Raw genomic sequence first — 576716 nt, 5'->3', positions numbered from 1 at the left:
GTTGGACACTGGGGTGTTTTAAGTGTGTCAATATAGCACTATTGTCTTTTTTTATTTTTTACATGTGTTACCATGGACTATCAATTGACAGACTGAAAGAGAAAGGTAAAATCACAGCACCTATCAAAAAGTAAATAATTTGCATTATCCTAATCTAAATTCTCTACCACACTTGCACATGTAATGTGCACTCACTGTAATGCACAAATTGCCTTCATTTACTGTAATATTTAAGGACAGATTTATTAAACTATCTATAAAGAACAAGTCGAGGTGTTGTCCATAAAAGCCAATCAGATTCATCTAGTACATTCTATATAATGATAGCTAAACTATGATTGGTTGTTATTGGCAACATCTCCACTTTTCCTCTTTAGAAGGTTTGATACATTTCCTACTTAATGTAACAATGGGGTCGAACATATAAATTTGTATTATAAATAAATTTCCTATATTTTTGCTGTCTCTGAAAATTCCCCATCGGAGCAGGTACTGTACCTCAGTTTGCCTTATAATTGGCTTATTTCTAATTGTAGCATGTTTATGTTACTTCTTACAGAACTATACATATTTATTTTTATTTGCAGTAAGAAGTTCTCACATTTTTTTAAAAAATTGCTTTTTTGAAGTCTTTGGTGTTGACAACATTGTGATTGAAGCAGAAAGGGTCAGAACAGTGAACCTTGAAGTTGTATTTACAATGCAGGATAGATTCTTATTTTATGTATTACGCTCACTAATTTCTTCTTAAACTCCACACTTTGAACTCACTTCAGTTGTTTGAAAATGTCTTATTTTAGCTCATTTGGGAACTTTATATATTTTTCACAATATGAGCACAATATTATTGATAGCACCCAACTCAGAGACTGCCTTAAGGTGAATGATGCAGAAAAACTATGATTAAAAAATTTAAATGCTCAATTTTTTCACTAATTAATAAGCAACACATTAAAGGATCAAATCCCTCGAGTTTGAGTGGTACACATTTTTAAATTATGTTTGGATATTTCAGAGCTTGAGAAATTAAACAGACAAGTTTGGCCAAACTTGTTGCTGGGTAACAGTACATGTAAAACTCTCTTTTATCTTTCAAAAATTGTGTGTTCTCCACACATTGGTGTTTTTAAAGATCAGATAAAGGTTTGTTTACAAGACATTGAGTTATTTACAGAAACAAACTCTGGAGATTGCCTTCTCTATCCTTCTATCAAAAGTACAAGTGGTAAAGGGCATCTGTCAGGTCTGTAAGATTTATGTTTATAAATACTGTATTGTTGGATTCTGGTAGCAGAAATAAACAGGAACATTCTTACTGACAAGAGATATTGTATCCTTAAGTGCTGAGAGCCAGTCTAAGGACAAAGATAGTAAGATGTTCTGAGACTGGCCAGGGATACACAATCAGAGTGGGTCTCTGTCTGGGTAGGAGTCAAGGCCAAAGAGGTTAGTCCTTCAAAAATAAGAGTAAAACACTGAAAGGCAGCAAGGAAACAACAGGCTTACTGAGTGCAGGCTCAAAGACATACAGTAGGAAGCAGGGCCGGCTGCAGGACTACTAGCACCCTGAGTGAAAACTTTTGAAGTGCTCCCCCCATGTGCGTGACCAAGGGAAAGTGGGCATGGCCTCACAACTATATATTGTTAGCAAATTGTAAATATATTTACTAGAGATGTGCACCGGAAATTTTTCGGGTTTTGTGTTTTGGTTTTGGGTTCGGTTCCGTGGCCGTGTTTTGGGTTCGAACGCGTTTTGGCAAAACCTCACCGAATTTTTTTTGTCGGATTCGGGTGTGTTTTGGATTCGGGTGTTTTTTTTTTAAAAAACCCTAAAAAACAGCTTAAATCATAGAATTTGGGGGTCATTTTGATCCCAAAGTATTATTAACCTCAATAACCATAATTTCCACTCATTTTCAGTCTATTCTGAACACCTCACACCTCACAATATTATTTTTAGTCCTAAAATTTGCACCGAGGTCGCTGGATGACTAAGCTCAGCGACCCAAGTGGCCGACACAAACACCTGGCCCATCTAGGAGTGGCACTGCAGTGTCACGCAGGATGGCCCTTCCAAACAACACCCCCCAAACAGCACATGACGCAAAGAAAAAAAGAGGCGCAATGAGGTAGCTGTGTGAGTAAGTTAAGCGACCCTAGTGGCCGACACAAACACCTGGCCCATCTAGGAGTAGCACTGCAGTGTCAGGCCGGATGGCCCTTCCCAAAAATACTCCTTAAACAGCACATGACGCAAAGAAGAAAAAAAAGAGGCGCAATGAGGTAGCTGTGTGACTAAGATAAGTGACCCTAGTGGCCGACACAAACACCTGGCCCATCTAGGAGTGGCACTGCAGTGTCATGCAGGATGGCCCTTCCAAAAAATACTCCCCAAACAGCACATGACGCAAAGAAGAAAAAAAAGAGGCGCAATGAGGTAGCTGTGTGACTAAGATAAGCGACCCTAGTGGCCGACACAAACACCTGGCCCATCTAGGAGTGGCACTGCAGTGTCACGCAGGATGGCCCTTCCAAAAAACACTCCCCAAACAGCACATGACGCAAAGAAAAATGAAAGAAAAAAGAGGTGCAAGATGGAATTGTCCTTGGGCCCTCCCATCCACCCTTATGTTGTATAAACAGGACATGCACACTTTAACCAACCCATCATTTCAGTGACAGGGTCTGCCACACGACTGTGACTGAAATGACGGGTTGGTTTGGACCCCCACCAAAAAAGAAGCAATTAATCTCTCCTTGCACAAACTGGCTCTACAGAGGCAAGATGTCCACCTCATCATCATCCTCCGATTCATCACCGTGTACATCCCCCTCCTCACAGATTATCAATTTGTCCCCACTGGAATCCACCATCACAGCTCCCTGTGTACTTTGTGGAGGCAATTGCTGCTGGTGAATGTCTCCACGGAGGAATTGATTATAATTCATTTTAATGAACATCATCTTCTCCACATTTTCTGGAAGTAACCTCGTACGCCGATTGCTGACAAGGTGAGCGGCGGCACTAAAAACTCTTTCAGAGTACACACTTGTGGGAGGGCAACTTAGGTAAAATAAAGCCAGTTTGTGCAAGGGCCTCCAAATTGCCTCTTTTTCCTGCCAGTATACGTACGGACTGTCTGACGTGCCTACTTGGATGCGGTCACTCATATAATCCTCCACCATTCTTTCAATGGTGAGAGAATCATATGCAGTGACAGTAGACGACATGTCCGTAATCGTTGGCAGGTCCTTCAGTCCGGACCAGATGTCAGCATCAGCAGTCGCTCCAGACTGCCCTGCATCACCGCCAGCGGGTGGGCTCGGAATTCTGAGCCTTTTCCTCACACCCCCAGTTGCGGGAGAATGTGAAGGAGGAGATGTTGACAGGTCGCGTTCCGCTTGACTTGACAATTTTCTCACCAGCAGTTCTTTGAACCCCTGCAGACTTGTGTCTGCCGGAAAGAGAGATACAACGTAGGTTTTAAATCTAGGATCGAGCACGGTGGCCAAAATGTAGTGCTCTGATTTCAACAGATTGACCACCCGTGAATCCTTGTTAAGCGAATTAAGGGCTCCATCCACAAGTCCCACATGCCTAGCGGAATCGCTCTGTGTTAGCTCCTCCTTCAATGTCTCCAGCTTCTTCTGCAAAAGCCTGATGAGGGGAATGACCTGACTCAGGCTGGCAGTGTCTGAACTGACTTCACGTGTGGCAAGTTCAAAAGGTTGCAGAACCTTGCACAACGTTGAAATCATTCTACACTGCGCTTGAGACAGGTGCATTCCACCTCCTATATCGTGGTCAGTTGTATAGGCTTGAATGGCCTTTTGCTGCTCCTCCAACCTCTGAAGCATATAGAGGGTTGAATTCCACCTCGTTACCACTTCTTGCTTCAGATGATGGCAGGGCAGGTTCAGGCGTTTTTGGTGTTGCTCCAGTCTTCTGTACGTGGTGCCTGTACGCCGAAAGTGTCCCGCAATTCTTCTGGCCACCGATAGCATCTCTTGCACGTCCCTGACGTTTTTTAAATAATTCTGCACCACCAAATTCAAGGTATGTGCAAAACATGGGACGTGCTGGAATTTGCCCAGATTTAATGCACACACAATATTGCTGGCGTTGTCCGATGCCACAAATCCACAGGAGAGTCCAATTGGGGTAAGCCATTCTGCGATGATCTTCCTCAGTTGCCGTAAGAGGTTTTCAGCTGTGTGCGTATTCTGGAAAGCGGTGATACAAAGCGTAGCCTGCCTAGGAAAGAGTTGGCGTTTGCGAGATGCTGCTACTGGTGCCGCCGCTGCTGTTCTTGCGGCGGGAGTCAATACATCTACCCAGTGGGCTGTCACAGTCATATAGTCCTGAGTCTGCCCTGCTCCACTTGTCCACATGTCCGTGGTTAAGTGGACATTGGGTACAACTGCATTTTTTAGGACACTGGTGAGTCTTTTTCTGAGGTCTGTGTACATTTTCGGTATCGCCTGCCTAGAGAAATGGAACCTAGATGGTATTTGGTACCGGGGACACAGTACCTCAAACAAGTCTATAGTTGGCTCTGCAGTAATGATGGATACCGGAACCACGTTTCTCACCGCCCAGGATGCCAAGGCCTCAGTTATCCGCTTTGCAGCAGGATGACTGCTGTGATATTTCACCTTCCTCGCAAAGGACTGTTGGACAGTCAATTGCTTGGTGGAAGTAGTAAAAGTGGTCTTACGACTTCCCCTCTGGGATGACCATCGACTCCCAGCAGCAACAACAGCAGCGCCAGCAGCAGTAGGCGTTACACTCAAGGATGCATCGGAGGAATCCCAGGCAGGAGAGGACTCGTCAGAATTGCCAGTGACATGGCCTTCAGGACTATTGGCATTCCTGGGGAAGGAGGAAATTGACACTGAGGGAGTTGGTGGGGTGGTTTGCGAGAGCTTGGTTACAAGAGGAAGGGATTTACTGGTCAGTGGACTGCTTCCGCTGTCGCCCAAAGTTTTTGAACTTGTCACTGACTTATGATGAATGCGCTGCAGGTGACGTATAAAGGAGGATGTTCCGAGGTGGTTAACGTCCTTACCGCTACTTATTACAGCTTGACAAAGGCAACACACATTTCTGTTGAAATACTTCCACACCGAAGAGCTGATTTTTTTGGTATTTTCACCAGGCATGTCAATGGCCATATTCCTCCCACGGACAACAGGTGTCTCCCCGGGTGCCTGACTTAAACAAACCACCTCACCATCAGAATCCTCCTTGTCAATTTCCTCCCCAGCGCCAGCAACACCCATATCCTCCTCATCCTGGTGTACTTCAACACTGACATCTTCAATCTGACTATCAGGAACTGGACTGCGGGTGCTCCTTCCAGCACTTGCAGGGGGCGTGCAAATGGTGGAAGGCGCATGCTCTTCACGTCCAGTGTTGGGAAGGTCAGGCATCGCAACCGACACAATTGGACTCTCCTTGTGGATTTGTGATTTCGAAGAACGCACAGTTCTTTGCTGTGCTTTTGCCAGTTTAAGTCTTTTCATTTTTCTAGCGAGAGGCTGAGTGCTTCCATCCTCATGTGAAGCTGAACCACTAGCCATGAACATAGGCCAGGGCCTCAGCCGTTCCTTGCCACTCCGTGTGGTAAATGGCATATTGGCAAGTTTACGCTTCTCCTCCGACGATTTTATTTTAGATTTTTGAGTCCTTTTTTTACTGATATTTTGTGTTTTGGATTTTACATGCTCTGTACTATGACATTGGGCATCGGCCTTGGCAGACGACGTTGATGGAATTTCATCGTCTCGGCCATGACTAGTGGCAGCAGCTTCAGCACGAGGTGGAAGTGGATCTTGATCTTTCCCTATTTTTGGAACCTCAACATTTTTGTTCTCCATATTTTAATAGGCACAACTAAAAGGCACCTCAGGTAAACAATGGAGATGGATGGATACTAGTATACTTATGGATGACGAGTGACTGACGACACAGAGGTAGCTACAGCCGTGGACTACCGTACTGCGTCTGCTAGTATAGAGATGATAATGATATAAAAAATATATATATATCACTACTGCAGGTATATATAATATAATGACGGACCTGCTGGACACTGTCAGCAGACTCCTACTACTAGTATGAAGAAGATAGAAAAAAAACCCCACCACAGGTAGGTATACAATTATGGACGAGCACTGACGACACAGAGGTAGCTACAGCCGTGGACTACCATACTGCGTCTGCTAGTATAGAGATGATAATGATATAAAAAATATATATATATCACTACTGCAGGTATATATAATATAATGACGGACCTGCTGGACACTGTCAGCAGACTCCTAAACTACTAGTATGAAGAAGATAGAAAAAAAAAACCCACCACAGGTAGGTATACAATTATGGACGAGCACTGACGACACAGAGGTAGCTACAGCCGTGGACTACCATACTGCGTCTGCTAGTATAGAGATGATAATGATATAAAAAATATATATATATCACTACTGCAGGTATATATAATATAATGACGGACCTGCTGGACACTGTCAGCAGACTCCTAAACTACTAGTATGAAGAAGATAGAAAAAAAAACCCACCACAGGTAGGTATACAATTATGGACGAGCACTGACGACACAGAGGTAGCTACAGCCGTGGACTACCGTACTGCGTCTGCTAGTATAGAGATGATAATGATATAAAAAATATATATATATCACTACTGCAGGTATATATAATATAATGACGGACCTGCTGGACACTGTCAGCAGACTCCTAAACTACTAGTATGAAGAAGATAGAAAAAAAAAAACCACCACAGGTAGGTATACAATTATGGACGAGCACTGACGACACAGAGGTAGCCACAGCCGTGGACTACCGTACTGCGTCTGCTAATATAGAGATGATAAAGATGATAGAGATGAACAAAAAAAATATAACACTACTGCAGGTAAATATTTATATAATATAATGAATGACGGACCTGCTGGACACTGTCAGCAGAATGCGTTTATAGAATTAAAAAAAAAAACACCACAGGAGTGTTTAACTTTTTCAGGCAGACAATATACTGGTGGTCACTGGTCAGTCACACTGGCAGCAAAAGTGTGCACTGTACTCCTGCTATAACTGCACCCCAGTCTCCCCCACAATTCAGCTGTGTGAGCAGTGAGCATTCAGCACAGTCAGATATACATAGATGATATTATCATGCAGCACACTGAGGCTGAGCACAGATATGGTATGTGACTGTGTATCGTTTTTTTCAGGCAGAGAACGGATTATATTAAATAATAAATAAAACTGGTGGTGGTCACTAGTAACTATCAGCAAAACTCTGCACCCTGAGTACTCCTAATGCTCCCCAAAATTACTAAGTTAGTAGTAAATCAACTCAAGTGTCTCTATCTATTCTAACGGAGAGGATGCCAGCCACGTCCTCTCCCTATCAATCTCAATGCACGTGTGAAAATGGCGGCGACGCGCGGCTCCTTATATAGAATCCGAGTCTCGCGATAGAATCCGAGCCTCGCGAGAATCCGACAGCGGGATGATGACGTTCCGGCGCGCTCGGGTTAACCGAGCAAGGCGGGAAGATCCGAGTCTGCCTCGGACCCGTGTAAAAAGGCTGAAGTTCGGGGGGGTTCGGATTCCAAAGAACCGAACCCGCTCATCTCTAATATTTACCATATTATCACTCCCACTGTACACACCACAATTGGCAGCCTTACATATAATGCCCACAGTAGTGCTCCTTACACTTAATGCCCCCAGTATAGTGCCAGATACACATAATACTCCCAGCAGTGCCAGTAACACATAATACCCCCTGTAGTGCCAGATACACATAATACCCTAGCAGTGCCAGATACACATAATACCCCAGCAGTGCCAGATACACAATACCCCCAGCAGTGCCAGATACACATAATAACCACAGCAGTGCCAGACACACATTATACCCCCAGCAGTGCCAGATAAACATAATACCCCCAGCAGTGCCAGATATGCAGTCCCAAAAGAAATCACAGAGAAAGTTGACCTTTTGATTTAAGCCTGAATGGAGATGGTGGAGAGCACACAGGTTCCTTATACAAGTCCCCCAACATAAATCCCCTATTTCAGGCTCTACCAGAATCGATCACCTCCTGCCCATCACAAAAGTACAAGCAAATGTTAATCACTGTAATAAAGCCATAACAGGGATATCTGTGAATATATCTGAGTTCTGCTTCTAGAAGTGTCCCAGTCAGCTAATATTTACAGTGCATCCAGAAAGTATTCACAGCGCTTCACTTTTTCCACATTTTGTTATGTTACAGCCTTATTCCAAATTGGAATAAACAAATTTTTTCCCTTAAAATTCTACACACAATACCCCATAATGACAACGTGAATTTTTTTTTTTTAGATTTTTGCAACTTTATTAAAAATAAAAAACTAAGAAATCACATGTACATACGTATTCATAGCCTTTGCTCAATACTTTGTTGATACACCATTGGCCGAAATTACAGCCTCAAGTCTTTTTGAATATGATGCCACAAGCTTGGCACACCTATCTATGGGCAGTTTCACCCATTCCTCTTTGCAACACCCCTCAAGCGCCATCAGGTTAGATGGAAAGCATCGATGCACAGCCATTTTCAGATCTCTCCAGAGATGTTTAATTGGATTCAAGTCTGGGCTCTGGCTGGGCCACTCAAGGATGTTCACAGAGTTGTCCTGAAGCCACTCCTTTGATATCTTGGCTGTGTGCTTAGGGTCATTGTCCTGCTGAAAGATAAACCGTCAACCCAGTCTGAGGTCAAGAGCGCTCTGGAGCAGGTTTTCATCCAGGATGTCTCTGTACATTGCTGCATTTATCTTTCCTTTTATCCTGACTAGTCTCCCAGATCCTGCCACTGAAAAACATCCCCACATCATGATGCTGCCACCACAATGCTTCACTATAGGGATGGTATTGGCCTGGTGATGAGCCTGGTTTCCTCCAAACATGATGACTGGCATTCACACCAAAGCATTCAACCTTTGTCTCATCAGACCAGAGTATTTTGTTTCTCATGGTCTTAGAGTCCATCAGTTGCATTTTGGTAAACTCCAGGCGGGCTGCCATGTGCTTTTTACTAAGGAGTGGCTTACACTCTACCATACAGGAACAAAGGGTGCAGGTGCACCATACACCATTAAAATTATTATAACCATAATATAATATTTGAGGTTCTTGGCATATATTGGCCAGTATATGAGCCTGCCCACCTGCTTCACGGTGACCTCATCGGACAGGTCCCTAACACTATAGGGGTTCACCTCCGGGACGCAGAGCACCCCCAGACCACCCCAGCTAAACCACCCCAGGGCATCACACAGAAAAAGGATAGGAGTGAAAGATCAGTGTTAAGCAAACGAAAGAGGCTGCTGAATATAAAAGAAAAAAGGAGGACAGCAGTAAGGTATCAGAATGTGAAGTTTAGCTGAGCAGTGTTAGAAGTGTAAGAGATATGTGAAAAAAGCTACATAAATATAAAACAAACACAGTGTGATATAAGTGTTAAAAGTAAATGTAAGGTGGTGATGCCCCAAGGTGGCCCAGCCAGAGCAATACAGGGAGCCCCACGCCCCAAAAGCTCACCCCCAACCTGACTTTGTATATAATTAAAAGGATCATACCTGTGTCTTTTGTGCAGTCAGAATGTGCTGGTTCCCTGTTTAAAATCATGAGAGGCAGTGGGTGGGGTGCTAATCCAGAGATGAGGGCTGTCCCAATCCCTCAGGTGTGTAGACACACACATAATGTAGACTATATGGAAACGGGGCCTGGACTGCACACCCTGGCTTATTACAATGGGATGTGCTACCTTGCTGGGACTAAGTACAGTAGTGCATTTTGTCAAACTCCAGGTGGGCTGCCATGTGCTTTTTACTAAGGTTTGGCTTCCATCTGGCCACTCTACCATACAGGCCTGATTGGTGGATTGCTGCAGAGATGGTTGTCCTTCTGGAAGGTTCTCCTCTCTCCACAGAGGAATTCTTTAGCTCTGACAGAGTGACCATCTGGGTTCTTGGTCACCTCCCTGACTAGGGACCTTCTACCCTTCTGAGTTTAGAGGGCCGGCCAGCTCTAGGAAGACTCCTAATGGTTCTGAACTTCTTCCATTTACGGATGATGGAGGCCACTGTGCTCATTGGGACCTTCAAATCAGCAGACATTTTTCTGTACCCTTCCCCAGATTTGTGCCTCGAGACAATCATGTCTCAGAGGTCTACAGATAATTCCTTTGACTTCATGCTTGGTTTGTGCTCAGACATGCACTGTCAAGTGTGGGACCTTATATAGGCAGGTGTGTGCCTTTCCAAATCATGTCCAATCAACTGAATTTACCACAGGTGGACTCCAATTAAGCTGTAGGAACATGTCAAGGATGATCAGTGGAAACAGGATGCACCTGAGCTCAATTTTGAGCTTCATAGTAAAGGCTATGAATACGTATGTACATGTGATTTCTTAGTTTTTTATTTTTAATAAATTTGCACAAATGTAAAAAAAAAAATTCACGTTGTCATTGTGGGGTATTGTGTAGAATTTTGAGGTAAAAAATGTATTTATTCCAATTTGGAATAAGGCTGTAGCAAAACAAAATGTGGAAAAAGTAAAACACTGTGAATACTTTCCAGATGCACTGTATACACTATAATACAACACACAGATAAGCATTTATACTCCCCAATATATACCACACAGATATACATTTGTACACCACCCACAGATAACATTTATACACTACAATACATCACACAGATATACATTAATACACTATAATACACCACATTGCTACACATCTATACATCCCCCAGATATACACATTAATACACTATAATACACCACATAACTACACATCTATACACCCCCACATATATACATTAATACACTATAATACACCATATAGCTGCACATCTATACACCCCCCACATATATACATTAATACACTAAAATACACCACATAGCTACACATCTATACACCCCCACATATATACATTAATATACCACGTAGCTGCACATCTATACACCCCCCCACAGATATAAATTAATACACTATAATACACCACATAGCTGAACAGCTATACACCCCAACATATATACATTAATACACTATAATACACCACATAGCTGCACATCTATAAACCCCCCACATATATACATTAATACACTAAAATACACCACAAAGCTACACATGTATACACCCCCACCCTTCCACAATAATACATATTAATACACCACCTAGATAACATTTATATGCCCACCCCCTTCCCCCACTGATAACATTCATACACCTCCATAACATTAATAAGCCACTACCCCACCCCCAGATTGCTTTTATACACCCTAACACCACTCACCAGTTACGTACATACCACCACTCATGAAAAAGTCAGTTTGGTGTCTCTTCTGACTGTGTAGCTACAGCACAGGGTAGGGCCAGGCAATGGGGCTCAGTTGGGAAGGACCAATGGAAGGCAGCGGGGTCTTACTGTCTCAGAGGGGAAGGAGAGGCCTCCTCACAGCATGTCATTGCTGTCTGGGACCGGGGGAAGGACCAGGAAGCACACAGTTCCAGCAGTGCCAGTGAGGCTGCCGCTGGCTGGCCTCATTTGTGGCAGCGGGTGACAGCTGCGTGATTGTGGCAGCGGGTGACAGCTGCGTGATTAGTCCCAGTGAAGCCGACTTTGACAGGGAAGGGGAGGGATATTTCAGGCAGTGCAGCGCACATGTTCTTATTGTGGCTCTGGCGCTGTCTCTGGACACCTGTGGTCAGCACCTGTCAAAATTGTGGCGGCCACACAGTGCCCCCTATGGGCTGGCGCCCCGTGCGGCCGCTCCAGTGGAACATGCCTGGAGCCGGCCCAGGTAGGAAGCTGTTTATATATATATATATATATATAGTTCCTATGGGATCCGGCACTCACTAATAGAAGCTTTACTGTTCCTGTTGCCTTCCGATAAATGCAGCAACGCTGCCAGACACATGTAGATGTTCGGCGGCACTCAGGAGAATAAATCACACAGACGCAGCCACTTGAAGCAAGCCAACGTTTCAATGCTGTCGCGACAGCATTGAAACGTTGGCTTGCTTCAAGTGGCTGCGTCTGTGTTATTTATTCTCCTGAGTGCCGCCGAACATCTACATATATATATATATATATATATATATATATATATATATACAGGTTGAGTATCCCTTATCCAAAATGCTTGGGACCAGAAGTATTTTGGATATTGGATTTTTCCGTATTTTGGAATAACTGCATACCATAGTGAGATATCATGGCGATGGGACCTAAATCTAAGCACAGAATGCATTTATGTTTCATATACACCTTATACACAAAGCCTGAAGGTAATTTTAGCCAATATTTTTAATAACTATGTGCATTAAACAAAGTGTGTGTACATTCACACAAATCATTTATGTTTCATATACACCTTATACACACAGCCTGAAGGTTATTATTAAATTTTTTATTACATTTTATTTATAAGGCGCCACATGTGTTTCGCAGCGCCGTACAAAGGACAGTACAGGGGACAAAACATTGCATTACAGTAAATAAATAACAGAAATAGAGTACAGGTAACAGAGCACCACACATTCTCAAGACATAATACAGCTAAGATGTAAGTATTGAGGGAGTGATCATCGTACTACTAGAGGCTGGTGGCCATAGATGGAGATGAGCCTTTACTAGCAGGATAAAGATGGTCGTTGAGAAGGGGAGAGCTGTGAGTGAAATGTGTTGAGACGAGGGCTTAGATAACAAGAGGAAAGAGGGCCCTGCTCTGAAGAGCTAACAATCTATTGGGGAGGGGCGACAGACAGATGACAAGAGGTGCAGGCAAGTGGGAGGTAGCCTGATGGCAGTATGCAAGCAAAGCTGAGATGTTCACGGCATGAGGCAGGGGGGTGGAGGTGCTGCTTAAGCACTTGGTTATGCATCGGGAGAGTATGCTTTGATGAATAGGTGGGTTTTTAGTGCCCGTTTGAAGCTTTGCAAGGTTGGGGAGAGTCTAATGGAGCAGGGGAGTGCGTTCCACTGGAGGGGTGCAGCACGGGCAAAATCCTGAACTCGTGCATGGGAAGCAGTGACCAGGGCGGTGGAGAGGCGACGGTCATTAGTCGACCGTAGGGGGCGAGAGGGAGTATGAAGGGAAAGGAGGTTGGAGATGTAGGGAGCAGTTGAATTAGAGATGGCCTTGTATGTGAGGGTGAGGAGTTTGAAGAGGATTCTGTAAGGGAATGGGAGCCAGTGTAGATTTTGTTGAAGGGGAGTGGCAGATGTGGTGCGGCGGGAAAGGAAGATAAGCCTAGCTGCGGAGTTCAGGACAGATTGGAGGGGAATTTAATACAATTAATTGAAGGTTATTTGAAGGTTATTTAATACAACATTTTAAATAACTTTGTGTATTAAACAAAGTTTGTGTACATTGAGCCATCAGAAAACAAAGGTTTCACAATCTCACTCTCACTCAAAAAAGTTTCCATGAGTTGTGCACCGCTGCAAAGTTTTTCACTGGAAGACTTGGAGTGCCTACTAAGTTGGACGTAAACATACTGTGCATTTCTCTTTGCTTAGAGATTGCCCTGTGAGTATGTGCACCCATCTATTTGGGATCATTACCAGACCTTGCACAGGAAGAAGAAAGTTACTGTTTATTGACTGACTAGACGTACATGTAACTCACTTGTGTTCCTACTGTATACCTATCTGTGTGACTTTGCTTACCCCCCCACCTGCTTATCTGTTACCTACTTGGCTGTTGTAAAGCAAACCGAAGACAAATTCCTAGTATACGCAAGTATACCTGGCCAATAAACCTGATTCTGATTCTGATTCTGATTTTTATACCACTATCTCTTACCCCACTTAGGGGACAGAAGGTGGGTAGTAGTGTTTTAAAGTGACACACGGGTGTTAATCACTTCTTAAACTTAGAAGATGTCAGAAGCGGGCCATCTCATTGCAGAGAATAGTGCTTGTAATCGAATCACACTTCCTTTGGGTGAAAGACTAAGATTCTTGGATGATGAATCAGCAGCCATATTGTTTACAGAGAGGTTTAATGAAACAGTGGACAGTATAAACTCCACAGAGATTTTTGACAACTTGCTTAAATTAAAGAAAAAAGAAATTTAATTTTTAATGCACGGAGTGACTCTGAGTATTATAGGGAAAGGAAAATCCCTAGAGGTTTTCGTGTGAAGAATGTGCCGACCATTGGCCGTTATAGTAATGAATTCTGTAGATGCTGGGTATCCGTGCTCAACAATTGCTCTTTTGATCTGATGACCTTGGTCATTGAAGAATCTGCATGTGGGCTTACAGCTGTCAAAGAGAAAATCACAGCATTTGAAAGATTGCATAAAGAGCAGCTACAAAGTGATATTACCTGCAATTGGCTGGACAAATTAGAGCAACAAGTTGCCATTTTCAAAAAGGAACTGGTAACATTTAAAAAGAAAAAAATTTACATAGTAAATAAGGATTACTCTGAGCAAAAGGTCTATTCATGACTTACAGAAGTCACTAGAGAGAGACCGAAAAACTTCCGTCCTAGAAAACCTTATAGGAGACATCAATCACAATTTGCATCAACCAGTGACTCCAATTCGTCAGCCAATGAGTCCAGTGAAACACCAGGTACATCAACAAATGCCGCCGGGAAGCCCCCCTTTAGGAGTGAAGACCCATGCCAGATGCAGACGAGATGGAGATCTACTCATCGAGGTGGGCAATGCCGATGAGGTCAAAAGCCATGGATGAACAAAGAAAACATAGTATTCAATCAATCAAAAAGGTCCCTGACGTTAGCTGAAGAATCAGTTCTTAACAAGGGCCTGTCATTTGTTCCCATAAATAAATTCAATGATTTTGACTGGAAGATTGATTTATCACATTTGAATAGACAGTTGAAACTCAGAGATTTCTTTAAAGATAAACCAATGACAGCCCCTACTCAACGTTCAGTTCATGATACCTTTACGAAGAGGTCCAGCTTCGACCCATACTCTAATAATGTCACAATCTCTAGCTTTATCAAGTGCCTTGACTCCAAAGTGTGTTCAGATCCTGTAATTCAGAATAGGAAAATCACTAATCTTACTGGAGAGGAATGGAAGACCATCAATGCGCTGAAGTCTGATGATGAGATTATGATTTTACCAGCGGACAAAGGAGGAGGGGTCGTTATCTTGGACCTTGTGGACTATAAGAGTGAAATGTACTCCCAATTGTTGAATCCGGAAGTCTATGATAAGCTTAGAAAAGATCCCACTTGTGAGGAATATAAATTGGAACTGGATGATTTACTCAATAAAGCATTACATGAAGGTGTACTACCAACAGAGGTAGTTGAGTACTTAAAGACCGAGTTTCCACATGTGCCTCTAATTTATTACTTGCCTAATATCCATAAGGATCTTATCCGCCCACCAGGTAGGCCGATTATATCAGCCAGGGATTCATTGTATAGTCCTATCTCTAAGTTTCTAGATTTCTTCCTACAACCTTGTATACAAATGGAGCCAACCTACCTGTGTGACACTACTGCTTTACTGAACAAATTTGATCGAATAGGCATCATTCCAACAGGTACATGGTTATGTTCATTGGACATTACAAGCCTCTATACCAGTATTCCACATGACGAGGGCATAGAGGCTACCAAATCTCTACTGGAATCCTGTTCCACATATAGAGGACCGTCGATCTATTTATTCATAGATCTACTTCGGTTAATTCTAACCAGAAATTTCTTCTTGTTCAATGGCGAATTCTATCAACAGAGGACGGGGTGTGCCATGGGATCTCAAATGGTACCCTTGTATGCTAATGCATACATGTTCAAGGTGGAATGTGATTTTGTTTTTGAATCTGAGGCATACTTGTTATATTGACGATATCCTATTGCTTTGGATGCGCTCACAAGAAGGCTTTACAAATATGATGAGGACCATCAATGCATATGATTGCCCTATAAAGTTCACATTTGAGGTGAGCCTTACAAACATACACTATCTGGATGTGGATATCAGACTGACAGAAGGAAAACTGATTAGCCATCTACTCTAAGCCTACACATAGGAACAAATTACTAGTAGTTCAGAGTCACCACCAACTAGCCCTCAAAAGAGGTCTTACTTTTTCGCAACTGTTGAGGGTTAAGAGAATAACTAATAATGAAAAAGTGGACTCATACATGCATAAAATGATGGAGAAATTCCAAGAGAGAGGTTATTCCTCAGCTACTTTGTTGAGAGCGAAAAACAAGGTGGATCAGATTCCTCGTACAGAGACTCTTTGTAGTAGGAAGAAGGACATAGTAACTCAAGTTTGGTTACACTGGGTACACAAATTTAATGTAGCTGATAAGATTATAAAGGAAACTTCTAAGAGTCTTTGGCCTATTGTCCAAAAAGACAAAGATCTGAAAAGCCGTAAACATACCAACATATTGTCATGTTACAAGATGAGGACGGAATCTACGGGACCTCGTTGTAAGAACTGATATTAGTAAAAGAAAATCTCCTAATGTAATGTTGAGACAAGCTGGTTGCTATAAGTGCATAGGCTGCACAACTTGTAGTTATATGATTGCAGCTAAAAAAAAATTCCATCCACATCTGGGAACCAAATTTAGGAACAACTTTCCTGTGATGTGTACAACTACACATGTAGTATATTTGATTAAGTGCCCTTGTGGGCTATGCTACAGTATATTGGAAAGACGATAAGAAGTTTCAGAGAGAGGATCGCTCAACATGGCTCTGCTATTAGAGCTGCATTCAATAATGTTAAAAAAGATAATGAGCAACCAGTAGCCAACCACTTTGCACAGGCATAAGTATGGCCTTTCTACACTGTGATATACCATTATTGACCATATTACTGAAGATCTTAGAGTAGGAGACATTGGCAAGCACCGTCTACAAAGAGAAGCGCTTTTGATTTATAAGTTGGACACTAATAAACCCCGTGGCCTTAATGACCAGTTTTCATTCAATATGTTCCTTTAACTTTTCCTTTACTATAGTGTGTGCTCATATGTTTGTGTTCTTCAATAGTTGTTTCACTTTCAGATAATATACCTTTGGGGCGACACCATAGATATATAGGATATGTGGATCTTAATTATCTTATATTTGTAATTTAGATTACTGGTCCCTGATATACAAGACCCCTTCTTTTTTGATGACATAAGAGATGTGGTTCTGAATAGGTATACTGATGGATCAGCTCTGACACTCTCTAGTGTTTTTTTCAGTATGTGTCACAATGTGTTTACACTGATGTTTTTTGTCTTCTAGCACCCACCACCGCTGCTGCATTGGGTTGCCATGCCAATGCCGCCAGGATTCCAGTTGTGCATACTTGCGTCATTCAGAACAGGATACCGGAAGTGCGAGCGGCACCGGCGCTGGTTCCGTTGCGAGACACTGACGGACTCACTGTCATCTTACAGGGTATAAAGGTATGTGGCTTCTGTTTTTTCACTTGTTTACTGTTACCTGTAGCCTGAGGATAGAGTAAAATCTGAACTGTTGCTGCCAGACCAGGGTGGCTGGTGTTTCATTTCAAGCCAACTATGAGTGCCATTGCTTGTTTTTTATGCATGTTTCCATGAGTAGTGCACCGCGGCAAATTTACCACTGAAGACTTGGAGTGCCTACTAAGTTGGATGTATATATATATATATATATATATATATATATATATATAAATGTGCTTTCTGGTGCCCGGCACTCCTGATCCTTAGATGCACTTGCCTGGGTGCCCTCCGCTCCAGATCAGATACCGCTAAAACAAATTGCAGCGTCACTCCAGGGCTTTGAAAAAATCTTTGTGTCTTTATTCCATCACTGTTCCAACGTTTCGGGGTCCGTAACCCCTTTGTCAAGGTGTTACGGACCCCGAAACGTTGGAACAGTGATGGAATAAAGACACAAAGATTTTTTCAAAGCCCTGGAGTGACGCTGCAATTTGTTTTAGCGGTATATATATATATATATATACACATGTAGCTAGGATCTGGCCTTAAGATGAGTACTTGCCAGGGTGTACTCCTGTGAGCTTAGCCGGCCCCATACATGCATCCATATATATAAGGTGGCACACCTGGACTCCACTTCAGAGTGAAAAATGGTGCTTTATTAATCAACATTTGGTTGGTGTGTTCTGATGATGGAGGGAAGCACCCCGAAATGTTGATTAAGAAAGCACAGATTTTCACCCTGAAGTGAAGTATATATATATATATATATATATATATATACACACACGATTGTGGTTTAGTGAATAAAGTACAAGACTTGTCATTGCATACATATAAGTATAATCAATAGTATGGCCTTGGTACAGATTACTTTTTCACATAGTCTCCATACTTGTCTAAGCATTTGTCCCAACGGTACACCATGGCATCTATCCTGGCAAAGAAGTCAGGACATGATGTCTTGCTGAACTTCACCATTGGTTGTGAAATGCTTTCCACCTATGTGCTTCTTCCACGGTCCAAAAAATGGAAATCACTCCGTGCCAGGTCAAGGCTATTGGGTCAGATGGTCCAGTATCTCCCTAAAGTAGCACTGGATCACTGCTCATCTTGAATATCTGCCCTGCCATTATCAAAGAAAGTACACCAAACCCAAACCAGTTCCATGATATGACGTTATCCATGCACACCTCGACAAGTTAACATGGAATTTCAACTGCTGATATGCCCTTTGTATCCAGAAATCTGATCACGCTACGCAACTCAATGTTTAACCATGTTTCTGCCAGCCCTGCCATTTTACAGCTGATGTTGGGACAGTGTGACTGATATGAGGCTCAATCTAATTGCCGTGAGGGAAAGCAGTGGTCTAACTGGGCGGAGTGGGTAGCAATTTCTGTTGTGCCTAGTTGTGCACCATGACCCCTAAATACACCCCTGCTTATTGTGAATGCATTTACAAGAAAATGCTCTCCAATATGCATAACAGTTCTTTAACATCAGTCATCAGTGAAGGCTGTAGCCAGTACCTTTTTTAATATTTTTCCCTTCTATTCTCACCTTTACCACACTTCGACAATAATCAATGGGGGTGATTCAGACCTGATTGCTGCTGTGCATTTTCGCACATCAGGTGATCAGGTACTAACTGTGCATGTGCATGCACAGAAATGCGCATGCACATGGCATCACTGGTCAGCGACTGGATGGTGTGCAAAATCCGATCGCATGGGCATTCGCAAAGGTGATTGACAGGAGGAAGCAGTTTGTGGGTGGTAACTGACCATTTATTGGGAGTGTCAGGAAAAATGCAGACGTGCCCAAGCATTTTCAGGGAGGGTGTCTGATGTCATCTCCAACCTCGATCAGCCTGTTGTGATCACACTTAGGAGTAAGTCCTTGGCTGTGCAGAGACTGCCCAAAGTGGATTTTAGCAGCTCGGAGTACACATAGGATTTTACACTTGCACGGTGAATATACACTCCACCTAGAGGCGGCGCCTATCTGAACGCAGGACAGCAAAGTTAACAGCCCAGCGATCAGGTCTGAATAAATCCCAATGATTGGTGGTTGTCCTCTAGCTTGCTACACACTTTTTCAGATTAGTATCCCAGGGTAAGATCATCCGCTCTCTCAAAAAAAATTCACAGCTTTTGTGGTCCGGCATATTCTAACTTTCACTGAGCACATTACCATGGTGCTTAAAAGCAACAAGGATTTATTATTAACAGTTTACAATTGGACACAATGATAAAACAAAACTGGATAATAACCAACAGTCATAGATGTAAGATGGCCTTGCTCGCAAGCTTACAATCTACAGTATATGATAACACAAATGGAAACCACAGCTGGGGTCCTCGAGTACACAATGTGCCAATGGCCATCTTTCCTGTGACAATTTAAAAAGGTTGTAGCCAGTCCGTTTTTAAAATTCCACCAATTTATTCTTAGATTCACCCGGTGCAAAAGATCACAAAGGCCTCAGTAAGGTCCCAGATTCTTTGTGATCTCTTACGTTGAATATATAACTAAAAAGGTGGAAACCAGCAGCAGTTTTAGAGAGGTGGCTCATTGATCAACACATAGAGGAATCTATTCTGGTTGCAAAGTGTGCTACATGCAAAAGCTGATAGTATTTACCCTGCATGTACTTTTAGCATGTTCTAGAAGAGGAAAGGGTCTTTGTTCTGCCCCAAAACTTTTGTTCTTTTTTATGATATTTACCTGTTTGTCTAGTTGCACTAATGAAATGCTCAAATTAACTGGTTTTTTTTTTTAAAATATTAAATTTCTTGGTGTGTATATTTGTACTATATTAGGATGAGAATCAATGAGTAACAAAAGCCAAGCTCCACTGTTCCAGTCAGCTGAGTCCACCTTTTGGACGGGAATCCTAACCTCCCCTGAATTTCACTCTGCATGAGATAAAACAATTGCTACTTGTTTATGTAATAGCAAGCTGCTATTTTGACATAGACTATGTTACAGTTTGTATGAAACATTGTGGCAACAAACTGAATAAGTGCTCCAATGTTCAAGTCATTTAGGTAGAACCATCTTGCTAATAAAATTCTGGACAATGAATAGAAAATAGGAATAGTAGTTGAGTGAGGAATATATATTAGTGTTAATTACATTGTATTATAAATAATAAGAAATTTGTTGAAACATTTGTCATGTTATACTATTTATATTATTAGATAGTCTAGAGTTTGTATGTAGTTTTTGTCTAGTTTATAAAAAGTATATAAGTAAATGAGGCAATAGTACACAAATCTATCTGATTAGTATTAGCATTAATATTATAACACCAAGTGTCATTATTGTGATTGAGCTAATTCTATATTCCAGTTGTAATTTATGCCCCAAACCCCCATACCCTATCCTAAGTAGCTTTTTAAGCTGTGTTCCCCACCTTAGTCTGGATGATGTCTTCAGTAATACATATTAAGTTGTTGATATTATATTATGATTATTCTCAGTGGCGGAACTAGCAGCGGTGCAGCTATTAAGGGGCCCAAAGATGGCAGCTTTAAAATGAGTCAAACTGACTCAGTATGCCACTGCACTACTCCATGTGCCATGCTGTGGCCAAGAAGTGAAGACACCGAGAATGAGTTCTGGGGGAGGAGAAGGAGGGCAGGTGGAGGGAGGGATTCCCCTCTCATTTCTCCTTGGCCCTACCTCCCTGCCTTCTGAGTGACAGTGATTGGCTGGGTGCTAAGGGGGGAAACAGGTGACCCTGGGGATGAAATTTTTGACAGTAGGGTGGATAGGAGGAGCTGCCCTGGCTGCAGTGCAGCCAGAGCCAGATTAAGAGGAGGGGGTCATTGGGGTCATGTACTCCCTGGGCCCCCCATCTGAGAGAGCCACATGTGGATCAGATCTTTATTACTGATCCAATCCACGGCACTTCACCCTGCACCAGCAGCTACGGTCTGACAGCTGTCATTCACAGCCACCGGTGCCCACATAGAGTGCAGGGCTGCCTGCCAGCAGCTGTTCACTGGAATCTTCAATTGCAGTCTGCAGGGAAATAGGGGGCAGGAGTGTATGTGTATATATATATATATATATATATATATATACATATACATAGTGTATGTGAAGATATATCTATATCCTGTATATAAATATATATACTGTATAAATATATGCAGCATAACAAAGCATCATTCATCCAGACTTTTGAAGAAAGTAGACAACCACAGTCGTATACAATGTGCAGAAACACCTACATATGCTGTATGTTTCTATTTAAAAATATGCTTCCCCAGTCACCCACTATCTCACCTTCACCCTAGGCCTGTTAGTCTAAGCCTTTCCCTTTCACGCACTATGCTCTTGTCACCCACTGCCTCCCCTGTCAACCACAACCTTTCTCCGTTGCCCACTATCTCCTTGTCACCCTCTGCCTTCCCTTGTCACATACTGCCTTCTGCTGTTACCCACTTCCTTCTGCTGTCACCCACTGACTACCCAGTCACCCACTGCATCTGCCTGCCTGGCCTCTCTCATCCACTGCCTTTCCCCGGCACTTTCCTCCTGTCACCAGTCACCCTCTACTTCTCAGTCACCCACTTTAACTACCCAGTCAATCCCTTCTGCTCCCTGTCACCCTATACTTCTCCTTCACCCAATAACTCCCCGGTCACCACCGGCATTTCCCTGTCACCCTCTACCTCTCCATCACCCACTGACTCTCCAAACACCAGCAACTTTCTCTTTGTTGCCCACAGCCACCTCCGCAGTCACCCACTGACTCCCCAGACACCACATGCCTCTCCACCACCCATAGCCTCTCCTGCTGTCATCCACTAACTCCCCAGACACCACCTGCCTTTCAATTTACCCACAGCTTGTCCCGCTGTCACCCACAAACTCTCCTGTCACCCACAGCCTCTCCTGTAGTCACCAACTGACTCTCCAGTCACCACCTGCCTCTCTGTCATCAACAGCCTCTGCCACTATCACCAACCGCATCTCCCCATGGGGTGACCTAGAGTATATTTTTGCACTTGGGCCCACCACTTGCAGGTTCCGTCACTGATGTGATTACTGTCTGGCTGTGGATGTGGGAGAGAAATACTTGACTTTTCTGCTGTGGTGTGCAAGAGGGAAGTATTGAGAGTGCTCCTGAAGAAAATTGGACAAAAGCAACTTCCTTGTCATGCACCAGCAGAAGATAACACCATGTGCTGTTATAATAAATATATCACAATACCATAAGCAAACAATAAAAATATCTACCACCTGGAGGAGTGACATCACCAGCATCACTACTGCGGTTTGCTTTTTTGATGCTTGGAAGTACTGTATAAAATGATATATGCTGTGTACAATTACAAATCCAGTATGCTGCTTTATTCCACGTTGTCGATGTATTGTTATTTTTTTCCCATCCATTATTTAATGTGAATAAATGGTACCTCAATATATGGAATTTTGATTTTCCTTATGAGCACCTTACAAGATTTTACAAATCCAGTGTGGGGAGAACACAGGGTGACCATTTCCATATATAAAAAGTAGAGATGTGCGGCTGGCACTTTTTGTGTTTTGTGTTTTGGTTTTGGTTCTAATTCCATTTTAGTGTTTTGGTTTTGGCTTGGTTTTGCCAAAATCACCCTTTCGCGTTTTGGTTTTGGATCTGGATGATTTTTTGGGGAAAACACATAAAAACAGCTAAAATCACAGAATTTGGGGGTAATTTTGCTCCTACGGTATTATTAACCTCAATAACATTCATTTCCACTCATTTCCAGTCTATTCTGAACACCTCACACCTCACAATATTGTTTTTAGGCCTAAAAGTTGCTCCGAGGTGGCTGTATGACTAAGCTAAGCGACACAAGTGTGCGGCACAAACACCTGGCCCATCTAGGAGTGGAACTGCAGTTGCAGACAAGATGGCACTATTCAAAAACTAGTCCCCAAACAGCACATGATGCAAAGAAGAAAAAGAATTGCAATGAGGTAGTTGTATGACTAAGCCAAGCGACACAAATAATTGGCCCATCTAGGCGTGGCACTGCAGTGGCAGACAGGAGGGCAGATATAAAAAAAGGCCCCAAACAGCACATCATGCAAAGAAGAAAAAGAATTGCAATGAGGTAGTTGTATGACTAAGCCAAGCGACACAAACAATTGGCCCATCTAGGCGTGGCACTGCAGTGGCAGACAGGAGGGCAAATATCAACAAAAGGCCCCTAACAGCACATGATGCAAAGAAGAAAAAAAGGTGCACCGAGGTTGCTGTAGGCCTAAGCTAAGCGACACAACCACCTGGCCCATCTAGTAGTGTCACGCAGTGGCTGAATGTCAAGAGTGGGCCGCAATTGTTTGGTCAACTGAGAGCATCTCCAGCATGCTCCAGTCACTTTAAAAAAAATCTGCAATTGGTGGACTTATACGGCAGTACCCCAGGACTAATACAGCAGTACCCCTGGACTCATACGGCAGTGTCACACAGGATGGCACTTTTCAAAACTTAGGCCCCTAACAGCACCTCGTGCAAAGATGTCGAAGAGGTGCAGTGAGGTAGCTGTATGACTAAGCCAAGCGACACAAACAATTCCAACTGGAATTATACATCCAAATCACTGGAATAAATTGGCAAGATCACTGTAATTAATAATTATAAATCACTGAAATTAATTGGCCAAATCACTGTAATTATATGTCCAAATTACCGGAATGAAATGGCAAACTCTTGCTATCGCCTGCCTAGTGAAGTGGAATCTAGATGGGATTTGTTACCGGGGACACAATACCTCCATCAATTGTCTAAATCCCACTGCACTAATGGCGGATACCAGACGCACGTCTAACACCAACATAAGTGTCAAGGTCTCAGTTATGAGGGCTTCTATCGTCATTTGAAGCTAAACCACTAGTCATGAACATAGGCCAGGGCCTCAGCCGTTCTTTGCCACTCCATGTCGTAAATGACATATTGGCAAGTTTACGTTTCTCCTCAGACGATTTAAATTTCATTTTTTGGTTCTTTTTACTGAACTTTGGCTTTTTGGATTTTACACGCCCTCTACTATCACATTGGGCATCGGCCTTGGCAGACGACGTTGATGGCATTTCATCATCTATGTCATGGCTAGTGGCAGCAGCTTCAGCACTAGGAGGAAGTGGTCCTTGATCTTTCCCTATTAACTCCTCAAAATGTTTGTTCTCCATTATTTTTCTGGAGTTATATAACACAATATGCGGCACAAGAAAGCGTGCCCCTATACCTCACAGGGCAAACCCTGTAAAAATTATTTGGATTAAATATTAATAACCCCTTTATTTGGAGTAAATAATATACAGCACAGGACAGCACCACTGAACTTATATGGCAGCACCACTGTACTGGATTTATAAAGAATTATATGGATTTATATGGAATTATATGGCAGGATAACTGGAATTATACGTCAGTATCACGGGAAATATACGGCAATATCACAGGAATTATACGCCAGTATTCCGAGAATTATACGGCAATGTCACAAGAATTATACGCCAGTATTCAGAGAATTATATGGCAATATCACAGGAATTATACGCCAGTATTTCGAGAATTATACGGCAATATCACAGGAATTATACGGCAATATCACAGGAATTATACGAGAATTATATGGCAATATCACAGGAATTATACAGCAATATCACCGGAATTATATGACAGAATTCTGAGAATTATACGGCAATGTCACAGGAATTATACGCCAGTATTCTGAGAATTATATGGCAATGTCACAGGAATTATACGCCAGTATTCAGAGAATTATACGGCAACGTCACAGGAATTATACGCCAGTATCACGGGAATTATACAGCAATATCACAGGAATTATACGCCAGTATTCCGAGAAATATAGGGCAATGTCACAGGAATTATACGCCAGTATTCAGAGAAATATATGGCAATGCCACAGGAATTATACGCCAGTATTCCGAGAATTATACGGCAATGTCACAGGAATTATATGCCAGTATCACGGGAATTATACAGCAATATCACAGGAATTATACGCCAGTATTCCGAGAAATATACGGCAATGTCACAGGAATTATACGCCAGTATTCAGAGAAATATACGGCAATGTCACAGGAATTATACGCCAGTATTCCGAGAATTATACGGCAATGTCACAGGAATTATATGCCAGTATTCAGAGAATTATACGGCAATGTCACAGGAATTATACGCCAGTATCACGGGAATTATACGGCAATATCACAGGAATTATACACCAGTATCACAGGAATTATACGGCAGTAACACTGGATATATGGCAGCAGAGGAAACCACCACTGTGACTGGTCACTGGACTGATGCTGCACAAGACACTTCCCCTGGTCTAATGCAGGACAACACAGCAGCACTAAAAGGGACTTATACAGCTACACTGGATATATGGCAGCAGAGGACACCACCCCTGTGACTGGTCACTGGACTGATGCTACACAAGACACTGCCCCTGGTCTGATGCAAGACAACACAGCTAAAATGCAAGGGACTTATACAGCAGCCAGCAGCACTGGGGACATATAGCAGCAGAGGACACCAACACTGTGACTGGCTGGATTGATGCAGCATAAGACACTGACTACACTGGACTGGACTGAGCAGCACTATACAGCAGTAAGTAGACTCGCCATGCCCCCTTCCCGTCCACACACAGACACTGAGGACGGAGACACGTCCTCTCACTACACTCTCCGAGACTGGAGTGAAAATGGCCGCGATGCACGGCTCCTTATATGGAATCCAAATCCGACAGCGGGATGATGACGTTTTTCCGCGTTCGGGTTTCCGAGTTAAGATGGAAAATCCGAACCTGGCTCATATCCGGACTCGGAAGGCAAAGTTCGGGGGGTTCAGTTCTCTGAGAACCGCACCCGCTCATCTCTAATAAAAAGTGGAATATACAACTGAGTATTTTTACTCAAATGGAAAGAGAATATTAAACTGCTGTTAATTGAGTATCACACAAAGGACAATTTTGAGAAGAAGTGATATTTTTATTGATATATCCCTTGCTTCATTTATTAGTTCTGGCAGGAAATTTGAGTACTGTACATCGCCCATATATCTGAATTTTGGAGCTGCTAGACCACGTACAGTATTGTGTTTTTTTTAATCTATGTTGTTAAGGAGAAAATGGCCTCTTTTGAGGTTTTTAGCTGCATCTAATTACTGAGGCATGACATTTATCTATTGTACTATTGAATAAAAATATTATTTGGGGTACCAAGTTTGGGCTTTGCACAATAATATGAAAGGAGCCTCTTTGTGTTGATACCTAAAAATGAACCTACTGTACTTTTCAAAAAGGTAACATGTTTTATTAAGGTATACTGTATATTCAGTAGGTATAAAATGCAAGAATGCAGAAAAGTATATTCTATACCCATGACCTGTGATGATCCATTATGTGAAACACAATCTATTAAAGAAGTCAAAATTTCCTCCCTGGCTTGAAGTATTGTAAGACTATCAGACTCAAAAATACAGTATCCCTTTGTATTGAAATCATTACCAACAAATTCTCTTTCCATCAGAATTTCTTAAGTGAACAGTAATTTATTTTCAGCAAGAGAAAATAGACTAATCTCCTGTGCAAGTACAGAATGTTAATACTGTTACATTTTACATGAAATATCCAGTTCTAACCAACAAATTGCCCTTATTTTCTAATGCTATAAAAAAAGCTTTCCAAATACACATTTCCTTTCTGAACATTAATATTTCTCTCAGCTGTGCTTGTATGTGGAAAGGGGTAAGAGTGCACTGTAGAGCATAATAAAAATCACATTTTTCCTCTCAGAAAACTACTAGAACAGGTTTAAACAATTAAAATTCCTGCAGTGGCAACTGATCTGTAAAAAATTGTTTCCATGTTCTGCTTTTAAACATATCAAATCATGAGATTTAAATACTTTCTGCTCCTCTATTTCACAGAAGAATGGAATTATTGTTATTATTCTTTGTTGTTTGTGTTTATAATTAAATATGCAGGAATAATTAGCCAACTGCAAATTCCTCACTCACAGTACACATCCATGAATATATTTTCTAATAATAACTGCTTTGAGAAAATAAGCAGTGTTATTTGAATGTCCTATTGAAGGATGGAGAAAAAAAAAACTAGCTTTGAGTGGAGTTCAAAAACAAAGTCCTACTTACCTTATTCCTGTTTGCTTTTTATTTTTTGCTAAGGTCAACAACTGTCATATACCTTTCTTCTCCTACTGTCATACCTCTTTAAAGCAAGCCAAGCACTTGAGCTTTTCATTCACATGTTCACAAGCTAGAGACATTAGAGTGACCTTGACAAGCCTGGTGGTAAGAAGAGTGTGGCATAGTGGCATTACAGTCCTTGGGTTCCACAGCTGATCGGGCTAACAGCCTGTGCAAAATAGGAAGCACTTTGAATGTCAAATTAACAAACGTAACTGTAGCCAGAAATGTTTTTAGTTTTAAGCATTTTTTTGTTTCAATTTTTGAGTTTTCTTAAAAGAAATTATGTGTTTTCAAAAAGTTTAATGATTAAGAGTCAAAATATACAGGGCAAACAACTCGATCAAACAGGATCAATCAATAGAATGTAAAATAATAAAGAAAGTGTAAGGAGATAAGAAAAACAAAGAGAAGAAAGATAAAAAAGGAAGCAGAAAAGTTGGTAAGCAATCAGCTGACCAGAGAACCCTAAAACTCCCATGCCTATAAAAGTTAATTGCTACAAGGCAACTATTGCAGTTTTAAAAGTATCTTTCTTAAACAAATATTTTCTCAAAATACTTACCAAGGGTTTTGAGACAACCAAAAGTATCATCAATATTATATACACTTTCTTCAGGGTCCTTTAATGTAACCATTCAGAAAACTGGAGTCACTAATCCGTATTCTAATGAACAATACTGCATTTATAAGATGTTCAAATTATATAAAGTTTTTTTAATTTTTTTATTTCAAACACTGGGTAACTGCCAATGGTTGGGTGAGAAATCCTGGTCACAATCCCAACAGTCAGGATACCGACAGCGGCATCCTGATGGTCAAAATCTCGATGAATCCTGGGAAAGAATTTTAACCTAAATCCATCCCTTCCGCAGCCTAACCATCCACTCCCACATCATACCCTAACAGTCCCTTCTCCCACTGCCTAACCCTAACCTTCCCTCTAACGCCTATCCCTATTTAATACATTTAAATCACTTCTTGTCCCTCCCTCACCTAAACCACCAGCCACTGTCAGTGCGCAAGATCTTGCTTCCTATTTCAAGGACAAGATTGACAAGATCCGAAATGAAATGGTATGCTCTTCCACAGCAAGTGACCTGCTCAATTCCCTGCCTGAACCCTCTAACACCTTCTCTTCCTTTGATCCTACAAATGAAGATGAAGTATCTGCACTTTTTTCATCTGCCTACTCTAATACCTCTCCCATTGACTCTATACCCTCACAAATTAGTAAAGCTCTGTCTACTGTGCTCATCCCAGCCTTAACAAAAATCTGTAATCTCTCCCTGTCTACTGGGATCTTTCCTTCTCTATACAAGCATGCAGTGATTACTCCCATTCTGAAAAAACAAAACTCTGACCCGAACTCTCTCTCTAACTATCGTCCCATCTCTCAGCTCCCATGCCCCTCCAAGCTACTTTAGAGACTAGCCTACACTCGCCTCAAACACTTTCTTAACTCACACAGCCTACTGGACCCACTTCAGTCAGGATTTCGTGCCCAACACTCCACAGAGACAGCACTGACTAAGGTAGTGAATGATTTGGTCACTACTAAATCTAAAGGACATTACTCTCTACTTATTCTCCTTGATCTCTCTGCTGCTTTTGACACTGTTGACCACTCTCTTCTCATACAAACACTACAATCCCTAGGTATTCAGGACACAGCCCTTTCTTGGTTCTCATCCTACCTATCTAATCGCTCCTTCAGTGTTCGTTTCTCTGATTCCACCTCTCCTTCGCTACCTCTCTCAGTTGGAGTACCGCAAGGCTCAGTCCTAGGTCCTCTGCTATTCTCTATCTATACCACATCTCTTGGCAAACTAATCAACTCTTTCGGATTTCAGTACCATCTGTATGCGGATGATACTCAAATCTACCTATCTTCCCCTGATTTGTCACCATCTGTATTGGGCCGTGTCACTGAATGCCTTTCTGCCATTTCATCTTGGATGACATCTCGCCACCTCAAACTTAATATTTCCAAAACAGAATTAATTATATTTCCACCAGCCAATAGTAGTTTCCAACCTGATATCTCTATCACTGTTGAGAACTCGGCAATCATCCCTACCCCACAAGCTCGCTGCCTAGGTGTCATTCTTGACTCTGAACTGTCCTTTGTTACCCACATTCAATCTGTCTCAAGATCATGTTACATACATCTAATAAAACATATCCAAAATACGACCATATCTTACACAAGACACAGCAAAAACTCTAATCCATGCTCTCATTATCTCCCGCATTGATTATTGTAATAGTCTCCTGACCGGTCTTCCCAAACATAGGCTCTCACCAATACAATCCATTTTGAATGCAGCTGCGAGGCTAATCTTCCTTGCCAGACGTTCATCGTCTGCAGATCCGCTCTGTCAGTCCCTCCATTGGTTACCGTTATTCTACCGTATTAAATATAAAATACTTTTACTCACATACAAGGCTATTAACCAAACTGCACCAACATACATCTCTTCACTCATCTCAAAATATCTCCCTACCCGACCTCTCCGCTCTGCACAAGATCTACGTCTCTCATCCACACGCATTACTTGTTCACACTCAAAATTACTGGACTTTATCCGGGCTTCACCCACTCTGTGAAATGCACTCCCACGCACAATAACACTCGCCTCTAGTCTCCAAACCTTTAAATGTTCCCTGAAAACTCACCTCTTCAGACAAGCGTATCAAATTCCAGACCCACCCACATAACCTTCACTGCTTTCCTATCTAATTACATCCTCTGTAGAGTATTCATAACATCACATATCTTGTCTTTCTTTAGTCTCACACCCTCCTGACACTTGGCCAACTTTGTGGGGTATCGTCATACAACCCATTAAGAACCTAGCAATCTGGTGGACCATTATGCAATAGGTAGCATCAATCCTTGTGTATCTATGCCTATTTCCCTATAGATTGTAAGCTTGCGAGCAGGGCCTTCCTACTTCTATATCTGTTTGTTTTTACCCAGTTTTGTTCTATTACTGTTGTTCTAATTGTAAAGCAAAACGGAATATGCTGCGCTATATAAGAAACTGTTAATAAATAAAATAAAATAACCCTAGTACTTTCCATCAGGATTCTGACTGTCAGGATTCCACTGTTAGTATTCTGACTGTCAGGATCCAGACTGCTGGGAACCTGCCATATACTGTTGAATACGACACTTATCTCAATTGCCTTATCCTTCAGCCAGCTCAGGTAAAACTTATTGTATTCCATTAAAAGATACAGAAAAAAGTGCATTCACAGTAGCGCTCTCCAACCACCAATGGGGAAATTTCAACACCAGGAGTGAAGCAAGTATTAAGGAAAACTGATTCACCCTGGAAGAAATGGAGGGATTCTTCACCCTCCCTTCGCTTAGGTCTGTGTCAATGGCAGCAATCTCTCCTCTCTCTTGATCACAGACCTACTAAGGAACAACTCCAGAACCTCAGACAAGAACGTAATGGGTCAGGATGTGTCTACTTCTCACCACGCATCCTAGATCACTTAAAAGAAAGGTACATAGTGTAGCAGTCCTTAAAAACAAAAGTGGTTTTATTCCACAGACCGCACTTACAAAATCAAAGATAAAAACAGGCACATAAAATCAACTCCTATGGACATATCACCAAGATGACATCCTCCCTCCTCCAGGAACTCCTGTAACACCAGCTGGACACGGTGTGTATGGAAGCCCGGTTCCGGATCCACAGCTTCCACGAAAAGACAGGAAGAATCCTTCAGAGTAGATGGTGAACAAGTCCACGGGTTGTAAGGCACAAGACAAAGCTCAACGCGTATCGGACACACAGTCCTTCATCAGGAGCATGCATTCGCTTGTTGCCATACCATATTTATTCCCTATACACTGCTGGAGATGATTACCGCTAACCGGCAGTTTCCAGTTTCTTCATTTCCGTTTTGGTCACCTGACCAGAAACGGAAACTACGTTTGCGGTTCACATGCGTTCCACGCGGCATTTCCCACCGCAGCTGCGTTCCACTCCACATCTTTATGCGGTTCACGGACTTCCGGACTTAGAAACAGTCTCTCTGTTACAATCCTTTAGTGAACAGTCCAAAATGTCCAGTAAATACCACAAGCCCCATTTGGAGCAAAGTCATGAAGGAGAAAAAGAGAAAAAAAATGTATTTACCAGATAACTTAAAACATTAACAATACAGCCAATTTAAAATAAATTAAAAAAGTGTATCTTTAAGGAAGAGGAAGAGTATATAACAACATATTGGGGAGAGAAAAATGGCAGAGGAGGAGGAAAATTATTCCAAAAAACATTTTAATTCGAAGTCACCGTTTAGACCCCTGGGTACCAGGGTGCCCAAACGGTGAATCCACTGCATCTCCGCCCTCGCCAGTCTCCTCTCTAGGTCTCTTGTCCTCCATTTAGGTATAACTGTCTGGATGCCACAGAAAGACTTTAAAAAACATTCCTTTGACTCATGAACTTTTTTGAAGTGGGCTGAAACAGTGTGGGTTTCTAGACCCTTTCGTATGTTGTAGACATGTTCAGCCCACCTCACCTTCACACATCTCCCTGTCCTTCCAACATAAGATAGACCACACGTACACTCTAGGATGTATACCACATTTTTAGTGTGGCATGTGATGAATTCCCTGATAGGAAAGGATTTCCCATTTACCATAAATTCTGTGGTTTTTCTCGTTGGTGATTTTACGGTCTTACACATAAGGCAGTCACCACAGCGGTGAAAGCCCTTGGTCCTTATGCTTTGTCTTAGATCTGTTTCTAGACTACTCCTTACTAGCTGGTTCTTTAGAGAGGGGGCTCTTCTATACACAAAAGAGGGGCCTTCTGGTAGTAAGGAGCCTAAGACTGGATCCTGTTTGAGTATGTTCCAGTTCTCACGAAAGACCCGTTCTATACCTTTGAAAGACTGGTTATATTGGCTAATAAAAGCCCACTTATATTTCTCATCTTTGGGACTCACATTTATTTTGGTTTTTAGTAAGGTTTCTCTCTCTACTTTAGAAATCTTACTTCTAGCTTGAGCTAATGCGTTTGAAGAGTAGCCTTTTTTCAAAAATCTACTTGCTACTTCATCAAGCTGTTGTTCACACTCTTGTACATCAGTGCAATTCCTTTTTATCCTTGCAAATTGGCTGAATGGAATACCATCCAGCCAATTTGCATGGTGCTGGCTCGTACGATCTATGAAACTATTTGAATCTGTCATCTTCCTATATGTCCTGGTATGGACTCTCCCATTGGAGACATAGATGCACAGATCCAGAAAAGACACTTCTTTCCTATCACTTGTAAAAACCAGTTGGATAGACATGTCATTTAGATTTAGATCTTCACAGAAGGCATTTAAAGAATCATCATCCCCTCGCCAGACGAACAGGACGTCGTCTATATAGCGCTGCCAGGACACTAGGCCCGCCACCAGTCCATCGCCACGCCAAATCCGATGGTCCTCCCAGTACGCCATAAACAAGTTTGCGTAACTGGGGGCGAACCTAGTGCCCATGGCAGTGCCGACCCGCTGCAAGTAGAAAGTCCCATCAAAATAAAAATAATTGTTTAATAGGATAAACTTGATGCTATCCAAAATAAAGTTTTTTATTTTTCCACTGAGAGAACTCAACTCTAAAAAATAAGAAACTGCTAAAAGTCCTTTCTCAAGGTCTATAATAGTGTACAGAGTACATACGTCAGCTGTACATAAAATGTCCCCCTCCTCCCAATTATATGAACCAATCCTTTTCAAGGTGTCACCTGTATCCTTCAAATATGCTTTTGTTTTTTGCACCAGGGGTTGTAAATGATAATCCACCATAGCAGACAGATTACTAGTAAGACTGTTACACCCTGATACAATAGGTCGTCCAGGTGGGTGGAGGGGGTCCTTATGTATCTTAGGGAGGACATACAGTGTGGGGATAGAAGGTGTAGTTATGTTTAGAAACTCAAATTCTTTTTTGGTAATAACATTATCTCCTAACGCCTTGGTACTCAAATCCACCAGTGCTTTTGATATTCTACTTGTGGGATCAGATTTGAGTTTTAAGTAGGTTTTACCATCATTTAGTTGTCTATAAATCTCCTGCATGTATGCCTCCCTTTTCATCAGGACCACCCCCCCACCCTTGTCTGCTGGCTTGATAATGAGGTCCTTATCGTTTTTCAGGTTTTGAATCGCCTCAAATTCCTTTTCAGTTAAATTAGGCCTTATATTCTTACTTTTGGCACTTTTTTCAACAACTTTTTCAATTCCATCACAGACCACTTTATTAAAGACCTCAAGGCAATTTCCTCTGGCCTGGATTGGATAGAACGTGGAAGGGGGTCTAAAGGAGGAAATTTCCGTGACTACTTCCTCTTGAATAGGTTCCTTGTTTTTTTCCTCTTTTATTTCAAAGAACCGTTTGATGGTTAATTTACGCACAAATTTTTGTACGTCAAGGAAGATATCAAAAGAATTGGGTTTATTTGAGGGCGCAAATTTCAATCCCTTTTGTAAAACCCCTATTTCATGTACATCGAGTGGTCTGTCAGAGAGGTTAAAAATCTTCCCCTCCAACGGATCCTCTTCTCCAGAGTTTCCTTCAGGCCGACTCTGTTCATTGCACTTTGGGGTTTTCTTAAACTTACGGCTTTTTCCTGCTCTTTTACCCCTTTTAGTGGGTTTAATGGGCTTTTTAGATGGCAGTAACCCTACCATCGATTCCTCTGAGTCCTTTGACCCCACTCTAAAAAAGATGGAGAAGGAACATCCTGTTCAGGGTCTCGAATGGGCTTAAACCTATTTGCAGTATTCATTCCTGGAGATCTATTTTCAAACCTTACTGTTCTCTTATTATTCCTTGTGTTGTACCATCTCTTTGACTGGCCCATTGTAACATTGGGATTGTCCTCTGTCCTTTCCTGGTCTCTATTTCTAGGGTACCTATTTTCAGAATCTTTCCTCTTATATCCCATTGTTCTGTCCCTTCTCCTCCACTGGACAAAATTCCCATTTGGAGAGGGTTGGGCACTTTCCATATTCATATTTGGGCCCTGATGGGGAGGTCTTATTTTTCTTTTTTTATTTATGGCTAATGGCAACTCATCACTTTCCTCTTGTTCTACTACAGTTTCTACTTTCTCTGCTTCTTTCGTTGATCTTGCATTAGTATCTCTTTTTAGTTTTTTCAACTTTCTATCTTTAAGTTCCTTAGTGTTTTTATTCATTTTTTGTAATAAGACCTTCTCTCGAGTCTGAAAATCTTCTGACTCTTTATAGGGATGTACCAAGGTTTGCATCGTATTAATCTCTTCATTTAATTTATTCATGTTCCTTTTCCTTTCCCTGATTATTAAATCCATCAGAGCCACAGAACATGAATTTAATATGGTTTCCCATTCACTAATGAACTCTGGTTCAGATGTACCAAAAGAGGGGGGTTTTAAAATTTTAAGGCCTTTTGGTATGAGGTGGGCGGACTGGTAGTACTCTAGGGTTATCACCTCCCACCACATCCTGTTTTCCTTAAGCATAAGAACTTCTAATTTTTTAAAAAGTGAGGATAAATCCTCATCACAAAGCTCTACCCCTTTATTTACCTCTTTAAATGTATCTTGAATAAGTACATTTCTATTTTCCCTATAACTAAACATGGTTGCAGCACAGTTCTAAAAAAATGGATAAAGTACAGACAGAAAACAAAAGATTTTAGATTCCGTGCGCACGGAATCTAAAATCTTTTGTTTTCTGTCTGTATTCCATTAAAAAAAATGTTGATGCCCCCAGAGAAACAAATAAAAATAGTCAAAAACAGGAAAATAATTTTCAAGGATAATATCCTAAAAACCTTGTATTTATCTTTAGAAATGGGAACAGTTGGCAAATATATCATAAAATGAGCAATCCACCATTTCGCACTACTGCAATGTAATTGAACCTTTTTTTCCTCATATGCATATGAGTCTTTACAATACTTTGAATCAAAGAGTATATATATATATATATATATATATATATACTGTATATATATATATATATATATATATATATACATGTATATGTATACAGTATATATTATTTCCCTATGAAAATTAATCATGACCTCATTTTAAAGATACTGGCCTTCTTATGTTTCAACTATTAAATTCCCAATAGTATAAATGAATGTGAGGATGTCAGTGTGACATCCATGCAAGCATAGTGTTGCATTAACATTACTTAACAGTGCTAACTTTAGTCACTCATAAACAATACCTGGAATATGAGATATAAATCAAATATGCAAAAACATAATCCATTGGTCGTGGTTATTAAAAAAAAATTCATGCTGATATATTCAACAATTCAACACAACCTCTTACATAATTAATGTGTGTTATTTTTTTTCAGGCACATACACTTTTTAAGCCAGATAATGTAGAGTAAGATAAGACTTGGCAGATTTACAATCAATGTTAAGACTATTTTAAACCAAAATCTGATCTATTATATTTGAGCAGAATATGTGATAAAAACAGCAGCATGAACATTTTTCTTGTGCCATGGAATGAAGGCTTCTTTTTCCCAATTTACCATATCCCTGACCTTATAAAGTAATCTCTACAAAGTTGTAAAGTAAAAACACTGTTAAAGAGATTACTTAAAGGTAAAATATGTTGCAGTGTTTTAATTTCAACAATCTTTGAAATTACAATATCTGAAACCATTCGTCAGAAGATAAATAATTTACGGTTATGCTTGAAATTAATCAAAATTACTGCATTTAATTACATTATTCTGGCCAAGTGCAAATATTCTGAAATTCCGGCATGTGAGGCTTTTCCTTAAATAGACTGAGCAATAGGGAAATAATATGTATAGAAAGTGTGGCATAACTGAAAGGCGCTAGTATAGCAATGAGCATAATTATTACATTGTTACCTGTTGTATGTTTTTCTCCAATGTATGGCACTATAGACCCCTTGAAATGCCTTGCAGATTTTAACATACTGCTCACTGATTCATTGAAGTACAGTACATGGCTGATTAGAATTAATGGGTCATTGATATAAATGGAAAAACTAAAAAGTTGATGTTAACTTCTCTTTTTTTTTGTAATGTAGTACAGTGGTTCCCAAACTTTCTTCAATCATGTCTCCCTTGAGATTCAGCATTTTATTTTTTGCTGCACTTATTGAAAAATTCACCAAAATATATTAAATTAAGTAAATTGTTCTTACTTCTCATCCTTAGGCTTAGTGTTGAACTTCTGTTTGCCCACATAATTTATGTTTGGCAACCACCAGCACCGGTTTTGCCTATGACAGTGATTCTCAAAATGGGTGCCTCAGGGCACTTGCAGGGGCACCGTTGGTCCAGGACCAATTCAAATTATTTATGGTCAATGTAAAACACAAAACCAGTGCTAGTGGCTGCCAATCATAAAATATGTGGTCAAACAGAAGCAAGTTTTGTCCCACTCCACACAATTGAACCTAAGGGTGACAAATAATCATGACTTAATTAATTTAATTTTTTTTCAAAATTTCTCTATTAGTCTAGCGGTGCCATGAAAAAATTCTGATGCTCTATGGCACCGCTATTTAAAAGAGTTTGGGAACCACAGGTCTATGTCTTTGACCACAAATCATTTAATTTTATACTAGACCACCACCCTATTGTGTTGACATGAGTTTAATACGCTGAAATGGTGCAAATAGTGCCAAAATAAGTGCTTCAACACAAACAAGCAAGCACTAGTATAGATGCAAATGGGTGTGGGCACTTTGAATAAAATAGACTTTAAGCACTAGACATGCACTTTAAATGCCAGTAAGTACTCTTAAACCAGCACAATTCATATATGTGAATGATGTAGTGTTTTATATTCTTGCAACAAAACACAGTTGGATCAGTATTGTTCATTTCTTAATTTGTTCAAACAATGTTGCTATATTCTGAAATGCAGATAACAGATAAAGCTGTACCAATGATTATAATTGCTAACTGTTGTAAATCCATAAGGTAGCAGAGCAATCATTAAAATGGACACCTTCATCTCCATAATGTGATGCTAAAATGCATTTTAATCCTAGTCAATCACAGTTATTGTGCCACATACATTTATGAAATAATTCAACATTTAAAATTAAATTAGAAATATTTTGCACACATATACTTTTTGTCATGTATAAAAAAGTGCATTTTAGTACATTTAAGTATACTAGCTTATGTGCCCAGTTTTAACCAGGCAAAGGTTTGTTGGGAGGCCCTCTTACTGTCACAGTTTCCAGACCAACAGGCAGGTCACATGTTCCAGGTCACCCATCAGGTGTACAGTAAGAGTTCGCCAACTGTCACATTTTGCAGAGCACAATGGTGTTGTAATCTACGGATTAATACCTTAATTTGGTATATGATGCTCAGACAACAGCATTATAGAAATATGTCATTCATAAAGGTCGTCCTTGTGCTAATACTATTTAGAGTTTAAGTGCATTTCTAAAGACAATACTTTTCATATGTAAGGGAGCTACAGTAATTGACAGAAATAGCATAAAAGAGCATATATGAAAATGTTCCTGCCAGTTGTAGAACTGTAATTGTTCTTATATACTGTAAATGCATAGATTAACACACAAATAGAGTTCAAAGCAAATTAGTAGTATAGCAAGGTAAATTTCCATTTCTATTGTTTGTAGTAAGCAAGGCAAGCTCCAGGCACATTCCTTAAGAGTGACTGAGTGGTGCATGGGGCTACTAAGTGTGCCTGGCCATTTGTAATATGACCACCAGAGACCGGACTTCAGTGAGGAGCAGGAGAGGAGCATGCTGCGCTCACCTCCCCTCCCCCTAGACACGAGCATCATGCAGATCAGTCTCATCGGTTTATAAGACTGATCTGCAATGAGATATGGTAATGCTCGGTGGTTGGCTGAGTGCCAGCACATGAAGTACCCAGCCGGCAGTGAGTCAATGAAACTGGGACACAGAGAGAAAGTACAGTACCGCGGGGACTGAGCTGTGGCCAGGATTACTACATGGAGCATCACAGCACTATGACACTGTAGGAGCTGAGGGGGGAGCAGAGCATGGGAAAGTAAGCAGTGGTTTCCTTGGGCGAGAGGGAGTGTGTGCTGGAGCAGGGACTGGGTACTGATGCAGGGTGGACAGATACCAGCGTACTGTAGAGTGATGTGCGGGTGTGCAAATTGACCCACACTGTGTGTAGTGCAGGGCGATCTGAGGCTCCTCTTCTTTAGTGTGACTGGACTTATGGCTAGTGTGATCGAGGGCTGTCTGGGGTCTGTGCCTGTGGGATACCCTGTACAGAGTGCCTGTGGGCTGTGTAGAGTCTGTGCCTGGTGCAAAGTGCTCTGTGGGGTGCAGTGTGGGCCCTGTGCCTGGTGCAGAGTGCTCTGTGGGGTGCAGTGTGGGCTCTGTGCCTGGTGCAGAGTGCTCTGTGGGGAGCAGTGTGGGCTTTGTGCCTGGTGCAGAGTGCCCTGTGGGGTGCAGTGTGGGCTCTGTGCCTAGTGCAGAGTGCTCTGTGGGGTGCAGTGTGGGCTCTGTGCCTAGTGCAAAGTGCCCTGTGGGGCACAGTGTAGACTCTGTGCCTGGCGCAGAGTGCTCTGTGGGGTGCAGTGTGGTCTCTGTGCCTGGTTCAAAGTGCTCTGTGGGGTGCAGTGTTGGCTCTGTGCCTCATGCAGTTTGGGGTCTGTGTCTCGTGCATAGTGGGCTCTGTGCCTAGTGCAGAGTGCTGTGGGGTGCAGTGTAGACTCTGTGCCTGGTGCAGAGTGCTCTGTGGGGTGCAGTGTGGGCTCTGTGCCTGGTTCAAAGTGCTCTGTGGGGTGCAGTGTGGGCTCTGTGCCTCATGCAGTTTGGGCTCTGTGCCTGGTGCAGAGAGCCCTGTGAGGTGCAGTGTGGGGTCTGTGTCTCGTGCATAGTGGGCTCTGTGCCTAGTGCAGAGTGCTGTGGGGTGCAGTGTAGACTCTGTGCCTGGTGCAGAGTGCTCTGTGGGGTGCAGTGTGGGCTCTGTGCCTGGTTCAAAGTGCTCTGTGGGGTACAGTGTGGGCTCTGTGTCTCATGCAGTTTGGACTCTGTGCCTGGTGCAGAGAGCCCTGTGAGGTGCAGTGTGGGGTCTGTGTCTCATGCATAGTTGGGTCTGTGTCTGGTGCAGAGTGCTCGTGGGATGCAGAGTGCCCATGATGTGTGTAGGGTATGTGCCCCTCAGACACAGACAGCAGTGGCAGGCTGGCAGTGGTGGCAGAAGCCCAGCAGCCATGAGCACTACTGGGGGCATTATGTGAATCTGGTAGTGCTGGGGCATATGTGTATCTTGCACTGCATTACTGGGGGCATATGTTTATCTGGCACTGTGCTATTGGGGGCATATGTGTATCTGACACTGCTGGGGGCATATGTGTACTAGGCGCTACTGGGGGTGTATGTATATCTGGCACTGCACTATTGGGTGCATCTGTGTATCTGGCACTATTGGGGATGTATGTGTATCTGGCACTTCACTACTGGGGGCATATGTGTATCTGGCACTACACTATTGGGGGCATTATGTGTATCTGTCACTATACTGGAACTTTATGTGTAAGGAACACTACTGTGGGCGTTATGTGTAAGGCTGCTAATTGTGTGTGTAGAGGGATTGTGAAAATATATTTATTTATAGTTCAATCATATAAAGTTGCGAGGCCATGCCCACTTTCCCAGGAGAGCGCGCACCTGTGGTGTGTGCATGGGGGGGCTTCGAAATGTTCTTGCTCATTGTGCTAGTAGGCCTGGAGCCAGCCCTGGTAGTAAGTGTCTGTAAAAGGGTGTCATATATATGTTTGTACTTGTTGACTTCTTTTTAACCCTTAGTATACCAAGGGGGGTCTTTTGAGGGCCCCAGAATGTTATTTTTTGTGATCCTGCTGTGTCTATGACAACTATCTTACTCCTGATTTTTCTATGTGTCCCACATCGGATTAAGATAAATACTGTGTAATTAGGCTTGTAAAATGTTCTTTCAAAAAAAACATAAATAATAAAAAACACAATTGGGGTCCCACCGGGACCCCACTTGGTATACTACATTACAAATGCAGAACATTGTTCTCCTTGTCCTTTACAGATTCTGAAGGTTGTAAATTTTGAAAAATGGCCAGCCGACTAAAGTCAGAAGATGAAATTCTTCAGTTGCTGGATGATTGTGATGTGAGTGACCTGGAATATGTCTTGAATCTGATGACAAATTTATTCCACAAGGAGATGCGTCAGAATCAGAAGACAATCTTGAAGTGAATTCTGAAGAAAGTGACATTGCCAGCACATCATCTGATGTGGATTTGGATGAAGATGATGTGTTCATTGCAAAATCAGGAAGAGTGTGGAGATGTTCTGTGCCCCTGGTCACTCGCTGTCCCTGCTGTGACATGTGCTAAGGACTGTAACGATGGCAACACATGAATAGTGATGTATTGTTACTGTAGTAAAATTATATAACCTTTTTACAAGAATATACAATATCCAATCGGATGTAAAAATTTACACACTGTAATGAAGAAGAATATATGGCTTTTGTTGGCTAACTACTCTTGAAATAAATAAACAAAAAATTGTATGCCAACTGTCGTACCCTTACTAGATCATATCCCTTCAGAATCCCCAAAAAACATAATTTTAGTAATTCACAGCATTAAACAGTTGAGAATTTAGACAAAAAACGTGAGGTCCTCTGAAGACTTCAGCTTGGTAAAGTACGTTGATGAAGTAGGCTTGGCATATTAAGGGTTAAATGTATTTTTAAATATTATTTGGAATTTTAAGTATTCGAATAGTACTGTAATACTACAGTATAAATTATCTTTAGTACTATAGTACATTCAGAGTACATCAATTATCTCTATTAACTAATACTTATTGCTAGAAATTTGCAGAAAGTAAGCTTACATAAATTACAGTCAGCATGTGGTTGGTAATGCTACACGGTGTACATTTTGTGCTATGTATGCATCACAGGAACAAGTGCTCAAAGGTGATTACTGCTGTACAAGATGTGAGAGAGATGCTCATCTGGAAGCCCAATTTCTGGATCAAAATGAGCATCAATCAACACTGTCCAGGGATGATATAGGGAGGAGTATTGTTGGGGACACTGTAGCAGGAGAAAAAGATATGGAAGAGCAGGATACAGGCTTAGTTAGCAGGTCCTAATTTGACACTTCTCAAAAAAACATGCCAAACTGAAAGACACTGGAGATTAGAATGGCTGCCGCTAGCAACAAGAGAGATGACTGCTCCAGTAAAATTAGGAAAATTAATGAAGTCAAAAGCACACGCTGGTGGAAGGGGATTCAGTTATTAGGAGGACAGATAAAGTAATCTGTTGCCAGGAAAGAGAATGTAAAATAGATTTCTTCCTCCTGGGATTTGGATTTACCTGATTGTCTGTTGGTTTGATAGAATGTTAGGAGCAGCTATGATGGACCCAGCAGTCATAATACATTTTGGTACCAATGGCACAGTTAGAAATAGATTGATAGTCCTTAAAAACAATATTGGGATGTACAATTCCAGCAATGACTTCCAATATAGTAGTTTATGAAATGTAAGATTACATATTGGATTTAATAGGGGCAGGAAGGACTTCAGTCAAATCAAAATCAACAATCAAAAAAAATCTAATATATGATAAACATAGCTTGGCGTATTGCTAACAAAATAGGTAAACTTAAATTATAGAGGTAATAGTTCCTTTTGAAATATGACTGGATGACAGTTGTGAATGGGCAGTGAATTTGTAAGTACTCACTATATTTATGTAGGATAGTAAAGGTAAGGTCCATCTTCATGTAAAAACAGAACATTAAGATAGGAGGATATACAGTATGTGAAGAATGTGACAATCCTTATGTATAGATAAAAATGACAATAGTAACATATTGAATGGTTTTGGCCACCCAGCACAAAAATATTCTCTGAAGTTCAGTTCTTACTACAAAATTAGTAAGAACCATAAACAAATCAGTCCCATAAACTGGAATAATAAAATTAATGGTTATGACAATGAAATACAATATTTATGTATATGAAACGATTACTATCCGTCACAAATGATGAGTACTATCTATAGGGTGAGAGTGAGAAGGTGAACTTACTCAATAACACTATCTCACTACCACCAGCAAGCTCCTACAGTACATAGGCATCTGCAATCACTTTCTTCTTGGAATTGTGTGTTATTGGCGTAGAATCTCCTTGTAGGTGGCTACAGTACTGATTCACAAACAGTAATAATATTTAATATTGAAGTTAGAAGCAATTTAGAGAATAGTGAAAACAAACATGATATCATTTGACTTGAGTTTCGTAAAAAATAATAATAAACCATTTTAAGGGCGCTACACATTTTTCTTTCTTAATATGCTCAAACAAGCACTGATACTTGTGGAATGGTGTATTCAAGAAAAGCATCAAGATCAAATGAGAGATTTAAAAAAAAATATATATTAACTAAATGCTGCTGTAAATACATTTTATATGGCAACAACATTTCTCAAATTAAGAAAACAACCTGTTTGGTACTGTAATACAACATTTACATTGATATATGTTAAACTTTCTTAAAGTTAATATGAATTTTCAAAGATCATAGCACAATATATATAGGTAAAAACAGATTTACAAATATTAAACATGAAGAATGAATTGCTAAAGTGAATAAGTCTAATACCAAAATTTTTCTTAAGCACACAGACAGCAAAAACATTTCCAGGTTTGAGTAGCAACTATTCACAATAAATGTTAGTTGTGTAACTAGGAGGAAGGGCACAATCTTTAAAAAGGGAACAAAATTAGACTCTGTGAACTAAAAGCCAATAAGCCAGACTTCATCCATATGTAATGTATTTGAAGAGATTCTCAAGTGGTTTGATCCTGAATATATTGTAAAATATATTTGATGATCTCCCTGTCAGGAACATTTTATGAAAGACTGGTCATACTTAACAAACATACATTTTTATGAAGAGTGGACTTTCAAACAGAAATTTGGTAGTGCAATTTAGGGGTATATTCAATTGATGTCGAATTACTTAATTTGTCAAAAAACAGTGCTTTTTTTTACCAAAAAAACCATGTCGAATCGGATTCGACAATTCAATACGGCACTTATCGACAAAAAACCTGTAGTTTCAGTTTCGACTTTTGACTATTCGACAATTTCATGTCTGTAATGTTAAAAATTCATCATATCGACAAAATTATATTCAATTGAAGAATGTCGATTCGACATCAGTGCTTTTCGACATTCATTTCATCAATTTCATTGCGCCTACTTTTCTGGCGTGAGCTGATATCTTAAATACTTTTATTTTTGGTGCTTTTTTGATTTCTAATAGCATATCTATTTATATTTGAAGTGATTATCTACTTGGTTTTTCTATTTATGATCCACAGTATTATGTATTCGATTTTTTAAAAGAATATTTTTTCTTGTACTCAGCTGAGTGAAATGTACCCATGATTCCATAGTTTTACCCAGGATACACTTCTCCAAAGCCACTCCTCTCTCCTCACTCCAAAACCAAATTGATCACTCTGCAGCTCCTCACTCCGCTCTGCAGGTTCACAAAATGGCTGCTGAGCACACAGCAAACAAGTCCTATATAGGATTCCAAACGGCGGGAAGTCGAATCCAGGCCACCCACTATTCGACGATTGGTCCATTTTCGACAGAGGGCTTGTCGAATCCGTTTTTAATTGAATATGTCGAATTCAGGGTCCCGAGTGGAGGGTTTTGGCTGTCGAATAGTGTTGAATCCAAAAACTGACGAATCCACGCCGTAATTCGACATCAATTGAATATACCGCTTAATGTGATATACTGTATTTGGATTATGTGAAAATGTTTTGATTACAGCAGCTTAAAGTGTTATGTGGGCCACTGACAGAAGAATATGGTACAATGGGTAGTTTTAAGTTGAATAAATTGAGCATGTAATTAAGTTATTGTTGGTATACTACAATAATCCATATTTGGCTCTGCATATTCTTATCTGTTTATAAATTATCTTGTAGATGGCCTTGAAAGTGAGAAGTCCATCTTTCCTGATAATTCCATGCAGTGTTGAATTATTAGCTCAAAGCAGCAAACTAACTTGGTACAAAAAAGATTTGACAAAGAGGCAAACTAGGCCAGGAATGGACAAATTACATTCCATGTACTGTAAATAGATGTACTTTTTGGTGGTAATAGCATAGGCTGTCTTAACAAGTACTTATTTATTACTTGGAATTCAGCAAGCTTAAACTGAGATGTAAAATGACTTATAGTATGAAAGCTAGTAGACAAAAACCTAAGTAGCAATAGAAAGTGCGTGCCAGGTTGTAGCTGATAGGCCGAATAATATCCTGGGGTGTATAAAAGGTGGATTAATATTTGTGATGCAAGCATATTAATACCAAAGTATAAGTCACTAATTAGACATCTTAATACATAGTATGGTACAGTTATGTGCTACAAGCTGTAGGAGAGACTAAGAAGACCTTGAGAGGTTGAGAGGCACGTAACCTCATTAACATCGGAAATATGAGTTACAGTATGTGGTAAGAAAATTTTTGGGGTTTATGCTTCCTATGCTGTGGAATTCCTTACCGCATACAGTGGTAATTGCAGATTCAATAACATAATTTTTAAATAGATTGATGGCCTGTCTCAGATTTGCACGAAAATGGCTGCATTGCATGCCTTAATATCGATGTGGCTCTCCATAAGTATTCAGGGTCTGCTGCATCTATGTGGCTGCAGCACCCCTAAACAAAGATTTGTAAGAATGGTCATCATCAGAGGATATTAAAACTAATATTATCCTTGGTGCAAAAGAACCATCTGAAATCAGCCAGATCTATTTGTGTGCTCACCACTGAACAGCCCACAATTTCACCTAACATACCAAGCACTCTTATCCTACAGTAAATTCAAAAGCCCCATTGCCACCCAGTTACACCAATTTAGCCACAAGTGGAGATCTGGCAGTGGAATTTTGGGTGGAGTGTCTATGCACATGTACAATGACAATAATTAGTCAGAATGTGCAGAAGTCAGTGACTAAGAGGTCTATTTTTATTAAAAAAAAACAATGTGAAAAAGGATGTTTTCATGCCCTTTTCACATTATTTTTGTTTAACCTAAACATATTAAAGGTCTTTTGGAGCAGTTTTCATGAAAACCCATATGCCTATATTTTTTATGAAAAATACAGTGATATGTGTGTGAAGCTGATTCGCATGGACAGAGCTTTCTCCCAAGCTCTGTCCTTGCATGCGATAATTGATACACTATATTCAATTATCGCATTGAGAGTTTGGGAGAGTTTATCACACCCCATCTGCCTCCTCAGATGTGGATTGTGATAATTCTGCCCCTTAGAAACTATATTAGGTAGAGCCCAGTATACCAATCAAAAATAAATATACATGAGGTGTTTCTGGCAGTTCTCCCCTGGAGTTTTAAGGGTTAGCAATTTACACAGGAAGAAAAATAAACTCTTTTTTGTGCGGGCCCTCACAAAAAAAGTTTCTTTCTCTTCCTGTGTAACTCTGGCATATCTGCACACTGGTCACCCTAATGCATAGTGCAGATGTGGCCACTTTGCATGTAGCTCTGAATCATAACTCTATGGCTTCCTTTAAAGTAATTGTATATGTAGTTATAATTACTTATGAAGGAGTTTATCAGATTGCCATCTTTGGAGTCAGAAGTGATGTTAATAAATTTTAACCTTAGCAATCATACTGACGCAAAAAGTGCGATAACCATAAACAATAAGCAAACATGTTAATTCCTTTTGCAGGTAGCACATATACAATTTTTCTTAAATACGCTACTCATCCTATGAAAATATTTATATGACAGCAGTCTAAAGTTTTTTAAATATTAAATATAAAAGAGATAACCCAAACAGTATCTACAATAAAACAGAGATATAATGTATAGAAGATTTAAATGGGAAGGGGATAAAGAAATGAAGCCAAAGGAGTATGTTATATTGGAAATCACAGATAAAAACCCCTCAAATAACTCAATCTAAAAATGTCTATATATTCACAGAACATATTACTCACATCTTATTGTAAAGATACAATTTCAGTTTTAAATATTTTAAAAGATTTTAGTTGACAGGAAAATTATTATTGGGTCACCATGGATGGTCAGTCTTTGTATGCATATACTATACATTAAGCAGGGATATCAGCTTGTAAAACATTTTAATAAGACAAATAAAGTAATGGCAACTGATTTTTCAAATGTTATATGTACCATAGTTATGATTATTTTACCAAACAATTATTTTAAGGTTCTCAATTTATTTTACTTACATAATTCCAGAACAGCAACGGGGACTGTTTTTGCCCAAAATTATGCTAATTTACACATGAGGTAATTTGAAGCTCAGCATATAAAGAGCGGTAGTCAATTTTTTTCACCCCTTCCACACCCGTTCTGTTTCTGCTGATGGGCGTGGTATAACCATTCCATCAGGCTACCCCCAGGGGTACAAGGGCACACAACCCTTTACGCAGCTAAACCTGATTACTATTAGCACAATATGCGTGATAATGGGGATGACTTTAGAAAGGAGATTGGGCATGAAATATCATTTGAATAATGCCCAATGAATGATATTACGACCGGCCAGCTGATTCTCCAGATACCTCAATCTGAAAATCGCCACCAGTGACTTACAGTTATCTCAGCATGTTTTGTTAATGAAAACCCAGTAACTGCCACCAGCAAAAGAACTACAACACATGAATGTATGGACACCAGACAGTCTTTTGCAGTTATCTGTATCCAGAATTATTAATTTCACACTAGCTTACTTTTCTGTACGTAGCTTTGACCTCACAGGCTCGAAGATTCAGAAGAGACACGGAGAATACTCTAGAATGAATTATCTTCTAATGCAAACAAAATAATCAAAGGTATGATTTATAACAAAATATAAGTTTACACATATAGACAGAAATACAGTACATGAATCTCAGAAAACAAAAGAAAATAATATCTCAGAGGCCTAACATTTACACAAAGAACTAAGCATTCTTGATGTGGTGTACTTTACACTAGAGATTTAAGATTAATCTCTCAGCACACAGCTGAATCCCCAAAAGACAATGAACACTGAGCTTTGAGTGACACTGGTACTTATTCCAGCTTCACTCCTCCATCTCACCTTTTTGCTTTTAACTAGCCTTATGCTGGACACTGGATATGGATCATGTCCTTCCAAGACTGTACTCAGTAAATAGGGGAGGGGAGAGTTAGCCCAGCTGGGACACAGACATTCCTTAAGAGGTAGAATTCGACTTTATTATTCCCAGCCTAGCATAACCAGGTCTGGTTATTTGATAATGAAAGAGGCAGTTTCTTACCCCCAAATATTTGGTACAAGATAAGAGATCATTATCTGTCCCCTGCACATACATTTCTCCTCCCTTTCACTGGATAAAGTTAGGTCAACATCAGGACACATCTTAGCAGCCATGTTGTTCCACACAAGGGTCATTCATACATTTACATATGATACAATTCTGATATTGCTGACTGCATGTAAATGTTACACCTTTGTCGCAAATTAGAACAATTTTTCATTCAATATCAAATTCTATATCAAATATATGCATGATATTAAAATGATTTAGCAATGTGACTTTAAGCAATCCCATGATTTTATAACATATATTCATATAAATTATATTAATCTTAAATTTACCTCCACAATTTTTAAGGGTATTGGAGCAGTGACTGGAAAAACAGGAACGCAATGGCCTGAGTACTGCAGATAAACACTGATATAACAGGAACAGGTAACTGAAAACAAAGCTGTAGTAAATATAAATGATAACAGGTACAGTATTCCACATTTTGCAAAGCAGGACACAGGTAGCAGATGTCACCTAATACAGTACTGTGAGGTTCACCTGGAACTGATTAAGCCAAGAAAGAGGACAAGATTAAGTCTTAACACCATTAATTTAGCACCAGTGTAGCTGAATCAATAAGACAGGTAATCAATCAGTAGTATAAAGACTGCATACTAGAGAATATTGCAAAATAGCAACTAAAGTCCTTACACATTGGAAACTTGAGAGTAGAAACAAAATATTTTAAACACAGTCAATACTTGGAAATTGAGAATTTGCAACTGAAATCTGCTAATACTGAATACATAAAATGGCACTTACAGATATTGAAGCTATAGTGCAGTTTGGTAATAAAACCAGATTTGTGATACAATATTCCAATAGCAGCAAAATTCAAAGCAGCAGGAATACTATAACAGGTAAGAGTAATTAGACAAACTACAAAGTTGTTTCATGATCTGGCCAAATCTGTTTGCTAGAGACAGGTATGGGAAAGCTGAACACAGGTGCAGCTGAGAATAATCAAAAGTATTAACTGTTGCCTGACTAGCTGGTAGACGCTTCAATAGAGCAACACCCGTAGTGAACAAGTGGTACTACAACCAGTTCTGCAGTCATATTCCACATCATGTCAGCTTTACTAAAAACTATATTTAATTAGTAAACTAAAAATATATGTAGTAATACATATATTCTATCATCTATCTATCTATCTATCTATCTATCTATCTATCTATCTATCTATCTATCTATCTATCTTTCTATCTATCTATCTATCTATCTATCTATCTATCTATCTATAATGAAAACAGCTTTCCATTGTAAATTTAAACATAATGGGCACCAAGCCCAATGTGCCCGAAACATTGCTGTGTGTATTCTGCTGATTCATTCTTAACTACATTAACTATATTCAGGCACTCACTATTAACCCTATTTGTCCCCCCAAACCTGCTCAGAAATAGTCATTTTTCAATTTAATAACGTTTAACAGCCATTTTTACAGACACATTTAAATATTTTATTTAAACAAAAATATCTAGGGAGTGTTTTGCCACCTCCTCCCACCAAACCCTGTGCCCATAAGCCACTATTGTATTTAATTCCAACCCCTAACAAAATATTTCTCCTAGTGGCATAAGAACCCCTTAATTGTCACTCCTACACCACCTGGTGGTAACTGATCCCCTGGCAAAACCCCTACCATTACCCCCAGTGTCAATGGGCTCTAGTTAAGTACCCCATATGTGTCACCATGTGTTTTTTTATATATTATTATTAATATATACTTCCCTGCCCAAAAAATATTTCATATAAGGCAGAATAACCTCCCTAGTGCCAAAAGACACCCCTTTTTATAGGATACCCCATATAGCCCTGCCCCCTCAACTGTTTGCAGAGACAGCGCAGAGGAGTATGGGGCAAGGGGACTGATCATCAGTCCCCCTATGACAGCAGTTCTCTGCACGCACTGGGAGGGGAACATTGTTTCCATTCCCAGCACATCTATGCTGATCTCTGCACATGTTGCCCTCCCAGCACATTTAGTTACGCTAGGCAAGGCATTCTGGGACACATTTTTTTAGAACTGATGTATATAAATATATATACACTCTATCTATCTATCTATCTATCTATCTATCTATCTATCTATCTATCTATCTATCTATCTATCTATCTATTGGCTCCATTGGCTGAAGATCATAATAATCCAAACAATACTATAGATTTACACTTTGGAAGGAGTTACATGCTAGACACAGAGATTCTGAAACAAAATTGCTGTTTGGAAGAGTACATAGTGGATATTCATTCATTCATTCATTCATTCATACATTCACTGAAATCATCAGTAAAGTCAACCAATAGACATATGGTGTGCAATATTAAAATATCTGTGGCTGCTTTAAATACCTGGAAAATTAATACTATATATAATGGTTGAATTTTAAAATCAAAAGGCTGGTTGCTTTTTATCGGGTAATTTCTTGGTGTGAGGGTTTCTTTTCAGAAGAATATCGTTAGCCATGGTTACCTTGAACTATCTGCAAAAAGGAAAAAAGATAAGAATCGTTATTGTGTTGGATATTCCATAGGTGGTGCGCACCATTGGATAATTTATAAAAAATGAAGCAGTCCCTAGGAACTTGTAGAAATATAACTATACCTGTATAAGTATATTGTGCTAAATAGTTTTATATGATATATGGAAATATAAAATCCTCTTTTCACAATGTACAAATATTAAAATAAATTTGAAGTTAAAAGATTTCAAGCAATAAGCTTTTCCTTAATAAAAATGGTTAAAATACATAAAATACTCTGAACCTGTCATTCAGAATTCCATAGTTAAACCACAAAGACAGAAATGCACTTTTACAATACGACCACACACTGACACTTCACATGTTTTATTCCAGAGAATAATTACTGAGGAAAACAACTTGAGTTTTATGAACTATGCATCAGTTATTTATATTTTTGGGAGAAAGAAAAATATAGGCAAAACTAGTAGATCTCAAAATAAGAATATACAAACATTTTAGAAACATTAACAATTCACTTGCAGTACTTTTCAGTTTCAAAACATTTTAAACATTACAATTTACATAATGGAGTATTCTGTAATCTGTCTGAAAAAATTGAATTAACATATATGATGAAACCTATAAGAATGTTGAGGTTATTTATCTAGTCCATAAATGTGGTCACAAGCAAAATTATTCTATATTTCAAACCTAGAACATTTTTATGTGCATGAACTTTTTCAACTATGAAGTGTAGATTTTGGAGATCATTAAAATACCCCTTACTGTGTTTAAGAAAGAAATACATACATACATATATATACGGGTACCCCGTTTGTGCAATCTATATGCATGATACCGCTTGCATGTTGATATATCTATACACCTGCCCATATTGGTAAAAAAGTGCAAAGCTAGTGTGTTTTAATGACACTTTGCCTAGCGATGATGATAAAAAAGCATTTGTTTGAGATGCATCCTCTGTCGAGGAGGATGAGTGCCTGACTTCCAGTTTGCGTTCCATGTGGCTCTTGGGCACTTCCGGCCGTGTGACGTTTGCGTTCCACGGACCGGAAGTGCTCCGCGCCGGGACGCGGCGGGTGTTGGAGATGGGCTGCTACGGCCCCATTACCTCATATTCGTCTAATATGATGCTAGGTACCTGTGCCTTTTGCTGGTGATTAATGTAATGTTATATGTATTTTCAACATGTGATAAATAGGTAAGGAAAACAGTTTGTCTCTTGGTGATGACGTCATAGCCTTATTGGCGCCTGTTTTAAGTGGTGAGGGTATTTAGAGCCAGTCAGGCAGGACCAGCGTTACAGCTGGATGTCTAGATTTCTGCTCTTTTTTGCTGGAAGTTGTTACTGATGTGCAGTGCCTCCTGAGGAAGGCCCATGTTGGTCCGAAAGCGCTTGAGGACACTCTTGCCATTATGCTGATCATGTAAAGTATATGACAAATAAATGAACAGTTGTGTATATCAAAAAGTCTGGAGAGTGCCCCCTCTGAATCTTTATCTACAAATTTGAATACCTTGGTATTTGAGTGGACACCCCAGCATTTGCCTATCATGAAGATGTGAGTGCTACCGTCTGTTGGATATATATATATATATATATATATATATATATATATATATTATGGTCTATCAAAGTTTTTGTGACAATTTTTGGGGATAAATGTGAAAAATTTCTGTTAATGGTTAATTTATTATTGAGCTATACAGAAAAGTGGTGGAGGAACATTTCTTTTTTCTTTATAACAATTAAAAAAGATTGATAAAATAAATGTAAGGCTGAAAATGACATGCACAATAGTTTCATCTAGACTTTTAGGTAAAATAATACTATATATTAATATTTTCTGTAAGAATTCATATTTGAAACTTAAGTAATGTTAAATGTTTTAAAAATACAGTAAGAATTTTAATAAAAAGGGGCTATATGCATTCTAAACATTGGAGTTCTATATGACAGTTCAATACAGGATTATTGATTCACAAGTCTTCGAATCAGAATCAGAATCAGCTTTATTGGCCAGGTGTACTCACGTACACTAGGAATTCTTTGTGGTACAATGCATCGCCAAGCAGCAACATGGAGGAAAAACGTAGCATACATTACAAACATTACACATATGAGTTCATACTGCACATATGCAACTGTACAGTAGACATATTATACATTTAAGACTAAAAACTAAGGCTGCTTGGCAGAGCAGCACCGAGGCAGCCTTCCGTGGCGCCAACTAGAACTCACACAATGCACATAATACAGAAGATTTAATTATTACATCAAAAGATAAACCACACAGACAAAGACACAGAAAGAATAATGCATGATTGGTGTAGGCATTTTGAGTAATAACCTCCAGGGGTTGTGTATTCCACCATCACAAGGCACCAGGTGCGGCAGCCATCTTAGGCGCACTGCGTAGGATTACCCAGGGTGGAATAGTCCACCCCTAGAATAGAACACAAAATGGGGAGATTGCAGAGTCCTTAAGTTCAGAGTAGGGTTCCAATAAAAACATCAGGTCCACGCATTTTTCATCCCATCCACAAGCGCACCAGATAAGGCAGCCATGTTGGGCGCTCTACAAGGTTACACAGTGGGAGATGAGCCATACAGGGGCCAAATGCATGTATGGGAGAACTGACACGTGTGTAGGAGTATGCTATACCCTGCATGGAAAGATCCAAATGAAGCACACCCCGCCCACAGAGGAACCATCCGAGGCAGCCATGTGGGGCGCACTGCATAGGCTACTGCTGGCAGGGTGTGCAACCAATGGAGGTACACATTACGGGAATAGCACACAGTGGGGTGGAAGTACCGTGTGAGAAGAAAGAGAAGACAAAGACACATTTGCAGGAAAACTGTACTAACATTATTTTGTGAAAAAGATAAATGTCCATAAATGTCCTGGTATCATGAGAGCAGTGCGGGTGGGTGTGAGAATGTGGGGTGAACACTAATGTCCAATGGAACTGACCCAGCAAAGTCTGGTCCTGATGCGCACTTCCCTCAGTTCCCTGCTGAGCTTGAGGGGTAGTCCCGGGGGCAGTCATGATGTTCTTGGACACAGAAGTAGTAGGCATTGGTCCTGGTGTTCTCATGGCAGAGATGAGGAGAGGCCTCATATTGTTCCAGATTTCTTTCTTGATGCTGTTCAATGTTTGTTCAACTGTTTTTTTAACTGTTTATTTTCAAAATGCTTAGAGAAGGAACGCTTTGAGTATTGGAACGCACAGCTGACATGCACAGCTGTGCATGGTTGAAGTTACAGATATACTATGGGAAATTGACCCAACTACAGCTGAGGCAAATGTCCCACTAATCAAAGGTGTTACATTACACAGTGTTTGACTAAACAAACACCAGCCCAGTCAGCCTTAATTAAATATGCGGCACCGACCAAGCTTTGAAACGCAGGTATTTTAAATTACAAACAAAAGCATAAATCACAAAACTGTCTAACAAATGATTTGAACATACATTTGGAATATAGATGATTTGCATAGGTGCAGATAGCAATAGGCAGATTACATGGGGAGATTTGAACATACATTTGGAATATAGATGATTTGCATAGGTGCAGATAGCAATAGGCAGATTACATGGGGAGATTTGAACATACATTTGGAATATAGATGATTTGCCTAGGTGCAGATAGCAATAGGCAGATTACATGGGGAGATTTGAACAGACATTTGGAATATAGATGATTTGCATAGGTGCAGATAGCAATAGGCAGATTACATGGGGAGATTTGAACATACATTTGGAATATAGATGATTTGCCTATGTGCAGATAGCAATAGGCAGATTACATGGGGAGATTTGAACATACATTTGGAATATAGATGATTTGCATAGGTGCAGATAGCAATAGGCAGATTACATGGGGAGATTTGAACATACATTTGGAATATAGATGATTTGCATAGGTGCAGATAGCAATAGGCAGATTACATGGGGAGATTTGAACATACATTTGGAATATAGATGATTTGCATAGGTGCAGATAGCAATAGGCATATTACATGGGGAGATTTGAACATACCTGAGGATGAGAAGAAAAAGGAAGATGGTTAAGTTCAGTCCAATGCAGGATCTGTTTTTTTAACTGTTCATTTTCAAAACGCTTAGAGAAGGAACGCTTTGAGTTTTGGAACGCACAGCTGACATGCACAGCTGTGCATGGTTGAAGTTACAGATATACTGCCACTGTACTTTCTTTATTATATACATATATAAATATATTTATATATAATCTCCAAATTCCAGCACTTACTGGAAACCACAGGAAACTTCCCAGTGCCCCACTCACAAATAGCTGAAGGCTATGTGTAATACATCCTCCAATGGCAGCACTCAGGAAGGAATAAATAAGACTCACACAGCAGCTTGTAAGGCAACGTTTCAGTGCTTCCTTGCGCTTTTATAAAGCCAATTAAATGCAATACAAACATACTTAGGGTTTATATACCCACAATGCCAATTAACCCCACAGAACACACCCACCTTTCCTATGCAATTACAAAGCAAGACAGGAAGAGAAACCCCGTAACCATAGATACAGAAAACACAATGGTTTAAAAACAGTGTAAAACAGACATTACAGGTTAAAAAACAAAACACCATATTACAGCTCATGGACATATAATAATCATATACAAGTATCTACATGTATAAATATATATAATAACCAACATGTTCTAATATGACGAGATAAATACACTCCAACCCTACAAGTATATGTAAAAATGGAACTCACAAATTGACATAGGCCCTACACAAACAGGTCAGAAATGCTGTTTCACTTATTCCCCCCTCCACCAAATAGCATGTCTCAAATTATAAGAAAATCTGCATTCCAATGTTTTCATTTAACCCCCTAGGGGTCAGAGAGTCAAGCCGTAAGATCCATTCAGCCTCCCTCTGTAACAGTTTGGTAGATCTATCACCACCCCTAGCAAGGGGGTATATGATCTATAATCCTGTATCGTAAGGACGAAAGATTGTGCTTAGCTTCAACGAAATGGGGTGCCACAGGTTGAATACTGGAACTGGTATTAACGGCTGCCCGAATGGCAGTACAATGTTGTGCCATCCTTTCATGAAAGCTAACCTCAGTCTTACCAACTTAGATTTTTGAACAGGGGCAAGTTATGATGTAAATCACAAAGCAACTGGTACATGTAAGCCAATGCCATATGTTGAATTTAACCCCTGTATACGGGTGATGAAAGGAGGGTCCAGTCTGTTAAAAACTGCAGGTAGTGCAGTTGGGACATTTGTACTGTAGCAACCATTTTTAGGTTTACTAAGGAAGGTGATACTAGGTTTCTTCCCCAGTTGAGACACATCATTTTGTACCAAGTAATCTTTGAGGTTCTTGCCACATCTGTAACATGTCATGAAGGACCTATCACGCAGGGCCCCCAATTCTTTATCAGACGTGAGCATGGGCCACAAAGATTTTGCTCTGTTGTTAACATGAGAACTCCTATGTTTATATTTACTCATCCATACATGATGGTTGGTATGAATGTTCCTAACCTTGGGTACAAGGCGTTGTTCTATGGGTACCGCTAGAGCCTTGTTCCAAGCCTTGATCAAATCGTCCTCTGTACCCTCTCTCTAGGAATTTGGTAAACATAGTCTCCAGCTGTTTAATCCCCACTTTTCTGTCATCACAAATACGGAGTGCCCTTAAAAATTGAGAGTAGGGCAAAGCATTCTTGAGGGAGACCGGATGTGCACTGGTTGCCTGTAACAGATTATTTCTGGAGGCCTGGTAAATAATGCTAGAGACAGTCTGCCATTGGATTTAGTAAGACACACATCAAGAAAGTTTACGGTCTTCGCATCTATAGTGTAGGTGAATTTAACAGGGCTGTCGCCAGCATTATATGTTTCAATCAGGTGGACAAAATCACATTCCGCCCCCTCCCACACAATAAACAGATCGTCAATGTATCTGAAAACATCACTATCCTGTCAGCAACATCTCTGTTGGCAAAGAATAAGTGCTCCTCAACTGTGAACATAAATGCATTTGCGTACGATGGGGCCACATTGGACCCCATAGCACACCCTGACAGCTGTAAGTAGTCACGGTCATCATAGGAAAATAAGTTTCTCATCAACACCCATCGTAAAAATGTTTTAAAAAAGTTTGATAAAGGGGGTCCATAATCAAGTCTTTAGTAGCCTGTATACCCACCTCATGAGGTATACAGGTATACAGGTTTCTCACATCCACTGCACAAAGTAGACATGTGTCAGTCAGGGATGGTAACTGCCTGTAAGCCACAAGTAGACTGGTGGTGTCCTTCAAGAATGTTGATTTAGCCTGCACACAAGGCTTTAGCAATGCATCCAAGTAGATGGAAATTTTGGTACTTTTCAATCTGCGTGGTTAATTTACTCAACCATTCGTCCTGTCTATCAGCCATTAAGGAATGTAAATGGATGTTCTCAAATGCAATAATCTTGTCCTTTATACACAGCATTTCCCTTTTGGACTCTTCTATTACAAGTAATAAAAGGTCGAATGTACATTTATTAAGAATAGATGTCCATTTCTTACAGAATTCCACATTGTATCTCCCAATGGTTGGTGAGTTTTTTTCTCTAAACCCATGGGGGATACGTTTATCTTTAAAATTATTGGACAGGGTGATGCCATCATAGAGGAAGTCAATTTCCTTCATTTTAAGATGCACTAAATCATTGAACAAACGTAGTACTGAATTTGGTTGATTACAAGTTAGAGGTGGAAAGCCAGCTTACGGATATTAAGACCTACCGTATGCTTGATACTGATTCATCACTCATCTTTAAGCGTGAACTGGATAGAGTGCTCGTGGAGGCGTGCACACAAGGCTGGTTGTCTAGTGATCTTAGGAAAGCATTGACTGTACATTACACAGTTAAGCCATTGCTTTATATGTTACCAAAGATACACAAGCAATTGGTTAATCCTCCGTGTAGGCCAATAATAGCAGCCAGGGGTTCATTATACCAACCTATTTCCATCTACTTGGATGCATTGCTACAGCCTTGTGTGCAGGCTAAACTGATGTTCTTGAAGGACACCACCAGTCTACTTGTGGCTCCTAGGCAGTTACCGTCCCTGACTGACACATGTCTACTTTGTACAGTGGATGTGAGTAGCCTGTATACCTGTATATATCACGAGGTGGGTATACAGGCTACTAAATAATTGATTATGGAAAACCCCCTTTATAGGGGTCCATCTGTCTAACTTTTTTTAAACCTTTTTACGACTGGTGTTGATGAGAAACTTCTTTTCCCATGATGACCGCGACTACCTACAGCTGTCAGGGTGTGCGATGGTGTCCAATGCAGTTATGTTTGCAGTTGAGGAGCACTTATTCTTTGCCAACAGAGATGTTGCTGACAGGATAGTGGTGTTTTTCAGATACATTGATGATCTGTTGATTTTTACATATACTTGCAAAGTTGGAGTTTATTTATCTCTTCATGTTAGAACTTGTTGGTTATTATATATATTAATACATGTAGATACTTGTATATGATCATTATATGTCCATGAGCTTGTAATATGGTGTTTTGTTTTTAAACCTGTAATGTCTATTTGTTTTTATACTGTTGTAATTTCACAGGAAATGTAACATAGTAACATAGTAACATGGTATCTAAGGTTGAAAATAGACAATTTGTCCATCGAGATCAACCTATTTGTGGTCTCCTATGCAGGATTATTTGGTATAAAATTTTGACTGATGCTGATGTCTGCCGTTATGTTTTATCCATCTTTTTTATAACTATAGTGCGTGACTATGCACCATAACCCTGGATATCCTTATCCATTAGCAATTTATCTAATCGTTTCTTAAAGGTGTTGACTGAGTCCACCATTACAACTCCCTCAGGCAGGGAATTCCAAACACGTATCGTCCTTACCGTGAAAAAGCCTATACGCCGTATTGTGCGGAATCTCCTCTCCTCTAACCTGAATGAGTGTCCACGAGTTCTCTGTGTTGATCTAACCAAAAACAGGTCCTGCGCAAGATCTGTGTATTGTCCCCTTATATATTTGTAGATGTTGATCATGTCCCCTCTTAGTCTCCTCTTTTCCAATGTAAACATGCCTAGCCTTGCAAGCCTTTCCTCGTATTCCAGCGTCTCCATGCCCTTAATAAGTTTGGTCTCCCGCCTCTGAACCTTTTCTAGCTCTAGGATATCCTTTTTGTAGTATGGTGCCCAGAATTGTACACAGTATTCAAGATGTGGCCTCACTAGTGATTTATACAACGGGAGTATAACACTCTCGTCCCTAGCATCAATTCCACGTTTTATGCATGCTAATATCTTATTAGCCTTCTTTGCTGCAATCCTACTTTGGGTACTACTGCTTAGTTAGCTATCTATGAGGACACCTAAGTCCTTTTCCAGTACAGAATCCCCTAATTTTACCCCATTTAATATGTAGGTGTAATTTTTGTCCTTGTTACCACAGTGCATTACCTTACACTTGTCTGTATTGAAGCACATTCTCCATTTCGCTGCCCATGCTTCTAATTTAACTAAGTCATTCTGAAGCGACTCAGCATCCCCCTCTGTATTTATAACTTTACACAATTTGGTATCATCTGCAAAAATTGACACCATGCTTTCTAAACCTTCTGTTAGGTCGTTAATGAAAATATTGAACAATAGCTGTCCTAATACCGAGCATTGTGGCACACCACTTATCACTTCAGTCCAGTTTGAAAATGATCCATTAATCACAACGTGCTGCTCCCTATTATCTAACCAATTTTTGATCCAAGTGCATATTGTGCTTCCTAGCCCTATTTCTTGTAGCTTGTAGATAAGTCTCATGTGTGGTACAGTGTCAAATGCTTTCGCAAAGTCTAAAAAGATTACATCCACCTCTTTACCCTGATCTAAGTTTGCACTTACTGCTTCACATATCCATGTTGATTCCTTTTAATGACCTTATTGACTTAAAGGAACTTCTGAATACTATCTCTTAGAATACCTTCCAATACTTTCCCTACTACAGATGTAAGACTAACTGGTCTATAATTACCTGGTTCAGCTTTACTTCCCTTTTTGAATATAAGCACTACATCCGCTATACGCCAGTCTTTGGGAACCATACCTGATATTACTGAATCCTTAAAGATCAAAAATAGCGGTTTTGCAAGTTCAGAGTGAAGCTCCATTAGAACCCTTGGGTGAATTCCATCGGGACACAGTGACTTATTAATCTTTAAATGTTTTAATCGGTCACAGAGTACCTCCTCGCTTTAATAAGTACCTATCAGTGGGATATTCTCATTATTGAGATTATGTGTTAGTCCCTGAATTGGGTCCTCTCTAGTAAATACTGTTGAAAAAAACTCTTGCCCATAAGTTCCTTTATCTTTTTGTTAAGCCACATCGGTTTATGATTTTTATTCCTTTTTTTGCTGCTCGTAGGAATAAATTTGAGAGTATTTTTAGCTAGCAGGAATTTTAGTACATCCCATTTCTCCATAGTATTTTTTCCTAGAAACAAACCTTCCCATTCAATATCCCTGAAAAATACCCTCATCTTTTCAAAATTCGCTTTGCTAAAGTTTAGAGCCCTAGTCGAGCCAGTATAGGACTGTTTATGAAAACTGATATTGAATGTGACCATATTGTGGTCGCTGTTTCCTATGGGTTCCCCTACTATAATACCTGATACTAAATCCCCATTGTTTGTTAATACCAGGTCTAAGATTGCATTGTACCTGGTAGGTTACTCAATTAGTTGAACTAAGTAGTAATCATTTAGTGTGTTTAAAAACATATTACCCCTAGCAGTGTCACATGAATCATTTTTCCAGTTTATCTCTGGATAGTTAAAATCTCCCATCAGTACTATGTCACCTACTCCTGCTGCTCTTTCAATTTGCTTCAGTAACAATTCCTCATCAGATACATTAATACCAGGTGGCCTATAGCATACACCCAATACCAACTTTTTAATTCCTTTATCCCCGCATGCAATTTCTACCCATAACATCTCAACAGTGTCTACAGTCCCCTCCTGAATATCTTCCCATATATCAGGTTTTAAAAATGGCTTTATGTAAAGATACACCCCTCCACCCTTTTTATTTAGTCTGTCTCTCCTAAACAGTGTATAGCCCTCTAGATTGACTGTCCAATCATGAGATTCGTCCCACCAAGTTTCAGTAATGCCTATAATATCATACTGTTTGCTTGCTGCAAGTATTTCTAGTTCGCCCTTTTTATCAGTAAGGCTTCTAGCGTTCACATACATACAACTAAGATAAGTATTTCCCCTTGCGTTAGGGACATCTTTCACCGTATGTAGCAACGATGACCTGTAATCGTCATTGGTTAGTGCTTAGGTAAAATCTCTTTTAGTACCCATGTTAGTAACCTTACCAGCTGCTTTTACCCTCCCCCAACTTCTCCCCCATGTGGGTGTGTTCTGTGGGGTTAATTGGTATTGTCGGTATATAAACCCTATGTATGTCTGTATTGCATTCAATTGGCTTTATAAAAGCACAAGGAAGCGCTGAAACATTGCCTTACAAGCTGCTGTGTGAGTCGCCTTTATTCTTTCTTGAGTGTCGCCATTGGAGGATATATATATATATATATATATATATACAGAGAGAGGGAGCAATTCTGGACCACAGTATCAGTGAAAAAATAGCTGGTGCTTTATTGCCAACATTTTGGGGTACTTCCCCCCATCATCAGGACACCCAAATAAAGTGCAGAAACGTTTTTTGCACTGTGTTTGTGTGTCCTGATGATGGGGGAAGTGCCCTGAAATGTGTGTGTGTGTGTGTGTGTGTGTGTGTGTGTGTGTGTGTGTGTGTGTGTGTGTGTGTGTGTGTGTGTTATAATTCTGCCTTTAAGTACAGTAATATTTACCAAGAATTGGTATTTTAGCTACTGTACCTCTGTACCACACTATACTACTGTGCCTTCCTGTATGGTTGTTTGGAGTACCTTTATTTATATCCATTGCTTTCTAGGACTATAGAGGAGGAGTTGCTATTCTTCATAAATAATTGATTGCATTATTGATTTTTGTTTGTACAAGCACATTGAGGGTTTGTTGATCTAATATATCTATCTAGTTTTAGAACATTAATAATTAAAAGAAGCATTTACCTATAGAATTCAAAATTTGTGATCTCTGTGTTTGAAAGTTTTATTTTTAATTCTGATTCTCTTGTTTTACATTCAGATTAATGAGTAGATGTATTTAATTAAAGATTTACAATATATATATAAAATATTTTTTTTTAATTTGCCAGTTATTAATATATCTTTAAAAAGGTGTAAGTGGATTTAAATAAGATCAAACTATTTCAAACTAAATTATATATATGTATATATATATGTATTTATGTACAATATATGTAAAATGCAAATAAGTATTTTAAAAAGAAAAACATATATAATATTGATCATTTTGAAAGAAAGTTTGGCTTAATTATATGATTAGTGTAGGATTGCCCATAAAGTGAAGACTTGTGTGAGTTGGTCAGCTTAAAGCTGGGGACATACCTATACAATCACACTTTTCATGCAATTTTACTTTCAATTTCACTTAGGATCGGAAGTCCTGAGTACAGTGCCAATTCATCACTACATAAAGAACTCTACAATCTAACTTGTGATATTCAAACCCCATCTGACCAAAATATCATGTAAAAGGATTGTACCACTGTACGCTTTCTATATATTTCAAGCCAGATGTAAACTCCACCAGAAGAAGCTCTGCCTTTGTGGGTGGGCTGAAAGCACTTCACAGATCAGTATGGTCTGTGCAGGCTTTATTATGTGTAAAAAAACAAAAAGTGGGCAATTTAAAAACAATACATGGGGTCCCCTCCCAAATCATTAACCAGCCCTGGACCTTTGATCCTGGACTGGCTTTGTACAATGGCTAGAAAAAACAGCATGGGGTTCCCCTATTTTCCCATAACCAGCACCGGAATAACCCAGCTTGGATTCTAATGTTTTAGTATAGGGACACACAATGTGGGGTCCCCCTGCCATGAATGGCAAACTGTCCTCAAGCTGGTAAGCCTATGGCTGGAATCCCTCAAAAAGTTGTGACCCCAAAAATAAAATGGGGTCCCCCTCACATAGGACAACCTCAGCTTTGCCCTCTATTTAAAAAAAGACACCGCCACACATCCCAATTCCACAATAAAATACCAAATCCTTGATTGTGCTCCTCTTCATTCCAAGTAGACATTAAGGGGTCTTGGTTAATAACAAACTGACACAGAACCCAATGGACAGACCGCTGGCACAGACACTCCAAAAGCCAGGTTACTCACGGACACTACCATAGAAATAAATGGGGAAGCGCTGATTGGCTTAGAGTGTAGGAACAGTTGCTATGTAAGTTTCCACTGTCAGACAATCTGAATTTACCCATTCATTTCTAGGGCATTTTTTATTTTTTTTATTTTACCAAGACCCCTGGATGTCTACTAGGAATGAGGAGGAGCACATCCAAGTATTAAATTGATGGAATTGGGATTTTTTTTTAGTTCTGTCTTTATTTTAATACTTTTATTATAGGTGGACTACAGGTGCCAACGGCCTTTTAATGATGGGTATTCAGGCACTTGTTGTTCCACAAGTGTCATCATGTGGGGCATGCTTGCTGAGACTTGTAGGCCACCTGTAAAGAACAATATTATTAACTCTTTCCGTACCATTAACCCAGTACCCGCTGCCACCACAGCTGAGTGGAATAGCCCAGGGATGATTTTCCCACATGAGGAGGGACCCCATTTCCCAACTTTCCTAGGGGATTCAAACCCTGGGCTGATCAGTTTGTATCTGGTTGCCACTATAGCAGACGGACCCCATAAGATATGTCCCCCTGGCATAGTGTCAGCCCACTGGCTGGTTCAGCCCAGTGCTGGCTATTGGAAAATAAGGGGAACCCCATGCTGTTTTTGTCCCACTATTTTCCAATACCAGCTCAGTCTCAGAGGTCCAGGGCTGGATATTGATTTGAAGGGAGGGGGATAGGAGTGGACCACACACACACACACGCACACACACGCACACATTTATTTTTAATTAACCATTTCATGTATTTGTTTATCCATATTGAATCCTGCACAGATCCTACTCTGCAGTACTTTTAGCCAACCCACTTCTAAAGGAGCATCATCAAAAGTATTGATTTTCAATGCGCATACACTTCATATTGTTTGTACAATATTGTAATATCGAACCTAAACATGCATATAAGACAAGTTGTTTAATTTCGACCGGTTTTCACTCGACTAAATATAAGCAAAGGTGCATACTCTTGTGATAACACATGAACAGGTCAGGTATCAAAAGATTGGCCCAAAAATTGTACAGGTGTTCACCCAGATTTCCATGTAATGAAATATGTGGAACTCACATTCTCAATTTTTAACAGAGCAGAAAGTAGTATTATTAATGTCTTTCTGTACAGAAGATTAATGCTTTTGTTGGTTATACTATGTGATCAAACAATTCTCACACCCCATTTTTAAATTGTCTTTATTTAATTAATTACTAGCAGTAGATGTGTATAGGGAATAGGCATTTGGAATTAATTGATAATATTCATCTATGCATGGAATAAGTTTAAGATAAAAGAAAACAAATCAGAAACATTTGGTTAATAATATACTTATTTAAGTCATAAGTTTCTATATTGAAAAATGTACATACCTTTCTATATTAACAAATATAGACTATTACTTAATTGTACTTTTATAAAATATCTTTCTTAACTCAGCAAAAAGAAAAACCTTTAAGTGAACATGTTCTATTTACAAGATTGTCTCACACCCTGGCATTTATAATTCCAAAAGTATATATAGTGTATATATACAGTATATGTTATGATTATTTTGATAATTTTAAGTTCTTTATAATGTAGGTTAGATACAAAATTAAACTAACATTCAAATTTAAATATTTTAAGTATATGGGTTTCATTTCAAAATAAAGTTATAGTTTCAATTTAAAAACTATTATCAAATATGTGTTAGATGATTTTAAAAGCAATTTATAACATACTTGATGTATTTGATTTTATAATTACTGTGATACATTTTGTTGTTTTTGATTAACTTAACAGAATACATTGAATACAGTATTAAATATGTTGAGTATAAGTTACTTATTAGATATGTTGAGTATAAATTACTTAACTTAAAATAGCTTGCAACTTCCTACAAAAGTCTATTAGATAATCCCTGGAAGAACAGTTTGGCTCTCTGTCACCACTTACCTATGTATGCATATGTAATATTTGAATGGGAATAAAGGCACTAATGAGGCCTGTCAGCATTTTTGAACATGTTTGGTTTCCCTATGACAGAACAGCTCTATAAAAGAAGCTGGGGTGAATTACAATAGGTAAACTACATCTTGAACATGTGTTTTTCTGGATGTAGCTATGAAACATAAATAACCACTTGTCAATTTTTTTCTCAAAAAATGCTCAGAAATGTATTAGGGAAAAAATATAAATTGAACTTAATCCAAAATGATTTTAGTTAAAAAAAAATTTTTTAATTAAATATTTGTAATTTTTTCCCCAAACATCGGTACATCCTCTGGCACCATCAGAACATCAGGAATATCAGAAACAATGCGACCATCACAACTTTCATTTTAATTGTTGGTACAGATGCCTAGTACATGGGCGGCTTGGGGTGGTTGTTTTACACTTCCCCAGTGGCTGCTATTGTCTGCAGCCGCTGGGTAGGGGGTCCTGCCGTGCTGACTGATCAGCAATGATCAGCAACTTGGCAAACACTGGGGGAGGGTGCAGGGAGGCAGAAGGACTTTCCGGTCCCTCTGACATTAGCAGCAGAGGGAAGTTTATCTTCCCTGCAGCTGCAAACGCTGTTTATCTGATTGGTCACATTCTGCTGGTATGGTCGCATCCAGTGTCGGACTGGGGTATGAAGGGCCCACCGGAGGAATGCAGTGATAGGCGCCCATACTTAGGGGTGTGACCAGCCTAGAAAGGGGGTGTCGCTAGCCTCCACAGAGGCTTGAAATGCACAATAGTCTGTAATGCAACATATCTACCACGTATAATACAAGTGCACAGTCTGGTACCTGATCCCTAGAGGAAGGAGTGGGCCCTCAGGCAGTGGGGCCCACCGGTGGTTTCCCCTGTACCCCTGTGGGCCATTCCGACCCTGGTCGCATCTGCCTTGTAAAGTGAGTGATTAGCTAAAAGTGTCATAGTATCTGTGAAATTACATGGGAAACACACCACTACACCATGAAAGAATTACATTTTTAAGCAGATAAACAAATGTATGTTCAGTTTCTGAAAATCAAAAATTATTTGAAGAGAAATGGCTAAACACAAGCATGGACATGAAAATATTAATCTCTAAAATTTGGAATATACTAAATTGGACACAACACATTAGAATATACATGTTGGAATAATATTTATGCTTAAGCAGACAACAGAACATTTGCTGAATTAAAAATGCGCTGATATTGACCATAATTCTACATTTTGTATGTGTTTTTCTATTTCTTATGTTGACACATTTAATAAATAAGCACCAACTGTTTTAGAAGGCTGTTGTAAAGTACAGAATTAATTATTCCTCTACACGATGAAGATAAAACAAACTCATTAGCGATTCAGTTACAGCTGTGGATGTACTCTACCTGGAGGAACACTCCTCATGTTGTAATCTGCTTGGAAAAAGATAGAAAAAAACAATTTGGGGCACTGATATTCATTAGATAAACTACAATAATGTAAATTGGTTTTCTTTTTTTCACTGGAGGAAGGAGAGCCTACTGCATGTATGCCATATATTTTTTTTTCCATTTATGTAACCTGGCAATAAATGGTTTGATCTGCAGTAAATTGCTGGGAAGATTTTATTGTAAAATAATTTTTTTTTACTTCGACCATTAAAACTGCATTAACAAGTAACCATGAACATTATTTCTACTCATCATTTTTAAATGGAAGGTTATGAGAGCAGTGCCATAACTAGACATTTTAGCGCTGTGTGCCAGAGACAGCATCGGTGCCCACCACCACATATAAAACAGGGCCAATGCGCGCTGCAGGTGCGTGCAAAAATGTTGGGGCGTGACTTCATGTGGAAGTGGTGTGGCCACATAGCTCACTTTTACACAGTACGGCATGCAGAGTCCCCCTTTTACACAGTATGGAGGGCAGTGTTTCCCTTTTACACAGTATGGCAGGCAGAGTCCCCTTTGTACACAGTACGGCAGATAGAGTCCTCCGTTTACACAGTACAGTAGCAGAGTCCCCCTTTTTTACACTTTACGGCAGCAGAGTCCCCCTTTTTACACATCACGGCATCAGAGTACCCTTTTTTACACCTTACAGCAGGCAGAGTCCCCCTTTTTTACACATTAGGCATGCAGAGTCCCCCTTTTTTACACATTAGGCAGGGTCTCCATTTTACACATTATGGCAGCACAGTCCCCATTTTTACACATTAGGCAGGCAGAGTCCCTGTTTTTACATATTAGGCAGGGCCCCTATGTTTACACATTACGGCAGCAGAGTCCCCATTTTTACCCAATAGGCAGAGTCCTCATTTTTACACATTAGGCAGGGTCCCCATTTTTACACATTACGGCAGCTGAGTCCCCATTTTTACACATTTGGCAGGGTCCCTGTTTTTACACTTTATGGCAGCAGAGTCCCCGGTTTTACACATTAGGCAGGGTCCCCGTTTTTAAACATTATGGCAGCAGAGTCCCCATTTTTACATATTAGGCAGGCAGAGTCCCTGTTTTTACATATTAGGCAGGGTCCCCATTTTTACACATTATGGCAGCAGAGTCCCCATTTTTACACAATAGGCAGGCAGAGTCCCTGTTTGTACACTTTAGGCAGGGTTCCCATTTTTACACATTACGGCAGCTGAGTCCCCATTTTTACACATTAGACAGGGTCCCTGTTTTTACATATTATGGCAGCAGAGTCCCCGTTTTCACACATTAGGCAGGCAGAGTCCCCATAATTACATATTAGGCAGGGTCCCCATTTTTACACATTAGGCAGGGTCCCCGTTTTTACACACTATGGCAGCAGAGTCCCCGTTTTTACACATTAGGCAGGCAGAGTCCCCATTTTTACATATTAGGCAGGCAGAGTCCCCGTTTTTACATTTTAGGCAGGGTCCCCATTTTTATACATTACGGCAGCAGAGTCCCCATTTTTATACATTACGGCAGCTGAGTCCCCATTTTTACACATTAGGCAGAGTCCCTGTTCTTACACTTTAGGCAGGGTTCCCATTTTTATACATTACGGCAGCTGAGTCCCCATTTTTATATATTAGGCAGGATCCCCATTTTTACACATTACGGCAGCAGAATCCCCATTTTTACACATTAGGCAGGGTCCCGTTTTTACACATTATGGCAGCATAGTCCCCATTTTTACACATTAGGCAGGCAGAGTCCCCATTTTTACATATTAGGCAGAGTCCTCGTTTTTACATATTAGGCAGGGTCCCCGTTTTTACACATTATGACAGCTGAGTCCCCATTTTTACACATTAGGCAGGGTCCCTGTTTTAACATATTAGGCAGGGTCCCCGTTTTTACATATTAGGCAGAGTCCCCGTTTTTACATATTAGGCAGGGTCCCCGTTTTTACACATTATGGCAGCAGAGTTCCCAGTTTTTACACATTAGGCAGGCAGAGTCCCCGTTTTTACATTTTAGGCAGGGTCCCCATTTTTACACATTATGGCAGCAGAGTCCCCATTTTTACACAATAGGCAGGCAGAGTTCCCGTTTTTACATATTAGGCAGAGTCCCCATTTTTACACATTTGGCAGGGTTCCCATTTTTATACATTATGGCAGCTGAGTCCCCATTTTTACACATTAGGCAGGGTCCCTGTTTTTACATATTATGGCAGCAGAGTCCCCATGTTACACATTACGGCAGCTGAGTCCCCATTTTTACACATTAGGCAGGGTCCCTGTTTTTACATATAATGGCAGTAGAGTCCCCGTTTTTACACATTAGGCAGCTGAGACCCCATTTTTACACATTAGGCAGGGTCCCCATTTTTACACATTACGGCAACAGAGTCCCCATTTTTACATGTTAGGCAGGGTCCCCATTTTTACACATTATGGCAGCAGAGTCCCCATTTTTACACATTAGGCAGGCAGAGCCCCTGTTTTTACATATTAGGCAGGGTCCCCATTTTTACACATTATGGCAGCAGAGTCCGCATTTTCACACAATAGGCAGGCAGAGTCCCCATTTTTACATATGAGGCTGAGTCCCCGTTTTTACACATTAGGCAGGCAGGGTCCCCGTTTTTACACATTAGGGCAGAAGAATCCCCATTTTTACACATTAGGCAGGCAGAGTCCCCATTTTTACATATTATGCAGGGTCCCCATTTTTACACATTAGGCAGGGGGGGAGAGAGTGAGTGAGTGAGTGTGTGTGTGTGTTTGTTTCTCACCTGAGGTGGCAGCTGAAGACAGACGGTGGGGGCGATCTGGCATCCAGGGCTTCACACACACACACACACACACACTCATGTCCGGGAGCTGCCACCTGAGGTAGCGCTCCCACTTCCTTCCTCTGGCGGCAGCGGGTCTTAGTGACTGAATGATGGGACGGGGGGGTGCTGCCACATACAGCCGGCAGCACTGCTCCCCATCCCTTGCAGAGGCGGCAGCTGGAGGCAGGTGGTTGGGTTTGATATGATATCCAGGGTTTCACATTCACAGACACTCATGTCTGGGAGCTCCCACTCCCTTGCAGAGATGGCCACGGCTCTCAGTGATGGATAATGGGACGGGGGTGTGCTGCCATATAGGGCCTGTGACAGTGCACCCCGTCCCTTCAGTGGCAGTGGCAGGATTTCAGTACTCACTGGACATGATAGTCGTATGGAGGGGTGTGCTGCCAGATAGTGTGTCCTCAGTGCATTTGCGATGTGGGCAAGGCACCATCAGCACACACATAGTTATGGCCCTAGATGAGAGGGTAGGCCAATCAAAAGTTCAAGTCTCCTTGATTGTATTTTATGATTGGTCCTCTAGCTCACACACTCCTTATGCAGCATAAAACAGTACATACCTTGAAAGTATCAATTTCATTGGGACAATGAAATGCTTGAGCAAATTTTCTCTGACTGGGCTGTATCTTGTGCTTGGTCAGGATGGCCCTTGCCAGCAGAGCCATCTTAACATATATGCACACTGGTCAGCTGCCCGAGGCCACAATCCTAGGGGCACCATGCAGGAGTGGGTGCTGATCACACAATCAGAGTGGATATGCAGCATTGCCTTCCAGCCTTACAGCCTGTGGCCAGACAGTGAATGGCTGTCAGCATGTTGATTAATGAGTGGCTTGAGATATCCATCAATCAGAGTGCTGACAGCCATTCAGTGTATGAAAGCATGTGGAGAGACGGTGCGGGAACACAAGAGGGGCATTTTTTAAAATTGGTTCCTGTAAATGGGTATGTAGGAGCCGAAGTGCATTGCTTTGCCCATGGCCTACAAGGCTGTTAAGAGGGCCCTGCTTGCTAGGTGCAGTGGAAGAGGAGGACGCAACCCAGCTCAGCCACCCACAAACGATAAACTCTGGAGGGCACACAATGGCCTGACAGCAGGAAAGGCTATCTGCCTGTATCAGGTCTCCATGATGTAGTGGCCCAGAAGTGCAATTCACTACATTATTACTTTGCAATGCAGCTGAGCAAGTATATCCCTTTGACTAGGGGATCTGGATCCCTATATACAATATTGTGGTTGCTGCTCCTATTTGAGCTTATTTTCAGGAAGTTGCTGAACCTGTCTCTGCATGTGTTGTTCTGCTAAGCATGCCCACCAGGGGGCATGCTGCAGTAAAACCTCCTCCATCTTGATTTCGAATATACCAATGTTATAAGGTAAGGATAGGAACACAACCATGAATAAAACAGCTACATGGAGCTCTTCAGAATTCTGGTAGCATGTGGTACATTGATACCTGAGAGTAATGCTACAAAGGCATTCTTGCTTTAAAGCTTATATTTTTTTTGCAGTTTGGGCAAGTAAGCCACATGGTCATTTACATTCATGGTAGTTGATGAAAATATGATGTGTAAAGGACAAAGATACATGCTGTAGCTTGGACATCGCTGCTTGAATATCTAGTAACATCATCATTAATATCTATGGCGAATGAGACTGTCACTTCACATTAACAATATTCTAAATGCTCGATAGGATTTGAATATGAAAATAATACTGCAATAGAAAATTAAATATAATATGTCGGGAATTTATATTCTGGGTTGAGTCCAATAATCATGAAAATGAAGACAATCAGTTTACAACTGAGTTGTCACTGTTGATGTCACTAGTTAGTAGTGAATTAATAGACTGCATATTTATTTTACATACACTTTTATGTCACTATGTCATTTCAGCAAGCTCATTACGAGAATGTTCAGCGGCATGGCATATAACCAATTAGTGACTTTATTGTTTTCCTTATGAATTTAGCAGGAAGATTGCAATTACTAAGTTAATTATCCTCATAAGCATATTTGATACTGCAGACCGAACAGTTTATCTTTGTACTGGAGTTTACTTTATAAATAAAATAAAGAAACCGTAAAAAGAAATTCTACCTTCTCACAAGTCATGTTAGTGTATGTGGTTTTTAATGAGTTAGAAAAAAAAGAGGAAAAAATGACAGATTGCAGTACGATTGATGTGGACATCTGTGTACTTCCAACTAGTTTGGCAATTTCTAAATATTTAATAATAAACAGCTACTATGTCATTTCTAACCTCTATGTCAACTAAATTTCGAGAACAGACACAAAAAAGGTCATTTTTGCAAAAGTGCATAAAAGTTAAACCAAATATTACTTAGTGATTCATATGAGGAAGAATTTGCTATGAGGGCAGAGGTTTTTTTTTTGTAAGTCAGTATCAAAGGAAATGAAATGTTTGCAATATTTTTCGCTTGATAAATTCATGAAACCATTTGTAGTATGAACACTGCTGACATAAACAGACTGTGACCTGAAAATGATTATATTCTACTCTGTAAGGAACAGAAAGGGGGAAGAATATATTCTGCAGTCAGAAACATTGCCACAGGGCCAGAGTAATCCTTAATTAACTGAATATATTAACAGAGCACTATAAAAGGAAGGAAAAGAATTTTGTTTTTATATCACGCCTTTTGAAAAGAAGTCATTCTGTTGCAATTTACAAGCCACAATAAGCTGTAATAGCCTTTGGGCATTTTGTACAATAAAACAAGATTGTTTCAGAATTGTGAGGTTATAGCTGAACCTTTGGTGTATATTATTTATTGATTGTGTATGTGTTCTGTATGTTTTTGTGACACTATATGTATATGCATTGTTTTATTATGTACTGTAAGAAAAGCAGTCAAAATGATACATGTTTGTTCCAACTATATAAATGATACCATTATTAATTTTTATAGAGCTGACTAAAGGTTATTCACATTTCATTTAGGCACTATCAATCATTTCCAAATTAGAAGTTCTATAATATACTATTCCTATAACAATTTGGATTATATGTAATTTTGTCATCAACACACATAATTAGATTTATTGCCTAGTCGGCCGTAAAGTATATAGTACGATCATTACCACCACTACACATAGGGATCAATTAAGTTATCGCCGATAGAATGACACTGGAATGTCATCATTCATAACCCCTATATAACAATGGTTTTACTACTAAATTGCGCATTTTATTTCCAGGCCCCCATGCTTATTAAAATGCACAATTCAGGAACTACCATATGATGGAACATGAAGGCAATTATAAAAAAATACAACAATATACAAAAAAATCTACATTTTTTTAACATACTTGGTAATTTTTACTTACAATATTTGAATGGTTGCTCCTGTTTCAGACCACCCATCATGTATAAATGGTAGCTAAGCTTGAGTTTTTAATTAGAATTCAAGGGTAGATTTACTGTACTACAGCTTCTAAAAATGAAAGTGGTGTTGTTCATAGCAACCATTCATTTATTTACTATGTTTATTTACGAAGCATCAGTTTCAGAAAAAAGTAAAAGGGCAATGTTTTTACTAGCATAATATGGCTACTAAAAGCATTACGATCCTTTCTCTATTGTATCCTAGAAAATGATAGACAAAATCTGTGCAACACCACCACTTTTCATTTTTAGATGATTTAGTAAATCTACCCCCTCCTTCCAATCTTCATTTCTAAATGGCGCAGCAATATGACACCATTATGGTACCACCCTTCTTATAATGCTGGTACCAGATATTCAGTAATGATAGCTAATTCCAGTTTTTGCACAGGAACTTTATGAGAATTTCTTTTTACATCCAGTGACATAGTTTACACGTCACCAGGACTTTCTCCAAATATTTCTGCATTGCTGTTTGGATAGGGGCCCTACTGAACTGGGACAACCAGAGTTAATCAGTCCAATAATGAAATCCTTATCCTTATATAATCAAACACTAAAACAAGTGTAAATATTTTACCCAAAAATTACAGTGTCTCCAGGTATCAATACAATCAAACACCAACAATATATTTAAAAAAAACAATAATCAGTAATAATAACTGTGTAGAAAAAGGTCTGTCAATGCCACGGTAGGAGGAAGTACATAGACATAGTTCATATATCACTTTAAATTTCCAATATTCCAAGTAGACTTCAGACCATGGGGTGCTCCACCAAAGCAAAAGGTTTTGTCCAATTTGCTTACTATATTCCAAAATACGGTTAGCACACACCCTTTCATTAATCTCAGCTGCCTGGGGTGCAATCCAGCATCATGTAGTTGTGGTGCGCCACTTAATCGTCACCACTGGAGCCTCTAAATAGCTCTTAAGCCACTCTATAAACCTTATAATACTAATTAGCAATAGACATCGCTAAACTTCCTGGTTGTGCGTTCCCCCGCAACTGGAAGTGGTGCACCACAACTACATGATGCTGGGCTATTGATTATATGTTATTTCTAGTAAGATATAGAATGCTGGTGTTTTAATAATCACCTTGCAGACTTGTAGATGGCCGGAGTTGGTATTTAATTGGTGAGGGTATGAAGATATTCAGGACAGCTCTCATTATGTCTCTGTCTCTCCTGCTGGTGGGATGTCTTAAAAAAGACTGTGTTTAACAGCCGAAGTGTCGACCTGTATGTCTGAACTGGTGATATGAGTAAATAAAGGCTCATTGGAGTTATTCTTTAAGTAAAAGTCCCTGGTGAGTGCACCTTATTGAAATGGATAAATATATATATATATATATATATATATATATATATATATATATATATGTGTGTGTACTTTTTTTACAGATTTATACCTCTGAAGAAATCCATTAAGAGGACAAAATGCATTGGCTACCTACATACAGTAACAGCCTGCAATTTATGTGGGGTAATCCACCCCATGAGCTCACACCAATGAGGGTGAGGTGGAAATACACCATATCCTCACGAATGAGCAGGTTTTATGTTATTGTTGTATACAAAATTCATTGAATTAAATGTATTGTATTATGACTCATGCAATGGTACAACATTCTTCTATTTATTAAATATAAATAAACTACTTAAAGTAAATTTTATCTATGTTTTAAAATGTTTTAGTGAGGTAAATATAATATAAGGGTATAAGGGATATATTTCCTTACAGCACACCTGAGGGACTTTGTCTTTTATATTTATTTTTAGTCCCTACTAGCAGGGGACTACTGAAAGGGTGCTGCTACTGTATATAACCTCCAGCACGGCAAATAGGGTTTTTGTTGTGTGTGTGTATCTATAAATAATATATATATATATATATATATATATATGTAAAGGAATTAATGAAGTGATAACCAGCTGCGATTAGTCGCAGCCCAGATATTTACATATACTAACCAGGTTTCCCCAGTCCTGGGGAAGAACGAAGAACGCATGGCACTGCAGGACTGTTCAAAAATAAGTAAACTTTTTTGTAAATAAAGTTTATTAAGTTTTAATATATCCTATATATAATATATATATATATATAAACACATTCAGGATGACATATAAAGACAGAGAAGTACAGATAACAAATCTGACATTGTAAATTGCAAGTACAAAAATGAGTACAATGTGGAAAAATGAAATGTTGAAATACAATGACAGAGAAGATGAGAACGGGTAGAAACTGGGAATATAAAGAAGGTAATTAAACAGGGAAGAAAGCTAGGGGGGAAGAGAAAGATCAAATGATACCTGAGTGTGGAGGAGGGCATAAAAAACAAGTTAAGAGAGAAGCAAAATAGAGATGAAATAAGAAATAAGAAACAAAAAGAAAGAAAGAAAATCAATTGATTACAAATTGTGGTAGGGATTTACCCAGAAATAGAATGTAAAAGATACCATCTGTGTTTATGAATGGTTTTAAGAAATCTGAGACAGTGTTTGGGGGGAATGTAGTCAACAAGTTTTCCCATTTCACAAAAAAATTTGAAATCCCTAATTCAATATCTGATTGTAGTCAAGACCTTTATCAAAATACAGTTGTAGTAATGTTTGCTTGACTTCATTGAGGGATGGTGAAGTATGAGATGTCCAATGGAGTAATATAACTTTCTTCGCAACTGTAATGATTGTGACTAGTAAAGAAATAGAGGGTCTTTGCAGGTGGTTAAGCTGGCAGTTACCAAAGTGGAGAAAAATACAAGCAAGAATCTGAAGAAACAAAAACTTTAAAAATAGTATTAATCAATTACATGATTTCATACCAGAATCGTCTAATGATGCCACATTCCCATATGCAGTGTAGAAAGATCGCAGAGGAGTGGTGACAATTTTGACAAGTGCCTGTTTCCTCTACTACCCAATGTTTTCTTTGGGCTGGGGATATATGGGCCCTATGAAGAAAGCGGAGATGTACTTCCTGCAGGTAAGCTGACTGTAAGTAGCAAAAGACCTCATCAAAGTGTTTGTGTATGGACATGAGTGAGGAGACAGCAGGTGTTGTAGATACCCACAGGTTTATGATGAATTCCCAATGCCCAAGTTTAGGGTGAGAAACTGAGAATAGAGATATAGAAATAGAGATATCTTGTGCGATAGGGTGTATTTAGCGATGTTCTTAGAAAAGAGGTTATGAAGTCTCTTGACCTAATAGAGCACTGAGTGGAATCATGGGATAATACATAATGACGGGTTTGTAAATACATAAAGAACTGTGTATTAGGGAAAACATACTGCGCTTTAAGGTCATCAGAGGAGTAAACATTGCCCCTGGGGTCAAAGACTTTGGAAATGTTAGAAAAGCCTTTTTCCTTCCAACAACAAAAGAGAGTGTTAGTCAAAGTAGGAGGAAAAGCAGGGTTGCCAGAGAGAGGGATGTATGGAGTGCTGGTATTATCTTTCAGAAGTTTTTTATTAATAGTGAGCCAAGCATAATAAGTATCGTGGAATAAAATATTATTAAGTATTGATTTAGGGATATCTGTTGGTTTAGTGTGAAGTAAGGCTGTAGGGGAGAATGGGTGGAATAATGCCTGATCTAGAGAAGGGGAAGTGTATGTTGATTTGTCCTGAAGCCAGTCACTGATATATCTGAAAAAAACCTGCTAAGGGAAAATACTGAAGATTGGGGGCCCTAATGCCACCATGTGATCTAGGAAGCTGTAATTTGGCCAGTGAAGTCCTAGCTTTTTTCCCCTGCCAAAGGATAAGGGTAATGGATTTGTTAAACCAAAGTAAATCAGATTTATGTAGGCCTATAGGTAACATTTGTATAAAATAAAATATTTTCTGAAAGATTATACTTTTGATAACTGTTAGATGGCCTAGTAGCGAAAGAGGTAAGGACATCCAAGCATCAAGAAGTGTGGATATTTTGGTGAGAACTGAAGAATAATTGGTTTTGTATAATGTGGTGAGGAAAGAGGTGATATATATATACCTAAATATTTAATATTATCTGAGACCAATTTAAAAGGAAAAAGAGAGGTGTCTAAGATAGGAGAATCAGAGAGGTGTGTGACAGGAAGCAGTTCTGATTTGTCTACATTAATTTTATATCCAGAAACTTGACCAAAGGAAGATATCAGGTTCATAATCTCAGGAATGCAAGAAGAAGGATTGGAAATGAAGAGCAGCATGTCATCTGCAAATAGAGAGATTTTTATTTCAATATTTCTGATGGAAATGCCCTTGATGGAAGGTGTGTTGTGTACTGCTATCGGTAGAGGTTCTATTGCTACAGTAAACAGTAAAGGGGAGAGCAGGCACCCTTGTCTCGCACCTCTGGTGATAGGGAAAAGCATTGAAAGGTGTCATTACAAAAAAACCTGAGAGGATGAACCATGATATAATGCCTTAAGCAAATTCATAAATATGTTAGGAAAACCAAATTGTATTAAAGATTGGAAGAAATGAGGCCACACTATGAAATCAAAAGTCTTTTTGACATCTAAGGCTACGATAACATTATCAGTAGTAGGCAAAGAATCAGAAAGTTGTTGAATAACTGAGAGAACATGTCTAACATTAACTGGGGAATGGCAACCTGAAATAAATCCAGTTTGGTCAGTATGTATAATATAAGGGAGTATAAATTTAAGGTGGTCAGCACACTGATTTTGGTAAATTTTTTAGAATCGAGGTTCAACAAAGATATGGGTCGATAAGAGTTCGGGGAAGACAAGTCTCTGCTGGGTTTAGGAATAAGCTTGATTATGGCTGAATTAAAGTGTAGGGGAAAGGAAGAGCTAGAAAGCATAGAGTTGTATGCCAAAACAAGGTGGTTATAAATCTGAGGAAGAAGAATCTTATAAAAATCTGAGGTAAAGCCATCAGGGCCTGGGGCTTTTAAAGGTTTGAGGTAATGGACAGTATTATTAACTTCTTCAAAGAGAAATAGGACTAGTTAAAGAGTCTAAAGAAGAGGAGGGGACCTGAGGAATGTTAGAGAAAAAGGGGTGAAAGAATTCTGCGGCAAGTGGGGGAAAATTGGGCATAACATCAGCTTGGGTAATGATAGAAGATGTGGTTGTGGTAGGGGACGGATATGAATACAGAGATTCATAGAATGAGCTCATCAATTGAGCAATTTGAATATTTTCATTGGTGAGAGACCCTCCTGGTAATGTAAGTGGGTGAACAACCATGGGTAGACGAGAACCTATGAGAAGAGATGTCAACAATTTACCTGTCTTGTTTGCAAATTTATGGAACCGATGTTCTATTACAAATAAATACTTGTCACACAGTCTGTAATAAATTATCAAATTGATTTTTAGACGTGGCATAAGAAGTTTTATTATCAGGTGTAGGGTGGTGTTTAAAGGCTTGATAGGAGTCGGATAATGCTTGCTGAAGAGACAAATATGATTGGGAATATTTTTTTTCCACATTACAGAGGTATAAGAGATAATGGAACCTCTAAGGACTGATTTTGCTGTTTGCCAGAATAAGACAGGGTCAGTGATGACATGTTGGTCATTATTGAAAGCATAATCATTCCATGCCGTTTTTAGTTTGTCTCTAAATAGTTGAGAATCTGAGAGGCCTGTAGGGAATCACCAAGGTTTATTAGAATGTAATTGGGCTGTAAAGAGAATGAAAAACAAATGAGGGCATGGTAAGAGACTGCTATTGGATCAGTGGCAGCTTTGGAGATTTTAGGGAGAAATTAAGAAGAGATGAAGGTATAATCAATTCATGAAAGGGTGTTATGTGCAGCAGATAGGCATGTGAATTCCCTATCCATGGGGTGTAAAGCTCTCCATACAGCCACAATCTGGAGTTGGTTGGAGAAAGTTGAAATCCCTAATTTACAGATAGAGCCATGTTTATCTTGGCCTTTAATAGGATTAACTGAGCCAGGTCAATCAGAGTTAATCCCCTACTGTAATAACTTAATCCCCTGATGTATTGTTCTCTCTGTATTGTATTGCAGCTGAGAACAATAGATGAAAGGCTTATGCTAATAAACCATGGTGTGCCTAGATGCAGCAAAGAAGTCAAGATAAATGTGGCTCCATCTGTAGGAATAGAGGAGGTGGCGTGCGAAGAGGTAGATTTGTCCAAATAAAACGAGGAGACTCACCATTTATAATTAGATTATGACATTGCATAGGGGTGAGCAATGATAACAAGGAAGAAAAAATTGATTTCCTGTAGGAATTGGGGTCATAAACTTTACATAATACAAAGGGCGTATCAGCTAATAATACAGAAACAAGGACATAATGATCTTCTGGATCTGTATGAATATTGGAATGGGACAATGATAGAGATTTTCTAGATAAAATCACTACCCCTCTAGGGGAACATTGCAAAAACTTCCCAACCAACATAGCAAGTTTAGCCTTTTCCAAAGCAGTGAGGTGAGTTTCTTGCAAAAAAGGCCAGGTCTAAACATTGTTTGGAAAGGTAATGTATTATTTTGCGGCATTTTGCCAGGGAGTTGATACCACTTACATTTAGTAAACCAATTTTTACATCTACGGGCCCTAGTGAGTAAAAGGAACAGAATACATCAAACAAATACCTCCATTCATCTATCAGTTACACTGCAAACAACATACAGTATAGAAAGTGGAGAAGGAAAACAAGGGGGGATAGAGAATTTGAAAATGTGAAAAAACACTGATATGCAGCTGCCAAAAGTAGTACATCATAGAGACAAAGGACTTCTGGTAAAAAACAATAACAAATGCATAGTGTAAGTACATTATAACTAGAGCCTAGATCTGGAAAAGCTTACTAGGAGAGCCCATATACAGCAAAATAACAACAGCTTTGAAGTGGTATGTCAATAAGGGTAGTAGGGGTAAGACAGTAATATATAGTACCATAAAATATACCATTCAAACAATGTAGAGAGCAATAAAATTGTGGATAATATTTGAATGACAACAGAAAACAGAAAAACATAATGACCACAACATACAGAAATATCAAAGAGCAGGCATTATGATAACCATTATACAAACCAAAAACATGAAAAAGATCGAGGGAGAAGTTCAGCCTCATTCTCGGTAGTAAAGTAGGGTGTAAACAAATGAACAAATTGAAGTATCCAATAAGTATGAGGTGCGGAAACAAAAGTCAAGGGTCAGAAATATCTTGAGCTTGGGATTTATTTTGCTCCCAAAGATAAGCGTCTGCATCAGATACATCATTGAAATCTACAAATGAATCACCAGAGTAAAATCATAAACGTGCCGGGTACAAATGTGCAAACTTCCTCTTTTCCTGGACCAAGCAGGAGCAGATAGGCGAAAAAGCATTCCTAGCTCTGGTCAATTCAACGAAGCAGTCTTGAAACAGGAGTAATTTAGCATTTTCCCATTTAATTGGACGTTGTTTTCTGGAAGCCGTCCAGATCGCTAATTTATGTAGATAATTCAAACATCTGAAAATAACCACTCTGGGTTGTTGGTCAGACGATTTGCGGACAGGGCCAATACGGTGAATACGTTCAATAACAAGATCCTTGCATTCAGCGGATATTCCTAAAATGGATGGTAAGGTAACACTAGCAAACGTACGGAGACCTTGATCCTTAACAGACTCCGGAAGGCACACAATTCTAATGTTGTTTCATAAAGGTCTATTTTCGATGTCGTCTAGTTTGTTCCAAAGCTGGTAATTTTCCTTTTCAAGCCTGACCATAGCTTTTTGAATTGAAGCCATATCATTGACTCTGTGTGATAGCTGTTGCAGTTGTGAAGTTATATCAGAAGAAGCTTCTGTAAAGAGTAGACCAACTGTCGACTTAATAGCGTCGACCATACATAAGTAATGGGAGTTTCTGTGGTGTGACATACCTTAGAAGAATCAAAGTGGTCTGAGGCAGGAGTAGCCTTCCTGGAAACAGGAGAAGAAGGTGGTATGTCTTTACCTGGTGCCATGGTGGATGCTGTCTGATGCGTCCCTGGTTTCAGCGCGTTTGACTTTATAGCAGGCACCGGTAATAAATATCTTTTCATGCGGAATAAACAGGTGTGTCGTATAAGCGTGTGCAGCTCTGGCAAGTCAGACGGGGAGATTTTTGGTGGCTGGGTGCAGCTGAGGCTGCTCACTCCGTCAGGAGGGGCACTGTGTGAGGTGCCGGTGAGCCAGCCAGAGGGACACTGGGAGGATGCGTGCAGCTGTGGCACCTCCCTCTGTAAGGCACAGCCGCTGGTAAGTCTGCAACGAGGTGGCTGGGGAGACGATGTGTGTAAGTGTATGGTAGCTACAGCTTACACTACGAGGTGAGGACACATGCTAGGCTCCAGTAAGCAGGCTGAGGAGAGTCAATGCGGATAGGCGCAGCAATGGTAAGCTGCGAAAATGAGACTCGGCAACAGGATCAGGGGAGGGAGAAATGAGACCACTACAAAGCTTGTCTGTTTGGAAGCCCGTAAGGACTTTGTAATTGATATAATTGTAGGGCTCTCCAGGAGCTTCACTGTGGGGCTGCGCACCACATGGAGCCAGAACTGGAAGTTTTGTAAAAGTAAACTTTGATTTTTCAACAGTCCTGCAGTGCCGTGCATTCTTTCCTAAGTCTGGGGAGACCTGATTAGTGTATCTTATCCTACAAGGGCACATAGGCACATTACCATTTACTTTTTGGAGTACCAATCCAGCAGCTTCGATAGATAGATAGATAGTTAGATAGAATTTAAGTAGTCCAATTCAGGCTGCACTTACATCCTTTAAAGATGTAAACAACTAATAGGGTGTCACCTGGTAACCATATATATATAAATACACACAATGAAGAGGGGCACTCACCAGATTCTCATACACAAAGAGAGAAGTCTATTAATTTCTTACATAGCCAGGGTTCACTCTGGCTATATAAAAAATAAATATACAGTACATTTCTATTTGTGCATGAAAATCTGGTGAGTGCCCCTCTTCATTTTTATGTATGCATATATATATAAAAAATAATACACACACATAAAAGAACTTGAGTACATTGGATTAGGGCTGATGTATGTGTTTGGTTGCTCTAGAGTGCACCTTCCAACTTCCTGTCAGGTGCCACCCTCAAGAGGTGTTCCCAATCCACTTTCTACCTTGTGTGAAGTGAGGTAGAGTTGCATGGTCTCCTTTTTGGGAGTGTTTTAAAGCTTTGAGATAATGGCTTGTCACCATTCTTCTTGCCTATTACCAAGTTGATGGAACACCAGTCACCAGCATCACAAGAAAGATACTGCCAGCTACTGTGCCTCAACATCAGCAGTAGGCACATAGTGTTGGGGTTTCTGCTCCTAAATCCTTTCACTTAGTGGAAGATATGCATTTTTCCCAATAAAACTTATGAACCTAGAATTAAAAATCAACCTACTTTTCAAGTTCACCTTATCTCTCCCAAGGGTACATTTTTTATATATATAGATAGGAGATAATGAGATAGATATAATTGTTAGTTTGACAACTACTGCTTAACTGATTTTGATCAGGTTTTCAGTAAAATGTTCTTTGAGTAACTACAATATGAATTGGCTAATTGCCAAACAAAATATAAAAAATAAACAGTGTGAGGACATCTTTGGCCAAAAAGTAGAATGCAATTAGGCTACAAATTAGAGACCTAGCATTTATGAAGTAACATAGGCTGTGAATCATCTTGCCATCATGTTCATTGGATATACACACACACACATATACACACACACACACACATCACACATATAAATACACCAGACACATATACAAATAATAAATTCACACACATCACACATATACATACAGTACACCACACACATACAAACACACATTTATCTATCTATCATCATTAATTTGCACAGTATGTAGGTATGTTCATAATAAACTCGAGAACTACAGTACTGAACCGATTTTGATTGGGTTTCACTGAAATGTTCCTTTAGATCCTTTGAGTAACATAGGGTATGAACCATCTTGCTATTATGTTAATTGGCTAATTAGCAAACAAAATAATCTATGCATTGAATTGTCTTTGTTGTCATTCCACAGAGCAGGTAATGCGGGCATCAGAGCAACACATGGGTAATGGGGGGGTTGGTGGTCAGAGGTATACATGGATAATGGGGCACATAATAATGGAGCACCGCTGTCTTTTAGGAATTTTTTATTTTATTTTATGCAAGAGCAGCAACAAAGTGTGCAAAGGCACATGCCAGTGCAGGGGATGGTGGGCAAGGGGGTACCAGTCTGTGCACTGAGGAAATTAATACTGTTTGCCCAACACTGTATGCCCCTGACTGTATGTCCCTGATTATAGAGCTTGGATGTATCCCCTTCATGTTTTGGATCTGTATTTGGTTTTGCCAAAACCGTCCTTGTGGGCTTTGTTTTTTAGATCTGTATTTTTTTATTTTTTTTACAAAAGTCATAAAAACAGCTAAAATAACATTTGGGTTTGAATTAACATTCATTTCTACTTATTTTCAGTCAATTTTGTCCACCTCACAGCTCACAATATTGTTTTCATTGAGTTAAGGCCAAAAGGTTGCATCGAGGTAGCTGGATGACTTAGCTAAACGACAGCAGTGGGCGACACTGACATGTGCACTTAAACATGGCACATCTAGGGAACAGAATGGCACTGTAGTGGTAGCTGAATAAATATTGAAAATGTTTGTCGTCTACACAAGAAGACAGTCAGCAATGCTCCAAACAGCGCATAATGTAAAATAAAGAGGTGCAAGATGGAATTGTACACCCTTATGTTATATAAATTAAACAGGACATGCACAGTTTAACAAACCAATCACTTCAGAAACAGGGACTGCCACTTGTGGCTGAAATGATTGGTTTGTTTGGGCCCCAACAAAACAAGCTGGCAATGGGCAATTGATATTGCAGGCAATGATCTCTACATGCACAAACTGGCCCTACATAGACAATATTTCATCCGCGTCATCATCATCTGATTCCTCACCCATATCAGTGTGTACATCATCTTCTTCACATACTATTAATTCTTACCTGTTGGAATCCACAATTAAATTTTTGTATGTAATTGCTCGTAAAGGTCTTGCTCGTGGAATTTGTAATTCATTTTAATGAACATTATCTTTTCCACATTTTGGGGAAGTAACCTCTTGTGCTGATTGCTGACAAGGTTCCCGGCTTCACTGAAAAATCTTTCTGAGTACATCCTGGAGGGTGGGCAACTTAAGTAAAGCAAAGAAAGTTTGTGCAAGGGCCTCTATATTGCTTTTTTTTCATACAGTAGTCAAACAGACTGACATACCTATTTTGCTGCAATCACTGAAATAATAATGAACCATGAATATTACACTGCGGTCTGGCCTACAGCATCACAATACGTGTATAAATATTAAGCTATGGTCTAACCGGAGGTCACAGAATAAAATAACAGTATACAGTAGTTCACTGGGGTACAGCACAAAAATAAATATGTGTTAAATACAGTGTTTTCCTAGAAAACATTGTAACATAGCATTTCATATGCAGATACAGCTACAGACGCACAGAGAATATAAGCATGCTACATATCATTTTAATCAGCACAGACTGCTTGTACATTCTATTTGCGATGCGTATAAGACACATTTTTGCCAAACAGTTGCCTGATGATAACGGAATTGCATGAGACCTGTAAGATCACTCATACAAGACATCTCCCACTGTGTAGATATTAAGAAAGATAACTGAAATGAAAAAATGGGAAAGAAATTTTTGTATCATTGAATAAAATGAATAATCACTCAAAAACAATGGGTAGGCACTGCTAGTGTATACTGTATAATTCACATTGATCATCTAAGAAATAATAAAATTATTCCTGATGAAATTTCCTTAATTTCCAGTACAGAAGAATCAGTCTATTGCTATAGCTTTATATGTCAGGTTAGAGCACATACTGATGTTGGCACTGTAACGAGGGTGCAGTTTTAATGCACTTCTGGGCAGACAATATGCACTGGCATTATACGTACCTCAACTTGCTAGTTAAATATGATCATTTATGACATTCATATAATTTTTATAGTGTCTTGTACATGTTTATTGTATACTTTGTATATTGTATAATTTGTCAGCTGGCTTTACTTACTGTCTTCAGTATATCATGATAAAAATGCTTTGCCAATTTCTGTTTCGGTAGAAAAATTTTGGTTTGACGTTTGCTTTTAAACTCAAACATTAACATAATCTTTTCACTTATTTCTCATTCAACTTAATATAATGAAAACAGAGTCTGAGTATTTAAAGATAATATGGTTTGCTTGTGCAAATACTTTTTCAGATATCTCCAGCTCTTGATCATTCCAGTTTTGGTTTAATATAAAGATGAAGACAAATTATTGCAAAAAGAAAAAATAATATCATTCCAACTCTTGTCTGCTGGCATAACATCAACTCATTAATTTAAACTTTCTCAGGTAAAAAGTCCATATGTAACATTTGCCCTGATCAGTTTAAGTCAGGTTAGTTTAATCAATGTATCATGTATGTGTTACTGATTGGCTGCTATTATTTATCACTGCTGGCCCCCTTATTAAATAAATTCAATAATTAATTAATGATAAATAATAATACTCATAATAGTTATTTAAAATTTTAAAATTAATAATAGAGTCCATTTCTTTAAATATTTATTGATTTAGTAAATTTACCCCCCCCCCCCCCCAAGATGATTTTCCCCTAAACAGATTTATTGAAAACTTCTTCAAGATCCTGAGTTAGTGGCACCTTAACACTTTGTAATGACCATCAACAGTCAAGTGAATTTCTTCATTCAAGCACACACATCCACGCCAGATATAATAAATTATCTGAGCATGTATTATATATGCCATCACTATCAATTCATTTATTGACTATCATGATTGTATGTAGTGATATTTTCTAGAACAAACCAAACTATTTATCCTACACATCCACCTAGGCTCACTGCTTTTGTACAGATAAAGGGTTACAGTCCACATGAATCTTTCATTATCTCTGGCTTGTAGAATCATATTATAACACCAAAGATAACACTCATTTATCAAATATTTAATTGACATAAAGTCAATGCTTTACAAGTTGTAAGATTACTGTGCCCTGCAGTAAGGTGAATATGCCTTCTTGTCAGAGATTACAGTTACTCAGAAGATTTAAATAACCCTTAGTTTGAATATCCTACAATATCATATTAACCTCAGATGCTCAGTGAACTGTATACTGTGTAGATTAATTTAGAGGATTATTATATTACCATTATATATTATTCTGCTACATTAAATATTATTTGAATAAGGCATTATTGATAAACCACTGAAGCTAAAAATTAATTTTCTTGTGCAGTCTAATACAAATGTTCAGCATTATTTGAAGCAATGGGTAACTATCCTGAAGTGTAACTAAGCTCGTATCAGGATGGGTAATTATTATGGCACAATCTAGTTGAATTGGGATCCTACTTTACTCTTCCAGAACATAATAAGCTATATTTTTACATACATTATGATATATAAAATATTGGGAACTCCATATATTCTACCATTCATTGTGTCCTATGGTTTAGAATGGCACTTCTATAGTCTGACACACTAAAACCTTGTTTCTTCCAATGCACTTGTAATGAACCTAGCATGCTCTAGGTAATACTCGAAACAATATTACAGTTAAAATCAATTACAATGTATTACTCTTAATAAAGTTTATAAAACCTATACCTATTATGTATGCTAAAGAATATGTTGCATGCTGTACTTTTCATCCATTAATGCTTGCTATTCTATTTATACAATTAAATGGAATATTTGCTAGATGCATCTAAAATGCATAAAACAAATGTATTTAATTGCTAGATGCAGGTGTGGCCCATTTTTGTGGAAATATTAAATGTATTGGTGTGAATATGGGGTGAATAAGCAGTGAAAAGAGTGAAGAAGCGAGCCAGTGGAGAAGTTGCCCATGGCAACCAATCAGCATTGAAGTAACACTTCATTTTCATACTATAAAATTATGCAGAGCAGCTGATTTTTTTGCCATGGGCAATTTCTCCACTGGTCCACTTATCCACTTTTTTCACTGCTTAGTACATCTCCCCCTAAGCCTTAATGGTAGTTAATGGTATAGAACATTTTCCTTCCATGTACAAAACTTGCTGCATCTCCAAAACTGACTCTTGTTGTTCTTAATTGTCCCAATACAGAAGAGTGAAAATGTTTTGTAAATATTAGATCAAAACACAATATTAATTTTAAAATAACATAATATACAATAGGAGCAGAATATATACCAGATTCAGTACACTTGTCTTCCCATATCCAGAACTCCATGACCTTTCCATAAATCCTGGTAATAATATTTGTGTTCATTGCGTACTGACGTCAGCTTAAGCCATTAGTATCCATTTTTAGAAAACAGAATCAATAACAATGCAGTTAAGAGAACATTTTAACATTATTGCCAAATACTTTACTGTAGATTCTTGTTTTCCATTTAACAGTAGGAATTAAAATCTGTGAAAGCCCATACAGATCTCACTGAGAGTACAGAATTTACCGCATTGAAGAAATGACAATACACACAAAAAAAGAGATCACTGAAAGACTGGAAAAGATAAATGCAAATACATTTGTCAGAGATGAAAAGGTTTTAAGAATACAGTGCAGATGTGACCCAGGTCATCTATTCTTTGTTTTTGCAGCTGTGTAATGTACATTTTTATTGCAGGATCAATGCTGATATACAAGAATAAAATTGATTTTTGTGCAAAGCCCCAAAGATCCACATAATACTAAGGGCATTGTAGTATTGTGTGGAGAGATTTAAATGTAACATATCAGAACAATAGTAATCAAAATGACTTATTTGAAATGCAGTAAAGCATTAGTCTATCAAAAAGAATACTTTGTTAAATATGAATTTGCAATGAATATACAGTATCTAACACAGGTATCGCTATGGATTTTAAAAGGATACACAAGCAGTATTCTTAACTGTCCATACACGTTTGATGGTGTTATTAAGTTCTTCAGGTTCATACAGTGCAACATTTTAGTTCCCACAATTTATATTATGCCACATTGCAGTGCCCTCCATTCATATTATGTCACATTACAGTGACCATCAGTTCATATTATGTCACATTGGAGTGTCCCCTGTTCATATTATGTCCAGTTCATTTTGTGCCACATTACAGTGTCCCGGTTCATATCATGTAACATGATGCTGCCCTGTAGTTCATATTTTACCACATTAAAGTGCCCAGTTATTTTGATACCTCGTTACAGGCCCTCTATACCATTACAGCATCCACTTTACATATCATTCACTGAAAATGGCCTGTCACCCCATTTAAGCCTAGCAATGGGTAAGACCCAATTGCTTAGTAGGCAGTTCTGCAAACTGGGTTGACAACCGATATGACCTTGGGCTCCCTAAGCTGCTAGACCCCATAGCAATGGTACCCCCCACCACTCACTATAGCTATGCCCATGTGTACCACATAGATTAGGTATATTTGCTCTATGAATAATGGTAGACAATGTTAGGGTATGTTAACCTCTTCAGGTCTGGTCTATAAACTCTCTGCAGTCATCAGTCAGAATTCTGTTCCTTTAGCAACCGGTTGGAGGTCAATGAATGATAAAATGACACAAGTTCATGTGTAAACCTAAGCAAATCATAAATGACCTGCTATGGGCCGTCATAGGTTTATTATTTATAGCTTAAAGACAAAGGAATCATGTTTGCCAATACATTTAGCCAATCAGAATACACCATGTATGTCTTGAAATACATCAATTGTCATACAATGTTCCAAGTGGCAACTAGAACAGCCTTGAAAATGGTTATTGTTTCGTTTATCAGTCTTTCGGACATAAACTCAAAAGATTTCTTTCAACATTCTTCTCAATAAGCCTTGGATATATCTGGTGTTGCTTTGTCCGCCTTGGATACATTTCATACAATGTTGCATTTGTCTTTGTGCAAGTCATGCTTTAAAACAAGATATTCAGCAAATATAGTATTCTGACCAGCTCTGCAATATTTTTCTTAAGGATACATGAACACAATTTGTGATTAACAGTAAATATCTTAATAAATGCGAAAAAGCGTGAATCAATATATATTTGCTATACTGCGGAAGCTCCTACACTATCATTTCCCCTCTTTTTTATTCCACTTTTTCTACCTATTCTACAGAAGAACCTCTTGGGCATTTCTGATTGCATTCATCTTGTTCACATGTTTACTGAACCTGCAGGAAAAATAACAATTCCAAGCAACCAGTCCTATCAATACTATGACTATTGCCAGTAGTGGGTGTAGGACAGTTTTCATTAATCCTGTAGCTGATGGGGATTTTCCTGTAAAAATATCCCACCAGTGATGCTGTAAATTATTCTTTAACTGTGTGGCCATGTGTTTCAATTCCCCAGCTTCTACTATTGTTTGCATCTGCGCATGTCTTGTAGAGTAATTAACTTCCCTTAGATGCTCTTCCAATTTGTCTGTATTGTTGATTATATTAATGATGTCCTGTATGCTTACAGTTATGTTATGGGGGGGAAGAGTTAATGGCTTAAAAGCCTGATCTAGGTAGTCAGTTTGATCCTTATAGAAAATAATAGTCTGATTTTTCCATATTAAATGAGTTACATTGAACAGGCATCCTGAAAAAGGGTTTGGTAACTGATATAGCTGACTAATCTGTTTGTCATATGTAATCATACAGACTATTTGTGGTGCCACTTCTATGAAGATGTAATCTTTTGGGTCATGCAACTCCCAATTACAAACACTAGTAGGATTTTTAAGCTGACATGATTCTGGTATGTATGTAGTATGAGGACATGCCAGCCCATTATCAGTGCTAGTGCATAGGGATAGGTCATGAGTTTTGTTGCCTGGATCAATGTACTGCCCTCTGAACTGTGGTGTCCATAGGTCTGAGTTACTTGCTTTTGTGATGATGGGTACTGCTAAAATGAAGTATTTACACATGAGCTTTGGTTCTGTTATGTTGTAGGTTTCTATTTGCCCCCAACACCACCTGTCTGTGCAATAAACCTCATGTTCATATAGCTTGACCCATAACTCAGATGCTATATTAAACATTTTTCTGTAAACCTGTATGTTCCCAGTCATTAACTGGGTCTGGGCCAGATTTTTCTGTTGTTCCTGATACACAGTTCTTATGGAACATTCTGTCCATTCAAACAAACTAGAGATATTTTTTTGTTAATTTTAACGTGTTCATAAAAGAACTATTGACCAAGGTTAGAAAAGAATGATCCCAATTAATGACCTTGAAAATCAGATTGAAAACAGTGGGCATCCATTTTGCCTGCATGTGAACCACTCTTTCCATGTCACTTCCTGCATCACTCATTTTGTTAGTCAGTGTTTCTATGTCTATGGAGTTTAGTGCTCCCATTGTTGCTCCTGCCCCTCCCAACAGGATATCATACCATTCTCTTTTTATTCGGTTACACTTAGGGCCTTTGGGGAATGAAATGTTAAATCGATGTAGTGTTCTAAATTGTTTTATTCCCACCTTCTGATAGGTTGCTGGTATTTTAATCAAAGTATCATTTCTTATATCTGGCTTATTTTGCAAAATATAAAATTTTGATCTGTGTCCTGTAGCGTTACCAGGAAAACTGGATGTGTTAGTACACACAATTACTGTGCTCGAATACTCCTGTGCGGATAATTCAGTATTAAAAGGTAGTTCCCTGGAGCCATTTATACATCTTGATATGGCCTGAACTACCCCCTTATTTCTTATTGGGTTTGTGAATGGTTCTACACAGCATTTCATTTTTATCCTGGTGCCACGGGACAATGTAAATGTGGTGCGGTTACTTGGCAATAGAAAAAGATGTATCTCTGCACCAATTCTTTTCTTATACATTTTTCCTTCATTTATAATAATCTTAAGAGCTTTACATGCTCTCCTCATCTTTAAAGCTTGCTCTGACATGTTTTTTGGTGTGTCATAAGTGAGAACTCCACCTTTTTTATAAAAGTAAAAACAGACAGAGGGTTGTGTAGTTAGATTATAGTAATTCCACCGTTGGTCATTAAAGCTCCACCAGCAGGAATCTGGTTTACCCTTATTAACTGTCCCATCATTATGGCACTCCCTTTCAGTAAACCAGTCCCCTGGACTTATAGCCCAAACCTTGGGGATTACCCCTAACAACAAACAAAGGATAAGCAACTTCATTCTTCTGGTTGGAGAGTCACTGTCAACTTCTTCAAGTGGGAGGCGTGTACCCAAGTATTGCGACCGGACACCTTGATTGAGGTAGGCGTGGTTAGCAGCACTTGATATGGACCATCATATCTTGGTTCAAAGGTCTTTCTCACATGTCTCTTTAAATAGACCCAATCTCCTGGATTTAGCTTATGCGTAGCTGATCCTTCTGGGTCTGGAATGGAAGAAAACACTCGGCAATGGAGGTTAGTCAATGTTTTACAGACCTCCTGTACATAACCTGTTAAATCACCATGATTATGTTGTAATTGTTGTGGATAATAACAACCTGTTCTTGGAGCTGACCCAAACAATATTTCATATGGAGTCAGTTTACTAGGTCTCATGGGTGTGGTCCTAATATTGAACAAGACTATAGGTAGGCATTCTGGCCAAGTTCTTTTGGTTTCTGTCATCATTTTCTGTAGTTTTAGCTTAAGGTCAAAGTTCAGACGTTCCACCCTCCCACTTGCCTCGGGACGGTAAGGCACGTGAAAGGCCTGCTGTACCCCCAAATCTTTCATTATATGCTGCATGACTTCTCCTGTGAAATGTGTACCTCTATCTGATTCTATAACCTCAGGTATCCCAAAACTACATACTACTTCTGCTATCAGTTTCTTTGCAGTGGTTTTCGCTGTGGCTTTGCTTACTGGCCAGGCTTCGGCCCAGTGACTAAACATGTCCGTTGCTACTAGTACATATTCATATGGACCGCTTCGTGGCAACTGTATATAGTCAATTTGTAGTCTTTGAAATGGGTAAGAGGCTTTGGGTATAGTTCCTAGAGGTTCTTTGTCCTGGATTGCTGATTCCACAGATCCAGCATCCTGCTACAAAGTTTGTTGCAGCTTTATTGAAGCCTGGAGCTATCCAATGTTCTTGTACTCTATTCACCATGGCTTCCTTTGAATGATGTACTTGTCCATGAGCTACTTGTAACATAGGTGGAAATAGAGCTGCTGGTAGACAGTACTTTAATTCTCTTGACTTCCAAAGTCCATGTTCATCTTCTTCTGCCCCCAATCGTGTCCGTTTTTCCTTTTCTCCTTGTGATGCTTGTTGTTGAATTTTGATCAACTCCTCTTCACTGGGCATTTGCTTCACATCTTGAGCTACTAAGACTTGCTCAGGTTCTTTTGATTGTAAGGCAATTCTCTTTGCTTCTGCATCTGCAAATGCATTTCCTTTAGCTTCCATGGTTTGGCTCTTAGTATGTGCTTGTACCTTGATTATGCCAATCCTTTTAGGTAGTTCCAATGCTCTGAAGAGTTCCATAATCAAACTGGCGTGTTTGATGGGTTTTCCGTTTGCACCTTTGAAGTCCCTACTTTTCCAAATAACAGCGTAATCCTGGGACACCCCCCAAGCATAGCGTGAATCCGTGTAGATGTTAGCTGTCATGTTTTCAGCATGTATGCAGGCTTTGGTCATTGCTATGAGTTCTGCTTCTTGTGCTGACATGCTTGGTGTCAATGGTCCAGAGTCTATGACTTCAGTTTCAGTTGTTACTGCATATCCTGTCCTTGGGGATCCCTTATCATAATATCGTGATCCATCGACGAACAGGTTCATGTCTGGATTGTCCAGTGGTGTATCTTGGACATTAGGAAGAGGTAAAGTCTCTAATTCCATGAGGGCTAGGCAATCATGTAGAGATGATTGTGTTGTATTTTCTGCATCTGTAGCAGCATTTTCCTCCTCATCTGACGATTCACCATCATTACCATTTCCCCCTCTCCTCCCCTCTTTTGAATCGTTGATGGGAAGGAGTGTAGCTGGGTTTAGTACAGTGCATCTTGTGATGGTGACATGGGAGGCGCTTAATAGCGCTACTTCATATTTGGTAAGTCTGGCTGCAGAAAGATGCTTGGTTTTTGCTTGACTTAGTATTTCTGTGACAGCGTGAGGTACTTGTATACATAGTGGATGATCAAGCACAATGTCTGCCACCTTTTCCTTGAGTATCGCTGCTGCTGCCACTGCTCGGACACAGGATGGTGCTCCTCTGATAATCGGATCTAGCTGGGCTGAATAGTATGCCACTGGTCTTTGTTTTGGTCCGTATTTCTGGGTGAGCACCCCTAAAGAATGCCCTCTGTTTTCATGGCAGAATAGGTTAAAAGGTTTTTTATAGTCAGGCAATCCCAATGCTGGGGCTGTTATTATGGCTTGCTTTAGTTTTCTTACTGCTTCTTCAATGGTGTCCCTGTTTTCTGCTGATGCCTCCTTCTTTATTAATTCATATAGAGGTTGCATCAGTAATGAAGCTGAGGGTATCCATTCTCTGCAATAACCAATAAGGCCCAGGAAATGTAATGTTTTTGGGGTTTTGCTTGAGGTTTTTGCTTGAGTTATTGCTTTTGTTCTTTCATCAGTAAGATGCCTTGTTCCTTGGGATATGCAGTGTCCTAAAAAGATAACCTTTTTTTGTACTAGCTGTAGTTTGTTTTTTGACACTCTGCAATCTTCTTCTGCCAAAAAGATGAGTAGTGATGCTGTTTCCTTTTTGCACTTCTCTTCTGTCTGTGCAGCAATAAGCAGATCATCGACATATTGAACTAACTGGGTGTCTGTAAAGTGCGGTCTCCATTTCTGCAGGATTAATGCCATTGCCTCTGAGAAATCGGATGGACTGGTTGCTCCCCCTTGGGGTAATCGTGTCCAACAATATTGTTTACCTTCGTGAGTGAATGTTAGAAACTTCTGGCTTTCTTCTGTAATGGGGACTGAAAAAAATGCGTTTGCGAGATCGATTGTCGAAAACCATGCAGCTTCAGTCAGAATCTGATTGAGTAAAGTGTGAGGATTGGGTACTATTGGAGTATTGACAATCAGTCTTTTATTGATTTCTCTTAAATCATGAACAAGTCTATATTGAACTTCATTTGTATTAGTTCGTTTTTTCACGGGAAACAAAGGAAAATTAAAAAGGGATCTGCATTCTTTAATAACCCCCACCTTCTTGTATTGTTCCACTTGCTGGGTTATGGCTTTTGATTGTGCTTCTGTAAGAGGATATTGTCTGATTGATACTGGTTGCGTTCCTGGTTTCAGCTGTAGCTGTACTGGCTGAACCCGCATGTGTCCAACATCATTCTTTCCCTTGGACCAGAGTTTTTCTGGTACTGCCTTTAACCAGTCAGGTACATCAGCCAAATCTTGTTTTGGTGCTGGGTTGGAATCTTGTCTTATATGATATATCTGTATGGCTGCTTCCATCTGTTGATGAACCTTCTCTGGTAATTTACTGGAAAATGTAATTCCTTTTGGTGTGTACTGTATGCAGGCTTGAATCAACTTTAGAACATCTGCCCCTAATAAGTTTACTGGGCAAGTACTAGAGGTGAGGAACTGGACCGGAATGGGAGTTTCAACGTCTTCAATGGTTAATACCATAGGTTTACTTTCCTTTAATTTCACTGTAGTTCCTTCTAAACCAGTTGCTAGAAGTGTCTCAGTGGTCATTAATTCACTTGGTACCTCTTGCTGCTTTAAAATTGTTCGGCTTGCTCCCGAGTCTATAATGCATTGATATTGGTGACCTGTTGGCAGTACAAGGGTCACTTGATCATTTTCTTGTTCAGATGGTGTTTTGGCAGGGAGGTACCTCGGGAAGCCACTTCTTCATGCTTTAGGTTTTTCTTGCTGGTTTTCACACCATTCCTTGTATTTTCTGCAATTCTTCTTGAAATGTCCTTCTTGCTTGCAGAAATAACACTTTCTGTCATCTTGCTTGGTTCCTTCTTTTGAGTTCCTTCCTGTGGCCCCTTGCGTTGGGCTTCTGATTTTCCACTTGCTTTGTTCTTGGACAACGTGAACTGTTACCTTCGGTATGGCATTCTTTTCTTTGGCTTTTCTTATTTTTTCATTTTCTCTTTCCTCCATTCCTTCTAGCACCTGAACTATTGCTTCAAGTTCCATATAAGATGTTTCTGGCCTAACCTGGAACAACTGAGTTCTATAGGCTTCTGTCAACCCATTTAGGAATTTAGTTTTTAACAGTCTTTTGTGTTGAGGGTTATCTGTTGCATATCCTTCATCAGTGTGTCGTATAGTGACTTTATCATAGTAAGTTCTGATGGACTCAGTCTTCTCCTGTTTAAAGTCTGGGGCTGCTGGTGCCCTGAGTGTCTGTGCATGACACCATCTCTTAAGTCTTGTCATGTACATCTTTCCACTTTCGAACGTTGTTCTATTTTCCTCTGCCGGGGCGGCCTCTATGGCTGGGCAATCGTTTGCTGCAATTGCTGCTGCCATGGTGCTTACTGCTTGAGCTGTTCCTGGTCCTAGTATAGCCTCACACAACTGGTGATAGTCGACCCATGCTGGTGTCCATATGGCTTGAATTCTTTCCATATTGGCATAAAATGCTGTTGGGTTTTTTCTAGGATCTGGGGACTCTGCAACTATTTTTGCGAGGTCGTTGCCATACCAGGGTTTGTGGTGTTGGCTCTGTACGATGTATGGTTCATCCACCCTGGTTGCATCATTTGTGTTGCGTATTCTCTGCACTTGTACTGGATACAGAGCAATAGGCAATGCTGATCGTCTTTCAGCATTTCTGGTTGCATTGTTATCTTGGCATGGCGGTTCATGGGGTGAAATCCAGTTTTCACAATTTGGGCAATGTTCATATCCTTCTGGAATGCAAAACTGACATACCGGACACAATCTTTCTGGAAAATATGTCACTTTATTCTGTACATTAGGTACCTGGGCATGAAAAGCTGTAGAGGCTGTGTCTTGATCCCTTGCTTCTCCTCTCCGCCTGATTTGCACCCTTTCGCCTATAGTTCCTGATTGTGGACTATTGTTTACTGGACTCATAGCTTGATTCCAGGTGTCTACCACTCGTTTAAACATGAGGGGAACTTTAGGTGCCCAGTTTCTTTGGTTTGATCTTGTTGGGGTTTCTTGTGATAAAGTATCAGGACACTGGGGCATACTCTGTACACATAGCTCAGGTAAATCATTCGGGTTTCCAACCACAGATCCTTCCAAGATAGGGCTGATTATTCGCCACTCTTTTCCTGGTTCATCTCTTTTCAATTTCACTGTTAGTGAGCTTGCAGGTGATTCAATTCTGTTCATACTAGAGGTACCTGGGTGTGCATGCATGTCTGGGTATAGGGGTGGGGTATAGTGTGGTGGTGCTGTTGCTGGAATCACAGGCAGTGAGTTTAACGCTGGTTGTGGTGCTATTGAGTACTCTGGTACAATGGGGAAATCATTTTCCTCATCTCTTCTTATATTTTCTGCTTCTAACTCTTGTGCTACAGTGATCCAGATGGATACTTGATCTCTACAATTATGCTTAATTATCCAACTCTTGTTACAGGAGGCAAATTTTTCCCATTTCTCTAAGTCTAGTGTCCCTTCTGACGGAAAACCTACTCTTTTGAAAATTTTACTTATTCCTTTCAGAGCTTTCCTCCCCTCCCTGTTACTAACAATATCCACGGGTTTGTCGGGCCCTGACATCTTTACAGACCGCGCTCCCATGCCTGGGTGAACGTGCGCGGAACCCCTCCTGATGTGGTATTTTAGTAACTCCTTATGAGGGACTTAAAATCTCCTTGTGAGACGCTGACTCTGAAGAATTTCTTCTATCCTTGTACCTAAAGAGCTCCTTAAATCCGTCTGTGGACAAATGACTGGGGTTGTAGTGTTGCCCCTTCCTCCCTGTATTGGTGGAGAATCTATTAGTACTGCTCCCCAAGTGAGACCTGCATAATAGATTATTTCTTCTGGATCACTGAGATGCGTCCCTAATATTATTGTTAAGTTACTCCAAGGGTCTATCCCCCTGCCTATATAGATTCCTGCTTGTACCAGTACCCCTGTTGTTCCTTGTGTTCTTGGTAAACTCCCCACTATTCTTGGAATTCGTTCACCTTGTGTCTGGAAAATTATGTGTCCTGTGCACCGCAGGCAATCATACCTGAGTCTCCTTTCTATTGGGGTTACCATGTAAGTTTATCCCTTGTTTTATTTCAGACAGTAGCTGTTCTTTGTTACTGACCCTTTGTATTTTCTTAACACAACATTCTTAACACAACAACACAGGTACAAGATTTACATACACCTCTTTGGTTATTTATCAATTCAAACTGTTTATCAGCATTTAGAATATACCTTGGCCATACGCCACCTTTTAAAAATGTAAAAGTTTCCTGGATATTTGATTAATTCCCCCTGTACACTTGTGACAAATTAGCTGAAGATATTTACCCACAATTCAACAATATAACATACAATATATATTTTACCTTAAAAAAAATGTCTTCTTCTGACTGATACTGAGCTCTTTAAGATATTCTCTGATCTTCTCGACTGGACTTTCCCAGATTTCAAGAAACGCTGAGACAAGTGAGCAGGTAGAAATCTACACATTAAATCTCACTTACCGGTTTTTGTTATCAGCGGTTCCTGAAAGATCAGAGGATTTGTTGCCAGTGGAGGAGATGCTGGAATATCCCCGGACGATGCTCCCAAATGTTAGGGTATGTTAACCTCTTCAGGTCTGGTCTATAAACTCTCTGCAGTCATCAGTCAGAATTCTGTTCCTTTAGCAACCGGTTGGAGGTCAATAAATGATAAGATGACACAAGTTCATGTGTAAACCTAAGCAAATCATAAATGACCTGCTATGGGCCGTCATAGGTTTATTATTTATAGCTTAAAGACAAAGGATTCATGTTTGCCAATACATTTAGCCAATCAGAATACACCATGTATGTCTTGAAATACATCGATTGTCATACAATGTTCCAAGTGGCAACTAGAACAGCCTTGAAAATGGTTATTGTTTCGTTTATCAGTCTTTCGGACATAAACTCAAAAGATTTCTTTCAACATTCTTCTCAATTAGCCTTGGATATATCTGGTGTTGCTTTGTCCGCCTTGGATACATTTCATACAATGTTGCATTTGTCTTTGTACAAGTCATGCTTTAAAACAAGATATTCAGCAAATATAGTATTCTGACCAGCTCTGCAATATTTTTCTTAAGGATACATGAACACAATTTGTGATTAACAGTAAATATCTTAATAAATGCGAAAAAGCGTGAATCAATATATATTTGCTATACTGCGGAAGCTCCTACACTATCAACACTTTAAACATAATAGACACCCAACCAGTATATATAAGCATGTTTCACTCCCTTTTCCAAGTCCTCATCCTAATCTAGGGATGAAATTGAAATAAGAGATAAGTGGCCTGGTTTTCAGAAAACAAGCCAATCAAACTTGGCATTTCCATTTCCAAGTGTATCTGAGCCAGGACTCTGATCTCCCCGGCATTTTCAGATTCCAAAGTGAGGCAAAACAAGGTGCAACTACAATGAGATGTAGGCACAATAAGCGTTGCCACTTCTTTAGCTCAATGAATAGAGTGTCTGACTGCAATGTCACAGACAATGGATCTGAATTCCAGATATGTCATCATCTTGAAATGTAATAAAGGAGAGTGTGACTGAATAACAAAGAACTATCAAGTTTGTTCATGAATGTTGTATAGGTATAAGTGATGGAAGGGGAAAAGGGAAAGAGATGGGCGGTCAGGAGTTGCAGGGGTTCAAAAGGGGGAATCTGCAAGTGAAAGTAATTAAAACAGATAAATGACAAGTGCCGCCAATGGAGCCCCCTACCCTGCAGTGCTATATGTGGTGGCACACTCCACAAACACCTAGTAACAGTCCTCTATCGTTGTGTATCAATGCCTATTTCACTATAGATTTTAAGCTTGCAAGCAGAACCTTCCCAACACTATGGGCAATATTCAATTCTTTTCACCCCCTTCCATATCCGTTTTATTTTTGCTGATGGGAGTGGCATAATCACTTCAGCTTGCTACCTCCAGGGTAGTGAGGGTGCCCAGCCCTTTATGCAGCTAAACCTGATTACTATGGGCACAATATGTGCTATAATGGGGATAACTTTAAAAAGGAGATTGGGCGTGATATATCATTTGAATACTGCCCTATGGTTGTCTGTTTTTATCCAGTTTTGTTCTATTACTGTTGTTCCCATTGTAAAGCACAACGAAATATGCTGCGCTATATAAGAAACTGTAAATAAAATATTTAAAAAAGAATAATTTGATTAAAAAATATATATACTAAAAAAGTGTGTGTTCAGGGCCAGGCCACTGATTCATAATATAAGCACTGTGTGAGTCTCAGTGTGAAGTTGTCATTTGTTAAAAAATAAGTATAACAAAAAAGGCAAAAATTATTTTGTGGGTACAGGGACCGGCAGTGGCATTGTATTCAACAACCAAGTACTAGTGCTATGGCTGCTGCTAGTCATGATTGTACTACAACATAAACTATAGGTGTTCTAGGTTAAGATAACTATAGGTCATCTTAAAAACTGACAAATCAGTGCCCTAAAAAAAAGAAGGCTGAACAAACAACTGTTCACAAATCCCTGAAGAGAGTTTAGGGGTGTCCATGTTAACTATGTGTGAGTCTGACATTTCTCACATTGTACTCATATAGTAAATATGGTGGTGATGATGACATAACAGAAATTGACAATGCCAGTCTGGAAGTGCAACATGATGAGGGGAATATTTCTGTACTGTCTGATGCTTTTGAGGATATTGATGAAGTTGTTTGTGTAAGTCAGCCAGCAGTGGCAGAAGTTTTGGCCCATGATAAAAATAAAGCCTTGTTGATGCCTGCGTCTGAGCATTAGACCACAAAAACCAGCTCTTAGGTGTGGGTTTATTTTTACCCAAATCCTGACAACATTTGTGAAGGCATCTGCTGCATTTTTTAGGCCAAAGTTAATATAGGTAGGGACGATAATCATCTAGGCACTAGAGATGAGCGCCTGAAATTTTTCGGGTTTTGTGTTTTGGTTTTGGGTTCGGTTCCGCGGCCGTGTTTTGGGTTCGAACGCGTTTTGGCAAAACCTCACCGAATTATTTTTGTCGGATTCGGGTGTGTTTTGGATTCGGGTGTTTTTTTCCAAAAGCACTAAAAAACAGCTTAAATCATAGAATTTGGGGGTCATTTTGATCCCAAAGTATTATTAACCTCAAAAACCATAATTTACACTCATTTTCAGTCTATTCTGAATACCTCACACCTCACAATATTATTTTTAGTCCTAAAATTTGCACCGAGGTCGCTGTGTGAGTAAGATAAGCGACCCTAGTGGCCGACACAAACACCGGGCCCATCTAGGAGTGTCACTGCAGTGTCACGCAGGATGTCCCTTCCAAAAAACCCTCCCCAAACAGCACATGACGCAAAGAAAAAAAGAGGCGCAATGAGGTAGCTGTGTGAGTAAGATTAGCGACCCTAGTGGCCGACACAAACACCGGGCCCATCTAGGAGTGGCACTGCAGTGTCACGCAGGATGGCCCTTCCAAAAAACCCTCCCCAAACAGCACATGACGCAAAGAAAAAAAGAGGCGCAATGAGGTAGCTGACTGTGTGAGTAAGATTAGCGACCCTAGTGGCCGACACAAACACCGGGCCCATCTAGGAGTGGCACTGCAGTATGTATGTATAAAGAAAGAAAAAAAAACCACGGTTAGGTGGTATATACAATTATGGACGGGCTGCCGAGTGCCGACACAGAGGTAGCCACAGCCGTGAACTACCGCACTGTACTGTGTCTGCTGCTAATATATAGACTGGTTGATAAAGAGATAGTATACTCGTAACTAGTATGTATGTATAAAGAAAGAAAAAAAAACCACGGTTAGGTCACTGGTATATACAATTATGGACGGGCTGCCGAGTGCCGACACAGAGGTAGCCACAGCCGTGAACTACCGCACTGTACACTGGTTGATAAAGAGATAGTAGTATACTCGTAACAACTAGTATGACGACGGTATAAAGAATGAAAAAAAAACCACGGTTAGGTGGTATATAATACAATTATGGTTGGACGGACTGCCTGCCGAGTGCCGACACAGAGGTAGCCACAGCCGTGAACTACCGCACTGTACACTGGTTGATAAAGAGATAGTAGTATACTCGTAACAACTAGTATGACGACGGTATAAAGAACGAAAAAAAAACCACGGTTAGGTGGTATATATTATAATACAATTATGGATGGACGGACTGCCTGCCGAGTTCCGACACAGAGGTAGCCACAGCCGTGAACTACCGCACTGTACACTGGTTGATAAAGAGATAGTAGTATACTCGTAACAACTAGTATGACGACGGTATAAAGAACGAAAAAAAAACCACGGTTAGGTGGTATATATTATAATACAATTATGGATGGACGGACTGCCTGCCGAGTTCCGACACAGAGGTAGCCACAGCCGTGAACTACCGCACTGTACACTGGTTGATAAAGAGATAGTAGTATACTCGTAACAACTAGTATGACTGACTATGACGGTATAAAGAATGAAAAAAAAACCACGGTTAGGTGGTATATATTATAATAATACAATTATGGATGGACGGACTGCCTGCCGAGTTCCGACACAGAGGTAGCCACAGCCGTGAACTACCGCACTGTACACTGGTTGATAAAGAGATAGTAGTATACTCGTAACAACTAGTATGACTGACTATGACGGTATAAAGAATGAAAAAAAAACCACGGTTAGGTGGTATATATTATAATACAATTATGGATGGACGGACTGCCTGCCGACTGCCGACACAGAGGTAGCCACAGCCGTGAACTACCGCACTGTACACTGGTTGATAAAGAGATAGTAGTATACTCGTAACAACTAGTATGACACTATGACGGTATAAAGAATGAAAAAAAAACCACGGTTAGGTGGTATATATTATAATACAATTATGGATGGACGGACTGCCTGCCGACTGCCGACACAGAGGTAGCCACAGCCGTGAACTACCGCACTGTACACTGGTTGATAAAGAGATAGTAGTATACTCGTAACAACTAGTATGACTGACTATGACGGTATAAAGAATGAAAAAAAAACCACGGTTAGGTGGTATATATTATAATAATACAATTATGGATGGACGGACTGCCTGCCGAGTTCCGACACAGAGGTAGCCACAGCCGTGAACTACCGCACTGTACACTGGTTGATAAAGAGATAGTAGTATACTCGTAACAACTAGTATGACTATGACGACGGTATAAAGAAAGAAAAAAAAATACCACGGTTAGGTGGTATATAATTATACAATTATGGATGGACGGACTGCCTGCCGAGTGCCGACTGCCGACACAGAGGTAGCCACAGCCGTGAACTACCGCACTGTACTGTGTCTGCTGCTAATATAGACTGGTTGATAAAGAGATAGTATACAACAATATACTACTATACTGGTGGTCAGGCACTGGTCACCACTAGTCACACTGGCAGTGGCACTCCTGCAGCAAAAGTGTGCACTGTTTAATTTTAAATTAATATAATATTATGTACTCCTGGCTCCTGCTATAACAACCTGCAGTGCTCCCCAGTCTCCCCCACAATTATTATAAGCTTTTATACATTGATGTGCAGCACACTGGGCTGAGCTGAGTGCACACAGACTGAGTCACACTGTGTGACTGCTGTGTATCGTTTTTTTCAGGCAGAGAACGGATATAGCAGAGAACGGATATATTAAATAAAAGTTAACTTAACAACAACTGCACTGGTCACTGTGGTAAACTCTGTCTGCACAATCTCTCTCTCTCTCTCTCTCTTCTAATCTATTCTAATGGAGAGGACGCCAGCCACGTCCTCTCCCTATCAATCTCAATGCACGTGTGAAAATGGCGGCGACGCGCGGCTCCTTATATAGAATCCGAGTCTCGCGAGAATCCGACAGCGTCATGATGACGTTCGGGCGCGCTCGGGTTAACCGAGCAAGGCGGGAAGATCCGAGTCGCTCGGACCCGTGAAAAAAAAAGTGAAGTTCGTGCGGGTTCGGATTCAAAGAAACCGAACCCGCTCATCTCTACTAGGCACCTCCTTCATGTTACATCATTTGCGGAGAATTCTTGAATTTAATTTTAAAAAATTATAAAAAATTGTAAATAACACCCTTATCATCAACCTTCTCATTAGTAATTGGAGGTTGTCCTTCCAAAAAATTCATTTGTGGAGACTAAAACAGACCAAGCACTTCATCCACAAAAGTGGTAGTCCCTGTCGCCACAGAGCTTGGTTTGTTAAACGGTGCAGTGTCCTTTTTAACATCCAAAATAAGGATACTTCCATCTTGCACCACTTTTCTTTTCATAATGGGCTGTATTTTTGAGATGTATTGGGGAAGGTCTTTTTTGCATAGACATTTTTATTAGTTATAGCTCTAATACAGTACTAATTTGCAATGCATCTTTAAACAGATATAAAGGCCATGTGTTTATGCCACTGCTCTGTTGCTTAGTTTGGCCAAACAGCCTTTGGCAAATATCGGTGAAGAATATTGTGAGATGTGAGGTGGTCAAAATTGACCTGGAAATTGATGTTATTGAGTTTAATTATCCCGTAGGAACAAAAAGAGGCCTAAATTACATGATTTTAGCTATTTCTAGCATTTTCTTTTAAAATAAAACAGATTGAAAACCACAACACGTGAGAGTGGTTTTGCAAAATTAGCACCAAAACACAAAATGAATATAGATCAAAACCAAAACACAGGAGTCGGCACACATTACTAGTTGAAATTGAATAGTTTACCATTAGAATACAAGAGATGAATACTAATGTCATAGTTGCCAACTGTCTGGTAGGGGGCATCCAGGTCGGCAACACATTAGACGATGTGTGAGCATGGCTTTACATAGGGGGCAGGGAGAGGGTTTGCCGTAGTGTCAAATGCTATGGGTGGGGACATGGCTGCATAATTGCATCACCCACCCGACTATACAATGCCAAGATTACCATAATTGGACAATGGGCTGCATGGCTATGATGATGTGATTAAGCACAAATCACATCATCAGTCACCTAGTCCACCCACTTTACTCGGTAAGTGGATGGCTCTGTGGCAAGGTGCAGGCTGCTCCAGGAAACTTACCCACTTTTCCAGGAGGTCCAGGAGCTTCACCCAATTTTCGTGAGCCTCCTGGCCATTCAGGGAGAGTAGGCTAGCATAGTGGCACTGCTTATAGATAATGTACATTATAGTTGCTTGTAGTGAATACATGATGTAGCCATGCTCGTTGCCCTGCAGCTTGGCCACATGGGCACACCTGGCATGCTGTGTTGTGGGTGTGACTTAATACTCCAGACTGTGGCCACATATTCCTATGATGGCACGTACATGCACACATAATAGTTTGTGGGTACATTAGCCACACCAGCTTTGCCACAAGTAGGACACACAGTGGCAAAGCTAAGCATGGCTACATCTGTAAATAGTGAATAAAGAGTTAGTGGAGAATGAATTATGAATTACTCGGGATTATCAAGGTAAATGAAGATCAATGCAATAAAATGCAATAAATTTGAATTCATTTACTGTAGGGAACCTCTATCAGTACTTACACAGACCTGTTTGTTGAGGTCACCTACTTAACCTTGACTGTTCTGTCAATGTCATGTGTCTGTGTGGAAAACTGTTATAGCTGAAGATAGCAATATTTGAAAGCTACAATGTATGGTAACTGTTGCCAATCGGCCATATGCCTTCATGAAAGCACTGTACCCAATTGTCTTTTTTTTTCTCAAAGTGACATTCTATTTCACAAGACCAAGAAGGTCCTGGAATATTTCCAAGAATGTGAATTTAACTTAATGCAATGGACCTATGGACATCAGATCTCAATCCAGTTGAGAATTTGTAGAATGAGATATTCAGTGCATTTGCCACCAGCAATTATAGTACAATTAAAGGGCACTTTCATTTTCCACATCTCTGGTCCACACTTTTTGTAATATTTTTCCTAATAAATTTAGACTGTTCTAAGGACAAATAGAGGACTAAATTGTTTATAAGTCAACTTGATTTATTAACTGATGATTAAAGGTGCTGCGCTCGGCCCTATCTGCTGTCTGCAACTGTCTTGTGTGAAAGTGGAAATGAAATGCGGTATAATGCAATGTAAAAAACCTATCAGAATAAGTATATTTCAAAACTTTACTGGTAATATAGACAAAGATATCAATAAGCTGATACTGCCACAAAAGTGATATGAGCGGGATATCGAACCCTAACTGTGGTGGAGTCCGGGTGGTCAATGACAGTTGAGACTAGCTGGGAACAGTTGTAAGTGTTCATAAGACGGCGGCGGCCCACTCGTCCGAGTTGCTAAGTGCACTTAGGTATACCACAGTTAGGGTCAGGCATTGTTCCTAACAACAGTATTGACCAGGAGTTAGATACTATGCATTGCAGGACATTTTGATTATTTTAATATGCTGTTATAAAACACCAATTGACTGTTCGATATCCCGCTCATATCAGACTTTTGTGGCAGTATCAGCTTATTGATATCTTTTGTCTATTTTACCAGTAAAGTTTTGAAATATCCTTATTGTGATAGGTTTTTTACATTGCATTATACCGCATTTCATTTCCACTTTCACACAAGACATTTGCAGACAGCAGATAGGGCCGAGCGCAGCACCTTTAATCATCAGTTATTGTCTGTAGGCTAGTCACCTAGGTGCAGCAGCTAGCCGAAACATTTACCACTCAGTGTGCAGAGATACAAATTATTTGATTTATTAACTGCCTGCTGTATATACTTTCCAATATTTCAACATATTGGTATTTCTGTAAAATGTAAATGTAATCTCAAGTAATGCACATGTTCATCCAATAGGTCTACCAAAGCTGATTTTCATAGTAACATTATACAAGTCAGCCGCAATTGCTCTTTCATTGCATGCATACATTGTCACCTGTAATTGCTTCTGCTGTGCATGTATTATATTGGCCCATATGCAAGGTTGACTGCATGTTTGAGGCCAGACTGCCACTATCCATTTGCTTGATTTGATAGCCATCATCATTGTCAGTCCATGCCTGAATACATACGTAATTATGCTTCCAAAACACAGCATAGCCTACAGTTCATATTTACTCTCTATTCCAGTACTTCCAGGATGCTCACAAAATTTTCAGGCAGTCCCACAGATTCCTAGAAGAGTAGACATTCCTCCTGCACTCTGCCCACTTTCTATTGAAATCAGCAGAATGGGGCTCATTATACCACAAATCATGTGTCCATGAGCAGGGAGCGAGGCCAATATGAGAAGAGAATCATTGACCCCTTTATGTCAATTCTCTATAAATTTGGGTAATTTTAAACATGGATGATGATGATGCTCTTTCCTAACAGCCCTAAACCCTTATGATTTTACTTTGTAATATATATGGATTTTAATTTAATTGGCTTTCAAATGCCAACTGTATTTTTAGAAAAAATAAATAAATACCAGTAACAGTACCAAATGTATGTCCAAGAGATTCAGGAACTTATCGGGAATCTTATTTTACTCAAATAATATGAGGCTTAGCAAAGAGTTGCTTTGTTGCTAATTAAGGGAGGTTGGCCCTCATTCCGAGTTGTTCGCTCGCAAGCTGCTTTTAGCAGCTTTGCACACGCAAAGCCGCCGCCTACTGGGAGTGAATTTTAGCTTATCAAAATTGCGAACGAAAGATTCGCAATATTGCGAAAAGACTTCTCTGTGCAGTTTCTGAGTAGCTCGAGACTTACTCTGCCAGTGCGATCAGTTCAGTGCTTGTCGTTCCTGGTTTGACGTCACAAACACACCCAGCGTTCGCCCAGACACTCCTCCGTTTCTCCAGCCACTCCCGCCTTTTTCCCAGAAATGGTAGCGTTTTTTCAAACACTAACATAAAACGGCCAGTTTCCGCCCAGAAACACCCACTTCCTGTCAATCACATTACGATCACCAGAACGAAGAAAAAAACCTCGTAATGCCGTGAGTAAAATACCTAACTGCATAGCAAATTTACTTGGCGCAGTCGCAGTGCGAACATTGCGCATGCGCAGTTAGCGGAAAATCGCTGCAATGCGAAGAAAATTACAGAGCGAACAACTCGGAATGACCACCGTTATCAAGAATGTATGACAACTTGCAATATCCCACACATTATCAGTCTTGTTTTATATACTATAGAAAATTTATTGTAAATCACACAAAATGAGATAACAAACACAATAACATATGAATTGATTTACAAGTAATAGGTAAAAATAAAACAAAGTTTTTGTAAATCATTTAACTTTTCATCATGTGAGTGAAACTTTACAACACATTTGGTATATGAAAGATGACAACTGATAACAAAAATGTGTTGTGTACCTACTCAAGCTCCTTATTTGTGACTAGATTAGGCTAAATTAGTAAATTAGGCTGTATTCTAATCGGAGGCAGATTTATACCTCATGGGACCCTATGCAAGATGGGTGTGGATCATTAGATTGACAGTGTCTAGGTCGACAATGTTTAGGTCGACCACTATAGGTCATCAGTCACTAGGTCGACAGGGTTTGAAGGTTGACAGGGTTTCTAGGTCGACATGTTCTAGGTCGACATGACAAAATGTCGACATGAGTTTTTCATGTTTTTTGGTGTTGTTTTCTCCGTACAGTGACCAGAAAGCCCAATTAGTGCACCGTGTCCCCTCGCAAGGTGCCTTGCTGTGCTTGGCACAGGTTACTGTTCCAATCGTAGTCCACGTGGATCGTTAAGTATGAAAAAGTTCAAAAAATGAAAAAAATATGAAAAACTCGACCTTTTGACCTGTTGACCTAGAACATGTTGACCTAGGAACCCTGTCGACCTTGAAAACATGTCGACCTAGTGACTGTTGACCTACAATGGTCAACCTAAACATTGTCGACCCACACACTGTTGATCTTCAGACCGGATCCCAAGCACGATACCGATTTGTGATCGCCCTTCTTTATTGTGACTGCATCGGAATCAGGCTCAATGGTATCAGACAGATTATATGCATACAATTTCTTAGACACAGTTTAATAATTTGCATTCTCATGCTTTTCTCTGTACATCCCATACATACATTTCCCATAAGAAACTGGGGTCAGTCTGTACTTTGTATAGTCAATGTTTTCCCAGCAACAGAAATGGACAACAGTGGGCAACAGAATGGACAACAATTGGCAACAGAAATGGAGCCATAATTGCATCAAGAAGCTTTTTCTCCTAAAATTATTTGCCCAGTGCAGCTGTCTCCATTTGGGTGAGTGATTGCCCTCATTGTGAGTTTGGGTGAGTGATTGCCTCTCCCCACCCCCCAAGGAATAGTGGCATGTGATTGTTGGACAATAAATGACTGCCCACTGCAAACCCCTAACCGAACTCCCCTCTCTACCTGGATAGTAGGGGACAGGGGTGAAAACTTAAATCAATAACTGACAGGTGCATCCATGCAACTTACTGACTGGAATTGGAGTCTGATGGCAGTGCACCTCTCTTCATCTTCTGCTTGGCTCCTTTCACTCTGTACATGTGATGTAAGCTTGCATCCAGGATGTGACATAATGCAGTGGAGATCAGATGCAGCATAGTCCGCAGTGCTGGAGGTGGAGCAGGCACCCGGCAGCTGTCACGCTACAAACAAAGCACTGAAAGTCTAATAGGAGTCTCCATTAAACAACCCTGTCCCAAGGTGGCATGCCGGGTCCTAAGCTGTTGCTTTGGCTGCATAATGGTAAATCCACTACTGGTTCTAATCATGAACACTCTTTTTTGTACCTTAAATAGAAATCACAGTCAAATAGATAAATATCCAGGGCTGATTTGAGAGCTATAGTAATAAAAAGAATACGAGTTAAAATAATAGCAAATCAGTTAAATGGTATATAAAAGCAAGAAATACATGTTTTAGATTATTATCAAGGATGGAAATGTTTATGTAAAAACAGATCAGAAAAAAATGCAAGCGACAGCAAAAATATATATTTTACATTATTAGCAAGGATGGAAAAAGGTCTAAATCTATTTTAGATGCTGAGATAGTTAACCACTTATCTGGCAATTTTTTTTTCCAAAAGGCTCAGATATAGTTTCTTTTTATGATTAATTTGGTTAAGAACATCTTATTAAAATGTATCCAAGATTTTATTAAAACATTAATTTTTTAAAACATGTAACATAATAATAATAATATTTATTTTAAAATATTGGCTGACGACATATAAGAACATAGTTACTTAACATTTTCTTGATGGCTGCTCTTCTCTGTAGCTGCTGAACATATACTGGGTGTCTGAGGGCTGCTTCATTTACAGTTCCCCGTTCAGTAATGATCAGCTACAAGGCAGGCACTGGGGAAAGGAACAAGGACACAGAGGGATCAGGCTGATGTTCCTTTGAAAGGACAGTACAATTTTAGGAGAACCGATGTATGTATATAAATTGATTTATTAATGAAAAAGCATAAAATAGCAGTAAAAGATGACATAAAATTGTTGGATATAAAAAGGCACACCTTGACTAAGTTTATCCGTTTAAACAGACACCAAATTGTGTCGGTTCTCTATATGGAAGTCCACAAAAGGAAATAAAGTCCAGCTGTTTGTTGGAAAGCAATAGATGGTAATAGCCGTAATGTTAATACTGGAAGTGAATGATCAGTGCAGTAGACATCCCATAATAATAAATTGGGGGAGTGATCCAGTGTTATTTATTGTTCAATTACCTCTCCTTAGGTGGGCTGGTCCAAAGCCGAGCGTCCTCGGCGATGTGTCCTGCAATGCCCACTGTGCGAATGCCGCAGGGGAGAGGGAGCCGTGGATTCACTGTAAAGTGTATGCCGTGTGCTGGTTTATCCGGCTGACGGGGAGCCGTATGTTGATACGGGCGGCTCGAGAATTCAGATCCGCGGCTATTCTGGGATCTCTGTGGAGATGAAGGACGGCTTGCGGGGAGAACAAACCCGCTAATGCTTTCAAATCGGATACCTCGGCAGGTGTGCAGACAGGAGGCGTGGCCTAACTAGTTTTGTCACGTGACCCGTGACTTTCTCAAAGGAATATACCAGCCTCAATCTGGATCCACTTTTAAAGCAGGATAATTAGTTAATTATGTACAGGTGTAAACATTCATTGGATTGCTCCTAGCTAATTACATACATCGGCTCTCAAGGGATACAAAGCTGATACAAATATCCAGCTGTGCTGAATTATAATCCCAACACTTTAAAAGTACTAAAAATGTGTCTACATTAATTCAATATAATATAAAAACGCTCAGAAAATTAATAAACTTAATAATAATACATGATAAGTAATGATAAATAAATAAAATAAAACAACAAAGAATGAAGCCAAGGGGCGCAAAGTAAAAATAATATTGGTAATAATAATATTTTAACTAAGGGGTCTAAAATTATATTAATTATATTAATAGAACTATATAATAATATATGCAAATATGTGTTATGCAAATACGGATAGAAAATATATAATAAAAGAATGACAATAAAAAATAATAAACATTGCTCAAAATATTGGTCACAGTTAGAATCGAACCAGGATAACTTAAATTTACCAACGCATAGGATAATACCACTATGCCACAGAGGCTGGGATAGAGGATTATCAACATTTGAAACATTTAAAGAATATTATGATAGCATGTTTATAAAGGGGTCATAGGTTATAATAGACCTCCCAAAGTTAAACAATAGCGTTAGCACGGTCATAGAGAACGAATAATAATAAAAAATAAAAATAATAACATAATAATATAAAGTAAACAATGATCGAAATATTAATCACGGTTCGAACGTGAAGTTGAACCGGAATAACTTAGGTTTACTAACACGACGGATAATACCACTGTGTCACGGAGACTAGGACAGAGGATTATCAATATTTAGAGTATGTTATAATGACGTGTTTATAAAGGAATCATAAAATGTGAAAATAAAATAAAGTAAGTTAAAATAAACCTCTCAAGAATGAATATTAACATTGGCACAAACATGGAGAGAGAGTAATAATAATAATAATAATAGGAATAGGAAGGGGGGGGTGGTGGTTTGGAGGCAGGGCAATTGTTGAAAAATGGCTTAAGAATCTAATTCAATAGACTCATAGCTCATAAGATAACTTAAGGATCGAATTCAATAGACTCATTGAGCCCTTCGGGGACAAGGGTTCTGAGTTTGTGGATCCAATAATTCTCCCTGAGACAAAGTTTCTTATATCTGTCTCCCCCTCGTAAAGTGGGTAATGTGGTTTCAATGCCTATTAGATGGAGGTCATCAGGATTCTTCTGATGAAATTCAGAAAAATGCCGAGACACACTATGGAAAAGAAAGCCCTTTTGTATATTTCGTCGATGTTCTAGGAATCTGATCTTTAACTTACGAGTGGTTCTTCCCACATAATAAAGATTGCATTTACAAATCAAAATATATACTACATATGAACTGTTGCAGTTGACGAAGGACTTAATTTCAAACTGTGTCTGGTCCAAGGAGTTGAAATATTTGCAATTGTTCTGGATGAAAGAACACGTGATGCATTTATTAGCACCACATTTGAAGCACCCTGTGGTTCTTGTGAGCCACTGAGAGGTTTCTATCGAAGTAGCATGGGCAACCTGATCTCTTTTATCCGTGAAAAGACTGGGAGCTAAATGTTGTTGTAGGTTAGTAGATTTCTTGAAGATAACTAATGGTGTGTCTTTCAATTCTGTTCTGAGTGTTTGATCTGTCAGTAATATAGGATAATTAGTTCGTATAATGTTCCTAATTTTTGAAGAAGCAATATTGTATTGTGAAATGAAGGCTGGTTGGTTATCATCAAATTTATGAGGTCTTGTTTTATAGGCAAGAAGATCATTCCTATCCAATAAATCAGCCTTCTGTCTAGCCATTTGAATAAGGGCCATCGGGTAACCTCTATGTATAAATGATAGGGAAAGTTCATCTGCTTGTTGATGGTAATCAAAAAGATTACTACAATTGCGTTTAATACGCCTAAACTGACCAAAAGGAATATTATCCAACCACGGTTTATGGTGCGAACTACTATAATGTAAATAATTGAGGGTATCGACCTCTTTCCGAAAAGTCTTGGTGGAGATTTTGCCATCAATTATGGACAAGGTTATATCGAGGAAAGAAATAGAGGATCTATGTGAAGTGCTCGTGAAGGTTAAATTAAATTCATTAGTGTTAAGCATGGAAACAATATTAGAAGAAAGTGAAATATCACCGTCAAAGATGAAAAACATGTCATCTATATACCGGCCATAGAAGACGAGGCCCGCGCCAAAGTCGCGCCCCCACACATGGGAGTCCTCAAAGGCCCCCATGTAGAGGTTGGCGAAACTCGGCGCGAACCTCGTCCCCATGGCCGTACCGAGTATCTGTAAATAATAAATTTTATTAAATATAAAAAAATTATGAGATAATATAAAAGAAATAGAGTCCAATATAAATTGTTGTAACTCAAATTGAATGGAATTGGACTTCTTGAGGGACTCGGCTACAGATGACAGGCCCCTTTGATGTGGGATATTGGAATATAGAGCCTGTGCATCACAGGTCATAAAAAAGAATGAACTTTTCCAATTAATTTTGGAAATAGCATTAAGAAAAAAAGTGGTATCTTTTATATGTGATTGAAGAGATGAGGCAAGCGGCTGTAAAAAATAGTCAACAAAATGTGATAAATTAGAAGTGAGGGACCCTACACCAGAAATAATAGGTCTCCCAGGGGGTGCAGTGAGTGATTTATGAATCTTAGGAAGGTGATAATATGTAGGGGTGATAGGGTGAGCAGGTATCAGATATCTAGATTCTTCCCTCGTTATAGTGCCTTTGACAGCTGCTGCTTGTACTAATAGAGTCAAGGCCTTATGGAAATCCAGTGAGGGGTTTGAGGACAATTTAGTATAGACACTGGTGTCGTCCAGCTGTCTAAAAGCCTCAACTAAATAATCATCAGTGTCCTGAATGACAATGGCCCCTCCCTTGTCCGCAGGCTTGATGACAAGGGAGGGGTCATTAGTCAATCTCTGAAGGGCCATCCTCTCTTGGACAGATAAATTCTGCCTGAATCTAAATTTCTTATGGGCTTTCAAGCACAATTTATTCATATCATCTAAAGTCTTTTTATAAAAAATCTCAATGGGAGGGCTCCTATGGTGTTGAGGAAAAAATTGGGACTTATTTCTAAACATCAACCCACGATCACCAGAACGTTCATGGTTGTAAACCTGTACAGTTTGGTTGGATGAATCACTTTCCGAAAGTAGAGATTCCAACATATCCAAACCTATTCTATCATAATCATCCAGAACAATGGGTGTGCCCTCAATTCTTCGTTGGGCCAATTTTTTCGTGGCAAAATACCTTTTGCGCGCCAAGGTGCGAACATAGGTATTTAATTCTACAAATAATTTGAAGAAGGCAGGGGGTTTTGAGGGAGCAAATTTGAGACCTTTGGTCAGTAGTGAGGTTTCAGATTTCCCAATTTTTACAGAAGATAGATTGAAAACTTGGGTTTGTTTTAAGTTCTCAGATCTCATTTTTTTTCCCTGTAATTTGCGCCCTCCTCTGCATCCTCTGTGTTTTCTTCTCTCGCTCTCTTTGGGGAGTCTATCCTGAGTTGTTCGTAGCGATTTTGGGTGTGATATGGAGGTCTCGGTTTGTGAAACCTCTGATCCTTCTCCAAAAAATGCGTGGTATTAGGAGTATTAACAATTTGTAATGTATCTACTGTGTGGATATTCCTCTGTGTAGGTATTTTTGGTCGTACAGAGGGTTCAGTTAGAGGAATACTCTGTGAAGGATAAAGATCACTACGATTAGTATATGTATGGGCAGATTGTAAATTCTTATTATGCTGATGTTTAAAATCAGCCCTATCAGGTCTCTTAGATTGAGAGGAGGTTCTGGTGTGTCTCCAATTGGAAGTACTACGGGATCTTCCTCTATTGAGGGGATTAGAGCCCTTATTAAAGCTACGGACTCTATTATGATTATAGTCATCAGTGTCTCTACTAAACTTCTTATTTTTTCCCTCAATAACCTCTTTCTCATATTGTTCTAATTTACGATTTAGTTTATGATCATTAAACTGGAATTGTGGATGATTAGAAAAAGAATTAAGTAATTTCCTAGTGGACTCGATTTCCTGTTCTAATAGCATAGTTTTTTCCTTACGGTAATTCACAAGTAATTCCATAAGTGAAAAAGAACAATTGTCTAGCAGGGAATCCCATTTTTCCTTTAGTTGGGGATCATCAACAAAGGACAGCGTCTTGAAGATTGAAGACACAGTAGATACATTACAAATTGTTAATACTCCTAATACCACGCATTTTTTGGAGAAGGATCAGAGGTTTCACAAACCGAGACCTCCATATCACACCCAAAATCGCTACGAACAACTCAGGATAGACTCCCCAAAGAGAGCGAGAGAAGAAAACACAGAGGATGCAGAGGAGGGCGCAAATTACAGGGAAAAAAAACGAGATCTGAGAACTTAAAACAAACCCAAGTTTTCAATCTATCTTCTGTAAAAATTGGGAAATCTGAAACCTCACTACTGACCAAAGGTCTCAAATTTGCTCCCTCAAAACCCCCTGCCTTCTTCAAATTATTTGTAGAATTAAATACCTATGTTCGCACCTTGGCGCGCAAAAGGTATTTTGCCACGAAAAAATTGGCCCAACGAAGAATTGAGGGCACACCCATTGTTCTGGATGATTATGATAGAATAGGTTTGGATATGTTGGAATCTCTACTTTCGGAAAGTGATTCATCCAACCAAACTGTACAGGTTTACAACCATGAACGTTCTGGTGATCGTGGGTTGATGTTTAGAAATAAGTCCCAATTTTTTCCTCAACACCATAGGAGCCCTCCCATTGAGATTTTTTAGAAAAAGACTTTAGATGATATGAATAAATTGTGCTTGAAAGCCCATAAGAAATTTAGATTCAGGCAGAATTTATCTGTCCAAGAGAGGATGGCCCTTCAGAGATTGACTAATGACCCCTCCCTTGTCATCAAGCCTGCGGACAAGGGAGGGGCCATTGTCATTCAGTACACTGATGATTATTTAGTTGAGGCTTTTAGACAGCTGGACGACACCAGTGTCTATACTAAATTGTCCTCAAACCCCTCACTGGATTTCCATAAGGCCTTGACTCTATTAGTACAAGCAGCAGCTGTCAAAGGCACTATAACGAGGGAAGAATCTAGATATCTGATACCTGCTCACCCTATCACCCCTACATATTATCACCTTCCTAAGATTCATAAATCACTCACTGCACCCCCTGGGAGACCTATTATTTCTGGTGTAGGGTCCCTCACTTCTAATTTATCACATTTTGTTGACTATTTTTTACAGCCGCTTGCCTCATCTCTTCAATCACATATAAAAGATACCACTTTTTTTCTTAATGCTATTTCCAAAATTAATTGGAAAAGTTCATTCTTTTTTATGACCTGTGATGCACAGGCTCTATATTCCAATATCCCACATCAAAGGGGCCTGTCATCTGTAGCCGAGTCCCTCAAGAAGTCCAATTCCATTCAATTTGAGTTACAACAATTTATATTGGACTCTATTTCTTTTATATTATCTCATAATTTTTTTATATTTAATAAAATTTATTATTTACAGATACTCGGTACGGCCATGGGGACGAGGTTCGCGCCGAGTTTCGCCAACCTCTACATGGGGGCCTTTGAGGACTCCCATGTGTGGGGGCGCGACTTTGGCGCGGGCCTCGTCTTCTATGGCCGGTATATAGATGACATGTTTTTCATCTTTGACGGTGATATTTCACTTTCTTCTAATATTGTTTCCATGCTTAACACTAATGAATTTAATTTAACCTTCACGAGCACTTCACATAGATCCTCTATTTCTTTCCTCGATATAACCTTGTCCATAATTGATGGCAAAATCTCCACCAAGACTTTTCGGAAAGAGGTCGATACCCTCAATTATTTACATTATAGTAGTTCGCACCATAAACCGTGGTTGGATAATATTCCTTTTGGTCAGTTTAGGCGTATTAAACGCAATTGTAGTAATCTTTTTGATTACCATCAACAAGCAGATGAACTTTCCCTATCATTTATACATAGAGGTTACCCGATGGCCCTTATTCAAATGGCTAGACAGAAGGCTGATTTATTGGATAGGAATGATCTTCTTGCCTATAAAACAAGACCTCATAAATTTGATGATAACCAACCAGCCTTCATTTCACAATACAATATTGCTTCTTCAAAAATTAGGAACATTATACGAACTAATTATCCTATATTACTGACAGATCAAACACTCAGAACAGAATTGAAAGACACACCATTAGTTATCTTCAAGAAATCTACTAACCTACAACAACATTTAGCTCCCAGTCTTTTCACGGATAAAAGAGATCAGGTTGCCCATGCTACTTCGATAGAAACCTCTCAGTGGCTCACAAGAACCACAGGGTGCTTCAAATGTGGTGCTAATAAATGCATCACGTGTTCTTTCATCCAGAACAATTGCAAATATTTCAACTCCTTGGACCAGACACAGTTTGAAATTAAGTCCTTCGTCAACTGCAACAGTTCATATGTAGTATATATTTTGATTTGTAAATGCAATCTTTATTATGTGGGAAGAACCACTCGTAAGTTAAAGATCAGATTCCTAGAACATCGACGAAATATACAAAAGGGCTTTCTTTTCCATAGTGTGTCTCGGCATTTTTCTGAATTTCATCAGAAGAATCCTGATGACCTCCATCTAATAGGCATTGAAACCACATTACCCACTTTACGAGGGGGAGACAGATATAAGAAACTTTGTCTCAGGGAGAATTATTGGATCCACAAACTCAGAACCCTTGTCCCCGAAGGGCTCAATGAGTCTATTGAATTCGATCCTTAAGTTATCTTATGAGCTATGAGTCTATTGAATTAGATTCTTAAGCCATTTTTCAACAATTGCCCTGCCTCCAAACCACCACCCCCCCTTCCTATTCCTATTATTATTATTATTATTACTCTCTCTCCATGTTTGTGCCAATGTTAATATTCATTCTTGAGAGGTTTATTTTAACTTACTTTATTTTATTTTCACATTTTATGATTCCTTTATAAACACGTCATTATAACATACTCTAAATATTGATAATCCTCTGTCCTAGTCTCCGTGACACAGTGGTATTATCCGTCGTGTTAGTAAACCTAAGTTATTCCGGTTCAACTTCACGTTCGAACCGTGATTAATATTTCGATCATTGTTTACTTTATATTATTATGTTATTATTTTTATTTTTTATTATTATTCGTTCTCTATGACCGTGCTAACGCTATTGTTTAACTTTGGGAGGTCTATTATAACCTATGACCCCTTTATAAACATGCTATCATAATATTCTTTAAATGTTTCAAATGTTGATAATCCTCTATCCCAGCCTCTGTGGCATAGTGGTATTATCCTATGCGTTGGTAAATTTAAGTTATCCTGGTTCGATTCTAACTGTGACCAATATTTTGAGCAATGTTTATTATTTTTTATTGTCATTCTTTTATTATATATTTTCTAGCCGTATTTGCATAACACATATTTGCATATATTATTATATAGTTCTATTAATATAATTAATATAATTTTAGACCCCTTGGTTAAAATATTATTATTACCAATATTATTTTTACTTTGCGCCCCTTGGCTTCATTCTTTGTTGTTTTATTTTATTTATTTATCATTACTTATCATGTTTTATTATTATTAAGTTTATTAATTTTCTGAGCGTTTTTATATTATATTGAATTAATGTAGACACATTTTTAGTACTTTTAAAGTGTTGGGATTATAATTCAGCACAGCTGGATATTTGTATCAGCTTTGTATCCCTTGAGAGCCGATGTATGTAATTAGCTAGGAGCAATCCAATGAATGTTTACACCTGTACATAATTAACTAATTATCCTGCTTTAAAAGTGGATCCAGATTGAGGCTGGTATATTCCTTTGAGAAAGTCACGGGTCACGTGACGAAACTAGTTAGGCCACGCCTCCTGTCTGCACACCTGCCGAGGTATCCGATATGAAAGCATTAGCGGGTTTGTTCTCCCCGCAAGCCGTCCTTCATCTCCACAGAGATCCCAGAATAGCCGCGGATCTGAATTCTCGAGCCGCCCGTATCAACATACGGCTCCCCGTCAGCCGGATAAACCAGCACACGGCATACACTTTACAGTGAATCCACGGCTCCCTCTCCCCTGCGGCATTCGCACAGTGGGCATTGCAGGACACATCGCCGAGGACGCTCGGCTTTGGACCAGCCCACCTAAGGAGAGGTAATTGAACAATAAATAACACTGGATCACTCCCCCAATTTATTATTATGGGATGTCTACTGCACTGATCATTCACTTCCAGTATTAACATTACGGCTATTACCATCTATTGCTTTCCAACAAACAGCTGGACTTTATTTCCTTTTGTGGACTTCCATATAGAGAACCGACACAATTTGGTGTCTGTTTAAACGGATAAACTTAGTCAAGGTGTGCCTTTTTATATCCAACAATTTTATGTCATCTTTTACTGCTATTTTATGCTTTTTCATTAATAAATCAATTTATATACATACATCGGTTCTCCTAAAATTGTACTGTCCTTTCCCTGATACTTTGCGCAGCTGATTTTGTCTGTTTCTATATTCTCCAACCAAACACCCACATAGTGTTTTTCAGCCGCGCATGTATCAGGGTAATTTGATTATTAGCCTCCTGCAATTGAGGCGCTGTAGAAGCAGTCTTCTGTTTTTTCTCTGATGTTCCTTTGAGATTGGCAGCTGCTTGAAGATTATCTTCTGGCAGCCACCCAGTGTACATTTGTGACTGGTTGCATTAAATGCAGATTGTCAGATAAAGCCCAGCTTGGCATGGTTGCATCTGACGCAACCACTCCAGGCAAGTGGTTAAACAAAAATGTATTGAGTGTGTACATTGAGAACATTAAAACAACACTGGTCAGCAGTTTTTGTGAGAACATATTAATGACAGGTTTTCACAAAAAAATCTTAAAATCTTATCTGCATGTTTCAGTATCAATAAAATCACCCAAAGTCACTATATAACATAAGTCTTCACTGGTGAGCAGTAAATCAATAAAACCTATTCAGGAGTAGAATACTGTATATGTTCAATTTGTTAATAAAAGTTCCTGCTACCAAGGACAACTTCATGTAGGACCTTACATTACCCACTTGTTTGTTTTTTGCTAATTAGATCAATTTATAATCTTGAACAATAAACTCATCATATTTCTTTAAGGACATACGGTATACAAAAAATGTGTCAGGTTTTTTTTTACATCTGTTCTATATTGTACAATAGAAGCACAGCTACAAGTATATTTTTTTAATGTTATTATAGAAATCATAGAAAGAGAGCAATCATTAGCCATAAATAATTTATAAACCTGTTACACAAGGTGATAACAAAATAACAGTAGAGCCATGAGCCTGTAACTGAAGAACCTACCCACAGGTTATACTTTTCAGAGTGCCGACATTTCTGTATTTAAAATCCTTTTTTTAATGATTTTATGTAATATTCTAATTTTCTGAGATTTTGGATTTGGGGTTTTCTTAAGCTGTAAGCCACAGTCATCAAAATTATAACAAATAAAGGCTTGAAATATCTCACTTTGCATGTAATGAGTCTATATCATATATTAGTTTCACCTTTTAAGTTGAATTACTGAAATAAATGAACTTTTGCACAATATTCAAATTTTCTGAGTTTCACCTATACATAGCACTAAAGAGAATAAAAAATGAATCTCATATTATCAAAATCCTAAAAGCTACTGGGGGCATTAGGCAGGCCCCCAACCCCCAACCCCCAACCATTTTATAGAAATTTCCATTCCCCACTTTCAAATTTCCTATTTCGAGCACTGAATACAACGGCAATGGGTGTCTACTGGGGAATCTGGGATATTCTGAATGTTAAAGTTCCCCGATGTGCTAAATCTGATCATTTATGATAGGGAACTGCAGATCAGGTAAATTCAAAATGATCAATTCCCCAGATTTCCCAACCCAGGTTTTCGGGTGTTTGTGAAATTGCCCCAACCTTTTGTATATGTATAGGGACTTAAGGAGTAAGTTCAGATAACACCTGGTGGAAGTCAATAATTGTTTTGCTGAATTGCTCTTTGAACTATTATTAATAATAAAGAATAACATTTATATTGACCTACACCCTACTATGCACATATTTAAATTCAATCTCATATTTCAAGAAAAAAGTAGCCCTAAAAAAAATGAATGAAACAAACTGATAAGAGAGGGGGATCATATTAATAAATAGGTAGAAATAAAGGAGCACAGAGGCTACTCTTTTGGAAGCTACTGTACGAAAGCGAATCAGAATTTAAAGTGATCACCAGACAATAACACCCTGCACTGCAAAAAATGCTAGTAGAAGCAGTGGATGGGAGGAGGTGCTATTGGAAAAAAATGTTTGATACATAAGAATGATAAAAGTCAATCGAATTTTAAATGACCAGAAAATAATGAGGAACAGTGTCTCTAAGTTTCTCTTAATATTTACATAATGCATGATGCTACATGAATCTACATTACCTCTGGAAAAATGTTAATAAGCTTGACTGCCTGAATAGCCTTTATTTTGTCTCTCCAACTCCCCTGCTGCCCTCTCTTATGAGTCCTTCTCCTTCACCCATTCTGTCAGACCTGATGACCACCAAGGTGGTGGAGTGGACATTTCACTCTACAAAACTGTACATTTCACTTCATACCACCTGAGTCCTCCCCCATTTTCTCCACCTTTGAGGTCCACTCTATCCACCTCTTCTTTCCCATTCACCTAAATCAGGCATTCATCTACCGCACCCCGACTGCTCCTCCCCATTCTTCAACAATTTTTCTGCCTTGCTTCACCACTTCCTCTCCTCTCACCTTCCCTCTATCATCCTTGGTGACTTTAACATCTCTACTGACATTGCTAAACCAGCATTCAATAATCTTCTAGCCCTCTCTTCCTCCTTTGGCCTCTTCCCCCATTCACTGTCTAGGCCACTCTCTTTACCTTGTCTTCACCCACCAGTTTAAACCATCTGACTTCTTCAGCTCTCCCTCCCCTCTCTCTGACCACCATCTACTCTCTTTAGCCTCTCATCTCCTACTCTCCTACCTACGCCCAAACCCACCATCACCACATGCAATCTTGTGTTTCTTGACACTGATGTCCTATCCTTCCTTTATATTCCCCTTTTTCCTCTATCCACCATGGCCTGCCCAAACAAGGAGGCCTCATTCTATAACTCCACCCTCACCTCTGCACTTGATTCCATTGCCCCGTCTCCTCTGTCCCCCTACTCCATTCTAAACCCCAACCATGGCACTCCAAACTGACCAGATTCCTGCAAAATGCTCACGCACTGCCAAGTCCCTCTGGAGGAAATCTCGCTTTCTGGTGTACTTCCCTAATTTCAAGTTCATTTTCTCTTCCTACAGCTGTGCACTCTCCCTTGCCAAGCAATCCTTTTCCAATCACTCATCTCTTTTCAGTCCTTCAATACCCACCACCTCTTTAATACTTTCAAAAGTCTCCTTTGCGCCCCTCCTCCCCTCCTCACTGCCACTGACTTTGCCTCCTCCTTAAAAATTGAGATAATCTGACACAATATCTCCTCCCATCTCCCCTTGGCAGCCCCACCACCCTCTCCCTCCCACCTTGTGCTCCTTCTGCCCCATCACAGACAAGGAAGTCTATTCCCTCATCTTATACTCTCCCCCCTCCACCTGTCTCCTGCATACCTTCCTCACCCCCTCCTCTGCTCCCTTTCCCTCACTGCCTGCTTCCACCTTGCTCATCTCTTCAGCCTATCACTCTCTACCAGAATATTTCCCTCAACATTTAAACATGCTCTTGTCTCACCTATTCTTAAAAAAAAAACCTTGACCCTTCCTCACCGACTAGCTACCACCCAACTTTCTTCTCACATATGCCTCCAAACTACTTGAGTGGCTACTATACAGCCATCTCACCAGCTTCCTCTCTGACAACTCCATCCTTGATCCTCTTCCATCTGGCTTTTGCCCACTCCACTCCACTGAAACTGCCCTGGTCAAAGTCACCAATGCCTTGCTTTAAGTCAAATCCAGGGGTCACTTCTCTCTGCTTATCCTCCAGGATCTCTCTGTAGCCTTCGACAGTCAAACTACCTCTCCTCCTTTGCAACCCTCCAGTCAATTGGCCTCTCTTGCAGTCTTTGCCTGGTTCACCTCTAACCTTGCTAACCACTCCTCTGTGTCTGCCTCTGGCTCCACCTCACCCCCTTCCATCCTCCCCATTGGTGTCTCCCAAGGTTCTGTCCTTGGCTCCCTTCCCTTCACCCTGTACACCTCCATGGGTGCGCTCATTCTATCTTCAATACTACCTTTATGGTCACAATATGCAACTATACCTCTCCTCATTTGATCTCTGTCCCTCTGAACTCTCTTGGGTATCCAGCTGCATTTCTGCCATCTTCTCCTGGATGTCTGAGTGTTCCCTGAAGTTCAACATGGACAAAACTGAACGCATCATCTTTCCCCCATCCAGAGTCTCCACCCCCAATATTTATATCACTGTTGACAACACCATCATCTTCCCTGTTCCTCAACACCACTGCTTGGGCATCACTCTTGACTTCTCCCTCTCCTTCACCCTCATGTCCAATCTCTGGTTCAATCCTGTCAATTCCAGCTATACAATATCATTCGCATCAGCCCATTCCTCTCCTAGAGTGCAACTAAACTTATTACCCAATCACTAGTCATCTCATGGTTTGACTATTGCAACATTCTCCTCACTGTCCTCCCACTCTTTCATCTCACTCCGATCTGTTCTCAACTCCACAGCTAGACTTATCTTCCTGCACTAGCTCCCATTCCCCTGCAGAATTCTCTTCAAACTCCTCACCCTCATATACAAGGCCCTCTCTAACTCCACTGCTCCATACATCTCCAAGCTTATCTCCCTACACACTCCCTCCCGCCCTCTCCAGTCAGCTAATGACCATCACCTCTCATTTACACTAGACACTGCATCCATTGTGCAAATCCAAGATTTTTTCCACGATGCCCCCTTCACTGGAACAATCTCCCTCACCCTATTAGGCTCTCCCCAATCTTGCAAAGCTTCAAATGTTCACTGAAAACTCACCTCCTCATGCCTTGGCCATCTCTGCCTCATATACTTCCTGCCACCAAGCCACCTTCTGCTTGCTTGTGCTTTATGTCACCTGTGTGTCACCCCATCCCTCTAGACTGTAAGCTCCTTGGAGCAGGGCACACTTCCCTCCTGTTCTCACAGCCCTCTTCTCTTGCACTTCAATTACATCTCTCTCTCACTCAGTGACTGTCTATACCTGCATTTCCTCTTGCTCATGACTGTTAATCTCTTCTAATTGTTGCCTGCCCCCAGCAGTACAACGATTACTCCTTTGCTTCCTTACATCTTATCCATATTGTTTACTGAGAACTGTGGTGCTAATGTAATGTATGTATGCTTGTATGCTAATGTATGCTTGGTTTTGCCCATCAATGGCCCTCATTCCGAGTTGTTCACTTGCTAGCTACTTTTACCAGCAGTGCAAACGCTAAACCGCCACCCTCTGGGAGTGTATCTTAGCTTAGCAGAAGTGCAACCGAAAGGATCGCAGAACGGCATCTAAATTTTATCAAGCAGTTTCTGAGTACTGCAGACCTACTCCTAGCTTGCGATCACTGCAGACTATTTAGTTTCTGGTTTGATGTCACAAACATGCCCTGCATTCGGCCAGCCATGCCTACGTTTCCCCAGCCACTCCTGCATTTTTATCCAGCTCGCCTGCATTTTTTTTTTTAAACATTACATTTTTATTGAAGAGTTTTCACACAGGAATGGGGAACAGAAAAAAGAGATAAGGGAAACATAGGGGTAGTCCGGAATGGTCACCATAATCAAAGTACACACAACGCACAGTTAGATGAATAAACAATTGGTTACATTGGGCGTTCAGAAACCGGAAGGAGAGAAAGCACAGAGAAGAGACATAACAAAAATAAATGAAGAAATAAATAATAAATATCTGATATCACAACATTCCTGAAGAGGACAGTCTAGGTAGGGCAATGCATAGACAAATCGATTGGAGAACTATAGACGGTTAGCCTACCTTCTCTTCCCCTATAGTCAGACCAGCTTAACCATTTCAAGTGGATAGAGTTAGCTGAGGAAGAATATTTAACCTCCGCTGTTTCGAAAATGAAATGTTTATGAATCTTATTTTGTATAATCGCTAAGGTAGGAATATTCTCAGATTTCCACAATTGAGCTATAGCAGCTTTAGTGGCTATCAAAATATGCCCCAAGACATAGCGATCACCTGCAGAGAGGTGGTCTACATACAAATTAAATAACGCTAAGGCTGGGTCCAGGGGGATGATGAACCCTAGAACCATGCTAGCCATATTGAAAACTTCTCTCCAAAGTGGTTGGATACGAGGGCAGGCCCAAAAAATATGAAAGATATCCCCCGTAGAGCCGCATTTCCTCCAACAGAATTTAGATTGTGAAGGCCAGATTCTCTGTTGTCTATCAGGGGTAAAATAGGCCCTCTGTATAAGTTTGTAGAACATTTTGGAGTGGTTAACACATTTGGAGACTTTAAAACAAGATCTAAATATACTGTCCCAATCTGCATCAACAAAGGATCTATTCAAATCGCTTTCCCATAAAATCTGAGATTTTAATTTAGTCTGTGTGCCGTTTGTCAACTGAAATTGATACCACCACGTAATCCCATATTTATGCGAGGACGTCTCCAATCGGCTTTTAACATAAGCCAGAGGAGATGGTTTGTGGAGATGTGGGGGAGTGAATGAGTGTAACCAACTTCTCACCTGCAAGTATCTGAAAAAGTCTTGAGTCCGAATCCCAAATCTTTCTTGTAATTGAGAAAAGGACATCAAGACATCTCCCAAAAAAAAGTCGCCCACAGTGGAGAGCCCCTTCTGAATCCAATCCTCTAGGGAAATATTAGGGATCAATGACATAAGAGCGATTAACGACAGACAGGGGGATGATAATTTAATCTCTTCCCGAAGAGGATACTAGTTTATGCCATGAATCTAGGGTCGTTTTAACAGTGCCGTAACTAGGCATTTTAGCGCTGTGTGCAAGAAACGACAGTGGCACCCCCCATGTAAGACAGGGGCAGTGCGCGCCGCAGGCGCGTGAAAAATTTATAGGGGCATGGCTTCACGGGGAAGGGGCGTGGCCACAAAATAATAGCAATTCATACTACGGTGCACAGTAGTCTACATTATTCAAATTACGCTGCACAGTAGCGCCACTACACCAGGTAGAGCCCCTTTTATAGATTACAGCAGACAGTGTCCCCCTTTTTACACATTACAGCAGACAGTCCCCCTTTTTACACATTGCGGCAGCTAGTCCCCCTTTTTACACATTGCGGCAGCCAGGCCCCCTTTTTACACATTGCGGCAGCCAGTCCCCCTTTTTACACATTGCGGCAGCCAGGTCCCCTCTTTACACATTGCGGCAGCCAGTCCCCCTTTTTACACATTGCGGCAGCCAGTCCCCCTTTTTACACATTGCGGCAGCCAGGCCCCCTTTTTACACATTGCGGCAGCCAGGCCCCCTTTTTGCACATTGCGGCAGCCAGTCCCCCTTTTTACACATTGCGGCAGCCAGGACCCCTTTTTACACATTGCGGCAGCTAGGACCCCTTTTTACACATTGCGGCAGCCAGGCCCCCTTTTTACACATTGTGGTAGCCAGTCCCCCTTTTTACAGCCAGTCCCCCTTTTTACACATTGCGGCAGCCATCCCCCTTTTTACACATTGCAGCAGCCAGGCCCCCTTTTTACACATTGCGGCAGCCAGTCCCCCTTTTTACACATTGCGGCAGCCAGGACCCCTTTTTACACATTGCGGCAGCCAGGCCCCCTTTTTACACATTGCGGCAGCCAGTCCCCCTTTTTACAGCCAGGCCCCCTTTTTACACATTGCGGCAGCCAGTCCCCCTTTTTACAGCCAGTCCCCTTTTTTACACATTGCGGCAGCCATCCCCCTTTTTACACATTGCGGCAGCCAGTCCCCCTTTTTACACATTGCGGCAGCCAGGACCCCTTTTTACACATTGTGGTAGCCAGCCCCCCTTTTTACAGCCAGTCCCCCTTTTTACACATTGCGGCAGCCATCCCCCTTTTTACACATTGCGGCAGCCAGGCCCCCTTTTTACACATTGCCGCAGCCAGTCCCCCTTTTTACACATTGCGGCAGCCAGGACCCCTTTTTACACATTGCGGCAGCCAGGACCCCTTTTTACGCATTGCGGCAGCCAGTCCCCCTTTTTACAGCCAGGCCCCCTTTTTACACATTGCGGCAGCCAGTCCCCCTTTTTACAGCCAGTCCCCTTTTTTACACATTGCGGCAGCCATCCCCCTTTTTACACATTGCGGCAGATGGTGACCCCCTGAGAGAGAGAGAGAGAGAGAGAGAGAGAGAGAGAGAGAGATACTTACCATCTCCCTGCTGGCAGTCAGGCTCCTCGTGCAGCTCCCTCGGTGCAGGCAGTGAGGTGAGAAGGAGGAGGAGGGAGGGGGAGCAGGGAGCCGCAGCAGCGCTATGTCATTGGTAGTTAGCGCCGCTGCAGCATCCCCCTCTCCTTCCGTATTGGCTGCCCGGCGCTGCTGTGGATGCTGGGATGGAGGAACCGCATCCCAGCATCCACAGCAGCGCCGGGCAGCCAATACAGAAGGAGAGGGGGATGCTGCAGCGGCGCTTACTACCAATGACATAGCGCTGCTGCGGCTCCCTGCTCCCCCTCCCTCCTCCTCCTTCTCCGCTGCCCGGCGCTGGTCCTCTTCTCCCTCCACAGCGCGGCGCACGGCGCACACAGCAGAGGCGGATTGTGAGTCAATTTGACTCATTACATGCCGCTGGCCGTGCGCCCTCAGGGCAACTGCGCTGTGTGCCAAGCCCACTTGGCACACACGTAGTTACGGCCCTGCGTTTTAATAGACTTGCAGGATCCGGACCTACTTCGAGCAGCAGACGGTGGCAACCAAAACAAATCAGAGAGAGTAACAGGGTTCACGTAAGAAGCTTCCAGAATAACCCATGGTTTCAGGCTTGAAGTGTCAAACCAGTCTCTAGACTGACTTAACAGACATGCAGTATGGTACTTTTCTATATCCGGGAAAGCTACCCCACCAGATTGTTTGGGCATAATAAGAATTTTTTTTAGCAATTTTTGGTCTAGAGCCTCCCCACACATATCTAGTCAGGACCTGATTAAATTTATTATAGATGAGTTTGGGAAGGGGTCTTGGTATGGCGCGAAACAGGTACATTAATTTCGGCAATAAGACCATCTTGGCAGCAGCAATCCTACCCAGCCAAGACACCTCCTGTAGCATCCACTCCCCAGTCAGCTCCGTAAACGCTTTTAATAACGGGGCATAATTACACTAAATTAAATTATCTTCTCTGGTTAAATTAATCCCTAGATATCTCAAGGAACAGGACTTCCAGGCATATTTGTACGAATCCTTCAACCGAGAGACCACAGTCTGAGATACATTGAGTGGGAGGGCTTCAGTTTTATTAGTATTCAATTTATAAAAAGAGGCATCCGAATAGCCCTGAAGGACGTCATGGAGAACCGGCAAGGAAGACTCAGGATCAGAAAGACATAATAAAAAATCGTCAGCAAACAAACTAATTTTGTGAGAGATGCCCCCAATAACAGGACCACTAATCGAATCCCGGGATCTAATGCAAGCAGCCAAGGGTTCTATCGCCAATGCGAATATAATAGGGGATAACGGGCAGCCCTGACGAGTGCCATTGGAGATATTAAAGGGGGAAGAAAGACATCCGTTAACAAAGACCCGCGCACAGGGTGTGGAATAAAGAGCAAGGATAGAGTTTAAGATTCTTCCAGAAAAGCCAAATTTGTCCAGAGTTAATCTCATACAATCCCAGTTCAACCTATCAAACGCCTTTTCGGCATCCAGAGACAAAACTAGGAGGGGTTCTTTTCTACAGGCGGAATGCTCAATAACATTAATCACCCTACGCATATTATCCGAGGGTGTGTCTGTTTAATACGAAGCCCACCTGATCAGGGTTGATAAGAGAAGGGAGAAGTGGACTTATACGGTTGGCAACTAATTTGGCATAAATTTTTAGATCCGTATTTAATAGAGCTATTGGTCTAAAATTTTGGACTGAGGTAGGGTTCTTTCCCGGCTTGGGGATAGTGATGATTTGAGCTTCCAGCATCTCTTTGGGAAAGTGCACAACTTCTGAGGCTTCATTAAACACTGACAAGAGCACCGGGGCCAAACTTACCTTAAAGGATTTATAGAAACCAGAAAGATAACCATCAGGTCCCGGGGCCTTATCCGCTGGAAGGGAATCAATAGCTTTTTCGACTTCAGCTAAAGTCCAAGGCTCACTAAGGGAGCTACAAATCTCCGGTGACAGCGAGGGGAGAGTAAAATCGCTCAGAAAATTTTGAATATCAATGCCTGTAGGTTGGAAAATGGAAGAATCCCCCTTCAAGTTGTATAGTTTAGAGTAATAAGATGCAAAGACATTTGCAATCTCGTCAGGGTCATAAACTCTCTTACCTCTATCCGAGTGGACAATATGAATTTTTTCTTTAGCTTTCTTACCCCTCAGCTTCCTCACCAGTAGTCTACCAGCCCGGTTACCAGAAACATAGAATTTTTGGTTCAATCTATGTAGGTTGCGTTGGACTTCCGCTAAATAGAAAACATTTACCGCCTCTCTGGCCTCCTTCAAGGAATTAAGAAGGGCCTTATCCTGTGGATGTGCCTTGTGAGAACTCTCCAAGGAAGCGACTGCAAGCTCAGCTTGTTCAAATTTTGTACGATATGCCCTTTTAAGTTTAGCTGCTGTTTGAATCGCTGTCCCTCGTGTTACTGCTTTAAGGGCGCACCAGAATGTGAAGATAGATGTCTCCTGAGGAGAGTTCTCAGAAAGGTAATAGTCCATGGTGGTCTGGATAGCCTGTACAGTCTCCAGCTGAAGAAGACTTAGTTTACCTAAACACCAGGGGGCCAGGGTAACCTTTCTAGTATTAATTTCCCATCCGATGAATAGTGGGGAGTGATCCGAGCAGGACATGGGGAGAATGGAAATTTTATGGATGGACTGTAGAGTCCACTTATCTGCTAAAGCTAGGTCTATTCTAGAATAAGAGGCATGTACCGGGGAATAAAATGTGTAATCTCTGTCCATTGGGTGCTTAACGCGCCAAATGTCTAAAAGATCATATTCCGCCAATAACTGGCTAAAGCCCTTTGCATTCCTATGGAGCTGACTGGAGAGTGAGGGCCGCTTGCCTGAATTTTCAACCAAAGGGTCCAGGGTCAAGTTAAAGTCCCCCAATAAAAGTAAAGCACCCTTGGCCATTTGTTGCACCTTAGCACAGAGTTTCCTGCAAAATGCTAGTTGCTTAGTATTAGGAACATAGCTAGAAACTATGGTCACCTCTTTATTTTCGAGGGTGCAAACCAGAATTAGAATTCTCCCCTCAGGGTCGCAGTATTGCGATGTGGGGGAAAATGCGCAATGCTGAGATACCAAGATTGCCACCCCCGCCTTCTTCGCTGGACCATTGGCCAAATAGCAATGGGGAAATCTCCCATTAGTAAACCAAGGAGGGGCAGATTTAATAAAGTGAGTCTCTTGGACGGCTATGATTTAGGCTTTAAGTTTATGAAAGTAATTAAGTGCCAACCTCCTCTTGTGCGGGGAATTAAGACCCTTTGCATTTATAGAAACAATGTTAACCATATTGTAAAGATATCGAGGATTGCATAGCTATCATCAACCAACTGGCATGTAGAAAGTGTGTGTAGTAATTTCTGGACAGTAGGAGAGGAAAAGGGAAAGAAAGGATAAAAAGAAGAACAGGAAAAGGAAACATAACGTTAACCCCTCGCGGGGGCACAGTTGGACGCCTAACCATGGCAACTCAGAGTTAAGTTGTGGGGGGTAGTGGTCAATCTACCCGCACCCGAACTAAAATTAAACCAGGTACAGTTCCTCGGCTCTCCATCTCTGATCCCCCACACCGCCCGCTGCTAAGACTAAAAGAAACTCAGGGAGAATTCCCAGCTAACAAAGAAATGTGGGCGGCAGTCGGGGCAGCAGAGGCAGATAACAAACAGTTAACTAGGGGTGTTGAGGCAACACCCGAAAACAATCTAATAACATTCAGCTATCACATAAACACCCACGTCAAACAACCGCCAAGGAACTGGTGCAACATAGTAAACATGACATAACAAACCGTGTAGAAAAACATGAAATCAATGCAAACTTAGTAAAGCAGATAATACTCAAAGATCTGCAGCCGACTAGGCCCAGTCCCGCTGAAGGCCCCGGTCTGGGGAGGTGTGTGTAGAAGAGCTTGCAGAGAACCATGATGCCAGGATCTTTTTACCCTCCTCGACATTCGTTATGACAACGGTAGAACCTTCTCGAGAAATAAGCAACTTAGTAGGAAATCACCATCTGTATAGAATGTTCTCTTTACGTAACACTGATGTGATGGGATAAAGAAAGCGCCTTTTCGCTAGAGTGGCAGGGGACAGGTCTCCGAATAACTGCAGTGAGCCCAGAGCCTCCGAGGTAGTATCCGAGGGTCTAGCAGCTTTCAAGATCGCCTCCTTAACGTGGAAATAGTGCAACTTCATAAGGACATCTCGGGGAACACCATCAGGAGCGTTCCTGGCTTTAGGGAGCCTATGAATGCGATCGATTAGAAAGTCCACTGAGCGGTACACAGGGAGGAGTTTGCTAAATAGGTCAACTGCAAAATCGTTCAAAGCTCTGTTAGCGACAGCCTCCGGGACCCCTCGTAGCTTTATATTGTTACATCTTGATCTGTCCTCCAAATCAGAGAGTTTGTCCCTGAGCACCGTGACCTCTTTTTGAAGCAGTTCATGAGAAGAGATCAGGTCGTTGTGCGAAGACACCACTTCACCCATTTTTGTTTCTAAGTGGTCAGTGCGACCACCAATCTCGTCAATAGATCTCTGGCATTCCTTCATAGTCGCTCTGAATTCTGCCGCAACTTCATCCTTAAATTGCGTTAGGAGATGCTTCATGGCGCCCACCGTAAGCGAGTCACTATCTTCGATGGAGCTAGTGGGTACGGTACCATTGATAGGGGCGGACGCATCCCGGAGTGGCGAGGGCATAGGGACTGCAGGCTTAGGGGCGCCACTCCGTGCATCTTTTGTCTTAGCGGCTTGAGGCAAAGGTTTAAAGAACGCCACCTGGGAAACCGTTTTAGCGGCTTTATATTTTTTGGGAGGCATAATGAAGCTGAACGGCAAAAGTAGAGGGACCGGAGGTAAGAGGCGTCTGTAATATCAATCAAGGATGGATCCACATAAAGGTTGAGTTGTCATATCATGCCAAAGGAGCATTCGGGTGGAGGTAGAATTATCTCAGAGCAGTCACATCATTATACCGTGATTATTCAACCACGAGGACATCGCAGCTGAACATCCCGGGAGGTGCTGGAACATCTACGGACCTATGAAGTCTGCAGCACAATATGTATTATATACCGAGCCCACTGTTGAGAAATGCTTGCAATTACGCCCAGTGGCCACAAGATGGGACAGTTGCAGTAGAAGAAAATACTGCTGAGACAAAGTCCATTACTCCACATATAAAGAAAAGTACAAATCCCTCAACAAGGGCCCCAGGGTGAGATCAAAGGGAGAACAGTGCCTGGGGGCCACTGGTCCCAGTGTAGCCCTAATGCAGAATCCCCCACAACACACAGGCACAGCACTACCTCAGAGCAGCTCCCTCGGTGCAGTCCAAGATGGCCGCATCTCCCTGGGCATCCGTGCCCCAGCTGTCCCCCGCTGCCAGGCATCTCCCCGACCTATTGCCCCAGAGGGTGTCCTGCCTGGGGGTCTGGGGAAGGGTACTGATGGATCCTGGGGCTCCAGTAAGGTCCGTGCCTCTTCCCGGCGCCGCGACTCCGCTGTGGGGCTCAGAATGCGGGCACCGGGAGTACGCGAGTCCCCTTCTTCTGGATGTTCGTAGGCCACAACCTGCGGGAGCAGTGAGAACGGCTCCCTGGCTCCGCAGCGGTGACTGCAGGGCACAGGGGGACTACAGGTGGAGAAGGGGAGCCCCCGGAGATGGTCTACAATGGACCAGTATACGAAATGAGGGGATTATTAAAGCTGGAGAGAGGAGTGAAGCAGTAACACGTCTGCTCTCTTCTCCAGCCAGGCCACGCCCCCGCACACCTGCATATTTAAACACACTCCCCAAAAACGGTCAGTTACCACCCAGAAACACCCACTTCCTGTCAATCACTCAGCGGTCAGCAGAGCGATTGAAAAGCGTCGCTAGACCTTGTGTGAAACTGCATCGGCTTTTGTGAAAGTACGTCACGCATGCGCACTGTGCCCCATATGCATGCGCAGAAGTGCCACTTTTTTACCTAATCACTGCGCTGCAACCGAAAGCAGCTAGCGATCAACTCGGAATGAGGGTTAATATCAACAGTTTGCACTTGCAAAAGCCCTATACATGGTGCCAAAGATACATTTGAAAATAGGAGAATTTTTGCTTATGGACAACTTTGCATAGCCCACAATTCCATTAGCACATGGTCGGTAAAAGTTTCCTGCATGAGCTTCCCCATTACAGCCCAGTTACTCCCCTTTAATCTCAAATACAGATGTGACTGAAATGAAAATGACTTTGCATCTCCCATACTTAGGCTTAATTCCAGCCCATGCACAGAAAATAAACCATAGCCCCTAAAAGTACATTTGTCCAGGTAGGGTATGATGTGTAAGAGCACTTTCTCTGGCTATGGATATACTGGAAAATGGAGGGTAGAATTATTTTTTATACAGGACTATGTTTACCCTTCTCTTTACATCAGTTTCTAAGCATCCTAATTCATGAATTCTTTCTCTTAATTAAAAAAAATATTGTGTTCAAAATATACGAACATAGCTCTATAGTGCCCTTAACCTGATACAAAGCTCCAAACCATTTGTCTCAACAGTATTAAATATATTAACATATTTAAGTCATGAACTAAGCAAGTACTTGATCTGTTTAATATGGGAACAATATGTCCTATTTAAAAATACACTACCTCTATTTCACTACACTACAGCAGAACGACATCTCCAGAAATATCTGGATATTCCATCCAGCTCTAAGACAGTTGCAATGGGCTGAAGCAATGTCTCAGTTATTTTTCTGAAGTTGAACTAATGTTTGGGAATGCATGTAATGTATCATGTTTTTCTCTCTTCATTAATATCCTTTTTATTAAAAGCACACATTAGTATGTTTTTTTATAGAGATCTAGATACTTTTTTTGCTAGCATACTCTTCAGGTGTTTTATGAATAAGACATTTAAGCAATATCTCAATAGCAAAGATATAATTAATCTTCCACTGTAGTCTCCCCAACCTTTATTTCAGTGAGTCTCAAATGAAACAAAATGTGCATATTTTGCAAACCCTGTCAGAGTTATTCCGAGGAAGGAAGATAAAAGGCTATTTGTTTTTGCACAAAGTAACACCATTCATTAAAAGATAATTATACAACCCCACCCTAGTAATTATTGTGAAAAAAACAAGACAAATCCCTCTGTATAACACTCTGACACAGCCTTGGTTTACAGTATTGAACAAACACAACACATTAACGTTACAGTCTAATGGATTGCAAACTGGTTTTATTGAAATCAGCTGAATCCTGTTTTGCATAAAAAGGAACTCTGTTTGCTATCAAGCACACATTCACATCAGTACGACTATGACAGTATAAAAAAAGATTGCATTAAGATGATGTAAGTAGATAACACAATGAAAACTCTGTGAGATAGTTTTGGCACACAAATTGCAATCATGTCCCCACAGGAATGGAACATATTTTAACACGGTGTATTTCTGTGTTTTAAGTCTTGGATGGCAGCCAAAAATTAATTCACATTTAAAATATTTTTTAAAATACATTTTTTTCCTCCCCTGCTCTTTGTTAAAAAGACATATCCTGTAAATTACATTTCCTTTGTAGAATAACACAAACACATTTTGTTCTGTACAATGAACTGTAATCATCTTGATTATTCTGAGGGACTTTCCAATACCGAGAGCAGCTGAAGACAAGGTTTTGGATTACATGGCAATTTAGGAATGCATAAAAAGCCAATCGGTAACCATAATAGAAAATGTGAACAAAAATTATGCGTTTGAGACCAAAGTATAACAACATATGTTTTCTGCTTAGCTCACATGTTTTTCTTTTTTTGTATATTTTTTTTTACAAAAAAATAAAAAATTAGCAACCCAGTTTGGGTTCTGGAATATTTATTACAGCACATTGCTTTCAACATTGGGGATTTTTTGTTTTAGTTTAGTCATTTAGAGAGAGGCATTGATGGATGAGAATAATGTTGTGGATTTTATGACTAATCAGACTTAGCAGCTGCAATATTTCCTTAGTAGAGGAACTGTAATATTCCTGTTTTTTATTCAGCCCTGTAAATACTTTTTAAAGCTATAAAAACAAACTACATATTAAACATTACAACATACTTGTTATGTGAACTGTATCAACTTTGATCCAATGCAAGAAAATGTTAAACAATCTAGACTTTTTTGAATATTGATTTATTTCAGGTATTTGCATGAGTGTAAATTTATTTGTCAAACCTTCCAACACATTTTTAATTAACTTGTAGCACTTGAGAAAAATAATGGTGTGTGGGGAGAAATTTAAATAGGTGAATCATTTCTAAGTTAACTTATGAAGCTGAATTTAGAGCTCATTTGTCTTTTTAGAAATTGGGCTTTTTGACAATGTGAAAAGAGATATTTTAAATATGCTCAGACGTATGTTTCCATTTATATACATTTATTTTACATTACATCCATTTACATTTTATGTATGAATGTTTACAGACTCTAATAAACCTTGGAACCTACTGGTTCAATATTTTATTGTTTAACTATATGATACAGTAGATATAAAAAGAATAAATAGCAACAAGAACACAATAGGCTTATAGGTTTCCTGTTATAAAAGCTTGACTCCAACAATGGGTCAACAAACATATACATTTACTGTATACAGTTGTTTTTAATCTAAACGTGTTTATTAAAATGCATTGTATTCTTAGTACCTTACTATTTCTTATAATTTTACAATTATAGATATTAAAAAAAGGTTTTTTTCTGTTCAAAGTTAACATTTAATACTTCATTATTTGTTAGTGTATTTATAGTTTTATACTTTGTGTTTGGAGGAAGGATCCATATTCATCATTACATAGTTCACTTTAATATGACTGCCAGTATACAATAATTCTATCAGATTTATAACAAAGATCACAACAAAAAAGGTTAATATGTGTTTATTATCTTGCCAAGAAAGATAGTTTGGATAGCCGGAAATTCTATACATGACATTCTTGTGATCTCATAAAAACCATAGACTTACAACTAAGGCACTACAGTGGCACATTTACATTAGAGATGTGCGCACACCCACATTTTTGGTTTTCGGTTCTAATTCATCATAGGGTTTTGGTTTTGACAAAACCACTCTCAAGCATTTTGGCTCAGATTTGGTTTTTGGTTTGGTTAAAAATGGTTTAAAAAAAATCCTGATATTGATAAAAATCCATAAAAACAACTACAATCATGTAATTTTTGCAATCTAAAGCCGGAAATTCAGATTTAAAATCTGAATTCTGAGATCCGAATTCGGTTTGAATTGGATCTCCATGGGAGATCTGGATCGAGCTTTGGTATGGTTCGGATCCACAAATTTTGAGTAGATTCAGATTTCTGGGGAACCAAACCACACATCTACAGTATAGTTAAATGTGCCTCACATAATGAATTTGTGAAATTGATTTAACCTTATAACTAATAACCAGTGACGCCTCATCTGACTGCTCATCACTGCTGATAACATACCTCAAGCACAACTGCCTTTAGAGGATAATCTCAGCTTTAAACTTCATATTATCATAATTGGCATAAAAAAGTAGGGTCAGGTATATTTCTTTCTCTGCAGGTCCATTATCAAAGAACCTCGCTTCCGTGGAAGTGCCATTGATGATAGGAAGCTAGTTAGGAAGTGATCATAGTGTATATGGGTGGCACCTTAAGGGGGAATCCAATTGTGGATGGGAAATTAAAAAAACCCTGCAGTGGGGTTTTTCCTGCAGCCGCCCAGTTTTGGTATTCAATTGCGGGACTGAAAATGGGATGCCATTTGAGATGACCTCCAGACTAGGTCTGATTTTTCCTAAAATTGTTATTTTTAGGAAACATCACCGGAACTTGCACTGGCGCCCTTAGGACTAATTAAGCAACCGGAAATTTCCATCTAGCTTAATTAGTGAGTAATTACTCCCCTTTCTGAAATTATGTCTTCTTCATTCAGCATAGGGCGCAGGGTCCTATGCAGCAGCAGTTAGTATGCAGTGTTGTGGAGTGTGTATGAGTGATGAGTGTCTGTGAGTGTGTCTAAGTATGTATAAGTGTGTGTGTGAAACACCCGTGTGTGTGTGTGACACCCCCTGGAGCCGGCCAGTGGGTGAACTACATATACCAGCCGCCCTTGCTCCTCCCAGCACCTTCCAGCAGCCCCCTCCCTAGTCAGAAGATGGAGGAGAGACCACTGGAGACCTCTGGACAGGTGAGTATCTTTTTATTTTTTATTTTTTTTATTTTATATTTAACTACGTATTTTTTATGCAATGCAGGGTTTTCAGCGCTGGAAACCCTGCAACCAGCTTTTTTTTATTGGAAACCACAAGATTTGGGAGTGCACATAATCCCTGGTAATCCAAATTTGGGCAAGAAGTTAGAGAGGTTTTTACCTCACTAAACCTCACGCCCAATTGAATCCGCCCTTATATTTGAAAAAATAAGACTCCAGCCATGAGGGAAAGAAGGAGCTCCCTAAATAATTCCTAAGGGAATTTGTTAATAACAAATTATACCCAGCACTGTCTAAAACCTTAACAAATGAAAAATCTTGAACCAACTCTAGAGTATCATTATTACTCATGTACTATTATGAGCTAAAGCAAGAATACATGTTTACTATTATACTATAAGGGCTGAAAAGATCTTTATTGAATAATTAATTAAATATCCTTGTCCTGGAGTTGTAATACTCCAGTACAGTGGCCAGACAGTATCAGTAACAACTACAGTGTTTAAAATAAGCAAATCATAATTATATGTATACTTATGGGTCCTGGAGTAAAGTGTTCCGATAATGAACTTATGTGATAATGTAAATAATCAGTATTGGAAGATCAAAATAACACACTAAAAACTTCTGTAATAATTATAAATAATAATAATAATTATTATTATTATTTTATAAATTATTATTTTTATTTTATAAAAATAATAATTATAAAAAATATACTGTAATAATTAAATATAGCAATTGTGTTATAAAATAATACCGCTTTTATACCAAATACCGCGGGTCGCAGCCGGGAGCCTGACACGAGTGCTACCCGGCTGTGACCCGCCTCAGGCCCCTTTTCCACCGCACGTACCAACCCGGCATATTGCCAGGTTGGTGATGTTGCCGATGATGCAGTGGGGGCGATGCTTGGAGATCACATGATCTCCAAGCACCGCCCATACATACACTGTAAACTGGAAGACGGGTCGTTTCAACCTGGCTCCCGTTTCAACAGCACAGTTTGCCAGGTTGAACCCATGTTAAACTCTGCAAACTACCCGAGCTGGAATACTGAGTCACTCGACCCGGATTATTCCAACTTGGCCCTTTTACACTGCGCAGCAAAATGGGTTATGCACGTTCTTGTGCAATTAACCGTGTTATATGCTGCCGGGGTATTAAAAAGAATTTTTAAAAAGGGAAATTTTATCAAAAATTAAAACCTAAAAATAAAATTAGAGTTTATAGTCAACAATAATTTCAATGTGTGGTCTCCGAAAGTAATGCGTTTCACGGACTGCAGTCTGCTTCCTCCAGAGCATATATATTTGCAATTGGGGGTGTATGGGGCTTTTTTGGGTAGGCTATTCAAATTTAACCATGCATAGTCTCTATTATGTCTGTCAAAGTTCAACAATTATGTATATATGGTGATAAATGTTTATTAGATATCTCCTAGTATGTGTAACTTTAGATTATATTGTTATGAACATTATTTTTATAAGTTTCAATATAACAGGTTAGCCACATTCCTATGGTTAGCTATGCACTTACCCGTATAAATGGCTACAACTGTTAAAAAAAATGATGCATGACGTCACAAAACATAAACTGCAATGCTGGGCCACATTTTTGCTACTTTATAACATTACCCTTTATAATTCTATTTTTATGTATGATTTTCATTTTCAATTATTATTATTATTACAAAACTTTTATTTATAAGGTGCCACAAAGTATCTTCAGTGCTGTGCAAAGTAAACAAAGAAAACATTTCACAGTAACAGGATATCAGAGCATAAATACTATACACAGCACTAGACCAGTACCAAACTTTAAATTTACACCAAAGACTGTGTAGGACAGATGACAGAGACATGGGTAGGGCAACCGGTTGAAGCTAGCAGGAGCTGCGAGTGTGATCCTCTACCCAATGCATCAGCAAGCAGAGTTAGGGCTTTTGAAGAGGAGAAGGAGACAATGGAGCTGAGCAATTGTGACATAGAGTGTGCTAGAGGGAACAAGACAGAAAATTGACTTTTCTGCAACAAATTACATGCTAAGAAAAAAGTGAACCATTGGAGAATGACCTGGGAAGGAAAATTTGCAGTGGCAGCTGCTGCCCATGGGCTCCAGTGCAGACCACATATTGCAGGCAGTGGCTGGTTAACACATATATACAGTATATACATGTAACTTTGTATGTAATATATGTGCTTGCCGCCTTACCTCAGGGACCAGCAGGGCTGTGCATATCACAGATGCTGCTGCACCTGGAATGCAGCATTACACTTCACTTCTCCTTCCTGTATAAGCCCATCCCCAGACTTCCATTGTCAAGTTTCACAGGAGTCCGGGGTGGGCTTATAGAGGAATGACAAGCTGAGTGATGTGGCCCGGTTTCAGGGACAGCAAGTAAAATACAGCACTGCTGATCCCTATGGAAAGGCAGCCAGCACATATATCACATATAACATTACAAGTATGTTTATATGTGTTAACTCGTCATCCCCCATGCAATGTGTGGTCTTTGCTGCAGCCCATGGGCAGCAGCTGACCACTGAAAATGTGTAATACTGCCAACCCAGCTCTGTTAAGCTTTATGACACCTCTGGAGTAAACAATGATGATGAATTAAAAATGATTTGCTACTCTGTAACACCCCAAGCCAAAAACCCCAGTACTATAATATATAGAATACAGTATCTGTTTCCTAGTTTTCCTTCACTTGGTGAAAGGTCAATGTAGTGAGCTACAAACTTTGGGCTCTTTACAAATTTGCCTAGAAGCAATGTTTAAGGCCATTCAGATAGTGACTTGGACAAACAGAGCAGGAAGTCATGCAATGTATCCACAATACTCTGTTAGTGTAGTACAGTAGCCACCTGATTCCAAATGTACTCTTACATACAAACACACTGACTATGATTGATTTGTAGTTGAAAAAGAAATTCCACTCAATTAGCATAAAACTATAATGAACCTGATCATAACAGTAAGACCAAAGATATTAATTTCGTTTCTGCATCAATTTATAAAAATAATGAATTGCTGTAGAGTAATGAAATTAATCAATAAACTAATAGATAAATCATCTTAATGACCAATATTAATAAAACCATCAGTCACAGGTGATGGGCATAGGAATTCAGTGAATGTATAAACATGATTAAATACTGATCTACGCACAATTACAAAATTTACATATAATAACAATATAAGTAAGATTTCCAAGCCATGCCAACAAATGCATATTAAATATAAATGTACAGGAAAATTAACAATTAATTAAAACAATACAGACATATCATTCAAATAATATGGTACATGAGTACTCAGTTGGTAGGCACAAAATTAATTTCTTGTTGACAATAATAATTCCCCATAACCCTCTCCAGGGGGGTAATTCAGAGTTGATCGCAGCAGCAAATTTGTTAGCAGTTGGGCAAAACCATGTGCACTGCAGGTGTGGCAGATATAACATTTGCAGAGAGTTAGATTTGGGTGGGGTTATTTTGTTTCTGTGCAGAGTAAATACTGGCTGCTTTATTTTTACACTGCAATTTAGATTTCAGTTTGAACACATCACACCCAAATCTAACTCTCTCTGCACATGTTATATCTGCCACACCTGCAGTGCACATGGTAAACACAGGAGCACCAAACTCAAACCGATGTGGCTTAACAAGAAGGTCAAGGAAAAAATGGATTAAAAGAAGCATGCTTTCAAAGCATTTAAATATAATGGAAAGGAGGAGTCATTCCAGTACTACAAGGAATGCAATAATAGATGCAAAAAACAATAAGAGCAGCTAAAATTGAAAATGAAAAGCAAATGGCTATAGAGAGTAAAACCAATCCTAAAAAGTTTTTTAAATACATAAACAGTAAAAGGTTAAAAAAGGAGAACATAGGTCCAATAAAAGGTGAATTTGGAGTACTGAAAAATGATGACAAAATAAAAGCAGAAATACTGAACACATTTTTTTCATCAATGTTCACCAGAGAAGAACTGATGGTGGGAGTAGTGCATAACGATAGTGACAGTAATGATTTGTGGCTATATACTTGTTTAAGTGAAGTAGTCTGGGAGAGACTAAGCAAAATTAAGATGAATAAATCACCTGGCCTGGTGGACTTCACCAGAGGGTTCTTATGGAGCTTAGGTCCCAACTAGAAAGACCCGTATACTTGATTTTCAATAGTTCAATTAGATCAGGCATGGTACCGAAGGATTGGCATATAGCTGAGGTAGTGCCTTTGTTTAAAAAGGATGCAAAACTCATCCAGGTAACTACAGACTGGTTAGTTTGACATCTATAGTGGGGAAAATATTGGAAGGAATTCTAAGGGATAGCATACAGGAGTATCTGCAGACTGCTAAGATTATTAGCAAGAACCAGCATTGGTTTGTGAGGGACAGATCATGTCAAACTAACTTAGTTAGCTTCTATGAGGAAGTGAGCGACAATCTTGACTAGGAAAAAGCAGTGGATGTGGTCTACTTAGATTTTGCAAAGGCCTTCGATACAGTGCCTCACAAGAGACTGATCATCAAATTAAAGGAGCTTGGCCTAGACAAAAACTGTTTGTACAATGATAAGTAACTGGCTGGATAACAGGGTACAGAAAGTAGTGGTCAATGGGAAGTCCTCAAGCTGGACACCAGTAGTCAGTGGAATACCACAAGGGTCCGTACTCGGGCCACTACTGTTCAAAATATTTATCAATGACCTAGAAATAGGCCTGGAAAGCGCAGTGTCAATCTTTGCAGATGATACTAAACTGTGTAGGGTAATTAATTCGGAAATAGGTGTGGAGTCTCTACAGAATTACTTATCTGAACCTGAAATCTGGGCGTCTAAATGGAGAATGAGGTTCAATACAGAAAAATTCAAGGTTATGCATTTCAGGACTAAAAACATACTTGCACCCTACATATTAAATGGGGAAAGTTTAGGGGTAACAGTATTGGAAAAAGATTTGGGGGTACTCATTGATAATAGGCTTAATAACCATATACAATGTCAAAGCACAGTAAAAGAAAGCAAGTAAGGTGCTAGGTGTCCATAAAATGGGGAATTGAGACAAGGGATGAGAATGTAATCATGCCGCTGTACAAATCATTGGTACGTCCACACCTGGAATATTGTGTTCAGTTTTGGGCACCACTGTATAAAAAAGATATCAGTGAACTCAAAAGGGTTCAAACGCAAGCTACTAAATTGATTAAAGGGTTAGAGGGACTAGGTTACAAGGAAAGGCTTACTGAATATGTATACACTGGAAAAGAGGCGTCTAAGAAGAGACATTATTAATATCTTCAAATATGTAAAGGGACATTACAAAGAGTTATCAGAGGAATTATTTATTAAAAGAACTCTGTTTAGGACACGTGGGCACTCGCTGAGGCTACAGGAGAGAAAATTCCATATGCAACGTAGGAAAGGGTTCTTCACTGTTAGGGCAATAAGGATTTGGTATTCCCTGCCAGGGAAGGTGGTAATGGCAGACTCTGTAAATGCATTTAAAATGGATTTGATATATTTCTGATTTAAAATTATATCCAAGGTTATCACATTTAAAATATTAATGTTGATAATCCAGGTGGAACATGATTTATAGTTGTTAACTAGTCATAAAACATTACTTCAGCAGGTACATTATAATCAACTCAACTTTATACAGAATACAGGTTAAACATGATGGGCATTTTGCCTCTATTCAACCTCATTTACTATGTTACTATGTAATTCACAACTGTATTTTAACATACAGATTATGAAAGTGGTATTTACTCTGTGATCTGCTAGAACGTTATGGATTTTTTTCTCCATAAACGTATACATAAAGCAAAGATTAAAGCCCTTCAAAGTAATATTAACGTGTCAGTAGCAGATATTCTTTTACGTGTCAGATATCTAGACATGGCCAGTGATTTCACGTTAGTAGTTTTCCGGTAAATACCAGTCAGGTAACAGGTAATGTATTGTATAATATTTAGTTAAAATAGACTTAATTTTCTTATATCATTCACTATATATAGTAATAAAATAAATTTTGTTACAAAATACATCCTCATATTGCAGAAAGCATTACATTGCCTGATTATTTTGCCTTAAATTATCATTATCTACTAATAGAGTCATACCCCCTTTAATAAAATGGAATGGTTCTGCTTCAATAGTTAAATCTAAGCCTTAGAAATTGAGAATAAACTACATTAGATTTGACATCTGTACAGAAAAAAAACATTTTCATCAATCAGTTTAAAACAAATGTTATTGTAATTTTCAAAGTAATTTATTTTTCTTACTGAAGACTGAGAAAATCCATATTAGTTGTATCAAATTTCTAAGTAAATCTCAAACTCCAACCGGTATTAATAAGGAGCCAAAATTAATCTATTTTCCTTAAATTACTATTCCATATCATCATCAATAAATTTATCAAAAAATAAGTGGAAGAGTTATGAAAATATGCTCCATGCTATCCATCAAAAAAGTTTGTGTAGTTAAGAATAAATGTCATACTGAGAGATGTCACCACCACCTGTAAGTAATAACTACAGTATCATATCTGACGAAGCCCCAAGGGTGAAATGCATTGTAATAATCAGAAGGGATTCCCCACACATCACAGGAGCTTTCCAGGGCCAAGTAATCTACGGGTCTCAATACTGCTTAGTTGCTGAAAAGAACCCCAGTTCCAGTGGTAAGCCATCCCCCCTGGATGGCTTGCCACTAAAACTGTTTAGGAAGAGACCATAAGAAGCTTACTGGTAAGCTACATCTATTAATTAGGACGCCGCTTACCTCATGCCTTCAGATATACTATTTGCAAGTGCCACATATAAGGACGGTCACATATAAGTAGGAACCACTGTGCCACCAATATTCTGCCGCATAAGCAGAACTTCCATTTCTGCTGCATACGTATGATTGTCATTTAGGGAGGACTACTATAACTATGAACTGAAGGCCCGTAACAGTAGTTCTTTTTACTATACAATTTACTGTCATTTACAGTATCTGTTTAAACATGTGAATATTTTTTTTATTGAAGATGAGGGATATATTTACACCTGTTTTGATGTTATTTTACTTTATTAACATTATATTTATTATAGTAATATTAACTAAAACTATTAATGGTATATCAAACACAACATTACCAACAATAAAAAAATAAAATATATCGATTGAAATAATAAAGCATCCATTACTCCTGTTTTTGTGGGGTTTTTTTTACAAATAACTGTTATGTAATTATAGTTCAACAGAAATGTACAGTAAAATAATGAACCTTATTTTATAACTACAAATGAAATGACTACAGTTGGAAGTCAACAGTTGCTCATCTCATTATGTGCAAAATATGTATACATTGCATGTATAGACAACAATTTTGTCATAAAAGGTTTTCAAGAGATGAAGAACCGAAGTAGAATCTTTTGTGCAGAAATGACATATTTTGTCGTAATTGAAAATCAGTACTAATACCAGACATAATAGGTCTACGTGGACAGAATGTAACAACTCATAATCATACAATAAATTGCATTATCCTGGACAACAACAAGCTTTATTTTTCCAATTCTATAGTTATTCATTCTTCATCAGAAATTGGAAAATCAGTTTTTTGCAAAAAGTAATTTTATATGAGTACCAAATCCAGTATTACAATATTTTCTAAATTCTGACTTTACTAAGTAATATAACACATCAGTAAGACTCTCATAATACTCAACATTATAGATCTTATCAGAGATCTACAATTTGTTTATATAAGTTAAAGTTGATTAATTAGGCAACTGACTTAAAAGGTAGTCCACTGTAAAGAAAATATTAAAAGAAAGACAGAACACACACACTGCATGTTTATAATGTATAAAAAAAACCACTCATCCACACACCATCGTTCTCTTCTTTAATAATAAAAAAAAAAGCTGACCCTCTTCAGTCCATGTTGGCATCTCCAAGTCTTGACAAAACAAAAAAATCCCAACATACTGGTTCTGTCCACAGTGCAGCAGAGTCGCAATGATGGAGACCGAGTAACTGCAATTTACTCAATAGAAATAAATAGGGAAGCACTGGTTGGCTGAGAGCACCATTCCCACACTTTCTCAGGACAATTCAAAATGACCACAGTTAAAATAAAATAACTCAGATGCTGCTAAAAGATGTCAGCAGAGAAGCATGGGAGAGCTGCCAGTCTAGGAACAGCCAACTAGTTAAAATACCAATAAAATGAAATGCATGGGACCTCTCAGCCTGGGCTGACATTGGAAATTAGAGTGAAAAAATTAGGTGGGGTCCCCATATTTTCCAATGACCAGCACAGAGCTGAACCAACTGCATGGTAACGCTATGGCAGAGAGACACACAGCATGGGGCCACTGTGTCTTACTATTTACCACCACTAAAATAGTCAGCCCCAGGCAAGAATTCCTTGGAAAGTTGGGACCCCCCACACACCTGAGCGATGGGTGCCAGTGGCTCTTACAGGCATCTGAGCCTCCTGCTTTTAACAGCATCTGACCAAGTGGCCATGTTATATTTTTATTACTGTAGACATTTTGGTTGTTGACCTTTATGGCTGTCGACACTTTAACTGTCTACATTTTGACTCTTGACATTTAATTATTCATTATCAACATTTTGACTGCATCTACATTTCAACTGTTGATCTTATTGTCGACATTTCAACCATGTCATTTTGCCAGCTGACATTTTGGTGTCAACATTCTGATTGTATGTTTTGACTGTCTAAATTTTGACTACATCCCACATTTTTAATGTTGTTGAGTGTTTAATGGGAATTTAAATTAGGTTTATATTCACCATTGTATTGTATGATGATGTTAATGGTTACTATGTCATAAGAGGCACAAGCTACAGTGAATACTAACCTTTGCTAGACTTTGTACCTGATTACATGTTTCTTTTCAGTGTAATGCTTATATATGGCAATAAACCATAATAATAGTGACTCTTATGAGTTGTTTATTTCATTTTTTAAAGAAAACAAAAAAATTAAATATAGGGAGTAATTCAGACCTGATCACTAGGCTGCGTTTTCTCACAGCATGCGATCAGGTCTGAACTGCGCATACGTATGCACCGCAATGCACAGGCATGTCGCACGGGTACAAAGCAGATCTCCATTCAGCGATGGGTTTGTGCGACGGATCCATTCACACGGGCGATCACAAGAAGATTGACAGGAAGAAGACATTTCTGGGTGGCAAGTGACCATTTTCAGGGAGGGGTTGGAAAAACGCAGGCATGTCCAGATGTTTGCAGGAAGGGATCCTGACGTCGATTCTGGTCCCAGACAGGCTGAAGTGATTGCAACGGCTAAGTCCTGGGCTGCACAGAGACTGCACAAAATCAGTTTGTGCAGCTCTGCTACACATGCATTCACACACTTGCACAGCTAAAATACACTCCCCCAGTAAGGGGTGACTATCTGATCGCAGCAGTGCAAAAAATCACTTGCTAGCTATCTGGTCTGAATTAGCCCCATAGTTCAGGCATACCATGTTCGAGTTGACATAACTTGGTTCAGAAATAGTATCAAGATGTATTTTTTTCTTATTCAGTTTATGCATATTTGTGCTTTTTGCTTCATGCAATGCAATAGTGTGTTAATCAACAAGCATGTTAGAAAATACTTAAACAATAACATATAGGAACATATAAAATGACAAACAATGACAAGTTCACTGGTTTAAAAGCTTTTGCAAATGCTTTTATACAGAATGTCTTTGCATAATATAGTCAACTTGTATTTTACATTTAATTACCAAGTAAAACATTTTGTACCTGAAGTTAATTGCAAATCAAACATATGTATGGCATAAGCAGAGACTAATGTAGTTTTTATTATGAAAGACTCACAGTAAGAGCTGTATAGGGAACTGTGACATATCTTAAATTTTAGTAAGAGGTAAAAAAAGATAAGGTTTATGTATATCTCATTTATATTACTTTGTTTTACATTTCCCATATATTGAAGTAGTTGTAGTAACACAGAATAACACCAGATGTCTCTACTGAGCTAAAGTTTCCAAGAAGGTGAAATGTATACTATAGTTCAAAATGTCATATTTAATTTTGTACTGTTAACGTGTTTTGAATTGCAGCCAACTGAATGTGAACAGATCCATGTTAAGAGGAATAATATCTAGATGTTCATTTATCACAAGCTGTAAATAATCTTTCTATTAGTAAAACACAGAAGTTAAGCTAAAAATTATGCAATGTTGTTTCTTATTTAGTTATACTAACAGTAAATATCTTAAATTGTGAATAATCCTACTGCCAATTTCCATAAAAATGAGTACTGTCAAACAATTTAAAATAGTTATACAGGTTGAGTATCCCATATCCAAATATTCCGAAATACGGAATATTCCGAAATACGGACTTTTTTGAGTGAGAGTGAGATAGTGAAACCTTTGTTTTTTGATGACTCAATGTACACAAACGTTGTTTAATACACAAAGTTATTAAAAACATTGTATTAAATGACCTTCAGGCTGTGTGTATAAGGTGTATATGAAACATAAATGAATTGTGTGAATGTACACACACTTTGTTTAATGCACAAAGTTATAAAAAATATTGGGTAAAACTACCTTCAGGCTGTGTGTATAAGGTGTATATGTAACATAAATGCATTCTGTGCTTAGACTTGGGTCCCATCACCATGATATCTCATTATGGTATGCAATTATTCCAAAATACGGAAAAATCCCATATCCAAAATACCTCTGGTCCCAAGCATTTTGGATAAGGGAGACTCAACCTGTATTGAAAAATATAGTTATTTAAAAAACAAATGACAAATACATGGATATCTCATTTAAATAGTGCACTTGATGGTATCCTGAACCACATAGTTATCATAGAATGCTTGGTCTTGTAGTGCCACATTAGCTGGAAAGCCACAGGTTACTTAATTCTGCCAATGAGGAGAGACAGGTGAGGCAGTGCCTTTCTTGTCATACTAGCGTATACACCAGAGATTTTACTATATAAAGTATATGAAAAATACAAAGAATTTATTAGAGATATCTTCTTTTTATTTTTCGAATCATAGATGACTATGGGGGTCATTCTGACCCGATCGCACGCTGCAGTTTATCGCAGCGGTGCGATCGGGTCAGAACTGTGCATAAACCGGCGTCGCAGTGGGCCGCTACGATCGCCTATGTCTGATTGACAGGCAGAGGCGGTCGCTGGGTGGGGGGGGGCAGAACAGCAGCGTTTGGCTGCCGTATTGTAGGCATGGTCCGGCCAACGCAGGCATGGTTGGACTGAACGGGGGCAAGCAGCAGCGGCTGCGTGATGTCACACGCAGCCGCTGCGGGCCAATGAGCAATGAGTAGCTCCTGGCCAGCACGTTAAAGCTGCGCTGGTCGGGAGCTACTCTTGAAGTGCAAAGGCATCACCGCTGTGTGATGCCTTTGCACTTCTGCGGGGGGGGGGGGGACACTGACATGTGAAGTGGGATAGCCCTGTGATGGGCGTCCCCACGCATGTCAGTGTGAATGATCGTAGCTGTGCTAAATTTAGCACAGCTACGATCATCTCAGAATGACCCCCAATGTTCACCTTCTCAGGATAGTGAAAGCTCAACCTATTATACTAGGTAAAGCATGCATCTGCTACCAACTCTGTGCCATGATCCTGACTGTAGTTCTCATATTTGATGACTTACCTCTGCCATCTTTCCTGGATCCTGCATCCTTTCTGCTCACTGGGATAAACAGCTTGCCAGTACCATGAGTTTCCTGAGTGCTGAGTTCTCTGCCTGGAAGGTGAGAGTTAACGAGTGTTGATTAACCTTCTGTGTGAATACTGAATTCAGCAAGTCTCTCTATGCTGTGCCTACACAGCAATCATTGTTGTCATTATACTATATGCCTCTCTGACTCCAGTGGTCACCAGATACATTCTCGCCTGTGCTTGGCTCTCTAGTGTTTGGGCCTAAAAGCCAGCATCCTCTGCTTGTTTTAGGAGTTTAGGCTTCAGTATTTTTCTGGCATACTAGGCCTCACTCTGCATCAGAGCCTACCTTGAAGAATTGACATGACAGGGTCTGATCACCTGACCTGGAGCTATCCAATCCTGTGTCAGCCTGAGACTATCTGAATCACCTGACTCCATTCACCAATCATGAAGGACCAGGAATTATAAGTAAAGAGAATTGTGTTACAGAAGCTGCCAGTTCCTTATGTCACACAGCTCTGTGTGAGCTTAGTAGCTGAGCTCCATAAGAGGTAACACTTTTATCTTGGTTCCTATAAAACTCTGCTCTTTTGCTACCAAGTCTGGTTTACAGTTGTGTTACCAGTTATATGCAGTATCAGTCTTGTCTTAAAGCAACAGCTGCAGTATTCATCAGTCTCGTCTTAAAGACACAGCTGCATTATTCTTCAGTCTCATCTTAAAGCCACAGCTGCAGTATTCATCAGTCTCGTCTTAAAGACACAGCTGCAGTATTCTTCAGTCTCATCTTAAAGACACAGCAGCAGTATTCTTCAGCCTCGTCTTGAAGACACAGCCACAGTATTCTTCAGCCTTGTTTTAAAGACACAGCCACAGTCTTCAGTTCATCTTCAGTCTCGTCTTAAAGTTACAGCCACAATCATTGTTCTACATACAGTTGCATTTCCAGTTATATCCGGTACCAGCCCGGATTACAGTTGTGTTCCAGTTATACTGGTACCCAGCCCGGTTCACAGTGTGGTACTCAGTTCACTGGTAACCAGTCAGGTTCAACATCTTCAGCTCTCCTCCCAGTTCTGTGCAACACCAGAGAACCTATTTCATAGTAACCTTGAGTACACAAACATCTACTCCTGTAACAGTATATCCAGTTTGTTCTCATCAATACATTCTCCATCCTGCTATCAACACCAAGTACCTGGTGATCCAGTGGTCAGGATACGGCTCCCTCTGCTGAGGTGCTGAGGCCCGGGTTTGACCCCCAGTCAGGGATTGCTCCTTACTACTTAATCTCACTTATTCCCACAGACCAGCCAAATATACACATAGTCCTCCAGTTACCCATACGGACTTCACATACACGCCGGGTTGACAAAAATCACAGTCATGACACTCTGACCCACTAAGGGTTATTTTCACCCTCTCCATACCCATTCTGTTCCTGCTGATGGGCATGGTATAATCATTTCAGCTCGCTGCCACCGGGGTAACAAGGGCATCTAATCCTTTACAAAGCTAAACCTGATTACTATGGGTGCAATAGAAAGCAGATTGGGTGTGATATATCATTTGAATACCACCCTTAGTGTCCCTACACCTTTTTTTTACAGGTGTCTGAACTTCTAACTAGAGCCAAAGGAAATCAAGAACTGGAACTTCTCCAGTATATTCCAGGTAGCCTTTTGTAGGCATTTGCATGCCCCCATGATTTTCTGCCTTCTTGCTAGGAACTATGGACATCTATATTACATGGCCAAAATCATGTAATTGTGTGTTTTACAATTTCGGAACACCCAATGCATAAAATCAAGTAACAACAGCTATGTAAACTTCCTAGTCAAATATTAGTAGTAGAATGTTTTTTACTGAAGAGCTTAGTGACTTTCAGAGTGCCATTGTTATAGGATGCCACCTTTCCAAAAGGTCAGTTCATCAACTGTACTGTATGTGTTGTTATTGTGAAGTGCAAAGCGGTAGCCACACATGCCCACAGAACAGGGCTGCTCTGTGATGAAGTGCATAGTGTAAAAAATCCTCTATCCTCTAGGTTTCAGCTCTCACTGTTCATTCTGTTTCTGGGAGCAATGTCAGCATAAGAACTATTTGTTAGGTGCTGCATAGACTGAGGTTTCACGGCCAAGCACAAGCCTCAGATCCATATGTGCAGTGTTAGACATTGGCAAGAATAATATAAAGTGCACTGCAAATGGACATTGGAACATTGGAAACATGTTCTTTGGAACCACCTGGTCTCCTGACAGAAAAGCTTGGGTTTGTTGGGCGCCAGGAGAACACTTCCTGCTTTAATACCATCTGCCTACTGTAAAGTTTTGGGAAGGAGGAATAATGGTATGGGGTGGGTTTTCATGGTTTGGCACAGAACCTTTTCTTCAAGTGAAGGAAAATTTTAATGCTACTATGTAATTCTAGAGAACTGAGTACTTTCAATGTTGTTTCCATTTCAACAGGAAGATGCCCATGGTCACAAAGCAAGGGCCGTCAAACAATAATTTTTGTGAGTTTGGTGTGGAAATGTGACAGGTCTGCACAGACCTACAGTATGAAAATCCTATGGGATGAATAGGAACAAAACTGTAAACCAGGCCTTACTGTGCAAACATCAGTCCCCAGCATAGATAATGCTCTTGGTGGCTGAATGGATGTGAATCCCATCAGCCCTGTTCCAAAATCTAGTGAAAAGCTTTCCTAGAATAGTGGAGGTTGTAATTACAGCAAAGCGGGGAACAGTTCTTTAATAGTTCTTTTAACAGCCAACTTTCTGCCAATGATTGTGACCATTTTCAGGTTTAAGGCCAATATGTAAAGGTGCATGTCTAAAGTGACATTTTTAGATTTTCTAAGTCCTGTTTATAATAATTATAGGACCTCCTTTTGATTATTAGATTTTTTTCTAATATGCAGCCTTGTAGAAGTTATGGGGGAGGAGAACAATATGGAAATGTGTATCATATTTGTGTTGAATTTACCAAGATATTGCCTGTATCAATTTCAAAATGTTCCCCCTCTACAGAAAATACACTATTGTTCTGAGGGCCTTCACTTCAGCATGTGGAATATGGTGGTTTTAAAGTGAATTGCAAGTCTCCATATGTAATAGAGGATAAATCAACAGAACACAAGTGACTACAGGTTGCCACCCTAATTATTTCACTATTCAGAAAAAAAAGCTGCAGATGTAATAAGTACTGAGGGCCTAATTCAGACCTGATCGTAGCAGCAAATTTGTTAGCAGATGGGCAAATCCATGTGCTCTGCAGGGGAGGTAGATATAACATGTGCAGAGAGAGTTAGATTTGGGTGGGATATATTGTTTTTGTGCTGGGTAAATACTGGCTGCTTTATTTTTATACTGCAATTTAGATTTCAGTTTGAACACACCCCACCCAAGTCTAACTTTCTCTGCACATGTTATACAGTATCTGCCCCCACCCCCCACCACCTGCAGTGCACATGGTTTTGCCCATCTGCTAACAAATTTGCTGCTATGATCAGGTCTGAATTAGGCTCTGAGTTTACAAGTTCCATCACATGGAAGACATGGCAAACAACAGAGATGCCTTTGGCCTGTGAGATAGCTGCAATTACACGTACTGTATCTGGACAATGTGGTGTAAATAAATAATAAAAAATGTATACACATTACTAAAAAAAAGTAAAATAGTGTAATCCTGCACAATAGTCCCCCCCCCCCCCCCCCACTCCCCACCACCTTTTACAATAACCTCAAAGTCCTAGCTTTTGGAATCTGACATTTTTAACTCATTGCCTGTTTTAGCTAATTCTGGGCAGGTCAAAGTTTGGTCATGTGTTTTCTTTTTTTCCAATTCCCATTAGACTACATCCAATCATAACAGCCATGAGGAAGTAGTTAAGTATTAAGAAAGATAATTATTTTTTGTTATTTTTAATGGAGGCATTTTTTTTAGCAAAAATGGGGACATTCAATTATTATTATTATAATATTGTGGCACTTTATAATTTATTTAAATAGAATGGGCCATCATTTTATTAATTTACTTTTATGGAGTCATTTATTTTAGAGGGGCAGTACTACATTATTTTCTAAACTTTGGGGAACTCAAAAAAAAAAAATATATAAGGCCGCAATAAATAAACTGTACATGGTTATTACTCTATTACCTACAATTTATTGGTACTAGAATAAGCCCAATGCTATTCTGCTGGTTAACCCTAGGGGATCCATTCAAGATCCCGGTGGTTGGGCTCCCGACAATTGAAATACTGATGCCGGAATATCAACACTGATCGAAATACCGGCAATGGCATCCCGATAAGGAGCACCATCCCGGTGGTAGGGATTCTAGCACCGGGATGGTACATCTTGTCAGGATGTCAGTGCTGGTATTTCAATCCCGAGCAATCATGGACCAGGCCACCACGCAGGTATGTCGCGGGGGGATGGGGGGATTTTATGTATAGGTTAAGATTTTAGGTAAGGTTAAGATTAGGCTAAAAGGAAGGGAGGCTGTTAGGTTTAGGCACCCCCAGGGAGGGTTAGAATTAGGATGCGAGAAGGGAGGGTTAGGTTTAGGCATCACCGGGGAGTGTTAGGGTTAGGCTGCGGTCGGGAGGGTAGGGTTAGGAATAGGCTTTCCTTCCCCAGGTCTGGATTCTAAGCATCGGGATGCTGCGGTTGGCCAGTTGACCGGCGGAATCCCGACCACCAGCATTTCCTCCCGAACACAACCCTAGGAATGGGGGATTCTCATGCTCATATTTCCCCTATTCCCACTAAGTTACAGGTAAAATAGCATAGACCCAATAGAGAAGGGGCTCAAGTTTTTTAAAATGTACACACACATATTATATATATGTTTTAGAACACATCATTATAGCTCAAGTCTCCTTGATGTGTGGATTTAAACCCATCATCAGAATCTTGTGTTTTCATCCTCAAAATCAAGAATTGCAAGCCAAAATTTCTGAAATCCTATTCTATTATCTGCACAAAAGCTTTAGCCACTGGTGTAATTGGGCCATGTGGTACTTTTATGCCTGACAAAGTACAACCAGAGTGATTTAAGATTAGAGAAAACCCACATTTTCTTGAGCTGCCCTAACTGTTTAATCTATGTTTATTGACAAAGCTTAGTATCCCTTCTCTTGGTTTATATGCTAGTATAGCCATTATCTACAGTACATGATTTCTCACCTCATACTACAGTATTTTCTTATACATCACAATATGCTCACATTCTTTTTCTCACATTATTTTTGTTTATTTTAGATTATTTTAGGAATACACAACTGCTTGTAATTATCCATATGGCAAACGTTGTTGTTGTTTTTTAACAAATGTTTTCATTCACTTTTATAACCCATATTTTTATATTACTTTCCTTGAGTGTTGGTATAATTGCTTTATAAAATGACATAATTTAGAAAGATAATTCACAAAATACCTTCCTTAACATGTAAACGGAAAATGATTAAATATGAATATTAATCTCTCTTTTCTAGGAAATGTTAACTTAATCACTTCAATTCTTAGAAATGCTTGTTAAAATGTTGAATAAAAATGTGCATGTCACAAATTGTTGACATTAGTGATCATCTGATACTTTTGTTTTTTTATGCTGCAACTAAGATTACGTCACTAGAATATTATAAAAGTAAATTAGCTTTCACCTTTGGTTGCATAATAAACATTAAATGCCACATTTGCATGATTTATATATCTTTAATCTGTATTTGTTCCTTAGAACTGGCTATTTATATGTCGTACATGATTTTAATTGAAACATTAAATGGTTTTAACCTTTGTTCTTTGGAAAGGTTGAAATCTGTTTATTTAAAAATGGTTATATTGATAGAGTTTAAATAGATATTCAACAAAAGGAAAAGTCTATCTTAAAAAGGGATTTTATTGGCAGATTCATTGTATTTATCCATTAATGAAATGAAGCTGTTCAATGTGGATTTATTACATTTTGCTACAAATCATAATTCTGCACTGCTGTTTGTACACATACTGTATTGATGTTTCATTATTTTCCTCCAGCTGGTAATGTACATGAATTTATGACTCAAAAACTTAAGTAACAATAGTTTAATATTTTAGAGAAACAATTGAGACATATAGAAGGTGATTTAATTTTTTGCAATTGTTGCCAAGTACTGTCAGGACAATGGTATTTGTCGATCCCCAATATAGACAATTTTCCCTTGCACTCCTTAGTGGTGTCCACACAAGTTAGCAAGTACTCTGTTCTACTGCAATTTGTGCAACTGAATATCACAGCCACACATTGCTGAAAACTAAATATAGTCCATAGGATGTGCACTTCTGGGGCATGTCTACAAACCGTACCCTTCATTTGACTAACAGATCAGCTGTAGTGTGTGATTACTGCAGTGGTAATTCTTTTGAGCTATTCCTATGGAGCTATTCCTGTCTCCAACATGAACTCTGACAGGGTAGTAATGCTCACCTAAAGCTACATTTCCATAAAAGATTCATAGTAGCTGTCTAACTTTGGACAAGTCTACAGACACTTATCTTTTTATTTATAACACAATTTCATTCACTGATTTCTGCCTGTTTCCAGAACTAGTAGTAAGTATTAAAAAGTATACTAAAAAAGGATGCTAGTACTGCGTACTACTGAATATTATAAAAATGTATTGGTTATAAGAGAAAAGAAATGCATATATAAAGCCTCAAAATGCAACACTTACTGTATATGGACCATATCTACTTTTTTCTTCAACGTGTCATTAAATGTGCTTTGCATTCAACATATTAACCCTATGGACACAACTACATAACTGTGTAAGGGCTATCCTGTTTCCAACATGTGTACACAGTAGGAGCCTAGACAGATAGTCTAGGATGAGAACCAAACTGGCCAACGAATGGGTGCTGGGGTGGGATTATTGTATGCAGAGGGGGGCAGAATGGCATAAGGCAGGTGTCATATTGATACAAAATGATGTCTTATGGTACAGTTAGGGTAAATTACTTACATACCACAAACTGATTTAAAAGTATTTTTGAAATAAAAGTATGTGTTCCTGAAGAAAAACAAATATCACTGTCTGGCTATGTGACCAGACAGACAAGTTGCTATATAGTTTAATATACAGTACCTAACCTTGTAACTAATCCAGGTACATAAATTGCAAATTATATTATTGCACATACTCATAAATAAGACAACACTTCCCCCTACTGTCTATTAGTATTAATGTATTTGTTACATGTTGAACTTTGTACTCTCTTCTCTTCCAGTGAAAATGTTTATTCAGTGCGTTTAGAGGATTACACTTAGTTAAGAATATATAAACAGTTTCAGTACAAATGAAGAGAGCCTTATTATTGGGACCAAAGCCTGCAGTGCACCCACAGTGAGAAAACCAACCTGATTTCAGGCATTGAAACAAGTGGCTGGGCTCTCTGGAACATCAAACTGACCATTACACTGTCACCTACACTAAGATGGGTATACACTGAATAATTTTTCAATAAAACTGTATTTATTGGGACTAGCACCTCCTTGTTGATCTCATTAATATCTATTTGTTATTACCTGTGTGAACAGCAGGACAGAACAGAAGGGGTGGACCAATAGATAGAAAGGGGCAGGACCAAGCCGAGCAGGGGCAGAGTGACGTGAGCTGACATATGACAGGTCCATTTACTAGTCTATATAATAATAGGCTAAGCCCATCCTGTATCTGACTTGCTCATTAGGTGTCAGAACTTTAAGGTAATGACATAATTGACATTGTTGGGAAGGGTCTGAGTTCAGACCAACTGTCAGTAACTGAATGTAGCTGTTACTTAGTAACTTAGCAACTACTAACTGTGATGTTTTGGTCACTTCTTTCATTAGCACCAATTTACATAGACAGTGGTAAGATGGGGAACATTCTAGGTGACATTTTACAGAAATGCTTTGTGAAACCATATGGCCACCTAATGGCATATGTAGAGACTGACCACCATCCTTATCACCCATTAAAAATATTAAACCACTCTGAGCCTGCTTGGCTAGGCCACTCACCCAAATCCTCCTCTAACATAACCAATTATTTGCTTAAAATCCTCTATCTGGACACTATATCTCCATGCCAGTGACACACATGCCTGAACAACCATGATCACATGCAAATATATACATCTATGTAAAAATTGTGTAAAGTCTGTCTTTTTTCCTCAATGTGTGCACAATGAAAGTCTGGGTGTGCACCCCAAAAGCTTCAACTGCGTGGGAAATGGGACAGACGTAAAAGAGGAGGACTGTCCACTGGGAATGGGGTTATTATTAGAGCTAGAAGTGGGGGTGGAAAGGGTGGAGTGACATGAGGAGTGGGGGCATCGGGGATTGGGAGGTGGAGCAGTAGGAAGGCACAGGGTTCAGAGCAGAAGAGAGAGGATCAGGGCATACAGAAAGGAGGGTGTGATGAGGCAGAGGCTGAAGTGATTTGGTATATGCCATTCAATAAGCTGGTATACAGTATACAGTACATACTGTAAATTGGCTATGTTGTCATGTCTCTGACACGCGCACTAGGAGATAGGGTATGTGCTGCAGGCCTCCCCCAATGGCCCCGATTGCTGGCAAGACATGAAGGATGAGTAGGCAGAGCAGGGACAACCTGGATTCACAGACGGTTGGATCAAAAATTACAGTACTAGTACTATATATATATATTACTAAAGAAAAAAGAAAGCAAACAACAAAATAAATATTTTAAACTAAGGATCCAATCCTATTAGGTGCAAGTTGCTTTTTACTCTGCAAACTCGCATTTTGCAATCCAATTAGAAACTTGCATTGAACCATGCAGAGTAAACTCGCATGTTTCCGTTCGCACCTCATGAGGTCTTAAAATTTTGGGATACCATGAAGAACCCCTAATACCCCCCTCCTCCCTCCCCTACCTCATGACTAATTAGGCAATTGGAAATTTCCAAATAGCTTATTAGTTCAATAATAACATGTAATTATTTTTCTTTATTTTTTTTGCGGAAGGGTTTAAAAAATGTCCTGAAATTAACCCCAATTCAACTTTTTTGTTGCTTTATGCACCCCAAATTTACTTAGAGTATCTACTTTTTATATAAAAAATGAGGCTCTCACCACTACAATCCATTCTGAATGCAGCTGTGAGGCTAATCTTCCTTGCTAGACGTTCATCGTCTGCAGATCCACTCTGTCAGTCCCTCCACTGGCTACCTGTATTCTACCGTATTCAATATAAAATACTTTTACTCACACACAAGGCCATTAAACAAACTATACCAACGTACATCACTTCGCTTATCTCAAAAAAAATTCCCAACCCTACCTCTTCGCTCTTCACAAGATCTGCATCTCTCATCCACACTCATTACTCGCTCCCACTCATGATTGCAGGACTTTTTTCGGTCTTCAACCACTCTGTGGAATGCCCTACCACGCACAATAAGACTCTCTTCTAGTCTCCAAACCTTCAAGCTTCCCTGAAAACTCACCTCTTCAGGCAAGTGTATCAAATTCCAGAACCACCCACATAACTTTCGTATCAAATTGCATCCACTCTGCACAGTCCACACATATCCTCACATGTCTTCTCATTCTTCACTTTGCCTTACCTTCGACCCCGGTTCATCATTGCTGTGTGACCATATCATACAGCCCACCAAGAACCTTTGCAATCTGGTGGACAACTATGCAATAGATAGCACCTATCCTTGTGTATCCATGACTATTTCCCTATAGATTGTAAGCTTGCAAGCAGGGCCTCCCTATCTCTATGACTGTTTGTTATTACCCAGTTTTGGTATATCATTGTTATTTCCAATTGCGAAGCACAATGGAATTTGCTGCGCTATATAAGAAACTGTTAATAATAATAATAATAATAATAACAATAATTTTAAGTATTCCAAAAGCATATTTTTTCCTATTTTTTTGTTGTTGCATTTTTCATTTTTTGTAGGAAAGTAAATGAAAAAAGTTTGCTTTTTATAGAAAAAATGTAAATGCACAAATCAGCCATTTCACACCTTTTAAAAGCATCTAGTGTTTTCCATTTTCCATTTCTACAGTATATGATTCTGCAAATTAAATTGTCACTTTTCTGGGGTCATAGAAGGTCACCCCCCTTTTTCATGCACTTCTCACACATCACATATGGCTGACAATTTGCAAACCCCAGCTGCGAGTACTGTGAATAGGCATTTCTAATTGGATTGGAGAATTCTTGGAAGTGTGCATTTGTGCAAATGTCCGTGAGTTTCATGGAACAACTTAAAACTATTTAGATTGACCCCCTAAATATATAACCATGAAAATTTTCTTAGAACACCTGCCCAACTGTTTTCCATACTTCATAGTTTTCATTTATTTACGGTACATCAGTATTTCTGTTGAATTAATGAGATTTCACAACAGTCTTAGGGGTATGTATTACCTCCTATAAACTATTTATTGTGAGTATAAGCACATTGTTGTTATTATTATTATTTTATTTATAAGGTGTCATGGTGGCATAGTTGTTAGCATTATTGTCTCATAGCACTGCAGTCATGAGTTGAATTTCTGTTGAGGGACTTTTATTTGTAAAGTTTGTATGTCCTCTCATTGTTTGCATGGGTTTTCTCCAGATGTTACGCTTTAATCCTATACTCCAAAAACATATTGATATTGATGAGTGAATTGTATTCTGACAGTATCCTAGTGTTTATGTGTGTGTGTGTGTGTGTGTGTGTGTATGTGTGTGTGTGTGTGTGTGTGTGTGTGTGTGTGTGTGTGTGTGTGTGTGTGTGCTGATATTGTCGGAAGTTTACAATGTAGGCTCCAATGGGACAGTGACTAATAATAAGTAATAATCTTTGCTGACTTGAATAGCATTGGATCCATTAAGGTGCACTGCTTTCATATACACACGCATTGTATGTGAGAATGTGAATCCAAATAACAGAAAAAGAAAAACATATATATGCTTTTGTCTTAGCCCTAAGAATGAAGATATTTACTCTTTTCTCATTCTAACCCTAAAAATTGCTCATGCAATATAATATGATTCGCAACATACAACTGTATTTCATACATGGTGGAAGTGGCTGGAGCAGATGGATCTTAAATGTAGCTTAACTGATATCAGAGGTGGTTGAGGCTAAGACACTAGAGCAATTTAAATATGCTTTATGAATATCCTTACATAGCACTTAGGATCAGTTACCTAAAGGTTAAAAAAAAATGGTCAGACTAGACTGGCGAAGTGGTTCTTACAGTATCTGCCATCTAATGTTATGTGGGGAATGTAATAGGGTGTGAGAATCAGGAAATGAGACATTTTGTGAGAGATTTCTTGTGTATTTTAAGTGGCAATCATTTACATGGCAAAATTAAGTTTGTTTTGCCATGGAAATTATTGCCACTTTAAAAAAACACAGGAGAACTCTCAGGAAATCTCTCACTTCTTGATTCTCAAACCCTATTACATCACCCCTAAGTTTCTACAGTATGTTTCATTTGTGTCACATACTATGGTTAAAAAAATGTACTGTAAGAGCATATTTTATTGAAAGCAAAGGTCTATGTGGAAGATTGGTCACAAGAAATCTGTTGTGTGTATCATTACAAATATTTCTGCATACCTCTATACCAAGCTGTCAAATACAAAATACCAACTTAACAGAGCCAATGGCTTAAAACATTCACACCCTATAATAACAAAACCATGATTGTTTAAAATGCAATTTTATTTAAACACTTTTGATAAGAAAAATTTGTATTAAAAGGAAGCTGTCACTGTCTCAAAATTCTAAAATATTTCCAGTTCTTTCAGGATAAAGAAAATGTAATTTTTGGCTCTCTTGAAGCCACATACTGTAGGGGTTACATTGCCTGAGGACACGTCAGGATTTTGTAAATTAATCATTTCTATGATTTCATGTAGTAATGATGCATTTTCATCTAAAATAGATCTTAGAAACAAAATCTGGTATAAAGCCAATTGCACAACAGATAAAAGCAACTCTGCCACATTCCCACCTGATACTCAGCCAAGCCCTTGAAGTTTTCCCATAAACACAAATTATGTATTTCATGTATTAACATTAAAAGCTAAAAAAGCCACAATAGTCTCTTAGTGTCCATAATTGTGTATTATGACTACTGCAGTTTTTATGATGTACAATATTATTAAATGTCTGACTATTCATAGTCTATTTACAATTTCAATGCATTATATTTATTTGGGGGTCATTAGCATTCTATACAAAGAATTGACTTAACTACTTTAACTTGGAAACATAAATTAAATATTTTAATATGTTTCAGCTTGTTTGTCATTTAGAAAAACAAAATAAATCAAAAACAGATTTATATTCAACACAAAAGTTGCTATGAAAAATATGCTTTTCATATTGTTTTATAAAAAAACATTTAAAAGTATGTTTTTCCCATGCTTCAAATTATGGGGGTAATTCAGACCTGATCGTAGCAGCAAAGTTGTTAGCAGCTGGGCAAAACCATGGGGGTGATTCCGAGTTGATCGCTCGCTGCCGATTTTCGCAGAGCAGCGAACAGGTTACTAGTGCGCATGCGTATGCACTGCAATGAGCAGGCGCATCGTACGGGTGCAACGCGGATTGTTGCTGGGCGATGGATTTAACGAAGAATCCATTCGCACAGTCATTCGCAAGGAGATTGACAGGAAGAAGGCGTTTATGGGTGTCAACTGACCGTTTTCAGGGAGTGTTTGGAAAAACGCAGATGTGTCCAAGCGTTTGCAGGGTGGGTGTCTGAAGTCAATTCCGGGACCAAGAACACTGAAGTGATTGCAAGGGCTGAGAAAGTCCAGAGCTACTCAGAAACTGCAAAAAACGTTTTCATCCCGCTCGGCTGCACACGCGTTCACACACTTGCAAAGCGAAAATACACTCCCCCGTGGGCAGTGACTTTGCGTTTGCATGGATGCTAAAAGTAGCTAGCGATCAATCAACTCTGAATGAGGGCCCATGTGCACTGCAGGTGTGGCATATATAACATTTGCAGAGAGAGTTAGATCTGGGTGGGTTATTCTGTTTCTGTGCAGAGTAAATACTGGCTGCTTTATTTTTACACTGCAATTTGAATTTAAGTTAGAACACACCCCACCCAAATCTAACTCTCTCTGCACATGTTATATCTGTCCCCCCTGCAGTGGACATGGGGCCTAATGCAGACCTTATCGCTGCTGTGCGATTTCGCACAGCAGTCAATTAGGTCTTAACTGCACATGTGCCGGCGCAAGCCAGACAGCCGATGGCCATCTCAGCCCCGCGTTCACCTCTGCCTGATTGACAGGCAGAGGCGGTCGCTGGGAGGGCCGGCAGCATTTGGCTGCCATTTTAGGGGCGCAGTCCGGGAAACGCAGGCATGTCCGGACCGTGCGGGGGGCAGGCCATGGCGGCTGTGTGATGTCACATGCAGCCGCTGTGACCCATACAGCAATGAGTAGCTCCCTGCCAGTGCGGCGGGGTAGGGCCTGACATACGGGTTGGACTAGCCCTGTGCTGGGCGCCCTCCCCCGCATGTCAGGGAAGCTGATCATAGATGTGCTAAATTTAGCACATCTACGATCAGGTCTGAATTAGGGCCATGTTTTTGCCCAACTGTTAACAAATTTGTTGCTACAGTATGATCAGGTCTGAATTACCCCCTATATTCCACGACCATTACTCAGACAAAGTAGATAAATGAAAATAAGACTAAACAGGTTTGGGAGGCAAGTAGAAGAAAAGCAAAAACAAAGATGTACGGTATTATACCCTTCTTTACAAGACACTATATTAAGGGGGAATTCAATTAGATGCATTCAATTAACAGATGTGAAAAAGGGTGGTATCCTTGCAGTTTAATGCATGGGGATATTTATTTAGAGCCCCCTGACCTATCTATTAATGGGATTGCAGCACCTGAAAACTGGCTATTTTTGAGGGATTTCTTTACAGCCTGTGGGCTGCCTTTGGGGTAATTGGATAGCCCCAGGGGATCAATTAACCTTCGGTAAAATTACAGCAGCTAATTGAATTCGTCCCTTAGTTGTTTATGAGATGCAGTAAACTTTCACTTTGTGTTAAAATTTAGATATTTATTATTTGTTTTTGTCCAAATCGTATCATTCAGCCTACCAAATCTGCATGATAAATTTCCTTAAAATCCAAAAACTAAAATTGCAAAGACAGTGGCAAAGCCATAGTCCCCACAGACTATGGCTTGGGGGCACTGGCGTGTCATGCATCATTAATGCATGGGGAGTGATATCTACTTACAGCATGACAGTATGCATGAGGTTTATCCTTGAGCAAGCCCCAATGCATTGTAGGAGCTCATACACACCCGTTCATTGCTATCCCAGGAACCTGAAGTCGCTGTGCACAAAACCGGAAGTTGCTATCTTGCGCTCCAGACTACATGCCAAGCAACCTGGAAGGGATGCAGCAACTCTAGTATGTGTGTGACCACCATGATCTGTACACCACCACCGGGGAAGACCGGACCACCAAAAAGTGGGACACTGGCACTCCACAAGCTGAACACAAGGAAAGCACAGCCACTGGTGAGAAATACAATCACTCTGCCATGAGTACAGTATTTCTGCATGAGCACACTTGTGCAAATGCCTGCTGCATTTGCAGTTAAGGGGCCTCTAGTAAACGCCAGTTGCATCTGCATCTAAGGGGCCTCACATACAGCCAAAATGCCATGTATATCCTTACAAAGAACTAAGAATGAAGGGGGCACCAGAAACGTTTTTGGCAGGGGACAAAAAATGTATAGTTACGCCACTGTACCAGGGGCTGATTCTGAGGTGGACACAGACATCTCAACATCTGCAACATTTACAGCAGTTGCATCTGCGTCTCTATGTTAATGTATTCAATTGTGGAAAGACTGAGATTACCACTTGCAGTTTCATATTTCAGTGCATTTCCGCCTTTAGAACACTGTCAGTGCATTGTTGTACCATCAAAACTTGAATCAGCCCTATGGCAGGTGCAGTTTCTTCATCTGAGTTTGACCTCAAGGGCCAGTATTTACTAAAAATCCAAGTTTGGCCGATTTAAGTCCCAATCCGGGAATTCACTAAGCTCCAATCTCGGCAGTGTCTGGTCTATTCGTAATAGTTTGAATGACAACGTTCCAAAATACGAATGAATAGACCATCGGTCAAACGCGGCTGTTATTTCATAGAATACGGGAATTCACTATTCATTCGTATTAGGGTGTTAGTTTCTGAGTGCTCAAATGCGGTCGTATTTTTTTGCGATTCGTTAAAAAAAGCGGCAAAAAATTAGACCTGCTTTTTTCAATCGTGTTTACATGTGTTGCAAATAAAAAAATCACTCACACCTGAATTAGGATGCCTATAAAAGGATGTTAGGCCCATTTCAGTACACCTACACTCAGAAATGGCAGCAGGACTGTGGGCCAGTGATCTTTTGTGTGCTGTGGGATTCCTCAGACTCAGACATCAGCCTGTAAGTACCCAGGGCCAAGAAACTGAACATGGTCAGCAGGTTGTACAGGTTCCGCGGAGGCTGCGCAGGCATCGTTTTTTTAGGGGACGTTTAAACTTGAACGCATTGTCCGATGATAAGGTCATACAGATGTTCCGTCTAAATCGTAACAACATTTTCCGTCTGTATGACCTTGTCAAACTGGGCCTAGACCCTGAGACAGCACACTCTCGCCCTGTCTCAGGCCTGCACAAACTCCTGGCTGTGTTGCACTTTATGGCTACTAGCAGCTTTCAGGCTGTGTCTGGGGATGTCATAGGAATCTCACAGCCCTCATTTTCAAGAATCTTAACACAGGTGATGTATACCTAACGACCTCTTCTGTTTTGTGTTTGTTTTAATTTCTCGGTGGCCAGTTCTGTCCTAAAATCTCATGTTTATTGTTCTTTAAAATGTTCACACAGGTGTTGGCTGTTTTGCAGCCCCACATCGAGGCCTCAATCTGCTTCCCTACCCAGGAGTCTCAGTGGCATGCCGTCAGGGTAGATTTCTATGAGCTGGCTGGCATGCCCAATGTGCTTGGAGCCATAGATTGTACACACATTCAGCTGAGACCACCTAGGGGCAGGCAGCACATATATACAAACCGCCATTTCGAACACTCCACAAATGTGCAGGTGGTTTGTGATGCAAATCTCAAAATAATGAGTGTTGTTGCTGGTTACCCTGGGGGCTGCCATGACTTCTTCATCCTCAGTCAGTCATCCCTCTTTGATAAGTTTGAGGACGGACAAATGCCAGATGGATGGCTGCTGGGTATGTAATTTGATATGTGTAGGCCTGCGTATACTTTGTCCAAATACAGGTGCAGATGTATTAACCTGTAGAAGGCATAAGGAAGTGAGAAACCAGTGATCTGTGCAAGGTGATAATGGCACCAGCCAATCTGCTCCAATATGTAAATGAACATTTAGGAACAGATTGTCTGCTGCCTTTATTACCTTGCACATATCACTGGTTTTTCACTTCCTTATGTCTTCTACAGGTTAATACATCTGCCCCACAGTGTGTTACTTATGTGTTGCTGTATCTTAACATGAATCACGTTACTATATCTGTCTTTTAGGTGATGGAGGATATGGCTGTTTCTCTTGGCTTCTAACTCCATTGTCCCGACCTGATACCCCTGCTGAACACAATTACAATAATGCACATAAGTCCACACGGAATGTGATAGAAAGATGTTTTGGTGTGCTGAAATCTAGGTTTCGGTGTCTGGATAAGTCTGGTGGCCTTTTGTTGTATAGTCCCTCCAAGGTGACTCAAATTGTGTTCTGCTGCTGCTTTCTTCATAACATGTGTTTGCAACAACATCTACCACATGTTGAGGAGGAGGTGGAGGAGGAAGAAAGCAGCCAGCAAGCAGAGGAATTAGAGACATCTAGTGATACTTGGAGTACTGATGTAGGGAGGCAGGTTAGGCAACAGATCATCATTCGCTATTTCTAAGGTAAGCTTGGTTTGCTTATTTCATTTGTTGTGTATTCATAAATAGATGTTTTGCCTTTTTTCCCAAAATCCATTACTCAGAATGTGTCTGTCTCCTTGACACATACAAACATACCCTCGCTATATGAAAACAAATGTCGCATGTGTATTGTGTGTATTTTTAATCTCAAAACAACAGATTATGAGTGGCATGAATTAAGTCTGGATAAGTGTTCGAAAACTTGCACTGCTAATTTCTTACAAGCCCACATCATCCATTTAGTATTTCACTTTATCATTGTGTGTTACAGGTTCACAAACTCGGCCCTCAGGACCACACACAGTGCATGTTTTTCTTGTAACCCAGTAGAAGCACAGGTGTATGAATTACTCACAGACATATGTTAAAAGGTTCACAGGTGGAGCTAATTATGTCACTTGTGATTCTGTGTGGAGACCTGCAAAACAGGCACTGTGTGGGTTCCTGAGGGCCGAGTTTGTGAACCTGTGTTCCCAAAAAACACTCCTCAACATATAATATGTTCGCCTTGAGGAATACATGTGTCCCTATGTGTGATGCACCATCATATTTAAAACTCACAAACTTACTGTAATCATGAATAATTTATTTCCTTTGTTTGATGCTGTAAACTTGATGATGTTTAAGTAAATACAGTTTGCCACACATATACATTATTATACACAGTTTTAGTTTTTTGTTGTAAAAGTACATATTTGTTTGTTTCAGCATCATGTGTAAAAACATGCTTAATAATTTTTTACACTCACAAACATGTCCTAACAATACTGACATTCATTTGGACAATGTTTTTCAAACAAAACAAAGGCAACATATTACAAGCTTTTTACGCAACTCAATTGTGTTCTTCTTGTAATGTTGTATAGATAAGATAGCTAAGATATGTATCACTAACATTGTAATTTGGATTGTCTGCAGGCAAAGAGAATGATTGGAATCTAGAAAGAGTAATGATTAGAAAAAAATTAAGTGGTCAGTTTACTTCCTGCTAAAGACATTCTGCCTGGCTGGCAATTATTGTATCTGCAGGCAAAGAGAATGATTGGAATCTAGAAAGAGTAATGATTAGAAAAAAATCAAGTGGTCAGTTTACTTCCTGCTAAAGACATTCTGCCTGGCTGGCAATTATTGTATCTGCAGGCAAAGAGAATGATTGGAATCTAGAAAGAGTAATGATTTGAAAAAAATCAAGTGGTCAGTTTACTTCCTGCTAACATGTATGTGTGGCTCCATCAACATTTCCCTCCTCCAATACCAAATAAAAATGTTAATGAATAAATGTGCATACTAAATTTTTTTTTTGCCCACTTATAATTAATGATGTTGAAAAAAGGGTCAAGGAGCTAAGTGTTATATTTTTTTAGCAACAAAAACACTTGCTAACTATTTTGAGTTACTTATCACAAATGTCTAACTTGGTTTTTTTCATGTTTTTTTGGGTGGCTGCTTGTCCTGCCCTTTGCCTTTAGCACTGTCATGTTGTCGTGCTCTGGTGGACCGTCTTGGTGGTGATGAGACTGGCGTGATATTTGGAGTAGTCATACCAGAACTGCTGCTTGTTTGCTGTTGGTGCATGCATCTGAGTGTTTCATTCAGGTTAGTGAGGGTGGCATTGAGTTCACGTGTAGCAGCATTTTGATTGTCTACTATTCGGAATAAACTTTCATTAATCTTTTGATTGTTTTGAAAAATGCTCATATAACTTTGCTGTTGTCTGTGCTGTTCTTCCATTATGCGCTGTAAGTTGCCCATGACCTGTGTAATGTCTGTACGCATGAGTTCCATGGTATTGCCTATTCTGGTTGTTTGTTCATTTTGTCTACTCAGATTTCTTGATATTCTTCTGAGGTGAGATGGTAGGCTTGCAAACATTTGTGTCTGCTTACGCAGGTAATCTACATTAGTGGCCCCTCTGTCTAGCCCAAATAGTCCAAAACACCTGATCAGGGCCTTGTGTTCCTGGTGTTGTTGGGCTGTGTTGTGGTGGTGGTGTGCTTTATGTGGTGGTGTACTCACAGGTGCTGGGGGGCTCATTCCTTGCATTAATGGCTGCATTTCTAAGATGTTTGTCTCCTCCATGTCACTGTGTTGGTGTTGTTGCGGAGGGATGCTGTTCCCAGGACTCGAAGCTGAAATGTTAAACAAATCTCCGTTAGCTATCCATATGTTTGAGAAATGTAAAAAAATCACTACACCTGGAACACATGTCATTCACTGTTGCTTACAACTATTCTGGCTAGCAACATCATCACTCATAGCTTAAATACATACATATGCCTGTTTGAGGCATTTGTGTCTGGTTACTTAATTGTGAAAGCAAACACTTTAGTTTTATTGTAGCTCACACATACTCCACCATAAAAACACATTGGAATACATAATGTGTTATCTTCTAGCTTTGTTCAAACAAACATAGTAATGTTTTTATATGTATTTTGCAATGTTACCTCAAGCACACATGTGATTTTTGGAAAAACAACCTTACTTTTGCAAACAAACCAACATGCTTTTTTGTTGCAGCATCTTATACCCAATGTCATACTGTATGGCTCAAGTGGACATACATATCTTTACTGGATGTGGACAAGGCCATTTAGTTTGGATTCCATTTCAGCTTTTACTTACTGCGGTAAGTATTTAAGTTTTGGATGTGTTTTGACTTAATGCGGTTATGACTGATTTTGATTATGTTCTGACATTTTACACATATTTTTCAGTTTGATACTCACAATCAAGATGAGGGGAGTGTGGATGACGTCTTGGAGGTGTGTCCAAAATTTGGAGTGGGGGTACAGAACATACGGACGATAATCTACGTGGCGGGGTAGCCTGCTGTGTTTGTGCCGGGACATACGACCTTGCTTTCTTTTAGGCCACAGGTTTTTTGTGGTGATGTCTTACAGAAGTGCCACTTCTGCTGCTCCATACTTCTTTTGATGGACCTTTTAATGAAAGTGCAATTTTGTTATGGCCATTCCTTTACAAGCATACCCTATACTACAATGGACACTTTACCTGCTTCCGCAGCGTCATCATCATCATCAGATGTGATAGGAGTTACTGGACGACGAGTAGTACTGCTTTTTTCAGACACTGTATAAAATGAATTATATTAAAAAATCATGCTATTGTGTATACATCCACCCATTATGCTTATAAACATTTATTCTTTTAGAAATGCTTGGTTTTTATTTAAAAAAAACATAAGGACCAGAAAAAAAACAAAAACAATGACCAAAACACATATGCACTATGACAACATCAACACAGGAAAACATGTACAGGACATAGGCCACAAGTTCAACAAAAGGTTTTTAAAAAAAAAAAACACACAACTTAATTTTGTATTGGAATGAAAAATATTACAGATGCAATATATAATTTGCTCTGTGATGTGGCAGTCCAAAGACACATTACCACTATATGAGAAAAAACAAAATGCAGCAATTTATTAAAAAATTACACTGCAGTGTGGTGTCATGGTACAAATACAAGCCAAAAAAAAAATATTGTTTTTAAAATTAAATATTTAACATTATCTAAAGATGACATTACACATGTAAGTGGTTTCCAAACCACTTTCCTGTGCTCCAGCCTCTAACATGACAACCACTTTTTAAAAAAAAATCCACATGGATCACTTAAATAAAAAACATAGTCACAATTTTTAAAAAAACAACGCCCAAAAGGAAAACATTATTGCAGGACAATTCAGAGACACACCAAGTCCAAACTACACATGCAAAATATCTGTCTGAAAAACACATGACATACAATAAAGTAAGATGTTACATTGGCTTTTATATAAAAAATTAACCAAAACAATGTATTTGCAGACACACACTTGAAGATGGGAGTAATATGCAACGTCACATGACACACATTACAAAAAAACAAAACAAAAAAAAAATGTAAATGCAAATACACATGCTCACCATTCTTCCTGGGCCTATCTGAATCCCGGACATGGGTTGCAGAGACAACTTCTGGAGGGATTACACTCCGCATGGGCTCCTCATACTCCAGATAACTTGCAATATAGGGCTGCCCACCACCGGTTTTCCGAGCCGACTTGGCCTCCTTGGCCATTTTGGACTTGACACGTCGCTTTATGTCATAGTACCGTTTGCGGCACGTGTCCTCCGTCCGCTTGACCACCCTCTCACTATTGACAGCAGCAACTACTTTTGCCCACAACACCGTCTTCCTCCGTGTTGGCACCTTGGCGGACTCAGGGCCAAATAGCTGCCTCTGATACTTCATCAGCTCACGCACCAATGCCACATTTTCTGCAAAACTAAACTTAACATTCTGCCCAGTCTTAGTAGTGGTGCGTGGCTGCGGAGCACTCTGACTGTCACTATCACTTGAGGCTGCTGCAGCAATCTCACCCACCTCCTCCACCTCACTAACCTCACTAACACTCACCTCCTCCGCCTGACCGACCTCCTCCCCCTCACTCACACCCTCCACCTCTGAGTCACACATAATTGTGTGTCTAAACAGTTAACACAGGGAAAAAAAAAGACAAACAACACACTCCTCCACTACCACTACACAACACACACACACACACACACACACACACACACACACACACACACACACACACACTGACAAGGGACTATAAAGAAAAATAACTTGGACTAAAAATGAGACAAAACCACAAAATACAAGACAACAAGAATGATAAGACGACTTTCAAACACAATACCACACTCAGAAATCGCTACCACCACTCCTCTTCAAACCACAAATTCACCTACCTCCACAGCACAACCTCCCTCCTCCTCACCACTAACTAAACCCACGAGGTGCGGATGGTTTGGGGCGTATTTATATGGTTGCGCACAGACACTCCTACCATCTGAAACACAACCAATCACGAACGGGGATGAAAATCGAAACTGAAAGTGAAAATGCGGCCGCGGGAAGAAAAAACCCCTGCCGCGTTTAACTTAGGAAAAAAAACAGCAAATACAACAAAAACACGTACGCAAACGACAATGACGGCCGTAAATGTGGCAAAAAAAAAATGACTGGCATCGACATCGGAAAACACGAAAACCATAAAGTCGACTGCTTCGTAACTTTGCGTATATGGTTTCAAAAAGTTGCATGAAAATGCACCCGATACAAAACGAGTTTAAACACTACACAAACCGACTCAAACACGAATATTAGTAAATATTGCCCAATGATTCTGCATCACTGTATGCAGCTGCTTTCAGTGACACACCTGTGACACTCCCCTGGGTAGTTTCTCTACCCACCTGTTTCCAGACCCTACATCCAAACCTGTGGATATCATGCATATGCAACATAAAGAAATTTCATGGAACAGTACTTTAACCATGAAATTTTTGTTGTTGTTGCACAAAGTAAGTTAAAATGAAAAAAAAAAAAATGTCTGGTATTGTTCTTATCATGCTGCTTACTGCATTTTTTCCTCTAAGTTAAAAAAAATATAAATTTGTATGTCTATTTATGGATATATTCATCCAGAAACAAAAATGTTCTCAATATTTACAACACAAATATTTTAATTTACTTCTGAGTTTGCTTCATACCTAGAAAGTTGGCCTTTTCTACAAAATGAATTTGACTGATTTTAATGCTTAAATTGCACCCTCCAATACTTTACAAAGAGGCAGCGCACAAAATGCCCCCTGTACCAGTGACGTTTACACACGTAACGCCCCATGTAGTAGTGATGCTTACACATGTAATGCCCCTGTAGTAGTGACGCTTACACAAGTAATGCCCCCGGTAATAGTGACGCTTAATCACATAACGCCCCCTGTAGTAGTGACGCTTACATACATAATGCCCCCTGTACCAGCGACGCTTACACGTGTAACACCCCCTGTACCAGTGAGGCCTACACACGTAATGCCCCCTGTAGCAGTGATTCTTACACACGTAATGCTCCCTGTAGTAGTGATGCTTACACACATAATGCCCCTTGTAGTAGTGACGCTTAAACACATAACGCTCCCTGTAGTAGTGATGCTTACACATGTAACGCCCACTGTAGTAGTGATGCTTGCACACGTAACGGCCCTTGTAGTAGTGACGCTTACACATGTAAAGCCCCCTGTAACAGTGATGCTTACACGTGTAATGCCCCCTGTAGCAGTGAAGCTTATACACATAATGCCCCCATTAGTAGTGATGCTTACACGTGCAATTCACCCTGTAACAGTGACGCTTACATGCGTAACTACCCCTGTAGTTTCGCTTACACACGTATCACACACTGTAGCAGTGCTACTAATACACATACACACACCACATACACATATACATACACGCACATACATACTGTACTTACATTACATACATACACAGTCACACATACATACATACATACATACATACATAAACACAGATACTGTATATACAGATGGGTCCACCGTTATCTTGACTAGTTTTCTGCGCCTAGGCACAACATGACTTATTAGCATAAACCCTTCATCTATTGTTCTCAGCTGCAATACAATTCAGAGAACAATACAGCAGGGGATGAAGTCATTAAAGGAGGGGATTAAGTCCGACTGGCCAGTCTCAGTTAATCCTATTAAAGGTCAAGATAAATGTGGACCCATCTGTACACACACACTTTCACTCACTCTCTTTCCAGACACTTATCTAAGGAAGTCTGGCTGTCCAGAGCTATAACAGCTTATCCTCCTGCTGCAGCCTGGTCCCATGTAGCCCCACACCCTTTTGGTCCACACATTGCTGCACTGTCACAGGGGAGGCTTCATGCTGCTGGCGCCACTGCCTGTCATAGAGTGTGACAGGCACAGCAGCTGGCAGCAGCAGCAGGGACATCAGCTCAGCACGGGGATGCCGAGCAGGAAGAGCGCCTCACAAGCCTGGCACTTCCCTGCACTAAATCCCTTTGCTGAGTGGCTAGCACCGGGCCTGCTTGTTGTGAAAGTTGGAGTTGACTTTGGATACAAAGTCTCAAGAGACTGCAAGCAGATGAACTTTTTACGTGTACAAGCTGCATCATGGAACCCATTACCATGTTTTACATTTGAAAGCTTTGTACATTTATTTCCCACACTGAATCTGATTTCTGGGGTTGCTTTTGACATGGCCCTTTGCTTCAACAGAGGTGGTCTCTCACTAAAGGGCCCTACTCACTTGGCGATGTGCCGCCGAGGTGCCCGGCGGCCGATACGGCCGACGAGCGACCCGGCGGCGGGGGGGCAGTGACGGGGGGATTCAGTTTCTTCACTCCCCCCGTCACCCGGCTGCATTGAAGTGTAGGCAAATATGGATGAGATCGTCCATATTGGCCTGCATGCACAGCCGACGGGAGACCAGCGATGAACGAGCGCGGGGACGCGCATCGTTCATCGCTTAAGTCTCCACACTGAAAGATATGAACGAGTTCTCGTTCATTTATGAACGAGATCGTTCATATCTTTCAGAATATCGCCAAGTGTGTAGGGCCTATTAGTCTTCCTCTTTGACATTGCTCAATTGACCAATGCTTGAGCAATGGATGCTTTGAAATACAACTGATTATTGTCTTTGAATACAATCGATACAGCAGCCATGTCATATCAATACAGCAGCCAAGTGAAATCAAGAAAGTGAAAGAACACCCGAATGTACGGTACCTTCTCCTGTTTTTGCATCTATGCAGGTGCATCGCCAAACATTGATCCATGAGATCCACTCCCCACCATGTCCATGTTATAGTACTATGTACTGTACCTAACCCTGTTTCCGGATGCGCTTGATGTCTGGAGGAAACTTATAAAGCACCCACTACTTTTACCACAGCTGCTACTACGACTAATAATAAAAATAATTTTAAATCATTTACAATTTTAAAATGTTGACAAACATATAAAAATGCATGTAAAGCTATCAGCTACCAACACTGGCAAATATGGCTGTTATATGAGGAAAAAAATAGGTTAGGCCTATATGCCAGGATAAGCCGTACATGAAGTATGTATCTTTGTATAGCATGATGTCCACTGAAGTGAATCTATGATTTTACATCAACTTTGAAAACAAAAAATGTAGTGTTTAATCAAACTATGGCCCTCATTCCGAGTTGATCGGTCGCAAGGCGAATTTAGCAGAGTTACACACGCTAAGCCGCCGCCTACTGGGAGTGAATCTTAGCTTCTTAAAATTGCGACCGATGTATTTGCAATATTGCGATTACTAACTACTTAGCAGTTTCAGAGTAGCTCCAGACTTACTCTGCCTGTGCGATCAGTTCAGTGCTTGTCGTTCCTGGTTGACGTCACAAACACACCCAGCGTTCGCCCAGGCACTCCCGTTTCCCCGGCCACTCCTGCGTTTTTTCCGGAAACGGTAGCGTTTTCAGCCACACGCCCCTGAAACGCCGTGTTTCCGCCCAGTAACACCCATTTCCTGTCAATCACATTACGATCGCCGGAGCGAGGAAAAAGCCGTGAGTAAAATTACTTTCTTCATAGTAAAGTTACTTGGCGCAGTCGCAGTGCGAACATTGCGCATGCGTACTAAGCGGATTTTCACTGCGATGCGATGAAAAATACCGAGCGAACAACTCGGAATGAGGGCCTATATACAGTATTATGCCCTTAATGTTACTTTCCTTGAATTTATGTTTTTTTACATGCTCTGCTATCTCTGTGTAAAAATATTTCACAGAAATCCCTGACGTGCTCAGTGCTGGTGAACTTTTCTTAGCCACTTCATTTTGACCTTTTTGTTTTTGTAGGAATTAAAAGCTGCCACTTGGTGGTATACTTTAGCTTCTAAGTTTGGTAGAGTTTAAAAGCAGAGGACACCATGCACTAGTGATGTCAAAAGAGATCTCTATAGTAGAAGAATTCTACACTCATTTGCAGTTTGGATCTGCTCAGAATATACATGCAGCAGTGATATTGTGATTATACTAGGTAATCTACACTCATTTGCAGTTTGGATCTGCTCAGAATATACATGCAGCAGTGATATTGTGATTATACTAGGTAATCTACACTGTCAATTTGTATATAATAAGCTACATTGTATTCTAGGATGAAACTTTATTGCAGCTTTGAAATAGTTGGTCACTGCTATCTTAGGGGTAAATTTACTAAGATGGGAGTTCTATTTCAGAGGGGATGTTGCCCATAGCAACCAATCAGATCCTACTTCTCATTTATCTAGCACCTTCTAGAAGATACCTGGTATCTGATTGGTTGCTATGGGCAACATCCCATCTGAAATAGAACTCCCATCTTAGTAAATTTACCCCTTAGTGTTTGTTTTAGTTGAGTTTTATGGCATGCTCTGTAAACGGGGGTGGGATGTTAGGCCCTGTTTGCAATTATTTGACACACATGGATACTTAACATTCATAAGGAAAGATGCTAGGCTGAACAACAGCCGGCTGAACAGGGCTTTATTAGAAGGGCTGTTTAAAAGGGTTAAGAAAATATTACACTATAGACTTACCCAGGACTTACCAGGACGAAAACAGACGAAAGCATCCCACCGACAAAACAGAAAAACACCCTCCCTTCCTTTCATTCCCAATCATCTGTGCATTTCAGTGTATGTATATATTTTAGCAATTACAATCCTCATGACCTCTAAGAACAAAATGCAACCAATTTTGTATACAACTATTTACATTGTGATTTACATGTGATTGTACATACCTGTTTGTCACTTTGCTCTGTCATGCACAGTTAACATAAAGCAGAACAACACCACTAATAGGCACCTGAACTTTTAACTTGAACAAATGAAACCTTACACTCTCAGCCTAGATAACACTAGTTTCATCTCAAACTAACTATGTTCCACAAATTGATTTTCTGCATTGTTCTTCATGGAGTATTCATAAAGACCATTGCATCATTCAGTCTCCCAGCAACTCAGCCCTCTGTACAAGTTGCCCCCTCAATTCTACACTCCCCTCTTATTAGCACTCATGAGCTTTTTACTTCCCTATACTCATTGACAAAAACATCTACATCCTCTCACCATAAAAAAACTTTCACAAACCTCTGATACTCACATTTATCTCTCACTTCTGCTTCTGATAGCTGGTGACATTTCACCAAATCCAGGACCCAGCCACTTGCATTGCTCACATTCACCTGATTCACAGCAACATAGAAATCCAGCTAACCTCATAAACATCACGTCTTCCATCACCCTCCATATCACTAAAATGTGCCTTATGGAATGCATGCTCTGTTTGTAACAAATTAACATCCATCCGTGACCTCTTCATATCCAACATCAATCTGCTGGCTATAACAGAAACCTGGCTCACACAATCTGACACAGCCTCCCCTGCAGCACTGGCACATGGTGGTCTACACTTTACACACACATCCAGGCCCGTTAACCATAAAGGCTGAGGAGTTGGACTTTTACTTTCCCAATCTTTTGCATACACTGTTCTACCACAGGTTCCATCACTCACATTTACATCATTTGAAGTACAATCCATTAGGGTTTACTCTCCTTTCTCTCTGCGTGTTGCAGCTATCTACCGCCCACCTGGGCATCCTAAACAATTTTTGGAAGATTTTTCTGCCTGGCTCCCTCACTTCCTATCCTCTGACATCTCCACCATTATCATGGGTGATTTCAATATTGCTATTGATTGTCCAAAATCTGCTGCTCACGCCTCCAAACTACTCTCTCTAACCTCCTCCCTTGGCCTCTCCCAATGGACTGACTCCTTTACTCATCAGGAGGGCCACTGCCTTGATCTAGTATTCACCAGACTATGCTCCGTCTCTGAACTCACTAACACTCCTTTCCCCCTCTCAGATCCCAACCTTATCACCTGCATGCTCTCCTCCATTAATTCAAACCCTGTGTTGCTGAAGTCCTCCAATCTTCCTCAAACCCGCAGAAATATGAACACAATTAATCTTCAAGAACTGTCCACTTCACTCCAACAACTGCTTTCACCTATTTCTGCATTCACCTCTCCTGAGATGACTGTATCACACCTGAATGAGACTCTAGAACTAGCCCTTGATGAAGTGGCTCCAGCTACCAATCACACTCCACGTAGGCCTAGATGTCAACCATGGCACTCCAAATTAACAAGACAATTACAAAAACTCACACGAAAACTTGAACGTCAGTGGCGTAAATCTCGTATTTCAAGTGACTTCCTCACATATAAGACTGTCTACCATTCTTATATAAATGCCCTGGACACTGCCAAACAAACATATTTCCAAACTCTTATCTCTGCTCAAGCCTCTAACCCCAAATGACTCTTTAATACATCACTTGTGAATCACTAATAAATCACTTCTGAATCCTCCCTCACCTACCCCACCAGCCTCCATCAAGGCACAGGATCTTGCTTCCTACTTCAAGGAGAAGATTGATAAGATCCGAGATGAAATGGTATGCTCTTCGGCAGCCAGTGACATGCTCTGTTCTTTACCTGAACCCTCTGGCACTCTTTCTTCATTTGATCCCACAAATGAAGATGAAGTATCATCACTCTTCTCATCCTGCTTCTCTACTACCTCTCCTCTTGATCCTTTACCCTCACAAATAAGTAAAGCTCTGTCTCTGGTGCTCATCCCTACCTTAACTAACATCTGTAATCTCTCTCTCTCTCTACTGGTATTTTTTCTTCACTCTTCAAGCATGCAGTGATTACTCCGATTTAAAAAAAACAAAATTCTGACCCTAATGCTCTCTCAAACTACCGCCCTATCTCTCAGCTCCCATGTCTCTCTAAGCTACTTGAGAGACTTGCCTACACTCGACTCACACACTTTCTTAACGCATACACTTTGTTGGACCCACTTCAGTCAGGCTTCCGTTCCCAACATTCTACAGAGACAGCACTGACTAAAGTGGTTAATGATTTGGTCACTACGAAGTCTAAAGGCCACTACTGACTACTTATTCTTCTAGATCTATCTGCTGCATTTGACACTGTAGACCACTCTCTTCTCATACAGACACTACAATCCCTAGGTCTTAAAGACACAGCCCTTTCTTGGTTCCTATCCTATCTATCTAATCGCTCCTTCAGTGTTCGCTTCTCTGAATCTATCTCCTCTTCGCTACCTCTTTCAGTTGGAGTACCGCAAGGCTCAGTCTTGGGTCCTCTGCTTTTCTCTATCTATACCTCATCTCTTGGTAAACTAATCAGCTCTTTTGGATTTCAGTATCATCTGTATGCAGATGATACTCAAATCTACCTATCCTACCATGACTTGTCCCTATCTGTACTGGACCGTGTCACTGAATGCCTTTCTGCCATTTCATCCTGGATGACATCTCGCCACCTCAAACTGAATATTTCAAAGACAGAGTTAATTATATTTCCACCGGCCAATAGTAGGTACCAACCTGATATCTCTATCACTGTTGAAAACTCGACTATCTACCCTACCCCACAAGCTCGCTGCCTAGGTGTCATCCTTGACTTTGATCTGTCCTTTGTTCCCCACATTCAATCTGTCTCAAGATCATGTTACATACATCTAAAAAACATATCCAAAATACGACCATACCTTACACAAGACACTGCTAAAACTCTAATACACGCTCTCATTATCTCCCGCATTGATTATTGCAATAGTCTCCTAACTGGTCTTCCCAAAACGAGACTCTCACCACTACAATCCATTCTGAATGCAGCAGCAAGGCTTATCTTCCTCGCTAGACGTTCATCGTCGGCAGATCCACTCTGTCAGTCCCTCCATTGGTTACCTGTACTCTACCGCATTCAATATAAAATACTTTTACTCACACACAAGGCCGTTAACCAAACTACACCGACGTACATCACTTCGCTTAACTCAAAATATCTCCCAACCCGACCTCTTCGCTCTTCACAAGACCTACGTCTCTCATCCACACTCATTACTCGCTCCAACTCACGATTACAGGACTTTCATCGAGCTGCACCCACTCTGTGGAATGCCCTACCACGCACAATAAGACTCTCCTCTAATCTCCAAACCTTCAAGCGTTCCCTGAAAACTCACCTCTTTAGGCAAGCATATCAAATTCCAGAACCACCCACATAACTTTCATAAACCTTCCTATCAAATTGCATCCACTCTGTACAGTCCACACATATCCTCACATGTCTTCTCATTCTTCACTTTCCCTTCCTCTCAAACCCGGTTCATCATTGCTGTATAACCATATCATACAGCCCCCCAAGAACCTTTGCAATCTGGTGAATAACTATGCAATAGATAGCACCTTTCCTTGTGTACACATGCCTATTTCCCTTTAGGTTGTAAGCTTGCGAGCAGGGCCTTCCTACCTCTGACTGTTTGTTATCACCCAGTTTGTTATTGTTATTTGAAATTGTAAAGCGCAACGGAATTTGCTGCGCTATATAAGAAACTGTTAATAAATAAATAATAAATAAATAAAAATAGGCTGTAGTTACCTATACAGTATGCATGAAAGGGTTAATACTCAAAGCAGCTCATAACCTCTGATATTGCAGTTACAGTATGCATAGATATGACCATTCAACCTCTAAGAGTTTTTATTGTCTAACAGAGAGTTTTAACCCTGTCAGTTATTTTATGGCTCCCCATCTACCAGACATAGTAATCTTATTGTTCTGTGAGTAAAATGGCTGCCACTTATAAAAATGTTGCTGTCATCTGGGCTGGATTTAAAGGCTACATGGGCAATGTTCAATGTTCAATGTTCAATGTACAATGTTCAAGGGCATTTGCTGAGAAGCGGAGGAGCTGTGATCAGTGTTGTGTGAGTGTGGCCAGAACCATGTGGGTGTACACCCCCTACACTATCAACCAGACTATCTCCCGAAATCAGGGTCATCTTAATAGCATTATAAGCCTTGGGCAAAACAATTCACTGGGGCACCTTGACACCCATTCACGGGAGCCAATTTAACCCCCCCTCCACATAACTTAATCCTCCTGCGGTCCTGTGCCATCTCTCCAGATGATTCCATACAGTGAACAGCTGTTAGCAATCTAATTGGTGGATATCTCAAGCCATCCACTAATCAGCATGCTGACAGCCATTTACTGTCTTGATGCAGGCTGCGAGATAGGTAGATAATGCGGTCTAGCTGCTCTGATTCAGTGACCACCATCTGCCTCTGTTCGAAGACCCCCTAGAGGGGCACTGAGCAGCTGCACAGTGTGCCTGAATGTTAAGAAGGTCATGCCCTAAATAAATAAAATTGAAAAATTGCATCAGTTTGTGAGAAAACTAGAAATACTGTTTTAGTACTTGATAATGGGCCTATTTTAATGTGGGGACCTGGAGCTCCACCCACTCTATTGTTTATCTTGCTTAAGTTGTCATGGTACAGGTTGAGTATCCCTTATCCAAAATTCAAAATCACACATTTTTGGTTCCCCTACTGAAATAATGGCACATATACATATATATTATATTATATATCTATATAATATATCTATATATACACATAATATATAATATATATGTCATTATCTCAGTAGGAGACAAAAAATGTGGGATTTGGAATTTTGGATAAGGGATACTCAACCTGTATATCATCTTAATAAAAATGTATTCTAGTCCATTTGGAATAAAGAGATTTCTATACATACCTATTCCAACATGTGCTTCCCTACTCTTGCGGATTACTGACTAAAGTAAGAAACTGCCTAGTTTGCATATACAGCAATAAAGTTTTCTCATGCGTTATACTATTCCTTACCTTTAGTTCTGTTTCTAATAAACTACATTTCTCAAGCAGCTCTTATGCTAAACACAAACAAATAAACTACCTATAATATAATAGGCATACAGAAATCTGGCCCAGGAGCATGCACCACTAACATGACTCTCCTGCAGAGATGAGCAACAGATAACAGTAAAACAAAATATAAACACTCATACGTAAATGAAATTACATTTTTGTTTGGATTTTACAGCCAATTTTCTTTTAATTCTTTTTTAATCACATGCTGCAGAAAATGGTTTAATTGCTAAGTGCAATCACAATGAAGTTACAGTAACTTGCCATTCTATTTTTTGCTTTTGATTCAGTCTGTGCATATACTATGCACATTCTGATATTATGAGCTTAGAAAAAAAATGCAAAATTAATGGCCCATAAAAAGTCATTGTCCCTTTCAGTCCATTATCTATGAATTATTTTATTATTTGTTAGTACTATTTATTGTTAGGTTGGCACAAAATGTAGCATCAGTGCCTCAAGTCTCTGATGTTATGAGTTGAATTCCTGACCAATGCAATACATTACATGTGTGGTGTTTGTATGTTCTTCCTGTGTTTGCATGCATTTCCTCCCACATTCCAAGAACATACTGATTAGTTAACACTAGTATGTATGTGTGTCCAAGTGATAGGGAACATAGATTGCAAGCACTGGTGCAGCGACTGATGTGAATAACTGAAATATTCTATGCAAAACTGGACCACCCATTAGTCTCAAACACCAATTTATGAATTTAGTTAGTGTACTCCCTGTCAGGAATGCATTTGCTGACCGGAAAGAGGATAGCCGCATTGTTGCTCCCCAGCTCTGCCTCTCCCCCTTGTGTTAACAATCAATTGAATTATATTGTGTAAGCGGCATCACGTGATGACACCACACCACACCCGCGCCCATCAAAGCCAGTCTGGCTTTGCTGTCAGAGTGAAGTGAAGCAGCTGTCCCCCCGCCACCCCCTGCCCGCCCACGCTGTCCTCCTGCAGGACACAGGCTGTGGCCATACTACACTGGCCATCAGAGCCTGAGGAGAAGCTGCTACTTTCCTCCCTGAAGTGTATGGTCACAATGCTGTCTGTAGTATATAAGGTCACCAATGCTGTGTGTTAAACCCCTGGCAATGAGCATGAGATTAATGACCTGAGCATGAGACCCCTGGGAATGAGCAGGAAACCCCTAGCAATGAGCATTAAACTCCTGGCAATTTGCATGAAACCCATGACACAGCATGAAACTCAGGGCTGTCTTTTTGTGTGGGCTAAATGTGCAGTTGCCCAAGGGCCCCAGGAATATAAAGGTCCTAGGCTGATAGATGAGTTCCCTTTTTGCAGGGGTACCAGATTTTCGAAAATCGGCCCTGGAGAACCAAAGATATCCGAATTCAAAGCAGTGGTCCCCATCCGAGCCTGTTAATTGCTCTTCCCAGCCAGATATGTCAGGTTCTGTCTGACTTCAAGAATGTTTGAGAGTCTACTCCAAATGCTGGGACTCTTCGCTTTCAGTGGACACTGGCACTTGTCTCTACTATGCCTAGAACCAGAGATATCAGCCTTCCAGCAGCTGGTCCCTGCTCCAGTCCACACTCCTGGTATGCAGTTTTATATTTTCATTAGTGGATTGCTCTGGCTCTTGAACTCTGATCCCCAAGTCCACAGTACCTCCTAAAAGATAGGACTTTCTAGTTTTTTTTATCCCATTGAAAGCTAAGAATCTATTTCCAGGAACTGGAGATATCTGCAGTCAAGCAAGCTGCCCTCCAACTGGAAAATTATTAATATTAAGTCCACTCCACTATCTACCCCTCCTCTGCATATCAAACAAACCCTACCACCCTAAAAGTCATGTACCAGGGCCCCTTCATTCAGCCCAATGCCCCCTTCTACAGTTTAGTGTTCTCCCTCCCACCCCATCTCCTACCATCTGTGCAGAAAAGGAGTAATTACCAGAAATTGCTGCTCTAGGTTCTACATGCCCTACCACCCACATTCATAGGGTCTAATTGTATGTGGCCTTCCTTGCATCTTTTGCTGCAGACATGGTCAAATTGGGTACTAAAAGTGGGCTTTCAAAATTGTGTAGAAGTGGCCCGACATAGGCAGCATAAGAGGTATAACATACTGTGAAGCCATGGCAGCATCATTGGATGGCAGAGTTGCTTTACTGCAGAGAAGGAATAACAGAATAAATGGAGACAATGCAATGTACTGAGGGCCTGATTCAGTATGGGTTGTAGTTGTGTGCAAAAATGCATAACTACAACCCTTTACACTAGCATGTGGGGGTATGACCAGCACAGGGCAAGTCTGCCCCGCATGCCGGGTCCTGACCCCCCACTAACACACGAGCACATCGTTATGCAGCAAAGCACTTGTATGATAAGGGTAGCCCTCTGTCTGCACAGCAAAGGCAGATGGCTACCTGCAACCTTTTGGGTCGCAGCGGCTGTGTGTGACGTCACGCAGTCGCCACGGCCTGCCCCATAAATGGTCCCGACACACCTGCATTGTCTGCCGCGCCCCCCAATACCGCAACACCACTCCCGAAACGCTGATGTGACGCCCCCTCCTGCCCCGCAAATGACTCTGCCTGTCAGTCAGGCAGAGGCATTTGCATATGTGAGATGCCATAGCATCTCACTGTGTACGCCCGCGCAGTGCGGCTTCTGTGCGTGCACACACTATAAATGGACTTCATCATGTGAACACAGCGCAATGCTTTCCATGCTGATATGAGCCCTACGTGTCATGGGCTGCCTGTCATGTGGCGGGTGAGGCCACATGACAACACACAAAACAGGCCTCGCAGACAATGTCAGCCTGCCAGGAATCTACTGGTGAGCCCTATGGCCAATCTATAATGTCTGTCTCCACCATTATAGTGACCACTGCTACCATGATCGGAGCTGCAGGCAGCACTTTATGCTTTGCAAAGCATAGGATATTCAGGCAGCAGCAGGCATGACAGGCGGCCAAGGAGAGAAGTGGGCGGACACTTAACAACACCTGTCACCCGAGGGGAGCTGTGGGCAGAATTGCAGTGGTGGCGGGCAGCTGGCTGAACTGCACCCTTAAGCAGGAGGCACTCATCCTGCTCAAGATGCAGAAGTTTTGGGGGTATACATACATATGTATGTGTTTGTAATGCAAAATAAATAAATAAATATATAATGCAGTCCAAAAGCCTCATAGCTCACAGTGGTTGAATGAAACTTGCTGCTGTGCCATCCTGGATCCAACAGGACTTGATAAATACAGGCAAGGCAGCACTCAGCTGACGCAGAATACAGCTGCAAAGCACAGCCCCTCACTTCCACGCCCTGGGACGGACGACCGTCTATAGGGACAATGCTATCCCTGATGCCGGGGTCCACCACGAAACACAGGAACAAAGGACTAAGCTCCACAACCACCTTCAAGTCTGCAGAGTACAACCCGCATCACACTGTGTGTGTGTACATACCTGGAAACTCCCCTTTGCAAATCCTGCGTTAGGCACTGCATAGGTATTAATTATCATCTCTGTGTAAGTTTTTATTTTTGGTTGTTTAATAATGATTATATTTATTGTACTCATAAAGGATATACTTAAGGATGTATTTATGTTCCAGACTATAGTATGAAGTATATTTAACTGATAGCGCTGGCCAACATCATTTTAATAACAGTACAATTTATTGGGGTTTTTTTGTTTTGTTTTTTCAAATAAAGCAGATTGATACAAGGGCAAGTTTATTATTTGAGAAAGAACTTTATAGATTTTTTTTGTACTGTAAGAATATTTTTAGATCATATTTAACTAAAGTTAAAAATAAAACAAAAAATAATTGTTCTAAACGTATCAGTAACTGGATGTTTTCCATGGTTTGGCCCATGGCATACTGGAAGAATCCTTCTCATACTGGACACCATCCTGTTAGGCCCAGGCCACTTCCATGTGTTTGTCCATTGGCTTTTCCTTGTGTGCAGCATTAATGGAGGAGAAAAAGGCAACCCTAAAAATATGGACAAAATGTAACTTTTAAATACAGTGCATCTGGAAAGTTTTCACAGTGCTACACTTCTTCCACATTTTGTTATGTTACAGCCTTATTCCAAACTGGAATAAATTCATTTTTTCCCTCAAAATTCTTCACACAACACCCAATAATGATAACGTGAAAAAAGTTTTTTTTAGATATTTGCAAATTTATTAAAAATAAAAAACTAAGAAATCACATGTACATAAGTAGTCACAGCTTTTGCACAATACTTTGTTGATGCACCTTTGGCAGCAATTACAGCCTCAAGCCTTTTTGACTATCATACCACAAGCTTGGCACACCTATCTTTGGGCAGTTTCGCCCATTCCTCTTTGCAGCACCTCTCACGCTCCATCTGGTTGGACGGGAAGCGTCAGTGCACAGCCATTTTCAGATCTCTCCAGAGATGTTCTATCGGATTCAAGTCTGGGCTCTGGCAGGGCCACTCAAGGACATTCACAGAGTTGTCCTGAAGCCACTCCTTTGATATCTTGTCTGTGTGCTTAGGGTCGTTGTTCTGCTGAAAGATGAACCGTCACCCAAGTCTGAGGTCAAGAGCGCTCTGGAGTAGGTTTTCATCCAGGATGTCTCTGTACATTGCTGCATTCATCTTTCCCTCTACCCTGACTAGTCTCCCAGTTCCTGCCACTGAAAACATCCCCACAGCATAATGCTGACACCACCATGCTTCACTGTAGGGATGGTATTGGCCTGGTGATGAGTGTTGTCTGGTTTCCTCTAAACATGACACCTGCCATTCACACCAAAGAGTTCAATCTTTGTCTCATCAGACCAGAGAATTGTGTTTCTCATGGTCTGAGAGTCCTTCAGGTGCATTTTGTCAAACTCCAGGTGGGCTGCCATGTGCTTTTTACTAAGGTTTGGCTTCCATCTGGCCACTCTACCATACATGCCTGATTGGTGGATTGCTGCAGAGATGGTTGTCCTTCTGAAAGGTTCTCCTTTCTCCACAGAGGAATGCTGTAGCTCTGACAGAGTGACCATTGGGTTCTTGGTCACCACCCTGACTAAGGCCCTTCTCCCCCAATCGCTCAGTTTAGATGGCCAGCCAGCTCTAGGAAGAGTCCTGGTGGTTCCAAACTTCTTCCATTTATGGATGATGGAGGCCACTGTGCTCATTGGGACCTTCAAAGCAGCAGATATTTTTCTGTACCCTTCCCCAGATTTGTGCCTTGAGACAATCCTGTCTCGAAGGTCTACAGACAATTCCTTTGACTTCATGCTTGGTTTGTGCTCAGACATGCACTGTCAAGTATGGCAACTTATATAGACAGGTATGTGCCTTTCCAAATCATGTCCAATCAACTGAATTTACCACAGGTGGACTCCAATTAAGCTGTAGGAACATCTCAAGGATGATCAGTGGACACAGGATGCACCTAAGCTCAATTTTGAGCTTCATGGCAAAGGCTGTGAATACTTATATATATATGTGATTTCTTAGTTTTTTATTTTTAATAAATTTGCAAAAATCACGAAAAAAACTTTTTTTTAATGTTGTCATTATGAGCTATTGTGTGTAGAATTTTGAGGGAAAAAATGAATTTATTCCATTTTGGAATAAGGCTGCAACATAACAAAATGTGGAAAAAGTGAAGCACCGTGAATACTTTCTGAATGCACTGTAAGATAAATGTCCAAAATATAAAGTACATTGCCCCCACCCCCCTCCCCACTCACAGAGGAATAAGTAAGCAATTGGAAGATTCCAATTAGTTATATTAGGGGCCCATTCAGACCTGATCGCTAGGCTGCATTTTCTCACAGCCTGCAATCAGATCTGAGCTGCACATGCGTATGCACCACAATGCTGCAAAAAAAGTGATCGCATGGGTGATCGCAAGGTGGTTGACAGGAAGAGGCCGTTTGTGGGTGGCAACTGACCGTTTTATAGAAGTATATGGGAAAATGCAGGAGGGACAAGGAGTTTTGAGGGAGGGTTTCTGACATCAGCTCCGGCCCCGATCATCACAGTGGCTGAGTAAGTACTGGCCAGTGCAGAGACTGCACAAACTGATGTTTGTGCAGGTCTCCAACAAAAGCGAATGCACACCTGCAAAAAAGTAATACCCTTCCCCTGTAGGCAGCGACTACCTGATCGCAGGGATGCAAAAAACGCACCCTAGCGATCAGGTCTGAATTATTCCCTTAGTCTGTAAGTACTCACATTCCGGAGCAGTGTCTTCTGTACAATTCCACCCACAGTTTCCATTATACGGTATATAGGCTTTTCAATTATGTATTGTAAATTTACTGTATGCTTATACACAATACAGTAGCAGTGATTTTACATAGCTGTAGTTTATAGAATAGAATGCATAAAAGTTTCTCCCCACAACCAGAGTACATTGAAACTGATACGGATTATACTTCTTTGACACATATGGTCTACCATAAATTCATACTTTAGAGCCATATTTCAGAGATGGAATGAATGGGTTGGGAAAGGCTAAATCAGGCTTGCTAAAAATGTTTTAAATACCATTCACAGATTAAGCTGCTTCAGGGCAAGGAGACATAATTAACAAAAAAAATAACTGTTTCAAGGGAGCCGCATAGCAGTCCTAAAAAAAAGCATTAGCAAACCGCAACTAAGGCTGAATGAAAACATCAGAATTACTTGTCTTAATGGTGGCAACAACATGTTTTTTACCGTAGGCACTAAAAAACTAAACAAAATTAGACTGTTCAAAACTCTAAGACATGTGCAGACAAGAGAAGTGAAATAGCTACACAGAGTGGGGGCGAAGAAATAAGTATAAATATGAATTCAAGTAGTAACTCAATAAAACAAACTGTGCAATCAAGATCAGGGTGCTCATACTGTATAAACCAAAATAACAAGTTGACTATTCCAGGAATGTGTGATTTCTTCATACAGTTAGTGATACTCTCCTGACTCAAATAGAATCTAGGTATTACATGGGGAGAGAAAAGAAAAAGACTTAACTGTAATTAATGAATTAACTTATTAGTATTATTGTCATTGTAAATTTGTATGGCAGTGGGAGAAACAGGGTATACATAAAACAACAACATACGCTATAAACAACATTGAAGCAAATGGTAGAGAGAGCCCTACTCATGGTAGAGACTTCACTCTAATGGGAAAGCAACACAACTAAGACAAGAGGAATGAGTAAGCACAGAGTGGAGATTGGGACAGCTGTATGGATGGAGACTGGGGCAATTGGAAGGATGCATTTGTGTCAGTAGTGTAGGTGAGATTAGGGTGACTCTAATACAGACATGTTTTCAGAATATACAGTGCCTTGCTAAAGTATTCACCCACTTTGCATTTTTCATGTTTTGTTGCCTCACAACCTGGAATTAAAATGGATTGTTTGAAGGTTTCATTTCACTCACAGAACATGCCTACAACTTTGAAGATTTTTTTTTAAGTGTGAATCAAACAAATAGGGCAAAATAACAGAAAAAGTCAGCGTGTATAACTATTCACCCTCGTAAAGTCAGTACTTTGTAGAGAAACATAGAAACATAGAATTTGACGGCAGATAAGAACCACTTGGCCCATCTAGTCTGCCCCTTGTTTATTTTATCCTTTAGGCAATCTCAACCCTTTTTTAACCTTAATTCTTTGTAAGGATATTCATATGCCTGTCCCAAGCATGTTTAAATTGCCCTACAGTCTTAGCCTCTACCACCTCTGATGGGAGGCTATTCCACTTATCCACTACCCTTTCTGTGAAGTAATTTTTCCTTAAATTTCCCCTGAACCTCCCCCCCTCCAGTCTCAATGTATGCCCTTGAGTTCTAATACTTCTTTTCCTTTGAAGAATGTTTCCCTCCTGAACTTTGTTAAGACCCTTGATATATTTGAAAGTTTCTATCATGTCCCCCCTTTCCCTTCTCTCCTCCAAACTATACATGTTAAGATCTTTTAGCCTTTCCGGGTAAGTTTTGTGATGTAGGCCATGCACCATTTTAGTTGTCCTTCTTTGTACACTCTCTAATGTATTTATATCCTTCTGGAGATAGGGTCTCCAGAACTGGACACAGTATTCCAGATGGGGCCGTACCAATGACCTATACAGTGGCATTATCACTTCTTTTTTCCTGCTACTGATTCCTCTCCCTATGCAACCAAGCATCTGACTTGCCTTTCTCATTGCTTTGTTGCATTTCTTTCCTGCCTTCAAGTCACTTGAAATAGTGACTCCTAAATCTCTTTCCTCCTCAGTAGTTTCCATTATAGTACCCTTGATACTATACTTAGCCTTTGGGTTTTTGAGACCCAAGTGCATGATTTTGCATTTTTTAGCATTAAACTGTAGTTGCCACGTTCTTGACCATTTCTCAAGCCTACCTAGGTCATTAATCATTTGTTTGACCCCTCCCGGTGTGTCTACCCTGTTGCATATGTTTGTATCATCTGCAAAAAGGCATATCTTCCCTTCAATACCATCTGCAATGTCACAAACAAAGATATTAAAGAGAACTGGACCAAGTACAGATCCCTGGGGTACTCCACTGGTAACATTTCCCTCCATAGATTGCACTTCGTTAACTACGACTGTCTGTTTCCTATCCTGCAACCAGGTTCTTATCCATTTAACTGATTTATAATCCACCCCCAGGCTTTCAAGTTTATTTAGCAGTCTGCGATGTGGGACAGTGTCAAATGCCTTACTAAAGTCTAGATATGCTACATCTACAGCTCCCCCTTGATCTATTATTTTCATCACAGTCAAAAAAGTCAATAAGATTTGTTTGGCATGATCTCCCACCAGTAAATCCATGCTGTTTTGGATCCTGTAAGTTGTTTTATTTAAGATATTCCACTACTCTTTCTTTTAATAGTTTTTCCATTACTTTCCCTACTACTGATGTAAGGCTTACTGGTCTGTAGTTACTTGCTTCTTCCTTGCTTCCACTTTTGTGCAGTGGAACTACATTTGCTCTTTTCCAGTCCTCTGGAATAGCACCTGTATTTAGTGACTGGTTAAATAATTCTGTTAAAGGTGTAACCAGCACATCATTTAGCTCTTTGAGTATCCTTGGGTGTATCCCATCTGGTCCCTTTTGCGGCAATTACAGCTGCAAGTCGCGTTGGATAAGTGTTACGATTCACCTGCCTCTAATGTTTGGCAGGTGAATTACAAGGAGAGAGTTACTACTGGAGGTGCAGGCAGATGCAGTGTGACATAGAAATGGTTAACCAGACTTGACTGGGGAATACAGTAATAACTTGAGCACGTTGTAGCAGAATTAAAGGTTAGCAGACTATGGACTCTCCCTTTAATACTGAAATGTGCAGCAGCACACTTTACACTGATTATGGACAGCAGGTGAGTATAACAGCTAAGAGCCAGGACTTGATTACAGGACTAGAATGTATAATAATCACTGTTGCAGGAAATGAATGTCCACAGAAGTGCAGGAATACTAAGTATTTATTATAGCAGTGGTATAATGAGGTATGGCAGAGGAATCACAGTAACAATCCAGGGTACAATATGAGCTAAGAGTAAATGGGTTTGCAGACTGAGAATTGCAGCAGAGTAATGAGACAGTTGAATAAAGAATCAGAGTAATATAATCCACGGAACTGATTGCAGGATTTGTATTATAAAGCATAACAGCATGCAGGCATAGAGGAAGTCCATAGTAACATGTAACACGAGTAGTGAATACTAGAGAATCCACAGAGCACAGTGAAAGTCCATGATACTTAACTAAATAGTTCTGGCATGAACATGAGCTGGCAAGAATGGTTGTGGCAGGATTACATGAACTGGAAAACCAGGCTTCTCGGCATGAACAGGAGCTAGGACGAAGACACCAGGCAATGCAGGTAGTTCAGGCAGGAAAGTAGTATAATATCACCGGCGTCTGAGAACTCAACTAGCTGGCCTTTAACAGCCACACTAACCAATGAACAAAGCTAGGCTGGGAGTGTTCACTAGTAATTACAAACCCTGTGCACCTGCTGAGCTGCATGTACACAGAGCCAAGGAACAGAACACATATGGATCAGCTGACACCAGATACATACTGAACAGAATCCTAACATTACCCCCCCCTTCAGGGTGGACTCCGGACACCCGAACAGGACTAAGTGAAACAAAAAGTCTTAGAGATAAATCATAAATTCAAGATCTCCGACGATGCTTCTTCTTACGGGACCGTTTTGGTTTTACCACTGGAAGCATAAAGACATTGTCATAGCTTACAGGTGACTCCAGTAACAAAGCTTCTTCAGCTACTGAGTCATAATCCGAATTGGAGTCAATGTCACAAGGCAAAACCACAGCTTTCTTAGCAGGAGATAAAAACTTGACAGACTGAGCAGATGATGAGTTCAAATGACAGGAATTTTCAGAAGACCAATTGTATGGGGAGGAGAATGACATACAGCAAGAAGTTATGTACTTGGTTTGTTGTTTTGAAGATTTTGGAAGCCTGCAGTCTTTGTGAGATGAAGAGTCATTCGTGCGCTGGTTCCTCAAAGGAGATCCGACTTCAGTAATAGAAGATTCTTTCGTGGACAAGGCAGGACTCCCAGAACATTCAGAAAAAACAATTTTAGGACCACTAAATCTTTTAGTTACAGCATTACTGAAGGCTTTCAAGTCTCGAAGAACAGGATCGTTGGAAGAGATGAGTGGTTTAAGCCATTTCAGAGCCTCCCCCTTGAAGGCCATGCCCAAGAATAGAATTATCTCAGCATCAGAGTGAAGGCATGGACCGAATTCCCGAACTAGAAGTAACAGATCTCGAAATTGCTCCAACCTTCCATTAAAGATAATAGGGTCTGGGTCTTGGTCAGGACCAACAGAATGAGAGTCTTTAGCAGGATCAACAGACTGGACTTTCATTTCAGGCTTGACAGAAGGAAGAACTTTCTCAGGACCAACAGGACATGAAGCCTCTACTTGAGACTTACGAAACTTAAGGTTCTTCCCGGGAACCGGTAGGGCAGGAAATTTCTCTTTAGGATCAGCAAGACATGGAGACTCATTAGCAGAAGCAGTTAACTTAACTTTACTGACCGGAACAGGTAGACTTTGACTGGAAATAGATACAACAGAATTTGAATCTATGGACAACTTTGAACAGTCTGATTTTGGGGTGAATCTTTGTTGTACCGCTTTAATGAAGGCAGGAAGATCAGTGAGCAATGGATTTTTGGACTTGATGATGGGTTTGGCCCAGTCCAAAGCTTCCCCTCTGAAGGATCTGAGGAAATAATTAACTGCATTGGCAGGAGTGATGCTGATTGACGAGTCTGATTCGATGTATACGAGATACTGACGAGCCAGGGCACGGAATTGGGCAAGATCTCCTTCAAAGACAATATTCCCTGGAGTATTACAATGGAGATCTTTCTTGGAACTAAAGCTAACAGATGCGACATGATAGTGTTTGGAGGCATTTTGGATACAGTCTGAGAAAGCTGTGTTCACACTGGAAATCAACTCAGAGGCACAATGTTTAACACTAGAACTTGAATCAGATGCCCTTTCTAGGGCTTCAGAACTGGACACAAAAACTGGAACCCATCCTGGGACTTCAGGGTTTGATGACCCTTTTGGTGAGAGGCCATCAACTACCCTTTCTGGAATCTGGACAGGCAGAGCCCCCTCCTGAGGCTGGACATGCACCTCTCGGACCTCTGGCAAGGCGGACACCTCTCGGACCTCTGGCAAGGTGGACACCTCTCGGACCTCTGGCAAGGCGGACACCTCTCGGACCTCTGGCAAGGCGGACACCTCTCGGACCTCTGGCAAGGCGGACACCTCTCGGACCTCTGGCAAGGCGGGCACCTCTCGGACCTCTGGCAAGGCGGGCACCTCACGGACCTCTGGCAAGGCGGGCACCTCACGGACCTCTGGCAAGGCGGGCACCTCACGGACCTCTGGAAAGGCAGGCACCTCACGGACCTCTGGAAAGGCAAGCACTTCACGGACCTCTGGAAAGGCAGGCACCTCACGGACCTCTGGAAAGGCAGGCACTTCACGGACCACTGGAAAGGCAGACTTGGATGACTGAGTGACCCTGAAAGACAAGACAACATTTGGACTGACCGTTGACACGGCAGTCCTCGCTTGCCCGATGGAAGGGAAAACAGCGTCCTCATGCCGTGAGGCAAGGGCAGACGGGTCCTCATGCCGTGAGGCAAGGGCAGATGGGTCCTCATGCCGTGAGGCAAGGGCAGACGGGTCCTCATGCCGTGAGGCAAGGGCAGACGGGTCCTCATGCCATGAGGCAAGGGCAGACGGGTCCTCATGCCGTGAGGCAAGGGCAGACGGGTCCTCATGCCGTGAGGCAAGGGCAGACGGGTCCTCATGCCGTGAGGCAAGGGCAGTGGGAACCCTTCTGGGGCTTTGGCACACGAGTTCACTCCTGGGGCTTTGGCACACGAGTCCCCTCCTGGGGCTTTGGCACACGAGTCCCCTCCTGGGGCTTTGGCACACGAGTCCCCTCCTGGGGCTTTGGCACACGAGTCCCCTCCTGGGGCACAGCCAGTCGAGACCCCTCCTGGGGCACAGCCAGTCGAGACCCCTCCTGGGGCACAGCCACTCGAGACCCCTCCTGGGGCACAGCCACTCGAGACCCCTCCTGGGGCACAGCCACTCGAGACCCCTCCTGGGGCACAGACGGTGAACACCTCACTGCTGATAAGAGACTTAATAGTCTCCTGCTGGTTCCCAAATTTAAGTTCTGAGCCCCTCATCACAGGACTCCAATTGTAAATAAGAGTTTTCTTTTGGGCAAGCTTTTTGGGAGAAATAGGGTCTGGAAGAACATTGAGTGATTTATCAGGTTGAACCCTGGAAGGCTGAAGTTTATCACTATTTCTGAACCTGCATAATGAACAGTCTTTAATCAGGTGTTCAGCACTCCCACAATAGAGACAGAGACCATTCTCAATACGCCGCTGGCGTTCAATTCAGAAAGCCTGGGTCGCAGGTAACTCCGAAATCTCCCTTCACCCCAACCTGACGAGGGAATTTCAGTAGTGGGGAAGCAAGAGTCTGTAGTCACATTGGTCTCAGAAACCTGAGAGTAAGCTTTGAAAAGGTCCAGAAATCTCCCAAAAATTTCTGGTATCAATTGAGTTATACCAGTAAAAAATGTTTGTAACTGCTCAATTTTCACGAACAAATTACTCAGTCGCTCAGGATTCACTCCACCATGGGACAGAGAGGACCTGGAACAGTTGCAAGAAAATGTACCAACAAAATTGTCCTCACCAGGCTGATTATGGCAAGGATTAACTGCCTCCAGGACACTTTGAGAGGTTGGAATACTTTGCTGCTGCAGCAGATCCACACGAGAAGATATTCCTTAAAAGGCTTGTAACAGCAGGGTCTGTGTACTCTCAAAGTTCTGCAGCTTGCTCAGAAGACCCGGAACTGGATCTGCAACATGAGTCTGACCGGCTGAGATCTGGACTGAACTTGAAACGACTGGGTCCATTCTGAGCATACTACTCCAGTAGTGTGTTTTATGGCCGGTGATAATGTTACAATTCACCTGCCTCTAATGTTTGGCAGGTGAATTACAAGGAGAGAGTTACTACTGGAGGTGCAGGCAGATGCAGTGTGACATAGAAATGGTTAACCAGACTTGACTGGGGAATACAGTAATAACTTGAGCACGTTGTAGCAGAATTAAAGGTTAGCAGACTATGGACTCTCCCTTTAATACTGAAATGTGCAGCAGCACACTTTACACTGATTATGGACAGCAGGTGAGTATAACAGCTAAGAGCCAGGACTTGATTACAGGACTAGAATGTATAACAATCACTGTTGCAGAAAATGAATGTCCACAGAAGTGCAGGAATACTAAGTATTTATTATAGCAGTGGTATAATGAGGTATGGCAGAGGAATCACAGTAACAATCCAGGGTACAATATGAGCTAAGAGTAAATGGGTTTGCAGACTGAGAATTGCAGCAGAGTAATGAGACAGTTGAATAAAGAATCAGAGTAATATAATCCACGGAACTGATTGCAGGATTTGTATTATAAAGCATAACAGCATGCAGGCATAGAGGAAGTCCATAGTAACATGTAACACGAGTAGTGAATACTAGAGAATCCACAGAGCACAGTGAAAGTCCATGATACTTAACTAAATAGTTCTGTCATGAACATGAGCTGGCAAGAATGGTTGTGGCAGGATTACATGAACTGGAAAACCAGGCTTCTCGGCATGAACAGGAGCTAGGACGAAGACACCAGGCAATGCAGGTAGTTCAGGCAGGAAAGTAGTATAATATCACCGGCGTCTGAGAACTCAGCTAGCTGGCCTTTAACAGCCACACTAACCAATGAACAAAGCCAGGCTGGGAGTGTTCACTAGTAATTACAAACCCTGTGCACCTGCTGAGCTGCATGTACACAGAGCCAAGGAACAGAACACATATGGATCAGCTGACACCAGATACATACTGAACAGAATCCTAACAATAAGTCTCTATGAGCTTGCCACATCTTGCCACTGGGATTTATGCCCATTCCTCAAGGCAAACCTGCTCCAGCTCCTTCATGTTGGATGGTTTCCGCTTGTGAACAGCAGTCTTCAAGTCTGACCACAGATTCTCAATTGGATTGAGATCTGAGCTTTGACTAGGGCATTCCAACACATTTAAATGTTTCCCCTTAAACCACTCGAGTGTTGCTTTAGCAGTATGCTTCGGGTCATTGTCCTGCTGGAAGGTGAACCTCCGTCCCAGTCTCAAATCACAGGCAGACTGAAACAGGTTTTGCTCAAGAATATCCCTGTATTTAGCACCATCCATCTTTCCCTCAACTCAAAATAGTTTACCAGTCCCTGTTGCTGAAAACCATCCCCATAGCATAATGTGTTCTTGGGGTGATGGAATGTGTTGGGTTTGTGCCAGACATAGCGTTTTCCTTGGTGGCCAAAAAGTTATATTTTAGTCTCATCTGACCAGAGCACCTTCCTCCATACATTTGGGGAGTTGTCCACATGCCTTTTGGCAAACTCAAAACATGCCTTCTTATTTATAACACTAAGTAATGGCTTTTTTCTGGCCACTCTTCCATAAAGCCCAGCTCTATGGAGTGTATGGCTTATTGTGGTCACATGCACAGATACACCAGTCTCTGCTGTGGAACTCTGCAGCTCCTTCAGGGTTACCTTTGGCCTCTGTGCTGCCTCTCTGATTAATGCCCTCCTTGCCTGGTCTGTGAGTTTTGGTGGCCGGCCCTCTATTGGCAGGTTTGCTGTGGTACCATGTTCTTTCCATTTGAAGATTATGGATTTGATGGTTCTCTGGGGGACCATCAAAGATTTGGATATTATTTTATAACCCAACCTCAACAACTTTGTCCCTGACTTGTTTGGAGAGCTCCTTGGTATTCATGGTGTGATGCCTCTTGCTTAGTTGTGTTGCAGCCTCTGGGGCCTTTCAGAAAAGGTGTGTTTATACTGACAGATCATGTGACACTTAGATTGTACACAGGTGGACTTCATTTTGCTAATTGTGTGACTTTTGAAGGTAATTGGTTGCACCATAACTTTTGAGGGGCTTCAACGCAAAGGGCGTGAATACATTTGCACATGCCAATTTTCAAATTTTTATTTATAAAAATAATTTTTTTATATAAATTTTTTTTCCATTTCACTTTGCCAACTTAGGCTATTTTGTGCAGATCCATCACATAAAATTCAGATAAAAATAAATAAATACATTACAGGTTGTAATGTAACAAAATAGGTAAAAAGCCAAGGGGGATGAATACTTTAGTAAGGCCAGTGATCGCGATGAGCAAAAAAATGTGTGGGTCCCAGGGACACATTACCTTAAAAAATTGTGGTCCTACTCCAGTTTCTGGGTCACAACACAGATTATGGGGGGAGAGGTAGGGAAAAGCTGATTAGAGCTGGATGTAGAGGCAGGGAGAAGTTAGGGTAGAGCTGGGGGTAGAGGGGGTAAGGACAGGTAGTGTTGGAGGTAGAGAGGGGTAAGTACAGACAGCAATTGGGATGGTGTTGAGGGGCAAGGAAGGGGCTACAGGCAGGCAGTGCTGGGGGTAGTTAAGGGCTAAGCGTAGATAACAGCTGGAGTAGTGCTGGGGGGAAAGGAGGGGGTTAGGGGCAGACAGTACTTGGGGTAAGGAGGAGGAGGCAGTCCTGGCCTCTGTTGGGGGTCTCTGTGAGGTGAGTCATCAGCCTGTCTGGATCACTGATCCAGGGGGCAGTGCGCTCAGGTTGCCCTCTCCTCCCAGCTCTCCTCCACCGGTGGCACAGCAGCGCAGTCTGTGGAGAACTGTGGGGCGGCGCTGAGGCCATGGGAATAGGGATTCCAGCAGCTCTCCAATGTCACTGTAGGCTGCAGCTGCTGCTTGCCGCGGGAGGAGCTAGTGGGTGCGCAGATGAAGGCGGAACACTTTAACCCATGAGCGTGGCACCCTGTTGGTGGCACATGTACTTTTTAAAAAAGGGTGGGTCCCCAGGAACGCGCTCCACTAGGACTGGCTACATGTTTAAATTAATAAACCTGTCTGATAGAGAGAGGGCAATACATAGATCATAGTGTATGTATAGTTAGCTTAGGGGGTCATTCAGACCCGGTCACTGCTGTGCGTTTTCGCACTGGGGCGCCGGTGCATGCCAGAAAGCCAACGGCTATCTTAGTCTAGCAAAATGAAATGGGAGTGAACAGAAAATAATGTACAGTGCACTATATACAAAGGGTTATACTGTACAGAGCATAAGATTGGGGGGGACGGGAGTGTGTAACGTAGTGTGGTTACTAGGAGCACTGCGTGTCCACACTATCTTACCCCCGGGACTCACCACCACCTCGGCTGTAGTGTCTATAGCAGCTCCTAGAAAGCGTAAATGGAGCACAGGCAGGCTAGGCAGGAAAGTTACAGCGGGATGCAGCTGCACCTCATCACCGGAGCCCAGCAGGACAGGAGTAGTCAGGCCGTCTGCACTCACAGCCATCACAGCAGTATGTCACCCGTGTGGGAGTCCCATAGACAGTATTCTGATGACAGCAAGGCCAGGTCCTCAAGCAGATGCATGAGGCAGCATGCGGCAGATGCAGGAAGTCTCCGGTCCCCAGCTCACGGCAGTGGGATAGACGCAGCCAGGTCCCCTGCAGACTTGAGATCCCAGCGTATGGCAGGACAGTAGGCCACACCCCCGCCTCTGCAATCTTCACTGCCACTAGAGGTAGGGGAGGGAGGGGTCACCACATCCTCCTCAGCCAGCTGACAGGTTTAATGAATGATGTCTCCCTCCCTTGACCGATTTGCTGCTCCTTCACTTTTATAGTCCTCTCTGCAGCCGGGCAAGGGAGACATCATTCAGTAAACTTATAGCCAATCTCAGTGGGACCCACCCTTTTTTTTAAACTGAGTCACTGGTCCTCAATTTCGGGTAAAATATGCGCTATAGCGCATTTTTGCTATCACTGAAGGCCCTGTATTAATTGCTTTTTAGCCTAGGGAATAGTATGATTGGGTGTGGTAGGGATAGGGATGCCTTACTAGCACCCTGAGTGAGATTTTTTTACGCAACCCCCCCCCCTTCCCCCTCCAATGTGCACCCAAGGCGCATTTGCTCCTGGAAAAGTGGCCACAGCCTCGCAACTATATATTATTAAACTATAAATATATATATATTATCACACTCCATGTTAGACACACAATTGTCATTCTTACACATAATGCCCACAGTGGTGCTTCTTACACATAATGGCCATAGCAATAGCTGTTTACCCGTACTGCCCCAGTAATGGATTCTTTTCAGTCCAGCATTCCAGGGTCCAGACCATTCCAGTTTTCACTAAATCCCCCAGTAATGCCCCCCAGTAGTGGCAGTTACACATAATGCCCCCAGTAGTGCCAGTTACACAATGTCCCCAGTAGTGCTCACCACCACCCCGGTCATTACTGCTTCTTCTTGGCTGTGGCTGCTGGACAGGGCTCAGCTGCAGCTGCTGGACAGGGCTCAGCTGCAGCTGCTGCTGGGCTGCTTTGGTCCATGTCTGAGGGTAGGAGAGCTCAAAGCAGTGCACACCTCTCCTACTACTCACTGGGCAGAATTCAAATCTTTTAGATGCCAGCAGCCACTACATGGCGCACAACAAAGATATTCAAATATAGCCCAATTCAGGCGTGATTGGCTGCTGGCGTCTACATTTTTAGCTCGCATCTGCTGGGGGTGGTGAGATGAAATGTGTGAAAAGTGAGCTGTTTGGGCACCCAAATGGCACTTTTCCTGATTGTGCCTATTAGTATAGTCGGGTTTAGACTTTATGCAGCTAAACCCTACAATAATGGGCATAATCAGCACAATAGGGGGCATCAAATGAATATTGCCCCCTCCGATCTCCTGTCACTTTAGACAGGAGATCGGAGGTGATAACACTTGAATTTTCCCCCACTGAGTCTGGTCTCAGGTGGCCATTTGAAATATGGCACTGGCTAGTGAGCCAATCAAAGCTCGTGGCCCAGCAGCTAATCAGGAGCCACCACTGCCAGGCCGTGAGCTCTGATTGTCTGATCGCTGGCACCACATTTGAAATGGCTGTGCTCCCTTAGTAGCACGGTACCCTGTTCGGCCTCTTCTGACGAACGTGCCTAGAGCCGGCCCTGGATAGGGCATTACATAAGTAAGTAGCAACATAGAAGAGTCTTGTAGGTGGGATAAAAAATAATGTATTTTCTAGAGACAAAGTAAAATGAGGTTCTGAAATGTAAATAATGTGTATGAGGGCTTTGTAAGTGAGGGTTATTATTTTAAATTGGATGAAGGAAGGAATTGGGAGTCAGCATAAGGATTTGCAGACTTGTGTGGCAGTTGAGCCCTACCAGGTTCATTCTGCAAAGATAATGGACCCTTAACACCCATAGCATACCTATATTTTTGTACCCTATCCTCCTCTCAAAAGCCACCCACAAATATTCACCCATCTATCCTCTATAACAACTCACTTTTCAGCCCATGAGGGACATGGCTAATGGAGTACAGTAGTATAAAACAAACCTTGAAAATAATATAATAATAAACATGCCATTCTGTCTCATTTACAGTGGTAATATGGGTTTTTGAGCTTGATGAATTTGATACCTAATGTTTATAAAGTTCACTACTCAGTTGTGTCTGTTGCTCAGCAAAACTATTAAAAACAGAAGATTGTGCTTACATTGTCATCCTCAGGTTCTGTTAAGTGACGCTGGACATACAGTAATTGTGCTTTTTTGTCCATGTTGTTTCTGATCGGAAGCCAACAAGACTCCCAGGACTTCAGCAATAGAAAAGCATAACATAGGGGGCGACAGTGGAACACGCAGGGGGGGGGGGGGGTTGTTCCGAGCACCCAGAAACCCCCCCCCCCTCCACCAAAAAGCAAAACAAAACAAAACTTTTTTTTTGTGCTGCATTTTGTGAGCCGAGTATTATTAATGGCTGTCTAGTGTCCTCTGCAGCCTGCTGTCTTCCTGGTGGCACTTGTAAGTGCTTAATAAAAGTTTACTTTATTTAAGTACATATATATCCATGTACATACATATATACACATGTATATACATACATATAAACACACACACGCATATGATATATATACATGTGTATATATACGTGTACTGTATGTATATATATATATATATATGTATGCATGTTTCATATGCTATGTGTATATGTATATATATGTATATATATATAGGTGTATATACGGTATATATATATGTGTAGATATGTATATGTGTGTATATATATATATATATACACACACACACACAGACACACTAGTTTTACGGACCCAGCATATACTGGGTCACCTCAGTCCCCACCCCCGTGCTTGGCTCCACCCAGTTCTGGAACCCCCCAATGCAAATCCTGCGTTTGCCACTGGGTGAAGAGAGGGGTAAAGGAAGACAACCAATATGCAAATAGGAAGTAAGAAAGGTCAGATAGTCACAAGTTGCCCATAAACACAAAGGAGAAACAAAGAGAAACATACAAATTGGGGAAATAAAACAGGAATACAACACACAAGGGGATAACAGGGAGATACAGAGAAAGGGAAAGAAGAGATACTGGCAGCACAGGAAATGGATATAGATAGGCACAGCACATAGATGGGAGGGACAAAGAGGCTGGCACAGACAGAAGGTCAGAAAAGTAAATGACAGAGAGGCCAGTACTGACATAAGATAAGCTAAGAAATATAGTTACAGGTAGAGAGTGTATCAAAAGGGACATGATGAAATTCTTACAGTATTTGCCTTCCAGTCTTTACTCCATGTACCGTAGGGAGGATGAGAGATTCTCGACTTCTAGGTGGAAGAAGAGTACAGGAGTCGGGGGGCAGACAGCACATAATGTGGCACTGTAGAAGTGCATAAGGTATCACAAAATGCTGACCATGCAGGAGGATACCGTCTGAGAGGGTTAACTCATTGTGGAAGGTGAAGTAAGACTTGAGGCAACAAGACTCTAGGTAGGTGGCCTGCTGTGCAGGATAAACGAGACAAGCATTAGCAGAGGTTGGTGAGCACATCATAACGTGTCAGTGGCATGGTGGGGTTTTTTCAAGTTTCTGCAGCACATTCAGATGGTACATTTGTAGATTGAGCATGAAACATTGAATTTGTGGTTAATTCTGCTATCATTTTGTCCTTCAAGGCCAGAGACACGTGTCTGGGAGCACATACAGTACTGTGGGAGAAACAATTCATTTAAATGTATTTTCTAGGTGACTGTGGTTTCCCATTGTTATTACAACTGAACAGATTAGCAAAGTCATTTAGCTCTGGAACATCCTGTTGAATGACATACACATTAGCACAAGTTATTAACCAGAGTTTTATGCTGTTCGGCAAATCTAGAAGTGGTCTGACATTCCTGCCCATTATATGGAACTGCAGCGGGAAGATTGTAGATTGCAGTGTGGCCTCTCCATTGTCTTGATTAACTGGCCAAAGTAAGCAATTACAGTACATTCACAGTGTGAAAGGAGTCAATAGGTGTTTTGTGTGCTGGAGTAATTCATGTGACATGACTTCACACTTTTTATTCTGATGGTACTAATTGTCTGCTTATCTATTATGGTGGTTAATATTTTACCCTTTTCAGCCTTGAGGTCAATATCTCTTGCAATGGAAACTGATATCTTGGGTGTTCTAGTGGAGAATCCACAGTGTGACATCAGTGCGATGGCTTGTTGGAACATGTAGTGTTAGTCTGTCATCAGTTCTACAGACTGTCTTTTAAACTGTACTGCACTTTTATTAAACTGCTCATGCAGCAAGCAATGCCCAGTGTTAATTACTTCTCACATAGTAAATATGAATGAGTTACATCATTATAAGCAGTGGTGCAAGTAAAAATTTTTCTTAGTGGTACTGATAGTAAAAATGGGCATGGTCACGTGTCATGAGGGGGCATGGTAACACAAATCTAGAGGAGTGGCTACATGACAATAGGGGCATGGCCACATTATGCCACACACCATAATGCCCCTTACACATTATGCGAAACACCGTAATGCCTATTACACATTATGCCACACACGTAATGCTTTTTACACATTATGCCACACACCGTAATGCCTTACATATTATACCACACACCATAATGCCTATTACATATTATGCTACACACAGGTATGCCACTGACACCATTTTATTTCCCTCACACAAAAATGCCCCTTATAAATTATGCCCCAGCGGTGGGCTGGTGGTACTGAGTACCACCACCACATTTCTTAATGGTACTCCGTACCACCCAGTACCGCCCTAATTTCAGCACTGATTATAAGTACCATACAGAATCCTTTCCTTGATGACCTAATTTGCCAATATAGTACACCATAATCACATTTCTTTGCTAGTAGTGTCAATCTGGCAGCATATGACCGAATACTCTCAGAAGGGTTCTGCACAGCAGTTTTAAAAGCATTTCAGTCCATTATAGCAGTTTTCGTTGGTAAGCATATCTCAAACGTGTTTCAGTATCCTCCTGATCTCTCCCCTCTGAACCGAGAAATGTGTCTGCCTTATCAACAGCCTCAGCCCCAGCTAGGATGAGCAAGGCATGTGCCTGTACCTTTTTTGACTTATCCGAGAGTTCTGTACAGCAGTATATGCACCATTACTTTGAAATTGAGCAATGCGACTACAATGGCATAATCAAAAATCACCAGATTTATGTGACAGAGATCTTGTGCCATCACAGATAGCCAACTGACATCATATAAAGTGATCTGTGTGTAAATCCACACAGGACTCTGGATAGCTGCAGAAGTGTATCTTTACTCAGAGAAATCATGCTGAATAATGGCTACAAAGGCATTTGCTGTATTAAAACAATTCCTGTATAACAAACACTTCCTGTATGACACAGTGGTTGGCAATGATGCAACTTTTGCAATCCCCATAGAGCATACTTCTACAATTTTGTTGCCTGTCTAGCATTTAAATATTTTTTTAAATCTGCAAATGCTTTAAAGCACTTGACAAAGGAGGTTATTCAGAGTTGGTCGCAGATTTTGTTATCGCAGCAAAACCTGTGACCACTAAAATCACATGGTGGGGGCTGCACAGCACAGGGCAAGGCCGTCCAGCATGTGTGGCTCTGCCCAAATAGAGGTAGACCTCTGCCTACACAGTATGGCTGCATATGCATGCTGTCCGGCACCATGTTTCCAATCACAGGAAATTAAGGCAACGTCATCGAGCCAATTCCTTCCCTCAACGCCATGCCCATCACCTGTCAATCAAGCCGCAATCGCATCCTTCCGGGATGCGTGAGCAGATGGCAAAAACAAAGCATTTTGAGCGATTGCAGTCATAGTAATCAGCTCTGAATAAGGCCCAATATGCACTGTGAACCTAATTATAACAAAAGCTGTGCTTCACAAATATAGTATCAACAATCTGATTAATATCTATTTAACTAGTAAGGTTCATATCAGCACATTATGTGCTATGTTATTTTATTTCTGAGTGTTTTCTATAAAGTTATTAAAATTAAGCATTGTAGTAATAAAAATAAAGCTACAGAAAACTAAAATAAAGAAGACAGCATGCCTGCCCCAAAAAAAAAAAAAAAAAATAATAATAATAATAATAATAATAATAATAACAATAATAATAATGTTGATAATTACAACAAAACAAAAAATAATAATAATAAATGTTATTTGTATAGCACTTTTTGCCAATAGTACGGAAACTATATTTAAAAAAAAAAAAAGAATACACAAGATACAAAGAAAAATTAAGAATTGACAGATTATAGGAAAGAGAGCTAAGGTTTTTTTTAATGTTTTTTTCTGAAGTAAAAGGGGCACTAGTGAAATGATTTAGTAAACAGGTACTGTGGGGCAGATTTATTAAGCCTGGTGAAGTGATAGAGTGTAATGTGATAAAGCACCAGCCAGTCAGCTCCTGACATATCTCAAACCCAGCCTGTGACATGGCAGTTAGGAGCCAATTGGCTGGTGCTTTATCACTGTCCACTTTATCCCTTCACCAGGCTTAATAAATCTGCCCCTGTAAGTCTTGAGACTGTTTTTGAAGGTTTCCGGAGTGAAGGGCTCTTGAACTGTGCAAGGCAGCGAATTTCAAAGAGTCGGAGCCTTAAAGCTAAAAGCTATACCCCTATATGAAACATGGGAAATTATGGGTGCCGCTAATATCCCTTAATTTACATTGTAAAGCAAGAGGGGGTCAGGGCCGGACTGCCCATCTGGTACTTCTGGCAAATGCCAGAAGGGCTAATGGTCTGCAATGGTTTGGTGGGCTGGACCGGTCACACAGAGAGCTGGGAAAACCACACGCAGCACAACTCCCCACTTTCTTTTAAAAGAAATATGGGGAAGTGCCGCGAGTCCACACCCTCCTGACCCGTGATATGTCTCCGTGAGAAGTGTACACACCACATTTTATGCAGCGCGTGCCCCTTTTCACAAATGCCAGTGCTGAAAAGTGGCCCAATCTGTCCCTGGTTGGGATATAAGGAATCAGAAGCTGCTTCAGGTGCCTTGGACTGAAAGATGGAATAACCTGGCATGTGGGACTTACTGATCCCTTCTATGTCACCCGCGATAAAAAAAATAATTTCAGCGAGAAGCATTGGGCATTGTAGGGCTACTTTCAATGCCCAATTCACAGTGGCAGACTATTACATTCAGTACCCCAAAGCAGTGGCCCTCTGCTTCCTCAGAGCATCGGTATTCTGACCGGTGGCATTTCATAGGGATCCTGACAGTTGGTAAATTAACTGCATCCCCTAATTATACTATAGAATTTGACAACATGTTTCAACAAAGTAAAAACTAACAGCAGTCTGTTATGATTCGAGCACTCTGGTCTGAGGAGATCTTATTGCGAGGACCGGAGCACTGGAACGTAATGCTGGGGAAGGGAGCGGGAATGGAAAATAGCCCCTGGCGCCCTAACTCCGTTGTCTCGCCCGTGCTGTCAGAAATCCCCTGCGAGACTATGGTTGCTTGAGCCCATGGCAGCCGCGTTTGAAGGGCGGATTACGTCTGCCCAACTCCGATGCCCCCCCAGGTCTAAATGAGAGACAAAGGGAAATCCGAGACAGGGTGATAACAAGGGGCCCTCTGACTAAACAACCAGGCCAGGGGCTACAAGCTAATAAAAACTAGAATATGTGCGGAAAAACCGCCAGGGAAAAGGACAACCAAAATATCCACTTGTCCACTTCTCCTACCCGGCACCGCCGAGTTCCAGAGAGGACTTGTGGAAGCGGAACCCTCCGCAAATGCTCCAAAGACAAAATATGTAAAGATAAAGCGGCTGAGCCGCAACACACGGCAGAGCCGCAACTCACGAAAAACACCACTCGATATTCAAAGGTGATCAGTCAGGACTACTGGGGACCCAACGACTTCCTGGGATGAGATGACAACTCCCGGATACAGGACTTCTGAGGACAGGAATGACCGGATACAGCAGGACTGGAACAGACTCTCAGCAAACCAAAGCAGCATGCAGGAAGCTATTACTGGCGTCTGTGAGAAGCACTGAGAAGGTATTTAGCAGGGAGTCCTCCAATCAGCTGTTCAGAGCCTGATTGGTATTAATGCCGTGCAGCTGCCTTGCTGCACGGCCAGAAGAGAAGTGTGTGTGCGTGTGTAACTAGACCCTGCAACGGGGAACGCGGTCCGCCCGTGGCGTCCCCGTTGCTAGGGTCCGGGCGGCTCAGCGCGCCCGGCGTCTAGCGTTGTTAGGAAGCCGGCGGCTGAACGCGCACGGCGTCCCTAGTTGCTAGGCGCCGGGCCGCGCGGACATTGTGGACCCCGGCGCCTAACACAGTCTTGGTTAAATAATAATTTCTTATAGTGGATCTTGAAGGAGAGGAATGTAAGGGTCAGATTAATTTTGAAAACTAACGTTTTAGCCAGAATATGGATTACTGTATATAAGTGAGAAACATTTCTACTTACTTACTCTACTATACTTAGATATCTAGCCGAAGTCAGCAAAATAGTGAATACAATTAGACAATCACAGGTTTTAAAATATCAAAGTAAAATGTGTTGCGTTTCATGATCATATTATTTGCAAAGCAATTTACCAATTGCGTATGACTTAATATAAAATGTAGGTTTCTCTTCTTAGAGCAGGTACCCAGTATTTATGGTATTTACTGTAGCTTCCAAACAACTGCATAAAACAAATCTATAAATGTAAAACAATATCACAATTCAGTCTGCAAATGTTTACTAATTTAGATTTTTTATTTTATTTTCTAATAGAATTAAAAACTCCTTATGTGAACTTTTGGGAATACAGGGACTGTGTGTACAGAAAGTCAAAAAGAACAACATTTGCACATTATATTAGTGTATTTCATTACATATTCTGTTATATCAATATTTTATCCAGCTTACAATACTATGAGTTAGCTATATTTACAGAACTTTAAAAGTAAGATTTTTATGTGTTTATATGATATATATGTAATATATTCGCTACCAAAATAGTACCACAGATTAAATAGAGCTGCTGTTGCTTGTGGGATGTTTTGCATGAACAGCAAATTAACGAAAAGGTGATATTTTCCAGTCGTGTAGGGTGAGATTCTTGAAGTTCCATACACTTTGCTGAGAATGTCATGGCTTTTTCAGGTTTTCTATTTTTGCAACGAAGGCCTCTTCCTGAACCCTTAACTTTTCATTTATCTCAACCTGAAGAGAAAATGAAAAAGGATTTAGGGAAAAGCTGCCCTCTGCTGCACTTTGTCTTTGTAGGTCTGACATATCCATCTAGCCTTTACACAGAGATTACACTTCACGTGTCTGCCTGTTTTACAGACATTACAAAATAAGAGCCTGCTTTCAAGTGATAACATTTGCCATATTAAGGTGCATAACACATTCGAAATGTGTATTAAAGCATATGGAAATTATGTGACATCTGTTGAAATATGGAATAAAAATAAAACCTAGTAAGAGAATGTATTAGGATAACTTTACAATAATGTATTTTGATATTGTTTATTCACGTGACAATTATTGATCTAGGCAAAATTTTTGCAAATTATTATTATTTATTACCAATTACTTATATAGCGCACACATATTCCGCAGCGCTTTACATAGAATATTTGGCCATTCACATCAGTCCCTGCCCCAGTGGAGCTTACAATCTATTTTCCCTACCACATGTACACGCACACACATTCACACTAGGGTTAATTTTGTTGGGATCCAATTAACCTACCAGTATATTTTTGGATTGTGGGAGGAACCGGAGTACCTGAAGGAAACCCACACAAGTACGGGGAGAATATACAAACTCCACACAGATAGGGCCATGGTGGGAATCAAACCGATGACCTCAGTGCTGTGAGGCAGTAATGCTAACCATTACACCACCCTTACTGCCCAATTAGATTTTTATAAACACTGAAATGTTAAGTGCTGTATTTTTTTTTAAATGGTCCATATTTACCAAGTACTGACAATACAGTCTAACTTTTATGCTGACGTTATTTATTTGCATAAACCAGAACACATTAATTATCGCCTTGATACGACTGAAACAAAAAAAAAAGAGATAGCTGTCAATCTGAGAAGTCTGAAAACAATAGACCACTTACATGATAGTGCAGTCATGTGGACTAATTATCTGTAGTTTGTAGTTGACAAGTCATAGAATATGGGGGTTCGTGGGATCCCGGCTGTTGGGATGCTGACGGTCACATGACTGACACCAGCATCCCGACATTGAGAATGCCCTTATTTTATCCATCCCCTATCCACTACCCTAACCCGCCTGGGTTAGGGTAGTGGACAGGGACATGGGGCCTAATTCAGACCTGGTAGCACACAGGCTATTTTTTGCACTGCTGCGACCAGGTAATCACCGCCAACAGGAGAGGGGGGATTCGCTGTGCAGGGCTGCAAATGCTGCGATGAACCAGGACAGAAGCTGATGTCAGGATCCCTCCCTAGAAACGGCCAGGCACGCCTGCGTTCGCATGCACACTCCCTGAAAATGGTCAGTTGATGCCCACGAACGGCCTCTTCCTGTCAATCTTCTAGTGATCACCGGTGCGATCGCTTCCTTCATAAGATCCGTTGCTCCCTGCCGACTGCAGTCGCCAGGGAGCGACGCGCCTTGCAATCCATGTGCACTTCAGACCTGATCGCAATGCTGCACAAACCAGCAGCATGCAATCAGGTCTGAATGACCCCCATAGATACATTAAATGTATCTATGTATTTTATACAAAGCGGTGAGTACCCCTTTTTTTTCTATAAAAATAAATTTTTACTGTACTTGTTCTTATATATGATTTTATGTACGACTCTTTTTGAATGTTATGAATTAAAAACACTTTTGATGCCGTATTTTGGGTGTCCTTTTTGGTGTGAGGGTATCTCCAGGTCGATATACGCAATCAAATCCATTTGGTAACCTAAAATAATTAATCCATCATTTCCAGATCGGGGTTTGACTCAAGTCCTATTGTGAAATTTGAAATATTTGTATATTGGTTTTCCCTGTTTGTAAGGACTCTTTGTCTGGACAATATTTAGAATCTTAGTGCCCCCTGATTTCCTTACATTCATATATACATACAGAATTTATATATATATATATATATATATATATATATATATATATATATATATACTGTATATATTATTTTTTTCTATTTTTTTTGTAGCATTATTAAGGTAAATGGTAGCAGTGAGTCATGGATCCTGTGTGGAGCAGGAGGGAATCCGCATGCACCGGGATAAAAAGGCAGGTGTGACAACTAATTGCTGCAGAGTGGAGCCTGTCTGGACTGTTTCAGCAAGGTAAAGCTGCTGCCTGTGTGCCCTGCCCAGTTTGGATTGTAAAATCCAGTCAGGCTGCGGTGGCAGTTGAAGAGCTCAGTGTGACCGGAAACTAGTGGAGGCCAGTGTCTATGTAAACCTGCAGGAGACAGGGAAAGCCACCAATCTCTATGACTGAGCTTATGTTGCTGAGAAGAAGCTAGGCCAGTGGGCCTTGAGTATGAGTAGGCCAGGAGATGCTTTACTGTAGCTTTGAGACAGGACTGAGACATTCAAGTAAGACTATGTGATGTAGGCTAGCTGACATTATAGAAAGGGTCCAAGCAGCATGGGGGCTAGGTTATTTGTTATTTTCTTTTTCATTAATGCCGCCAGTAAAGCATTATCTTCATTTACCTGAAAAGCTATGCATGGACCATGATTAAGCACACCTACCTAGACATTGTGCCACTCTACCACATACTGTATTTATTGTACCTCAGAAGTGTATGTATGTGTGTGTGTGTGTGTGTGTGTGTATGTGTGTGTGAGATGGGCACCAAACCCTAAGTTTTGGTTTTGTTATTGGATCTGTATAGCCTTTGTCTTTTAGATCTGTTTTTTTTTTCAGTAAATCATAACAATAGCTAAAATCATGGAATCTGGGTCTGTTTTTGTTCTTACAGTATAAACCTCAATAACATTAATTTCCAGTAATTTCAGTCAATTTACCACCTCGCAACTCACAATATTGGCCCTCATTCCGAGTTGATCGCTCGCTAGCTGCTTTTAGTAGCAGTGCACACGCTAGGCCGCCGCCATCAGGGAGTGTATCTTAGCTTAGCAGAAGTGCGAACGAAAGGTTAGCAGAACTGCTCGTAAAAATTTTCATGCAGTTTCTGAGCAGCTCCAAACCTACTCCTACCTTGCCATCACTTCACTCAGTTTAGTTCCTGCTTTGACGCCACAAACACGCCCTGCCTTCGGCCAGCCACTCCCCCGTTTCCCCAGGCATGCCTGCGTTTTTACCTGTCACGCCTGCGTTTTTTAGCACACTCCCTGAAAACGGCCAGTTACCACCCAGAAACACCCACTTCCTGTCAATCACTCACCGATCAACAGAGCGACAGAAAAGCGTTGCTCGCCCTTGTGTAAAACTGCATAGTTTTATGTGAAAGTACTTCGCGCGTGTGTACTGCGGCCCGTATGCATGCGCAGAAATGCCGCTTTTTCACCTAATTGCCGCGTTGTGACCAAAAGCAGCTAGTGATCAACTCAGAATGAGGGCCATTGTTTTCATCCACTTCAGGTCAAAAGTTTGCACCAAATAAGCTGGATGACTAAGCTAAGCGACAACAGTGGGTGGCACAAACATGTGGTACTTAAACTTTCAACATGGCACATCTAGGAAACAGAATGGCACTGCAGTGGCAGACAGGGTGACAGTTTAATAAACTATGAAAATGTTTGTTGTTTATACAAGAAGTCAGCAATGATCCAAACAGTGAATTATGGAAAGAAAAGAGGTGCAAGATAGAATTGTCCTTGGGTCTTTCCACCCATCCTTATGTTGTATCAGTTTAACAAACTAATCACTTCAACGACAGGGACTGCCACTTGTGACTGAAATACTGTAACTGGTTTGTTTGGGCCCCCACAAAACAAGCTGCCAATGGTCTCTACATGCACATACTGGATCCACATCATCAGCATCCGATTCCATACCCCCATAAGCATGTATATCCTCCTCTTAACACACTATTAATTTGTCCCTGCTGGAATGCACAATTAAAGGTGCCTCGGTATATTTTGGATATAAACGCTGGTAAAGGTCTTCCTTATGGAAGTTGTCATTAATTTTGATGAACATCAACTTTTCCACATTTTGGGGAAGTAACACTTATTTTAATGTTTTTGTACAGACTGGAAATTGCTTTTCTAGTAGAATCTAGATGGGATTTGGTAGCAGGGACACAGGACCTCAATTAACTGTCTAAAACAAACTGCATTAATGGTGAATACTTGACGCACATCTAACACCAGCATAACTGTTATGATGTCAGTAATCTGCTGTGCAACTGGGTGACTGCTGTCATACTTGCTCCGCCTTGAAAAGGATTGTTTAACAGTCAATTGTTTTGTTAAACTACTACAAGTAGTCTTCTTGGTTCCCTTCTGGGATGAAGATCTACTCACAACAGCAGCGGCAGCAACAGGCGTAGCACTCAGGGATCCTTCTGAGGAATACCTGATAGGAGAGGAGTCAGGCATTCTTATGAAATTGGATGCAGGACTACTTCCAATTATGATTGAGGATATTGACGATGAAGATGATGGTGGTGGACATTGCAGGTACTTGGATCTATCAGGGAGAAGGGAGCTAGGTATCTCTGGACTGATTGTTACATTTTAAGCCAAAGTTTCTGAATTTGACAAAAACTTTGGATGAATGCACAAGTGACATAACAGGGAGGAGGTTCCTAGATTGTTAACGTCCCTACATCTACCAGTAGCACCCCTGGATGAACAACAGAGCACCCTTGGACAGACACCGCATGGACATATCCATTCAATACAAGCTCCACATCAGAGTGAAGATGGCATGATCACCGAGGATCTTTATAGAATCCAAAACCTGCAAGAATCTGACAGGGGAAAGATGATGGTTTGCCTCGTTTTGGGATCCGGGTTAGGCGAGAAACCCTGTGCCAGTCCTCTCTCTTCTCTCTCTATATATACATACATACCTACATGCAGTGGTGCTTGGGATCCGAGTCAGGCGAGAAACCTTGAACAGGACTCAGATCCCAGCTAGAATCGAGAAGTTCGGGGTGGATCGGTTGCTGGATAACCAGACCCACTCATCCCTTGTATATATATATATATATATATATATATATAAATAAAACACACCAATGACCGGCGGCACTCTGGACTTCTTACATAAGAAAAAAAATCACTGACACAAGCTTGTGTAAATCGATGTTTCAGTGCCTAAGCACTTTTGCCACCGGTCGTTGGTGTGTTATACAGGGCTGTAAGCTTAGCAGCCTAAAATGGACGGAACCTGGCAGGATATGTGTCAGATTCAGACTGAGTACCAGATTCTTGCTTGAATATATATATATATATATATATATATATATATAGTATAGTATAGTAGAAGAAAAGTGTAGGATGGCATTCACGAGTCTTCATATGCTGATAAACATAGTCTGCACGACTGTGATACTATGTCAACAATTCCTTTTTAAAAGAAAACGAAATGTTGACATTGCATCACAGTCGTGCAGACTATGTTTATCAGTGTATGAAGACCAGTGAGTGCAATCCTAAATTTTTTGTTTACTGTGAATTTCTACTGGAAGGCACATGGGCAACTATATATATTTTGGTAACAAGAGTGCCGGTCCTCTTTCATATATATAGTATATATAGTATATATATATATATTAGTGATGAGCGGGTTCTGTTTCTCAGAAACCGAACCCCCCCGAACTTCACCCTTTTTACACGGGTCCGAGCCATACTCGGATTCTCCCGTATGGCTCGGTTAACCCGAGCGCGCCCAAACGTCATCATCCCGCTGTCGGATTCTCGCGAGATTCGGATTCTATATAAGCAGCAGCACGTCGCCGCCATTTTCACTCGTGCATTGGAAATGTTAGGGAGAGGACGTGGCTGGCGTCCTCTCCGATATTGTTGAACTTTATTGTGCATTATTGCTTAATTGTGGGGAGGGCTGGGGAGCAGCTGTATAATATAGGAGGAGTACAGTGCAGAGTTTTGCTGATCAGTGACCACCAGTTATCCGTTATCTGCCTGAAAACAACACTCCATACCTGTGCTCAGTGTGCTGCATATATCTGTGCTCACACTGCTCAATTGTGGGGACTGGGGAGCAGCTGTATTATATAGCAGGAGTACAGTGCAGAGTTTTGCTGACAGTGACCACCAGTATACGTTGTCTGCCTGAAAAACACTCCATATCTGTGCTCAGTGTGCTGCTTTATTGTGGGGACTGGGGACCACCAGTATAATATTATATAGGAGGAGTACAGTGCAGAGTTTTGCTGACCAGTGACCACCAGTATATAATATATAGCATTACGGTACAGTAGGCCACTGCTGTACCTACCTCTGTGTCGTCATTAAGTATACTATCCATCTAGATTCTATACCTGTGGTGCATTTCAGTTGTGCAGTTTGCTGACACAGTGACCACCAGTATATATAGCAGTACGGTACGGAAAGCCACTGCTGTACCTACCTCTGTGTCGTCATTAAGTATACTATCCATCTACATTCTATACCTGTGGTGCATTTTAGTTTTGCAGTTTGCTGACACAGTGACCACCAGTATACTATATATAGCAGTACGGTACGGAAGGCCACTGCTGTACCTATCTCTGTGTCGTCATTAAGTATACAATCCATCTACATTCTATACCTGTGGTGCATTTTAGTTTTGCAGTTTGCTGACATAGTGACCACCAGTATACTATATATAGCAGTACGGTACGGAAGGCCACTGCTGTACCTACCTCTGTGTCGTCATTAAGTATACTATCCATCTACATTCTATACCTGTGGTGCATTTTAGTTTTGCAGTTTGCTGACACAGTGACCACCAGTATACTATTTATAGCAGTACGGTATGGAAGGCCACTGCTGTACCTACCTCTGTGTCGTCATTAAGTATACTATCCATCTAGATTCTATACCTGTGGTGCATTTTAGTTGTGCAGTTTGCTGACACAGTGACCACCAGTATATATAGCAGTACGGTACGGAAGGCCACTGCTCTACCTACCTCTGTGTCGTCAAGTATACTATCCATCCATACCTGTGGTGCATTTCAGTTGTGCGCAGTAGTAGTAGGCCATTGCTATTGATACTGGCATATAATGCCACACATTAAAAAATGGAGAACAAAAATGTGGAGGTTAAAATAGGGAAAGATCAAGATCCACTTCCACCTCGTTCTGAAGCTGCTGCCACTAGTCATGGCCGAGACGATGAAATGCCAAGGCCGATGCCCAATGTCATAGTAGAGAGCATGTAAAATCCAAAAAACAAAAGTTCAGTAAAATGACCCAAAAATCAAAATTGAAAGCATCTGATGAGAAGCGTAAACTTGCCAATATGCCATTTACGACACGGAGTGGCAAGGAACGGCTGAGGCCCTGGCCTATGTTTATGGCTAGTGGTTCAGATTCACATGAGGATGGAAGCACTCATCCTCTCGCTAGAAAAATGAAAAGACTTAAGCTGGCAAAAGCACAGCAAAGAACTGTGCATTCTTCTAAATCACAAATCCCCAAGGAGAGTCCAATTGTGTCGGTTGCGATGCCTGACCTTCCCAACACTGGACGGGAAGAGCGTGCGCCTTCCACCATTTGCACGCCCCCTGCAAGTGCTGGAAGGAGCACCCGCAGTCCAGTTCCTGATAATCAAATTGAAGATGTCACTGTTGAAGTACACCAGGATGAGGATATGGGTGTTGCTGGCGCTGGGGAGAAAATTGACAAGGAGGATTCTGATGGTGAGGTGGTTTGTTTAAGTCAGGCACCCGGGGAGACACCTGTTGTCCGTGGGACGAATATGGCCATTGACATGCCTGGTCAAAATACAAAAAAAAATCAGCTCTTCGGTGTGGAATTATTTCAACACAAATGAGGACAACAGGTGTCAAGCCGTGTGTTGCCTTTGTCAAGCTGTAATAAGTAGGGGTAAGGACGTTAACCACCTCGGAACATCCTCCCTTATACGTCACCTGCAGCGAATTCATCATAAGTCAGTGACAAGTTAAAAAACTTTGGGTGACAGCGGAAGCAGTCCACTGACCACTAAATCCCTTCCTCTTGTAACCAAGCTCCTGCAAACCACACCACCAACTCCCTCAGTGTCAATTTCCTCCTTACCCAGGAAAGCCAATAGTCCTGCAGTCCATGTCACTGGCAAGTCCTCTCCTGCCTGGGATTCCTCCGATGCATCCTTGAGTGTAACGCCTACTGCTGCTAGCGCTGCTGTTGTAGCTGCTGGGAGTCGATCGTCATCCCAGAGGGGAAGTCGGAAGACCACTTGTAATACTTCCAGTAAGCAATTGACTGTCCAACAGTCCTTTGCGAGGAAGATGAAATATCACAGCAGTCATCCTGCTGCAAAGCAGATAACTCAGGCCATGGCAGCCTGGGCGGTGAGAAACGTGGTTCCGGTATCCACCGTTAATTCAGAGGCAACTAGAGACTTGATTGAGGTACTGTGTCCCCGGTACCAAATACCATCTAGGTTCCATTTCTCTAGGCAGGCGATACCGAAAATGTACACAGACCTCAGAAAAAGACTCACCAGTGTCCTAAAAAATGCAGTTGTACCCAATGTCCACTTAACCACGGACATGTGGACAAGTGGAGCAGGGCGGACTCAGGACTATATGACTGTGAAAGCCCACTGGGTAGATGTATTGCCTCCCGCAGCAAGAACAGCAGCGGCGGCACCAGTAGCAGCATCTCGCAAACGCCAACTCGTTCCTAGGCAGGCTACGCTTTGTATCACCGCTTTCCAGAAGAGGCACACAGCTGACAACCTCTTACGGAAACTGAGGACGATCATCGCAGAATGGCTTACCCCAACTGGACTCTCCTGGGGATTTGTGACATCGGACAACGCCAGCAATATTGTGCGTGCATTACATCTGGGCAAATTCCAGCACGTCCCATGTTTTGCACATACATTGAATTTGGTGGTGCAGAATAATTTAAAAAACGACAGGGGCATGCAAGAGATGCTGTCGGTGGCCCAAAGAATTGCGGGCCACTTTCGGCATTCAGGCACCGCGTACAGAAGACTGGAGCACCACCAAACAGTCCTGAACCTGCCCTGCCATCATCTGAAGCAAGAGGTGGTAACGAGGTGGAATTCAACCCTCTATATGCTTCAGAGGATGGAGGAGCAGCAAAAGGCCATTCAAGCCTATACATCTGGCCACGATATAGGCAAAGGAGGGGGAATGCACCTGACTCAAGTGCAGTGGAGAATGATTTCAACGTTGTGCAAGGTTATGCAACCCTTTGAACTTGCCACACATGAAGTTAGTTCAGACACTGTCAGCCTGAGTCAGGTCATTCCCCTCATCAGGCTTTTGCAGAAGAAGCTGGAGACATTGAAGGAGGAGCTAAAACAGAGCGATTCCGCTAGGCATGTGGGACTTGTGGATGGAGCCCTTCATTCGCTTAACCAGGATTCACGGGTGGTCAATCTGTTGAAATCAGAGCACTACATTTTGGCCACCGTGCTCGATCCTAGATTTAAAACCTACGTTGAATCTCTCTTTCCGGCAGACACAAGTTTGCAGAGGTTCAAAGACCTGCTGGTGAGAAAATTGTCAAGTCAAGCGGAACGTGACCCGTCAACATCTCCTCCTTCACATTCTCCCGCAACTGGGGGTGCGAGGAAAAGGCTAAGAATTCTGAGCCCACCCGCTGGCGGTGATGCAGGGCAGTCTGGAGTGAGTGCTGACATCTGGTCCGGACTGAAGGACCTGCCAACGATTACTGACATGTCGTCTACTGTCACTGCATATGATTCTGTCACCATTGAAAGAATGGTGGAGGATTATATGAGTGACCACATCCAAGTAGGCACGTCAGATAGTCCGTACGTATACTGGCAGGAAAAAGAGGCAATTTGGAGGCCCTTGCACAAACTGGCTTTATTCTACCTAAGTTGCCCTCCCTCCAGTGTGTACTCCGAAAGAGTGTTTAGTGCAGCGCTCACCTTGTCAGCAATCGGCGTACGAGGTTACTTCCAGAAAATGTGGAGAAGATGATGTTCATCAAAATGAATTATAATCAATTCCTCCGTGGAGACATTCACCAGCAGCAATTGCCTCCACAAAGTACACAGGGACCTGAGATGGTGGATTCCAGTGGGGACGGATTAATAATCTGTGAGGAGGGGGATGTACACAGTGAAAGGGGTGAGGAATCGGAGGATGATGATGAGGTGGACATCTTGCCTCTGTAGAGCCAGTTTGTGCAAGGAGAGATTGATTGCTTCTTTTTTTGGTGGGGGCCCAAACCAACCAGTCATTTCAGTCACAGTCGTGTGGCAGACCCTGTCGCTGAAATGATGGGTTCGTTAAAGTGTGCATGTCCTGTTTATACAACATAAGGGTGGGTGGGAGGGCCCAAGGACAATTCCATCTTGCACCTCTTTTTTCTTTAATTTTTCTTTGAATCATGTGCTGTTTGGGGACAATTTTTTTGAAGTGCCATCCTGCCTGACACTGCAGTGCCACTCCTAGATGGGCCAGGTGTTTGTGTCGGCCACTTGTGTCGCTTAGCTTAGTCACACAGCGACCTTGGTGCGCCTCTTTTTTTCTTTGCATCATGTGCTGTTTGGGGACAATTTTTTTGAAGTGCCATCCTGCCTGACACTGCAGTGCCACTCCTAGATGGGCCAGGTGTTTGTGTCGGCCACTTGTGTCGCTTAGCTTAGCCATCCAGCGACCTCGGTGCAAATTTTAGGACTAAAAATAATATTGTGAGGTGTGAGGTGTTCAGAATAGACTGGAAATGAGTGGAAATTATGGTTATTGAGGTTAATAATACTATGGGATCAAAATGACCCCCAAATTCTATGATTTAAGCCGTTTTTTAGGGTTTTTTGGAAAAAACACCCGAATCCAAAACACACCCGAATCCGACAAAAAATTTTCGGTGAGGTTTTGCCAAAACACGTCCGAATCCAAAACACGGCCGCGGAACCGAATCCAAATCCAAAACACAAAACCCGAAAAATGTCCGGTGCACATCACTAATATATATATATATATATATATATATATATATATATATATATGTATGTATACATACATTGTATGTATACATACATACCCACATGCAGTGGTGCTTGCAAGTTTGTGAACTCTTCAGAAGTTTCTATATTTCTGCTGAAAATTGGCCTAAAACTACCCCAGATTTTCACACAAGTCCTAAAAGTAGATAGAGAGAACCAAATCAAACACCTGGTTTGCACTCTACTCTGTTCCCCCGTGCCTCCGGTGCGGTTGCCCAAAAAGGGGGTGTGGTCTAATAAAAGGGGGCATGGCCTCGTGGGGTCTCCATTTTGTTCACTCTGGGGGCTTGTCCAGCATACCTGGAGATGCTGGCTGTCCCCGGAGACTGGGCTAAGTGCAGTGCCAGCTCTTCATGTGTGGCAGGAGCCGAGTGCTACAGGTGAATATCACACTGCAGCTCCTGGCTCCTGTCACTGCTGAACAGCCAGCACTTTGGTGTCACCCCTTCCAAGGGTGACACCTGGGTGCGGGCCGCACCCCCTCCCACCGGCATGTGACGCCACTGGGAGGGACTGTGGGCTGCAGCACTGTGAGGCACTGTATTGTGTGCTCGAGCACCATGTAAAAATACAAAAAATAAAACTTGCGTGTTTAAAGACCATGTAAAAATGTAGAAAAAAAACCTGTTCAGGCACTATGTTAAAAAATTACATTATTAGGGTGCCTTTACTAGGAGTGCTGTAAGTTGAAGAAGGATCAGCAAACGATTACTAGTGGTGCGGCCGGCTGCTGCCAGTCTTGATAGTACTTCAACATCTACTACAAGTGGTCCAGGAGATGCAAAGTTTAAGACTGGGCACCTGAAATCTAAACAAAATTTCACAATGTTAAAGAAAACGTCACCTCAAATAATAAAGGGACAATTCAAAGCAGAAAAATGTAGAATTTACAACATGCATAACACCACATGCAGTGGCCAAGAAAGGCTCAGGCCAAGGGCTTTCTTGTAAGCGGTGGTTCTGTTAGTGATACTGCTACAGCTAATGGCTGGCGGTGCCAAACACAGTCAAGCATCTACTTCTGTAACGCTTATGTGATGATGCTCTGATTCTAGTAGAGGTGTCAACTTTGAAACAGATGAATCAGTGCCCAAAAAATAAAAACACTAAGGTCGGGATGTAATGTGAGATAACAGCAAAATGTCTGATGTGTGCAGCTACAGTATAGTCGGATCAAGATGTTTTACCCATGCTAAGTATACAACCTTTCTATGTGTATGTTAAGGTTGTTTAAGTTGTCTTTGTTCCCCTACATGCAAATGTATGCATTATTAAACCTTAGTTTAAATCTAATATACACAATTGGTTTAAATTTAATATACACAATCCTTACCTCCCAACATGACCTATTCCAGGAGGGACAAATTGCTCTCTGACTGGACTTCGCTCTTAAATTATGATTGCAATCACATCTGTTGAAATACCTTTCTCATCAATTAAATAGTTAAATACAAGTGATGCCAATCATATATTAAGAAGGAAGTCCAGGTAGAGAGCATTTTGTTCCTCTCAGAATGGGTCATATTGGGAGGTGCAGTATTCACAATCTTATATACCTACCCTTCCCCCAGGCCCCCCTATTTTAAATGTCCCTGGCCCCCCCAAGGCTTAATACACCTCTGATTTAGAGGTGTTTTTTGGCCTTGTTGGTTACAAAAATGTTGGAAGTCAATTCTAAGTACGTTTCAATCACATTTGCAATAAATAAGCACTTTTCAATACATTTCATCACAAAAAAGCAGCTTTTTCTTATTTAAATGACATGAGCCATGGCTATATCCTGTGTGCAATTGTGACTGTATCAACATACATACAGTCACATAACAAATTATGTTACAGTGTTGGCTGGAATACACTGTACCATAACATTTTGTAAGCAGAGACAGTTGCTATTACACACAGAATATAGGCATGCTGCATATAATTTAAATCAGCATAAGCTGCTTGTGCATTCAAATACATCCCATTGTGTATCAGATGCATTTACCTGTGCAAAATGTGCAAAAATTACATGTACACTACAGACTATTTTTAGAGATCAAAGTTTTTTTAGACAAAATGTATTGAAAAGTGTTTTTTTCTATTGCAAATGTTCCTGAAAAGTGTACTTATAATTGATTATTACAAAAATGGTATAGGCATGCTGCATATCACTTTGTGCATCATATTTGCCTAATTTTGCTTCTAAAATGAAAAACAATGCAAATAGGACGCACAATCAGCTCCTGGTGTTTGAAATGATATGAAGCATGCCTATATTCTGTGTGTAATAGCAATTGTATCTGCAAACAAAATGTTATGCTGCAGTGTATTCCAGTCAAACACTAACATAATTAGATATGATGATACAGTCTCAATAACACACAGAATAAAGATGCCTGTGCGTCCTGAAGGACTGGGATTTATTTAGGATGTGTGCTGCTTTAATCATGGGACTTTTGGGAGGCCAACTGATGAATTTCTGACACTGTGGTCCTCCTATACCAGAGGTTCTCAAACTCGGTCCTCGGGGGCACACACAGTGCATGTTTTGCAGGTCTCCTCACAGAATCGCAAGTGAAATAATTAGCTCCACCTGTGGACCTTTTAAAATGTCAGTGAGTAATTAATACACCTGTGCACCTGCTGGGTTACCTGCAAAACATGCACTGTGTGTGCCCCCGAGGACCGAGTTTGAGAACCTCTGTCCTATACTAATAGAAACATTCCAGTTAGTCCAAAAATATTGGACATTTTCTAGTCTAAATACCGTGACACCTCAGATCCAACATGCATAAGCGCGAAAATAGATGCATGCCATTACATTGGCTGAGTTCCGGGAAAGCTACACACATCTGTAATGTCCGATGTGGTGCGATAATATCCTAGGGGGGATGGGGAGGGAGGATATTTGTGTATCAGACGCTAAAAATCCACCTCTTGTGTGTGAAATTATCTTTAGCCAAATCCTGACAACAATTTTCAAGCCCATCTGTGAACCTAACGTAAGTAGAGGTAGGGGCATTAACCATCTATTGTAGGATCCTTCTTCTTGTTACATCATTTGGAGTGATTTAGAGAAAATCTGCAAAAAATCAGGTAAAATAATTCCAAGCAGTCCAGCATCAGCTAGATCCCAGTACATGCAATCTCCACCGCCAACACCAATCTCCTCATTAATGATTGGAGGTAGATATCCTGCATCCAATTTTGAAAAGGCTAACTAATTCCTCCCTAATCCAAGATTCCCCAGAAGAATCCTTGCACACGAGGGCTGATGCTGCAACTGGGGATGAATCTTTATCCCAGAAGGGTACCAAGAATACTAGTAGTTTCATACAACAATTGACTGTGAAACAATACTTTGCAAGAGGAAGCAAGTATGAAAGCTGCCATTCAGTTGCACAATGGATCACTGAATCTATGATGGTTATGCTAGTATTCGATCTGTGTTCAAATGTCATCCTGTGTCCCCACTACTGAGCAATTCCTCACCTGTTCCAGGAGGTTAAAAAAAAAAAATCTTGGCCTAGAAAATGCCATTGTATGCACATACAGCCGCAGACACAATTTAAGCATGCTGCATATTTTAATCAGCAGAAGTTGCTTGTGTGTGCTATATGCATTGTTTTGTAATAAGATGCATTTTAATGGAAAAGGGTGCAAAAAAGACAGTCAGCGCTACCGAGTCATGCCACTGCATGGTGTGACTAGAAGGGCTATTTAACGAGAAAGGAGGCTAGATGTATGTGGACACATCTGAATGCATCAATGAAAGGAGTAATAGCAACAAGCCATCCAAACCTACACAACAAGTCATGGCATAAGGAGAGGAGGGGGAATATAGTCCAGCACAGTGAAGAATACTTTCCTTTTTATGGAAGCTACTAAAACCATTTGAAGTAGGAACCAATGGAGTGAGTTCAGATACTTCCAGCCTGAATCAGGTGATTCCCTTAATTAACTATACAAAAAATGAATGGTGCCCTGTCTAACAACAAATGGAAATGTGGATAGTTACATTTCTTTAATAATTATCAGATAAAATACATAAAACAAACTGTACACAGTTGATAAGATAACATATTGAGGAAACTTTCCTTAATTATCAAATCTAAGCGCAACAGTAAACTTCATTAATCCTTTCATTCAACAGAAAAAATGTTCATCTTCCAGTTACAAACAAGGGGTTAGTAGTTCAGTTAGAAGCAACATTAGTTTGCAAACAGGACTGATATTAAAATAGTATTATAATAGCTGTCTTAAGTTCCATGCAATAATTAAGCAGCAGCAATTCACAGCAGGTAAAAATGGCACCTGTAAACAATGGGCTATCCAAAACCAGTTCAGTGGCAGTCTATACAGTTAATTAAACTACTTGAAAAGCAGCTAAAGAAACTGAAAGAGGAGATAAAAAAAAGCCATTCTGCCAAGTAAGTTGGACTTGTAGATCAAGTTCTTTATTTGTTTTGCCAGGATCAAATGGTTGTCAAATCTTTCAATCATTGAGGCAGTAATTCATGCAAAAGGGGCCCAAACCAAGTACTGAGTACATATGCATGATTATACTTTTCAGAGGGCTGACATTTCTGTATTTAAAATCCTTTTTTTATTGATTTTATGTAATAGTCTAATTTTCTGATATTTTGGATTTGGGGTTTTCTTAAACTGTAAGCCACAATCATCAAAATTATAACAAATAAAGGCTTGAAATATCTCGATTTGCATGTAATGAGTCTATATAAAATATTATTTTCACTTTTTACGTTGAATTGCTGAAATAAATTAACTTTTGCACGACATTCTAATTTTCTGAGTTTCACTTGTACATGGTTCCCCGACAACATGTTCTTCTTTAACACAACTCCGAAATAAAATAAAACAGAAAAACATGGTGTGATTCTGTTTAGGTATGCAAACATACCAACAAAATATATGAATCACACATACAATTAAAAAAATAAAACAGGCTTATCTTAACATTTACGGAAGCCATCAGCCGTTAAAATGAAATTTACTTAATGCATTTTGTTGTGATGCAAACCACTGGCAGCACTCTGACTTCTTCAGGGGCATATGAGCACTATATACTTACCCTGGTACATATAGCTCTCTTAAATAGCAAACATATTCCATGGGTGTGCAAAAAATAGGCAAAATATTATTATTTCATTTTATTAAGCAACACACTAACTGATATTTTTATGATGGCTCTCCCTCCCCCTCTTGGGCCATGTTAAATATCTTAATAAATCCTTTTTTTTTTTTTTTTTTTTTACAAATGGCCCATTTGTGCTGATGGGTGTTTCTGGCCAAAATAATAAATACTTCTGTTGGCAAGCAAAGCTGTCTGTTCTAAAGAAAACAAGACTACACCCATTAAGTTTCTATATCTAGAGCAAACAAAAACTAATCTATGCTTTAGTTTGACAAAATGTCACAGTCCATTTTGCACACTTCCTTACAATAACTGTAGTAAGCTTGTTTATATATCAAAGTCAATGTTCAAACAAGCTAACAAGTTATTTATGAAATGAAGCAACTTCCTCTATTTCAAACAGTACAACAATGCGAAGAATACAATTTTGGCGGGTAAAGTAGAAGCACTAACATTTTACATTAATGTCCGTAGTAATTTGCATAGAGTTTTGCAAGAATCCAGTGTGGCATGTAATAAGAATTTACTGTATGTAGCTTTAAGAAAAATGGAGGTGTAGGAATATCTACAAAAGAATTAACTGAAAATGTAATACACAATTTACTGTAATTAAAATATGTACAATAGCGCTTTATTAATGGAAGTAATTTTACCTATAAAGCAGATGTTGGTGCACCTTTCTCCATCATTCTGCAACTTTATTTTATATAAGAGCATGATATTTCACGGAAAACAATATTGCAATAGTGGTACAGTAGTTTTAAGTATTCATATTTAAACATCAAAGGGCTCATGTATAGATGGACAGATATGTGTTATTCATCTTAATTATGCGTCTTCTTGTTGCATGTATACACATACGTATGTATGTAGGCTACGCAAACACATTATCTATATATAAAAAATTGGATGTATACCTGGAGCAATTTACACCAAACTAGGTACACATATGACTTACAATCTGTAAAAAAAATACTGTGGGGGTAAGACACCCCTTGCACCCTGAGGGGTTGGGGTGGGAAAGGAGTGACATGTAAAAATCCATAGTTTTCAGGTTCACAGAGATGAATAGTGACACTCCCAATGCCGTTTAAGTCCAAGTTCAACCCCCATCAGCATGGGGGTAAGAAGGGGTGAAAAATGAACTGTGGAAAATGACCAACATTAGTGTCAAATCAACAGATTTCAGGGTCGCTAAGCTGATCGCATTTTGAAAATTGATATGTTCCTTAGACTGTCCGTTAACATATACAGTAGGCTATGTATCTTCACGCTAATTCTTTTAGGGGTTGGATAGTGAACTTAAACTTGAAGATGGGCAAAATGAAATAGTCTTATTGCGTTAACATTTCCAATTGGGCGAAGCTGCGGGCATATATATATATATATATATATATACTGTATATACTGTATATATATATATATATATATATATATATATATATATATATATATAAATAGTAAGGTGAGCTTGTGTATTTAGAATGTAGCATATGGTATAACTGTGGACATTTAATGTGTGCCTGCATTTATTGATGTTTTTACTGCAATTACTCTCATTTTCATATTATGTCACATTACACAATACAGTATACCAGTGCTTCCCAAACTGTGTGCTAGGCACCCTGGGCTGCCATGTAGCTCTTGCAGGGGTGCCTCGGGTTGATGGTTCAGGACCACATCAAATTATTTATGGCCACTTTGATAGGCAGAACCAGTGCTAGTGGCTGCCAATAATAAAACATGTGGACAATCAGGTAGCTGTGGGGGAGGCTTTGTGTTACAGCTACCATCTGCGACAGGGGAGAAAAAACCTGGCTTTGGGATGAGCTCGGAGCCTGGATAGGAGCTACAGGCAGCGGCTGCTGCTGCTCCCAGGGCTCTGATCAACCTGGGCCTGCTCGTGGAGCCGCTTATCACACACCACAAGGAGGAAGGTGAGGTCTGGCAAGGGGCACAGTGCCTATTACTGGTCATCCCATGTACTCTGCATGTCAGCACCACAACACGTGTGGGTATCCCTGTCATGTATGTGGCGTGGACAGTCAGGGCATAGGTCATTTGGTCTCTGTTTCTCTCCCTCCCTTGTACTTCAGATTTTATACATGAATATTTTTAGATGTAAAGTTCATGCTCATTCACCTCCCATAACATAACTGTGACTGAAGTATGCTTGGATGCAGATACACCTATCAGATGGCTTATCCCTTGTTGTAGGGCTAGTGTAATGACAAGCAATAATGACAATCAGCAGGACCAGCTAGTACTTTAGAATGGCTAATTGCAAACTAACCTCTCTAGCTCATAATACTTCAATCATTAGCATAACTGCTATATTATTTGAAGTGGCCATATAATCACATTATTAACTTATATCTCCATTTGGACCATGAAAGAAAAGCAGATTTTCATTTGAATATTTGCCAGGCAAAACAGATGTTTGTATTTAATGAAATTAAACTTAATTTATTGTGTCATTTCATTTTATATGGAAATGCGGCTTTCGTATTAATTAATATCTCTGTCAAGCCATCTTCATTTCTATATGATACTTCATTATATTATTACAAGTATGGTACATGTTGAGTGTACCATATCCAAAATGCTTGGGACCAGAAGTATTTTGGATATCTGATTTTTCCATATTTTGGAATAATTGCATACCATAATGAGATATCATGGTGATGGGACCCAAGTCTAAGCACAGAATGCATTTAAATTTCATATACACCTTATACACACAGCCTGCAGGTAATTTTAGACAAGGAGCCTAATTCAGACCTGCTCGTAGATGTGCTAAATTTAGCACATCTACGATCAGGCACACAGACAGCGGCGATGCTTTTGTACATGAAGAGTAGCTCCCCACCAGCGCAGCGCCAGCGCACTGGCAGGGAGCTACTCATCGCTGTGAGGGTCACAGTTGCTGTGTGTGACGTCAAGCAGCCACCGCGGCCCACCCCCCCAACTGTCCAGACACGCCTCCATTGCCCAGACCATGCCCCCTAAGTGGCGGGAAAACACAGCCTGCCCACTCCCTCCCCCCCACCGACCGCCTCTGCCTGTCAATCAGGCAGAGGCGATTGCAGGACTGAGACAGCCATCAGCTCTCTGGCATGTGCCGGCATATGTGCAGTTCAGACCTGATCGGCTGCTGTGTGAACACGCACAGCACCGATCAGGTCTGAATTATGCCCAATATTTTTTTATAACTTTGTGCAATAAACAAAGTTTGTGTACATACACACAATTCATTTATCTTTCATACACACCTTATAAACAGCCTGAAGGTCATTTAATAAGGAGATTTATGGTAAGAACTTACCTTTGTTAAATCTCTTTCTGCGAGGTACACTGGATCCCACAGGGAATAACATTGGGGTGTAGAGTAGGATCTTGATCCGAGGCACCAACAGGCTAAAAGCTTTGACTGTTCTCAAGATGCTCAGCGCCGCCTCCTCTATGACCCCGCCTCCGTGCACAGGAGCTCAGTTTTGTTAACCAGTCCAATGCAGTAGCAGGTAAAAGAGACGACAACAGTTAGTAGCCACCGACATCACATTCTCACAACAGGAGAAGGTATCAGCGGCTAATGCCATACCAACCCAAAGAAGCTAAGAGCGTCAGGGTGGGCGCCCTGTCGAATCCAGTGTACCTCGCAGAAAGAGATTTAACAAAGGTAAGTTCTTACCATAAATCTCCTTTTCTGCAGCGGGGTACACTGGTATTCCACAGGGAATAACATCGGGGATGTCCTAAAGCAGTTCCTTATGGGAGGGGATGCACTGTAGCAGGCACAAGAACCCAGCGTCCAAAGGAAGCATCCTGGGAGGCGGAAGTATAGAAGGCATAGAACCTTATGAACGTGTTCACTGAGGACCACGTAGCTGCCTTGCACAATTGTTCAAGGGTTGCACCATGGCGGGCCGCCAAGGAAGGTCAAGAATGGGCTTTGATGGTAGCAGGAGCTGGATTGCCAGCCAGTACATAAGCATGTGCAATCACCATTCTAATCCATCTGGCCAAGGTCTGCTTGTTAGCAGGCCAACCACTTTTGTGAAAACCAAACAGTACAAAGAGAGAATTAGACTTCCTAATGGAGGCTGTCCTCTTCACATAGATACGAAGAGCCCGTACCACATACAAAGACCGCTCTTTGGAGGATAAATCCGGAGAGACAAAGGCCGGAACCACAATCACCTGGTTAAGAAGGAAAAAAGCCACCACTTTAGGTAGATAACCAGAGCGCGTCCGAAGAACTGCCCGGTCACGGTGAAAAATCAGATAGGGAGAGCTATAAGACAAGGCACCCAAATCTGATACACGTCTAGCAGAGGCAATAGCCAGCAGAAACAAGACCTTGAAGGAAAGCCACTTAAGGTCCGCAGATTCAAAAAGTTCAAACAGAGACTCTTGCAAGGCCTCCAGAACCACCGACAAATCCCAAGGAGCCACAGGTGGGACATAGGGAGGTTGAATCTGTAAAACACCCTGAGTGAATGTATGAACATCAGGCAGAGTTGCAATTTTTCTCTGAAACCATACCGACAAGGCAAAAATATGAACCTTGAGGGAGGCCAGCCAAAGGCCCAAGTCCAAGCCCTGTTGTAGGAAGGCCAAAAGTTTGGCCATACTAAACTTGTAAACGTCATGATTATTAGATACGCATCAAGCAAGTAAGAATTTGAGACCCTATGATAAATCTGAGCAGAAGCCGGCTTACGGGCCTTCAACATAGTTTGAATGACTGCCTCAGAAAATCCTTTGGCCCTCAGTACGGAAGCTTCAAGAGCCATGCCGTTAAAGCCAGTCGGGCCAAATCCTGGTAAACACAAGGAACGAGGAGGTCTGGTCATTGCGAAAGCAGAAGAGGACGCTCTAGCGAGAGACCCTGTAGGATTGAGAACCAATGCTGCCTGGGCCACGCTGGAGCTATTAAAAGAAGTATTCCTCCTTCTTGCTTAAACTTCCTCACTACTCTGGGCAGGAGTGACACCGGAGGGAACACGTACGGCAGCCGAAAGTTCCATGGAATTGCCAGTACATCCACTAACACCGCTTGAGGATCCCTTGTTCTTGCTCTGAAGACCAGAACCTTGTGATTGTGTTGAGACGCCATCAGGTCTACATCTGGTAGGCCCGACTTGTCCACTAGGAGTTGAAAAACTTCTGGATGAAGGCTCCACTCTCCGGCGTGTATGTCCTGATGACTGAGGAAGTCCGCTTCCCAGTTGAGGACCCCCGGAATGAACACTGCCGATATGGCTGGCAGATGGCGTACCGCCCATTAAAGAATCTTTGACACTTCCATCAATGCCATGCGGCTTCGGGTGCCGCCTTGATGATTTATGTACGCCACCGTGGTGGCATTGTCTGACTGTACTTGAACAGGCCTGTTCAGTACCAGATGCTGGTCCAGTTTCAGAGCATTGAACAATGCCCGCAATTCAAGAATGTTTATCGGGAGGAGAGACTCCTCCCTGGTCCACCGACCCTGAAGATAGTGTTGCTCCAACACTTCGCCCCAACCCCGCAGACTGGCATCCGTCAGAAGGACCCAGTTGGAGATCTAGAAGGGACAACACCTGCTCAATCGTTGGTCCATAACAGACGGACCTCCGGAGACAAGGAGATCATTTGAGACCTGATCCGGTGAGACAGGCCGTCCCACTTGGCAAGAATCAGTTTTTGTAGAGGGCGGGAATGAAATTGAGCATACTCCACCATGTCGAAAGCTGACACCATGAAACCTAGTACTTGCATCGCCAAGTGTATCGACACACGCAGATGAGAGAGGAAGCAACGTATCTTGTCCTGAAGTTTCAGGACTTTCTCCTGTGACAAAAACAACCTCTGGTTGTGTGTGTCCAACAATGCTCCCAGATGCACCATGCTCTGGGCAGGGACCAGAGATGATTTTTTCCAGTTGATGAGCCACCCATGGGCTTGCAGAAACTGGACCGTCAGATCCAAATGATGGAGAACTTCTGGGGAATTGGCCAGGATCGGCAGGTCATCCAGATATGGCAGGATCCTGATGCCCTGACGGCGGAGTGAAGCCCTCATAACTGCCATGACCTTGGTGAAAATTCACGGAGACATGGTCAGGCCAAACAGTAAGGACTGGAATTGGTAATGGAAATTGGCAATAGCAAACCGCAGGTATTGCTGATGTGACATGGCAACAGGGATATGCAGGTAAGCATCCTGTATATCCAGGGATACCATATAGCAGTGATGGCTAACCTTGACACGCCAGCTGTTGAACTACACATCCCAGCATGCCCTGCATCAGTTTTAGCATGGCCAAATAAGAAAACTGTAGCAGGGCATGCTGGGATATGTAGTTCAACAACAGCTGGAGTGTCAAGGTTAGCCATCACTGCCATATAGTCTCCTGGTTCCAAAGCCAGGACAATAGAGCGAAGGGTCTCCATACGAAACTTGGAGACCCTCAAAAACTTTGTTCAAAGATTTGAGGTTGAGAATGAGCCGGGAGGAACCATTCGGTTTGGGGACTAGGAACAGTGTTGAATAGTACCCCTTGCCCCTCTGAGCCAGAGGCACCGGCACTACCACTCCAGTGTCCAGGAAGGATTGTACCACTAAAGGAGAGTTGTTGCCCTCACCTAATCTGAAGGGTTGTCCGTCAGGTAACAGCGAGGAGATGGACGTGTCTTGAAGGATATAGCGTATCCGTGAGTGACGACTTCCAGAACCCAAGCATCTGAAGTGGTCTTCAACCATACCTGGGTAAACTGTAGAAGTCGGCCTGCCACCCTGGGATCCCCCAGGGGGAGGCCCGCCCCATAATGCCACAGGCTTGTCAAATTTGGTAGCAGGCTGACGGGCAGCCCAGGCACGTTTAGGCTTGGTGGTTTTGGAAGTGCAAGACTGTTTCGGGTACGCCTGACCCTTTGCTTTACCCGGAGGGCAACAGGAATGAAAGGAAGTACTCTTAGCCTTCAGGGCCGAAGGAGTAGTACTAGCTAGACATGCAGTCTTAGCAGACGCCAAGTCAGCGACAATATTGTTGAGATCCTCCCCAAAGAGGATGTTTCCTTTAGACGGGAGCACCTCCAGGGTTTTCTTAGAGTCCAAGTCCACCGACCAGGACTGTAACCAGCGTATACGGCGAGCCATAATGGATGTTGTAGCAACCTTGGCCGCCAGAACACCGGCATCTAAAGCTGCTTCTTTAATGTAATGAGATGCCGTGACAATATAAGAGAGACATTGTCTCAATAGCTTCTGCGGCCCAAGTAGCCGCAATGGTGGGCCTATGCACAGCCCCTGCAAGGGTATAGATAGCTTTTAGGCAGCCCTCCACATGCTTATCCGTCGGCTCCTTGAGAGAAGTGATGGTAGTGACAGGCAGAGCAGATGATACCACCAGCTGAGTGATTTGCAAGTCCACCGGCGGTGGCATTTCCCAATTTCTACTCAATTCTGCTGCAAGGGGATAGCAGGCTAGCATCTTCTTGTGCGGGGTGAATTTCTTTCCTGGGTTCTCCCAGGATTCCAGACGTATGTCAACCAAGTGGTCAGAATGAGGTAAAACCAATTTAGTAACCTTCTGACGTTTGAACCTGTCCTGTTTCTTAAATGTAGTAGCAGGCTCAGGATCATCATCAATCTGAAGAATGAGCCTGATAGCCTCTAAGAGAGCAGGAACATCCACGTGTGAAACAGATTTCCCATCAGAAACATCATGATCAGAGTCTGTGGGGTCAGAATACACGCCATCTTCATCGGAAGATGTATCCGGAACATGCGTGAATTTAGAGGAAGTAACAGCCCGCTTAGAGGACTTCTTAGATTTAGTCTTAGGTGGGACAGGGTCAGGAATACGTTTATCCAAAGAGTTATTAAAGTGCTGTAACTGAGTGGACAAAGTATCTATCCATGGCGGATTAACCGCAGGGACCATATAAGGCTGATGAGGCCGAGGAGGTCCCATAGGGGGCGCAAGTCTAGTTACCAGCGTAGTCAGTAAATTAGAAAAGGCAGACCAAGGAGGGCCCTGATGTCCCCCATTTTTACAAACTGACTGAGGGGTACAGAACACCCAAAACCTGAACCCTACGCAGCCATGTTATCCTCAAATGCATGTGGGACATCATATCCGCTCACGGCGGAATCAGTCCCAGACCCATGGCCCCCTGTAGCTGACATAATATGAAAGCGTAAATCACAGGCAAGACAGTACAATGTCAGGAGGGTGAAGTATGGTTTGCCGGCGGTCGGGGTCCCGGCGACCAGCATACCGGCACCGGAATCCCGTCCGCCGGCATACTGACAGCTGGGCGAGCGCAAATGAGCCCCTTGCATGCTGTGGGCACGGTGGCGCGCTACGCGCGCCACGCTATCTATTCTCCCTCTTGGGGGGTCATGGACCCCCAAGAGGGAGAAAAGATGTCGGTATGCCGGCAGTCGGTATGCCGGCAGTCGGGATTCCGGCGCCGGTATGGTGGTCGCCGGGAGCCCAGCCGCCAGCAACCTAAAGACCACCCTGTCAGGAGATAGAATACCTAACACAAACCCCCTGTCCAGTGTGACAGCACAAACAGAGGATTTCTGAGGTCAAATGTGACTGAAAAACACAGAGAAAAATACAAAATACGTATATCCTGTGAAATACCTATATTATCTAATAACCCTGACACATGGAGCCCCCTCAGGTTACAGAATATAGGGATAGCAGTAGGAGTGAGATACAGAGAGTAGAGATCACCCAGCAGCTATATGCACACACCCAGTCACATGTACAATGCAGGAATTATGACAAACAATAAAACTGCACTGGACTAGCAATACTATTACTAAGTAAAGTTATGTATATAAACAGATATATCAATGCACAGTAAAAACTGGATGAATATCACAGGGTACTTGTACTAAATAACCCTGAAGTATGCACTTGTTCTTAACTAACACTGTCTAAACGACATGTAGAATACTTAAGTGTCCTGTAAATGCACAGCACTGATGATGCAGGCAGCTTTACAGAGGAGGCATCACTCAGCAGTCCCAGAATCAGCGCAGCTGTGTGTAATGGCGCCCAAACACTGACAGGGAGTGAGGGAGACAGAGAGATGCAGCTCCAGGGTGGGAACATTTACTCTAAATGGCACCCAGGGGATGGGGGAGGGGCTACAGGACAGAGCCTTATCCCCTTGCTGGACTTCACCACTGGGTGCTGCTGGCCTTAATAAAATGGATTATAGCCTAATCCGACCTGTGCCCTTGCCCTGGTGGTCTAGTGGGGTCCCTGTACGGCCACAGTGTCCACGCCAGCGTGCGCGGCCCGCCTCCTAATGGCCGTGCCAGATTGCAATTTCCAGCAGGTCCCGCCTGGGGGACCCTCTTACCTTCTTTCTAAGTGTGGCCAAGTGATCCCGGAGAACTTCGGTTAGTGTGTGTGCCCTGGGTGAAGATCCGGAGTCTCCGCTGTAAGTACCCGGCAACCAGGGACGCGGGAGTATACAGCGCCGCTGGGGGAGGTGATGGAGCTGCAGCAGGAGATATCAGAATGATATCTAGCACTAGAGTGCCTCTGCTGCAGTCCTTGAAGTCTTCTATCTTCTTTAAAATAGCTCTTCTTAGGGCTTCTGGAGCACTGCAGGCACCAACTTACAAACTGAGCTCCTGTGCATGGAGGCGGGGTTATAGAGGAGGCGGTGCTGAGTATCTTGGGAACAGTCAAAGCTTTTAGCCTGTTGGTGCCTTGGATCAAGATCCTACTCTACACCTTGATGTTATTCCCTGTGGAATACCAGTGTACCCCGCTGCAGAAACAATATTTTTAATAACTTTGTGTATTAAACAAAATTTGTGTACATTGAGCCATCAGTCTCAAAAAATTCAGTATTTCGGAATATCCCGTATTTTGGAATATTTGGATATGGGACACTCAACCTGTAATGCATATTTAGCATTTACTGCAAACAAACGGCATCAAGCCACATCTCTACACGATTTTCTCTTTGTTGGTGTGTAAGTATATAAACTTGTTACACCAGACATCAGTTGGTGAAAATGCTAGGGAAATTGCTCTAGAACAGTGGTTCTCAAACTCGGTCCTCAGGACCCCACACGGTTCACGTTTTCCATGTCACCCAACAGCTGCACTGTGTATCACCAACTGTCACATTCTAAAAATCTACAGGTGACCTGCAAAACATGAACCGTGTGGGGTCCTGAGGACGGAGTTTGAGAACCTGTGCTCTAGAACCATAACAAATATGTCATAAGTGATATTTTTGTGCTAACATTAATCTCCAAAACCAGAACAATGATGACCATACACCTTTAGCGTTGGCGCTGACTGTGGGAAGGGGCCAAGTGTTTATTTCATTATTTTCCCAAAAGCCGGAGGGTTATGCTTACTGAAGTTTTTAAAATACGGAAGTAATGTGAGAAAGTGAATGGAGAAAAGTGCTTACTAGTGTTAACAGCACCCAAAAAGTCAATAAATTAAAGTATGCTTATCTTTCAAGTTTGTTTTCAGATCCAGTTTTTTCAGTAGTCCTCCAAGTAACTCTTGCTAGGGATTCAAAACATGTAAAATAATAAAGAAATGACAAACAAAAACCTAGTGCATGCTGTTTAACTGGTGTAGTCAGATTTGTTATTAGGGATAGATAACCCTTAATCCCTTTTCAGAAACCAAACATATATCTAATAAATCAGTATTATACTTATTAATTCAAGTCAGCTTTGCATATCATTAAAGAATTTTATTACAAAGGGGAAAAAAATATAAAAAAATATCTAAAAAGGAAATGGTTAAGTAGCACAAGTACAAGACAATGATAATAGTTAGCTTATCTGTACATATGAGATGTCCAGTAAGGTCAGTAGCACCAATGCATTTTTCCTGATCAGTCAGATTGCATCATGGTATGGATGTACATAATAGTAGTGACCACACAAATTTCCATATTCCATCACCCACAGTACTCTAGAAATCCCAACCCTCACCCCTTGGTACTATTACAAACCTTAAAATAGCTATCATCCATACACCTTGGCTAGCAACATCTGCAAGAATTGCAGTCATACCACCAGAAACCCATAATTCATCATAACTGATAAAACCCCCCTTATTTTATATAGTCTACTATATTCCAATTATAATTTTTTATTATTTACTTATCCAAGCTATTGAACAGTTAATTCTAATTAGCCACAAATCTCATATTTACCCTCTTCTATAGTATCAACTATATGCGCATTTGCAATTATTTTATTTTTATTGTCACTACTAATCCATGTATGGATCTCCTTTATCAGATGTACCCCATTAGCAATTAACGTTACCTTGGCAGCCCTTCAAAACAACACTGTGGACAAAATAGTAACTATTGTGACAGGAATCACATAGATGTAGTATAATCTACCTCAGGCAGGATACAGCTTCGCGTGCAGGTTTTGCAGGTCAAGTTTACAGGCAGTTCTTAAAACAGCAGTATAACATTTGACGTTCTGGCAATCACACACAGTGCGTATTTCAAATGGCTCCTAACGTTATCCCAGACTCCCATCTATCGCCTGGCCACTAGCTGGCATCAGGAGCAATTTTTAAAACTAGCAGACAAGGTGAAGTGATTAGCCCAGCTTTGGCTTACAACAGGCTAAGCTAAAACCCGGAGTGGATTCCATCAGACCTGTTGCTGCTGTTCCAAACCTGCAAAAGCCTGCCATTACACACTAAACTCATGTGGAATCAGGCTGTCCCTGCCACACTATGTATTCATTTGATAAGCACTATCGCTACCTCTAATTATTTAATCAAGTGCTAATCACCAGCAACAAGTCCACAGCCAATTAAACAAAATAACAACAGATAAACCAACTAGGCAATATGGAGAATATCAACATGAAACCCTGACCCAGAAATAGAACAGCCTTCCTGACTAAAAACAGACCCGTGGACATTACAAAAAAACAGCTCCTGATGAAGTCCAAAACTTGGATAGAACCAAAAGATAACAGCAAAATTGCCTTTACCCAGCCAACCAGAGCACTGCAGAAGTCTTCCTCTGTCCACCAGCAAGAAGCTCCACTGATGGGACAGGATAATACACACATGGTAACACAGTGCCTACAGCTACGTCAAAGGGCACACACTGCAACCAAATCCAAAACAGTAAGACCCACAAAAACAGTGCAGCACCAATAGCTGAAACACAGCCACCCTGATCAGGTAAGCACTACTCCAATAGACATCAGAGGACACCACAACCCAGAAACAGACATCATACACCATCCATTACAACTACAAATACAGAGCACCCACAGAAGAATTTAGCACTTCATACTACTGTTTCGAACATCACACTGAAACCTAAAAGCATACACCAGCTGATGCTGCACTTGGTAGTTATATTTGGGACTACCCCTAGGGGACATAAGCAGGGGCAGATTGGGAACTTAAGGGTGTATTTAGTAAGCCTTGGATGGAGATAAAGTCGCTGGAGATAAAGTACAAGCCAATTGGCTACTAACTGCTATGCCACAGGCTGTGTTTGGAAAATGACAGGAGCCAATTGGCTGGAACTTTATCTCTAGTGACTTTATGTCCATCCAAGGCTTAGTAGACAGACCCCCTAAAAGTGGCCCTGTCAAATTTTGTAGAAGTGTCCCGACATGGGCAGCACAAGAGAGGATGTAGTTAAAATCCCTGCTGTCAGGATCCCGGCATTCAGGATACCGATGCCAGAATCCCGCCAGCCAACAATGCCTGCAGCCAGAATTTTGGCGCAACAGGGCTATTCCAAGTCGTGGGTGTCCACGAAACCCATAGAGTGGGAATAGATCATGTGGCAAGAGCAGCAAGCCACTGAGCCTGCAAGGGGACTCTTAGTGCTTGCCCCGCTGCTGGCATTCTGATGGTCGGGTTGCCGCTTGTCAAGATATCACACCCCACAAGAGGTATAACATATCGTGTAACCATGGCAGCATCACTGGATGGCAGAGTTGCTGTGCTGCAGAGATGGAATAACAGAATTATTGGGGACAAGGCAGTGTAATGAGTGTGGTGGGCTCCCTGTCATGTGGGGGTGGGGGGCCATGACAACACACAAAACAGGCCTCTGAGACACATCAGCCTACCAGGAATCTTCCTGGTGAGCCCTATTGTCAATGCGCCCCTGGACATAAACCTGTATTTACCATGTATGCATCTATTTACCTTATGTCTTTATACTATTCACATGTGGTTTATGCAGTATGCTTTATATAATTATCTCTCTTGTGTTTATTGCAATTTTTAAGATACATTTTAATTACAGATGTTTATACTCTAATTCTTTTAACTAAACCATGGAAAATCTCTTTACCAAGACCATAAAACTTACTTTAATGCAATTTATTTTCATCAATTTTATTTTACTTTTATTCAACCTGTATTATATAGATATAGAACTGTGCGCAACTGGTTAACCAAACACCCTGAATTACAACCAGTGAGAAAGGAAAGCATCACATGAATCAGACATCTACAAGAATCGTCTAAAGGGGGCGCCCCTCACAAACCCAGCTTACCCTATGCCATTGGTTGTCACACAGTGTGCGGGGCTAGTTTAATACACCTCTGTATGAAATGTTCTTAAATTAACACAGCTTTGTGAAAATTACATTGTTCTTCTGTTAAATAGAAACCTTTAAGGATATTTGCAAAACTGCTCATTATATTGGAACAACATCACTTAAAGCTAATCTAAATTGCTCAATAACAACTTGTGATTAATCAAACAATGTAGGCTCACTGGGAACGGTGACTACATTTTGTGAGATGGCTTTTTGTAAAGGGTACTTTATATAGTCTCTGGCATTCAGATATCAGTTAAGACTTCCCTTGAGATATTCCATTCAAACACATTTTCCTAGGCAAGTCTTTGTTTTACAACCATATAAATAGATCCAGGTTTAATTTATTTTGCAGTCTGAATCAATGCAGTTATTTATTTTAGACTATATAACTGCCTCTGATTTGAATTAAAAACATGAATACTAATACCTTAGCATTTGGATTACAAATAAACTTTTTTTTAGATAAAGTGTTTATAATGGTCATATTTGTGAAAATGTACTTTTTTTATTGGTGTTACAACCAGAGGATTACTTGTATTCTGATTGGGTAGGCAGTTCCTTCTCAAAGTACACATATTTCTCCTGGTTATATAATGCTAACATATTGCACCATACTGAAGAAGTAACTAAGTAATTTGAGAGCCTTTTAACAATAAACTAAAATTGTTAATATTGTATGAGCAGTACAATTATTACAGAAGTTTACAAGGTGTTGAAAAGCTTGTGCCTTTGGTTTGGTATTAATGACATTATAAATGTGTTTGGAAGGAAATTCATTGCTATATGCTGTATCCCACCTCAACTAATCAGATATTACCTTTGGTCGGTGTAATGCAAGCAAAAATAATAAAATCCTGATCGGATTTTAACTTGTTACAGCATGTTACATTATTAGATATTACTAAAGGTTCATCAAACAAACAATTCCAAATACAAGTTACTTGTTTAAGGATATCCTATTGTGATTTGTCTGTATTGACAAATGTGCATTCATTTGTTGGCATAGTGTACACAAATTCAATTTGAAATAGCTAAAATCAAATGCACCATAACACCCCATATAGCAGTAGTTACTAGTAATTACTTGCTAACACCAATTTGCAAAAGCAACCTAGTAATTGTTTGCCAACACCAATTGGCGAAAGTAACCAAACCTGTGACTACAGCTGATATTCCTTCGATTGAACATCACTAAAAACTGGACCTAACTGAAGTTAAAGAGATTGTATACCTCTTTATAATCCTTACTAGTTAGGGACTCTACCAATCAGGTACCCCACAGTCACCAGATATCAGCAACTCACTGCCCTGCTGATAGCTCAGAGAAGAGGGCAGCAATGAGCTGGACAGGAGATTTAAACTCCCGTTTAGTAAGTACAGTATATAGCAAGGACAGCCCCTATATAAAAGTCATCCAATTTATTCAGAAGTCACCTATACTCTAACAGCTTGAACAGCTAGATAGGTAAGGCCAAGCATCACTAACAGTCCACTCTTCTCATAGTGTTTAGTACTGCAGGACACTTGGCTGCACTGCAGTAATAAAGAGGCCCCCCAACAAAAATTGTACATATGGGGGAGTGCTCAAATAAAGATGTTGTACCACGATGTGCCTGAAAACACATAATAAACAAAGCTGTATCTAAACTGCAATTGGCTTCTGGGTTAACTTTACACAATGCAGTTAAGGAAAGGTTCTACTGCGCTTAAGACTGCCCACCACACTTGGGGACAGACAAAAATGGAGCATACTGTATTTGCCTACCTTCCCAGAATCTCCAAGAGACTCCGGGAATAGTGGGATATCTCATTAAATGTGGAGACAATAGTCTAATCTCCTGGACAGCCCCATGGTGTATGTATATTTTCAGACACTTCTGCCTAATAACAATCTGCAGATAGAAATAGAGAGGTGGGGACATGGCACACGGAGCTAAGTGGCCATTGTCTAAGGTGTGTCTGTCAATCATTACTAAGAACCTGAAGAGGCAAGAGGTAATTGGCAATGTGGTACACTATGCACCAACTAATAAAATAATTGATCATGGCATTCCACACTAAGCAGAAGATATGGGGAATACACTCACAAATATGGGGAATATTTATTGGGAATACACCACTAATTGGTCATACTGTATGAAGCGTAGCAACGTAAGTGATTACATTTAAGATGTCAGCCTAAGCATCTCCTCTGACCTGAGATTGTGCAGTCAGTGCACATGATGTGATTTAGATTAGCTAGGACAAGGCTTCCTACCTTTTATAGCAGATGCTACACTTGGCAATTTAAGGTTGCCCCCTGTTACTTTGGGGTTGATTTATCAAGCAGTGAACAGATTGGAAAAGTGGACCAGTGGAGATGTTGCCCATAGCAACCAATTCATTTTATCATTTTATAGATTGTACTTGATAAATTCTACCTCATAACTAATTGGTCTACAGGACTAGAACATGCTTGTTTTTGTTTCTTCCAAATTTTGCTTTTAAAGCAGCTGACTTGCTAATTACTGCAGCAAGTGAGAAGTTTCACATCCCCTAGCAGAACTACATATCCCCATGTATGGAACTAGGCTTGCCCCTTTTGGCAACACACCATGCTACAGTACATGTTGCCTACACAATTTCCTTGAAAATTAATGTCTCTAGCACTAGTAAACATGTCTAAGTGGGTGGGAATTAAATACTTGCCAACAAATAAGAAAGAGAACCAAAGACATTTATTGAATTCTGAATGCATTCCGACAACTTTCATAAAGTAGCCACTGTATTGTTTCCAGAGTGACAAAACGTATACTGTGTATACTGTATTAAAGACATAGTATACATATACAACTATATTACAAATTCAGTAGGCTTTTCTAAACTGCCTTTTTGTAAAGGACCTACTTACCCAAGGTGCAAATCAGATCATCTATACAACTCAGATGCACAAGGTATGAAACAGTGTACACCAGCAAGTAAAGGTTACCTGTAGGCTATCAATAGCATCTGCTGTAACTTCCTCTAAGACTGTCTTCACTTCATCAATGCTATACACACTTAGGAGATTATCTTCATCTGACAGATTTTCCTTCTTATCATGCTCCGCAGGCAGTGTGGCATCCTTATTTAAGATGAATCAAATCATTAATGACAAAAGAATTAAATAATTTGTTTCACACTGCAGAATGTAAGACACGGTTTAATATGAGAAAAAGTCAGCCTATGTTTTTGCCATTTTCTGTAAATGGCAACATGACAAGAATGACATGAAAGACATTATATTTTACTTAAATGTATAATACAGTCATTCTGCCATCTGTTTCAGCAGTTAATCATTTTAAAATGGTATTATGGAGCCCTTATTTATATTCTGTTAATAACACAATCAACTGAAAATAGGGTGTGATTATACAAAAAGAAAATACGTTTTAAAGCTGTATTTTAAAAGGACAACAGGGAAGTATTAATATGCACGTTTACAACCTGTGTCTGTAATTACATAACAGAAGTATAATGTTTTGCCTTGCCAGCTGATACGAAGTTGCACGTATGTCTGTTTGCTTTGCGTATGTTGCGGCTACTGCAGAAATATATGCATTTCGTTCATATCTATACTTATGACTTGGTGTAAGTGGGATGTAGCGGGATGTCCCCACATGGGTAAAGATCAGATCACCCCCTTCGGTGGCACTGACACATAAGCCTCTCTCTCCAGCCCAGCACACACTGCTGTGGAGGGTCTAGGGAGGCTGCTGCTGTTGAGTGGGAGATAGAGAATAAGCAGCCTCCTCCCTATCCCTGCATGATGTGTGTGCAGGGGGGAGGGGACACACACCACACTGCTCTCCCCCTGGATCTGCCCCTGGCCATGCAATGCGTGGTGCCCCCTTCCCAGATTTTTTTATGGGGCATGGTCATGCCTACCCAAATTTGGTCATGCCCCAAGTACCCACTCTCAACGGTTATGACTTCGAGCTACATAGACATATGCACTCCTGTATTGTAGCATATCTATTGCACCTAGTATAGTGAAGGCAAAAGTGCACACTGACAAAGGGGACTAGCAGTAACCAGTATGGATCGGCACTGGTACATTGCAAGATGTGTGCAACTCAACACTTTGGCATACCTCCCGACATTGCTGGTGCAGAATCGAGTACCTTCGAAGAGGCTGAAAAAGAGGGTGAGGCATCATAGGAAAGGGGGTGGAGCCTCGAGGCATCCCCGTTTGCATCACTGTGAGGGCATGGGCTGCCCCCAGGCTTTCTCCGCACAGTGAATGATTGTACACTGCTATCTATTCCCCCACCGCTCTGCTATGATCGTACTTCTCCAAACATTCTTCCCACTGGTGGGATGGTGGTAAAGTCCCAGAAAATAGGACTTTCCTGCCGAAAGTGAGACAGTTGGGAGGTACTGTATGCTTGGGTGAATTTTTTTCTGTACAAGCAGTTTTGGAGCAAAATATCCCCGATTTACTGCCACCTAAGAAATACTTATGTGGAATAAAAGGAAAAATTGCTTCTTTAATATGGTCCACAAATGTAGTGTTCCCCATAAAAAATAAATAAAAAAAAATCCAACATTAACAACATTGGTATTCACTGCCCAAGCCACGTAAATGCATCGGTGGAACCTGACTGGATGCTATGTATTATGACATATTTATACAGAAACAGTAATCTCATTGTATTAAATAAGACTCACAGTGCACAGCTTAGAGATGGATGTTGTTTTTTTTGACAAGCAGGACTGGTATAACTATAGTTTTATTACAACATTGTTACTGTTAATTAACCTATATTAGTCATTATCACTTAAAAAGTCCATTTATGAAAAATAAATATAGAAGGCATTCAAATTGGGGGTAATAAAGGCTTCCCGAGTAATTGAACCATTTGACACATTACAAAATGCTATCTGCTTTGCTGCAACTCATGGAATAATTACAATTTAAACTGTATATTATAGGCATTTTGATTAACTTTTTAATTTGCTGAAATATTGTTTTAAACATTCAAAATCCTTAGTGATTACATTACTAGCAAGGATTGAACTGCTCACATATAGATTGATATTTGGCTAACATGAAATGTACATTTCTACAAATTATTTTATTACATATTATTTTCAGTTATTAATGTTGATTGTATTTTTGGAACTCATGACGCATATACAAAATGAGGTAGTAGGAAAGGTTACATCTAAAGTCAGGAAGTAGAAGGCTCAGAGAGTGTAGATGTTAAAGTTGACTGAAAGTTGGCACACTTCCTACAGCTTGATGAGCACAGTGAGTATGCTCCTTCCAGTACATGGGATTACGTAGGGATAGTACGGTGCAATAGCCAGTATGGTCCTGGCGATATAGCTCAATTTTAGGATATTAGCTCTAACCAGGTGTCACACAAAGAGTTGACATACAAGATTAAAAACCAAAATGTCAACATGGTAGAATGTTGACAGTCGGCATGTCGATAATGAATTTTTCCATACCGTTGTAAACAAACCCTAACTGCAGTCTAACCCTAACCATGACCTCAGTCCAAGCCAAATTGCAGTCTAACGCTAAACCTGATCACAATCTAACCATAACCACAGCCTAACCCTAAAATAGGCTGTCCACATTCACAATGTGGACATTCTCACTATGTCGACATTATGTCATTATCAACATTCTGAATGTTCACTCCAAATAAATATTTTGCACAAAATGATGGCACATGAAAACTCAGATTCTGAAAAAATATTGACGCTTATTTCTCTCAGTACAATTTTATGGATGACCAACTGAAGATGGGAGTGGATGCATCCTTTTTTATATTAAACTAGCTGATGTACCTGGTGTTGTCTGGGTTTAAATCTTCAAGTTATTAAGGTATCAATGACTTGGTGTCACGATCCGGGTAACTAAACACACTTACAGTATTTACCATCCAAGTGCCTTCTGAGACCATCCCTGCACTCCAAGATTGGATTCGATCTGCACTGTCTGCGTGCAGCACGCTGCACGACATCTCCACAGTCTCACCTCAGCGATCCTGGCAGCGCTGTCATGACAGCTGTTCAGCATGTTCCTCCTGTCCCAGAGGATGGTGTCTCCTGATCTCCGTGGCCTCCGCCGCCATTACTACAGGTTTCCACAGGTTGATTACAACCTAATTTTCCCTCCAGAACCAAACATGGGTGCAGCCATGTTTGTCCTTATCACATGACTCTCCACAGCCAATCCGCTGTACACTGAATCCTCCCTGATTGCTCAGTCAATACCTGCTTCCCAGCAGGTATAAGTATCTTGAACCAAGGCTCCCTGTTGTCAGTGCTATGGTTGTCTAACCCAGTCTTGGATGTCTCTACAGTCTGTGGTTGTTCCTGCTTGCTGTCTTCAGGTATTTCAGCTCCTGTGACCTTGCTCCACTTAAAGAGACCTGCACCCGTTTCCACCTAGTGGTGCTTCCTGACTCCAGCGCTATTTCCACATTGCTTCCAGTGACCTGCAGTGTTCCTTCACCGATTCCAGCTCACAGTGGTGTTCCCACATCGCTTCCAGCGATCATTGGTGTTTCCACATTGTCTCTGGTTACCATCAGTGTTCCTTCACCGGCTCCAGCTACCTGCGGTGTTCCAGTATCACTTCTATACATCAGCGGTGTTCCAGTATCACTTCCATTTGTCAGCGGTGTTCCAACATCGAACTACTATTCACCATCGATGTTCCAACATCAAACCACAGTTCACCATCAGTGCTCCTAACATCAAACTTTTACATCATCGGTGAGTTCCGTAGCACCCTCACCACCTGGCCCGGCAGTAAACCAGTACTCACCTCATCTCAGTGCTTCATCATTATCTCCAGCCTCCAGTGTGTCATCTGCTGGTCAGTATCAGTTCACTCCATCTATTCAGCGGTTAGCTGTTGGTTCTATGAACTTACCTTCTCCGGGTCTTCCAAGACTGTATCATATTGTATTTACACCACTCCCAACAGCATCCTCCTTACCGCTGCATTTAAGGAACTGTGTTATTACTTCTATGCTACAACTTCATATTGCTAAGCATTGCTATTTCTCCTGAACTGCTGTGCTTAATAAACAACTTAACTTTTACATTGTCATCTTGGTCACACCTTCGGGCAACAGTGTTAAAGGTTACCTGCATGTCCAAGAACCCCATACTACCTCCCAGATTCAAGTACATGTCAGCCCCTACGCCTGAGGCCTCCCCAGGTCAGCCTCAGCCCTCGGGTGACTGTTAACATCTTTTAAATCATTAGCAGCTCATCATCTCTTCCAACACATCCACGTGGTGGCTGACCAGTGTGTTTTTTTTTTTGGGGGGGTGTCATCAGTACCCCAGCTTTCCTTTCTGTTCAGTTTTATAATCACTTTTATAGTGTGAGATGAGTTTAAAGTTTTCCCTTATGTTATCAATGTTGCTATTCCAAGGCTTTTGTGTACAAAAAATGTTTTGTTGTCCCCCCTCCATTTCTGTCAGTTATTTTAGTTAATTGATTTATGGTTATTTCAGTAAGTTATTTAAGGTCATTGAATTATGATTATTTCTGTCAGTTATTACAGTTCATTAAAGTATTCATCCAAATCCATCCAGTGAAAGGCTGCCTGTGTCAAAGTAATGTGTGGTGTATACCAACAGGAGGTCCAACAAGAACTTCAAACCCTTAGTACAATATGTCCTCTTGGATCCAATGTTATCACTCGAGGACGTTTTCATGCAAATCCCTCCAGTGTAAAGACTGGAACAGGCTCATCAGGTCAAAGTTCTGCCTGGTGAACACTAATGGGAGGTCCAACCAGGACCGCAACCCACTAGTATGTCTTCTGGGATCCAATATTACCACTCTGTAAAGTTTTCAGAAAAATCCATCAAGTGGAAGGCCCAGAACAAGCTCCCTGGGTCAGAGTTCTGCCCAGCATACACCAGCGGGAGGCCTGACCGGGACCTCAACCCCCTAGTATGTCTTCTGGGATCCAGTGTTACTACACTGTGAAGTTTCTATTCAAATCCATCCACTAGAAGGCTCAGAACAGGCTTCCCCTCAAAGGACCCTAACCCACCTAAAACTTGGCCAGTATTCAACTGGACCACCTCGTGTGTCGGTTTCATCCAAATTGATTTAGGGATGACCGAATGCATAACCAGTCAAACAAACCAGCAGACCAATGAATTTTATATACTGTATAAGACATGGGGTCGGATGTAATGGCTTGCGAGACGGCTGGAAGCTCCGAGACTCCAGCCAAACTTGTACGTTTTTTTAAAATATGCATTGCCTCTCAATATGAGAGGCAGTATGTATTTTGCTAAGCAATATTAAGTAGATGTTAAAATATTACATTTATAAGCTGTCACATGTTACTACAGTAGGTTAAGGTGAAAATCCAGTTCTACATACTGTATGTTTAGTATACTGACATTATCTTTACATATCCATCAACATTTCAATAAACACATTCTAGGCATTTGTTAAAATGTATCATACCATAATATTTTCTGTGTTTTCCTTTGGAGCCGGTGGTGCTATAAATTTTGTATAGATTTCAGAAAATATTCCCTCTTCCAGTGGTGTTGGGAAAGGTGTTTCTGCTGGTTTAGCTATCTCTATTACTTGCTGTGGAACAAGAGAAAACAGCATTAACTTGGCTATGATTCTGTTCAGAATATTCAGTTACAAAATACTTGTCTATGATTAATACAATAAAACCAACTGTTCTACATATGTGTGGTGAATACCATGACAACGCTTACAAATTTAGTCTTTTTTCCCCTCTTGGGTTATATTTTTAATGAAAAAACATGCAAATTAAATTATCTCTGAATTTAAATTTAATTCCAAAAACAAACATAAATATTCTGTACAAATAAGAAAAATAACAGTAGAATAAAAGGTTTTTTTATAAATACATTTAAATTAGGACTAAATTGTATTAGAAAGAAAAGAAAATCCATTTTCATTAACTGTATTTTATTATACAGACATGCCTTGAAATATGAAGTTGCTTTGAGAATTCCCAAACATTTTAATTTTCTTTTAAAGTATTACTAGTATCTAAGGTATCTATAAAAAGAAAAAAAAAAGAACATTGTGTCTTATAAAGCATAAAAACTCAGTATGAAGGAAACAAAGATTCAACCAGATTCTGTGATTTATTACATTTCTGCTGAGTTCTTTTGATCCTCGACTATGCCCTTTGTCCTCTTCTTCAATGCAATATGTACTTAAATAGCTACAACATCAGTTTAACGAAAACAATACACAGAAAAGCTGCTATTTCACTTAAACTTCCAGTTCTTTTACTTTTATTTGAAAACACAAAGGCACAAACAACATCTAAATTGTATTGCACAATAAAGTTACAAACAAAACAGAAGGCAATGCCACAACAGAATACATTTGTTTAGTCTTCTAAATATTTATGAAAGCAAAAGTTTATTTTTTGTATTTGTAAAGAATGGCTTCATTGTCCTATTTAATCTCTGGGGTGGACTGTATCATCAAATGGAAGTGGTGAACATGATGGTGCTACTTGTTATTATTATTATTATTAAATGTTATTTCTAAGGTACATACGGCAACAGTAGAACAGTACAGGGTACAGAAAACATTGCATAACATTAACCATGTAACCATGACATAAACAGAACACAGGTAACAATTAGCACCACAATTCTCAGTACACAATACAGCTGCGAAGCAAGATGAGTGAGTAATCAGCAAAGGGTGGTACTTGTCTACAATAGTAATGACACAAATAGCAGGAGTAGAGTTGTTGGAAAGGATGTAGTATGGCTGACCGGCGGTCAGCATACTGATGCCAGGATCCCGGCAGCATACCGACGCAGGGATACCGATGGGGAGGGGCGAGTGCAGCAAGCCCCTTGCGGGCTCGCTGCTCTCGCCACGCTGCAGGCTCGGTGGCGACCTACGGTCGCCACGGGTTCTATTCCCACTCTATGGGTGTCGTGGAAACCCACGAGTGGAAATAGTCCCTGTTGGTCGGCATGCTGACCATCGGGACAGTGAGGGGTCGGGATGCTGGAGGAGGTCATGTGACTGTCGGTCTCCCAACCGCCGGTCACATGAATACCACCCATTGGAAAAGATGAACGGCTGAGAGCAAGAGGAATTCCAGGCTAAATGGCCACTGAGTAGGTGAAGACTGTCACTGAAGTCTCTAAAAAGAGGCTCTCCTCTAGTCTTCAAATCTTCAAGCTTTCCCTGAAAACTCACCTCTTCAGGCAAGCTTATCAGATTCCATAACTGCTCACATAAGCTTCATAAATATTCATATTTAATTACATCCATCCATACAGAGCACACATCCTAACATACAGTATTTTCTTTTTCTTCAGTTTGACATCCTCCTGATCTCTGGTCAACATTGCTTTGTGACTTTATCATAGAGCTCACCAAGAAGCTCTGCAATCTGGCTGGTCCATTATGCAACAGGTATCACCTATCCTTGTGTATCAATGGCTATTTCACTATAGATTGTAAGCTTGTGGGCAGGGCCTTCCTACATCTATGTCTGTCTGTTATTACCCAGTTTTGTGCTAGAAAAGCAGGCTGTAAGAACAGGAGGGAGGAGGACCCTGCTCCTAGTACTTTATAATCTAGAAGAGAGGGGAGACTTGACAGATTATGTGAGGGGTGAGCATGTGGATGTGGACCTGAGAGGGGGTAGAGATTACTTGGGTAGGAAGGTGGAGCAAGCACCTGGTGACAAAGTATGTGGTGGAAGGGTATGCTTGATAAACAGGTGAGTTTTCAGTGCACATCTGAAGCTACAGATGTAGCCACGCTCATTTTGGCTTCACCTAGGCATGGGTGTGCCTCGTTTGTCATGATGCATGCATCTTAATTGCAACTGTGGCCATTCCCTTTACATTGGAGCGGCAATAGTCACAGAACATGCAGCCGATTGTCAGCCACAATGTGCTTTTACTGTGAATAAAAACACATCTCTTCAGCACATTATACAGTATGTAGATAAAGCAACAGCCAACACAATCAATTTAATTGTGTATGTGTGACCAGGACCTCCAAGAGATCAGCCAAGCCTCCATAAGCCAAGGTAGTCTGAAAGGCTGATAGACCTACTGTAGGTACTCTGCACCCACAGCCATACTCTCATTGCTCCTGTTTATGACTTTTTTAAACCACTAAGGTGGTCATATGTGTGCATATCCAGTGATAATATAAGCTGGACGAATGGAGCATATACATTGAATATAATATCCCTATTAATATATAAAAATGAAATGTATGTTTGTTGTTCAATCATGGCCAAATCTTTGAATCAATTGACTTAACCACTGGCATAAGAATCGTTTAGATACTGGGTTAGAACAAAGCAAATGGGTGCTATTCAGAGGTGGACGCACTTGACCGAAAATTGCAAAGGGGCATTTTTTGTCAACTGCATATTTTGGTGTGGCTGCAATGCTCAGGTACAGACATTCACTATGTGACTGCATCTTGGAAGGATGCAATCGCATGGTGGCTGACAGATGTCAGGCGGTCAGAAGCGGTATTGCAGGGGAGTGTCGCGAGAAATGTAGGCATGTCATGACCATTTTTGGGGCTGGCCGATGATATCGTCTGCATTTCCTGCGACTGGAAACATTGCATTCTGTGTAGGCAGGGGGTCAACCTCTATTTGAGGTTTTTGTGATGCAATCACAAATGAATTGCGATAGCATTATGGGGCAGCGCCACACTTGCTGCCATCCAGGCTCACTATACTGTCATCCAGGCTCATTGTTCAGATTTACTTTTGTAGGTACTGGTGCACTAACTCCAATGTTCATGTGTGGCCCAGACCCATACACGCAGAGCAATTAATGAGAAAGTCTATTGTGCTGACAGTCACGTAGCCATTCACACTCAAGCGTATGCCAGTTTAGGCATAGCTTTTTCATTTTACAAATCTTCACAGTTAAAAGGTCAACTATACTTCTACTGTTTTTGTTCTTTTATTCTTCAGAATACTACTTTAAATGTCAGTCAGGTGTCTGAATACAAATCCCCTGTTAATTTCATTGTAATGACGCTTGGTCATGAATTTTCCAGGGCAAACCGGGTACTACAGCTACTATTTAATAAATCTGGGACCTCGGCCTTCTAACTAGCATTTAAATACCTTTTTCTGACCATTCCTGAACTGTACTTGTCATCCAACAAAGGAGCTTTGTAAAGTGATAGAGATTCACCATCATATGCACAGCAAATAAAGAAACTCTTATAGATGAGATAGTCAAATTATTTCATTTATCTGTTACATTTTTATTGCTAAACATGTTCGTCATATAAAGTAGAATATACTGTAAGTAAAAGTATACATAATTCATAAAGGCTTAGAAAATGTGTATATGGGTGTACAGTATATTTTGTTTTCCATGAAAAATCTGTACCACTGAAATGAAGTTTCATTATCTGAATTCTCCTCTTCTTTAACAAATGGGTTACAAGGGTCAGACATTAAAGTAACCCATCACTCTGCCTCATAGAGATCTGAAGGTTTTACAATCTGAGTTTGTAAAAAGACAATCTTTTCATTGTAAAGCAGTTACCATCACTCCTGTAATCCATACATTTGTCCTTGTTCACCCTAACATAACTCTGTAGTATGCACAAATTATGTGACCTGATGTCATCCTCAATAAATCTAAGATGATCTCAATAGAAAGAAATTTATTTTTTGTAGTAGCCACAAATAAGACCTTTAGCATGGTGCAAAATAATTATATTCATAATTATTGCATTTCATAACATTTTTCTTTCTTTAAATCTATCCGAGTCCAAAGATGACATTACGGCAGCAACAGAAAACAAACATAAAGAAAGATTACAGTAGCATAACTTTGTACACTGTATACAACGAGAGTGTTTGGGGTATAAGCATGTGTCATGACATGGGCAAGATTGGTAAATTTAAACAACATTGGCCTGAAAATGTCAAATGTCACAGCAAAAATGGCTAAGAAAAACCATAACCCAATACTGAGGCAAAAACACAGCGGTTAGTAGTGCTGTATGGATCACTGCATCCTTCTCTAGTTGATTTTGTAAAAAAATGTTACCTTAATGGATGTGGTTCCCCCACAAAATTAATAGCCAACACTAGGCCTTTAATCCTTGACTGCTAGTGGAAAATTGGGAGACAAAAAGCATGGGGTCCCCCAGAATTTTCAGTTACCCAACACTAGGCTTAAGCAGCCAGGGTTGGTAACACTATTGCAGGAAGGAGCAGTGTAGGAAACCCCCCACACACACACCCGCCCCACTACCATCACCAATAGTTTCAGCCAGTTTTTTCTCTAGCTTTTACAGGTCATCAGATATGAGTATAAATGTTACTTAGAACCACAATAAGTAAGGGCACTCTTCCTTACTCAATAATGAGACACAGTGCCGTAACTAGGCATTTTAGCTCTGTGTGCAAGAAACGGCATTGGCGCCCCCCATGCAAGATAGGGGCAGTGCGCACCGTAGGCGTGCAGAAAATATATAGGGGCGTGGCTTCATGGGAAAGGGGCATGGCCAAAAAATAATACCAATCCATACTACGGTGCACAGTAGTCTCCATTATTCATATTACGCTGCACAGTAGCGCTACTACACCAGGTAGAGCCCCTTTTACACATTACAGCAGACAGTCCCCCTTTTTACACATTACAGCAGACAGTCCCCCTTTTTACACATTACGGCAAACAGCGTCCCCTTTTTACACATTACGGCAGACAGCGTCCCCTTTTTACACATTACGGCAGACCGCCCCCCCTTTTTACACATTATGGCAGACAACGTCCTCTTTTTTACACATTGCAGCAGACAGCGTCCCCTTTTTACACATTGCGGCAGACAGCGTCCCCTTTTTACACATTACGTCAGGCACAGTCCCCCTTTTTACACATTGCGGCAGGCAGCGCCCCCCTTTTTACACATAACGGCAGCCAGTCCCCCTTTTTACACATTGCGGCAGGCACAGTCCCACCTTTTACACGCAACGGCAGCCAGTCCCCCTTTTTACACATTGTGGCAGACAGCGTCCCCCTTTTTACATATAATGGCAGCCAGGCCCCCTTTTTACACATTGCAGCAGGCACAGTCCCCCTTTTTACACATAACGGCAGCCTTCCCCCTTTTTACACATTGCGGCAGGCACAGTACCCCTTTTTACACATAAAGGCAGATAAGATAGAGAGAGACAGAGAGAGATATACTTACCATCTCTCCCCCTGGCAGTCAGGCTCCTCGTGCTGGCAGCTCCGGAGGCAGGGGAGAAGTAGGAGGAGGGAGGGGGACTGGAGCCGCAGCAGCGCTATTTCATTGGTAGTAAGCGCCGCTGCAGCTGTCCCCTCTCCTTCCGTATTGGCTGCCCGGCGCTGCTGTGGATGCTGGGATGAAGGAACTGCATCCCAGCATCCACAGAAGCGCCGGGCAGCCAATACGGAAGGAGAGGGGACTGCTGCAGCGGCGCTTACTACCAATTACATTGTGCTGCTGCGGCTCCAGTCCTCCCTTCTCCTCCTTCTCCGCTGCCCGGCACTGCTCTCTCCTCCACAATGCGGCGGCGGCGCACGGCGCACACAGAAGAGGCGGCATGTAATGAGTCAATTTGAATCATTACATGCCGCTGGCCGTTGCTCCCTCAGGGCAACTGCGCTGTGTGCCAGGCACACCTGGCACACAGGTAGTTACGGCCCTGATGAGACATATATAAATAAGAGAATATCCATTTGGTAAAATTCATAAAAAAATAGTCTGAGTATCTCTTATCTGAAATGCTTGGGATCAGATGTGTTTCAGGATTATTATTATTTTTTTTTTTTTTGGGGGGGGGATTTTGGAATATCTGCATATACAGAATGAAATATTTTGTCGATGGGACCCAAGACTAAACATGAATTCAATTAATGTTTATTATACACAAAGCATGAACTGTCAGAAAGCAAAACCTTCACTAGCTGAGTCAGCGCCAACATTTTGGATAAGGGATACCTGTATTAGCGGTTCTATTGGAATATATCAAAACATAACATTTTAGTTTCCTGGAATTATTGTTATCCTATCTGTAGACAGAGTTATTTATAATCCAAAACTGGTAACAAATTCAGTATAAAATATAATGACATTAAATATAATAAAAATTAAATTGAAAAGAAATTAAAAATAGACACATTTTAAAAATACAAAAATAAAGCAAACAATAAAATATAGTATACAAAGTCTTATAGTCAGGACTGGCTGAAGTCCAATTTGAGAAAAATGGCCACATGTGGGCGCCATCATATAGGGGCCACTGTGAAATAACTGAGCTTCTATCTTGGCCATGCTGGGCTCACACAGATGTGTCCTAGAAGGTAATTCATCTTGACGCAGATGCATGACGTCATGAAGGTCACAAAGCCGTGCAGTGTACTGAGAGTAAGGAGGGAGGGGAGGTGGACAGGAGTACAGAACAATACAATACAAGCAGCGAGTTGCTGTTGCCTGCAGCCGCCCTGAAGGAACATCTGTTCCTTCCCTAAGTTCCCTCATCAAGGGGACGTTTTAGATAGCTGCAGCTTTTGTAAGATGCCCTTACCCCCTGCCACTATTGCAGATCTATGATGAGCAAGGCAGCTCAGTAAGGGAAAAGCCCTGTCCCTCTTTCTTCAACTCATATGAGGTAAGTACAATATATGTCTTTTGTGGGGGCCAAATTTTTTTCCTATCAGGGGTAAGGTGTGTTCTTTTTCCTATAAGGGGCCAATGTGTGTTTACGTTTTTCTTCCCGTGGAGGGCCAATGGGTGAGGTTTTTGTCTTGTGGGAGGCTAATATGTGTTTTATTTCCTGAAGAGGGACAATCTGTGTATGTTTTTTTTCCCTGTAAATAGCTATTGGGCAGATATAATTAGCCATGGAGCTTACTGTGCAACTGCAGCTCGGCCCTGGGCTATTCAACTACTGCTGCTATCCTGAGCAGTAAGCCCCAGATTGCAGATTTTTTTTCTCACAGCCTCAGGAGCTGCAAGGAAAAAATCTGAGTTAAGTGAACCTTTTGGGGCTTACCACAGGGGATCATTTTATAGCTCTTGGCACTTAACCCGCAATTATTGGATAAATGAGCTTTAGCCATGGGCTTACCATGTGTGGTAATTGGAAGTAATTGAATAACTCTGGTGTTAAACCCGAAGCTGCAGCCATGCATTAAGTCTTGTGGATAATTGAATCTGCCACTATTCTTTTTTCTTTCTGTCGGGCGCATAGTCTATGTAAATATACCTGAGGCCGGCCCTGCTTACAGTGTATCAGTTTCTGATGTATTTTATTAGACATGAGCGAGTTCGGTTCCCTGAGATCCGAACCCCCATGAACATCATGTCCAGAGCCCGGAACAGAGTCCGGCTTGGGTTTTCCCACCAAACTCGTAAACTAGAACGAGGCAAAACATCATCATCCCGCTGTCGGATTCTCATGGGTTTTAGATTCCATATAAGGAGCAGCGCGTCACCGCCATTTTCACTCCAGTCCTGGAGAGTGTAGCGAGAGGACGTGTCTCCTCAGTGTCTGTGTGGGAAAGTGGTGTGGCGTTTGGGGTGGCGACCTGCTCTTTTGCTGCATCAGTCAAGTCATAGTGGTGGTGTCCCGTGCTGCATAAATCCAGTGCTGCTGTATAAGTTCAGTCCAGTGCAGTGGTGCTGTCTTGTGCTGCATCAGTCCAGTGATGGTGTACTGTGCTGCAATAAGTCCAGTGGTGGTGTCCTGTGCTACATTAAGTTCAGTGGTGCTGCTGTATAAGTCCAGTCCAGTGGTGCTGAATTTTGCTGCATCAGTCCAGTGGTGGTGTCCTGTGCTGCCATAAGTCCAGTGAAGGTGTCTTGTGCTGCCATAAATCCAGTAGTGATGCTGTATAAGTCCTGTCCAGTGGTGATGTGTTGTGCTGTATCAGTCCAGTAGTGGTGTCCTGTGCTGCCATAAGTCCAGTGGTGGTGTACTGTGCTGCCGTAAGTCCAGTAGTGCTGCCGTATAAGTCCAGTCCAGTGGTGCTGCTGTATAAGTCCAGTCCAGTGGTGCTGCCGTATAAGTCCAGGGGTAATGTCATCTAAGTCCAGGGGCACTGCCAAATAAGTCCAGGGGTACTGCCAAATAAGTCCAGGGGTCATGTCGTAAAAGTCCATTCCAGTGGCACTGCCGTATAAGTCCAATGGTGCTGCCGTATAAGTCCAGGGGTACTGCCGTATAAGTGCTGTCCAGTGGTACTGCCATATAAGTCCAGGGGTACTGCCATATAAGTTCAGGGGTACTGCCATATAAGTTCAGGGGTACTGCCATATAAGTCCAGGGGTACTGCCATATAAGTCCAGGGGGTACTGCAATAGAAGTCCAATCCAGTGGTACTGCTGTATAAGTCCAGTGGTGCTGCCGTATAAGTCCAGGGATACTGTCATATAAGTCCAGGGTTACTGCTGTATAAGTTCAGTCCAGTGGGGCTGCCAAATAAGTCCAGGGGTACTGCCGTATAAGTTCAGTCCAGTGGTACTGCCGTATAAGTCCAGTTGTGCTGTCGTAATAGTCCAGGGGTACTGCCGTATAAATCCAGTCCAGTGGTGCTGCCATATAAGACCTGGGGCACTGCCGTATAAGTCCAGTCCAGTGGTACTGCCATATAAGAACAGTGGTGCTGCTGTATAAGTCCAGGGATACTGCCGTATAAGTCCAGTGGTGCTGCCCTGTGCAGTATATTATTTAATCCAAAAAAGGAGTTATTAATATTTAATCCAAATAATTTTTACAGGGTTTGCCCTGTGTGGTGTAGGGGTTTGCCCTGTGTACCGCATATTGTTGTATAATGCCAGAAAAATAATGGAGAACAAAAATTTGGAGGCTAAAATAGGGAAAGATCAAGAACCACTTCCTCCTACTGCTGCTGTTTTTACTGCTGGGAGTCGATCGTTATCCCAGAGGGTAAGTCGGAAGACCACTTGTACTACTTTAACAAAGCAATTGACTGTCCAACAGTCCTTTGCAAGGAAGATAAAATATGACAGCAGTCATCCTCTTGTAAAGCAGATAACTGAGGCCTTGACAGCTATGTTGGTGTTAGATGTGCGTCCGGTATCTGCCATTAGTGCAGTGGGATTTAGACAATTGATGAAGGTATTGTGTCCCCGGTACCAAATCCCATCTAGATTCCACTTCACTAGGAAAGCGATTCCTGGACTGTACAGGGACATTAAGAAAAGTGTCCTCAGTGTCTTGAAAAATGCGGTTGTACCCAGCGTTCACTTAATCCCGGACATGTGGACAAGTGGAGCAGGGCAAACTAAGGACTACATGACTGTGACAGCCCACTGGGTAGATGTATTGCCTCCCACAGCAAAAAAACAGCAGCGGTACCAGTAGTAGCATCTCACAAATGCCAGCTCGTTCCTAGGCAGGCTACGCTGTGAATCACCGGTTTCCATAAGAGACACACCGCTGACAATATCTTACGGAAACTGAGGGACATCATCGCACAATGGCTTACCCCACTTAGACTCTCCTGGGGATTTGTGATATCAGACAATGCCATCAATATTGTGCATGCATTACATCTGGACAAATACAAGCACGTCCCATGTTTTGCACATACAATTAATTTGGAGGTGCAGAATTTTTTATAAAAATGACAGGGGTGTGAAGGAGATGCTGTTGGTGGCCCAAAAAATTGTGGCCCACTTTCGACATTCAGCCAATGTGTGCCACTCCTAGATGGGCCAGGTGTTTGTGCCACACACTTGTGTCGCTTAGCTTAGTCATCCAGCTACCTCATTGCACCTCTTTTTTTCATTGCATTATGTGCTCTTTGGGGCCTAGTTTTTAATAGTTTTTAAAAGTGCCATCCTATCTGACACTGCAGTGCCACTCCTAGATGGGCCTGGTGTTTGTGCCACACACTTGTGTCACTTAGCTTAGTCATCCAGCTACCTCATTGCACCACTTTTTCTTCTTTGCATGGTGTGCTGTTTGCAGCCTAGTTTTTAAAAGTGCCATTCTGTCTGACACTGCAGTGCCACTCCTAGATGGGCCTGGTGTTTGTGCCGCACACTTGTGTTGCTTTGCTTAGTCACCCAGAGACCTCAGTGCACCTCTTTTTTTTCTTTGCATGATGTGCTCTTTGGGGCCTAGTTTTTAAAAGTGACATCCTGTCTGACACTGCAGTGCTACTCCTAGATGGATCAAGTGCTATCCACTTGTGTCGCTTAGCTTAGTCATCCAGCTACCTCGGTGCACCTCTTCTTTTCTTTGCATCATGTGCTTTTTGGGGCCTAGTTTTTAAAAGTGCCTTCCTGTCTGACACTGCAATGCCACTCCTAGATGGGCCAGGTGTTTGTGCCGCACACTTGTGTTGCTTAGCTTAGTCACCCAGCGACCTCAGTGCACCTCTTTTTTTTCTTTGCATGTGCTCTTTGGGGCCTAGTATTTAAAAGTGCCATCCTGTCTGATACTGCAGTGCTACTCCTAGGTGGGTCAGGTGTTTGTGCCGTCCATTTGTGTTGCTTAGCTCAGTCAACCAGTTACCTCGGTGCACCTCTTCTTTTCTTTGCATCATGTGCTTTTTGGGGCCTAGTTTTTAAAAGTGCCTTCCTGTCTGACACTGCAATGCCACTCCTAGATTGGCCAGGTGTTTGTGCCGCACACTTGTGTTTCTCAGCAAAGTCATCCAGCGACCTCAGTGCACCTCTTTTTTTTCTTTGCATGATGTGCTGTTTGGGGCCTAGTTTTTAAAAGTGCCATCCTGTCTGACACTGCAGTGCCACTCCTAGATCGGACAGGTGTTTGTGCCGCCCACTTGTGTCGCTTAGCTTAGTCATCCAGCTACCTCGGTGCACCTCTTTTTTTACTTTGCATGATGTGCTGTTTGGGGCCTAGTTTTTAAAAGTGCCATCCTGTCTTACACTGCAATGCCACTCCTAGATGGTCCAGGTGTTTGTGCTGACCACTTAGTTCGCTTAGCTTAGTCATTGTTATGCACACCAGTGCCAGCAGGAATGTACTGGTGTCTGAACGGTGAGGGATGCAAAACAAATTAACTCACAGACAGACTGGGGAATATGACATTACATACACAGAAGGTGATAGGGTAACAAAATAAACACAAAGTGAACAGAGAAGCCCAAAGGCTAAGAAACTGGGTGTCTCCCTAGTATTAGGAATGCTCAGATGGAAAGAAGCGAGATGTAGTGATTTAATACGTAGAGAACCCGAAATGCTGTTGCTAAGGGCAACAGCAAAACCCTAAAGGGTTACCAACGGGTGTGGCAGTAAACTCCTTGGTCAGAGATGGAATAATAGACACAAGGAGAGTCTCCACAATCCTAGTCCTCACTTGCAGTGCACTGGTTCAGCTTACTGCCACTAAACTGACACCTGAACACCTTGCACAGTGAGAAAGGATTTTGGCAGGCAAGTCTGAGAATACAGCCGCAAACTTGCTAGGTTCACAGAGTAGCAAAAGAACCCCAGCAGGTTAAACGACTGACTCCAGTCTTACTGCTAGGTCTGGATTGGCAGAGTGTAATACCAAATCCCAAGGCCTATTTGCAGTAAGCAACAAACAAATACAAAGTTTACACAGTACTAGCTAGCTTTCAGGAACTGACTAACCAACAAAGATTCAGCAGCATCTGCCTAACCTGAGAAGAGGGTTTATATAGCAGGTGCTGTCCACGCCCCACTCAGACCTCACAGACTGTGAGCACAAAAACCAGCACCGGATCCCCTGCCGTGCACAGAGCCTGTAACCACTGCACAGCAAAAGACCCGAACCGGAGTATCAGCTACGCTCAGGTTACTCCGCTAGCACTTGTCTCCTGGTTGCCATGATGATGTGGCAGCACAGAGCTGGAGACCCTAACAGTACCCCCCCTCTGACGAGGGGTCAAAGAACCCCTACCACCGGGTTTATCGGGGAACTGCGAGAAGAAAGAGCGTAACAGTCTGGGGGCATGAAGATCACAACTGCGCACCCACGACCGCTCCTCCGGGCCATACCCCTTCCAGTGCACCAAAAATGACAGCCGACCCCGAACCATCTTGGAGTCAAGAATCCTTTCAACAACAAACTCCCTCTGGCCACGTATCAGAAGAGGGGAAGGTCTTTCACTGGAAGAAGGATTACTAATCGCCCGTTTTAAAAGGGAACAATGAAATGTTTTATTGATACCCAAAGAACGGGGTAGATCTAACTGAAATGCCACCGGATTGATAACCCTAGTGATCTTATAAGGACCGATGAACCGGGGGCCTAACTTATGAAATGGCTGTCTCAACTTCAAATTCTTGGTAGACAACCAGACGAAGTCTCCTAATTTGAAGCTTCAGGGTCTTTTCCGCTTATCAAAAACCCTTTTGGTCACTAATGACACAGACACAAGGGCTTTCTTCACTTTCCTCCAAATACCTCTAAGGACCGAAACCACAGAGGAACCACCAGGCGTGGAGTCCAGGGGGTCAAAAGAATTGGCCTTAGGATGATGCCCATACACACAAAGGAAGGGAGAGATCCCTGTAGCAGAGTGAGCCGCGTTGTTATAGGCAAACTCCGCCATGGACAGATGAGCAACCCAGTCAGTCTGACACTTGGAGACATAACACCTGAGGAACTGCTCCAAGGACTGGTTCACCCTTTCAGTCTGCCCATTAGACTGCGGATGGTAGCCTGACGACAAGCTGACAGAAATCTGGAGATCGGAACAAAATGCCCTCCAGAATTTGGCCACAAACTGGGATCCGCGGTCAGAGACCACATCAAGTGGCAACCCGTGGAGGCGCACAACATGCAGCATAAATAATTCAGACAGGCGTCTGGCCGATGGCAGCCCAACCAATGGAACGAAGTGCCCCATCTTCGAAAACCTGTCAACGACAACCCAGATGGCTGTCATCCCCGAGGATTTGGGCAAGTCCACCACAAAATCGATTGAAATGTGGGTCCATGGCTTAGATGGAATAGAGAGTGGATGTAATGGGCCAACAGGAACCCCTCTAGGAGTCTTATTTCGGGCACAGATGTCACATGCCCGAACCCACTGATCCACATCCCTAGCCACCGAGGGCCACCACACCGCCCTAGATAGCAACTCCCGAGTTCTGGCAATACCCGGGTGACCTGCCGACTTCTTGGCATGGAATTCCAGGAACACTCGCTGTCTTAACCTAGGAGGCACAAACAAAAGACCTACCGGAAGGTCTGGAGGAGCCTGCTCCTGTGCTCTAAGGACTAATGACAAGAGGTCCTGGGTAATGCCCACTTTAATACATGATGGGGATACAATGGGCAATGGCTCCTCGGTGGTCTCCTGGATTGGAGCAAAACTCTGCGAGAGCGCATCAGCCTTGATGTTTTTTGACCCAGGGCGATATGTTATCAAAAAATTAAAGCAAGCAAAAAACAAAGCCCATCGTGCCTGCCTGGCATTGAGGCGCTTCGCTGACTCTAAATATGCCAAATTCTTATGGTCGGTGAGAATTGAGACCACAAACTTAGCCCCCTCAAGCCAGTGTCTCCACTCCCCGAGTGCATCCTTAATAGCCAACAATTCCCGGTTACCCACGTCATAATTCATCTCGGCAGGCGAAAATTTACGGGAAAAGTAAGCACAGGGATGAAGGCGATTATCAGACACCCCCATCTGAGAGAGCACTGCCCCAATACCCATCTCAGAGGCATCCACCTTCACCACAAAACGACGCTCTGGATCTGGGTGTCGCAGCACCTTGGCCGAGACAAATGCCCTTTTGAGACAGGCAAAAGCCGCTTTGGCCTCACAAGACCAGTGAGCAACATCCGCCCCTTTCTTAGTGAGTGCCACCAAGGGCGCCACTATAGACGAAAATCCAGCGATAAATCGTCTATAAAAATTTGCAAAGCCCAGAAAACGCTGAAGCGCCTTCAAACTAGTGGGCTGCACCCAATCCAGGACTGCCTGTACCTTGGAACCCTCCATTTGGAAACCTTCTGGGGAGATAATATATCCTAGAAATGCGATTTGCTGAACTTCAAATTCGCACTTCTCCAGCTTCGCCCCAAGCCGGTGGTCTCTGAGTTTCTGGAGGACTAAGCGTACATGCTTCCGATGTTCCTCCAGGGAATGGGAGAAGACTAGGATGTCATCTAAGTATACAACTAAGAATCTATCCAAATATTCCATGAGCACATCGTTCATGAAGTCCTGGAAGACTGCCGGGGCATTACAGAGCCCAAAAGGCATCACCAAATATTCATAATGCCCTGAGTGGGTATTAAAGGCAGTCTTCCATTCATCCCCCTCTCTTATTTGGATTAGATTGTACGCACCACGTAGGTCAATCTTAGAAAAAATTGTGGCAATACGAAGCTGGTCAAACAAGACCGAAATGAGAGGCAGTGGGTATGAGTTTTTAATCGTGATACGGTTCAATTCCCTGAAGTCGATGCAGGGTAGCAACGAACCGTCCTTTTTACCCACGAAGAAGAACCCCGACCCAACTGGAGACTGTGAAGGTCTGATAAATCCCTTAGCCAAGTTCTCCTGAATGTACTCTGCCATAGCCTGAGTCTCAGGACGTGACAGGGAGTACAACCTGCTCTTGGGAAGCTTAGCATTCGGCAACAAATCAATGGCACAGTCATAGGGGCGATGGGGAGGTAGTACCTCTGCAACTCTTTTGGAGAACACGTCTGCAAAATCTGCATAACATCCTGGCAATCCTGGCAAACTTAGCTGCGAAAGCCTGACTGGAAGGCTTAAGCAACTCCTGAAACAATCAGTACCACTACTAAGAATCTCCCCAGAGACCCAGTCAAATTGAGGATTGTGGGCCCTTAACCAGGGTAACCCCAACACCAATGGGGCAAAAGTACAGACAGTCACATAAAAGGACAATTTTTCAGAGTGTGTGGCTCCAATAAACAAAGAAATCTGGCTAGTGCAATAGGTAATTTTACCCTGGGATAATGGTTCCCCGTTTAACCCACCAATCTCAATTTCCGATGCCAAGGGTACTAAGGGAACAGAGTCTTTCAGGGCGAATTGGCGGTCCATAAAAACCCCGTCGGCCCCACTGTCCACAAAGGCCTCAGTCTTGACAGTTTGACCGAGGATCTTCAAGGTCACCGGAATGATAAAAGTTTTCTTGGGAAATTCTGACTTCTGGCCTGACAGGATATTTCCCATCACCCTCAGGCCCTGAAGTTTTCCGGCTTTTCTGGGCATGATACTACCACATGACCTTTATTCCCACAGTACAAACATAACCCCTGCTGTCTCCTCCGCGTCTTCTCACGCGAGGAGAGGCGGGTAGCCCCAATCTGCATAGGCTCCTCGGAAAATTCCTCAGAGTCTGAGGTTCCCTTGGGAAAGAAGGAAACCTCGGTCTCCCTTTCAAGCCTGCGCTCTCTCAGCCGTCTATCCACCCGAATGGATAACTGCATGAGCTGATCCAAGCTATCAGGCAAGGGATATTGTACCAGTTGGTCTTTTAACTGGTTAGAAAGACCTCTTCGGTACTGGTGTCTCAGGGCTGGATCATTCCACTGGGTATCATGGGCCAACCTCCGAAACTCCGTACAATAAACCTCAACTGGCCTTCGCCCTTGCTTAAGGATCGAAATCTGAGCTTCGGCTGAGGCCGTCTTGTCAGGGTCATCATACAACATGCCCAGTGCCGTAAAAAAAGCATCAACACTTTTAAGCGACGGACAGTCAGGCTGCAACCCATATGCCCAGACCTGTGGGTCTCCTTGTAGCAAGGAAATCACTATGCCCACCCGCTGAATCTCCGACCCAGAAGACTGAGGCCTAAGCTGGAAATATAGCTTGCAGCTCTCCTTGAAACAAAAGTACTGCGAGCGATCTCCAGAAAAACGTTCCGGGAGATTTACTTTCGGCTCCTTAACCCCTGAAGGTACTGCTGCTGCGGGAGCTCCGCCAGCGGCCTGTGAGGTGTGCATTTTAATGGACAAATCATTAAATTGTCGAGTCAGGACCTGCACCTGATCGACCACCTGTTGCAAAGTATTTTGAGGGGTATGCTCCATATTCCCACAAAATTTCAACAGGAGTATTAGGCTGCTGAATATGTTATGCACACCAGTGCCAGCAGGAATGTACTGGTGTCTGAACGGTGAGGGATGCAAAACAAATGAACTCACAGACAGACTGGGGAATATGACATTACATACACAGAAGGTGATAGGGTAACAAAATAAACACAAAGTGAACAGAGAAGCCCAAAGGCTAAGAAACTGGGTGTCTCCCTAGTATTAGGAATGCTCAGATGGAAAGAAGCGAGATGTAGTGATTTAATACGTAGAGAACCCGAAATGCTGTTGCTAAGGGCAACAGCAAAACCCTAAAGGGTTACCAACGGGTGTGGCAGTAAACTCCTTGGTCAGAGATGGAATAATAGACACAAGGAGAGTCTTCACAATCCTAGTCCTCACTTGCAGTGCACTGGTTCAGCTTACTGCCACTAAACTGACACCTGAACACCTTGCACAGTGAGAAAGGATTTTGGCAGGCAAGTCTGAGAATACAGCCGCAAACTTGCTAGGTTCACAGAGTAGCAAAAGAACCCCAGCAGGTTAAACGACTGACTCCAGTCTTACTGCTAGGTCTGGATTGGCAGAGTGTAATACCAAATCCCAAGGCCTATTTGCAGTAAGCAACAAACAAATACAAAGTTTACACAGTACTAGCTAGCTTTCAGGAACTGACTAACCAACAAAGATTCAGCAGCATCTGCCTAACCTGAGAAGAGGGTTTATATAGCAGGTGCTGTCCACGCCCCACTCAGACCTCACAGACTGTGAGCACAAAAACCAGCACCGGATCCCCTGCCGTGCACAGAGCCTGTAACCACTGCACAGCAAAAGACCCGAACCGGAGTATCAGCTACGCTCAGGTTACTCCGCTAGCACTTGTCTCCCGGTTGCCATGACGACGTGGCAGCACAGAGCAGGAGACCCTAACAGTCATCCAGTGACCTTGGTGAAATATTTTGGCCTAAAAATAATATTGTGAGGTGTAAGGTGTTTGGAATAGACTGGAAATGAATGGAAAACTAATGTTATTGAGGTTAGTACCGTAGGATCAAAATTACCCCCAAAAATTTGTGATTTTAGCTGTTTTTATGTTCTTTTCAAAAATTATCCAGATCCAAAACCAAAACCCGAAAGGATGGTTTTGGCAAAACCAATCCAGATCCAAAACACGAGCAGGGATCCAGATCCAAAACCAAAACACGAAAAGTGCCCACCACACATCTCTACATTTTATTGGGCTGGTTCTTCCTAGACCACATGCTCTGATTCACTTAGTGTTTTCTACTGACAGCCTATACTTAAGGGTCTAGTGATGGTTATGAATTTTGGGAAGCTCTATAACTTTTTAAAATTAAATTTTCTGCCAAAGTCATATAGAGAAGGCTACACAGATCCTATGGATCTGTACAACACTTTGCACAAACTGCCTAACAGGAGTAACTCATTTTTGGGGTGGTTTTTGCATTTTTGCAAACCTATCCCTTGGCAAATCTGCAAACCTGCCACCACACAAGTTTCTCCTTAGTCTGTGTTCTTAGCGCTTGGACTAGTCACTGGGATATTTTTTAGTCACTGGGATATTTTTTAATTCATCCCATTTGTAGCTTCAGGGTCTGATGTAGAGTTGTTGGCAAAATGGGCATAAATTACTTCCAAACTAAAAAGAATATTGAGAAATAGTGTAATGCCAGCACATGCAGAGCCATTCCCATCTACTGAAGCATACATATCTACATTAGCTGCATATGTGATTGATTTTAGACAAGTCATCTGAGGAACATAGCCAGAATCAAGCACTTAATTCCCTCAGAAGATCGCCATAAAGTCATACATACTACTGTAATGCAGCAAAGAATAGCACCTCTTCCAGCTGGTACAGATAAATGCAGCTGCCAGGCTAATAATGAAGTAGCCCCATTCCAGCCACATAACATCCATTATCTACTTCCTTCACTGGATGCCTGTAAGATGTCAAATCTAGACGGGTACCATGACATTTATAGCCATACATAACCAGGGTCCGAGGTACCTGAAGCAGAGTCTGATTCCTTAATGCCCTACTTGCTTACAGTATTTTGATCTGTAGATGAAGTACTATTAGCACTACCTAGAATCTCCCTTAATTTATTTTAACTTTGTAGCTCAAACTTTATAAAACATGTTTCCTTGGACAGTTTGAAAGGCCTCCACTCTAGAATCCTTTGAAAACAGACTCAAGGCTTACCTGTTCAACCAAGCATTTAACTACTGTTCCTTTAGCTCTTAAAAAAATACAACCCAAAATGCTTAGTTTTTACTTCTGTTAATTTTATTTTCTATCTTGTGTTTTTAAATGCAAAAGTAAAGCACTTTGAGTCCTACTGGGAGAAAAGTGATATAGAAATAGAATTACCATTATTAAGTGTGCATCATCAGTTTGTATGTTTGTATGTATGTATTGTATGTATGTATGTATGTGTACCTGCCCTATGGAATCTGAAAAATATATGCCTCCTAGCATTTATTCTTTCAGTTCTGCATGAGACACATTTACATCAAAATGCTTAAGTATTACTGGGACATAGAGTACCCCTTCTCTCACGCGTCCCACCTCTCTAGGCACAGAAGGCATACAGTAAGTGCATGATTTGCACAAGTATGCTACGCAACCTGGTATAGTGCTCACTCTGCATCACCCCCTAGTGTTTAGAAGTACTGTATGCTTATTTGCCTTTATGAAAGCTGAATGTAAGAAGGAAGAAGTTTAATCACTTAAGTTTAGAATGGATTTCTTGTAATTTCAATTATTAATATTTTTTTATCTCTTGTAGGTCTAATTACTTAAGAATAACAGACTGTGTATATCATGGTATTAGAAATACACTTGTATTATCTTCAACAATTGCTATGAGACAGGATATTTTACCTTTTAAGATAAGTATTAGGGGGTACTAATTTTTGTTTTCATTATCCTGACAGGGCAACTCAGAATTTGGAAAGGGCGGTAAACACGCCTCCAGAATGGGTATGCCCAGCATGTAAAGGGTGTGGACATCATTTTATACAGTGCGAGTCTTCTCTCCAACCTTTTCAAAGACATGAGTAATGCTGTGTGCACTAATGATAGATGCACACAACTCCCAGCGGAATTGAGACCGTCGGTCACAAAACAGACAGATACATCCCGCCCCTCACAATCCTGACAGTCTGCATGTCGACTAGCAGGGACTATTCCCACTCATGGGAATAGTCGACACCTATAAAGTGGGAACAGAACCTGTGCCCGCAAGGGGCTTTGTTGCGCTCACCCCCGGCATTATAATCCCTGGGATCCCAGCGTTGGTATGGTGACCGGCGGGATCCCAACCGCCGGTCACCCATACCCACCCCCCCCCCCCCCCAGCTACAGAGCAGATCACTGTGAAGTAAGATGTACTGCTGACTGTCACTGTAGTCAGTATAAAGTAACCTTTAATTGGATTAATTATAGATAATGATGAAGGTAGTCCTCCTGAAAAAAAAAAATTAAAAATATATTTAAAAAAATAAATAAAATTTCTATCTACACACCATATTATGCTCCTTGCATCATATTAAGTCCCCACAGTAATGCCCCTGTCACCATATTATGCCCCCACAGTTATGCCCCTGTCACCATATTATGCCCACACAGTAAAGCCCATGACACCATATTATGCCCCCACATTAATGACCTTGTCACCATATTATGGCCACATACTAATTATGCATGCACTGTACCTGCTCATTGTCAGGAGTTCTGTTCATTGTTAAAGGATTCCCCCCACCCCCCAGTTGCCGCCACTGTGGCTCTGACGTCTGCCATGGGTCTGCCGCCTGCCTGCTTCAAACTACTGAAAACGTTCCTCCCAAAATGGATACCACCTCAGAGGAGACAGTAATTAAAGATACTAGAGGAGGCATTTATTATCTTTAATAACCGTCTCCTCTGAGGAGGCAGCCATTTTGGGAGGGACATATTCAATAGATTGCTGCAGGAAGACGGTGATGGCGGTCAAAACAATGGGGATGGATGGCAGCATGAGCTGCCTGGGCCCTCCCCTCTCTGTCAGAGAGGCCGGACCCAGGACAGCTGTGCTCCCAGTACACCCCGGATGACAGCCATGCAAGGGATGGGCAATACTAGGCAGCTATAACATTACTTTAATTTCTTACATAGTTTGTGTGCAATGCACTGCTGTTATAGTACAGCAATGCTACTTGAATCTATCATCTGTCATAAAATAGAATCTGTGGAGCTTATCTGGGAAGCTGGGGACCACAAGTGTTGGCTACACATGATTCCAATAACTGTGTTGCCAGACAACACATTTTAGTCAAATATCTAATATGAATAATGCTGAATATAGTTTACCTAGTGAAAACTCAGTTATTGAAGTTGATGTGTTGGAAGCAGGAAAAATTGCAAGTATAAGGATCTGAATGACATCGACAAGGGCCAAATTGTGATGACTACATGACTGAATCAGAGCATCTCCAAAACGACAGGTCTTGTGGGGCGTTTCCAGTATGCAGTGGTTAGTACCTGACAAAAGTGGCCTAAGGAAGGACAACTGGTGAACTTATGACAGAATCACTGATGCACATGGGGAGCAAAAGCTAGCCTATTGGGTTTATTCCCAGAAAAGAGTTACTGTAGCACAAGGTGCTGACAATATTAATGATGGCTATGATAGAAACACACAGTTTGCAGTGTATGGGGTTGAATAGTGACAGACCAGTCAGAGTGCTGATGCTCTTCATGCCCTAACTGGTCAGAGCTGTTTTGGTGGCACAAAGGGAACCTTCACAATATTAAGCAGGTGGTTTTAGGGTTATGGTCAATAGGTTTATATGTATACACATATATCCTTAAACTTAATACTTTGGCCAAGTAAAAACAACCTACAGTATACCAGTGGTTCCCAAACTTATTTGAATCATGGCACCCTAGAGTATTAGAATTTTTTTTCACAGTGCCCCTAGGCCAAAAGTTTCTTATTAAGAAATTTAGAAATAAATATTAAATTAAGTAACTTGTGTTTATATTTCATCCTTAGCTTTAATTGTGTGGTGAGGGACAAGATTTGCTTCTGTCTATCAACATGTTTTATGATTGACAGTCAGCAGGACTGGTTTTGCTTATTACATTAACCCAAAATTTTTTTAATTGGTCCTGGACCACCAATCCAAGGCACCGCTGCAAGTGTCCAGAGGCACCCCAGGGTGCCACGGCCCACAGTTTCAGAACCACTGACCTATACAATACTGCACACAGTATTACGCAGGTGCTTTATATTTGCTTGTTGATGATTATTATTCAGTGCTTATATTGTACAAAAGGGTGATTCTCCAGAAAGTGAACATAAAGTCCCGTGCATCATAAGCTTTTAAATTTTTTTTCCTTTTAAATTGGTCTGTTAAGAAATTGTTCTTATACGAAAACTTAGGGACTAATTCAGACCTGATCGCTAGTTTGCACTGCTGTGATCAGATATTCGCCGCCTACAGGGGGAGTGCATTTTAGCTGTGCAAGTGTGCGATTGCATGTGTAGCAGAGCTGCACAAACTGATTTTGTGCAGTCTCTGTGCAGCCCAGGACTTACTCAGCCACTGCGAACACTTCAGCCTGAGTGGGTTGTGCCAGCGCACTGGGTACTTTGTGGTTCGGCAAGCTGCTGCAACTTGGGGTGACCAACCTATATAGATACAACTTACCAAGGGAATGCAGCGCTCAACCTCAGAGTGTTGAATCTAGATATAGTGCTGACAATTATTGTACATGAATAGTATGAAATATAAAATATAACTTTTATTGGTCCCACACAGTACTATGTGTATGACAATTGTCAAAATGTCAATTGCATGACTTGCTCAGAATCATCACAATTTTTCTCTTCTATTTTTCCTTCCTAGTTCCATCATTGTTTTTTTTGTACCATTGTTTTTTTTGTGATGATTCTGAGCAAGTCATGCAATTGACATTTTGACAATTGTCATACACATAGTACTGTGTGGGACCAATAAAAGTTATATTTTATATTTCATACTATTTGTTCATGTACAACAGAGGTTCTCAAACTCGGTACTCGGGAGCCCACACAGTGCATGTTTTGCAGGTAACCCAGCAGGTGCACAGGTGTATTAATTACTCACTGACACATTTTAAAAGGTCCACAGGTGGAGCTAATTATTTCACTTGCAATTCTGTGAGGAGACCTGCAAAACATGCACTGTGTGGGCCCCCGAGGACCGAGTTTGAGAACCTCTGATGTACAATAATTGTCAGCACTATATCTAGATTCAACACTCTGAGGTTGAGCGCTGCATTCCCCTGGTAAATTGAACACTTCAGCCTGTCCGGGACAGGAATTGAAGTCAGGATCCCTCCCTGCAAATGCATGGACACGCCTGCATTTTTCCAACCCCTCCCTGAAAACGGTCAGTTGCAACCCAGAAACGGCTTCTTCCTGTCAATCTCCTTGCGATCGCCCGTGTGAATGGATCCGTCGCACAAACCAGTCGCTGAGCGGTGATCCGCTTTGTACTCGTGTGACGCGCCTGCGCATTGTGGTGCATATGTATGCACAGATCGGACCTGAACGCAGACTGTGAGAAAATGCAGCATAGCGATCAGGTCTGAATTACCCCCTTAATTGCTTAGCAGCGATGCCTTACCCTATAACTTAAGACGACTAAAATATTAGTATTTTTGAGAAGTATGTTGTTTGAATTTGTGTAGCTGTCTCATGTATCACAGAGAATCGCCCAATTGTATAATGCATTTTCTTTGGGTACTGTTCAATAGATCTACATTAAAAAGGTCTACAGTCAATAAGTCGACCCAAAATGGTCCACATGAAAAAAGTTGACATGGTAAAAAGGTCGACAGGAAAAAGGAGAGACAGTAGAAAAAGTTGACAGGTTCAAAAGGTATACATAGACATGGTCGACACAAAAAAGGTCTAAACTTTTTTTACTTTTTACCCACCAAAAACCCCCATTAGTTAATGCTTTGCTCGCCACGCTTCAGGCAAGTAGCTCTGCTACGCTCAGCATAGGTTACTATTCACAAATGTAGTCCCCGTGGATGGTTAAGGATGACAAAGTAATTAAGTAAAATATTGTGTTGACAATGTGTTGACCATTGTCATCCAGACCATTTGAACCGGTCAACCTTTTGTACTGTCTACCTTTTACATGCCGACCTCTTGTACCTGTCAACCTAATGCATGTCGACCATTGTGGTTGACCTATTGATTGTAGCCTTTTTTAATGTAGGTCTATATACCTTTTCTGTACTCTTTCGCATTAACTTTCAATGAAAAAAAACAAACAGGCTATTATGTTTCATTTGTACAGAATTCCCTTATATGGACGTAGTTAGCAATATATGATATACCAAATGAAATTGAAAGGTCACACACTCCAATTTTTATATAAAACCAACACTTAAGGGTGTAGATCTAAAATTGTGATTAAGAATTGAAATGACAAATAATTTCCTACAGTAAGTTAAATTAGACATCTAATTACTTCAGAATTTGTCCATCATATTTGGTTCAAACCCCCAATGATTTAAATTTGCTTAAGGGTATCCTAGATGTCAAATAAATAATTCACAGTACAGTGAAACAAACCATATACCAGAAACCGTTCTTACAGTTCCAGCTACTTAAAAGCTCCCTCCTAAAGTACATTGTACACCCATTTAAATTTGAGGCAGCGGTGATTAGCACCATGCTACAGATGTGTCTTCTTACATCCTTGCTGCAGTCACACTAAACAGCCCTTGAAGTTGGGCCATGCTGTGGCGGGACTCGGTAGCGCTGAGCATCTTTTTGCATTTATTTCTGCGAAAATGCGTCTTAGGTGCAAAGTAATATGATAGTACACACACACAGCTTCTGCTGATTAAAAAGATATGCAGCATGTCAATATTCTGTACTGAATAGCATTTTAATCAACTGAAGCTGCTTGTGCGTCCTATTACATTGTGCATCTACAAAGCATTTTTTCGCAGAAATTTTTTTGAAAAAAAGACGCTCATCGCTAGAGTCACACAGCACTCACGCACTATGTGTAACGTGACTTGTAGCACATGGAGTAAAGATGCCATGGGGCAGAGAAAGCTATGCAGAGGTACTCACATTGCAATGCTGCAATGTGATTAGAAGCTGACGTAATTATCACAGGGAACACTGCAGTATTTTTTTTTTTTAAATTTTAAGAAATTCGTCCAGATTGCATTTCCCATTATAAATATGGGAAATGCCATCTGGGTTCCTAAACAAATGCGAATTAAAGGGTTTTCAGCAGTTTTTTCCTGAAAACTGCTCCAAAAACCCTTTAATGCATTTGAGTGAAACTAAAATAATGTGAAATGGGTGTGAAAACACCCTTTTTCACATTATTTTGTTAAAAAAAGCATGATAAAAATCGGCCCCTAAATCTTCAAACTAGATTATATATTCTACAATTAGTTATATGTAAAGGACAAAATTGATTCAAGTAAATAATGCACATAATTCATGTATAACCGATACAGTTAATATATAAATGAGGATGCAGGAAATCTGAAATCACATGAGTGGTCTCAAGAGCATAAGATCTTTACGACATACGTGTTCAAAAATGATCTAAAGTGTCTTTTGACAATGACTATAATGGGAATTATTGGGGGAGATTCAAATGTTTGAAAAGTCAGTTGGGAGTCTGTTTTTTCCTATATAATAGACAGGAAAAAACAGATACCCAACCGACTTTTCAAACATTTGAATTCCACCCATAGAGTCTTTGTGTACAAGCATAACAACATATTGGAACAATCACAATCTACATAAAATAAATTATATATTGACCGATTATCCCAAACTCCACACCTTTAGGGTTAGCCAAATAGGAAAATAAGGGTATTAGGGATTGCCATCTTCAGGGCAATGGTGCCTTTGATTACAGCTTACTATACAACATTTATCCATACTTACAATTATTGCTGAGTTACCAAACCGAATTTCATTGTTGACAATTTGTATCCTTCATCTTCCAGACTACAAACACAACAATGATTTGTAGCTATTTGTTTTTCACTTTTAAGATGAACCTCTATAGTTTTATTTCTCAATGCTTTTAATAAATTCAATAAAAGGTATTTTTTTTTCCTTAATAATGTTTTCTATGATGCCCCTAAGGTCTTCTATGTGCATGAAAGAAATGTTGTGCAATATTTATGAGGTTTTCAGTTTGTCCTTTCTTTCCTTCAAGGATTTTATTAATTATGTTAATCTTCTAATCTATCTTTTAATGCTATACATTATTTGTTCAATTCAAGACTGAGCACTGAAGTGTCTTGCTTCTAAATAATTTAAAGACCTAAACAGAGCTCTGTGCACCCTCTACAGGTAAAGTGCTTGCAGTCTAAGTGGTTTTATGATATGCTTCACCAACAGGCTAGCATTACATTTCTCGCCAGGTTCTTTGTGTTCAACTCCATGGAGTTTACAAAGTATACTTTTATAGCCATATATATATATATATATATATATATACAATGTCCAGATAATCCGGCACTCCCAATACGGTCCCACTGCCTGTGTGCCCTTGTCCAAAATTCAAATATGTAGAGGAGTCAGAACGAGCAAATGTTCAAGACAGGACATGGCACTCCAGGACTTAATTAAGATGATTTTTAATGTATCAACTAGGTCAACGACCTGCATCACTCCAAAAGCCAGTGGTGCAGTGTAAAATGTAACATCATAGCACAAGCATGTTACAAACGATGCAGCATTTCGGGTCACGCAGGACCCTTCCTCAGGTCGTGCTAGTGCTTCTAACAAACAGATGAACAAACACACATATAACATAAATCTTACCTATATATCGTCCCCATGCCGGCGTCCTCGGTCTCAGGGCAGCGTAGAGCTTCCGGTCAGGACGAGACGCCTGGAAGATGACGTCATCGGGCAGCGGCGGTAACCACAGCAACCCGATGCACGGAGCTGCTGACGCTTCCGGACAGGACTAGACACCTGAGTGATGACATCATCGGGAGGCGGCGGTAACCACAGCAACCCGATGCACGGAGCTGGTGACGCTGTCCCCGGCCGTGCTGCCTGGCGAACGCATGGCTTAACACCGCTCCAACATTAGTCAGGCATTAGCAGGTAATGCCAATGAACAACCGGTATCCAGACATTGTTGCGCCAAAGCCCATACATTGTCTGAACTCCGTTATCAAATAATTGACCACATCCCAGAGTTACCTAGAGGTGGCGATAGGGTCCTGGCATTACATAGACTAGAGGCTAAGTGGATCATTAAGTTGAACACGTTGCACCCTTCAGGACTTAATGAGAAAATTAATTGGAATTATCTACAATATAGATAATTCCGGCTAGGTGGCCAAATCCTTCAATAATTGATTAGGTGAGTCTGTTGGGACCATTTGTTATGGCAGTCATGTACGTTATTGGTAATGTATGTATATTAATTTGACAGACATCATGTTATACTATCCTCCACCAGTGTATGCCAGTTAGCTCCATGCATTACTGTTAATCCATTAGTATATGAGGTTTTGTTCTGTGGTGCTTGATGCGCAGGTTGTAGGTCACATCTCAGTGTGTCTCAACCTGCGTACCAGCACTGCACTCTTACTTCTTAAATGTATTGTGTTTCGTTTTCCACCTGATCTGCTGTTGCCCGTTTACCAATTGCTCTATATGTTTACATTTTTTATAGCCTCCCCTGCCAGGCAGCACGGCCGGGGACAGCGTCACCAGCTCCGTGCATCGGGTTGCTGTGGTTACCGCATCCTCGCGATTATGTCATCACTCAGGCGTCTAGTCCTGTCCGGAAGCGTCAGCAGCTCCGTGCATCGGGTTGCTGTGGTTACCGCCGCTGCCTGATGACGTCATCTTCCAGGCGTCTCGTCCTGACCGGAAGCTCTACGCTGCCCTGAGACCGAGGACGCCGGCATGGGGGCGCTATATAGGTAAGATTTATGTTATATGTGTGTTTGTTCATCTGTTTGTTAGAAGCACTAGCACGACCTGAGGAAGGGTCCTGCGTGACCTGAAATGCTGCATCGTTTGTAACATGCTTGTGCTATGATGTTACATTTTACACTGCCCCGCTGGCTTTTGGAGTGATGCAGGTCGTTGACCTAGTTGATACATTAAAATCATCTTAATTAAGTCCTGGAGTGCCATGTCCTGTCTTGAACATTTGCTTGTTCTGACTCCTCTACATATTTGAATTTTGGACAAGGGCACACAGGCAGTTGGACCGTATTGGGAGTGCCGGATTATCTGGACATTGTGTGTGATTGGGGTAATACCCCTGTGTATCAAGGCACCCGTCATAATTTATTTTTTCACATTTATTGCGTTGGTGATTTATGACCAGCATTGGTGGATATAACTTGAAAGATGGAAGCTACTGACGTCGACAGAGTGGAGGCCAGTTCATTCATGAACATGTCATCTCAGACTGGTGATACATTGAGCTTCAATAAAGCACAAGCTGACCGTATCTTATTTGCTGAAGATTGTGTACCAGAGGCATTGGACGATACGGTTGACGATGTATTTAAACAGCTATTACGTTTGAAGAAACGTGAAACTGACTATCTATTACACGGCTCTACACTCTCAGATTACTTTAGACAAAAGCTGATCCCGCGGGGTTTCCGTGTCCGCAACACCCCGACAATAGGGAGGACTAACCCCGAATTTTGCCGACGGTGGCTTTCTGTACTGAATAAGTGCAGTTTTGACTTGATGCTTCTCGTCATAGAAGAATCAGGACGAGAATTACAAGTCGCCAAGTCTAAAATTGAGGCTCTAAATACCACCCATGCAGGAATTATGTCTGACCCTAACCATGCAGCAACCTGGGCTAAATTGACACAACAAATAGAAAATTACCGCAAAGAATTACTCAAATTCAAGAAATCAAAATTACAAGTTGTTCAAAATGATTATGAGGACTTCCAGGTTTACAGATGGCTAACGGGTACAGATTCCGCCAAATCCAACTACAGAGCTCAGACACGTACTACATATCGGCAACGCAGGGGTCGTCCGGATAAAGGACATCATTCATCAAATAGCGACAGCGACTTTGTGGTCGCCGATTCAGATGATGCTCTTTCTGCAAAACTTCCCCCTTTAGGGGCTACCACCAGGGCCAGGGCAGAGGCTGGTCCAAGCCCACGAGATGCGGCAGACAAAACCAAAGGATCAGCAAAAGGGAACAAGTCCAAGAAAACTTGATCTTTAATTTGTCCTCGAGGCAATTAACATCTACGGAAGAAGCTGTACTCAATAGAGGACTGTCTTTCGTCCCAACGAATCATCATGACCCTTTTGAGTGGCAGGCCGACATACATCAGATGAATAGAAAGTTACGTTTAAGAGAATTTTTTTTAACATACAAGCAGTCAACCATCATCGGACCCAGCGAATTACATCATGCGGAAGTACCATATTTCAACATTCGATCCCGTCTCCAACAATGCATCGTTGAAGACGTTTGGGAGGTTGATGGACGATTCAGTCAATAGAGTCTTAGCTACTCCAAAACCGATTTACAACAATCTATCACGAGATGAGTATCAAGCTTTGAAAGATCTGAGCAAAGATGCGTCAATCATCATCCGCCCGGCGGACAAGGGTGGAGGCATAGTGTTGCAAGATAGATCACAGTATGTCCAAGGAATCATGGGACAACTTGCTTGCACTGATACTTACATGATTTTAGAAAAAGATCCGACGGTAGATTTTCAAAAGGAACTTAACACGATTTTAGACCGGGCGGTCTTGGACAAATTGCTCAATCCGAGACTGAAGGAGGCCCTCATTCCCAAGAATCCTATCATTCCTTGTCTATATACACTGCCAAAGGTTCACAAGAGCTTAGTAAATCTCCCGGGTCGACCGATTGTGTCGGCTAGGGGATCTCTGTACCAACCGACAGCAGAATTCCTGGACTCTCTTCTCCAGCCTCACGTGACCATACGACATACATATCTCAAGGATACGACAACATTTCTTAGAAAGATCAAGGAGTTTGATGAACTGCCAGCAGACACGTTACTTTGCACTATGGACGTCTCTTCCCTATACACGTCCATACCCCATGGAGAGGGATTAGATGCCATGGACAGATTTATCAGTAACCTAGATGTTGAATTTGGTTTGGATAAGTCATTATTTCTCAAATTATTAGAATTGGTTCTTACCAGAAATAATTTTTTGTTTAATGGTAGGTTTTATTTACAGAGAGCTGGTTGTGCCATGGGCAGCAGTGTTGCACCAGCATATGCCAATGTATTTATGTTCGATCAGGAACAAAAATTATTTTTTGACAATGCTATATACAGTGCCAATATCAGATGGTTCACTAGGTATATAGATGATTTATTTATGCTATGGCAGGGGAGTTATGTTTCTTTTCACGAAATGATGCAGAATATTAACCAGACACCGGGTCCCATCAAGTTTACTTTTGTTTGTAGACCCGATAAGATCGATTACCTGGACGTCACAGTCCATCTGTCTGATGGTAAATTGAGTTCTACAGTGTTTTACAAAAACACTGATCGCAATTCATTGCTTGACGCTAGCAGCCACCATCCAGTAGCGTTGAAGAAGGGTCTTCCCTATTCGCAAATGCTACAGGTGGCTCACATTACCAGCAAGCCTGAACAGTTAGGTGATGCATTGGAAACTGTGGTCAACAAGTTTAGAAGCCGTGGTTATAACAGCAGGGATCTGCAATTAGCTAAAAATCGGGTGATGAGTCAAGACCGAGAAATCATACTCCAAGAAACACCTGATAAGAAGCAAGATCATAACAAATTTATTTGGTCCACTAGATATTCTACTGCTAGTCCCATCATACCCCGTGCTAGTAAAGCGCTATGGCCTATAATTAAGACTGACAAATCTTTACCGGGTTTCCACAACACTCAAATCATGACGAGTTACAAAGGAGGTCGCAATTTGCGTGACGTGTTAGTTAAAACCGATATCACTGATTACTCCCCTAAACCAGGCATTTTTGAATCAGTTAAGAAAGCTGGTTGTTACAAATATCCTTCTTGCATTACATGTTCTTCTTTGATTACAGGATCAATTTTTATACATCCAGTAACTAAACAGAAATTCAACATCAGGCATGTGTTAAACTGCACGACCAGATTCATCATCTATTACATTATTTGTCCATGCAAATTACTATATGTGGGTCTTACTACCCGCACTTTACGCGAACGCATGGCTTTACACCGCTCCAACATTAGTCAGGCATTAGCAGGTAATGCCAATGAACAACCGGTATCCAGACATTGTTGCGCCAAAGCCCATACATTGTCTGAACTCCGTTATCAAATAATTGACCACATCCCAGAGTTACCTAGAGGTGGCGATAGGGTCCTGGCATTACATAGACTAGAGGCTAAGTGGATCATTAAGTTGAACACGTTGCACCCTTCAGGACTTAATGAGAAAATTAATTGGAATTATCTACAATATAGATAATTCCGGCTAGGTGGCCAAATCCTTCAATAATTGATTAGGTGAGTCTGTTGGGACCATTTGTTATGGCAGTCATGTACGTTATTGGTAATGTATGTATATTAATTTGACAGACATCATGTTATACTATCCTCCACCAGTGTATGCCAGTTAGCTCCATGCATTACTGTTAATCCATTAGTATATGAGGTTTTGATCTGTGGTGCTTGATGCGCAGGTTGTAGGTCACATCTCAGTGTGTCTCAACATGCGTACCAGCACTGCACTCTTACTTCTTAAATGTATTGTGTTTCGTTTTCCACCTGATCTGCTGTTGCCCGTTTACCAATTGCTCTATATGTTTACATTTTTTATAGCCTCCCCTGCCAGGCAGCACGGCCGGGGACAGCGTCACCAGCTCCTTGCATCGGGTTGCTGTGGTTACCGCCGCCTCCCGATGATGTCATCACTCAGGCGTCTAGTCCTGTCCGGAAGCGTCAGCAGCTCCATGCATCGGGTTGCTGTGGTTACCGCCGCTGCCTGATGACGTCATCTTCCAGGCATCTCGTCCTGACCAGAAGCTCTACGCTGCCCTGAGACCGAGGACGCCGGCATGGGGACGCTATATAGGTAAGATTTATGTTATATGTGTGTTTGTTCATCCGTTTATTAGAAGCACTAGCACAACCTGAGGAAGGGTCCTGCGTGACCCAAAATGCTGCATCGTTTGTAACATGCTTGTGCTATGATGTTACATTTTACACTGCACCACTGGCTTTTGGAGTGATGCAGGTCGTTGACCTAGTTGATACATTAAAAATCATCTTAATTAAGTCCTGGAGTGCCATGTCCTGTCTTGAACATTTGCTTGTTCTGACTCCTCTACACATATATATATATATATATATATATATATATATATATATATGTATACACACCTAGATAAAATATGTCTAGGCCTGGCTATTTTGATGCTGTGAAAAACATGAATCACACCTAAGCATTGACCTGATACAATTTAATTCAATACAATGACATGGGTTTTCTATCATACAAAGTAGCAGTATTTGCTTTTATTCTGCAACAAGCTTTTGGCTCTGAAGTGAATGTTAATTTATGTTACTTTTCTCCGCAGCTGAGCATTGTAATTCAGGAGTACAGGCTGGGGCTCAACACCTGCTGTTTGTAGATAACAGCTCATTTGGGGCTCATATTTGTATTTGTGAGATTGATCCCAGCTACTTGAGGTGTATATGTCATCCTAAATGCTGCTTATATCTATTGGTACATGCTTCTCAGAACTGTTATGTAGATATATTAATGTATAAGCCATTGTTTGCAAGCATTGCAGCACGCATAATTAATACATGTGTCTATTTATATTTTGGTAATTGGTGATTTATATATACTCCCGTTCAAAAGTTTGGGGTCACCCAGACAATTTCCTTATTTTTGAAAGAAAAGCACTGTTTTTTACAATGAAGATAACATTAAATGAATCAGAAATACACTCTATACATTGTTAATGTGGTAAATGACTATACTAGCTGCAAATGTCTGGTTTTTAAAGGAATATCTACGTAGGTGTATAGAGGCCCTTTTCCATTGACCATCACTCGAGTGCTCTAATGCTACATTGTGTTTGCTAATCGCGTTAGAAGACTATGGATGATTAGAAAACCCTTGTAAACCCTGTGCAATTATGTTAGCACAGCTGAAAATGGGTTTGCTTGTTAGAGAAGCTATAAAACTGGCCTTCCTTTGAGCTAGTTGAGTATCTGGAGCATCACATTTGTGGATTTGATTATACTCTCAAAATGGCCAGAAAAAGAGAAAACTTTCATGCGAAACTCGACAGCCTATTCATGTACTTTGGTACTTGAATGAAGGCTATTCCATGCGAGCAATTGCCAAGAAACTGAACATTTCCTACAATGGTGTGCACTACTGCCTTTAGAGAACAGCACAAACAGGCTCTAACCAGAGTAGAAAGAGAAGTGGGAGACCCCGGTGCAAAACTGAGCAAGAATACAAGTACATTAGAGTCTCTAGTTTGAGAAATAGAAGCCTCACAGGCCCTCAACTGGCAGCTTCATTAAATGGTACCCACAAAACGCCAGTGTGAATGTCTACAGTGAAGAGGCGTCTCCGAGATGCTGGCCTTCTAGGCAGAATGGCAAAGAAAAAGCCATATCTGAGACTGGCCAATAAAAGGAAAATATTAATATGGGCAAAAGAACACAGACATTGGACAGAGGAAGATTGGAAAAAAGAGTTATGGAGAGACGAATCAAAGTTTGAGGTGATTGGATCACACAAAAGAACATTTGTGAGATGCAGAACAAGTGAAAAGATGCTGGAAGAGTGCCTGACGCCATCTGTCAAGCATGGTTGATGTAATGTGATGGTCTGGGGCTGCTTTGGTGCTAGTAAAGTGGAAGATTTGTACAAGGTAAAAAAGATTTTGGAAAAGGAAGGCTATCACTTAATTTTGCAACGCCATGCCATACCCTGTGGACAGCGCTTTATTGGAGCCAATTTCCTCCTCCAACAGGACAATGAGTCCAAATTATGCAAGAACTATTTAGGGAAGAAGCAGGCAGCTGGTATTCTGTCTGTGGCCAGCGCAGTCACCAGATCGCAACCCCACTGAGCTGTTGTCGGAGCAGCTTGACCGTATGGTATGCAAGAAGTGCCCATCAAGCTAATCCAACTTGTGGGAGGTGCTTCAGGAAGTGTGGGGTGATATTTCTTCAGATTACCGCGACAAATTAACAGCTAGAGTGCTAAAGATCTGCAATGCTGTAATTGCTGCAAAAGGAGCATTCTTTGACGAAAGCAAAGTTTGAAGGACAAAATAATTATTTCAAATAAAAATCATTATTTCTAACCTTGCCAATGTCTTGACTACTGTATATGTTATATTCATTTTGCAACTCATTTGATAAATAAAAGTCAGTTTTCATGTAAAACACGAAATTGTCTGGGTGGCACCAAACTTTTCAACGGTAGTGTACATGGATAGAGTAATTGGTGAAAGGGAAACCAAGATTGATAGTAGATCCTGAGATGTGATGCATTATACAATTTATTATAAATTTAATTTATTGATACTTATATAACTTTGTGCATTTCATTTACGAATTATATGCAGCCTTTATTACCACCACTTTCCAAGAAAATTTGAGCATACAATGATGATATATGTGTATTGTATGTCTTTTTAATGTTGTTAGCTTTTAGGATGGAGTAAATAAAAGTTATGTTTTAATTGATCTACTATTTACCTGAAAGAGTGCTCCACAAAGGGATTTTTTTTCTCTTCAGGTTCCTTTTTAGGAACCTTCACAGTACTTGAGTATCTAACTTTTTATTCCATGGAGCACCTCCAGGGCTACATATGATCAAAAGTAATCTATCTAAATTATAATCCTTAATTGCTGGTTTCTATTTCATTACTAAATTGCACTGTGTCCTGTGCGGGATATCTACTGTTATTGTTAGACTCCTAGGGATGCCTGGTTTGACTGCTGCTTTTATTTTGCCAACATAATATAAAAAAAATAATGCTAATCATTGTAATGCAATATATATTGTTCCTGTATTGTAAAATCAATTATAAATCATTTTTAAGGATTCAAAAACAGTGATAAGTATGTGTACAAGTATGAAATGAGCTGAAACTGAGGAGTAATAAGATACAGAGCTGACCTGTAAGAGTGCCATGAGAGTCTCATAGACTTATAGCTAAAGCTCCATATGATTCTGCATCATGGCCCTCATTCCGAGTTGTTCGCTCGGTATTTTTCATCGCATCGCAGTGAAAATCCGCTTAGTACGCATGCGCAATGTTCGCACTGCGACTGCGCCAAGTAACTTTACTATGAAGAAAGTAATTTTACTCACGGCTTTTTCTTCGCTCCGGCGATCGTAATGTGATTGACAGGAAATGGGTGTTACTGGGCGGAAACACGGCGTTTCAGGGGCGTGTGGCTGAAAACGCTACCGTTTCCGGAAAAAACGCAGGAGTGGCCGGGGAAACGGTGGGAGTGCCTGGGCGAACGCTGGGTGTGTTTGTGACGTCAACCAGGAACGACAAGCACTGAAATGATCGCACAGGCAGAGTAAGTCTGGAGCTACTCAGAAACTGCTAAGTAGTTAGTAATCGCAATATTGCGAATACATCGGTCGCAATTTTAAGAAGCTAAGATTCACTCCCAGTAGGCGGCGGCTTAGCGTGTGTAACTCTGCTAAATTCGCCTTGCGACCGATCAACTCGGAATGAGGGCCCATATGTACAGAGAAGGGAAGTGTGTTTCTGATAGGTCTGGTGCAAGTACTTAAACTAATTTCTCTGGTTGTGGCAGTTGCTGTAAAATCAGGGGGCGGCATGGTTTCCTGCTTGAAGATCTAAGGATTACACCCGTTAGCTGTATGGAATCTCACATTAGAAATAAGTTAGATTAGTAAATTTGTCTTCAGGTAAACACACTTTGCGTCCTCCCTATGTATTCACAATCAATATTACCAATTACTTTACTCTAGAGTTAATTACACCATTATTATTATTATGATTTTTATCTTTTATATGGTGCCACAAGGGGCCCACAGCACTTTACAGAGTATATAAACAGAAACCATAAACAAAAAAGTGTCATACCTGTACAGTACTAAACACTGCAGAACATGGATTAGGTTTACATACATTGCGGCTGCAGCAGTCAGTCATGGTACCCAAATGAGCAGCAGGGCGGCCAAACCCAAAGGTTTGGTGCAGTTGTTGGCAGTAGAGGTGGGATAGTATAAGTGGGAGAATAAGAAGCACGTGAGGGAAGAAGGCCCTGCCCATGACAGCTTACAATATAACAGTTTATTTACACAGCTAATATATTATTGTGAAACAATAATAAATCCATCTATATTTTGCTGTGCTTTGGTCTTTTTCTATTTGCATTGCAGCAAATAATTGTTCTGCCTTATAACCAAACCACATAATAAATAATGTAAGAGGCAAGAAGAATGATTTGAAAAGATCAGAACAGGAAAATGGGCTGATTGATGACTGCATAATGAATGAATTCCACAGATGTGATTGCTGTAGGAAGAATTGACTTTGCATAAGTTACTCATATACTGTGAAGATCTTTTTTTTCCCTGGCACATCCTTATCAGAAATTAGCTTTGTGTAAATTGCTAGCACTGTTCATGATATGTACATAGTTGAAAATTACTGTTATTTAAAGCATGCTAAAATTAATTATGGATTATGGTTTCTTTAGCAAATACTAATGGGGATTTACCATCAATTATTCAGAATAATGGATTTGATATTTCATATACAGTAGAATTAAAAGATTTGACTACTAATTTACTGTTTATGACTATTATTAATAATGATGACAAAAACTCTAAAAACACAAGTTTCTTAGGAAAAAATAATATAAATTATTTTGCTAAGACAAAGAACATCAGGATTTGGGGTGGTCTTCTGTATGCCGGCGGTCGGGCTCCCGGCGCTCAGTATACCGGCGCCGGGAGCCCGACAGCCAGCATACCGACACTTATTTTTCCTCGTGGGGGTCCACGACCCCCATAGAGGGAGAATAAAATAGTGTGCGCTCGCCACACTGTCGGTAAGCCGCAGGTCGGGCTCCCGGCGCCGGTATGCTGGTCGCCGGGAGCCCGACCGCCGGCCAGCCGTAGTGAACCCCAGGATTTGTATCCTGTTATTTATACAATTATGAAATAAAATAGTGTGAACTCCTTAAAGATTATTACAGGTAACTTATTTAACGTGGATCTACTTTAAATGGTATGCAAATGAAAAAGTAAACATACATGGTGGCAAAGTGCTTTAATATAAAAAAAAGTGCTAATTAATATGTTTTTGTCAATTATAGATGCTTCATAACGCATAGTAGTTTCACCTACTAAAATGAAAATCTTAATTACATTTATCTTATTTTAAATTCCACTTTGATGCAGGCACTTTAGTTAGAAAGAGACTGTATGCGAGCATGTGTGGGGCTCCTATTAATTCACATTCATTAATATTAGTTTAGAATTGAATGCTTTTTATTTCTTCTCACAATCTGTCTCTAGTACAGTTCATGTGCCAGCATGATTAAAACAGTATTTCACTGCAGGAAGTCTTATTTAAATAAAGAAAGTGCAGACAGGATCAGCATCATTTATATTCATGTTGTTTGCTGCCAATGTACTGGGGTTTGGGAACAGCTTATATAGCCAAATTATATCAACCATTTTTTGTTGCTTTTCCAGAGATTTTGGATTACTGCTTTCAATTACTTAATTTAACTCAAGTCAACCAAAAAACAAATACCCCTCCCTCCCAAAAAAAAACAACACAATAAAATACTTTAAGCACATAAATATAATTGAGCATGTACTGTACATAGTAATGTACATATAGTACAGTAAATCAGAATATAAACAACTCTTATGGAAGGTCCCACATGTTTTGAACTGCTTGGACTATTGTATTGTAATATATACACATCCCACCCACTTAGAGTTATAGATGTGCCCTCATACATCTAGCCTCAATACACCATGCACTGCAAGATGCCTGTCGTGAGTGAGTCGGCAGTTCCCTGGCAGCTCTGCTAATGTTGGGCATTCTTTTTTTTGCCAAAAATGCATCTCAGTTACATCGCTAAGCGAATAAGATGCACAAGTAGACTCTTGTTTTTATATTTTTATTGAATATATGCATATATTTTAATTTTTGGAGTGAAAAATATATATTTTGGATAAATTTTCAACTCGCAGTGATATCTCCTAAAATTATGGATTGGAAGCTGTATATCACAAGAAAACATTAAAATTGCAGTCACTGATGGTCGGATATAAATATATCTTTCAATGAACACAGGGTATATACTGTATATTAGGTGAGTGTCTTTCCTATATGATGTGACAAACTTTTACTTGAGCCTTGAGGGTCAATATGTGTGGGTGAAGACCTAAAGAAACCAGTTGATGTATGCACCTCATTGTTATGAGGCCAGTTGAAGGGTTTCAAAATGATAAATGGAAGAATATTTTATACCGTAGCTCTAATTGATACAATCTCCCTGTTTTCTTTCTGAATCCCTTGGAAAATACAGAATATCCTCAGAGAATCTCCTGGGGATTGATTAGAGGTACAATATTAAGCATAACTAGTAGCGCTTGTGGACTTCTCTTCTGTGGTTTTATATATCTATATATAGTTAGTGTTATGGATAATGATATTTTTAATGCAGTACACATATAATTTAAATATGACTTGATGATAAATGCCAGCCACATTAAAGGTAATTAGACCCATGAGCGCTATGCCTATGGACTATGTAAGATCAACCAGAAAGAATGTATGCAGCATACATTACATAGTAACAGAGTATCTAAGGTTAAAAAAAGACAAATTGTCCATCGAGTTCAACCTATTTGTGGTCTCCTATGCAGGATTATTTGGTATAAAATTTTGACTGATGCTGATGTCTTCCGTTACGTTTTATCCCTCTTTTTTATAATAACTATAGTGCGTGACTATGCACCATAACCCTGGATATCCTTATCCATTAGGAATTTATCTAATCCATTCTTAAAGGTGTTGACTGAGTCCACCATTACAACTCCCTCAGGCAGGGAATTCCAAACACGTATCGTCCTTACCGTGAAAAAGCCTTTACGCCGTATTGTGCGGAATCTCCTCTCCTCTAACCTGAGCGAGTGTCCACGAGTTCTCTTTGTTGATCTAACCAAAAACAGGTCCTGCGCAAGATCTGTGTATTGTCCCCTTATATATTTGTAGATGTTGATCATGTCCCCTCTTAGTCTCCTCTTTTCGAATGTAAACATGCCTAGCCTTGCAAGCCTTTCCTCGTATTCCAGCGTCTCCATGCCCTTAATTAGTTTGGTCGCCCGCCTCTGAACCTTTTCTAGCTCCAGGATATCGTTTTTGTAGTATGGTGCCCAGAATTGTACACAGTATTCAAGGTGTGGCCTCACTAGTGATTTATACAACGGGAGTATAACACTCTCATCCCTAGCATCAATTCTCCGTTTTATGCATGCTAATATCTTATTAGCCTTCTCTGCTGCAATCCTACTTTGTGTACTACTGCTTAGTTTGCTATCTATGAGGACACCTAAGTCCTTTTCCAGTACAGAATCCCCTAATTTTACCCCATTTAGTATGTAGGTGTTATTTTTGTTCTTGTTACCACAGTGCATTACCTTACACTTGTCTGTATTGAAGCGCATTCTCCATTTCGCTGCCCATGCTTCAAATTTAAGTCATTCTGAAGCGACTCAGCATCCCCCCCCCTTGAGGATTATTTAATGAGGGTTTATTTTAAGACATTATTTCAAGACATTATTGTTCACGAGGAATCCAGAAATAGCTTTCCTGCTGATATAGAAAGAGGCAGAAACTTACTGCATAAGGTGAGATCTAATTTCACATCGCACCAGGAGAGAATACTTGTTAACGAACAGTTGTTTTTGTAACTAGATTTTAAAATATTTTTGTGCTCTTCTGTCATTTCATTTTTTAATGGTGTATCATATTATCAGCTAGGCCTACAGACTAATGACAGGAGCATTAAGAGACAACCTAAAGGCTAGAAATAAAATTAAACATATTGAGAAAGTATTCATGTGCCTTTTGTACTATGCATTAAACAGCAATTGTTGCATCAGAGATATCAGGGCGTAACCCAAGGGATATTTTAAGACCTCACACTACTATACTGTCAGATTCTGACTTCCTGCTTGTCTTCACTTCCTTCCTCAGGTCATGACTTTGCTGTTGTGCCATCAATCCCTGCTCTCACCTGTAAAATCATATATAATGGGAAAGTGGATAAGAGCACTATTGTATTGAAAAAAAATTGTGCTGACATCAGCATTCTCATAATACAGACACAAGGGGTGGCATTCAATTAGTGGTGACAAGGGTTTCATGACCACCATCATCTCTGATTTTTCTTCATACCACACATAGGTTGATTCAACTAGGCATAAATGTCAATGAAACAGTTTTTAGAGGCTGTTTGTGTTACCTCATGGACAGCAGATTCTGTTTGCAGGCAATGGGTGTATGAGCAAAATCAGCCTACCAGAAAATGGGCATTAAAAGTACAATGTGAGCTGCTGACTAACACTTGTCTACAATTGAATCCAGCCCATAGAACATACTTATCTACTTTACAGGAACATCCAGGAGGCTCCCTTTTAGTAGATACTCTAGATCCACTCCACTGGTTACCTGTATTCTACTGTATTCAATATAAAATACTTTTACTCACACACAAAGCCTTTAACCTAATAGTGACAGAAATTGGATGGAAATAAACCTGGGGGCGCTGTCGTGATCCTGGATAAATAAAGATGGAAAATACTTATCTCTTGTTGTTTCCTTTGGTTGTATTTCAATTTTGTTAAATGATCTTTGGGATGGACAAAAGACTCAGCTCGACGGATTTTATGTGGAAAGAAAGATACTTTGTTTGAAATACTTTTATATGTATCAAAGTATCTTTTTTCCTTCATGTCAAAATATCTTGCAACCTGACCTCTTTGCTCATCACAAGATCCATGTCTCTCATCCATACTCATTATTCATTCCCATTTACGATTGCAGGACTTTCTTCAGGGGCAGCACCCACTCTGTGGAATACCCTTCCATGCACAATAAGACTCTACTCTTGTCTCCAAACCTTCAAGCGTTCCTTGAAAACTCACCTCTTCGGACATGCTTATCAAATTACAGAACCACTCACATAACCTTCATTAACTCTCCTATCCAATTGCATCCCCAATGTACAGTCCACAAATATCCTCACATATTTTCTCTTTCTTTGCTTTACCATCCTACTGACCACAGGCAAAATTGCTGTGTGACCATAGCATACAGCCCACCAAGAAACTTTGTAATCTGGGGGACCATTGTGCAATGAATAACACCTATCCTTGTGTATCAATGCCTATTTCCCTATAGATTGTAAGCTTGCGAGCAGGGCCTTCCTATTTTATGGCTGTCTGTTATTACCCAGTTTTATTTTATCACTGCTATTTCCAATTGTGAAGCACAATGGAATTTGCTGCGCTAAATAAGAAACTGCTAATAAATAGGAACAACAGAAAGTACAGTATAATTAAACAGGATCTATTTATTTAAGTATAAACAGAATCAAACACATGCTGCAAACCTTAACATACTGCTTTCAACAAGAGGGAAAGGAAAGAGAGAACACCTTATTCTATAAGAGTGTGGACAAAAAACACATCCCTAGCTACCTTATTTTCTACCTAACTGTATAAGTTACTGAACACTGATGACATCTGCATGTATAATAAACTCAGTTGAGAACATTGATTACAATAACAAAATGACACGTGACTTAACACTCCGAAATCTCAGATGGCTCTCCCAGATGCATGGACAACTAGGCAAGTCTCCCAGAGGCCACCAATTGTTGCCCGGTGCCACTCACTTCACGTATAAAGCAGGCAGTGCAGATAGCTTGACAATACCAATCGCCACAATTACATGATCATACTGCCATGTCCCCAACACCACCAACCTGGCTGCTCCATGCCCTCTGGGGGGGGGGGGGCAACCAGAATATCTGCAAGTGTGCCATAGAGGGGCACAGGAAAACCTGCAATGCTACTGTAAATAACTGCATGTCCCCCACTCACAAGTGGTAAAGATCAAAACACAATTTAAAAATATGGAAGATATGTTGATTTATTTACCTGACAGTCTGCATTATATGGTCCTATGAGTCAATTTTCTACACAGACACTGAAAGTTCAAAACAGTGAAACGTCTGTTGGCCTATTTATCTTTAGGTTTAAAATGTGATAAAAGAGCAGGTGTTTTCTACTCCTGCTTACTTTCATGATTTCCTACTATTAAAGTCAAGAGGACAAACATGAATGCTTAATTTACATTTTTATATAAGCCACTCAGGAGGATTTGTTTTTATAGGCATTTATTACTGGCAAACAACAATGACTGATATAGTGAACTACACTCCTAAGTGCTTCGTGGCTTTATAGGCTTGTGAGCACATGTTTTTTGCAGCTTTGTCTGATCAAAGAGGGATCAGTTGTAGTTCTCAAATTTCATTTGCAAAAATAGCCATAATTCATAAGTCTATGAACTCATAAGATAAAGGCTCTTTACAAAATTATCTAATGAAAACATCACATTTGTAATAAACAAGTTAACTCTCATATATTACATGTCTAAATTGCTCTAATATCTCCTAATTTAGTATTCATGCACTCAGTTCTGAGATTATCTTCCTTTTCAAAACCTACAGCCCCACCCCAAAAATAATAAAGTATATAAAACAAACATTAATTATTAAAGAAGACAGTAGCTGAATACAAAGATGAGATTTATAGTACATGGATCCACAATCTGCAAGGCATTTCACAAAATTATTTATTGGGGGGGAGGGGTTATTCAACTAGGGCTTCTTTAATCACACTGAATAAACTATAGTTAAATAAGCATATATTGTTTACCATTATATTTCCTTCTTTGGAGTACTGTCAAGATAATGTGATGGAAAAAAAAAATCCAATTGTAAAACCATACATGGACTGATTCAAAGTTGCACATAAGTTGGCCGAATTGCGTGAACAGAAGTAAATGTGATTCTTCATCTGTATATAGAGCTGCAAGTAGCTACGCAGATGTATCACCATCATCCATCCACTTGTGAAAGTAGCCATTCCTCACTATCAGTGAGCATTTGCACCAGCCTGATACCTGGTACAAGAGATCCAAATTAAGGCCCTCATTCCGAGTTGTTCGCTCGCTAGCTGCTTTTAGCAGCAGTGCAAACGCTAAGCCGCCACCTTCTGGGAGTGTATCTTAGTTTAGCAGATGTGTGAATGAAAGGTTTGCAGAATTGCTATTAAAAAATTGTGCAGTTTCAGAGTAGCTCGAGACATACTCCTACCTAGCGATCACTTCAGACTGTTTAGTTCCTGTTTTGATGTCACAAACACGCCCTGCGTTCGGCCAGTCACGCCTACGTTTCTCCAGCCACTCCTGCGTTTTTATCTGTCACGCCTGCGTTTTTTCACTCACTCCCCAAAAACAGTCAGTTGCCACCCAGAAACACCCACTTCCTGTCAATCACTCTGCGGCCAGCAGTGCGACTGAAAAGCGTCACTAGACCCTGTGTGAAAGTACATCGGCTTTTGTGAAAGTACGACGCACGTGCGCACTGCGCACCATACGCATGTGCAGAAGTGCCGCTTTTTTTACTAATCGCTGCGCTGCGACCGAAAGCAGCTAGCGATCAACTTGGAATGAGAGCCTAAGTCATAGGGATCTCTGCATATACTCCATTCTGCATAATCCATAATCAATCTGCCTACATGCCCAAGACTGTACTCTCAGAACGTATTAGCACAGTGCTAATAATCGCAAGATCCTACAGGAAAACTGTGTTGCACATAACTCTAAATCAGGCCTAAAATTTTTAGTTTGTATGATTGTTAAGCATGAAAAAAAGGATAGGAGCTTTGCTATACATAAGGGTAGATCTGTCTCAAAGGCGTGCCTAGAAGGGGTGTTTCCATACCTACCAACAACCTCAGTTGGAAAGCACATGCGTATGGTGCGCAGTGCGCACGTGCGTCGTACTTTCACAGAAGCCGATGTACTTTCACACAGGATCTAGTGACGCTTTTCAGTCGCACTGCTGGCACGCCCCCATTTTCATCACTCTGGGGGTGTATCTAGCACTCTCGGACATGCTGGGCTGCCTCCAGGCTCTTACCACACTATGAACACATGTGAGATTAAAAGTGTCCCCCTGAACTTCACCTCCCCCCCATCTTACCCAAGAAACCATGGGTGGGATGGTATTACAGCCCTAGAAAAGTGGTACTGTCCTGCAGAAAGTGGAACAGTAGGGTTGTATGAGTGTATCTATAGCAGGGTCACTGAGTCATCCATAGACTATATTTACCTTTCCACTGATGCCCCAAAATATTTTCCAGGATATATGTGCAAGTGCAGTAGAGAAATCACTGGCAGTATGTACCAGTGGCATTTTCCCATAGATGTATATATGTGAAGGAGATTGGCACAATGCCAGGCTCTACTTGTCTCCTGTGCCAGCAGGAGGGGGTGAGACCTCACGAAGACTGCACGCAGCACCATCCCGTTTTGCAACACTCCTCATACCTAAACATTCTAGCTCATGTAGCGGCAACTAAACTGACACAAAACTAAAAAAAAAAAATTGTATATGAATAGTACACTTACAGAAAACAAATATTGATGTTTTAATATTGTAGGATGTATGGTACCAAAAATGTAGATGGGCAATTCCACAGTAAAAAGGACAATATTCCCATTATCAAATACAAAGATAAATTATAAGTATTATACATTTTTGGAAAATTATTATCTTGTTACTTAAAATTTGAATTTCTAAAAAAAATTAAAACATAGGCTGTTTTTAAAAATTTTCCCCTGATTTTGAAATATGAAATGTGGTACAAGGGGCCTGATTCATGTTTGTAAATCAAGCAAAAAAAGCAAGTAACTGGGAAAAACAATGTTGCACTGCAGGTGGGACAGATGTAACATGTGAAGAGAGTTGGCCATGCCCCCTCTGAGTACTGGGGCTGTCTGCAGCTCTGCTTCCAGTCTTCAGGCATACAGAAGTACATTGGAAAACTATTTGCTTGTGCAAAAAGGATGAACTGAAACAACTATTTTTTAAGGTAAAATACAACTTACAAAAAAAAAAAGATTGAGGCTAAATCCCATGCCCTGAATTGTATGTGGAAAGATGTACTTCCCATTGTTCTTCCCATTCTAGAAGATCATAGGTTACACTGAGCATGCTGTAGCCACAGACATGTATACACATACTGTAGCTTATTTCTGAAAAAAAAAAAAAACATTGTGTGCAAAAAACCCAAAAACATTTGACACAGATTTTTCAAAAGCTCCGTATTATCCATTCTGCTACAAACAAGGTTATTCCAATGAAGAAGTATGCTGTACACTGGAAGAAATATACTGTACTATAGTAGTTTATTGGTTTAATTGGCAGGCTCTTAGTTCTTAACAATATCCACAAAGTACCACTGGAATGCCATAAGACGGTCACAATGCCAGCATCTCACAGAGACTGTCATCACCAATTTTCCCTCACACTTGACAGCACATTGCAGAGAAAGAAGTGCAGACTTTCTCTTATTCAACAAATTAAGAGAGAAGAAAAACAATTTGCAGCAAAGTAGTTGCAGAGTCACCATTCAATAGCATCTTTCATTAGCTAAGTGAAGAATGCAAACCAGTCTCCAAGCAGATCATCTGGGCATTGGCGTTTCTATAATGAGTGCAATGTGTGTGGTGCACACGGGCCCCGGGGTCCAGGGGGGCCCACACCACACACATTGCACCCATCATCAGGCGCTGCAGCCGCGGCTAAAATCTCTTCAAAAATGACCACTGCACATGCGTAGTAGTAAAATTGGTCTCCAGAACATGGTAGACACATGCACAGTAGACTATGGCAAAATGCTGGAGACTACTGAGCCGAGCAGAGGAGTAGGCCCACCTGGAGTCAGCACAGAGTCACCCTCCTCTGTTAAAACACCCCTGCTTCTGGGCTTCATATTTTTGAAGTTGACTTCAAAGTGATTCAAAAAAGTTTAGTCAGCTGTCAAGTGGTGTGGGCACAATAAGCCTTTGTCAACATGAATTAGAAGGGGCTGAACATTCAGTTTGTTAATAAAAGTTTGTGTTAACAAAAGTGCTCAAGTAGAGGAGTATTTGTAGTACAATTATGTTTTTACCTATTTTCTTTCTACAACTATGAAAATCAATTGTATGTTAATAAATGAATTCAAGCTAGAAATGAATGAATTGATGAATGCAGTTCCGAGTAACTTAAAACTGCTTTTTCATAATGTTAAGTTCGTGACCTTTCCCATGTTAGTCTGTGACCATTTATTTGACTACCTCCTGAAAGGTGCAATAAATATTTTACCAGAACCACATGTTTTCATCTTTAACAGCATCTAATACATGCCATGGAACTAAACTTATTTTGAAAGTGCCCTTCAATTCACAAGATTAAAAAAAAAAATATTTTGCAATTAAAATCATTGTCTAATGCATGTTAGTCTGTGACCACAAAACAATGATGTTGACCAAGAAACACACACAAATAAAAAGCTAACTTTTTGGAGATCCTAATGCATTTAAAAAAAATCTCCAAAGTTCTGTAAATAATACCCAGAGATGTGTTCCCCAAATGTTAGTCTGTGGCTGTGGAATTGCCCAGAAAAAAATAAAAATGTTGGGAATGCGCTGCAACACTAATAAAGAATTATCTATTTTTAGAGATATAAATATGAATACATTTATATGCAACACTCTAGACGGTCATGTGATATTAAAAAAGCATGTTTATTTACTCATAAAAAACTAACACACATGTGTTAATACACTGTTAAGACCTGGACAGAGGACACTTGTTCCTGAGACTTGGAAACATCCACTTTTATGCTCTTATTGCATCGTAAGTATCAGATCCAATACAATTTAGCACAGTCCTTGCTGCAGCGGCTTTTTGGATTTAGTGATAATCAGACTAGAAAAGTCACATGAATCACAGCTGTGCACGGCTTGTGATCAACTTGTACATGCATGTAAAATTATATCTCACCCACTGTGGCTTTCCAAATAAAAAGTCCTTTCTCCAAGGAGCCCATCTACCACTTTGGCGGTGAGCAAACCAAGGACCCCAGCTACATTGGAACCTACAGCAAACTATCAGTCCTGGTAAAACAGCACCGCTAATTGATTAGTGAATCCAACAGCGGAGGACTGAAGGTGATCAGCTGTATATGTGTTGGAACCAAGGGGAACAAGTGTAGAAAGCACTTTTTATTTGGAAAGCCACAGTGGCTGAGATATAATTTTACATGCATGTACAAGTTGATCACAAGCCGTGCACAGCTGTGATTCACGTGACTTTTCTAGTCTGATTATCACAAAATCCAAAGAGCCGCTGCAGCAAGGACTGTGCTAAATTGTATTGGATCTGATACTTACAGTGAAATAAGAGCATAAAAGTGGATGTTTCCAAGTCTCAGGAACATGTGTCCAGGTCTTAACAGTGTATTAACACATGTGTGTTAGTTTTTTATGAGTAAATAAACATGCTTTTTTTATATCACATGACCGTCTAGAGTGTTGCATATAAATGTATTCATATTTATATCTCTAAAAATAGATAATTCTTTATTAGTGTTGCAGCGCATCCCCAACATTTTTCTTTTTTTCAGTTGTATTCAATTGAGGTTGGCAATTACCTCAACAGGGGGAAGCAGCAGCATATACTATGATAAAGCTAAATATTTATCGTATATAATACCCTTTATGAGGTCTAAGAACACTGTACGCTAACTACGTATGAAGTACCGCAAGGGTACGCACGTTGCGTAACGATCGCTTAGCCGTGGTCGAGACGCTCAAGCGTTACGTTCGCTCACGGCCAAGAGATCACTGGCAGGCACGCTATTGGCTGCCGACTACCGTAATGATTCGTTATAGCGATGCGACCGCTCGAGACCACGAGGAGATCACCAGCGGCGCATACGCTCACAATGTAAAACCTTTATATCTAAACCATAAACAGTGTATTATGCAGTAAACCCTTTGTGTAGTGATATGGTGTAAATGCAACACAGTATAACCTTACTAGCTTAAAAGCAGTTTGAGCGTCACCGACGCTCTGAGAATACTTAACTCTATAAGAAATACACAGATACCTAGGCTTAGGGTCCAACGCCTAATATATATATATATTTTGAATGATATACTTGCAAAAGAATTAATACAAATACAAATCATACACTACAATATAACATAGACTAACTAACCAGGTAACTATACAGTAAATACAATACAATTACGTTTAAGAGAAAATGAGAGAAAGAGAAGAGAGAGAAAGATATGGCCCATAATAACAAGAGAGAAACAGTATGATTACGGAGAAAAACTTACGCACAAAGGAAACGATCGCATGCGCCTCTGGACATCCAGCTCCCGATTTTCAGCAATGATAACCGTTGAAGAGTGAGAGCTGGATGTGATCGGCCTTTCTATGCCCCACACACAATGCAATTCAATGGTCCCTACAATCTCATTGTTCATTGGACACAGGAATTCGGCTTCGCATTATAACAAAAGGTCATAGGTTGATTCATACAGGTGGGCTGTGACTATTTCCAACAGCTCAGGTGGGAGGGAAACTGGGTTTCCCGCCGCATGGGTAATAAAGTGCAAATAAAGTAAATGTTCATAAACTTCTTATGTCCATAACTATTCGCACGAGCGATTGATCTGCTTCAAACCAACACCGGAATATTTCTAATTAAATATTCTTCCGATGGATACTAAACACCACTGTATTACTCCTGTCTGACCCTTCGTATCAAACAAAGAGGGATTTCTCTGTTCATGAACATTCTATATTAACCAAACTTTCAGAATCTATCAAAGGGACCATGATCTAAAAAATACATTATATAGTGAAAATATGTAATGATTGAGTCGCACGCTACGATCACATAAACTCTACCGTAAATACGCATACCGTGCGCCTGCGGGTGCCCGCGACTGTGAGTATGCGCACGTACGGGAGAGCGTACGCATGCGCAGCACGGACCTGTGTGAGGTGCAAATATGGTAGTGTGCATAGAGATATTTTTCTGACTTTGACAGTCCACCCTTTGGCAGTCAACAATAACTGCCACTTCCTGAAAACATTTCAAAAAGAGAAAAATATATGTTAGGGGTTAATACATTTACATGGTTGGGTAAGGGAGGAGAGGAGATGGTAGGAAAAGGGTATGACCTAGTGAGATAGCAGAAGCATGTGTATGAATCCGTGCTTGGGGGTCATGTATCATCGTGCCGTACGTGTTTTAAATCAAGCTTCGAGGTATTGCGAAGTATACATTTGAATTCCTTCTTATCCCGTGGTACGGGTCTGTGGATGGGCTGTCAAACTTTACCGAGCTCTTTTCGGCTTTGGTTGTAACAAAATGGGGGAGCACATTTTAGTTGATGATACATGAATGGGGGAGATATGTGACTGCTGATATCTGTGCCTGTATTCCCTATCGACTATGTGTGTCATTACCTGAGGGTTGTAGAAATGAAGAAAAGACATAATTACGGTAAATGCGGTGGTATTCTATGTCAGGTAAATGTACATTTGTCGATTGAGGTCTTGTTTGGTGTCTGTTGAATGCAGTCTTCTTTATGCTTTTGCCCATAAGGTGCGAGCAAAAGCTGTCAATGTCCATAGATTTACAAAAGTGTTGGGCTAGCGTAATTTTAAAATTTCTAGGGAAACTGGGGATCCATGGCATAGTTCATCAAGAATCTGTGTATCAGGTTGTCAAAACTTCTTCTTTAATCCCTCTGTTGTCTGTATATCGGCTCATCAAATTCCTCGTCCAAGTGGGTCTTTTTACCTTGGAGGAAACGGAAAAACAGGTGAAAGAAACGGACCGTAGAAATCGCATTTTCATGACATCATTGTTTCTACATTTGGGTCATAAATCAAGTCCATTGGAATTACAGTTTCCTCACTCCTTAAACGCATTACCCTAGTACGATGATTGCACCTCATTAAAGCCTGACCGCATCTAAATATCAAACCAATCGATATGACAACACCTAAGATACATAGGAGAAACTTCCCAACATCCATTATGACTCCTTGAGCCCAGTCTCCTAAACCAGAAAACCAATTTCGCGGGTTCAACCATGACACCCAACCAGTCAGCTCATTACCTACAGCAGCAAGAGTGAGATTGTGTCTCCTGCGAAATTCCCACTTCAGTTGGAGAATATCGTCCATCTTTTGGTCTATGACCTCGACCGGATCCTCGGTGCTATTCGTAATATATGTGCAACATTTCACGCCGTATTGTGTTGCCAGTGTGACACAATATCCGCCTGTCACTGCTGTGAGGTAATTGAGAACCATTCTATGCTGTACCAGTTCTGTTTTGTAAGCTTGAGGTTCCCTTCCAGTATACCTAAATGTGTCATCATACATTTCAGTGATATTATCTAACAAATTTGCGAGCGCCGATATGTATTTATAATTCAGCACTCCTCTAGCGGTGCGGGTGAAATCTAACGCGATTAAGAATTGAATCCCGGTGGATTCACTTATCAGATCAGAGGCCGGATGCTCTGTCTTCTCTATCAGGTGCCTTTTAACAACGTGCTCGTAATGGGTGTGAGTATAAGGAGCTTGGGCACCACGGTGTATGTCTTTCATTTTGTCATGTGATACAGTCATTACTTCAGGCAGTACTTTTCCAATATAACACAATCCTTCAGAGTTTGGGGCAAGCCACTTGTACGCCTTTCTCCCGCATATGAAATATGCATCATCGGGGAGAACATATGGGACGGAGTAGGACATAACCATATTACACACCTTCCATGTGAAATCTCCTAACCCTAATTCTTCCATCTGCTTAGTACACGTATCAGGTTGTACGATATGTGCACAGTATCCTGGTGATACCTCTCCAACTCTAGTAATCCTATTTCCTAAGGTATACCTATACCGGAAAGATTTTCCTCTACTGGCTATGTGGCGTACAAGCTCTGTATCTGTAGGCATTCTATCTGCTCTATGCGAAAAGGTCATGGTTTGGTTACTCCATGACACTTCCCAATTTCCCGGCTTTCGGGGATTGGAGATGTTGAAACATAATAGGGACTTATCCACATGGTATTGGTGGAGCTTCAAACTAGGAGGACTGGAGATATTAAACCTTCTGTCCACCGGTCTCCCACCACTTAACTCAAGTACCTCCCCTATCGTTAAAGGAAATGGTACTAGCCCTGATTTGCTATGACCTTGAGGTACTTGGGAGCATACCCAACAATCTGTTTTATTTAACACACTACCCACTAAGGAGTGATAGTCACTCAATGGATGCCGGTCCATATGGATATTAAAACTGGATTGGCATTTCTTTATGCACCCATCCTCAATGACATTGTTACAAAGCCGACAGATACAGTTTTCTTCAGCTAACAATCCTTCACAATTCCTTCTATGGTCAATGCTATCGGATCGTTTTCTGATACTCGCCTTTGCTTGTTGATTATGTTGTTCTCGGAAAACTACGCCTCCATTTCTGTCATCAGAACCCATTCCAGAACCTCTCTCGAACTCCATGGTACTCTCGCCGGAACAGACTGCTCTGGTCAACATCATGGTCAACAGGAAAATCCGGATCACAGTCTCTTGAGGCAAGTCCATCTTAGGAGGAGACGAAGAAGAATGAGAAGGGGGGAAAAATAATTTGAGGGAGAGGGGATGGGAAGTGGAGAAAAACAATAAAAGGGAACAGGGGATCGACAACTGCTTTTGATCTTGTGGTTCTCGATGCTCAGGTGCCGCCTTAGTCCTCCTGGAACAGACACTCTAGTGATACAACCTCTACCGTCTGTTCCTTATCACAGGACTTCTCTGGATCAACGACCTTCTTAGTGGGACGAATGAACCCAAGTCTCTCTCTCAGCAACCTTCAATGCTGTAGTGCTAGTCAATAAGACCTGGTATGGTCCTTCCCATCTGTCAATAAGGCAACCTGAGCGTAGAAAATTCCGTATCATTACATAATCCCCAGGTTCAATGTCATGACAATTACTATCTGGTAAATCAGGAATCACTAACTTCAGATTATCATTTTGATTCCTTAACTGTTTACTCATGTTAATCAAGTATTTTACAGTCACTTCATTGTTACACTTCAAATCATCCTGAGGGTTAATCATAACATGCGGTTGTCGACCAAACAAGATTTCAAAGGGAGACAGATTAAGAGGGGACCTGGGAGTGGTTCTGATGCTGTACAGTACAATGGGTAAAGCTTCTGGCCATGTCAATCCTGTCTCTGCCATCACTTTACTCAGTTTATTTTTAATAGTGCTGTTCACTCTTTCCACTTTCGCACTCGCCTGTGGACGGTATGGAGTGTGCAGCTTGCTATCAATTCCCATCAATTTACACATTCCTTGAAAGACATCACCTGTAAAATGGGTACCCCTATCACTTTCGATAATTCTAGGGATACCATATCTACATACAAATTCCTGCACAATTTTCTTAGCAGTAAACATAGCGGTATTTGTGGCCGCCGGAAATGCTTCGACCCAATTTGAGAAAACATCTATACAAACAAGTACATATTTCAAATTTCGACAAGGGGGTAATTGAATGAAGTCAATCTGTATTACCTGGAAAGGGCCGCCGGCAGGTGGGATATGGGATGGTTCTGTAGGTATTGCCTTTCCAATATTCTTTCTCAAACAGGTAAGGCATGACATGGCTCTTTTACTCGCATGAGAGGAGAATCCTGGGGCGCACCAATATGCTCTTACCAACTTGCACATCCCTTCCTTGCCTAGATGAGTCAGCCCGTGAGCTGCTTCAGCCAAACATGGAAGATATGCTCTGGGGGCCACTGGTTTACCATGTCCATCCGTCCAGAGTCCTGAGGACTCCTGGCCATATCCCTTTGCCTTCCAGACTGCCTTTTCCTGTGTGGAACACAAATTTTGCATTTCACACAACTTCTGTGTGTTGATGGTATTAAATACCATCAATTGTGTGGTGTCTGTCTGTCTGGGGGTAGCAGCTGCTAATTTAGCAGCTTCGTCTGCTCGGCTGTTACCAAGCGATACTGGGTCTTGGCTATATGTATGTGCTTTACATTTGATAACAGCCATTCTGTCGGGTTCCTGTATCGCTGTTAGAAGCCTTTTTATGTGAGCTGCATGCGCTACCGGTGTACCAGCTGCCGTCATGAAATTTCTGAGGCGCCATAGGGCTCCGAAATCATGGACTACCCCGAATGCGTATCTAGAATCGGTGTAGATATTGGCTGATTTTCCCTTAGCCAATTCACATGCTCTGGTTAGGGCGACCAGTTCAGCCACCTGGGCTGAGTGAGGTGGGCCTAGCGGTTCCGCTTCTATGGTGCCTTGGTCATCTACGACTGCGTATCCAGTACACAAGTCTCCCGAGTCTGACTGTCTATGACAACTACCGTCCGTGTAGAACGTAAGTTCTACGTCTTCCAGTGGGTTGTCACTGATGTCAGGCCTTGTGGTAAAATTTTGGGTCAAATATTCCATACAATCATGAGTGTCTTCCTTTGTATTAAATCCTCCTTCCCCACCACTCTCATCCTCCACCCTTTGTGCCTGTCCAGGCACACCTGGGAGATATGTTGCAGGATTTAATGCACTGCATCTCCTTATGGTGATGTTTACGGGGGCCATTAGTGCCAATTCCCATCTTGTAAACCGCGCTGATGAGACGTGCCTGGTTTGGGCAGAATTTAACAAGGCTGACACTGCATGTGGTGTATGAATTGTGAGGTTGTGACCTAGCACGACGTCTTCACTTTTCGTTACTAGCAATGCTATCGCAGCAACGCTTCGCAAGCATGTGGGGAGGGATCGCGCTACCGTGTCTAGTTGAGCGCTGTAATATGCTACTGGCCTGATGGCATCACCGTGCTTTTGGGTTAGTACGCCTGCCGCGCAACCAGCACTTTCTGTTCCGTATAGTTCAAAGGGTTTCCCATAGTCCGGCATACCTAATGCTGGTGCCTGCGTTAGGCACTGTTTAAGTCTCTCAAATGCTGCCTCAGACTCGTCTGTATGCGAAATCCGATCAGGTTTGTTTGAGGAGACCATCTCCTGCAAAGGTAACGCTAAAATGGAAAACCCTGGGATCCAATTACGGCAATACCCACACATTCCTAAAAATGTTCTGATCTGTTGCTGGGTTTGTGGCAGAGTCATGTCTCTAATTGCTTGAATTCTATCAGCGGTCAGGTGTCTCAGTCCTTGTGTTAAACAGTGTCCCAAATATTTTACCTTAGTTTGGCATAATTGCAACTTGTCTTTGGAAACCTTGTGTCCTGTGTCTGAAAGATGAAACAGGAGCTGTTTCGTATCCTTCAGGGATGCCTCCAATGAATCAGAACACAGTAGTAGATCATCCACGTACTGTATTAATACTGATCCACTCACTGGTTGGAAAGACTGTAAACAATCATGCAAAGCCTGAGAAAATATACTTGGGCTATCTATGAATCCTTGTGGTAATCGAGTCCATGTGTATTGGACTCCTCTGTATGTAAATGCAAACAAATATTGACTGTCAGGGTGCAGAGGTACCGAAAAGAAAGCGGAGCAGAGGTCAATAACAGTGAAAAATTTCGCAGTGGGAGGGATTTGCATTAGGATGACAGCTGGATTTGGCACTACGGGGAACTGACTCTCAACTATTTTGTTAATCCCCCTTAGATCCTGCACTAGCCTGTAACCCCTCCCCCCACTCTTTTTCACAGGGAAGATGGGACTATTAGCAGTGCTGGACGTTCTTACCAGAATGCCCTGTTGTAGCAAGCGCTCTATTACGGGATAAACTCCTAACTCCACCTCTGGCTTCAGAGGGTACTGTGGGATTTTTGGAGCTATCCTACCATCTTTTACTTGTACAACTACCGGAGCTACGTTTGCCATTAATCCAGTGTCCTGTCCATCTTTTGTCCAAAGTGACTCTGGTATCTGAGATGTCATTTCTTCTACTTGGGAGGGAGTTCTATTTGTCATAGTGGTATGTGACATTAATTTTGACGGGGAGTCTAACATGTCTCGTACTTCCTGAGCGTGATTCTCAGGTATGTCCAAGAATACACCTTCAGGAGTACAATAAATGACGCACCCCATTTTACACAGTAAGTCTCTTCCCAGGAGATTGGTCGGTGCCGATGCAGCCAGCAAAAAGGAATGCTTGGTATGTAACGGCCCTACTGTAATCTCGGCTGGTTTGCTAACAGGGTAGTGCTGGACTACTCCCGTTACCCCTATGGCTGGAATTGTCTTACCAGTGGTTCTCATGCCCACTGTCGAATTTATCACTGATTTGGCCGCCCCTGTGTCTACAAGAAAGTTTAATGATTTACCAGCTACATTGATTGCAATTTCTGGTTCACTTCCAAGGCTTGCAATCAATTTTACTGGCTGCAGATTACAGGTATGGCCACACCCCTATTGGGTATGGTGACCTACCTGAATTCCGCTGGCAGCAACTACCTGTGAAGGGGTTAAATGGGAACTCCCAGAGGCCTGCCAATCTCTGTTTGGGGGGTATCTTTTTGTTTCCCCTGCATGTGGCTCATAACTCCGTTTCTGCGGACCCTGCTCCCAATGTCGTGTGTCGTGTCGTTGTCTAGGGGGTTGATAAGATTTTTGTACATTTCTCGATCTACAGTCTCGTGCAAAGTGTCCCTGTTTGTGACAAAAATAACATGTTACCACATTTGACTTACCCACAGGGTTTGGTGATGTTAACACAGGCTGTTTTGTGGTCAGGGCCTGTATACTTACTGCCATTAACTTATCACTTTGTTGTTCCCTGTGTCTGGTGATGTTCCTATCGTGATCAATAGCAGCCTCTCTCATAGTAGCCACAGACAGACCTCGCCAACATGGTTGTGTGGTCTGTACCCTAGTCTTTAATGATTCTTTTAAACCATCCATCAGTACCGATACTGCTACTTCTCGATGGTTTATGTTTGTTTTAATGTCCTCTATGCCTGTGTATTTTGCCATTTCTGATAATGCTCTGTGAAAATACTCTGCAGCTGTCTCTGACTCCTTCTGTTTAATGGAGAATATCTTGTTCCATCTGACTACCGCTGGGAAATACTCTTTTAACTGTAAGCTTATTCTTTTTACATTATCTTTGTTGTACACATCTGTAAGAGGTACATCCTGATCTAATCCGCAATCAGCTAAAAATTGAGTTGCATCAACATTGGAGGGTAAACATGCTCTCAGCAATATCTGCCAGTCTTTATTGTTGGGCTCTACAGTGTTACCTAAGTCTCTGATGTATTTTTGACTGGCAACTAAGTCTTTTCTAGGGTCAGGGAATTCAGACACTATGGTCCTTAATTCCATTCTGGAAAATGGGCTATACATGGCAATGTTCCTCACAGGGGTGACTCCTGATGTGTCAGTTTTCACATTTGGAACAGCTATTACCCTAACAGGATTAACTCTAACAACATCACTCTGTGTGGGTTCTACAGCCTGTGGTGAAATGGCTTCAGCATAGTGTATGGTGCCGTACTTACCTGTAGATACGACCTCACCTATCCCTCCGCTAGGGGCCCTTGTTACTAATCTCGTGGGTGGAGCTGTGCCTACTGTGGTCTCTGCTATGGTGGCTGCTAGAGAGAGCGCTGAAATTGTTGCCGATTCGTCTTCTTGATCACACTCCTGAGGAAAGTTCAAAACAGGGTACAACTTGCACGGGTTAATACTTGCATTGGTTAATTGGTTAACATTATCTTTAACATTTACACAGTTGCTAAGTGTTTGTGTGTTACACCTTAGTGCGTCATTCTCCGCAACCAATTTCTCTCCTGATATGTATGGTGGCGGTGGGGCCGTGGTTATCAGTTTTCTGATTGAGCCAGATCCCGCCGCCTGAGCCAATCCTCTCTGTATGTCACCCTCCTGTTGCCACAACTGCAAATAATCATAATGCTTGATTCGTCTCTTTGCTGATTTAATGAGACATATCCTTCTCCTTAAATTCGTTAACACTTCTGTGCTGAAGCTACCTACTCTTGGGAATTTCTCCCCGTCATGTACTGTCATTCTCTCCCATTCATCACATAAAGCTTCTGTGTGACTTCCGTATTTCTCACACATTACATACCTTGCCGACCCAATTGGTCGGTTCACTGAATCAACCCGAACCGAGGTTGATCGCCCCCTACCTGAACAAGTGGCCCCCATAGTTCGAAAGTGTTGCTTTATCCAGCCAACCCTTACGCAAACCAAATGTCCAAAATAGGCTGACGGTGGCGGTTTACCGAGTACCCCACTCACTCGCCCACGCCGACCAATACGACCTGATCACACCGATATGGTGCTGGCGTACTCGACCTAGGGCCCCTGCGACCTGAACCTCTATTTACTGGAACCTGTGAGGGTGATCCGAAGAACACTTACTCTTTCCAGTAACTATTGGTTGCTGGATAGTTCCTGAGTGAGCAGCGAACTTCCCTTAAAATAAAAAAAATTACACAAATCACGTTAGAATGTACAAATAGCGTTTATGACCTTCGTACACAAATAGTACCGGTCAGGTTTACTAATGTACACAATTACGTGCGGCACAATCGTTCAGCACATAAGCAACTAATCTTATGTACGGAGCGACCAGTGGAATCGAAAATTGCGGCTGCGAATTCCTTCAGCCAGAGCTTGTATGGCCTATATGGGTGTTGCACCAACCCTTTCTTGGTGTTGTGCCTGTGGACTGTATAGCGGACTTCCTTGTCTGCTGTACCTGAACCTGTTGGTCTGCTATGACCTCCTGGTCTGTTACAGTATGACCTCCTGGTCTGCTACACTCTAATGCTCAAATTGTATGTTTTAACCAGGGATGCCTCCCTAGCCACCATGTACGTCACTTACACGCATGTACCTCACGAGAACTCGACTTTTCTTGTGGTTCAACCTGTAAAATTGTATACACCACACTCACTCACCACATGTACACTTTTGTTTCTATTTCTATTTCTGCGCAGAAATTTCTCTTTAGACCAGATGTGTTACAAATTAGGAGAAGGATCTATTAATTTAAATTTTGAATAAAAAAAAAATAGATTTGCGCGATTTATCGCCTGGCGTTATTTACCGCGTGGCGCTACTTATCGCGTTGAGAGGAGAGAAAAAAAACTTGTGATTTGAGTTACGTGGGCGTACCCGTACGCTCCGTTGCGTAATATACGCTGCGTGCGTCGGCCCTTGGATTGCGTACGCAAGTCTCAGTCTTTTGTTAGAGACACGTGTACGCAAAGCAAAGATCCACCGTAACACAATTTATACGTTTATCAATGTAGATGATCCTTTATCATCTACCGCGCACCACACTGACTTCGCCTTGTCTCTCAGGCACAGCTGTGTGTTTGTCTATACTTTAACTATTACCTTTACTCTTAAACTATGAAATAGTGACAAATCTCTCTAAGCACGTTTATCAACTATAGAACTGGCAAACAGGAGAGTGACATACGAAAATACACCAATGAAAAGGAAATGCAGATATATATGTGTGCGTGCGTGTGTACGCAAGACAGAAAAATAAACAGTTTTAAAAAGACACTATTGTTTTGTTCTTACCTCCGGTTCCCGGATTCCTTCAGCACCCTTTACTAAGAGAAGCAGACGCTTATCCAAACAGCACTACGAGGAATATGATCTCCCGCCCTTTGCTGCTGGATAATGTCTGCTGAAATTACCTAGTGTAGATATGTGAAGGACAGGACGAGCCCGCAATTGATAAAGCTAAATATTTATCGTATATAATACCCTTTATGAGGTCTAAGAACACTGTACGCTAACTACGTATGAAGTACCGCAAGGGTACGCACGTTGCGTAACGATCGCTTAGCCGTGGTCGAGGCGCTCAAGCGTTACGTTCGCTCACGGCCAAGAGATCACTGGCAGGCACGCTATTGGCTGCCGACTACCGTAATGATTCGTTATAGCGATGCGACCGCTCGAGACCACGAGGAGATCACCAGCGGCGCATACGCTCACAATGTAAAACCTTTATATCTAAACCATAAACAGTGTATTATGCAGTAAACCCTTTGTGTAGTGATATGGTGTAAATGCAACACAGTATAACCTTACTAGCTTAAAAGCAGTTTGAGCGTCACCGACGCTCTGAGAATACTTAACTCTATAAGAAATACACAGATACCTAGGCTTAGGGTCCAACGCCTAATATATATATATATATATTTTGAATGATATACTTGCAAAAGAATTAATACAAATACAAATCATACACTACAATATAACATAGACTAACTAACCAGGTAACTATACAGTAAATACAATACAATTACGTTTAAGAGAAAATGAGAGAAAGATATGGCCCATAATAACAAGAGAGAAACAGTATGATTACGGAGAAAAACTTACGCACAAAGGAAACGATCGCATGCGCCTCTGGACATCCAGCTCCCGATTTTCAGCAATGATAACCGTTGAAGAGTGAGAGCTGGATGTGATCGGCCTTTCTATTTATGCCCCACACACAATGCAATTCAATGGTCCCTACAATCTCATTGTTCATTGGACACAGGAATTCGGCTTCGCATTATAACAAAAGGTCATAGGTTGATTCATACAGGAGGGCTGTGACTATTTCCAACAGCTCAGGTGGGAGGGAAACTGGGTTTCCCGCCGCATGGGTAATAAAGTGCAAATAAAGTAAATGTTCATAAACTTCTTATGTCCATAACTATTCGCACGAGGATTGATCTGCTTCAAACCAACACCGGAATATTTCTAATTAAATATTCTTCCGATGGATACTAAACACCACTGTATTACTCCTGTCTGACCCTTCGTATCAAACAAAGAGGGATTTCTCTGTTCATGAACATTCTATATTAACCAAACTTTCAGAATCTATCAAAGGGACCATGATCTAAAAAATACATTATATAGTGAAAATATGTAATGATTGAGTCGCACGCTACGATCACATAAACTCTACCGTAAATACACATACCGTGCGCCTGCGGGTGCCCGCGACTGTGAGTATGCGCACGTACGGGAGAGCGTACGCATGCGCAGCACGGACCTGTGTGAGGTGCAAATATGGTAGTGTGCATAGAGATATTTTTCTGACTTTGACAACTAATAGATAATTAATTAGAAAAAGGATACTACTTCACCAGCAGGTCAGCGCACTCCTTGGTTGTTTGTTTTTTGAATTGCCCAGAACTCTACATCTTGTAGTTCGTTTTGTACATCTGCGGAAGTTTGCCTAAATATAGATATGTTCCTGGGTCTGCTAATCAAATACAAATGAACTGGCTAGGTTAATGTCTATTTAAGACTAATGGCAGAAGACTTCAGTATGCAAATGTGTTCAATTGCACTGTGGTGGTCATTCCGAGTTGATCGCTAGCTGCATTCGTTCGCTGTGCAGCGACGAGGCAAAAAAAGGCACTTCTGCGCATGCGGCGTAATGCGCACGCGCGAAGTACTATTACAATGAACGATGTAGTTTCACACAAGGTCTAGCGAAGCTTTTCAGTCGCACTGCTGGCCGCAGAGTGATTGACATGAAGTGGGCGTTTCTGAATGGCAACTGACCGTTTTCAGGGAGTGTTGGAAAAACGCAAGCATGCCAGGAAAAACGCAGGTGTGGCTGGCCGAGCGCAGGGTGTGTTTGTGACGTCAAAACAGGAACTGAACAGGCTGAAGTCATCGCAAGCGCTGAGCAGGTATTGAGCTACTCTAAAACTGCATTAAATAATTATGCCGCCGCTCTGCGATCCTTTCGTTCGCACTTCAGCTAAGCTAAAATACACTCCCAGTGGGAGGCGGCATAGCATTTGTACGGCTGCTAAAAACTGCTAGTGAGCGAACAACTTGGAATGACCACCTGTATTCACTCTGTCCTCTTCATACGGGTGTTATTTAATGTAATGTCTCAGTTTGATCCCTGTGAACTGGGGGAACCCCATTTTTTCTTCACATGTACTCTTTTCATTTATGATTGTATTCACATTCAAAGAAACATAATTATACTAAAACAAATATTTTAGAATTATTCAAACATTTATGCTCAGGGAGGAATAAGGAGATTTATGGTAAGACTTACCCTTGTTAAGTCTCTTTCTGCGAGGTACACTGGATTCCATAGGGAATAACATCAGGGTGTAGAGTTGGATCTTGATCCGAGGCACCAACAGGCTAAAGCTTTGACTGTTCCCAGGATGCACTGCACCACCTCCTCTATATCCCCGCCTCCAGACACTGGAGCTCAGTTTTTTGTTAACCAGTCCAATGCAGTAGCAGGTAAAAGAGACAACAGTAGTTAGTAGCCACAGATAACCACATTCTCACGACAGGAGAAGGCACAAGTGGCTAATGCCATACGAACCCAAAGTAGCTAAGTGCGTCAGGGTGGGCACCCTGTTGAATCCAGTGTACCTTGCAGAAAAAGATTTAACAATGGTAAGTCTTACCATAAATCTCCTTTTCTGCAGCGGGGTACACTGGTATTCCACAGGGAATAACATCAGGGATGTCCTAAAGCAGTTCCTCATGGGAGGGGATGCACTGTAGCGGGCACAAGAACCCAGCGTCCAAAGGAAGCATCCTGGGAGGTGGAAGTATCAAAGGCATAGAACCTGATGAATGTGTTCACTAAGGACCACGTAGTCGCCTTGCACAATTGTTTTAGGGCCGCGCCACGGCAGGCCGCCCAAGAAGGTCCAACAGACCGAGTAGAATGGGCCTTGATAGTATCAGGAGCTGCACATAAGCTTGTGCAATCCGCATTCTAATCCATCTGGCCATGGTTTGCTTATTCACAGGCCAGCCACGTGTGTGAAAACCAAAAAGGACAAAGAGAGAATCAGATCTCCTAAGAGAGGCGGTTCTCTTCACATATATACGGAGAGCCCGTACCAAATCCAAAGACCATTCTTTGGAAGACAAACCATGAGAGATAAAGGCCGGAACCACAATTTCTTGGTTAAGGTGGAAAGACGACACCACCTTAGGCCGATAACCAGGGCGAGTTCTAAGAACCGCACGGTCACGGTGAAAAATCAGAAAGGGTGACCGACAGGATAAGGCACCCAAATCTGAAGCCCTTCTAGCAGAGGCAATAGCCAGCAAAAACAAGACCTTAAGTGTAAGCCACTTAAGTTCCACAGACTCAAGAGGTTCAAATGGAGACTCTTGTAGGGCATCCAGAATAACCAATAAATCCCAAGGAGCCACAGGAGGGATATAGGGAGGTTGAATCCGTAAAACACCCTGAGTGAAAGTATGAACGTCAGGCAGAGACACAATTTTTCTCTGAAACCACACCGAAAAGGCTGAAATATAAACCTTGAGGGAGGCCAGACGAAGGCCTAAGTCCAGGCCCTTTTGCAGAAAAGCCAAAAGTTTGGCAGTACTGAACATGTATGCATCATAATTCTTAGCCGCACACCAGGTGAAGTAAGAATTCAAGACCATATAATAAATCCGAGCCGAAGCCGGTCTACGGGCTTTCAACATAGTTTGAATGACCGCCTCAGAAAATCCTTTGCCCCTCAGAACTGAAGTTTCAAGAGCCACGCCATCAAAGCCAGTCTGGCCAGATCCTGGTAGACACAAGGGCCCTGAACGAGGAGGTCTGGGTGTTGCAGAAGTAGAAGAGGATGCTCTATTGAGAGACCCTGTAGGTCTGAGAACCAATACCGTCTGGGCCATGCTGGAGTAATTAGAAGTAGTATTCCTCCTTCTTGCTTGAACTTCCGTATTACCCTGGGCAGGAATGACACTGGAGGGAACACATACGGCAGCTGAAAGTTTCATGGAATTGCCAGCACATCCACGAACGCTGCTTGAGGATCCCTTGTCTTTGCTCCGAAGACCGGAACTTTGTGATTGTGTCGAGACGCCAACAGGTCTACATCTGGTAGGCCCCACTTGTCCACTATGAGTTGAAAGACTTCCAGATGAAGACTCCACTCTCCGGCGTGTATGTCCTGACGACTGAGGAGGTCCGTTTCCCAGTTGAGGACCCCCGGAATAAACACTGTCGATATGGCTGGCAGATGGCGTTCCACCCATAGAAGAATCTTTGACACTTCCATCATTGTCATGCGGCTTCGAGTGCCGCCTTGATGATTTATGTACACCACTGTGGTGGCGTTGTCCAACTGTACTTGAACAGGCCTGTTCTGTACCAGAGGCAGGGCCAGTTTCAGAGCATTGAACACTGCCCGCAGCTCCAGAATGTTTATCGGAAGGAGAGATTCTTCCCTGGTCCACCGAGCCTGAAGAGAGTGTTGTTCCAACACCACGCCCCAACACCGCAGACTGACATCTGTTGCTAGGAGGACCCAGTTGGTGATCCAGAAGGGACAACCCCTACTAAATCGTTGGTCCTGGAGCCACCAGCTCAGAGACAGACAAACTTCCGGTGAGACCTGATCCGGTAAGGCAGGCCATCCCACTTGGAAAGGAATAACTGCTGCAGTGGGCGAGAATGAAATTGAGCGTACTCTACCATGTCGAAAGCAAACACCATGAGGCCTAGTACTTGTATCGCCAAGTGTATCGACAAACGTGGGCGAGAGAGGAAGCATCTTATCCTGTCCTGAAGTTTCAGGACCTTCTCCGGAGACAAAAACAACCGTTGGTTGTGTGTGTCCAGTAACGCCCCCAGGTGCACCATGCTCTGAGCAGGGACCAGCGAGGATTTCTTCCAGTTGATGAGCCACCCATGGGCTTGTAGGAAATGGGCCGTCAGTTCCAGATGATGGAGGAGAACCTCTGGGGAGTTCACCAGGATCAACAAGTCATCCAGATACGGCAGGATCCTGATACCCTGATGGCGGAGACGGGCCATCATGACTGCCATGACCTTGGTGAAGATTCACGGAGCCGTGGTCAGTCCAAAAGGCAAGGCCTGGAATTGATAATGTAGGTCGCCAATAGCAAACCGCAGATATTGCTGATGCAACATGGCAATAGGTATATGTAGGTAAACATCCTGTATGTCCAGGGATACCATATAGTCCTTGGGCTCCAAGGCCAAAACAATAGAGCAAAGAGTTTCCATACGGAATTTGGACACCTTCACAAATTTGTTCAAAGACTTGAGGTTGAGGATGGGCTGGGAGGATCCATTCGGTTTCGGAACCAGGAACAGCGTTGAATAGTACCCCCTGCCTCTCTGAGCCAGAGGCACCGGCACTATCACTCCTGTGTCCAGGAGGGATTGCACCACCAAATGTAGAGTTTTTGTTTTCAACGGATCCAAAGGGATATTTGTCGAGCAAAACCGGCGAAGGGGACGTTTATTGAAAGAGATGGCGTAATCATGAGTGACGACTTCCCTCACCCAGGCATCTGAAGTGGTCTGTAACCATACCTGGGCGAACTGCAGAAGTCGGCCTCCTACCTTGGGGTCCCCCAGGGAGAGGCCCACCCCATCATGCAGCAGGCTTGTCTGGTTTAGAAGCAGGCTGACGGGCAGCCCAGGAACGTTTAGGTTTGGGCTTAGAGGTTTTGGAAGTGCGAGCCTGTTTCGGGTACACCTGACCCTTTGCTTTACTTGGAGGTCAAAAGGAACAAAAGGTTGTACTCTTAGCCTTTGGAACCGAAGGATTAGTACTCGGCAGACATGCAGTTTTAGCAGACGCTAAGTCAGCAACAATCTTTTCAGATCATCTCCAAAAAGGATGTTTCCCTTAAAAGGGATCACCTGCAAGGTCTTTTTAGAGTCCAGATCCACAGACCAGGACCGCAACCACAGAATCAGGCGAGCCAGAATGGACAAAGAAGACGCTTTGGCTGCCAGCACACCGGCATCAGAGGCTGCCTCCTAAATGTAATGAGAGGCTGTGGTAATGTATGAAAGACACTGTCTGCCATTATCAGAAAAATTCGGAGGTAGCTCCACTTCAGCTTCTTGAACCCAGGCTTCAATAGCTTTTGCAGCCCAAGAATCCGCTATAGTAGGTCTATGCACAGCACCCGCAAGAGTGTAAATAGACTTCAAGCAACCCTCCACATGCTTATCCATCGGTTCCTTCAGAGAGGTGACGGTAGTGACAGGCAGAACAGAAGACACCACCAGACATGCAACCGGTGGCGGTGTTTCCCAATTTTTTCTTAACACTGCAGCGAGGGGATAACCAGCTAGCATCTTTTTAGACAGGGAGAACTTCTTTCCTGGAGACTCCAAGGATTCCTGACACGTCAACTAAATGGTCAGAATGTGACAAAACTAATTTAGTAACCTTCTGACGTTTGAACTAATCAGGTTTCTTAAACGTAACTGGAAGTTCAGGTTCATCATCAATCTGAAGAATCAGTTTGATAGCCTCCAAGAGGTCAGGAACATCCACCTGTATGATTCCCCATCAGAAGCATCTGCATCAGTGTCTGATGGGTCAGTATATACGCCATCTTCCTCAGATGAAGTATCCGAAAACATGTGTGGACTGTGACTGTGAGGCCACTTAAATGGCCCTTTGGTCCTAGGAGGCGAGGGTCAGGCTTTTGTTTAACCAAAGTCTGATTTAACTGCTGTAACTGAGTAGACAGAGTATCCACCCATGGTGGATTTACAACAGGGACAATATGTGATTGTACAGGCACAGAAGGTCCCACAGGGGGCACAAGTCTCGTTACTAGCGTAGTCAGTAAATTAGAAAAAGCAGCCCAAGGTGGGTCTTGGTGTGCCACCACTGCTGCAGGCTGACTGAGGGGTACAGAACCCCCACTACCTGGACCCTCTGCTGTAGATGGCACCTGGGGCTGGGGGAGGGGCTACAGGTCAGAGACTTATCCCCTCTACTGGACTTCACCACCGGGTACCATGGAGCCTGTACTAAACGGATTATAGAAAATCCACCCTGTGCTCCTTGCCCTGGTGGATATAGTGGGGTCCATGCACGGACACAGTGTCCACGCCAGCGGCGTGGTCAGTCTCTGGAGACCGTGACAGGATTGCGATTTCGGCGGGTCCCACCTGGGGGACCCTCTTACCTCCTCCCTATCATGCATCCACGCGATCCAGGAGAGTAGCAGCGGTATGTGTGACTGATGAGACCGGAGCGCCTCCGCTGTAAGTATCCGGCAAAAAAGGCGTGGGATTATACAGTGCCGCTGGGGGAGGTGAGGAAGCCGCAGCACGATATGTCAGCATAACATATAGCACCAAGTGCCTATGCTGCGGCCCTTGAAGTCTTCTTTCTTGTCAGAAAAGCTCTTTTCAGGGATGCCTAGCGCAGCCCTCTATATTAGCAGGCACCAACTAACAAACTGAGCTCCAGTGCCTGGAGGCAGGGATATAGAGGAGGCAGTGCAGCGTATTCTGGGAACAGTCAAAGCTTTAGCCTGTTGGTGCTTCAGATCAAGATCCAACTCTACACCCTGATGTTATTCCCTGTGGAATACCAGTGTACCCCGCTGCAGAAACATACAAATTGCTGGCAAGTGGGATGACAGCGGTTATACAACCAACACAAGCATCCCAATGCAGCGAATCCGGACAGGGGTCAGATAAGTATGTTTACCCTACCCCCCTAACCCTCCCCTCCCCACAGCCTAACCCTAAACTTCTAGGCCCCCCTACCTATCCCCTAACGCTCCACGGGGGTGCCTAAAACTAACTCCCCCTCTCCGCTACCTAACCCTTCCTTCCCTGTTGTCTAACCCTCCCCCGGTAGGCTAAACCTAACCTCCCTCCTCCCCCCGCAGCTTACCACTGAGGACTCCCGTCAGAGGTCGATCAGGATTCCGGCTGACATTTAGAGCCATGTTGGGATACCGGCAATGGCATTCCGTGCTGTGTCAGGATGATGACTGGCGGGATCCCGAATGCCAGCATCCTGAACAGATCCCCTCAGGGACAGACTAGTGGTCTGAAACACCCCAGGCATTTTAGGATGCGCTCGCTCACAACAAAGGGTGTGGTCATGGCACATGGGTGCATGGCCTAGCGTCACGCCCCCACATTTCTATAAGTCAGGAGGCTGAGCTGAGTGCCAGGAGGCAAAGCTGCTTGGCCAGCCCGTCTCTAAGTGCCAGGCAACCAAACAGAGTGCCAGGAGGTGGAACTGCTTAGCCAGCACCTATCTGCTGTGTGGCTGAACAGAGCCATTATGCCAAGCTGGACCCTGGCATTTGCCAGAAGTACCAGATGGCCATGCTGCCCTGATTATGCTAAACCCATGGAATAGAGTATCTAGACTTGGTGCCCAGGGCATATGAGTGATTAGGGCATGGGCATTAAGGAAGTATGGGGTCGAATCTATAGCCTGAAGAAATATCTGGTTTTAGTTCACTATTTAAAAATAATGGGGACATAGGGGGTAATTCCAAGTTGATCGCAGCAGGAATTTTGTTAGCAGTTGGGCAAAACCATGTGAACTGCAGGGGAGGCAGATTTAACATGTGCAGAGAGAGTTAGATTTGGGTGTGTTCAATCTGCAATCTAGTTTGCAGTGTAAATATAAAGCAGCCAGTATTTACCCTGCACAGAAACAAAATAACCCACCCAAATCTAACTCTTTCTGCAAATGTTATATCTGCCTCCCCTGCAGTGCACATGGTTTTGCCCAACTGCTAACAAAATTCCTGCTGCGATCAACTTGGAATTAACCCCATAGAGCCTTATTCAGGTTCAAATTATCCAATTATCAGATGACTGCGCATGCATCACACGTTCACGAAGATTGCAATGCGAACGCAGGCTCAGCATTGCGATTGCCAGGAAGTGACCATTAGTGGGAGGTAACATGGTGTTTGTGGAGAGTGGCTGGGAATACACAGGCGTGTCATGGCCGTTTTCGGGGCCATGCATCTGTGATTGCCGGGACTTAAAACATGGCTCCTGGTACGACTGCCTTCTCATTATTCTGAGTAGCCCTGGGTCATCAGCAACTGTCGATGATGCTCGATTTCAGCATATGCATCGTAATAATGCGAATGCATAGGCATCTTTTACCTTTCTGGGTGGCTCTTCACATGCGATTTTCAGCAGAAGCAGGATTGGGAAATCACAATTTCTGTCTCAATGGTGATCCAACCTGAATAAGGCCCATTGTGCCTGATTCTGATATAGATGCTATTCCGATATTTACACAAACAAGCACAGCCTGTAAAATGACAGTTAAAAAGCTGATTGGTTGGTACTCTATGCTTCTCCTGGCTTTGAAAAAGCTCTATTGTTATCAGAAATGTAAGAGGCATTGGTGGACGGTGAGTGGTGGTGGTGGGGGAGCTAAAAAGATGCACAGAGATGTTGCATCTTATGGGAGCAACATAGATGTGTCAGGAATCTTAAAGCAATCGTGTACAGAAACGCACAGCATCTCACATAGGAAGCCATACTCAGATTAAGAAACTGTACCTGGCACAGGGCTGGTGCAAGTTTCCTGGTAATGATCAAATCTCATCAGTGCTGAAAGTAGGGTGGTACGGGTTGGTACGGAGTACCATTAAGAAATACGGTGGTGATACACAGTACCACCAGTCCACCGCTGGGGCATAATTTATAAGGGGGCATTTTTGTATAATGGTGTCAGTGGCATTACTGTTTGTGGTATAATATGTAATAGGCATTATGGTATGTGGCATAATGTGTAATAGGCCTTACGGTGTGTGGAATAATGTGTAATGGGTGTTACGGTGTCTGACATAATGTGTAATGGGTGTTACGGTGTGTGGCATAATGTATAATAAGCATTATGGTGTGTGGCATAATGTATAATAAGCATTACGGTATGTGGCATAATGTGTAATTGGCATTATGGTGTGTGGCATAATGTGGCCATGCCCCTATTCTCATGTGGCCACTCCCCTAGTTTCGTGTGACCCCCTCATGACACATGACCATGCTTATTTTTACTATCAGTACCACTAAACAAAAATTTCTACTTGCACCACTGAATCTCATCAAGCATATTTAGCTATAATTTACGGAGAAGTCCATGATTTTGAAAACCCCAAGTTTCAAGTATTCTGGACAACAGAACACATGTTTCACATGTTATGGAAATAATGATTATTATTCTAACATAACAGAAATATTCTGTATTATCTGCTTGCTTTGTATTGAAATCAAATTTGCTCAGAATGAAGTGGTTTAGTGGTTTGAACTTATTTTAGTCATTCTGACCTCATAACTGGCAGTGCTTTAACATGGCAAAGCCAAAGATCAAATGTAAACACAGCATATTCTATGGTTATCTTGGCTAGCAAAGCAAAACGTTAAATCATATCAATACTGCATATAAAAGTCTTCAAATATATTTGGCTTATTATTGAACCCCATAACATGTGTTGACAAAATACTATGTCTGTCTTGGAATCTTTAGGAGGCAGAGTAATTTAAATGTACATTAGATTAATAGTAAAAAAAAAAAAATCAAACCTTTCTCCAACCCAAAATAAGAATGTGAAGAATACATAAATAATTCTGCATAATTCACACAACTATAATGGATCATATAACATTTTTTAATCAGTCAATGGCACCGCAGAAGAGGGAGGACTCACATAACTATTTGCCCCACCTGGTGAATCCTATTGTTATTGGTCTTTAAAAAATAATTACTTTTTGAAAATCATATTTTACTTCCAAGTACTGACCAGCTAGGCTAATGCTCATGCATGTGATTAAGGTGCAGCTGCACTAGTTTGGACTAACAGAGAGGGATCAAAAATATTTGCGATATGGTAAAACCTTATGCTAGTATGAGTTTATGCCAGTGGTTCTCAAACTCGGTCCTCAGGACCCCACACAGTGCATGTTTTGCAGGTAACCCAGCAGGTGCACAGGTGTATTAATTACTCACTGACACATTTTATAAGGTCCACAGGTGGAGCTAATTATGTCACTTGTGATTCTATGAGGAGACCTGCAAAACATGCACAGTGTGGGGTCCTGAGGACCGAGTTTGGGAACCTATGGTTTATGCCATCTGAAGATAGCCTTAGCTACCGGGGCCAAAATTAAAAAATGTGGAACTTCGTAAAATTGCCATTATCAAGTACCTATAGATACCTATGGGGAACTGCTTTTGCGAACAATCACAGAAGGACTACAACAGATTTCTCCGATATAGATCACCTTTATAATAAATGGCTACACTACATAAAAATATAAGCACAAATATAGTTTAATAAAAATATGCCACCCAGAATGCTTGCCAAAGACAACTGGCACTTTATAACATTCAAGATTTATAAATTTCATCTATTTGGATATTTTTTTGTCAAAACATGCATTTTCACTAATAATAGATATTGAAGGTCACATACAGATCTGCTCATCAAACTGAGGAATTAATAGAGTGTTCGCCTGCTGCAAATAGTTGCAACCCAGCATGCCATGCACCAAGCTGTATTGATAGTTAAGAATGTTCCATGGGGTAACTTGGTGACAACACTTCATAAGACTAATATTCAGATATCCCCAATTCATTGCTCTCATGGTTACAGTTTGCATAATACTGCATTTTTTTTGCCTCAAAGTGTCATCAAGTTTTCCTGCATTGATTAATGCATTCTGCTTAGGGATGGCCTGGCATGTTAAGTACCATGAACTAGCACCATACCACATTAAAGGATGAAAATCAGATTAAACTTAGAAAGAAAAACACCTTTCAATACTGAATATTTCTAATGTTTTCATGTGGCAGCTTTAAAACACAAAATAAATTGTTTACAGAAAACAAATCAATTGAATGTAAAAGGCCCAGCTGAGGTTTAATAAAAAAAAGAACAATAAAACAGATGAATTTCAGATATGTAACAGAACACCCATGTATGTAAAATTACACACTAGCAGACTTGATTGCAAAGGTCTTCCAAGTGTAAACCAGAATATATATACATTCATACAGTGGTGGCCAACATTGCGGATACTTTTTGAAATTTTAATTTTTTTCAACTTTGAATGCTTATAAAACCTGTTACACTTCACTTCAAATTTAATGCTGAATTCAACACAATAACAGAGGTTAAATATTTACGTTACAAGGGAAGTTATGCTACTTTCAGTCAATTGGAATCGTCGTTCTTAGGACCAATCAGCTGTTGTTTATGAACAGGTGCAGGGTCATGTTCAAAGTTGGGAAAGGTCAGTTTGGCTGTTTCATTTTGCAGAATAAAGTTGGTTACTGAAGTGCAATTACGGTTAGATGTTTGTGTGTATTGTTGAGTGCTATTGACAGTATAAAACATAAATACAACAATGTCATCCAGGCAAAGTGGTGACTGGTCACCCAGGAAGAGATCCAGGATTGTAGTGTTACTTGAAAATGATCTTTCGTATGCAGCAATTGCGAGATAAGTTGGTGGGAACATCAGGAGTACGAGAGTTTTGTTTACGCTATCAGGAAACACAATCTAGGGGGGCGTGGCCTGGCTACATAGGGAAGTGGACGTGCTTCCTATGGGCTCTGGTCTGTTTGGCTAAACAGACCCTGATTCCTGCTGCCATAGCTGACTTCCCAGCTCTCCCTCCTTTACCCCTGCTCACTGCTCATCTCTGCTTCAGGCGGGTGAGGTACGCGGAATCGGGGAGCACTCCTGGAGCTCCAGCGAATTGTGGCCTACCCATCCTCCTGCAGCAGCGGCCTCCAGCTTGACAGCGCCGGAGTGGGATCCTAGGCACTGCCCGCCCACACCGCCCGTGAGATCTCTCGGCTCCCGAACCCCGGCGTGCAGCTTCAGCCTCCGTCGCTTCCACCTCCGCTGCAGTCATCCATCTGGTTGATGCTGGGCTATATCGTCCTTATCATCTGCGGCCCTCCTGCATAGTCCACCTGCGGGCTCTGGACCCTGGGCTGCTGACACGCTCTAGTCCCACTACAAAGGCCTGGAAGTCTGCACTTGGGTGCACGCAATTTATATTTAATACGATCAGCTTTAGTGCTTTGGCCCAAACATCCCCTGCCTTCTCTGTGGAAATGTGTACCATTCTCTTCCCATAATCATTAGGGCTATTTCTCCGACAGGATGTAGACCAAGTTAAATATGTCTCTTTTCCATAACCACCCGCAATCATCTTAACCAACACATTTGTACATGTGGCATAGCGGATACCTATTGTTCTCAGGATCTTACGGAACTCTCCAATTTTACTAGTGTTATTGTTTCTCTTGGTGATACGTCATGCCTCCGAAAAAGAATAAAGCCTCCAAATCGATTTCTCAAGTTGCCTTTTTTAAGCCCGCTCCTTATCGTAATACAGCCCAAGGGACTGTAGCTCCTGCTATTGAATCGGGCACATTACCCACGACTTCATCTCCTATGACGGCCTCAGCTCCATCCCATGTCGTCACCTCCTTGCCACGCTTGGAGGACAGCGAAGCCCTAACGGTTGGTACGATGAAGTATTTGTTACACCAGTTTAAAGATGAAGTAGCCTCTGAGTTCCGGGTTATGCTGCAGTCCTGCCAAAGCTCTATTGATGATCTAGGCGAGAGGACTGGTCATCTGGAAACTAAGATGGGCAAAGTGGTGAGCTCCCATAATACCCTTATCGACTCTCATGACATTCTTGAGGGTGAAGTGGCAACTCTGCGGGATAAAATAGCAGTTTTAGAAGATCGCTCACGCAGCAGTAATCTCAAGCTAAGGGGGGTCCCTGAGTCCGTCTCTAACAGCACTTTACACGACTATACTATTGAGATATTGAAACAACTGCTGCCTTCTGCTTCCACATCGGATCTGCTGTTGGACCGTATTCACAGACTTCCAAAAGCCCGTAACACCCCTGAAGGGGCGTCAAGAGATGTCTTAATGAGAGTCCATTTTTATCATATTAAAGAATCCTTGCTTAAAGCGGCTAGGCCTTCCTCCGATACGGTAGATGCTTTGGGCTCGCTTCAACTTTTTGGGGACTTATCACAGTATACCCTTACCAAGAGACGTTCTTTCCAACCCATTACAATGGCTCTTCGGAAAGCTGGTATTATCTACAGGTGGGGATTTCCCACGCATTTATTGATTTCTCGTGAAGGCTCTACTATTGCCGTATCTACTGTGGGGGACGGTACAAGACTTCTTCACAAATGGAACATTTCTGGAGATCAACGAGCCGGCTCTCCCGATCGCCGACTTCAGCAGGACTGGTCGATGATTGGGAAGTAGAGCCTGGCTCTTGGAGTAGCGTCATGACCTGAGAAGGAACTTTCTCGACTTAGCACTGCTTCTCAAAGTTTCATAAAGTTTACTGATTTAAGAATACTTTATAGTCACTTATATTTCTGTTTCATGTTTACTGAGATGCTGTTTTGCATTGTCTACTGTACACACCGATTTTGTTAGATTCACAGTAGCCGGATCTAGGTTGTATTTCCCAATTTTTGCCTCAATACTACACTAACTGTATTGCTTTTTGTTGGATCCGGGAGTCTGTGACCTATTCCAATCTTGTACTGCTGCGGTATTGACTTTATTTACCTGCTGTGCCATGTGCTGATATATGTGCAGTTTTTTTTTGTGGTTGTCTGATTGCGGGGAGGTTGGCCATTAACCTCTCCCTTACTTATTGTGTGAGGCGCTGTATGTTTTGGCGCCTTACTGTGACTCTGTCACTGTACGAAGTCTGTTTTTTTTTCTGCGTGTTATGTTATTTTTCTCTATTTTCTTCCCCTCTGTCTATTTCCCTTGTGTGTCTTGTCCCCCCTTGTTCTTACCTCTCATGTCTAGGTATGTTCAGGGAGCAGTAATTCTTCTACTCGCAATTGTTGGTTTAAGCAGAAGGTCCTCTTTCCCTCTATAATGTTATGGTTAATTTGATATCATTGATTGCTAAGGGATTGAATTCCCCACAGAAGCGCAAAGTGGCCCTGTCTTCCTTTTACAAAATGAAGGCGGAGGTAGTGGCTATACAGGAAACTCATTTTAGGAAATTAGATCCTCCCAGATTGTATGATAACTGCTTTCCCACTTGCTATATGGCCAATGGTCCCACAAAAAAGGCCGGTGTTGCTATACTTATTTCCCGTGACTGCATTTTCACTTTAGAATCACAAATCATAGACCCCGAAGGTCGGTATTTAATGTTAATTGGACATCTTGATGATAGTAATGTGACTTTGGTTTCCTGATATGCTCCTAATTCTGGTAAACTTTCATTTTGCAGGAAACTATGCTCCTTGATACAGAAACATCCTAAAGGTGCCGTACTGATAATGGGGGACTTCAACTTAGTTGTTGAACCCATTATGGATAGGTCTCTTCCCACTCGAAAACCCTTAGCTAGATCTAGGATTCCCTCTGATAAAACCCAGGGCTTTCGCCAGCTACTTGGAGAATATCTTTACGATGTATGGCAGACTAAACACCCTACGGCTAGAGATTATTCCTTCTATTCTCATGTCCACTCCTCGTATTCGAGAATTGACCTGGTCTTGACTGATAAGGGGTCGCTTTCAGCTGTTACGGAAATTGATATATTGCCTATGACCTGGTCGGACCACTCTCCGCTTAAAGTAGTTTGGGAACTTGGAGCCCATAGAGTTTCTCTAGGCCCTTGGAGGCTGGGGAATTTCCTATTATGTCACCAAGAAGCTTCCTCAGCCGTACGCCACACTTTAGAATTGAACCTAGAGACTAACAAACCCGAGGATACTAAGGTTTTCAATCACTGGTGCTCTTTTAAAGCGGTATTGCGGGGGTCAACTATTCAGGAGGCAGCGACGCTTAAACGTACTCAACACTCTGAACGCATGTTAGCTGAAGGAGAGGTTGCAATATTAGGAAACACAATCTATACAAAACAAAGAAGGAAAAGGCAGGAAAAAGTGCTCAACAGCTGTTGATGATAAGAGAATAAAACAAATTTGCGTCAGGGACAAATGGATGTCATCTGTGGCCATTAGCAATGAACTGAGTGCAACTGGTGTTTTTGTCAGCGCAAGAACGGTACGGAGAAGACTAACGTAGGTTGGCCTAAAAGGAAGGATTCCCCGAAAAAAGACATTCCTGAATAAAAAAGCAGTGAAACAAATACAGTGGGCAAAAGAACACATTGCAATGACAGGTCAGTGGAAACAAGTCATATGGAGTGACGAAACTAAGATATAGATATTTGGTAGTGATGGGAGAAAATATGTGAGATGTCGCATCGGGGAAGAGGTACATCCAGACTGCATTCCAGCGACAACAAAGAATCCTACAAGTGTTATGTTCTGGGCATGTATGACAGCAGATGCTGTAGGCCGCCTTCATGTCACAGATGGCACACTGAACAGCAGAAAGTACATTGACACCATCCTACAACGAAAACTTGTACCTTCTATCAGAGATCTTTTCCAGATAATGCCCCATTTTTTTCCCAGCAGGATTCAGCTCTCTGCCACACTGCATGGATATGCAAACAGTGGTCATGGACAATGACAAACAGGTGCTGGGATGGCCAGGAAACAGTCCAGACCTGAACCCCATAGAACATTTGTGGTTCCGTATGAAAAAACTGGTACAACTGAGGCGTCCATCCAATAAAAGAGAATTAATTGAGGCTATAATTGTCTCATGGCACCACATAATAAAGAAGTAAGAGCTCCAAACATTGGTTGGCTCAGTGCCATATCACTGTGCTGCTGTCTTGAAAAATAAAGGATACCCAACAAAATACTTATAGGACAGTGACATCATAAGTACACAGGGATTTTCATCCTAAGTGTTATTTTCACTGCATAACTTCCCTTATAATGCAAATATTTGACCTATGTTTATTGTGTTGAATTCAGCATTACATTTCCTTTCATTTGATACATGAATCATTGCACTGCATGAAGTGTAACAGTTTTTTAAGCATTCTGAGTTGAGAAACATTAAAATTTCAAAAAGTGTCTGCAATTTTGACCTTTTTTTAGGCGGAAACGACAGCAACAGATGGATCTTGAATCCTCCCATGAACACACTCCATCCACCAGTGAGTCTGATTCAGCCACCCAGCACCAGCAAGGTAATCGCCCTTTAGGGGTAGCTGGTTGGGCCCAACCATTAGACAACCAAGAAGGTAGAGGCCCTACATTAGACGCGGCCACCAGTGGCAGAGGAAGAAACAGAGTGGGAAGGCCGCCGAAAAACCGGAGACGCTAGTGGTTAATTTATCTGACTATGAATTGTCGGATACTGAACAACAAGTGCTGTCTAAAGGTTTATTATTCGTCCCAACTTGCAAAATGGATCCTTTCAACTGGCAGATAGAGAAATTTCGTTTACATCGACAACTGAAGTTGAAAGAACTTTTTAACAAACAGCCTAAGGTGGGCGAACCCTCTGATATACCAGCAAAACTGCAGAAAATTCTTCCCAAATCTAAATTTGAGCCGCAGTCACACAACGCTTCTATTAAAACGTTTGTTCGTTTGCTGGATCAACAAACCAGTGAACATATGGCCAATATTCCGTACATGCGCCATAATTTAACAAAAAGCGAAAACGATGCCCTACAACATCTGGCGGCACAGAGTGATCTTATTTTCCGTCCTGCGGATAAAGGTGGCGCTTTGGTTATTCAGAACTTACAGGATTACAAAAATGAAATCCAAAGGCAACTCACAGACCCCGATACATACTGCCGCCTTAGCAAGGACCCTACTAATGAATATAAAACCCAACTTTCCACAACATTGGATAATGCAGTACAGGAGGGTAGAATTTCAACTACGTTACGGAATGCGTTGATACCAGACAACCCGATTATACCAGTACTTTATACAACCCCCAAAAATTCATACATCCCTTGTTAGACCCCCAGGACGCCCTATCATTTTGGCCAGATCTTCTTTATTTCAACCTGTTGCTCTATATTTGGACTCTTTACTTCAACCATGTATACAATCTCACCCTCGTTTTCTCCTTGATACCACTACGTTATTACACAGATTACAGCAGTTACCTGTTTTAGAGTCTAATGTTTTATTATGCAGCATAGATGTGCAAAATCTTTACACTGTTATCCCCCATGATATGGGTATGGCAGCAGTTGAGCGTTTTCTGGTCAACCATGTTGAATTTCAAGGGGCAGATTTGAATTTGTGTTTGCAGCTGTTATCTATGACTTTGCAGAAAAAAATCTTTTTGTATGACGGCCATATATACCTGCAGCTTAAGGGATGTGCGATGGGGTCCTCTGTGGCCCCTTCGTACTCCAACATCTTTATGTTTGAAACTGAACACCAAATATTTTTTGCAGATCTCGATGTAGCGACTGATATTCTTTTTTACTGTCGCTACATTGATGATTTATTTTTGATTTGGAAAGGTACCAAGGCCAAACTAGAGGAGGTCATTCAGACACATAATATGTTACAACACCCTATCAAACTCACTTATACCATCAGTGATCAGGTCATTAATTATTTGGATGTTCAAATCTCATTACAACAGGGTCAGGTTGTTACTTCTCTTTACTCCAAACCCACGGATAAAAATAATGTGCTGCACTATAGGAGTTCTCATCCACAACCACTTAAAAAGGGTCTACCCTATTCCCAGCTTCTCCGGGTCCGACGCATCACTTCTGACCCGGTGATTGCTGATGCACAGATGGAGGAAATGATTGAGCAGTTTGCAGAGTGGGGGTACCCGGTGCCGTTGCTACGGGCCGCCAAACATAAAGCGCTTAGTGTGGATCGTAGTACATTGATTGATCCAACACATGCACACCACCAAGACAATTCCATGATTCCATGGGTGGTTCAGTATCATGCAGGCAGCGCAGGCATCAATAATATCTCCAAAAAAATATGGCCAATCATTCAGGGGGACCCCGAATTGAGGTTACATGATACCAAATTAATGTCCTGTTATAAGCGGAGTAAAAACTTACGGTATATTTTGGTGAAAACTGATGTTACTAATTATACACCTCCATCTCCCATGTTTAGTAAGAAGGGTTGCATACGTTGTACTTGTACTACATGTCAGTACATGATCCCTGGGGACACATTTCAACATCCACACTCGGGCAAAACTATGTTTATTTACCATACACTTACATGTGCCTCAAGATATGTGGTATACCAACTGCTGTGTCCCTGTGGGCTGTCATACATCGGTAAGACCGAACGTATGTTCAAGGAACGTATGGCAGCCCACAGGTCTGCTATTAAAGCAGCCCTTAGTAAGGGATCAAGTGAACAGCCCGTGGCCAGGCACTTTGCCCAATATCGACATCCATTAACTACTCTCAAATACCGCATGATAGATCATGGCCCTGCTTCTATCAGGGGCGGTGATCACGGTGGGAAATTGTTGAGGGTGGAAGCACGGTGGATCTACCGGCTCAATACGGTGCACCCGCGGGGACTCAATGAGTCCTATGGGTTCAATAGCTTTTTGTAACATCTGCCAGTCTCTGCGCCGCGAGTAATATTTGATAATTAGCCCGGCTTTGATTTCATTTCTGGGACCCACATTACAATCAGGCACATGATATTGCAGGGTCCATGTCCGCAATCATTAATAGTATATCTATACATCTAGTTAGGATGCAGATTTGGTTATGTATACTATATGGGTTCATCTAGTTGCGTATTTTACGATGTGCAATTAGGAGACCCTCGATTAATAATTTAGTTGATCAAGCCATAATGACTTAGCCTCGTATGTAGGTATAGTACATAACGTAAATCAAAAATGTTTTTTTATTGTTGTACGGGCGCTGACATCGAGCAATGTCTTACTTATAGGTTAGTCCATCTTACAAATGTGTTGATGGATGTACTGTACGTTAGGACGTATAGGCTTTACATTAGTACCGCTTGCCCATGGTGTGTTTAGATAGTATTACACATGTTTGTTATGCTTTCAGTGTCCCGATGCACCGTTTGTTGTATGTTACCATGGTGATGGGGAGCACAGCAGCAGGAGGTGACATAGTGCGTCGTCACTTCCGCTGCGCCGAACGGAGCGGCGGGCATCCTGCCCGGCACACGTTGTTTTACACTGGGTGATTGAATGCCTTTATAAGGTAAGACTTTATTGTTGTTCGTTATACCTGAGGAAAATGCCCAAATAAAGCGGCATTGAAACGTCGTATTTTACACATCTGCCTGTCTTAAGAGCTGTTATTTTCCAAGTCACCTGGAGTGCCGCGTCTGCTGCTTTTCTATATATATATATATATATATATATATATATATATATATGGGTGTGGTTCATCAAATCGACAGTATCTATGTCGACAATGTTTAGGTCGACCACTATAGGTCGACAGTCACTAGGTCGACATGGATGGAAGGTCGACAGGGTTTCTAGGTCGACATGTGCTAGGTCGACATGAGGATTATTTTTTTGGGTCGTTTTCTTTGTAGAGTGACCGGGATCCCAAAGTAGTGCACCGCGTCCCCTCGCATGGCTCGCTTCGCTCGCCATGCTTCGGGCATGGTGCCTTCGCTCCGCTACCGTTCCACGTGGATCGTTAAGTATGAAAAAACTCAAAAAAAATAAAAAAACATGTGAAAAACTCATGTCGACCTTTAGACCTGTCGACCTAGCACATGTCGACCTAGAGACCCTGTCGACCTTCCATCCATGTCGACCTGGTGACTGTCGACCTATAGTGGTCGACCTAAACATTGTCGACCTAGATACTGTCGATCTTCAGACCGGATCCCATATATATATATATATATATATATATATGTATATATATATTACACCAGTAGAGACATGCAGCGGCACTCAGAGACTCCTCCCAAATGATTAAAGTGCAGACTGTAATTTATTGCATCGTGAAAAAAGTGACCAACGTTTGCCGACCGAGATGTTTTTTGCCGACACAATCAGTAGTAGACACATTCTACATTACACGCGTTACATTGACGCCGTGTTCATCCTTTGGACGGGCAGCCAGGCACAGTTTGATCAGCTAGTTACTACCATTAACAACAGAGACTCCCCCATTAAAATCACAGCACAGAGTGATTCGCATTCTCTCAACTATTTGGACGTCATGGTTTCTATTGACAACAATAAAATTCATACTGATGTCTTTTACAAACTAACTGACAAGAATACCTTGTTGCGAGCCAACAGCCATCATCCAAGGGCGTTGAAGAAAGGCCTTCCTAGGTCTCAACTGATGAGGGCCACAAGAATCACAAGTGATCCGTCCAAACTTAATCTAGCCTTATCCACAGTGGTACACCGGTTTTCAGCTAGAGGTTACGACTCTATGGAGCTTCAAAAACATAAGCAGGAAGTTGCTACCATACCTAGGGAACAACTGCTATGTCAAAAGCCTAAGCAACAGGAACAAATATTACCATTGGTCACCAAATATAATACACTGCTCAAAAAAATAAAGGGAACACTTAAACAACACAATATAACTCCAAATCAATCACACTTCTGTAAAATCAAACTGTCCACTTAGGAAGCAACACTGATTGACAATCAATTTCACATGCTGTTGTTAAAATGGAATAGACAACAGGTGGAAATTATAGGCAATTAGCAAGACACCCACAATAAAGGAGTTGTTCTGCAGGTGGTGACCACAGACCACTTCTCAGCTCCTATGATTTCTGTCTGATGTTTTGGTCACTTTTGAAAGCTGGCGGTGCTTTCACTCTAGTGGTAGCATGAGACAGAGTCTACAACCCACACAAGTGGCTCAGGTAGTGCAGCTCATCCAGGATGGCACATCAATGCGAGCTGTGGCAAGGTTTGCTGTGTCTGTCAGCGTAGTGTCCAGAGCATGAAGGCGCTACCAGGAGACAGGCCAGTACATCAGGAGACGTGGAGGAGGCCGTAGGAGGGCAACAACCCAGCAGCAGGACCGCTACCTCCGCCTTTGTGCAAGGAGGAACAGGAGAAGCACTGCCAGAGCCCTGCAAAATGACCTCTAGCAAGCCACAAATGTGCATGTGTCTACTCAAACAATCAGAAACAGACTCCATGAGGGTGGTATGAGGGCCCGACGTCCACAGGTGGGGGCTATGCTTACAGCCCAACACCGTGCAGGACATTTGGCATTTGCCAGAGGACACCAAGATTGGCAAATTCGCCACTGGCGCCCTGTGCTCTTCACAGATGAAAGCAAGTTCTCACTGAGCACGTGACAGACGTGACAGTGTCTGGAGACGCCAAGGAGAATGTTCTGCTGCCTGCAACATCCTCCAGCATGACCGGTTTGGCAGTGCGTCAGTAATGGTGTGGGGTGGCATTTCTTTGGGGGGACCGCACAGCCCTCCATGTGCTCGCCAGAGGTAGCCTGACTGCCATTAGGTACCGAGATGAGATCCTCAGACCCCTTGTGAGACCATATGCTGGTGCGGTTGGGCCTGGGTTCCTCCTAATGTAATACAATGCTAGACCTCATGTGGCTGGAGTGTGTCAGCAGTTCCTGCAAGACGGAGGCAATGATGCTATGGACTGGCCTGCCCGTTCCCCAGACCTGAATCCAATTGAGCACATCTGGGACATCATGTCTCGCTCCATCCACCACAGACTGTCCAGGAGTTGGCGGATGCTTTAGTCCAGGTCTGGGAGGAGATCTCTCAGGAGACCATCCACCACCTGATCAGGAGCATGCCCAGGCGTTGTAGGGAGGTCATACAGGCACGTGGAGGCCACACACACTACTGAGCCTCATTTTGACTTGTTTTAAGGACATTACATCAAAGTTGGATCAGCCTGTAGTGTTTTTCCACTTTAATTTTGAGTGTTACTCCAAATCCAGACCTCCATGGGTTAATAAATTTGATTTCCACTGATAATTTTTGTGTGATTTTGGTTTCAGCACATTCAACTATGTAAAGAACAAAGTATTTAATAAGAATATTTCATTCATTCAGATCTAGGATGTGTTATTTTAGTGTTCCCTTTATTTTTTTGAGCAGTGTACTTCTAGTACTGTGGTACCTAGAGCCCTTAAAGCCATGTGGCCTATAGTATCCTCAGATAAAAAATTATCTACATTTAGAAATAAAAGGCCTCTTACATGTTACAGAAAAGGCAAGAGTATTAAAGACCATCTTGTACACACTGATATCACAGGCTTTGAGGAACAATCTACTTCTAATTTTCTGACCAAACCACCAGGCTGCTACAAATGCCTTGGGTGTAAGACATGTGGCAATATGCAACCCACTGCCTCCTTTGTTTCTTCCGCCACCGCCAAAAGATTTTCCTTCATGCACGTTGTTACGTGCACCACTACTCACACTATATACCTAATTACCTGTCCCTGCAAGCTGCAGTATGTGGGCAAGATTGTACGCACGGCCCGGGAACGGTTGGCCATGCATACATCAGTGCTCAAATATGCTATCTCTGGGAAGTCCTCGGATCAACCAGTCGCAAAGCACTATGCGGAACTCAAACACTCTCTTCACGAGTTAAATTTTCAAATTATTGACCACATCCCCAAATCCATACGGGGAGGGGGGGCGACCGTGGTGGACAACTCCTTCGCATGGAGGCTAGGTGGAAATATACTCTGGACACAATACGACCAAAAGGTCTTAATGATAAGATTGCGTGGAGCATATTCCAGTGAATTTTTGTTCATCTAGTTGCAACATGTATTGTGTAGAGAATAACTCAGTTATAGTGTATTTTTGTTTTCAAGACAGTCCTATGTACATTGGCTACAACTACGGTGTTTAGGATGTTATATGCATTTATTCAGAAGTAGATATAGTTATATTACGGTCCTGCATATATATTCATATACTGTTAGGCATGGCGGTCTGTGGCGTCGCTCCGACTGTTGTCAAGCAATGGTCATGGCCGCCGCACCTCCCTCTTCGCCCGCCCGGTACCTAGCAATGCCAGGACGCCGTGCGTGCTGTAGCCGCCGTGTCCCTGGCAACGCTAGGACGCCGGGCGTCCACAGCCGCCGGGTCCACTAGTGGACCGCGATCCCCGTTGCCAGATACTGATTGCACCTGATTAGTTGTTTGTGCAGCAGGACAGCTGCACAACAACTATCAATTAGGGTCTGGGGGCTGGTCTTGCTGGCTCTCCTGTTATTGGCCAGCAGGGCCTTTTTATTGGAACCAGCACATTGCAGCCTCGCCGGTGATAGCTTCATGTATGCTGTTCCTGCCCTGCAGAGTTCATTGTCCAGTGTGCTGTTATCTGGTCGATCCTGCTCCCTGTGGTCCAGAGTCCAGGAGTTCAGAAGCCAGTCGTGGGAATCTTTCCAGTTCTCTAGTCGAGTGCACCTGTAACAGTCATCTCGGGGTTCTCGCTTGTTGGGGTTCTCTCCCAGTTTCGTGAGTAGCGGCTCCTGACGCGTCTTGCGGCCTAGGTCGCTGAGTCCTTATGTTTATTTTGTTGCTGGTGTTTTGCGGAGATTTCCGCTCTCGCTGTCCTCCCCGGTACACGACGGTGCCGTGTAGGGTGTGGACAGTGGAACTTTTGTTGTTCTTTTTCTTTGGCAGCGTGCCGCACATATATTTAGTTTTGGGTTTCTTGGTAGCCCCTGGCTCTCTGTTTTGTTAAGTTAGAGGTCCCCTTGTTATCATCCCGTCTCGATTCACGCCTTGTCTCACATTAAGACCTGGGGGCATCGGAGTTCGGCAGACCTAATCTGCCCTTCAAACGCGGCTGCCGGAGGCCCAAGAAACCATAGTCTTGCAGGCGTGAACTGACCACACGGGTGAAACAACGGAGGTAGGTTGCTAGGGGTTACCATCACACTTGGCCATTACTTCAGCGTCACGTTCTGGTGCTTTGCAGTGGCTACACTACACCTCTTTGTTCAGAGCACCAAGAACGTAACATTATCACCGGCCACAAAAAAAAAAGGGGGTTATTTGTATCTGGGTGGCCTTGAAATTCGGCCTCATGAATCCAGCAGTATTAGGACCGAATCCTAGCCAGCTTTTGGCCAATCAGATTCAGGAACTCACTCAGATGGTTCAGGATCTTACCCTTCGGGTGAGATCGAAGGAAGATCTTTTACGAGCCTCCCCGGTTATGATTCCTGAACCAAAGATGCATCTTCCTGACTGCTTTTCGGGTAACCGAAAGGATTTTTTTAATTTCAAGGAAGCTTGTAAACTTTATTTACGTTTAAGGCCCCGATCCTATGGTACTGAGTCTCAACGGGTCGGGATTGTGATGTCTTTGCTCCAAGGCGATCCGCAAACCTGGGCTTTTGGGTTAAAAGACGATGACGCAGCCTTGCTATCAGTAGATTACTTTTTTAAGTCCTTAGGCCTTTTGTATGATGACCCTGATAGAGAAGCGTCAGCTGAGAGCCACCTGCGTGCACTTAAACAGGGAAAAAATCCCGCAGAGGCGTATTGTACCGAATTTCGCCGTTGGTCGAACGACTGTGGCTGGAACGACCCGGCTCTGCGCAATCAGTTTCGCCTCGGTTTGTCTGAAGTTATCAAAGACAGTCTCCTTCAGTACCCCGCTCCAGAGACTTTAGATAAACTCATGGAGCTTGCTATTAAAATTGATTGTCGTTCCCGAGAGCGGAGGGCTGAAAGAGGAGCTAATTTCAGGCCTAGTCCATGTGTGTATGCTTTCCCTGAGGACGTCGAGGAGCCCATGCAAATGGGTCTCTCCCGGCTGTCCCCAGAGGAAAGAGCCAGAAGGCTAAGTTCTGGACTCTGCTTATATTGTAGTGGCAAGGGACATGTTGCGCGTAATTGCCCAAATAAGCAGGGAAACGCTCTGACCAAGTGAATTGTGAGGGGGTTCACTTGGGTCTGCAATTAATCTCCTCTAACGATTCCTTGTTAATTCCTGTAAAAATGTCCTTCGGTAGTCTCAGTTCGTTGGTGTCGGTCTTCGTTGACAGCAGAGCTGCAGGAAATTTTATGGATCTTGTTTGGGCTCAGGCTTTGGGCATTCCGCAGATACCTTTGGATAAACGTATCACCATGCACGGCTTGGATGGTGGTCCACTTTCTAATGGGGTAATTACTCACCGCACACCTCCAGTACAACTGACAGTAGGGGCCCTACATTCGGAGAAAATTGAGTTCTATCTTACCCATTGTCCGACTGTTCCCGTCGTATTAGGTCACCCCTGGCTTGCCTTTCATAATCCCACCATAGATTGGCGGTCTGGGGAGATTTCCCGATGGGATTCCTTTTGTGTTAAGGAATGTATTTCCTGTCCAGCCCGGGTTGCGGCTGTCACCCCAGAGCTTATTCCTTTGGAATATCAGGACTTTGCCAATGTTTTTTCCGAAGGTAATGCGGATATTCTGCCTCCTCATCGGTCCTATGACTGCGCCATTGACCTAGTTCCCGGTACCTCTCTGCCCAAAGGGAGACTATATGCCCTGTCTGGCCCGGAAACTACGGCAATGGATGATTATGTTCAGGAGAGCCTGAAGAAGGGCTTTATTAGGCTCTCGAAATCCCCATTGAGTGCAGGATTCTTTTTTGTTGAGAAAAAAGATGGGTCGCTCAGACCATGTATTGATTATCGGGCGTTGAATAAGATTTCTGTAAAAAACACCTACCCCTTGCCACTGATTTCGGTACTGTTTGATCAGCTCCGTACTGCCGTCATTTTCTCCAAAATCGATCTTAGAGATGCTTACAACCTCATCCGAATAAGATCTGGGGGTGAGTGGAAGACGGCTTTCAGCACACAGTCGGGACATTATGAATACCTGGTAATGCCATTTGGTCTGTCTAATGCTCCTGCTGTATTTCAGGATCTCATTAACGATGTCCTTCGCGACTTTCTAGGAAAGTTCGTAGTCGTTTATTTAGACAACATTTTGATTTACTCAGAGTCCTCAGTACAATATATTACCCATGTGCGACTGGTCCATCAGAGGTTACGGGAGAATTATTTGTACGCCAAACTGGAGAAATGTGATTTCCACATCACAGAAGTGTCCTTCTTGGGGTATATTATTTCTCCAACGGGGTTTTACATGGAACCAAAGAAACTCCAGGCAATCCTAAATTGGACACAACCCACAAACTTAAAGGCAATCCAGCGCTTTTTAGGGTTTGCAAATTATTATAGGCGTTTTATTCATACCTTCTCGGATTTAGTTGCTCCTATTGTGGCATTGACTAAAAAAGGAGCGGACCCTTCCAATTGGTCGCCTCAAGCCAAGTCTGCCTTTCTGGCCTTAAAACAGTCCTTTGTCTCAGCTCCAGTACTTAGACACCCTAACCCAGATCTCCCCCTTTATTGTCGAGGTGGATGCCTCAGAAGTTGGAGTGGGAGCCATCCTTTCTCAGGAAGACCCGGAGTCTCTGGAATTACACCCATGTGCCTTCATGTCCAGAAAATTCTCCTCCGCAGAATCCAACTATGATGTTGGTAATCGAGAATTGCTGGCAGTTAAATGGGCCTTCGAGGAGTGGAGGCACTGGCTGGAAGGAGCAAGGCATACCATTACTGTGTTCACTGACCACAAGAATCTGCAGTATATTGAGTCAGCTAAACGGCTAAATGCTCGACAGGCACATTGGGCGCTGTTGTTTACTCGATTCAGGTTTATCATCAACTTGAGGCCCGGTTCCAAGAATATGAAGGCTGATGCCCTGTCATGTTGTTTTCTTCCGGTTCACAATAACCACCCGGCTACAACACCCATTGTCTCATCGTTCGTCATCCGGGCTGGCCTCACACAGGATTTATTTACACAGCTAGTCCAGCTTCAGCAGCAGGCTCCCAGTGTCACTCCTGCGGATCGTCTCTTCGTCCCTGAATTTCCGAGAGGCACTGTTCTAGCTGAATTTCATGATAATAAGGTTTCTGGTCATCCGGGTATTACTAAAACCTTAGAGTTAGCCTCTCGCTCAGTGTGGTGGCCTAATCTTTCTAAGGACGTAAGGGAATTTGTCCTTTCTTGTCAGGTTTGTGCTCAGCACAAGATATCCCGATCGTTGCCGGTTGGGCAACTCATGCCTCTAGCCATCCCTCTCAGGACATGGTCACATATTTCCATGGATTTTGTGGTCGACCTTCCTCTTTCAGCTGGATTCCGGGTCATTTCGGTGGTATTAGACCGTTTTAGTAAGATGGCCGACGTCATTGCTCTTCCCCGATTACCCTCCGCTCATGTTTTGGCAGTTTTTTTTCTCCGCCATGTCTTCAGGCTCCATGGTTTACCCGTGGATATTTTCTCTTACCGGGGACCACAATTCATTGCCCATTTCTGGAAACGTTTTTATGCCTCATTAAATATGAAACTCTCTTTAACATCTGGATACCATCCGCATTCTAACGGACAAACTGAATGGGTTAATCAGTCATTAAAAGAGTATTTACGTCTGTATTCGGCCAAACTTCAGAATGATTGGTCTGAATTTCTTCCTTTGGCCGAGTTTGCCTATACTAACTCTTGCCATTCTTCCACCAAGGAATCTCCTTTCTTTTCGGTCCTGGGCTTTCAACCTAGAGCCAATTCCTTTTATCCTCATTTTCCAGTCTCTTCATTGACCTTAACTTCCCATCTCAGAATGATTTGGAAAAAGGCTGCCTTCCGAGAGAAATTTTTTTCGGATAGGTTCCGACGCCCGTGCACTTTTAAGGTGGGAGATAAGGTGTGGTTGTCAACCCGTAACATCAAGCTCCGACAACCCTCGGCTAGATTGGGACGCAAATTTATTGGACCGTTTCTTATTGTAAAGAAAGTCAATCCAGTGGCTTTTCGGCTACGGTTGCCTAAATAACTCAAAATTGGCAACACTTTTCACTGTTCTCTTCTGAAGCAATATATTTTTTCCAGGAGATTCCCTCGGAAGACTTCCCAGGGTAGACCTTAGGTGGATGTTCAGGGTCAACAAGAGTTCCTGGTGGAGAAGGTTTTAGATTCCAAGGTTTCTCGGGGCCGGCTTCATTTTTTGGTTCACTGGAAAGGCTATGGCCCGAAAGAAAGGTCTTGGGTCCAGGATAAGGATTTACATGCCCCTAAATAGAAGAGATTATTCTTTCAGGTATTTCCTCAGAAACCCGGCTTTAGGGGTTCTTTAACCCCTCCTCAAGGGGGGGGGGGTACTGTTAGGCGCGGCGGTCCGTGGCGCCGCTCCGACTCTTTCCAAGTGACGGTCACGGCCGCCGCACCTCCCTCTTCGCCCGACCGGTACCTAGCAACGCCAGGACGCCGTGCATGCTGTATCCGCTGGGTCCCTGGCAACGCTAGGACGCCGGGCGTCCACAGCCGCCGGGTCCATGGCAACTGGGACGCCACTAGTGGACCACGTTCCCCGTTGCCAGATACTGATTGCACCTGATTAGTTGTTCGTGCATCAGGGCAGCTGCACGACAACTATCAATTAGGGTCTGGGGGCTGGTCTTGCTGGCTCTCCTGTTATTGGCCAGCAGGGCCTTTTTATTGGAACCAGCACATTGCAGCCTTGCCGGTGATAGCTTCCTGTATGCTGTTCCTGCCCTGCAGAGTTCATTGTCCAGCGTGATGTTATCTGGTCGATCCTGCTCCCTGTGGTCCTGAGTCCAGGAGTTCAGAAGCCGGTCGTGGGAATCTTTCCAGTTCTCTAGTCGAGTGTACCTGTAACAGTCATCTCAGGGTTCTCGCTCGTTGGGGTTCTCTCCCGGTTTCGTGAGTAGTGGCTCCTGCCGCGTCTTGCAGCCTAGGTCGCTGAGTCCTTGTGTTTATTTTGTTGCTGGTGTTTTGCGGAGGTTTCTGATCTCGCTGTCCTCCCCGGTACACGACGGTGCCGTGTAGGGTGTGGACAGTGGAACCTTTGTTGTTATTTTTCTTTGGCGACGTGCCGCACATATATTTAGTTTTGGGTTTCTTGGTAGCCCCTGGCTCTCTGCTTTGTTTAGTTAGAGGTCCCCTTGTTATCATCCCATCTCGGTTCACGCCTTGTCTCACATTAAGACCTAGGGCATCGGAGTTGGGCAGACCTAATCCGCCCTTTAAACGCGGCTGCTGGAGGCCCAAGAAACCATAGTCTTGCAGGCGTGAACTGACCACGCGGGTGAAACAACGGAGGTAGGTTGCTAGGGGTTACCATCACATTTGGCCATTACTTCAGCGTCACGTTCTGGTACTTTGGAGTTGCTACACTACACCTCTTTGTTCAGACCACCAAGAATGTAACATATACATGCAATGTTTATGCACAGCAGTACAGCTGTGCTTACGTATTTTGTGCTTCCATCATTTGTCATGTACAGTGTGTCAAGTTAGGCCTTGCGTCTCCCATCATAACTTTCCCCTATCAGTACATTTACAGCCACCAGTGGTGTTTCAAACAGTAGATCCTCAGAAATAACCTGTTCGCTTAGTCTATTTTATTATAGTCTTAACACTGTTTATATTTATGCACTTGTCTTGTTTTGTTTATGCACACAGGGGCGCCCGCGTCTATCCGATGTCTGGATAACACACTAGCGCCGGTTGCCAAGGCTACCGTGCATGCTTTGGTTTCCAGGAAAACGACGGCCCACGACGCAGGAGCGATCTGACGTCATCACGCCTGGAGAAGTCAGGGTCGGAAGTTGTTCCCATCCCCTTTCTCTGGCGTGTGTCTCGTTAGCGGGTCTTTTCATCTTATTTAAGGTATGTTGTTTTGCACCACATTTGTATCACCTTGACAAAGGGGTGCCACGTTGGTCACTCTTTTCACGATGCAATAAATTACAGTCTGCACTTTAATCATTTGGGAGGAGTCTCTGAGTGCCGCTGCATGTCTCTACTGGTTTAATGTTAATGTCTCCAGAGGGCACCGGAGCAAAAAGAAACAGGGTGAGTGCCGGGTCTAGCACCCCACATATATATATATATATATTGTGATGGGGGAAGGCTTGTCGGCGCTTAACCGCGATACCAAACTGTACTAGAGTGCAGACCAGGGTATTGTGAATAAAAAGTGGTCTCCTTATTTCAGACACTCCCTTAAATATATTTGGGCGTCAGCTCCACCTTAAAGAGAGAAGCATTGGTAAAGTGCTTCATGTAAAGTGTAAAAGAAAAGGAGAATAAGGTGATTTTAAGCGACCAATGGTGTCTTAAGATTTAAAGGAGACTCGGATAAAAATTAAAAATTTAATAAAATGTAATTAACACCAATACAAAAGCGAATAAAAATATGGCCCTAAAAAAGGAGCCAAATATTAGTGAGAAATCACTAGGACTACAACAAAATATACATACAAAAATTCATATAAAAATCCAAGTTAATATAAAATTAGTATAGCAAATTAATAAAAGACAAGGGAGAAAAAAATTCCTAACAGTAAAAAGTTGGAAATAAGATCAACATAAAATTGTATAAATAAGGTTTCTTAGCTTTTTTGAGAAGGTATGTATCATAACACCAAACGCGTTTCGTCCTGCCTGGACTTCATCAAGGGGTGACTGGTAACTGGGACAGCTCATCTATATATACCTGACTAAATGAGGAAGTAGTTATTACATCACTTCCTGTCAATCAGCAGATTGAAAACTACATCACGTTTATATACATTAAAACAAAGAGATATGGGCCTGGCAGCATGGTATCCCTGTGCTGTGCAGAACCGCTTTTACAAGGAGACATTTCTGTGTTTTAGAAGGGTTAAAATCACTGTTCAAACGCGTGATCGCGGACTTCCTGTCCGGATCGTGGGTGACGTCACGTCCGCCCCACTTCCGGCGTCCGGTTATCCTCACTGCGCATGCGCCGGCTGTTGGTTGCGCATGTGGCTATTCTCCCATTCTGATGTTCAAGTTCTTTAAGGTGTTCATACAGCGGCGGCCATGTTCTTGGAGGGTATTCCGTCTATACTCTTTTCTGTTCAGTCATGTGGTCGCAGCGGCCATATTTGATGGGATTTTCCATATTAGAAATGTACTCATTGACCGAAAACAGAAAGAAATGTAATTTTAAGAATACTGTTTGTACAAATAGATCGAGTTTTTGCTAAATTCCACTTATGCTCTATTTCCCAAGTATATAAGTTCCTTAAATGGCTCATGCACATTAAATACTGATTAAAGTGCCTTATTAGGGACAGGATTAGGTGGATGATAACAGAGTATTATATAGAGGAGGAGTAATTAGGATGCCCGCTATATTTAATAGTTTACAGTATTGTGCATATTAATTACACGTGTGGTGGGTATAGTCATTCACACGCTGGAGATTATATTGTGGTTCTATGGCTGCAGACATACTGGTACGTGATCTAAGATATCCTGGTGTTAACATGACCAGTTATGTAAGAGCATACTAGCACCTTTGGTGAGCATGGAAATTCCACGTAAGAGGGTTAGTACAATATCCTCATAGTCCTTGCTCAATAGGTTACAGCACCCAGTCTTCCATGATGGTTCCCCATCTATGTACTAGCTGGGCCCAGCACTGCTTGGCTTCCAAGATCGGACGGAATTGGGCATTTCCAGTGCGGTATGGCTGTATAATTGGCACGGTTTCTTAGAGGTATCGCAACGCAACGATGTGGTAAAGGAAATGACCTAGGTGCAAAGAAATAGCAGTGGAAAAGACAGGTTGCCCAAATAGGAAGAAGGTGCGATCAGCTTACGTTACAAAAAGGGGGCTATTTCATAGCCCTCGTTGAAGCCTTCCGGGTGCAGGGTGTTGAGTTCAAATATCCAGTACATTTCCCTCCTCGATAGGAGGTTAGAAAGGTCACCGCCTCTCTCGCCCAGTGAGACTAGCTCAATGCCCTTGAAGGTTAGTTCGTCAGGGTCCGAATTATGGTGGGCGTGGAAGTGTTTCGGTACTGCGTGTGTCAGTACTTTATTTTTAATGTTTCTTATATGTTCCTGAATGCGGATTTTCAAAGGTCTTTTTGTTTTCCCTATGTATTTCATCCCACACGAGCACTCCAGCTTATAGATCACTGACACCGTATTACAGTTGATGAACTGCTTGATCTTGTAGTCCTTAGGTCCGTTGGTTTTTTTGAAGGTTTTCCTATTAGGGTGTACGTATCGGCATACATTGCAGCGGCCGCATTTATAACTTCCAACGCATTTAGGCATGCTTGATCGTATTTCCGGGTTCCTCAACATGCTTGGTGCCACCAGATCTTTGAGATTTTGTGATTTCCTAAATACCACTACAGGATCCTTTGGGAGATAATCTTTCAAAACGGGATCCATAAGGAGGATGTTCCAGTGTTTTTTTAGGGTTTTCTTAATGGTGTACAGCAGACATGAGAACACCGTTTTGAAAGATTGGAAGTTATAAATGTGGCAGCTGCAATGTATGCCGATACGTACACCCTAATAGGAAAACCTTCAAAAAAACCAACGGACCTAAGGACTACAAGATCAAGCAGTTCATCAACTGTAATACGGTGTCAGTGATCTATATGCTGGAGTGCTCGTGTGGGATGAAATACATAGGGAAAACAAAAAGACCTTTGAAAATCCGCATTCAGGAACATATAAGAAACATTAAAAATAAAGTACTGACACACGCAGTACCGAAACACTTCCACGCCCACCATAATTCGGACCCTGACGAACTAACCTTCAAAGGCATTGAGCTAGTCTCACTGGGCGAGAGAGGCGGTGACCTTTCTAACCTCCTATCGAGGAGGGAAATGTACTGGATATTTGAACTCAACACCCTGCACCCGGAAGGCTTCAACGAGGGCTATGAAATAGCCCCCTTTTTGTAACGTAAGCTGATCGCACCTTCTTCCTATTTGGGCAACCTGTCTTTTCCACTGCTATTTCTTTGCACCTAGGTCATTTCCTTTACCACGTCGTTGCGTTGCGATACCTCTAAGAAACCGTGCCAATTATACAGCCATACCGCACTGGAAATGCCCAATTCCGTCCGATCTTGGAAGCCAAGCAGTGCTGGGCCCAGCTAGTACATAGATGGGGAACCATCATGGAAGACTGGGTGCTGTAACCTATTGAGCAAGGACTATGAGGATATTGTACTAACCCTCTTACGTGGAATTTCCATGCTCACCAAAGGTGCTAGTATGCTCTTACATAACTGGTCATGTTAACACCAGGATATCTTAGATCACGTACCAGTATGTCTGCAGCCATAGAACCACAATATAATCTCCAGCGTGTGAATGACTATACCCACCACACGTGTAATTAATATGCACAATACTGTAAACTATTAAATATAGCGGGCATCCTAATTACTCCTCCTCTATATAATACTCTGTTATCATCCACCTAATCCTGTCCCTAATAAGGCACTTTAATCAGTATTTAATGTGCATGAGCCATTTAAGGAACTTATATACTTGGGAAATAGAGCATAAGTGGAATTTAGCAAAAACTCGATCTATTTGTACAAACAGTATTCTTAAAATTACATTTCTTTCTGTTTTCGGTCAATGAGTACATTTCAAATATGGAAAATCCCATCAAATATGGCCGCTGCGACCACATGACTGAACAGAAAAGAGTATAGAGGGAATACCCTCCAAGAACATGGCCGCCGCTGTATGAACACCTTAAAGAACTTGAACATCAGAATGGGAGAATAGCCACATGCGCAACCAACAGCCGGCGCATGCGCAGTGAGGATAACCGGACGCCGGAAGTGGGGCGGACGTGACGTCACCCACGATCCGGACAGGAAGTCCGCGATCACGCGTTTGAACAGTGATTTTAACCCTTCTAAAACACAGAAATGTCTCCTTGTAAAAGCGGTTCTGCACAGCACAGGGATACCATGCTGCCAGGCCCATATCTCTTTGTTTTAATGTATATAAACGTGATGTAGTTTTCAATCTGCTGATTGACAGGAAGTGATGTAATAACTACTTCCTCATTTAGTCAGGTATATATAGATGAGCTGTCCCAGTTACCAGTCACCCCTTGATGAAGTCCAGGCAGGACGAAACGCGTTTGGTGTTATGATACATACCTTCTCAAAAAAGCTAAGAAACCTTATTTATACAATTTTATGTTGATCTTATTTCCAACTTTTTACTGTTAGGAATTTTTTTCTCCCTTGTCTTTTATTAATTTGCTATACTAATTTTATATTAACTTGGATTTTTATATGAATTTTTGTATGTATATTTTGTTGTAGTCCTAGTGATTTCTCACTAATATTTGGCTCCTTTTTTAGGGCCATATTTTTATTCGCTTTTGTATTGGTGTTAATTACATTTTATTAAATTTTTAATTTTTATCCGAGTCTCCTTTAAATCTTAAGACACCATTGGTCGCTTAAAATCACCTTATTCTCCTTTTCTTTTACATATATATATATATATATATATATATATAAAAGAGGGGAACAAGCACCTATGGTGTAGTATTTTCAAGTAAGGGTGCCAAATCTTTCCACACCCAAAACTGCGTACCAGATTATGGCTTGTAACCAAATCCACTGCCTTGTATTCCTCAAACAATGCTGGAATCTCCCAACATGACCCTCTCCAGGAGGGACCGGATGCTCTGCTCCTGTACTTCCCTCTTAATTTATGATTGCCAATCATAAATTAAGAGGGAAGTCCAAAAGCAGAACATTCGGTCCCTCCTGGAGAGGGTCATGTTGGGAGATTCCGGCATTGTTTGAGGAATACAAGGCAGTGGATTGATGTGCTTTGGTTACAAGCCATAATCTGGTACCCCTCTATCTTTTTTCTACAGGTTTTTGGGGCTATATACCTGATTGCCCTGTGTGGAATTGAGTAGCCGCCCAAACGGAGTGAAGTGTGTACTAAAATTTGGAACATTCGACATTGGTCTGTGGACTAAACTTTACGAGACAGACTCACCTAAGAGAAGCGCATGGATCTAAAACTTTTCTTAAAAAAAAAATATATATATATATATATATATATACACACACACACACACACACACACACACACACACACACACACACACACACAGTGCTGTTCAAGAGGAAAAATAATAATCAGTACACCATAAAAACAATGCACAAGAACACAAATCATAGATAAACCCACAAACTAGGATTGAAAAGTACAGGGGAATGGATAGGGTAAACAGAGTCAGCAGGTAGTGGTGAGTTGCACATAAAGGCACAAAAGGTATAAATGATCTTGTACCTATTGTATGGGCTTGCAGACAGTGTCATAATTACTGAAAGGGAAAGGTAAACAAAGACAAGAAGCACCGATGGTAAGGACAGTGTAAAGGAACTAACAAGAAGTAAGAAGTCCCTGTTCAAAGGATTACTTTCTAAAGGGGGGATAAACAGTTGGATAAACTGGGAAGGAAGTGGAAAAGGGGTGGAATGGGTGACAGAGGAGTAAAGATGAAGGCTGATAGGCTTTACTAAAAAGGTGTGTTTTTCAGGGAACAATTAAAATAAGTGAGAGTGGAAGAAAGTTGGACTTTGTGATGGAGATTGTTCCAGAAGAGGCAGCACATCAACAAAAATCTTGGTGACAAATATGGGAGGAAGTGACCAGAGTAGAGGAGAGCTGGCAGTAGGAGAAGGAAAGTGGAGGATGGGAGGCAGTGTGCTTAGAGATGAGGCCAGAGATTTAGGTGGGGAAGAAGTGATTAAGGGCTACATAGGTAAGTGAGATAAGCTTGAATTTAATTTTTAGAGGGATATAAAGGCTGTGTAGGGGATTGCATTTAGGGAGGTGACACATGGAAAGAGAGGAAAATGTGATGAGCGGCAGTATTAACAATGTTTTGGAGAGGGGACAAGCCAGAAAGGAGGTTACAGTAGTCAATTTGGGAGAGGACGATTGCATGGATAGGGTATTAGTAGCATATAAAGCGAAGAAAAACCAGATCCAGAGTTTGCTTAAATGTAGGCAGAAGAGAAAGTGGGATTGACGATGACATCAGGACAAAAGAGAAGATGATATCAACTGAGACAAAGAGCACAAAGGGAGGGGGGTATCATGGAAGGGGGAAAAATAATGAGTATAGATTAGTTATGTTAAGTTTAAGGAAGTGCTCAAACATACAGGATGAGATGGCAGAAAGCCAGGTACAAACACAAGAGAAAATGACTGTCACGGACCTACCAGTCACTACTCCAGATATGCCAATCTGTGAATTGCCGCCTGTGACGTGGGGGTCACTTTGGACACATGGGGTTATACAAACACGGTCAGCAACTCCAGCAAAAATCACTTTAGGGCTGCAGCACGAGGTAAGCTTTTGCTCTTACCTGCAAACACACTGCGATACTTGGGAAAATCGGTTATGTGGGCCACACAAGGCCTTGGGTCTTAAGAAACACAAAATCAGAACTAGAATTTTTATTTTAATTCCTAGAATACTTCATAGCTTTGATTACAAAAGTGTTACAAAGATTATTGGGAATATTTCAAGAATACACACGGATCATGGTACAATCTCAAGAAAAAATAAAAAGGAGTAACATCATAGAATCCTACCACTTACTGAAAAGATTTTAGGCATTTCTGTTGTGGAGGGATTTCACAGGTTAAGAGGTATGGTGCATTACCAGCATAGCCGATTTCCACCCAAGAAATTAACAACACACATTGATGGAGAGAGATAGTTATACCCTTAGCTGCACTCACTTCCTCCCTCTTTTTTTGTTTTAACCAGCTCATTGCTGGATTTTTTGACACTGGCCTTAAGGGATCAAACACACCCTCCACCTAGTTGTCTTGCAAGACATAGGGGGGGGGGAGGGGGAGGGTTAGCCCACATGGACACAGAAATTCCATTCCTTTTTGAGGTGAAATCCTGGGGTGGCTGTTTGGTGCTCAGGGGTCTGGTTCTTGTCCCTACTAAATAGATGTATGGCCCCTGCTCAGGAAGGCTAGTGTCCTGGTCAGATGCACTCCTGGGGATAGTGATAACCTCTTAGCCCACTTGGAGTTATGTTAACAGTCCATTTACAACCTAGCATAGGAGACCTGTCAATTGCAGAATGGTATGCAGTTCAAGAAATAAAATTTATCACACAGACAATACAATGATACCACATGCAATTTGAAGAATACCATATTCTGGGTTCCAATCATATGATGGATCCTGACAAGGACCAAGGGAGAGAGGTCAAAGGAAGAGAGGTAGATTTGAGTCTCATCAATGTAAAGATTGTATTGGAGGCTGAAGGAGCTGATGAGATTTCCAAAGAGGATGTGTGGATTGTGTGATTGGGAGGAGATAAGAGATTTAAAGATGACAATGTGAATGCATACCTGAAATCAGTGATGGGAGAAAAATAATTCCAGAGAGTGAGTGTGGGAGTGGGAGGAAGTTCATTAGATGAGGTTAAAGAAAGAAGAAAGGGAGATCAACTTGTACCTTATGCAGTGACAACAGTAGTGCTATCAAGTTTTTTGAAGTTATCAAGTTATTGAAGTTGCTCAAGATGAGAGTCTTTCTAACCTAATGACATAAGAAGACATTTTGATTTAACATTTTTATTTAACTTGCTTTAACTCCTAAACACACAGTGCTAATAGAGAATGGTATGTAATATATTATTCCTATAGGAATGACTAGCCAATGCTGTTCTTTACTAGGTTTTTCTATTTGCAGCATGAGGTTTCAGTTATGCCATAGCAAAATCATTTTAAGTCTCTGATGAGGAATTTTGTAAAAACGATTTTAAACATGCATTCTCCCCTGATTTCTATTATATTCCTTTCCATTATGATTATAGCAGACCGTCATCTATTTTTATAGTAGCCTGGTGTTTGTAAATTAAATAATCCTATTATTTTCATTGTAAAATCATGGTGTAAGGCCTGAGTACACTTTTTTCCTCACTGGAGCAGAAAATCAATAAATCCTCTTTTCTAAGTGGAAAGGTGCCCAATGTATTTCACAGCTTGCCTAAATGTTTCCAAAGGACAGAGCCAAGGTAATAAACCGAAGGCAGCCAGATATAGCCTAGCAGAATGGTTGCCATGTTTACAAATAGAATACGGTCTCAGGTAACAATGTCCCTTCTGTGTTATGACACACACAATAACCCTCATATAGTGATAGTAGTAATAACAACCATATTCCAGAACAAGATATTTTAAATCTTTTTCAAATAACTAAAATATGGTAGGAAAATGTAGTTACTCAGTAGTGAACTTAGTGAAATTACTCAGCCAAAATACACAAGAGTCACAGGAAAAGGTCAAAGCAAAATGTTCACCTAACACAAAAATCATTAAATGACAAAAGCAGAAGAAATACTGTAAGGATATAAAAGGAACAAATTATTGAATGCTTAATAAAGATAGATGTGTTCAAATTATTCAGGCTGTATATAACTCCCCTGGGAGCTCTAAAGTAATTGACTGAATTTATTTCTAACCCAATAAAGAAGTAATCTTTTGAACAAGACAGATATCAAAAGATTAAAGAAGGCCAAATATTGTGCCTGCTGTAAATTAAAAAGTGAGGTACTTTAACCAATTAAAAACTGCTGTTATTACAATTCTTGTCATGTTGTAGATGGAGTTAGGCGCCAGAAAACTATGTTTTAAACAGATTTTCTCAGGAGTGATTTAATTAAAGGATTAAATATATGAATACATAACCCTCTCCTCTCTGAAGAATATAAACCTACATCCTGCAATCACTGGAAAGCGTACATCCCTATAGAGCAATTATGCTAAACTGGCACAAGGGATGTCACGTACCTGGTGATGTACCTGGAGTTCAGTAGCCGACAGAAGGAATACAGCTAGTTGGGTATTCAGGAACTGAATAAGCAGATGCAGGCCCAGGTCAGTATCCAAGCAGGTGGTCAGAACTCTAGCATGTAATCACAGGTAAGCAAAGTATGCAGGAACAAGTAACAGGAGCTGAGCAAGCAGAATACTCAAGCATGGTTTAACTCAGGAAGAGCCTGTTTATAGGCCCAAATAGGGAACAGGTCCAATATGCATTCCACTGGCCATCTTGGATAAGGGCAAAACTATAGGTGAATCAGGACAAAGAGTGACCTCTTAAGGTCGAAGGTGTCATAATCAGATATAATTCTTAACAGTATTCTCTTTTTCAACAACATCCTCTGGACGGTGCTTTGCTGGGTTTTTCAGGACATATCAGATTTCACACAATAATTGAGGGCCATGAACATTCTCTTTTAGTTCCCATGAATTGTCTTCTGAGCCGTATCCCATTTTATCAAAAATTAAAAAAATTTTGATAAACGTGTGAAACTAAAATTTCTACCAGAAACTCTTCATGTGTGATAGCTCAGGCAGGAACTGTGGGAGGTAAGATATGCCCAGTGAACACATTTGGTATCATTAGTTTCAATAGGGAGCTGTGTAAAACTGGATGAATCTTCATGGAATCAAAGCATCTGGATTGACCTGAGCTAAAATCTTAAAAATACCTATGAATTGTGGCCCTAGTTCTGGAGTAGGCACACTTATTTTGTGTAGAGAGCCATTCTTTATTGCTTATTTTAAAAATTGATGCAGCTTTAGGGTGCCTATCAGCACTTCTCTTATAACTGTCCTGGGTATGATGCAATGTTTCCTTTAACACATCAAGATTACTTTGTAGAGGTTGTAGTCTACCAGCAACAGCATTCCTATGGAAAATTGAGAAGCAGATTCTAGTGAAACCTCAGATTAGAAAAAAAGAACTCTGGTGGATGAATGTTCAGAGTTATTATATGAGTACTCTGCCATTGGGAGGACATCAACCCAATCATTTTGCAGATGACAAATATAACACCTTAAAAATAGTATTCCAATGTCTGGTTGGGTCACTCTGTTTGACCATTTGATTGTGGATAGAAGGCAATTGACAGGTTAATCCTTGTATTAAGAGCCGTACAAAATTGGCTTTAAAAATGTAAAGTAAATTGTACTCCCTGAAATCATGCCATCAGGTACCCTATGCAGTGAAAACACTTGTTTGATCAACAATTCTGCCCTTTCTTTCACAGGGAGTAATCCATGACATGGCACAAAGTGGGACATTTTTGTGAGTCGATCCACCACACTAAGACTGTAGTCATACTTTTTGATGGCAGCAAACCAACAATAAATCAAAGGAAATTGACCCCCGTGGACGAGAGGGTATAAGCAGTGGCTGTAAGAGACCAAGTGGAGAACTATGGGGGAACTTATACTGGGCAGAAATAATTGAAGATAATACAATTATTTTTAACATCCTTTTTACATTTTGACCACCAGAACAGTTCAGTTTTATCTACACCCTTGTGGCCTGCTAACGTAGAGTTGTGGATAAATTGTAGTACTTAATCATGCTGATGCTGATATATATAAACAATTTTCATTCTTCCAGAAGTTTTTCCTGTAGGCTAGATTTAAATATAATGAAGGGAGATAAAAGAATGGGATCTGTCCTGTAGCTTACTTTGATATCAGGTAGCAGCTCACCCATGCCAATAGCTCCCAAAAGTTTAATTTAAGGAGAATTGTTTCTTCTTCTTCACCTGAAGTGAATCATAAATATATGCTCTGCATAGAGCATAAACTTTCCCATTGTGATATCCTATTCTGTAAGAAATAAAATAAAAATGATTACATTGAATATTTGGTGTGAGCCCCCCTCTAGCAAATGCCTCCATTCAGTCAATGCAGACACAATGGCCAACATTTGTTTCTCTCCTACATCATAATTTCATTCAGAGGCAGTTATTTGACAAGAGAAAAAGACATAAGGGTGAAATAACATCTTCTCTCTTACTATTTGTGACAAAATTTCCCCCGAATCCAGAATCTGAAGCATTGATCTCGAGGATAAAAGGGAGCTCTGGGCTGGCATATATTGGTATGGGATCTGTCGTAAACTTTGTCTGCAGAAAGGAAAAGGCCTTTTCAGCTTTGAGAGACTAACAGATGGATAACCCCTTCTTGGTTGAGAAAATAATTGGTGCCACGATATTGGGTAAATCTTTAATGAAACATCTATAGATTTCGAAAAAACCTATAAACCTTTGTACCTCTTTAACATTTCTTGGAGTTGGCCAATTTATTATAGCATGCATTTTGCCAGTATACATTTTTAAGCCTTGAGGCAAAATTATGTAACCCAAAAACTGAACCTGGGTTTGATGGAATTCACAATTCTCCAGCTTAATGTATAACTGATGCTTGCAAAGATGCTCATGCACAGTTCTCATGTGTTGCTGATGTTCTTCCTGGGAATTTGAGAAGATTAGTATGTCATCAATTTATACACAGTAAACTGATCAAATAGATCCCGAAGAACATCATTTATAAAATGTTGGAAAGTTGCAGGAGCATTACACATTCCAAAAGGCATTACTAAAGTTTCATAATGTCCATATTTGGTACGAAATGCAGTTTTCCATTCATCACTAGGTCTTATGTGGATTAGGTTAAATGCTCCTCGTAGATCTAACTTATTGAAAATTTTAGTTGTTCAATGCATCTCCAATAATTCTGAGATGAGGGGGATAGGATAATTATTTTTATTTGTCATTTTTTTAGTTCCCTGTAATCAATGCACGGCCTTACTGAACAATCCTTTTTTCACAAATGAAATAGGCACTCCTGCTGGTGATGACTAAAACTTCTCATAATATTTTCACTGAGATATTCTTTAAGGATCTTCACTCCAGGTTCAGCTAATGGGTAAATGTATCCAAAAGGTATGGTGGCCCCAGGTAACAAATCCATCAGGCAATCAAATGGACTATGAGGTGGTAATTTGTCATCTTTCCTTTTATGACAAATATCGCCAAACTCATGATATTGTGGAGGCAATTTTTCCAATACAAGAGGAGGAGAATTACAACTCTTGTTCTCCTCTATACAAGAGAGTTTTGCTTTTGTCTAAGAGACACCAATTTCCAGAAAGAATGAAACAGTCTTTTTTGCTACCCAGTTGATGACTAAATTATTTACAGCTAACCAAGGAATTCCAAGAATAATGTGAAACTGGGGAGATGAGATCAGGAGAAATGTAACAGTCTCAGAGAATTGATTCAGTTGCTAGTTCCGAGGATGCAGTTTCCTGAGTAACGAAGTTGAGGGGTGAACCATCGACAGTTTCCATCAATATGGGTGTCTGTCTATCTAGGAGCTTTATTTTGGTTCTCTTAGCAAACATTATATCTATAAAATTGCCATTTGCACCAGAATCTACCATGGCTTATGTAGAAACCCAATTTGAGTTGATCTGGAAACAAACTGGAATAAAGTATTCCATTGCTGAGAGGTATCAGAAATCACAGATTCTTGATCAGAAATATCAACCTCCACCAAGGTGGCTACTGCTTTACTAGGTCTTCTGGGACAATTTGGTTTGCTACAATAAAGACACAAGTTCTCCTAATAATGCTGCTCAGATCTTTCATTTAAACTTTGTTTGTGAAGTGTGTCCACTTGCATTGGTTACATTTCAAATTCAGTGTTTGTTTTTCACCTTAGCAGTTCCGAAATTTCAAGCAGAAAATTCACGATAATTTAGATGAGTTCAGGCTGAGGCCCTTCTTTTTTGCCATCTTGGCTAACAGGTGTCAATTTGAACACAATAGTGGATAAATAATTCCTGTTCAGATGGTGCATCTGCCTGGGCCAATTCATCTTTAATAGTATCAGACAGTCCTTTATAATAAACAGACAGTTATTCTTCAGCATTTCATGTGGTTACAAGAATCCATCTCTGAAAATCTGCAAATGCGCATCTCTCCTGAAGAAGTTTTAGTAATGCCTTTTAGCCATCTCCTTCCAGTATGGGGCATCAAATGTAAAGCTCACTGCTTTGAGAAATTCTTTAAGACTCTAATATGGGGCTCTTGGTCTCAATGTAGGATGGGGCTCATGCCAGTGCCGCATCTTTAAGTAGCAAAATAATACACTGTACCTTAGCTTTTCAGTTTTGAAGTGGGAATTATATAGGGGTAATTCAGACCTGATCGCTCGGTAGCTGTTTTTTGCAATCCTGCGTTCACATAGCCGCCGCCCACCGGGGAGTGTATTTTAGCTGTGCAAGTGTGCGATCGCATGTGCAGCTGAGTGGTACAAAAAGATTTTGTGCAGTTTCTGAGTAACCCAGGACTTACTCAGCCGCTGTGATCACTTCAGCCTGTCTGGGACCGGAATTGACGTAAGACACCCGCCCTGCAAACGCTTGGGAATGTCTGTGTTTTTCAAACCACTCCCAGAAAACAGTCAGTTGACACCTACAAACGCCTTCTACCTGTCAATCATCTTGCGATCGCCCATGCGAAAGGATTTCTTGCACAAACCCATCGCAGAGCAACGAACCGTTTTGTACCTGTGCGACGCACCTGCGCATTGCGGTGTATATGCATGCGCAGTTCTGACCTGATCGTATCGCTGCAAAAAACACTGGCAAGCGATCAGGTCTGAATTACCCCCATAAATCAAAGTGCATCTGCACTGATTAATAAATCCACAAAATGTTTGAGGGTCTCCCCAAAACCTGGCTGATGGGAGAAGAATTATAGCAAAAGAGAGCGATACTACAGTTGGTCGATTCTCCAGTTCTAAAACACGATTTTCATGTTGATAGCCAAATGAAAAAAAAATTGAAAACCATTATGTGTATCCCAGGCTTATTGTGAAATGGTTTGTGTTTCAAATCTCACGAAACATTCAGAAATGTTAATTCTGCATGGCATACACTATGGTCTAAACGTGAAATGGGCTGTTTAATTAGCATATCTTTAGCGGACTCCATTTTGAGCTTGAGTATCCTGTCATGTCCCTAGTGACATACCTGAAGTACAAAAGGTTAACAGTCGGGTATTCAGGAGCTGAACAAGCAGATGTATGCCCAGGTCAGTATCCAAGCGGGTGGTTAGATGTATGCCAAGGTTGGTACACCAGCAGGTAACCACAGGTAAGCAAAGTATGCAGGAAAAAGTAACAGGAGCTGAGCAAGCAAAATATTCAATCATGGTTTAACTCAGGAAGTGCCTATTTATAGGCCCAAACAAGAAACAGGATCCAAAATGGATTCATTCAAGATAACATTGGCCATTCTGGATAAGAGCTAAACAAAGGGCAATTCAGGAACATGTAGTGACATCTTGTGGTCAGAGGTGTGATAATAAGATACAATTCCCAACAAGGGATCCAGATATGTAGAAAGGCTGTAGCTACACTATTCTATTTTCTGTATGGCTTCCTACATACTGAAAAAAAGTATAAATACATTGTTTTCATCACTGCTACCATAATTATATTCAATATAAATCAATATGAGGAATTGAATGCTTATCATATTATTAAATATGTAATGGTGGTGTTTGGCTTGGTAATGTAATTACAGCAGTCCCACAGTACAACTGAAGTAACCCTGTATCCAATCCATCATTGTTGACTACATAATGATGTGTAAATTGACAAACAGTAAATATTTAGAAAACTAGCAAACACAATTAAAATAAAATTTCTGGTCTTACAACTTGTATTAATTGACCTAAATGTAACCCCCCCCCCCCCATACACCATTTTTCTATCTATGGGTGTTACTAAACTGGTATCCTCCTAGACACTGATGTTCCAATGAGCAATAAAGGCAATCTCATCCTCAGCAACTTAAACTCTTACCAATTCGGTACATAATGTAGCAGTTTACACAGTATGTGCATCTAATGAATCATTTGGAATTAAGAGGTGGGAACATGGAAATTTAAAAAAATGCAACAATAGATATCCACCAGACCTCCTAAGCGTGTTATTTCATTCTTACATTGTTAATATAATTTTGGTATCTGAGGAGCAGAATGCAATTTCCAGAAATGATCTCATCAGCATATCTGCTGAAGTCAATGTGGTTTTAATGAACCATAAATCTGATGCAAGATACATGCTCAATTAACTGGGTTTTTACAGCTGTGAAACATTGATAAATAACCCCAAAGTGACTCAGCGAAGGTCACCAGCAAAGCCAAATGTGAACTTCTTATTCTTTTCAATATTTAACTTTTTACAGATCTAATATTTGTGATTAGTACTGAAAAGTACTTTTAGTTAGTTTATTACTAAGAGGACAAATTGATTTAAAAGCTGCTCAAAAGAATCTACAGCTCTGTAAACAAGTCATAACAAGCACAGCAACAACAACTATTCATCCTGAGACTGGCCTTGAGACAGTGCACAAAATTTGATGCATGAAAATGGGTGTTGTTTCAGGACCATGTTCACATGATATTAAAGAAATAGTCAAAACAACCAAACAGTAGTTGATGTATCAAGCAGTGAAAATAGTGGACCAATGGAGAAGTAGCCAACAGCAGCCAATCAGCTTTGAGGTAGCATATATAAAGTACATTCTATAAAATAATAGGTGATTGACTGCTACAGGCAACTTGTACACTATTTTCACTAATTGATACATCAACCCCATACTTTCTTGCTGAAGCCATGTTATCTAAATAATGAGTTCATGATTTTGATATACCTAGGTATAGAGACTTCGCTCACTAGGTAATGCAGAGTATTATTATGGTTCTTGGATTGCATAGGCAAGAACACATGGAGATAAAAAAATATCTTTATTATAGTTTAAAGGTAAAAAAATAAATCTAACACACTAAATGGTACTTGAAGCTATCACCAGGTTAAACCCCAGTCCCCTACTTCAGTTTTTACCACACAGAGTTCATGAGAGGTACTGCATATCCCAAGTCCTGACCTATATAAGTCACATCAATCATATCCAGAATGCCTAGCAACTCTAATGCCTGGACTTCTTCCCACTGTAGAATTCTGTAACACTATGCAACTGGCAGGAGATAAAACTCCACTCTCAAGAAACTCCTGGTAGGAGTCTACACTCTACATGTCAGAAAATGTTACACAGTACTAAGTTCTCAAAGTACTGCAGTTCTGTAATTCTAAAACATCTCAGTTCTGATTTGCCTTGAACCCACTCTCTGGCACTATATTAGGCACAACACTATGTGAGTTACATGATAAGAGCTCTTTCTGCAGAAGATTTGTTCAATTCCTTTTATTCATTATTGGCTAGCTCTATGAGGGGTGGGGGGGGGGGGGGGGGGATTTTCCATTCACTATAAAATACTCCAAGCCCCTTTGGACCAAACCAAAATTTCAATGGGGTTATCTTCATGGTGTACAATATTCCCCCATGTTACCATGAAAAAACTTTTGCGATCATTTATTTACTACCAGTCTGTGCTTTCATCTAGCATGTATAGAGAAATGTTCTATAACATATATCACAATGGGTACCTCTCCCCACCCCCAACAGCAGGTCCTTGATGGAGTCTTTAGATATTAGTGTTTGCACTAAATGTTGGGCCTCCGATGCAATCTTTATCCAGTACATTGTATATGGGACTGCCCACTTATAAGAAGGTTTTGGTCTTTGGTAAATATATTTGCTTTTACGTACCTTAAAAGTTATCTCCGGCTATCAGTGGAATGGGGGATTTTGGGTAGGGTGGATAACAAATAATCATTACTATCTCAGCAGTGGCCTGCAATTCCATATTACATATCTCCCATCGATTTCTTTATTCCGTGCTAAACTATTTTTTTCTTCCTTTCTGCATGTTTTGTATTTTATTTTTTATTTTTATTAGGGGGAGGGGGTCATTTTACGGTACTTTGATTGAGGGGATGTGTGTCATGGCCATGGTTTTTGTGAACCAGGTGATAGTGAAGTATTTGCGGGCGACTGGAGTACTATGTGTATATTAGGCTGGTATGTAGGAATCAGTGAGAAGAAGGAGCAATCACTGACAGGGGATCGAACCCGGGCCTCGGCAGAGGAAGCCGTATCTTGACCACTGGATATCCAGGAACTTGGTGTTAATAGCAGGATGGTGAATGTATTGGTGAGATTGAACTGGATATACTGTCACAGGAGTGGGTGCTTGTTTACTCAAGGTTACTATGAAATAGGTTCTCTGGAGTTGTGCAGAACCGGACTGGTTACTAGTGAGACTGAGAATCGGGCTAAGATGAGACTGTAGAATACTGCAGCTGTGGCTTTAAGATGAGACTGTAGAATACTGCATCTGTGGCTTTAAGATGAGACTAGAATACTGCAGCTGTGTCTTTAAGACGAGACTGTGGAATACTGCAGCTGTGGCTTTAAGATGAGACTGTAGAAATACTGGCTATCAATGGTAACACATCTGTAATCCAGACTGGGTAGCAAAAGAGCAGAGTTTTACAGGAACCAAAGTACAAGTGTTACCTTTAGGGAGCTCAACTTCTAAGCTCACACAGAGCTGTGTGTGACACAAGGAACTGGCAGAGTCTGCAACTCAAGTCTCCTGACTTATACTTCCTGGTCCTTGGTGATTGATGAGCAGTCCGGTGATTCAGAGAGTCTCAGGCTGGCACAGGATTGGACAGCTCTGGGTCAGGTGATCAGACACTGTCACATGAGTACTACAGATTAGGCTCTGATGTGGAGTGAGGCCTAGCAGGCCGAAAGAACACTGAAGCCTGAACTTCTGCAAACAAACAGAGGATGCTGGCTTTTAGACCTAAACTTCAGATTGCTGAATTCAGATTCACACAGATTAATCCCCACAGGTGGAGCTCGTTAACTCTGCACTCAGGAAACTCATGGTACTGACAAGATGTTTATCCCAGTGAGCAAAATGACACAGGATCCAGGGCAGATGGCAGGGGTAAGTCACCAAACATGAGAACTACAGTCAGGATCGTGACAGTACCCCCCTCTTCAAGGGTGGACTCCAAACACCCATCTTGACAATTAGAGGAACAGAAGTATTTAGGACCTTCGTTGATGCCTCTTCTTCTTATGGGAACATCTGGATTTAACCAGGGAGAGTGGAATTTCCTGTAAAGAAAAAACTTAAAAAAAAAAAACACAGTACCTCCCAGGGAAGGAGTAGCATGAAGAACTGGATCAAATTCAGAATCTGAGTCCAAGTCTAATGGAAAATACAAATCTTTCTTAGATACACAATTTGAAGATGACAAAGAAGTGCACTGGAGTTTTAAATTCTTTGGCGGAGAACTTAGTATTGGTCTAAGAGAGATTCCTACATGACCAATTTAATGCTCGGATTCTTACAGAAGGAGATACTTAAATTATCCTTGGAAGGACAGGACAAACTTCCTTTTGCATCAGACTGTTACAGGTCGAATGAAGAAGAACCTGAATTCCCTTTTGAGCATGATTTTTTAACCGAGTCAGATTCCAAAGACTAAATTATTTAACCACAGCTTTACTAAAAGTCTGTAAATCATGAAACACAGGATCATTACTATCAAAAAGCATGTTAGCCCACTCCAAAGCTCTTCCTCTGAATGCCAGAAACAGATGTCGAGTAATGTTGGAAGGATCCGACTCCATCAGAGAGAGAAATCAATGAACTAGAGTGGCATATGTAATAAATCTCCATCAAAGAAAATAGGTCCTAAAGCAGTGGATAAAAGCTTAGAGTCTGAAACTGATGACGCACCCTCAGAAGCTGGATTGGAGATAGTTTGAGGGACATCAGACTGATGAAGAAATATCCTTTCTGAAGTTGTCTGGCTGAAATCCTCAACTGAGAAATCACTTGAAATGTCCTCCTGGATGGAGACGCTCGTAATTCTCACTGATGCTGCGACACTTGGGTCTGAGACTGAGGTAAATGACTCTGGGGACTGGACAGAGGAAGCAACATCAGTAACCTTCTCAGCAATATTAGCCTGAAGTCCTTTATCCAAATCAGCAGATGGCACAATAGATAGCTCAGAAATGCTTAGGGACAAAGCTGAGAAAACTGTACTCAGATCGGTATCCAGCTCTGTAGCACGTTCTGACTTTAAGTGAACAGCCTTGGGATTTTTCTTGACTTTAGCGGCTACAGCAGAATTATTCTGACATTGATGAGAAGAGGTATTAGAGTTCCCCGCAGAAGCTGTGGACTCAATGCTGGAAGACGAGGAAACAGAATCAGAAACAGACTGAAGTCTAATTTTAGAACTAGATGGTGGAAGTCCTTTACTGGGACTAACTGACAAAAGTTCTTTACTCGGACCAATGCTTGGAATCGGTTTGAGTCCAGATGAGCTTTACTGACTGAAACTGGAGAAATCTTTGACTGGATGAGTAGGACTGAATTGGATCCGAGGATACTTGAATTTGCTGGAACCAAAGGAGACTGACCAGGCTGATCCTGGAGTATTGCTGCACCGTCTGGAACCGGGACGGGCTAACCAGGCAGAGCCAGGAGTATTGCTGGACCGTCTGGAACCGGGACGGACTGACCAGGCTGGGCCTGGAATATTGCTGGACCAGCTGGAACCGGAGGAGACAGATTCTGTCTGGAACCGGAGTGAGTAGAATCCAAGTGTTCAGGTGGCCCATCCTGGACCTGAACCAAGCTGGATGCCAACATGGTGGCACTCTCAGGAGACAGCAAACAGGAGTTCATAACTGCATCTGTAGCACAAAGATTCCCATCTGGAAACTTGACTCTGGATACTTCCCTTGGGGCTGAAACTCTGGTGACCCCTCCTGGGGTTGACGAATCAGACACCTCTCTCAGGGTTGTTATTTCCAGCACCCCTCCTGGGGTTGACAGATCAGATACTCATTTTTTTTAGTAGAAGACTCATATGCCCCTACTAGAACTTGAACATTGGATAACCCTCTTTGGGGATGTAAACTTGGACGCCCCTCCTGGGGCTGGACACTTGGAATCCCATCCTGGGGATGGACACCCAGAACCCCCTCATTTGGCTGGACACCCAGAACCCCCTCCTGAGGCTGGACGCTCTGAGCCCCCTCCTGGGGCTGGATGCTCTGAGCCCCCTCCTGGGGCTGGATGCTCTGAGCCCCCTCCTGGGGCTGGATGCTCTAAACCCCCTCCTGGGGATGGATGCACTGAACCCCCTCCTGGGGCTGGATGCTCTGAACCCCCCTCCTGGGGCTGAAGACACGGACACCCCTCCTTCGGCTGAAGACACGGACACCCCTCCTTGGGCTGAAGGCATGGACGTCCCTCCATGGGCTGAAGGCACAGATGCCCCTCCTTGGGCTTAAGGCACAGACTCCTCTGTGGCTTTAAATGGCTTGAACATTCTATTCTGGACACCCAACTTGGGATAGGGTCTTTTAATCACAGGACCCCTGTCATAACTTTGAGTCTCTTTTAGAGTAGCCTTTGTGACACCCCCGTCAGCAGAAGCAGGATCGGCTACTGTGGATGACTTGTAGACATAAGCGCTATGATACTGAGATTTGTCGCCATTTCCTGGCTTGCAAAGAATGCAATCCTTAACAAAATGACCGGAATTTCCACAGTAAAGACATAGGTGTAGCTCCCTACACCGCTGACATTCAGCTTCAGAGAGCTTAGGCCGTGGGTAGCTCTGATGAACAACTTTTCCTTGCACATGGGAAGAGACTTTAGAAACTGGATGGAACAAAACAGGATTAACAACGTTGGTGGTATTCCTGAGGAGTTCAGGCATCACAGAAAGAATACTGGTCAAAAGTTCTTGTAACTGTATTAACATCAGGTAGAGAATCCGCAGTTGGTCAGGAGACTGAGTACAGAGAGTCCAAGAATCTCTGGAGAATTAGTTCTGCTGTAAAGACTCTGCCAATTGATGCTGAGTCGACTCCAAACCCTCCAAGCGTCCTGCAATATTGCTTAGGAGGTCTCGCGTCAGACAAACACCTTCGGCCGGGTCCATGGGGCCAGTTCCTACTGTCATGGCCATATTTTTGTGAACCCGGTGTTAGTGAAGTCTGTGCGGGCGACTGGAGTACTATGTGTATATTAGGCTGGTCTGTAGGAATCAGTGAGAAGAAGGAGCAATCCCTAACAGGGATCGAACCCGGGCCTCGGCAGAGGAAGCCGTATCCTGACCACTGGATATCCAGGGACTTGGTGTTAATAGCAGGATGGTGAATGTATTGGTGAGATTGAACTGGATATACTGTCACAGGAGTGGGTGCTTGTGTACTCAAGGTTACTATGAAATAGGTTCTCTGGAGTTGCGCAGAACTGGGCTGGTTACTGGCGAGATTGAGAACCGGACTGGTTACTAGTGAGACTGAGAACCGGGCTGGTTACCAGTGAGACTGGGAACCGCACTGTGAACCGGGCTGTTGTACCGGTATACTGGATTGCAACTGTAATCCGGTCTTGTACCAGATATAACTGGAAACGCAACTGAAAGTAGAATGATGACTGTGGCTGTGACTTTAAGACAAAGCTGAAGAACACTGCAGCTGTAGCTTTAAGACGAGACTGAAGAATACTGCGGCTGTGGCTTTAAGACGAGACTGAAGAATACTGCGGCTGTGGCTTTAAGACGAGACCGAAGAATACTGCGGCTGTGGCTTTAAGACGAGACTGGATAATACTGCAGCTGTGACTTTAAGATGAGACTGTAGAATACTGCAGCTGTGGCTTTAAGATGAGACTGAAGAATACTGCATCTGTGTCTTTAAGAAGAGACTAGAATACTGCAGCTGTGTCTTTAAGACGAGACTGTGGAATACTGCAGCTGTGGCTTTAAGATGAGACTGTAGAAATACTGGATATCAATGGTAACACAACTGTAATCCAGATTGGGTAGCAAAAGAGCAGAGTTTTACAGGAACCAAAGTACAAGTGTTACCTTTAGGGAGTTCAGCTTCTAAGCTCACATAGAGCTGTGTGTGACACAAGGAACTGGCAGAGTCTGCAACTCAAGTCTCCTGACTTATACTTCCTGGCCCTTGGTGATTGGTGAGCAGAGTCAGGTGATTCAGACAGTCTCAGGCTGGCACAGGATTGGAAAGCTCCGGGTCAGGTGATCAGACACTGTCACATGAGTACTCCAGATTAGGCACTGATGTGGAGTGAGGCCAAGCAGGCCGAAAGAACACTGAAGCCTGAACTTCTAAAAACAAACAGAGGATGCTGGCTTTTAGGCCTAAACTTCAGATTGCTAAATTCAGATTCACACAGAATATTAATCACCACAGGTGGAGCTTGTTAACTCTACACTCAGGAAACTCATGGTTCTGACAAGCTGTTTATCCCAGTAAGCAAAAAGACACATAATTCAGGGCAGATGGCAGGGGTAAGTCACCAAATATGAGAACTACAGTCAGGATCATGACAATGTGCCTACCATGCTCAGGTTAAAATATGTGGGTTTTGTCATTAACTTTCAATGCAAATCCAAGGATACTGTAAAAAAAATCTCAGTTCCCACAAGACAATGTTAGTATATACTCCTGTGCAGCTAACTCATTAATTTGTCCCCTTTTATTAGGTATCACTGCAGAGGGCCTGAATGTGATGCATAAGTAAACTTCCATCTACATACTAGCTATGCCCTGTGGTGTGAATGCCATAGTGCCTGAGGGGTACCTGGATAGAAAAATTAAATGCGGGGATTATTAATGAAGAGGGGATCCATAATAATGAAGGGTCCCTCCTCTAGTTAAAGCCTCATATTAATGTGTGACACCACATTTCCTCCAGCTGTTCAGAGGTTCCTGCCTCAGAAGAAATGGCCATATATAGGAGTGTATTCAATAAGATTCGGATCCATTCCGACATGCATTTGTTGGAATGGATCTGACAACCCCTATTCATTGGATGCCCAAATCCGACTGTCGGATTTGGCCATACCAAGGGTCCTGTCCTGCTGTCAGCAGCTGCCGGGTGCACTGACAGCGGTGGAGGGGGGTGCAGATGGCGGCGGGAGGAGTAACGGAGGCGGGCAGTGGACGGTGGGGGTGAGCTGGATGGTGGCGGGGGTAAACTGGACGTCTCCTCACCTCAATCCGACTTGTTTTCAAGTCGGATTTAGTTTGTTGGAAAGGGGGCCAAAACCTGACGGACATGGCCCCATTTCCGACAGATGCACTCGGATCGGTGGCTCTTCTGGTGGCTTGTCGGGAAAAAAACTGGCTCTAATGAATAGGTCGGAATCCCTTGCAAACTATTTCTGTCAGAAGCTGCCGTATTTCCGACAAGACGGCAGCTTCCGACAGTTATTGAATACACCCCGTATACTTCATGTAAAATGTTTGACATTTCACATGACAACATTTCAGGAACATAGCAAAGACAACCCAACTTATGGGCCCTACAAACTGGGCGGCCCACCGCTGAGCTGCCTGACCACCGATACGGCAGATGGGCGACCCGGCGGCGGGGGGGAGGTGACGGGGGAGTGAAGTTTCTTCACTCCCCCGTCACCCGGCTTCATAGCAGTGCATGCAAATATGGACGAGATTGTCCATATTGACCTGCATGCATAAGCGACGGGGCACCAACGATGAACGAGCGCGGGGCCGCGCATCATTCATCGTTGGTGCCTCCACACTAAAAGATATGAACAGTATCTCGTTCATTAATGAACAAGATCGTTCACATCTTTCACTGGTATCGACCAGTGTGTAGGGCCCTTTACACACAGCAAAATTCTCTTACAACAATAAATAATAATAATAATAATAATGATAATTTTATTTATATAGCGCTCTTTTTCCAACAGGACTCAAGGCGCTTACACATTACTTAGAGGCTGTCTACATCCCCTCACCCACAATATATGCTGTAAAACATACACTGCCAATTGAGGAGGGTTGTCACATTGGCATTAACAAGCCATCCAATGGGTCTGGATTTCTCAGCAATAACTAGCCTAAGGGTGTATGGTGATATGTGAAACTGAATTCATATTATTCACATTTATTTTGCTGCTAGGTCAATTTATTGTCCATGAAACACTATAGAGGACATTATTAAAAACTGGTGAACAGAAATGACAGTACGGTTTTGGAAATTAAATTAAACATCTGATTGGTAGCTATGGGTCACAGAAGCGTTTCTATGTAGATGTTTTCATAAATGTCTTTGTCTCTCTAACTTGTCATCGTACCTTTTATTAAGCAATCACATTATTATGGTGTAATCTAGGGCCACATACGAACATGTTAGCTGTTGCAGCAATCCGATATTCCTTGAGGATTAATTGCATTTTAACACTGATTCAGCATCGCATGCAATGTGGAAAAGATTATGTAAATTTTGAGGATATGGTATAGTATTTTTAAGAATCATGAAAGCATTCGGAAGCAGAGGCGGAACTCTGCCTCCAGGCACCTGGGATGAACTTACGCCACTGTTCGGAAGATAACAACTCAGGCAACAAACAACCTAACAAACAATACAGGTTGAGTATCCGATATCCAAATATTCCGAAATACGGAATTATTGGAGTAAGACTGAGATAGTGAAATCATTGTTTTCTGATGGCACAATGTACGCAAACTTTGTTTAGAACACAAATTTATTAAAAATATTGTATTAAATTACCTTCAGGCTGTGTGTATAAGGTGTATATGAAACATAAATGAATTGTGTAAATGTACACACACTTTGTTTAATGCACAAAGTTATTAAAAATATTGGCTAAAATGACCTTCAGGCTGTGTGTATAAGGTGTATATGAAACATAAATGCATTCTGTGCTTAGACTTGGGTCCCATTGCCATCATATGTCATTATGGTATGCAATTATTCCAAAATACGGAAAAATCCGATATCCAAAATACTTCTGGTCCCAAGCATTTTGGATAAGGGATACTCAATCTGTATATACTGATCTGTCTAAAGCTATTAATGACTACAAAATCATAGTCTCACTATGCCAGATTATTGCACAAAAGGCCTAATTCAACTTGGACTGTTATTGAGACTAAAATTGCGACTTTCTCAATCCTGCTTCTGCTAAAAATTGCATGTGAAGAGCCGCCCAGAAAGTTAAAAGACGCCCACCAATGCAATTGCAAAATTGCGATTCATACGCAGAAATCAAGTGCCATCAACAATTACGGTTGACCCAAAGCTACTCAGAATAATGAGAATGCAGTTGCACCGGCGCCATGTTTTTAGTCACAATCCATTGCAATTGACTTCAGATACACGACCCGAAAATGGCCATAATCCAACCACTCCACAAAAAACGCCATGTTAACAGCAACAAACGGTCACTTCCTGTCAATCAAATTGCGATTACATTTCACTAAATTGCAATCACAATTTAGTCTTTGCACATGCGCAATGCGGTCTGCTGATAATCGCCTGATTTGCGATTTTGCAATTTTACAACTGAAGCTGAACAAGGACCAAAGTCACAACATTAAATCAGTCATCCAAATCGTAATGCTGGCTACACTTTGGGGGTCATTCCGAGTTGTTCGCTCGCAAGCTGCTTTTAGCAGATTTACTCACGCTAAGCCGCCGCCTACTGGGAGTGAATCTTAGCATCTCAAAATTGCGAACAACGTATTCGCAATATTGCGATTACACCTCTCTTAGCAGTTTCTGAGTAGCTCCAGACTTACTCGGCATCTGCGATCAGTTCAGTGCTTGTCGTTCCTGGTTTGACGTCATAAACACACCCAGCGTTCGCCCAGACACTCCTCCGTTTCTACAGCCACTCCCGCGTTTTTCCCAGAAACGGTAGCGTTTTTTCACACACACACCCATAAAACGGCCAGTTTCCGCCCAGAAACACCCACTTCCTGTCAATCACATTACGATCGCCTGAACGATGAAAAAGCCATGAGTAAAATTCCTAACTTCATAGTAAATTTACTTGGCACAGTCGCAGTGCGAACATTGCGCATGCGCACTAAGCGGAAAATCGCTGCGATGCAAAGAAATTTACCGAGCGAACAACTCGGAATGACCACCTTTGTTAAAATAAAACAATTTGCTACCCCTGTACACCAGCATTGTAATGTTGATTTTTCTATTGTTAAAAATGTTCATGTTTTCTGATATTTAGAATAATGATTGCAAATATAAAATACAATTGAAGAAAATATATATTGCATTTTATATAAATGTTTGAATTTTTTAGTTAGGAGGACATGATTTCATTGTTACCAAAGTATGTAAGATTTCTTTTCAGATCATAAATTGAAAGTACATAACTTTAATAAAAAAAATCCTATTTTTTAAATGATTACCTACCTCTGCTCCTATAACCATTTGATCCCTTGGCACAGTGAAGAGGCATTCATAGAGCTTATAGTGCTGAAATAAACTGAAAGGAGAAATAATTCACCATACAGCATATAAACCAAAACATTTCATGCCAAACTTTTACAAACAAATTGAAAATTATTTTATTTGAATAAACAAAAAGATACAGTATAGAGCCTGATTCTGGGGGTATTTGGTTGTTAGGTTGACCACACTTAGGGCGACAAGTTAGGGCATTAGTGTGACATGGTTCAAAGATCAACATTGACAATAGGTCAACACAGGAATAGGTCGACATGAGTTTTTCAAAATGTTTTCATTTGTTGAACTTTTTCATACTTTATGATCCATGTGATAAGATTGGGAATAGTAACCTTGCTCTAAGCATGGTGAGTGAAGTGAGGTATGCCAAGGGACGTGGTGCACTAATTGGGGTTCCCGCTGATTTTATGGTGTAAACAACACCAAAAAAAGTAAAAAGCCCCATGTCGACTTTTAGTCCATGTTGACTTTTTCCTGTCTAGGCCTAGTGCATGTCAACCAATAGTGGTTGACCTAGTGACTGTCGACCTAGTTAGAGTCGACCCAATAATCCACACTCGAATCTGAGTAGCACATGAAGGTAGCAGCATCTATTGTCAGTTGCCCAACTGTGAGTTTATGCAAATGTTGCTACAAAATACTTCCCTTGTTTACATACGTTCAGCTGAATGTGCAAGGACTCAGACACCCAGGGCCATCTTAACATATAGGCACACTGGGCAAAGGCCCATGCCCCACAATTGTAGGGGTCTTCCAGCAGGGATGGGCTGGTGCTCCAAGAGATTCTTGAGAGCCAGTTAGATAGTGCTGTCTGGCATAGCACCTCCTTCCTGCATTTGCGATAGCAAGACTGCGATCGATGCGATTGCTGTCCGGAATAAAAATCACGATCGTCGGTCATGATGTTCATCTGCGATGGCAGGCTGAGTAAAGGTGCATACACACTGGGCATTTATGCCCAGCGTGTATGCACAGCGATGATCGCTGACATCGCTGGGCTGAAAAGCGCTCAGTGCATACACACTGAGCACTTTTCCCCCCTGCCCACCGATGTCAACGGGGGTGAGCGGCTTTCCATAGCAGGACGCTATGGAAAGCCACTCACCCCGCCGTTCATCTACTGGTAATACCAGTAGATGAACGGCGCCCGCTGGCGATGAAGCGGGAGCACGCATGAGCACTCACCGCTCATGGGGAGTCATTCCGAGTTGTTCGCTTGTTGCCGATTTTCGCAACGGAGCGATTAAGGCGAAAATGCGCATGCGCATGGTACGCAGTGCGCATGCCCTTAGTATTTTGGCACAGAACTTAGTAGATTTACTCACGTCCGAACTAAGAATTTCCATCGTTGAAGCGATCGGAGTGTGATTGACAGGATTGACCGTTTTCTGGGAGTGTGCGGAAAAACGCAGACGTGCCAGGATAAAACGCGGGAGTGTCTGGAGAAACGGGGGAGTGGCTGGCCGAACGCAGGGCGAGTTTGTGACATCAAACCAGGAATGAAATGGGCTGAGCTGATCGCAGTGTAGGAGTAAGTCTCGACCTACTCAGAAACTGCTACGAAATTTCTATTCGCAATTCTACTAATCTTTCGTTCGCAATTCTGCTATGCTAAGATACACTCCCAGAGGGTGGCGGCCTAGCGTGTGCAATGCTGCTAAAATCTGCTAGCGAGCGAACAACTCGGAATGAGGCACATCGTTTCGGCATGCACACTGGGCGATTACAAACATATAGGATATCACTGAGTCAGCGCTATATGGAGGTCAATAATAGTCGTATTCTTGTAGTCTCTTTCTCTTAGCCCAACAGACCGAAAAAGGAAAGAGAAATGTAGGACATAGTGCAGTACCCTTAGGTTAAAAGGTTTTTAATCACACATGATCACAACACATAAAACAATGAATCTAAAAGACATCCTGGAATACACCACTTTCTGTCGATTAAATTATACAGCACATGCTGTTTGGCATTCTTTAGTGGACTCAATCCTGCACAGATAAAGGCATTGGGTAATTACCAGAAAAAGGTAGAAACTGGCAAAATACAGTTCTACAAGCGTGCAGACATCAGGCCTTTACGGCTGCAGCGGGAGAGTTCTCTGGTGTCAATCCGCCTTCCTGGTCTGGCATAGATCGTACCACATCCTCCTCTGATCAGGTAAGTCCACTGGGGCACCCACGTGTTCCGAGCCTGCCTGGGTCTTTCTCAAGGTCAGCTCCTTCTGTGAATGCCTTATCTGTCTCCCAATCCGGTTTAAAAATCCCTCTCTCTCCTGTGATTAGTCCCGGCACAGCTGGTCACTATACATAGTTAATCCTATTAGTCTCTGACACTCGTGCGCCGGGAACACCTCCCTATAACACCCTCTCTGAGTGTTTCCAATCAGAATACCGCAACAATCTGTCAGTCCGGTCACGTGATCTCTAGATGAAACGTCATCTTCTCCTCCAGTCATATCTCCACCTCCCTCGTGTGAACGCACCAAGCATCTCCTCCTCCGGTCACATGAGGAGGCGTGCGTCATCGCGTCATCGGTCATGTGCTCATTATTTTGTATATTCTCGTTGTCGCGGTAGCCATTCTATTCCGTGATCACTACAGCGTCAAGAACATTAGTATCAGTGGTTGTTATGGTGACAACATTCCAAATCAAGTCCCAGACTGCTTAGATCTCTTTCAAGTCCTTGGGGGCCAATGGTATATATGATATTCAACACTCTTATGAACAAATAAGGATCGAATTCTCTATGAATAAAAAAACACATTAAAATATTCTAATAAAAAAATGCAGTTTCTAAGCTCAAATACAGATACATATGAGATAAAATCCAGGTACTAATCGTGTAATAGCTGATATTGAACACCCATGCACCCTCTTAAAATGATTAGAGTGTGCATGGGTTTCCAAACCCCTCTTAATATTCCTGATGTGCTCCCCTAATCTAACTTTCAGTGGTCTGGAGGTCCCCATGGGTGTTCAATATCAGCTATTACACGATTTGTGGGCCTACAGTGGGTACAGGGACACTGGAGAAGGCGAGATATTTCCACCCAATTGGCTAAGGCTGAAATGCGTTTAATCTATGAAATGGGTACCCTCCAACCGGGAGGGTTAAACATAGATTTTGAAGTAAAATGGTTCTTGTAGTGTTCAGTGTTTAGTGCCTGGATTTTATCTCATATGTATCTGTAATTGAGCTTAGAAACTGCATTTTTTAATTAGAATGATATTTTAATATGTGTTTTTTTATTCAAAGAGAATTTGATCCTTATTTGTTCATAAGAGTGTTGAATATCATATATACCATTATATACCATATATACCAAGGGTCATCTTATGTATAGCTCCCCATCGCCCTTAAAACAAGAAACAATATAGATTTTTTGGATGCATTACATTTTTATGTGTTTGTGGGAAGGTCATTGTATATTTAAGAATCCTTGAGAAAATGTCAGCGAAGCATGCACTGGTGTCACGCTGTGCAGACATTAACTTGTATAATGGGCCTGATTCATGTTTGTGAGTACAGCAAAAAAGCAAGCAACTGGGCTAAACCCATGTTGCACTGCAGGTGGGCCAGATGTAACATTTGCAGAGAGATTAGATTTGGGTGGGTTCAAACTAAAATCTAACACCCCTTTTACACCAAAATCCCAGGATTTGGAACACGGTTCCAAGCCAGGTCAGACCCGGGATTCCCCCCATTTACACTGCAGTGCCGATCCGGGATATTCCCGGATCTGCACCATTTACACTGTACCCGGGTGCAGTGTCTTGTGGGCCGGCGCTTAGAGATGATGTCATCTCCAAGTACCGGGAAACACTGGAGAACGGGACTCCGGAGCATCTCACCAGGGGCAAGCACAGCAATCTGGAAGCTGCTGTGCTGCCCCCAGCCTCCAGCGCTTCCAGGCACCAGACATGGTGCTGCTGTCTGCATAGACAGCATGTGCCATGTCCCCAGCCGCTGCATGGCAACCAGCATGGCGCCGCTGTCTGCATATACAGCTTGCGCCGCAAGCCCCAGCCTCCCGACTGTCCGTCGGACACTGCAGTATAAGAGGTTTGCCGGCTGACCCGGCTTACCCATTTACACCGCCTCCTACCCGGGTCTTACCCAGGTCCAACCCTGTGAATGTGCCGTGTTGGATCCCGGGAAAGTGGACCCGGGGTTTAGAAGAAGGACCCTTTTACACCGCCTGCAGTCCTGGGATTTTGCGCGCTCCCATGCAAAATCCCGGGATATTTCTGATGTGTAAAAGAGGTATAAATTGCAGTGTAAAAATAAAGATACTTGTAAGCTACTGTACAAGCAAAAGCAGCCAGTATTTATCCTACACAGAAAAAAATTCAATGTATTTGCTTCCCTTGCATGGCAACATGGCTTGCTCCAGACACAAAGTTACTTGCTTTTTTTGCTTCCCTTACAAACATGAATCAGGTCCAATGTGCAATTAGCAACTCAGAAAGACGGCTTAGCCTTAACTGTGGATGAGGGATGCACATTTCCTCCGTACTGTACTACACTTGCTCAGGGGCCACCAGCTGTGCCAGGCCCAGGGAGGAGTGGCCAGCCCCCCTCTTTTAGAGATATTTTTTTTAAAAGGTGACTGTACAGAGGGTGGGGGGGGGTTGAGCAGCAAAGGGTGGCGGGGGGGGGGATCGCCCACCCCTGGCGGGGGGGGGATCACCCACCCCCACCGCATGTCACGCAGTGAGATAGGACACTGCTCAACTGCCTCTCCTTCACAGCACACAGCAGCAGGTCCTCTCTCTCCTGGCTGACTACATAAGGGAAGGGGGGCAGCCTGACCCGCCCCTGGGCGCCTCCAACAGACCCGGGACCAGGTAAAGAGTACCTGCTCCCTCCCTGCCTCGGCGTCACTGCACTTGACAGGAAGCACCTGGCAATCTTTGTTCTTTCACAGACACTACAGACACTTATAAGCATAGCTTGCATATTATGAAACTTAACAAGGCAGATAAAGTATATTATTAAAGTAATTTACATGTTTATTATATATAGAACATTAGAGACCTTTACTAATAGATTTTTTTAGGTTGTAATTCTGTATTTCAGTTTAATTTAATATATATAGGGGCCAATTTAACAACGAGTGATCTTCTTGTTATAATTCATTATGAATGATAAATGGTGCTCCAGCCAATCAGCTCCTAAGTATCATTTTTCAAATACATGACAGGAGCTGATTGGCTATAGCACCATTTATCACTCAGAACAAGAATATAACTGATTGTTAAATCTGCCCCATAATTATGTTTCCTACTAATTTCTACTGATCTTGGCATGAAGTATATATGAATCAAACAGTGATGGACCATAAAAGGTTAATAGGAACTCTAAACCCATAACTAAAAGTATCCTCAGATATAAGCTAAATAATGGAGCCTCCAACTGTTTAACACACATTTTGCAGTATGCAGAGAAACGAGTTAAGGGTACTGCACTTCTCACGTCTCGCTGTGTTGTGTTGCACCCATCAAATAAATACAGGCATTGGACAAGTCCTGTGTTCTATATTGCTGTTTTGAAGAAGGCATATATGCACAGCTAGCCAATGAGACAACAGTACACTCAGATGTGTTGACTCCTGAGACAGATTGCAAACTGCAGCCCTCTCAAGAGAGATGAGGTGAGGGCCGCACATGAGGCTTATAGACATTGGTATCCTGGCTGCTTATTGATATTGACAAACAGCGGCAGTTGCTCGATCATTCCTGGAGATAATTATATATCAGTTGCTAGAAAGGGGGAAGGGTCACAGACAGACAGCACACAGAGGGGGGGGGGGGTGCTTACCCCCCCCCTGGTATCCCCCCAGCACACTAAAAATCACCTGTAACCATTCCTGAACCTATCTGGTAATAGAAATTCAGAGAACTGGTCACACATGTTTGCAAACACATGTTTAGCTGCTGAACCACTTCACGGCTTCTCTGATATCAGCAGTCCTAACACTACATAATAGCAGTGCCCACATAGGGCCATGTGATTTGTCTACAGTAGGGCCTCATTATAAAGGCTATTGCTAAAACACATCCAGACAGAGAGCTAACTTACCCGGGAGCCACCCCCAGGATCTCCATTAGCAATACAAGGAATACTGCTCCCATTCAATGCCTTTCTCACACAAGCAGACAAACAGTGGCAGTTGCTCAATCATTCCTGGAGACTCTTACATATCAGGTGCTAGAAAGGGGGAGAGGTCACAGACAAATGGCAGGCAGAGAGGGGAGGTGCCCCCCCCCCCCTGGTATCCCCTCAGCACACTAAAAATCATCCTGGGGATGGATCCCAGGTAAGTTATCTCTCTGTCTGGATGTGTTTTAGTAATAGCCTTTATCATGAGGCCCTACTGTAGACAAATCACATATGCTGATATCAGAGAAGCCGTGAAGTGGCTCAGCAGCTACACATGCGTTTGCAAACATGTGTGACCAATTCTCTGAATTTCTATTACCAGATAGGTTCATGTATGGTTACATGTAATTTTTAGTGTGCTGGGGGGATACCAGGGGAGGGAAAAGCACCCCCCCCCCCTCTGTCTGCTGCTTATTGATGTTACCATCCTTCTTCATGTGCAAGTGGAGCAGTTGGAACGGTGATCATTTATTCTTCTCTACTACAGTGAGAGCGCAGTATTTAAAGCTTGTAGACTTAGCCAGATTAAAGCTGGTGGAGGCCCAGGGGCAAAGATGTTGTGGGGGCCCCATTAGTACAAGTGATAACAAACCCTGAGCACCCTACTCCCATTAACACACACACACTACCTGACAGCTTGACACAGAGCAGTACACCCGGTGGGCTCAAACACACATTACTTGACTCAGTGCGTCGCAATAGCAGCAGCACACCCAGCCAGGTCACACACACACACCACACTACCTGACACAGCGCGCCACAGCAGCAGCACACCCAGCTAGCTCCATGCCAGTGTCTCGCAGGATTGCACTGTACGATCCCGCAAGACTGACTGCTGTACACTGGGGAGCTCCTTGGTGGCTGCCTTTGGAGGTGGACTATTCTGCTCTGCTTCAGAGTGGAGTTTGGGGGACCCATAATGTGTGGCAGGACCCTGGGAAGACCACCCCTGTTGCCCCTCCCTTATTCAAGCCCTGCTTGTAGATATTTGCTCCATGCTCAAGAGTTGTAACAAACTTTATAACTGATAAATATCTGCTTGGAGCACACTACTTATATAGAACGAATTTAGTAATTAATATCAGGTCAAAGAAATCTGCTGATAAAGCTAAATATTTATCGTATATAATACCCTTTATGAGGCCTAAGAACACTGTACGCTATTTATGTATGAAGTACCGTAAGGGTACGCTAGTTGCGTAACAATTGCTTTGCCGTGATCGAGACGCTCAAGCGTCACGTTCACTCACGGCCAAGAGATCACAGGCAGGCACGTTATTGGCTGTTAACTAAAGTAATGATTCGCTATAGCGTAGCGAACGCTCGGGACCACGAGGAGATCACCAGCGGAGCTGACGCTCACTATATTAAACCTTTGTATTAAAACCATAAACAGTGTATTGTGCAGTAAAACCTTAGTGTAATGTTAGAGAGTAAATGCAACACAGTATAACCTTATTACCTTAAAAGCTGTTTGAGCGTCACCGACGCTCTGAGAATACTTAATACTATAAGAAACACACAGATACCGTGCTCAGGGTCCAACGCCTAAAATATATATTATGAATGCTATACTTGCAAAAGAGTTAAACACAATACAAGTCATACACTACAATATAACATAGACTAACTAACCAGGTAACTACACAGTAAATACAATACTATTAAGTTTTTAAGAGAAAAATGAGAGAAAGAGAAGAGAGAGAGAGAGAGATATGGCCCATAATAACAAGAGAGAAACAGTATGATTACGGAGAAAAACTTACGCACAAAGGAAACGATCGCATGCGCCTCTGGACATCCAGCTCCCGATTTTCAGCAATGATAACTGTTGAAGAGTAAGAGCTGGATGTGATCGGCCTGTCTATTTATGCCCCACACACAATGCAATTCAATGGTCCCTACAATCTCATTGTTCATTGGACACAGGAATTCGGCTTCGCATTATAACAAAAGGTCATAGGTTGATTCATACAGGTGGGCTGTGACTATTTCCAACAGCTCAGGTGGGAGGGAAACTGGGTTTCCCGCCGCATGGGTAATAAAGTGCAAATAAAGTAAATGTTCATAAACTTCTTATGTCCATAACTATTCGCACGAGCGATTGATCTGCTTCAAACCAACACCGGAATATTTCTAATTAAATATTCTTCCGATGGATACTAAACACCACTGTATTACTCCTGTCTGACCCTTTGTATCAAACAAAGAGGGATTTCTCTGTTCATGAACATTCTGTATTAACCAAACTTGCAGAATCTATCAAAGGGACCATGATCTACAAAATACATTATATAGTGAAAATATGTAATGATTGAGTCGCACGCTACGATCGCATAAACTCTACCGTAAATACGCATACCATGCGCCTGCGGGTGCCCGCGACTGTGAGTATGCGCACGTACGGGAGAGCGTACGCATGCGCAGCACGGACCTGTGTGAGGTGCAAATATGGTAGTGTGCATAGAGATATTTTTCTGACTTTGACAGTCCACCCTCTGGCAGTCAACAATAACTGCCACTTCCTGAAAACATTTCAAAAGGAGAAAAAATATATGTTAGGGGTTAATACATTTACATGGTTGGGTAAGGGAGGAGAGGAGATGGTAGGAAAAGGGTATGACCTAGTGAGATAGCAGAAGCATGTGTGTATGAATCCGTGCTTGGGGGTCATGTATCATCGTGCCGTACGTGTTTTAAATCAAGCTTCGAGGTATTGCGAAGTATACATGTGAATTCCTTCTTATCCCGTGGTACGGGTCTGTGGATGGGCTGTCAAACTTTACCGAGCTCTTTTCGGCTTTGGTTGTAACAAAATGGGGGAGCACATTTTAGTTGATGATACATGAATGGGGGAGATATGTGATTGCTGATATCTGTGCCTGTATTCCCTATCGACTATGTGTGTCATTACCTGAGGGTTGTAGAAATGAAGAAAAGACATAATTACGGTAAATGCGGTGGTATTCTATGTCAGGTAAATATACAGTCGTCGATTGAGGTCTTGTTTGGTGTCTGTTGAATGCAGTCTTCTTTGTGCTTTTGCCCATAAGGTGCGAGCAAAAGCTGTCAATGTCCATAGATTTACAAAAGTGTTGGGCTAGCGTAATTTTAAAATTTCTAGGGAAACTGGGGATCCATGGCATAGTTCATCAAAAATCTGTGTATCAGGTTGTCAAACTTCTTCTTTAATCCCTCTGTTGTCTGTATATCGGCTCATCAAATTCCTCGTCCAAGTGGGTCTTGTTACCTTGGAGAAAACGGAAAAACAGGTGAAAGAAACGGACCGTAGAAATCGCATTTTCATCACATCATTGTTTCTACATTTGGGTCATAAATCATGTCCAGGTTAATTACAGTTTCCTCACTCCTTAAACTCATTACCCTAGTACGATGATTGCACTTCATTAAAGCCTGACCGCATCTAAATATCAATCCAATCGATATGACAACACCTAAGATACATAGGAGAAACTTCCCAACATCCATTATGACTCCTTGAGCCCAATCTCCTAAACCAGAAAACCAATTTCGCGGGTTCAACCATGACACCCAACCAGTCAGCTCATTACCTACAGCAGCAAGAGTGAGATTGTGTCTCCTGCGAAATTCCCACTTCAATTGGAGAATATCGTCCATCTTTTGGTCTATGACCTCGACCGGATCCTCGGTGCTATTCGTAATATATGTGCAACATTTCACGCCGTATTGTGTTGCCAGTGTGACACAATATCCGCCTGTCACTGCTGTGAGGTAATTGAGAACCATTCTATGCTGTACCAGTTCTGTTTTGTAAGCCTGAAGTTCTCTTCCAGTATACCTAAACGTGTCATCATACATTTCAGTGATATTATCTAACAAATTGGCGAGCGCAGAAATGTATTTATAATTCAGCACTCCTCTAGCGGTGCGGGTGAAATCTAACGCGATTAAGAATTGAATCCCGGTGGATTCACTTATCAGATCAGAGGCCGGATGCTCTGTCTTCTCTATCAGGTGCCTTTTAACAACGTGCTCGTAATGGGTGTGAGTATAAGGAGCTTGGGCACCACGGTGTATGTCTTTCATTTTGTCATGTGATACAGTCATTACTTCAGGCAGTACTTTTCCAATATAACACAATCCTTCAGAGTTTGGGGCAAGCCACTTGTACGCCTTTCTCCCGCATATGAAATATGCATCATCGGGGAGAACATATGGGACGGAGTAGGACATAACCATATTACACACCTTCCATGTGAAATCTCCTAACCCTAATTCTTCCATCTGCTTAGTACACGTATCAGGTTGTACGATATGTGCACAGTATCCTGGTGATACCTCTCCAACTCTAGTAATCTTATTTCCTAAGGTATACCTATACCGGAAAGATTTTCCTCTACTGGCTATGTGGTGTACAAGCTCTGTATCTGTAGGCATTCTATCTGCTCTATGCGAAAAGGTCATGGTGTGGTTACTCCATGACACTTCCCAATTTCCCGGTTTTCGGGGATTGGAGATGTTGAAACATAATAGGGACCTATCCACATGGTATTGGTGGAGCTTCAAACTAGGAGGGCTGGAGATATTAAACCTCCGGTCCACCGGTCTCCCACCATTTAACTCAAGTACCTCCTCTATCGTTAAAGGAAATGGTACTAGCCCTGATTTGCTATGACCCTGAGGTACTTGAGAGCATACCCAACAATCTGTTTTGTTTAACACATTACCCACTAAGGAGTGATAGTCACTCAATGGATGCCGGTCCATATGGATATTAAAACTGGATTGGCATTTCTTAATGCACCCATCCTCAATGACATTGTTACAGAGCCTACAGATACAGTTTTCTTCAGCTAACAATCCTTCACAATTCCTTCTATGGTCAATGCTGTCGGATCGTTTTCTGATACTCGCCTTTGCTTGTTGATTATGTTGTTCTCGGAAAACTACGCCTCCATCTTTATCATCAGAACCCATTCCAGAACCTCTCTCGACCTCCATGGTACTCTCGCCGGAACAGACTGCTCTGGTCAACATCATGGTCAACAGGAAAATCCGGATCACAGTCTCTTGGGGCAAGTCCATCTTATAGGAGGAGACGAAGAAAAATGAGAGGGGGAAAAAAATTATTGAGGGAGATGGGATGGGAAATTGGAGAAAAACAATAAAAGGGAACAGGGGATCGACAACTGCTTTTGGTCTTGTGATTTTCAATGCTCAGGTGCCGCCTCAGTCCTCCTGGAACAGACACTCTAGTGATACAACCTCTACCGTCTGTTCCTTATCACAGGACTTCTCTGGATCAACGACCTTTTTACAGTGGGACGAATGAACCCAAGTCTCTCTCTCAGCAACCTTCAATGCTGTAGTGCTAGTCAATAAGACCTGGTATGGTCCTTCCCATCTGCCAATAAGGCAACCTGAGCGTAGAAAATTCCGTATCATTACATAATCCCCAGGTTCAATGTCATGACAATTACTATCTGGTAAATCAGGAATCACTAACTTCAGATTATCATTTTGATTCCTCAACTGTTTACTCATGTTAATCAAGTATTTTACAGTTACTTCATTGTTACACTTCAAATCATCCTGAGGGTTAATCATAACATGCGGTTGTCGACCAAACAAGATTTCAAAGGGAGACAGATTAAGAGGGGACCTGGGAGTGGTTCTGATGCTGTACAGTACAATGGGTAAAGCTTCTGGCCATGTCAATCCTGTCTCTGCCATCACTTTACTCAGTTTATTTTTAATAGTGCTGTTCACTCTTTCCACTTTCGCACTCGCCTGTGGACGGTATGGAGTATGCAGCTTGCTATCAATTCCCATCAATTTACACATTCCTTGAAAGACATCACCTGTAAAATGGGTACCCCTATCACTTTCGATAATTCTAGGGATACCATATCTACATACAAATTCCTGCACAATTTTCTTAGCAGTAAACATAGCGGTATTTGTGGCCGCCGGAAATGCTTCGACCCAATTTGAGAAAACATCTATACAAACAAGTACATATTTCAAATTTCGACAAGGGGGTAATTGAATGAAGTCAATCTGTATTACCTGGAAAGGGCCGCCGGCAGGTGGGATATGGGATGGTTCTGTAGGTATTGCCTTTCCAATATTCTTTCTCAAACAGGTAAGGCACGACATGGCTCTTTTACTCGCATGAGAGGAGAATCCTGGGGCGCACCAATATGCTCTTACCAACTTGCACATCCCTTCCTTGCCTAGATGAGTCAGCCCGTGAGCTGCTTCAGCCAAACATGGAAGATATGCTCTGGGGGCCACTGGTTTACCATGTCCATCCGTCCAGAGTCCTGAGGACTCCTGGCCATATCCCTTTGCCTTCCAGACTGCCTTTTCCTGTGTGGAACACAAATTTTGCATCTCACACAACTTCTGTGTGTTGATGGTATTAAATACCATCAGTTGTGTGGTGTCTGTCTGTCTGGGGGTAGCAGCTGCTAACTTAGCTGCTTTGTCTGCTCGGCTGTTACCAAGCGATACTGGGTCTTGGCTATATGTATGTGCTTTACATTTGATAACAGCCACTCTGTCGGGTTCCTGTATCGCTGTTAGAAGCCTTTTTATGTGAGCTGCATGCGCTACCGGTGTACCAGCTGCCGTCATGAAATTTCTGAGGCGCCATAGGGCTCCGAAATCATGGACTACCCCGAATGCGTATCTAGAATCGGTGTAGATATTGGCTGATTTGCCCTTAGCCAATTCACATGCTCTGGTTAGGGCGACCAGTTCAGCAACCTGGGCTGAGTGAGGTGGGCCTAGCGGTTCCGCTTCTATGGTGCCTTGGTCATCTACGACTGCGTATCCAGTACACAAGTCTCCCGAGTCTGACTGTCTATGACAACTACCGTCCGTGTAGAACGTAAGTTCTGCATCTTCCAGTGGGTTGTCACTGATGTCAGGCCTTGCGGTAAAATTTTGGGTCAAATATTCTATACAATCATGAGTGTCTTCCTTTGTATTAAATCCTCCTTCCCCAGTACTCTCATCCTCCACCCTTTGGGTCTGTCCAGACACACTTGGGAGATATGTTGCAGGATTTAATGCACTGCATCTCCTTATGGTGATGTTTACGGGGGCCATTAGTGCCAATTCCCATCTTGTAAACCGCGCCGATGAGACGTGCCTGGTTTGGGCAGAATTTAACAAGGCTGATACTGCATGCGGTGTATGAATTGTGAGGTTGTGACCTAGCACGACGTCTTCGCTTTTCGTTACTAGCAATGCTATCGCAGCAACGCTTCGCAAGCATGTGGGGAGGGATCGCGCTACCGTGTCTAGCTGAGCGCTGTAATATGCTACTGGCCTGCTGGCATCACCGTGCTTTTGGGTTAGTACGCCTGCCGCGCAACCAGCACTTTCTGTTCCGTATAGTTCAAAGGGTTTCCCATAGTCCGGCATACCTAATGCTGGTGCCTGCGTTAGGCACTGTTTAAGTCTCTCAAATGCTGCCTCAGACTCGTCTGTATGCAAAATCCGGTCAGGTTTGTTTGAGGAGACCATTTCCTGCAAAGGTAACGCTAAAATGGAAAACCCTGGGATCCAATTACGGCAATACCCACACATTCCTAAAAATGTTCTGATCTGTTGCTGGGTTTGTGGCAGAGTCATGTCTCTAATTGCTTGAATTCTATCAGCGGTCAGGTGTCTCAGTCCTTGTGTTAAACAGTGTCCCAAATATTTTACCTTAGTTTGGCATAATTGCAACTTGTCTTTGGAAACCTTGTGTCCTGTGTCTGAAAGATGAAACAGGAGCTGTTTCGTATCCTTCAGGGATGCTTCCAATGAATCAGAACACAGTAGTAGATCATCCACGTACTGTATTAATACTGATCCACTCACTGGTTGGAAAGACTGTAAACAATCATGCAAAGCCTGAGAAAATATACTTGGGCTATCTATGAATCCTTGTGGTAATCGAGTCCATGTGTATTGGACTCCTCTGTATGTAAATGCGAACAAATATTGACTGTCAGGGTGCAGAGGTACCGAAAAGAAAGCGGAGCAGAGGTCAATAACAGTGAAAAATTTCGCAGTGGGAGGGATTTGCATTAGGATGACAGCTGGATTTGGCACTACGGGGAACTGACTCTCAACTATTTTGTTAATCCCCCTTAGATCCTGCACTAGCCGGTAACCCCTCCCCCCACTCTTTTTCACAGGGAAGATGGGACTATTAGCAGTGCTGGACGTTCTTACCAGAATGCCCTGTTGTAGCAAGCGCTCTATTACTGGGTAAACTCCTAACTCCACCTCTGGCTTCAGAGGGTACTGTGGGATTTTTGGAGCTATCCTACCATCTTTTACTTGTACAACTACCGGAGCTACGTTTGCCATTAATCCAGTGTCCTGTCCATCTTTAGTCCAAAGTGACTCTGGTATCTGAGATGTCATTTCTTCTACTTGGGAGGGAGTCCTATTTGTCATAATGGTATGTGACATTAATTTTGACGGGGAGTCTAACATGTCTCGTACTTCCCGAGCGTGATTCTCAGGTATGTCCAAGAATACACCTTCAGGAGTACAATAAATGATGCACCCCATTTTACACAGTAAGTCTCTTCCCAGGAGATTGGTCGGTGCCGATGCAGCCAGCAAAAAGGAATGCTTGGTATGTAAAGGCCCTATTGTAATCTCTGCTGGTTTGCTAACAGGGTAATGCTGGACTACTCCTGTTACTCCCACGGCTGGAATTGTCCTACCAGTGGTCCTCATGCCCACTGTCGAATTTATCACTGATTTGGCCGCCCCTGTGTCTACAAGAAAGTTTAATGATTTACCAGCTACATTGATTGCAATTTCTGGTTCACTTCCAAGACTTGCAATCAATTTTACTGGCTGCAGATTACAGGTATGGCCACACCCCTATTGGGTATGGTGACCTCCCTGAATCCCGCTGGCAGCAACTACTTGTGAGGGAGTTAGCTGGGAACTACCAGAGGTTTGCCAATCTCTGTTTGGGGGGTATCTTTTTGTTTCCCCTGCATGTGGCTCATAACTTCGTTTCTGCGGACCTTGCTCCCAATGTCGTGTGTCGTGTCGTTGTCTAGGGGGTTGGTATGAGTTTCGTACATTCTTTACTCTACAATCTCGTGCCATGTGTCCCTGTTTATGACAAGAATAACAAGTAACCACACTTGACTTACCCACAGGGTTTGGTGATACAAACAAAGGCTGCCTTGTGGTCAGGGCCTGTATACTTACGGCCATTAACTTATCACTTTGTTGTTCCCTGTGTCTGGTGATGTTCCTATCGTGATCAATAGAAGCCTCTCTCAAAGTAGCCACAGACAGACCTCGCCAACATGGTTGTGTGGTCTGTACCCTAGTCTTTAATGATTCTTTTAAACCATCCATCAGTACCGATACTGCTACTTCTCGATGGTTTATGTTTGTTTTAATGTCCTCTATGCCTGTGTATTTTGCCATTTCTGATAATGCTCTGTGAAAATACTCTGCAGCTGTCTCTGACTCCTTCTGTTTAATGGAGAATATCTTGTTCCATCTGACTACCGCTGGGAAATATTCTTTTAACTGTAAGTTTATTCTTTTTACATTGTCTTTGTTGTACACATCTGTAAGAGGTACATCCTGATCTAATCCGCAATCAGCTAAAAATTGAGTTGCGTCAACATTGGAGGGTAAACATGCTCTCAGCAATATCTGCCAGTCTTTATTGTTGGGCTCTACAGTGTTACCTAAGTCTCTGATGTATTTTTGACTGGCAACTAAATCTTTTCTAGGGTCAGGGAATTCAGACACGATGGTCCTTAATTCCATTCTGGAAAATGGGCTATACATGGCAATGTTCCTCACAGGGGTGACCCCTGTTGTGTCAGTTTTCCCATTTGGAACAGCTATTACCCTAACAGGATTAACTCTAACAACATCACTCTGTGTGGGTTCTACAGCCTGTGGTGAAATGGCTTCAGCATAGTGTATGGTGCCGTACTTACCTGTAGACACGACCTCACCTATCCCTCCGCTAGGGGCCTTTGTTACTAATCTCGTGGGTGGAGCTGTGCCTACTGTGGTCTCTGCTATGATGGCTGCTAGAGAGAGCGCTGAAATTGTTGCCGATTCGTCTTCTTGATCACACTCCTGAGGAAAGTTCAAAACAGGGTACAACTTGCACGGGTTAATACTTGCGTTGGTTAATTGGTTAACATTATCTTTAACATTTATACAGTTGCTAAGTGTTTGTGTGTTACACCTTAGTGCGTCATTCTCCGCAACCAATTTCTCTCCTGATATGTATAGTGGCGGTGGGGCCGTGGCTATCAGTTTTCTGATTGAGCCAGATCCCGCCGCCTGAGCCAATCCTCTCTGTATGTCACCTTCCTGCTGCCACAACTGCAAATAATCGTAATGTTTGATTCGTCTCTTTGTTGATTTAATGAGACATATCCTTCTCCTTAAATTCGTTAACACTTCTGTGCTGAAGCTACCTACTCTTGGGAATTTCTCCCCGTCATGTACTGTCATTCTCTCCCATTCATCACATAAAGCTTCTGTGTGACTTCCGTATTTCTCACACATTACATACCTTGCCGACCCAATTGGTCGGTTCACTGAATCAACCCGAACCGAGGTTGATCGCCCCCTACCTGAACAAGTGGCCCCCATAGTTCGAAGGTGTTGCTTTATTTAACCAACCCTTACGCAAACCAAATGTCCAAAATAGGCTGACGGTGGCGGTTTACCGAGTACCCCACTCACTCGCCCACGCCGACCAATACGACCTGATCACACCGATATGGTGCTGGCGTACTCGACCTAGGGCCCCTGCGACCTGAACCTCTATTTACTGGAACCTGTGAGGGTGCTCCGAAGAACACTTACTCTTTCCAGTAACTATTGGTTGCTGGATAGTTCCTGAGTGAGCAGCGAACTTCCCTTAAAATAAAAAAAATTACACAAATCACGTTAGAATGTACAAATAGCGTTTATGACCTTCGTACACAAATAGTACCGGTCAGGTTTACTAATGCACACAATTACGTGCGGTACAATCGTTTAGTACACAAGCAACTAATCTTATGTACTGAGCGACCAGTGGAATCGAAAATTTCGGCTGCGAATTCCTTCAGCCAGAGCTTATATGGCCTATATGGGTGTTGCACCAACCCTTTCTTGGTGTTGTGCCTGTGGACTGTATAGCGGACTTCCTTGTCTGCTGTACCTGAACCTGTTGGTCTGCTATGACCTCCTGGTCTGTTACAGTATGACCTCCTGGTCTGCTACACTCTAATGCTCAAATTGTATATTTAACCAGGGATGCCTCCCTAGCCACCATGTACGTCACTTACACGCATGTACCTCACGAGTACTCGACTTTTCTTGTGGTTCAACCTTAAAAATTGTAAAAACAAACACTCACTCACCGCATATACACTTCTGTTTCTATTTCTATTTCAGCGCAGAAATTTCTCTTTAGACCAGATGTGCTACAAATTAGGAGAAGGATCTATTAATTTAAATTTGGAATTAAAAAAAAAATTTGCGCGATTTATCGTCTGGCGTTATTTACCGTGTGGCGCTACTTATCGCGTTGAGAGGAGAGAAAAAAAACTTGTGATTTGAGTTACGTGGGCGTACCCGTACGCTCCGTTGCGTAATATACGCTGCGTGCGTCGGCCCTTGGATTGCGTACGCAAGTCTCAGTCTTTTGTTAGAGACACGTGTACGCAAAGCAAAGATCCACCGTAACACAATTTATACGTTTATCAACTATAGAACTGGCAAACAGGAGAGTGACATATGAAAATACACCAATGAAAAGGAAATGCAGATAAATATGTGTGCGTGCGTGTGTACGCAAGACAGAAAAATAAACAGTTTTAAAAAGACACTATTGTTTTGTTCTTACCTCCGGTTCCCGGATTCCTTCAGCACCCTTTACTAAGAGAAGCAGACGCTTATCCAAACAGCACTACGAGGAATATGATCTCCCGCCCTTTGCTGCTGGATAATGTCTGCTGAAATTACCTAGTGCAGATATGTGAAGGACAGGGCGAGCCGCCAATTGATAAAGCTAAATATTTATCGTATATAATACCCTATATGAGGTCTAAGAACACTGTACGCTATTTATGTATGAAGTACCGTAAGGGTACGCTAGTTGCGTAACAATTGCTTTGCCGTGATCGAGACGCTCAAGCGTCACGTTCACTCACGGCCAAGAGATCACAGGCAGGCACGTTATTGGCTGTTAACTAAAGTAATGATTCGCTATAGCGTAGCGAACGCTCGGGACCACGAGGAGATCACCAGCGGAGCTGACGCTCACTATATTAAACCTTTGTATTAAAACCATAAACAGTGTATTGTGCAGTAAAACCTTAGTGTAATGTTAGAGAGTAAATGCAACACAGTATAACCTTATTACCTTAAAAGCTGTTTGAGCGTCACCGACGCTCTGAGAATACTTAATACTATAAGAAACACACAGATACCGTGCTCAGGGTCCAACGCCTAAAATATATATTATGAATGCTATACTTGCAAAAGAGTTAAACACAATACAAGTCATACACTACAATATAACATAGACTAACTAACCAGGTAACTACACAGTAAATACAATACTATTAAGTTTTTAAGAGAAAAATGAGAGAAAGAGAAGAGAGAGAGAGAGAGAGAGATATGGCCCATAATAACAAGAGAGAAACAGTATGATTACGGAGAAAAACTTACGCACAAAGGAAACGATCGCATGCGCCTCTGGACATCCAGCTCCCGATTTTCAGCAATGATAACCGTTGAAGAGTAAGAGCTGGATGTGATCGGCCTTTCTATTTATGCCCCACACACAATGCAATTCAATGGTCCCTACAATCTCATTGTTCATTGGACACAGGAATTCGGCTTCGCATTATAACAAAAGGTCATAGGTTGATTCATACAGGTGGGCTGTGACTATTTCCAACAGCTCAGGTGGGAGGGAAACTGGGTTTCCCGCCGCATGGGTAATAAAGTGCAAATAAAGTAAATGTTCATAAACTTCTTATGTCCATAACTATTCGCACGAGCGATTGATCTGCTTCAAACCAACACCGGAATATTTCTAATTAAATATTCTTCCGATGGATACTAAACACCACTGTATTACTCCTGGCTGACCCTTCGTATCAAACAAAGAGGGATTTCTCTGTTCATGAACATTCTGTATTAACCAAACTTGCAGAATCTATCAAAGGGATACATTATATAGTGAAAATATGTAATGATTGAGTCGCACGCTACGATCGCATAAACTCTACCGTAAATACGCATACCATGCGCCTGCGGGTGCCCGCGACTGTGAGTATGCGCACGTACGGGAGAGCATACGCATGCGCAGCACGGACCTGCGTGAGGTGCAAATATGGTAGTGTGCATAGAGATATTTTTCTGACTTTGACACTGCTTACAGGTCTCTAAACATGCGACCATTCTACAATTAAGGTTGGAGATTATGAGATACACTTGTATTATCTTATAAGGATATTTTGGCCACAACAAGAGATATGAGAACTCTATAAGTGTGTTAACTAATACAGGTATAACCTAGGTTTATGTGGTTTCATGAGATATATATTATATCTATTTTTGAAGGCTTCATTGATGGTTTTATATTTAACTATTGTGCATTATTGCAATAAATTTATTCAAACTGACCTCTAGTGGTAATTACTACTATAATTACGGTGACACTGCGTTATGGGGTAGTAATCCAGACAACACGGGAGAGTCCGGACAGTTTTAGGGGCTGAGGGGGAAAACATGGCACCGATGCGAATGCAGGGGGCTACCATAATCCCGATGGTCACGATGCTTGCACTGCATTTGCATTTTTAAATGCAATCGCAACACAGGCGGCAATTCTCATGCTGGGTAGCCTTGCCCTGTGCTGGGTAGCCCAAGCATGAGATTTTTTCAGTAGCGGATTTTGCAATTTAGCAGAATCTGCTACTGAAATTGAATGAGGGCCCTAATCCTCAAGTGCAGATCTATCCCTTCTTTACAGTATGATTTGCAACTATTATTAGAGATCAGGACCTCTCTATTTACAACTGTAGCTATCTAGTTGTTATGCACATTTAGAGAGCTCTCAGTCCCCCCTTGAATATAAATTCTATCATAGCCAGAATTAACTTTTTCAGAAAGTTGTGCTGCAGCAGTTCTCCTGGGGGACCAGACGGTCAAGCCATTCATCAGTGATCTACGGGTGCCCAAGACCCTATCACAGGATCTTGATTGGACCACTTTTTGTACGTACTAACCACTTCACACAGGGGACCACTCCCCAAAACAAGCCATTTTGGAGATGCTCTGACCCATCCAGCCATCACAATTGAGCCCTTGTCAAAGTCGGTCAGATCCTTACACTTGCCCAGCACATCCCAAACGCCACCATTATAGTCCAGGTTTTATAGATATCCATTCTTAACTCTGGCCGGTTACATCAAATTGACTGAGGTACTAATTAAGTCATCTGTGCTCAAGAATGGATAGGTTTAAAAGCTGCACTGTAATGGTGGGACTTGGGAAACTGTGCACTTGCCCATTTTGCAACTTTCAACACATCAACTTCAAGAACTGACTGTTTGCTTGCTGCCTATTATATCCTTAATGAAACCGTTGAGCTGCAATATGTAGAAGCAAAAACCTCATCACATTATGCTCTTATTTGAATTTATAATATTCACAGCCCAACCATTGTACACTTTTAAAGATTGTTGCTTCAATAATAACTCATATTTGTGAATAAATTATATTTTCATTCTAAAATCACACTTCTGTTGATAGCAACATCTAAATGGCAATTATCTAATCAACTTGTGTACCACTACACAGACGCCTATTAAACGTGACAGCAAGAAGAAAACTGCATACATGTTTTTAATCATCTTTATTTCTTATCTATTTACTCATTACTTTAATATATATTTCAATGCTTGTTCCTTTACTATATACTGTATAACAAAAGTGCCATTTTAGTTATTTTGAGAGATACTAGTACATACATTCCCATGTACAAACTTTCTTCCACTCATATATTTAAATATCTTAAAACATAATAGGGCTTACAGTAGTTTATGTGTGATTGAAACTCTAAATATAAAAATTAAAAGTAACAGTAACATTTTCATGCTCAATCAAATATCACATAGCCAAATGGGCATTGGGTTAGAATAGGCAATTAAAAAGGAGCCAAATACTTAATTAACAGGGTACTTCACAGGGATCTGGTATAATATACTGGCAGACAGGATGCCAGCTGTCAGTAGAGCGACAACAGCATCCTATCTGCCGTAATCCCGACAGCAAGTCCCCTCGCAACGCTTTGGGCCAGGTTCTATTCCCACCTGTTTGGTGGCGTGGACCTATCAACCAAGTGGGAAAAATGGGCAGGTGTCGGGATTCCGGCCATGAGTAAAATGCCGGCTGTCTGGTTTCTGGCATCAAGCATTTTAACTGCATCCCATTTCACAGATTTAAGAGATAATGGCTGTTTAATTTGTGACAAATATTGGAATTAAATCTATAATATCCTACTGCTCACCATTTAAACAGTGGTAATACGGTGTTAACCTTGTGCTATAATCATTCACCCATACCATCCTTTGTTCCAGAATGTTTGAGGAAAATATCCATTCAGCACATCTGGGTCACAGGCGGTGTAGTATCTGACTACTGAAGGGGGCTTAGAATGATGTTTGAAGGGCCCTATGGAGAGCAAGAGGAACTTCAGTTTCCACACGGTGTATGAGGCGATAGTGATAGTGCAGAGATCAACTGCACTGATGATCAGTCCTTCCTGAGACACACTCTACTGCACTGATGATCAGTCCTTCCTGAGACACACTCTACTGCACTGATGATCAGTCCTTCCTGAGACACACTCTACTGCACTGATGATCAGTCCTTCCTGAGACACACTATACAGCACTGATGATTAGTCCTTCCTGAGACACACTCTACAGCACTGATGATCAGTCCTTCCTGAGACACACTCCACTGCACTGATGATCAGTCCTTCCTGAGACACACTCTACTGCACTGATGATCAGTCCTTCCTGAGACACACTCTACTGCACTGATGATCAGTCCTTCCTGAGACACACTCTACTGCACTGATGATCAGTCCTTCCTGAGACACACTCTACTGCACTGATGATCAGTCCTTCCTGAGACACACTCTACAGCACTGATGATTAGTCCTTCCTGAGACACACTCTACTGCACTTTGAATCCTAGTGGGTGGGGTTATGGGCCTAACTCATGTTTGTACACATATGTGATTGTAAATTTATATGCTATGGAGCTGCTAATATCAGCAAGTGAAGCTGCCATCCAGGAATGAAAAGAGACACCCACCGGAGTCATTGCAAGCTTATTTGCAGCTGTGTACACATTCGCAACCCATACACAAATATGGAGAACAATGAGGCTAAGGATTGGCCTATGGCTACACAGACTGGACACAGCAGTAGAGACACAGGTGCCATATTTTAGAATGTACAAGCTCACAGCTGATGGCAGATACTTGTACAAACGGGTGTTTTCCCAACCAATCTCAGTTAACATCTCCAAGCGGTCACTTCCTGTCTATCACTTTTCCATGAAGTCCTCACTGCGACCAAGATCGTAGCGACACCTTGGCACATGAGCATTGCGGCCACAGCACATGCGCAGTCTGCCGATAATCGTTCCATTGCGTAAACATCGGCCTTTGCATACCAACATGAATTAGGCCCTATGCCACTGTGAATCCATTCCAACCAGTGAAAGTGAAGGGGCTACAATGGCATATTCTTTCACTAAAATATTAACATATTTTAAAAACGTTCTTAGTTAATAAAAAAAAACGTTTTGCAAACAAAGTAATCAGTTAAGAGTTTTAAAAGGACAATACAGTAGTAGATAAAAATAAGATTTTAAACCTACCGGTAAATCTTTTTCTCCTAGTCCGTAGAGGATACTGGGGACTCCGTAAGGACCATGGGGATAGACGGGCTCCGCAGGAGACATGGGCACTATAAAGAACTTTAGAATGGGTGTGCACTGGGTCCTCCCTCTATGACCCTCCTCCAGACCTCAGTTAGAGAAACTGTGCCCAGAGGAGACTGACAATACGAGGAAAGGATTTTTGTTAATCCAAGGGCAAGATTCATAACAGCCCACACCATTCACACCGTATAACTCGGGTAATACGAACCAGTTAACAGCATGAAACAACACAGCCTCAGTCAGAGACTGAACAAAACTGTAACATAACCCTTATGTAAGCAATAACTATATACAAGTCTTGCAGAAGCAGTCCGCACTGGGACGGGCGCCCAGCATCCTCTACGGACTAGGAGAAAAAGATTTACCGGTAGGTTTAAAATCTTATTTTCTCTTACGTCCTAGAGGATGCTGGGGACTCCGTAAGGACCATGGGGATTATACCAAAGCTCCCAAACGGGCGGGAGTGCGCAGATGACTCTGCAGCACCGATTGAGCAAACATGAGGTCCTCCTCAGCCAGGGTATCAAACTTGTAAAACTTTGCAAAGGTGTTTGAACCCGACCAGGGAGCTGCTCGGTACAACTGTAATGCCGAGACGCCTCGGGCAGCCACCCAAGAAGAGCCCACCTTCCTAGTGGAATGGGCCTTAACCGATTTTGGTAACGGCAATCCAGCCGTAGAATGAGCCTGCTGAACTGTGTTACAGATCCAGCCAGCAATAGTCTGCTTAGAAGCAGGAGCGCCAACCTTGTTGGTTGCATACAGGACAAACAGTGCCTCTGTTTTTCTGACCCGAGCCGTTCTGGCCACGTAAATTTTCAAAGCCCTGACTACATCCAGGGACTCGGAATCCTCCAAGTCTCGCGTAGCCACAGGCACCACAATAGGTTGGTTCATATGAAAAGATGAAACCACTTTGGGCAAGAATTGAGGACGAGTCCGCAATTCTGCTCTATCCACATGGAAAACCAGATAGGGGCTTTTGTGAGACAAAGCCGCCAACTCCGACACTCGCCTCGCCGAAGCCAAGGCTAACAACATAACCACTTTCCAAGTGAGATACTTTAATTCCACCGTTTTAAGTGGTTCAAACCAGTGGGACTTAAGGAAACTCAACACCACGTTAAGGTTCCAAGGCGCCACCGGAGGTACAAAAGGAGGCTGAATATGCAGCACTCCCTTCACAAAAGTCTGTACTTCTGGGAGAGAAGCTAATTCCTTCTGAAAGAAAATGGATAGGACTGAAATCTGAACCTTATTGGAGCCTAATTTTAGGCCCAAATTCACTCCAGTTTGTAGGAAGTGAAGGAAACGGCCAAGATGGAATTCTTCCGTAGGAGCCTTCCTGGCCTCACACCAAGAAACATACTTCCGCCATATACAGTGATAATGTTTAGCTGTCACGTCCTTCCTAGCCTTTATCAGAGTAGGAATGACCTCATCCGGAACACCCTTTTCCACTAGGATCCGGTGTTCAACCGCCATGCCGTCAAACACAGCCGCGGTAAGTCTTGGAACAGACAGGGCCCCTGTTGCAACAGGTCCTGCCTTGGCGGAAGGGGCCACGGATCTTCTGTGAGCATTTCCTGCAGATCCGGATAACAGGCCCTTCACGGCCAGTCTGGAACAATGAGAATTGTCTGTAATCATCTTTTTCTTATGATTCTCTTCTCAACACCTTGGGGATGAGAGGAAGAGGAGGAAACACATAGACCGACTGGAACACCCACGGTGTCAACAGGGCGTCCACTGCCACTGCCTGAGGGTCTCTTGACCTGGCGCAATACCTCTGTAGTTTTTTGTTGAGGCGGGACGCCATCATGTCTATTTGGGGCAGTCCCCACCGACTTGCAATATGTGCGAAGACTTCCTGTTGAAGTCCCCACTCTCCTGGATGTAGATCGTGTCTGCTGAGGAAGTCTGCTTCCCAGTTGTCCACCCCCGGAATGAACACTGCTGACAGTGCGCTGACATGATTTTCCGCCCAGCGAAGAATCCTGGTGGCTTCCGTCATTGCCACTCTGCTCCTTGTGCCGCCTTGGCGGTTTACATGAGCCACTGCGGTGATGTTGTCTGACTGAATCAGAACCGGTAGATCGCGAAGCAAAGTCTCCGCTTGACAAAGGGCGTTGTATATGGCCCTCAGCTCCAGGACGTTGATGTGAAGACAAGTCTCCTGGCTTGACTAAAGACCTTGGAAGTTTCTTCCCTGTGTGACTGCTCCCCAACCTCGGAGGCTCGCGTCCGTGGTTACCAGATTCCAATCCTGAATGCCGAACCAGCGACTCTCTAGAAGGTGAGCACTCTGCAGCCACCACAGCAGAGATACCCTGGCCCTGGGGGACAGGGTGATCAACTGATAAATCTGCAGATGTGACCCGGACCACTTGTCCAGTAAGTCCCATTGGAAAGTCCTCGCATGGAACCTGCCGAAGGGAATGGCCTCGTAAGACGCCACCATCTTTCCCAGGACTCGAGTGCAGTGATGTACTGACACCTGTTTTGGCTTCAATAGGTCCCTGACCAGAGTCATGAGTTCCCGGGCCTTTTCTATCGGAAGATAAACCCTTTTCTGGTCCATATCGAGAATCATGCCTAAGAAGGTCAAACGAGTCGTAGGAACCAACTGTGACTTTGGGATATTGAGAATCCAGCCGTGTTGCTGCAACACCTTAATTGAAAGTGACACGCTGTTCAACAACTGCTCTCGTGATCTCGCTTTTATGAGGAGATCGTCCAAGTACAGGATAATTGTGACACCCTGCTTGCGCAGGAGCACCATCATCTCCGCCATTACCTTGGTGAAAATCCTCGGGGCCGTGGAAAGCCCAAACGGCAACGTCTGAAATTGGTAATGACACTCCTGTACCGCAAATCTCAGGTACGCCTGATGAGGTGGATAAATGGGAACATGAAGGTATGCATCCTTTATGTCCAGTGATACCATAAAATCCCCCCCTTTTAGGCTGGCGATGACCGCTCTGAGCGATTCCATCTTGAACTTGAACCTTTTCCAGTATAGGTTCAAGGATTTTAAATTTAGAATGGGTCTGACCGAACCATCCGGTTTTGGGACTACAAACAGGGTTGAGTAATACCCCTTCCCTTGTTGAAGCAGGGGAAACTTTGACCACCACCTGTTGAAGACACAATTTGTGAATTGCATTTAAAACTATCTCCCTTTCTGGGGGAGAAGCTGGCAGGGCTGATTTGAAAAACCGGTGAGGAGGCACCTCTTCGAATTCCAGCTTGTACCCCTGGGAAACAATTTCTATTGCCCAGGGATCCACCTGTGAGTGAACCCAGATGTGGCTGAAAAGTCAAAGACGTGCCCCCACTGGGGCGGACTCCCTCAGCGGAGCCCCAGCGTCATGCGGTGGATTTTGTAGAGGCCGGAGAAGACTTCTGCTCCTGGGAACTAGCTGTGGTAGGCAGCTTTTTCCCTCTGCCCTTACCTCTGGCAAGAAAGGACGATCCTCGTACTCTCTTGTTTCTGTTTGACCGAAAGGACTGCATCTGATAATGTGGCGCTTTCTTAGGCTGTGAGGGAATATAAGGCAAAAAGTTTGATTTACCTGCCGTACCTGTGGAAACCAGGTCCGAGAGACCTTCCCCAAACAATTCCTCATCTAGCAAGGAAAAACATCCATATGCCTCTTTGAGTCGGCATCACCTGTCCATTGCCGGGTCCATAGGACTCGTCAAGCAGAAATCGCCATAGCGTTGACTCTAGAACCCAGTAGGCCAATGTCTGTTTTGAGCATCTCTCATATATAAGACAGCATCTTTAATATGACCCAGGGTCAATAACATGGTATCCTTATCCAGGGTATTAATTTCCGACGATAAGGTATCTGTCCACGCTATTACAGCGCTACAAACCCAAGCCGACACTATCGCCAGTGTGAGTAAGGTACCAGAATGTGTGTAAATGGACTTCAAGGTAGTCTCCTGCTTGCGATCAGCAGGATCCCTGAGGGTAGCCATATCTTGGGATGGCAGCGCTACCTTTTTGGACAAGCGTGTCTACGCTTTGTCCACCCTTGGGGCGGATTCCGACCGTATCCTGTCCTTATTCGGGAAAGGATGCGCCAAAAGAATCCTTTTGGGAATCTGCAGTTTTTTGTCTGGAGATTCCCAAGCCTTTTCAAATAACTCGTTCAGCTCATGAGACGGGGGAAAGGTTACCTCAGGTTTCTTTTCCTTATATATGTGAACCCTCGTGTCAGGGACAGGGGGGACCTCTGTGATATGCAAAACATCTTTTATTGCAATAATCATATATTGAATACTTTTAGACAATTTTGGCTGTAACTTTGCATCATCGTAGTCGACACTGGAGTCAGAATCCGTGTTGGTATCCGTGTCTACTATTTGGGATAGTGGGTGCTTTTGAGACCCCGACGGTCCCTGTGACATAGGGGCAGGCAGGGCTTGACACCCTGTACCCTTGGACCCTTGGACTCAGCTTTGTCCAACCTTTTGTGCAATAAATTCACATTAGCACTTAAAACATTCCACATATCCAACCAGTCAGGTGTCGGTGTTGCCGACGGAGACACCACAGTCATTTGCTCCACCTCCTCCCTAGGAGAGCCTTCTACCTCAGACATGCCGACACACGCGTATCGACACACCACACACTCAGGGAATCCTCTTATCTGAAGACAGTTCCCCCTTAAAGCCCTTTGGAGAGACAGAGAGAGAGTATGCCAGCACACACCAACCGCTAATGACCCAGGGAAAAAAACACAATATGTTTAGCCAGATAACGCTGTTATCATCTATTTTGCGCCAAATTATGTGCCCCCCCCCCCTTCTTAAAAACCCTCTTTCACCGTGGTAAGCAGGGGAGAGTCCGGGGAGCTTCCTCTCAGCGGTGTGCTGTGGAGAAAATGGCGCTGGTGAGTGCTGAGGAACAAGCTCCGCCCCCTCACCGGCAAGCTTCGGTCCCGCTGAAAAATTTAAAAAAAACTGGCGGGGGTCTCATATATACAGTGCCTAGCCTGTATATCACTATTTAAGCCAGATTTGGAGGTCCTTATTGCTGCCCAGGGCGCCCCCCCCTGCACCCTGCACCCTTACAGTGACTGCCGTGTGTGTGCTGTGTGGGAGCAATGGCGCACAGCGTTACCGCTGTGCGTTACCTCTATGAAGATCTGAAGTCTTCTGCCACCTCTGAAGTCTTCTTTCTTCACATACTCACCCGGCTTCTATCTCCCGGCTCTGCGAGGAGGACGGCGGCGCGGCTCTGGGACGAACAGCGAGGGTGAGACCTGCGTTCCGTTCCCTTTGGAGCTAATGGTGTCCAGTAGCCTAAGAAATGGAGCCTAACATTAAAGTAGGTTTGTTTCTCTCCCCTCAGTCCCTCGATGCAGGGAGTCTGTTGCCAGCAGGCTCCCTGAAAATAAAAAACCTAACAAAATACTTTCTTTTCAGGAAACTCAGGAGAGCTCCCTGTAATGCACCCAGTCTCCTCTGGGCACAGTAATAAACTGAGGTCTGGAGGAGGGGCATAGAGGGAGGAGCCAGTGCACACCCATACCTAAAGTTCTTTTTTAGTGCCCATGTCTACTGCGGAGCCCGTCTATCCCCATGGTCCTTACGGAGTCCCCAGCATCCTCTAGGACGTAAGAGAAATAGGAGGGTCAGTCACACAAGAGACTCTAACAATATATCATTATGTCCAACACTATTCTATCTTAAACAGTACTGTACACCATTTACTATGATCTGCCAAACACATTTTAAATAAAATAATTTTTTTAATTGGAAAACTATACAAAACTGGAAAAAAGTATTTTCTTCTTTTAAAAGAAAAAAATATTTTCATTACAATTGGTAAAATAGGTGATTGAAGATAAACATAGTTACAGATGAATGTAATTTACTGCCACACAGCATTTAAGATAACTATAAAAGGTGAAGTTTAATATTTTTTAAACCATTCTTTTAAACTTTGTTTAGTGATAGGAAAATATCTTCACATCCAAGGCATGCAATCTTTCACTATTAAATTCTGTCTCTAAGCAAACTCATATTTTTCCCAGTGCTATGTGCCAGATGGATCTTCCAAAAATAAGTAGTAAAAAGAAACAGGGAGATTTATTTAATACAGTGATTTTCCTGTCACATTTAAAACTTTCAATGCTTATTACATCATCTGAAGTTTCTCCTATGTAAGGTGCACATAGCGAAAAAATGTTAAGCTACTATGAATCATTCTGGTTGGGATAAAACAGTTTCATTGTTATTGCAACTTTGAAAAAAATGCATCATTCAAAGCCATCATGCTCTCATCCTAACCCACTGTTCCATCCTCCTTGCTCACAGTCTCAACGTCTTTGTCACCCCTGTCTGTCTCCACTTCACTGTAGAATGTAAGGGACCACTTCCCTCATATATTTTTTCTTCCCCTACCTATACTTTCGGGATGCAGTCAATTTGCCTACAATCAAAATCCCCACGGTCAAAATATCGACAAGGTCAAAATCCCTACAAGGTCAAAATACCAACATTTACAATATCAACAAGGTCAAAATACCGACATTTCAAAAAGTCGACATGAGTCTTTCATGATTTTTTCATTGAAACCGACTTGTTCATACTTTACCATCCCAGTGGACCTGGAGAGGGAATATAATATAGTGTGCCGGGCACAGTGCGAAGCACGGCGAGCGCATTGAGCCATGCACAGGGACACGGAACACTTATACGGTGTCAATGTCGACCTATGTTGACATACACAACCAAAAGAAATGAAAAAAAAATGTATGTCGACTTTTTGACCTGTCGACATTTTAAATGGCGGTATTTTGACCTTGTTGGTAATTAAAATGTCGGAATTTTGACCTTGTCGGGATTTTGACCTTATCGGTATTTTGACCATCAGTCAATTAATGTCGGTAATTTGACCATCTGGATTTTGATTGTAGGTGTTTCATACTAAACCCATACCTTCATCTACTCCTTAGAATGGCACCAAACCTTTGGGTTCTGCTGCCTAGTTGCTTACTTGAGTATTATGATCGTTGATGCAGCAACATTTATAAACCATGCCCATGTCTTGAACTGTTCTGTACTGTACGTCACTTTTTCTTATTTTGTTCAGTTTATGTACTTTATAAGGCGCAGTGGACCGCCAGAGGCGGACTTAGAGGGCTAGCTGCCCTTAGGCACAACAATATTGTCCGCCTTTCCCCTCCAAGCACAGCATAGCAGCACACTCCGCACACACCTAGTTATGGCCCTGATGCAGCGCAGGCTGCTGGTGCAGGCTGCTGAAATCAGCATCACTCTGATTGCTGCGGCGGCTGTCTCATGGGTGTCTTCAGGGAGAGAACAGTGCTTACAGCTTGTTGTGCGGTGATGCCTGTAAACTGCCCGGCGGTTCCACATGTAGATCATGCTTGTTGACAGGCTGCTTGTTCCGACTACCCGCTCCTCTTAGGTGGACCGTGGGTACAGCATCAGCGTAATGACGTTGAACGTCATTCATATGCGTCCGAATCCAGGGGTGGATTTACCGCTAAGCATCCTAGGCATGCGCATAGGGCCCCACGAGTCTCAAGGGGCCTGGCCGCGGCCACGAATGGTGACCAGGAGCAGTGCTGCAGCAGAGTTTTTTTTACAACGTATGTACATGTGAGGCTAAGCCGGCAAGGCCCCAGTAGGCTCTCAGCACATCCTGATTCGATAGCTGCCGCTGGGACCCGCACCAGCTCATGCCCTCTCTGTTAGTCACAGTGTAGCCCTCCTCCTCTACTGCATAGTGATTAGACGGCACGGAGATTAGAAGAGCCCAGTGGAGAAGTCTATGAGGTGCGCGCCGCGGCCTGAGGTCCGACTCACTGAAGAACAAGAACATGTCAGTGAGAACAGTATGTGACAGGGGGGGAGGAGAGGGGTTGTTTGTGTGTCCAGGGGGGTGGGGTGTTTCTGAAGTCCAGCGCCGGAAGGGGTGTATGAATTTAAGCGCCGTATGTACTGTGGGTATGGGGGGGGGGGGAGGAGGAGGGAGGAGGAGGGGGGTTGAAGGAAGGCTGCTGAAAATCTGTCCTGTCGCTGATGATAGGGGTTGTTTTCACTTTACCCTCAATATTTCCCTGTAACAGACTTCGCTGTGCGTTGTAATGTGAGTAACGGATGCTGCTGGGTGGTGTAATGTGAGTAACAGACGTCACTGTGCGTTGTAATGTGAGTAACTGATGTTGCTGTGCAATGTAATGTAACTGACATTGCTGTGCCGTGTAATGTAAGTAACGGATGCTGCTGGGTGGCGTCATGGGAGAAACGGACACTGATGGGCATTGTAATGTGACTAACAAATGCCGCTGGGAATTGTAATATAAGTTACGGACATTGCTAGGCACTGTAATGTGAGTAACGGATGTTGCTGGGTGCTGTAATGTGAGTAACGGATGCATCTGGGTTGTGTGATGTGGGTAACGGACGCCGATGGGCATTGTAATGTGAGTAACGGACGTTGCTGGATGGTGTAATATCAGTAACGGATATTGCTGTGCTCTTTAATGTGAGTAATGGATGTCGATGTGGTCGATGTGCATGCTGCAATCATTTTGTGAAAGGGGGCCCAAATCAGTGTCTTGCTTAAGGCCCCATGAGGTCTAAATCCGCCTCTGCATGGATCGGAGCAGGTGACAACGGTAACTGAGGGGGCAGGTGACGGGAGTGGGCGGCCAGCTGCGCTTGATCGTTTGTTTATTTTTTTTGCCCTACTCTTAGTACCCCATTGTTCAGAGGCATCAGAACATTTTTAGGTTGGAGTGGCAAGATATATTCTCAGTTTGGCGTCCCTAGCATCCTGGCAAATGGCAGCCAGAGGGAAATATACACTGGTGATGGGGGGGACATGGAGACATACAAACTGTTGACATAGGGAGGACATGCCACACACAATGGTGACTAGGGGCAGCGGGCTGGAGACATATACTGAGGAAGACAGACAGACTGGTGTGAAGTAAAGGGAGAAGAACTGAGCACAGAGGGGAGGAGCAGCACAGATCAGCCAGGTATAATCAGAGGCTTACCAACGTGGCTAGCTTAGCAGTGGGGTCATTACTATAGAGGAGCATCTTCAGTCTCCGCTGTCCACCCATCTTTCCCAGCAGCGCTGGTGGCTCTGCCTACTTGATCCCGGCAATGTCTCAGCCTGCTTCCTACTGTGATCCCCACTGTGCCTGCCCACGCAGCAGCCATACAGCGGCCCTGCTGAGTGACAACGGCGCTGTACCTGGCAATGTACTCAGCGTTATGGTTGAGCCAGCTCTGTGTGTGGCAGCAGTATTTCACATAGCTGCTCCTCTGCCCCAGTATCGGTGCCTCTCTCATTTTTGGGGGCAGCGAGCTGCCCCCAGTAGCTGTGGGTGTGATGACCTTCTCCCTGCATCATGGGGGGGACCTTATGTGCCGCCCCCAAAAGGTGCCTGTGATATCATCTAAATAATAGATAATAGTAATAATCAGTCCCACTACGGGATCGGTATAGGATCCCGGCGGTGGGGATCCTGGTGGTCAGGAGACTGTCACCGGGATCACAACAGGCGGAATCACAACAAGCAGAATCCTGTCAGCGAGCGCAGTGTGTCCCCTCGAGGGCTTGCTGCGCTCGCCATACAACATGCCCAGTGGCGACCACCACACTATTATATTTTCCCTCGGGTGGTGGCGTGAATTCCGGGTTTGCGTTGGTATTCTGGCTGCCAGATAACTAATTTCATTGAATTCTATCAAACGTCGATACATTACTTAAGGTACAGTAGGCGATTCTGTTTGTAAGCAAGCGGAGAGTAGACCTGGTACAAGAGGAAAGAAAGAGAGTGGCTCATAGTGGAGGCTAGGACAATAGCAGGGGTGTAGAAGTGGGAGTAGGATAGGCTATAGTAAAGGATTGAAGCTTCAGAAAGTGTTTAAAAGACATGAAGGTTGCAGTAGTCTAACGGTAGGAATGCTGTGGCTGGCTAGAAGTATGGAAGAAACAAGTGGGAGTGAGTGGTAGTTATAAGAAAGAGTAAACATACATCAGAATGGAAAAGTTAATGTGTCGGCTCCTATCTGACACCACCTATTTCCCAATCGAGAGAGGACTACAGTGTCCCCTATGGTCTGAAGGATAAAAGTAATTGTGAGACAGAGCAACCAAAGCTAGTGCAAAATGGTAAGTCTATCTGGAGGGTAAGATTGACAGTCTACACAACCTTATGCCAAAAAGTTTGAAAGCAAGGACCATATATGTAGAGGAGTGCCAACCGCCGCCATGCATCTCCAACTAGTGTTAGGGACTCCAGGGTACATGTTAGCAAGCAGGTTAGTGCAGAGATACGAGCGGGAAAGTACTTTAAAATGAGTTTCCATCACCAACACGTCCGATGAACTAGAAAACGAATTATACAGTATTTCTGGCCAATCGTCCTCACCTGTCAGACCCTGTAGATGCGATTCCCAATCAAGCATGTATTTAGGCTTAGAGGTGAAAACGTAGTGGATCAGTAACTTTAAGCGAAAGGGGGTTGGACAGGTAGGATTGAGAGAGGCACATATTGTCAAATGGAGTAATCTCACACCTAATTTCGCCTGGTGAGTGTAAACCCATTAGGAAATGTTTAATCTGAAGGTATTTCCATATTTCATTATTGGGCAGGTCCCAAATAGTTTGGATAGTGAGGAATAGTGGGGAAGCTGAGTATACCAGACAAATCTATTAATTGGCTCACCCTATGTTTACCACGCGAGCGACATGACTGGAACAGATTAGGTAGAATTCCAGGAGGAAAAGCCAGATTTCCAAACAACGGGGTGAGAGGAGAAGGGGCAGGCGATAGGAGAGGCTGATTGGGTAAGTGATGCCAACAAGTGACGGCGGGTCCCAACAGGTTATGGTGAACATCGGGGACTACCATAAGCCATGGCAATTCCAGGTGAAATGCCGGAAGAGAGGCCAATTCAATGTCAACCCATTGCTTTCTATCGAATAAACGACTCCATTTCATAATTCTCGTAAGTAACACTGCATGATAGTAGGAAAACTTAAACTGAGGCCCGCCCAAATGAAATCTCTAACATTACAATCAAGAGCGACGAAACCAGCTGTGTGGGATTGCAATAGGAAGGGTTTGCAAAAGATACCCGAAGTAGAATGTTCATTTTAATCACTCCCACTCATCCCGCCTATGAAATTCTCTTGGAACCCCAGGCAAGGAGATCTGAATGGAGCCTTGCCAGCAAAGGAGGGAAATTAGAGGAGAAAATCTGGGATAGGTCCCTTCTGAAATCCATCCCACGGTATTTTAGCTGCAAGGGATGCCAGGAAAATGGGGACTGTAGTACTCGGAGGTACATTTGATTTAAAGTGAGGTTTAGAGCCACAGATTTAGACATGTTCACCTTAAAATTAGAGAGATACAAAAAATTTGAATTCATTAAGAAAGTTAGGAATAGACATCAAAGGATTAGAGATTACCGCTAAGAGGTCAACCGCAAAGAGGGTTAACTTGTACTGCCGATCACCCACAGTCAACCCCATTATATAGACATTCTGTCAAATGGGTCTCACCATTCGAGTGCCATTAGAGATCAACAATGAGATCAGAGAGATCAACAGGAATTTGCACACGAGTTTAGGGGTTCGTATATATAGAGCACAAATCCTTTGTAGTCCCATTGGACCAAGGCCCAAGTGCTCTAGCACGCCCATCAAAAATTGCCAATCTACCCTATCGAGTGCCTTCGTTCTCAGCATCTGTGGAGAGTAGCATAATCATGGTCTTACGAGTGGAAGCCACTTGAATCAAATCTAGGACTTTCGTGGTATTATCCCTAGCTTCATGGCCTGGAATAAAACCCCATCTATACTTGATATCGTGAGAAGAAAAAATATACAGCGCTGCTTGACACAATAGAGTCTATAAATGAATATTTTAATATATATAATATAAAATATTTTTTGTGAATAAAAATACAAATACTTTAATACGATAAAAACTAATATGTCTCTTAAATGACTACAGGTGGACTTGAGAATCTGTTCATGCCGACATTCGAATGATTTAAGCACACACCAATACAAGCACAGTCATAATGATGGACCAGATTTGAACAACTTCATCCAATTGGATGTATTTACCAAGTCTGTGTTCCGTTTGGAATGGATCCCGTTAGGTGTAAGTCCGTGTGGCAACGGTGATGTAGTTGGGGTCCTGGTTCACAGTTCACTTGGAACTCCGTGTTCCGTTAGGTGGATCCTCTATAGGTGTTGTAGGCAATGGCAATGCCAGTAGGGATCCTGGTTCACGGAGATGAGGGTGTAAGCAGAGGTCCTGACTGCAAGTGGTGGCGTGATGGAAGTGCTGGTCAGCATGTGTCCACACAGGTCTTTGCCTAACGCGTTTCGCTGCTCCAGGCAGCTTTGTCAAAGGTATTGTGGCATTGAGACTGATCACCTTTATATAGGGGAAGTGATGTCATCATTGGAGACAGCTGATGTTTAATTGTTAATCTAGACATAGTACTAAAAATATTATGAAATTATCAAATATAAATGGTTCAATATTTAGATAAAAATAATAGGAATAATTATAGAAAAAACAAAACAACAACAAATCAAAATATTATAATTGAATAATATATATTTTTCAAAAATAGTAATATTAATAAATATAATTATAGCACTAATTGATAATAAGAATTGGACCAGATAGATCCATCAGCATCAATCTATGAATAAAATATAGATTTGATGGACTAAGTAGTAGAACATCTATCCTCAGTTAATATTCAGAATAAATATAATTATGGTCCCAATATTTATAGACACATGTCATTCATCATCAAATTTGTTTACTATCTGATGTGGAATTAATTTAAAATCCAATCATAATAGGATTACAGATAATTTAGTAATAATAATAATAAAAATATAAATAATAAGAAAATACAAATAAAAATAAAAATATGAATAAGAATATAAATAGTACACTAATGAATATTCATCTAAATATAAGTGGAATTATTTAGACATATCATTTAATATCAATTTGCCTAGTGTCTTATGATTAGACTCCAATATATGAAACTACGTGATTTCCGAGTGTTCTGCATGTTCCTCGATACTCCCGTGTCGCATTCGTGTCTTTCAAAGACTCATAATGAAATGTAACCAGCCTATCACTAATTACAATCAAACGCATTTTTAAGCAACATTATGGTTATAATCTGTATTTAACGGTTGCTTAGCAAACCGATTCAGTTCATGTTTAACAGGTTCCAAAGAACGGAATTCTATTGGTTAGCAATATTTAGCGGTTGCTTAGCAACCGATTCAGTTTAACAGGCTCCAAAGAACGGATATCTAATGGCCATTCAGAAGTGATGTAGTGGGTCACGTGACCGGCGAGAGTCCGATCACGTGACACTGACCACTTCAATACATAACTTTATTAACTTAAACTGCTTACAAGTCACGTGACCGACGTAAGTCCGACCACGTGACACTGACTTCTTTAAAACAAAACCTTTTATCAGCTGACACTGCCTACAAGTTACGTGCAGCATCATCTTAACGCGAGACCGTGTCACGTGACCGGCAAATGTCCGATCACGTGACCGGAACATCATGCGTTCCAACAATAAACATACAACCTGGCAAAAGAGTATCTAAGACAAACGCCCTCTAGCTAGCAGATCATGTGATACTATCACATGACCCATAAACAACTCCCTATTGGTCATTTTTCGATCTGAAACCACATGATCGGAATTGTTGCAATTAATTAAATAAACTAACCAGTCATTTTTCTCGTTTCCAGCTTCGTTTTTAATAAACACAAAATTGAAATGATGCCTTATGATAAATATCAAACACTAGACCGATTTCTGTATTATTTTTAGTACTATGTCTAGATTAACAATTAAACATCAGCTGTCTCCAATGATGACATCACTTCCCCTATATAAGGGTGATCAGTCTCAATGCCACAATACCTTTGACAAAGCTGCCTGGAGCAGCGAAACGCGTTAGGCAAAGACCTGTGTGGACACATGCTGACCAGCACTTCCATCACGCCACCACTTGCAGTCAGGACCTCTGCTTACACCCTCATCTCCGTGAACCAGGATCCCTACTGGCATTGCCATTGCCTACAACACCTATAGAGGATCCACCTAACGGAACACGGAGTTCCAAGTGAACTGTGAACCAGGACCCCAACTACATCACCGTTGCCACACGGACTTACACCTAACGGGATCCATTCCAAACGGAACACAGACTTGGTAAATACATCCAATTGGATGAAGTTGTTCAAATCTGGTCCATCATTATGACTGTGCTTGTATTGGTGTGTGCTTAAATCATTCGAATGTCGGCATGAACAGATTCTCAAGTCCACCTGTAGTCATTTAAGAGACATATTAGTTTTTATCGTATTAAAGTATTTGTATTTTTATTCACAAAAAATATTTTATATTATATATATTAAAATATTCATTTATAGACTCTATTGTGTCAAGCAGCGCTGTATATTTTTTCTTCTCTTCTTGTAATTCCAAGGGGCTGACTACCCCTTATCTATACAGCTGCTAGGGAAAACATACTCATCACAGCGCCCACATATATACTTGTTATATATACTTTCCCCAACATACTTGATATCGTGTGTATGTAAAACATTCAAATGGTGTCTCATTTGCAAGGTATGCCATGAAGAATCATGAAGTACTTGAATGGGCTGGCCATAGAACTAAAGCCTCCCAGAACCCCGAAGCCCGCAAAGTATCTCATATTTCTGAGTAAAGTAACACAGGCGCCATATGACATCATGTGAATGCTCAAACTGTATGCCTCTAAGTTGTAGTGCTCCATGGGCTCTATAAAAAATGACGGATTCACTGGGATCATCACCTAAAACCTCATTGAACAGCTTGGTGAGAACATCCAGCCGACCTTGGTGAGAGATGTCCTCAGGAATGCCATGAATTCTCTAATTATTTCTTCTGCACTGACCAATTAATTTTATATGTATAAGATATATGGCCCCAGCATTGAAAGGGATGGATTTTTTTTTAGTTTAAATCCTGCCAGTATTTCAAATTGGATAAAGAAGGGTACTGTAAGTGAACCAAGTTTAGTCCAAATCCATCAAGCAAGGTAGGAGCCTATAAAGAATAAACATTCATACATACATATTTTCACTTTTAAATATACAGATAATATTTCAATAATAGTTGGTGGTTCTGCCCAATTATCAATCTGGACCTCTGCCAGATAAGGAAGACAAATCCTGGGATAGAACTCAACACACGCAGTTGTAGAAGAGAGGAAGAGTTTAGGGAGTGTGACACAAAAGGTCCAGCATGGAGATGCCAAATTTGCTAACTTGGCAGTCTCTCAGGTGGAAGTTTGGTTGAAGGTGGGTCACCCATAGGAGAGAGCTGCAGAGTATACGGCATCAGACGAGGCTAAACAAGGGTTTCTAACAGAATAGACTTTTGAAATTAATACAGGTTGAGTATCCCTTATCCAAAATGCTTTGGACCAGAGGTATTTTGGATATGGGAGTTTTCCGTATTTTGGAATAATTGCATACCATAATGAGATATCATGGTGATGGGACCTAAATCTAAGCACAGTATGCGTTTATGTTTCATATACACCTTATACACACAGCCTGAAGGTAATTTTAGCCAATATTTTTTATAACTTTGTGCATTAAACAAAGTGTGTCTACATTCATACAATTCATTTATGTTTCATATACACCTTATACACACAGCCTGAAGGTCATTTAATACAATATTTTTAATAACTTAGTGTATTAAACAAAGTTTGTGTACATTGAGCCATCAAAAAACAAAGGTTTCACTATCTCACTCTCACTCAAAAAAGTCAGTATTTCGGAATATTCCGTATTTCGGAATATTTGGATATGGGATACTCAACCTGTACATGGAATCTAATCTCTCTTCATATTTTGAATCTACCAACCTGCATTGCAACATGGTTTTACCAAAGTGCAAAGTTACTTGCTTTCGTGCTTTGCTCCCAACTCAGAATCAGCTTCCTAATGTGAGTGGACATTAAAAGAGGAGGCAGGCAGTGGAGAGAGCTAGATGAGGTTGAAGGGATTGGAAACGCTAGGTAGATGGAATGGTTTGGGATGGAAAGAGGAGCATGACCATATTGTGGGGGATTGTAGGTTGTATGTAATGTTTCCAGCAGCCAACAGAAGTAGCATGGTGAGGCTTAAGACACAGAAATATGATTTGTGGGTATGAATTTCTGCTTTTGCAGGTCAGTGTTAAATTCAAGACAGTTTATGGGTGTGTATAAGTGAAACGGAAAGAAGTTAAGGGGAAATAATTCTGAAAGAGGGAGAAATTGGATACTTGACATAAAAATGGAGATTCTACATATGCGTGGGGAAAGTGGTAGAAGAAATAGAGTAGGTACATTCAGGGCCGGTTCTTGGGCGGTGCGCCCCGGGCGACAATGGGGGCGTGGCTACGTACAGGGGGCGTGGTCATTTACGCCCCCTGTACAGACTGAAATTATGTGCGGTGCGCGATGACGTCATCGTGCACCGCACAGTAAAGGACCTCTCCACGAAGGGAAACTAGACGCATACGCGTCTAGTTTCTCTTCACACCGGCAGCGGGGGGCAACGGGCAGCGGGGGGCACAGCAGCAGCGGATCTTGCCCTGGTGCGGCGCCCTCCGGATGGCGCCCTGCACCCTCCAGAAGGCGGCGCCCCGGGCAAAAGTCCTGCTTGCCCGTGACAAGATCCGCTACTGGGTACATTTAGTATGTGCATGATGTTATACTATAAGAGATGTGGATTAATGTAAGTCAACCGAAGTAGGCACTGAGAAAGTGGAGAGGAGCCATTACCTGGCTGTAATTATGGGTGACAACACATGGGGGTCATTCTGACCCTATCGCTTGCTGCAGTTTCTTGCTGCGCAACGATCGGGTCGGAACTGCACATGCGCCAGCGCCCCAGTGCGCCGGCACATGCCAGCCATCGTTGCTTAGCGATCGCCTCTGAGGCAGAGGCAGTCACTGGGCGGGAGGGGGCTGGACGGTGGCGTTAAGCCGCCGTTTAGGGGGCGCGGCCCGGTCAACGCCGTCTAGGGGGCGGGCCGTGGTGGCTGCGTGACATCACACGCAGCTGCTGCGGGCCGGGGAGCGACGAGTAGCTCCTGGCCAGCACGCTAAAGCTGCACTGGTCGGGAGCTACTCTTGAAGTGCAAAGGCATCGCCGCTGTGCGATGCCTTTGCACTTCTGCAGAGGGGGAAGGGGGGCCGGCACTAACATGCAGGGCGGGCTAGCCCTGTGCTGGGCGTCCCCCACATGTCAGTGTGAATTATCGTAGATCGTAGCTGTGCTAAATTTAGCACAGCTACGATCAACTCGGAATGACCCCCATGGTCCATTATGTTGACATAGAGATATACACCGGACCGTTTCTGCCGATTTTGGTTCTATTTTGTCATTCAGCTTTGGTTTTGGATTCGATTTTGGATTTCGTCCGTGACTGGTTTTAGTTTTGTTTTTTTACAAAAAAAGCTAAAAGCATATAATTTGGGCCCTCTTTTTGTTGAGTATTATTAACTTCAATAATATTAATTTCCACTCATTTCCAGACAATTCTGACCACCTCATATCTCACAATATTGTTTTCATCCACTTAGGCCAACGGCTGCAGCGAGCTAACTGGCTACTAAGTGACAGAGCAGTGGGACAAACACACACAGTTTATAGCACATCTAAGAAACATTGTCACACACGTTATACGGGATACAGGGATGTAGTGCACAGAACAGTAGTAATAAATTATACAACAATATATTTTTTTAATCTTTTTTTAACTGGCAGCTTGGCTCACACTGTGTGGAGTCAGACCCCTTTTATGCATGCGCACTTTGTTACAGTGTACAGAACAGTACAAATTATACAACAATATATTTTTTTTCTTGTTTTTAACTGGCAGCTCAGCTCACACTGTGAGTCAGACTGCTTTTCTGCAGTACTGTGGTGCAGTGCATAGTACAAACACAAACAATTTTATTTTATTTGATTTTACCTTTTCTTTTTTTTAACCTTTTTTTTGCTGACAAATATGGAGTCACACTGTGAAAGCAGTTGGTGGGACCTGCAGAGTCAGTGCAGCAGCAGTGTGATGAAATTAGACTAAGGGGACTAGGCACAGCTTGTGGATAGAAACAGTGCAGTCACTTAGATGGGCTCTGTGATAGCACAGTCACTTAGATGGGCTCTGTGATAGCACAGTCACTTAGATGGGCTCTGTGATAGCACAGCCACTTAGATGGACACAGTGACAGCACAGTCACTTAGGTGGGCACAGTGACAGCACAGCCCCTTAAATGGACACAGTGACAGCAGCACAGCCCCTAAGATGAACACAGTGACAGCAGCACAGCCCCTTAGATGAACACAGTGACAGCAGCACAGCCTCTTATGGACACAGTCACGACACTTGTATTCCACACAGCCTCTTGGATGGACATCGCAGAGCAGAGTGCAGCATACAGCTGCATGACTGGAGTCCTGGCTGCGGTTCCCTTATATGGAAACCAAGACCTGCGAGAATCTGACGCCAAAAGCATGACGTTCGGCCTCGATCTAGAATCCGAGTCTGGCCGGAACTCGGATTCCATAAGTTAGAATCGGTTCGGATTCCAGGGAATCCGAACCGCTCATCTGTAGTTTGAGTAGGACCAGCAATCAGTTATGGCAGATTAAGTCTTTGTCACTGGAATAGTTATATAACTTGAAATTTTTCATAGCTGCTTGTATTTAAAAATTACTTTAGGGGTATTCAGATATGCAACCCTCCAGTTGCGTGGGACTACACATCCCGGCATAGTGTTTCTCTGACGTCCTAAGTGGATGCTGGGGACTCCGTCAGGACCATGGGGATTAGCGGCTCCGCAGGAGACAGGGCACAAAACTAAAGCTTTAGGATCAGGTGGTGTGTACTGGCTCCTCCCCCTATGACCCTCCTCCAAGCCTCAGTTAGGTTTTTGTGCCCGTCCGAGCAGGGTGCAATCTAGGTGGCTCTCTTAAGGAGCTGCTTAGAAAAAGTTTTTAGGTTTCTTATTTTCAGTGAGTCCTGCTGGCAACAGGCTCACTGCATCGAGGGACTTAGGGGAGAGAAGTTCAACTCACCTGCGTGCAGGATGGATTGGCTTCTTAGGCTACTGGACACCATTAGCTCCAGAGGGAGTCGGAACACAGGTCTCACCCTGGGGTTCGTCCCGGAGCCGCGCCGCCGACCCCCCTTGCAGATGCTGAAGATTGAAGGTCCAGAAACCGGGCGGCAGAAGGCTTTTCAGTCTTCATGAAGGTAGCGCACAGCACTGCAGCTGTGCGCCATTGTTGTCACACACTTCACACCAACGGTCACGGAGGGTGCAGGGCGTTGCTGGGGGCGCCCTGGGCAGCAATGTATAATACCTTATTCTGGCTAAAAATACATCACATATAGCCCCTGGAGGCTATATGGATGTATTTAACCCCTGCCAGGTCTCAGAAAAACGGGAGAAGAAGCCCGCCGAAAAGGGGGCGGAGCCTATTCTCCTCAGCACACAGCGCCATTTTCCCTCACAGAAAGGCTGGTGGGAAGGCTCCCAGGCTCTCCCCTGCACTGCACTACAGAAACAGGGTTAAAACAGAGAGGGGGGGCACTTATTTGGCGATATGTATATATATATTAAAATGCTATAAGGGAAAAACACTTATATAAAGGTTGTCCCTGTATAATATAGCGTTTTTGGTGTGTGCTGGCAAACTCTCCCTCTGTCTCCCCAAAGGGCTAGTGGGGTCCGGTCCTCTATCAGAGCATTCCCTGTGTGTGTGCTGTGTGTCGGTACTTGTGTGTCGACATGTATGAGGACGATGTTGGTGAGGAGGCGGAGCAATTGCCGGTAATGGTGATGTCACTCTCTAGGGAGTCGACACAGGAATGGATGGCTTATTTAAGGAATTACGTGATAATGTCAACACGCTGCAAGGTCGGTTGACGACATGAGACGGCCGGCAAACCAATTAGTACCTGTCCAGGCGTCTAAAACACCGTCAGGGGCGTTAAAACGTCCTTTTACCTCAGTAGGTCGACACAGACACAGACACGGACACTGACTCCAGTGTCGACGGTGAAGAAACAAACGTATTTTCCTTTAGGGCCACACGTTACTTGTTAAGGGCAATGAAGGAGATGTTACATATTTCTGATACTACAAGTACCACAAAAAAGGGTATTATGTGGAGTGTGAAAAAAACTACATGTGGTTTTTCCTGAATCAGATAAATTTAAATGAAGTGTGTGATGATGCGTGGGTTTCCCCCGATAGAAAATTATTGGCGGTATACCCTTTCCCGCCAGAAGTTATGGCGCGTTGGGAAACACACCTTAGGGTGGATAAGGCGCTCACACGCTTATAAAAACAAGTGGCGTTACCGTCTCCAGATACGGACGCCCTCAAGGAGCCAACTGATAGGAGGTTGGAAAATATCCTAAAAAGTATATACACACATACTGGTGTTATACTGCGACCAGCGATCGCCTCAGCCTGGATGGGCAGCGCTGGGGTGGCTTGGTCGGATTCCCTGACTGGAAATATTGATACCCTTGACAGGGACAGTATTTTATTGACTATAGAGCATTTAAAAGATGCATTTCTATATATGCGAAACTCTGGCATCAAGAGTAAGTGCGATGTCCATATCTGCCAGACGATGTTTATGGACACGACAGTGGTCAGGTGATGCAGATTCCAAACGGCACATGGAAGTATTGCCGTATAAAGGGGAGGAGTTATTTGGGGTCGGTCCATCGGACCTGGTGGCCACGGCAACAGCTAGAAAATCCACCTTTTTTACCCCAAGTCACATCTCAGCAGAAAAAGACATAGTCTTTTCAGCCTCAGTCCTTTCGTCCCCATAATATCTGCCCAGGGATAGAGGTAAGGGAAGAAGACTGCAGCAGGCAGCCCATTCCCAGGAACAGAAGCCTTCCACCGCTTCTGCCAAGTCCTCAGCATGACGCTGGGGCCGTACAAACAGGTGCGGTGGGGGGGTCGTCTCAAGAGTTTCAGCACGCAGTGGGCTCACTCGCAAGTGGACCCCTGGATCCTACAAGTAGTATCCCAGGGGTACAGATTGGAAATTCGAGACGTCTCCCCCTCGCAGGTTCCTGAAGTTTGATTTACCAACGTCTACCTCCGACAGGGAGGCAGTATTGGAAACAATTCACAAGCTGTATTCCCAGCAGGTGATAATCAAAGTACCCCTCCTACAACAAGTAAAGGGGTATTATTCCACACTATATTGTGGTACTGAAGCCAGACGGCTTGGTGAGACCTATTCTAAATGGAGTCACTCAGAGCAGTGATAGCGAACCAGGAAGAAGGGGACTATATGGTGTCCCTGGACATCAAGGATGATTACCTCCATGTCCAAATTTGCCCTTCTCACAAAGGGTACCTCAGGTTCGTGGTACAAAACTGTCACTATCAGTTTCAGACGCTGCCGTTTGGATTGTCCACGGCACCCCGGGTCTTTACCAAGGTAATGGCCGAAATGATGATTCTTCTTCAAAGAAAAGGCGTCTTAATTATCCCTTACTTGGACGATCTCCTGATAAGGGCAAGGTCCAGAGAACAGTTGGAGGTCTGAGTAGCACTATCTCAAGTAGTTCTACGACAGCACGGGTGGATTCTAAATATTCCAAAATCGCAGCTGTCTCCGACGACACGTCTGCTGTCCCTAGGGATGATTCTGGACACAGTCCAGAAAAAGGTGTTTCTCCCGGAGGAGAAAGCCAGGGAGTTATCCGAGCTAGTCAGGAACCTCCAAAAACCAGGAAAAGTGTCAGTGCATCATTGCACAAGGGTCCTGGGAAAAATGGTGGCTTCTTACGAAGTGATTCCATTCGGCAGATTTCACGCAAGAACTTTTCAGTGGGATCTGCTGGACAAATGGTCCGGATCGCATCTTCAGATGCATCAGCGGATAACCCTGTCTCCAAGGACAAGGGTGTCTCTTCTGTGGTGGCTGCAAAGTGCTCATCTACTAAAGTGCCACAGTTATGCATTCAGGACTGGGTCCTGGTGACCACGGATTCCAGCTTGAAAGGCTGGGGAGCAGTCACACAGGGAAAAAATTTCCAGGGAGTGTGATCAAGTCTGGGGACTTCTCTCCACATAAATATACTGGAGCTAAGAGCAATTTACAATGCTCTAAGCTTAGCAAGACCTCTGCTTCAAGGTCAGCCGGTATTGATCCAGTGGGACAACATCACGGCAGTCGCCCACGTAAACAGTCAGGGCGGCACAAGAAGCAGGAGGACAATGGCAGAAACTGCAAGGATTCTTCGCTGGGCGGAAAATCATGTGATAGCACTGTCAGCAGTTTTCATTCCGGGAGGGGACAACTGGGAAGCAGACTTCCTCAGCACGACCTCCACCCGGGAGAGTGGGGACTTCATCGAGAAGTTGTTTCCACATGATTGTGCACCGTTGGGAAAGACCAAAGGTGGACATGATGGCGTCCCGCCTGAACAAAAAACTGGACAGGTATTGCGCCAGGTCGAGACCCTCAGGAAATAGCTGTGGACGTTCTGGTAACACCATGGGTGTACCAGTCGGTGTATGTGTTCCCTCCTCTGCTTCTCATACCAAAGGTACTGAGAATTATAAGACGTAGAGGAGTAAGAACTATACTCGTGGCTCCGGATGGGCCAAGAAGGACTTGGTACCCGGAACTTCATGAGATGCTCACAGAGGACTCAGGGCCTCTGCCGATAAGAAGGGACTTGCTTCAGCAAGTACCATGTCTGTTCCAAGACTTACCGCGGGTGCGTTTGACGGCATGGCGGTTGAACGCCGGATCCTAAGGGAAAAAAGGCATTCCGGAAGAGGTCATTCCTACCCTGGTCAAAGCCAGGAAGGAGGTGACCGCACAACATTATCACCACATGTGGCGAAAATATGTTGCGTGGTGTGAGGCCACGAAGGCCCCACGAAGAAATTTCAACTCGGTCGATTCCTGCATTTCCTGCAAACAGGAGTGTCTATGGGCCTCAAATTGGGGTCCATTAAGGTTCAAATTTCGGCCCTGTCGATTTTCTTCCAGAATTGGCTTCAGTTCCTGAAGTCCAGAAATTTGACAACAACCCCCTTTTGTGCCTCCAGTGGCACTGTGGGATCTCAACGTAGTCCTGGGATTCCTCAAATCACGTTGGTTTAAACCGCTCAAATCTGTGGATTTGAAATATCTCACATGGAAAGTGACCATGATGTTGGCCCTGGCCTCGGCCAGGCGAGTGTCAGAATTGGCGGCTTTGTCTCACAAAAGCCCATATCTGATTGTCCATTCGGACAGGGCAGAGCTGCGGACTCGTCCCCAGTTTCTCCCTAAGGTGGTGTCAGCGTTTCATCTGAACCAGCTTATTGTGGTACCTGCGGCTACTAGAGACTTGGAGGACTCCAAGTTGCTAGATGTTGTCAGGGCCCTGAAAATATAGATTTCCAGGACGGCTGGAGTCAGGAAAACTGACTTGCTGTTATCCTGTATGCACCCAAAAAACTGGGTGCTCTTGCTTCTAAGCAGACGATTGCTAGTTGAATGTGTAGTACAATTCAGCTTGCACATTCTGTGGCAGGACTGCCACAGCCAAAATATATAAATGCCCATTCCACAAGGAAGGTGGGCTCATCTTGGGCGACTGCCCGAGGGGTCTCGGCTTTACAACTTTGCCGAGCTGCTACTTGGTCAGGGGCACACCCTGGCTGAGGAGGACCTGGAGTTCTCTCACTCGGTGCTGCAGAGTCATCCGCACTCTCCCGCCCGTTTGGGAGCTTTGGTATAATCCCCATGGTCCTGACGGAGTCCCCAGCATCCACTTAGGACGTCAGAGAAAATAAGATTTTACTTACCGATAAATCTATTTCTCGTAGTCCGTAGTGGATGCTGGGCGCCCATCCCAAGTGCGGATTGTCTGCAATACTTGTACATAGTTATTGTTACAAAAAAATCGGGTTGTTATTGTTGTGAGCCGTCTGTTCAGAGGCTCCTACGTTTGTCATACTGTTAACTGGGTTTAGATCACAAGTTATACGGTGTGATTGGTGTGGCTGGTATGAGTCTTACCCGGGATTCAATATCCTTCCGTATTGTGTACGCTCGTCCGGGCACAGTATCCTAACTGAGGCTTGGAGGAGGGTCATAGGGGGAGGAGCCAGTACACACCACCTGATCCTAAAGCTTTAGTTTTGTGCCCTGTCTCCTGCGGAGCCGCTAATCCCCATGGTCCTGACAGAGTCCCCAGCATCCACTACGGACTACGAGAAATAGATTTATCGGTAAGTAAAATCTTATTTTTTATGCCCGGCATAGGGGTAAATTTACTAAGGTGGGAGATTTTTAGAACTGGTGATGTTGCTCATAGCAACCAATCAGATTATATCTATTATCTGCTAGAAGCAGCTAAATAAATGGTAAGTAGAATCTGATTGGTTGCCATGGGCATCATCACCAGTTCTAAAAATCTCCCACCTTAGTAAATTTACCCCATAGTGTTTATATGCCCTAAAAGCAAAACTGTGTCAGGGCATGCTGGGATGTGTGGTTCCACATCAGCTGGAGTGTAGCATGTTGAATACCCCAGCCCTACATCAACTTAAGCAGTTTCCACGGGATGTAGTTAACACTCGTTTCCACGCCTGAATGAGTTGGCATGGTGTACTGAATTATAAATTTAAGCAAATACCTTGAACTCATTCAGTTCCAGAACCTTCACATCGTATCTACTTTCCTGCAGCGGTTTTGCAGTTTCTATCTTGATTTGAGTTCATTTATTGTTTCTTTTAGTGAATACTACAACAATTGGACAACACAATGGCATAAATGCATAGTTTAAGTTAAAAAAAAAAAGTATAGTGCAAGCTTAGTCTATATGAGGAACATACCTAATTTTAATGTAGTTGATAATATCTTTGGCTTGTTCAACATTTAAAAATGTTAGTTTTCCTGTAGTCTTGAGTGGACTGTGTCCTATGCCAATGAAGGCTTTTCCCAACTCTGTGATGTTCTCTTCAAGAGACATTTGTTTGGCTGCAATACAAAAGAGAAACATTAACAGAGATAATACACCTCAGTGAGCAGAGTAGAGGGTAATGACAATACAATTCAAGGGAAATTGATATTTAAGCAAGTGCATTTATTCACGTTCTACAATAACAAACTTTAGTTCTTATTATTTTATATATTCTTGTATACTAAATGCTATATACACCTGTGAAGCCTTATACAGATAAGACATTAGGTTTGATGCAGAGATTGCTGCAAAATGGGTGCACTTTATGCAAAAAGGCGAGTTATGGTAGACTTACCAGGGCTGGCTCCAGGCACGTTCGGTTTGAGCGGCTGCGCAGGGCGCTGGTTTTTTAAGGGCCACTGTCAATTTCTAATTTGGTGCCGACCGCTAGCCAATCAGAGCTCGTGAACCGGTTGCCGGATCGCGAGCTTTGATAGCCCACGAATTGGCGCCATATTTGAGATGCCCGGCGCACTGCCGCAGGAGATGGGGAGACCGTACTTACTGATGGGGAAGGAGAGGCACGCTCTGTGCTCTCCTCCCCTCGAACACCAGGAAGATGCCCTGTCCGTGGAGCTCAGCGGCGGTGTTAGAAGAAGAGGAGTCCAGCAGCGGAGGAGCCCAGCGGCGGTGTCTGAAGAGGAGCCCAGCAGCGGAGGAGCATGGCAGCGGTGTGTGAAGTGGAGCCCAGCAGCGGAGGAGCCGGCGGCGGTGTTAGATGAGGCGTCCAGCAGCGGAGGAGCATGGCAGCGGTGTTTGAAGTGGAGTCCAGCAGCAGAGGAGCCAGTGGCAGTGTTAGAAGAGGAGTCCAGCTTCAGAGGAGTTGGCAGCGGTGGGCAGCACTACTAGGGGCATATATGTATCTGGTACTGTGGGACATATCTGGATCTGGCAATGGGTGCATATATGTATCTGGCACTGTGGGGCATATCTGGATCTGGCACTGGGGGCATATCTGGATCTGGCACTGTGGGGCATATCTGGATCTGGCACTGGAGGGATATATTGATCTGGCACTGGGGATATATATTTATCTGGAACTGGGGGCACATCTGTATCTGGCACTGGGGATATATATTTATCTGACATTGGGGGCATGTCTGGATCTGGCACTGGGGGCACATCTGGATCTGGCACTGAGGGGCATATCTGGATCTGGCACTGGGGGCATATCTGGATCTGGCACTGGGGGCATATCTGGATCTGGCACTGGGGATATATATATTTATCTGGCACTGGGGCCATATCTAGATCTGGCACTGGAGATATAAATTTATCTGGCACTGGGGTTATATATTTATCTGGCACTGTGGGGCATATATGTATCTGGCACTGTGGGGCATATATGTATCTGGCACTGTGGGGCATAACTGTATCTGGCACTGTGGGGTATATCTGTATCTGGCACTGCTGCGGGGCACATCATAGGTATCTGGCACTGCTGCGGGGCATATCATGTGTATCTGGCACTGCTGCGGGGCATATCATATGTATCTGGCACTGCTGCGGGGCATATCATGTGTATCTGGCACTGCTGTGGGGCATATCATGTGTATCTGGCACTGCTGGGGGGCATATCATGTGTTTCTGGCACTGCTGTGGGGCATATCATGTGTATCTGGCACTGCTATGGGGTATATCATGTCTATCTGGCACTGCTGGGGGGCATATCATGTGTATTTGGCGCTATACTGGAGACATTATGTGTAAGGAACACTACTGTAGCTGTTATGTGTAAGGCTGCTTAGTGTGTGTGCAAAGGGGGTATGAAAATGTATTTATTTATAGTTTGATAATATGAAGTTGCGAGGCCACGGCCATTTTTCCAGGAGCGTGAGCGCCTTCGGCGCGCGCATGTCGGTGTTTGGGGGGAAAGAGCGCTTCAAAATTTTCTCGCTCGGGGTGCAAGTATGCCAGGAGCCGGCCCTGAGACTTACCATGGTTAACTCTCTTTCTGCGAGGTACACTGAGTTCAACAGGGATAACATCAGATGTGTAGAGCGGGATCTTGGATCCAGAGGCACCATCAGGCAAAGCCTTGACTGTCCCAATATGCATTGGGGACTCCTCTATAACCCCGCCTCCAGGCACTGAGAGCTCAGTTTCGTTAACCAGTCCAATGCAGGAGCAGGTAAAAGAGAAGGCAGATGTTAGTCAAATAGAACCACAATCTCATGACAGGAGAGGGAACTAGCGGCTAATGCCATACAACCCAAAGAAGCTAGGTGCGTCAGGGTGGGCACCCTGTGGAACCCAGTGTACCACGCAGAAAAAGACTTAACCATGGTAAGTCTACCATAACGCTCCATTTCTGCAGCGGGGTACACTGTGTTCCACAGGGATAACATCGGGGGTGTCCTAAAGAAGTTTCTCAAGGGAGGCAACGCGCTCTAGCGGGTAAGAGAACCCGGCGTCCAAAGGAAGCATCCTGGGAGGCGGAAGTATCAAAGGCATAGGACCTAATGAACGTGTTCACTGAGGATCACATAGCCGCCTTGCACAATTGTTCTGGGGATGCACCATGGAGGGCCACCCAAGAAGGTCCAACAGACCGAGTAGAATAGGCTTTAACTGCAGCAGAAGCTGGGAGTCCAGCCTGCGCATAGGCATGTGCAATCACCATTCTAATCCATCTGGCCAAGGTCTGCTTATTCGCAGACCAGCCACGTTTGGGAAAACCAAACAGTAAAAAAGGGAATCTGACCTCCCGATGGAGGCAGTCCTCTCCACATAGAACACGGAGAGCCCCAACCACATCCAAAGACCACTCTTTGGGAGACAAATCCTTAGAGACAAAGGCAGGAACTACAATCTCTTGGTTAAGGCGTCTTGCAGAGGCAATGGCCAGCTAGAAAAGCTGGCCAGCAAGAACAGCCATTTAAGGTCCACCCAGCGATTCAAGAGGTTCAAATGTAGACTCTTGCAGAGCATTCAGCACAACAGACAAATCCCATGGAGCCACAGGAGGGACATAGGGAGGCTGAATCCGAACCACACCCTGAATGAACATCTGAACATCAGGTATAGAGGCAATTTTTCTCTGAAATCAAACCGACAAGGCAGATATATGAACCTTGAGGGAGGCCAGACGAAGACCTAAGTCCAGGCCTCTTTGCAGAAAGGCCAGTATTCTGGAAGCTCTCAATCTATGAACATCATAATTCTTCTCGGCACACCAGGTGAAGTAAGAATTCCAAACCCTGTAATAAATCCGGGCAGAGGCCAGTTTGAATAACCGCCTCCGAAAATCCTTTGGTTCTCAGGAGTGATGCTTCAAGAGCCATGCCATCAAAGCCAGTCTGGCCAGGTCTGGGTAGAGACAAGGGCCCTGTACAAGGATGTCTGGTCATTGAGGAAGTAGAAGGGGATGCCCCGTCGATAGACCCTGCAAGTCTGAGAACCAATGTCTTCTGGGCCACGCTGGAGCGACTAGAAGCAACATTCCTCCTTCCTGTTTGAACTTCCGTAGAACCCTGGGAAGGAGTGACACTGAAGAGAACACGTAAGCCAGCCAAAAGTTCCATGGAATTGCCAGTGCATGCACGAACACTGCTTGAGAATCCCTTGTCCTTGATCCGAAGACAGGAACCTTGTGATTGTGTTGAGACGCCATTATGTTTACGTCCGGTAGACTCCACCTGTCCACTAGGAGTTGAAAGACTTCTGGATGAAGACTCCACTCTCCGGCGTGTATGTCCTTGCGACTGAGGTAATCTCTTTCTGCGAGGTACATTGGTTTCACAGGGAAACATCGGGGTGTAGAGCTGGATCTTCATCCAGGCACCAGCAGGCTAAAACTTTAGACTGTCCCAGGATGCATTGGGGCCTCCTCTATAACTCTGCCTTCAGGCACTGTGAGCTCAGTTTCGTTAACCAGTCCAATGCAGGAGCAGGTAAAATAGAAGGTAGATGTTAGTCACATAGAACCACGTTCTCACAACAGGAGTAGGGACTAGCGGCTAATGCCATACAAACCCATAAAAGCTAGGTGTGTCAGGGCAGGCGCCCTCTTGAACCAATGTACCTCGCAGAAAGAGATTTAACCATGGTAAGTCTACCATAAATCTCCTTTTCTGCAGCGGGGTACATTGTTTCCACAGGGAAACATCAGGGATTTGCTAAGGCAGTTCCTCATGGGAGGGGACGCGCCATAGTGGGTATGAAAACCTGCCATCCAAAGGAAGCATCCTGGGAGGCGGAAGTATCGAAGGCATAGAACCTAATGAACATGTTAATTGAGGACAATGTAGCTGCCTTGCACAATTGTTCAGCGGAAGCACCTCGGCAGGGCAGCCCAAGAAGGTCCAACAGACCGAGCAGAATGAGCTTTGATAGCAGCAGGAGCTGGGAGTCCAGCCTGCGCATATGCTTGTGCAATCACCATTCTAATCCATCTGGCCAATGTCTGCTTATTCACAGGCCAGCCATGTTTGTGAAAACCAAAAAGAACAAAAAGGGTATCAGACCTCCTTATAAAGGCAGTCCCCTTCACAAAAATACGGAGAGACTGTACAAAATCCAAAGACCGCTCTTTGGAGGACAAATCAGAAGAGATAAAGGCCGGAACCACAATCTCTTGGTTAAGGTGAAAAGATGACACCACCTTAGGCAAATAACCAGGGCGAGTTCTAAGAACTGCCTGGTCACGGTGAAATATGAGAAATGGTGGACGACAGGGCAGAGCGCCTAGGTCTGACACCCTCCTAGCAGAGGCAATAGCCAGTAGGGACAGGACCCTGACCGTGAGCCATTTAAGGTCCACTGACTCAAGAGGTTCAAATGGAGACTCTTGTAAGGCATACAGGACAACAGACAGATCCCATGGAGCCACAGGAGGGACATAGGGAGGCTGAATCCATAAAACACAGAGTGTAAGTATAAACGTCAGGAATAGATGCAATTTTCTCTGAAACACACCGACAAGGCAGATATATGAACCTTGAGGGAGGCCATACGAATGACTAAATCCAGGCCTTGTTACAGAAAAGTCAGAAGTCTGGAAGTACTGAATTTGTATGCATCATAATTCTTAGCAGCACGCCAGGTGAAGTAAGTATTCCAGACCCTGTAATAAATCTGCGCATATGCCGCTTTGCGGGCCTTCAGCATAGTTTGGATAACCGCCTCGGAGAATCCTTTGGCCCTCAGGAGTGAAGCTTCAAGAGCCACGCCGTCAAAACTAGTCTGGCCAGGTACAGGTAGAAACAAGGGCCCTGTACGAGGCGCTCTGAGCATTGAGGAATTAGAAGAGGACGCTCTATCGATAGACCCTGCAGGTCTGAGAACTAATGCAGTCTGGGCCATGATGGAGCGACTAGAAGTAGTATTCCTCCTTCTTGTTTGAACTTCCGTAGTACCCTGGGCAGGAGTGACACTGGAGGGAACACGTAGGGAAGCCAAAAGTTTCATGGAATTGCCAGTCCACGAACGCTGCTTGAGGATCCCTGGTTCTTGATCCGAAGACCGGAACTTTGTGATTGTGTCGAGAGCGCCATCAGGTCTACATCTGGTAGGCCCCACTTGTCCATGAGGAGTTGAAAGACTTCCTGATGAAGACCCCACTCTCTGGTGTTCATGTCCTGACGACTGAGGAAATCCGCTTCCCAGTTGAGGACTTCCGGAATGAACACATATTGCTGGCAGATGACGTTCCGCCCTACATAGGATTTTTGACACTTTCATCATTGCCATGCGGCATCGAGTGCCTCCTTGATGGTTTATGTATGACACCGTGGTGGCGTTGTCAGACCGTACTTGTACAGGCCTGTTCTCTATCAGAGCAGGGAGAGAGACAACGCATTGAACACTGCCCGCAATTCCACAATGTTTATCGGGAGGAGTAATTCCTCCTTTGTCCACCGATACTGGAAAGAGTGTTGCTCCAATACCACGTCCCAACCCCTCAGACTGGCATCCGAAGACAAATTCCTAGTATACGTAAGTATACCTGGCCAATAAAGCTGATTCTGATTCTGATTCTGATGGTCAGTAGGATTCAGAAGGGACAACCCCTGCTCAACTGCTGGTCCTGTAGCCACCAGGTCAGTGACAGACGAACCTCCGGAGTCAATGAGACCATGTGATACCTGATCCGATGAGGTAGGCCATCCCACTTGGAAAGGATTAACCTCTGCAGAGGGCAGGAATGAAATTTAGCGTACTCTACCATGTCGAAAGGCGACACCATCAGACCTAGTACTTGCATCGCCAAGTGTATCGACACTCTTGGGCGAGAGAGGAAGCATCTGATCCTGTACTGAAGCTTCAGGACCTTCTCTGGAGACAGAAACAGCCATTGACTGTGTGTGTCCAGCAGTGCCCCCAGGTGCACCATGCTTTGAGCTGGGACCAGCGAGGACTTCTTCAAGTTGATGAGCCACCCGTGAGCTTGTAGGAAGTTTACCGTCCGTTGCAGATGACTGAGGAGAACATCGTGGGAGTTTGCCAGAATCAGCAAGTCGTCCAGATACGGCAAGATCCTGACTCCCTGACGACGGAGATGAGCCGTCATCACGGCCATAATCTTGGTTAAGATCCGATTAGGGATACCATATAGTCTCCGGGTTCCATGGCCAGTACAATTGAGCGCAGTGTTTCCACACGGAACTTGGACACTCTTACAAACTTGTTCAGTGACTTGAGGTGAGAATAGGCTGGAAAGACCCATTGGCTTTCAGTACTAGAAACAGGGTCAAGTAAAATCCTCTGCCTGTCTGGGACAGAGGTACCGGCACCACCACTCCTGTATCCAGGAGGGAACGCACAAACAAATGAAGAGCTTTCACCTTTAACGGATCCGAAGGGATAACTGTAGTGCAAAACTGGCGAGGGGGACGTCTCTTGAAAGAGACTGCGTACCCATGAGAGACAACTTCTCACACCCATGTGTCTGGAGTGGTGACCTGGGTGATTTTCAGAATTCAGCCTCCCACCCTGGGGTCCCCCAGAGGGGAGGCCTGCCCCGTCATGCAGCAGGCTTGTTGAGTTTGGAAGCAGGCTGATGGGCTGCCCAGGATAGTTTTGACTTGGGCTTTGTGGTTTTGGAAGCACGAGATTGTCTCAGGTATGTTTGACCTTTTGCTTTCCCTTGAGGTCGAAAGAAGTGAAAAGTGGTACCTTTTGCCTTCTGTGCAGGAGTAGTATTAGGGAGAAAGGCAGTCTTAGCAGCCGCTAAGTCAGCCACAATTTTTATTGAGGTCTTTCCCAAATAAGATGTCTCCCTTAAAAGGGAGAACCTCCAAGGTCTTTTTGGAGTCCAGGTCCACCTCCCATGACCTCAACCACAGAATACGGCAAGCCGGGATGGACATAGTCGATGCCTTGGCTGCCAACACACCTGCTTCAGAGGACGCCTCCTGAATGTAATAGGCAGCAGTGGTAATATGAGACAGGTATTGTCTGGCATTGTCAGATATATCCTGAGGCAACTCATCCTTTAATGCCTGAACCCATGCTTCAATTCCTTTTGCAGCCCAGGAGGCTGCTATAGTGGGTCTATGTACAGCACCTGTAAGGGAGTAAATAGACTTCAGGCATCCCTCCACACGCTTATCTGTCGGTTCTTTCAGTGAGGTGACAGTGGTGACAGGCAGAGTAGATGACACCACCAGACGGGTGACATGAGAATCCACGAGCGGTGAATTTTCCCACTTGTTACACAACTCTTTAGGGAGTGGATAGCGAGCTACAATCCACTTAGACAGGAAGAATTTCTTCCCTGGAGTAGTCCAGGGTTCTTGTCGTATGTCCACTAAATGGTCAGAATGCGGTAATAATGTTTTAGTTACCTGCTGACGTTTAAACTTAACAGGTTTCTTAGACACCGTAGTGGAATCCTCATCATCATCAGATATTTGCAGGATCTGCTTAATAGCAGTCACTAGGTCAGGGACATCAACCTGTGTTGTAGATTCCTCGTCAGAAGTAGCTGTGTAAGTGTCTGATGGGACAGTATGCTCCCCGTCCTCTTCAAAAGAATCTTCTGAGAGATTAGTGGATTTTGAGGAGGAAGTAGCCCGCTTAGATGACCCTGTGACATGAGCGTGACTTGGGGCAGTCTTATGTCTAACCAAGGACCGACTCCATTGCTGCAACTGGGTAGACAAATTATCCACCCAAGGCAGATTTACCATAGGAACAAGATGTGACTGTAATGGCACAGGAGGTCCCATAGGGGGCGTAAGGCGTGTCACAAGCGTATTTAGCATAGTTGAGAATGCCATCCAAGGTGGTTCCAGATTGGTTAGAGGAGCTGCGGACTGACTGGGAGATGTATGACACATAGTACACAGACCATCATACAAAACTTCCCCCTCAGGCAAAGCCTTGGCACATGCGCTGCATGATGCAGGAGCGTCCACGGATTTCCCGCCCTTTGTGTTAGACATTTTCAGTAATGTAACAACAGAGCGTATTAGTACGATACAGCCAGACAGAGTGCAATACCTGCGAATAAATTTCCTAGTATGTAACTGCGTACACAGTACACAACACCAGCGAATAAATCCGGTATTATGTGACCGAGTACACAGTACACTAGACGCACCTAGTCCCTTAGGGTACACAATACAGTGATAGATAAAGCTGGGATAAACTGAAAGTGAATCCACACAGCAGATACAGGCGCACACAGTCACAGTGACAATGCAGATAATTATGTTAGTAGGACAATAAAACGGCACTGGACTAGTTTATGTATGTATGTATGTATGTATGTATGTATAAACATACACATATATACATATATACACACACATATACATATATATATACACACACACATATATATATTTATAAATAACAAAGCGCGGTCTCAGACCGGATGTATATATCAGACTACTCGTACAATATATTCTGGCACAGGTACACTTGTTAATTAACGCTGTCTTCATATTGACATGTAGATTACTTAAGTGTTTGTAAAATCACGGGCAGGCAGATTTACAGTTACATCACTAAAGGGGGTGAGCCTTCATGGGGAAGACCCCAATGACCTCACTCCGGGGGCACGCGGTGCTGCCCCCGGAACTCTTCCAGCACTACTGGAAGCTGAGTGCTGCAGATTAATGTCACACTGCAGCTCCAGCTATTGCCACTGTGGAGGAGTTGGCATTATGGTGTCACCCCCTGGAAGGTTGACACCCGGGAGTGCCCCGAACCCCGCTTGTGACGCCACTGTTGACAGGTGAATCTGTGTGGTTTTACAGGTCTGTATGTGCTTATATTTGTGTAAATACGCCTTTACTGTATTCAGCTTATATCAGGCTGTGCTTTCCTGCCCAGTTTCACCTATGAAGTGCTGATAATTAAGAGGACATCGGTGGGCATTTGAAAACATTTCCAGGTGGCTACAGCATTAGCATACTTTTTGACATCCGCTTTTTACAGGATCATAGCTGCGAATGCATTAGCATACACCTCTGAGTCCTGGTCCTTTGTGAGCCCAGTGCAAACTCACACAATTATGCCATGCTTACTAAAGAACTATTCCCTCATTGCGGAAATAAATTTGAGTCTACTCTATAAGCATGCCATACACTTACCCTCAATATTTTCTATTAGAAAATGTAATAACCACATTAAGCCAGTGAGCTGCTGAGGGTTAAAGTTCATGTCTTTTCCCGTTAAGAAACCGGACACATAATAGTCTACCAAGACGGCTTCCTTCAGATCTGTTTGAGGATCTTTAAAGTTAAGAATCTCTTCGATTAGTCTGCAAAAAATGGAAATATTGTTTTACAAGAATGAACCAAAATTTCACATTGAAACACAGTTGTCTTTATATAGACACGCATATAAATTTACATACAGATGCATCCAACTGTCCTGCTTTCAGCGTGACTCCCATTTTTCTGGGACTGACCTGCTACCCCACCCACATACCACAGTGCACCACGGGGGAAAAGTTGGGCGGGGAGAGGATGCACTGTCACCACTGCTCTGCTGCAGAGGCTGCCATGCAGGGAGAGCAGAGGCCGCAGTGCAGGGAGAGCATGGGGGCAGCCCACCATTTAAGAGAGAGCTGGGCATGCCTCCACAGTGCTGTGAACTTGGGTGCCATGAGGATCCGCCCCCTTTCACCCGAGTCTCAGCCCCCTTTACGTCACATGCAAACAATTTTATTAATACTGAGACTCCCAACCTGGTTTTGCCTTTTAAATGATTACCGTTTTAAAACATCGGGCAGACTCGCCTGGAACTCGCCTGCTACTTGCCGATGCCTGCATCTCTCAGGATATTACTTTTACCCATTGGTGCCTACCTTGCTGCACCCTCCTCCGGGAGGCTGCAGCGTGGTAGGCTAATGGGGGTGTGCCTGGAGGCAATGTAGGCAGTCCGGGGGTGTGGCTATTGGGGAAAGCGAGCGGTCCAGGGGCACCATAGTCACGTCATCATGACCCCGCCCCCGCTAGACAGTGCCGAGAAAACAGGCACTGTACAGTGAGTGGCGGAGCTACGATGTCGCGAATCAGCGAGAATCACGTCATCATATCCCCCTCGGAGCGGGGGCTGACAGCAAAAGCGGGACACTTGCCCACCTTTCCGGGGTGCCGGGAGGGCCACCCGATTTTCGGGAGCCTCCCGGCCTTTCCGGGAGGGTAGGTAAGTATGCTTTTACCCCTGAAGGTATGATCATTTCAATTTCTGACAAATGATTTATAATGTAAAGGATAATCCGAAGTTTGGTAAACTCTTCAGCATAGCCCCTAGCGCTCTCATACAGCCCCACTTATGGCACTGTCAACTCACGTTACATCCAGCTCATGGCATATACAGAGGAATGGCTGGGCAACTACTGAAGATCTGTTCAAAAATATGCTTACTTATGATCAAGGGTTGTGAAATTGGAAGCTAATGATGGATTCATGCATACTTTGAAGTCGTTCTGTGTGCAACATGCTGTGCATTTATCTTTTTTACTTGGAACCATCACCTACACACATTGGAGACAACCATATTGTGGGCTGTCCCAGTCTTCACAATCATAGACTAATAATTCACTAAGAACCAGTTATAGCACACAAACATTAGGAGTCTTCTCTGCATATACTGTACATACTAAGTGTAGCAAGGACTTTGACGAGACCAAGCTTCAGATGTATATGTAAGAACTCAAAGATATTGCTGCTAAATGTGTTTTTCCAAAGCCTAGACTTTTTAGGTGAATTTTAAACACATGGGGCCTAAGTCTGATCTGCACGCATTGGCAATGCCGCACAAAGCTGGACAATGTTATAAGGCTATGTATGTGTACCTGTCGCACAGTGCAGGCATCCTGGCTGTTAGCGCTCCAAGGTGCAGAACAGAGTCTTACGCACAGTCTGGGGAATTCAGTGGGTGTTCCTGGGAGAATACAGGGGATTGGCTGAGCAGATTTGCGCATGCTGCTATAAGTGACAGCAACCAAAGATGCACAACTGCTCACACAGTTAGTTAGATGGAGAAACTGCACTCCACACAGGACTGGTGCAAGTTTTGATGTTGCGACCAATGGTGCAGACACACTGAGATGGAATTGCAGCGCAGCAATACGCAAGTGGGAGTCTCTTACTGTCTGCAGCTTTAGCATAAGATGTAGGCGCAGCAGCAGTAAAAGACGCAACCCAAGCTCAATGCAACTCAGGCCCAATATGTGGTGCTCTGGTTAACTGCCTTAAATAGTAAACACTTTGATATGGGAATCCGGTCTCTAGGTCAACAAGACTTAGGTCGACAATGTCTAGGTCAACTGTAAGTAAGTCGATATGGTTTCTAGGTCGACAGGGACTCTAGGTCGACATGTACTAGGTCGACATGACAAAAGGTCAACATGAGTTTTTCACATTTTTTTTCTTCATTTTTTGAACTTTTTCATACTTCCCGATCCACGTGGACTACAATTGGGAACGGTAACCTGTGCCGAGTGCAGCGTGCGAGCCATGCATGGGGACACGGTGCACTAATTGGGGTTCCCGGTCACTCTACGAAGAAAACGACACCAAACTGGAAAAAAAAATCATGTCAACTTTTTCATGTCGACCTAGAAACCATGTCGACCTACTTATTGTCGACCAATAGTGGTCGACATAGACACTGTCGACCTAAGTCTAGTCTATATAACATACCACACCCTTTGATATGTAGGACATTAATGGAGTGTATTGTTTGGCAACACATCATTTCAATTCAATTAATACTGAAACCTAACCAAAAACGACATCTACATAGCACATTCACACGTCCTGCTACCAAACTGCAAGCATTCCTATTGGCGTAGGCTCAGCTGTGAGGCCGTCACTAGTCAGGGACGGTGTGGTCAGCAGAATTTAGAGCCAAGGACTAGAATTACACAATTAACAGTTTGTGAATTAATTGTACATCACAGCATACCCACTTCATACATATTGGGATATCTGTGTGACTGTAAATGTACCAATAGTCCTACGGAACTTCCCACATACAAATTTATGTATCATAGGTCTCGTTAGTGCTAGACCGTAGTGATGACATGACAATCAGGTAATGTAGAGATTCTGCGGTACTGTGAGCTGAAATGTCATTTCATCGTGCCAAAATAGAGCTACAATAGAGTATACATTATGTTCCAATGCCATTCATTTTCTTAATCCCATAGGTCCACATTTTTTAGGACATATGGGCTTATTCAGAGGTGGATGCAAATCCTGTAGCGACTGCTATCCATGTGCAGTGGTTCTGCGAAAATATGCAAATGCTGCAGCCACTGAGATTCATAATGAGACGCCCACCATCAGCGTCTCCAATCCACCGCGTGTATGCAAAGAAGCATCATCCCACGCACACTGGTCACACCATCGATAATCTGTGCAACCCTGTGATTGCTCAGAAGTCCATTGGAGGTTATGCCGCTGAAGACATTGCAACTTCATATACAGACGCAGTCTCATATATGCCTCTGAAGTGGTCATGACATGTCTGCGTATGACTCGCCTAAGAGGACAGAGAGACAGCCTGCAGCCACAGAGGGGAAAGTGCTCAACATGTAGAAGGCTGCAGGAGGAAGACTGGCAAGCTGAAGGTTGGATAACCCTGGTCTATTCAATATGAAGTAGATGTAAATTTATATTTCTTGCAAAAACGTTGGAGAAAAAAAATATTTTAATAAAGTAAACTCTCAGAACTGATTAAATTAGTGTTTCATTAACAGCAGGTCTTGTATTACTTTGCATAATATCACGGTTCATTCAAGCAAAAATGTTTAAAAATCCTGCAGATGTCTGATCTCCTTGTTATAAGAAAATGTAACATTAGGGAACAGATGAGATTCGCAAAAATCATAGAGTATATATAAGGACCCCTATAGCTTGCTTTTCATTAGCTCTGCGGATGATGGTGGTTTGAAACTGTGTTAGTCTTAACTAAGAGTGACCAAATCATTGGTCATCTTCAGACTAGACTACGTAATCTCCTGCTAACTGACATCCCTGACAAATGCCTCTCTCCACTCCAATCTATCCTCAGTGCTGCAGCCCGGCTCATCTTCCTCACCAAACGCACTACGTCCAACTCCCCTCTCCAACAAGCCCTTCACTGGCTTCCTTTCCCCTTTAGAATCAAATTAAAGCTTCTCACACTCACTTACAAAGCCCTCACTCACTGCTCTCCCATTTACATCTCTGACCTTATCTCCCTTTACACTCCTCTTTGCTCTGCTAATGCACGCCGCCTCTCCTGCTTACTGCTTACTTCCTCGCTCCTTCCTCCAAGATTTTGCACATGCTGCTCCCTATCTCTGGAATTCTCTACCTCTCTCCTCAGACTCTCCACCTCTCTACAAAACATCAAACGGGCTCTCAAACTCCACTTCTTCACCAAACACAGCCAAATCTCATCCTAACCCTTTCTTCCACACTCACTGTCTACCCCACCTGTGTCGCCCCTGTCTGTCTGCCCCTCCCCTTCAGAATGTAAGCTCTCATGAGCAGGGCCCTCTTCCCTCATGTGCTTATCCTTTTCTTACTTATCTTCGATAGCACCAAATCCCGTGCCTCTCTGACACTTATTTCAGTGTTGTCTGCTGCTGTAGCTATGTTTATTTACCCTGTACTTGTTCTATATTGTCTTCAGCTGTTTTGATTATTCATTTATGTACTCTGTAATCAGGTGCTACAGATCAATTGTGGCACCATATAAATAAAGGATAATAATAATAATAATAATAATAATAATAATAAGTACATGTAATTTGTGCTGCTCATTACAGCCACTTTCAGTGATGGGTGTGGTTCATCAAATCGACAGTGTCTAGGTCGACAATGTTTAGGTCGACCACTATAGGTCGACAGTCACTAGGTCGACATGGATGGAAGGTCGACAGGGTTTCTATGTCGACATGTGCTAGGACGACAGGTCTAAAGGTCGACATGAGGATTTTTTTTTTGTGTCGTTTTCTTCGTAGAGTGACCGGGATCCCAAATTAGTGCACCGCATCCCCTCGCATGGCTCGCTTCGCTCGCCATGCTTCGGGCATGGTGCCTTCGCTTCGCTACCACTTCGCTCCGCACACTTTACCGTTCCAATCGTAGTCCACGTGGATCGTTAAGTATGAAAAAATTCAAAAAAAGAAAAAAATGTGAAAAACTCATGTCGACCTTTAGATCTGTCGACCTAGCACATGTCGACCTAGAAACCCTGTCGACCTTCCATCCATGTCGACCTAGTGACTGTCGACTAGTGACTGTCGACTATAGTGGTCGACCTAAACGTTGTCGACCTAGACACTGTCGATCTTCAGACCGGATCCCGTCAGTGATATTTTGTACCTTTATTATATGGTTAGTTTTATATATAAGGCACACATCAATAAATTATAGCATGTGCATTCAATATATGTTAAACTGGTGCATATTTACAATTATTAATTTACAAAAATGAAACATACAAGTAAAATTGTACTGGAAAGTGCTCTGTAACAGCTATGAAGTACACAACCTGTCAACAGATTACACAGCCTTTCCCAAATGCAATGCCCACACCCAGTGTGTTAATATCTGTGTGAGCTGAATGTTTGATGCCAGGCAAACAACATGGCTATGGGTAGATTTTATCTACAGCATACTTGCTGAACTGCTACCCAGGTCCACACAGGATGCGAAGGACGAAGAGACACTGGATGCGAAGGAAGAAGGGACCTAGGTGAAAGATGCAGGGGGCATCAGGCCATGATGATGCAATTTACAGAAAAGTGTGCCATTGAGACGCCTGAGAAAATATTTCTCTGGGGAAGTGGATGGATCTGGGAGGCTACACTCTCAGGAGCTGTGTACAGCTTCCCAAAATGTGGAGTCTCCCAGACATTCCAGGAGAGTAGACAATTACAGGAACCATATCTAATATTTGTTCATGGACTTTAGTATATGAAATTATAAACAGTGTAAGCCATTTGCTCTAGAAATAGTTATTAACCTTTCGTATCTGACTCATTATTTTGATTTGCTGTTAGCCCTCTGGCTATTAGCAAGGACTTTGTAAAACACATGAATGAGAGAGATTCCTCAGGCATTACACTGAGTTCACAATAAATATACTTAAACCCCATAGTGGTAAGTCTGCGTAGAGGGACTGGTGTAAGACACTGAGACATTTATAAAACTGGTGTAGTGTTTGTTGTCCATATTGTCCACAGGCACACAGTAATGTAGGGGAGGATACAAAACTATGCCCTCTATGATGCTGTGACCTTGCTTCCTTTGCCATGCAGCCAATGCGTTTCTAGAATAGGTGCAATGTGTGCGGTGCACACGGGCCCCCGGGTCCAGAGAGGGCCAACACCGCACACATTGCACACATTTTAATACTTGCCTTGCCGGAGTCCAGCATCGGGCGCTGCAATCGCAGCTGAAAATCCCCACCAAAATAGCCGCCACGTGTGCGCTGCAGCCAAATTGATCTCGGGATCATGGCGAGCGCCATGTTTCAGGATACCTGCGCATGCGCAGTAGACTCCGGTAGACTGCTGGAGTCTACTGCGCCGTACAGAGGAGGGGGCCCACCGGAGGTACACACGGGCCCCCTCCTCTGTTGAAACGCCCGTGCATGAAGCACAACATATTCACATTGTCCACTAAGGGATTTAATTTGGGCACACACTGTACAATTATCTGGCAGATAATCTGTCAGATCTGGCTGGTTGGAATGAAAATCTGATAATGGATGAGAGCAAATGTCAATCGACCATTTGCTCCCAAACACTGGAAAATGGATAAAAACTGTTGTCCATACAAATTGGTTAAATCCATAAATTAACCAATTTGTCATTTGCTCTCATACAGTACCAGATTTTCATTCCAACCAGCCAAAACTGGCAGATGAATTGTATAGTTTCTGCCCAGCTTTAATTATGACCCCACTATGGGGGCCCAGCCAATGTCTCAACAGTGCTTTTACATCGCAATTTTTTCTGCAGGTCCAAATATTCTGCTTTTAGCTGGATTAGGAACAAGGCTATAAAATCTACAATTTTAAATTTAATAGAGCTCATCAAGGAAGCCCCTATTTAGGAAAGTGGGTAGAACTTTGTAGCAAGTACTTAAAATAAAAATAAATTTTAAAAAAACTTATATTTGAAATACTTAGTTTTAGTTTAAGATTATCCACAGGAATATTTCCAACTGCAAGCCGACTTTGCTCCTTAAATTTCAGACCTATAGAAAATATGATAAGAGCCAGTCTAAGTAGGTTAGTGTATACACAAACAGAGGGAATACACTAAATTAGAGATGTGAACTTTTCGTGTTTTGTGTTTTGGTTTTGGATCTGTATCCTCGCTTATGTTTTGGATCTGGATTGGTTTTGCCAAAACCACCCTTTCGGGTTTTGGTTTTGGATCTGGATAATTTAAAAAAACAACATAAAAACAGCTAAAATCATAGAATTTGGGGGTCATTTTAATCCTATGGTATTATTAACCTCAATAACATTCATATCCACTCATTTCCAGTCTATTCTGAACACCTCACAATATTGTTCTTAGGCCAAAAAGTTGCACCGAGGTCGCTGGATGCCTAAGCTAAGCGACCCAAGTGGGCAGCACAAACACCTGGCCCATGTAGGAGTGGCACTATAGTGGCAGACAGGATGGAAGTTTTAAAAACTAGGCCCCAAAAAGCACATAATGCAAAGATAAAAAAGAAGTGCACCAAGGTCGCTGGGTGACTAAGCTAAGCGACACAAGTGGGCGGCACAAACACCTGGCCCATCTAGGAGTGGCACTGCAGTGGCAGACAGGATGACACTTTTAAAAAATAGACCCCAAAGAGCACAAAATGCAACGAAAAAAAGACGTGCACCGAGGTCGCTGGATGGCTAAGCTAAGCAACACAAGTGGGCGGCACAAACACTTGGCCCAAATAGGAGTAGCACTGCAGTGGCAGACAGGGTGGTACTTTTAGAAACTAGGCCCCAAAGAGCACATAATGCAAAGAAAAAGAAAAAAAGAGGTGCACCGAGGTCACTGGGTGACTAAGCTAAGCGACACAAGTGGGCAGCACAAACACCTGGCCCATCTAGGAGTGGTACTGCAGTGGCACACAAGATGGCACTTTTAAAAACTAGGCCCAAAACAGCACATGATGCAAAGAAAAAAAATAAGAGGTGTAAGATGGAATTGTCCTTGGGCCCTCCCATCCACCCTTATGTTGTATAAACAGAACATGGACATGTTAACAAACCAATCATTTCAGCGACAGGGTCTGCCACATGACTGTGGCTGAAATGATTGGTTTGTTTGGGCCCCCACAAAAAAGAAGCAATTAATCCCCCCCACCAAAAAAGAAGCAATTCATCTCAATACAGAGGCAAGATGTCGTCCTCATCCTCCGATTCCTCACCCCTTTCAGTGTGTACATCCTCCTTCTCCTCACAGATTATTAATTGATCCCCACTGGAATCCACCATCACAGGTCCCTGTGTACTTTCTGGAGGTAATTGCAGGTAAATGTCTTCCTGGAGGAATGTATGATTTCATTTTGATGAACATCATCTTCTCCATATTTTCTGGAAGTAACCTCCTATGCCGATCGCTGACAAAGCCGATCGCTGACAAGGTGACCGGCTGCAATAAACACTCTTTCGGAGTACACACATGGGGAAGGGGGGGGGGGGGGGGGCAATTTAGGTAAAATGAAGCCAGTTTGGGCAAGGGTTTCCAAATTGCCTCTTTTTCCTGCCAGTATACATACGGACTGTCTGACATGCCTACTTGGATGCAGTCACCCATATAATCCTCCACCATACTTTCAATGGTGACAGCATCATATGCAGTGACAGTAGACATGTCAGTAATCGTTGGCAGGTCCTTCAGTTCGGACCAGATGACAGCACTTACTCCTGACTGCCCTGCATCACCGCCAGCGGGTAGGCTCGGAAATTTTATACTTTTCCTCGCAGCCCCAGTTGTGGGAGAAAATGAAGGAGGAGCTGTTGACAGGTCACGTTATTATTATTATTATTATTATTATTATTATCCTTTATTTATATGGCGCCACAAGGGTTCCGCAGCGCCCGATTACAGAGTACAAATGCACATAAAAAATAGGAAAACAGTGACTTACAGTTGAATACAATATAGGACAAGTACAGGGCAACTAAGCATAACTACACCAGTAAACATAGAGATAAGTTCCAGGTGGTCAAAAAACTGTGGGATCTGGGCAGTTGAGGATTATTAAAGTAAGAAAAGTATAAGCACATGAGGGAAGAGGGCCCTACTCGTGAGAGCTTACATTCTCATACGTTCCGCATGAGTTGACTGCTGTCTCACCAGCAGGTCTTTGAACCTCTGCAAACTTGTGTCTGCCGGAAAGAGAGCTACAACGTAGGCTTTACGCCTAGGATCGTTCACGGTTGCCAAAATGTAGTGCTCTGATTTCAACAGATTGACCACTCTTGAATCCTGGCAAAGCGAATTAAGGGCTCCATCCACAAGTCCCACATACTTAGCGGAATTGTTCCGTCTTAGCTCCACCTTCAAATTTCCAGCTGCTTCTGCAAAAGCCTGATAAGGGGAATGACCTGACTCAAGCTTGCAGCATCTGAACTGACTTCACGTGTGGCAAGTTCAAAGGGTTGGAGAACCTTGCAAAAGATGGAAATCATTCTCCACTGCGCTTGAGCCCGGTGCATTCCCCCTCCTTTCCCTATATCGTAGGTGGATGTATAAGCTTCAGTGTCATTTTGCTGCTCCTCCATCCTCTGAAGCATATAGAGTGTTTAATTCCACCTCGTTACCAACTCATGCTTCAGGTGATGGCAGGGCAGGTTCAGGAGTGTTTGATGGCGCTGGAATTTGCCCAGATGTAATGCTAGCACAGTATTGGTGGCATTGTCCGATATCACAAATCCCCAGGAGAGTATAAGTGGGGAAAAGCCATTGTGCGATGATGTACCTTAGTTTCCATAAGAGGTTGTCAGTGGTGTGCCTCTTACGGAAATCGGTGACACACAGCATAGCCTACCAGGGAACGAGCTGGCGTTTATGAGATGCTGCTACTGGTGATGCTGCTGTTATTGCTACGGGAGGCAATACATCTACCCAGTGGGCTGTCTCAGTCATGTAGTCCTTAGTTTGCCCTGCTACACTTGTCCACATGTCCATGGTTAAGTGGACACTGGGTGCAACTGCATTTTTCAGTACACTTTTCTTAATGTCCCTGTATAGTCCGGGAATCGCTTTCCTAGTGAAGTGGAATCTAGATAGGATTTGGTACCAGGGACACACTACCTCATCAATTGTCTAAATCCCACTGCACCAATGGCGGATACTGGATGTACCTCTAACACCAACATAGCTGTCAAGGCCTCAGTTATTCACTTTGCAACAAAATGACTGCTGTCATATTTCATCTTCCTCACAAAGGATCGTTGGACAGTTAATTGCTTAGTTGAATTAGTACAAGTAGTCTTCCGACTTCCCCTCTGGGATGACGATCGACTCCCAGCAGCAACAACAGCAATGGCTGCAGCAGCAGCAGTACCACTCAAGGATCATCCGGAGGAATCCTGGTTAGGAGACGACTTGTCAGTCATGCCAGTGACATGGCCTGCAGGAATACTGATGTTCCTGACTGAGGAGGAAATTGACGTTGAGGGAGTTGGTGGTGTGGTTTGCAGGAACTTGTGTAAAAGAGGAAGAAGGGATTTAGGTATCGGTGGACTGCTTACACTCTTACCCAAAGTTTATGAACTTGACAATGACTTCTGATGAATGCACTGCAGGTGACGTATAAAGGAGGATGTTCCTAGGTGGTTAACGACCTTACCCCTACTTATTATGGATTGACAAAGGCAACACATGGCTTAACACCTGTTGTCCGGATTTGTGGAGAAATAATTCCACACCGAAGAGGTGGCTTTTTTTGTTATTTTGCTCAGGCATGACAATGGGCTTATTCATCCCACGGACAATTACTATCTCCCCCGATGCCTGATTTAAACAAACCACATCACCATCAGAATCCGCCTTGTCAGCTTCCTCCTCAGCGCCAGCAACACCCATATCCTCATCCTGGTATACTTCAACAGTGACAGCTTCAATTTGAATATCAGAAACTGGACTGTGGGTGCTCCTTCCAACACTTGCAGAGGGCACGCAAATGGTGGAAAGAGCCACCTCTTCCCGTCCAGTGTTGGGAAGGTCAGGTATCGCAACCGCCGACACACTTGGACTCTCCTTGGGGATTTGTGATACCATCTTAGAACGCACAGTTCTTTGCTGTGCTTTTGCCAACTTAACTCTTATCATTTTTCTAGCGGGAGGATGAGGGCTTCCATAGTCAGGTGAAGCTGAACCACTAGTCATGAACATAGGCCAGGGCCTTAGACGTTTCTTGCCACTCCGTGTCGTAAATGGCATATTGTCAAGTTTACGTTTCTCCTCAGACGATTTAAATGTTTGTTTTTTTGGGTGATTTTACAGAACTTTGGCTATTTGGATTTTACATGCCCTCTACTGACATTGGGCATCGGCCTTGGCAGACAACGTTGATGGCATTTCATCATCTATGTCATGACTAGTAGCAGTAGCTTCAGCACTAGGAGGAAGTGGTTCTTGATCTTTCCATATTTTATCCTCCAAATTTTTGTTCTCCATTATTTTTCTGGAGTTATATAACAAAATGCGGCACAGGAGAGCGTACCTCTACACCACACAGGGCAAACTCTGTAAAAATTATTTGGTTTAAATACTAATAACCCCTTTATTTGGAGTAAATAATATAAAGCACAGGACAGAACCACTGAACTTATACGGCAGTACCACTGGACTTACACGGTAGTATCCATAGATTAATATGGTAGTACCACTGGGCTTATAGGGCAGAATCACTGGACTGGATTTATACGCCAGTACCACTAGAAATATACAGCAATATCACTGGACTTATACGGCAGTATCCCTGGACTGGCTTTATATGGCAGTACCACTGGACATATACGATAGTATCCCTGGAATTATATGGAAGTACCACTAGATTGGATTTATACGGCAGTACCACTGGATTTATATGGCAGTACCACTGGACTGGACTTATACGGCAGTATCACTGGAATTATATGGCAGTACCAGTGGACTTATACGGCAGTACCACTAGACTGGATTTATACGGCAGTACTACTGGATTTATATGGCCGTACCACTGGACTTATACGGCAGTATCACTGGAATTATATGGCAATACCACTGGAATTATACGGCAATACCACTGGACTGGCATTATACGGCAGTACCACTGGACATATATGGCAGTATCACTGGACATATACGGCAGTATAACTGGAATTATATGGCAGTACCACTGGACTTATATGGCAGTACCACTGGAATTATATGGCAGTACCACTGGAATTATACGGCAGTACCACTGGACTGGACTTATATGGAAGTACCACTGGACTGGATTTATATGGCAGTACCACTGGACTGGATTTATACGGCAGTATCACTGGACATATATACGGCAGTATCACTGGACTGGATTTATACGGCAGTACTACTGGACATATACATCAGTATCACTGGAATTATATGGCAGTACCACTGGACATATACGGCAGTACCACTGGACTGGATTTATACGTCAGTACCACTGGACATATACGGCAGTATAACTGGAATTATATGGCAGTACCACTGGAGTTATACGGCAGTACCACTGGAATTATATGGCCGTACCACTGGAATTATACGTCAGTACCACTGGACTGGACTTATACGGCAGTACCACTGGACATATACAGCAGTATCACTGAAATTATATGGCAGTACCACTGGACTTATACAGAAGTACCAATGGACTGGATTTATATGGCAGTACCACTGGAATGGATTTATACGGCAGTATCACTTGACTTATAAGGCAGTACCACTGGACATATACGGCAGTATCACTGGACTGGATTTATACAGCAGTACCACTGTACATATACGGCAGTATCACTGGAATGATATGGCAGTACCACTGGACATATACGGCAGTTCACTGGACTGGATTTATATGGCAGTACCACTGGACATATACGGCAGTATCACTGGAATTATATGACAATACCACTGGACATATACGGCAGTACCACTGGACATATACAGCAGTACCACTGGACATATACGGCAGTATCACTGGATTTATACGGCAGTACCACTGGACTGGATTTATATTTCGGTACCACTGGATTTATACGGCAGTACCACTGGTCATATACGGCAGTACCACTGAACATATACGGCAGTACCAGTGGAAATATAAGGCAGCACAGGCACACCACCACTGGACTGATGCAGAACAATACAGCACCACTGCAATGGACTGAACTTATACTGCAGCACTGGATATATGGCAGCAGAAGACACCACCACTGTGACTGGACTGATGCACCACAAGACACCACCACAGCACAACACAGCACTTGAATGACACACATAAGAAAGAGCAGGTCGCCACACCACTTTCCTGCACACTGACAGACACTGAGGAGAGAGACACGTCCTCTCGCTACACTCTCCAGGACTGGAGTGAAAATGCTGGCAACGCGCGGCTCCTTATATGGAATCCAAAACACGGGAGAATCCAACAACGGGAGGATGACGTTTTGCCTCGTTCTGGTTTCCGAGTCAGACGGGAACACCCGAGCCGGACTCGGATCTGGGATCGGGATGTCATGTTTGGTAGAGTTCAGTTCGAACCCGCTCATCTCTACACTAAATGCGGTGTTTGTGCACCAGCTACTAACAAACACAGTGGATACCATTATTTTAGCGGGATGAACTAGCATAAATATTAATGAGTTACCAGAAATATTATGTAGACAGTGTCTCAGTGATGTCACTGTTATCCAGCAAATTGATACACTCTCTGCTCTCAAAATAGCTGTCGCTGTCATTTGAAGGTAGACCTGACTTGCAGAGATTGGTGGGTTTTACATTGACTTTTGGCCACAGTACAGACAAGTATGAAAGAAATTAGTGCCACCACCAGTACTCCCATAGGCCACAACCAGCAATAGGAATAGGGAAGGTCAGCTAAAGCCCAGCTAGCTGCTGCCACCTCCCATGTGACCATGACAGTTAAGTGATTACGGTTGACGTCTCCTCATCTTTGAATAAATAATACATTTTCTACAGAATATAATGATTGTCTCTTCTCAAATTGGGAGGACCATCCCTAAGACATTCATTTTTTTTCTAAAAACACCAATGAACTTGGATTATTTAAATTCTTATACCTCTCTGTAATGAGATAACAGGATGTTATTACACTATTAAAAATGATGGTCATCATGATTATAAATTAATTTCCAAGGCAAATGACACATTTATAAAGGGTCAGTATGATCTTGAAGGATTCAATTTGACTGTTTCACCATATGCAACAGTAGCCACTATGTTGTTCCTTTTGTATCCCTTTCTGAGTATCCTGAGGAACACCTACTAGAAGGTTTAATACCCATCAGTACAACCTGCAATCACCAGCCGGTAACCAGTGGCGCACACGGGAAGGGAGGCTGCCTGGCTGCTCTGATTCGGTGTAATTCACAATCAGAGTGGCCAGGCAGCATACTCTACCTGCCCTGCAAGAATCTCTGGAGGCACCAGCCTGGGAGGCAGATGCCCTCTGACTCAGCCCACCTCTGCTCGAATGTTCATAGAATTATGTAACATTGGGCATCTGTACGTTGTGCCTATACCATAAGGTGGCCCTGTGGGGGTGGGAAGGGGGATTATGGAGTAGGATAGTCTCCAGTCCAGGGGGTGTATTTACTAAACAACCAATTTTATTTTTGATTAATGTTTGGTCGATTCAGTAAATCAGAGATTAACTAAAGACAAAATCGAACAACAAAAAAAAATAAAAAAGGAAAAATAGGATTTTAATTACCTACCGGTAAATCATTTTCTCGTTGTCTGTAGAGGATACTGGGGTTCCATTTAGTACCATGGGATATAGACGTGCCCACTAGAAGCCATGGGCACTTTAAGAATTTAATAGTATGGGCTGGCTCCTCCCTCTATGCCCCTCCTACAAGACTCAGTCTAGGAAACAGAGCCCAAGGAGATGGACATACTTTGAGAGAAGGATAGATAAGGATAATGGTGAGATTCCGAACCACCACACACCAACAGAGGAAAGCTATGCTAACCCAACTTTAAACAGGAACAGCAGCAGCTGAACCAACAACAATACTTAACCAAGTAAGAGTGCAGGAAGAACGAAGCACCTGGCAGGCGCCCAGTATCCTCTATGGACTACGAGAAAAGGATTTACCGGAAGGTAATTAAAATCCTATTTTCTGTTACGTCCTAGAGGATACTGGAATTCCATTTAGTACCATGGGGATGTACCAAAGCTCCCAAACCGGGTGGGAGAGTGCTGAGGTTCCTGCAGAAGTGATTGACCAAACTGAAGTTCCTCAGAGGCCACAGTAGCAAATTTGTAGAACTTAGCAAACGTGTTCGAACCAGACCAAGTAGCCACTCTGCATGTACCCAGGAAGAACCCACCAACCTAGTAGAGTGGGCCTGTGCAGATTTTGGAACCGGCAAACCTGCCATGGAATAAGCATGCTGGATAGTGAGCCCGATCCAGTGTGCAATAGTCTGCTTTGAAGTAGGACACCCAATTTTATTGGGATCATATAAAACGACATATAAATGTCCTCTTTACGTAAACCATCAGAGCCCTCACAACATCCAAAGGCTTTGAAGTAGCGGAAGTGTTGGTGATAACCGGAGCCACAATAGGTTCGTTGATGTTAAACGCTGACACCACTTTCGGAAGAAATTGCTGACGAGTTCTGAGTTCAGCTCTGTCCTCATGGAAAATTAAATAGGGGCTCTTGAGAGAGAAAACCCCCAGCTACGACACACGTCTTGCTGAAGCCAAGAAACAGTGTGACGGTCTTCCACGTAAGATATTTTACATCCACCTCCTGTAATGGTTCAAACCAGTCTGATTGGAGAAACTGCAGTACCAAATTGAGACCCCAAGGTGCCTTGGGAGGCAAAAAGTGCGGTTGGATGCGCAGAACACCTTTCAAAAACGTCTGGACCTCAGGGAGAAAAGCCAATTGTTTCTGAAAGAAAATGGACAAGGCCGAAATCTGGACTTTTATGGATCCCAGAAGTACGCCCACATCCACACCTGCCTGCAGAAAAAGCAGGAAACGTCCCTGGTGAAATTCCACCGCAGAATAAGTTCTGCTCTCACACCAAGAGACGTATTTCTTCCAAATATGGTGGTAATGTTTAGACATTACCCCCTTCCTGGCTTGGATCATAGTCGGGATAACTTTGTTAGGGATCCCTCTTCTGGCTAGACTCAGCCATTAAACTTCCATGCCATCAAAGTAGCCACGGTAATTCCTGATAGACGAACTGGCCCTGTTGGGGAAGATACTCACGAAGAGACTGTTAGGAATTGAGTACCTGGAACTCAGGGGAGTATGCGACTACTGGGAAGTTTCAGTACTCACCGGTAAAGCTGCAGCTAGGTTTGAGGTTGGCAGCAACTCGTGCTCTACCCCTGACTCCGTTACCCCTCTTAGTGGTCGGATGGTGCCTGTGGTGCTAAAGTTCTTGTGCCCACGGCAGCTGCTTTTGAATGGGTGAATTAGATCCGCCCAAACTCCGATGCCCCCCGGTCTTAGTAAGTGACAAGGCACCACCCGAGACTGTGAGTAAGGGGAAACCTAACTAACCCTGCAACATAAATACACGAGTGATAAGACCAACAATGGTTTTAGATGTTATAAACAAATAAACAGTGAGAGCAACAATGCTCAGGGATGTTAAAGATAAAAATATAAACAAAGAACTGTTAGCGTGGATACTCCACAAAACCTGAACACCGGCTGGCAAGATCTGGTCAAGAATCGATCAGGTAAAGTCTCCAGGTCACAGCATAACACAGGCAGGATCTCCAACGAGCTGACAGGGACCAGGAACAGGTTTGCAGGAAGCTAACCAGGAACATACAGGTACAAAACCCTACTTCTATCACCAGCTCTGGATGAAGGGCCATCTGAGTATAAAGGAAGCATGCCCCAATCAGGATAGCTGGAAACCAGGCACAAGTAAACAGGCTGCAATTACACAGACTCACCACAGACGGCCAACAACAGTACTCTAAACAAGTACATGAGAAATCCGGGCATGTAAACAGAAATGTAACATAAAGTACATGCGCAAAATGCAAACAGGAATGAGCCACTGCCGTGGCTCATAACAGAGATAGAGGCCATGGATCTTCGAGGAGCATCTCCAGAAGGTCCGCGTACCAGGCCATTCTTGGCCAGTCCGGAGCAATGAGTATTGCTTGAACCTTTTCCCTTTCTATTCTTTTGAGAATTCTTGGGATCAGAGGAAGTGAAGGAAACATGTACATCATCTGATAGATCCATGGAGCTATCAGAGGGTCTACCACCACTACCTGTGGGTCTCTCGACCTGGAACAATACCGCTTGAGCTTCTTGTTGAGACAAGAGGCCATCATGCCGATTTGTGGATATCCCCACTGATGTGTCAAGCAACTAAACACTTCCGGGTGTAGGCTCCACTCCCCCGGGTGCAGGTCGTGTCTGCTGAGGTTGTCTGCTTCTCAGTTGTTTACTCCAGGAATGAAGACCGCTGACAATGCCACAGCATTTTTTTTCTGCCCAGAGGAGAATTCTTGACACCTCTGACATTGCTGCTTTGCTTTTCGTTCCGCCCTGTCAGTTTATGTACGTCACTGTCGTTACATTGTCTGACTGGACTTGAATGGCCCGATCCTGAAGAAGATAAGAGGCCTGCAAAAGGGCGTTGTATATGGCCCTGAGTTCCAGACTGTTGATTGGAAGGACCACTTCCTGACCTGACCATCTTCCTTGAAACTGCACCCCCTGGGTGACTGCTCCCCAACCTCGGAGGCTTGCATCCGTGGTTAACAGGATCCAGTCCTGAATTCCGAACCTCCGACCCTCGACGAGGTGTGAGGTCTGCAGCCGCCACAGAAGGGAGATCCTGGCTTTTGGCTACAGACGAATCCTCTGGTGCATGTGAAGATGCGATCCGAACCATTTGTCCAACAGATCGAGCTGGAAGGGTCTTGCGTGAAACCTTCCGTATTGAATCACCTCGTAAGAGGCAACCATTTTCCCCAGAAGACAAATGCATAGATGCACTTATCACCGGGCTGGCTTCAGGACAGCCCGAACCATCAACTGGATTACCAATGCCTTTTCCAATGGAAGGAACACTTTCTGCGATGTGTCCAGTATCATTCCCAGGAATGGAAGCCTCCGTGTTGGCTCTAGGTGAGATTTCGGAAGGTTCAGAATCCACCCGTGATCCTGGAGAAGTTTGGTGGAGAGGCCAATGCTATCCAGCAACCTCTCCCTGGATGGCGCCTTTATCAGAAGATCATCCAGGTACGGAATGATGTTCACTCCCTGCTTGCGGAGGAGAAACATAATCTCTGCCATCACTTTGGTGAACACCCTCGGTGCCGTGGAGAGACCGAATGGCAGTACCTGGAACTGGTAGTGACAGTCCTGTAGTGCAAACCGTAGATAAGCCTGGTGAGGCGGCCAGATTGGAATGTGAAGGTACGCATACTTGATATCCAGAGGACAAGGAATTCCCCTTCCTCCAGACCTGAGATCACGGCTCTCATGAGACTCCATCTTGAACTTGAACACTCTTAAGAACGGGTTCAAGGACTTGAGGTTCAGAATTGGACGTACTGAACCATCTGGTTTCGGCACTACAAACAAGTTGGAATAGTACCCCTTGTTGTGTAGATGAGGTGGAACTGGAACAATGACTTGAGTCTGTACCAGTTATTGGATGGCCTGTTGTAAAGTTACACTTGCCTCTTGTGAAGCTGGGAAGCCTGATTTGAAGAATCTGTGAGGTGGGAGCTTCTGGAACTCCAGTCTGTTGCCCTGGGAAATAAGATCTATTACTCAGGGATCCCAGCATGAAATTGACCAGATGTGACTGAAGAATTGTAGTCGGGCTCCCACCTGACAGACCTCCAGGCCTCGCAGCCCACCGTCATGCTGAAGGCTTTGAAGAAGCAGAGCCTGAGCTCTGTTCCTGAACACCTGCTGTTGCTGGTTTGCATGGTTTACCTCTTGCGCCTCTGGAGGCCGTAGAAGTACCTCTGGATTTTCCCTTAAACTTGGCTGTCCGAAAGGACTGTAAATTTGAATCTCAATAAGCTTTCCTGGCTGGGGGAGCTGTGGAAGGAAGATACGTAGACTTACCCGCAGTACCTTTGGAGATCCATTTGTCCAGTTCGTCTCCAAACAAGGCCTCTCCTGTGAAAGGTAGGCCTTCCACGCCTTTCCTGGAGTCTGCATCAGCAGTCCACTGGCATAGCCACAAGCCCCTGCGTGCTGACACTGCCATAGCGGTGGTGCGTGCATTAAGCAAAACAATCTCTTTTATGGCTTCCACCATAAAGTTTGCTGAGTCCTGTATATGCTGCAGGAGTAAAACAATATCCCCCCTAGACACGCAGCTGTGTACTGTGTCTGGAGACGCAATCCGCTCCAGTTAGAAGTCGTGCGTCTCCGTACCCTCATGCCGCCATTTAATGGCCGGTGACCCGCTAGTCGGGACGCTGGCTTAGTACTCACCACTCTTCTTTCTTCTGGCTCTGTGGCGTGTCTCGACTTGCTGCGGGAATGTACGCTCGCTGTGGTGGGGCTTGCAAATAGTTCCCTCAGGAGCTCAGTGTTCTGTCAGCGGGGAACGGGACCATTAATCCTTCAAAAGGTTGGGCCGTTCTCCCCCCCCTAAGTCCTACGAAGCAGGCAGGCTGGTGCCAACCAGCCCTGCCTGAAAATAACAAACATATAAAATAAATGCAGAAAACTCTTCAGGAACTTCCATAAGCGTGACCGGCTCCTCCGGGCACATTTTCTAAACTGAGTCTTGTAGGAGGGGCATAGAGGGAGGAGCCAGCCCACACTATCAAATTCTTAAAGTGCCCATGGCTCCTACTGGACCTGTCTATACCCCATGGTACTAAATGGAACCCCAGTATCCTTTAAGACGGAAGAGAAATAAAAAAAAACATTACCTCAAATTAAACCATCAATGTTTTCTCATAGGGCACAATGCAAATCAGAGATTTACTAACAATAGGTTTATAAATTGACCAAAAATCAAAAACAGAGCTCGATCAAATAGATCAATAAGTGGCATTTTTCATTACTAAAACACATTCTAATGCTTAAACCTTCATTACGATGCCTATAAAAAGCAGAGATGGCATGTGCTATGCTGATGTTTCACAATTGACAGTAAATTGCATGTGCTTCTCACTACGAATGAACCAAAATCTAATAGTGATTGCTCTCTCAGCGCTTACATTCACACACAGTGAATAAAAAAGGAATAAAAAAGTTAGTATTGGGTGTATGCTATAGGCCGCCTGGTATCAACGCATCTGATGATGAATTGTTACTAAAGCAAATTGAAAGAGCAGCAGGAGTAGGAGACATAGTAGTGATGGGAGATTTTAACTATCCAGAGATAAACTGGAAAAACGATTCATGTGATATTGCTAGGGGCAATATGTTTTTAAACACACTTAATGATAACTACTTAGTCCAACTAATTGAGGAACCAACTAGGTACAATGCAATCTTAGACCTGGTATTAACAAACAATGGGGATTTGGTATCAGGTATTATAGTAGAGGAACCCATAGGAAACATCGACCACAATATGGTCACATTCAATATCAGTTTCTATAAACAGCCCTATACTGGCTCAACTAGGACTTTAAACTTCAGCAAAGCAAATTTTGAAAAGATGAGGGTATTTTTCAGGGATACTGAATGGGAAGGTTTGTTTTTAAGAAAAAATACTACGGAGAAATGGGAGGTACTAAAATTCCTGCTAGCTAAAAATACACTCAAATGTATTCCTATGAGTAGCAAAAAAAGGAATAAAATTCATAAACCGATGTGGCTTAACAAAAAGATTAAGGAACTTATGGGCAAGGAAAGGCGAGCATTTAAAAAATACAAATCTGACGGGGAAGCAGAGTTATTTCAGCACTATAAGGAATGTAACAAAATTTGCAAAATGGAAATAAGAGCGGCTAAAGTAGAAACTGAAAAACTAGTAGCAAAGGAAAGCAAAGCGAATCCCAAAAAATTATTTAAATACATTAATAGCAAGAGATTAAAGAAGGAGAGTATAGGCCCTTTAAAAGACAAATTGGGAGTCTTAAGCAAAAATGATAATGACATAGCGGACACACTAAATGAGTTTTTTTCAACAGTATTCACTCGTGAGGACCCAATTCGGGGACTAACGCACAATCTCAATAATGACAATATCACACTGATAGGTACTTATTTAAGCGAGGAAGTAGTCTGTGACAGATTAAAACATTTAAAGATTAATAAATCACCAGGGCCCGATGGTATTCTTCCAAGGGTTCTAATGGTGCTTCACTCTGAACTGCCAAAACCGCTATCTTTGATCTTTAAGGATTCAGTTATATCAGGTATGGTTCCCAAAGACTGGCGTATAGCGGAAGTAGTGCCTATATTCAAAAAGGGAAGTAAAGCTGAACCAGGTAATTATAGACCAGTTAGTCTTACATCTATAGTGGGGAAAGTATTGGAAGGTATTCTAAGAGATAGTATTCAGAAGTTCCTTGAAACCAATAAGGTCATTAAAAGGAATCAACATGGGTTTATGAAGGACAGATCCTGTCAAACCAACTTACTTGGCCTTTATGAAACAGTAAGCGCAAACCTAGATCAGGGTAAAGACGTGGATGTAATCTTTTTAGACTTTGCCAAAGCGTTCGATACTGTACCACACATGAGACTAATCTACAAGCTACAAGAATCAGGGCTAAGAAGCACAATATGCACTTGGGTCAAAAACTGGTTAGATAATAGGAAGCAGCGCGTTGTGGTTAATGGATCTTTTTCAACTTGGACTGAAGTGCTAAGTGGTGTGCCGCAAGGCTCAGTATTAGGACCGCTATTGTTTAATATTTTCATTAACGACCTAACAGAAGGTCTAGAGAGCATGGTGTCAATTTTTGCAGATGATACCAAATTGTGTAAGGCTATAAATACAGAGGAGGATGCCGAGTCTCTTCAGAACGACTTAGTTAAATTAGAAGCATGGGCAGCCAAATGGAGAATGCGCTTCAACACAGACAAGTGTAAGGTAATGCACTGTGGTAACAAGAGCATAAATTACACCTACCTACTAAATGGGGTAAAATTAGGGGATTCTGTACTGGAAAAGGACTTAGGTGTCCTCGTAGATAGCAAGCTAAGCAGTAGTACCCAAAGTAGGACTGCAGCAAAGAAGGCTAATAAGATATTAGCATGCATAAAACGGGGTATTGATGCTAGGGACGAGAGTATTATACTCCCGTTATATAAATCACTAGTGAGGCCACACCTTGAATACTGTGTACAATTCTGGGCACCGTACTACAAAAAGGATATCCTGGAGCTTGAAAAGGTACAGAGGAGGGCGCCCAAACTAATTAAGGGCATGGAGACGATGGAATACAAGGAAAGGCTTGAAAGACTAGGCATGTTTACATTGGAAAAGCGGAGACTAAGAGGGGATATGATCAACATCTACAAATATATAAGGGGACAATACACAGAGCTTGCGCGGGACCTGTTTTTGGTTAGATCAACACAGAGGACTCGTGGACACTCGCTCAGGTTAGAGGAGAGGAGATTCCGCACAATACGGCGTAAAGGCTTTTTCACGGTAAGGACAATACATGTTTGGAATTCCCTGCCCGAGGGAGTTGTAATGGCGGAATCTGTCAACACCTTTAAGAATGGGTTAGATAAATTCCTAATGGATAAGGATATCCAGGGGTATGGTGCATAGTCATGCATTATAGTTACTATAACTAAGGATAAAATGTAACGGCTGACAACAGCATCAGTCAGAAATTTTAGTCAAATCATCATGCATAGGAGACCACAAATAGGTTGAACTCGATGGACAATTGTCTTTTTTTCAACCTCAGATACTATGTTACTATGTTACAGTGATTGACAGTCAGGCACCATTTGTGGGCGTTGATGGGGGAGTTGTGGCAAAAACACAGCTGCATCATGGCAATGTTTGAAGCATGTCACTGGCTGCCCCAGCAAATCCGTACTCAAACAGAGTGGCTCCGGTGTCTCTGTTAAGGCTGCCATGCTGCGTGGCCATTGATTTACTTGAGCTGTCAATTACTGAAGGATCTGCGTGTGCACTGCGAATATATACGCAGTTGCTTTGTCTTTGCAATGGATACCCAGACGCAAAACGCAATGGAGCCAACTAACCTACCTTCTCAGCCACACTTGTGAGCTTGGACTATTTACATTGCTAACAGCGCAGTCAGGTGATTCCTGACTTAAGGACATCATACTACAAGGACTTCACTGACACTTACAGATCAGCAACTTGTCTTTTATTCTACAAAGTTTTAATGATTTTCATGTTTGTTGCATTATAACAATACATATACCTTTATAAAAAATATAATGCCCTATGCAGAATTTCTGTACATGCTGGAAGTATATACATGTCCATGTGAAGATAGAAGTCGTATACAAAGCATAACACAGATAAGTCTTAAAGTTTTACTGGTACGCAGATTTTACTGCCAATGGTAACACAGCACAAAGAATTTTATGTATTATAGTGGCACTTTATCCAGACCTCTTACACCATTGCTGTGTAATATCACATTTATTTCTTGTATGCTGCTATACTGATTACGAGATCATATAACATGCAATCCTTAAAGAATTACAATCTGGTACGTAGATTTGTCTTCTATAACGACACAGAGTATTTTATTACTGCCACTTTACCCCACTTCTTTGATTACACTATTTTGAGTTTTTTCTTTCATATGTATTCATTCATATACTGGAACCGTAATTACATCATCCATGTCCAAATGAGACACACACCAGGGAATAATAGGATTTTAATACCTACCGGTAAATCCTTTTCTCTTAGTCCGTAGAGGATGCTGGGGTCACATTAAGAACCATGGGGTATAGACGGGATCCGCAGGAGATATGGGCACTTTAAGACTTTCAAAGGGGTGTGAACTGGCTCCTCCCTCTATGCCCCTCCTCCAGACTCCAGTTATAGGAACTGTGCCCAGGGAGACGGACATTTCGAGGAAAAGGATTTAATTTTTAACTAAGGTGAGATACGTACCAGCTCACACCTCAAGCACGCCGTACAACGTGGCATTCAACACAATGCAAGTCTACGGCATGAACAACATCAGCAACAGGCTGACTATAAACGTAACACAACATGTGTGTAACCACAACTAATAACTGCAGATACAGTACGCACTGGGACGGGCGCCCATCATCCTCTACGGGCTAAGAGAAAAGGATTTACCGGTAGGTATTAAAATCCTATTTTCTCACACGTCCTAGAGGATGCTGGGGTCACATCAAGAACCATGGGGTTATACCAAAGCTCTAGAACGGGCGGGAGAGTGTGAACGACTCTGCAGCACCGATTGACCAAACATGAGGTCTTCCTCGGCCAGGGTATCAAACTTATAAAACTTCGCAAAGGTATTTGAACCCGACCAAGTAGCTGCTCGGCAAAGTTTTAATGCCGAGACCCCCCAGGCAGCCGCCCAGGACGAGCCCACTTTTCTGGTAGAATGGTCCTTCACCAAATTCGATAACGGCAATCCAGGCGTAGAATGGGCATGCTGAATCGTATTACAGATCCAGCACGCAATAGTCTGCTTGGAAGCAGGAACCCCAATCTTGTTGGGAGCAAACAGGACAAACAGAGCCTCCATTTTCCTAATCTGAGCCGTTCTGGCGACATAAATTTTCAAAGCTCTGACTACATCGAGAGACTTCGATTTCACTAAGGCATCAGTAGCCACTGGCACCACAATAGGTTGGTTCATGTGGAATGATGAAACCACTTTCGGCAGAAATTGCTGACGAGTCCTCAACTCCGCTCTATCCTCATGGAAAATCAAATAGGGGCTCTTGTGAGACAAAGCCGCCAATTCAGACACCCGCCTAGCAGATGCCAAGGCCAACAATATGACCACTTTCCAAGTGACGAATTGCAACTCTACCTTCTGTAAAAGTTCAAACCAATGTGATTTAAGGAACTGCAACACCACGGTAAGATCCCATGGAACCACTGGGGGCACAAAGGGAGGATGGATGTGCAACACGCCTTTCACGAAAGTCTGAACTTCTGGAAGGTAGGCCAATTGTTTTTGAAAGAAAACCGATAAGGCTCAAATTTGTACTTTAATTGAGCCCAACTTTAGGCCCGCATCCACACCTGCTTGTAGAAAATGTAGAAAACGTCCTAACTGAAACTCTTCCGTAGGAGCCTTCTTGGATTCACACCAAGACACATATTTCCTCCAAATACGGTGGGAATGTTTAGACGTTACCCCTTTTCTAGCCTGAAGAAGTGTGGGAATGACTACACATGGGATACCCTTTCGGGCTAGGATCCGGCGCTCAACCGCCAAGCCGTCAAACGTTACCGCGGTAAGTCTTGATACACGCACGGCCTCTGCTGTAACAGATCCTCTCGTAGAGGAAGAGGCCAGGGATCTCCTATGAGTAATTCCTGAAGATCTGGATACCAAGCCCTCCTTGGCAGTCTAGAACAATGAGGATCGCCTGAACCTTTGTTCTTCTTATGATCTTTAGCACTTTTGGAATGAGAGGAAGCGGAGAGAATACATACACCGACTGAAACACCCATGGTGTTACTAGTGTATACACTGCTATAGCTTGAGGGTCCCTTGACCTGGAACAATATCTCTGCAGTTTCTTGTTGAGACGAGACGCCATCATGTCTATTTGAGGAATTCCTTAACGACTTGTCACTTCTGTGAAGACCTCTTGATGAATACCCCACTCCCCTGGATGGAGATCGTGTCTGCTGAGGAAGTCTGCTTCCCACTTGTCCACTCCTGGAATGAAGATTGCTGACAGAGCGCTTGTATGTCTTTCCGGCCAACTGAGAACTTTTGTGGCCTCTGCCATCGCCGCTCTGCTTTTTGTTCCGCCCTGGTGGTTTATGTACGCTACTGCTGTTATATTGTCCGATTGAATCAGGACAGGCAGATTGTGCAGAAAATGTTCCGCTTGAAGAAGGCCGTTGTAAATGGCCCTTAACTTCAGAACGTTTATGTATAGACAAGTTTCTTGGCTTGACCATTTTCCCTGGAAGTTTTCCCCGTGTGACTGCACCCCAGCCTCAAAGACTCGCATCTGTGGTTACCAGGATCCAGTCCTGGATCCCGAACCTGCGCCCTTTTAGGAGGTGAGAGCTGTTCAGCCACCACAGGAGTGAAATTCTGGTCTTGGAAGACAGGATTATTCTTTGGTACATGTGCAGGTGGGATCCGGACCACTTGTCCAACAGGTCCCACTGAACACTCTGGTATGGAATCTGCCAAACTGAATGGCCTCGTAGGCCGCCACCATTTTCCCCAGTAACCGAGTGCATTGATGGATTGACACTCTTGTCGGTTTCAGAATTTGTTTGACCAGGTTCTGAATTTCCAGAGCTTTTTCCATTGGAAGAAAAACTCTCTGTAATTCTGTGTCCAGAATCATTCCCAAAAACGACAGCCGCGTCGTCTGCACCATCTGTGATTTCGGCAAGTTTAGGAGCCAACCATGTTTTTGCAGAACTGTAAGGAGAGCGTAATGTTCTGCAGTAACTGGTCCCTGGATCTCGCCTTTATCAGGAGATCGTCCAAGTACGGGATAATTGTGACTCCCTGCTTGTGCAGGAGAACCATCATTTCCGACATTACTTTGGTGAAAACCCTCGGAGCCGTGGACAGACCAAACGGCAACGTCTGAAATTGGTAATGACAATCCTGAACTACAAATCTCAGGTAAGCCTGATGCGGAGGATAAATGGGAACGTGCAAGTAGGCATCCTTTATGTCTACCGACACCATAAAATCCCCTTGCTCCAGAGTGGAGATCACCGCCCGGAGAGATTCCAACTTGAATTTGAATTTTCTTAGGTAGAAATTGAGGGATTTTAGATTCAGGATTGGTCTGACCGAGCCATCCGGCTTCGGGACCACGAACAGGCTCGAATAAAATCCTTCTCCCTCTGTGACGGGGGAACTTTGATAATGACCTGATTTTGACACAATTTTTGTATTGTGTCACGTATAACCTCCCTGTCCGGAAGAGAAGCTGGTAAGGCCGATTTGAAAATTCGGCGAGAGGGAACGTCTTGAAACTCTAGTTTGTACCCCTGGGACACTATTTCCAAAACCCATGGGTCCAGGGCCGAACGAACCCAGAACTGACTGAAGAGTTTGAGACGCGCCCCCACCGGTGCGGACTCCCGCAGAGGAGTCCCAGCGTCATGCGGTGGATTTGGCAGAAGTCGGGGAGGACTTCTGCTCCTGGGAACCTGCCACTGCCGGTGACTTTTTTCCTTTCCCCCTTCCTCTAGTAGCAAGGAAGTAAGAACCTCGGCCTTTCTTGTATTTATTTGGCCGAAAGGACTGCATCTGATAGTGGTGTGTTTTCTTTTGTTGTGCAGGAACATAAGGTAAAAAGGACGACTTACCCGCGGTAGCCGTAGATACCAAATCGGCGAGGCCGTCACCAAACAAGACACCACCTTTATACTGTAGAGACTCCATATTTTTCTTAGAGTCAGCATCAGCATTCCATTGCTGAATCCACAATGCTCTTCTAGCTGAGACTGCCATGGCATTGGCATTTGCACCCAAAAGCCAATATCAATCGCAGTTTCTTTTAGGTAGGCTGCAGCATCCTTGATATAACCTAGTGTCAATAGAATGCTATCCCTATCCAGGGTATCTATAGATGACAAGTTATCTGCCCATTTTTCGATAGCACTACTCACCCTCGCAGATGCAATGGCTGGCCTGAGCAGCGTACCTGTGGTGACATAAATGGATTTCAATGTAGTTTCCTGCCTACGATCCGCCGGATCCTTAAGGGCTGCCGTGTCAGGGGACGGAAGAGCCACCTTTTTGGACAGCCGTGATAGAGCCTTTCCACAATGGGTAGTGACTCCCACTTTTCCCTATCCCCAGAGGGAAACGGATACGCCACCGGAATCCTCAGGCTTCTTCCCGTTATACATACAGACCCTCTTGTCAGGAACAAGAAGGTCCCCATGCCTGATTCTGAGACTCAGATTTATCCAATCTCTTATTAATAAGAGCCACATTAGCATTCAAAGCATTCAACACATTTACCCAATCAGGAGTCGGCGGTGCCGATAGGGTCACTCCCACAGCCGTTTGTGTCCCTAATACAGTCTCCTCCTGGGAAGAGCACTCCGCCTCAGACATGCCGACACACGTGTATTCACCACTCACAGACACACTGGGCATATAGGGGACAGACCCACCTAAAGTCTGTCAGAGAGACACAGAGGGAGTTTGCCAGCTCACAACCCAGCGCTTCACCAACGGTTCTGAAAACACTAAATAATGCCCCACACCTGTAGCGCTTTTATAATCAACATATATTGCACCAAATTTACTGTGCCCCCCACCCCCCCGTTTGTCACCCTGATACTTATGCAGCAGTGAGAGGTGGGACCAGCGTCTCTGCAACCTGTGTAGAGAAAATGGCGCTGGGCTGTGTGAGCTGTGAGGGCTAAGCTCCGCCCCGTAATGGCACGCTTCAGTCCCGCTATTTTTTCAAAACTTTTATACTGGCGGGGGTTAGGACGGTGCCCTGGCACTATGTCCCCCTGATGCCAGTGTCAAATAGAGGTTTATATACGTCACCTGCAGCGAATTCATCAGAAGTCATTGTCAAGTTCAGAAACTTTTGGTAAGAGCATAAGCAGTCCACTAACACCTAAATCCCTTCTTCCTGTTGTATCCAAGCTCCTGCAAGCCACACCACCAACTCCCTCAACGTCAATTTCCTCCTCAGTCAGAAACAGGCCATGTCACTGGCATGACTGTCCTCTCCTAACCGGGATTCCTCTGGAGGATCCTTGAGTAGTACACCTACTGCTGCCGCTGATGTTGTTGCTGCTGGGAGTCCATCGTCATCCCAAAGGGGAAATCAGAAGACCACTTGTACTACTTCAACTAGGCAATTGACTGTCCAACAGTCCTTTGCGAGGAAGATGAAATATGACAGCAGTCATCCTGTTGCAAAGCGGATAACTGAGGCCTTGACAGCTACTGTATGTTGGTGTTAGACGTGCGTCCGGTATCCGCCATTAGTTCAGTGGGACTTAGAGAATTGTTTGAGGTAGTGTGTCCCCGGTACCAAATCCCATCTAGGCAGGCGATACAGAGAATGTACAGAGACGTCAGAAAAAAAAGTGTCCTCAGTGTCCTAAAAAATATGGTTGTACCCACTGTCCACTTAACCACGGACATGTGGACAAGTGTAACAGGGCAGACTAAGGACTATATGACTGTGACAGCCCACTGGGTAGATGTATCGCCTTGTGCAGCAACAACAGCAGCGGCACCAGTAGCAGCATCTCAGAAAACGCCAGCTCGCTCCAAGGCAGGCTACGCTGTGTGTCACCGGTTTCAGTAAGAGGCACACCACCGATAACCTCTTAGAAAAACTGAGGGAAATCATCGCCCAATGGCTTACCTCACTTAGACTCTCCTGGGGATTTGTGATATCAGACAACGGCACCAATATTGTGCGAGCATTAAATAAGGGCAAATTCCAGCATGTCCCATGTTTTGCTCACACAATAAATTTGGTGGTGCAGCATTTTTTGAGAAACAACAGGGCAGGGCAGGAGACGCTTTCGGTGGCCAAAAAAATTTCGGGACACTTTCGCCATTCAGCGACTGCGTGACGAGGACTGGAGGACAATTCCATCTTGCACCTCTTTTTTTTCTTTGCATTATGTATTTTTGTGGCCTAGTTTTTCAAACTGCCATCCTGTCTACCACTGTAGTGCCACTCCTAGATGGGCCAGGTGTTTGTGCCGCACACTTGTGTCGCTTAGCTTAGTCACCCAGTGACCTCGGTGCACCTCTTTTTTTTTCATTGCATGATGTGCTCTTTGGGGCCTATTTTTTAAAACTTCCATCCTGTCTGACACTGCAGTGCCACTCCTAGATGGGCCAGATGTTTGTGCCGCCCACTTGTGTTGTTAGCTTAGTCATCCAGCGACCTCGGTGCAACCATTTGGCCTAAAAACAATATTGTGAGGTATTCCTAATATACTAGAAATGAGTGGAAATTAATGTTATTGAGGTTAATATACCGTAGGATCAAAATTACCGTCAAATTCTGTGATTTTAGCTGTTTTTATGTTTTTTTCAAAAATTATCCAGATCCAAAACCAAAACCCAAAACGGTGGTTTTGGCAAAACCAATCCAGATCCAAAACACGAGCGGCGATCCAGATCCAAATACAAAACACAAAATACGAAAAGTGCTCACCGCACATCTGTAGTATATAGTAGATGCAGCATAAGATATGGAAAATGGAACTCCAGGTTGTGATCCAACACCACAGTGTTTATTTACAGAATTTGAAATACAGAGCGATGTATTGGGCAGCAAAGTTCTTGAGAAAGGGCACTTGGCTGCCCAAAACTGGTTGTATATTTAAATTTTCAAATGCTGTAAATAATGACTAAGGTGGTTGAATCACAACTTGGAGTGCCCTTTCCCATATCTATAAATATATCTATAACTATATCTTATAAAATGGCCTCTGTAGGATGAAATAGATACAGAATAGTAGGAAAAAAATAGTTCAGAATAGGCTGTTTAATTTCAATTATTTTTAATTCATAAATGTTTAACTGGAATGCAGTGTAAGTGAATAAAACAGTTGAAAGTTTTCACTCAGAAATATCAGTCAGTGAGGCGGTGATGTGTTGCTGTCAGTGAGGCGGTGATGTGCTGCTGCCAGTGAGGCAGTGATGTGATGCAGTCAGTGAAGCAGTGATGTGATGCGGTCAGTGAGGCAGGGATGTGTTGCGGTCAGTGAGGCAGTGATGTGATGCTGTCAGTGAGGCAGGGATGTGATTCTGTCAGTGAGGCAGGGATGTGATGCTGTCAGTGAGGCAGTGATGTGCTGCTGTCAGTGAGAAAGAAATGTCCTGCTGACAGTGAGGCGTTGATGTGCTGCTGTCAGTGAGGCGGGATGTGGTGCTGACAGTGAGGCAGTGATGTGCTGCTAACAGTGAGGCGGTGATATGCTACTGACAGTGAGGAGGTGATGTGCTGCTGTCAGTGAGGCGGGATGTGCTGCTGACGGTGAGGCAGTGATGTGCTGCTGACAGTGAAGCGGTGATGTGCTGCTGTCAGTGAGAAAGAGATGTGCTGCTTTTCTGTGAGTAATCTCTCTAAGAGTGGTGCTATTATTTACAGGTGGTGCTGTGACAGTTGGAGGTAGCTAAAGTGTGGGATTACTCTGGAAAGTGTGTGGTCGTTGGGAAATAATGCAGATTATATATGATCTAATGTGTCCAATCATGTTATTGAGTTTTCTGTCATTATACCATGCCATTTGTAAATAAAATAACAATTTAATCTCTCTCTCTCCCTCTCTCTCTCTCTATATATATATATATATATATATACTATATATATATATATATATATATATATATATATATATGCATACATACATACATACATACAGATGGGTCACGGTTATCTTGACTAGTTTTCTGCGCCTAGGCACAACATGACTTATTAGCCTATACCCTTCATCAATTGTTCTGGACTGCAATACAATACAGAGAACAGCAGGGGATTAAGTCATTACACCAGGGGGTTAAGTCCGACTGGCCAGTCTCAGTTAATCCTATCAAAGGTCAAGATAAATGTAGACCCATCTGTACATATATACATAAACACATGACATGCGGTCTGTCGATATATGAACATGTTGATATTCTCACATGTCAACTCTATGAATATGGTTACCGTCAACATAATATACCAAACCCTGCTGGCTGTGTGCTGCGGTGAATGGCTAGAAGAGAGCCACTAACAACTGTGTTACTATACTAATACATTTTAATGTACATGTGGATTGTAACGAAACACAATATTCATGTAGCAGTGTTTCATTTTGATACTGATAGACATTGTTGGATGTGCAAATTAAAGATTTGTTGGTTAGATACGGCTGCTGTGACCTGAACCATTGGCTGATGCGAGTTCACATAATAATATCCTATGACAGTGACATAGGGAATCAGAGGGAATGTTGCAGTAAGAAAGAAGGACAGCTGACTGCATGCAGTCTTGAGCAAAGAAAAAGCAATAGGACAAAGCCAGAGAGGCGCATACACAGTCGAGTCACATTACCATGACTCCTACATTTGAAGTTGGCAGCGTGTAGCCCATGAAGTACATCACGTGTTGTGTGCTAGCTTGGCGGGTATATAAGGTGTGTGATAGGCCGTCTGTATAAGAAAAGAACACTGTGCTATTTAAGAACCTTCCAGACTCCAAATATTTTTACTCTATGAGGAAGCTCCAGTGACGAGCGAAACTAGTCAGAGGAAAGAAGGGACATCTGATGACAATACCATTCATTGCGGTTATCACCTAAGAATCACTGCACCACGCCGGACGCCAGCGAAATTACATCAGCGGCTTCACTTGGGACTGCAGCGGCATTTCATACGTTGGGGGCCGGAGACGTCCGGAGCTCCCTAGCCGCACCTGACCGGCAGTGCAGTGTATCTCCAGCTGGATCCGTCTACGTGTAAGACGGAGGGTGAGAACTTTTACCATTTAGCCAGCCTGATTAGGCAATCAGGAACTGTTACTATTATCTATGCAAAAGGAATTGCTGGAGACTTTGTAACAACGAGTGTTCAGTGTATTAACACAAGGAGCCGTTTTGAGACTTTGTAACAACAAGCGGTGATTACTACATCTGATCATTCCATCTCTCTTGGAAAAAAGTTTTTTTGGGACCGCACTAGTCTTACAGTAAATTATTGATGTCCTCTGAAAAGCTGATTTATGATACTTTACTGTAAGACTAGTGCGGTCCCAAAAAAACTTTTTTCCAAATTAGACATTGGCTGTTAATTCAGTCTTCGTGGGATACCAGCACAGTCACATTATTATTATTATCAGGACAGGTCCCTCCTTCTCTTAGGATAACCTGCCCTATATTTTCAATATTACATAAGGAGTTTCTAAGCTCACTCTATTATGAGTTTCAATTTAAAACAAGAACTCAGTTCAAGACGGAAAAATAAGTATAACCTTGATGATATCTTCCCGAGTGATTTGGTAGACACTGGACCCCACATCAGTTGGGAAGAGGACTTTTATAGATTGAATTCCATACTACATAAACAAATCAGAACTAACTGGGACTTAACTACTCTGGAAAATTATATTAAAAATAAAATATCTCCACGTGGTCTCCGTCCAAGAGTTTTTCCAACATTTGATCTAGCCAATGAGAGTCTCAAAAAAGAATGGGAACATGTTCTTTTAAAATGTTCAAATGACTTGATGAATGTTCTAATCAAACACAACAACCTCATATTAGAAGATTGTGAACACAATCTAGAAGAACTGGGTAAGAAATTAGAGACCTGGGAAAAAGACTCTCAATTCCAAAGATGTTTTGAGAAAAATAAATTAGAGCTTCAAGCCTATGAACAGATGATCATAGATAGGAAAAAGACCAAATACGCCAGAGACAAAAGAGACTTTGCGTCCAGGAAAATATTTAAATGGCAAAAGACATCCTGGAAAAAAGATCCTCCTAGATATACAGGTCAATATTCGTCATCGGAGGCTGAGACGTCGGGAGCAGAAGATATTCCAGAATATACTACAGAAAGATATCCAAATCCTAGAAGTGATACATCCGGTAACCCTCAGAATTCAGCCTCTTTTTTAGGGGATCCCCGAGGAGGAAGAGGCAGACAAAGAGGGGGAAGACGAGGCGGGGGAGCAAGAGGAAGAAGAGGACAATCACAATGGGATTCCTCGCCACCCCTGACACGCAACACGTACAAAAGACAACATCAACAGGATCGATGGTAATAACAACCATAGATAATGAAGACTCTAAATTGAAGATCATCAATCTTTCAGAACATGAACTTACATCAACACAGGAATCCATACTGAAGAAAGGTTTGACTTTTTCCCCTACGGAACATTTCGATAGATTCAAGTGTGAAAAAGATCTTAAATTGTTTGGCAGAAAGTTGTTGTTAACTAAGATATATACTGAGAAAGAAACAACTTCCTTGACGCCCCAAATAAATGTAGAAGGGGATAGAACAACCACACCAAGTACTCCACCAGTACTTCTGGAAACGGAATCTCAAAGTCTATCCCAGATCGAACAAGATGCTCTTGCCGTCCTACAAGAACTCGAACAAGAACAAAATCCCAGTACTGGAACTGAACTCTCCACCAGACCCAAGTGTAAAAAGAAATCTACATTTTTTCCTCAAGAACAAATATGCCCTGAGGTACAGGTCTTTATGAAGTTGGTAGCTAAGGAATTTGATCAAATTCACCTAAACAAAAAGAAATACCAGGGACATTCCAATCTAACTTCTAAAGAAAAAATGGCTATAAGAGAAATACAGACCTGGCAAGACGTGTTTATAAAGCCCTCAGACAAAGGGGGAAATGTCATCTGGCCCAAAATGGATTACATCAAGGAAGCACAGCGACAACTTACTACCACTAACTGCTATAAAAGAATATTACTCAACCCATTACAGGATTATAAAACCATTTATGAAAAAATTATTAATCAAGCGCAAGCACAGGGAATAATTACTAAACAAGAGCAAGAATATTTACAGATACAGAATCCCAGAATTCCAACATACTACATGTTACCAAAGGTACACAAAGATATACAGACTCCCCCTTGAAGACCCATAGTGTCCGGCATAGGGGGACTAACGGAAAAGGCAAGTATCTTTCTCAATTTACACCTCAGACACTTTGTATTGGACCTCCCCTCGTATATTCAAGATACAACAGACATACTCAGGAGAGTGCACGATCTCAGATTAGAAGACAACCAATATCTAGTAACTCTAGATGTTGAGGCATTATATAGCTCTATTAGCCATAAAGATGGGATAACGGCAGTGGAATACTTTCTACACAATGAAGGAAAAGAGAATTTTCATGCCTTCTTGATCAAGTTACTCCATTTTGTTCTGCACTACAATTTTTTTTACATTTAATAATCAATTCTACCTCCAAACAAGGGGCACAGCTATGGGGGCTGCTTGTGCCCCTACATATGCTAACATATTCCTTGGATGGTGGGAAAAAGAATTTGTCTTTAAAGACCACAATGATAACTTCACAACTCATGTCATCATGTGGAATAGATACATAGATGACATCCTCATGATTTGGGAAGGTGACTTACAGTTATTGTACCAATTCATTGAACATCTGAATAAAAATGATCTTAATATTCGCCTTATTCACACTATAAGCCAAACGGAAGTACCATTCCTGGACTTAATGATCTATAAAAATCCAGAGGGAATGATAGCTACAAGCTTATATCGCAAAAGTACAGCAACCAATACATTGTTACATCAAACAAGTTCTCATTTTCCCCCAACAATAGAGAATATACCGAAAGGGGAATTTCTTCGGCTGCGCAGAAACTGCTCAGATGATAATAAATTCACAACACAAAGTGCAGAACTGGCACAGAGATTATGTAACAGAGGATATAGTAAAACCTCTGTAAAAAAAAGCCTCAAAATTTGCTAAAGGTACTAAGAGAGAAGATATTATCTTCAAGGACCAAAAAGCAACAAAGTCTGATAACACCATCCGCTTTGTCGGGAACTTTTGCCAAGAATGGAGAAAAGTTAATGAAGCAATACAGAAGCATTGGCATATTTTGCATACAGACCACACTCTATCCAAGAAACTTGGCCCCAAAGTTTCCATGAGCTGGCGCAGATCAAAAAATCTGAAAGATCGACTGGTACAAAGCCATTTCCAGAAATTTCCCAATTAAAAAAATGATAATCACAGGCACATACCCCTGTGGGAAATGCAAAGCCTGAAAATACATAGATCCAGCAAAAGAAATAGAAGACAAGTATGGGAATATAATACAAATCAGGGACTATATGAACTGCCAAACAGAAGGTATTATTTACTGCCTTAGTTGCAGTTGTAACCAGAAATACATCGGCATGACAACACGCCCTTTTAAACAACGCATCCTAGAACACATAGGGTTTATACGTAATGCTATCACAGATAAGGAGAGGATGAAACAACTGACATCTGTCGTCCGTCACTTCTACACTTACCATGGGAGCAGATATGAGGAGCTAAAAATCTTTGGTTTGGAAAGGATCAGGCTTGGAATACGTGGAGGAAATTTAACTGATAGCCTACTGAAGAAAGAAAGTGAATGGATTTTTAAGATCGGAACCATACATCCATTCGGCATGAATGAAAACATTAACTTAGGGGTCTATCTAAATTAATCATCTAATAGCCAAGAGTCACTTACTATTAAATCATCTTTGTCATAAATAGATATGGATCTACATCAAATGATTTATACTGTTCAATACTACCCTAGTCAGTATTAACAATACAATGTAAATCAGAATATAGGCCCAATGGTACAGTAATGATATTTATCACTATACACTATTAACCCTATTTCCTCCTTTTTCCAGAATTCAAGCTTTCCCAAAAAATTATATTGCTATTCACTTATCACAGGTTTCCCCCTTCTCTCCCCCCCCCCCCCGCCTTCCCCCCCCTCCCTCCCTCAATTCAAAAATAGTAAAATAACCCATATCAAGAGAGTGGGGGTTAATTAATTAATTATTTAATTATTTTATAAATTCAATATAGTTATATAATAGAATACAGTTTTTCTTGAAATAATTATAAAGTCATTTAATTTAATTAATGCAATTAAACTATTAAGTTAAACTTAAATTAAAATTAATTTATTGCTGTACCATTCAGAACCTTATCTATGATACTACTAATTTTTAGATTAAGATTGGCTTTAGATGTTCACAATCCCACTAGTTTCTCCTTTTCCTAATCCTATTTGTTTGCATAAATGGATATGTGGGCTAAGACAATGTCCATCAAAATTGTATATCCAATCAGCACCGAATACCGTTTTTCTCGTTTTCCTAATCCTATTTGTTTGCATAAATGGATGTATGGGCTAAGACAATGTCCATCAAAATTGTATATCCAATCAGCACCGAATACCGTCTTTAAAAAAGAAACCCCTACTGATCACATTACGTTCTGTGATCAAGCTTTGAATGCGAAACGTACGTCAGGAGGAGTAGCGATCACGTGGTGCGCACACGTGATCCGCACAAGCCGGGAACCCAGGGACGGTTACCTAGGCAACTGCCACAGACCGCCGAGAGCCGGGAGATACTCCGTGACCCTATGCCGCCGCATCTCGGAGATCAGCGGCCGCATACGGGATAGGAGTAAGTGGCATCAGCCAAACAGCTGCTCACTTTACCAGCACTTTGGAGTCACATTACGGCTCCATTACCGCACCTCTGGAGCCACTGGAGGCAGGACAATACCAGCGGCACTCTTCACAGACAGCATCTACTCGGTAGCTGCAGATATAAAAAACCCCTCTCCCTTCAAGACTGAAGTGGGCTCACTCAGTATTTGGTATTGTATGAACATACACCTTATATATCTGTCACATATAGTGATACAGATAGCTTTATTAGGGCAATAATCTGCTGCACATCAATACTGTGAGAAGCTGCATTGTGTGTGTATATATATATATATATATATATATATATAGACACACAGGAATACCTGCTGAAAAATTGATACAATGTGGCTCACTTTTTCAATACAATGTTTATATATGCTTATAGTGAGACATTGTACATAGATTCATAGCCATTTGGTTTCCTTTACAGTGCATATATCTATCTTGATTGCTCCATGAGGTGCTGGAGCTGGGTGTTTTTCCAACAGGTGTTGGTACTAATTTTAGAAATCTAATAAAGCAGACTACTGCACATAGGAGGTTTAAGCTATATATAGCTTTCATTTTGCAGAAGACTGCTAGCAATTCCCCTTGTGTATACTATTATCTGCTCTGGTTATTTAAACTCTTACTAGTTGTTTATTTTGTTTGCAGATTACTGCACAGGTTATTTCAAACCCTTACCAGCTGTTTATCTGTTTTGTTTATAACCATAGGAGCCTTAAGCTATTTCTCAGCTTCAATTGTGTAAGAAAATTGCCAGCAATTATCCTTGTATACATTCTTATTATTTTTTTCTGTTTTTTTTTTGACCTCCATTAGTTGTCCAACTGCCTCTATTTTAGCTTCTACCTTTTGTGTCAGGATTAGGAAGCTTTATTTATCCCGGCTACACAGGCAGGCACCCCTGTATGGGATTATTGCATATGGCATTTTGAAATTATCCATTATTACTTATCAAGCAGATCACCACATACAATTTTGAATTTATCAATTTGAATACATTCTGGTTGCGGCATAAGTATTAGGATTGACTGAATGGGCAGATCAACTAATTGCGGACATACCCCACTGGAGATGCCCGATCTCGTCTGATCTTGGAAGCCAAGCAGTGGAGGGCCGGGTCAGTACTCGGATGGGAGACCACCTTGGAACACCTTGGTACTGCAAAAACTTTTCTGCCCGATCTAGAGTCATCCTAAAAAATATCATTTGGCATTCGGTTCTGTATGGCCTATGATTTAATTTCCTGCGTTATAATAATCCAGAATGGATATTCTGCAGAACAAATGATGGTCATACACTACATTAAGATGATACTGTGATCATGTGATAATAAGCCTAACTGCCCATACACTTGGATTTCCGGCTATTATTGTGGTATCTAAAACCACAAGAATTATAATTAAATTAGTATTATATTTTCGCCTAGCTAGATTGCTCATGTATGAATTATTCCTATAATTATTTTTTAACAACGAATTAATAAAGCTAAATTTTATCAGTATTGAACTAATATCTATCCTCTGAATTAGAGTGCTCCCACACAAGAGTCTACTTCCCAACTTTCTAGTGTTGGTTTTTCCCATTCCGTCTCTCTACAAGCAGTTAGTGGACAATCTGAGAATACTGATTTGCACATCAATTAATAAGTATATCCCCTATTGCACATATTGTGGTTATTATATACGCATGAGAGCTGATCCATATTTTATTTTAGCTGCATATAGAAAGCCGGCTTTTGAAAATAAGAATTAATTAGAGTTGTTAAATTTATATATGCATATGATAGCTTTTTTATTAGATTAAGAATTGTATGTGGTTCCATCCACTAATTAGAGATTTATGTGATTAATCTAATCCGGAATAAAAAGGTGTTTTTATGTATACATGTGAATTCACTTTATTTGGAGTCTGGAAGGTTCTTAAATAGCGCAGAGTGTTCTTTTCTTATATTGTTTAGCTGGTAATCCCCCTTTCTTAAAGGAGAACCACTGATTTTGTGCTTACACTAGCACAATTAACATTCAGCAGATGATTAATATCTGTATTCCTATTAACTATTAAGGTTTGTTTTAGAATAAATATAAAATTTAAAATTTAGTATTAGCGCCGTGAGACATTCTTGTATAATGATAGGCCGTCTGCACACATATCACTTGTTGCTGTCATGGGTAAAAGGGGCAATTTATCCGAGTTGCAAAAAGGGATGATTATCAGCTATATATCCTTTAAAATTATCGGACTGTTTAAATGTTGATGTATCACCAATTTACATATCTCATGTAATAGTAATGTGTTTTAGTTTGTTCAATACATTTATACCCCGGGTATGCAAGATCAGTGTTCACAACTCTGTGTAAACCTTGATTAGTACAAGTTCCATTCAGGACGGTATCAAGAAAGGTTTCATTCCATCTTGACAGAAAAAAAGGGACCCTTAACCTCTAACAACTCTAACACTGTGTACTGTGTATTGTATTACAAGCTACTTTTTGGTTTTAATGTATATTTTATATGTTTTTGTATTTGTTGGATTTTAATAAATGTATTGAATGAACTAAAGAACATTACTATTTCATGAGCATGGCCATTTCTAGGGCCAAGCAAGCCGTGCGATCGCACAGGGTGCCATGGACACCGTAACTGCATGTTAGTATTCCGTCTGGATTACTATTGAAAATGTCCCTCCCAAAATTGCCATTTTGGGTAGGTCATTTTCAATATTTTGAACTGGGGGGGTGCAAACAGCGCAATGTGCTTCCCTACTGCAGAAACCGGCGGCGGGGGCCAGGGGGATCCCTTAACAATAAGAAGAACCCCTTGACAATGAGCAGAACCCCTTGACAATGAGCAGAACCCCTTGACAACGACCAGGTACTGTTGCAGCCTGTACTACAGAAGGAGCATAATATGGAGTCTGGGGCATTAATGTGTGGTGCATAATATGGGGACAGGGGTATTACTGTATGGGGCATAATATAGCGTCAGGGGCATTATGTGGCTTAATATGGTGCAAGGGGTATAATATCATATATGGCACTAGGTCAGTGAAAAGTAGCCTTCCTGCAAGGCCACACCCATTGCAGCAAAATCACGCCAATTACAGCAAGACCATGCCCCTTTTGGGGGCACGTGCAAATATTATTTTTTTATATGTCGGGCGGGAAGCGCATTTTTTTAGTGTTCGCACTGGGAGACAAAATGTCTAAAAACGGCCTTGTTCATGGGCTATGTAAATTGGTGATACATCAACATTTAAACAGACCAATAATGGTATCAGGACGGTCCTAATTGCGAGACAGTGATTAAATCAGTCCTGTCATAGCGCCGTTTTGAGTAATATTTTAAAGGGTCCTAGGCATAATTTAGACCTAAACGCAGCAGCAAAAACTTTCTCTAATGGGTAAAACCATGTACACTGCAGGTGGGGCAGATATAACATGTGCAGAGCGTTAGATTTGGGTGTGTTATTTTGTTTCTTTGCAGGGTAAATACTGGCTGCTTTATTTTTACACTGCAATTAAGATTTCAGTTTGAAAACAACCCATCCAAATCTAAATCTCCCTGCACATGTCTCTGCCCCACCTACAGTTGGTGCGTGCATGCAGCACACGGAGGATAGGACTCACAGTGCTTTGAGGTTGGGAACAGCCTAGCCATCAGGCACTAGCAAAGTGCCAGATCCCGCAGCCAGAGACCACCTCGTATATGTTACCAGGACTCTCCCCTGTTGACGCTGCTGGTGGAAGCCGCACGTAAGGCTCCAACGTGGTGCAGTTTGTTATACTGCAACATTGTATTGCTGAGTGGCAAGTCATCAAGGAACTATGGGGGTAATTCTGAGTTGATCGCAGCAGGATTTTTGTTAGCAGTTGGGCAAAACCATGTGCACTGTAGGGGAGGCAAATACAACATGTGCAGAGAGAGTTAGATTTGGGTGTGGTGTGTTCAATCTGCAATCTAAATTGCAGTGTAAAGATAAAGCAGCCAGTATTTACCCAGCCCAGAAACAAAATAACCCACCCAAATCTAACTCTCTCTGCACGTTATATCTGTCCCTCCTTCAGTGTTACCTCCTGCAGGTCCTGAGGTAACAGTCCGGTTCTGTTATCTCAGGACCCCCTACTGTATGTTCCCACAAATGTGCTCTTGCCCAGATTATGCAAGATGACACGGATACCGACTCTGACATGGCAGACAGTGATGGGGATGTGCTTAGGGGGGACTGCATCTATTGCAAAAGGGGTGCAGTTGATGATAGAGGCCATTAGAGATGTGTTGAATATTGCTGATATAACACCTGAGCAGGTTGAGGAGGCTTACTTAACTGACAATAAGAAAGCTTCGCTAACCTTCCCTGCGTCTAAAGAATTAAATGCTATATTTGAGAAAGCCTGGGAAAACCCGGAGAAAAAATTCCAGATCCCAAGAAGGGTTCTAGTTGCTTTCCCCTTCCCTGAGGAGGATAGGAAAAAATGGGAAAACCCACCCATAGTTGACGCGTCTGTGTCCAGACTCTCAAAAAAAAGGTGGTTTTACCTTTTCCAGGATCTACTGCATTAAAAGAACCGACTGATCGCAAAATTTACACTACGCTCAAATCCATATATACGGCTTCAGGGGCGATACTGCGTCCTACTATTGCCTATGCATGGATTTTCATAGCTATAGTAAAGTGGTCAGGCACGTTACTTGAGGATTTTAGATACAATGGATAAAAGTGATGTTGAATTGTTTTTACATAACATTCAGGATTCTGCAGGATTTATGGTGGAATCCATGAAAGACCTGGGGTCCATGGCTGCAGGAATATCTTCCATGTCCGTCTCAGCTCATAGGGGAGTGGTCTGCTGCAGCGTTGGATGCGTGGATTTCCACGGCTACAGCGGGTAAGTCTCTTACTTCCCTCAGCTGCACCTGCTACGAAGAAGCCTTCTTCTTCAGCTGCATCACAGTCCTTTCGGGATGCTACAACAAGAAAGGCCAAGCCGTCCAACACCTTCTTTAGAGGAGGTCGGCCAAAATCCAGGAAACCTGCTGCTGGGGGTTCCCAGGAACAGAAGCCTGCTTCAGGTACGCCAAAGAACTCAGCAGTGGGCCGCGCGGCCTGGAGGTGTAACAGGTGGGGGTGAAACTCTGGCATTTCAGTCATGTCTGGGTGTCATCCGGTCTGGACCCCTGGGTACAGGATATTGTGTCCCAGGGGTACAGGCTAGAGTTTCAAGATCTCCCTCCTCACCGATTCTTCAAGTCAGGCTTGCCAGCTTTGCTGGTAGACAGGGTTATCCTACAGGAAGCCATCCACAAGTTGGTGGAGGCACAGGTTATTGTTCCAGTTCCACCCCATTTGCAAAACAAAGGTTACTATTAGAACCTTTTCGTGGTACCGAAACCGGATGGTTCGGTCAGGCCCATTTTGAACTTAAAATCGCTAAATCCCTTTCTGAAGGGAGTTCAAGTTCAAAATGGAGTCTCTGAGGGTGGCGATATCAGGACTGTAAGATTCCTGGTATCCCTAGATATCAAGGATGCGTACCTCCACATTCCGATTTGGCAGCCGCATCAAGCTTATCTCCGATTTGCACTATTGGACAGTCATTTTCAATTCCAGGCCCTGCCATTCGGCCTCTCCACAGCACCGAGGGTATTCACCAAGGTGATGGCGTAAATTATGGTTCTCCTCCGCAGACAGTGGGTGAACATAATTCCATATCTGGACGATCTGCTGATAAAGGCATCGTTCAAGGAGAAGCTGTTACAGTCAATTGTTCTCATGACCCATCTACTCGGGAAACAAGGTTGGATTCTGATTCTTCCAAAATCACATTTGGAGCCGACCAGGAGGTTGTTATGATTCCAGTACTTCTGACCAGAGGAGATCTTATGACAGAGGCCAGAGTACTGGAAGGAAATGCTGGTTACGGGAGCGGGAAAGCCTAGTAACCCCTGGCGCCCTAACTCCGTTGTCTCGCCCGTGTAATCAGAAATCCCCTGCGAGACTATGGTTGCTTGAGCCCATGGCAGCCGCGTTTGAAGGGCGGATTATGTCTGCCCAACTCCGATGCCCCCTCAGGTCTTAATGGGAGACAAAGGGAAATCCGAGACAGGGTGATAACAAGGGGCCCTCTGACTAAGCAACCAGGCCAGGGGCTACAAGCTAACTAACTTAAACCAGAAGTATGTGCGGACAAACCGCCAGGGAAAAGGACAACCAAAAATCCACTAATCCGTTACTCCTATCCAGCACCGCTGGATACCAGAGTGGATTTGTGGGAGCGGAATCCTCCGCAAAAAGCTCCGAAACACAATATAACCAAATAATAAATAGTAAGCGGTCAAGCCGCGACTCACGAACACCACAGGATGTTAAAGGTGCTCGGTCTGGACTCCAGGAAAGGATGACAACTTCCGAGTACTGGATCACTGAGGACAGGAACGACCGGATAGAACAGGACTGGAAAACTCTCTGCAACTGACACAGCAAACAGGAAGCTATAACCGGCGTCTGTGAGAAGTCCTGAGAGTGCCTTTAAATGGAAGCCCTCCAATCAGGAGCCAGACAGGGCTAATTACAACATGCCGTGCAGCTGCATGCTGCACGGCCAGGAACCAATGAGGTGATTAACTTAGACCCAGCAACGGGGAACGCGGTCCGACAGTGGCGTCCCCGTTGCTAGGGTCTGTGCGGCTCCGTGCGCCCGGCGTCTAGCGTTGCTAGGGAGCCGGCGGCTGTCCGCATGCGGCGTCCCTAGTTGCTAGGCGCCGGGCCGCACTGACGAGCGGACCCTCGGCGCCTAACAGTACCCCCCCTTGAGGAGGGGTCAAGGAACCCCTAAGGCCAGGTTTCTGAGGAAATTCTCGAAAAAATGCCCTCTTGAGCCTCGGGGCATGGAGATCCTTATCCAGGACCCAAGACCTTTCTTCTGGACCATAACCTCTCCAATGTACCAGAAAATAAAGCCGACCCCGGGACAACTTGGAATCGAGAACCTTCTCCACCAAGAACTCCTGCTGACCCTGAACATCTACTGGTGATTTCCCCTGAGAGACCTTTCGAGGAAATCTACTGGAAGAAACGTATGGTTTCAACAAGGAGCAATGGAACGTATTTCCGATCCGGAGAGTTCTTGGTAAACGTAACCGGAAAGCAACTGGATTGATTTTTTTTATAATATGAAATGGTCCAATAAATTTGGGGCCCAATCTGGCTGAGGTTTGTCGAAGTTTAATGTTGCAAGTCGACAACCATACCCTATCTCCTACTTTAAAAGTGCAAGGCCGCCGGAGCCTGTCAGAATTTTTTTTCTCCCGAAATGCCGCTTTTCTGAGAGCAAGGTGCACTTTTCTCCAAATGAGTCTGAGATGAGAGGTCAAGGTCAGCGAGGAGACAGAGGAATGTTGAAAAAAGGAATTAGCCCTGGGGTGAAAAAACGAAAACTGTAAAAAATGGAGACACATTGGTGGAGGAATGACAGGCATTGTTGTAAGCAAACTCCGCCAAAGGAAGAAACTCGGACCAATCATTTTGGAGTTTGGCAGAGTACAAACGCAAATACTGTTTTAATGATTGATTAACTCGCTCAGTCTGCCCGTTGGATTGGGGATGGTAGCCGGACGTTAAAGACAATTTCATCTTTAATGAGGCACAAAAAGACTTCCAAAATTGTGCAATGAATTGTGGACCCCGATCAGAAACAATATCAGTGGGTAATCCATGGAGTCTGAAAACATGGCGGAGGAACAAAACTGCCAATCCCTGGGCAGATGGCAGTCGGGGAAGAGCAATGAAATGGGCCATCTTGCTAAAACGGTCCACTACTACCCATATGACTCGGCATCCGGCTGACAGAGGGAGGTCTACCACAAAATCCATGGAAATATGAGACCATGGCCTGAGAGGAACATTTAAGGGCATAAGTTGACCGATAGGCAAGGAACGGGGAACTTTATGCTGTGCACAGACTTGACAAGAAAAAACAAACTCCTTAATGTCTTTGGAAAGACCAGGCCACCATACTGAGCGGGAGACTAATTCCAAAGTCTTAGAGATCCCCGGATGCCCGGCAACTTTGCTATCATGAAACTCAGTCAAAACAGTTGCTCTCAAAAACTCAGGGACATAAAGACGACCAGCAGGAGTATTTCCAGGAGCTTGATGTTGAAGCTGTTTTAACTGGGTGAATAAATCTTGTGTGAGACCTGCCCGAATGACTGAAGACGGAAGTATGGGAGTAACAGGACTGTTATCATGAACTGGAAGAAAACTGCGTGACAGGGCATCCGCCTTGGTATTCTTGGAACCTGGCCTGAAGGTGATAAAAAACTTGAAACGAGTAAAAAATAAAGCCCAACGAGCCTGCCGGGCATTCAGCCGTTTAGCTGATTCGATGTACTGAAGATTTTTGTGATCAGTCAAAACTGAAATGGTATGTGTTGCTCCCTCAAGCCAATGCCTCCACTCCTCGAAAGCCCATTTAATAGCCAGTAATTCCCGGTTACCAACATCGTAGTTGGATTCAGCAGAAGAGAATTTCCTGGACATAAAGGCACAAGGATGTAATTCTAGAGAGTCCGGATCCTTCTGAGACAGGATAGCCCCTACTCCAACCTCCGAGGCATCAACCTCAACAATGAAAGGCAATTCTGGGTTGGGATGTCTGAGGACTGGGGCTGAGATGAAGGCTTGTTTCAAGGCCTGAAAAGATACTTCAGCTTCACGTGACCAGTTGGTTGGATCAGCTCCCTTCTTAGTCAGTGCCACAATGGGAGCAACCAGGTCGGAGAAAGAATGAATAAATCTTCTATAATAATTCGCAAACCCTAAAAAGCGCTGAATTGCTTTTAAGTTGGTGGGTTGCGCCCAACTAAGGATGGCTTGGAGCTTCTTTGGTTCCATACAGAATCCCAGAGGGGAAATAATGTACCCTAAAAAGGATACCTCCGTGACATGAAATTCACACTTCTCCAGCTTGGCATATAGGTGATTTTCACGTAATTTTTGAAGAACCTGACGCACCTGGGTAACATGTTGTTCAATAGAGTCAGAATAGATCAAAATATCGTCTAAGTAGACGACTACGAATCTTCCAAGAAAATCACGGAGCACATCGTTAATGAGATCCTGGAAAACTGCCGGAGCGTTAGACAGGCCGAATGGCATAACCAGATACTCGTAGTGACCCGATTGAGTACTGAATGCCGTTTTCCACTCATCTCCTGACTTGATTCGGATGAGGTTATACGCTCCTCTCAGGTCAATCTTAGAAAAAATCACAGCCGAACGTAGCTGATCAAAGAGGACAGAAATCAGCGGCAAAGGGTAAGTATTTTTTACTGAGATCTTATTCAAGGCTCTAAAGTCAATGCAGGGTCTGAGTGATCCATCTTTCTTCTCCACAAAGAAAAAGCCTGCACTTAAAGGGGATTTAGATGGCCTGATAAATCCTTTCCCTAGGCTCTCTTTAACATACTCATTCATGGCCACAGTTTCTGGTCCGGACAATGCATATAACCTTCCCTTTGGCAATGTGGCACCAGGAATTAGCTCAATAGCACAATCATAAGGCCGATGGGGAGGCAGAATGTCCGCATTGCCCTTGGAAAATACATCAACAAAATCCTGGTATTCCACAGGAATAGGTGCGGGAATGACAGCAGCAATTCTGAGGGGAAGCGTAATACATTCCTTATTACAGATGATACCCCATTGTGAGATCTCCCCCGACTGCCAATCAATGATGGGATTATGAAAGGCCAGCCAAGGGTGACCCAGAACCACTGGAACTGCTGGGCAATGGGTAAGGAAAAATTCAATTTTTTCGGAATGAAGAGCTCCAACCGAAAGTAGAACAGGGGGTGTACAGAGAGAAATAACCCCATTGGATAAGGGACTCCCATCTAAACCATGCATGGTGATATGCCTACCCAAGGTTAACTGAGGAATACCTAAGGCCTTGGCCCACGTTAAGTCCTTAAAGTTCCCTGCAGCTCCACTGTCAACGAAAGCCGACACCGAAGAACAGAGGCTGCCAAAGGAAACTTTAGCTGGGACTAACAGGGAATTATTCGAGGAGATAAGCTGCAGACCAAAGTGAACCCCCTCACAATTCACTTGGTCGAGGCGTTTCCCGACTTGCTCGGACAATTACGGGCAAAATGTCCTTTACCCCCACAGTACAAACAAAGACCAGAATTTTGCCTTCTGGTTCTTTCTTCAGGAGACAGCTTGGAGAGACCCATCTGCATGGGCTCCTCTATGTCCACAGGAATGGAAAAAACACAAGGGGTAGACCCGACAGGTCCTCCTTTTTCAGCCCTCCGCTCTCTGAGACGACGATCAATCTTAATAGAAAGCTCCATGAGTTTATCGAGAGTCTCAGGAGCGGGATACTGAAGGAGACTGTCTTTTATAGACTCAGATAAGCCGAGGCGAAACTGACTGCGCAGGGCTGGGTCATTCCATCCACAGTCGTTCGACCAACGGCGAAACTCCGTACAATAAATCTCTGCGGGATTCCTACCCTGTCTGAGAGCACGTAACTGACTCTCGGCGGATGCCTCTCTATCAGGGTCATCATACAATAGCCCTAAAGACCCCAGAAAGGCGTCTACAGACAACAATGCCAGATCCTCTGTTCTTAAACCAAAAGCCCAGGTCTGGGGATCCCCCTGAAGTAAAGAAATAATAATTCCGACCCGCTGAGATTCCGTACCTGAGGAGACTGGTCTTAAACGAAAATAAAGTTTACAAGACTCTTTAAAATTAAAAAACTGCTTCCTATCACCAGAAAAACGGTCAGGCAAATGCATTTTCGGTTCAGGAACGACCCTCGGGGAAGTCCGTAAAAGATCTTCCTGTGACCTCACCCGAAGGGAAAGATCCTGAACCATCTGAGTAAGTTCTTGAATCTGGCTAACTAGAAGCTGGCCAGGATTTGGCCCTAAACCAGTGGGATTCATGAGGCCGACAAATCTTCTAAACTGAATAAGGGAAAAAATCAAACCCTGTTAAATTTTAAGTTTTGGTCTGGCCGGTTATAATGTTATGATTCCAGTACTTCTGACCAGAGGAGATCTTATGACAGAGGCCAGAGTACTGGAAGGAAATGCTGGTTACGGGAGCGGGAAAGCCTAGTAACCCCTGGCGCCCTAACTCCGTTGTCTCGCCCGTGTAATCAGAAATCCCCTGCGAGACTATGGTTGCTTGAGCCCATGGCAGCCGCGTTTGAAGGGCGGATTATGTCTGCCCAACTCCGATGCCCCCTCAGGTCTTAATGGGAGACAAAGGGAAATCCGAGACAGGGTGATAACAAGGGGCCCTCTGACTAAGCAACCAGGCCAGGGGCTACAAGCTAACTAACTTAAACCAGAAGTATGTGCGGACAAACCGCCAGGGAAAAGGACAACCAAAAATCCACTAATCCGTTACTCCTATCCAGCACCGCTGGATACCAGAGTGGATTTGTGGGAGCGGAATCCTCCGCAAAAAGCTCCGAAACACAATATAACCAAATAATAAATAGTAAGCGGTCAAGCCGCAACACACGGCTACGCCGCGACTCACGAACACCACAGGATGTTAAAGGTGCTCGGTCTGGACTCCAGGAAAGGATGACAACTTCCGAGTACTGGATCACTGAGGACAGGAACGACCGGATAGAACAGGACTGGAAAACTCTCTGCAACTGACACAGCAAACAGGAAGCTATAACCGGCGTCTGTGAGAAGTCCTGAGAGTGCCTTTAAATGGAAGCCCTCCAATCAGGAGCCAGACAGGGCTAATTACAACATGCCGTGCAGCTGCATGCTGCACGGCCAGGAACCAATGAGGTGATTAACTTAGACCCAGCAACGGGGAACGCGGTCCGACAGTGGCGTCCCCGTTGCTAGGGTCTGTGCGGCTCCGTGCGCCCGGCGTCTAGCGTTGCTAGGGAGCCGGCGGCTGTCCGCATGCGGCGTCCCTAGTTGCTAGGCGCCGGGCCGCACTGACGAGTGGAACCTCGGCGCCTAACAGAGGTTGTCCTTTCTGGAAATGATCCTCGACACGGAGGTGCAGAGGGTGTTTCTTGCAGAGGAGAAAGCGTTGGTGATACAAACAATGGTCCGGGATGTCCTGAAGCAAGACCGGGTGTCGGTTCATCAGTGCATTCGCCTTCTGGGAAAGATGGTGGCCTCTTACGAGGCTCTGCAGTACGGGAGGTTTCATGCTCAGCCCTTTCAACTGGATCTCCTGGACAAGTGGTCGGGATCTCATCTACACATGCACCAGAGAATAAGTCTGTTGCCAAAGGCCAGGATTTCATTCCTCTGGTGGCTACAATTACCTCACCTTCTAGAGGACCGCAGGTTCAGGATTCAGGACTGGATCCTTCTAACCACGGATGCAAGTCTCCGGGGCTGGGGTGCAGTCACTAAAGGGGAGACGTTCCAAGGAAGGTGGTCAAGTCTGGAAGCCGGTCTGCCAATAAACATTCTGGAACTAAGAGCCGTCTACAACGGTTTTTTCCAAGCGGCCCATCTTCTGCAAGATCGGGCCATTCAAGTGCAGACAGACAATGTAACGACAGTAGCTTACATAAATCGACAGGGCGGAATAGAGAGCAGAGCTGCAATGTCAGAGGTAACAAGAATCATCCTATGGGTAGAAAAACACGCATTGGCGCTGTCAGCAATCTTCATTCCAGGAAAAGACAACTGTAAAAAGCGGACTTCCTCAGCAGACACGATCTCCATCCAGGAGAGTGGGGACTCCATCCGGAGGTGTTCACGGAGGTAACAGATCTTTGGGGTGTACCTCAAATAGACATAATGGCCTCTTGTATCAACAAGAAGCTTTGCGGTATTGTTCAAGGTCGAGGGACCAGCAAGCCGTGGCAGTGGACGCCCTAGTGACTCCATGGGTGTTCCAGCCGGTGTACATGTTTCCTCCACTTCCACTCATTCCAAGAGTTCTAAAACTCATAAGGAGAACAAGAGTTCAGGCAATCCTCATTGCTACGGACTAGCAAAGAAGGGCTTGGTACGCGGATCTTCTGGATCTACTGCTAGAAGAGCCGAGGCCTCTTCCTCTGAGGAAGGACCTGCTGCAGCAGGGGCCGTTTGCCTATCAAGACTTACCGCGGCTACGTTGGACGGCATGGAGGTTGAACGCCAGATATTAGCTCAGAAGGGCATTCCGAACAAGGTATTCCTACCCTGATACAGGCTAGGAAAGGAGTAACGTCTAAACATTACCATCGCATTTGGAAAAAATATGTATCTTGGTGTGAGTCCAAGAAGTTTCCTATGGTGGAGTTTCAGCTGGGATGGTTTCTCATTTTCCTGCAAGCAGGTGTGGATAGGGGCCTGAGGTTGGGGTCCGTAAAGGTCCAGATTTCGGCCCTATCCATTTTCTTCCAGAAACAGTTGGCTTCTCTTCCTGAGGTTCAGACTTTTCTGAAAGGGGTTCTGCACATCCAGCTTCCCTTTGTGCCGCCTACGGCACCCTGGGATCTTAACGTGGTGTTGCAGTTTCTCCACTTGGATTGGTTTGAGCCTCTGCCGGAGGTTGATGTCAAGTTTCTCACGTGGAAGGCTGTCACTTTGTTGGCCTTAGCTTCTGCTAGATGTGTGTCGGAGTTGGGGCTTTGTCCTGTAAAAGCCCCTACTTGAAGATAGAGATGAGCTCCGGACACGTCAGCAGTTTCTTCCAAAGGTTGTGTCGGCATTTCATATCAACCAACCTAATGTGGTGCCAGTGGCTATTGACTCCTCAATTTCCTCAAAGTCCTTGGATGTTGTAAGGGCTCAGAAGATCTATGTGAAGAGGACTGCTCGTCACAGGAAATCGGACTCTCTGTTCATACTGTATGATCCTAAGAAACTTGGGTGTCCTGCTTCTAAGCAGTCTATCTCTCGCTGGATCAGGTTCACTTTCCAGCATGCGTATTCTACGGCAGGATTGCCGTGTCCTACGTCTGTTAAGACCCACTCTACTCGTAAGGTGGGTTCTTCCTGGGCGGCTGCCCGAGGTGTCTCAGCTTTACAGCTTTGCCGAGTGGCTATTTGGTCTGGGTTGAACACGTTCGCAAAGTTCTACAAGTTCGATACTTTGGCCTCTGAGGACCTACAATTTGGTCAATCAGTTCTGCAGGAGCCTCCGCGCTCTCCCTCCCGTTCTGGGAGCTTTGGTACTAATGTGGACCCCAGCATCCTCTAGGACATAAGAGAAAATAGGATTTTAATTACCTACCGGTAAATCCTTTTGTCTTAGTCCGTAGAGGCTGCTGGGCGCCCGCCCAGCGCTTTGTTTTCCTGCAGTGGTTTTCTGGTTCAATACAACTTTGTATTTAGTTAAGTACTGCATTGTTACTTGGTAAGTAATGTTTCAGCGGTTGCTGAGTTTCGAAGCTTGTTAGCTTGGTTTGCCTTATGTGTGTGAGCTGGTATGAATCTCACCACTATCTGTGTATAATCCTTCTCTCAAAGATGTCCGTCTCCTCGGGCACAGTTTCTAGACTGACTCTGGTAGGAGGGGCATAGAGGGAGGAGCCAGCCCACACTCTCAAACTCTTAAAGTGCCAATGACTCTTAGTGGACCCGTCTGTACCCCATGGTTCTAATGTGGACCCCAGCATCCTCTACAGACTACGAGAAAAGGATTTACCGGTAGGTAATTAAAATCCTATTTGTTTGTTGGAATCCTGACTGGTTGCCTTAGTTCAAGAGGTGCAGCTAAAAGTATTTAGTAGGGAATTTTGAATATTCCCTTCTATGAGCATCCTTTTTTGCGATTCTTTCCATTAAAATGTGTCTTAGTCACAAAACTATGCAAATATGATGCACAAGCAGCTTATGCTGATTAAAATTATACGTGGCATTCCTATATTTTTGTGCGCGACCATGGCTGTACCTGCATACTAAATATGCTACAGTGTTTCCTAGAAAGCACTGTACCGTACCATTTTGTATGCAGATACAGCTGCAGTCGCTCAGAATATAGGCCATATAATTTTAATCAGCAAAGTCTGCTTGTGTGTCTTATTTGCATAGCGTAGTGAATAAGATGCATTTTCGGCAAAAAAAGATACCCAACGCTAACAGAGTTGCAAAGGATACGTCATACAGTACTTGCCCACTTTAGAAAAGTAGTTTCAGGGAGATCATAGTGCTCATTATAATGCGTCATTGAGTGAGTGTGTCACAGTCTCTCCGGGTGTAGTATGGCTGACTGGCGGTCTCCTGACCGCCGGTCAGCTTACTGATGCCGGGATCCCGGCAGCATCCCGATGCCGGGATCCCAGCGGGGAGGGGCGAGTGCAGCAAGCCCCTTTCGGGCTCGCTGCGCTCGCCACGCTGCGGGCTCGGTGGCGACCTGCGGTCGCCACGGGTTCTATTCCCACTCTATGGGTGGCGTGGACACCCACGAGTGGAAATAGTCCCTGTTGGTCGGCATGCCGACCATCGGGAACGTGAGCCGTCGGGCTCGTGGAGGAGGTCATGTGACTGTCGGTCGCTGACCGGCGGTCACATGAATACCACCCCTATCTTCACCTATGGGCATATCTATTGTCACTAAAGCTGGGTACACAGTGGCCGATATACTGAACGGCCGATAAATCGCTGGTCCATCGGCCAGTGTGTACCAACGACATATCGCGTCGGCCCTGCAGCACACACAATGACCAATGTACAGTATCTACAGATATATTAGTACATCGTTCTGTGTGTACGACCGTCAGCCAACCGCCCATACACATGCTGCACCAGCCGCCGGTGATTGACGGCTCAACTGTGTAGGTGCATTTAAATGCCCGCCCTGTTTGTGACGTTGGTCAAGACAGATTGGGCAGTGTGCATGCACAACACACTGCCCAATCCGGATATAGATATATCTGCAGATCCATTGATCTGCAGATATATCTACCAGTGTGTGTACCCACCTTAAGGGTTTTGCCCTGTAGCGGCAGGTGAAAACTAAAGTACAAAGCGCAGTACTGGCTACACTGTAAGGACGGAAGTTCTCTTCTGCCCTCTCGTGCTGTCACTTCCTGGTCCTTTCCACGAGGGGAACATAGACACAACCCTGACATCATAGCTACAGTACACAACAGGGCTACATACCGACATCACACCTACCATGCACAGCAGGGCTACATACTGACATCACACCTACATAACACAGAAGGGATGCATACTGACATCACACCTACATTACATCAGGGCTACACACTGACATCACTTCTATATTACACAGCAGGTATACACACTGACATCACATCTACATTACACAGCAGGACTACACACTGACATCACAGCTACATTACACAGCAGGGCGACATACTGACATCACAGCTACATTACACAGCAGGGCTACATACTGACATCACAGCTACATTACACAGCAGGGCTACATACTGACATCACACCTGTGCATTACACAGTAGGGCTACATACTTACATCACACCTACACTACACAGCAGGGCTAGACACTTTACAACAGCTACATTACACAGCAGGGCTACACACTGACATTCAGGGCTGGCACCAGCCCTACTAGCACCCCGAGCATGACAATTTTGAAGGCCCCCCCATGCGCACGCTCCTGGAACAGTGGGCGTGGCCTCGCAACTTCATATTATCAAACTATAAATAACTATCTTTTCACACACCGTCTACACTCACAATTAGCAGCCTTACACATAGCAGCCACAGCAGTGTTCATTACACATAATGTCTCCAGTATAGTGCCAGATACACATGACATGCCCCCAGTAGTGCAGTGCCAGATAGACACGACATGCCCCCCCCCCCGACACTGCCAGATACACATGACCCCCAGCAGTGCCAGATACACGATATGCCCCGCAGCTGTGCCAGAAACACATGATATGCCCCCCAGCAGTGCCAGATACACATGATATGCCCCGCAGCGGTGCCAGATACACTTGATATGCCCACCAGCAGTGCCAGATACACATGATATGCCCCGCAGAAGTGCCAGATACACATGATTTGCCCCCAGCAGTCCCAGATACACATGATATGCCATGCAGCAGTGCCAGATACACATGATTTGAACCCCATATACACATGTCCCCACAGTGCCAGATAAATATATGCTCCGCAGTGCCGGATACATACATGCCCCACACAGTGCCAGATACATATATGCCCCATACAGTGCCAGATATGACCCTAATGCCAGATACACATGTCCCCACAGTGCCAGATATGCCCCCAATGCCAGATACACATGTCCTCCAGTGCCAAATATGCCCCCAGTGCCAGATACACATGTCCCCATAGTGCCAGATATGCCCCCAATACCAGATACACGTGTCCCCACAGTGCCAGATATGTCCTCAATGCAAGATACAGGTCCCCACAGTGCCAGATATGCCCCAATGCAAGATACACATGTCCCCATAGTGCTAGATATGCCCCCAGTGCCAGATACACATGTCCCCATAGTGACAGATATGCCCCCAGTGTCAGACATGTCCCCAGTGCCAGATACACATATCGTTACAGTGCCAGATATCCCCCCTCCCCACCTGCCCCCGTGCTGCTCACCGCGCATCTGTTGCTGAGGCTACTGCTGGTGGTGCTGCTCTTTAGCTGAGGGTGGGGAGGAGAGCGCAGCGTGCGCCTCCCTTAACCCTCAGTCTCCGGCGGCCGCGGCGGTGTATAGCTTCAACTAGGCGCCGGTCCGCAAGTCAATCAAAGCTTGCAGTCCGGCAGCAAATCAGGAGCCTCAGCTGCTGGACTGCAAGCTCTGATTGGCTCACAGGCCAGTGCCGGTTTGTGGGGAGGGGGATTTACACATGGGCCGGGCTGTGCATGCAGTGCACGTCTCTGCTAGGAGACAGACACTGCAGTGCTGCTGCTGTAAGGACGGCCCTGTCTACATTACACATCATGGCTACACACTGACATCACACCTACATTACACAGTAGGGCTGCATGCTGAGATCACACGTGTACATTGCACTTCAGGGCTGACATCACACCTGTACATTACACAGCAGGGCTACTTACTGTACTGACATCACAGCTACATTACACAGTAGGGCTGCATGCCGACATCACACGTGTACATTACACATCAGGGCTGACATCACACCTGTACTTCACACATCAGGGCTACTTACTGACATCACATCTACCTTACACAGCAGGGCTACACACTGACTGACCTCACATCTATACAGTAGAGCTACACAGTTACATCACACCTACATTACACAGCAGGGCTACATATTAACATGATACCTGTATATTACACAGCTGGGCTACATAGTGACATCTCACCTACACTGCACAGCAGGGCTACATAGTGCATATTGGCCCGAGTTGTTAGCTCGCTAGCAGATTTTAGCGGCATTGCACACGCTAGGCCGCCGCCCTCTGGGAGTGTATTTTAGCTTAGCAGAATAGCGAACGAAAGATTAGCAGAATTGCGAATAGAAAATTCTTAGCAGTTTCTGAGTAGCTCGAGACTTACTCCTACATTGCGATCAGCTCAGCCCGTTTCGTTCCTGGTTTGACGTCACAAACACGCCCTGCGTTCTGCCAGCCACTCTACCGTTTCTCCAGCCACTCCTGCATTTTATCCTGGCACGCCTGCGTTTTTCCGCACACTCCCAGAAAATGGTAAGTTTCCGCCCAGAAACACCCACTTCCTGTCAATCACACTACGATCACTTCAACGAGGAAAATTCTTAGTTCGGACGTGAGTAAATCTACTAAGTTTTGTGCTAAAATACTTAGCGCATGCGCACTGCGTACCATGCGCATGCGCATTTTTGCCTTAATCGCTCCGTTGCGAAAATCGGCAACAAGCGAACAACTCGGAATGACCCCCATGGACATTACACCTGTACATTACACAGCAGGGCTGCATAATGTATACTGACATCACGTAGTACAGTGAGCTGATGTGTATGCATGTATGTATGTATGTATGTATGTATGTATGTATGTATGTATGTATATATATATATATATATATATATATACACATATATTTATATACATATACACATACACACACACAACTAGCTGTTCTGTTTCTGATTTTAACAGTAGGGGTTTCTGGCTGGTGGTCGGGATTCAGACTGTCAATATTTCAATCGCTGTCGGGATTTTAGTGTCAGAATTTCAACCGCCAGGATCCCCACAGTTGGGAATATAACTGCATAAATGATAAACTACCAAACAAGCAGCTCCTAACTTTCATGCTACAGGATGTTAAAAAAAATAAGATTTTAAACCTACCAGTAAATCTTTTTCTCGTAGTCCGTAGAGGATGCTGGGGACTCCGTAAGGACCATGGGGATAGATGGGCTCCGCAGGAGACATGGGCACTTTAAGAAAGACGTTAGGTCTGGGTGTGCACTGGCTCCTCCCTCTATGCCCCTCCTCTAGACCTCAGTTAGAGAAACTGTGCCCAGAGGAGATGGACAGTACGAGGAAAGGATTTTTGTTAATCCAAGGGCAAGATTCATACCAGCCACACCAATCACACCGTATAACTTGTGTATCAATTAAACAGTTAACAGTATGAAAAAATAACGTAGCATCAGTCCAACCTGATGGAACTATAACATAACCCTTATGTAAGCAAAACTATATAAAAGTCTCGCAGAAGTAGTCCGCACTTGGGACGGGCGCCCAGCATCCTCTACAGACTATGAGAAAAAGATTTACCGGTAGGTTTAAAATCTTATTTTCTCTAACGTCCTAGAGGATGCTGGGGACTCCGTAAGGTCCATGGGGATTATACCAAAGCTCCCAAACGGGCGGGAGAGTGCGGATGACTCTGCAGCACCGAATGAGCAAACCTTAGGTCCTCCTCAGCCAGGGTATCAAACTTCTAGAACTTTGCAAAGGTGTTTGAACCCGACCAAGTAGCAGCTCGGCACAGTTGTAGTGCCGAGACCCCTCGGGCAGCTGCCCAAGACGAGCCCACCTTCCTAGTGGAATGGGCCTTGACTGATTTTGGTAACGGCAATCCAGCCGTAGAATGCGCCTGCTGGATCGTATTACAGATCCAGCGAGCAATAGTCTACTTCGAAGCAGGGGCGCCAACCTTGTTGGCTGCATACAGGACAAACAGTGCTTCCGTTTTCCTGACTCTAGCCGTTCTGGCCACATAAATTTTCAAGCCCTGACTACATCAAGGGATTCAGAATCCTCCAAATCTCGTGTAGCCACAGGCACCACAATAGGTTGGTTCATATGAAAAGATGACACCACCTTAGGCAAGAATTGAGGGCGAGTCCGCAATTCCGCCCTATCCATATGGAAAACCAGATAGGGGCTTTTATGAGACAACGCCGCCAATTCCAACACTCGCCTAGCCAAAGCCAAGGCTAATAACATGACCACCTTCCAAGTGAGATATTTTAACTCCACCGTTTGAAGTGGTACAAACCAGTGCGACTTAAGGAAACTCAAAACCACGTTAAGGTCCCAAGGCGCCACCGGAGGTATAAAAGGAGGTTGAATATGCAGCACTCCCTTTACAAAAGTCTGTACTTCTGGGAGAGAAGCCAATTCTTTTTGAAAGAAAATGGATAAGGTCGAAATCTGAACTTTAATGGATCCTAACTTTAGGCCCAAATTCACTCCAGTCTGTAGGAAGTGAAGGAAACGGCCCAGATGGAATTCTTCCGTAGGAGCATTCCTGGCCTCACACCAAGAAACATATTTTCGCCATATACAGTGATAATGTTTAGCTGTCACGTCCTTCCTAGCCTTTATCAGGGTAGGAATGACCTCATCCGGAATTCCCTTTTCCGCTAGGATCCGGCGTTCAACCGCCATGCCGTCAAACGCAGCCGCGGTAAGTCTTGGAACAGACATGGCCCCTGTTGTAACAGGTCCTGTCGTAGAGGAAGAGGCCACGGATCTTCTGTGAGCATTTCCAGCAGATCCGGATACCAGGTCCTTCGTGGCCAATCTGGAACAATGAGAATTGTTCTCATTCCTCTTTTTCTTATTATTCTCATTACCTTGGGTATGAGAGGAAGAGGAGGAAACACTTAGACCGACTGGAACACCCACGGTGTCACTAGGGCGTCTACTGCTACCGCCTGAGGATCTTTTGATCTGGCGCAATACCTCTGTAGCTTTTTGTTGAGGCGGGATGCCATCATGTCTATCTGGGGCAGTCCCCACTGACTTGCAATCTGTGCGAAGACTTCCCGATGAAGTCCCCACTCCCCTGGATGCAGGTCGTGTCTGCTGAGGAATTCTGCTTCCCTGTTGTCCACTCCCGGAATGAACACTGCTTACAGTACGCTTACATGATTTTCCGCCCAGCGAAGAATCTTGGTGGCTTCCGCCATTGCCACCCTGCTCCTTGTGCCACCTTGGCGGTTTACATGAGCAACTGCGGTGATGTTGTCTGACTGGATCAGAACTGGTTGGTCGCGAAGTAAGTCCTCCGCTTGAAGTAGGGCGTTGTATATGGCCCTCAGTTCCAGGATGTTGATGTGAAGACAAGTCTCTTGACTTGTCCAAAGTCCTTGGAAGTTTCTTCCCAGTGTGACTGCTCCCCACCCTCTGAGGCTCGCGTCCGTGGTCACCAGGATCCAATCCTGAATGCCGAACCTGCGTCCTTCCAAAAGGTGAGCACTCTGCAGCCACCACAGGAGAGATACCCTGGCCCTGGGGGACAGGGTGATTCGCTGATGAATTTGTAGATGTGACCCGGACCACTTGTCCAATAGGTCCCATCGGAAAGTCCTTGCATGGAACCTGCCGAAGGGAATGGCCTCGTATGTTGCCACCATTTTTCCCAGGACTTGAGTGCAATGATGCACAGACACTTGTTTTGGCTTCAATAGGCTCGACTAGAGTCATGAGTTCCTGAGCTTTTTCTATCGGGAGAAAAACCTTTTTCTGGTCTGTGTCCAGAACCATGCCCAAGAAGGTCAGACGAGTCGTAGGAACCACCTGCGACTTCGGGATATTGAGAATCTAGCCGTGTTGCTGTAACACCTTCACTGAAAGTGACACGCTGTTCAGTAACTTCTCTCGTGATCTCGCTTTTATGAGGAGATCGTCCAAGTACGGGATAATTGTGACACCCTGTGCAGGAGCACCATCATTTCCGCCATTACCTTGGTGAAAATCCTCGGGCCGTGGAAAGCCCAAACGGCAACGTCTGAAATTGGTAATGACAATCCTGTACCGCAAATCTCAGGTACGCCTGATAAGGTGGATATATGGGAACATGAAGGTATGCATCCTTTATGTCCAGGGATACCATAAAATCCCCCCTTCCAGGCTGGCGATGACCGCTCTGAGCGATTCCATTTTGAACTTGAACCGTTTTAAGTATAGGTTCAGGGATTTTAAATTCAATATGGGTCTGACCGAACCGTCCGGTTTCGGAACTACAAACAGGGTGGAGTAGTATCCCTTCCCTCTCTGAAGTAGGGGAACTTCGACCACCACTTGTTGAAGACACAATTTGTGAATAGCATTTAACACTATCTCCCTTTCTAGGGGAGAAGTCGGTAGAGCCGATTTGAAAAACCGGCGAGGAGGCACCTCTTCAAATTCCAGCTTGTATCCCTGAGAAACAATTTCTATTGCCCAGGGATCAACCTGTGAGTGAACCCAGTTGTGGCTGAAAAGTCGAAGACGTGCCCCCACTGGGGCGGACTCCCTCAGCGTAGCCCCAGCGTCATGCGGTAAATTTTGCAGAGGCCAGGGAGGATTTCTGTTCCAGGGAACTATCTGTGCTGTGCAGCTTTTTACCTCTGCCCTTACCTCTGGCAAGAAAGGACGATCCACGCACTATTTTGCTTTTATTTGAACGAAAGGACTGCATTTGATAATGAGGCGCTTTCTTAGGTTGTGAGGGAACATAAGGCAAAAAATTAGATTTACCTGCCGTAGCTGTGGAGACCAGGTCCGAGAGACCTTCCCCAAACAATTCCTCACCCTTGTAACGTAAAACCTCCATATGTCTTTTTGAGTCGGCATCACCTGTCCACTGCCGGGTCCAGAGGACTCGTCTAGCAGAGATTGACATAGCGTTTATTCTGGAACCCAGTAAACTAATGTCTCTTTGAGCATCCCTCATATATAAGACAGCATCCTTTATATGTCCTAGGGTAAATAATGGTATCCTTATCTAGGGTCTCAATCTCCGCCGATAAGGAATCTGTCCATGCTGCTACCGCGCTACAAACCCAGGCCGACGCAATTGCCGGTCTGAGTAATGTACCAGAATGTGTGTAAATGGATTTCAAGGTAATCTCCTGCTTGCGGTCAGCAGGATCCTTGAGGGTAGCCGTATCTTGTGATGGCAGCGCTATCTTTTTTGACAAGCGTGTCAACGCTTTGTCCACCTTAGGGTAGGATTCCCCCAACGTATCCTGTCCGTTGGCGGGAAAGGATACGCCATAAGAATCCTTTTGGGAAACTGCAGTTTTTTGTCTGGAGATTCCCACGCTTTCTCACATAATTCGTTCAATTCATGTGAGGAGGGAAAAGTTACCTCGGGCTTCTTTCCCTTATACATGTGTACTTATACATGTGTACCCTCGTGTCAGGGACACTGTTCCTCTGTGATATGCAACACTTCTTTTATTGCAATAATCATATATTGAATACATTTAGCCACTTTTGGCTGTACCTTTACATCATCGTAGTCGACACTGGAGTCCGAATCCGTGTTGGTATCAGTGTCTGCTATTTGGGATAGTGGGCGCTTCGGAGACCCTGAAGGTCCCGGCGACATAGGGACAGACACGGGTTCACTCCCTGACTGTTCCTTAGCTTCAGCTTTGTCTAATCTCTTGTACAATAAATTCACACTAGCACTTAAAACATTCCACATATCCACCCAGTCAGGTGTCGGCACCGCCGACGGAGACCTCACATTCATACGCTCCCCCTACTCCCTAGGTGAGCCTTCTACCTCAGACATGTCGACACACGCGTACCGACACACAACACACACAGGGAACCTCTTATCTGTAGACAGTTTCCCCACCAGGCCCTTTGGAGAGACAGAGAGAGAGTATGCCAGCACACACCCCACCACTATATGACCCATGAAAAAAACACAATCATTTTATGTTTACCCAGATAGCGCTGTTTACATATACAATATGCGCCTAATTTTGTGCCCCCCCTCTTCTTTAAAACCCTCTGTCTACCGTGGTATAAGCAGGGGAGAGTCCGGGGAGCTTCCTCTCAGCGGTGCTGTGGAGAAAAATGGCGCTGCTGAGTGCTGAGGGAGAAGCCCCGCCACCTCGGCGGCGGGCTTCTGTCCCGCTTAAAATCTCAAAATTTGGCGGGGGCTCTTATATATATATATACAGTGCCCAGCTGTATATATACCTATTAGTGCCAAAAAGAAAAAAGTGAAACCCTCACCACGTCTCTGCTTCCTTCGCTTCCCATAGCAGTGTCATCAGCCCTCTGAGCCTCCACTCTCAATATCTCTGCCTCCCCCACTCCCCCATAGCAGTGTTATCAGACCCTGAGCCTCCACTCTCATGTCTGCCTCCCCCCTCACACAATGAATACCTCTTTGCTGTGTCCCATCCCATGCTGCAGGGCCGTAACTAGGTGTGGGCGGATGGTGCTTAGCACACAGTGCATTCGCTCTGTGGACGCACCATCCGCATCCACACTGATTGGCCGCCCCCAGCAGCAGCGTTGCCCGCTGTAGTGTAGTGTATATTAGTAGTGTTGCGCCCCTCTCCTTCCCTGCTGGAGGCAACGCTGCTAATATACCGTATTTTTCGGACCATAAGACGCACTTTTTCTCCCCAAAAATGTGGGGGGAAAAGTATGTGCGTCTTATGGAGTGAATAAGTGCAGATGCAGATGGAGTTCGCGGGTAGCGGCGGGTCCTGGATGCTGCTGCTGCTGCGCCGTCATCAGCAGAGCGCGGCGCATCTCAGAGCCCAGCAGCAGAGCCCAGCATCATGTGACTCCCCCCCGCTCCCCCACACCTCCTCCCTCCTCAGGAGTTTCCCTGCAGGCAGCGTTAGCTGAGTGCCTGGACATGGGGGAACCGGCGGGTCCTGGATGCTGCTGCTCCTGCTGCGCCGTCATCAGCAGAGCGCGGCGCATCTCAGAGCCCAGCAGCAGAGCCCGGCATCTACCCCACACCTCCTTGGTCCTCAGGAGTGCACCCGGGGCAAGCGTTAGCTGAGAGCCTGGACGCGGGGAACCACTGGTACTGTCTACGATATGTGTGTGTGTGTGTGTGTGTGTGTGTGTGTGTGGTGTGTCTGTGTGTGTGTGTGTCTGTGTATGTGTATGCTGGCTCTGATGTGTGTGTGTGTGTCTGTGTATGTGTATGCTGGCTCTGATGTGTGTGTGTGTGTGTGTGTGTGTGTGTGTGTGTGTGTGTGTGTGTGTGTGTGTGTCTGTGTATGCTGGCTCTTTTTTTTCCAGTTTTCTTACTCTAAAAACTAGGTGCGTCTTATGGTCAGGCGCGTCTTATGGTCCGAAAAATACGGTACATTACATACACAGCAGGCAGCGCTGTGCTGTCTCAGTGTGAAACACTCTCTCTCCCCCAGTGTGCTCTGCTCCACCCCCCTCCTCCTGCAGTGTACAGAGACTTCCAGGTACTGGAGAGGAGACGGCTGCTGCTGCTGCTCACTCAGCATGAGTGAATTCTCTCTCACCCCCCCCCCCCCCCTCTCCTCGTCCAGTCAGGCTCAAATGCAAATACCAATTATGTGGGTATGTACCTGTGGGCAATTTGAGTTTAGATAACTCAGTATATACGGATATTGTAAAAAAAAAAACCTGCACATACCTTAATCCAATATCCCCTGAGATTGAAAATGTTGTACGTATTGTCTGTATATATGTATATATATATATATATATATATATATATATATATATATTATATTACTACTGTCCATTGTAATGTGATTATTGGGCGCTACTGTGCTGTGTGATGTAACTAACGGGCACAACTGTGCAGTGTAATGTGACTATCGTACACTACTGTGCGGTGTAATGTGACTAATGGGCGCTACTGTGCGGTATAATGTGACTAATGGACACTACTGTGCTGTGTAATGTGACTAATGGATACTACTGTGCTATGTAATGTGACTAATGGGCGCTACCGTGCGGTGTAATGTGACTAATGGACACTACTGTGCTGTGTAATGTGACTAATGGATACTACTGTGCTATGTAATGTGACTAATGGACGCTACTGTGCTGTGTAATGTGACTAATGGACACTACTGTGCTGTGTAATGTGACTAATGGACACTACTGTGCTGTGTAATGTGACTAATGGACACTACTGTGCTGTGTAATGTGACTAATGGACACTACTGTGCTGTGTAATGTGACTAATGGGCGCTACTGTGCGTGTAATGTGACTAATGGACACTACTGTGCTGTGTAATGTGACTAATGGGCACTACTGTGCTGTGTAATGTGACTAATGGACACTACTGTGCGGTGTAATGTGACTAATGGACACTACTGTGCTGTGTAATGTGACTAATGGACACTACTGTGCTGTGTAATGTGACTAATGGACACTACTGTGCGGTGTAATGTGACTAATAGACACTACTATGCGGTGTAATGTGACTAATGGACACTACTGTGCTGTGTAATGTGACTAATGGACACTACTGTGCTGTGTAATATGACTAATGGGCGCTACTGTGCGGTGTAATGTGACTAATGGACACTACTGTGCGGTGTAATGTGACTAATGGACACTACTGTGCTGTGTAATGTGACTAATGGACACTACTGTGCTGTGTAATGTGACTAATGGACACTACTGTGCTGTGTAATGTGACTAATGGACACTACTGTGCTATGTAATGTGACTAAAGGACACTACTGTGCTGTGTAATGTGACTAATGGGCGCTACTGTGCTATGTAATGTGACTAATAGGCGCTACTGTGCGTGTAATGTGACTAATGGGCGCTACTGTGCTGTGTAATGTGACTAATGGACACTACTATGTGGTGTAATGTGACTAATGGGTGCTACTGTGCTGTGTAATGTGACTAATGGGCGCTACTGTGCGTGTAATGTGACTAATGGACACTACTGTGCTGTGTAATGTGACTAATGGGCGCTACTGTGCGTGTAATGTGACTAATGGACACTACTGTGCTGTGTAATGTGACTAATGGACACTACTGTGCGGTGTAATGTGACTAATGGGCGCTACTGTGCTGTGTAATGTGACTAATAGACACTACTATGCGGTGTAATGTGACTAATGGGTGCTACTGTGTGGTATAATGTGACTATGGCGCGCACTGTCCCTATTTTACATATGGAAGGGTGTCAAAGGGACCTCTATGGCCACGCCCCTTTCCCATATAACCACGCCCCTATATTTTTGGGATCGCGCCTGGGGCGCACACTGGTCCTGTTTTCTATAGGGGGTGGGGCACGCCAGTGATGTTTCTTGCACACAGCGCTAAAATGTCTAGTTACGGCACTGCCATGCTGCGTGTGTGGTGGCTAGGGAAGGTCCTGCAGCTGCTCTTCCCTCCACAGGCTATCTCTGTCTGCATACAGCAGATGCAGATCATGTATAGCCTGAGCAAGCGGAGCATGGAGGTTAGTATGGACCCGGGGTTGCCTCCATCCTTAATCGCATCTCTTGTGCAGGGCTGTGCATCCCATCCCCGTTGCATCCAGATTATCGCATGCGCTGTCCAGATTCCCGACAGGGCAGTGGGTAATCCGGGGTTTAGTTTAAGCTTTGCGGGGCAGCGGGAGACTCCACTGGGAATCGGAAGGATAGGCAACTATGGCATATGTTCAGCAGGTCACATGTGGTATCCGTTCACATGGTCGACCATGTTATGGTCTACAGTCATTAGGTCGACCACTATTGCTCGACATTGACATGGTAGACATGGACACATGGTCGACACGTGAAAATGGCCGACACATGAAATGTCGACATATGAAAAGGTCGACATGAGTTTTTTTACTTTTTTTTCTTTTGGGGAACTTTTCCATACTTTACGATCCACATGGACTACGATTGGAACGGTAATCTGTGCCGAGCGAAGCGAAGGCACCATGCCCTAAGCATGGCGAGCGAAGCGAGCCATGCGAGGGGACGCGGTGCACTAATTGGGGTTCTCAGTCACTTTACGCAAAAAACGACACCAAAAAAGTAAAAAAACTCATGTCGACCTTTTCATGTGTCGACCTTTTCACGTGTCGACCATTTTCATGTGTCGACCATGTGTCCATGTCGACCATGTCAATGTCGACCAATAGTGGTCGACCTAATGACTGTCGACCATAATATGGTCGACCATTCATACCGGAACCGTCACATGTATAGGATAGTAATCAACAAGATGCTGACAAAATATTTTTTAGCAGTTATTGAAAGTGTAACCAATTATATACCTTTGTACTTCATCCAGATCCTGTGCTTCTAGAAGAGTATTTATTTGTGAAGTAGAAAGAAAAGCATATGGTGAAAAATCCTCAGTTTCATTAGCAGAGGTTTCTTCCTGTACATAAGAATAATAACAAGTGTAATTATTATGGTAATGGTACCATACAGTACATATATAAGACTACAGTAACAAAAACAATACTTCCATTACCATACCCCCCCAACTATTCTGATTTTTGCAGTACAGTTAAGTTTTTTTGGGACTGTCCTGCTGTCCCACCCGCGTGTCCCGCGGTGGGGGCGTGGGGGGGTTACAGTTGGGAAGCTCCTGTCACTCGGTGAATATGCGCACAGCGTCTATGCACGGGAGACAGAGGGGTTAGGGCATGCCAGCAGCTCACAGAGCGCTGGGCATGTCCCCATAGTAACGGAAAATGGGGGAGTGCCTCACGACTGCAGTACTCCCGTGAAGCCACTCCCCCTTTAAATAGACCACGCACCCTTTGGGTCACAACGCAGTCTCACGTGCGAGGATGTCCCGCTTCCCCGTCTCCTGATGTTGAGGGGTATGCATCACTGTATAAAAAAACACCTGGGTGTGTTGTAATACCGAGTGCTATCTCTTCCATGTACTTTATGACACTTTCCTGCACCTTGTTTTTCAATATGTTTTTAGTGACACACATGCATGGTCAAGACACACTGTTATGACCACCAGCTAATAGCCATAGTAACCGTCATGTGCAGCACGGACAGCAGCTAAACGGGGTGAACTATCATTTTAGACTGGTAGTCCCCAGGTTCATTTTGAAGGTGAGCTGTTCCACTGCAGTGTGTCGGTCGGTCCTCACACACCTTTCTAGCCGACGTTCACCTCTTACATCAATGGCACGTGGTGTTCTGCAGCTTCCACGTCGGTTATTTGCAATGGTGCCATTTGTCCAGTCACAATACACATTCACCACAGCAGCACAGGAACTGTTCACAAACTGCGCTGTTTCAGAAATACTACCACCCTTGGGCCAAAAGCCAATAATAATCCCTGCTGTCACTTTTACCCATGACAGCAATGAGTGATATGTGTACATACGGCCTGGTATCAGAATGTTCCTAATTGTGAATCAGTGATTAAATCAGTCCTGTCATAGTGCCCTTTTGATTAATATTTTAAAGGATATATAGCAGATAATCATCCATTTTTGTAACTCGGGTGAATCAAACCCTTTTACCCATAACAAGTGATATGTGTGCAGGCAGCCTATCGCACACCTTATATACACACATACCTAGCGCGCAGCATGTGATGTACATCATGGGCTACGTGCTGCCAACTTCAAATGTAGGAGGTGGTCATAATAATGTGACTCGATCGTGTAAATATATACTATCACCATGCAAAAAACAGGATTTTAATACCTACCGGTAAATCCTTTTATCCTAGTCCGTAGAGGATGCTGGGGTCCACTTCATGACCATGGGGTATAGACAGTTCTGCAGGAGCCATGGGCACTCTTAAGACTTTTCAATGGGTATGAACTGGCTCCTCCCTCTATGCCCCTCCTCCAGACCTCAGTTATAAGAACTGTGCCCAGGGAGATGGACATTTCGAGGAAAGGATTTACTTTAAACTAGTGGTGAGATACATACCAGCTCACACCTCAACCATGCCGCACAACATGGCATGCAACATAACACACGCCAACAGGCATGGACCAATTACAGCAACATGCTGAAACTAATATAACACAACTTCTGTAACTCTAATAACAAAACTGCAGGTAAAGTACGCAATGGGACAGGCGCCCAGCATCCTCTACGGACTAGGAGAAAAGGATTTACCGGTAGGTATTAAAATCCTGTTTACTCATACGTCCTAGAGGATGTTGGGGTCCACTTCATGACCATGGGGTTTATACCAAAGCACCAGTACGGGTGGGAGAGTGCTGATAACCCTGCAGCACTGATTGACCGAACTTGAGGTCTTCATCGGCCAAGGTGTCAAACTTGTAGAATTTTGCAAACGTGTTTGACCCCGACCAAGTAGCTGCTCGGCAAAGTTGCAATGCCGAGACCCCCCTGGCAGCCGCCCAGGATGAGTCCACCTTCCTAGTGGAATGGGCCTTCACCGACGTCGGTAACGGCAATCCAGCCGTAGTATGAGCGTGCTGAATCGTACTTCTGATCCAAAGCGCAATAGTCTGCTTAGAAGCAGGACACCCAATCTTGTTGGGAGCATACAGGGCAAACAAAGACTCTGTTTACCGTATTCGAGCTGTTCTATCGACATAAATCTTCAAAGCCCTAACCACATCTAGAGACTTTGACTCAGTGAACGTGTCAGTAACTACTGGCACCACAATAGGTTGGTTTATGTGGAAAGATGAAACCACCTTCGGAAGAAAATGTTGACGAGTCCTCAACTCTGGAAGATCAGGTAAGGGCTCTTGTGAGACAAGGCCCCCAATTCAGACACCCGCCGTGCGGATGCCAATGCCGAAAGCATCCCCACTTTCCAAGTGAGAAACTTCAACTCTTTCTTTCTCATACGTCCTAGAGGATGCCGGGGACGACATCAAGACCATGGGGTATAGACGGGATCCGCAGGAGACATGGGCACTCTAAAGACTTTTCATTGGGTGTGAACTGGCTCCTCCCTCTATGCCCCTCCTCCAGACCTCAGTTTTAGAAATGTGCCCAGGCAGACTGGATGCACTCTGAGGAGCTCTACTGAGTTTCTCTGAAAAGACTTATGTTAGGTTTTTTATTTTCAGGGAGATCTGCTGGCATCAGACTCCCTGCTTTGTGGGACTGAGGGGGCAGAAGCAGAACCAACTTCCTAAAGAGTTTCATGGCTCTGCTTCTGGCTGACAGGACACCATTAGCTCCTGAAGGGTACCGAACGCTAGCCATGTCTAGATGTTCACTCCCACAGCACGCCGTCACCCCCCTCGCCAGAAGTCAGAAGACAGGTGAGTATGAGAAAAAGAGCTGAGGTGAGGCGCGGCTGGCGGGAGCGCATCGCGCCATTGCTGATTGCGCTTGATTTAAGGGGTTCCCACTCCTCCAGGGTACCCCGGCCAGGGGTGACTAGTTGTGTATGTAATGCCAGGGCCGCAGGGACCAGTATAAAAGTGTCCCCCGGCTGTGGCATTATGTACCTGGCTAGTGGAGCCCGGTGCTGGTTTCAAAAATATGGGGGACCCCTACGCTTTTTGTCCCCCGTATTTTTGGAACCAGGACCAGGCGCAGAGTCCGGTGCTGGTTGATTAAATATGGGGGAATCCCTGTCATTTTTCCCCCCATATTTTTTCAACCAGGACCACCTCAAAGAGCCCGAGCCTGGTTGTGCTTAGGAGGGGGGACCCCACGCAATTTTTTTCAGATTTTTTAAGACTTTAATCAACTTTTTAAGGTACAAAATGAAGCCCTGCACGGATCTCACAGATCCGGCCGGGATTTCTTGTGTTTTGTCAGGCAGTGTTTTACTCATCACTCCCGTAAAACACTGCCTGATATTATGAATCACATCGACATCGGACAAAACGATTGTGCAAAACTCGGCAGCTTAGTGAATGATTGTATCAGGATTCAAAAAGTTGCAGTAAAATGCACCCGATACCATTCGAGTTCAAACACCCTTCAAAAAGGCCAAAACACGAATCTTTGTAAATATACCCCACGGACTCTGATTCTTGTGTTGACGATAGTGAATCCAGAGAGATAGATCATAAATTGGCAAAAAGTATACAATATATGATTGTAGCTATAAGGGACGTATTGGAGGTTACAGAAACCACTCCTGTACCTCAGGAGAAGGCTTATTTATGTAAGGAAAAGAAATCCAAAGCCACGTTCCCTCCTTCACACGAACTAAATGCTCTGTTTGAAGGGATGTGGGTGAATCCTGATAAAAAAAAATTGTATTCCCAAAAGGATTCACATAGCTTACCCTTTCTCGGCTGAGGACAGGAAAAAATGGGAGTCACCCCCTGCGTTAGACAGTGCACTTTCCAGGTTGACAAAGAAGGTGATTCTCCCTGCTCCTGGCACGGCTTCTCTTAAAGAGCCGGAAGACCGCAAAATGGAAACAACATTGAAATCCATTTATGTTACCAATGGTACACTGCTCAGGCCCACTATTGCCTGCGCATGGGTGAGTCGCGCTGTTGAAAAATGGTCAGAAAGCGTGGCATCAGAAATTGACACGATTGATAAAGATGAGATACTCCTTAAATAGGGAATATCAAAGACGCTGCCGCATACATGCTAGAAGCGATGAAAGATATTAAACTCTTCAGTTCACAAGCCGCTACCATGGCAGTATCGGCTAGGCAGGCGTTGTGGATTCGCCAATGGAACGCGGATGCAGATTCCAAAAGAAATATGGAGGCTCTCCCATATAAAGGTGAGGCCTTATTTGGCGATGGACTGGATGCGTTAGTCTCAGCGGCTACCGCAGGTAAGTCGACATTTTTGCAATCTGCGCCTGCAACGGCAAAAAAGACCTATCACCCGCAAATGCAGTCCTTTCGACCCAATAAATACAAAAAGACGAGGGGTTCCCCCTTCTTTGCAGGTAGGGGAAGGGGAAGGGGAAAAAAGCCCACAGCGGCTCCAGGTTCCCAAGAGCAGAAGTCTACCCCTACTTCTGCAAATCCTCAGCATGACGCTAGAACTCCCTTGCGGGAGGCCGCTCGGGTGTGGGCACGTCTCAAACTCTTCAGCCAGCGTTGGATTCGGTCTGGCCTGGATCCCTGGGTGTTGCAAATAGTATCCCAGGGATATAAATTGGAGTTTCAAGTCGTTCCCCCATGCCGATTTTTCAAATCGACCTTGCCAGTTTCTCCGCCAGAAATAGAAGCAGTAACAGCGGCAATCCAAAAATTATGTCAAGACCAGGTCATAGTCCTGGTACCGTTGTCACAGCAAGGGCGGGGTTTTTATTCAAGCCTCTTTCTTGTTCCGAAGCCGGACGGCTCGATCATACTGATCCTAAATCTAAAAGATCTGAATTGCTACCTGAGAAGGTTCAAGTTCAAGATGGAATAACTTCGGGCGGTGATTGCCAGTCTGGAGGAGGGGGACTACTTGGTGTCGGTGGACATAAAGGATGCTTACCTGCATGTTCCCATTTATCCTCCTCACCAGGCTCATCTGAGATTCGCGGTTCAGGATTGCCATTACCAATTCCAGACGTTACCTTTCGGTCTCTCCACTGCGCCAAGGGTATTCACCAAGGTGATGGCAGAGATGATGGTCCTCCTTCGTCAGAAAGGAGTCAATATAATTCCTTATCTGGACGATCTCCTGATAAAGGCGAGATTCAGGGATCAGTTGTTACAAAACATATCATTCTCTCTGTCAATACTCCAACAACACGGGTGGATCATAAATTACCCAAAGTCACAATTGGAACCGACGACAAGATTGTCTTTCCTCGGGATGATTCTGGACACAGAAGTTCAGAGAGTATTTCTTCCGGTGGAAAAGGCTCTGGAAATCCAGAAAATGGTAAAACAGATATTGAAACCACCGAGTGTGTCGATCCATCAGTGCATTCGGTTGTTGGGGAAGATGGTGGCAGCCTACAAGGCCATACAGTTTGGAAGGTTCCATGCCAGAGTATTCCAGTGGGACCTGTTGGACAAGTGGTCGGGGTCACACCTACACATGCACAGAAAGATAATCCTGTCGTCAAAAACAAGGATTTCGCTCCTGTGGTGGTTGCACAGCTCTCACCTGATAGAGGGACGCAGGTTCCGGATTCAGGACTGGGTCCTGGTAACCACGGATGCAAGTCTCCGAGGCTGGGGAGCAGTCTCTCAGGGAGAAAACTTCCAGGGACGTTGGTCACATCAGGAGGCCTGCCTTCACATAAACGTGCTGGAGCTAAGAGCCATTTACAATGGCCTCCAACAAGCGGTACATCTTCTTCAAGACCGTCTCGTGCAGATCCAGGCGGACTATGTAACAGCAGTCGCATACATAAACAGGCAGGGCGGAACGAAAAGCAGAGCGGCAATGGCAGAGGCGACAAAATCCTCAGCTGGGCAGAAAAACATCTACAAGCTCTGTCGGCAATATTCATTCCGGGAGTAGACAACTGGGAAGCAGACTTCCTCAGCAGACACGATCTCCATCCAGGAGAGTGGGGCCTCCACCAAGAAGTCTTCGCAGAGGTGACAAGTCTTTGGGGAGTTCCTCAAATAGACATGATGGCGTCTCGTCTCAACAAGAAGCTTCAGAGATACTGTTCCAGGTCGAGAGACCCTCAAGCAGTAGCAGTGGATGCACTGGTAGCCCAGTGGGTTTTTCCGTCAGTGTATGTCTTACCTCCACTTCCGCTGATCCCAAAAGTACTCAGGATCATAAGGAAAACAAAGGTTTGAGCAATCTTCATTGCCCCAAACTGGCAAAGGAGGGCTTGGTGCCCAGATCTTCAGGAGTTGCTCATAGAAGATCCTCGGCCTCTTCCTCCTCGAGAGGACCTGCTGCAGCAGGGGTCGTGCGTGTACCAAGACTTACCGCGGCCACGTTTGACGGCATGGCTGTTGAGCGCCGTATCCTAGCCAGGAAGGGTATTCCCAAGGAAGTCATCCCCACCCTTATTCAGGCCAGAAAGGGAGTAACGTCGAAACATTACCACCATATTTGGAGAAAATATGTGTCTTGGTGTGTATCCAAGGAAGCTCCTACGAAAGAGTTTCACTTAGGGCGTTTTCTCCATTTTTTGCAGGATGGTGTGGAGGCGGGCCTCCAAATGGGATCGATCAAGGTCCACATTTCGGCCTTGTCCATGTTCTTCCAAAAACAATTGGCCTCTCTTCCAGAGGTTCAGACCTTCGTGAAAGGGGTTCTGCACATCCAGCCTCCATTTGTGCCTCCAGTGGCACCATGGGACCTTACCGTGGTATTGCAGTTCCTTCAATCGGATTGGTTTGAGCCTCTACAAAAGATAGAGTTGAAGTTTCTCACTTGGAAAGTGGTGATGCTTTTGGCTTTGGCATCTGCAAGACGGGTGTCTGAATTGGGGGCCTTGTCTCACAAGAGCCCTTACCTGATCTTCCATGAAGATAGGGCAGAGTTGAGGACTCAACAACATTTTCTTCCGAAGGTGGTTTCATCTTTCCACATAAACCAACCTATTGTTGTGCCAGTAGTTACTGACACATTTACGGATTCAAAATCTCTAGATGTGGTTAGACCTTTGAAAACCTATGTTGCTAGAACCACTCGTATACGGAAAACAGAGGCTCTGTTTGTCCTGTATGCTCACAACAAGATTGGGTGTCCTGCTTCCAAGCAGACTATTGCACATTGGATCAGAAATACGATTCAGCAAGCTCATACTACGGCTGGATTGCCATTACCGACGTCGGTAAAGGCCCACTCCACTAGGAAGGTGGGCTCATCCTGGGCGGCTGCCCAGGGGGTGTCGGCATTACAACTCTGCCGAGCAGCTATTTGGTCAGGGTCAAACACATTTGCTGAGTTGTACAAGTTTGACACCTTGGCCAATGAGGACCTAAAGTTTGGTCAATCGGTGCTGCAGGGTCATCCGCACTCTCCCGCCCGCACTGGAGCTGTGGTATAGATCCCATGGTCTTGATGTCATCCCCAGCATCCTCTAGGACGTATGAGAAAATAGGATTTTGATACCTACCGGTAAATCCTTTTCTCCTAGTCCATAGAGGATGCTGGGCGCCCGTCCCAGTGTGTACTTTACCTGCAGTTTAGTTATTAGAGTTACACAAGTTGTGTTTTCTTAGTTTTCAGCATGTTGCTGCAATTGGTTCATACCTGTTGGCGTGTGTTATGTTGAATGCCATGTGTGCAGCATGGTTGAGGGTGTGAGTTGGTAGATATCTCACCACTAGTTTAAGTAATTCTTTTTCCTCAAAATGTCAGTCTCCCTGGGCACAGTTCCTACAACTGAGGTCTGGAGGAGGGGCATAGAGGGAGGAGCCAATTCACACCCAATGAAAAGTCTTTAGAGTGCCCATGTCTCCTGCGGATCCCATCTATACCCCCATGGTCTTGATGTCATCCCCAGCATCCTCTACGGACTAGGAGAAAATGATTTACCGGTAGGTATCAAAATCCTATTTTTTTAGAAGCGCAAACCAATCTGATTGAAGGAACTGCAACACCACGTTAAGGTCCCATGGTGCCACTGGAGGCACAAAAGGAGGCTGGATGTGCAGAACCCCTTTCACGAAGGTCTGAACCTCTGGAAGAGAGGCCAATTGTTTTTGGAAGAACACTGACAAGGCCGAAATCTGGACCTTGATCGATCCCAATCGGAGGCCCGCCTCCACACCAGCCTGCAGAAAATGGAGAAAACGTCCCAACTGAAACTCTTCCGTAGGAGCCTTCTTGGATTCACACCAAGACACATATTTTCTCCAAATACGGTGGTAATGTTTTGACGCTACTCCTTTCCTGGCCTGAATAAGGGTGGGGATGACTACATTGGGAATACCCTTTCGGGCTAGGATCCGGCGCTCAACAGCCATGCCGTCAAACGTAGCCGCGGTAAGTCTTGATACATGCATGGCCCCTGCTGCAGCAGGTCCTCGCGAAGAGGATGAGGCCGAGGATCTTCTATGAGCAACTCCTGAAGATCTGGGTACCAAGCCCTCCTTGGCCAGTCTGGGGCAATGAAGACTGCTCGAACTCTTGTTCTTCTTATGATTCTGAGCACTTTTGGGATCAGCAGAAGTGGAGAGAAGACATACACCGACCGGAAGACACACTGGGCTACCAGTGCATCCACTGCTATTGCTTGAGGGTCTCTCGACCTGGAACAATATTTCTGAAGCTTCTTGTTGCGACGAGATGCCATCATGTCAACTTGAGGAACTCCCCAAAGACTTGTCACCTCTGCGAAGACTTCTTGGTGGAGGCCCCACTCTCCTGGATGGAGATCGTGTCTGCTGAGGAAGTCTGCTTCCCAATTGTCTACTCCCGGAATGAAAACTGCCGACAGAGCCTATACATGTCTTTCTGCCCAGAGGAGGATCTTCTTCACCTCTGCCATTGCCGCTCTGCTTTTCGTTCCGCCCTGCCTGTTTATGTACGCGACTGCTGTTACATTGTCCGACTGGATTTACACGGGATGATCTTGAAGAAGATGTACCACTTGTTGAAGGCCGTTGTAAATGGCTCTCAATTCCATCACGATTATGTGAAGGCAGGCTTCCTGACTTGACCATTTTCCCTGGAAGCTTTCTCCCTGAGTGACAGCTCCCCAGCCTCGGAGACTTGCATCCGTGGTTACCAGGAGCCAGTCCTGAATTCCGAACCTGCGTCCCTCTAGTAGGTGAGAATTGTGTAGCCACCACAGGAGCGAAATCCTGGCTTTTGACGACAGGATTATCTTCCGGTGCATGTGAAGGTGGGATCCCGACCACTTGTCCAACAGGTCCCACTGGAATACTCTGGCATGGAACCTGCCAAACTGTATGGCTTCGTAGGCAGCCACCATCTTCCCCAACAACCGAATGCACTGATGGATCGACACACTTGATGGCTTCAATATCTATTTGACCATTTTCTGGATTTCCAGAGCCTTTTCCACCGGAAGAAAAACTCTCTGAACTTCTGTGTCCAAAATCATCCCGAGAAAGACAATCTTGTCATCGGTTCCAACTGTGACTTTGGGTAATTTATGATCCAACCGTGTTGTTGGATCATGGGAGAGTGTGATGTTTAGTAACAACTGATCCCTGGATCTCGCCTTTATCAGGAGATCGTCTAGATAAGGAATTATATTGACTCCTTTTTGACGCAGGAGAACCATCATCTCCGCCATCACCTTGGTGAATACCCTCGGCTCCGTGGAGAGCCCGAAAGGCAATGTCTGGAATTGGTAATGGCAATCCTGAACTGCAAATCTCAGATAAGCCTGGTGAGGAGGATAAATGGGAACATGCAGGTAAGCATCCTTTATGTCTACAGACACCATGTAGTCCCCTCTTCCAGACTGGAAATCACTGCCCTCAGTGATTCCATTTTGAACTTGAACCGTTTCAAGTAGAGATTCAGATTTTTTAGGTTTAGGATCGGTCTGACCGAGCCGTCAGGCTTCGGAACTACAAAAAGGCTTGAATAAAACTTCTCCCCTTGTTGTGACAAAGGTACCAGGACTATGACCTGATCCTGGCATAATTTTTAGATTGCCACTGTTACTGCTTCCCTTTCTGGAAGAGAAGCTGGCAAGGTCGATTTGAAAAATTGTCATTGGGAACGTTTTGAAACTCCAGCTTATATCCCTGGGACACTATTTGCAGCACCCAGGGATCCAGGCCAGACAGAATCCTACCTTGGCTGAACAGTTTGAGACGTGCCCCCACCCGAGCAGCCTCCCGCAAAGGAGCCCCAGCGTCATGCTGAAGATTTGGCAGAAGTAGGGGTAGACTTCTGCTCTTGGGAACCTGAAGACGCTGTGGACTTCTTTCCCTTTCCCCTTCCCTTACCTGCAAAGAAGGGGGAACTTCTTGCTTTTTTGTATTTATTGGGCTCAAAGGACTGCATGTGCGGGTGATAGGTCTTTTTTGCCGGTGCAGGCGCAGAGGGCAAAAATGTCGACTTACCTGCGGTAGCCGCTGAGACTAACGCATCCAGTCCATTGCCAAATAAGGCCTCACCTTTATATGGGAGAGCCTCCATATTTCTTTTGGAATCTGCATCCGCGTTCCATTGGCGAATCCACAATGCCCGCCTAGCCGATACTGCCATGGTAGCGGCTTGTGAACTCAAGAGTTTAATATCTTTCATCGCTTCTAGCATGTATGCGGCAGTGTCTTTGATATTCCCTAACTTAAGGAGTATCTCATCTTTATCAATCGTGTCAATTTCTGATGCCACGCTTTCTGACCATTTTTCAATAGCGCGACTCACCCACGCGCAAGTAATAGTGGGCCTGAGTAGCATACCATTGGCAACATAAATGGATTTTAATGTAGTTTCCAACTTTCTGTCTGCCGGCTCTTTTAGTGAAGCCGTGCTAGGTGCAGGGAGAATTACCGTCTTTGTCAACCTGGACACTGTACTGTCTAACACAGGGGGTGACTCCCATTTTTTCCTGTATTCCACCGGGAAAGGATAAGCTATCTGAATTCTCTTGGGAATACGAAATTTCTTTTTGGGATTCACCCACATCCCTTCAAAGAGTGTATTAAGCTTTCTTTATAGAAATAGGCTTTCTCCTGAGGTACAGGAGTGGCTTCCGTGACTTCCAGCACTTCCCTTATTGCTACAATGATATATTGTATATTTTTCGCCAATTTATGATCTATTTCTCTGGAGTCACTATCGTCGACACAAGAATCAGAGTCCGTTTTCGGTATCAGTATTCACAATATTCGCAAATGGTCTCTTATGTGACCCAGAGGCGTCGCCTGCGGATGGAAATACAGAACCCTGAAAAATCACATCCTTCACAGATTTTCTCCAGCACTCAGCATGAGATTCAGACTTATCTAATCTCCTATTGATATGATGCATACTATCACGTATTTCTTTCACCCATGCAGGCTCTTGGTATGCCGGCAGCGCCACCACATTACAACTCTGTGTCCCTAAAATGCCTTCCTCTGGGGAGGAACTCCCTGCCTCAGACATGTCTTACACATGTGTACAACACACACTCACAGACACTCTGGGACTTATAGGGGACAGACCCACAGTAAAATCTGTCAGAGAGACACAGTTTAGGAGCAGCCAGTTCACAACCCAGCGCCAAAGAAAAAATCCAGTGCTGCGTACTTTGTACAGAGACAAAATCCCTGAGGCGCGTACTCCGTACACAGAAACCTTTAAGCTCTATTATATTGTGCACAATATGTATTAGCACCCAGGCCCCCTCTTTTTTCACCCTGATACTTGTTCAGAAGTGGAGGAGGACCAGCTTCTTCTCTGCAGTCTGTGAATGAGAGAAAATGGCGCTGAACAGTGTGCTGGCTGCCTGAGGAGGAAGCTCCGCCCCTGCAATGGCGCGTTTCTCCTCAGAGATTTTTCACATATCAGTTATACTGGCGGGGGTAGGGCTGTGCCTTGGCATCTTATGCCATCTTTTATCCAGTTTACAAGGTTATTTGCTGCCCAGGGCGCCCCCAGCGCCCTTCACCCTGCAGTGCCTGTGTATGTGTGGGCAGCAATGGCGCGCTGCGCTCCCGCCAGCTGCGCGGTACCTTTGCCTTCACTTTGCATGATTGAAGATCTGTCTTCATACACTCACCTGTCTTTTGACTTCTGGCTCTGTGAGGGGGTGACGGCGTGCTGTGGGAGTGAGCATCTAGACACGGCTAGCATTCAGTTCCCTTCAGGAGCTAATGGTGTCCTGTCAGCCAGAAGCAGAGCGATGAAACTCTTCAGGAAGTTGGTTCCTACTTCTGCCCCCTCAGTCCCACGAAGCAGGGAGACTGTTGCCAGCAGTTCTCCCTGAAAATAAAAAACCTAACATAAGTCTTTTCAGAGAAACTCAGTAGAGCTCCTCAGAGTGCATCCAGTCTGCCTGGGCACATTTCTAAAACTGAGGTCTGGAGGAGAGGCATAGAGGGAGGAGCCAGTTCACACCCATTGAAAAGTCTTAAGAGTGCCCATGGCTCCTGCGGAACCGTCTATACCCCATGGTCATGAAGTGGACCCCAGCATCCTCTAGGACGTATGAGAAAGTCCATGTGATAGTCATATTAAGGTCACATTGGCACTGGCATAATGTGGAGGAATAAGGTTTAATTCAATAAGGTGTTACTACAGTACAGTAAAGTGCCAAAAGTCATGGAAAAGGTGCCTTGTATCAGGTAAAACCCCCTCCAACCCGGCAAAGTGTAGCAACTCAATGTGGCACGGAAGACCTCTGGAGAGATGATGACCCATGTTATCTGGATAGCCTCCTACAGCTCCCTGACAATTGTACGTGCAGGATCTTGGGTGCGAATGGACCTGTAAAATGATCAGTTGGGTTTATGTTGGGCAAACATGGTGGCCACACCATTTGTTGAAACTCTCCAGAATGTTCCTCAAACCAGTGCTCGATATCTTGGGACAGATGATATGGTACCTTATCCTGCTGGAATGTTCCATTGTTGTAGGGGTAGTAGTAGCCATGAAAGGCTGCAAATAGTTATCGAGCGATGCAATGTAGCGATTACTGGTCAACGACATGCTCGGGTGGAACAGCAGATCCAACCCAGGCCACATAAACACACCTCACACCATTATGGAACCACTGCCAGCCTGCAGAGTGCCTTGTTGATAAATGGGGTCCACTGCCTCATGGGGTCTGCGCCACACCCAAACACTACCAGTCAGAAACAACTAGAACTGTGACTCACTGGACCACGCCACATGTTGGCAGTCCTCCAGGGTCCAATTAGCAATGTCACAAGTCCAGGTGAGGTGCTGTGTCCAGTGTCATAGTGTTAACAGGGGCACTCTGGTGGATTTCCTGCTCCCATATTCCATGGAGTCTAAAGAACACTGGACTGATACCTACAGTAAGTATGCAAAAATGCAACTGCGCTTGGGATTCACGGGTGTGAGAAATAACTATATATATATATATATATATATATGGCGAATGCCAATGCCACTGTGTATAAAAAAAGGCTCACAAGGCTCACTAGTAGTTATATAGAATAATTTTTATAATTAAAACAAAATGATACAATAAAAAGATACTGTGCACAGTATTATATGAACATGTATCGAATGATCATAGAATAAATACAATGTTTCAGATTTGAAAAGAAAAAACAACAAAGTAACATAGGATGTGTGCCTCAATGAAACCTGTTTATATGGTAAACCTTAAATTTCATAGAGTTCACAGTCATTGTGTGAGGGTTTGATTCTGTATACTGTATAAAACAGTCTCTAACAAGCTTGTGTGTATATCACTTACTCCTTCCACCAACGGTCTGGGATATTGTAACAGTGTTTACAATTCACTGTAACAATAGCGGCTGGGCAGCATTCACTGTACGAGGACGAGAGAAGGCTGGTAGACAGACCAGGTAAATGTGTGGCATCCCACAGTGCTGATTACATGGTCATGTTAAGAGGGAGAGCTGGACCAGGGCTGTGCCCACCTTGATTGCGGCTGCTGCTTGCTTCTGATGGAAATAGTGTCAGTCGTGGATTCTGGTTAGCCACATGCAGGGCTGCCGTTTAGTTTCGTATGCTATCGCTCCCCAGAGCGGGACAGACATGTGGAACGAAGAATAAAGTAGGGGGATACAATGTGCCGGATCGGTTAGCAACAAAAAGTGAGGAGTCCTAACGCGTTTCGTCACGTTCACGTGACTTTCTTAAAGGTGTGACTCCTGTTGCCATAGCCTGGGTTAAATATCCTTGGACGGAGCACCTGTGTTACGTGTGTAATCATGGTATGATAAAAAAAAAAAGATTTTACTCACCGGTAAATCTATTTCTCGTAGTCCGTAGTGGATGCTGGGACTCCGTAAGGACCATGGGGAATAGCGGCTCCGCAGGAGACTGGACACAACTAAAGAAAGCTTTAGGACTACCTGGTGTGCACTGGCTCCTCCCACTATGACCCTCCTCCAGACCTCAGTTAGGATACTGTGCCCGGAAGAGCTGACACAATAAGGAAGGATTTTGAATCCCGGGTAAGACTCATACCAGCCACACCAATCACACCGTATAACTCGTGATACTATACCCAGTTAACAGTATGAAATATAACTGAGCCTCTCAACAGATGGCTCAACAATAACCCTTTAGTTAAATAGCAACTATATACAAGTATTGCAGACAATCCGCACTTGGGATGGGCACCCAGCATCCACTACGGACTACGAGAAATAGATTTACCGGTGAGTAAAATCTTATTTTCTCTGACGTCCTAAGTGGATGCTGGGACTCCGTAAGGACCATGGGGATTATACCAAAGCTCCCAAACGGGCGGGAGAGTGCGGATGACTCTGCAGCACCGAATGAGCAAACTCTAGGTCCTCCTCAGCCAGGGTATCAAACTTGTAGAATTTTGCAAATGTGTTTGACCCCGACCAAGTAGCTGCTCGGCAAACTTGTAAAGCCGAGACCCCTCGGGCAGCCGCCCAAGAAGAGCCCACCTTCCTCATGGAATGGGCTTTCACTGATCTAGGATGCGGCAGTCCAGCAGTACTACAGATCCAGCGAGTAATAGTCTGCTTTGAAGCAGGAGCACCCAGCTTGTTGGGTGCATACAGGATAAATAGCGAGTCAGTTTTCCTGACACTAGCTGTCCTGGAAACATACATTTTCAGGGCCCTGACTACGTCCAACAACTTGGAATCCTCCAAGTCTTTAGTAGCCGCAGGCACTACAATAGGTTGGTTCAAATGAAAAGCTGATACCACCTTAGGGAGAAACTGGGGACGAGTCCTCAATTCTGCCCTATCCATATGGAAAATCAGATAAGGGCTTTTACATGACAAAGCCGCCAATTCTGACACACGCCTGGCCGAAGCCAAGGCCAACAGCATGACCACTTTCCACGTGAGATATTTCAAATCCACGGTTTTAAGTGGCTCAAACCAATGCGACTTTAGAAAATCCAACACCACGTTGAGATCCCAAGGTGCCACTGGAGGCAAAAAAGGGGGCTGAATATGCAGCACTCCCTTAACAAATGTCTGAACTGCAGGCAGTGAAGCCAGTTCTTTCTGGAAGAAAATTGACAGAGCCGAAATCTGGACCTTAATGGAACCCAATTTTAGGCCCATAGTCACCCCTGACTGTAGGAAGTGCAGAAAACGGCCCAGCTGAAATTCCTCCGTTGGGGCCTTCCTGGCCTCACACCACGCAACATATTTCCGCCATATGCGGTGATAATGGTTTGCGGTCACTTCTTTCCTAGCTTTAATCAGCGTAGGGATGACTTCCTCCGGAATGCCCTTTTCCTTCAGGATCCGGCGTTCAACCGCCATGCCGTCAAACGCAGCCGCGGTAAGTCTTGGAACAGACAGGGCCCCTGCTGCAGCAGGTCCTGTCTGAGCGGCAGAGGCCATGGGTCCTCTGAGATCAGTTCTTGAAGTTCCGGGTACCAAGCTCTTCTTGGCCAATCCGGAACAATAAGTATAGTTCTTACTCCTCTTTTTTTTATTATCCTCAGTACCTTGGGTATGAGAGGAAGAGGAGGGAACACATACACTGACTGGTACACCCACGGTGTCACTAGAGCGTCCACAGCTATTGCCTGAGGGTCTCTCGACCTGGCGCAATATCTTTCTAGCTTTTTGTTTAGGCAGGACGCCATCATGTCCACCTGTGGCTGTTCCCAACGGTTTACAATCAGCTGGAAGACTTCTGGATGAAGTCCCCACTCTCCCGGGTGGAGGTCGTGCCTGCTGAGGAAGTCTGCTTCCCAGTTGTCCACTCCCGGAATGAACACTGCGGACAGTGCTAACACGTGATTTTCCGCCCATCGGAGAATCCTTGTGGCTTCTGCCATCGCCATCCTGCTTCTTGTGCCGCCCTGTCGATTTACATGGGCGACTGCCGTGATGTTGTCTGACTGAATCAGTACCGGCTGGTTTTGAAGCAGGGGTCTTGCCTGACTTAGGGCATTGTAAATGGCCCTCAGTTCCAGAATATTTATGTGTAGGGAAGTCTCCTGACTTGACCATAGTCCCTGGAAGTTTCTTCCCTGTGTGACTGCCCCCCAGCCTCGAAGGCTGGCATCCGTGGTCACCAGGACCCAGTCCTGTATGCCGAATCTGCGGCCCTCTTGAAGATGAGCACTCTGCAGCCACCACAGCAGAGACACCCTGGTCCTTGGAGACAGGGTTATCAGCCGATGCATCTGAAGATGCGATCCGGACCACTTGTCCAACAGGTCCCACTGAAAGGTCCTTGCATGGAACCTGCCGAATGGAATTGCTTCGTAGGAAGCTACTATTTTTCCCAGGACTCGTGTGCAGTGATGCACCGACACCTGTTTTGGTTTCAGGAGGCCTCTGACTAGAGATGACAGCTCCTTGGCTTTCTTCTCCGGGAGAAACACTTTTTTCTGTGCTGTGTCCAGAACCATCCCCAGGAACAGTAGACGCGTCGTAGGGACCAGCTGTGACTTTGGAATATTTAGAATCCAACCGTGCTGTTGTAGCACCTCCCGAGATAGTGATACCCCTACCAACAACTGCTCCCTGTACCTCGCCTTTATCAGGAGATCGTCCAAGTACGGGATAATTAAAACTCACTTTTTTCGAAGGAGTATCATCATTTCGGCCATTACCTTGGTAAATACCCTCGGTGCCGTGGACAGACCAAACGGCAATGTCTGGAATTGGTAATGACAATCCTGTACCACAAATCTGAGGTACTCCTGGTGAGGATGGTAAATGGGGACATGCAGGTAAGCATCCTTGATGTCCAGTGATACCATGTAATCCCCCTCGTCCAGGCTTGAAATAACCGCCCTGAGCGATTCCATCTTGAACTTGAATTTTTTTATATAAGTGTTCAAGGATTTCAAATTTCAAATGGGTCTCACCGAACCGTCCGGTTTCGGTACCACAAACATTGTGGAATAGTAACCCCGTCCTTGTTGAAGGAGGGGCACCTTGACTATCACCTGCTGGGAATACAGCTTGTGAATTGCCTCTAGCACAGCCTCCCTGTCTGAGGGAGTTGTTGGCGAGGCAGATTTGAGGAAACGGTGAGGGGGAGACGTCTCGAATTCCAGCTTGTACCCCTGAGATACCACTTGAAGAATCCAGGGATCTACCCGTGAGCGAGCCCACTGATTGCTGAAGTTCTTGAGACGGGCCCCCACCGTACCTGGCTCCGCCTGTGGAGCCCCAGCGTCATGCGGTGGACTTAGAGGAAACGGGGGAGGACTTTTGTTCCTGGGAACTGGCTGTATGCTGCAGCTTTTTCCCTCTACCTCTGCCTCTGGGCAGAAAGGACGCGCCTTTAACCCGCTTGCCTTTTTGGGGCCGAAAGGACTGTACCTGATAATACGGTGCTTTCTTTGGTTGTGAGGGAACATGGGGTAGAAAAGCTGACATCCCAGCTGTCGCTGTGGAAACGAGGTCCGAGAGACCATCCCCAAACAACTCCTCACCTTTATAAGGCAAAACTTCCATATGCCTTTTAGAATCTGCATCACCTGTCCACTGCCGAGTCCATAACCCTCTCCTGGCAGAAATGGACATAGCACTTATTTTAGATGCCAGCCGGCAAATATCCCTCTGTGCATCTCTCATGTATAAGACTGCGTCTTTTATATGCTCTATGGTTAGCAATACAGTGTCCCTGTCAAGGGTATCAATATTTTCCGACAGGGAATCTGACCACGCAGCTGCAGCACTGCACATCCATGCTGAAGCAATAGCCGGTCTTAAAATAATACCTAAGTGTGTATATACAGACTTCAGGATAGCCTCCTGCTTCCTATCAGCAGGCTCCTTCAGGGCGGCCGTATCCAAAGACGGTAGTGCCACCTTCTTTGACAGGCGTGTGAGCGCTTTATCCACCCTAGGGGATGTTTCCCAACGTGACCTATCCTCTGGCGGGAAAGGGTACGCCATTAGTAACTTTTTAGAAATTACCAGTTTCTTATCGGGGGAAGCCCACGCTTCTTCACACACCTCATTTAATTCATCACATGGGGGAAAAACCACTGGTAGTTTTTTCTCCCCAAACATAATACCCTTTTTTGTGGTACCTGGGGTAACATCAGAAATGTGCAACACATTTTTCATTGCCTCAATCATGTAACGTGTGGCCCTATTGGAAGTTACATTAGTCTCATCGTCGTCGACACTGGATTCAGTATCCGTGTCGACATCTGTGTCTGCTATCTGAGGTAGCGGGCGTTTTAGAGCCCCTGATGGCTTTTGAGACAGTTGGGCATGCACGAGCTGAGAAGCCGGCTGTCCCACATCTGCTATGTCGTCAAACCTTTTATGTAAGGAGTTGACACTTTCACGTAATTCCTTCCACAAGTCCATCCACTCAGGTGTCGGCCCCGCAGGGGGTGACATCACATTTATCGGCATCTGCTCCGCCTCCACATAAGCCTCCTCATCAAACATGTCGACACAGCCATACCGACACACCGCACACACACAGGGAATGCTCTGACTGAGGACAGGACCCCACAAAGCCCTTTGGGGAGACAGAGAGAGAGTATGCCAGCACACACCAGAGCGCTATATAACACAGGGATTAACACTATAACTGAGTGATTTTCCCTTATAGCTGCTTATATGTATACTACTGCGCCTAAATTTAGTGCCCCCCCTCTCTTTTTTACCCTTTGTAGTCTTGAAACTGCAGGGGAGAGCCTGGGAGTGATCCTTCCAGCGGAGCTGTGAGGGAAAAATGGCGCCAGTGTGCTGAGGGAGATAGCTCTGCCCCTTTTTCGGCGGACTTCTCCCGCTTTTTTATGGATATCTGGCAGGGGTATTTTTCACATATATAGCCTCTAAGACTATATTATGTGAGTTTTATGCCAGCAAGGTGTTTAATATTGCTGCTCAGGGCGCCCCCCCCCCCCCCCCCAGCGCCCTGCACCCATCAGTGACCGGAGTGTGAGGTGTGCATGAGGAGCAATGGCGCACAGCTGCAGTGCTGTGCGCTACCTTGTTGAAGACCGAAGTCTTCTGCCGCCGATTTCCAGGACCATCTTCTTGCTTCTGGCTCTGTAAGGGGGACGGCGGCGCGGCTCCGGGACCAGACGACCAAGGCTGGGCCTGTGTTCGATCCCTTTGGAGCTAATGGTGTCCAGTAGCCTAAGAAGCCCAAGCTAGCTGCAAGCAGGTAGGTTCGCTTCTTCTCCCCTTAGTCCCTCGTAGCAGTGAGTCTGTTGCCAGCAGATCTCACTGAAAATAAAAAACCTAAAAGTATACTTTCTTTTCTAGGCGCTCAGGAGAGTCCCTAGTGTGCATCCAGCTCAGCCGGGCACAAGATTCTAACTGAGGTCTGGAGGAGGGTCATAGTGGGAGGAGCCAGTGCACACCAAGTAGTCCTAAAGCTTTCTTTAGTTGTGCCCAGTCTCCTGCGGAGCCGCTATTCCCCATGGTCCTTACGGAGTCCCAGCATCCACTTAGGACGTCAGAGAAATGAGTTGCTTTAGTTAAAGGCAATCCTGTCAGGTTCTTTTGAGACACCACAGCTCAGTAAGGAATAAATCAATTACATCAGCAATATATATAGAGAAATTAAAAACATATAAATAAGGAAAATAAATATACATGCGACAATAAAAGTGAAAATGTAAACACAGTGACATATATCTATTCCATAAATATTCCACATAGGGTAGAATGATAATTAATATATAAAGTAGAAATTCGTACAAGGCTAGAAGGCTGATCTCAAACGATAGTGCTAAACTAAATTATATCGTTCATGGCAAACTTATATCAGCGGATGAGAAATATAATAGATATTAAATAAAAGATTACATTTAAAAATACATAAAAAGATCACATAATAAGCATTGTATATCTCAGTGTAAAGTCAACAGAGTAATAGCAATTCATACTCGATTCAAAAACTAGATACCCGACGTTTGAGATGGTGAACCATGAAAGGCGCAAGTATATATATATATATATATATATATATATATATATATAAAACGTCCCCTTCAGGTGCAAGAATGGGTTAAACAGATAGTTTTGGATATGTAATTCTTGTTTTCATTTAACTATAGTTTGTATTGATTATTTTACTCCAATACAACATCTAAAGCAGCCATAATAAAAGAATAAAGAAATAAAATGAAACTTTACACTAAGGGGGTCATTCCGAGTTGTTCGCTCGTAGCCGATTTTCGCAACGGAGCGATTATAGGCGAAAATGCGCATGCGCATTGTACGCAGTGCGCATGCGCTAAGTATTTTAGCACAAACTCAGTAGATTTACTCACGTCCGACCGAAGAATTTCCATCATTGAAGTGATCGGAGTGTGATTGACAGGAAGTGGGTGTTTCTGGGCGGAAACTGGCCGTTTTCTGGGAGTGTGCGGAAAAACGCAGGCGTGCCAGGATAAAACGCGGGAGTGTCTGGAGAAACGGGGGAGTGGCTGGCCGAACGCAGGGCGTGTTTGTGACGTCAAACCAGGAACGAAACGGCCTGAGCTGATCGCAGTGTAGGAGTAAGTCTCGAGCTACTCAGAAACTGCTAAGAAATTTCTATTCGCAATTCTGCTAATCTTTTGTTCGCAATTCTGCTAAGCTAAAATACACTCCCAGAGGGCGGCGGCGTAGCGTGTGCAATGCTGCTAAAATCTGCTAGCGAGCGAACAACTCGGAATGACCCCCTATACGTTGTAACTAAAGTGAGTACATAAATAAGGACCTAACCACAGTAGAGGTCCAATTATTACTCTGATGGGTAGGGTCGCACTACAGAACCTGAGGAAGGGGGGGGGGGGGGATGAAAAATGAGGAAACGAAGGAGAAAAGGCAAAAAGGCACTGGACAATAGGGAAGATAGAAAAAAAGGAAAAAATAAGATTTTACTTACCGATAAATCTATTTCTCGTAGTCCGTAGTGGATGCTGGAACTCCGTCAGGACCATGGGGATTAGCGGCTCCGCAGGAGACAGGGCACAAAAATAAAAGCTTTAGGACTAGGTGGTGTGCACTGGCTCCTCCCCCTATGACCCTCCTCCAAGCCTCAGTTAGGATACTGTGCCCGGACGAGCGTACACAATAAGGAAGGATTTTGAATCCCGGGTAAGACTCATACCAGCCACACCAATCACACCGTACAACCTGTGATCTGAACCCAGTTAACAGTATGACAAACGTAGGAGCCTCTGAACAGACGGCTCACAACAATAACAACCCGATTTTTTTGTAACAATAACTATGTACAAGTATTGCAGACAATCCGCACTTGGGATGGGCGCCCAGCATCCACTACGGACTACGAGAAATAGATTTATCGGTAAGTAAAATCTTATTTTCTCTGACGTCCTAGTGGATGCTGGGACTCCGTCAGGACCATGGGGATTATACCAAAGCTCCCAAACGGGCGGGAGAGTGCGGATGACTCTGCAGCACCGAATGAGAGAACTCCAGGTCCTCTTTAGCCAGGGTATCAAATTTGTAGAATTTTACAAACGTGTTCTCCCCCGACCACGTAGCTGCTCGGCAGAGTTGTAATGCCGAGACCCCTCGGGCAGCCGCCCAAGATGAGCCCACCTTCCTTGTGGAATGGGCCTTGATAGATTTAGGCTGTGGCAGGCCTGCCACAGAATGTGCAAGTTGAATTGTGCTACAAATCCAACGAGCAATCGTCTGCTTAGAAGCAGGAGCACCCAGCTTGTTGGGTGCATACAGTATAAACAACGAGTCAGATTTTCTGACTCCAGCCGTCCTTGAAATATATATTTTCAATGCCCTGACAACGTCCAGCAACTTGGAATCCTCCAAATCGCTAGTAGCCGCAGGCACCACAATAGGCTGGTTCAGGTGAAACGCTGAAACCACCTTAGGCAGAAACTGAGGACGCGTCCGCAGTTCTGCCCTGTCCGAATGGAAAATCAGATATGGGCTTTTATACGATAAAGCCGCCAATTCTGACACTCTCCTGGCTGAAGCCAGGGCCAGTAGCATGGTTACTTTCCATGTAAGATATTTCAAATCCACCGATTTGAGTGGCTCAAACCAATGGGATTTGAGAAAATCCAAAACTACATTAAGATCCCACGGAGCCACTGGGGGCACAATCGGGGGCTGTATATGTAGTACTCCTTTTACAAAAGTCTGGACTTCAGGAACTGAAGCCAATTCTTTCTGGAAGAAAATCGACAGGGCCGAAATTTGAACCTTAATGGACCCTAATTTGAGGCCCATAGACAATCCTGTTTGCAGGAAATGTAGGAATCGACCCAGTTGAAATTCCTCCGTCGGGGCCTTCCTGGCCTCACACCACGCAACATATTTTCTCCAAATGCGGTGATAATGTTGTGCAGTCACCTCCTTCCTGGCTTTTACCAGGGTAGGGATGACCTCTTCCGGAATGCCTTTTTCCCTTAGAATTCGGCGTTCAACCGCCATGCCATCAAACGCAGCCGCGGTAAGTCTTGGAATAGACACGGTCCCTGCTGAAGCAGGTCCCGTCTTAGAGGTAGAGGCCACGGATCTTCCGTGAGCATCTCCTGAAGTTCCGGGTACCAAGTTCTTCTTGGCCAATCCGGAGCCACGAGTATCGTTCTTACTCCCCTTTGCCGTATAATTCTCAGTACTTTTGGTATGAGAGGCAGAGGAGGAAACACATACACTGACTGGAACACCCACGGTGTTACCAGAGCGTCCACAGCTATTGCCTGAGGGTCTCTTGACCTGGCGCAATACCTGTCCAGTTTTTTGTTGAGGCGGGACGCCATCATATCCACCTTTGGTTTTTCCCAAAGGTTCACAATCATGTGGAAGACTTCTGGATGAAGTCCCCACTCTCCCGGGTGTAGATCGTGTCTGCTGAGGAAGTCCGCTTCCCAGTTGTCCACTCCCGGAATGAACACTGCTGACAGTGCTATCACATGATCTTCCGCCCAGCGAAGAATCCTTGCAGCTTCTGCCATTGCCCTCCTGCTTCTTGTGCCGCCCTGTCTGTTTACGTGGGCGACTGCCGTGATGTTGTCCGACTGGATCAACACCGGCTGACCCTGAAGCAGGGGTTTTGCCAGGCTTAGAGCATTGTAAATCGCTCTTAGCTCCAGTATATTTATGTGAAGAGACATCTCCAGGCTTGACCACACTCCCTGGAAGTTTCTTCCCTGTGTGACCGCTCCCCAGCCTCTCAGACTGGCATCCGTGGTCACCAGGACCCAGTCCTGTATGCCGAATCTGCGGCCCTCTAACAGATGAGCACTCTGCAACCACCACAGAAGAGACACCCTTGTCCGTGGAGACAAAGTTATCCGCCGATGCATCTGCAGATGCGATCCGGACCATTTGTCCAGCAGATCCCACTGAAAAGTTTGTGCGTGGAATCTGCCGAATGGAATCGCTTCGTAAGAAGCCACCATTTTTCCCAGGACTCTTGTGCATTGATGCACAGACACTTTTCCTGGTTTTAGGAGGTTCCTGACAAGTTCGGATAACTCCCTGGCTTTCTCCTCCGGAAGAAACACCTTTTTCTGAACCGTGTCCAGAATCATTCCCAGGAACAGCAGACGTGTCGTCGGGGTCAATTGAGATTTTGGAAAATTCAGAATCCACCCGTGCTGTTGCAGCACTACTTGGGTTAGTGCTACTACGCCCTCCAGCTGTTCTCTGGACCTTGCCCTTATCAGGAGATCGTCCAAGTAAGGGATAATTAATACGCCTTTTCTTCGCAGAAGAAACATCATTTCGGCCATTACCTTGGTAAAGACCCGAGGTGCCGTGGACAATCCAAACGGCAGCGTCTGAAACTGATAATGACAGTTTTGCACCACGAACCTGAGGTACCCTTGATGTGAAGGGCAAATTGGGACATGCAGGTAAGCATCCTTGATGTCCAGGGACACCATAAAGTCCCCTTCTTCCAGATTCGCTATCACTGCTCTGAGTGACTCCATCTTGAACTTGAATTTTTGTATGTACAGGTTCAAAGATTTCAGATTTAGAATAGGTCTTACCGAGCCGTCCGGCTTCGGTACCACAAATAGTGTGGAATAATACCCCTTTCCCTGTTGTAGGAGGGGTACCTTGACTATCACCTGCTGAGAATACAGCTTGTGAATGGCTTCCAATACCGTCGCCCTGTCTGAGGGAGACGTTGGCAGAGCAGACTTTAGGAACCGGCGAGGGGGAGACTTCTCGAATTCCAACCTGTAACCCTGAGATACTACCTGCAGGATCCAGGGGTCCACCTGTGAGTGAGCCCATTGTGCGCTGAAATTCTTGAGTCGACCCCCCACCGCCCCTGAGTCCGCTTGTAAAGCCCCAACGTCATGCTGAGGGCTTTGCAGAAGCCGGGGAGGGCTTCTGCTCCTGGGAGGGAGCTGCTTGGTGCACTCTCTTACCCTTTCCTTTGCCTCTGGGCAGATATGACTGTCCTTTTGCCCGCTTGTTCTTATAGGAACGAAAGGACTGCGGCTGAAAAGACGGTGTCTTTTTCTGTTGGGAGGGGACCTGAGGTAAAAAGGTGGATTTCCCGGCTGTTGCCGTGGCCACCAAATCCGATAGACCGACCCCAAATAATTCCTCCCCTTTATACGGCAATACTTCCATATGCCGTTTGGAATCCGCATCACCTGACCACTGTCGCGTCCATAAACTTCTTCTGGCAGATATGGACATCGCACTTACTCTCGATGCCAGAGTGCAAATATCCCTCTGAGCATCTCGCATATAAAGAAAAGCATCCTTTAATTGCTCTATAGTCAATAAAATACTGTCCCTATCCAGGGTATCAATATTTTCAGTCAGGGAATCCGACCAAACCACCCCAGCACTGCACATCCATGCTGAGGCGATGGCTGGTCGCAGTATAACACCAGTATGAGTGTATATACTTTTCAGGGTAGTTTCCAGCCTCCTATCAGCTGGATCCTTGAGGGCGGCCGTTTCAGGAGACGGTAACGCCACTTGTTTTGATAAGCGTGTGAGTGCCTTATCCACCCTAGGGGGTGTTTCCCAGCGCGCCCTAACCTCTGGCGGGAAAGGATATAATGCCAATAACTTCTTTGAAATTAGCAGTTTTCTATCGGGGTTAACCCACGCTTCATCACACACTTCATTCAATTCCTCTGATTCAGGAAAAACTACAGGTAGTTTTTTCAGACCCCACATAATACCCCTTTTTGTGGTACTTGCAGTATCAGAGATATGCAAAGCCTCCTTCATTGCCGTGATCATATAACGTGTGGCCCTACTGGAAAATACGTTTGTTTCTTCACCGTCGACACTAGATTCGGTGTCCGTGTCTGGGTCTGTGTCGACCGACTGAGGTAAAGGGCGTTTTACAGCCCCTGACGGTGTCTGAGACGCCTGGACAGGTACTAACTGGTTTGCCGGCCGTCTCATGTCGTCAACTGATTTTTGTAACGTGCTGACATTATCACGTAATTCCATAAACAAAGCCATCCATTCCGGTGTCGACTCCCTAGGGGGTGACATCACCATTACCGGCAATTGCTCCGCCTCCCCACCAACATCGTCCTCATACATGTCGACACACACGTACCGACACACAGCAGACACACAGGGAATGCTCTTATCGAAGACAGGACCCCACTAGCCCTTTGGGGAGACAGAGGGAGAGTTTGCCAGCACACACCCAAGCGCTATAAATATATAGGAACAACCCTACAGAAGTGTTGTTTCCTTTATAGCAGCTTAATATATCAATATCGCCAAAAAAGTGCCCCCCCTCTCTGTTTTTTTTACCCTGTTTCTGTAGTGCAGTGCATGGGAGAGTCCTGGGAGCCTTCCTCGCAGCGGAGCTGTGCAGGAAAATGGCGCTGTGTGCTGAGGAGATAGGCCCCGCCCCCTATTTCGGCGGGCTCTTCTCCCGGTGTTTGTGAGACCTGGCAGGGGTTAAATACATCCATATAGCCCCAGGGGCTATATGTGATGTATTTTTAGCCAGAACAAGGTATTATCATTGCTGCCCAGGGCGCCCCCCCCCCAGCGCCCTGCACCCTCAGTGACCGCTGGTGTGAAGTGTGCTGACAACAATGGCGCACAGCTGCAGTGCTGTGCGCTACCTCATGAAGACTGAAAAGTCTTCTGCCGCCGGTTTCTGGACCTCTTCACTTTTCGGCATCTGCAAGGGGGTCGGCGGCGCGGCTCCGGGACCGGACTCCATGGCTGGGCCTGTGTTCGATCCCTCTGGAGCTAATGGTGTCCAGTAGCCTAAGAAGCCAATCCATCCTGCACGCAGGTGAGTTCACTTCTTCTCCCCTAAGTCCCTCGTTGCAGTGAGCCTGTTGCCAGCAGGACTCACTGAAAATAAAAAACCTAATAACTTTTTCTAAGCAGCTCTTTAGGAGAGCCACCTAGATTGCACCCTGCTCGGACGGGCACAAAAACCTAACTGAGGCTTGGAGGAGGGTCATAGGGGGAGGAGCCAGTGCACACCACCTAGTCCTAAAGCTTTTATTTTTGTGCCCTGTCTCCTGCGGAGCCGCTAATCCCCATGGTCCTGACGGAGTCCCAGCATCCACTAGGACGTCAGAGAAAAACGATATAAGAAGAAGAAGGGAAATTTTAGAAAATGGACTAAGCGTCCGATCGTGGTAGTATGTACCGCATATTTAGTTTAAATATTTGTATGCCGACCAAATTCAAGTAAAATAACCTGTTCATTCATAACATGTCTGATACCTCCTGGATGTGATTTGTGCCAGTGTCGCTCGTCTGTTACCAGTGACAATTCTGGCCAAACGTTGCCGGTTATGATTATTAAGCAGCTATGGTCTGCCACTGCTCTGGCCAAGGTGGGTGGTAATGACTTCCATGAGGTATTCCCGGTACACAAGTGATATTGTATATAGAAGGAATGTTAAATGTCCCCACAACTTTGGAAATGTCCCACAAAGTATGTTGGCCATCCACTATCATGCCCCATTGAAAGTCTAATAATTCACGCTGCCTTGCCAAGGGCCACATAGCTGGTGTTCAAACTGACTCATGAGATATCAGATTACAACTGATGCAGGTCTGGGCATTTCTACGATATCACAGTACGGTGACGCCATCTACTACAGGTTGAGTATTCCTTATCCAAAATGCTTAGGACCAGAATTATTTTGGATATCGGATTTATCAGTACTTTGGAATAATTGCATACCATAATGAGATATCATGGCAGTGGGACCCAAATCTAAGCATAGAATACATTTATGTTTCATATACACGTTATACACACAGCCTGAAGGTCATATAATACAATATTTTTAATAACTTTGTGAATTAAACAAAGTTTGTGTACATTGAGTCATCAGAAAACAAAGGTTTCACTATCTCAGTCTCACTCCAAAAATTCTGTATTTTGGAATATTCCGTATTTCGGAATATTTGGATATGGGATACTCAACCTGTATTACTTTTACATACTGCTATCTCATGACTTTTGGCACTGCAGTATATACTGTATACTTCATCTGAATTTGGGGCACAAGGTAAGTGGATGTGACAAGCATGTAAACACAAAAGTTGCGACAAAAACATGAATAATAATGCCTAAGAGATATGTAGCCACAGAGAGAAAGTAGAACAATAGAAAAAGAGCTTATGTAGTTCTCTAGTACACCGTTTTCAGATCGCAATGCCAGGTCGCACATGGGAATTGGAAACGGGTCCTTTCCGGGTGCGACCTGACATTAGACCCTTTCACACTGGCTTACCAACTCGGCAATATGCCGGGTTGGGTTGCCATCGGGGGCAGGGACAGAGGCGGCGCTGGGTGATGAAATAATCTCCACACCGCCTCTGCCTATACTGTGAGCGAATCCCGGGTCGCATTGACCCAGCAACCCGTTAACACTGCACCTTACCCAGTAATAATCCTGGAATAACCCTTCTTTATTCCTGGGTTGAAATACCAGGTCAGATGACCCAGGAATTTGGGAGTGACCCCTCTCACACTGCACGTCGACCCGGCAATATACCGTGTTATTTGTGTGGTGTGAAAGGGGTATATTAAAGACAGAGGGGAGGGGAGGGGAGGAGGAACATGAAAAAGTAAAACATTGGAGGAATTACAAACTGTAAATAAATTATACATACTGTACATAGCAAAACACAACTCATAGCAGCATGAAATATACAAATATAGCACAGTAAAACAGAGTGTAATAAATCAAATTAAAAAGAAATACACACTTAGTGATATCTGCAAGAGAGTAACAATTGAAATCATCACTATCCAAGATTTGCCGTGGTAATATTTATGGGGGAAAGTTACAACAGTGAATAGCATGCATAAAATGATTAAAGCAGCAGATATATCCACCTAAATATAAACGAGTGTGGTATAGAAGATATACAGTTTTTAGTGTAAATTAGTAAATTGGTTGACGCCATATGGTCGACAGGCATTAGGTCAACAGGGTGAAAAGGTAGACAGCACAAAAGGTCAACAAGGTGAAAAGGTCGATATACAAATGGTTCTCATAAGTTTATGTTTTTGGTGTTTGTATGTTTCATCACCTGTGACCCCAATTAGTGGTAATGTACTGTAGACCCTTGCAGGCTCATTTAGCTCGCCATGCTTCGGGCAAGGTGCCTTGCTCTGCTATCGCTGCACTCGGCACAGGTTACTATTCCCAACTGTAGTCCCTGTGGATGGTAAACCAAGCAAAAGTTGAAAGAAATGTGAAAAACCCCCCAAAAAACTTTGTGTTGAATATATGTGTGTCAACTATTGCCAAGCTGATGCAATGAACCTGTCGACCTTTTGAACCTGTCAACCATATGGTGTTGACCTGCTGACTATCTATCTTGACAGTGTCTATCCAGTCAGGATACCATATAAACCATTAAAAAATGTAACTGTCAAAAATAAGATTTTACTCACCGGTAAATCTATTTCTCGTAGTCCGTAGTGGATGCTGGGAACTCCGAAAGGACCATGGGGAATAGCGGCTCGCAGGAGACTGGGCACAACTAAAGAAAGCTTTTAGGTCACCTGGTGTGCACTGGCTCCTCCCACTATGACCCTCCTCCAAGCCTCAGTTAGGACACTGTGCCCGGACGAGCTGACATAATAAGGAAGGATTTTGAATCCCGGGTAAGACTCCTACCAGCCACACCAATCACACCGTATAACTCGTGATACTATACCCAGTTTAACAGTATGAAAACAACTGAGCCTCTCAACAGATGGCTCAACAATAACCCTTTAGTTAACAATAACTATGTACAAGTATTGCAGACAATCCGCACTTGGGATGGGCGCCCAGCATCCACTACGGACTACGAGAAATAGATTTACCGGTGAGTAAAATCTTATTTTCTCTGACGTCCTAGTGGATGCTGGGAACTCCGAAAGGACCATGGGGATTATACCAAAGCTCCCAAACGGGCGGGAGAGTGCGGATGACTCTGCAGCACCGAATGAGAGAACTCAAGGTCCTCCTCAGCCAGGGTATCAAATTTGTAGAATTTTGCAAACGTGTTTGCCCCTGACCAAGTAGCAGCTCGGCAAAGTTGTAAAGCCGAGACCCCTCGGGCAGCCGCCCAAGATGAGCCCACCTTCCTTGTGGAATGGGCTTTTACTGATTTAGGATGCGGCAGTCCAGCTGCAGAATGCGCCAGCTGAATTGTGCTACAAATCCAGCGAGCAATAGTCTGCTTAGAAGCAGGAGCACCCAGTTTGTTGGGTGCATACAGGATAAATAGCGAGTCAGTTTTCCTGACTCTAGCCATCCTGGAAACATAAATTTTCAAGGCCCTGACTACGTCCAGTAACTTGGAATCCTCCAAGTCCCTAGTAGCCGCAGGCACCACAATAGGTTGGTTCAAGTGAAAAGCTGATACCACCTTAGGGAGAAACTGGGGACGAGTCCTCAATTCCGCCCTATCCATATGGAAAATCAGATAAGGGCTTTTACATGACAAAGCTGCCAATTCTGACACACGCCTGGCTGAAGCAAAGGCCAATAACATGACCACTTTCCACGTGAGATATTTTAGATCCACGGTTTTAAGTGGCTCAAACCAATGTGATTTTAAGAAACTCAATACCACGTTGAGATCCCAAGGTGCCACTGGAGGCACAAACGGGGGCTGAATATGCAGCACTCCTTTCACAAACGTCTGAACTTCAGGTAGTGAAGCTAGTTCTTTCTGGAAGAAAATCGACAGAGCCGAGATCTGTACCTTAATGGAGCCTAATTTCAGGCCCATAGTCACTCCTGCTTGTAGGAAATGCAGAAATCGACCTAGTTGAAATTCCTCTGTTGGGGCCTTTTTGGCCCCACACCAAGCAACATATTTCCGCCATATGCGGTGATAATGCTTTGCAGTTACATCTTTCCTGGCTTTAATCAGCGTAGGAATGACTTCCTCCGGAATGCCCTTTTCCTTCAGGATCCGGCGTTCAACCGCCATGCCGTCAAACGCAGCCGTGGTAAGTCTTGGAACAGACAGGGCCCCTGCTGCAGCAGGTCCTGTCTGAGCGGCAGAGGCCATGGGTCCTCTGAGATCATCTCTTGAAGTTCCGGGTACCACGCTCGTCTTGGCCAATCCGGAACCACTAGTATTGTTCTTACTCCTCGTTTTCTAATTATTCTCAGTACCCTTGGTATGAGAGGCAGAGGAGGGAACACATAAACTGACTGGTACACCCACGGTGTCACTAGAGCGTTCACAGCTATCGCCTGAGGGTCCCTTGACCTGGCGCAATATCTCTCTAGTTTTTTGTTTAGGCGGGACGCCATCATGTCCACCTCTGGCCGTTCCCATCGATTTAGAATCAGCGTGAAGACTTCTGGATGAAGTCCCCACTCTCCCGGGTGGAGGTCGTGCCTGCTGAGAAAGTCTGCTTCCCAGTTGTCCACTCCCGGAATGAACACTGCTGACAGTGCTAGTACGTGATTTTCCGCCCATCGGAGAATCCTTGTGGCTTCTGCCATTGCCATCCTGCTTCTTGTGCCGCCCTGTCGATTTACATGGGCGACTGCCGTGATGTTGTCTGACTGGATCAGTACCGGCTGGTGTAGAAGCAGGGATTTTGCCTGACTTAGGGCATTGTAAATGGCCCTTAGTTCCAGAATATTTATGTGTAGGGAAGTCTCCTGACTCGACCATAGTCCTTGGAAGTTTCTTCCCTGTGTGACTGCCCCCCAGCCTCGAAGGCTGGCATCCGTGGTCACCAGGACCCAGTCCTGTATGCCGAATCTGCGGCCCTCTAGAAGATGAGCACTCTGCAGCCACCACAGCAGAGACACCCTGGTTCTTGGAGACAGGGTTATTAGGCGATGCATCTGAAGATGCGATCTGGACCATTGGTCCAACAGGTCCCACTGAAAAATTCTGGCATGGAACCTGCCGAAAGGAATTGCTTCGTAAGAAGCCACCATCTTTCCCAGGACCCGCGTGCAGTGATGCACCGATACCTGTTTTGGTTTCAGGAGGTCTCTGACTAGAGATGACAGCTCCTTGGCTTTCTCCTCAGGGAGAAACACTTTTTTCTGGACTGTATCCAGAATCATACCCAGGAACAGTAGACGTGTCGTCGGAACCAGCTGTGATTTTGGAATATTCAGAATCCAACCGTGCTGGTGTAGCACCTCCTGAGATAGTGCTACTCCCACCAACAACTGCTCCTTGGACCTCGCCTTTATTAGGAGATCGTCCAAGTACGGGATAATTAAAACTCCCTTTCTTCGAAGGAGTATCATCATTTCCGCCATTACCTTGGTAAACACCCTCGGTGCCGTGGAGAGTCCAAACGGCAGCGTCTGGAATTGGTAATGGCAATCCTGTACCACAAATCTGAGGTACTCCTGGTGAGGATAGTAAATGGGGACATGCAGGTAAGCATCCTTGATGTCCAGGGATACCATGTAATCCCCCTCGTCCAGGCTTGCAATAACCGCCCTGAGCGATTCCATCTTGAACTTGAATTTTTTTATGTATGTGTTCAAGGATTTCAAATTTAAAATGGGTCTCACCGAACCGTCCGGTTTTGGTACCACAAACATTGTGGAATAGTAACCCCGTCCTTGTTGAAGTAGGGGCACCTTGATTATCACCTGCTGGGAATACAGCTTGTGAATTGCCGCTAGCACAGCCTCCCTGTCTGAAGGAGTAATCGGCAAGGCAGATTTTAGGAACCGGTGGGGTGGAGACGCCTCGAATTCCAGTTTGTACCCTTGAGATACTATTTGCAGGATCCAGGGATCCACCTGTGAGCGAGCCCACTGATCGCTGAAATTTTTGAGGCGGCCCCCCACCGTACCTGGCTTCGCCTGTGGAGCCCCACCGTCATGCGGCGGACTTGGAAGAAGCGGGGGAGGACTTTTGCTCCTGGGAACCTGCTGTTTGTTGCAGCCTTTTTCCCCTACCTCTGCCTCTGGACAGAAAGGACCCGCCTTTTCCACGCCTGTTTTTCTGAGTCCGAAAGGACTGTACCTGATTGTCACAATCCCATGTAGTTTCTCCTCCATGCCTGGGGTGGCGCTCTCTGCTCTGGTGTTCAGAGTTCTGCTCTGTATCTGCAGCTTGATTAGTAGCTGCTACCACAGCTGTGAGCAGCACCTGTACTCACTACTTAGGCCAGCCACACAGGCTCCCTGTTGCCAGTTCATCGAGTCAAGATTGTTACAGCTCCTGGTCCTGGTCATGCTGATCTCTGCTGCTAAATCGACCAAAGAACTGCCAGTGCTCTTGTTCCCGGCGAGTTTCTCCGCAGTCTACCCCAGTGTCTCCTGTGCTACCAGCATTAATTGCTGCACAGCTTCCAGCGTTCTCAAGCAGCTTCTGGACTTTAATGTGTCTCGGTCATCAGCGTGCTGGGAGTCAGTGTCTGCATCAGAGTCTTTAAGTATTATTTTCAAGTTCCTAGAATCATCAGTGTCTCCAGTCACCGTGTACTACTCTGCAAACCATCAGTGTCTTTAATTGTTATTTTCAAGTTCCTAGAATCATCAGTGTCTCCAGTCACCGTTTACTACTCTGCAAACCACCAGTGTCTTTAATTGTTATTTTCAAGTTCCTGGAATCATCAGCGTCTTCAGTCACCGTTTACTACTCTGCAAACCACCAGTGTCTTTAATTGTTATTTTCAAGTTCCTGGAATCATCAGCGTCTTCAGTCACCGTTTACTACTCTGCAAACCATCAGTGTCTTTAATTGTTATTTTCAAGTTCCTGGAATCATCAGCGTCTTCAGTCACCGTTTACTACTCTGCAAACCATCAGTGTCTTTAATTGTTATTTTCAAGTTCCTGGAATCATCAGCGTCTTCAGTCACCGTTTACTACTCTGCAAACCATCAGTGTCTTTAATTGTTATTTTCAAGTTCCTGGAATCATCAGTGTCTCCAGTCACCGTTTACTACTCTGCAAACCACCAGTGTCTTTAATTATTATTCTCAAGTTCCTGGAATCATCAGCGTCCTCAGTCACCGTTTACTACTTTGCAAATCACCAGTGTCTTTAATTATTATTCTCAAGTTCCTGGAATCATCAGCGTCTTCAGTCACCATTTACTACTCTGCAAACCACCAGTGTCTTTTATTATCATTCTCAAGTTCCTGGAATCATCAGCCTCTCCAGTCACCATTTACTACTCTGTAAACCACCAGTGTCTTTAACCATTATTCTCAAGTTCCTTAACTCATCAGCATCTTCAGTCACCATTTACAAGTCTGCAAATCACCAGTGTCTTAAATCATCATTCACAAGTTCCTTAACTCATCAGCACCTTTAGTCACCGTTCACAAGTTTACAAATCATCAGTGTCATCCTGTGTTCCAGTTACAGTGCAGTCCTGCAGTCCAGCTACAGTGCAATCCTGCAACCCTAGTACGTGCATACTCTACCACAGTCTACATTATTCTCATGTACTCACAGTTTCCTGGCATCCCATGTCCCCTCAGTTTTCCCTTTGTGTTCTCTAGTTATTCCTGCTTTATATTTATTGTTTACAGTTGTACGTTGCTTTAATAAACTAGTTATTATTCCGCGAACCTCAGTCCCTGCTAATATGTTTTCACACTGGGAGATCCAAACGAATTCTGACAGTATGAACTGGCCACAAACAAACAGCAGGGGAGATAATTGCAGTCTGCCTGAGGGAGTTTTCTCACAGCTCGTTAACCCCTCAGCTCCCGGGACATCACCTTCTTTAGATTTGTTACAACTGGGGGTTTTAAAGGAGAAGTTAGACCAGCTACAGACTTTAGTGTCCGGTATTCTATGCGTTCTTCCTGAATTCCTGGGGAGACTGGTGGACCCCAGTAAAATAGCTCCAGAAAAGGAGTTTTCTTCTGACCCATGGACTAGGCATGCTAGGGGCACCTCTCCTCCTCAGACAAGAGGCAAGTTCCAAAGTTTCCCTCGACCTAGCCTCTCTGAAACAGAACGCCAGTATCGAAGAGACTATAAACTGTGCCTGTATTGTGGGGGTCAAGGACATTTTATTTTAACCTGTCCCATTCGAAAACCAAGAAATGAGGGCAGAGTGTATCTCCAATCTTTAAATACCATCTGTCACAAAACTGGTCTTCCACCTAGAGTTTCCAAGCCTATCGCCCCAGGAGGGGGTTCTTCAGAGTGTCCAGCCCCAAGAAGGGGTTCTTCAGAGTATCTTGCCCCAAGAAGGGGTTCTTCAGAGTGTCCAGCCCCAGTGAGGGGTTCGGAGCATCCAGCCCCAGTGAGGGGTTCTTCAGAGCGTCCAGCCCCAAGAGGGGGTTCTTCAGAGCGTCCAGCCCCAAGAGGGGGTTCTTCAGAGCGTCCAGCCCCAGTGAGGGGTTCAGAGCGTCCAGCCCCAGTGAGGGGTTTTTCAGAATGTCCAGCCCCAAGAGGGGGTTCTTCAGAGCGTCCAGCCCCAGTGAAGGGTTCAGCGCGTCCAGCCCCAGGAGGGGGTTCTTCAGAGTGTCCAGCCCCAGGAGGGGGTTCTTCAGAGGGTCCAGCCCCAGGAGGGGGTTCTTCAGAGGGTCCAGCCCCAGGAGGGGGTTCCGAGGGTCCAGCCCCAGGAAGGGGATCCGAGGGTCCAGAGCCAGAGGGTCTACAGGGCGCTGCCCAGCCAGAGGGTCTACAGGGCGCTGCCCAGCCAGAGGGTCTACAGGGCGCTGCCCAGCCAGAGGGTCTACAGGGCGCTGCCCAGCCAGAGGGTCTACAGGGCGCTGCCCAGCCAGAGGGTCTACAGGGCGCTGCCCAGCCAGAGGGTCTACAGGGCGCTGCCCAGCCAGAGGGTCTACAGGGCGCTGCCCAGCCAGAGGGTCTACAGGGCGCTGCCCAGCCAGAGAGCCTTCAGAGCGCTGTCCAGCCAGAGAGCCTTCAGAGCGCTGTCCAGCCAGAGAGCCTTCAGAGCGCTGCCCAGCCAGAGAGCCTTCAGAGCGCTGCCCAGCCAGAGAGCCTTCAGAGCGCTGCCCAGCCAGAGAGCCTTCAGAGCGCTGTCCAGCCAGAGAGCCTTCAGAGCGCTGCCCAGCCAGAGAGCCTTCAGAGCGCTGCCCAGCCAGAGAGCCTTCAGAGCGCTGCCCAGCCAGAGAGCCTTCAGAGCGCTGTCCAGCCAGAGAGCCTTCAGAGCGCTGTCCAGCCAGAGAGCCTTCAGAGCGCTGCCCAGCCAGAGAGCCTTCAGAGCGCTGCCCAGCCAGAGAGCCTTCAGAGCGCTGCCCAGCCAGAGAGCCTTCAGAGCGCTGCCCAGCCAGAGAGCCTTCAGAGCGCTGCCCAGCAAGAGAGCCTTCAGAGCGCTGCCCAGCAAGAGAGCCTTCAGAGCGCTGCCCAGCAAGAGAGCCTTCAGAGCGCTGCCCAGCCAGAGAGCCTTCAGAGCGCTGCCCAGCCAGAGAGCCTTCAGAGCGCTGCCCAGCCAGAGAGCCTTCAGAGCGCTGCCCAGCCAGAGAGCCTTCAGAGCGCTGCCCAGCCAGAGAGCCTTCAGAGCGCTGCCCAGCCAGAGAGCCTTCAGAGCGCTGCCCAGCCAGAGAGCCTTCAGAGCGCTGCCCAGCCCCGTGAAGAGGGGGCTCTTGCCTCAGCCCAGCCCCGTGAAGAGGGGGCTCTTGCCTCAGCCCAGCCCCGTGAAGAGGGGGCACTTGCCTCAGCCCAGCCCCGGGAAGAGGGGGCACTTGCCTCAGCCCAGCCCCGGGAAGAGGGGGCTCTTGCCTCAGCCCAGCCCCGGGAAGAGGGGGCTCTTGCCTCAGCCCAGCCCCGTGAAGAGGGGGCTCTTGCCTCAGCCCAGCCCCGTGAAGAGGGGGCTCTTGCCTCAGCCCAGCCCCGTGAAGAGGGGGCTCTTGCCTCAGCCCAGCCCCGTGAAGAGGGGGCTCTTGCCTCAGCCCAGCCCCGTGAAGAGGGGGCTCTTGCCTCAGCCCAGCCCCGTGAAGAGGGGGCTCTTGCCTCAGCCCAGCCCCGTGAAGAGGGGGCTCTTGCCTCAGCCCAGCCCCGTGAAGAGGGCGTTCCTGCCTCAGTTCAGCCCCGTGAAGAGGGGGCTCCTGCCTTAGTTCAGCCCCGTGAAGAGGGGGCTCCTGCCTTAGTTCAGCCCCGTGAAGAGGGGGCTTCTGCCTTAGTTCAGCCCCGTGAAGAGGGGGCTCCTGCCTTAGTTCAGCCCCGTGAAGAGGGGACTCCTGCCTTAGTTCAGCCCCGTGAAGAGGGGGCTTCTGCCTTAGTTCAGCCCCGTGAAGAGGGGGCTTCTGCCTTAGTTCAGCCCCGTGAAGAGGGGGCTTCTGCCTTAGTTCAGCCCCGTGAAGACGGGGCTTCTGCCTTAGTTCAGCCCCGTGAAGAGGGGGCTCCTGCCTTAGTACAGCCCCGTGAAGAGGGGGCTCCTGCCTTAGTTCAGCCCCGTGAAGAGGGGACTTCTGCCTTAGTTCAGCCCCGTGAAGAGGGGGCTTCTGCCTTAGTTCAGCCCCGTGACGAGGGGGCTTCTGCCTTAGTTCAGCCCCGTGACGAGGGGGCTTCTGCCTTAGTTCAGCCCCGTGACGAGGGGGCTTTGAGCATTATGTCAATTTCAGAAGAAGAATCTAGCACTCTCGTTTCTCACAACACAGGCCATATATCTAGACACATAGGCACTGTTGTAGTCCTGGGTTCCAATTCTACTACTAACTTGTTGGCTCACAATTTGGGTACAGCCCAGTCCCCCAGGACTTCCAAGAAGGACCAAATCCAAAAAGTACCATCCAAGCCTCTAATCCAAGTTCAGTTAGGATCATCATATATTTCTGACCAGTCTTCTGAAAGTCTGTCCCCTCCTCAGTGTCCTGATGATCCATCTCCAGTGTTTCCAGAAAATCAAGTTTCCACTTCACAGAATTCATCCAACGCTCCATCTTTGGATTACTTTGATGGAGATTTAACGCAATACTACGCACTAGTTAATCGATATGTTTCTATGATGGAGACAGATCTTTCCCTCGGAATTACTCCATCCAACATAGTTAAACTTTTATTCCTGACCTTCAGTGGAGAAGCCGCGGCTTGGGCTAGTCCACTAATTGAGACCAATGACCCAGTTCTTCTCAATCTTGTGGCCTTCAGTGAAATGGTAATTAAGAAATTCAATTCATGGTCTTACCAGTCTTCAGTCCCAATTGAGGTTCCTGCCCAGCCGGGGTCATCTAAGGTATCTATCTATCTTGATTCATCCGAGAATCCTGTTGCCAGCTTAGAGACTCCAGCAATCAGCTTACCTGTTGGTTTTCTTCAGCTCCAGTCTATTGTTCCTACTGGGAAATCCACAAAAAGGAGAAAGAAGAAAAAGGGAAAATCTAAGTTGAAAGCCTCTGTTGGATTTCCTTGGCAGCATGAGGATACCCTAATATGCCCTCTACCTTTTGATTCAGACTCTGACATGTGTTGAGCGTCTGGAATTCGCTCCTTAGGGAGGGGGTACTGTCACAATCCCATGTAGTTTCTCCTCCATGCCTGGGGTGGCGCTCTCTGCTCTGGTGTTCAGAGTTCTGCTCTGTATCTGCAGCTTGATTAGTAGCTGCTACCACAGCTGTGAGCAGCACCTGTACTCACTACTTAGGCCAGCCACACAGGCTCCCTGTTGCCAGTTCATCGAGTCAAGACTGTTACAGCTCCTGGTCATGCTGATCTCTGCTGCTAAATCGACCAAAGAACTGCCAGTGCTCTTGTTCCCGGCGAGTTTCTCCGCAGTCTACCCCAGTGTCTCCGGTGCTACCAGCATTAACTGCTGCACAGCTTCCAGCGTTCTCAAGCAGCTTCTGGACTTTAATGTGTCTCAGTCATCAGCGTGCTGGGAGTCAGTGTCTGCATCAGAGTCTTTAAGTATTATTTTCAAGTTCCTAGAATCATCAGTGTCTCCAGTCACCGTGTACTACTCTGCAAACCATCAGTGTCTTTAATTGTTATTTTCAAGTTCCTGGAATCATCAGTGTCTCCAGTCACCGTTTACTACTCTGCAAACCACCAGTGTCTTTAATTATTATTCTCAAGTTCCTGGAATCATCAGCGTCCTCAGTCACCGTTTACTACTTTGCAAATCACCAGTGTCTTTAATTATTATTCTCAAGTTCCTGGAATCATCAGCGTCTTCAGTCACCATTTACTACTCTGCAAACCACCAGTGTCTTTAACCATTATTCTCAAGTTCCTTAACTCATCAGCATCTTCAGTCACCATTTACAAGTCTGCAAATCACCAGTGTCTTAAATCATCATTCACAAGTTCCTTAACTCATCAGCACCTTTAGTCACCGTTCACAAGTTTACAAATCATCAGTGTCATCCTGTGTTCCAGTTACAGTGCAGTCCTGCAGTCCAGCTACAGTGCAATCCTGCAACCCTGGTACGTGCATACTCTACCACAGTCTACATCATTCTCATGTACTCACAGTTTCCTGGCACCCCATGTCCCCTCAGTTTTCCCTTTGTGTTCTCTAGTTATTCCTGCTTTATATTTATTGTTTACAGTTGTACGTTGCTTTAATAAACTAGTTATTATTCCGTGAACCTCAGTCCCTGCTAATATGTTTTCACACTGGGAGATCCAAACGAATTCTGACACTGATAAAACGGTGCCTTTTTAGGCTGTGAGGGAACATGGGGTAAAAATGCTGACTTCCCAGCAGTTGCTGTGGAAACTAGGTCAGAGAGACCATCCCCAAATAACTCCTCACCCTTATAAGGCAAAACTTCCATGTGCCTTTTTGAATCTGCATCCCCTGTCCACTGGCGAGTCCATAAGCCTCTCCTAGCAGAAATGGACAATGCACTTATTTTAGATGCCAGCCGGCAGATCTCCCTCTGTGCATCTCTCATGTATTAGACTGAGTCTTTTATATGCTCTATGGTTAGCAGAATAGTGTCCCTGTCTAGGGTGTCAATATTTTCTGACAGGGAATCTGACCACGCAGCGGCAGCACTGCACATCCATGCTGACGCAATAGCTGGTCTAAGTATAAAGCCTGAGTGTGTATATACAGACTTCAGGATAGCCTCCTGCTTTCTATCAGCAGGTTCCTTGAGGGCGGCCGTATCCGGAGACGGTAGTGCCACCTTTTTAGACAAACGTGTGAGCGCTTTATCCACCCTAGGGGGTGTCTCCCAACGTGACCTATCCTCTGGCGGGAAAGGGAACGCCATTAGTAACTTCTTAGAGATTACCAATCTTTTATCAAGGAAAGCCCACGCTTCTTCACACACTTCATTTAATTCTTCTGATGGGGGAAAAACTACGGGTAGTTTTTTCTCCCCAAACATAATACCCTTTTTAGTGGTACCTGGGTTTATATCAGAAATTTGTAACACCTCTTTCATTGCTTCAATCATGCAACGAATGGCCTTAGTGGACATTGGACTAGACTCATCGTCGTCGACACTGGTGTCAGTATCCGTGTCGACATCCGCGTCTGCCATCTTAGGTAGCGGGCGTTTTAGAGCCCCCGATGGCCTTTGAGACGCCTGGACAGGCACGAGCTGAGAAGCCGGCTGTCCCGCATTTGGCATGTCGTCAATTTTTTTGTGTAAGGAGTCGACACGTGCACGCAATTCCTTCCATAAGTCCATCCACTCAGGTGTCTGCCCCGCAGGGGGTGACATCCCTTCTATAGGTATCTGCTCCGCCTCCACATCATTATCCTCATCAAACATGTCGACACAGCCGTACCGACACATCGCACACACACAGGGAATGCTCTAACAGAGGACAGGACCCACAAAAGCCCTTTGGGGAGACAGAGTGAGAGTATGCCAGCACACACCAGAGCGCTATATAATGCAGGGACTAACTGAATTATGTCCCCTATAGCTGCTGTTATATATACTGCGCCTAAATTTAGTGCCCCCCCTCTCTTTTTTACCCTTTTCTGTAGTGTAGACTGCAGGGGAGAGCCAGGGAGCTTCCTTCCAGCGGAGCTGTGAGGGAGAAATGGCGCCAGTGTGCTGAAGGAGATAGCTCTGCCCCTTTTTCGCGGACCTTTCTCCCGCTTTTTTATGGATTCTGGCGGGGGTAATTATCACATATATAGCCTCTGGGGCTATATATTGTGGTATTTTTGCCAGCCAAGGTGTTTTTATTGCTGCTCAGGGCGCCCCCCCCCCTAGCGCCCTGCACCCTCAGTGACCGGAGTGTGAAGTGTGTATGAGGAGCAATGGCGCACAGCTGCAGTGCTGTGCGCTACCTTGGTGAAGACTGATGTCTTCTGCCGCCGATTTTCCGGACCTCTTCTTGCTTCTGGCTCTGTAAGGGGGACGGCGGCGCGGCTCCGGGACCGAACACCAAGGCCAGTTCCATGCGGTCGATCCCTCTGGAGCTAATGGTGTCCAGTAGCCTAAGAAGCCCAAGCTAGCTGCAAGCAGGTAGGTTCGCTTCTTCTCCCCTTAGTCCCTCGCTGCAGTGAGCCTGTTGCCAGCAGGTCTCACTGTAAAATAAAAAACCTAATTATATACTTTCTTTTTAGAAGCTCAGGAGAGCCCCTAGTGTGCATCCAACCTCGGCCGGTCACAAAATCTAACTGAGGCTTGGAGGAGGGTCATAGTGGGAGGAGCCAGTGCACACCAGGTGACCTAAAAGCTTTCTTTAGTTGTGCCCAGTCTCCTGCGGAGCCGCTATGCCCCATGGTCCTTTCGGAGTTCCCAGCATCCACTAGGACGTCAGAGAAACTGTAATTGCGGTAGCATATACAGATGGGTCCTCGCTCATATTTGTCGCAATGCGTTTGCATGCATCACAATAACTGTTCGCAGCTGGCCACAAACAGTCGCAGGTATGAACGCATAATACATTCCCTGTGGGGCCCATTCACGTGCACACTTATAGTGACCAAATCGCTGCGAATAGCAACGGCGGCTAGGATGAGGATTAGCACATCTGTACTGTAACTTCATGGCATCACATTCATCTAACAGCAAAAAGGTAGCCACACAATTAGAGATCCAGCCATACAGATGTCTCAAACATAACTCCCAGCAAATGGTTGTACTGTGGGTGCTTCACACAGACAGCCTCTTTTCGGAATCACTGTCCTGGCTTGGTGGTGTATAAATAATGGCTGCAGTATGGGGCTTACACCATACATTTTGCACCCACTGAATTTACTCACCTTGTGGCCATCGGTGCCATTTTGCTGTGTCTATATTACTAATATTTTTATAGCAATAGGCCTGATTCTGATTTGTACTTTATTGCACAGCTGCAAGGAAATGGCTGTGCAATAAGGTACAAATTACATGCAAATGCTGCAGGAGGCGTCTGAAGGGAATAGATGCTTCCTGCATGCATTTGCCATCCTGGTGCTTTATTCGCAGTTGCAGCATTGGACCACACTTTGGGGGTAATTCCAAGTTGATCGCAGCAGGATTTTTGTTAGCAATTGGGCAAAACCATGTGCACTGCAGGGGAGGCAGATATAACATGTGCAGAGAGAGTTAGATTTGGGTGGGGTGTGTTCAATCTGCAATCTAAATTGCAGGGTAAAAATAAAGCAGCCAGTATTTACCCTGCACAGAAATAAAATAACCCACCCAAATCTAACTCTTTCTGCACATGTTATATCTGCCTCCCCTGCAGTGCACATGGTTTTGCCCAATTGTTATCAAAAATCCTGCTGCGGTCAACTTGGAATTACCCCCTGTGTTGGTCGTAGCCCTTGACCTGTCTGTGGAAGCTGAGATTTACTCAGACAGGCCATTGGAACCGGCCAGCTGGGTCCAGGAAGTCTGTGTCAAACAACACAAACCATGAGCTCGACACACCTACAAAAATAAGATTTTACTTACCGATAAATCTATTTCTCGTAGTCCGTAGTGGATGCTGGGACTCCGTCAGGACCATGGGGATTAGCGGCTCCGCAGGAGACAGGGCACAAAAATAAAAGCTTTAGGACTAGGTGGTGTGCACTGGCTCCTCCCCCTATGACCCTCCTCCAAGCCTCAGTTAGGATACTGTGCCCGGACGAGCGTACACAATAAGGAAGGATTTTGAATCCCGGGTAAGACTCATACCAGCCACACCAATCACACTGTACAACCTGTGATCTGAACCCAGTTAACAGTATGACAAACGTAGGAGCCTCTGAACAGACGGCTCACAACAATAACAACCTGATTTTTTTGTAACAATAACTATGTACAAGTATTGCAGACAATCCGCACTTGGGATGGGCGCCCAGCATCCACTACGGACTACGAGAAATAGATTTATCGGTAAGTAAAATCTTATTTTCTCTGACGTCCTAGTGGATGCTGGGACTCCGTCAGGACCATGGGGATTATACCAAAGCTCCCAAACGGGCGGGAGAGTGCGGATGACTCTGCAGCACCGAATGAGAGAACTCCAGGTCCTCTTTAGCCAGGGTATCAAATTTGTAGAATTTTACAAACGTGTTCTCCCCCGACCACGTAGCTGCTCGGCAGAGTTGTAATGCCGAGACCCCTCGGGCAGCCGCCCAAGATGAGCCCACCTTCCTTGTGGAATGGGCCTTGATAGATTTAGGCTGTGGCAGGCCTGCCACAGAATGTGCAAGTTGAATTGTGCTACAAATCCAACGAGCAATCGTCTGCTTAGAAGCAGGAGCACCCAGCTTGTTGGGTGCATACAGTATAAACAGCGAGTCAGATTTTCTGACTCCAGCCGTCCTTGAAATATATATTTTCAATGCCCTGACAACGTCCAGCAACTTGGAATCCTCCAAATCGCTAGTAGCCGCAGGCACCACAATAGGCTGGTTCAGGTGAAACACTGAAACCACCTTAGGCAGAAACTGAGGACGCGTCCGCAGTTCTGCCCTGTCCGAATGGAAAATCAGATATGGGCTTTTATAAAGCCGCCAATTCTGACACTCTCCTGGCTGAAGCCAGGGCCAGTAGCATGGTTACTTTCCATGTAAGATATTTAAAATCCACCGATTTGAGTGGCTCAAACCAATGGGATTTGAGAAAATCCAAAACTACATTAAGATCCCACGGAGCCACTGGGGGCACAACCGGGGGCTGTATATGTAGTACTCCTTTTACAAAAGTCTGGACTTCAGGAACTGAAGCCAATTCTTTCTGGAAGAAAATCGACAGGGCCGAAATTTGAACCTTAATGGACCCTAATTTGAGGCCCATAGACAATCCTGTTTGCAGGAAATGTAGGAATCGACCCAGTTGAAATTCCTCCGTCGGGGCCTTCCTGGCCTCACACCACGCAACATATTTTCACCAAATGCGGTGATAATGTTGTGCAGTCACCTCCTTCCTGGCTTTTACCAGGGTAGGGATGACCTCTTCCAGAATGCCTTTTTCCCTTAGAATTCGGCGTTCAACCGCCATGCCGTCAAACGCAGCCGCGGTAAGTCTTGGAATAGACACGGTCCCTGCTGAAGCAGGTCCCGTCTTAGAGGTAGAGGCCACGGATCTTCCGTGAGCATCTCCTGAAGTTCCGGGTACCAAGTTCTTCTTGGCCAATCCGGAGCCACGAGTATCGTTCTTACTCCCCTTTGCCGTATAATTCTCAGTACTTTTGGTATGAGAGGCAGAGGAGGAAACACATACACTGACTGGAACACCCACGGTGTTACCAGAGCGTCCACAGCTATTGCCTGAGGTTCTCTTGACCTGGCGCAATACCTATCCAGTTTTTTGTTGAGGCGGGACGCCATCATATCCACCTTTGGTTTTTCCCAACGGTTCACAATCATGTGGAAGACTTCTGGATGAAGTCCCCACTCTCCCGGGTGTAGATCGTGTCTGCTGAGGAAGTCCGCTTCCCAGTTGTCCACTCCCGGAATGAACACTGCTGACAGTGCTATCACATGATCTTCCGCCCAGCGAAGAATCCTTGCAGCTTCTGCCATTGCCCTCCTGCTTCTTGTGCCGCCCTGTCTGTTTTATGTGGGCGACTGCCGTGATGTTGTCCGACTGGATCAACACCGGCTGACCCTGAAGCAGGGGTTTTGCCAGGCTTAGAACATTGTAAATCGCTCTTAGCTCCAGTATATTTATGTGAAGAGACATCTCCAGGCTTGACCACACTCCCTGGAAGTTTCTTCCCTGTGTGACCGCTCCCCAGCCTCTCAGACTGGCATCCGTGGTCACCAGGACCCAGTCCTGTATGCCGAATCTGCGGCCCTCTAACAGATGAGCACTCTGCAACCACCACAGAAGAGACACCCTTGTCCGTGGAGACAAAGTTATCCGCTGATGCATCTGCAGATGCGATCCGGACCATTTGTCCAGCAGATCCCACTGAAAAGTTCGTGCGTGGAATCTGCCGAATGGAATCGCTTCGTAAGAAGCCACCATTTTTCCCAGGACTCTTGTGCATTGATGCACAGACACTTTTCCTGGTTTTAGGAGGTTCCTGACAAGTTCGGATAACTCCCTGGCTTTCTCCTCCGGAAGAAACACCTTTTTCTGAACCGTGTCCAGAATTATTCCCAGGAACAGCAGACGTGTCGTCGGGGTCAATTGAGATTTTGGAAAACTCAGAATCCACCCGTGCTGTTGCAGCACTACTTGGGTTAGTGCTACTACGTCCTCCAGCTGTTCTCTGGACCTTGCCCTTATCAGGAGATCGTCCAAGTAAGGGATAATTAATACGCCTTTTCTTCGCAGAAGAAACATCATTTCGGCCATTACCTTGGTAAAGACCCGAGGTGCCGTGGACAATCCAAACGGCAGCGTCTGAAACTGATAATGACAGTTTTGCACCACGAACCTGAGGTACCCTTGATGTGAAGGGCAAATTGGGACATGCAGGTAAGCATCCTTGATGTCCAGGGACACCATAAAGTCCCCTTCTTCCAGATTCGCTATCACTGAGTGACTCCATCTTGAACTTGAATTTTTGTATGTACAGGTTCAAAGATTTCAGATTTAGAATAGGTCTTACCGAGCCGTCCGGCTTCGGTACCACAAATAGTGTGGAATAATACCCCTTTCCCTGTTGTAGGAGGGGTACCTTGACTATCACCTGCTGAGAATACAGCTTGTGAATGGCTTCCAATACCGTCGCCCTGTCTGAGGGAGACGTTGGCAGAGCAGACTTTAGGAACCGGCGAGGGGGAGACTTCTCGAATTCCAACCTGTAATCCTGAGATACTACCTGCAGGATCCAGGGGTCCACCTGTGAGTGAGCCCACTGTGCGCTGAAATTCTTGAGTCGACCCCCCACCGCCCCTGAGTCCGCTTGTAAAGCCCCAACGTCATGCTGAGGGCTTTGCAGAAGCCGGGGAGGGCTTCTGCTCCTGGGAGGGAGCTGCTTGGTGCACTCTCTTACCCTTTCCTTTGCCTCGGGGCAGATATGACTGTCCTTTTGCCCGCTTGTTCTTATAGGAACGAAAGGACTGCGGCTGAAAAGACGGTGTCTTTTTCTGTTGGGAGGGGACCTGAGGTAAAAAGGTGGATTTCCCGGCTGTTGCCGTGGCCACCAAATCCGATAGACCGACCCCAAATAATTCCTCCCCTTTATACGGCAATACTTCCATATGCCGTTTGGAATCCGCATCACCTGACCACTGTCGCGTCCATAAACTTCTTCTGGCAGATATGGACATCGCACTTACTCTCGATGCCAGAGTGCAAATATCCCTCTGAGCATCTCGCATATAAAGAAAAGCATCCTTTAATTGCTCTATAGTCAATAAAATACTGTCCCTATCCAGGGTATCAATATTTTCAGTCAGGGAATCCGACCAAACCACCCCAGCACTGCACATCCATGCTGAGGCGATGGCTGGTCGCAGTATAACACCAGTATGAGTGTATATACTTTTCAGGGTAGTTTCCAGCCTCCTATCAGCTGGATCCTTGAGGGCGGCCGTTTCAGGAGACGGTAACGCCACTTGTTTTGATAAGCGTGTGAGTGCCTTATCCACCCTAGGGGGTGTTTCCCAGCGCGCCCTAACCTCTGGCGGGAAAGGATATAATGCCAATAACTTCTTTGAAATTAGCAGTTTTCTATCGGGGTTAACCCACGCTTCATCACACACTTCATTCAATTCCTCTGATTCAGGAAAAACTACAGGTAGTTTTTTCAGACCCCACATAATACCCCTTTTTGTGGTACTTGCAGTATCCGAGATATGCAAAGCCTCCTTCATTGCCGTGATCATATAACGTGTGGCCCTACTGGAAAATACGTTTGTTTCTTCACCGTCGACACTAGATTCGGTGTCCGTGTCTGGGTCTGTGTCGACCGACTGAGGTAAAGGGCGTTTTACAGCCCCTGACGGTGTCTGAGACGCCTGGACAGGTACTAACTGGTTTGCCGGCCGTCTCATGTCGTCAACTGATTTTTGTAACGTGCTGACATTATCACGTAATTCCATAAACAAAGCCATCCATTCCGGTGTCGACTCCCTAGGGGGTGACATCACCATTACCGGCAATTGCTCCGCCTCCACACCAACATCGTCCTCATACATGTCGACACACACGTACCGACACACAGCAGACACACAGGGAATGCTCTTATCGAAGACAGGACCCCACTAGCCCTTTGGGGAGACAGAGGGAGAGTTTGCCAGCACACACCCAAGCGCTATAAATATATAGGAACAACCCTACAGAAGTGTTGTTTCCTTTATAGCAGCTTAATATATCAATATCGCCAAAAAAGTGCCCCCCCTCTCTGTTTTTTTTACCCTGTTTCTGTAGTGCAGTGCAGGGGAGAGTCCTGGGAGCCTTCCTCGCAGCGGAGCTGTGCAGGAAAATGGCGCTGTGTGCTGAGGAGATAGGCCCCGCCCCCTATTTCGGCGGGCTCTTCTCCCGGTGTTTGTGAGACCTGGCAGGGGTTAAATACATCCATATAGCCCCAGGGGCTATATGTGATGTATTTTTAGCCAGAACAAGGTATTATCATTGCTGCCCAGGGCGCCCCCCCCCAGCGCCCTGCACCCTCAGTGACCGCTGGTGTGAAGTGTGCTGACAACAATGGCGCACAGCTGCAGTGCTGTGCGCTACCTCATGAAGACTGAAAAGTCTTCTGCCGCCGGTTTCTGGACCTCTTCACTTTTCGGCATCTGCAAGGGGGTCGGCGGCGCGGCTCCGGGACCGGACTCCATGGCTGGGCCTGTGTTCGATCCCTCTGGAGCTAATGGTGTCCAGTAGCCTAAGAAGCCAATCCATCCTGCACGCAGGTGAGTTCACTTCTTCTCCCCTAAGTCCCTCGTTGCAGTGAGCCTGTTGCCAGCAGGACTCACTGAAAATAAAAAACCTAATAACTTTTTCTAAGCAGCTCTTTAGGAGAGCCACCTAGATTGCACCCTGCTCGGACGGGCACAAAAACCTAACTGAGGCTTGGAGGAGGGTCATAGGGGGAGGAGCCAGTGCACACCACCTAGTCCTAAAGCTTTTATTTTTGTGCCGTGTCTCCTGCGGAGCCGCTAATCCCCATGGTCCTGACGGAGTCCCAGCATCCACTAGGACGTCAGAGAAATGGGGGTGACATGACCCTGTTTTGTAAAATGGACCCAGTCGATGCACCAGCTCCACCGTTCAAATGTATGTCAATCATGCTATAGCTAATGGGGGGGTTGCGAGTGATTACACCTGCGCAGACACGCAAACATTGGATTTGTACGTAAACCATCGGGAATACATACTTATCTGAATCAAGGCCCCATGTTAGGTGAAACTGTTTAAGCTATAAGGAACAATTGAGTTAAACATGTAGATCTATTTACTGTAAATACCATTTACAACAATTTTCCCCTTCACCTCCTACTTTCCAACTTCCCTGACATAGTAGCAATCTCCCTGACTCCCTGAAGAGTCTAGCAATCTCCCTGATTGCACCTTTCCCCCTTTATGTAGCTGTTATATTCTCAGGGGGGGAAATAGATACTGTTTGTGTACATTCAGACGAGATCAGTAGTGCCATCTCCCTGCACTGGTTATAAGGCACAATTATCCCTAAGGCTGCATATATTATTTTTTTTACGTTTTCTTGCGGCCACTTACGTGGAACTACTTGCAAAACACAATACACAAGCAAGCCTTGAAAAATATCAGTATCTTTTCATCAATAAGAAGATCTTACTAACTGCTTTTGGGCTCATTTACATTTGGATGCAAGTTATTTTTATGACATGACGCTCATGAAGCAGTACACGTCCGTGTACTCTCTTTTATGCTCTTTCAAAGTAGGTAAGTATGCCTCACCTAAGCGAAGGGGATGTGGTAAATGGAGCAACATGTAATTTTATAGACTATGACCCACGAAGAAGTGTTTGGCCACTTGTAGATTTTTTAAGCCATTTGACAGGGGTGTGGATCATTAGATCTGCACTAAAAAGGTCGACAGTCTATAGGTTGACTCCAAATGGTAGAAATGCAAAAATCAACAAGGTCAAAAGCACAACATTCAATAGGTAGAAAGTAGAAAAGGCCAACATAGAAAAAAGGTCAACAGGGTCAAAAGGGGTGTTTTGTCACATTTCTGCCACAAAAAAAGCTCCATTAGTGTACTGCGTCCCTTTGCATGGCTCATTTCACTGGCCATGCTAGGGCAGGGTTACCATTCCCAATCGTAGCCCACATGGATGGTAAAGTATGAAAAAGTTTTTAAAAATGAAAAAAAAAAAAAAAAAACATTGTCATGTCAACTTTTTGAACCTGTAAACCTTTTACATGTCGACATTTTGACAATGTCAACCTAATGCATGTCGACCATTAATGGTCGACCTATTGACTATTGACATAGGCATGCGCAGGGGGGGTGCATGGTGCACACTGGTACCTCCTAATGTCCAGCACCGGCACTCCTCCACACTCCACACCTGCTGCAGCACAGTGATTGCCGAGTTTATGATCGGAGCCTAGGCTGCAGCTCATTACTGTGCCCCGCGCCCGGTACTAATATATGCTAAGTGCGAGCACTTTACTGGCCGGCGGCCTCACTGGGGGGACTGATGTCTCCTCGCGATGTGACGTAATGGTGTCACACCGTGCACCAGCTCATGCTGTCCTCCCACATGCCTGCATTCTCCTCCCACCCGTGCTCACCTCCCACCCTCGCTCTCAATCCTCCACAGCGCAGCGTCTCTCTCATGGGTACTTGGAGCCACCGCCAGAGGACACTGAGGCAGTTTAGAAGAGTCTCTCTCACTGAGACAGACAGTAAGTCACTATTCCTATCTTCTATCCAATTCCGCATCAGCCCCATTGTCTGCAGAGCATACAGTAAGAAAACCCCACTGAGAGAGGCAGGAGATTAATTAAAATAATTATTTCAATCATTATTACCCTGCCGGTCAGGACTGTATTACTGGCTGCTAGACTGCCGGGCGCACGGGTTAATCATGGGTATGTGTAAACCTCCTCCAGGCTTCGCCTCTAACTGCGTGATGTGACACGATGATGTCATGCCCTCGCACCCGCCCATGCTCTCTCTCTCATGTGCCACGCCAATGCCGCTTTGGAAGAGCTGCATATAAAATTCCGCTTAGGATGGAGCCGGAGGACAAATTAAAATTCATTGGGCTCGATTCAATTCTAAGCGAGTTGAATAGCGCTGGGAATTAGCTCCCAAGGCTATTCAATACAGCGCAGTGGTAAGTCGGAGAATGCCCGTTCTCCCGGACTTAACAGGGTGTTTTGTCAGGAGAACTGCCTTTCTCCTACTTAAGTACCCGGCGCAATGCTGTTTGTGATGCGCTAAGGGCAGAAATCAGCATTGCGCCGGCACTTTTGTCGCATTTCTGCTCACACCCCTCCAGGGGTGCTAGAAGAAATCCCGTCGTCAGGTGTCACAGCGCATTGTATTGAATTGCCCCGGGACCTAAATCCCGGCTCTATTCAACACGCTTAGAATTGAATCAAGCCCACTGACTTAATGAATCAGCCCGCGGTTGTTCAGCAGTACTGTCTGTCACTGTGAGAGGCATAATGTGAATCTGGCTCATACTGTGAGGCATAATGTGAATTTGGCTCATACTGTGAGGCATAATGTGAATTTGGCTCATACTGTGTGGCATAGGGGTATATGCAATTGCGGTCAAATTCATGAAAATGTCGAAAAAACGGGGCATTTTCGACTAAAAAACCTGTCGAATTGGATTCGACAATGCAATACAGTACTTTTCGTCAAAATACCTGCCGTTTCAGATTCGACTTTTTGCAAATCGACATTTTCAAATTTTGACATGTCTGCAATGGTCAAAATACGGCTTTTCGACAAAAGTATATTCAATTGAAGAATTTCGATTCGACAACAGTGCTTTTCGACAGTAATTTCGTCAATTTCATTCCACCTCACTTTGCTGGCGAGAGCTGATTAAAAAATGTTAAAACATATATTTTTTTAGCTCTTTGGATTGATAATAGCATATCTATTTATATTTGAATGGATTATCTACTTGGTTTGTCAATTTTTGATCCACAAGTATTTTTTAATAGATTTTTAAAAAGAATATTTTTTTCTTCACTCTGCTGAGGGGAATGTACCCATGATTCAACAGTTTTACCCAGGATACACTTCTGCAAAGCCACTCCAGTATTGGACCAGTTTACCCCCACTCTACCATGGACGTCCTACTTGTGATGTGGACCTGAACCACCGCCATGTTAGAGACACTCTTTCAGGTGAGATGTATTGGCCAAAACTCCATCTTGTCTGAGTAACCTGTGTATATGCGCAGTGTTGCTGGCAACTTTTGTTCTTTCCCAGGGTGGAGGAAACACTCTCAAATTACCTCCTTATTCTCTTCCGCAGGTCTTGTGGAGTATCCTTCCCGATTTGCAGGAACCAGCCTGGATTTGAAGGGACCGGACAGTTCCCCTGCTGTACCATGGGTGACCTACTTGTGATGTGGACCGGAACCTCCACCATGTAGCAGACAACCCCCCTCAGGTGAGATGTATTGCCCAAAACTCCCTCTTGACCAAGTAACCCCGGCATGTCCAAAGTGCAGCCCTCCGGCATTTGCAAAACTGCACATCCAATCATGCCCTGACACAGCAATGCTTACGCTGTGTCAGGGAATGCTTGGATGTGTAGTTTCTCAAGTGCCGGAGGGTTGCATTTGGGACAAAGGCCGATGTAACCTGCTTGTACCTTGTCTTTGGATGACACAAATACTTGGAACCTCATACAATTCTCTTCCACAGGTCTTGCGGAGTATCCTTCCCAAGTTGCGTGGATGTGAAGGGACACGACAGTTCCCCTGATGTACCATGGGCGACCTACTTGTGATGTGGACCTGAACCTCCGCCATGTAGCAGACAACCCCCCTCAGGTGAGATGTATTGCCCAAAACTCCCTCTTGACCAAGTAACCCCGGCATGTCCAAAGTGCAGCCCTCCGGCATTTGCAAAACTGCACATCCAATCATGCCCTGACACAGCAATGCTTACGATGTGTCAGGGAATGCTTGGATGTGTAGTTTCTCAAGTGCCGGAGGGTTGCATTTGGGACAAAGGCCGATGTAACCTGCTTGTACCTTGTCTTTGGATGACACAAATACCTGGAACCTCATACTATTCTCTTCCACAGGTCTTGCAGAGTATCCTTCCCAAGTTGCGTGGATGTGAAGGGACACGACAGTTCCCCTGATGTACCATGGGGGACCTAACACAATACCAATGCATCTCTGAAATGCCATATTTTACATTTTATTTACTAATAATTTAAAGAAATACACACAAAACTTCTAATTTTAAAAAATTATTGAAGAAATATAATTGTATTTTATTTTGGATTAAAAAATAAAATGTAATAAAACAAAAAAAGTAGTGTTTGTTCTTCTTTACATTCTTTTCTTGTGAAGATATCTGTGAAAAAAAAAAGAAATTCCATATTAAGTAAAGACACTAATGATGTCATGTTCATTCCTTTCCCAAGAACATTTGTGGAACCACACAGTCCAGCGTGACCCATTGCTGGACTGTGTTGTTCCCCAAGGTCAGGCGGTCCAAAGTGGCAGAGTCAAGACAGTGGTCAGCACTTTGACACGGCTGCACTTGTGGAACCACACAGTCCAGCATGACCCATTGCTGGACTGTGTTGTTCCCCAAGGTCAGGCGGTCCAAAGTGGCAGAGTGGTGTCAGTGTCCAGCACTTTGACATGGCTGCACTTGTGGAATCACACAGTCCAGCATGACCCATTGCTGGACTGTGTTGTTCCCTAAGGGCAGGCGGTTCAAAGTGGCAGAGTGGTGTCAGTGTTCAGCACTTGGACACACGGCTGCACTTGTGGAACCACACAGTCCAGCATGACCCATTGCTGGACTGTGTTGTTCCCCAAGGGCAGGCGGTCCAAAGTTTCTTGAATATATACATTGAAACATGGCTTTACTCACCTTGGTACGTACAACACGAACTACGCCGTCCACTTCAATTTTCCACCCAATCCTATGAAGAAGCCAAAAATAAACACTAGTGAATAGTAAATTCACACAACAGTGAAAGCCTAATTTACACCAATACAAAAAGGAGTTTGTTTTTAAAAAAAAAAGTGGTATCAGAATAGCTCTTTGGCCCATCATATATGTAACCACAAGGAGCTTTCATCAGTTACCACATGCGCCCGCATACATGCCCGCACATGTATGTCTAGACATAAAGCTCCTTGGTAGTATCCGGTCGGGGGTGGGGGAGCCCAACACAAATATAAAACAATAGTAAGAAAAAAAAAACTAATGGGAGGCGGAGAAAGGGAAACATGAAAAACATAAAGAGTAAATAATAAAACAATACGACCGGGCTTATGGTGGTTGTCCGTCCGGATCCTCTTCTTCCTCCTGATGGGGCATCGATGCCCTTGGCGGCTGTGGAGTGCGTTGACTTGGCCTCGGTGGCCGTGCTGGTGTAGATGATGCAGCCGATGTTGGTGGTGGAGGCATCTGGTAGGTGGGGTGCATCCCTGTATATCCTTGGTACAGCTGTGACCGTCCATACCAGGATGGTAGTGGAGGAAGGGCAGGAGGCGTCCGTGTGGCTTGTGATGGTGGATGTGGTGGTTCACCAGCGTGTTGATGATCTGGCTCTGGGAGCTTATCGTACATCATCTGCAGTGTGGTTGCGATGATCTGGTGGCTGGCTGCCGAATGTCGTTGGCTCTCCGACATGCTGTCAAAGCTGTGTGCCAGGCATGATGTGTTATCCACCAGCCGGTTGATGGATGTGGCCAGAACTTGAAGGATGTCCATAGTCTCCCTGTGATCTTCTTGTCTGGTCTTTTGCGTTTCTGCCTTGCTGTCGGCAAGAGCCTTTTGCATTTCAACCAGACCGTTTGCCATCTTCTCCATTGTCTTCTCAATGGCGTCCAGTCTGATTTCAACGACATTCGTGTAGTTATCCTGGCGGGCAGTCATCTCTGCTGCCAGGGTGTGTACCCTCTGAACATTTGAGGGATCCTGCCCTTCCTGTACGTCTGCCACCAATTGCATTTGTGCAGCTGAAAAGAAAATTAGAAATTAGTATACACATTCATACATTTGTTTGAAGGCTCACAATTTGATAATTAATCACACAGGGATGTAGAAACAGCGGGCTGCTGCACTTCCACCTCGTCGTCCGACGAATCCTGTAGGAGATCCGGCCTGAAGAAGGGACCAATCCCCGACGCAAGTCCGCTGCTGGTCCGTGGCACCTCTGTTTGCAAAAGAAGAAAAAAAAAATAAAGTTTATAAACTATACAAAAATGGCGACCCCTCCCCCCCAAAAAAACCCCAAAAATAAAAACCTTCTCCATCCTGTGGTACCGCTGCTCCAGGAGCTTCACTTGTCCTCAATTCTGGAGACTTTTCAAGGGTATGGCTGGATACGTCTGCACGGCTGTCTTCAAACCCAAGAAAAGTCTTGTCCGTTAACCCTGTTGACTCAAACAGTTCGGGTGATGGGTCCACAAGGGTAGTGTCTTGTTGAGGCTCTTCGGTCACAGTCCCAGAGCTCCTGGAGAGATGACGAGCTGGTGATGGCCTGCGCACAGGAGATATAGTTTGGCGCCCAGCTGGTGGTGTGGTCGCCGATGGTGTCTGGCGCGCAGGTGACGTTCTGCGCGCTGATGTCTGACGCGCAGGTGATGGTCTGCGCGCTGATGATGTCTGGCGCGCAGGTGACTTTCTGCGCGCTGATGACGTTCTGCGCGCAGGTGACTTTCTGCGCGCTGACGATGTGTGGCGCGCAGGTGATGATCTGCGCGCTGCTGATGCTTGCTGCGCAGATGATGGTCCGCGCGCTGGCGATGTCCCGTGCACAGGTGATGTCCTCTGGGCAGGCGTGTCTGTGGAAAAAGAACAAACACATTAGCAAATAAATAAAAAAAAAGATTTAGTACAGCTCATCTGAATGTATTCTTACCATCAGGCCTCCTTTTGCACTGCTTGTCTCCCGTCTTCTGGGCGGTTCTTCCTCCTTGGGAAAGCCAGCAGGACTGCTGGAGTCCACACCTCCGCGAACTCCTTGGACCATGACAGGGTTCATGCGCCTTTTAATAACGTTCTCCCAGGGTAGCCACTTCAGATTGAGAGCCGGACCACCTCCCGTAGCTGTCTCATGTTGGCGCTGAATCCCCATCTTCTTCTTGGTAGGTCTGCGGCAATCACTGTACCGCTTCATGCAGTTTCTGGTGCTCCGGCGGTTTCCAGATACTGCAGTGACTTGTCTCGCGATGACATCCCAGATGTTTCGCTTGGTCTTAGCTGCTGTGGTCTGTGCCCTTGGTCCATACAGAACGTCGTAGGACCTGTCGACGCCATCCACTAGGGCACAGTTTTCCGCCTCAGTGTATCTGGGTCCACGCGGCTTCTTCTGTCCTGCGTCTTCACCAGAGGCTTCCTCCTCCGACTGATCCTCTGGCTGGCTTCTTGCCTTTAGGGATAAAAAAAACATGCATTTAATAAGATCGGTATGTACCTGTGAGTGTGTCAGTATCCCTGGCAGTGCGCAAAGATACCTGTAGGTGTGCATGGCAGTGCGCAAACTAGGGTGTGTCAAGTTGGATGCTATTTGTCTGCAGGTGTTGACAGTAATTACCTTTCCTGGCCTTTTCTTTTTCTTTTGCTTCTCCCTTTGGTCCCTTGACGACTGCGGATGGTCACTGCATGCCTGGTCGGTCGTATCCTCCTCCTGGGTCCGCTCCCACTCCTCATTGCTGTGCAGGGAAAATTCTTCTGAGGGGTTGGGGGAAGGGGGGTATCGGGGCCGCTTGTCCCGGGACATCTCTGTTGTAAAAAGAAAAATTATTTTTACAAATTTAACACACATTACATAATTACATGCAACCACACGTCATGCTGCTGGGACCCCAGTGCTCAAGCAGGACCAAACACAACAATAACAAAAAAATTGAAAAAAACCTAAGCCAAAACCCCAATACAAGCATCCCTGCACATGCTGGAGGTCAACCAGTGCTAAAAAAGGAGCAATAAAAAAATGTTTTGGAAACAAACGACAACACATGTCGGCCACATGGCTGATACCGACACGCTCAAAGTCACCCCAAACAAGCCAAAAAGTACCTCCAGCATGTGCAGGGATGCACCAGTGCTAAAATAGGAGCAAAAAAACATGTTTTGGAAACAAACGACAACACATGTCGGCCACATGGCAGATACCGACACGCTCAAAAGTCACCCCAAACAAGCCAAAAAGCATCCCTGCACATGCTGGAGGTACAACAATGCAAAAGCATGACCCAAAAAAACATTTTATAGAAAAAAAAACGTGAAAAACTACCCCCAAACACAAAACTCCAAAAAAAAAAAAACATGCAGCGATACAAGCAGGACCTGCAGCAATCCAAACAGGACCTATATACACATACCTGCACACATATACATACCCCAAACACCCCAAAGCAACGCCACATGTACACCTCATGGCACCCCCCCACTATACAAACACATACATGCAACGCCAGACCACATGTGGTACTTACCTACAAATGTAGAAATCGCTCCAAAAACTACTCTCCTCCGGGGTAACAGGTATCCTGTCCGTCCTGGATTAAAGCCTGCTGGGTGTACAAATGATACCACAGCAAACAACAACCAATTTGCTAGCTCTGCACCTCCACACACCTCTCTGCAGGTTCACAAAATGGCTGCTGAGCACGCAGCAAAGAAGGGCTTCAAACGGCGGGAAGTTGAATCCAGGACGCCCACTACTCGACGATTGGTCCGTTATTCGACAAGGGGAGTGTCGAATTAGTTATGTATTGAATATGTCGAATTCATGGTCCCAGGTGGAGGGTTTCGGCTGTCGAGTAGTGTTGAATCCTAAAACAGTCGAAAAAAAGGCGCAATTCGTCCGGAATTGCATATACCCAATAATGTGAACTTGGCTCATACTGTGTGGCATAATGTGAATTTCGGCTCATAATGTGTGGCATAATGTGAATAAGGAGCACTACTGTCGGTAGCTGGTGAGCATGGGGACATGTGTGACAAATGCTGGTGTCCTGCGGAGGAAGGGTCTGATGGCATAGAAAGAGGCAAATGTGGCTCTGATGGCACATGTATACATTTTAAACTTTACTTGTGTTATATTAAAACTTAAATGTTCAGCCCTCTAAATGTCCCATACTTTTCAGAGTGGCACACTCAAAATCAGGGTATAGATGCTGGGGGGTGCAAGGGGTGGGGTGTGTGGGGGTGGGATGCTAATGCACCTAGGCCCACCACTCTCTAGTTCCACCACTGGATCAAGGATACGTTGTGGAAGTTTAAGGAGCCATAGGGTACAGCGGCAGCTAGGACTCAGGCTTATACTGTAGCGGACAGTCATTTTATTTCTCCTGGGTTTATTATATCTACCTATATTATTATTAACTAGGGAGAAAAAAGGATTTTAATTACCTACTGGGGTCCATATTAGTACCATGGGTATAGACGGGTCCACCAGGAGCCATTGGCACTTTAAGAGTTTAATAGTGTGGGCTGGCTCCTCCCTCTATGCCCCTCCCACCAGACTCAGTCCAGAAATGGTGCCCGAGGAGATGACATACTTTGAGAGAAGGAATTACACAGATAGTGGCGAGAATCACACCAGCTCACACAACATGCAAAACCGGCTAACATGCCGGAAAAACTCAGCAACAGCTGAAACAGCAAATAACGCAGAACTTACCTAGGAACCAGGCAGTACTGAACTATAAAACCAACGCAAGAAAACGCAGCGCTGGGCGGGTGCCCAGCATCCTCTACGGACTACGAGAAAAGGATTTACCGGTAGGTAATTAAAATCCTATTTTCTCTTACGATTTTCTTCTCTAGAGGATGCTGGGGTCCATATTAGTACCATGGGGATGTACCAAAGCTCCCAGTACGGGAGGGAGAGCACGGAGGCTCTTGCAACACTGCTAGACCAAACTTGAGGTCATCAGAGGCCAAAGTGCCGAACTTGTAAAACATGGCAAACGTGTTCGACCCAGACCAAGTAGCCGCTCAGCAGAGTTGCACAGCCGAGACACCCCGGGCAGCCGTCCAGGAAGAGCCCACCTTACAATTCTGCTGTAGAATATGCATGCTGGATGGTGAACCTGATCCAGCGTGAAATCGACTGCTTAGAAGCAGGACACCCAATCTTCTTGGGATCATAGAGGACAAACAGAGAGTCACTTTTCCTATGACGATCCGTCTTCTGCACATAAATCTTCAAAGTGCTCACTGCATACAAGGCCTTTGAAGTAATTGAGAAGTCACTGGCACCACAATAGGTTGGTTGATATGGAAAGCCAATACAACCTTAGGCAGGAACTGTGGACGAGTCCTAAGTTCCGCCCTGTCTTCATGGAAGATCAGATAAGGGCTTTTACAAGATAAAGCCCCCAAAATCCGACACGCATCGGGCAGAAGCCAAGGCCAACAAAGTGACCGCCTTCCATGTGAGAAACTTGAGATCAGCCTCCTGTAGAGGCTCAAACCAAGCAGATTGTAGGAACTGCAACGCCACATCTAAATCCCAGGGTGCCGTTGGTGCCACAAAGGGAGGCTGGATGTGCAGAACCCCTTTCAAAAAGGTCTGAACCTCAGGGAGGACAGCCAATTGTTTTTGGAAGAAGATGGACAAAGTAGAGATCTGGACCTTGATGGAGCCCAATCTCAGCCCCCTATCCACCCCTGCTTGCAGGAAAAGGAGAAAACGTCCAAGTTGAAACTCCAGCGGAGGGAACACATACACTGACGTGAACACCCACGGTGTTACCAGTGCGTCCACCACCACTGCCTGTGGGTCTTTTGACCTTGAACAGTACCTCCGCAGCTTCTTGTTGAGGCGGGAGGCCATCAAGTCTATGTGAGGAACCCCCCACCAACCAGTTACCTCCTGGAACACCTCCGGATGGAGGCCCCACTCTCCTGGATGGAGATCGTGTCTGCTGAGGAAGTCTGCTTCAGTTGTCTACACCCAGAATGAAGATTGCTGACATCACCACCGCGTGCCTTTCTGCCCAGAGGAGGATTTTTGACACCTCTGACATGGCAGCCCTGCTCTTCGTTCCGCCTTGTAGGTTTATGTAGGCCACTGTGGTCACGTTGTCCGACTGCACCTGAACAGCCCGATCCTGTAGAAGGTGTGCTGCTTGCAGAAGGCCGTTGTACACGGCTCTTAGCTCCAGAATGTTTATCGGGAGTAGGGATTCCTGATCCGACCACCGTCTTTGGAAGGTTTCCCCCTGAGCGACTGCTCCCCAACCTCTTAGACTTGCATCTGTGGTTAGAAGGATCCAGTCCTGCATTCCGCACCTTCGGCCTTCCAGAAGGTGAGGCAGTTGTAACCACCAGAGGAGCGAAATCCTGGCTTTTGGAGACAGGCGTATCCTCTTGTGCATGTGTAGGTGAGAGCCCGACCACTGGTCCAATAGGTCCAGCTGAAAAGGACGAGCATGAAACCTGCCGTACTGCAGAGCCTCGTAGACGGCAACCATCTTCCCTAGAAGGCGGATGCATTGATGAATCGATACCCGGGCTGGCTTTAAGACATCCCGGACCATTGTTTGAATCACCAATGCTTTTTCCATTGGGAGAAAAACCCTCTGCACTTCCGTGTCGAGGATCATTCCCAGGAAAGACAGCCTCCTTGTTGGCTCCAGATGAGACTTTGGAAGGTTCAGGATCCAACCATGCTCCCTGAGCAGCTGTGTCCTGAGCGCAATGGATCGCAACAACCTCTTCCTGGACAATGCCTTGATCAGGAGATCGTCCAGATATGGAATTACGTTCACCCCCTGCTTGCGGAGGAGAACCATCATCTCCGCCATCACCTTGGTGAAGATCCTCGGTGCTGTGGAGAGGCCAAACGGCAGCATCTGGAACTGATAGTGATCGTCCAACAGTGCAAACCTGAGGTATGCCTGATGCGGCGACCAAATGGGAATGTGGAGGTAAGCATCCTTGATGTCCAGCGACACCAGGAACTTCCCCTCCGTCAGTCCTGAGATGACAGCTCTCAGAGATTCCATCTTGAATTTGAACTCCCTGAGATAAGGGTTCAAAGGCTTCAAGTTTAGAATAGGCCGTACTGAACCATCTGGTTTTGGTACCACAAAAAGGTTTGAATAATAACCCTTGTTCCACTGCTGAGGTGGAACCGGAACAATGACCTCTGACACCACCAATTTTCTGATGGCCTCCAGAAGAACTGTTCTGTCTGCCAGCAAAGCTGGGAAGCCTGACTTGAAGAAACGGTGAGGTGGGGGATCTTGAAACTCCAGTCTGTACCCCCAGGACACAATATCCAGTACCCAGGGGTCCTGGCCCGATGACACCCAGACGTGGGTGAACTGTCGGAGTCTTGCCCCCACCTGACCTTCCTCCAGGCCTAGCCATCCACCATCATGCGGAGGACTTAGGGGTATCAGAAGCGGGCTTCTGGGCTTGGGATCCTGCGGGAGCAGGTTTCTTTCCCTTGGCACGACCACCTCTGAAGAAGGTGTTCGAAGGCTTGTTCTTTCTAGACCTCCTGGGCCGAAAGAACTGTGACGTGGCTGGTGTAAAAGGCTTCTTCGTAGCCGGTGCAGCTGAGGGGAGAAAAGTAGACTTAACCGCGGTAGCCTTGGCAATCCACGCATCCAGCGCCTCCCCAAAGAGAGCCTGACCTGTATATGGTAGGCCCTCCACGCTCCTCCTTGATTCCGCGTCCGCAGACCATTGGCTCAGCAAGAGACCCCTGCGAGCTGAGACGGACATGGAGGAGATGCCCGCAGCCATGGAACCCAGGTCCTTCATGGAATCCACCAGGAAAGCTGCAGAATCCTGAATATGGCGTAAAAACAAATCAACGTCACCTTTATCCATCGTAGTCGATTCCTCCTGCAGAGTAATTGACCACCTGGCAATAGCTTTTGCAATCCAAGCACAGTCTATAGTAGACTGTAATATAGCCCCGGAAGCCGTGTAAATGGATTTCAGCGTAGCATCCACCTTGCGATCTGCCGGGTCCTTCTACGCGGTAGATCCCTGGGACTGGCAACACGACCTGTTTAGACAGCCTGGAGACAGAGGCGTCGACTATCGGCGGGGACTCACATTTCTTTCTATCTTCCTCTGGGAAGGGAAAAGCAACTAAAGGGGGGTACACACGGAGAGATCTGTGCTTAAAATCTAAGCAATCTGACTAGATTGCTTAGAAATTAAGCATACATATCTCAGTGTGTATGCCATAAAGCGATAGCGATGCGCAGCCCCGCGCATCGCTATCGCTGATTGTAGATTGGCCTGCATGCAGGCAAAATCTAGTACAGTCGCTTAGCACATCGCTCGTGTGTACAGAATGAGCGACGTGCTACAGCGATGTACGTCACTCTCCTCTGCCACTCCGTCCTCTGCCGGGTCCAACCTCCGCCTCCTGCCTCTCCTGGTCCCGCCTTCGTGTTCTTCCTCTGGTCCCGCCTCCGTCTCCTGCTTCTCCGCCAGAGTAGAGTCACACCAGCTACAGCCAGCACGTCAGCAGCAGCAGCAGAACGGTAAGTGCCAACGGGTGCGCTGTGGGCAGCATAAAAGGCCTTGATGGGTGCCGGGGGAGGGGGGGGGGGGGTGCGCTGAGCCACTTGCTATCGCCCGGGCTGTATTAACAGCCGTGAGGGGAGGACACACACACACACCATTTTCATGCATGTATTTACAGGGGGGGCTGTGTGTGTGTGTGTGTGACACTGTTATTATTAATGTACTGCCGGGGTGGGGGGGGGGGGGGGTGACACTGTTATTATTAATGTACTGGCGGGGTGGGGGGGGGGTGGGGGTTGGGTGTGACACTGTTATTATTAATATACTACCAGGGGGGAGGGGAGGGGAGGAGAGGGGAAGGGGGGAGGGGGGAGGGGGGGGGCACCGTTATTGATGTTAACTGGGCTGTATGTATTTACAGCCGGGGGGTGGGGTGACACCATTATTATTAATGTACTACTAGCCGGTGGGGGGGGGAAGAGACCACGCTACGCTGCGCTCACCACGCTACGGGCACGGTGGCGCACCACACTACTTTATTCTCCCTCCAGGGGGGTCGAATAAGTGTCGGTATGCCGGCTGTCGGGCTCCCAGCGCCGATATGCTGGTCGCCGGGAGCCAGACCGCCGGCATACTGAAGACCACCCGTGTGGGGCGGAGGGGGGGGGGTGACACCATTTTCATATATGTATTTACAGCCGGGGGGGGGGGGGGCGGGGGGGTGACACCATTATCATTTATGTATTAACAGCCGGGGGGGAGGGGGGGTGAAACCATTATTATTAATGTATTAACAGCCGGGGAGGGAGGGTGACACCATTATTATTTATGTATTAACAGGGCGGGGGCCTTATTATTTATGTATGAACGGGGGGGGGGGGGGGGCTGCTGCTTCTTCTGGCGCGGTGCATGTGTGCGGAGGCTGGGTAGGAATTTCCCCTTCCCCCTCGTTCCTCCCCCGGCTCCGTCCTCCCAGCCAGAGTAGCAGCACTCCCCCCTGTCTGTGCGAACGTCCTCCCACATCAGTGATTGCATAGTATTCATTAATTTCTCTTTCTCTCTCTCTATCTCTCTCCTCCTGTGGATTACTTTGTGTGTCAGTGTAATTTTAATTTTTACAGGTGCCCCTATTGGATTCTACTGGACAAGTGGACGTGACCGGCGTGGGATGTAGGTAAGTATGTGTGAGTGTGTAAGTGTGTATTTAATAAATTTTTACTTTCACGGTGTGTGTGTTGTGTTTTTATTTGGGTATTTTTTTTGTTGTAGAACTACAGGTACCAGCGGGCCCGTTATTTCCTCGCATGCTGGTACTTGAGGTTCTCCAAGTACCAGCAAGCGGGGGAGGCTTGCTGGGCCTTGTAGTTCCACAACAAAAAACAATATTCTCTTTTTTTTACATACTCATGGCTATCAGCCCGGCACCCACCGCCCAGGGGTGCTGGGGACAGCCTCGGGCTTCACCCCTGGCCCTTGGGTGCCTGAAGGGGGGGACCCCTTGATTTAAGGGGCCCCCACTCCTCCAGGGAACCCCGGCCAGGTGTGACTAGTTGGGGGGGTAATGCCACGGCCGCAGGGACCTACATAAATGTGTCCCCCGGCTGTGGCATTATGTCCCCGGCTAGTGGAGCCCGGTGCTGGTTTTAAAAATACGGGGGACCCCTACATCTTTTGTCTCCCGTATTTTTGGAACCAGGACCGGACTAAGAGCCCGGTGCTGGTTGTCTAAATACGGGGAACCCCTGTCCAATTTTTTCCCCAGTATTTAAACAACCAGGACCGGCTCAAAGAGCCCGAGGCTGGTTATACTTAGGAGGGGGGACCTCACGCAATTTTTTTTTATTTTTTAACCCATTCCGACTCTTCTCCATTAATGGGGAATGTCCACTAATGGGGGGGCCATTACGTATAACAACGCTACTAATGGGGGGGCCATTACGTGTAACAATGCTACTACTAGGGGGGTCATTACGTATAAGGAAGATACTACTACTTGGGGGGAGCATTATGTATAGGATGCTAATTTTACTTGGGGGGCATTAGATATAACAATAATACTACTACTTGGGGGGACTTACGTATAAGGACGCTACTACTACTGGGGGTGCACTATGTATAAGGATGCTACTACTACTTGTGGGGCATTACGTATATGATGAATAAGATTGTGCTACATTGTGGCGTAATTTGGAATGGGGGTACTATTGTGTGGCTATGCCCCTTACTTGTGAGACCACACCCCTTTTCCCGGTGCGCGCCAAAGGAATATGGGAGGGCGCAAATTTATAGTTTGCAGGGGGGGCACCGAACACCCTAGCACCGGCCCTGGGTGGAGGGCTGGGTAAGTTGATGGTGGGCGAGTTTGTAAGCCATTGGCGGTGGCAGCGGGCATCAACACAGGGGCTGTAGCGGGCATTGGCTCGGCGGCAGTAGGGGGTCATCGGCAGGATTCGGCGAACATTATGGCTGTAGTGCCTCACCAGCCACTGACCTCGCCACACGCCACTGGAGTGTGGGCTGTATTAACAGCCGGGTGGGGGGGGGGGTTGTTATTAATTATGTTTTTATGAGGCTGTCCTGTGTATCGAGCGATACATATATGGGGGAGTGTGATGCGGCTGGTGATAGCGGTCTAGGAGAAGATGGATGTATCCGTATGATTACACAGGCTGCTTAATGTGCTTTGGAGCTGTATTAGCAGGCGGGGGATAGGGGGTGTTACTATATGTTTGTGGTGCTTAAGTGGCTTTACCTGGTTGCAATGTGTGTAGAAGCGGCTTTACCTGGCGCAGCGTGTGTATAAGCACCATTTCCTGGCGCAACACGTGTATAAGCGGCATGGTTTTTTTAATGCAAGGGTCAACATATTTTATTAAAGTTTTTGCTTGCTTGTTATTTAAATAGTGTTGTTTTATTTTTCTCACAGCAATGGCTTCTTACATGGACCGGGAGTTCACAACTGGATTCATTGATGTGTATCGGGCCAGCGAATGTCTGTGGAAGGTCCGTAGCAAGGATTTTTCAAACAGACAGAAGAAGGATCAGGCCTACAGACAATTGGTGGAGTACAGCAAAGCCCATAACAGTGATGCTGATCTACTTTGGGCGAAGAAGAAGATAGCAAACTTGCGGACGGTGTTCAAGAAGGAACACACACGCGTGATCGAGTCTCAACGTTCAGGAGCCGGAACTGATGATGTTTACCAGCCGACGCTATGGTATTATGAACAGATGAAATTCCTTTTGGAGAGAGAGGCGAAATTACATGGACAGGGTAGCCTGGATAAAGAGTCTCCTAAGACGCCAGAGGAAGAGGGGACCCTTAATCCGGTAAGTTAAAACACTTTAAAATGTTCAACTTTATCATTGTTTAATCAACGCCCTAATGTTTTTTTTTTGTTTTTTTTTACAGGAATCTACCCCGGAGGTAATGAACACTTCCGCAACAGAGGCAACAGAACTGGAGCTCAGTGGTGAGGAGACAGCACCATCTCGGTCGACAGCACCACCAAGGCGGAGACAAAAGAATTCATCATTGAGTTCCGATTCTGCATCTTCCAGCACGGTTCAATTTATCCAGCGGGCAGAGGAAATGCTTAATAGGCCACCAGACTTCTATCGTCAATTTTCAAACACGATAGAATCTCAGATACGTGTAATGCCCGAAACTGTTTTTAGAACTTTCAGGCGCATAGTATTTGATGTATTGAGAAGGGCCGAGGATAATGACCTATCCGATGACCTGGATCTAATGTCAAATCCTGTGCGGCGCGCACGAAATGCCCCACAGTCCCAGTATCCTTATCCCCAACCATTCTATTATCCGCCGGGTAATCTTCCGCCACAGCGCCCTTTTTTTTCGCCGGGACCCCCACCAACACCCACTCTGCCCACTCCTCCCACCAGCACTTTGTCCACTGGATTGTACTCAGCAATGCTGAGTACACAGCTCCCCCCAGAGGACGAGGCTACTTTTTTCAATTATTAAATTATAAATTTTTTAATTAGTTTTTTAGTTTCCGTTGGACAAATTGTTCCATGTTTCCTCGACTCTTTTATGTTGTTCATAGTTACCATAGTGTCGGTTTTTTGTCCTGGACTTTTGAACGTTGGGATATTGGTCATTCTTATCGATGAATCCAGTTGCATAAGTGTTAAAAATTAATATATTTTTATAAGTAAATTATTTTCAAAACCAAAAAGAAGTGTTGTGTATTTTTTATGGTTTATCATTATATTTTTAATTTTTGGGGGAGTTATGATTGGAATGCTGTTGGACCAAATTTGTCCTCACTTATCCCCCCTTAAAAAAATTTTTCTTTTTTTAAGGGGAGATAAGTGAGGACAACCCTACCTTCAAGGTACTGTTATAGGGGACATTTATTACAGAGGGATGCGGTTAAGATCTCTGCGTCGGGTTCCCAATAGCCACAATCCTGACATATTCTCCCCCTGTGGGTGTCCATGACACCCATAGAGGGAGACTAAAAATTTGGCAAGCAAAGCGAGCCACAAGGGGCTTCTTTGCGCTCGAGCCGCTGCCGGCATTCCGGTGGCCGCCATCCCGACGTTGGGATTATGACTGTCGGGATGCCTGCTGCCGGGATATCATACTGATTCCCAGGGCCAGTGCTATGGTGTCCGGCGCCCTCCTGCAAACTGTAAATTTGCGCCCCCTCAGACACAGAGGTGATACAGTGACTGGGACGGAACACAGGGGTGATGGCACACACAGGTATGCCTGACTTGGTTCACACTGTTGGATCCCATTAGTCCTCACTTATCCCCCACAAAAAACGACACAGTCGTGAAGTGTCCTGGGTATACCTGACCCCAGAGTTCCTAATGGGTACGTTGTTTTTTAATATACATGCAAAACACACACAGGTACATACTCTGACAACAGAAGTTTAAAACAAGATACATTTTTATTTATTTTGGAAATAAATAAATAAAAAAATACAATAAAATATAAAACCAATCAAGCATATGTAATGTCTATCAAACATAAAAGCAGTTAAATGTAGGAGTCTTGCCAATTATTATTAATGTACTACTAGCCGGTGGGGGGGGGGGGGGGAAGAGACCACGCTACGCTGCGCTCACCACGCTACGGGCACGGTGGCGCACCACACTACTTTATTCTCCCTCCAGGGGGGTCGAATAAGTGTCGGTATGCCGGCTGTCGGGCTCCCAGCGCCGATATGCTGGTCGCCGGGAGCCAGACCGCCGGCATACTGAAGACCACCCGTGTGGGGCGGAGGGGGGGGTGACACCATTTTCATATATGTATTTACAGCCGGGGGGGGGGGGGGGGGCGGGGGGGTGACACCATTATCATTTATGTATTAACAGCCGGGGGGGAGGGGGGGTGAAACCATTATTATTAATGTATTAACAGCCGGGGAGGGAGGGTGACACCATTATTATTTATGTATTAACAGGGCGGGGGCCTTATTATTTATGTATGAACGGGGGGGGGGGGGGGGGCTGCTGCTTCTTCTGGCGCGGTGCATGTGTGCGGAGGCTGGGTAGGAATTTCCCCTTCCCCCTCGTTCCTCCCCCGGCTCCGTCCTCCCAGCCAGAGTAGCAGCACTCCCCCCTGTCTGTGCGAACGTCCTCCCACATCAGTGATTGCATAGTATTCATTAATTTCTCTTTCTCTCTCTCTATCTCTCTCCTCCTGTGGATTACTTCGTGTGTCAGTGTAATTTTAATTTTTACAGGTGCCCCTATTGGATTCTACTGGACAAGTGGACGTGACCGGCGTGGGATGTAGGTAAGTATGTGTGAGTGTGTAAGTGTGTATTTAATAAATTTTTACTTTCACGGTGTGTGTGTTGTGTTTTTATTTGGGTATTTTTTTTGTTGTAGAACTACAGGTACCAGCGGGCCCGTTATTTCCTCGCATGCTGGTACTTGAGGTTCTCCAAGTACCAGCAAGCGGGGGAGGCTTGCTGGGCCTTGTAGTTCCACAACAAAAAACAATATTCTCTTTTTTTTACATACTCATGGCTATCAGCCCGGCACCCACCGCCCAGGGGTGCTGGGGACAGCCTCGGGCTTCACCCCTGGCCCTTGGGTGCCTGAAGGGGGGGACCCCTTGATTTAAGGGGCCCCCACTCCTCCAGGGAACCCCGGCCAGGTGTGACTAGTTGGGGGGGTAATGCCACGGCCGCAGGGACCTACATAAATGTGTCCCCCGGCTGTGGCATTATGTCCCCGGCTAGTGGAGCCCGGTGCTGGTTTTAAAAATACGGGGGACCCCTACATCTTTTGTCTCCCGTATTTTTGGAACCAGGACCGGACTAAGAGCCCGGTGCTGGTTGTCTAAATACGGGGAACCCCTGTCCAATTTTTTCCCCAGTATTTAAACAACCAGGACCGGCTCAAAGAGCCCGAGGCTGGTTATACTTAGGAGGGGGGACCTCACGCAATTTTTTTTTATTTTTTAACCCATTCCGACTCTTCTCCATTAATGGGGAATGTCCACTAATGGGGGGGCCATTACGTGTAACAACGCTACTAATGGGGGGGCCATTACGTGTAACAATGCTACTACTAGGGGGGTCATTACGTATAAGGAAGATACTACTACTTGGGGGGAGCATTATGTATAGGATGCTAATTTTACTTGGGGGGCATTAGATATAACAATAATACTACTACTTGGGGGGACTTACGTATAAGGACGCTACTACTACTGGGGGTGCACTATGTATAAGGATGCTACTACTACTTGTGGGGCATTACGTATATGATGAATAAGATTGTGCTACATTGTGGCGTAATTTGGAATGGGGGTACTATTGTGTGGCTATGCCCCTTACTTGTGAGACCACACCCCTTTTCCCGGTGCGCGCCAAAGGAATATGGGAGGGCGCAAATTTATAGTTTGCAGGGGGGGCACCGAACACCCTAGCACCGGCCCTGGGTGGAGGGCTGGGTAAGTTGATGGTGGGCGAGTTTGTAAGCCATTGGCGGTGGCAGCGGGCATCAACACAGGGGCTGTAGCGGGCATTGGCTCGGCGGCAGTAGGGGGTCATCGGCAGGATTCGGCGAACATTATGGCTGTAGTGCCTCACCAGCCACTGACCTCGCCACACGCCACTGGAGTGTGGGCTGTATTAACAGCCGGGTGGGGGGGGGGGTTGTTATTAATTATGTTTTTATGAGGCTGTCCTGTGTATCGAGCGATACATATATGGGGGAGTGTGATGCGGCTGGTGATAGCGGTCTAGGAGAAGATGGATGTATCCGTATGATTACACAGGCTGCTTAATGTGCTTTGGAGCTGTATTAGCAGGCGGGGGATAGGGGGTGTTACTATATGTTTGTGGTGCTTAAGTGGCTTTACCTGGTTGCAATGTGTGTAGAAGCGGCTTTACCTGGCGCAGCGTGTGTATAAGCACCATTTCCTGGCGCAACACGTGTATAAGCGGCATGGTTTTTTTAATGCAAGGGTCAACATATTTTATTAAAGTTTTTGCTTGCTTGTTATTTAAATAGTGTTGTTTTATTTTTCTCACAGCAATGGCTTCTTACATGGACCGGGAGTTCACAACTGGATTCATTGATGTGTATCGGGCCAGCGAATGTCTGTGGAAGGTCCGTAGCAAGGATTTTTCAAACAGACAGAAGAAGGATCAGGCCTACAGACAATTGGTGGAGTACAGCAAAGCCCATAACAGTGATGCTGATCTACTTTGGGCGAAGAAGAAGATAGCAAACTTGCGGACGGTGTTCAAGAAGGAACACACACGCGTGATCGAGTCTCAACGTTCAGGAGCCGGAACTGATGATGTTTACCAGCCGACGCTATGGTATTATGAACAGATGAAATTCCTTTTGGAGAGAGAGGCGAAATTACATGGACAGGGTAGCCTGGATAAAGAGTCTCCTAAGACGCCAGAGGAAGAGGGGACCCTTAATCCGGTAAGTTAAAACACTTTAAAATGTTCAACTTTATCATTGTTTAATCAACGCCCTAATGTTTTTTTTTTTGTTTTTTTTTACAGGAATCTACCCCGGAGGTAATGAACACTTCCGCAACAGAGGCAACAGAACTGGAGCTCAGTGGTGAGGAGACAGCACCATCTCGGTCGACAGCACCACCAAGGCGGAGACAAAAGAATTCATCATTGAGTTCCGATTCTGCATCCTCCAGCACGGTTCAATTTATCCAGCGGGCAGAGGAAATGCTTAATAGGCCACCAGACTTCTATCGTCAATTTTCAAACACGATAGAATCTCAGATACGTGTAATGCCCGAAACTGTTTTTAGAACTTTCAGGCGCATAGTATTTGATGTATTGAGAAGGGCCGAGGATAATGACCTATCCGATGACCTGGATCTAATGTCAAATCCTGTGCGGCGCGCACGAAATGCCCCACAGTCCCAGTATCCTTATCCCCAACCATTCTATTATCCGCCGGGTAATCTTCCGCCACAGCGCCCTTTTTTTTCGCCGGGACCCCCACCAACACCCACTCTGCCCACTCCTCCCACCAGCACTTTGTCCACTGGATTGTACTCAGCAATGCTGAGTACACAGCTCCCCCCAGAGGACGAGGCTACTTTTTTCAATTATTAAATTATAAATTTTTTAATTAGTTTTTTAGTTTCCGTTGGACAAATTGTTCCATGTTTCCTCGACTCTTTTATGTTGTTCATAGTTACCATAGTGTCGGTTTTTTGTCCTGGACTTTTGAACGTTGGGATATTGGTCATTCTTATCGATGAATCCAGTTGCATAAGTGTTAAAAATTAATATATTTTTATAAGTAAATTATTTTCAAAACAAAAAAGAAGTGTTGTGTATTTTTTATGGTTTATCATTATATTTTTAATTTTTGGGGGAGTTATGATTGGAATGCTGTTGGACCAAATTTGTCCTCACTTATCCCCCCTTAAAAAAATTTTTCTTTTTTTAAGGGGAGATAAGTGAGGACAACCCTACCTTCAAGGTACTGTTATAGGGGACATTTATTACAGAGGGATGCGGTTAAGATCTCTGCGTCGGGTTCCCAATAGCCACAATCCTGACATATTCTCCCCCTGTGGGTGTCCATGACACCCATAGAGGGAGACTAAAAATTTGGCAAGCAAAGCGAGCCACAAGGGGCTTCTTTGCGCTCGAGCCGCTGCCGGCATTCCGGTGGCCGCCATCCCGACGTTGGGATTATGACTGTCGGGATGCCTGCTGCCGGGATATCATACTGATTCCCAGGGCCAGTGCTATGGTGTCCGGCGCCCTCCTGCAAACTGTAAATTTGCGCCCCCTCAGACACAGAGGTGATACAGTGACTGGGACGGAACACAGGGGTGATGGCACACACAGGTATGCCTGACTTGGTTCACACTGTTGGATCCCATTAGTCCTCACTTATCCCCCACAAAAAACGACACAGTCGTGAAGTGTCCTGGGTATACCTGACCCCAGAGTTCCTAATGGGTACGTTGTTTTTTAATATACATGCAAAACACACACAGGTACATACTCTGACAACAGAAGTTTAAAACAAGATACATTTTTATTTATTTTGGAAATAAATAAATAAAAAAATACAATAAAATATAAAACCAATCAAGCATATGTAATGTCTATCAAACATAAAAGCAGTTAAATGTAGGAGTCTTGCCAATCCACTGCACCTACTCCATTAAAAAAGGTCAGGTAGTCGTCCCTGACCTTTCTAGCCTTTAAAGTGGGATTAGGTGTGGACTGTGGCCTTTCAAGTCCAGGCAACCTAGCAGAGTCCACATCAGAGTTGTCGGCCTGAGCAGGCAACCTAGCAGAGTCCACATCAGAGTTGTCGGCCTGAGCAGGCAACCTAGCAGAGTCCACATCAGAGTTGTCGGCCTGAGCAAGCAGCCTGGCAGAGTCCACATCAGTTGCAGCAGCTCCTGAAACATATCATCATTCATACGCAGGTAATTCCTGTAGTCCTCAGGATTATTGTCCCGAAGCTCACGTAGAAGCGGTGTATGAGACATGGCGTCCCTCTCCAAAAGCCATTGCTTGGTCCAGCAAGACCGAGTAGGTCTCCTCTCCCTCCTCTCCCTCATCCTTCTCTCTCTGTCCAAACCATTCACTGCAACAGCCTGGCAGTACAATATCTTCAGCTGGTACTCATCCATGATAAAAGGCAAGAAGCACTTTTAAATAAACAGCAAACTCTCAAAGCACAGTGCAGAAGGCAAACCAACTATACACAGAGCAATGAAGGCACTGATTTTAAAATGGCCACTGCAACACCACAACAGAAAAAGACACACCCTCCCCTCCCCTATAATACCAACCCACTATTTAAAAAGGTCTTTTTTTTGTTTAGAAAAAGACACACTCTCCCCACCCCCCTCACTATAATACCAACCCACTATTTAAATAGGTTTTTTTTTTGTTTAGCACAGATTGCTCAGCACAGATTGCTCAGCACAGATTGCTCAACACAGATCTCACGTGTGTATGGGAGATCTAGACACCGGGATGTTCAAGGGACATCTCCCGTGATAAATTGCTCAGAACACATCTCTTGCAGAAATCTCTCTGTGAGTATGGGCCTTTAGACCCTCCTAAGGATCTGAAATTTCTTTTCCGGAGTTTCCCAGGCTTTTTCAAAGATAGCGTTTAATTCTTTGGATGCCGGTAAGGTGAGGTGGGGCTTCTTATTATCTGTAAAAAAGGCCTCCTCCACCTGTTCAGGAGCATGTGTCAGCAATGTGTAAAACATCCCTTACAGCCTCAATCATCAACTGCACCCCCTTAGCAAGTGATGCTGTCTCCCTCGACACATCCCAGTCACCGTCTGCAGTGTCAGAGTCAGTGTCCGTGTCATCCTGCGTAAGCAGTATCAGACCATACGACCATAGAGGATTGCAGAACTTGAGTGGCATGCTCAAGTGGCATGCTCAGTCCTAGCAACCCTGTCAGAAATCTGAAAAATAGTCCCCCTAAGAGAGACTAACCATTCTGGCTCTCTAGTAGGGATCTGCACTATAATAGTGCAATCCTGATTACATGGTATGGAGTCCTCCTGGGAAGATAAATCCTCTGCAGCATATGAAACAGTGCCCCTAGACATGTTGTCACACACACCAAACACCCCACAAACACACAGGGTATTCACTAGACAGAGTGGCAGAGAGACCCAGGAATGGCAGAGAGACCCAGAGATTGGAGCCAACCCACATGCAGCGCTATTAGAGGTATAGGGGAAACCCCAACCTACGCTGACTGTGTCCCTTAATAGGTGACACAGCCTATAATACAGCCCCCCCCCCCCCACTTCTACAAACCCCTGGTACCGTACAGATAGCTGGAGTTGCACTGGAGGGACCTGCAAATCCACTACTAGTGATTGCAGGCAGGAAAAATGGCGCTGAACGCTGCTGGGTCCGCTCTGAGGAGAAGCTCCGCCTCTTCAATGGCGCTGTTTTCCCGCTCTTGAAGATTATACTGGTATGAGGAATTTTGTGCTGGCTGAGATCTGCGGACCCCGACAGGCTGGAAATGGTCAGTGTAGGGTACCTTGCTAGCTCAGGCCGCTCCTCACAGCGCCGCACCGCAGTACCGTTGAGCTGTCCGGGAGCGCGGTTAATACCACGCTCCCACCCTTAAGCCGCCCTTTTCACACTGTCCCCCCGCTTGTAAGGGGGGACAGTGACTAACTCGCCAACTTCAGCACATTGAGGGGGTGAGCGGCTGGCTGCCAGGGTGAGCATTCCCCTGTGGCGGGGCGCGATCTGCCCACTCTGGAGCTCAACGTCCAGTCAGCGGAGGCAGTGGCTCAAGACCCCGCATGGCGGATACTGCATCCCCCCTAAGTCCTTCGATGCAGGGAGGCTGTTGCCAGCAGCCTCCCAGTAAAAAAACAAACTCTAAAATAAACTTTTCTAAAGAAGCTCAGGAGAGCTCCCCTAGCTGTGACCAGCTCCTCCGGGCACATTTTCTATACTGAGTCTGGTGGGAGGGGCATAGAGGGAGGAGCCAGCCCACACTATTAAACTCTTAAAGTGCCAATGGCTCCTGGTGGACCCGTCTATACCCATGGTACTAATATGGACCCCAGCATCCTCTAGGACAGGGGTGGAGAACCTTTTTTCTACCGAGGGCCATTTGGATATTTATAAAATCCTTCGGGGGCCATACAAAAATTCTCAACTTAAAAAATTACCCTGCCCTCCAGTAGGTCTTCCCCTTAGAGGCACTGTGTGTGTGCGCGCCGGAGGCGTGCGTGCCAAAAAAATGGGTGTGGACAGTTAAAATGGGACGTGATACACATATGCCCCCAATAGTGCAGTGACAGATCCACAATTGACCCACAGTGCCAGGTATACAAATGCCCCCACAGTGCCAGGTATACAGATGCCCCCACAGTGCCAGGTATACAGATGCCCCCCACAGTGCCAGGTATACAGATGTCCCCATAGTGCCAGGTATACAGATGCCCCCACAGTGCCAGGTATACAGATGCCCCCACAGTGCCAGGTATACAAATGCCCCTCACAGTGCCAGGTATACAGATGCCCCCACAGTGCCAGGTAAACCGATGCCCCCCACAGTGCCAGGTATACAAATGCCCCCCACAGTGCCAGGTATACAGATGCCCCCCACAGTGCCAGGTATACAATTGCCCCTCACAGTGCCAGGTATACAGATGTCCCCACAGTGCCAGGTATACAGATGTCCCCACAGTGCCAAGTATACAGATGCCCCCTCCGCCCCCCCCCCCCCCCCCCCGTGCTGCTTACCGCTGCTTCTTTCGGCGGGACACGGAGGAGAGCGCGGCTATGTTGGGCAGCGGCGTGTAGGACTTGAAACCAGCCGCCGGTTCGAGAGCCAATCAGAGCTCGCGGACCGGCAGCCGCGGCTCCCGATTGGCTGTCGGTCCGCGAGCTCTGATTGGCTCACGAACCAGCGGCTGGTTTCAAGTTCTACACGCCGCCGCTCCCACCTGATAGCCGCGCTCTCCTCCTGAGTCCCTGTCCCGACAGCTGAGACACGCTGCCGCCGGACTGAGCGGCAGCGTGTCTCACAGAGAAGCGGGTGGGCCGGAGCAAACGGGTTCGCGGGCCTTATACGGCCCGCGGGCCGAAGGTTCCCCACCCCTGCTCTAGGACGTAAGAGAATTTAGATTAAGCCATGTGATTTTACTGAAAGAATGTAAAATAGTACTAGACATGTCCCTGGGCGATGCTAAACACGCCCCTCCGGCGGTGCACCCCCCTAATAAAATTAGCTGCGCACGCCTATAACTATTGACCTATAGACCGGATTCCGTTTGACAGAGTAGCAGATGAGGAATTACAGAACTATTTTGATTCCACTTGTTTCTTCTCATCTGATTATTAATACTTGTCCCATTCAGTGAAATTGTGCTCCTGAAGATAATGGGATCTATTTACTAAAGTCTTTGAGCAGGGCCGGCTCCAGGCCTACTAGCACCCTGAGCGAGAAAATGTAAAAGCGCCCCCCCCCCCCCCCCATGCGCGCGCCGAAGGCGCGCGCGCTCCCGGAAAAGTGGGTGTGGCCTCTGGAAAAGTGGGCGTGGCCTCATAACTTCATATCATCAAACTATAAACATATTTTCACACAATTAGCAGCCTTACACATAGCCACGGTAGTGTTCCTTACACACAATGTCTCCAGTATAGTGCCAGCTACACATGACATGCCCCGCAGCAGTGCCAGCTACACATGACATGCCCCGCAGCAGTGCCAGCTACACATGACATGCCCCGCAGCAGTGCCAGCTACACATGACATGCCCCGCAGCAGTGCCAGCTACACATGATAGTGTTCACTTTTTAGGGCATGGTGCTGATCACAGGGAGGGCACATTTTTAAGTTAGGAGGGCAAAATGATGTACATACTGCTTGTTGTTCCCATACCTATATGTCAAAGAATGGACAGTGCGCGCCGAAGGCGCGCAGCAAAAATTAAGGGGAGTTACTTCGTGGGGAAGGTACGTGGCCACATAATAGTGGCAATTTGCATTACACCACACAGTAGTGCAGCTAATACACACTGCACCAGGTAGAACCTCCTATACACTTTGCGCCAGGCACAGCACTGAGACACATTGCCTAGCCACAGACGCCTAGCGGGAACACTACATGACACGCCCCCCAGCAGTGCCAGCTACACGTGACATGCCCCCCAGCAGTGCCAGCTACACGCGACAAGCCCCCCAGCAGTGCCAGCTACACGCGACAAGCCCCCCAGCAGTGCCAGCTACACGCGACAAGCCCCCCAGCAGTGCCAGCTACACGCAACAAGCCCCCCCAGCAGTGCCAGCTACACGCGACAAGCCCCCCAGCAGTGCCAGCTACACGCGACATGCCCCCCAGCAGTGCCAGCTACACGCGACATGCCCCCCAGCAGTGCCAGCTACACGCGACATGCCCCCCAGCAGTGCCAGCTACACGCGACATGCCCCCCAGCAGTGCCAGCTACACGCGACATGCCCCCCAGCAGTGCCAGCTACACGCGACATGCTCCCCAGCAGTGCCAGCTACACGCGACATGCCCCCCCCAGCAGTGCCAGCGACATGCCCCCCCCAGCAGTGCCAGCTACATAAATGGCCACAGAGTGCCAGATACATAAGTGCCCACACAGTGCCAGATATGTCCCCACAGTGCCATATATAAAATTGCCCCCACAGTGCCAGATACAGAAATGCCCCCACAGTGCCAGATACATACATGCCCCCACAGTGCCAGATACATACATGCCCCCACAGTGCCAGATACATACATGCCCCCACAGTGCAGATACATACATGCCCCCACAGTGCAGATACATAAATGCCCCCACAGCGCAGATATGCCCCCACAGTGCCAGAAATGCCCCCACAGTGCCAGATACATTAATGCCCCCTCACAGTGCACAGATAAATGCCCCCCCCCCGCAGTGCCAGATAAATGAATGCCCCCCACAGTGCCAGATAAATGCCCCCACAGTGCCAGATACATAAATGCCCCCACAGTGCAAGATTCATAAATGCCCCCACAGTGCAGATATGACCCCACAGCGACAGATATGCCCCCACACTGTGCCAGTGCCCCCACAGTGCAGATATGCCCCCACACAGTGCCAGTGCCCCCACAGTGCAGATATGCCCCCACACAGTGCCAATGCCCCCACATAGTGCCAGTGCCCCCACAGTGCAAGATTCATAAATGCCCCCACAGTGCAGATATGACCCCACAGCGACAGATATGCCCCCACACTGTGCCAGTGCCCCCACAGTGCAGATATGCCCCCACACAGTGCCATTGCCCCCACAGTGCAGATATGCCCCCACACAGTGCCAATGCCCCCACATAGTGCCAGTGCCCCCACACAGTGCCAGTGCCCCCACACACAGTGCCAGTGCCCGGCCCCGACGATCCCAACATACCTGCGGCGACGCTGGGAGGGGACGTGCTGCTGTTGAGCCTGAGGGCCACCGACTGTTCCCGGCCGCTTGGTGCGCGCTGCGCGGCGTCTGACGTCAGACGCCGGCGCCGCGCCGCGCAGCGCAGCGCACAGTTTTGAAAGGCCGGGGACGGCGGGGAGAGCTGCCTGCAGTGTACAGGGCCGGCTCCAGGTAAGACTATGGCGGCGCCAGCGCGCGGCGCCCATTAAGGGTGGCGCCCCGCGCGGCCGCTCTAGTCGAACGTGCCTAGAGCCGGCCCTGCTTTGAGAAAGATAAAATGAACTGAGATTAAGTACCAACCAGCTCCTGTTATTTGGGGCCAAGTGGTTCTTATATGCTGTCACATTCAAATTCTAAACAACTGTGATTAAAGGAACATAAGCAAAACATTTTGGGATAAAAAGACGATAACAACATAAAAAATAGAAATATTATTTCTGCAACACATGTGCCACCCAGTAGCGGATCTTGCTACGGGCAAGAGGATTTTTGCCCGGGGTTGCTGCCTTCCAGAGGGCGCCACCGCCGCTGTCCGGAGGGTGCCGCCGCCATGGCAGGATCCGCTACTGGTGCTGCCGGTGCTGCATGCACGCACCGCACTGCATTGTGGGAACGGCACATAGACACTAGAGATCATAATTGACCTCTAGTGTCTATGCGGTGCTATGGGAGAGACGTCATGACATCGCTCCCATAGATCTGAGGAGCAGCGCCGGCGGCCGGGCAGCAGCGGTCGGGAAGCAGGAGCGTGGATTGTGAGTATTCATTTATTTTTATTTTTACTTTTTTTTGTAAGCGGCGCAACTAGGGAGCACAACTCTACAGGGGGCACAGTACTGGGGGCAATACTACTGTGCCACAGTATGATGGCACAACTACTGAGGGCACAGCTACAGGGGGCATAACCAGCCACGCCCCTTCTCCATGAAGCCATGCCCCTAATTTTCACCCTGGGCGCCACAAGGTCTAGATCCGGCCCTAGTGCCACCTTTTCTTTTCACAGACAGTAACACCATTAAAAACAAAATCTATTTAAATTGATACAGCTACTAACATTACACATATGTAAACCCAGAAAGTATTTTGATCCGTGCAGGGCTACATTTGGAAAATATTACAATAAACCAAAGTAGGCAACCTGTGGGCTACGGCTCTTTGGCTGTTCTGCAACTGCAAGTTCCAGCTAGCTTGAAAGTCATAGATTAAATCGCATGCGTGGAACCTGACACTAATTTTGTGCGTATATTTTAATAACACCACAAAAAATAAAAATTAATAAATGAAAAGTGACAAAAGAAAACAGTTTACTAGTTTCATAAAACTTCTTCCAGCAAAGTCTGCACTACGGGCTATGTGGTAACGGCAATTAGATTACATACCTGGATGTCAGTCTCCTGAGACGCCATTTTCTTAGAGTGCGCGTTCTGTTGCTATGGTCACCATGCAGAAAATCTCACGTGACGGATCATGTGACAGAGTGAACTTTAATTGTGGACGTGCTCGTCCTAGGGTCCGTTTTTATCGCGGGCTGCTATTCACAGCTGTTGTATGTATGCACTATGTAACAGAATAGTAGCGTTATATACACTGAAGAGTAGTAATAAGTCAGCCTTTTCCCAGCACTATGGCTGACATTACTTCTCAGTGTAACTGTCTGAGTGATGCTTCGAGTATGGTTGGTTCTATATTAAAGGTCCCTTAGCCCACTTGATTCTAGCATCTACCCTTCGAGTATGCCTTGCTTAGGAAACCTGGTAACAGTGTGCATCAGTTACTGTGTGTATCTAGTAGTAACTGTGTGTATATCAGTTACGCTCAGTACGGTATATCTGTTAACAGTGTGTATATGTTAATAATGTTACTACTACTCTGCCAGCTGGTTTCTTGCAAATCAGTACTTGTGTACCAATCGCCACATTTTAGTTACTGAGGGGTCTATTTATGAAGCAGTGAAAAATGTGGAGAAGTGAGCCTGTGAAGAAGATGCCCATGGCAACCAATCAGCATTGAATTAACATTTATAATTTGCATACTATACAATTGTACAGAGTAGCTGATTGGTTGCCATGGGCAGCTTCTCCACAGGTTCACTTCTCCACTCTTTTCACTGCTTCATGATTAGACCCCCCTAAGTACCCTGCAAGCCAATCATGCAAAGCTAATGGAGAGCTCCTCGCCCCCTGCCTTCGCACTGTGCATCCGGAGATAAATGGCATAAGTGACAGTGGGGACAGTCATTCCTCTAGAATTATGATACATTATAGGAGGCAGTCACACACTGATAGCAATACGCACAAATTAGTCATTACAATGTAACAGCAACCTGTAGGGTTCGTGAGTGTTCTGTGATCTTTCAACTAAAAGGAGAAGAACTCAGACACGACTTTACAATAAAATGTAGTTTAGGTCACAACACTATAAATAGCTAACATAAGAAAAATAAAACAATGTAATTAATATAGAAGCCATCGTTATGAAAATAACAATAATGCAATTGGTGTGCTCAATTAAGAAATTTGGGAACTCAGGCCAACCAGTAGGAGAATCAGAGTTGGTGCTATGGTGAGTCTTCTTGGTGCTCTTTCCTCTTATTGGTTGCTGTGAAAATGATCCACTATAGACAAGAATCCCTTTAAATGATATGTGGTCAGCATACTGATAGTCGGGATCCCGGCTGTCACAATACCGATGCCGGGATCCCGACAGGGCCACCATACTGCTGCCGATAAACCGGCGAGGTAGGTGATGCCCCTCTATGGGTGTCCACGACACCCATAGACAGAGAATAGAACCTGTGGCGAGCGTAGCTCACCACCAAGCTCGCAAGGGGCTTCTTTGCACTCACCCCCTGCCAGCACTCCACCGCTCAGGATGCCAATCTTGGGATCCTGACTTTCGGCATCCCGGATGGCGGGATCTCATACCGATCCCCTTTAAATTACTTCACCTATCTAATTGCTCCTTCAGTGTCTGCTTCTCTGAATCCACCACGTCTTCGTTACCTCTTTCAGTTGGAGTACCGCAGGGCTCTGTCTTAGGCTGGGTACACACTGTCCGATGTGCACCTGATATATCGTACGAGCCGCCGGCTCATAAGATATATCGGTCACAATGGACAGTGTGTATAGGAAATATTGTATACGATGTGCGCTTCCACGGGTCGTATAGAACGTCACATATCTTTTGTTCTGCACTTGAGAACAGAAGATATGAGACAGGCCTGCATGCTTCGGGATGTCGGTGAATGCGTTCAAAGACGATACATCGTACAGTTTGTATGCACTTACGATATATCGTTTGCGATGTCACATCTGCCAGACATCGTACAGTGTGTACCCAGCCTTAGGTCCTCTGCTTTTCTCAATCTACACCTCATCTCTTGGTGAACTGATCAGCTTTTTTTAGATTTCAGTATCATCTGTAAGTAAATGATACTCAAATCTACCTCTTCTCCCCAGATTTGTCACCATCTGTATTGGTCCATGTCACTGAATGTTTTTCTGCCTTTCCTACTCCACAAGTTTGCTGCCTAGGTGTCATCCTTGACTCTGATCTGTCCTTTGTTCCCCACATTCAATCTGTCTCAAAATCATGTTAGATTTATCTAAAAAAACATCCAAAACACGACCATACCTTACGCAAAAAACACTGCAAAAACTCTAATCCGTGCTCTCATTGTCTCCCACATTGATTATTGCAATAGTCTTCTTACCAAAAAGAGACTATAACCATTCTGAAAGCAGCTGCGAAGATAATCCTCCTCGTTAGATGTTCATCGTCTATAGATCCACTCTGTCAGTCCCTCCATTCGTTACCTGTATTCTACTGTAGTCAATATAAAATACTTTCTCTATCGTCCTAGTGGATGCTGGGGTTCCTGAAAAGACCATGGGGAATAGCGGCTCCGCAGGAGACAGGGCACAAAAGTAAAGCTTTCCGATCAGGTGGTGTGCACTGGCTCCTCCCCCTATGACCCTCCTCCAAGCCTGTTAGATTTTTGTGCCCGGCCGAGAAGGGTGCAATCTAGGTGGCTCTCCTAAAGAGCTGCTTAGAGAAAGTTTAGCTTAGGTTTTTTATTTTACAGTGAGTCCTGCTGGCAACAGGATCACTGCAACGAGGGACTTAGGGGAGAAGAAGTGAACTCACCTGCGTGCAGGATGGATTGGCTTCTTGGCTACTGGACATCAGCTCCAGAGGGACGATCACAGGTACAGCCTGGATGGTCACCGGAGCCTCGCCGCCGGCCCCCTTGCAGATGCTGAAACATGAAGAGGTCCAGAATCGGCGGCAGAAGACTCCTCAGTCTTCTAAAGGTAGCGCACAGCACTGCAGCTGTGCGCCATTTTCCTCTCAGCACACTTCACACGGCAGTCACTGAGGGTGCAGGGCGCTGGGAGGGGAGCGCCCTGGGAGGCAAATGAAAACCTATTTGGCTAAAAAATACCTCACATATAGCCTCCGGGGCTATATGGAGATATTTAACCCCTGCCAGAATACACTAAAGAGCGGGAGACGAGCCCGCCGGAAAAGGGGCGGGGCCTATCTCCTCAGCACACAGCGCCATTTTCCTTACACAGCTCCGCTGGTCAGGACGGCTCCCAGGTCTCTCCCCTGCACTGCACTACAGAAACAGGGTAAAACAAGAGAGGGGGGGCAAAATAGTGGCAAAAATTATATTATAAAAGCAGCTATACAGGGAGCACTTATTATAAGGCTATCCCTGTCATATATAGCGCTTTTGGTGTGTGCTGGCAAACTCTCCCTCTGTCTCCCCAAAGGGCTAGTGGGGTCCTGTCTTCGTTAAGAGCATTCCCTGTGTGTCTGCTGTGTGTCGGTACGTGTGTGTCGACATGTATGAGGACGATATTGGTGTGGAGGCGGAGCAATTGCCAAATATGGGGATGTCACCTCCTAGGGGGTCGACACCAGAATGGATGCCTTTATTTATGGAATTACGGGATAGTGTCAACACGCTAAAGCAGTCGTTTGTCGACATGAGACGGCCGGACAATCAGTTAGTGCCTGTCCAGGCGCCTCAAACACCGTCAGGGGCTGTAAAACGCCCTTTGCCTCAGTCGGTCGACACAGACCCAGACACAGGCACTGATTCCAGTGGCGACGGTGACGAATCAACCGTATTTTCCAGTAGGGCCACACGTTATATGATTTTGGCAATGAAGGAGGCGTTACATTTACCTGATACTACTGGTACCACTAAACAGGGTATTATGTGGGGTGTGAAAAAACTACCTATAGTTTTTCCTGAATCAGAAGAACTAAATGATGTATGTGATGAAGCGTGGGTTGCCCCCGATAAAAAGATGCTAATTTCAAAGAAGTTATTAGCTTTATACCCTTTCCCGTCAGAGGTTAGGGCGCGCTGGGAAACACCTCCTAGGGTGGATAAGGCGCTCACACGCTTATCTAAACAAGTGGCGTTACCCTCTCCTGAGACGGCCGCACTTAAAGATCCAACAGATAGGAGGATGGAAAATATCCAAAAAAGTATATACACACATACAGGTGTTATACTACGACCAGCTATAGCGTCAGCCTGGATGTGCAGTGCTGGAGTAGTTTGGTCAGAGTCCCTGATTGAAAATATTGATACCCTGGATAGGGACAATGTTTTACTGTCTTTAGAGCAAATAAAGGATGCATTTCTTTATATGCGTGATGCACAGAGGGATATCTGCACACTGGCATCACGGGTAAGTGCTATGTCCATTTCGGCCAGAAGAAGTTTATGGACGCGACAGTGGTCAGGCGATGCGGACTCAAAACGGCATATGGAAATTTTGCCGTATAAAGGGGAGGAGTTTTTTGGAGTCGGTCTATCAGATTTGGTGGCCACGGCTACAGCCGGGAAATCCACCTTTTTACCTCAAGCTACTCCCCAACAGAAAAAGACACCGACTTTTCAACCGCAGTCCTTTCGTTCCTTTAAAAACAAGAGAGCAAAGGGATATTCATATCTGCCACGAGGCAGAGGAAGGGGGAAGAGACACCAACAGGCAGCTCCTTCCCAGGAACAGAAGCCCTCCCCCGCTTCTACAAAAGCCTCAGCATGACGCTGGGGCTTCTCAAGCGGACTCGGGGGCGGTGGGCGGTCGTCTCAAGCATTTCAGCGCGCAGTGGGCTCACTCGCAGGTAGATCCCTGGATCCTGCAGATAATATCTCAGGGGTACAGGTTGGAACTAGAGACAGATCCGCCTCGCCGTTTCCTGAAGTCTGCTTTACCAACGTCCCCCTCCGAAAGGGAGACGGTTTTGGAAGCCATTCACAAGCTGTACTCTCAGCAGGTGATAGTCAAGGTACCTCTTCTACAACAGGGAAAGGGGTATTATTCCACTCTATTTGTGGTACCGAAGCCGGACGGCTCGGTAAGACCTATTCTAAATCTGAAGTCCTTGAACCTGTACATAAAGAAGTTCAAGTTCAAAATGGAGTCACTCAGAGCAGTGATAGCGAACCTGGAAGAAGGGGACTTTATGGTGTCCTTGGACATCAAGGATGCGTACCTCCACGTTCCAATTTACCCCTCACACCAGGGGTACCTCAGGTTCGTTGTACAAAACTGTCACTATCAGTTTCAGACGCTGCCGTTCGGATTGTCCACGGCACCTCGGGTCTTTACAAAGGTAATGGCCGAGATGATGATTCTTCTTCGAAGAAAAGGCGTATTAATTATCCCATACTTGGACGATCTCCTAATAAGGGCAAGGTCCAGAGAGATTAGCACTGTCTCAAGAAGTGCTAAAACAGCACGGCTGGATTCTGAATATTCCAAAATCCCAGTTAATGCCGACAACTCGTCTGCTGTTCCTAGGGATGATTCTGGACACGGTTCAGAAAAAGGTTTTTCTCCCGGAGGAAAAAGCCAAGGAGTTGTCCGAGCTTGTCAGGAACCTCCTAAAACCAGGAAAGGTGTCTGTACATCAATGCACAAGAGTCCTGGGAAAAATGGTGGCTTCTTACGAAGCAATTCCATTCGGCAGATTCCATGCACGAATTTTCCAGAGGGATCTGTTAGACAAATGGTCAGGGTCGCATCTTCAGATGCACCAGCGGATAACCCTGTCTCCAAGGACAAGGGTATCTCTTCTGTGGTGGTTGCAGAGTGCTCATCTATTGGAGGGCCGCAGATTCGGCATACAGGATTGGATCCTGGTGACCACGGACGCCAGCCTGAGAGGCTGGGGAGCAGTCACACAAGGAAGAAACTTCCAGGGAGTGTGGACGAGCCTGGAAACGTCTCTTCACATAAACATTCTGGAACTAAGAGCAATCTACAATGCTCTAAGCCAGGCAGAACCTCTGCTTCAAGGAAAACCGGTGTTGATCCAGTCGGACAACATCACGGCAGTCGCCCATGTGAACAGACAGGGCGGCACAAGAAGCAGGAGTGCAATGGCAGAAGCTGCAAGGATTCTTCGCTGGGCAGAGAATCATGTGATAGCACTGTCAGCAGTGTTCATCCCGGGAGTGGACAACTGGGAAGCAGACTTCCTCAGCAGACACGACCTTCACCCGGGAGAGTGGGGACTTCATCCGGAAGTCTTCCACATGCTGGTAACCCGTTGGGAAAGACCAATGGTGGACATGATGGCATCTCGCCTCAACAAAAAACTGGACAGGTATTGCGCCAGGTCAAGAGATCCGCAGGCAATAGCTGTGGACGCGCTGGTAACGCCTTGGGTGTACCAGTCGGTGTATGTGTTTCCTCCTCTGCCTCTCATACCAAAAGTATTGAGAATTATACGGCAAAGAGGCGTAAGAACGATACTAGTGGTTCCGGATTGGCCAAGAAGGACTTGGTACCCGGAACTTCAAGAGATGATCACGGAAGATCCGTGGCCTCTACCTCTAAGGAGGGACTTGCTTCAGCAGGGTCCCTGTCTGTTTCAAGACTTACCGCGGCTGCGTTTGACGGCATGGCGGTTGAACGCCGGATCCTAAAGGAAAAAGGCATGCCGGAAGAAGTCATTCCTACTTTGATTAAAGCAAGGAAGGAAGTAACCGTGCAACACTATCACCGCATTTGGCGAAGATATGTTGCGTGGTGCGAGGATCGGAGTGCTCCGACGGAGGAATTTCAACTGGGTCGATTCCTACATTTCCTGCAATCAGGATTGTCTATGGGTCTCAAATTGGGATCTATTAAGGTTCAAATTTCGGCCCTGTCGATTTTCTTTCAAAAAGAATTGGCTTCAGTTCCTGAAGTCCAGACTTTTGTTAAGGGAGTGCTGCATATACAGCCTCCTGTGGTGCCTCCAGTGGCACCGTGGGATCTCAATGTGGTTTTGGAATTTCTAAAATCTCATTGGTTTGAACCACTAAAAAAGGTGGATTTAAAATATCTCACATGGAAAGTGACCATGTTACTAGCCCTGGCTTCGGCCAGGAGAGTGTCAGAACTGGCAGCTTTATCTTACAAAAGCCCATATCTGATTTTCCATTCGGACAGGGCAGAACTGCGGACTCGTCCGCATTTTCTCCCTAAGGTGGTGTCAGCATTTCATCTGAACCAGCCTATTGTAGTGCCTGCGGCTACAAGTGACTTGGAGGACTCCAAGTTACTGGACGTTGTCAGAGCATTAAAAATATATATTGCAAGGACAGCTGGAGTCAGAAAATCTGACTCGTTGTTTATATTGTATGCACCCAACAAGATGGGTGCTCCTGCGTCTAAGCAGACGATTGCTCGTTGGATCTGTAGCACAATCCAACTTGCACATTCTGTGGCAGGCCTGCCACAGCCTAAATCTGTAAAGGCCCACTCCACAAGGAAGGTGGGCTCATCTTGGGCGGCTGCCCGAGGGGTCTCGGCATTACAACTTTGCCGAGCAGCTACGTGGTCAGGGGAGAACACGTTTGTAAAATTTTACAAATTTGATACTCTGGCTAAGGAGGACCTGGAGTTCTCTCATTCGGTGCTGCAGAGTCATCCGCACTCTCCCGCCCGTTTGGGAGCTTTGGTATAATCCCCATGGTCTTTTCAGGAACCCCAGCATCCACTAGGACGATAGAGAAAATAAGAATTTACTTACCGATAATTCTATTTCTCGGAGTCCGTAGTGGATGCTGGGCGCCCATCCCAAGTGCGGATTATCTGCAATAATTGTACATAGTTATTGTTAACTAATTCGGGTTATTGTTAGGAAGCCATCTTTCAGAGGCTCCTCTGTTATCATACTGTTAACTGGTTTTGATCACAAGTTGTACGGTGTGATTGGTGTGGCTGGTATGAGTCTTACCCGGGATTCAAAATTCCTCCCTTATTGTGTACGCTCGTCCGGGCACAGTACCTAACTGGCTTGGAGGAGGGTCATAGGGGGAGGAGCCAGTGCACACCACCTGATCGGAAAGCTTTACTTTTGTGCCCTGTCTCCTGCGGAGCCGCTATTCCCCATGGTCTTTTCAGGAACCCCAGCATCCACTACGGACTCCGAGAAATAGAATTATCGGTAAGTAAATTCTTATTTTTACTAACACGCAAGGCCATTAAACAAACTAAACCTATGTACATCTATTTACTTATCTCAAAATACAGTTGCCAGAAAAAGTATGTGAACCCTTTAGAATTTCCTGGATTTGTGCATAAATTGGTCATAAAATGTGTTCTGATCTTCATCTAAGTCACAACAATAGACAAACACAGTCTGCTGAAACTAATACCACACAAACAATTATATGTTCTCATGTTTTTATTAAACACACCATGAAAACATTCACAGTGCAGGGTGGACAAAGTATGTGAACCCCTAGGCTAATGACTTCTCCAACAGCTAATTTGAGTCAGAAGTCAGCCAACCTGGAGTCCAATCAATGAGACGAGATTGGAGATGTTGGTTAAAGCTACCCTGCCCTATAAAAAACACACACCAGTTTTCAGTTTGCAATTCTCAAGAAGCATTGCCTGATGTGAACTATGAATCGCAGAAAAGAGCTCTAAGAAGACCTACGATTAAGAATTATTGACTTGCATAAAACTGGAAAGGGTTACAAAAGTATCTCTAAAAGCCTTGATGTTCATTAGTCCATGGTAAGACATATTGTCTATAAAGGTAGAAAGTTCAGCACTGTTGCTACTCTCCCTAGTAGTGGGCGTCCTGTAAAGATGACTGCAAGAGCACAGTGCAGAATGCTCAGTGAGGTGAAGAAGAATCCTAGAGTGTCAGCTAAAGACTTACAGAAATCTCTGGCACATGCTAACATCTCTGTTGACTAATCTACCATACGTAAAACACTGAACAAGAATGGAGTTCATCATGGGAGGATACCACGGAGGAAGCCACTGCTGTCCAAAAAAAACCATTGCTGCACGTTTAAAGTTTGCAAAAGAGCACCTGAATGTTCCACAGCACTACTGGCAAAATATTCTGTGGACAGATGAAACCAAAGTTGAGTTGTTTGGAAGGAACACACAACACTATGTGTGGAGAAAAAAAGGCACAGCACACCAACATCAAAACCTCATCCCAACTGTGAAGTATGGTGGATGGGGCATCATGGTTTGGGGCTGCTTTGCTGCCTCAGGGCCTGGACAGATTGCTATCATTGATGGAAAAATGAATTCCCAAGTTTATCAAGACATTTTGCAGGAGAACCTTAGGCCATCTGTCCACCAATTGAAGCTCAACAGAAGATGCGTGATGCAACAGGACAATGACCCAAAGCACAGAAGTAGATCAACAACAGAATGGCTTCAACAGAAGAAAATACGCCTTCTAGAGTGGCCCAGTCAGAGTCCTGACCTCAACCCGATTGAGATGCTGTGGCATGACCTCAAGAGAGCGATTCGCACAAGACAACCCAAGAATATTGCTGAACTGAAACAGTTTTGTAAAGAGGAATGGTCCAAAATTCCCCCTGACTGTTGTGCAGGTCTGATATGCAACTATAGGAAACGTTTGGTTGAGGTCATTGCTGCCAAAGGAGGGTCAGCCAGTTATTAAATCCAAGGGTTCACATACTTTGTCCACCCTGCACTGTGAATGTATAAATGGTGTGTTCAATAAAAACATGAGAACATATAATTGTTTGTGTAGTATTAGTTTCAGCAGATTGTGTTTGTCTATTGTTGTGACTTAGATGAAGATCAGAATACATTTTATGACCAATTTATGCACAAATCCAGGAAATTCCAAAGGGTTCACACACTTTTGCTTGCAACTGTATATCCAAAATATGTCTTCACAAGATCTATGTCTCTCATCCACCCTCATTGGGCCTAATTCAGACCTGATCACAAAACCAGTGCCTCTAATGGGCACTGCAGGTGGGGCAGATATAACATCTACAGAGAGAGTTAGATTTGGATGGGTTATTTTGTTTGTGTGCAGGGTAAATACTGGCTGCTATATTTTTACACTGCAATTTAGATTTCAGTTTGAACACACCCCACCCAAATCTTACTCTCTTTGCACATGTTATATCTGCCCCACCTGCACTGTACATGGTTTTGACCATTAGAGAAAAAGTTTGATGTTGCAATCAGGTCCGAATTAGGCCCATTACTCACTCCCATGTACAATTGCAGGACTTTCTTCGGGCTGCACCCACTCTGCGGAATTCTCTACCACGCACAATAATACTCTCCTCTAATCTTCAAGCGTTCCCTGGAAACTCACCTATTCAGGCAAGGTTATCAAATTTGTTATTACCCAGTTTGTTTTATCATTGTTTCCAATTGTAAAGCGCAACAGAATTTGCTGTTCTATGGCCCTCATTCCGTGTTGATCGCACAAAGCTGCTTTTTGCAGCCCGTGCGATCAACTATACTCCGCCTATGGGGGAGTGTATTTTAGCATAGCAGGGCTGCGAACGATTGTGCAGCACTGCTATGCTAAAAAAGTTTCCTGCAAAACAAGACCAGCCCTGGACATACTTACCCTGTGCAACGGATCCAGCGATGATGGCCACGGTTTGACGTCAGACATCCGCCCGCCGTTCGCCTGGACACGCCTGCATTTTTCTTACCACTCCCCGAAAATGGCTCCAAACGGTGATTTGCTGCCCCGGAATGCCTTCCTGCAGTCAATCTTCTTGCGGTCGCCACTGCGACCGCTTTCTTTGTAGTCAGCGTCTTTGCCCGACGATGGCCTTCGCCAGGCAATGTCGAGCGTGCGCACTACGGCCCCCGTGTGTGCGCAGTAGTGACCCGGTCGCAGCTGTGCGAACGAAAGCACGCTGCGGTCGGGTCGGAATGACCCGAAACTGTTAATAAATAAATACATTTAGCATAAAATGACACATAAAAACATGAATAAAAAAACACATTATATAGTAAATGGGGGGAATTCAATTGTTTGAAAAGTCGGTTGGGTGTGTGTTTTTTCCTATCAGATAGGAAAAAACAGATACCCAACTGACTTTTCAAACAACTGAATATCCCCAATAGGTCTAACAAATAAACTCAATGTGGCACACAAAATTAAATTGCATAGAAATATCAGCAAAGAAGCATTGTGTTTAATATAACTCGTATTCATGGGAATGTCACATTAGTCTTCCAGTAAATGAACAACCTCAAATGTACAGTACATCAATCAATATAGATGGAAATAATGGGCTATGGTTCACATGGTGATATTAAGAAAACTTATCATGGAAATTCAATCACAGTTGCAAAAAAAATTCTCAGACTAACACAGAGATTTTCAACCTTTTACAACTCGCGGCACACTGAACAAGATTTAAATATTGCCAAGGCACACTCAAATATAATGGTGATGCATGGTGCAGTTGCGTGTCCTAGGATGTCATGGTGCAGCTTTTCCATAGGTAACACCTGAGCCACATCTGAGAAGGCCAGAAGAGCCCAACACTGCCTGGGCCCAAAATTAGAACTGACTCTGCAACCACTAAACCCATCAGTATTGCTCGTTCCAGGGCCTCAGTAGCGGCAAAACACTGACGGGCCTCGCTCTGCTTCTATGGCGGCACACCTGGAGACTGCTCAGGGCACACTAGTGTGCCACGACACAGTGGTTGAAAAACACTGGACTAACACGACAATTCTAAAGCTATTGGTTAATGATCCCTTAGAGTGGACCCTTTGTCAAATTTATTGACGCTGTATACTGTATGTGGACAGTATTAGTGCACAAACCAAATTAGGCAAGATTGACACTCTCTCTGTTCATTGAATATGTCTGTTGGTGCACACAAGACCCCCACCTAGCACACAGATTTCTAATATGTGCAAGTGATTAATACAGGGGATAACAACAACCAATATTATCTTCAGCAGGTTTTAATAATTATTCTGCACTTCTCAGACCATTGAGTCGTTTCCAGATCCTGGTTTCTTGAAACCGAGGCATCAGAGCATCTTTGTATTTATTTTTTTGTATCTATTGCTTTTTTTGCTTTATAACCAATAGATTATGTATCTTAGACATTACCGTTTCAGTCTGATCAGGTCACCAGATCGTAACTGTCCACTAAGAGTATCACACAAATAAGCATACCTTGCATGTTTATCATTGAGGTGAGAACAAACACCAATTTATTGTGAACAAATGTTCACCCAACATACATATTTACGGATTACCAGGTATAATATCAAGAGTGTGTCTTTAAATTAATACCGCTGGGTTTAGCTCAATCTACATGACCTTAGCACTTTACATTTCATTCTTAACTATTTCAATGGACTCTCACCAGCGATTCATCAGGATATGATTCGGACCCAGGGCTATTTCTCCTTACCTGAGCCTAACGCTGGCAGCAGATCCATTCTTGGTCCTTTTTCCTGTTCTCCCCTCTCTTTTTGCTTACCCCACCCTTCCACTAGGTTAACTCTCATCAGTGATCCCGAAGTTAGGGGCTCTCTTTCTGCTATCATACCACACTGTCAATGTCTGACCCCGTCCGATCTTGGAAGCGAAGCAGTGTTGGGCTCGGTTAGTACTTGGATGGGAGACCTCCTAGTAAGACCCAGTTTAGTAGAAATTAGGACCATGGGCATACTCCGTGCCTAACATTGATAGCAGATTCACCATTTGATGCTTGTTTCTACCTCTTTATCTATCTTCTAAGGAATAGGTGCCTTTGAATCTCTCTCCCCAATTTTTGGCATATGTATTAACAGGATTTATTTACAGACAGTCTTATACAACCAATTCCTATATCTATAAAACCTGCATAACCCTACTATGTGATATCCATTCCAACTATGGTTGTCATTCCGAATTGATCGCTAGCTGAATTTGTTCGTATCGCTGCAATCAGGCTAAAAATCGGCAGTTCTGCGCATGCGTATGCGGCGCAATGCACATGCGCGACGTACGGGCACAACGAACAATGTAGTTTTGCACAGGGTCTAGCGATGCATTTCAGTCACACTGCTTGCTGCAGCGTGATTGACATGAAGTGGGCGTTTCTGGGTGGAAACTGACCGTTTTCAGGGAGTGTGCGGAAAAACGCAGGCATGCCAGAGAATAACACAGGCGCGGCTGGAGAAACGCAGGCGAGGCAGGGCGAACGCTGGGTGGGTTTGTGATGTAAAATCCGGAACTGAATAGTCTGAAGTGATCGCAAGTGCTGAGTAGGTTTTGAGCTGCTCTGAAATGACACCAAAAAATTTTGTAGCCGCTCTGCTATACAACCGTTTGCACTTCTGCTAAGCTAAAATACACTCCCAGTGGGTGGCGGCATAGCGTTTGCATGGCTGCTAAAAACTACTAGCGAGCGATCAACTCGGAATGACCACCTATACCCGTGAGTTGGTAACAGTCCGGATGGGTCTTGATTGAAATACGTGTCTATTTGGTCCAAATTGATTTAAAAAAAACTGATATAAACTTTCGATATCGGTACAAACCTGATGGACCTTAGACCTAAAAAATTTTAATTGATAGTTTGTTTGTCCTATTGGATACACCCTAATAATCTCTTTTAAATGATACCTAATAAAACTTGTTGATTTTAATCTCACATATGACCTGACTATTTCTATCTAATTTCAAGAGTGCCCCCACACAAGAGTCTTCTTTTTCTTTGTGTTCATGCGGCTTACCCACTGATTCTGGGCGCACCACCAATCTGACAAAAATCAGGGGTTCCCTCTTATATTGTATATTTTTGGTCCGAATATTGATTCGATAATCGATAGATCAGTGCGGTATTACCAACATTTTTTACTTTAACCTAAGTTTTACTCAGATATCCCATGTTCACGCAGTTGAACCGATGCTGCCTCTTCATGCGCAGCAGAGGATCACAGAGGCTGGCAGTGGGTGTCATTTTACAGAAGATGCCTCCTACGGATTTTCAGAATTTCGCATAACTGTTGCAATGATGCAGCGGCTGCAAAATTAGCATCCACCTCTGAATAAGCCCCAAAATGTACTCACCTTTAGGGTGAATTTAAGTCATCATCATGATCTTGCAATTTAAATAAATGAAAGTAGGCTACGAGTTTCTCCGGCACTTCCAGTTTCATTATAGGAATATGTTGGTTTCATAGGGTGCCAATAGTCAGGAGGCACCTCA

The 576716-nt window shown here is 43.5% G+C and overlaps 4 protein-coding genes and 4 pseudogenes across 8 annotated transcripts; 5 read left to right on the top strand and 3 right to left on the bottom strand.

Annotated features, from left to right (window-relative positions):
* Positions 1-109110: 109110 nt before the first annotated feature.
* On the bottom strand, positions 109111-562638 carry CABCOCO1 (ciliary associated calcium binding coiled-coil 1). Of its 5 annotated transcripts, none has more exons than XM_063961812.1 (9): positions 562594-562638; positions 483900-484006; positions 418018-418187; positions 408348-408492; positions 360111-360183; positions 341495-341578; positions 244552-244680; positions 239041-239175; positions 109111-109221 (listed from the first exon to the last, which is right to left on the bottom strand). In XM_063961812.1, the coding sequence occupies exons 1-9, from the start codon at positions 562618-562620 to the stop codon at positions 109204-109206; spliced, it is 888 nt and encodes a 295-aa protein (XP_063817882.1). In that variant the 5' UTR covers positions 562621-562638; the 3' UTR covers positions 109111-109203. The 5 variants fall into 5 exon arrangements, with proteins under 5 accessions (XP_063817882.1, XP_063817881.1, XP_063817878.1 ...); XM_063961811.1 differs by lacking the exon at positions 109111-109221 and adding an exon at positions 148463-148544; XM_063961808.1 differs by lacking the exon at positions 109111-109221 and adding an exon at positions 205925-206395.
* Positions 335565-335683, bottom strand: LOC134896316 (5S ribosomal RNA; annotated as a pseudogene).
* On the top strand, positions 337036-337154 carry LOC134896314 (5S ribosomal RNA; annotated as a pseudogene).
* Positions 456555-456674, top strand: LOC134896997 (5S ribosomal RNA; annotated as a pseudogene).
* LOC135058122 (putative uncharacterized protein DDB_G0294196) lies at positions 537243-538490 on the bottom strand. Its single transcript, XM_063963720.1, has 2 exons — positions 538372-538490; positions 537243-538297 (listed from the first exon to the last, which is right to left on the bottom strand). The coding sequence occupies exon 2, from the start codon at positions 538287-538289 to the stop codon at positions 537606-537608; it is 684 nt and encodes a 227-aa protein (XP_063819790.1). The 5' UTR covers positions 538290-538297; positions 538372-538490; the 3' UTR covers positions 537243-537605.
* On the top strand, positions 548697-549868 carry LOC135056131 (uncharacterized). Its single transcript, XM_063960922.1, has 3 exons — positions 548697-549119; positions 549202-549444; positions 549860-549868. Exons 1-3 carry the CDS (start codon positions 548718-548720, stop codon positions 549866-549868), a joined length of 654 nt encoding a protein of 217 aa, XP_063816992.1. The 5' UTR covers positions 548697-548717.
* Positions 553302-554548, top strand: LOC135058121 (uncharacterized). The gene is made up of 2 exons (XM_063963719.1): positions 553302-553724; positions 553808-554548. The coding sequence occupies exons 1-2, from the start codon at positions 553323-553325 to the stop codon at positions 554381-554383; spliced, it is 978 nt and encodes a 325-aa protein (XP_063819789.1). The 5' UTR covers positions 553302-553322; the 3' UTR covers positions 554384-554548.
* A 12417-nt stretch (positions 562639-575055) lies between the features above and the next one.
* LOC134897144 (5S ribosomal RNA) lies at positions 575056-575174 on the top strand (annotated as a pseudogene).
* The last annotated feature ends 1542 nt before the right edge of the window (positions 575175-576716 follow it).

Source organism: Pseudophryne corroboree, chromosome 3, assembly GCF_028390025.1.
Source record: "Pseudophryne corroboree isolate aPseCor3 chromosome 3, aPseCor3.hap2, whole genome shotgun sequence".
NCBI lineage: Eukaryota > Metazoa > Chordata > Amphibia > Anura > Myobatrachidae > Pseudophryne > Pseudophryne corroboree.
This window is presented reverse-complemented; position numbering and strand designations above follow the sequence as displayed.

Bases quoted from the DNA above. Each gene is read 5' to 3' on its own strand.
- LOC135058121 (XM_063963719.1), top strand. From the start codon at position 553,323: ATGGCTTCTTACATGGACCGGGAGTTCACAACTGGATTCATTGATGTG. The intron at 553,725-553,807 runs GTAAGTTAAAAC...TTTTTTTTACAG, and splicing joins AAGAGGGGACCCTTAATCCG to GAATCTACCCCGGAGGTAAT.
- LOC135056131 (XM_063960922.1), top strand. From the start codon at position 548,718: ATGGCTTCTTACATGGACCGGGAGTTCACAACTGGATTCATTGATGTG. The intron at 549,120-549,201 runs GTAAGTTAAAAC...TTTTTTTTACAG, and splicing joins AAGAGGGGACCCTTAATCCG to GAATCTACCCCGGAGGTAAT.
- CABCOCO1 (XM_063961808.1), bottom strand. From the start codon at position 562,620: ATGGCGTCTCAGGAGACTGACATCCAG. The intron at 418,188-483,899 runs GTATATAATTGG...CATTTTTTGCAG, and splicing joins GATCTGGATGAAGTACAAAG to ACTAATCGAAGAGATTCTTA. The intron at 239,176-244,551 runs GTATGATACATT...ATCTTAAATAAG, and splicing joins AAAACACAGAAAATATTATG to GATGCCACACTGCCTGCGGA.
- LOC135058122 (XM_063963720.1), bottom strand. From the start codon at position 538,289: ATGCAATTGGTGGCAGACGTACAGGAAGGGCAGGATCCCTCAAATGTT.